Source organism: Mobula birostris, chromosome 16 (genome assembly GCF_030028105.1).
Source record: "Mobula birostris isolate sMobBir1 chromosome 16, sMobBir1.hap1, whole genome shotgun sequence".
Lineage (NCBI taxonomy): Eukaryota > Metazoa > Chordata > Chondrichthyes > Myliobatiformes > Myliobatidae > Mobula > Mobula birostris.
Genome location: NC_092385.1, coordinates 33,923,495 through 34,500,210, shown reverse-complemented (window position 1 = coordinate 34,500,210; position 576,716 = coordinate 33,923,495). Strand labels below are relative to the sequence as shown.

The 576,716-nt window shown below is 40.0% G+C and overlaps 1 protein-coding gene across 1 annotated transcript; it reads left to right on the top strand.

Annotated features, from left to right (window-relative positions):
• The first annotated feature begins 128,305 nt into the window (after positions 1–128,305).
• Positions 128,306–508,575, top strand: suclg2 (succinate-CoA ligase GDP-forming subunit beta). The gene is made up of 11 exons (XM_072280534.1): positions 128,306–128,479; positions 249,832–249,973; positions 327,101–327,200; positions 332,121–332,211; positions 333,312–333,464; positions 333,820–333,909; positions 336,475–336,571; positions 359,796–359,957; positions 374,030–374,172; positions 486,928–487,048; positions 507,710–508,575. The coding sequence occupies exons 1-11, from the start codon at positions 128,402–128,404 to the stop codon at positions 507,823–507,825; spliced, it is 1,293 nt and encodes a 430-aa protein (XP_072136635.1). The 5' UTR covers positions 128,306–128,401; the 3' UTR covers positions 507,826–508,575.
• The last annotated feature ends 68,141 nt before the right edge of the window (positions 508,576–576,716 follow it).

Genomic DNA, 576,716 nt, shown 5'->3' with positions numbered 1-576,716 from the left:
GACATGGGAGGAACACGAGGAAATCTGCAGATGCTGGAATTTCAAGCAACACATATAAAAGTTGCTGGTGAAAGCAGCAGGCCAGGCAGCATCTCTAGGAAGAGGTACATTTGACGTTTCGGGCCGAGACCCTTTGTCAGGACTAACTGAAAGAAGAGCTAGTAAGAGATTTGAAAGTGGGAGGGGGAGGGGGAGATCCAAAATGATAGGAGAAGACAGGAGGATAAGGGATGGAGCCAAGAGCTGGACAGTTGATTGGCAAAAGGGATATGAGAGGATCATGGGACAGGAGGCCTAGGGAGAAAGAAAAGGGGGAGGGACTGGAGGATGGGCAAGGGGTATAGTGAGGGGGACAGAGGGAGAAAAAGAAGAGAGAGAAAAAGAATGTGTGTATATAAATAAATAACGGATGGGGTACGAGGGGGAGGTGGGGCATTAGCGGAAGTTTGAGAAGTCAATGTTCATGCCATCAGGTTGGAGGCTACCCAGATAGAATATAAGATGTTGTTAATGTTCATGCCATCAGGTTGGAGGCTACCCAACATGAGAGGAAACCTATACGGTTACAGAGAGAATATGCAAGTTCTATGTAAACGGCAGTAGAGGTCAGGATCAGATCTGGGTTGCTGGAACTGTGGGGGGGTGGCAGCTCAGCTAGCTGTGTCATTGGACTGCCGTGAGAGATTCGTGGGAGATTCTTCGAAGAAGAGCATGGGAGGTATCCTTAATGACCTGCGCAATAGTAAACATGCAATCAACATCAGAAGAATTTGGAAATTATCCTAATTGCTCTGTGTGGGAACTTCCTTTGCATAAATAGCAACATTTTCTCCACAATGAAAGTAAAAACACTTCAAGAAATCTTTATATCCTAAAAGGTAATTTCAAAAGTGTGTCAACATGAAAGATGTTTCATAAGTTTATCTTGTCCTTTAAAATCATGAAAAAGAGTTCAGATGTAGAAAGAATGTTTCTACTTGAGCAGTGAGCACAGCCAGGGCTGTGAAGACCATGAGTCTATTAAGACATATGGCTGACTGATCCTGCTTTGGCATTCCATCATGGCTGATTTACTATCCTCTCAACCCCATTCCCCTGGCTTTTCCCTGTAACTTTTGATGCTCTGAGAAATCAAGAACCTATCAACCTCCACTTTAAATACACCCAATGATTTGACCTCCACTGCTGTATGTGACAGTGAATTCCACAGATTCACTATCTTCTGCTTAAACAAATCTCTCCTTATCTCTGTCCTAAATACATTCTGAAACTATGCCCTTTGGTCCTAGACTCCCCCACTACTTACTAACTTTGACTCTTGGCCTAGTGGATCATAGGCCATCGATGACCTCCCATCTCCATTGTCCTCTGAGGTAGATGGTATGGTTGGAGTTCATCAGTGCTTCTGCAATCCACTGCATCCACTGTACAGGGTATTGTCCTATACAGCTTCACTAGAGCCCTGTGGCTGGCCTTACCTGCTTCCACCTCTTACGACGGGTATGTAGCATTGGACTTTGAGAGGCAGAATCCCCCACTATAGGAAACATTCTCTCCACATCCTCTCTCTCTAGGCCTTTCAACATTCAATAGGTTTTAATGAGATACCCCACCTCCCCCACCATTCTTCTAAACTCCAGCAAGTACAGATCCAGAGCCACTAAACACTCCTCATACGTTAACCCTTTCATTCCTGGAATCATTCTCATGAACCTCCTCTGGACCCTCCCCAATGTCAGCACATCTTTTCTTAGGTGAGAGGCCCAAAAATACAACATTACATTTGCCTTCCTTACCATCAACTCAATCTGCAAGTTCCCATTAGGGAATCCTGCACCAACACTCCCAAGTCCCTTTGGATCACTGATCTTTGAATTTTCTCCCCATTTACAAAATAGTCTATGCCTTTATTCCTTCTCCCAAAGTGCATGACCAGACACTTCCCTACACTATATCCCATCTGCTTTCGGCACCCTACCCTAGAATTTTTATGTGGTTTCAAATGGTATGGCTTCCACAGCGCCCTGATCTCAACATCGTTAAGGCGATCTGAGTTTGCCTGGATAGATAGAAGCAAGTGAAACAGCCAAGGTCTGTAGAAGAACTGTGGTAAGTTCTCCAAGATTCTTGGAACAACCTACCAGCTGATTTTCTTACAAAACTGTACAACAGTGTACCTTAGAAAATTAATGCAGTTTTAAAGGCAAGGGTTGGTCACACCAAGCAAAGGTTCAAAAATTCAAAGGTACAATTTAATGTCAGAGAAATGAATACAATATACATCCTGAAATGCATTTTCTTTGCAACCATCCACAAAAACAGAGGAGTGCCCCAAAGAATGAGCGGCAGTTAAATGTTAGAACCCTGAAGTCCCCCCTCCTGCAGGTAAGCAGCAGGGAGCAACAATCCCCCCTCCCCCCACTGGCAAAGTAAAAGCATCAGCACCTGCCACCGAGCACTCAAGCGTGAGCAAAGCAACAGCAAAGACACAGACATGCCGTTACCCCAAAGACTTCGTAGTTCACCCGGTTCTCTCTCTCCCTAATAAGGGAGGAAGACGTGTCTTCATTTTCCCAGCGAGTGGAGAGACATAACAAACAACTCGCTGGTTTATGACGTTAAAAGTCTGTTAAGTAGCTTCTTTCGAGCTCTGTCCCTGAAGATCGCAAAGTTCCTGGGTCTCCAGGCACACAATCACAGATAACCCGACTCCCCTGATGACACACAGGTCTCCTGTCATGACACCAACCCTCGATCCACCCATCTCCAGAGCCCAGAGATCCTAGGCTTATCCGAGCTGGACTCTCAGGCCGAACCTTCCCCGTGCCGAACAACAACGGCCGATTGTGGAACCCCGTGAGTGGGTCTGATTCTCGCAATGAGCCATAGTCAGTTTGTAACTCCAGGTCAGAGTCTTCTAAAGAACCCTGAAAGTGAAAAATAGAGATATTAAAGATGGAAATAGAGCTGTATCTGTAGATGCAAGCAAAGGTGCCATTAACCCTCATTGATTTGATTTAGATTTTTTTTTACTGTTTACTGCTCTTTATAGTAATCCTTTTGATATTTAGAAACTTTTAATTCCATTATTTTTTAAAGCATTTTCACTTAACACAATTTTTTTACATGTGGCTGAGACCTTTGCGCAGTACTGAATATCATATGAATATTAAATCTGCATCTATACACCCAATCATAGAATTCAAAGGAGCACCTCTATCTGAAAAAGAAGTGACAATGCAAACCTTGCTGCCACATAATATTGGCTAAGGTGAATTGCACTGAATTGTACTCTCCACCACACATCTAATAAAGTTTGACAAAGTTTTAGATGTTATGCTAAATCCTCACAAACTCCTAAGGAAGTAGAGGCGCTGCCATGCTTTCTTCATAATTGCACTTACATTCTGGGCCCAGGACAGGTCCTCTGAAATGATTACACTGAGGAATTTAAAGTTGCTGACCCTCTCCACCCCTGATCCCCCAATGAGGACTGGCTCATGGACCTTTGGTTTCCTCCTCCTGAAATCAATAATCAGCTCTTTGGTCTTGCTGATGTTAAGTGAGAGGTTGTCGTTATGGCACCACTCAGCCAAATTTTCAAACTCCTTCCTATGTGCTGATTCATCTCCATTTTTGGTTCAGCCAACAACAGAAGTGTCGTCACCAAACTTAAATATGGCAGCTGTGCTTAGCCACACAGTGTTGTGGTGCACCTATACTGATGGAGATGTGGAGGAGATGTTGTTGCCAATCTGAATGGACTGGGGTCTGTAAGTGAGGATCTAATTGCACAAGGAGGCATTGAAGCCAAGGTCTTGAGGCTTCTTTAATGGATTTGAGTGGATGATGGTATTGAATGCTGAGCTGTAGTCAATAAAGAGCAACCTGATATATGTAGCTTTGCTGTTCAGATGTTCCAAGGTTGCATGAAGACCCAAAGAAATGGCTTATGCTGCAGACCCATTGCGTCAGTAGGTAAACTGGAAAAGATCCAAGTAACTTCTCAGGCAGTAGTTGATATGCTTCATCACCAACCTTGCAAAACATTTTATCACCACGGATGTAGGTGCTACTGGATGATAGTCATTGAGGCAGGTTGCTACATTCTTCTTAGGCATGGGTATAATTGAACCTGCTTGAAGCAGGTGGGTACCTCAAACTGCAAAGGTGAGAGGTTAAAGAACTCAGTGAACACTGCAGCCAGTTGATCAGCACAGGTCTTCAGTACTTGGCCAGGCATCCCAACTGGATGCTTTCCCTGGGTTTGCCTTCCTGAAGTGTGCTGTCACTTCAGCCTCAAAGACTGAAATTACAGAATCAGCAGGGGCTGTGGGAGTTCGTGATGGTTCCCCTAAGTTTGGATGGTCGACAGGAGCATAGAGGGCATTGAGCTCATCTGAAAGTGAAGCCCTGTTGTCACCTATGTCACCTTGATTTCACTTTGTAAGAAGCGATAGCATTCAAGCCCCACAACAACTGTCAAGCATCCTTCACTGATTCTGGTCTTCAGGAAATTGGGGGAACACACACCATTCTCATTGAATGGTGGAAAGGGTGAGCAGCTTCAAGTTCCCGGCATTAACATCTCAGACTTTCTATTGGGCGGGGGGGTGATAGCAGTTAGAGTGAAGGCTGGTTGAGTGGTGTCACAATAACAACCTTGCGGTTAGTCTCAGCAAGACCAAAGAATTTATTTGGATTTCAGAAAGGGGATGTCAGGAGAACATGCAGCAGTCATCATGAGGGTTCAGCAGAAGAAAGTGTCTTTAAGTTCTAGGATAAAAGACTTGAAAGATTTTGAAAGATTTATCCTGTGCCCAACACATCGAAGCAGTCACAAAGGAGGTATGGCAGCAGCTCTACTTCACTGGGAGTTTGAGGAGATTTGCTATCAGGAAAGACTGGCTAATTTCTACAGATGAACCATGGAGAGCAATTTGACTGGTTGCATCTCTGCCTGGTATGGAGGCTCTATTGCAAAGGTTTGAATCAGGCTGCAGCAGGTTGTAGATTCAGCAAGATTATTCATGGGCACAAGCATCCATGACCGAGCATATCTTCCATAGGCAGTGCTTCAAGAAGGAGACACCCATCATTAAGGAGCCCCACCATCTGGATCATAACCTTTTCTCATTAACACCATCGGGGAGGACATAAAGAAGCCTAAAGGTGCACACTCGTTGTTTTAGGAACAACTTCTTCCTCTTTTCCGTCAGATTTCTGAATGGTCCTTGAACTCATGAACAGTCCCTCACTATTTCTCTATTGCACCATTTATTTATTTTATTTTGTACTGTAATATATAGTGTGTTATGTCTTACACTGTACTACCACAATACAACAAATTTCACGACATACTGTTTGTCAGTGATAATGAACCAGAATCTGGTTCTGATGAATCTGACAACACAGAGAGCTGATGATAGGTAAGTGGACCATAAGCACAAGAATACTGCAGTTTCAGAGTCAGATCTGTTTCTGTGTGTAAAATTCAATGGTCGGCAGGTTTCGATGAATTACACCCTCATTCTTCTAAACTCCAGTGAATATAGTCGCTTACCATCAAACATTCCTCATACATTAACAACACTTCCAACCACCTGAGCAACAAAATGATACCAACATTACCTCTAACATCCCATCTTTCTTTCCAAATCTGCACCTTCCCTCTTCCTGGAATGTTACCTGGGTTTCATCACCTAGGTTACAGAGAAAGGTGGAACAAGTTGGGTCTTTATTCTTTGGAACGTAGAAGGTTGAGGGGGAACTTGATAGAGGTATTTAAAATTATGAGGGAGATAGATAGAGTTGATGTGGATAGGTGTTTTCCATTGAGAATGGGGGAGATTCAAACAAGAGGACATGAGTTGAGAGTTAAAGGGCAAAAGTTTAAGGGTAACGTGAGGAGGAACTTCTTTACTCAGAGAGTGGTAGCTGTGTGGAACGAGCTTCCAGCAGAAGTGGTTGAGGCAGGTTCGATGTTGTCACTTAGAGTTAAATTGGACAACTATGTGGACAGGAAAGGAATGGAGGGTTATGGAGTGAGTGCAGGTCAGTGGGACTAGGTGAGAGTAAGAGTTCGGCACGGACCAGAAGGGCCAAGATGACCTGTTTCCGTGCTGTAATTGTTATATGGTTATATGGTTAAATATTAGAATGAAACACTAATCCTGAAGTGAATAAGGACATGGAAACTGAAAGAAATGTTGTGAGAGGTTAGTTTTACATTTGATGCCATAAAATGGATATGTATCATGTTTTTGCCACAAACAACTTTATTTTAATCATTAAGGATGCATGAATGACACCGACTAGACAGGATCAAATGTCAGTCTGAAATACTTCACAACGTGATTGCAGAAAGGCGTCTGCCTTTCCTGATGGGCTGTTGTACACAAAACCATAGCGCTTCATTGAAACACTACAGAGCCGTGTTAATGAAGCTGGCAGGGCAACTGTGAAGGAATGGTGAAGACTTGCTTACTCCTATGGAGCTCTTGGCTTGAAGTCATTATCTGGGAGCAGAAACAAAAATTCTTGATGTCAACTTGAATAAGAGATTAACCACATAGCACAGATGATCAGACTGCAGCACTAGAAATTATACCATTGCATATGAACTGATATGTGTTAAAATATCTGAGGAAAACCGGTTTTTATGCTGACACGAAATTTTAAACAGGTGTAGGAGAAGCATACGGATTGGAAAACCAAACCCTGGTAAATTATATATCATAGAACATACCAACATTTGGAAAAGCAGGAGTTAGTTAAACTAAAAGAAAAAGTAATTCTGTTTATTCCAAACTGAGCATAGCAATTAATTTGTTCCTTTTTGCAGTTAAAACATACTTCATTTGCCTAGGAATAACTAACACTGTGTTATGTTTACTTATTTTGAAAACAGCATTTAGATTTCAAAATCCTGTTATTCATCTCAAATGAAACAAAATTCTGTAATAATTTTAAAAAAAATTTACAGCTTGAAGCAGGTGAAATTTCCTTTTTAATTCAATAAATTCATACCTTTGAGATACTTTCATTATGTACAGCTGTTGGAATTTAATAAAGACTAATATTGATCGCAATAGCATTAGGAACTTTCTATTAACCTTTGTCCAGTTTAGGATGGAATTACTGAAGTCAAGCAACAGCTTACTTGTAGCTCAAAAGGCAAGAATTATGACTAAATACTTTATTAATAACACTTATTCTGTGATAAATTGTGGTGTCTACGCCCACCTGGACAAGCCAGCGAGCACTGTGAGGGTCATGTTTTTTGACTTCTCCAGTGCGTTCAACACCATCCGCCCTGCTCTGCTGGGTGAGAAGCTGACAGCGATGCAGGTGGATGCTTCCCTGGTGTCATGGATTCTTGATTACCTGACTGGCAGACCACAGTACGTGTGCTTGCAACACTGTGTGTCCGACAGAGTGATCAGCAGCGCTGGGGCTCCACAGGGGACTGTCTTGTCTCCCTTTCTCTTCACCATTTGCACCTCGGACTTCAACTACTGCATGGCGTCTTGCTATCTTCAGAAGTTTTCGGATGACTCTGCCATAGTTGGATGCATCAGCAAGGGAGATGAGGCTGAGTACAGGGCTACGGTAGGAAACTTTGTCACATGGTGTGAGCAGAATTATCTGCAGCTTAATGTGAAAAAGACTAAGGAGCTGGTGGTAGACCTGAGGAGAGCTAAGGTACGGGTGACGCCTGTTTCCATCCAGGGGGTCAGTGTGGACATGGTGGAGGATTACAAATACCTGGGGATACGAATTGACAATAAACTGGACTGGTCAAAGAACACTGAGGCTGTCTACAAGAAAGGTTAGAGCCGTCTCTATTTCCTGAGGAGACTGAGGTCCTTTAATATTGGCCGGACGATGCTGAGGATGTTCTACGAGTCTGTGGTGGCCAGTGCTATCATGTTTGCTGTTGTGTGCTGGGGCAGCAGGCTGAGGGTGGCAGACACCAACAGAATCAACAAACTCATTCGTAAGGCCAGTGATGTTGTGGGGATGGAACTGGACTCTCTCATGGTGGTGTCTGAAAAGAGGATGCTGTCTAAGTTGCATGGCATCTTGGTCAATGTCTCCCATCCACTACATAATGTACTGGTTGGGCACAGGAGTACATTCAGCCAGAGACTCATTCCTCCGAGATGCAACACAGAGCGTCATAGGAAGTCATTCCTGCCTGTGGCCATCAAATCTACAACTCCTCCCTTGGAGGGTCAGACACCCTGAGCCAATAGGCTTGTCCTGGACTTATTTCATAATTTACTGGCATAATTTACATATTACTATTTAACTATTTATGGTTCTATTACTATTTATTATATATGGAGCAACTGTAACGAAAACCAGTTTCCCCTGGGATTAATAAAGTATGACTGTGACTATGACTATGACTATTTCCGCAAACAATGAAGTGGAGAGCGAAGCAGACTTGAGGGCCAAGCTGTGCGGGTGCGATGCAAAGTTGGAGCATGGCATGCTCGAGGAAAAGTAAGGTGGAGGCATGGACAAGATCGTTCCTGAGTCAGAGATGGAGTTGGAGCAAGCAAATTGGTGAAGTGTCGATGTGGAGGAGCTTCATTACCCATCCACTTAAACCAGGAGTGAGGTAGGATCAGTCTAAGCTGATTTGTAAACATCGAAAATGGCCTCGGGCTGGGCTGTGAGGTCTAGGTCCAGAACAAATCACTGCAGTGGGGCCCAGGTCCTAGTGTGTGGCACAATCTGGTGTTTGAATTATTTAAACCCCAAGCCAGATAGATTAAAAAGGCCAGGTGTTGGGCCGACTCTGATGTTCTTCCACGATGTTTGCTCTTCTCCCTGCAGCCCTGAGGCTGTGAGACTGTTCTGGCTGCTATGCACTTCACGTCTGCAAGTTTCACAGTGATTTGTCCTGCTGTGTGATGAACTGAGAGTGAGGCCACTCTGGGCTCTGGGTCTATGGACTCAATATGGTTCGGAATGCTGTTGCTTGCTTTTTCTGTTTACATGATTTGTGTTTTTTTCTCTTTCTCTGTGCATTGAGTGTTGGTCTTTTTTTTAATTGGGTTCTTTTAGGTTTCTTGATTTGTGGCTGCCGGTAAGCAGGTGAATCTCAAGGTTGTATAATTTATATGTTCTTTGATAATATATGTACTTTGAATCCTTACATGGGGGAAATCCATGAGAGAAACATCCAAAATATTATTTAAAAACAGCTGCTGGAAATACTCAGCAGATCAGGCAACATCAGTAAAAAGAGAAATAGAATTAATGTTCTGAAACAAAAGCTCTGTTGGAACTGCAAAGGAAAGAAGAGTACTTAGTTTCAAGCTGCAAGGAATGTGAGTGAAGGATGGAAAGGGTTGCTCTGAGGATAAGCTGTAACTAAGGTCATCCATTTAATTAGAAAGATTCAGCCATTGGCAGCCTTGTCACTCTCCACTTCACTGCTAGTATACAACCTCTGGAGGCCATCAGGTAGGGGTGTGTTAGTAACAGCCTTGTTGCAATATTTATGACAGTGATAAAGCACGCCTGTGCTATCACAAGTAGGCAAACCCAAGGCAAGGCACCTCTACTGAGAGGATAATCCCATTCAAGAACTCAATGGAGCTATGTTTATGCCGGTAAAAGGAGTAAGCAGGTTGCAATGCACTGGAAATTTTTCAAAACACAGCTTTGAACTTACTGGCCTCTTTTTTTCTGGCAAACTGTTCATTATCATTGTGTTGACAGTGTTGTAAAAGAAAACAAGAACTTTGAAGTTGATGTCATGGAGTTATGGAGCAGTGCAGCACAGAGAAAAACCCTTTGGACAAGCACGTCCATCAAATTCCTTTCTGTTCTACCACCGTTCTCCAGCACTAGGAGAACCTCTATTCCCTGACAACTCATGTACTCATCCAGATACGTTTTAAATGCAATATGAGTGTCTGCCTCCCTTCTTCTTAAGCAACTTATTTTGTTGAAAAAGTTGTGTAAAGTGAGACAATGAAGATCCACAACTATTGTCAGGAACTCGCAAAGTGCTCTCAAGTTCCTTGTGACAAGAGTCCTCGACGAAGATGATGAGGACCCAAATGCTGGAGTACCTGAGGCAAGGATCTAGATGCGGTATGAAACTGGAATAAGAACTAAGTATAAAACAAAGCACTAAACAATATCTCTAGTTGAGTTTACGATTGAGCACAGTTGCTCTTTGAATACAGAATTCTTTGTGCCAAAACATGATTGCCAATTAGTGGGACGGTCCTGAACCCTTAAAGAGGGCATGCCAGCTATTCATACTCTGGAGAGTTAGAGCGTCTAAACCCTGGAAGCTGGCATGGTTGGGTGTGTCTCGTAACACCTTGACCTCACAAACGCATGAGAGCCTATTGTCTGAACCACTGAGCTACCATACAGCTCTTCATCCCACCTGCCGTATGCCTACAAACTCCAGGAAATATGTCCTGACTCCAACTTCACCACCAATAGCCACTTTCACCGATGGGAATAACCCACAGAGATAACACATAAAGATTAAACTACCCATTTTCAGTTCAAGTCACACTACTGGTTTCCCCATTTCCTAGTTTTAACCACAACACTCCTCATAACAACAATGAATTAAATACTATCACTGCAGTAAGAATTTTGAGTAAAAATATTGACATTTATCTGATAGATTATCTTGTGCTAACTCTCTTTTGAGGAACCAGTCGAAAGGTCTCCTTCGATTCTGTACTATTCTATGGTTCCTGTATTTAAAATTTCTACTTCTCTAATTTTCAAGATCTATTTTCCACTCTTGACAATATTGAGGGTATAGGATAAACTACTATTTGAAAGTGTGTCAAAAATTATTCCAACATTCACACACCATTGCAAGATGCCTGGCTGGTTTTTGACCAACATACTGTAAACTATAGTGCCTTTACAGCAAGAATTCTTGAAAGTGGAAGCGAAAAACAACAAAGAGGTTCCCAAGTTAATGCCTAAATTTGAGCTGCTGGAGTAAATGAAGCAGATAGCTTACAATTGTGCTCTTTGTCCCTGTGATCCATTGGAGTATGTGATCATTGCTCTAAAAATATTAATGCAGACTTTTGCAACTTTTCTCACAAAAGTAATACACATTTTGATGAATTCATAGGCTTATAATAAAATAACAGTTTATAAAATGCAACCAAGTACAAAAATTCTGGATCCTTTCCATTGTCTTGGGTTGATATTTAAAAGTAGACTCACTACATTTATTTTCTGTAAATATTTTCAGAATCAAATTGACAGACTGAACAGACTGTACATTGATTTCTGTCACAACCAAATGATTACTTCAATCATTTGTTATTTTAATTATTGTTACACTCACATGAAGTTGCCTCAAGTAAAATAGTCAACACAGATTTTTAAAAATGATACTAATGCCCTGAGGTGCGAAACGACTCTCAAGAGTTCCCCAAATGAGATATACAGTAAATCCATCCTCAGTGCTTCATTACATCCATTAACAATTCTATGCTGGCTAACAGTGTTGGTATTGACATAATGTTGGCATACAAAATACACTCCTCAGACTGCAGATCAAATTGCAGTAAAAATTATGTTTAAAAATAACGGCATATTGATGCTTCCTAATGCACCAGGAATAAGCAATAAGGTGCAAGCCTGCTGTTGTAGTCATGCTCCTCTTGAGCCATAACTGTAGGAAGGAGTTCAGCAGAGTCCGAGGGGGAGAAGTAAACAAAGGAGAGGTTATTCCTTGCTGTCCTTTACTCTTCCAAACATCTGACCAATGGATCATTGGCCGCAGTATTAAAGCTGATTGTCCTCTTCTCCTCCCAGTGGAGAGAAAGAAATTGCACTGTTAAAGAGAGGAGAGAGAAAAAAAAACAGCAGGTCAAAATAATTTCTGTTCTTTATGGAAACAATAAGCATATCAGAATAGTTGGATTCTGCTTTTAAACAGGGCACTTTCAATAGTGAATGGCTGCAATTCTCCCTGTTCATGGTGGTGACCAGATTGAAATTTTTCCACCACCACCAATATCCTGCCAATGCTCCCAATAATACTTGTGTTCAAACCCTAAAACAAGTGCTACTGTTGCAAGTGCAAGCCTCATTCTAATATAGGTCTGGATTTTTCAATCTTCCGTAAAGCAATTATGTCTGCAAAATGCCATCAATCTTACAGCAGGATTTTTCTTCTTTTTGAAGGTCAAGCAACTGTTTAAAAGAACACCATGCTTCCAGCATCACTATTATCTTTAAACTGTCTGAATAGACATTCCCATCAAAGAACTTGCTTAGATCTCAATCCAGAAAGAAAAAAAATAGAAATTTGAGCTAAATATATTTAAATATTTTACAGAGTATGAAATTAAGATTGGAACATAAATGAGATTATAGTTGAGTCTTTTATAAATATTTTAAAAAAGTATATTATTTTAAAATCCATCATATTTTGAATTACTTTTCTGAGGAAATTATAATCCACCTACATTAAATTAGATTTTTAACACCAGTAAGTTTGCTGAGCTGTAATTATGGCTTAGTCAGTCATTAAAAATGTATGCACACCTTATGGAAGAAAGAGTAGCATTTTTAGTATTCTACAGAGGGGATAGTTCTAGTCCCACTGTAGAGTATCCAAAGAACTTCACTATATTTCACTGTAGACTATCTGAAACACTGTATATGGAAAATAATTAAGGTTTCCCTTGAATACACTTCAAAATGCTGCAGTCATAGGAGGAATGCTGAGTCACCAATGGAATTGACTCATGAATCGGAAAGTTTAACTGGAACTTTCTCTCTGCAGATGCTGCTGGGTGATTCTATCTCATATTTCTGTTCATAATACCAATTAACACTGTTTTAACAAACAAAGCAAAGTGTAAAATAGCTTATCTGCTGGTAAATTCCAAAATGCGTTTAACGGGAAATTATCCTAAAAGCATTCTGTTCACATTCTCGTATTCATAGATCATGTTTCATAGTCAGTGGTTGCCAGTTTTATGATGTTAGATTACAGATTTGTTTACTTCGGTCTTTAGAACACCCATTACCTTTTCAGCATTTGTCAATGTTTTCAGTTGTGACATTTCATACTAGTTATTCAACAATACAGTCTTAAAGATCATGTTACTAAGGACTAGAACTCACAAAGTCTACAGTTTCACTAAAGTTTTTTTCATTTTCAGGTAAAATGAGGAAGAAATAAGCTGCTTACAAAGATGATCGATGAGCTCAAATGGGTTGGTTGACAAGTGATGAGTGAATAAGCTGCAGCTAACCACACATACAGTGTGAAGCATTGCTCCATGCTATATGTCAGTTTTCAAAATGCATTTGTTTTGAACTAGGCTTGATGTCCATTGTCATTGTAAATCCGGAAATGGGGAATTTTACTGTACATTTGTCCAGAAGATGTGGAAATGGACCATGAAAGTTCATGATCCTAATAGATGAGATATGTGTTGGTTGTCCTTCATTTCCGATGATGACATAACCTGTGCAGGAAGAGTTATGTAGTTACACTGGGGCAGTTCCACTCTCTTGTCCTCAAAAATCTTGGTCCAATAGTAAGAAAAATTGCCACGAATGGAGACTTCCTCGGCTGTAGTAGATAGCCATGATGCCTTCTGTGCTTTGTCTTGCCCTTAGCTCCTCATGAAGCGTTGCGGCACCACCTTCTTGGCCGTTGGATCTTGCAGTCAATCTCATCTGCCCAGTCCACTGGAACTGACTTCACATACTGGGGTAGGCATATCCCTGTTTCACCAGGGTAGGAGGTTCCCGACTGCCCTCACCTGGTTAAGCCCGCTTGTCGAAGTGATGTTATCGGATGTGGCTCCTGTCGCATGCAAACAGTTATTTGGAGCCACAGGTGAGAGCTGGGTGCCAGGTGAGGACCAAAGGTGGATGAACTACTCTTGGGTGGAGCATGACAAGCCACCACCAGAGGTGCTACCCCTCCCTGGACAATGTTACTTGAAACAAAAATGAGGATTATCTAGTAAGTATCAGAACAAAGTTATAAATGCAATAACGTGACAAATATCAGCTCACATGTGTTCAGAAAGGAAGATTCTGCCTTACCAAGCTCCTTTTTTTACAATAGAAACTTGATTTACAAGGAGGCTATGAAGAACTTTATAATATAATTATTTAAGCTTCAAAGAATCTTCAAAAGCCTTCTCTTAAAAGCAGTAGGCACTGCAGATACAACCCAAAATTGCTCGGAAATCTTCAGTGAGAACTTGTGAAAAGATGATTTTGGAATATGAAGTTTGCCAAGTGGATTCAAAGATCAGTGTCAGAACTTGAATGATCTATGTTAATAACTAGTTTCCAAAGCTCAGTTAAAAATGTTCACAGTTGCAAATGTAGTCAGTCATTGGCATTAATGTTAAAATAATTACCTTGTGTTGAATGATATATTATCTGTGTAAATGATTGTGTTTCACTTTTACTTCAAAGTTGAGTTTATTGTCATATGCACATGTGCATGTGTGTACAGGTGCAATGAAATCTTCCTTGGAGCAGGCACGTAGCATCATATAATTAGCATACATATGAAAAACAGAAACAGAAATTTTACACAATATTTACAAGGAAGAACACAATCAGCACTAAAATATGTTCTTACCGTGAGCAAAGCATTCAGTGTATAGCTTTAAATATGTCCAGAATTATTAAAACTACAGGTTTTCAAATGTTCTCTAATTATTGAGAGATGAATAAAGAAACAGCAAAATTCAAGAAAGCAAGTGAGATTGAATTTATTAAAATTTGCTGCAACTACTGGTAACTGAGCCAGGAGTGGAATTCTTGTTCTATATGGATGATTAATTTCTAAGGTGGGAGTCAGGATGTGGATGGCTTCCAATTCAGTTTTGTAGGTTCTGAGGTGACTGGAGAAGCTATTCTGTGAACTGTACTTAAGGTAGGTAGCACCTGAATGAGTATGTGGGCAGGTGGTTTGTCAGATATTGCATTGTTGTCATTTACACTGGCTTTATGTAGGCTTTGACACATGAAATCAAGGTCCTCAATATCATGCCGAACGCTCCTTACTTTGAGCCATTGTGAGTCATTGGAGGTGTTATACTTCCCTAAGGAAGCTTTGAGGCTTTAAATATTTTCCTCTACCTAGTAATGTCTTTCTATGATACTGTAGAACCTGACATAGAATATCTGTTTTGGGAGACTTGTTTCAGGCAAGTGAATGACATGACCCAAGTACTAAAGATGATGGAGGAGTGTGAGGAGTCTGATATTGGTCCACTTAATTGTTGTGGAAAGAAACAGCATCTTTCCAGTATCTGAGCTGCTTACTGTAGGTAGTCCAAGTCACAAAAGCACATAGGAGGACTGGGATCACAGCTGCCTAGCAGACCATGAGCTCAGTACCGTCTGAGGTCCTGATCTTCAAAAGCTCTTTTTTCCCTTCATTTGGCCAGAGGCTGTACTGATGTATTGAAGATGTTGATGGGTTTCAAATTTGAGGTCTGTTTTGGTAAAAAGTCATTCTTAAGATGGATCCAGGGTCTCACCATAAACCTTTATTGGAGGGAAGTGTTGTATCGCAGTGGTTGTTTGGTAATCGACATGTCTTTCAGATATTGATTGTAATGCCCAGCTACTTGTGTTTCAGTAAGTGGTTTGCAGTTTGGCCTACAAGAGTTTGGAAATGTAATTGTCATCTGTATACTACAACTTGAATACCTAGGATTGGGTGATCTTGCTCCTGAAGTGTACATAGTTACCATACGTAGAACAATTTCCGATTAATTATGAATTAACTTTACTCTTTTGCGAAATTTGGTGGAGGCAAGGTGCAATATTGTTCAATGGAATGACACAATGGTGTTTACCATTCATCTTCCTTGAGATGGGATCTGTTGTAGATCCATTGACTAGGATTATGGCTTCCATTGCGTTGTGAAACAAATGCAAGATGGAGATGAATTTCGGAAACAGCTCTATTTCTATTTCTATCTTTGATATCTCTTTTTTTCCTTTTCAGGGTTCTTTTGAAGACCCTGACCTGGAGTTACATGCTAACTTAGATTCTTTGCGGAAATGCGACCCACACTCAAGGCCTCATGATCGGCCATTTTTTGATATGCTAAGGTTGTGGCCTGGAAGACTAGTGCGCCTTCAGGGTTCTGGGATTTCGTGCCTCTTGGGATGGGCTGATTTGAGGCCAGTGCCATCGCCTGAAGTGTCATGGGCGATGGAAGATCAAAAGCAGCGAGCTGGCTGCTGGATGTGTGCCCAGAGACCCGAGTTCTTTGGGCACAGAGCTTGGAAAAAGCAATGCAACAGACTTCTAACACCATAAATCAGCTAATTGCTTTGTTATGTCTCCTCTCTCGCTGTGAAATGGGAACACCACTTTTTCCCTTACTAGGATGAGAGAGAGCTTGTGGTATGTCAAATTACCAGGTGAATGAGTAGTCTGGGGTACCGCAATTCTGTGTCTTTATTGATGCTTTGCTGCATGCTTGAGTGCTCAGTGGGGGGTGCTGAAGCTTTTTTGCTGGTGGGGGAGGGGGAGCTGCTGCTTATGCATGGGAGGGGGGAGTTGGGGGGGGCTTTGGGGTTCTAACATTTAATTGTCATTCATTCTTTGGGGCAGTCCTCTGTTTTCATGGATGTTCGCGAAGAAAAAGAATTTCACGGTGTATATTGTATACCTTTCTCTGACATTAAATGTACCTATTGAACCTACTCCACTCATCTCAAATTCAGGTAAACTTGATTCTAGCAACATTCATGGAAATGAACTACTAATTGAGGTTTTTGGGTCGCGACACTTCATCAGGACTGTAAGAAAAGGGGGAAGAAGCCGGAAAAGGAAGGTAGGGAGAGGGAAAAAAGTACAATCTAGAAGGTGATAGGAGGAAAAGGTAAAGGTCTGTAGAAGAAGGAATCCGATAGGAGAGGAGAGTAAAGCACGGGAGAAAGGGAAGGAGAAGGGACAGTAGGGGTAGGTGATAGGCAGGTGAGGAGAAGAGAAGAGAAGAGGTGAAAGGGAGTCAGAGTGCAGAATAGAAGAAGAGGAGAGGGAGAGGGGGAAAATTACCAGAAGTTAGAGAAATTGATGTTCATGCCATCAGGTTGGAGGCTACACAGACAGAATATGAGGTATTGCTCCTCCAGCCAGAGAGTGGCCTCATTATAGCAGTAGAGGAGGCCATGGACAGGCGTAGTGGAAAAGGAATGGGGATTGGAATTAGAAGGATTGGCCACCAGGAAATCCTGCTTTTTGTGGATGGAGGGAAGGTGCTCAACAAAGCAATCCCCCATTCCACAACATATCTCACCAACGTAGAGGAGGCCACATTGGGAGTCCCGGATGCAGTAGATGAACCCAATAGATTCACAGGTGAAGTGTTGTCTCAGCCGGAAGGACTGTTGGGGTCCTGAATGGAAGTGAGGAAGGAGGTGAATGGGCAAGTGTAGGGTGACTTCAGCTTGCAGGGTTAAGTGTCATGAGGGAGATTAGAGGGGAGGGATGAATGGACAAGGAAATCACAGAGGGAATCATCCCTGAAGAAAGTGGAGAGTGGTGGGAAGGGGAGGTGAAGATGTTTTTGGCGGTAGGATCCTCTGAAGAAGGTGGAAGCTGTGAAGAATGATGTGCTGGATGCAGAGGCTCATTAGGTGGTAGATGATGATAAGATGAGCCCTTTACCTTTTTGATCTATCATGGGGTGATAGGGAGAAGGATAGAGTTCTGATCTTGACCTCTACAGCCATGATGAGGCCATTCTCAGGTTGGAGGGGCAACACCTTGTATTCTTTTAGGTAGCCTCCAATCTGATGACGTGAACATCGGTTTCTTTAACTTCAGGTAATTGTTCCACCCTTCCTATTTCTTCCATATCCTATTGGCTCCCCTCTCACCTCTCCTCTTTTTCTCACCTACCCATCATCTCTCATAGATGCCCCTCAACTTGCCTTTTCTCCCATGGCCCACTCTCCTCCCTAACAGATTCTTTCCTCTCCAGCTCTTTTCCTTTCTGACCTATCATCTCCCGATTCCTTACTTCCTCCCACACCCACTTAGCTTCACCTATCACCTTCTAACTTGTACTCCTTCCCCTCTCCCCACATTCTTATTCTGGCTTCTTTCCCCTTCCCTTCCAGTCCTGATGAAGGGTTGACTGTTCATTCATTTCCATGGATGCTGCCTGACCTGCCGAGTTCCTCCAGCATTTTGTGTGTATTGCAAAGAATTGAGAAGAGTGTTTCCTTGACCCTACTGGTTGATCAGGTCAGAGGCTTTGGTGAGGTCGAGAAAGGACATGGATAATGGATGATGTTGCTTTCTGAGTTGTCACAGTTGTAGATCATGTCTACTGTACCTCACGATGGATGGAATCTGTACTCTGACATGGGGAGCAGCTCTTTGGCTTTTGGGAGGAGGCATTTGAGGGGGACTCCGGTAATGGTCTTCTGTGTCAGACAACAGGAATTGTCTGCTGTTACAACAGTCAGACTTGTCTAATTTCTTGAAGCTCATCATGCTTACAGCATCTCTGAGATCGCCAGTCTGTCCTCTTTTTCCTGGAGTGCATGATGGGATACTGGATTAACTAAAGCATTTCACCATTAAGTTTAAAAATTTCAACAGGAAAAAACACCTGTTCTGAAAGCTTGTTATTTGGAATAGGTGGTAGGGAGATTATTAACTACTTGCTCTGAACCCACCCCAACAAGTTCATTTTACACTGACTGAATAGCAATTACATGCCTTACAAGGTCAATCAGCAAATCCCAGAAGCAGTATGTCACCAAGATTATATTTTCATTTTGCTTCAACCCTCATTATCTTAGAGATCTGTTATACATTAAATGAGAACTTAAATGGTTCTCAATTAATGAATAGATTAAAAATGGTAATTGTACATAAAAATGCATATTGTTAATATCCCTTTATTGAAAGGATAAATATGCAGATGTTTATACAACTTAACTGTTCTTGTGAAGTCTGCTGTTATATTCAATTAAAGAAGTATTCGGGTAGAACATGGCGGTGTCACAGTTCACGATCCACTACTGGGCTTGATCATTTAATAATGTTCTCAGCTATTTACCAGCTTTTAAAACAAATTTGCTGTATAAAGTGCATTGCAGGGTTATTTTATTGGTGGTTAAAATAGGTCAAATCCCAAATGTTGTATGGTAAAACACAGATGAAGTCTGAATGCCAAAAATAATTTTTAAAAAGAGCTTGTTAAATTGGCAGAACAACTGCAGTTAAAGATTGTTTACAGGTACATCTAAATTACAGCATCATATTTGGGTCTGAATTTGAGTTTGGATTGGGAATAAGAGAAAGAATTCTGTGGGATCTTTTTTTGATCCCAACAGAATTAAGCACTCAGCTTGTTGAATCATGGTTGGCAAATATGATTCCATTGCATGTGCTTGCCCATGTTCAATTTCATCTTCACATTCTCTACAAAGGCTAAGTATAAAGTTGATAAAGGCTTCATTGTGTCAATGACAATTAGTAAATTATTACCAATGTTCAGTCATTGTGTTTTAATCAACAACACAAACAGAATTTTGAATCATACTGCTGCATTAGCAGAAAAAGGAAATGTCCAATCCTCCAGTCAATGGTGCACTGAGAAATGCACCTACATTTCAATCATTGAGTCACAAGAAAAACATCAATATCCTGGAACTCATGTGGAGAAGAGTCAAGAGGCTTATTTGTGGTTGTGAGAATAATCTGGTAGTCAAGACATGTGATCATCAAATGAAACTACTGTGTAAGAACCTCATATAAATATACAAAGTATTAATCATTGTAAAGCAAAATATGAAGCAGTGCTTTTAAAGAAGCCAGGTCAACCAGAAGTAAAGAAGTTCAAGGTGAAGACCAAATTTAATATTATTGCAATGATATATTTTGTATATGTTATGAGTATTTCAATGTAGGTCCCATTTAGACTATCGGCTCAAGCATCAAACTTATGCCTGGAGAGTGACTGGATGGATGCCACACAATACTTAATCAAAACATGCTCAAAAATATACCAGCTAGCACTTTGTTTCAAGGCTGGTATTGGCATAGCAAACATCCAGTGGAAATTGGGAGGTGATATTAGGATTAAGGGTGGTTGTAGGGAGGGGCTAGTAAGAAGGTTGGTGCAGTGCCGGAAGGGTTTGGCTCAAAGGATACAAAGTAATCAACGGATTGTATTGAATTGACAGGAGTCCCAGTATGATAATGGTTGCTACTGTGATAAATGTGGTCTCTGCAATGATGCAAAAGGAGAGATGAATGGGGAGAGATGTCAGGGGGACATGGGTGACCCATGCCTGCAAATACCCAGATGGGATAACCAGAATTCCAATATTGTCATTATTGTTTCCCACTCTAAAAAATAACATCAACCACAATTCACTGAAGAATACAATTAAACTTTTAAGTGTTTGTCTTCACGTTCATTCTGTGTAAATTCTGTTTGAAATTATATTTGACGAAAGCAAACTTGCTAGAAGTGTTTCATTCTTATCGCTTACCAGAGGAGGAGTGAGCTTTATTCTAGCCAATACAACAAAGGGTGGTGTAAGTGGAGCGGCCATTGTTAGAGTGGGCCAATGTTGGAGTGAAAGGCTTTGGCTCAACAGAGTTCGGCGAGAACAAGCTTGGCCAAGCCCAAGCAGAGATTCTAAGTACATTTCTAGCATTTTTTTTTCCATCTTTCTTTGTCCATTAGTACATAGATAGCGCAAGGAGATTGGGTTCAGAATTAGTGGTATTTTCTTTGAGTGAGGTTTGGCAGTTCTGGGAGACCTCCAGTCTCCCTGTGAATTATATCTGCATGAAATGCACCAAGTTGCAGCTCCTTAGAGACCGCGTTATGGAACTGGACCTGGATGTCAATGACCTTTAGGTCATGCGGAATAATGAGGAGGTGATAGATAGGAGCTACAGAGAGGTAGTCCCCCCTAGGTTATAGGAGGAAGGTACTTGGGTGCCTGTCAGGGGAGAGAAAAAGAAAAGGCTGCCAATGTAGAGTATCTCTGTGTTCATTCCCTCAATACTAAGTATACCGCTTTGGATACTGTTGTGTGTAGGGGGTGTACATCCTATCGGGGAGGGGGGAGCCACAGCGACCGTGTCCTCTGGCATTGAGTCTGGCTCTTTGGTTCAGAAGGAAAGTTGGGGAGAAGACAAGTGAGGTAGTGATAGGAGATTCCTTAGAGGGGTAGACAGGATATTCTGCAGATGTGAAAGAGACACTCGGATGGTATTTTGACTCCCATGTGCCAGGGTCAAGGATGTCTCAGATGGATCCACAACTGTCCAAAGGGGGAGGGTGAGCAGGCAGGAAATGATTGTACATATTGATAACAACAATATAGGTAGGGAAAGGGATGAACTCCTGAAAAGAGAATACAGGGAGTTAAGTAGAAAGCTGAAAAGCACGACCAGCATGTAGTAATCTCTGGATTGGCAACATGCACCAGTGAAGGTAAGATTAGGATAATTTGGCAGATGAATATGTGGCTGAGGAATTGGTGCAGAGGGCAGGGTTTCCCAGTTGGGATTATTCGGATTTTTCGGATCTTCTTCTGGGTAAGTATGATCTGAGCATTAAGGATGGGTAACACCTGAACCCAGAGGGACCAATATCCTTGTGGGTAGGTTTGCTAAAGCTGTTGGGGAGGGTTTAAACTGATCCGGCAGGGGGATGAGAACTGTAATGATAGGGCTAAGGATGTGGTAGTCAGTATACATATAGATACAGTTTGTTGTGAGACTGTGAGGAAGGACAGGCATATTTTAGGGCAAAATTGCAATCGGTAGGATGAGTTGAAGAGTAACATGGGGGTAAAATTGAAAAGGTTGATGAATACAAGACTGAAGGTGTTATATTTGAATGTACACACCATATGGAAAAAGGTAGATGATCCTGTAGTGCAGTTAGTGGTACGTGGATATGACGTTGTGGGCCTCTCTGAAACACGGCTGAAAGGAGAGTTGGGAGCTTAACATCGAAGGATGCAAGGAGTACTTTGGGTAAGGGTGATGAACTTAGAGCATGAATCAGTACATAGGACTACAATGTTGTTACCATTACTGAAACTTGGTTGAGTGAGGGGTAGGAATGGGTGATTAATGCACCAGGTTTTTGAAGTTTTAGAAAAGATAGTGGAAGAAGTAAAAGAGGGGGGAGTTGTACTATTAATCAGGGACAAAATCAGAGCTGCACTCAGAGGAGACATAATGGAAAAATCAGATACTGGGTCCATTTGGTGGATGACAATGAATAGGAAGGGTGCAATCACACTGGTGGGATTGTACTACAAATCTCCCCCCTCCCCAATAGCCACTGGGACATTGAGGAACAGATATGTAATCAGATTAAGGAAATGTGTAAAAATAATAGGGTTGTTTTCATGGGGGATTTCAACTTCCCTAATATACACTGGAACCTCCTTAGTGTAAGGGGTTTAGATGGGGCTGAACTTGTTAAGTGTACCCAGGAAGGTTTCTTAACTCAATATGTGGATGGTCCTGTGAGAGGAGGAGCCATACAGGACTTGGTATTGGATAATGAGCCTGGCCAGGAGACTGACCTTTCAGAGGGTGAACAGTTAAGGAACAGGGGGCAGTGATCACAGCTCCTTAACTTTCAGGATAGCTATAGATAAGGATAGGTATGGTCTATGTGGGAGAGAATTTACTGGAGCAGGACAAATAACAAGGCATTAGGCAGGAACTAATGGAATTAAGAAAGCCAGGTGGAGCCATGAAAAATCCTCGGCAAGTAGGATTAAGGTGAATCCCAAGACATTCCATACATACATCAAGAGGAAGAGGATAACTAGGTGGAAGCACTCAGGGATAAAGTGGGGAATATTTGCTTGGAGTGAGGTGAGTGAGATATTTAATGAGTACTTTGCTTCAGTATTTACCAAGGAAAAGGATATGGAGGACCAGGAGATCAGTGCTGAGTGTACAAATATGTTAGAGTGTTTAGAGGTCAAGGAGAAGGAAATGTTGGGCCTCCTAATGAGTATTAAGGAGGATGTCCCCAGGGCCTAATGGGATTTACCCCAGGTTATTGAAGAAGGCAAGAGATGAGATTGCTGGGCCCTTGACCAGCACCTTCATGTCCTCTCTATCCACAGGTGAGGTCCCAGTGGACTGGCGAGTGGCTAATATTGTACCTCTCTTTAAGAAGGGAAAAAGAGAAAATCCTAGAACTATGGACAGTGAGTCTCACATCTCACCAGAGAGTGGTGAGTTTGTGAAATGTATTACTATAAGCAGTTGGGTAAGCCAGGCCATTGGGTGTACATTAAGGCCAAAGCTTGATAGGCACTTGATTGGATATGGCACCAAAGTTACGGGGAGAAGGCTGGGGAGTGGGGCTGAGGAGGGGAAAAAAGGATCAGCCATGATTGAATGGCGGAGCAGATTCGATAGGCCAAGTGGCTTAATTTGTCTCTAATGTCATATGGTTGTATGTCAGTTGTAGGGAAATTACTGAGAAAATTCTTAGGGATAGACTATTTGAGCATTTGGAAACCCATGGTCTAATTAGGAAAAGCCAGCATGGCTTTATGCATGGCAGGTCATGCCTTACTATCTTAATTGCGATTTTTGACAAGGTGATGAGAGAGATTGATGAGGGTAGGGCAGAGTATGTTGTCTACATGGATTTTAGTAAGACACTTGACAAAGTCCTTCATGGGAGGCTAACTCAGACGATTAAGATGCATGGGGTCTGCGGTGAATTGGGTATTTGGATTCAGAACTGGCTTGTGCCTAGAAGACAGAGGGTAGTGGTTGAAGGGACTTCCTCAAGCTGGAGGTCTCTAATTAGTGAAGTTCTGCAGGGATCTGTGCTGGGACCTCTGCTGTTTGTGATGTATATAAATGACCTCGATGAAAATGAAGATGGGTGGGTTAGTAAATTGGCGGATGGATTGGTGGAGCTGTGGATGGTGTTGAAGACTGGTGAAAATACAGCACAGTATAGATCTATTGCAGATATGGGCTGAGAAATGGCAGACGGAGATTAACCTCGATAAATGTGAAGTGTTACACCTGGGTAGAAAAAATGAAAGGAGGCATTTAAGGGCACTGTTAAGGGCAAAACCCTTAACAGTGCTGCTAAGCAGGGAGGCCTAACATCCAAGTTCATAGCTCCATGAAAGTGGCGACACAGGCCGATAAGGTGGTTAAGAAGGCTTATGGAATGCTTGCTTTTATTAGTCAAGGCATTGAGTTCAAAAGCCAGGAGGTTATGTTGCAACTTCATAAAATTCTGGTTAGGCCACATCTGGAGTATTGCGTACAGTTCGGGTCATCCCACTATAGGAAGGATGGTGAGGCTTTGGAGAAGGTGCAGAATTGGTTTACCAGGATGCTGCTTGGTTTAGAGGACATGTGCCATCACAAGAGGCTGGATAAACTTGGGTTGTTTTCTCTGGAATGTCGGAGGCTGAGGGTGAATCTGATGGAGGATTTCAAGATTATGAGAATCATAGATAGAGTGAACAGAGAGTATCTGTTTCCTAGGGTTGAAATATCTAATACAGGAGGGCATGCATTGAAGGTGATAGGGGGTAAGTTTAAGGCAAGTGTGAGGGGTAATTGTTTTTATTTAGAGAGTTATGGATGCCTGGAATATGCTGCCTGGTATGATGGTAGAGACAAATACATTAAAGGCTTTTAAGAGACTTTTGGATAGCTCATGGATGTATGGACATGGTGTAGGTAGGAGGAATAAGTGTTTGGGTGTTTTTGATTTGCTTTGTAGCTGGTTCGGCTCAACACTGTGGGCTGAATGGCCTGTTCCTGTACTGTACTCTTCAATGTCCTATGTTCTATGCTCTATGATACACATTGTATTGTAAGGACAGATAGGTAGGCAGAAGGAGTGGGATGGCTCTTTCTAAGGATTTGAAATTAATTCAAATCCTTAGAAAGAGGTGACATGGGATCTGAAAATGTAGAGTCCTTGTAGGTAGAGTTAAGAAACTGCCAGGATAAAATGACCCTGCTGAGAGTTATATACAGGCCTCAAAACAGTGCCAGGATGTGGGATACAAATTACAATGGGAGATAGAAAAAGCATGCAAAAGGGGCAATATAACGATAGTCATGGGGGATTCAATATGCTAGTAGATTGGGAAAAATAAGGATGGTGCTGGATCCCAAGAGTGGAACTTTGTCAAATGCCTACAAGATGATTTTTTAGAGCCCAGTAGAGAAAAGCCAATTCTGTATTGGGTGCTGTGTAATGAACCAGATTTATTTAAGCAGCTCAAGGTAAAGGAAAACTTAGGAGGCAGTGATCATAATATGATAGAATTTACACTGCAGCTTGAGAGGGAGAAGATAAAGTCAGAAGGATCAGAAGTAAAGGGAATTACAGAGATGTGAAGTGTAGCAGGCCAAAGTTGATTGGAAGGGGACACTAGCAGGGATGACGGCAGAATAGCAATGGCTGGAATTTCTGGGGGAAATTTGGAATGCACAGAATACATCCCAAAGATGAAGGAGTATTCTAAAGGGAAAGTGAGGCAACCATGGCTGACAAGGGAAGTCAAAGACAGTATGAAAGGAAGAGAGAGGACATATGATATAGCAATGGGCTGGCTGGTGTTGTGGTGGCATCAGCACTGGAAGCCCTATGGACCCTGTGGTCCATGAAGTTACAAAGAGACAGATTCGACTTAATGACTGAACAACAACAATAACATAGCAAAACTAGTGGGGAGTTGGAGGATTAGGAAGTTTTTAAAAACCAACAGAAGGCAACTAAAGCCATAAGAAGAGAAAAGATGAAATATGAAAGTAAGTTAGCCAATGATATAAAAGAGAATACCAAAAGTTTTTTTTTTACATATATAAAGAGTAGTGAGTATGGATATCAGACCAGTGGAAAATGACACTGGGGAATTGGCAGAGGGGAACAGTAATGGCAGATGAACTTTAAAATTATTTTCTGTCAGTCTTCACTATCAGTATGCCAGAAATTCAGTAATGTCAGGGGAAGAATTGAGTGTAGTTACTATTACTAAGAAGAAGGTGCTTGGGTCTAAAGTAACGTAAATAAGTCACCTGGACCAGATGATTACACCTTTTGGTTCTGAAAGAGATAACTGAAGACATTGTGAAGACATTAGTAATGATCTTTCAAGAATTCTGGAATGGTTCTGGAGGACTGGAAAATTGCATATGTCTCTCCATTCTTTAAGAAGGGAGAGAGGCAGAAGAATGAAATTATAGATAAAACAGGCCAAAGCCAGCATGGTTTCCCTAAGGAAAAATCTTGTCTTTTGGAATTCTTTGGGGAAATACCAGGTAGGACAGACAAAGGGAATCAATGCATGCCGATTTTCAAATGGCCTTTCGCAAGATGGGGCACATGAGGCTGCTTAACAAGATCAGAGCTCATGATATTACAGGAGGGATACAAGCTTGAATAAAAAATTGGCTGACTGGCAGGACGCAAGAGTGGAAATTAAAGAATTATTTCTGGTTAGCTGCCAATGACTACTGGTGATCCTCAGGGGTCAGTGTTGGGACCACTTCTTTTCACGTTTTATGTCAATGATTTGGATAATAGATTTGTGGCCAAGTTTGCGGATGATACGAATATAGGTGGAGGGGCAGATAGTTTTGAGGAAGCAGGGATTATGCAGAAGGACAGAAAGGGCAAAGAAGTGGCAGATGGAATATTGTGTTGGGAGTATATGGTCATGCACTTTGGTTGAAGGAATAAAGTCATAGACTATTTTCTAAATGGTCAAAAATTAGAGTGCAAGAGCACTTGGGAGTCCCTGTTCTGGATTCCCTAAACTGTAACTTGCAGGTTGAGTTGGTGGTAGGGAAGACAAATGCAATGTTAGTTTTCATCTCCAGAATATAAAAGCAAGGATGTAATGCTGAGGCTTTTAAGGCATTTGTCAGACTGCACTTGGAGTATTGTGAGCAGTTTTAGGCCCCTTGTGCATTGACATTGGAGAGGGTCCTGAGGAGGCTCATGAGAATGATTCAGGGAATGAAAGGGTTAACATAAGAGGCACATTTGATAATTCTGGGCCTGTATTTCCTAGTGTTTTGAAGAATGAGGGAGGATCTCAATGAAACATTGAATATATTGAATATATATTGAAGGGCCAAGATAGAGTGGATGTGGTGAGGAAGTTTCCTATTGTGGATGGGTTGAGGACCAGAGGGCACAAACTTAGAATAGAGGGATGTCCATTTATAACAGAGATGAGGATGAATTTCCTCACCCAGATGGTAGTGAATCTGTGGAATTCTGTGGAGGCCAAGTCATTAAGTACAGTATATTTAAAGTGGAGGCGGATAGATTGTCGATTAGTCAGAGTGTCAAAGGTTACAGGGAGAAGGCAGGAGAATGGTAATAAGAGGGATAATAAGTAAGCCATGATGGAATGCCAGAATAGATTCAATGGGCCAAATGGCCTAATTCTGATGCTATGTCTTACGGAGAAGGCAATTTTAATCTAGTGATTATTGTGTTTAAGCTGCATTTCCTGTATTGTGATTATTTTGAATACGTCTTGAATATTTCAATATGTTCCTGGCGCTTTTGTGATATGCCTAACACAGTGTAGCCACTGGGGTGAAAATGATCATTCGTTGCTTTGCAAATATGTTATGTGTTATTTAATGGAAAATAGAGATTTTGAATGCATTGCAGTAGAGCAAAGGGTTTAAATATTGCAACAAGACTAGAGGGTTGATTGATCCAGTTTGAATTGGATATCCAAATGGATATACAGTTAGTCCAACATTTTTACTGTCTTAAGTTAGTTTTGGACTATCAGGCCTGTGATTCAGCTTCTGGATTTTACATAACAAAATCTAAATCCCTTATTCCAAAAGCAGTTTCATAGATACACTATAGATAGCAGATGTTGTAATCTGGAGCAGTTTTATTAATTCACTTTTTGCATGTATAGGTGCCTGCTGAATTAATTACAAGGACATACATTTCACAAGCTGTGGTTTCTATTTTTTTTAAAAACAAGACTATTTCCACTGCTGGAAATAATGCAATATGATAAATTGATTGTGAATAAACTTCATTCCTTGCTACATTCATATTCTGGGAAAACTGACACATATGTTGATGAATCAAAACTAAAAATGATAACACTAAAATACCTTGCTTTTTGCCCAAAGCAATTCAATATTGGTATATTTGTTTGTGGAAGCTTAAAGGATAAGATGCTTTTTAAAATAAATTCCAGGCAAATGAGGGAAACAAAGGAATATCTTTAACCAGTAATTCCTCCAGAATTTCAACAATATTGAGGAACAGCTGTCTGGCTTTAACGATGCACTCTCTGGGGTCTCACTGGGTCTCCAGGTCCTAGACCTCTGAAAATGACAATTCTTCGCATGAATCCATCATATTAGGAGAAAGTGTCAGTGCTTTGCGTTGGATGCACAGCAATCTATCAGTGATGTGAGAGACTGTGTAGAATTCAAAGAGTGAGCTCTAGACTTGAAACATCTCAGAGTTTCTGTCCATATGTTCCTCACAATTATGCAAAATGAGAACGATAAACCAAACCATTACTGATCTAACAATTATACTACTCATCTTAAATACAAATAAAACTTTGTTTATCGAACCCAGTGGAGCACCTCAGTGAATGGAACAAATGTATATCTTATTCTTGCATCAGGATGCAGGATCGCAAATGACAAACTTAAAGTGATGAAGACAAGTAACTTGTTATGAAAACTATAATATACTACATCTTTTAGTCAAATGGTTCTGTATAAGAAATTATTTAACCTTGATTTTGAAAACACCATTTATATTTCTGATTGCTTGATGTTGATTGAACAAAATACCTACACAGACTGAGTAAATGGATTCAAAATTCAAAGATACAGAATAAATTTTATTATCACAGTATGCATGCAGCATAGAACCCTGATATTCATCTTCCCCACAGACAGCTACGAAACAAATGTAATGCCCTGGTTCATATTTTTACTGTTATGCTGTATGTGTTTTAGTTTGGTAGTTCTGTTCTGTTTTCATGCGTGTTTTGGTTACTGTTGAAGATAAGAGATGAGGAGAAATGTGTGCCATCCAATTAGGATGGTCAGATTAAGGGGAGATTTCTCTAGTGAAGATCACTTAGGTTGGGCTTGCGGCTTTTGCTCGAGAGGAGATGAAGAGAGAAGACTCTGGGGAGAACTGGTTGAAGCATACGATCCGGTGGGAGACCTGTTTGTTCGAGGTGGATTGTAAGTGACATTTGGAAGGTGGTGTTTTCACGTTGACCAAGGGCCCAGCATGTGAGTGATAGAGAAGTTCAAGATGAGCTCCAACCTGTACACATTTGACTGTTCAATTAGAACGGGCCCTTTTCTTTTTGTTATTCTTTACTAACCCTTTAGTTAAGATTCATAAATATAATTCTTTTAACTGTATGCCATGTACTGTCCGTTATTTTGTGGCATTAATTTGTAACAGGGTAGTGAATGACACACAAACTATCAGATGAGTGAACTCGGCCTTTTTTCCTTGGAGGATCAGAGGGATCTTGGAGTCCGAGTCCATAGGACACTCAAAGCTGCTGCGCAGGTTGACTCTGTGGTTAAGAAAGCATATGGTGTATTGGCCTTCATGAATCACGTGATTGAATTTAGGAGCCGAGAGGTAATGTTGCAGCTATATAGGACCCTGGTCAGACCCCACTTGGAGTACTGTGCTCAGTTCTGGTTGCCGCACTATAAGAAAGATGTGGAACCATAGAAAGGGTGCAGAGGAGATTTCCAAGGATGTTGCCTGGATTGGGGAGCATGCCTTATGAGAATAGGTTGAGTGAACTCGGCCTTTTTTCCTTGGAGCAACGGAGGATGAAAGGTGACCTGATAGAGGTGTACAAGATGATGAGAGGCATTGATCATGTGGATAGTCAGAGGCTTTTTCCCAGGGCTGAAGTGGCTAGCACGAGAGGGCACAGTTTTAAGGTGCTTGGAAGTAGGTACAGAAGAGATGTTAGGGTTAAGTTTTTTATGCAGAGAGTGGTGGGTGCGTGGAATGGGCTGCCGGCAACAATGATGGAGACAGGATATGATAGGGTCTTTTAAGAGATTCCTGGACAGGTACATGGAGCTCGGAAAACTAGAGAGCTATGGGTAACCCTAGGTAATTTCTAGGGTAAGGATATGTTCGGCACAGCTTTGTGGGCCAAAGGGCCTGTATTGTGCTGTAGGTTTTCTCTGTTACTATGTTTTCTAAAATGAGGTTTGGAGTGGGTTCGAGTGCACCTCAATCTCACGAATCTGGTGGGGCTGGAGGTCGTCTTCCATAAATTTACGCAGCCAAGGAAAACAGGGCATTTTACAAAGAAAACCATGCAACCCATTCAAAGAAAAACATCCAACACCCCCCATGTGCAAAAAAAAACAAATCACACACACGGCAACAAAAAAAAAAGCATAACGCACAAAACATAAATCCCTAAATCGAAAGAGAATAGGCTATATTCAGTTCAACTCAGTTCATTATCTGCAGACTGCCCCAATCAAAGTTGCCCAACATAGCAATAAAAAATAGGAGAGACCAGAAACCAGCCTGTCTTGGCACAATGATATTAATGCTCATACCACTGGAAAAATATGATATGATGAAATTGGGCAAAAATCTACTGAAAGTAGTGCCATGCAATTTTGAGCACAGAGTTATGCACTGGACTTCTGGTCAAGACGGCATCTGTATAATTTCCTTTGGTTGACATCTTCCAGATAGATCGTGAAATGATATATTCTACTTTTTTATGTCTTTAACTTTTTTTTTGTCTTGAATGTGATTCTGGAACTGTTGGAGCCTGCGGTTTGCAGCTTGGAGATCATTTGGGTGTTTCAGTGCTCTGCAGACTCCAAGAGGATTCTGGGAGGCAGAGTCATCATGTGTGAACCTCGTGGTGAGGAGTCTGCAGTCCAAGTTTGACTCCATTTCGTGAAGGGGGAGATAGAAACACTGAGGCGAATGCAGAAGGTGAGCACTGGCTGCCTGCCTTTTTATTGCAGGGGGATCACTCTGCTGCAGGAGAGAGGAGACTGCCTTTTGATCACTGGTGGGATCGCTCGTTGCTGGAGAGGGGAGGCTGCCTTTTGATCACTGGTAGGATCGCTCGTTGCTGGAGAGGGGAGACTGCCTTTTGATCACCGGTGAGATCGCTCTGCTGCAGGAGAGGGGAGACTGCCTTTTAATCATTGGTGGGAACACTTGTTGCTGGAGAGGGAAAGGCATGCCGCTGTACCCGCACAATGTTACCCAGGTTTTCTGCGTTTTGGATATGGACTTGGACTATAGACTTTTGTGCAGTCTTGTAGTTTTTAATATTCTTTGTTTTTCACCTGATCTTTCTTGTTTTTTTGTATGCGAAGGTTGGAGGATTGGGGGGAGTCAATGTACCTGTTCTCTTTTTGTTCTTTTTTTTGTGTGGGGGAGGAGGGATTTGGGGGTTGATGATCACACTGCTATTATTTTCTTTCTTGGAGAAGAAGAATTTCAGAGTTATATACTTTGATAATAAATGAATCTTGGAACCTTTGATACAAGAGCTGTGAGCTGTATGTAATTTCACAGCGGTTGTGCACCGTGCATTTACCAGGAAGCAAGCCCGAGCATTTAAAATTCTCTTCCAGGCAGCTAGAGATCAATTATAGAAACAGTAAGGTACAAAGGTCAGCTTCATTTGCCACATGTACATCAGAACATTGAAACGTACAGTGAGATGCGTCATTTACGTCAAATCTAAGGATCGAGCAAGGGTCAGCCTGCAATTGTCCCCACACTTTTGGTGCCAACATAACATGCTCACAAATTATTAACTTAACTCTATGCATTTGGAATGTGGGAAGAAACTGTAGCACTGGAGGAAACTCACACGACTGCAGGGAGAACATACAAACTCCTTACAGATAGTGGTCCAAGGAGAAAAGGCCAAGTTCACTCAATCTATTCTGATAAGGTATGCCCTCCAATCCAGGCAACATCCTTGTAAATCTCCTCTGCACTCTCTATAGTATCCACATCCTTCCTGTAGTGAGGTGACCAGAATTTACTTTAAAATTGATTTGAAGCAAGAAGAAAAAAATACAAACACAAGTGGATTGGAAGCGAAAATTAAAGATTTTTTCTCTCTTTTATGTGTGCCTAGTTTATTCCCCCAAATTCCTGATGATGATATTCATATTTAGCAATTTTGAGTTCTTTGTTATGAAATATTAAAAAATACCAATATCTTATATGAAGCAAATGAAGAAATTGCATTGGCCATAACCTTACAGAGCTCTCTCATTTCAGGAGTTATTAATATCAATCAGAATTTTACAAATGTAATTCCATGGTGAGAGAGAAAAAAACAGAAAGAGAGAGACAGAGAAAGAAACTCGGTTCTAGCAGTTTAACATGCCATGGGGATATGTTATTCAAATCCATAATCAGAATTACTGAGCACTGAGTGAATTCTGAGCTGATAGGAGACTCAGAAAGGCCTGTTCTGCCCAACAAACTGATTGATTTTTTTGAGGATGCGATCAGAAAAGGTAATGCCCTTGGCTTAACAACAGAAAAGACTCAAAATTCTCAGTTGGTAAGGCGGTACCTGTAAATGAGAAAAACAAATATTTCATCAGAATCTTTGGGACTGACATGTTAACACTGGTTTATTCTCCCTGGATGCAGAATTCCTGCTGCGTATTTCTAGCAGTTTTATTCTAAATTCAGAATTTCAGCATCTGCAGTTTCTTGATTTTCACACATCTTTTAGAAACACAGTAAATTGCTTTCAAGAAGGCAATACTCTGCATTATAATCTAAAGAGCTTTTTTAAAGAAAGTACTAAATATTTTAGGAGGTTGTTAGATAACAGAGGTCAGTGAATAGGGATAACAAATGTATAATTAAGAGATACTTATGAATAATATTCCACAATGTACCTCAACTATTCATTGCAGGGGATTTGTTGCTACATCTACGACCAGTCTATTGAAGAAGATGGGGGTGATGGGTCACTCCCTCCAACAAGCAATCAAGACCTTGTCAAACGCAGCAGAAGAAAGCAGCAATTGGATTTGGATTAAAAGGAAAGACAACAACTGGGCTGCATGATGAAGACAGGAGGGTATGGAACTGAGGGGGGTTTATCTGGGACGCCAGGTAACACCGTTGAGCCCTCTGAAGATGTCTTGGGCTTACCAACAAAACGTCAAAAAAGGAGGGTGCCCACCTGATGATCTCGATGACGTACCTACCCTCCCTCCTTGTCACCACTCCAAACCCACTGCCAACATCGAGAGTGCCAACTTACCATAGGGATTGAAACATCAAGTCCCAGTAGCTCTACTTACATGTATTAACAACCTAAATAGCACAATTGAAAACCATATTATCAGACATTTGCCATATTTTACCAAAAGCACAAGTATCTCTGGTGTAGCAGTATTGTGCTCAAGACAAATGATAGATGTGAATGTTCTCCCCGTGACAGTGTAGACTTCCTCCCGATAGTCTGGTTTCCTTCCATATTCCAAAGGTGTATGGTTAGGGTTAGTGAGTTGTGGGCAAGCTACATTGGTACTGGAAGTGTGGTGATACTTGCGCACTGCCCAACACAATTCTTGCTGATTTGATTTGATACATTTCACTCTATGTTACAAATAAAGGTAACCGAAACACAAAGAAGAGATGCTGGAAATCCCAGTAACACACACAAAATTCTGGAGGAACTCAGCAGGCCAGGCAGCATGTAAGGAAAAGAGTTGTGTGTAAAGCTAATCTAAATCTAGGTTAAATAAAAGAGCAAAATTATTTACCTCACACTGTGAGAGAAATTATTTCCTCAATTCACTCCTAAATGGTTTACACCTCATGCTGAGACTTTGGTCTTTGGTACTGTATTTCCCAAACATCATTCCTGTATCTCATCTATCCAGACCTGTCAGATGTAGATTTCTATGAGATTCCCTCTCAGTCTTCTAAGTATCAGTAAATATAAATATTGTTAATCCAATCTCTTCTCATATGTCAGCCCGTCTATCCCACAAATCAGTTTTATGACATTAAAATTTCTCCATAGAAACAACACCTTCTTCAGATACAAACATCTGAACAGTTTATAAAACTGTTTATTTAATCTAGATCTAGATTAGAGAGGGTGGCACCGTCGCATAGTACTTAGAATAATACATCACCGTACCAGTGACCTGGGTTCAATTCCTGCGGCTCAATGTGAACAGTTTGTATTTTCTCCCCATGATGCATTGGGTTTCCTCCAGGGTCTCTGGTTTCCTCCCACTGTCCAAAGATGTACCTGAAGGTAGGTTTATTGGTCGTTGTAAATTGTCCCATAACTAGGCTAGGGTTAACCGGGGGAATGCTGGGTGTTGCAGCTTGAAGGGCTGTAAGGGCCTATTCCATGTTGTATCTCAATAAATAAATAACCAAAAGAAAAATAAGTAAAACTTAACATAAGTTTTCACTAAAGCTCCATACAATTGCAGCAAGACATCCCTGCTCTTGTACTCTTGTCAGGAAGTCCAATGCACGAATACCCTTCTTCATCTCTTGTTGCATGCTTAGTTTTGGAGACTGACATATAAGGTCTCTCCAGCCTTGTTGTATTTCTCACTTTCCTATTTGCTATTGAAATAAAAATCTGCATTCTTGTAACTGCCAGCAAAGTGAATAACCTCACATTTAGTCACATCATACGAAAGGTTTGGAAGACAATCTTAAGGGGCAGAATCTGAGAAAGTATATACAGTGGATTCTGGTTAATTAAGACACATTGGGACCTGTACATTTTGGTCCAGCTTAGCAGCTGCACTAATTAGTTAGAGTTTCATGTAAAAAAGACAAACTACCATTTAAGTGATTAACAAATTATGTGTTACTCACTTTTGATTGACTGTAAATGAACAAAATCAGCACAGACACAGTGCAGATAATGGATTGCCTTCGACGACTGAATCCTCCAGATCTTCATTTTCATTGTAACATTCAAGATGATTGTCAATAGCTTCAAATTCTTTGTTGTTCTTAACTTTTTGAGGTAGTGAAATCATTTAATTTTTACTCTTGGCCATTTCTACCATCTCCAAGTCTGAATGCTTGAAACCACGGTGAGTAAAACAGTTCTGAAATGTCTCACTGCTTATTTCTCACCAACCATCAGTGACAAAAATCACTACTTTTTGAACACAAACACACACAACTGACGCTACTTAAAAATTGTTCACTGTATGAATGATGCAGTGTCCAATGGCCACAGAAGTGCAGTGACTGATGCCAGTTAAAAACTGTTCAGCAACAGTTTCCTGTCCCAATTAAGCAGTGTAGTGTCCCAATTAAGCAAAGAAAATCCCAGCTTGATTAGGTTTTGCTCTTTAAGAGTTGTCCCAAGGAAGCAGCTGCCCCTTTAACCAGAATCCTCTGTACTTCTGTTGGAAAGAGCAGTAATATTGTCAAGAATTACAGAATCTAAGCTTATGTATGTTGGAACACAAAAAGATAAAGAATTATTCTGTTGAGAGCTTGAGAAGGAATTTATGAGGTAGTTCTGTTACGTAACTGACAACAATGAATATTAATCAAGACAGGTGTTATAAAAACAACCAAACATTTATTAAACACATATAAGCGATAAGGGAAAAAAAAACAAAGGAAAACTTTAACCGGAGGTTAAACAGGTACGCAGCCGTTCATCAACTCCACTCGGCTCTGGTTCTTAAAGCGTTAAATGTGAAAGCAGTTCTTAAAGTGATACAGTCAGATATAGTTCTTAAAGCGATAACTTCGAAAGTCCAACAGTTTTACACATTCAATTGGGAGAGACTTCTCTGGAGAACGATTTCTTCACCGACGCACCTTTACTGCGAGTTCTGTCCACAGGATTCCTAATGCCAAAAATAAACAGTTTAAATCGACTGACCTTAAATTCCCTTTAGAGAGAGAGAGCCTTTGTGCATGAACTCATTGCCCTATTGCAAGAGTTATCTTAAATGCAGGTTCTCTCCAACAAAGACTCAATAAGGTCGATCCTTTATTAAACTGCCAAACGATGCCGACTTCTCTCAATCCTTCACCGATGAATTCTTCACTCTCCCTTCAAAACTGTCAGAATTGAGTAAATTGGCACTTCCAGCCACAAATTCCCAGTCCCAAATACATTATCTTGTAAGAGAACGCACCTTCCGTTTTAAAAATGAAACTGCGTCACAAAAACAAACACGCAACAGAAACGGAGGCACAACATGTTCTACGTGGAAATCTACAAACTCAAAAACCCACTGCGTCACCTGAGTCGACCCTTATATATTCACGGGGCACATGTCATCTCGTGACCTCACAACAGTGGGAAAATCACATCAGGTGTTTTTTCACAAAAAAAACAGATCTCCTTGAGCATGTAACAAGTGAGGGAGGGTGTTATTTAGGACAATCATTTTCTGGAGAAAAATAGAAAATATTCCTTGATGAAAAGCATTTTATTAGTATGAAATAGTCTCTCGTCATAAGCAAAAGACACTGGCTGAATTAGTCATTCTAAATCTGTTAATAATGGTTGAAAAGGATTGGACCTAAACTAGGTAGATGAATAGAAACAGAGATTAGTCATGATCACACTGAAAGGCTGAATACTCTTCTTCCGGCCCTATTTAGCAAATTTGATTACCACAGTGTATTTAATTCACATTCAGGCATATTTCACACTCTGTATGTGGGGGTTTCATGCCATAGGGAATGTTACTCACATACTGGGGCTGAGAGGTACCAGGAGAGTGCAATCTGAGTTTGCCGAATGATGTTTTTGTCTCAGGAATTCCAGCATTCAACCCTGGATCTTCCTAGTAGAATGGTACCTGGTATGTCATGACCTGACCATCATGTAACTCAGGTTTAAAAAAAAACTAGAAAATACCAACTTTCTATTAATCCAATTAATGACAGTTTGCTTTTGGGAATGAAGCAGCTTCCAAAAGAAAACTTTAGAAAAAAGCTTTACCACTTCAACTGGAATCGCCTGGATGCAGACAGATTGATGAAGAGCTGATGGAAAAGAGCTTTTTCTCTGGAGGGCAATTCATATAGAGTGCAGAGTCCCTTTATTCAAATAACTTCTGAATCTGGGATGCTGCCAAACAGCAGCAGCAAGCAAGTCCCAACTCCCACACATCTGAAAGTGCAGAAGCATCCAAGAAATAATAGCCCAGCAAGGTATATTTACAAATATGGCAACAAAACTTTCTGAATTATGTTCTTTAGAATCTGTTTTCTGGGCACATATTCTGAGCTTTTCCGGGTATATGTACAGTATGTCTCCTACACTGAAGTACACATACAATTTCAATAGATACAACGCTACTTATATGGTCTAAATACTCAGTTTACTATATTCAAATATCAGTTTGTACCGAAATTTGGTTGGGCTCAGTTGAATACACTTCATATCTGTGAACAATGATTTCTTCTAGGAGCCTATCAGGACCTTGGCACAGATAAAATTAGAAGTTAAAGCCAGAATCAAACTGGTTGGTTATTAAATTTGTAAATAGAAAGCTGCTAAACTGGAAGCCTAGATTCTGAAGTATTTCAAATAATTGTTGCACTGATAATTGAAGATGTTTTCCCACCCAAAGCTAGCTAGAATAACATCAAGCTGGGCAGGAGGGAAGGAGGAAAGGGTGGGAGCCAGCAGCTGCTGGTGTAGAAGAAGAGCCCTGATATAAGTTAGATGCTTGACTGAATGTGTAAGAGTTGTGTATGTCCCATTGTGGGGTGTTTTGGTAGGATGCCATGCAGAAACCAGAACAGCAATTTTACTCCATTTAGACTCTGAATTATCACCTGAAGGAGTAAAGAAATACTGTTAATTTTATTCTGCCAGCTCTCCTACTTCCCATAAGGTTGTTCTGACAGCATGTATCAATGGGGGTTTCAAAGCCCGAGAGTTCATCAAAATCACATCATGGTGCCACAGGCACTGAGAAATTAAAAATTTAGTCCATTTCCCAATAACCTACAAGTGACATATATATCATCAAAAATATTGGCTGCCATCAATCATTGGTGTACAATTTGCAGCCAATTTCTCTTTGAGTTGCAACTCTGTGAAACATCCCATAAGCTGCCTGGAATTTTGGAAAAAGGGTACTATAAGAAAATGCTGTCCTGATACTGAAGCCTTTCTCAAAATTCTCCCTCCCCCCTCTCCTGCCTTCATCATTCCCCATTCCCAAATCCCTCTCCTTTCAGCTCATCACCTCCCTCTGGTGCTCTTCCCCCTTCCCTTTCTTCTATGGCCTTCTGTCTTCTTCTGTCAGATTCCCCCTTCTCCAGCCCTTTATTTCTTTCACCAATCGACTTCCCAGCTCTTTACTTCACCCCTCCCCCTCTCCTGGTTTCACCAATCATCTACCACCTTGTATTTATTCCTCCCCTGCCCTTCTTACTCTGGCTTCTCATCTTTATTCTCCAGTCCTGACGAAGGGTTCTCAGCCCGAAACGTTGACTGTTTACTCTCCTCCATAGATGCTGCCTGGCCTGCTGGGTTCCTCCAGCATTTTGTGTGTGTGCTTACCTCCAATTTAGTTAAGTATGCTTGCTGTTGACTGGAATTACTGTCTACTTTGCCAGCATCTTGCAGCCATCCTGCAACCACTGTTTATTGTAATCTGGGAATGGAGAAAGTACCAAAGAACTGGAGAAAGGGAAATTGTTAGGATCCCCAAGAAGCAAGTTCAACTCTACACAGTGCTGTTATGGAGTTAGAGACAAGGAGCTACTCACAACGAAATGGACCTTGGAGGATTAGAGACATTGGCTGATGGGAAACCCTGAGCCCTTCCTGATCTTTTCCAACAACCAGAACTTCATATTCATATAATACACCCACCAACTCAACCCATGCCAGGCTTACTGGGCCCTCTTCTTTGAACATTTCAACTTCTCCATCTCCTACCGACCAAGCTCATAGAATACTAAGGCGAATGCTCTGTCACGAAGGTTTGAACCAATTGAAACGGAAATTGACCCTTGGCCCATCACTGTATCCTCACAGATTCTCGCCCCGATCATCTGTGACCTTGATTACTGGATCTGCTGGGCCCTGCAGCACAGGCTTGCTCCAGCCAATACTCCTGATAACCACATGTACATACCAGTGACCATGTTCTCTGAGGCACTCCAGTGGAGTCACTCCTCAGCCATCCAGGCACGTGATGGGCTTTGGATTTTCTGTGACACCAGTTCTGGTGGCCCACGATGATCACAGATGTACGTCGGTTCATTGTTGCCTGCCCTCAATGTGCCCGGTCCAATTCCACCAAGCAGCAGACCTCTGGACTCCTGCGGTCTCTACCCGTCGCTTGATGCCAGTGGTTCCACATCACCATGGATTTGCCACCTTTCAATAGGGCCACAGTGATCACGACAGTCGTGGACAAGTTCTCCAAGACAACCTACTTCATTGCCCTCCCCAAAGTTCCAAAAGTTGCTGAGACAGCAGACTTGTCTCTAACATGTAGTTTGCCTCCATGGCTTTCCTCAGGACATTGTGTCAGACTGGGGCCCATAATTCGTCTCCCATTTCTGGTGAGCCTCTGCTCCCTCCTCCATGCGTCAGTGAGTTTGTCCTCTGGCTATCATCCTTTTGACCAACGGACAGTCAGAAAGAGGCAATCAGCAAGTGGAGAAGTTTCTGTGATGCTATCCCTTCCACATGGAAGAAGTATCTGGTCTGGGCCAAGCTGTCCCACAATTTACACACCTGCTCTGCCACAGATATGTCACGCTTCGAAGTGCTTCATGGCTACCAATTCTGTGAAGGAGCCAACAATGGAGGTTCCAATCCACCAGGGCCCTCGTTCGGTGCTGCCAGAATGCTTGGAAGATGGTACAGTGGGCCATCCTAGCTGCCAACTGTGCTTACTACCACTAGACCAACCACCACCGGCACCCAGCCAGACCACCGCAGTCTGTCGACTGTGTCTCACTATCTTCCCATGCACACCAACTCCCACAAGCTCTTGCCCTGATTCATTGGACCCTTCAACATCACCCATTCTACCAATCCAGTCATGTACCAATTCCAGCTGCCACTGTCCCTCAGCAACACATTAAACTTCCATGTGTCCTGCCTCAAGATCATTGTCCATGGAACACTCAACCCACCTGAGCCTGCACCTTCAGAACCTCAGATGGTGGAAGGTGGTCCAGTATACGTAATTCATTGGTTGACAGATTCATGTAATTGCGGATGGGGTGTGCAGTATCTGGTCAACTAGGAAGGGAGTGGCCTGTAGGAGAGGTCTTGGGTGCCATGCAGTTTCATTTTGGCTCCTTTGCTGATCAAGGAGTTCCACTGGATCCACCCAGATCACCCAGGGCTGTCGTGTGCCAGCCATGGGAAGAGGTTTGGGGGCATTCCTGTCAGACCTGCACAGGCAGGCACCTCCAGTCTTCACGTAGCTAACAGGAATCACCTTCCACTCATTTCCAGCTCATCTCCTGCAGCCTATTTAAACCCATCTCTCATCCACAGCCCATTTTCACTCACCAAACCAGCCTGCCTCAACCAGTTGATCCAGTTACCTTGTTGCCTATGGTGTTCAGTACCTTTTCTTTCATTTTGTGGCCCCTCATGACTTGTTATTTTGCAGTCTATTACTAAAGTTACTGTTCATCTCTGAATCGTCTCACTGCCCTGCTTTTGTGACAAGTCTTCTCTACATTCCTTGACATTCAGTCCTCCAGAAAGAAGTCTTTTGGTTCCATTTTGACAATTATAGTCTCTATGATTGCCAGTCATTCTCTTTAATTTCCTGATTAAATCTCCCTCTCTCTCACCATCACAGGCAGAACTGCCCACATCCCAAGGTAATATGGAGGCAGCTTCAGCATCTATGGGTGAATAAGCATATTTTGAACTAAATAAGCATTTTAAAGTTTTTGTTCAAACTGGTGTTAGGAAATTATCTATATTAATGCCATGTTATTCACTTTCATACTGTACAGACATTTTACAGGAAACAATAAATATTAATACAGGCCACTATTAATACTATATTAATGGAATGTTGCAGATCACAGATAATAAAATGAACAGAAATGTGAGTAAAGACCATCATTAAATAACATTTTAAAGTAACCATGAATCAAATTATTCATACTCATCAGCTATTCTAAGAAAATTGGGTGTCTAATTGACTTCTTACCACAATGAATCTGAAACCAGTGAAAATAAGAATATTGCATTTGCTGCCCACACAATTTAAGTTATGAAGCCATATAAAAAAGCTTGATTAAACATGGAAAGTATCGAATTTATTTTTAACATTTAATTAATTCATTGCATTGGTTATGACTTTGAGCCAAATGAGCCACCTTTTCCATGCAAGGAGTTTGTTACCTTTGTTCATAAACTCCTATTAATAAGAACTGTAACATACTTCAGATGAACTGGCTAGAAAAAGTTGTTGGGCCCTGCACTGTCTAAGTGACAAGATAACTGTGATTGTAAAGCCTACTGATAGTCAAGCTCTTTCACACTATCAAACATAGTGATCCGTGCTATTCAGTAGGCCAATGATGTCAATGGTGAAGAAATGTATGTTGACTCCTGGAGAATTGTGACAGCCAGCGGTGATGTGCTGAAATAAAGGAGGAAGAGAAGGGCAATGAACAGAGGCAGGAGCCATCAGGCAGAAGGGTTGGCTAAGTCAGAAGAGTCAACAGAAGGATGTCATGGGCAAATGGTTCTGACTTGCCAATGTGATCTATCACATTAGGGTTAATGTAATTGTTGGAACAGAATAGAAAGAGCTATTCTCAGCAGGTAGTCTGCTCTAGGTGTTACACGGGATTGAATCATTCCAGTGTCTGCCTATATAGCAAAGTCAAAGTTGAGTTTATAGTCATTTAACAACCTTTTCCATAGTCTTTCACACCCATCACCCCAACAGCCCTGTTTCTATATATAACTGATTCCAAGAAAAATTAATTCTCTCAGTTGCTTAGCTGAGACTGCACACAGTCCTAAAAGAAAACTGATGTAGTACTGCACCTCTTCATTAGCAGCTCACTATGAAAATATACAGTTTCGTAAAATACATGTGTGAATTTGCTATTTTTGATACTTCAATTAAAAGGGAGAAAATTGTTCTCATAGCAACTGATAATGGGCTAAATTCAACACTATATTACACCTTGTTCCATGCATGTTTTGCCAGGTAAGCACTATGCTCATAAAGGTGATTTTTTTTTTCATAAGGCAGTTTATATTAAAATTAATAACAAGTTTCATGTAACAATATTGTTCTTCGGACGTGTATATAAAAGCTGAGTGGTTACTCAATGTCACAGTAAGCACTTTATTGACATGGTTTGTGGTATCAGACTATTTTAAGTGCCTTGATTAATATTGCTTTCCAGTAAAGTTGATTATAGCTGTCTTAGAACTAATTTCAATGAAGACCTGACAGGCTTTTGGATTCAGAAGCAGTGAAATGGAAAAAGGTATAGAGATTAAATTGATTACACAGAATATACAGCACGCAAACAGTTCATTCTGATATTTGTGCCCCTCTCATGCTTCCTCCCACCTTGATTTAAACCCTCTTATTCTTCAACTGCCTTTTCCTTTGCATATTTATCTCTCTTCCCCTGAAATAAACCTAAACTATTTGCTTCAACTATATCTTGTGACAGACACAGCTCATAAAGGAATAGAATAGAGACAGGATTGGGTCATTTGGCCCCTTGTATCTGCTGCTCCATCCAATAAAATCACAACTAATCATTAACATTGGTGCCACTTCCTGGACTAACTCATCTCGGTTGATTCTCCTAATATCCAACATTCTGTCATTCTCTGCCTTAAGTTCACCTAGAGACCAAACCTGCACAGTTCCTTGAGCAGGGAATGCTGAAGGTTCAAAACACTCTAAGTCAAGTTTCTTGTCATGACAGTCTGCAACGATTGTGATCCTTTGCTTCTAGGTACCTCATTTGATAAAACATTTCATTTGTCAAGTCCAATAAGAATAATTTATGTTTTGACAATGTCCTTGCAGACTCAAGAAACTAGAAGCCCAGTCTCCTTAATACCTTCTCAAAGGAAAACCACCACCTACATCAAGTGGAACTTGCTGTCTTTTCTCTGTCACAAGTACAGTAAAATTCTAATAATCTGGCCTGCACAGGACTTTTTGGACTTTATTCTATCTGGTGCTTCCTCTGCCCTGGTGAGAGTCGACACCAACTGGGGGTGGGGGGCACATTGTCAAGTAACATCACTCTGTCTCCTGCAAAAGGCAGGATCTCCCAGTGGCCATCCCATTTGCATTCTGACATGTCTGTCTAATTTTGGTTACCCTTTGTCCTCTTCTCCATTCTGTCTGGTATGGGGGAGGGGTTGGTTGCGTGCTACTGCACACGATCAAAAGAAGCTACAGAAAGTTGTAGAACTAGTCAGCTCCATCTTCGGTCCTAGACCCCATAGTATCCAAGACATCTTCAAGGACTGTTGCCTCAGAAAGGCAGCGTCCATCATTCAGGATCCCAACACCCAGGACATGCCCTCTTCTCATTGTTACCATTGGGAAGGAGGTACAGGAGCCGGAAGGCACACACTCAGCAATTCAGGGACAATTACTTCTCCTCTGCCATTCAGTTCCTAAATGGACATTGAACCCAAAAACATGACCTCACTTTTATTATTTCTGTTTTTGCACTATTTTATTTAACTTTTAATATACATACTTACATATATTTGCTACAAATGGTTTATTTATTAATTGATTTTTTATATTATCATGCATTACATTGTACTGCTGCTGCTGAGTGAACAAATTTCATGACATATGTCAATGATATTAAACCTGATTCCGATTCTGATTCTTCATCTGTCCGTTACCTCCTTCTGGTGCCTCTCTCTTCTCCTTCCCTTTCTTCCATGTCTATTGTTCTCTCCTGTTAGACTCCTTCACCTTCAGCTCTTTATCTTTTCCATCTATTCTCTCCCAGGATCTTACTGCATGCCCCCTCCCGCACCCACCTTTGCCTTCACCTGATCTCATCTATCACCTGCCAGCTTGTACTCCTTCCCCCCACCCCCCACCTTCATATTCTGGCTTCTACCTCTTGATTTTCCGCTGATAAAATGTCATCTGTTTATTCCTCTCTGTAGATGCTGCCTAACTTGTGAATTCCTTCAGCATTTTCTATGTGTTGCACTGTTTTTCTACCAGCATGAATAATCTTTTTTTCACAATTTGCCATGTCCTAAGTGATTTACTTAGCCTGAATATAAGTCGTTAAAGCTCTCTGGTTCTTCATCACAACTGAGATCCTCCTCCAGAATTGAAAAAAAAGTAAGCTCAACACTCAACTCTTAGTTTCATTATTAAGTAATTTCACCAATCTCAAATCCATGCAAAGATGGCAGTATAACCTCTAGAGTCTGGTCCTGATCTTCTACAAGACATTGAAGACTCAAGGGGATAGAGATTCAGTCATCTTTTCCTCAAAGGACAACCACACCCACGTCATTGGAATAAAGGAAACCTTACTGCACTATCACCCTTTCAGGAAAGCCCTGGGTGAGAAGACCCCAGTGTAGAACTTCAGTGCATTGTCAAAGCTATAACTAAATAAAACTACTGAAGCTGATCCATGCCTTCCTTATCCCAGATTAATCAGAATTTCAATAAGATTCGATAAGAACCTCCGGTGATATAGCGGTGTGTTTGGACACAGCAGACACTCCGGTCCAATCAAATTTTAATTGTTTGTTATTTGTGTCTCCTCTTATAATCATAAGACACTGCTGGATACTAATAACATCAGCTGCTGCAGAAGTATCCCATCGGCAAATTGTTTGATAACGATGGAGCTAGACTTATTATGTGTTGTCGCCTGGACTTATTGCATAATTATTGTACTGAGACAGTGTGCGGTGCAAGTGATTGTCTTGGATATTTTTATTGTGATCCCAAGACCCTGATGGACAGTGGTGCTGTAGAATACTGCAAGTCCATTTCACTGGTTTGTTGGTGAGAATGATGACAGTGGAACTGCATTGCCTTAAAGTAACCAAACGTGCTAATTGTGATATGTGTCTTGGGCAGTGTGCTATGTGCTGTTGGTAATGTGTTTTGTACCTTGTCCCGGAGGAACACGGTCTTGTTTGACTATATTCATGTATGGTTAAATGATAACTAAAATTGAATTTGACTTGAACTTGAAATTTGCTGAAGCAACTATTCAATGATTGAGACTGTAAATGCTTGCTCACTATCACCAGTGTGGAAAACGCTGCATGATTCTGATTGAGGAAGTGGTGTATCTGAAATAAATTGGTCTTACTGCCTCATTTGTTTCTTATTGAAGACCTACACCTACTAATTACCTAATTGCTTTCCCTGAGGCAGATCATTGGACACAAAGTGAATCCTAATCCACGATCTGATAACAAGTATGTTCCAATGAATGAATGTGAGGCAATCAGCTGTAAGGGTCATGGTGGGAGAAAACAATGCATGGCTCAATTAAATATTGGAAATCCCAGTTCCACAGTAAGTATATCTTCACAAGACAGCCTACTGTTACCTTTTAATAGATGTTTGGTTGACAAGCACCAAGAAGTACTAACTGCAGTATTAAAGTTACAATGATCTCATTGTAAACTGCAAGTGAACTGTGTACAGAAGTACCTCAAAGAATCAATAGGTACTTGAATCTCATAGGCTAACAGTCCAATTCTGGTGCATCTTTCATTTACCTTTTAGGAGATCTTATCAAAGACACTCGCAAATTTCTACAGATGTACCATGGAGAGCATTCTAACTGGCTGCATCACCATCTGGTACGGCGGGGGCTTGGGGCTAAATAGGCTGCAGAGAGTTGTAAACTCAGTGAGCCCCATCATGGGCAATAGCCTTCACAGCCTACAGGGCATCTTCAAGGAGCATTGCCTCTAAAAGTCTCATCCATCACCCTCTTCTCATTGCAAGTCAATTGTGTACAGATGTGCCTCAAAGAACCAACAAGTACTTGGAAGGAGGTACAGGAGCCTAAAGGCACACACTCAACAATTCAGGAATAGCTTTCTCCCCCTCTGCCATCAGTTTTCTGAATGGATATTGAATCCATGAACACAACTTCACTAATTTTTTATTTCTGTTTTTGCACTACTTATTTAATAATATGGATTTACTGTAACTTACTGTAATCCAGGGAGTGGGAAGCGCAGAATCAGATATCGCTGTGATGATTCTACGTCCTAGTATCAATTGTTTGGCGACAATAAAGTATAAAGTATTTAGTTTTTATTATTATGTATTGCAATTTATTGTTGCTGCAAAACAACAAATTTCACAACATATGCCAATGATGTTAAACCCGATTCTGATTCTGATCTTGTACCATTGTGTTTACACATTTTGCCAACCCCACTGGATACCTGAACTTATGGTTTACAGTAGGTTGGTAAGCACAGTGCCAATTAATTTCAATAAGCCATGCATCTGATCGTCTATGCTCAATCTGGCCCCTTTCAGTATTAATTTATGGTGCACAATGCAAATGGACTAGGATCTCTTTGTTGCTAGGAAATCCAGGTTCATCACTATCAGAGTTGCAATAGCCATTGCAACACATCTAGCCTAGATGTCTTTTCAAGGATGTGCGATTTGTATAATACACAAGATTATGCGGGATTTGCAGCATTAAGGCTGCATTAAACAGAAACATAATAATCGAACAGCTAAATATTGAAGGTGACATGGGAAGTCTGAAGGTTGAATCTGTTTAATCAATGCTATTTGGAAGAAACTAATTTTAAATCCTCCCATTGAAAACCAATAGTAATACAAGGCTCCATAGAGGAAGAGGTGCCTCACGCTTCCCATAAGTTAAGTAGCTGGTAATGTGAAGCATCACATAATAATACAACCCTGCAATTTGCCCTTATCTGTCCATGTAAAGCTCTGCTAGACGCTGCAAACATGAAACAGTATATTTATGGAGACAGTTAGACTAAACTACTGATAGTCATATTTGTCTCATTATTCTGACTGAATACTATTCGAATCTATTTTAGCTTAATTCATGGTAATTTTTAATAAACACTTACAATGGGATGTTACAGTTTTGTGAAAGAAAAAAAATCAGAGGCATTCAAGTCTGGTGTCCAAGAAAGTTACAAGAGGTCTAGGTATGACCTCCAGAAAGCCATCTCACAGGTGAAGTGTCAATATCGGACTAAACTTGAATCAACGAAGGATGCTCGATAGTTGAGGCAAGGCTTGAAAGCTATCACCTCTTATAAAGTTAAATCAAGGGACATAGGTGACAGGGCTTGATACCTTCTATGCTCGCTATAACTATCAAAACAAGGAGGAACCATCGCGAACGGCCACAGCCCCTGATGATCCTGTGATTTCAGTCTCCAAGGCCGACATGCTAGCAGCCTTCAGGAAGGTGAAGCCACAAAAAACATATGGTCCAGACAAGGTACCTGGCCAAGTACTAAAGACCTTTGCTGATCAACTGCAGTGTTCACTGATATCTTTAACCTATCGCTTCAGCAGTCTGAGGTACCCACCTGCTTCAACTAGCTTTCACTTACACAGGTGCCTAGGAAGAACGTAGCAGCCTGCCTCAATGACCATCACATCATGGTGATGAAGTGCTTTGAGAAGTTTGTTATGAAACATATCAATCCTGCCTGAGAAGTGACTTGGATCTGCTCCAATTTGCCTACCAGAGCAACAGGTCCACAGCAGATTCCACCTCATTGGCTCTTCACTCAAACCTGTAACATATGGACACCAAGGGTACATACATCCAGATGCTCTTTATTGACTACAGCTCAGCATTCAATACCATCATCCCCTCAAAACTAATATATAAGCTTCAAGACCTTGGCTTCGATATATCCTTGTGGAATTGGAACATCAACTTCCTAACTTGCAGATCCAAGTCAGTTCAGATTGGCAACATCTCCTCCACAATCTCCATCAGCACAGGTGCACCACCAGACTGTGTGTTTAGCCCCCTGCTCTACTCACTTTACACTTGTGAATGTGTGGCTAAGCACAGCTCCAATGACATTTTAAAGTTGGCTGATGACACCACTGTTGTAGGGTGAATCAAAGGTGGTGATGAATCAGCATTTAGGAGGGAGATTGAAAATCTGACTGAGTGGTGCCAGACAACCTCTCACTCAATGTCAGGAAAACCAAGGAGCCGATTATTGACTTCAGGAGGAGGAAACCAAGGGTCCATGAGCCAGTCCTCATCGGAGGATCAGAGGCAGAGAGGGTTAACAACTTTAAATTCCTCAGTGTTATTCTTTCCGAGGACCTGTTCTGGTTCCAGCACATAAGGGAAATAATGGAAAAAGCATGACAGCACCTCTACTTCCTTAGGAGTTGCAAAGATTTAGCGTAACATCTAAAACTCTGACAAACCTCCATATACGTGTCATGGAGAGTATATTCACTGGCAGCATCGCAGCCTGGGACAGAAACACCAATGCCCTTGAACAAAAATACCTACAAAATGTAGTCGATGCAGCCCAGTCCATCACAGGTAAAGCTCTCCCCACCATTGAGTACATTCACATGAAACCATAAGACATAGAAGCAGAATTAAGCCATTCAGCCCATTGAGTCTGCTCCACCATTCCATCATGGCTGATCCCAGATCCCACTCAACGCCATACACCTGTCTTCTCGCCATATCCTTTGATGCCCTGACCGATCAGGAAACTAACAACTTCCGCCTTAAATATACACACAGACTTGGCCTCCACCACAGTCTGTGGCAGATAATTCCACAGATTTGCTACTCTCTGGCTAAAAAAATTCCTCCTTACCTCTGTTCTGAAGGATCACTCCTCAATTTTGAGGCTGTACCCTCTAGTTCTGGATACCCATAACTTTGGAAACATCCTCTCCACATCCACCCTATCTAGTTCTTACAACATTCGGTAAGTTTCAGTGAGAATCCCCCTGCATTCTTCTAAATTCCAGTGAGTACAGGCTCAAAGCTGCCAAACGCTCCCCATATGTTAACCCCTTCATTCCCGGAATCATCCCCATGAACCTCCTCCGGACTCTCTCCGACAACAACACATCTTTTCTGAGATATAGGGCCAAAAACTGTTGACAATACTCTAAGTGTGGCCTAACTAGTGTCTTATAAAGGTGCAGCACAAACTCCTTGCTTTTATATAATATCCCCCTTGAAATAAATGCCAACATTGCATTTGCCTTCTTTACCACAGATTCAGCCTGTAAATTAACCTTCTGTGAGTCTTAAATGAGGATTCCTAAGTCCCTCTGCACCTCTGCTGTTTGAAACTTCTCCTGTGACGATCTGCATCCATCATCAGAGACCCCCTCCACCTCTCCCTCTCTTCTTGCTGCTGCCATCAGGAAGAAGGTACATGAGCCTCAGGACTGACACCACCAGGTTCAGGAACAATTATTACCCCTCAGCCATCAGGATCAAACCAGAGGGGAATAATTTCACCCATCTTCGGTTGCCTCATTATTGAAATGCTCCCACAACCAATGGAAACACTTCCAAGGACTTTTCATCTCATGATCTCAATATTTATTGTTTATTTATTTATTGTTGTTATTTCTTTCTTCTTGTATTTCCACAGTTTATTGTCTTTTGCACTGTGGTTGAATGTGGAAGTTGGTCAGGTCTTTCATTAATTCTACTATGGATTTATTGAATATGCCCACCAGAAAATGAATCTCAGCTTTGTATATGGTGATTTATATGTACTCTGATAAATTCACTCTGAGCTTTGAACTTTAGTACTAATAGCTCTTGCCTTAATATTAATACGAACTAATTTTTTTGACAACAAATATAATCAACTGTTCATAACAATATTGATGCCAGTGTACATCATTAATCACCTTTACCCTTTTGCTATATGAGATCAAACTGTTCAATAATATAAATGTAATGCAAGTTGAGGGACAATACATAGAGGAACAGAGCAAAAAAAAGATTTAACAGAACAGATCCCAAAGAAATTTCTGTTAAAATTCTTCAGCGGTATTCTCAGAATCAGAATCAGGTTTATTATCATTGGCATGTGACGTGAAATTTGATAACTTAGCAGCAGCAGTTCAATGCAACACATAATATAGCGGAGAGAGAAAAAAATAATAAATAAAATAAAACATAATAATAATTAAACAAATAAATCAAATATGTATATTGAATAGATTTTTTAAAATGTGCAAAAACAGAAATACTGCATATTAAAAAAGTGAGGTAGTGTCCAAAGTTTCAATGTCCATTTAGGAATCGGATGTCAAAGGGGAAGAAGTTGTTCCTGAATCTGAGTGTGTGCCTTCAGGCTTCTATATCTCCTACCTGATGGTAACAGTGAGAAAAAGCCATGCCCTGGGTGCTGGAGGTCCTTAATATTGGATGCTGCCTTTCTGAGACACCGCTCCCTAAAGATGTCCTGGGTACTTTGTAGGCTCGTGCCCAAGATGGAGCTGACTAGATTTACAACCTTCTACAGCTTCTTTCAGTCCTGTGCAGTAGCCCCTCTATAGCAGACAGTGACGCAGCCTGTCAGAATGCTCACCACAGCACAACTATAGAACTTTTTGAGTGTATTTGTTGACATGCCAAATCTCTTCAAACTCCTAATAAAGTGAAAGTCATACCCAAAGGGGATGTGCCAGTCATATTCTGAAATCAGAGTACCAAAAACTTAAGGCCTGGATTTTGTGAATGTATTGACAACAAGACTGTTGACACTCAGTATCATTCTACCATGAACTGACAGAAACTTTTCCGAATTGCATACGTGTAGGTGCTTTGATTCCGTTCTCCTTCACAGAGTGCACTGCTGCCGCCTTCACCAATATAATTTGTAGTAATCATTGAACTGATGAGAGCTTAAAATATTTATGAACTAATCTCACAATGAAAAGAAGCTAAAAATATTACAATGCATAGAAAGTGATATAACTGAGTTTTAAAATAGCATTCTTAGCCATAATTCTCATTAACCTCTTTAGGCCAAAAAATGCTAATCCTATGTGTAAACTGTCATGCCATCATAAATATTTTAAGAGTCCATATCTTTAAAATAATAATTCATTTGAATTTTAATTTTTAACGTTTTTTTATTTTAATCTTATGAGTTTGTTCCAATATTTATTTCACACTAGGTACTTTAGAATTTAGTTAAAAATTCTGTTCTTTCAATTCCCTGTTTGCTACCTGTGATAAGTCAAAGCAATTAGCTGCTCAGCCTGCTTGAAACATTACCAGAGATTTCTTTTTGCTGAGGACTCAGCTGAAATCCACACAACAGGAAACTCCTAAATCTTTGTGGGTGGCTTTCTTTGAGATCTGTGGCAGGTATCTTTCATCCACAATTTACTACATATTTCAGACAAATGCTTTATTATCAGCTAGCTTTGTCAGTTAAGTGAAAACACTTGCACCAAATGGAAATTTCAAAGGAAAGACTGGCTAGTTGACTTTCATAGTTGGTAAACATTACAAGGAAGGGACCACATCCATAAAAGTGCAGACAGTGTATGTTAGCGATTATCACATTTCTATTTGTGGCACTATGTTGTTTGGTTACTGCTTGCTGTACTTCTGCATTACAGGTGACCATCACCTTGAGATATGTTATAAACTTCAGCAAGGAGCTTTTGCAGTAATATTCTATGGTTGGCATGTTTGGATTTGGAAAAACAATATTTCCACACACACACACACACACGGAAATCTGCAGATGCTGGAATTTCAAGCAACACACATAAAAGTTGCTGGTGAATGCAGCAGGCCAGGCAGCATCTCTAGGAAGAGATCGACTGTAAGTCTAGGAAATGTCGACTGTACCTCTTCCTAGAGATGCTGCCTGGCCTGCTGCGTTCACCGGTAACAACATTTCCATGTTCTTTTGTGAGACTCCAGCTTACAGGCAGTTTAGACATTGACTTCTAATTCACAGGGGTCTGTGGTTTCCACCTTCAGGCAAATATGACCTAAATGTCAAGGGTATTTAATCTCACATTAATTCTCCTGACAACATTGTCAATGATACCATCGATCACTTTAATAATAATTCTGTGTATCTTGATCCAAGAGTGCTAAAAATTGAAAGGTTAGCTGCATTTGAAGTGATAAAATCGTCTTGTCCAGTTGGGATACTAAGAGAGAAAGCTGCTGAGACTCTGGCTAGTATTTACAAATTCTATATATTCAGAGTAACTGCAAACAAGACAATTTAACATCAGTGGAGGGAGGAAGTCCTAGAAATAATAATCAACAACATAATTATAATTGTAATATACTTTATCAAGTGTGAATTAGCAAAAGCCAGCATGAAATTGATAAAGACAAACCATATCTAACTAATTTGATAATTTTTTTTGGTGAAGTAATGCAAAGGGTTGATGAGGGACTTTGATGATCTGCGACATAATGGCATTATTACTGAGACTGCAGACCATGGAATAAAAGGGACAGGTAGCAGTGTAGACTGAAAGCCTATGACTACAGAGAGGCAGTCTGTATCAGAGCACTGCAAGATTTTGCCACACAGGTCTTTGAATTTCAAGTGGGAAGTTATGCACAAGTGCTTGACAGTGATCAACTCCATCAACTGGAACTCATTTCCCTTGACACTTCAAGTTAATACTATTGCCTAGGTCCTTCAAGAAAAAAAATCATTGGAATCACTATTGATTTGGAAATAACATCAGGAAAAGAATTACTAGAGCTGGAACAGCATGCTGATGGTTGCCTAATACAAAGGTTATGATGGTATAGCCGCTTTTTCTTGCAAATGAGCCACTCCATCTCTGAAGCTCAGTCTTGGGTGGGGGCAAAATCCACACAAGTCCCAATGATTTTAAGAAAGCTACTTAGCTGCAGGAACAGAGCACTGATTACAGAAGGGCTAAAGCATCCCTAGTGGGCAGTCCAGCAGAAGGACAATCTCTCCACTTGCATCGAAGAGTGCAGCCCAAAGGTAACAAACATTGCTCCCAATAATTCAGGAAAATGCAGCTTTAAGCATGCGAACTCCAGGGCATTCCTGAACTATCACTGCTTTTATCAATTATATGATTGCACAGAGCTCCAGTTTGCAACTTAATGACAGGAATTTGTGATATTTTTCTCCCAAGTGGAAGAAGATACACTAACCCAACTCACTTAAAGGCACTGTCAAATACCTCTATTAAAGAGCTTATTCGTATAGGCTGGGAGTTGCTCCAACAGCAATTAGATCTAATATATTTTTTGAAGTAATGCCCTCTTGCCTTCATCATTCTGACACTGTATACAATTTCTGTAAACAGACTTTAGTTATGGGATGAGGGTTTTGTTTGCAACAACAGCATTCTTTGCCAGTCCCTAATTGCCCTGAGAAAATAAGAGTGAGTAGCTTTTAGAATCAAGCTAATCCATCGATGGAAGTACAGTACTTCCATTGTGGTGTTGAATGGAAAGGGCTGGGTGTAGACCTAGTGACAATGAAAGGATAATATAGGATAATGCAAATTTGCAAGTGGACAATAACCATCCCCCACACAAAGTGTCTTGTGGATAGTAGAAATGCTTTGGGGAGCCACTCACTGCAGGATACCCAGTCGTTAAGCACATTTTTACCACAATACTTGTGGCTGTTTGTTCAGTTAAATTTCTGATCCAGTTTGATGATGTGTAATCTTTGTGCTAGCAGTTATAGTAACAAAGCTGAATGGCAGAGAAGTGGGCCCTTCATTCTTCAGCCCATCACTTCCTTATTGAACCTTTTGCCTATTTATACTAAGCTTACGTTGCCAGTAATCAGTAGGATCTCAAGAAATGCAGCTACGATCTGCACAAAGTCATCAAGGCAGCAAAACGCCAATACAGGGACAAGATCCGGACGCAACTCTCCACCAACAACACAAGCAGTTTATGGCAAGGTCTGCAAACCTCGCAAACTTCAAAGCTAAACGCAGTGGAGTTTCCAACATCGCTGCCACTCTCCCAGATGAGCTAAATCTTTTTTACACTCTGTTCGATATCGCCAATACTGAGCTCCCAAGGTGAGCCACCGAAGTGACCTGCACCTTGGTCATCTCTGAGGCTGAAGTACACAGGTGTTTTCAACGACTGGACAGTTGCAAGGCTGCGGGACCGGACGGCATCCCGGGGCGGGTACTCGGGATGTGCGTGGCACAACTGGCAGGTGTGTTTACAGACATTTTTAATCTCTCCCTCTCCCAGTGTAGAGTGCCCTCTTGCTTCAAAACATCCACCATTGTCCTGTACCTAAAACGACCAAGGTAGCATGTCTGAACAGCTGGCATCCTGTCACACTCACCTCAATAATAAGCAAATGCTTTGAGAGGCTGGTCAAGGACTACATCTGCAGCATGCTACCTCCCACACTGGACCCCCTATAATTCACCTACCGACACAACAGACTGACAGATTATGCAATAGCCGCAGCTCTACACCCCATCCTTACACATCTGGAGAGGAGGGATGCTTATGTGAGAATGCTGTTCTTGGACTAAAGTTCAGCATTCAACACCATAATTCCATCCAGGCTCAAAAAGAAGCTCAGAGAACTCAGCCTTCACCCTGCCTTGTGCAGCTGGGATCCTGGACTTCCTGTCATGTGGTAAGAGTGGGCTCCCTCACCCCTGTCCCTCTGACCCTCAACACAAGTGCCCATCAGGGCGGTGTCCTAAGCCCCCTCCTTTACTCTCTGTATACCCATGACTGTGTCGCCACCCACAGCTCCAATCTGCTAATTAAGTTCGCTGACGATACTACATTGATTGGCCTAATCTCAAATAGTAATGAGGCAGCCTACAGAGAAGAAGTCATCGTCCTGACACAGTGATGTCAAGAAAACAACCTCTTCCTCAGTGTCGCAAAAACAAAGGAGCTAGTTATGGATTACAAGAGGAATGGAGACAGGCTAGTCCCTATTGACATCAATGGATCTGGGGTTGAGAGGATGAATAGCTTTAAGTTCCTCAGCAACCACATCACCAAGGACCTCATGTGGTCTGCACACACCAGCTGTGTGGTGAAAACGGCACAACAATGTCTCTTTCACGTCTGATGGTTGAAGAAGTCTGGTATAGGTGCTCAAATCCTAAGAACCTTCTACAGGGCACAATTGAGAGCATCCTGACTGGCTGCATCAGTGCCTGGAATGGGAATTGTACCTCCCTTAATCACAGGACATTTACAAGGACAGGTGTGTAAAAAGGGCCTGAAGGGTGATTGGGGACCCGAGTCACCCCAACCACAAACTGTTCCAGCTGCTACAATCCGGGAAACAGTACCGCAGCATAAAAGCCAGGACCAATAGACTCTGGGACAGCTTCTTCCACCAGGCCATCAGACCGATTAAATCATGCTGATACAATTGTATTTCTATGTTACATTGACTGTCCTGTTGTGCATACTATTTATCACAAATTACTATCAATTGCATATTGCACATTTAGACGGAGATGTGACGTAAAGATTTTTACTCCTCGTGTATGTGAAGAATGTAAGAAATAAAGTCAATTCAATTCAATTCATTTGCCTGCACTATGATTCTGTACTTTGCTTACTTACAGTACTGTGCCAAAGTCTTAGGAACATATCTACTGTATATAGGTAGGGTGACTAAGACTTTTTCACAGTATTGTGGTAAATGTATGTATTACATTGTACTGCAGTGATGATAGATCTGATTCTGATATGGTCTCTATTATGGACAGAGAGTGGGAAAGGGGCAGGGAGAGGAGAATCGTGGTTGGGAAAAGGGGAAGGATGGGGAGGGAGTGGAAAGCACTAGAGAAACATTCTGTAATGACCAACAAAACAATTGTTTGGAATTAAATTACTTTGCCTGGTGTCTCAAGGCTGGGTGCATATGCACCTGAGCCACCCCCTGCACCTAGCACTTCTTCTCTGCCACCTGTCCCACCCCACCCCGAGGTGCTCCCTCCTCACCATTCTCAACATCATTTGCTCCCATCAGACTTACGTACTTGCTGTCCACTCCCCGTTGACAAATACAATAGAGTGCAAATGTCTTAGGCACCTAGCTATAGATACAGTATATGTCTAAGACTTTTGCACAGTACTGTAAGTGCCAGCCTAAATCTTTCTTAAATGTATCGATTGTATCTGACCTCACTTACTCCTCTGACAAGTTCCAGATATCAATTATTCTGTGTAAAAAAAATTCCACTCAAATCCCCTTTAAATTTCTTCTCTCAGACCTTAAACCTATGCCCTCTTGTTTTTGATATGCCCACTACAGGAAAAAATTATTCTACCTCTTTGAATTTTATGTACCTCTGCCATAACACCCCTCACTCCTCGGATAACAAACCTAGCCTATCCATTCTGTCTGCATAAATGAAGTCCTTCATTCTTGGCAGCGTCATGATGAATCTCCTCTGCATGCTCTCCAAAGCAACCATATCATTCCTATAGCCTACAGAGTGGAGACCAGAACTGCACACAATACTCCAAATGTGGTCTGCACATAGTCTTGTGAAGTTGCAACAAAATAGAACACTGAGCAGTAAAGCTCAGGAACAGACCATTCCGCCCACAATGTTGGGCCACAATAATACCCCAGCTCTATATTCTATACCCCGGAATATGACTGCAAGCATGCCATATGTCTTTTTCACCACCCCACACATCTGTGTTGTAACGTGGGAATTATGGACTTGAACCCCAATGCCCGACCATTTATTGCACAGGTCCTACCCCTATTTCACCTTTCCAAATCTATCACCTCATATGTGAGGGGATCAAATTCCATCTGTCAGTGCCGCTCAGCTTTCCATCTGAGTTACGTCCTTCTTCTGTACTCTTAGGCAGCTTTCCTCCTTTGCTACAACACCATCAACTTTCACTACATTGAAGATTATGGGTGAGTGAGTGAACTTTCCCTCAATGGACGTGATTTCTGCACAGCACCTGGTGGCATGAATGTTTTTTGTCTGCTGTGGAGACAGAGTGCTTAAAATCAATGGCTCACATTCTTCTCTCATTTTTTTTGAATATATTACCGCCAGCAGTATTTAACTGCCAATCTAATCCCACCCAGAAAGAACTTTCTATTAGCCTTATTACATCCATTACCTCAAATCTAATTCCTTTCTCCAATGGTCATGTTCGCCACTGATATTTATAAATTGATGTAGAGGCAATGCAATATATTTCAATTTTATCACCATCACTGCTTTATCATTGCCAGATATTTTACTTTTGTTTTCTATAATCTTTGTTATAGAATCTAAGTACTGAATTTACTTTTTCTCTTTTGCATTCTTGCCTGTGCTCTCATTCCATAAGACCATAAAACAAAAGAGCAGAAGTTGGCCATTCGGCCCATCGAGTCTGCTCTGCCATTTTATCATGAGCTGATCCATTCTACCATTTAGTCCCACTCCCCCGCCTTCTCACCATAACCTTTGATGCCCTGGCTACTCAGATACCTCTCAATCTCTGCCTTAAATACACCCAATGACTTGGCCTCCACTGCCGCCTGTGGCAACAAATTCCATAGATTCACCACCCTCTGACTAAAAAAATTTCTTCACATCTCTGTTCTGAATGGGCGCCCTTCAATCCTTAAGTCATGCCCTCTCGTACTAGACTCCCCCATCATGGGAAACAACTTTGCCACGTCCACTCTGTCCATGCCTTTCAACATTTGAAATGTTTCTATGAGGTCACAAGGAATACAGTCCAAGAGCGGACAAACGTTCCTTATATGTTAACCCTCTCATTCCCGGAATCATTCTAGTAAATCTTCTCTGTACCCTCTCCAACGTCAGCACATCCTTTCTTAAATAAGGAGCCCAAATCTGCCCACAGTACTCCAAGTGAGGTCTTACCAGCACCTTATAGAGCCTCAACATCACATCCCTGCTTGTATACTCTATTCCTCTTGAAATAAATGCCAACATTGCATTCACCTTCTTCACCATCGACTCAACCTGGAGGTTAACCTTAAGGGTATCCTGCATGAGGACTCCCAAGTCCCGTTGCATCTCAGAACTTTGAATTCTCTCCCCATTTAAATAATAGTCTGCCCATTGATTTCTTCTGCCAAAGTGCATAACCATACACTTTCCAACATTGTATTTCATTTGCCACTTCTTTGCCCATTCTTCCAATCTATCCAAGTCTCTCTGCAGACTCTCTGTTTCCTCAGCACTACCGGCCCCTCCACCTATCTTTGTATCATCAGCAAACTTAGCCACAAAGCCATCTATTCCATAATCCAAATCGTTGAAGCAGCCCCAACATGGACTCCTGTGGAACACCACTGGCAACCGGCAGCCAACCAGAATAGGATCCCTTTATTCCCAATGTCTGTTTCCTGCCAATCAGCCAACGCCCTATCCAAGTATGTAACTTGCCCGAAATTCCATGGGCTCTTATCTTGTTAAGCAGCCTCATGTGTGGTACCTTGTCAAAGGCCTTCTAAAAATCCAAATATACAACATCTACTGCATCTCTCTTGTCTAGCCTACTTGTAATTTCCTCAAAAAATTGTAATAGGTTTGTCAGGCAGGATTTTCCTTTAAGGAATCCATGCTGAGTTCTGCCTATCTTGTCATATGCCTCCAGGTACTCTGTAACCTCATCCTTGACAATCGACTCCAACAACTTCCCAACCACTGATGTCAAGCTAATAGGTCTATAATTTCCTTTTTGCTTCCTTGCCCCCTTCTTAAATAGCGGAGTGATATTTGCAATCTTCCAGTCCTCCGGAACCATGCCGGAGCCATTTTTCCCTTACTTTTATTTAGATAATAGCTCTGATTGGAATCATCTCTCCAATATATTTTATTCAAAGTTCAAAGTATATTTATTACCAAAGTATGTATAAAGTATTAAACCTTGACCTTCATCTTCTTGCAGGCAGCCACAAACACAAAGAAACACAATAGCACCCATTCAAAGAAAACCCCCCATATAACAAGACCATCAGACACCCAATGTGCCAAAAAAAATTGTTCAAACAATAAAAAGTAAACAAACAGTATTAACCGCAGAGTCCCCAAAAGTGAGTCCTCAGCACTGTGCCAACGGCCACAGTGCCACAGCTGCAGAGTTAATTCAGTGCTGAAACACCATGATCAAATCACAGAAAAAGTAAAAAAAATTCAACAAAAAACACAAGGAACATGAACTGCAGAGTCCCTGAAGAAAGTCCACAACTGTGGAGCCCGTTCAGTGCTAAGGCGAGCCCATTCAGGAGGTAGTCGCCAGCAACAGCCACTCCCGAACTCGGCAGTGTGGGACCCAAGTCTCCAGCACCTTTTGCCCGCTGGTATCAGTGAGAGAGACCCGTCAAACACAGGCAGATGGAGCTGAACACCTTTTCATTTTCCGCTCTCGTCCTCAATAATTTTAGATCTTGCTCAATGCGGCGAAACAGAGCCGACCACAGGTTCGTGTTCCGCCATTAGGAATTGACACAGAGTCTCATCCACGCCAAATCCCCCAGAAGATCGCAGAAGGGCCAGATCATTCAGTCAGCCCAAAAATGTATCCCTAAAAGTGAAATTACAGGCTGCAATTGATCGCGATTCAGAAGAAGAAGAAGAAGTAGTATATGTAGAAGAAGTAGAAGAAGCAAAATCTTTCTCAGTGCATCGGGTGTCATTGAAAATATTTAAGAAAACATGGAAGTTGATCGCAATGTGAGTAACCTTAAATAGCCATCCCACGTATAAGTTGATCATCTGAATTTTACGAGTTCCAATGAATGAAGATGTTCATAGACATTCTCAGCTGACAAGAATGACATTGATGGTAGAAAGAAATTAGTTTAATAACTGTCTCACCAGATTTATACTTAAATAAAATAGATCATTTCAATTATAACATTTAGATGACATGAGTACAGTAAATTTTATAAATTGCTGGCTACTTAACATGAACTTTATGATTAATCGTATTCTCTGTCTGACTGACTATAGGATTAATTTTTTTCAATATCAGCAGTTTCTTTTGACTTGCAGCACAAATTCATATTGTACTCTCATTTTGTTGCACAGGTAATGTGCCATTCAAAGAAAATAAACTCAAATATTTTATTGTAGTAATGGAAGAAAGTAGGTGTAAAGTCTGAACCTTGTTTACATCCACAATTGATTTAGCATTAATGATGAATTGTATTTTACTGCCAGTTTTGTTTATAAAATTGATTTGGTTGCACTTCAAAACGTTTGTTAATGGGTCCCTCACTGTTTAGAGTTTAACTAATGCTTTTGAATGGATAAAGATATATAGTCTTTTAAAAATCATTAATACACAGAAAGATGGAATCCTGTAAGATGCAGAATTGGACTAAACCTTCTGAAGACTGGGTGCTGATGGTTCTGATCTCTTCAAATCAGACATTGCTTGTAAAGCAGCTGTGGCCGCCTGCTGATCTATGCATTATTAATCCAGAATTCACCCTGCACCCATGTGCTCCCCATAGATTTCAATAGACTGCAGTAACTCCCAGAACATTTGTCAGCGGATGGAGCCTTGACCACTGATCCAGGCCGTACTGAAGCTAGTCAGCAGATGGTGGAAAACTCATCAGTAGCCTTGTGAGACAAAAGCAAAGTTGTAGCTTATCTAGCTCTCTCGACCTTCCCAGCCTCTTCTTGTGATTGCAGTGATATTCAGAGAATGAGTCAGAAAAGCACTGTGTTGCCCTGCCTGCCGCCTGCCGGAGATGGCACCAAGGAACACGAGTGCATACTCGAACAATGTATGATCAGTGAGCTTAAAAAGCTTGGATGATCCTGTCGAACAGTGCATTATATCTTTACATTCCAATTTGATGTACATAATTGCAACTAAATAAACACCTAAAAACCGTGCCCATGGTTTGTTCTTCATCAAGTTATGGTATTGCTTTGCACTGCTCTAACTATATGTTATAATTATGTGGTTCTGTCAGTGTTAGTCTTTGGTTTGTCCTGTTTTCTGTGATTTCACTCTGGAGAAACATTGCATCATTTCTTAATGCGTGTATGCATTTCTAAATGACAATAAAAGAGGACTGAGTGTTCTCATAATCTAATCTAATCAAAAAAACTGAAAGGCAGTTGTTAAAGCACTTCAATCAGTTGGATGGTGGAGAGCTAACAAATGCTTTCATTGTGGACCCCCTGTTAGGGAATTCAATTGTGTACAACGATCAAGGCACCACCCAGTACTGAACAGGCCTCTCACACTCAAAAACCCTCCTATTGCACATGCTGCCACTCTGGACTGCAGAGTGAAGCTCAGGAATAAATTCGGGACCATGGTTGCATTAGAGTACCCTGTGTTGGAAGGGTGATCTACGTTTGGAAAAAAAAGAGCTGATGTCATTTGGTGGCTACAGTCAGACCATGCAGATGGCCAGTGGTTGGGAATCAAGGAGTGGGTGGCATCAGGAACTAGAAGGAATGTGAGATGAAGGAGAGGGAAGGGTAGTTACGGATTATGGGAGGTGGGCTAAAAGCAGATGTGAAGGGAAAGTCTATGATTGGGGGAAGTTGAATAAAATCTGTCGACTAGTGGATAGTTTGTTTAGGTGAAGTTAACCAGTTGATGAGTACTACTATCAGGGTGTCAGACAGGGCAGCAGGTTAAATGCTTTGTTTGATGTGATGTAGGCCTACCTGAACATCATTTCCAGCACTGGACTACATAGACTGGGAACACAAAGTAATCTTACATAGACTGGGAAATGCTCCGGGGAAGAGGGAGGAAGGGGTGCCTTTATTCTTGCTAATGCCAGCTTCAAGTATTCTGTATGAGTGGCCCATGGCTGTGCAGCCCAAGCATACTTAATGAGAAGTACAGGTGTGAAATTCATGGTTGGCTGCCCTTATGCATTTCTGGGCTCCTCTGTGTGTTTGCACATTAAACACACAGGACCCAGAAGAAATTTATGGATTTTGCACAACTTGCAATTAATCCCTGACTTCAAATTATATTTTTAATTTAATTGGAATTTAATTTTGCAGGGCACAAAAGTGCGGCTCTACGCAAACAAATTTCATGACTTATTATAAGTGGGTTAACTACCTATTAGAACAGAGGTCAAAAGAATGCCATTTTAGTACTTCAATATTTACACATTAGTATTATCAAGAGCCAATAACTTTTGACAAGAGAACTATAGAAAATATGAATGATAATTGTAGTTTTGTGCAGTGCAAAAATATATTTAGTATTTGTAACACTTGTTCTGGCTCATTGCTTATAATTTGACAATTTTGCTGAATAACATTGCAGTTCCTTTGTTGAAAATAATGCCTTGTATTCCTGGGGAATGGTGGTTTCCAGAAGTACAGTGTAATAAAACATTTATAAGTTATCCAACACTTTGTCATGCTGACCCTGTGTACTAAAGGCAAATTCTAATCTTACTGTGCTTTCTGAAAGGTGGTAAGCGTTTTGTTTTCAAGACATACTGGTGGAGCATAAGACCTCCAACTCATTCTACAGTCAAATTTATTATGTTCTGTATTATATTATAATGTATACATACTATTTCGATCTCCATACCTTCTTTACATATTACTTGTACACTTCCTGTGTTAATTAAATCTCAGCCCTAACTCAACGGTGTCACTCTTGCTTCTAAGTTCCAGGGCTCTGACTTCAAATCCACTCTTACGCCTTTAGCACATAATCAAAGTTAACATTTGAATACTCTGCCTTGTTGGAAGTTCAAATTTCTAATTGGGTATTTAACTAAAGCCCTCTCTGCCCTCTCTTCTGGTCATAAAATTCCCAGTAACTCTTCAAAGAAAGGTAGGGGAATACGCCTGACATCCTGGCAAATATATTGATCTCAGTGCAGAATTAGTTAATTAAATAAAAGACATTGGAATATCTGGGGCATAAAAAAGGTTTTGCATGAAATCTAAATTTTGTTTGTTTCTCTTTGTGTCTTCTTTTAATAGCCTAACTCCGGAGATAAGGGAAACTCTGTGTTGTAGCTAAAAGCTTGAATAAATCAGTTTGGAATTTTAATTATTTATTGTAGTTCTTCTTTGAAGAACCAAGCCCACACTTACCAAATGGCTTCAGTTATATGGGTGTAAAGTAGCATTTAAATCCTAAGGAAAGGGTAATCCCTGGAATGTGATCTGGAGAAGGAGCTGGCCTTGGATGGGTGGCACCTCATCTCCATTTTGCATTAGCTTCTAAAACTAGAGTTGATTTCCATGTGGTTTCATCACTCTCGTAAAGGGAAAATTGCCCATAATCAAATACAACGAAGCTTTATATTTGCCTGATTCCTCAAAGATTACTTCTGGAAATAATTAATCAATCATTTTGGAATGCTAACATTGTTGGAATGGTAGAAGGATAGGATTGAAAGATCATGCTGAGGTTGACACAAGGTAGAGCATTGAGACTTTAGAAAGATTGCTAGACTTGTCATCAGTGAAATAATTTGCTACTGTGCAGATACATGATTGAAAAAAAAATCTCGAAAAATATCCTTGCGGAAAGCTGCTTGTCAGGCAATGAGTCAATTGAGTTTATACTAAAAGGAGATGGTGATGGCTGGACTTATTCAGCAGTTGCTTTGAATCTTAACTGAAAATATTTGGAGCATAATAGAGCTTGGCTTCCAAAGCCTTTTGAAGCAATGCCAGGTCCATGACGTGCATTGGCAAATTTTCAATCACAAGAACAAAAGGGCAGGTTAAAGGATCTGAGAGATTCTTTTTATTTTATCCACCTCTCTTCCTACTTAAAACTGCAGAATTAAGGTAATCAGGGAGAACTTTACTGATCCCAGAGGTCTTAAAGAGTAAAATATAATTTAATTTGTATCATTAAAAATATGATACAAATTAAATCTCTGTATATATTGGCTTGCTTTGTTCAATGTTTTAAATAAATTGTTGTTAGTGCTCTTCCAAAAGTTATTGGATGTTTATTTTAATGTAGAAAGTAATTTCTCTGTTTCCTAAAGAATATTTCCTCCACAAAGATCAAGTCATTCAATTACAAAAAACAAACCATGACTATAACTAAAAGAGAGATTATTTATTATCATCCAAAGCTATGGCATACTCTGGCTGTATTACTAGTATTTTATGTTTATTAAGTGACATTCTGAGGATTTAATCAATGCTTGTGCTTTTAAGTTCCATTTGTTATTGGTGCAGTTACGACTGAAATCCATAGGACATCTCATGGTCTTAACTGGCATTTACTTTGTGATCAATACACACAAAGTGGTGGAGCAACTCACAGGCATCATCTATGGAGGGAAATAGACAGTTGATGTTCTGGGCTATGACCCTTCATCACGACAGAAAAGGAACGGGGCAGAAGCCAGAATAAGAAGTTGAGGAGATAGGAGGAGGAATCAGCCAGGATTTCCTGGTGGCCACCTATTTCTATTTAACTTCCCATTCCCACACCAACTTGTCTGTCCACAGTCTCCTCTAGATGAGGCCAAACACAGGTTGGAGAATCAACAACTCATATTCCATCTTTATAGTTTCTAACCTGATGATATGGCATCAATTTCTCTAACTTCTGGTAACCATTCCTCTTCCCGCCCCCCTTTTTGTTTTTCCTCATTTTAGTGATTCTCTCACCCCTTCTTTTCCTCTCACCTGCCGTCATGACCGGCCCATCACCTGCCTCTGAATCCCCATCTCATTCTACGATCCAGGGTCTTTTCCCATCAGATTTCTCCTTCTTCAGCCCTTTACCTCTTCCATCTATCACCTCCCAGCTTCTTACAGCATCCCCCTCCCCACTCACCCACCCTCACCTGGTCTCAGCTATCACCTGCCAGCAAGTACTCCACTCTGCCCACACACTTTCTAATTCTTGCTTCTGCTCCCTTAATTCCAGTCCTGATAGAGGTCCTTGACCAGAAACATTGACAGTTTATTTCCCTCCAGAGATGCTGCCTGCCTTACTACGTTCCACTAGCATTTTGCATCTTGTGTCTCTGAATTACTCTGCAATGGCCTACATAGTAAAATTGAAGAGAAATGCAGACGTTGCAGTTTACAATGGTAAATAAAATGAACAGTAGAAAAATGGAGAAAGTTGAAAGGCCTATGTCTGGCAGAACTTTTGTCTATTACATGAATTCATTTCACTCAATACTAAATTTATTACTTTCCAGTTGGTTACAGAAAACCAGCCTTGTATGCCTTTCTGCTACTTGTCTAAGATCAACTTCAAGTGGACGTACCGACTGATCATGGACTCTTTGGGACCTTGGTTTAGTGCATATAAGGCATATGACAAATGATGCCAAACAGCTATTTTTTATATACAGAATGTACAGCCACTTCTGTGACATGAGGTGCATGTGGCAGGACAGTCAGACCATAACAGACTACAAGTCCGCCCTACGCATCAATGACAGTCAGGTGCCTCTTCCTGATAGGCTGAATGTCTTTTACAGTGGAATGCCCGGAATGATGTGCCAGTGAGGAGAACCCCATTGCCCCTGAGGAACAGGCACTCTGTCTGGCACAGGTGATGTGAAGAAGATCCTAGCCAGGGTCAACCCATGTAAAGCTATGGGGCCTGATAATATACCTGGTCAGATGCTGAGGAACTGTGCAGCCCAGTAAACAAAGATCCTAACCAGCATCTTCAACACCTCTCTGGAATGTTCTACTCTTCCTTCAGGCTTCAAGGTGGCCACAGTAACCCATCTCAAATCTACCATCCAGTGGCATGCACCTCAACTCCACTCTGTCTGTCCCACCTTGAAATGATGCCCCCTATGCCAAGATGCTATTTATTGACTTCAGCTCAACATTTAATGTGATCATCCCTCAGAAGCTGGTGGAAACTGCTCTCGTTGGGTCTCAGCACCTCTCTTTCTGTAACTGGATCCTAGAATTCTTGACAAAAAGGCCACAGTCAGTCCATGTTGGCAGAAACATCACTCACTCTATTTCACAGAGTGTCAGTGCTCCCCAGGCCTGTGTGCTCAGTCCGCTTCTGCTCATGCTACTGGCTAGACTGCACTGCTAGATCCACTTCAAACCGAATCATCGAGTTTGGCGGTGACACAGCGGTGGTTGGCCTCATCAGCGACCAACGAGACGGCGTACAGAGAGAAAGTAGAGCGGTTGGTAGAATGAGGCAAGCACAGCAACTTGAGTCTCAGTGTGGACAAGACCAAAGAGGTGATTGTGAACTTTTGGAGGTGCAGGCTAATCAATTCTCACTGCGTGTTCACGGTTCCTCCGTGGAGAGAGTTAAGTTTCTGGGAGTGGATGGTCTCACCTGTTCTTTTGACACCACCCCTCTAGTCGAGAAAAAACAGAAACATCTCCATTTCCTGATAAGATTGAGGTGGATGAGGCACCCCCCCCCCCCCAACTCAGTTCTAACTATTTTTTCCAGGAGCACCATTTAGAGTGTCCTGACCAGCTGCATCACTGTCTAGTATGGAAATTGCAAGGCATCTAACCGCAAATCCCTGCAAAAGATTACAAGGACTGCTGAGAGGGTCATCAGGACTCTCATCCACCCATCAGAGATATTTACCAGGAGCAATGTGTATGCAAGGACCTTACTATTGTCAATGATCCCTCCCATCCATCCAACAATCATTTTGAACCCCTACCATCAGGCGGCAGGTACAGTAGCATTAGAACAAGAACTGTTAAGATGGGAAACAGCTTCTTCCACCAGGCCGTGAGACTACCGAACTCCCTGCCACTACCCAGGTCTCATCATGTGTGAAGCACCAGCAGAGTCATACTGTTTGCTTTTTTAAACTTGTGTCATAAATGCACCTTATTATTTGTTAATTTATTTGTGGTAATATTACTTTATATGTTATGTTTGTGAATTATAAGTACTGTGTTGTACTACCTTGGACTGGAGGAACATTGTTTTATTTGGTGGTATAAATGTGTATGGTTGAATGACAATAAATTGAATAAATTAAGATGCAATAAGTTAAGCAGATAATTATAACTCATGTTATTAACTCTACTACTTGATATGCAAAAAGTACCTGATAACTTTATGTATTCCAAATTGCTTCATTTCAGAAAAGGAGCATGATGCAATCCTGTAATGATTATACCAAAATATTGCAAGAAAGACTGTTTTGTTTCTTCAGATTTCCTTCTGTGTTCTTTCCATTGAAAGGTCACATGCTGGAAGACTAACTTCCCTTTTGTCAGGTAGAAAATGCTATTCAGTATCCCAGATTTAAAACATGGTTTCTCTTTCCACAGATGTTGTCTGATGCATTGAGTGTTCCCAGCATATGCAAATTTAAGATTTTCTAAAATACTACCCTTAAATTTTTAGGATTCAGATATTTGTGTAATGGAACCACAGTAACCTAAAGAGCTTTGGTAAATGTAACCACCCATATCTTATCACAGATTCCTATCTGGAAAGCATCTACAACACCAGTAGTTTTTCTTTAAAGTTGCAAACAGATGCTTTCATGCTTTCAAATATTTCTGTAAATCTGTGAAAAAATAATGTATTTATTGAAACAATTAACCTGGCACATCCTTAGCTTGTGGCAAAACGCAGACTTTCACATATGCCACCATCCTTGGAGATACAGCATATCGCAAAAGACCATGTTGTCCACTGAACTTTCCAAGCGCTTCAGGGCTTCATTCTGCTCAGGTTGTTGGGAGCAGCTGCTGCATCTTTCCAAGCAACATGTTTGGTCAAATTCAGCCAGGAGCCTTTTCCAATTCACATAATATTCTAATCTGACTGATTTAAGATGACTTGTGTGAGCAATGGATGTAGAAAAAAAAAGCTGGTGATCTAGTCCAGAGCTCCTGCTTGACAGTTTGTATTATTCCTGCTTTGGAGGAATTTGTCATTAAAAACCTCTTTTCCCCTTTATTTTATCTGACAATTCAACTTTCTGATTTATAATGCAGACAAAATGTTATGGAAAAACCAGTGAGGCTAATTGTAGCAGTGAGGCTAATTCAATAAAGAAATTTTTTTGGAAGCTTCATTATCATCCAAAAATAAAAAAAAATCTTTCTCATCCAGTGAATAATCAGGTTATCCTGAACAAACGACAAGATTTGATCTCCATGTTGAATCAGCTAACTGAGGGAGATGATCTGGGTACTGTTCACAAGTCCAGCATTTATTGTCCATCGCTAATCGCTGCCTTGAACTGCTACAGTTCTTCTCATTCATGTACTCCCAGAGTGCTATCTATTAGGTAGCTCCAGGTTTCAAGGTAGTATGAGGAGGTGTTATGCTACAACTAGTCTCACTGGTTTTTCCATAACATTTTGTCTGCATTGTAAATCAGAGAGTTGAATTGTTAAATAAAATAAAGGGGAAAAGAGGCTTTTATTTTTGGATGATAATAAAGCTTGGGGGGCATGGGGTGGTTGGGTCCTGACTAAATATCAGGAAATACCAATAGCAATTAAATAGCTTCTACCACCCAAGACAACTCTGCCTTCATGTAGGACTTAGGTCTGGGTGCACCCTGTCTTGCTGAAGGAGCTCTGTCTATGGCGAATGTTTGGCGCCAGAAAAATAACCGGACCAATGGTGGTGTCACCTAAAATCACTGATGTCTCCAGCAGCAGGGAGATGGATTCCAAGCTTTGGTGGAGGAGTGTCTTTGTACAACAACAGCAAAGGTTGGGCAACGTCTGGTGTATGGTTCCCAATTGGGAACACCGGTAGAGGTCAAATGCTCGAGTTAGATGAGCACTGCGGCAACAGAAGGCAACGGCAAACCACTGTTGAAATTTCTGCCTAGTCAATCATGGAAAGAAACAAAAGAAGGAAACCAGGCAACAGTGTGAATGGGGTTGATTCTAATCAACAGAACAACACCTCGCTCTGTAGGGGTAGTCATGTGTTGCAGGTGACACCAGACCGTCATCCAGAGACTGTAAGCAATAGGGAAAGGCTAAGGGTAGCAACATGGAACATCCATACACTTTACCAGAAAGGAAAGTTGGACAACACATTAAATGAAATGAAAAGGTTGGAAGTTGATATCTTAGGCCTGTCAGAAATTAGATGGACCGACAGTGGCAAATTCACTAAGAATAGTTCTCTGATTATGTATTCTGGAGGTCAACAGCATATGTATGGAGTTGGAACTATTTTAAACAAACAAGTATCAAAATGTCTTATGATATAGTGGGCAATTTCCGACCAGCTGCTTTTAGTTAAATTAAGGGGTAACCCTTTTAACATAAGCATAATCCAAGCCTATGCGCCAACAAATGATGCGGATGAAGAAGCTATCAGCAAGTTTTATGATAGTGCTTATGAGCAATGTAAATCTCAAGATATAAAACTAGTCATGGGAGATTTTAACTCCAAAGTTGGACAGGTAAGAGTTTATAACATCATAGGACCTTTTGGATTAGGGGAGAAAAATGAAATAGAGATAGGTTTACTGATTGGTGTATCAGAAACAACCAAGTGATCACCATCCATGTGTACTTGGATTAGCCCTGAAGATAGAACAAGGAATCAAATAGATTTCATTACCATCAATGAACGCTTTAGAACTAATATCACAAATTCTAAAGCCTACCCAAAATTAAAGAAACTGAAACGTGGAAAAAAGAGAAAGAAGTATATGTTGGGAGAACTTAAAAATGATAGCATACTTAAGCAACAATTCAAAACAGCTGTAGAAGAACACCTCAACAAAAACGAAACAACACCTTTTTGGGACAGATTTAAATATGCTATACAGCAATTAACAGAGGAGATAATCCCAGTACAAGAAATCCAACACACCAACGAGGGGTGGATAACCCAAGAAATTCTAGATCTGATGGAACAAAGAAGGTTAATGAAGAATAATGAAGTCTAATACAGAGAGCTAGACAGACAGACCAGACAATTGTGCAGTATTGCAGAGGAAGAATGGCTGAATCAAAAATGCAATGAAGTGGAAGGCCATATTAACAACAGCAAAGAAATGCACAAGAAAATTATGGAAATTACTGGAATTAAGAAAATCTCCTCTACATGATGCGTAAGATCAGCAGACGGATCCATACTAACAGACCCAGATAAAGTATGTGAGAGGTGGATTCAGTATATAGAGCAGCTTTTTGAAGATAATAGAGGGGAACTCCCAGATATTGACACCCTAATTCTGGCCCACCTGTTACCAGAGAAGAAATAACTAAAGCAACAAAAAGCATGAAACATGGTAAAGCCACTGGACCTGATGGAATTTCAGTGGAAATGATACAAGCTCTAGAAGACCTGGGCATAGATATTCTTTTTGAATTGTTTAATGGCAAATATGAGTCTGGTGTTTTGCCTGATGATCTCTTGAAATTGGTATTTATAACTCTGCCAAAAATTCCTGGAGCTATTGACTGCAAAAATTATAGAACAATTAGTCTTATGAGTCACATAACAAAGATTTTGTTGAGAATTGTTCTGATTTGAATTAAAAACAAGTTAAGACCAGAAACTTCTAAACTGCAATATGGGCTTATTGAGGATAGAGGAATTACGAACACAATTTTCATACTACAAATGCTTTCAGAAAGGGCAATTGAATATCAAAATGATGTCTTGTTATGTTTTATTGATTTCACTAAAGCATTCGACAAAGTGCAACATGAAAAATTATTTCAAATTCTCGCTAAACTAAACATTGACGGAAGGGACCAACAACTGCTTCAAAATTTATATTTAAAACAGTTGCGGTAAAAATTGATGATTATATAAGCAGTTGGACTAAAATTCAAAGAGGAATTAGACAGGGATGTGTTGCCTCACCGGAATTATTTAATATCTATAGTGAAATGATTCTCAGAGAAATAGAAGACCTAGGTGGGATAAAAATTGGAGGTGTTAACATCAACAATATAAGATATGCAGACGATACCACCGTAATAGCAAGTGCTTGGAAGACCTACAAATCCTCCTAGACAAAGTAGTACAAACAAGTGCAGATTTTGGTCTAACCATTAACTGTAAAAAAAACCAAATGTATGCTAATATCAAAACAGCAGGATACTCCCAACTGCCAGTTGTACATCGGTAACTGAACAGAAGACCAGCTTTAATTACCTTGGTAGCTTTATATCACAAGATGCTAGAAGTAAAGTAGAAATAAAAAGAAGAATTGTCTTTGCCTAAACCAACGTCCAAAAAATGAAACCCATTTTTACCAACAGACACATTTCTATGACAACAAGGCATAGGCTACAAAAATGTTACATCTGGTCAATTTTGCTGTATGCTTCCGAAACAGGGACTATAACACCAGAACTCCAAAGAAACTTAGAAGCAACAGAAATGTGGTTTCTTAGAAGAATGCTAAAAATATCATATAGAGATAGAGTAACTAATGAGACAGTACTCCAACGTGCACATATAAAAAGATCTTTAATGAGAACATTAAATGAGAGGAAACTTAAATTCCTGGGCCATGTCATCAGAAAGGGAGAAATAGAATGCCTTACATTACAAGGTTGTATGCCTGGGAAATGCGGTAGAGGAAGGCAAAGAAAAAAATATATGGACACTGTGAAAGAACTAACAGATCTAAGTGTGTGAGATATTACTGACGCTGCGAGGGATCATTCGATGTGGAGAGCCATGATCTCACAAGCATGTAATGCGCAAGAAAAATGAAGAAGAAGAATAAAGCTTAAGTGAAAAGCAGCTTAAGTAATGGTTAATCACCTCTTCAGATTTTATTTTCTTATTCACCAATTCTTTTCACTAACACTAATAATGATCCCTTCTTTGTTGTGCATGTTCCTATTTAATCTGTGTATACAATTAGTGAATTCTGCAAACTGCCAACTCTTATTATACAAATTACTCAGACTTGTTAGCTGGAGTAATTCTTCAAATTCATTACATGGACGGCTAATGTGTTAAGCACCTAATTAAAGGACAGAAAATCATTGTCCTCTCAAACTAAGAGAAAGGTTACATTGCTTACTTACAAGAAATCTATTAAATGTTGCACAAAACATAAAATTAGGAGATATTGAATTGATCAAGTTTCCTTCCATAAAAATGGAGATAGTATATTTTATTCACAAAGATGCCTGTTAATAGTATCACTTGAAGTTCTTCATAGTGGTAAGCACCAATCTGTTAGAGATACCTCTCTCCTGATATTTTTGGAAACCTTATGGGAGCAACTTTTTTGTGTTTCCAAAATTCACAACAGTTGCACACTAGAACAATTATAGGGGAATATGTCCATCCACTCATAGAAGAGTGGCTTTTAAGTATATTATGAGACTTATTTTGTACATGATCATGATCCAGATCTATTATTTGCCCTCATTAATCACAAAAATTGTAGCAAATCATCTGTCACAGTTCACATTTCATGTTTAGAAAGATTATATGCCTACCCATATTGTGATTATTAACAGCAACTATACTTTGTTTCTCCACAGTATCATTTTGAAGTAAAACTGATTCACAGCAGAATACTTCCTTGCACCAGAGTCATCATAATTCAGCATTCTGGACTGAATACTGCATCATCCATGAAGATGGTCTCCCAACTGGTGTATCTCATCTTTATTTCGGTGCAAGTGGATTTTAAGCCATGGGAATGAGAAGGTTTTGAAACAAACAGTCTCAGTCTCACAGTCTGGAGCTAAAATGTGAACCTGGAATTTTCATATTAAAATGGGTATGTGTTGGTAGTGACCCATCGCAGGAAAGGCAGGCTGATAATTTAAATATGTTAGCAGCTCTTTGAAAGAAATACTAACTCCAATTCTGCGATATAATCTTTTCTTGATCCGTTAAGTTCATCAGTAAATCCCTGATGCACTGGACAAGGGATGAAGGAATTGGCAATCTAAACTCAATATAACTGTTGTAGCTTTATATCTGCTTTCCTGAGTGAAATGTGCAAACTTCTCTTCAGAGAAATTATGTTGGCCCTTTCCTTGACGAACCTTGGAGAAAGGTTTGAGAGTATGAGTGCCAATCTTGATGTTAGATTTGCCCTTGCCTTCTTCCATGTTGCAGTTAGTGGTACCTCACCGAGGGTCGAATATCATGGATGACCTTGTACCACGTGACCCAGAGAAGCAGCAGGGTTCATGAATGAAAGGGCTAAGCTGCAGCAGCAGCCTCAGATGACTCACCTACTGATGTGTGACAGTAACTGCTTATTGTTCCAAGTTGCAGAAGAAAGCTGCAGTTGCCTTGAACAAGTACTGCTGCCTGTTGGGTTGGGCGGATACACTTTGCCTGGAACAATTAAAGTTCCAAAACTCCTCAGCCTGCATGCTTCAGAATCATTCCACAGATCCACATGATAGCTTAGATGGCCACACAGAAACGAAATATAATCTAGGAGTGCAGATTTTCCGAGCTCTTTGACACTCAACAATGAATATACTGTAATATAATAATATCCTCCCATGCCTTACTGGTGCATTGGGCAACAACCTTCTCATTTATTTAGCATCTGTCTTTTTTTTTACAAGCTCAGCACGGATGGAAAGCAAGCAAGAAGCCGGCTGGATTTGAACACAGGACCACTCATCACGAGGTCTGGTGTGGATGCCACTACACCACTGGCTGTTGCTCACCAGTGAGACCAGTGAGAAAAGAGCAGAAATGGACAGGGGTCCATGAACACAAATGTGTCAAACAGGCCTGGTTTGTGAGCATTGCTACATACATCGATTTGTCTTGGGTTTCCTGTTCTGGAGGCTTTCATGCAGATAGCAGAAGGTAAACACTACATTCATATAGAAATCACAACACCACCAGAGAAATCTGGTCTCTTGAAATGCTATTCAGCAATCTATCAGAACGGTGAAAACTATGCTTGCAGCCAAGGCAAGGACCATTTGCATTTGCACCTCCCAGGCTGTTAAGAAAGGTGGTAATTTGTTGCTTACCCCTCAACAAAACACAGTAGAAAATATTAGGCACATATGCATGGAAAATTATGGTTTTTATAGATGAGCACCAAAGCAAGAGCAAAAGCAAAATGCAGCAAATATTGGTGGAGCAGCAAAATATAGTCACATTTAATGTTTAGGATAGCTTCAAGGTTCTGTTAATCTGCAGCAGTTGACATTTAGATGTGAACTCCTCTGTAACTTGCTCCAGTCCATCAAAACAAAATAATTCTTTAATCATCCATAAATGTCTTGTCCAACCTCCATTGCCTGCAGTTAATAGATAAGCTCCCTATTCCACATACTAAAAGGTCAAGTGTCATTCAAAAATAGGATTCATAAAGATCAGAAGGTAGTGTCGAAAAATTACCTTTAATGTAATTATGAATTATAATGGATGGAATAATAATTTTATCTAAAAATAACTCAGAAGTGTACGCATTGCCACAATAGCTCCTGAGAATTCTTCTTTCTTTTGCTAGTGAAAACCCGGTGAGTTCATCACAGGTAGAAGCAGACAATTCTGATCCATGTTCTGACCGCTGAGCTGCTCTTGTCTGGTGTCCTCTGGTTTTATGAAGCAAATTTTTAGCTTGTTCCAACTGCTATCATGTGAAGGCATGTGTAACAACTGGGCAACTGAATAGTAAGTGGGATTCTGACTGAGGGTTGGGGCAGTAGGTGAACAGAGGTAGCACTGTGACTGGAACCCCTTCACCATTATCCTGCTTGTGGCACTCTGATAACATTATTGCAAACAAAGGGCTGCTGAGCCTTTGCTGCCAGCCAGTAGGGTGCTGAGCAGTAAAGGGTTGGATATGCCGTCCTAATCACGATTGTATCCATATTGTGCAAGCCTTATAATTGATTGCTGTGTTTGATGCTCCATGATGATGACCTCTTTACCACTGATAAAGTCTTCAGTACAAAGCCTGCAAAGTTATGCTTCTCACATCTGAGGATGTCTCCATCACCCTCGCTCGAAGCAGGCTCTGCATGGCTTGGACACCTGCTAACATTGCATACGTTCTTTACTACCCCTCCAGTACTATCTTACTTTTCAACGCTCATCTATGTACAACCAGCTGAGCAGAGGTTGAGCTCACCAATGGAAATCTTCAAGTTCTGGCCCTTAAGCCCTTGTGTCCTTGCCAATTATTTATTTGCACAATCTGTCTTCTTTTACACTTTAGTTGTTTGGCTTTGTTCATGTATTGTTTTTCATTAATTCTATTGTAGTTACTTTCTTATAAGTGCTTGCAAGAACATAAGGGTATTATATGCTGACTTGTATGTGCTTTGATAAAAAATTTACTTTGACTTTGGTCAGCAAGCATCCTATTTTATTTTCTCCACATTCTCATCAACTTCTTTAGATTCTACTACTCACCAACACAAAAGGAGCAATTGACAGCGGCCAATGATTGGAATTTAAATCAGTCAATAGGTATCATCATTGGCACAAATGAGGTGGGTCGAAAGGTCCTCTTTCTATGCTGTACATTTCTATGAATTAACTTGCCTACTGGTACATTTTTGGGAGGAGTTAAGAACCCCGCAAGGTCACAGGGAGAACGTGAAAACTTCACACAGACGGCACTGAAGGTCAGGACTGAACCAACTGTGTCACTCTGTCTCCCTCAAGAGGAAGACACCTTGCCTTGATGAAGAAGCAAGACATTGTATACTATCCAGTTCAGTATTGCTAGCTTTACAGATGGAAAGTACTAAGTGCACAAGTGGAGAGGTAGATGCCAGTGATCTGGTTTCAACCCTGGTCTTAGTTCCTGTCTTTGTGGAATTTGCTTGTTCTCTGTGTGACCTTGTTATATTTTCCCAGGTGATCTGATGTCCTCCCAAGGTCCAAAGATAGATTAACTGGCTGCTGTAAATTGTTCCCAGTATGTAGTTCCCGGTGTTCCCTTGGGTCTTGGCCCGAAACGTCGACTCTACTCTTTTCCATAGATGCTGCTTGGCCTGCTGTGTTCCTCCAGGATTTTGTGTGTGTTGCTTAAATTTTATAAATTATGTTCGTGACCTGATTCTGTTTCAAGTCTACCAGGGAGTTTACCCAGCCCCTACCTTTTCCTGGGCAGTGCATCAGGAAGTTAAAAGTAAAACTCTTTCATTGATCATTTCTTTATGACTTTTAAAGCATATATGATCACATGATTCTTGAAAATCAGTAGTCACCGGAAATGACTAGCCTATATTATACTGCAAGCAGTATCTTAAATTTTATTCAAGCCGGCTGCTGCATTTATGCTGTGTATAACTTGCAGAGTTAATACAGATCATTGGTTTCATGTATCAACAGAAGGCTTACTATTCCAGGTAGTCATTGGTATATAAAGGGACACATGAGAAACATTTATGATTGGAACTGCACATCTTCACCTCAAATCCTCTTTTTAGACCAACTACCTATAAAAATATGCTCCATGACCCAGATTAACTCTCTACGATTTTGGTTATAATTGGTCCTACTTTGGAATTTCTCAGAAAAACAGATCTTCTATCTGATCTCCAAAGATAAATGTGTCAGTTGTCATGAATTAAATATCATTTTCATATCTCTGTTACTGAATAGATACAAATAAGACACATGCATCTGTCAGAACCAATTGGCAATACTATTACTTTCCCTGATTCACAATTTGTTGATATTTTGTATAATTTATAAAAAGTTAAACAAACAAAGGCAGAATTCTCAGTGGTGTTTTAATATATCAGTAGGGCCTTCTGGAACCTGCAACATTCAAGATTCTATAATATAGGTATCACATGCCTAAATAAAAATATCACCTCTTCGCTGAATATGTAATTTGTGAAAATAATTATTATTATGACTAGAAATTAAATATCAAAATTATTATATTAAAAATCTGGGGAAACAAGACTATTTTACCATTCATTTGTTTTGAGTTCCAATTGTCAATTTTCCATCAACACAAGTACAATAAAGTCTTTCCCCCAAATTCAAATTTCCAATGGAATTTTTCTTGAGCTCTTTCAACAAGACAATCATTTGTTGAGATCGACTTACTTATTTAAATGGCAAACTTAGAACAAACAAGGTGCATTAGAGCAAATCAATTTTATAAAGCCTATGTTTTCTTCTAGGGACCACCCTGTTGGGTGCAGTCTATCATTGATTCTATTGCAGTTCTTGGATTTACTGAGTATGCCCGCAAGCAAATGAATCTTAGGGTGGTATATCATGACATATATGTACTTCGATAATAAATTTACTTTGAACTTTGAACAAAGGCATTGCACTAAGAACAGCAGTTAATGAAATAATTTTTTTTGCATTTGCAAATGGATTTAATACGTGTTTTTCTTTTCTTCCCTTGGTCATTGATATACAGTAGCTCCTGAACTCTTATTTTTCTGGTTTGAAGATCCAAAGATGAAAGATTAATTTTTTTCCACCCTTTGTTGAGATAATTATGCTCTATTGTGTGTTTTCATTTTTTTTTTGTTTTCAAATTTCCAACATGTTCTTCATTTTGCTTTTATCTCGAAGGATTATGTTGTGCTTTCTCTCAGCAATTTCATTGCTCCCATTTAACTAAGCTTCTGAAAGAAGCTATTTCAAACTGAGAACCGTCAAGAGGAGGAAAAATAAACCGTGGACAGAATACTCTAGTTATGCCATGAGCCTTAGATGTATTGCTTTTGAAGTCTAATATGGAAGATCAAATCTGAAGAAGAAATTTTACTGACAGGCAGGTTTTCCCACACACGCATAAATCTGGAGAAAGTTCCTTCTTAATTTTCCTTTTGGAAATATATTCTTGCTCTTAACTTTGTGAACATTTAGAAATGATGATGTTACCTGGGAGAACGCATATGTATACACACACACACACACACACACACACACACACACACACACACACACACACACACACACACACACACACACATCGGTGAATGTACAGGAGGTAACCAGTGTGAGTTTTTCAGTCACCTGGTCAGCTATATCCAGTTATATGCTCAGATGCAGACCCCATGTCCAACTAAAGGTGCAATTGTTCCTCCTTTATTTCTTTTATTATGATCGCAAGGCGCTGCTAGCTATCAAGAACGTCAAGTGCAGCAGTTCTACCCCATCAGCAAGCTGCTCATTAGCAGGGAAGCTGGAGGAGCTGGATGGTGCGTAACGTGTTGCTGCCTGCTTCAAAAAGGCATTGAAGTCAGTGTACAAAGGTAGTGCGCAGTCTAACAGCTAGTGATTGTCTTGGATGTTTTTCTCGTGATTGCAAGAACCTGTTGGACACTGATAACGTTGAATGCAGCAAGTCTGGTTCACTGGCGTATTGGTGAAACCAATGGCAGGGGAACTGTGTGGCTGCAGTTATTGTGAGGACTAGACCTCCTGCCGCGGGCTCACCACCCAGGAGAGGAGACACTGATGTGCTGTGGTGTGCTGTCCATGCTGGTTTGGGGGCTGGCCATTCTCGGTGCTGACCTCCAGTGTACCCTCAGTGGCAGTCCAGCTGGAGTGTGTTTGTCTGCGGACTTATTCAAGTACCATCAATCTACAGGGCATGGCACTGAGGGACTTGGGCCATATTATTTCTTTGTCTGACTGCACGTTTACTGCTATTTTATATGTTCCTTGGGCTGTGTATGCCTGGTGGTACTGTGTTTTGCACCTTGATCCCAGAGCAATGCTATTTTGTTAGGTTGTATTGGTGGGTATTCATGTATGGTTGAATGACAATTAAACTCCATACGTGGAGAGAAATTTTACTCTCTCTGCATATTTAATACTTTGTTTAGGGAAAAAAATCAGCAATTGTTGTGAACGCAGCAGGCCAGGCAGCAGGCCTGACGAAGGGTCTTGGCCTGAAACGTCGACTGTACCTCTTCCTAGAAGTCCTAACGAAGGGTCTCGGCCTGAAACGTCGACTGTACCTCTTCCTAGAGATGCTGCCTGGCCTGCTGCGTTCACCAGCAACTTTGATGTGTGTTGCTTGAATTTCCAGCATCTGCAGAATTCCTGTTGTTAGCAATTGTTGTGAATACCTTTCTACGTACTTTTACAGTGGTGGTCTGCTACATTTTATTGAGCTTAATAAGTACTCTACAGTTTAATATTGTGGCCATTGTAGACTTTTTAATCATAGCTTCTCAAATGGATTAATTATTCTGTTTCTTCAATCTAAAAAAATTAAATTAACATATGTGTTCTATTATATTTTACTGCCATGGGTGTGAGGTACATATGAGGACACTAATTGAAAGAAATTGAAATTAACCCAATTTTTGCATACAAACACAATATAGACATGATTACCTAATGGATTAATTACTATCAGGTTTAACTGTGCTTATCATGTGAACGTGGTGCAATTATATTCTTTGTTGGAAATAGGCCTGTTAAACATCTTGTTTGACTTAGTTTATTTCCTTCTTACTCTCCAGGTTATCTTCAAATTTAATAAATCTTTCTTCATCCATGCAGACGGTAGCTTGAGGATTATTGTTTACATTAAAACATGTCAAAATCTGTACTCACACCAGTCAGTGACTAGTTTTGCTGTTAGTTTTGGTGATGCAGAGGTTCTTCTAGCATCTTATTTGACAGGTTTTCTTATTGACTGAAGATACTGAGTCTCTATGAAATTTCTTTGAAGGTAATTTTTGTCTTTTACTCCAGATGTAGGATGTTACAGCATAGGAAACTCAAACGTATTTGTATAGGAACACCCCATGCTCATATGATTACAGAAATCCATACTTAGAAATTTAGCAGATAGAAACAGGGCGCTTTGCTGGCCATGGAAGAATTATTCACTGCATCTGCCTCAACCACTTGCTCTGGCAGCTTGTTCCCCATACTCGCCTGCCTGTGTGTGAAAAAAAAAATGCTTCTCCGGTCTCTTTTGAATCTTTCTCTCACACCCTAAATCTATGCCCCCTAGATTTGGACTCCCCTATACCTTTGGGAAATGACTTATCATCCATCTTATCTATGCCTCTCATAATCTTAAACATTTGTATCAGGTCACCCATAATTCTCCCCCATTCCAAGGAATAAAGAACTAACCTGGCCAACCTCTCACTGCAACTCAAGCCTTTGGTCCTGGAAGCATACTCATAAATTTTTATTGCACTCTCTCCAGTTTATCCATGTCTTTCCTATCTCAGGATAACCAAAACTGTGCACAGTACTCCAAGTGCAGCCTTTCTATGACTTATACAACAGCAACAAAATGTCCCAACTCCTATACTCAGTGCCCTGACTGATGAAAGCCACTGTGCTAAATGCCTTTCTCACCATTTTGTCTACATGTGATGATGTTTTCAACAAACTATGCACTTGTACCCCAATATCCCTCTGTTGCCTAGTAACTTACCATTTATAGTATAAATTCTTTGGTTTGAATTTCCAAAGCGCATCACCTCATACTCATCAGTATTGAAATCCACTTGCCACTCCTCGGCCCAATTCCCTAACTGATCAATCTTCCTCTGTAACCCATGATAACCTTCTTCACAATCAACACCCAATTTTGTGTCAGCTGCAACCTTATTGATCAAGTCTTGTGCATTTGAATCCAAATCATTTTTTATAAATAACAAATAACATGAGTCCTGACACCAACCCCTGTGACACACCATTTGTCATCAGTCTCCATTCTGAGAAATAACCTTCAACCACCACCCTCTGCTTCCTACCTCTGAGCAAATCTTGAATCCATAAACACGAGGAATGCTGCAGATGCTGGAAATTCAAGCAACACATATCAAAGTTGCTGGTGAATGCAGCAGGCCAGGCCGCATCTCTAGGAAGAGGTATAGTCAATGTTTCGGGCCGAAACCCTTCGTCAGGACTTGAATCCACCTCACTCACTCTCTTTTGATTTCATAGCAACTAATCTTCTAGTCCAGCCTACCACGTGGAACATTGTTGAAGGTCTTGCTGCAGTCCAAATCGACACTATCTACCCTCATCTACCTTTTTGTTCCTCTTCCAAAAATTCTAAAAGGTTCTTCAAGTATGACTTTCTACACTAAAAGCCATTTTGACTCCTTCTCATCAAACTCTATCTATCCAAATTCTGGTAGATCCTGTCTCACAGAATTCTCTTCAGTAACTTGTCAGGCTGACTGACCTGGCTTGTTCTTGCTAATCTTCTGAGACAACAGAACAACATTAGCCACTGCTGAAGTTCCCAAAGACTGGGTGGTGGCTACTGGTCCTATTTCTTGAAGATAACCTATCTCCACAAGAGATTCTGCAATTTTTTTTTCTCAGACCTCCCACGAAGTCCAAGGTTGCGCTCTTATGGCACTTCCTCTTGCAAATAGAGGTGATGCAACACTCTTCTTTGAGCTCTTTCCTACCCATCATTTAGGGCCCCAAACAGCCTTTCACAAGATAAAATGCTCAGTTCACCTGAAGAAAGTCCATGAAACTATTTGATCATTTATATTCAGAATACAATCTCCTGTATTTTTCCTGTACACCAATTAACAGTTTCTTAATGTAAGTGAGTAACCTTACAGCTGTCAAAACAAAGAATAATAATGATGCCAATATCTGCCAGGAAAAGCATCACACCATTCTATTTCGTGCAGTAAGCTTTCTATTCTCTTTATTAACAGCTCTGCTTAGAAGTACAAGGACCAGCAACTAAATGATAAAACATATACTTGCATTTAACCATTTAGGTCTACTAAGTTGATGTTATTAACTTCCTTGTAGGCATCAGATATTTTGCTTCTGAATAGCATTACTTCAAAGATAAAAGGTAAAGACCCCATCAAAGACATCAGCGAATTTAGTGATTGAGTATGAACCATAGGGCAACATTGAACTTTTCCTTCAATACATTTTGTATGTCACAAAATGGTCAATTTATAAATTCAAATGCTTTTGACTTAATATCCCAATACAATCACCTCTGCTGTGGCATTTGGTATTATCTACTGTCCTTTCCCTCACATCATCTACACTCTATGCATTGCTGTCAAATATTGGATCCAAACTTGAATTGAAAACATTATACTATATAATATTTTCAACGTTACTGCCATGTTTACTTCAATAATATTGCTGCAGTGCCTGCCTACTGACTAATATCAACTTGCAGGTTAAAATCTGCAGGAGTAAACCCATTATATTTGGTTTGAATTGCCTTTTCTGGCACTAACCCCATAAAACCTCCTAGCTGCTTGTTCAATTTGAACCACTGATTGTGACCAGAGGTACTGGGCTTTCAATTCCATATCTGGTCCACCATCAAAAACATCTCTCTATATTCTGTCTACAGTCCTACTTCTCACAATCTGCCGATTGCATCCTTATTGATGACTTCAAATCACTGATTGCTCAATACATGTCATGGGTTTCAAATGAATTAAAATGATCAGAGATATAAAATAGGCTACAAATTGCTATGATTCTTTTCATACTATCTTAAAGTTGTTGTCAGCCTTAGTATGTCTATAGGTGATTATGCACAGGAAAAAAAAATAAGTGCTTGCTGAGTTTTGGATTCTAATAATAAGAACAGAGAAATTGCCAGGTGGAGTGTTAATGATAGAAATGTAATAAGGTAATTGATTGGGAAAAGGAATAAAAATAGTCAAATACCTCAGATATCATGACAAGTTTTACAATTGGTAATGCATTGGGAAAGGCAGGCAAATGTAATTTACCTTTGTTTTACTGAAAACCTGAAGTTAATTGTTTGTACATGGACATTTGATACTACTGAATAAAAACCTGAAAAAATATAAAACATGTTATGTACAGTTCTGGTTGCCACATGATAGAACATAGAATAGTATAACACAGGAACAGGCCCTTTGGCCCATAAGGTAGTGCAAAACCAATTAAATTAGTAATCAAATGGCCAACTAAACAAATCTATTCTGCCTACACAATGTCCACATCCTTCCATTTTCCTCACATTCGTGTGTCTATCTAAGTGTTTCTCAAAAGTCTCTAATGTTTCCATCTCTACAACTACCCTAAGCAGCACATTCCAGAAACTCACCACTCTCTATAAAAAATGTTGCCCCTCAAACAGTATCTCCTTTGAAATTACCCTGTCTTATCTTAAATGCATACCCTCTGGTACTAGATATTTCAACCCTTGGAAAAAGATAGTATCTACTCTAGCTTAGCCTGTCATGATCTTATTAACCTCTATTAGATCTCCCCTCAGCTTCCACTGGTCCAGAGAAAACAACCCAAGTTTGTCCATCCTCTTGTTCTAGTACATGCCCTCTAATCCAGTCAGCAACTTGGTAAACCTTTTCTGCATTCTTTCCAAATCCTCAATGCCCATTCTATAATGAGGATGGTAAGGTTAAAGAACCATGGCGTACAAAGGATATAGAAAATCTAGATAAGAAGAAAAGAAAAGCTTATGAAATGTTCAAGAAACTAGGTACTTTTAGAGCTCTAAAAAATTACAAGATTGCTAAGAAGGAGCTTAAGAATGGAATTAGGAGAGTCAGAAGGGGCCATGAGAAGGCCTTCGTGAGCAGGATTAAGGAAACCCCAAGGCATTCTACAGTATGTGAAGAGCAAGAGGATGAGCCGTGTGAGAATAGGACCAATCAGATGCGATAGTGGAAACATGTGCATGGAGTCGGAGGAGGTAACAGATATACTTAATGAGTACTTTTCTTCAGTATTCACCAGGGAAAAAGACCTTGGCAATTGTGGGGATGACTTACAGCAGACTGAAATGCTTGAGCAATTAGGCATTAAGAAAGAGGATATGCTGAAGGTTTTGAAAAGCAGTAAGTTAGATAAGTCACCGGCACCAGATGAGATATACCCCAGGCTACTGTGGAAAGCGAGGGAGGAGATTACTGAGCCTCTTGTGATAATCTTTGCATCATCGATAGGGATGGGAGTACTGGAGGATTGGAGGGTTGCAAATGTTGTTCCCTTGTTCAAGAAAGGGAGTAGAGATAACCCAGGGAATTATAGGCCAGTGAATCTGACTTCAGTGGTGGGCAAGTTGTTGGAGAAGATCCTGAGAGGCAAAATTTATGAGCATTTGGAGAGACACAATCTGATTAGAGATAGTCAGCATGGCTTTTTCAAGGGCAGATCATGCCTTATAAGCATGATTGAATTCTTTGAGGATGTAACAAAACACAGTGATGAAGGTAGAGCAGTGGATGTAGTGTATATGGATTTCAGTAAGGCATTTGATAAGGTTACCCATGCAAGACTCCTTCAGAAAGTAAGGAGGCATGGGGTCCAAGGAGACCTTGCTTTGTGGATCCAGAATTGGCTTGCCCACAGAAGGCAAAGGTGGTTGTAGAAGGTTCGTATTCTGCATGGAGGTTGGTGACAGTGGTGTTCTGCAGGGATCTGTTCTGGGGCCCCCACTCTGTGATTTTTTTATAAATGACCTGGATGAAGAAGTAGAAGGGTGGGTTAATGAGTTTGCTGATGACACAAATGTTGGGGGTTTTGTGGATGGTCTGGAGGGCTGCCAGAGGTTACAGCGGGACATCAATAAGATGGAGAACTGGGCTGAGAAGTAGCAGATGGACCTCAACTCAGATAAGTGTGAAGTGGTTCATTTTGGTAGGTCAAATTTGAAGACAGAATATAATATTAACGGTAAGACTCTTGGCAGTGTGGAGGATCTGAGAGATCTTGGCTCCATGTCCATAGGACACTCAAAGCTTCTGCATAGGTTGACAGTGTTGCTATGAAGGCGTATGATATGTTGGCATTCATTAACCATGGGATTGAGTTACATGGGAATGCCATGAGGTAATGTTACAGCTATATAGGACCTTGGTTGGACCCCATTTCAAGTACCTGTACTGTGTTCCGTTCTGGTCACCTCACTACAGGAAGGATGTGGATACTATAGAGAGAGTGTAGAGGAGATTTACAAGGATGTTGTCTGGATTGGAGGGCGTACCTTATGAGAATAGGTTGAGTGAACTTGGCCTTTTATCCTTGGAGCGATGGAGGATGAGACCTAATAGAGGTGTATGATGAGGGGTATTGATAGCCAGGGGCTTTTTCCCAGGGCTGAAATGGCTAACACAAGGGGGCATAGTTTCAAGGTGCTTGGAAATAGATACTGAGGGGAAGTCAGGGGTAAGTTTCTCACACAGAGAGTGTTGGGTGCATGGAATGCACTGCTAGCAGCAGTGGTGGAAGCCAATACAATGGGGCATTTTAAGAGCCTCTTAGGTAGGTACATGGAGCTTAGAAAAATAGAGGGCTATGTGCTAGGGAAATCCTAGGCAGTTTCTGGAGTAGGTTCCATAGTCGGCACAACATGGTGGGCCGAAGGGCCTGTAATGTGCTGTAGGTTTCTACGTTCTATATTCTATGTTCTAACTCTCCCTAGTTCGTGCCTGAAGCACTCATAATTTGGAGTATTAAGCCCTCCTCCAACTTAATACTCTACTGCAAGGTCCATACTTATCTATAGCTATCTTAAAATTTAAGGAGTTGTAGTTACTGTTCCCTAATTGTTCACCCAGTGAAAGGTTGGTTAACTGACCAGGTTCACTGCTCAACACCAGGTCCATTACAGACCCTCCCCTTATTGATTTATATATTGATTTAAGAAACAAGAAACCCTCCTGAATGCACCTAACAAATTCTGCGCCGTTGATTCCCCTTGCACTCAAAAGATCCCAGTTTATATTGGGGAAGTTGAAGTCCCCCATGACAAGAACCCTGCTGTTAAAACTTCTTTACTTAATCTGCCTGCATATGTGTTCTTTATTGTCCAAGTGACGATTGGAGGGTTGGTAGTCCAGTCCCATCAAAGTGATTGCTCTCTTACTATTTTTGAGTTCTAACCATATAGACTCAGTAGACAAGCCCTCCATTATGTCCCCTCTGAGTGCAGTTGTGATATTGTCCAATTAGTAGTGCAACTCACCATTTCCACCCCCCCGCCACCTCTTTTACCTCCCTGTCTATCTTTTCTAAAACATTGAAGCCCTGGGACATTAAGCACTCCTTCCTGTCCCTCTCTCAACCAAGTCTCTGCAATGGCTACAACATCATACTTCCATTTACTGATCCATCTCCAAGTTCATCACCCTTACCCATAATACTCATATATTAAAATACACACACTACAAATTATCCATATCGTTGTATCTATTAATTTGTTCCAGTCTGTTTTTACTGGCCCTAACATCTACATTGCTGGTTGGGTTGAGCTGTTCTCCAATCCTGGCAATTTATTTGCAAACGTTTCCTCACCATGCGAGGAGACATTATCAGTGTGCTGTTGATTGTGGTGTGTCCTCCAGCTGCTTGACCTTTATATTTCAATCAGCTGATTGGACATCACTTTGGTAACATAATTGTGAAGTGGGGAGGAAATCTCATCACTGATTGGCTATGTCCTGAACTTTGTGCGTTGTGGTCTGGAATTTTGCTTATATTGGCTCATAAGTGGGATCAAGGTATATGTGTTTGTTTACAGGATTATTCACAGAAAACCAGGCTTATAGGAATTCTCTTGCCATGTGTTTGCTTGCACCATGACTTTCACTGAGGCCCATTTGAATTTGTGGCCAAAATCAACTCAAATCAACCATCAATCACCCAAGCTACACCTCTTCCAAATTATTTCCATCTACCTTCCTCTCTGTCCCTCCACTTTTTGACCTGATGCTCAGCTTCCTACGCACCCCCCCCCCGCCAAACTAATTTAAACCTTCCTGAGTAGCATTAGTGAGACTTAAGATGAGAAGTAAAAGGTTTAGAAGGGTTTGGAGATAGAACTTCTTCACCCTTGAGTAAGTTTGCAACACTCTGTCTGAAGGTGGCAGAGGGAAGTATTGTCACAAGATTTAAGTAGTACCTGGACATACCCGAATCCCTAAGGTAGATGCAGACATGTACAACAAAGGAACAAGTTCTTTGACCTATGAGGTCTGAGTTGACCATATTGTTCAATTGAGCTGATTTCTGCTTGCATATAGTCACTATTCAACTCACTGCCTGTTCATGTGTCAGTCTAAATGCCTATTACTATAATTTTTGCTTTCACCAATTTACTTCACAGTGCATTCCAAGCACCCATTACTCTGTGTAAAAACTTGTCACACACATCTCCTTTAAACTTTACCCTTTACCCTTCTCAGAAAGGCCCGAGTTGGTGCGTGAAAGTGGTGTGCAATCTAACAGAGAGTGATTGTCTTGGACGTTTCTTTTGTTACTTCAAGACTCTGTTGGATATCAGTAATGTTGAAGTCTGGTTCACTGGTTTATTGATAAGACCAATGAGGGGTAGGGGGTGGAAGGTTTTATGTCATGGCCCCAGAACAGAATCCACTGGAGGTGTTGTGGTGCAACGTCCATGCTGGATTGGGAGAAGACCCCTCCTGTCAGTGCTGCTCTCCAGTGTTTGTTCGGTGGAAGACAAGGTGAATTGCACGTGTGCATGCCTTCATTTTCAGACTGCTGAGGGCTTGTTCTTGCGGACAATCATCTATGACCTGATTTGCAGGACATGTCACTCAGGGACTTGGATTATATTTTTTTTGTGTGACTGTATGTTTGCTGCTATCTTACATGTGCTATATGTTTGACCTGTTAAACTTGAACTTGAACTTAAAGCTTCTCCTCTCACATTGGACATTTCCAACCTGAGGAAATTTCACAACTTTTATCAGGTTATTGCACAGCCTCCTACACTCCAGAGAAAACAATCCACTTTTGTCCAACCTCTCTTCATTGCCAATTCTCTCAAACACAGCCAACATTCTGACGAACATCCTCGGCATATCCTTCCTGTAATGCACCAACAAGAACTGCGCACAATGCTCCAAATGTGGTATAATGAAGGTTTTACACAACTTCACCATGACTTTCTGATTTTAATACCAACATCTCGACTGGTGAATGGAAGCATGCCATTGTCGTCTTTACCACCCTACCTAGTCCTTTTGCAAATTTCACAGAGCTATAAACTTGCACCCAAAGACCCCTCTGTACATAATCAGCCCAAGGACTTTGTTTTTACTGCATACCTCCATACCTGTGGATCAAGTGCTGGTAAATGGAATTTGTATAGATTAGTGCTCGATGGTCAGCATGGGCATAGTGAACCAAAGGACCTGTCTCAGTGCTGTATGACTTATACTGAGACCAGCTGTGGCTGAAGTGAAGTAATTTCACAAGCTGAGACAATGTAATCAGTTACAGAGCAGAAAAGTCAACTGTTAATGCTTCTATTAATTAAGTGCAGCTCAGATAGGGAAAAAATAGTGACCAAATGACCATCTGTAGAATTAGCACTGCTCATGGAGCTTCTTTTCAATCCTTTTGTTTTTGCTCTTACTTGTTAATTTTCTGGGAGAAATATTATACCTCTGCAACTGGCCCTATCCATTTAAAAGTAATTTCCTGTTCTCAAGTGCATTCTTGCAAATCATTTGATCCATATCTTGATCTGTGACTAACGATGCAGCATGCTGCTACAAAGAACCTTTCAGTCTATTAACACACTTCCATTCAAGTAGGATTAGCAGCCATTCTTAATCTTCCAACCATGACCTGTTCCTCTAAAAGTAAACCTTTTGCCTGCATGTACTTCTTGTCAGCTCCTTTTATTATCAGTTCTCATCCGCAGGAGGAACTGCTTAAGCACAAATCATGCTGTATAATACCTTACCAAAGTGCAGACTTCTTTTGCACAAAATGAGATTGGATCTTCTGTGATATTTTATGATATATAATATAAAGATTAAGATATGGGAAATGGAAAATAACTCTTTTAAGGGAAGGAATCAAAAGATCTATTCTGCTACTTTATTTATGAACATGCCTCATGAGTAACTGCCATAATAATCCTGGTACTTCCTATGGATGGCAGGGTGGAGATACATCTCTAACAAAGGAGGTGTAGGGCACTCCTTCCCTCCACTAGCCTGCAAGTCATCCTTGGGCAAGGTGTAGCACCTGCTTAGCCCCCGATCGGGGTCATGTAAAGCCATTGGACTAGGAGGTGTATGGTCATATGAGCAGCTGGTGTATATCACAAGTCCTGGTTATGCGACCACTGATGCCAGCTAGACAATCTCTGAAGAGTACTTGATAATGGCTGGGGTCACCTGTCCTGTAAGGAACTGCCTAGAAGAAGGCAATGGCAAACCACTTCTGTAGAAAAATTTGTGAAGAACAATCATGGAAAGACCACGATCGCCCACATTATATGAAATGGCACATAATTAACAAGCAAACTTCCTGTGCACTTGTGATGCTTTATGAATTACAATCCACCTTCAATATTATGTACTTTTCTTGGTAAAGCCAAATACCAAATAAGAACCCAGGACAATCTGGGAAAGAAAATTAAAATCATTCCTGTCTGACTGCTCTTGTAAGCAATAAAAATGTTTTTAGACCATCCTGTCCTAATCAATGTATGCCGCATTATTTGTACACTTTTGCATTGAGAAGAGGTGATCTGATTGAAATACACAAAATGATTGCAGGCCTTTGCCGGGTAGTGGGGATTTCATGTTTCCAGTGTCTGCGCTGTCTAAAGTCAGGGATCACAGTCAGATTTTCAGTATTGATATAGTGTAAGAAGAAATATCATCACGTGGAATGCGGCAAATCTTTGGAATTCACTTCCAAAGAAGCCTGTTATGATTCAATCATTGGGCATATTTAAGACAGATTGCTGAATTTTTCAATATAAATTAATCAAAGGATGTGAGGATTATGGCTGATTTATTATCCCTCTCAACCCCATTCTCCTGCCTTCTCCCAATAACCTTTAACACAGCAGTGCTTTGCTTCAGAGTCATAGCACATAAACAGGCCTTTTAGCCCACTCACTGATTCCATACTGACCATCCATTCAAACTAATTAAATTCTTTATTCTCCCATATTCTCATCAACTCTCCTCAGATTCCACCACTCAGCTGCACATCAGAGGTAATTAAGAATGCAAAGTAACCTACAATCTATCCTCAGAATTACATACTTCTCTATACATGTATCTACACGAACAACTTGTCTCTTAATAAACATTATAACCTTGCTTCGGTAATAGTTGTATTAAAGTTTCTATTTCCTCACAACACAGAAGGCCATTCAGCCCACTGAATCTGTGCACATTCAGGGCAATTCCATTCCACAATTTCCCTGTAACCTATTCTCTCACATTTGCTCATTAACTCCCCATCATCCTAAATTCTCTGTCCCTGACATCTTTTTAAAAATATTTTCAGTTCAAATATTAACTATCATTTTTAAAGTTGGAATTAATTCTGGGTTCCTTCTCTCTACTTTTTCCAAAATCATACATCTATTGCCAGGTCAACATAGCAGGTCCATCTGCTTATTTTTTTCTCTTCTTATCTTTTACCACCAATATGCCATCTCTAAACTTCCACTTCCTCCTCCTCCACCAGCTTCTACCTGTTTTCATCTCATTTGGCTCTACCTATCACCTACCAGCCCTAACCACACAGGAGATTAGTGTGCAAACTTAAAGCACACGGTATTGCGGGTAAGGTATTGGTGTGGGTGGAGAATTGGTTAGCAGACAGGAAGCAAAGAGTGGGAATAAACGGGACCTTTTCAGAATGGCAGGCAGTGACTAGTGGGGTACCGCAAGGCTCAGTGCTGGGACCCCAGTTGTTTACAATATATATTAATGACTTGGATGAGGGAATTAAATGCAGCATCTCCAAGTTTGCGAATGACACGAAGCTGGGTGGCAGTGTTAGCTGTGAGGAGGATGCTAAGAGGATGCAGGGTGACTTGGATAGGTTGGGTGAGTGGGCAAATTCATGGCAGATGCAATTTAATGTGGATAAATGTGAAGTTATCCACTTTGGTAGCAAAAATAGGAAAACAGATTATTATCTGAATGGTGGCCGATTAGGAAAAGGGGAGGTGCAACGAGACCTGGGTGTCATTATACACCAGTCATTGAAAGTGGGCATGCAGGTACAGCAGACGGTGAAAAAGGCGAATGGTATGCTGGCATTTATAGCGAGAGGATTTGAGTACAGGAGCAGGGAGGTACTACTGCAGTTGTACAAAGCCTTGGTGAGACCACACCTGGAGTATTGTGTGCAGTTTTGGTCCCCTAATCTGAGGAAAGACATCCTTGTCATAGAGGGAGTACAAAGAAGGTTCACCTGATTGATTCCTGGGATGGCAGGACTTTCATATGAAGAAAGAATGGATGAACTGGGCTTGTACTAGTTGGAATTTAGAAGATTGAGGGGGGATCTGATTGAAACGTATAAAATCCTAAAGGAATTGGACAGGCTAGATGCAGGAAGACTGTTCCCGATGTTGGGGAAGTCCAGAACAAAGGGTCACAGTTTGAGGATAAAGGGGAAGCCTTTTAGGACCGAGATTAGGAAAAACTTCTTCACTCAGAGAGTGGTGAATCTGTGGAATTCTCTGCCACAGGAAGGAGTTGAGGCCAGTACATTGGCTATATTTAAGAGGGAGTTAGATATGGCCCTTGTGGCTACGGGGATCAGGGGGTATGGAGGGAAGGCTGGGGCGGGGTTCTGAGTTGGATGATCAGCCATGATCATAATAAATGGCGGTGCAGGCTCGAAGGGCCAAATGGCCTACTCCTGAACCTATTTTCTATGTTTCTAAGTCTTACTCCTCCCTCTCACCTCTATTTAGGCCATCCTTCCCCTTGATGCAGTGAAATTTTGGCCATCCCTTTGTCTGCAGCGATGTTGCTCAAGATTCAAGATCAGAATCTGGTTTAATATCACTGGCATATGTTGTGAAATTTGTTAACTTTATAGCAGCAGTACAATGAAATACATGATAAACAAATATAGAGAAAAAATGGAATTACAGTGAATATATATCTATTAAATTGTTGTTAAAATAAGTAGTACAAAAAAAAACAGAAATAAAAAAAAATAATAAGGTAGTGTTCACGGGTTCAATGTTTGTTTAGAAATCAGATGGCAGAGGCAAAGAAGCTGTTCCTGAATTGCTGAGTGTGTGCCTTCAGACTTCTGTACCTCCTCCCAAAGATTCAAGATTGTTTAATGTGTACAGGAACTGGCAAATGTAAAGGAGAACAAAATGCAGTAATTATTCCTGTGGATCCGATGCAGCACAAAAAAACTTGCTGAGTTCCTTCTGCAGTGTGCTCCAGGCTTTCTACTCTCTTGTGTGTCCGGAAGTACATTTCTCACCCTATTCTCTTGGTAATAGACTGTTAGAGATAATGTACAAGATGCTCAAACTTCCTTAATTAAAAGATTGGATGCCTCCATTAATGCAAAAATTTGGCTTTAACTATCTAAACCCTGATAATTATCAGGAGGTAGGGAAGGGGTGGAGAAAATAGATGAAAAGTCCAAGCAGGTAGGGGATATAAGCAGTTTGTATGTGTTACCTGTCTCATGAGTATCTTGTGAGCATGATGTAATAGTCTCATGCTATTGGAATGATGTAATGGTCTTGTGATAATGGGGTGATGTGATGTTACGTGGAATAGGGATGGCCAAAGACACCTTTACGAGAATGAAGAGTATACTGACCAATACTAAACTAGGCATGACAATCCGCCTCAGAGTACTGAAATGTTACATTTATCCAGTTATGTTATATGGCTCAGAATGTTGGGCAATATCTAGTAACATGCGGAAATGAATTGAAGCAGCATAGATGTGGTTTTTCAGGAGGATGTAAGGAATATCATGGATGAAACGAATATCTAACGAGGATGTCATGAACAGAACAAACACAAAAAGAGAAATAATGTATGAGATCATGAAAAGGCAACGTTTCTTCATTGGACATGTGATTAGGAAAGAGGAATTAGAATGCACGGTAATTATGGGAAACATTGAAGGGAAGAAAGCAAGAGGAAGACAAAGATAAATGATGATGGAGATGGCAGTCAGAGAACTGGAAATGAATACCAATGAAGTGATCCATTTGACCCGAAACTGGAGTGTGTGGACCATGGCAGTCAAAGCTCAAACTGGGCATAGCACCTGATGATGATGATAATGATGATGTCACCAACTAGTATAAAAAGGGAAACTGTAGTTTTTGCGTAGTTCGTTTTGTTAGGAGTTCGTTTTGTTGTTATGTCACAGTCGGTGGTTATGTAATCATGGAAGAAGAGAGAGTGAGAGTGAAGATTCGCCAGCTTCGACGAACCCAAGAAATTGGGTAAAATTCAATGGTGTTCCGTGATTGATATTTGGTACGGCCCATACGGGTATTGTGGCACACACTGTTGGTTAACCCCTGTATGGTCTCGGGGAGTTGTGTAGTGACCACTTCCGACAAAGGGTCAGTTACTTTGAGAAATCTTAGTTTGTGTCATATCTTCGGACAAAGTACTTCTCAGCTGTGAGCTGCGTCAGCAGTTTCGTCTATGCTTTGGGACGTGTTTCAATGCTGGTTCGGGAATCATATGGACTTATTAAACTACCACCTTAACACTGTGCTTAAGTAAGATCTGTTAAGAATTGTCTTTAAGTTCAATTGTTTGATAACTATAGATGCATAACACCATTAACTTCCATTTAAGTTAGTCATTTGTTTACTTTTCTATGTTTTGAGTAGAGGTTAATAAATTTTGTTGTTTGTTCATAAAAACCTGACTCAGTTTAATATCCATTGCTGCTGGTGCATAGCATATGTGGGGGCCCATCCGGGATTTAAACAAATTTAGCGCTTAATTGGTTGTTTGATTAACAATCTGATTGAAAAACGGGAAATAATCAATTCCTTTTGTTTGATTGGTTTGTGTGGTAATCAGCAGCAATGGATGTTGGGGACTTTCTGGAATCACCAACCCTGTGGCATTAGTGAATGCAAAAAAGGGTGAGGTGTGGGAAATTGCTGAAAAACGGTTTACAGGGATAACTACGGTAACTACAAAGTCAGAGATTCAGAGAAAAATAGCTGATCATTATGTAGCTATGAAAGTGTTTGATGAAGAGGTGTTAGAGAAGTTTCCTATACGTAAAGATATAATCTGGTTACAGCTAGAACAAATAGCATTAGATAAACTTAAAATAGAGGCTGAGGGGAAACAACAACAATTAGAGGCTGAGTTGGAACGAAGTCAACTAGAAGCTGCAGAAAAATAGAGGAAATTTGAGCTAGCGATAGAGGGGTTAAGGCTCAAGAAGCAAGATGGTTCGAGGAAACCAGGTATACCGTTTATTGCTAGTCAGGAAGTTAAATTGGTTCCTCCATTTAATGTGGCAGATATTGATAGATACTTCGAGCATTTTGAGAAGGATTCTCTGAGTGCACCGTGACCGAAAGCGAGCTGGCCTGTCCTTTTACAAAGTGTATTTAAAGGTAAAGCACAACAGGTTTATACAGCCTTAACCACTGAACAGGCAGTTGATTACGATACTGTGAAGCAGGCTATACTTAAAGCTTATGAATTGGTTCCGGAAGCTTACAGACAGAGATTTAGGAGGCTGAAGACCCAGACTTACGTGGAATTTGCCTATGACAAATTGGTGTGTTTTGAGAGATGGTGCACATCTAAAAATGTGAATGAGGATTATGACACCTTAAAAGAGTTGGTTATGATTGAGGAATTTAAAAGGTGCGTCCCTGATGGCATAAAGGAATATTTGAATGAGAAGGACCCTGCCACTTTGCTAGAGTCTGCTAAATTAGTAGATGAGTATGCTCTAACCTATAAGAGTAAGTTTACTCTGAGTAAAACTTTCCAAAAGAGTGGCCTGGGTAGCCAGGGCAAACCACAAATTAAATCGGAAGCTAGTGATAAGGTAAGGATGAAGGGAAGCAAGTGAAGGAAAGACATTTTGGTCCTATTTGTCGCTATTGTAGAAAATCTGGTCATGTTATGGCTAACAGTTTCTGTCTGAAGAAGAAAGAAAAGGAGGCAGTTCCAGATGCCCGTGTCCAACACTTTGAAATGCCCATAAACCTGCGGGGTTTCGGACATTCAAAGGAAGTTCTGTCAAGGTCTGACCGAGTTAGGAAGGGATTTGATCCTTTTATGTCAGAGGGCTTTGTTTCCCTGAATGAAGGGTCCACTCAAGTACCAAAAAAAATTCTTCGGGATACTGGGGCTTCTCAGTCACTTATGTTAGACAGTGTTCTAGAGTTTAGTGATGAGACTGATATTGTGAAGTAAATCTCATACGAGGCATTGAGGGCAACCTTATGCCTGTACCTCTGCATAAAGTAGTTTTAAACTCAGGGATAGTTTCAGGACCTGTTAAAATTGGACTACGACGCAGTTTACTGGTGCCGGGTGTTTCTTTATTGTTAGGGAATAACCTAGCAGATGGAAAAGTTGTTCCTGCAGTGTAGCTGACAACTAAGCCAATCACTGATGATCCAAAGATGGATTCTAACATGTTTCCCTCTTGTGCAGTAACCTGAGCTATGGCAAAAAGATCTGCCAAGGCAGATGGTTCTGTGCAGCATGGGTCTGCTACCCATCACAGCTTAAATCGGGATTCAGATTCTGATGGTTTGTCAGGAACTTTTCTACCTTCCTCGTTTGATCAAGATCCTGGTAGTGAGTCTGACCATATAAGACTTGTCTTTGTCTAGGAAGGCGATGATAGCGGAGCAGAGCAGGGATCCTGAGATTGCCACTTTGAAAGAATGCTCTCCAAGATAACAAGATTGAGAAGGTGCCAGGAGGGTATTATTTTAAGAGTGGAATGTTAATCAGGAAGTGGAGACCACCTGAGATTCCTGCAAATGAGGATTGGGCAGTTGTTCACCAAGTAGTCGTTCCTAAGATCAATAGAAATGAAATACTAACTTTGGCTCATAGTATGCCCTTAGGTGGCCATCTAGGTGTGAAGAAAACTGTGAATAAAATTATGAAACACTTTTTCTGGCCTGGGTTGAGAAAAGATGTGGCAACATTTTGCCAAACTTGTCACACTTGTCAGGTTGTGGGTAAACCTAATCAAGTCAACCCAGTGGTCCCATTACAACCTATTCCTGCATTTGGTGAACTGTTTTCTAAAGTTATTGTAGATTGTGTTGGCCCATTGCCAAAAAACTAAAACTGGACACCAGTATTTGCTGTCAATCAGGTGTACAGCATCTAGGTTTCTAGAAGCAATACCTCTCAGGAATATACAAGCTAAAACTGTGACGAAGTCTCTCATAAAGTTCTTTATTTATTTGGGTTGCCACAGAAATTCAGTCTGATCAAGGAAGTAATTTTATGTCTGGATTGTTTCAGCAGGTAGTTTATAAACTGGGAGCCAAACAGATTACATCGTCTGTGTACCATCCAGTATCACAGGGGGCATTTTGTGTTGTAAATGAGAAGGACTGGGATGAGGGAGCTCATTTGCTTTTGTTTGCAGTAAGGGAGTCAGTGCAGGAGTCCCTAGGCTTTAGCCCCTTTGAACTTGGGCATAGAGTCCGAGGACCTTTGGCATTGTTAAAAGAACAGTGGGTTAACAAAGAACTACATACTAATTTGTTGGATTATGTCTTAAAATTTAAGGAGAGATTGAAAAAAGCTTGCAGTTTATCAAGGGAAAATTTAAATTCTGCTCAGGAAAGAATGAAAACTTGGTATGGCAAGGACGCTAGAATGACGTTAGTTAAGCCGGGAGATAAAGTGTTGGTTCTTTTCCCTGTGCAGATGAACCCTTTTCAAGCTAGATTTCATGGTCCTTATGAGATTATATCTAAAGTTAATAATGTGAACTATGTGGTAAAAACACCAGATTGACGAAGGCCAATGCAACTTTGTCATGTAAATATGATAAAACCATATTATGAAAAACAGTCTGCCACTATAACTGTTGTTGTCAATAATAATGTGTCTGATCTCCCTGGAAACTTGGTAGCTGATCTGTCTGACGCCTATTTTAAACCAAACATTATTTCCGCCAGACTGACAAATTGGACAATTTTGGAAAATATTGATGAGAAATTGGCTCATCTACAGCCACAGCAGCGGCAGCAAATGAAGCAGTTAATTATGAAATTTAGGGATTTACTTTCAGACATTCCAAAAAGAACCACAGTAGCCTCATATGATGTAGATGTTGGAAACACCAAACCCATAAAGCAACATCCATAATCGAATGAATGTGGAAAAATGTACACTGGCCAAACAGGAAATTAAGTATATGTTAGAAAATACTATTATTAGACCTTCTACTTCAGATTGGAGTTCACCTTGTATAATGGTGCCTAAACCAGATGGTAGTATTCGGATTTGTACTGATTACTGAAAGGTGAATGCTGTAACAAAAACCGATGCATATCCAATCCCTAGGGTAGATGATTGTGTGAACAAGGTTGGAAAAGCTAAGTTTCTTACAAAGATTGATCTCTTGAAAGGACATTGGTGTGTTACACTGACAGATAAAGGTAGAGAAATTTCTGCATTTGTAACGCTATCCGGGTTATATGAATACAATGTTCTGTCATTTGGAATGAAGAATGCTCCAGGAACCTTCCTGAGAATGATTAATTCTGTAATTCGAGGGTAAAAACATAAAGATGCTTATATTGACACCTGGGAAGCACATATATCTGCAGTGGAAAAGCTGTTTGAAAGGTTTTCACAAGCCAACCTGTTAACTTAGCTAAAACTGAATTTGGCCATGTCACTGTGACCTATCTTGGTTACATTGTGGGTCAAGGCAGGTTGGCTCCTGTTGTTCAGGCAATTTTGGAGGTTCACACTCCAACCGGTAAAAAAGCTCTTAAAAGATTCTTGGGAATGGTAGGATATTACCATAAGTTCTGTAAGAACTTTGCCAAGATTGCCCTTCCACTGACTAACCTCCTGAAAACAGGTGAAAAGTTTATTTGGAAAGACACTTGTCAGGAAGCATTAGATAAATTCAAAGCTATCCTATGTCATCAACCTGTGCTCAGGTCATCCGACTTTGAAAAGCCATTTTCCTTAGCTGTAGGTGCCAGTGACGAGGCTGCCGGAGCAGTGTTACTACAAAGGGATAATGATGATGATGTTGACCATCCTGTGGCTTATTTTTCCAAGAAATATAATGGGCATCAAAGAAATTATTCAACCATAGAAAAGGAATTATTAACTCTTATTTTGGCTCTGCAACATTTTGATGTGTATGTTGGCACAACTCAGAAACCACTCGTGGCTTACACCGATCATAATCCATTGGTATTTTTGAGTAAACTGAAAAACAAAAATAGAAAGTTACTGAATTGGAGTTTAATTTTACAAGAATATGATCTCTTAGTAACTCACATTAAAGGCAAAGATAATGTAATTGCCAACTGTCTGTCCAGATGTTGAACTTGCAATGTAATTTTGAAATTTGTATACACTCCTGCCATATGTTATATTTGTTATATTAGTACTGTATGATAACTGTATGTGTATGGTGTATTTTGTAAATTGTAGTTAAAATTTTGCTCTTGATAAATCAAAATTTTCTTTTCTTGTGGGTAGGTGTTACCTGTCTCGTGACTATTTTGTGAGCATGATGTAATGATCTCGTGCTATTGGAATGATGTAATGGTCTTGTGATAATGGGGTGATGTGATGTCACGTGATGGAATGTTCCAATTAGCATAAAAAGGGAAACCGTAGTTGTTGCGTAGTTCATTTTATTGGGAGTACATTTTGTTGTTATGTCACAGTTGGTGGGTACGTAATCATGGAAGAAGAGAGAGTGAGAGTGAAGATTCGCCAGCTTCAACAAACCCAAGGAATTGGGTAGAATTCAATGGCGTTCCGTGATTGACATTTGGTACGGCCCATACGGGTATTGTGGCACACACTGTTGGTTAACCCCTGTATGGTCTCGGGGAGTAGTGTAGTGACCACTTCCGATGAAGGGTTAGTTACTTTGAGAGATCTTCGTCTGCATCATATCTTTGGACAAAGCATTTCTCGGCTGTGAGCTGTGTCAGCAGTTTTGTCTATGCTTTGGGAAGTGTTCCATCACTGGTTCGAGAAGTCCCTCCTCTCGATTATTTCAGGAATCATATGGATTTATTAAACTACTGTGACTTAAGACTGTGCTTAAGTAAGACCTGGTAAGAATTGTCTTCAAGTTCGACTGTTTGATAACTATAGACACATAACACTGTTAACTTCAGTTTAAGTTAGTCGTTCATTTACTTTTCTATGCTTTGAATACAGGTTAATAAATTTTGTTTTTGTTTATAAAAACCTGATTCAATTTAATATCCATTGCTGCTGGTGCATAACATATGTCCTTCTCATGAACGTGTGGGTTTCCTCTGTATATTCTGGTTTCCTCCTATATTCCAAAGATGCACTGGTTAGTAGGTTAATTAGTAATTGTAAATTGTCCTGAGATTAGCTGAGAGTTAAATAGGTGGGTTGCTGGGTGTCATGGCTCATTGGGCTGGACGGGCCTGTTCTGCACTGTAGCTCCAAATAATTTTTTAAAAAATAAAGATTCAACTAAATACAATGAGAAGCTCACATTATTTGTTTTATTCTCTTTTCTGCCTAGCAGCTGGAGAAATGATAAATTATTTAGTCAGGAAAGAGCCCGCCAGGAAGAGGGAACTAGACTCAAGATGGAATCCAGAAAACTCACGAGGTGAAGAGATGTTGGGGAAGGGAGAGGAGTGTGGGATGACTAGTGTTGCTTCTTAGTTACAATCACCAATTGACTTTACGCTTTCATTCAATTGTTCCACACAACTGAGTTTCCAACCTCATCATCTTCATGTAACAATATACTTAAAAACAAGCTAATAATGGAACAATGCTAAGAAATTCTGTTTTTCGAATAATCAGATTAGCTTGCTTATGATTTTTCTAACATTTGTGGTACTGAGTCATTATTCTTTACCCTTCAGTATTAGGAAAGGAACCCTTTCCTATAGAAACAGAATTGACTAACGCCATTTAAGCATAATCTTATGAACTTTTGGAAGAATAATGATGCAAACTGAAACCATGACTCTTATTGCTTTGTTATTCAGAAGCAACAGAAACATATGCCATATAATTTACTTCAAGTGTCAAAGCATGATGATGCAGCTTGGTGGGGAAAGAAAAACAGCAGTAATTTGCAACTAGCTATTTACAAGCAGTGTTCACATTCTTAGCATGAATGCACTCAACTTTGGATGCATTTTAATGTCTTTCACCTTCCATTCTTTAAGCAGGCTATAAGCATCACTTCTCATTGATTCTTTTAAATTCCCTGATTCAAACAATGCTGCCTTCGTCACAATTATTTACACTTGAGGAATCCTGGTCATACAACTTTTCATAATATCCTCCAAGGAGAACAAGGAATAGACAACATGAGATCATGAAGGTTTTCCATTTTCTCTTTCCAGAAGCTCAGTGCTTGGGATACACCGAGTGGGAAATCGTGCACAAATCTGGCAGGAGAAGATGCAGAGTACATAACAGTTGCTTTTGCTGCTGTCTTCCCAGGGCCCTGATTTAAAATGACATGAGTAAGAGAACAAAGAAATAGAAGGTGCTGTAAGTTTGATATAAAGAAACAGAAAATGCTAGGAATATTCAGCAGTTCAGCCAACATCTGTAGAGAGAGAGGAACAAAGTCAACTCATCAAGTCAATGTTCCAATGAATGATCATTGACCTAAAACACTAACTCTGGTCCTTGCTCCGTAGATGCTGTTTAATCTGCTAAGTAAATCAGTATATTCTGCTTTTGATGCTGATTATGCAAGAAGCAGCTCACCCATTAACTCTGGGCTAATACTAAAATACAGAAAACAAAACAGGAGCCAAAGGTAAAGCTTAAAGCACAAAGAGTGAGATGTAATGTCAAAGCAGTTAAATCAACCTACCTATGACCTTCAGCATTCTGGCAGCAATGTGACACAAAGTAGAACCAAATTTCAACTGTGCATGAGTGCATAACTGTTGACTGGTACATCTATTACTCCAGCTTCATCAAAACAAAGTCATTTCTATAAAATGTACCCTCGTTCAATGTACTTTTACAGGTCAGAGACTTAGCCAATGTGTCTGACGAGGGATCAAAACACCTTTAAGCAGTGGACCATCACAAAATACAGCTAAAAATAGCATGCCTGACTGTGTCTGAAACAGCAAGGGCAAGGAATCAATGGCATTTGTGAACATCTTGGCCGGTCACATTGTAGACCTATGTTCCAGAGTCAATGGCTTGCTTCAAGACTGGAACCACTCCTAGAACAGACTACAAAGAACGGACAGAACTCAGGTGGCCTTTTAACATCATATTTCTTGCTTGGACTCTTTGTGGTGACAACTGTGTGATCATGCAGCTTGGCAGTGAACCATGGAGCTCCCAACATCACATATGGGGCAAACAATCTCAGAGGGGTAAGAAGTGGAGAGAGTGAGCAATTTCAAGTTTCTGGGTGTCAATATCTCTGAACACCTGATCTGGACACAACATATCGATGCAGCTATAAAGAAGGTGTCAGTGGCTATATTTCATAAGGAAGTTGAGGAGATTTGGTTTGTCACTTAAAACATTCAAACTTCTACAGATGTACTGTGGAGAGCATTATGACTGGCTGCATCACCAGTAAGGTGGGGGGGTGGGGGGCGACTGCACAGCATCGAAGTAAGTTGCAGAACGTGGGAAAATTAGTCAGCTTCATCATGGGTACTAGCCTCCGTAGTATCCAAGGAGTGGTGCCTGAGGAAGGCAACATCCATCATTAAAGACCCCCATCACCCAGGATGTGCCTTCTTTTGATTGTTACCATCAGGGAGGAGGTACAGAAGCCTAAAGGTATACTCAGTGATTCAGCAACAGCTTCTTCCTTCTACCATCAGGTTTATATATATATGTACATATACACACATACATACACACACACACACATACTGTAATTCAGTTTTTTTCTATATTTATCATGTATTGCATTGTACATCTGTCACAACGTTAACAGATTTCACAACATATGTTAGTGATATTAACCCTGATTCTGAACAAACACTGATGGTAATTATTAGTGTCTCCCATCTCTACAAAATTTTAAATTGTGCATGCTGTTCTCAGGCATTATAAAATACAACAATAAAGTCCGGACAATTGGTTTATAGGAAATGAAATGAGCACTTTAAAAAATCTAAGCAAGTAGAAGCATCCAACATTTAAGACAATGGCAGATATTTCTCGAGAAGGCTGAACATTATCTTGTAGCCGTTCACCTCCTTCTTTGTGTGAAAGCATTTCAAAGTAACAGGCCTATTTGAGGTGACAGTGCCCACTGAGCTGAACTTTAAACAATCATGTATAAAATATGTGCGTCCCCCACAGTAACTGTGCCTTGGAGCTCTTGTGCAATGAAAGCATATGGCAAAGGTGACAAAGGTTAGGCTGGTCTTTGAAATCTGTCTCACAAGTATGCAGAAGCTCAATATTTATATTTGTTTTGCTGTTAAATAGTAAGCTTGGGTACAACATTTTCTAAATGAGCTTACTACTTCTGATGCAATTGAATTTCTTCTATGTTTGTTTTGACATCAAACTGAATTAACCTGAAAATAAGGCTTTTTGTATTGCCTTTGTTGTATATCTTTCTAAGCTAGACCATCCCTATGACTTCCCATAATAACAGCTGCATCCTGCAGATATATTCACTGAACAAGAAGCAATCTATTAAATCAGTAGGATGTGTATTGAAATTAAGGTGAGCTCTTGTACTGCCAAATTTAACACCTTATCTACATTGAGTTTGCTATTAGTCACCACGGTCAGATTCCTCCAGTCCTAAACAAGTGAGTCTGTTAAATATGGAACACATACATTTCACTCAGAAATATGCTGCTCTGACAATTTCAAAAGTATTTGCTTTTGCTCCCTGATTGACTAAATGCAACAGTTATTATAATCTACTTTTTGAGAGCGAGAGAAACACTCTTGGGGATAATGTTACGCCCACCAGGGCATAACACCAGATATGATAAATAGCACACATGCACATGAGTGGTTGCAAGAGGACAGAACAAAACAAACCAGAAACAAATGATTAAAATATCTTTCGAAGTACACTGGTTTTGTGAAAAACAGGTATTGTGTACAGGGATGTGTCAGTTGATATTCCAGACTACAGAAAGAGAAGAGCAACTAAAGAAGCATCTAGGGCAAATTAAATTTAGGCCAATAAAGATAACATTAATCATATTCACAGTAAGTGCTCATCAGCTGCTTCCTGCAGGAAAGTCATTATTTGTCACTGGTACAGTCCTCTACTGTACTGACAGTTGCATTTATTGGGATTTTGCCTTCTCTCCAAAGCATGCATTATTAAATATAATCTTGAGATGAATATTTTTTTCCTGCTGATCAAGTACCTTTCAAATGCCTTGGCAACAGACTTTTGGAATCACCTTAATAATGTGCAAAAAGTATTTCCCTCAGTAGTCTTTTGCTCAACAATAAAAATAAGGTTTTGATTTAAAGGAATTAAAAATATTTCACTCCATCATTCTCTTGTTCTGTAGAATGCAAACTTTATCCATCATAAACATAAACTCACATTTTTAATATAATGCCCATTGAATTTCACTCAATGTCAACTTAAAATTTCTGATCCTCAATAATAATTGCAGACATTTTAAATATATTTGGGCATTTTTCACTAGAAACAATACAATGGTTGCACAGTTGAGCTCCTTAATGTCTGTTGTTTGAGCAATACAGGTGCAGACTTTATTTAAATTTTATGCACAATTGATTTTGTAGATATCTAATCTGTATCTTGACAACTGTAGTATTGATAAAGGATGATAATAGATACAACACTCTTGCACACTGGAAACATGTAGATTAGTAATGGCATCATGCAATCATGCTAATTTGACACAAGCAAAATTCCGAATTGGGCCTCAGTTCCTACAGCGATGCCAATATTTAGCAGCTCAGAAGTTCCTACAGCTGTGCTTTTTAAAGGGATCATCAATTATTTGATTGTTTGTTTGCAGTTAATTTGTAAGAACGTTAGTTGAGGAGAAATATGGTATGGCTTTTGCATTACTCATAATAACTTCAAACCTACAGACTGTGGGTGGCACATGTTCGATTATATTTTGTATTCTAAACTTAAGCCAAGTTCTGTTGTACTCAGATGAAGAAATATTAGGTTCCTTTTTCAATCTTGAACATGATTGAGAAATTTAAATATTAAATCAATGTCAAACTTGATATAGAAAGAAAATAAAAAGGAGGAGAAAAGGAAGGTGCTTTTAATTTCAGCAAGGAGCAATACTGAAGGAGACATGTTCATCTATATTTTCTTTTTTCTGAACTCCTGTGATTTCACCATCTACAAGACTTATAAATCCACAAAAATACAGCATCTTTAGCTCCACTAAATTTAGATGTATCCTCTAAAGTCTTTGCAAATGTCAAAGCTCAGATTATTGCTGGAGAAGCATTGTAATCAAGAACACTATTCACCAATAACCTGCTCATCAAAATGCAACTTGTGTTTCACTTGGGTCAAGTTCTAGACTTTTTCACAGACTTTGTTCAGAAATGGGTCACTGAGCTGTAACCAGAGGTAGGATAAGAGCGAATACTCCTACTATCAAGCCACATTTGACTAGGGCTTGTATCAAGATGCCCTGGTTAAAGTGAATGTAATTGGCATCAAGGATCAAAACAATCCAATGGCTACAGATATTTGTCTTATCCCTTCAGACAAAATGTTCTAGGCCCAATTATCTTCAATAACTTCATGAATGAATGTGGGTATGTCTTCTTAGCTTATAGGAATTGTAATTGTGTTTTGGAAATCATTCGTAATTTGGAAATCTTTTAAGATAGAAATCCTCTGAGAGTTTTAGATATGTTTTCAGAATGTTACCTACGTTTAAACATACATCAAAAAAGATAAATTAACTGTGCTTATACTACTTCGCTAGCTGGAAGTATCTCCTTCCTGGAAGGGAGGGGGGACCACCACTCAAATAGTGGTTACTGTTGTGTTCTTTATACGTACCGTGGGTTACTCATAAAGACACATATTCTGGAAGAACATAACTAGAACTTTTACTTAACAGCAAACAGCAACCACATCTAACATACAAGCTTCTCGATCATTCTGACAATTCTGCACACACTCCCGACTCTGTCCAATCATGTTCTTATATGTCACATGTGATAACACATCGTACTTTCCTTAAAAAGAAAAACAATTAGCAACATTAATCAAAACCAATGCATAATTTAACATGTCTCTATCAGTCTCTCTGGGGGAGTACGAAGACGAGTAGACCTTCTAAGTGGTTCACACAGTTCTTGTGTTTCATTGTTATTTTCATGTTTTGTCTGGTCTTCATCAGTTAACTGACACTCTGAAGTTGGCTTTTTCTTAGATCTTTGAGAAGAAATCGCAATTCATTCATTAACTGCGTAATCTCTTTTTTATGCTGAGATTTCATCATTTCAATAAAACTTCTCAATTCTTTCACTTGTGCTTTCACTTCTTCAGCTGGATCTGATTCTTGTCACTCTTTGTCTTCAGGTCTCTATTGTGCTGTACCAGCAAGTTTGGCCTCTGTCCTCCTGCAACTCCCGGTTTTGGTGGCAATGCTTTGTCAGATGCTGGTAACAAAGGGATGGGTCTGCGAGCTTTCTTTATGACTTCTTTTACTTTTGCAGAATTGGAATCACATTGTTCTCTCTTGCTCTTTCATCAAGTCACTGTATTCTGACTCTGTGTCACTATCCAAGACTAAAACTCTTTTCACCAAATTCAGCCTCTCACAGGTAGATAAACCCAGTATTGACTGTATATTTTTTGGCATTACCACAAATGAAAGCATGTGCTCAATATTTTTGTGTGATACTTTTGCCACACATGTTCCTTTAACTGGAATGTCTGCACCTGAATACCCAGTCACTTTTATATTTGTCTGATGTAACTTTGGTCTTGACTTTAATGCATTAAACTCAGATTCTGCAAGAACATTTACTTGTGCTCCAGTATCCAATTTAAACAGAATAATGTTTTGGTTCACTTGCAATGGCATAGTCCAGTTATTCTTACTTCATTTGTTTTCACAAAGCACATCTATGTAAAACTCCTCACGTTCATTTTCAAGCACTGCATTTACATGTTTTATTTCCTTTCTATTTCTGCAACAGCGTGAAAAATGATCAATTTTACCACAGTTATTGCACAGTTTCCAATACACTGGACACATTTTAGATCGGTGCTGCCACCCACAGTGATCACAAAGTTTTTTGCTTTCAAATGACATCTTGCTCTCTGTCGGTTTCCAAGTCGTTTCATTATTTTTTCACTCATGTTCGCGGTTACTCACAGTGTGTACACTGCAGTTCTCAACAAAAAGCTCTGTAGTCTGTGACTTTACGGTTTCCGAAGCTTTGCAGAGAATCAAAGCTTTTTACAAATTTACATCTGGTTCTCTTAAGAGTCTTTCTCTCAGAGCATTATCCAGAATGCCACAAACAATTCTGTCTTTAATGAGAGAGTCTGTCAGCTCTGCAAACTCGCATGTTTTACTGCGGTTTCTCAATTCTGTAACAAATTGATCAATCGTTTGATCAGCTTTCTGCTTGCATGTAAAGAATTTATACCGTTCATACATCACATTGCGCTTTGGTAAGCAAGATGACTCAAACTTGTCGATTATTGCTTTTAGATTCAAATTATCTCCATCTTCAAAAGTAAAATGGTTATATACTTCAATTGCGTCATCCCCAATCACATGGAGTAGAATTGCAGCTTTCATTTTCTCTGTTTTATTATCTGCTCCAATCACCAATGAATAAATTTCAAAACGCTGTTTAAATCTTTTCCAGTTTTCAGCTACATTTCCAGTCAGCTGAAGTGCCGATGGGGGTTGCAAAACTTCCATTCTTAAAACTGTTAGCAAACAATGAAAAAGGTTGCTCTTTTTTTTGATTATCTTCGCTTCTCCCGTGTTAGTGAAACGAATTATTCTTCTGACACCATGTTGTGTTCTTTATACATACTGTAGGTTACTCATAAAGACACATATTCTGGAAGAACATAACTAGAACTTTTATTTAACAGCAAACAGCAAGCACATCTAACATACAAACTTCTCGATCATTCTGACAGTTGTGTGTATGCTCCCGACTCTGTCCAGTCACGTTCTTATACGTGACAAGTGATATCACCACAGTTACTGGCAGCTGAACTCACAATGGAGGATAAACAGGGAAGTGATCTAGCCTTTGAAGAGTAGGTGTCAACAATATAACCTCCCTTTAGTGAGGGTACCCATAGCTATCTACATCGGATATGGCTTAAGATCTGCATTTGAGTTTAGAACTTCATACACAAACCCAATGCTGACATGTTGACCCCTCATGATCTTTTCACTATCTACAAGGCATGAGTCAGGTATATGCTGGAATGCTCTCCACTGGCTTGTATGAGTGCACCTCCAATAATGCTTAAGAAGCTTTAGACCATTTTATTTTATCTGAATAAAATCCCTTAGATGTATTCCTTAAGAAGTGCCTTGCTGAAGTATCTTAACTTCGCTAGGAGAGTGTACATATGTTAACATTAGTTTGGTAAAAAATTACAACTTAGTCTTGTTTTCAACTTGTTACATTGAAAGTTGTACCCTTCAGTTCTCTAGTCATTATCCAAATTAGACTGTTTCTACATGCAAACAAGATTTTTACCAAACCTCCAGTGAAGTTATGGAATAAAGGAGGAAAAATCTCAATGATAGCATATGTTTAGCAGTGTGTTAAAATACTTATTATTCCAAGTAGGATTAAAAATAAATCTACATTATTAATAGCAATGATATAAGGGCCTAAACTTTGCAATTAGTTGTGAAGCCCACCAGGCTTTATTATCATTATGCTTACAGTATATTTGCTTACAATCTGAATAGTATGAAGTTTCCAGAGCGGTTATGGGACCTAAGTGAATAGGAAAGACAGCCGTCTATCCTGCTAACCAATAAAGTGAAGATTTTTTAATAAGCTGCACAGTTTGAATCAGAAAATAGCGGTTTGAATATTTAAATCAATGTCAAACTTGATATAGAAAGAAAATAAAAAGGACGAGAAAAGGAATTAGAGAAAAAGGAAATGAAATGAGGGAAAAGGTTAAAATACTAACTGCTATTACAACTCTAATATAAAATCTGAAATAAAATTTTCTACAAACGTAAATTTAGTTAATTGGCATTAATGAAAAGATATACATCATTAAGTAAGTAAAAACCAAATTACAAAGAAATACTTAAATTTGCCTTGCATGTTTCAGAATCAGAATTATTATCACTGACATATGTCATGACCTTTTTTTTGTTTTCTGGCAGCAGTATAGAACAAGACATTAAAAAAAGCTACTATGAGTTACAGTAATAAATAAATAAACACTGCAAAAGAGGAATAGTGAGGTAGTTTTCTTGTGTTCATGATCAGAGGTCTGATGGCAGGGGGGAAGAACTTGTTTCTAAATCATTGAGTGTGGGTCTTCAGGCACCTGAACCTGACACTACCTGATGTTAGTAATTGGAAGAGGGCATGTCCCAGGCGGTGGGGGCCCTTAATGATGGATGCTGCCTTTTTTGAAGCACTGCCTTTTGAGGATGTTTGGGTATATATCATAAAGTACCAGAACTTTTTGCCCTTCTGTATGTTTCAATGCTGACTGTACCAATATCTCAGCTTAGCAGTATAAAGTACTGTCTAAAGTAGCAGGGTAATATAAGCAATTACCTTATTTCTACATGTACAGTTGCAAGAGGTTCACATCACAAATATGCTTTAATAAATCCGAGTGTTGATATGGAGACATGCCCATCACCACTTTCATCAAATTCAAGGCAAATGTAAAAACCACAAGGTTAGCTAGAATTGTCTAACAAACTAGTTCTCTCAATCATTAATCATGCTTGTTATGTGTCCACTTCTGATATGATTCTGGTGCATCTGACCTTGAAATTATATCTGCATGATTGTGGAAAAGAATGTGCAGCTATAGTGAATAACAATTTTTATCAAATTGCTTTTCAGAAATATATGGAAAATTCTGAAACTCAGAATAACAAATCAGGATCAACTGACAATACAGAATGTAATAATCCATTATTAACATCTGTTTATTAAAGAAGTCTGTGATTAGTGTACGTTAAGAAGATTGAGTTTTTATCTGATTGAAGGAAATAAGATTAACATTGCATATCCTGATATTAACCATCAACTCTAGTAATTCTGGATTAAAGAGCAATGGTAAGGACCCATGGAATAATGGTAGGGTTCACAAATTAGCAAGCAATTCAAGATACAACAGTAGGGGTAATTTAAGGAGGGAAGCGACGTCCAATGAAGCATAACAAAGGTTGTTCCTCCCTGAAATATAGGTTTATTATTATGCATTTTGATAAAATAGCAGAGGCTATGCAGATTGTGTACAAAATAAGATTTGCCAAGCAGGATGCCATTGAATTGGATTCATCAGAGAATCTGTGCACGACATATGGTTTTGACATGAATATGGCTGATTATTTAAGTAGTGAAAATGGAAATAAGGTGCAATTCTCTCACTGGAACAGTATGAAATTTCCATGCCGTAGATTGGTTATTTGAAATCACTTTGCTGATGACAATTTGAAAAAAAAATGTATGTACAACAGAAGAAACACAAAGGAATGTCAAACAATGAATGGTGACACAATATATCAAATAATAAGCTTTACAGTATTATAATGCTGAAAGTTCTGGTCAATAGATTCATACATTAATATCCAGAGAAAGTTATTTGGTTTATTGAGCCTGTAGTACTCCTTTGAAACATAATCCTCTTGGTCCAACTCACTCAGCTCTTTCTCATATCTTCTTAAAATATTTATCCAATTCTATGTTGGAAGTTATTATTGAATCTGTTTCCATCGCCCTTCAGGCAGCACTTTCTAAATCTATCCACTTATTCTGTAATATGGATTTTCCCCTTCTCACCCCTGCTTCTTTCATCAATTACCTGAAGTCCATATTCTTTGATGATTGACCCTTCAGCCATTGAAAATGGGTTCTCTTCATTCATTCTAACTCTTTCATGATGTGCTATTGATACAAGCATTTGATAATCTCCTCTGATTTCCCTGTTCTAAGAAGGAAGACCAGTTTCTTCATTCCAACCACGTAGCTTCAATCCTTCGTCCTACAACCAACCTAGAAAATCCTGTCAGTCCTGGGAAAAAGACTGTGGGCACTGGTTAAAACAAAAGGTTTGGCCTCAAAACTTAAATAATTAAACTGAAGAAGTATCCAAAAGGTAAGCTTTATGTTAAGTATTTGAGGTAGGTCATGTCAATGGTCTGTTAATCAATGCATGGATTCATACAGTATATACTTAAAGAATTTAGACAATTTTTCACTGAAGAAGGAGATAGAGTTGTAATACATCTTTGTAATGACTGATAAATTTATTGCAGTGTAATATCTAATGTATGAAGTGCACTATATTTAGAAAAGAGATTTGAATTCATTTTTAGAACTTCTTTTAATTAGCAAGTTGTAATAATAGTCTTTCATACTACTCTATTTCAAGTCTTAAAGTCTAAAGTTAATTCACTTTTTCCTGAATACGTTTAAATTTTGAGCTATAACATGTTAAAATATGAGTCCCTATTTCATATAGATGAAAATCATAATATCTAAAGAAGTAATTTGGATAATTTACACATTAGTAGATAATGATCATTGTAGATTTGTAGATAATGGTCGTAGTTAGTCTAGAACTGAACAGATAATTGTACTGTATTATTTTTGTTTCATCTGGTGTTTTATAAACTCTGCCAGCCAGGCATGATGTCACATCCAAACTCTGTTCAGTTGATCTATGGTAGGTTCACTAAAGAAACTCGCAAGGATTTAGACCAGAATATCTAGGAGCAGAATTAGGCTATTCGGCCCATCGAGTCTGTTCCACCATTTTATCATGACTGATCCAATTTCCTTCTCAGCTCCAATCTCCTGCCTTCTCCCTGTATCCCTTCATGCCCTGACCAATCAAGAATCTATCACCCTCTGCCTTAAATATACATACTGACTTGGCCTCCACAGCTGCCTGTGGCAACAAATTCCACAGATTCACCACTCTGGCTAAAAAAATTCCTCCTCGTCTCTGTTCTAAAAGGACACCCCTCTCTGCTGAGGCTGTGTCCTCTGGTCATATACTCTCCCACCATAGGAAACATCCTTTCCACATCCACTCAGTCAAGGCCTTTCACAATGTGATACATTTCAATAAGGTCACCCCTCATTCTTCTGAAATCTAGTGAATACAGGCCCAGAGCCATCAAACGCTTTTCATATGACAAGCTGTTCAATCCTGGCATCATTTTTGTGAACCTCCTTTGAATCCTTTGCAGTTTCTGCACATCCTTTGTAAGATAAGGGACCCAAAACTGCTCAGATTACCCTAAGTGAGGCCTCACCAGTGCTTTATAATGTCTCAACATTACATCCTTGCTTTTATATACTAGTCCTCATGAAAGGAATACTAACATTGCATTGGTTTCCTCACCACAGACTCAATCTGCAAATTAACCTTTAAAGAATCCTGCACAAGGACTCCCAAGTGCCTGTGCACCTCAGATTTTTGTATTTTCTCTCCTTTTAGAAAGTAGTCAACCCTTTCATTTCTTCCACCAAAGTGCATGACCATACACTTCCTGACACTGTATTTCATTTGCCTCTTCTTTGCCCATTCTCCTAATCTGTCTATGTCCTTCTATAGTTTCTATACTTTGTCAAAACTACCTGCCCCTCCACCTATCTTCAAATTGTCTGCAAGTTTTGTGACAAAGCCACCAATTCCATCATTCAAATCATTGACATAACGTAAAAAGAATCGGTCCCAACAGAGACCCCTGTGGAACACCATTAGACACCTGCAGTCAACCAGAAAAAGGATCCCTTTATTCAAACTGTTTGCCTCCTGCTAATCAGCCACTGTTTATCTATGCTAGAATGTTTCCTGTAATACCATGGGCTCATAGCTTGTTAAGTAGCCACATTTTTGGCACTTTGTTAAAGGCCTTCTGAAAATCCAAGTACACAACATCTACCGGTTCTACTTTGTCAATCTTGTTTGCTATTTCTTTAAAGAATTCCATCAGATTTGTCAGTGAAATTTTCCCTTGAGGAAACCATGCTGACTACGGCCATTGTTATCATGGGCCTCCAAGTACCTTATCCTTAATAATTGACTCCAACTTCTTCCCAACCATTGAGGTCAGACTAACGGGCCAATAGCTTCCTTTCTTCTGCTTCTCTCCTTTCTTGAAGAGTGAAGTGACATTTGCAATTTTCCGGGCTTTGGGAACTATTCCAGAATCTACTGATTCTTGAAAGATCATTACTAATGGCTCCACAATCTCTTCAGCCACCTCTTTCAGAACTCTAGGCTGCACACTATCTGGTCCAGATGACTTACCTACCTTCAGACTTTTCAGTTTCCCAAGAACCTTCTCTCTAGTAATGGTAGCTGCATACCCCTCATAATCCCTGATACCTAGAATGTCCACCATATTGCTAGTGTCTTCCACAGTGAAGACTGATGGAAAGTACTTACCTGGCTTGTCTGTCATTTCATTGTCCCCCATTACTACCTCTCCAGCATTGTTTTGTAGAGGTCTGGTATCCACTCTTGCCTCTCTTTCAGACTATTTTTCTGAAGAAACTTTTGGTATCCTCTTTAATATAAAAGTAAACTGGCTAGCTTACTTTTATATTCCATCTTTACCTTCTGAATGATTTTTTTAGTTGTCTTCTGGTGGTTTTTAAAAGCTTTCCAATCATCTAACCTCCCACTAATTTTTCCTCTATTATAAGCCCTCTCTTTGGCTTTTATGTTGGCTTTGACTTCTCTTGTTAGCCATGGCGGTGTCATCTTGCCTTTAGAATACTTCTTCCTCTTTGGTGTGTATATATCCTGTGCCTTCCGAATTGCTTCCAGAAATTCCAGCCATTGCTGCTCTGCCATCATCCCTACCAGTATTCTTTTCCAATCTTTTCTGGCCAACTCCTCTCTCATGCCTTTGTAATTCCTTTTATTCCACTGAAATACTGGAACATCTGACTTTAGCTTATCCTTCTCAAATTTCAGAGTGAATTTCATCATATTATGATCACTTACCTCTAAGGGATTTTTTTAACCTTAAGATCTCTTAATCAATTCTGGTTTATTGCACAAAACTCAAACCAGAATAGCTGATCCCCTAGTGGGCTCAACCACGAGCTGCTCTAAAAAGCCATCTCATAGGCATTCTAGAAATTCCTGCTCTTGGAATCCAGTACCAATCTTATTTTCCCAATATACCTGCATATTGAAATCCCCCAAAACTATAGCAACATTGCCCTTTCGACATGCATTTTCTATCTCCCGTTGTAATTTGTAGACCATACCCTTGCTACTGCTTGGGGGTCTGTAAACAATACCCATCCAGGTCTTTAGACCCTTGCAGTTCCTTACCCACAATGATTCAACACCTTCCAACCCTATGTCACCTCTTTCTATTGAGTTGATTTAATTTTTTACCAATAGAGCAATGCTACCTCCTCTGCCTTCCTGTCTATCCTTTTGATACAATGTGCCTCCTTGGGCATTTAGCTCCCAGCTATAATCTTATTTTAGGCATGATCAGTGATATCTACATCATACATGCCAACCTAAAATGTGCTACGTTCATCTATCTTATTCCATATACAGTACTTATTCCATATTCCATATACGCATTCAAATATAACATCCTCAGTCCTGTATTCACCCTTTTCATTTTTGTCCACCTTTTACGTTGCAACTCATCCTGTTGACTGCAATTTTGCTCTATCATCAAATTCTTCTCACTGCACATTGCCTCTGTTTGTGAACCAGCTGCTTCATCTTCAGCACAATCATCTGCCTTCAGAATGAAACATATTACACAATGCACACATATTGAATGTGTGATGAATATAGTGTGAAAGCCTGCAGTATGAAGGTGAGGGTTGTTAACTGGATGAGTTTGATTAATTTCCCAAATATGGATTGCATTGTCTAATTTGGCACTGATCCTTATTTTACCATGAACGGCAGATTCTTTGAAAAATTTTCTTTGGAAAGAAAATGAAAACACAACCTATGAAGTCCCAATTCGGGTTAGGCCTATAAGGCCTAACCTTATGATGCTTATTGATTCACTATTGTGAGAGTAGAAAATTGAAGGCTGAGCAAAGCTGTCTGTAAGCCCATGTAACAAGATTTCACTGAGGCTAGTTTATGTTTCTGTATTCTAAGGATATAACAATGGGGGAAGAAAAGTGTGATAGTAGGATTAGGTTGCAGAAGTCAAATCAGCAAAGGGAGGAAAATAAATTCTAGGGAACTCAACCAAATCTTTGAATATATTAGGCAAAAGCATAAAACTGCAGAAATGAAAAGAATCTGACACTTGTTGGTCACACAGCAATTGGGAGGACAGATAAGTTAAGGCTTCAGTTTTAGATCCTTCCTCATGGAAGTATTTCATTCATTCATTGTAGCCTTTTTTCCACAAAATATTTGAATCCACATTATAAAATTGGAATCATATTGTTTGATACTGGTTAAGTATTTGAAAGTAGGGACGTATTCGACAAATAAAACAGAGGCTTTTAAACACGAATCCCTTAGAATTGGATAGAATATGATTATATACGAGGAGGGAGCATTTAGAGAAAATAATGTCTAGAAAATATACAGTACTTCACTGTTTTTGATATGCTAAAATGACTGTACATTGTGTATAGCAGGGGTCACCAATCTTTTTCACACCGCGGACAGGTTTAATATTGACAATATTCTTGCGGACCGGCTGACCGCGGGGGGTGGGGGGTGGGGGGGTGTTAATCACAACCGGAATATAGGTGATATGTCAACTATAAGTCACTTACCAGTGGCTAATCACTCAATTTTGTTTCTAAAAGGGTTTATCTAACGAACTTAAGAAAGAAAGAAACCATAGAAACTACAGCACAGAAAGAGGCCTTTTGGCCCTTCTTGTCTGTGCCGAACCATGTTCTGCCTAGTCCCACTGACCTGCACACGGACCATATCTCTCCATACACCTCCCATCCATGTATCTGTCCAATTTATTCTTAAATGTTAAAAAAGAACCCGCATTTACCACCTCATCTGGCAGCTCATTCAATACTCCCACCACTCTCTGTGTGAAGAAGCCCCCACTAATGTTCCCTTTAAACTTTTCCCCCTTCACCCTTAACCCATGTCCTCTGGGTTTTTTCTCCCCTTGTCTCAGTGGAAAAAGCCTGCTTGCATTCACTCTATCTATACCTATCATAATTTTATATACCTCTATCAAATCTCCCCTCATTCTTCTACGCTCCTGGGAATAAAGTCCTAACCTGTTCAACCTTTCTCTGTAACTGAGTTTCTCAAGTCCTGGCAACATCCTTGTAAACCTTCTCTGCACTCTTTCAACCTTATTTATATCCTTCCTGTAATTTGGTGACCAAAACTGAACACAATACTCCGGATTCGGCCTCACCAATGCCTTTTACAACCTTATCATAACATTCCAGCTCTTATACTCAATACTTTGATTAATAAAGGCCAATGTACCAAAAGCTCTCTTTACGACTCTATCTACCTGTGACGCCACTTTTAGGGAATTTTGTATCTGTATTCCCAAATCCCTCTGTTCTACTGCACTCCTCAGTGCCTTACCATTAACCCTGTATGTTCTACCTTGGTTTGTCTTTCCAACGTGCAATACCTCACACTTGTCTGTATTAAACTCCATCTGCCGTTTTTCAGCCCATTTTTCCAGCTGGTCCAAGTCCATCTGCAGGCTCTGAAAACCTTCCTCACTGTCTACTACCCCTCCAATCTTTGTATCATCAGCAAATTTACTGATCCAATTTACCACATTATCATCCAGATCATTGATACAGATGACAAATAACAATGGACCCAGCAGTGATCCCTGTGGCACACCACTAGTCACAGGCCTCCACTTGGGGAAGCAATTCTCTACTACCACTCTTTGGCTTCTTCCATTGAGCCAATGTCTAATGCAATTTACTACCTCTCCATGTATACCTAACGACTGAATTTTCCTAACTAACAGTTATTCTCTAACTAACAGAATTTTCTTAATTTTCCTAACTAACAGAATTTAATATTAAACACACAGCGCATATTTTCCTTGCATGAATATAGTGATGTCAATTATGTCATAAGGGGGTTCCTTATGTCCAGTCTATTCCGCAATTTAGTTTTCATTGCATTCACTGCAGAAAACTCCTCTTCGCAGAGATATGATGTTGGAAATGGAAGCAACGTTTTCAGTGCTTTCGTGGCTATCTCAGCCTTGACTTTGATCCAGAATGCCGGCAGAAATGCTATGTCAAACATACTTTTCAGCCCACCGTCATTTGCAAGCTCAAGGAGTTGATCTTCTTCCTGCACTGACATGGATGATTCACCGGGGACCCATTCCCCTGCACAACCTATTCCTTTGCACGTCTTGGGTCATTTGCGGTTGGGAAGTAACGCACGAATTCTGTCGACAGCGAAGATAGGTGTTCGCGCACCAGCTATGAACCTCAGTCCCTCCCAAATTCCCAGCTAATGTTGGGAACATGTCAAATATGCCCCTATCCACTTGCCGTCCCCACAGTTCCAGGTTGGCTGTTTTATCTGCCAATTTGAAGACAATTGTCATTCTCCCATGAAGTGACTAATTGAGTTCATTGAGCAGGTGAAGATGTCACACAGATAAGGGAGTTTTGATATCCACTCCTCATCACTGAAGGTGGAGGTGGGGCATTAGCGGAAGTTTGAGAAGTCAATGTTCATGCCATCAGGTTGGAGGCTACCCAGACAGAATATAAGGTGTTGTTCCTCCAACCTGAGTGTGGTTTCATCTTTACAGCAGAGGAGGCCGTGGATAGACATATCAGAATGGGAATGGGACGTGGAATTAAAATGTGTGGCCTCTGGGAGATCCTGCTTTCTCTGGCGGACAGAGTGCAGGTGTTCAGCGAAACTATCTCCCAGGCTGCGTCGGGTCTCGCCAATGTATAGAGGGCCACATCAGGAGCACCAGACACAGTATATCACCCCAGCCGACTCACAGGTGAAGTGTCGCCTCACCTGGAAGGACTGTCTGGGACCCTGAATGGTGGTGAGGGAGGAAGTGTAAGGGCATGTGTAGCACTTGTTCCGCTTACAAGGATAAGGGCCAGGAGGGAGATCGGTGGGGAGGGATGTGGGGGACGAATGGACAAGGGAGTCACGTTGGGAACGATCCCTGCGGAAAGTGGGGGGGGGGAGGGAAAGATGTGCTTAGTTGTGGGATCCCGTTGGAGGTGGATGTTACGGAGAATTATAACTGTCCAGCTCTTGGCTCCATCCCTCCCCCTCCTGTCTTCTCCTATCATTTTGGATCTCCCCCTCCCTCTCCCACTTTCAAATCTCTTACTAGCTTTTCCTTCAGTTAGTCCTGATGAAGGGTCTCAGCCCGAAACATCGACTGTACCTCTTTCTAGAGATGCTGCCTGGCCTGCTGCATTCACCAGCAACTTTTATGTGTGTTGCTTGAAATTCCAGCATCTGCAGATTTCCTCCTGTCCCAGTTTCACTCAATAGGATATGGAAATCACACATCAGGAAGAACAATGGTAGGAAACACGAGGAAATCTGCAAATATGGGCAAATGAGTTCAGACAATATGCCTGCACATGGTATCTTGCAACATTGACAAATCTCAGTGCCTGAGATGTTAGCAACACACACAAATTGCTGGAGGAACTCAGCAGGTCAGGCAGCATCTATGGAATAAAGTACAGTTGACATTTCAGGCCGAGACCCTTCAGCAGGACTGGAGAAGAAAGATGAGGAGTAGATTTAAAAGGTCGGGGAGGGGAGAGAGAAACACAAGGTGAAAAGTATAACCGAGAGGTGGAGGAACAAAGTAAAGAGCTGGGAAGTTGATTGGTGAAAGAAATACAGGGCTGGAGAAGGGGGAGTCTAAATAGGAGAGAACAGAAGGCCATGGTAGAAAGAAAAGAGGGGAAGAGCACCAGAGAGTGTCACAAGTGCGGAGCACGGGTGGACCCAAATGCAGGACACAAACACGTTTTGTAGTGTTAACAAAAATACAGTTTTTTAATAGTTACTAGGAAAGCAGGGAAGCAAGGATTGTACAGAGAGACATCAAGGAGTGAATGAAGCGGAAGCAGGAATATGTGTGACTGGAGTTGGGCTCAGACCCTGGACTTAGCCTGGGACTCGGGACCCGGACTTGGACTTGGACTTGGAACTCAGAACATCGGAGCCTGGACTAGGAACTCGGAACATTGAAACACAGAGCTGGGACTCTTCCTTGGATACAGGACACAGAGCTGGGACTCTTCCTTGGACGCAGGACACAGAGCCGGGACTCTTCCTTGGACGCAGGACACAGAGCCGGGACTCTTCCTTGGACGCAGGACACAGAGCCGGGACTCTTCCTTGGACGCAGGACACAGAACACAAAGAGACGGTTCTCCACTTAAGGTAGCAGCAAACGGCCAGACCCACCCAGCGGAGACAAGGACACGAAGAGACAGTTCCCAACTCAGGGTAGCAGCAAACAGCCAGACCTACCCAGCAGGGGTGAGGATACAGAGAGACACTTCCCAACCCAGGGTAGCAGCAAACGGCCGGACCTACCCAGCAGAGACGAGGACATGAAGAGACAAAACCACACAACGATAGACAGTTCTTTTATCTTGGCACGAAGTGGCACCAAGTAGCGGCAAGCTCTCGACTCGGCCCTGGAACTACAGACAGCGGCTCTAAACTCACTCCGACAGGTTAACTTGATGGACCTGCTCCAGCAAGGTAGCTTAGCAGGCTCACTCAGGCACGGTAACTTGACAGGCTGACCCAGCAAGGAGAGGCGACTTACTGGCACTAGCTTTGGGGAGAAGACTTGACTTGCGCTGGCAATGTGACTTAGCTAGCTCCAGCAAGGTGACTTGCTCGCACTTGCTTCGGTGACATGAGGTGACGTCAGGTGACGGTCGAGCCCCGAGCAGCTGTAAGCCCGACACTATATACTGACCGTTCAGCTGAGAATCAAGTGCCTTTAATTACAGAGCCGAAGAAACACGGGGAAACTATGACTTAAAGGAAAACAAGGAGTCGACGGTCCCGATCGTGACACAAAGGAAATTTAAAGGGAACCAGGGAATAACCGATCGGGACTGTGACAGAGGGAGGTGATGAGCAGGCAAGAAGAAAAGGTGAGAGTGGGAAAAGGCAATGGGGAATGGTGTAGGAGCATTAAGGAGCACCAGGCTATTGTCTCCCACATCATCACTGACCTTATTAGCTCTGGGGATCTCCCATCCACTGCCACCATCCTCATAGTTCCCACACCCCGCCTTCCCGTTTCTACCTACTATCCAAGTTCCATAAATTCGCTTGTCCAGGTAGACACATTGTTCCTTTGTTTCAGCTTGTTCTTGCCCGACTGAACTGATATCTGCATACCTCGACTCTGTCTTGTTCCTCCCCCCCCCCCCACACCAAGTCAGTCTCTTCCTACCTACATCTGTGACACTTCACAAGGTCTGGATCTTTTCAATGATATCAAGTTTCCTGGCCCCCATCATCTTATTTTCACTATGGATGTCCAGTCCCTGTATACTTCCCTCCCCCCACCAGGAAGACCTCAAAGCTCTCCACTTCTTTCTGGACACCAGATCTAACGTGTTCCCTTCCACCACTATTCTCCTCCGCCTAGCGGATCTTGTCCTCACACTGAATAATTTCTCCTTTGGCCCCTCCCACTTCCTTCAACTATAAGGTGTAGCTGAGGGTACTCGCACGGGTCCCAGCTATGCCTGGCTGTTTGTTGGCTATGTGGAACAGTCTATGTTCCAAGCCTACACTGGTGATTGTCCTGCACTTTTCCTATGCTACATTGACAACTGCATTGGTGCTGCTTCCTGTGCCCGTGCTGAACTCTTCCACTTCATCCACTTTGCCTCCAACTTCTATCCTGCCGTCAAATTTACTTGGTCCATTTCCAACACCTCCTTCTCGTTTCTCGATCTCTCTGTGTCTATATCTGGAGACAGCTTATCTACTGATGTCTTTTACAAACCCATGGGCTCCCATAGCTACCTGGACTATACCTCCTCTCACCCTGTTACTTGTAAAAACATCATCTCTCAATTCCTCCATCTCTGCCACACCTGCTCTCAGGATGAGGCTTTTCATTCCAGAATGAATGAGATGTTCTCCTTCTTCAAAGAAAGGGACTTCCCTTCCTCCACCATCAATGCTGCCCTCAACCGCATCTCTTCCATTTCATGCATGTCTGCCCTCACCACATCCTCCCGCCCCCCTACCAGGGATAGGGTTCCTCTTGTCCTCACCTACCACTCTATCAGCCTCTGTGTCCAGCACATAATTCTCTGCAACTTCCGCCATCTCCAACGAGATCCCACCACCAACCACATCTTTCCCTCCAACCGCCCCCCCCCCAACTTTCTGCTTTCTGCAGGGTTTGCTCCCTACGCGACTCCCTTGACTATTCATCCCTCCCCGCTGATCTCCCTCCTGGCACTTATAATTGTAAGCTGAACAAGTGCTACACCTCATTCAATACCATTCAGGACCCCAAACAGTCCTTCCAGGTGAGGCGACACTTCACCTGTGAGTCTGTTGGGGTCATCTACTGTGTGAGGTGCTCCTGGTGAGGCCTGACGTAGATTGGGAGACTGTTATGCTGAGCACCTGCCCTCTGTCTGCCAGAAGAAGCAGGATCTCCCAGTGGCCACCCATGTTAATTCCCTTCTCATTTCCATTCAGATATGTCTATCCATAGCCTCCTCCACTGTTATGATGAGGCCACACTTAGGCTGGAGGTACAGCCTGGGTAACCTCCAATCTGATGGCATGAACATCGATTTCTCAAACTTCCGGTAATGGCCTTCCGCCACCCACTCTCCTTCACCATTTCCCACCCCCTTTTTCCTCTCTCACCTTATCTCTTTGCTTACCCATCGCCTCCCTCTGGTGCTCCTCATGCCTTTTCTTTCTTCCATTGTCTTCTGTTCTCTCCTATTGGACTCCCCCTTCTCCAGTCCTGTATCTCTTTCACAAATGAACATTCCAGCTCTTTGCTTCATCCCTACCCTCCTGCTTTCACCAATCACTTTGTGTTTCTCTCTCTCTTCCCCCACCTTTTAAATCTAATTCTCATCCTTTTTTTCTCCTGCCCTGCCGAAGGGTCTCAGCCCAAAATGTTGACTGTACTTTATTCCATAGATGCTGCTTGGCCTGCTGAGTTCCTCCAGCGTTTTGTGTGTGTTGCTTGTTTTTCCAGCATCTGCAAATTTTCTCTTGCCTGAGATGTTATCTGCTCTTCATCAAAATAAGCATAGATGAAATAATTGCTCTGCAAATAAAGTACTTGGGTGATCTCTGTGCTGCTGCCATCAGTACCAAACTGGGAGACATGGGAGAGATCTGTTGCAGAAAGTGGGAAAGATCTTTTGTACTAAGAGTTAAAATGGCCTCCTTGGAAATAGAAGACTAGGTGCAAGAGCATGGCCTAAATTCTTATCATAGAATTTATGTATCTTTTGACAACAGCTTTTTACTTTCATCCTAGAGTTCCTGACACATTACCTTGAGCCAATCATTTCCATACTAATGTCTTCAATAAAGAATTGCCATGTCACTACTGAGGCACCCACTGCATTAATAAATTAGCAGCTAAATGCTGAAGAAAGTAACTTTTGTCACATTAAAGCATATCACCCAGGACATGCCCGCTTCTTATTGCTACCATCAAGGAGTTACAGAAGCTGATGGCACACACTAAATGATTCAGGAACAGCTTCTTCACCTCTGCCATCCAATTTCTGAATGGATATTGAACCCATCAACACTACCTCACTACTTCTTTATTTTTATTTTTGCAGTACTTATTTAACTATTTAATATATGCAGTACACATATACTTACTGTAATTCACATTTCTTCTCCCAATTATTATGTGTTGTATAGAACTGCTGCCATAAAGACAACAAATTTCACAATATATGCCGGTGATGTTAAACCTGATTCTGATTCCTGTAGACATAAAAAAAAGAATTTGAGATATTTGTAATGTAATCAGTTTCAAGCTACCCAATCAAGACTCCCAGAATGTTTCTTTGAACAGCAATAAGTGCAACAAGGAAGTGCTAGTTTACTGTCACTATCTAATGACAGTTGCAAGTTGCTCGCCAAAGCTGCAATGTATGCTAATGATGGTAGAAACAGGAGTTGCACTGCCAATGTCGTTATAGGTGCATGTCTGATGCTGTAAAAAGGTCAGACATACATGCATGTTAATGGCCTGTCCAATTCCCTGACTGGCTGGATTTCACCCAGAAATGATCAACAGTATGATGTAAACCACGGTGTTGTTTTTAAGTGTGATTTGCAAATAAGAAATGCATGCTGCTAGATTTTTTTCTTGGCTATAGGATTTCATTTCTCTCTCCCAGATCCTTTTCCTTCTTTTATTGTTGGATGTTGTTCTTCAGCACTGCTTTTTCACAAAATAGCTGGTGACATTCAGAAAAAAAGCTGTCATAAATTCCAAACTTTATTGTAAAGATACTAAGGATAGTTAATCATCTAACTTCTTGCAAGTAAAATGTAAATGTTTAGAACAGACTTTACTCTTAAAATCTCTCCACACAGGTGAAAGAGTAGTAATTCAGCTAACACACACAAAATGCTGGAGGAACTCAGCAAGCCAGGCGGTATCTATGGAAAAGAGTACAGTCTATGTTTTGGGCCAAGACCCTTCAGCAGGACTCTTTTCCATTGATGCTTCCTGGCCTGCTGAGTTCCTCTAGTGTTTTGTGTGTGTTGCCTGGATATACAGCATCTGCAGATTTTCTCGTTTGTTCAGGGTTCTCTGACATTCTTATCACCCAATTTGGCTCTTATGAATTATCACAAATATATACCTTGGGACAAAAGACATACAGACTTTAAGACTGTTAACTCCTTTCTGAGGATGCATTCTCTGCTTTTATCTAAAAACTTATCCTATGTTTTTCATAATATATTAATCACACAAGGCCAAAGTTCATTCTAGCTAACCTTCCTTTGTGGTGCAATTGATAAGCTTTGAGTCTGGAATGGAATTGCTTTATTCAGCACTTCGTTGTGTCTCCTAAGTATTTAACTATATCTTCACCATTTGATCACACATCAAATACTTCCAATGCTCTGCAATATCCTTGATTTCCCATTATTTCTAATAACCAATCCTCCAAAACCATGACAAAATAGAATGAGAGAGCAAGAATTCAAATATTGTATGCCTGTTGAATAATCTTTTAATTGCAGGCTTGAAGCAGTCTTTCAGCAAGTGGTGATTATTATTATGCTTTTGTATCTACTGCCCGATGAAAGGGGGGAAGAAGAGAGAATGACCAGGGTGGGAAGGGTCTTTAACTATGTTGGTTACTTTCTTAAGGCATTGAAAACTGTACACTGAAACAATGGATGGGAAGCTGATTTCTCCGGCAGTCTGGGTTGAGTTCAAAACTCTTGTGGTTTCTTGGACAGAGCAGTTGCCATAGCAAGTTGTGATGTATCTGGATAGATTGCACAAAGCAACTCTTGTGACTTTTCGCCAGGGCAACAGGCAAAATAAAGTAAAACACAACAGTTCTAGATGTCAGCAGCTTAAAATGACTCAGAGAGGTTTGTATCACCAAGAAACAGTTATTTTGTGGCCATCACAAACACTGAATTTAATGTTACAGTCTCTTTATGTCCTTGGTAATGGACAGAAATAACTAGCACAGCAGACAGATTTTAAATCATAGGTGAACAGGAAACAAAAGAGATTAAATGGATTATCTGAAATGTTTAGTTAAATATAATGCAAATGCCTGCTTCTTATTCTAGAAAGTGAAGGTCAGTATGAAACAATGATCTGTTAAACACTGATCTCCCTGTGCAAATAGCAAGTCTGCATATTCTATAGAACAAATGGGCCTTTTCTTCAAGTAGATTTCCCTCTGGATTAAGTTTCTTGTTATATTCATAGTACAGTATATATTCATTGGCACATTTTTGCTGTTTTGCCTGATGTATTTTCTGTCATTTTGTTCAAAATACAGTACATAATCTGTGCTTTGTGCCTTGTCAACCGAAACAGCTCCATCAAATATGTTTTTGCAATTATGTAGATATATATATTCAGGTTTGTAGCTATACCTCCTCAAGACATGAATGCTACATTAATGATTTCTTCTACCTTCTCTTTTTTAACCAGCTGTAGCTGAACAGGTAATACTCTGCCTCTCACTCAGAAGGTTGTGTGCTCAAGCTTCACTAAGGAGTGTTAAGTGCAAAATTGTTTGCCAGATGAGGCATTACATTAAGGCCATTTTTGTTCTTCTGTCATAAAAGATTCCATGATGTTACATTGATGAAGAGAGGAGCAGTTGTCCCCTGTGTCCTGGCCAATGTTTATCTCCCAATCCACAGTATTAAACTGATCTTCTAGTCAATATCATCCAGTTGCTTGTGGGAATTATGCTAAAATTGGCTGCCATTTTTCCTGCAGTAACTGTGAAGAGTGGTGAGGTTAACAATGTCCTACTAGCTCAAGATCACAAAGCAGACATCCCACCTCTCCTGGAAGTTCTGGGAGTCTCCGGCATATTAATAGCAGCTCCCTGATGCCCGCAAATTATATACAATATCCTGGAAATGAGAGGGAGAGCGGGAGCGAGCATCCTGATTGGTCTCTCTTTGTGATAAGTAGACCTATCAGTTTTCTCTGTGGGCGGGCTTTACAGTCGACCTCTGTCTCTCCAACAGTTCAGTTTAGTGTTCTGTACCGCCATGGCAGAGTGCTTCAAAAAAGACGAAAGTATAAAACGCACTTCACCCCAGACTGCACTAAAATGTGCCCCTGCCTAATAGGGGTCAAAAATAATGACAGTGTTGCTCGCTGCACTGTTTGCAACAGTGACTTTTCTATTACCCATGGTGGGTTAGGGCTGTAAAAGACATGTTGAGGTGAGTTTAACATGTGTCATTCGTTCATTAGCATAGCTAACGTTATTTAAACTAGCTGGCGAGCTGCTAAGGAGCTACTCTATTAATGTCCTACGTGATGAGGCCAAACTCCCTGTAGACGTGCTTAAAGTTGTAATAGAATTAAAAACGACTCCATGATAATATATAAATACATAGTTTAATGTCACATTTTCTGCATATACGCAGTTTACAGATTACAGATTGGTTTACAGAATAGACAAAATCACTACACAAAGTATTACATAAGATAATATAATAAAGGTACACCTTATGCTTTTATTTCTTTTAGGGACCACAACATATTAGGGAGGCTAATTGCAGGGGAGGTTGCTCAAGTATTTCACAGTTCTTTTCAGCAGAGCCACATCACAGTACAAGGAAGTTTGCAAAAGAAATAGAAAAGCTATTTGCATTAGCATTGAGATTGCCAACAAAATACTCAGCAAGGAATATATATATATATGTAAATAGTTTCAATATGTGTCGAATAAATTGTTGTGTTCTTTCATAATCAAATGTCCCGTATACATGCGCCCTTGGAGGTTGACCGGGGGCGGGGGGGGAGGGGGAGCAGGGAGGATATGGGGTTGCAAGGGGCAGGTGTGCTACCTCCCGGAAATGGTGGCGCTATCTCCTTGAAATGAGTTTTTGCTGGGTGGGATGTCTGACAAGGGGACAAACTACAAAGTTACCCGAATATCCCTTTATAGCCACAGAGCCATAATCTTCACTGTATTGTTAATTTTAACATGGTAATCTGCCCCACTGCTCCTTAACTGCAGTTACCCTAACAAAGATAACAATGATACTGAAGCAATTATTCAGCACTGGGGCTCAAAGCCATTACGTACTCAGGACAGCAGCACATGACAGTCCTACAGCTTTTCCTCTCCTGGAAAAACACCAGTAAAACATATGAGATAATGTAAGCTATACAAAGGCAAGTTTACTTAGTGCTCGAATCATCTCAGTCCACAGCTCCATAGCGCATGGGAAGCTATCTGCTTTCCAGTCTCCTGGCACTTTTGAATAAAGGAAAAGGATTTGTAGGAATACCAAAGAAGCACTTGATTTGGAATTGCAAACATCGTTATTGTTGGATTGGGCTGTAGAATAGTTATTTTTTCTTGGTAGTTCAACTTTCCTATGCATGCTCATAATTTTTATATAATCATGTGTCTCCGTGTAATTGTTTGATTAAATTTCAGTAATTGTGGTATAGCTGATTCTGTATTTTTCTAGAAGTTTCTCTGCAGCCTGAAATTTATTGATATCTCTTTAGTCTGAGCATTTTTTCTACCATAGGGCATTCCCAACTTCTTTTTTTATAATTTATTTTTTATTGAAATTCAGCATCATACAAACATTTCCATAAGATGTATTTCAGATACTGTATGTATATATCATATATTCATGTTTGCCACAAATCTCCATAGTAATTATCTGAGGTATACACTTATAGAAAAGAAAGAACAAACAAAAGGAAAACTATGTACAAGTAGGGAGTGATCTTTTTTTAACAACATAATCATTGATTTGTGAGCATAAAATCAGGCCTATGGGGTGTTATGTAGTTAAATCATTTTTCCCAGTATGAATCAAATTATTTCAATTTATGATTGACAGATGCTGTTACCTTCTCCATTTTGTAAATGCCCATTGTAATTTCCAAAGTTGGGCTCTCCTGTGATAACCATTTCCTGGTAAGAGTCTTTTTACCAGCCACCAGCAGTATATTCATTAAATATTTATCTCTTTTCAACCATTCTTGAGGTATATACCCAAAGTATATGGTCTTACTTTCCAAGGGTACTTGACATTTAAAAATGTCTTGTAAGGCATTGTGTTTGTCTTTGATAACAGGCCAATCCCAGAAAATATGGTAATGGTTTGCATTTTAGGGCAATCCCAACTTCTTTGTTCTTTTTCTTTCTTGATTCATTCTCTGTTCTTGTGCACTTAATAAAATGGCCATAACAAACAAGTTTTACACCTCATTCTTGACTTCTGAAGAACCTCTAGATAAATATCACCAGATCCAACGTTACTAATAAAGGCAGATGAGAGGACAGCTGTAACTGCTGGCACCAAACATTGCAAATTCCTACATGTTTGATTTATTCTGATGATCAATGAAATTTCCTAGAATCTTTCTTTTTCATAAAATAACAACATTTTTCCATTTTTACCTGTATCATATCATTGGGTGAAGGGTATGATGGCAAAAAGGCATTTTGGCAGTAGTGTTCCTTGACGAGGCACACTGGGTGAACCAAGTAATCCTTGTTAAATCCTAAAATATAGATTAGAGTTAATGCCCTTGATGAAACAAATCTATCTTTTATACCACATTTTTTGCTGATAATACTAAAAGATAAATGAACAAATAACTTGTCACATTCAAGTATGGAACAGCTACAATGAAAGTAGACGTTCGTGAATGAGTTTTATAATATGGGCTATTTAGCATAGTGAACCTTTGCTGATGTTTTGTAAGAATTTCACTTGCTCATTCTTTTTAAATATTTTTCTCATAGATATTTATTCAGTTCGTTTTATTTGGTACTTTATTGGATTCTGCTTTGACTTTGTTTCAGGTACCACACCATTTATTTCTGTATAAAATTGATCTTTCATGCAAAATATCTCAAAATGTACAGTATTACACTTTATTAAATTTAACCAGTCATTTATCTTGCAAGACTATAAGTTAAATGGGCTGCTCTAAAGCCAAGTAACAGTTGATCTACAAATTAAACATTCTTTGTTAAAGACAGTCAAACTTCATCCAAGCACAATGACCAGCATAATGTTTTTAATTATTGGGGTGACTGATGAGGCTGAAACAGGGCCTCAAATTGTTCCAATAAACTGGACAGGGAGAGGTTGGAGGGCAGATGAGTGGTTTGGGAAGTGACATGATCCATCTGCTTTGCTTTGGAGTGCTTCTTACAATGAACCTAAGTACAACAATATATAAAAAGCAATACTATTGGTACGCTCAGTTCACCAGGTTTGAATTGGATGCAAAATTTGATTTTCTGTCTAATGCGGCCGGCACAATTATTTTATCTGAACTAACACTGGTTCCATTGGTCTAATTCCAAAGGAAATCCACTAAGCTTTTCAAGTAACTCTATCAATGCTGCCTTGACAACGTTGTGTTATTATACCCATTTTAAATTTGGTGCCATCGAGAGGAGGCTGTGTTATTATTAGTGGTTGTGTTTAGGAGGATGGGGCTTTATGGGAGACAGCTCCTGTGGCGGTCCGGGAAGAGGAGGGGCAGGCCTCGGTTCTAGCCTCTGCCTGAGCTTCAGCTTCACACAGTTACTCCGCTCTCATCTCATCCCGGCAGCATGGCGGTCTGCCTCACAGGACACGCAGCGAGAACGCTGAGGGCGTCGGCGGGATGCGCCGCTCGGCACACACGCCAGGTTGGTCGCAGCTACCGCTGGGGTACAGCCGAGCCGGGGGTTGAGGGGAAGAGAAAGGGGAAAGGTGTGGATCGCGTGGGCTCTGGGCCCGCTCTCAGTTATCGGCCCCGGACCGCAGGCCCCGGTGCCGACTGGGGAGCAGGAGAGATGACTTCCCTCTGCCCTCTCGGCAATCGGTGAATCGGGCGGCCGGGTCTCCAGTGCTGAAGCTGGAAAGTTTACTGACGTACTTCAGCAGGCTATATGGGCCGACCTGCCGCTCCTTGCACACTGCGAGCTCATCGCGGACGAGACACCTCGTACTTTTAAAGAGATCGGTTTGCAGTAAAAGGTGTTGCAAAGTGTTTTAATCGTTAATATGAAGAAATGTTCATAGATTTTGCACCAGAGCTTGGAGTTGTGACCTTTCATCAGAGTACGAGGGTTCTCGAACGCGGTGAAAGCTCCACCGTTTTAACTTCGCGCGGGGCTGCAAAACTTTTGGCATCCGGCTGGTTTTCCCTGACCGTAGCGTGCAACAGTTTAGCACCGGTATTAAAATCAACGTCTGCTCTTCACTGAGTGGAGAGAACCTGTGTATCTGGTATTTTATGTGGGATGCACCGTCAACGGTTCAGTGAATAATCACTTAATAGACCAGTACTATTATCTCTTGCCCGCTGCCACGCTCTAAATTCGAGAATCAACATTTGAAAAAAAAAACACGAGAAAATATGCAGATAGTGGAAATCCAAGCAACACACACAAAATGATGGAGGAACTCAGCAGGACAGGCAGCCTCTATGGAAAAGATTACAGTAGACGTTTCAGGCTGAGACTCTTCTGCAGGAAACCTGTATTTTATTCACCCCTCACCACTATGTTCACTACCTACTTTAAGTATAAGGTTAAGCAACACCTCAAATCGAACATTTTCTCAAGGACATCCTATTTCTGCATTTTTCTCCAGCCTGGCATTACACCATTCCTTTTAAGATGTTCCTTTCAAAACACCTTTGTTGACCACATTTCCTATATCTTTGACCTAGAGTGGAAACAAGTGTTTCTTAACCCTGCTTAATAGCCGAAAGTGAAGAATCCAACTGGAAATCATTTGCTCTTAATGGCACATGAAACTGAGCTACAATCTAGACAAGTAACAGTAGTGTATTTTTTTTTGCGTACAGCTCTATACTACAGCCATAATGTAAAGGTAGTGAAGGGAATGGATATGTTAGTGATGCATGAACAAACAATGCACTTTGCCCAATATAATTTCAAGCTTTTTGAGAGTTAGTGGAAGCTGCACATTTGTAAAATGAAGACTGTTCTACAATGCTGCTAATTTGTGCACTGCGGACAGTGTAAAGTTTTGCAGGTGCCACATCATTCACTACTAGATGTGGCAGCTCTAGTTCCAATGGCTGTATGCTTAACTCTTGCAAACCTTTTAATATACAGGTGTCCTTTGCACTTACACTAAGGAATCTTATTTTTAGGTATGTCTACTGTCACTCCTGGCATGCCCTTCTGCATTCTTCATTAAATCAGGACTGATCCCTTAATTAGGTTAAAATGATAGATGATGGGATTGATTAGTAAGGGTGTCAAAGGTTATAGGAAAGAGCCAGGAGAATGGGGTTGAGAGGGATAATGAATCAGCTATGATGAAATGGCAGAGCAGGCTCTGTGAACCAAATGGCCTAATTCTGCTACTTGTGTCTGATGATCAGGCGATGTGGTTGTTGATTGAGATGGTGTTTTTCAGACTTTAATGATCAAAAGTACTTTATTAGTCTCCAGAGATTCCAGACTAGTTCTGAGGGTCTCCTATTTAGTATGATTGTAGTGCTGGACAACACAACATTTACCTCAATTTGAAAACGGTGCCTTATTTCCCTGAATGGGGAAAAAAAAAGCATAAGCCATAAGATAAACATGTCTAAATCTTGGCTTTTCCTCAGATCCCAATATTAATAAAAGTAAACTGAAAGATTAAGATAAATATGTCACTAGTCATATTTTCTCAGCAAATTGTGCAGTGTTGCAAATGATGATACTAAAATTTGCACCCATGATGACCTAGCTGTTTGCTTTGTGTTGACATTGGTGGATTTGTTTGGACTCCATTGCAGTCTCTCTTAATATTTCGAACAGTGGAATGTCACAGTAGATTGCTGTTAACAAAATAGTTGAAGGGTGAAAACATGAACTATTGGAAGATAAAACTTAAAAACCTTTAAAACTTTGGTTAGACCACATTTGGAGTATTCAGGTTGCCGTATCCTAGGAAAGATGCAGAATTTTTGGAGAGGATACAGAAGAAATTCACTGGGATGCTGCTTGGATTGAAGAGTATTAGTTACATGAAAAGACTGGACAAACTTGGATTGTTTTGTCAGGGGCATTCGAGGCTGGGGAGGCATTCTGATGAAGCTCATAAAATTATGAAGCATAAAGAGGGTAAATAGTCTTTTACCAAGGATCTTGGAGGCCTCCAAGAACTTGTTATTAATACTTCTAAGCAGAATAAAAAGGACAGTTCTTAATGAAATTGAGTGCCAGAGCGGATTTATACCGGGTAAGGGTACCCGTGAAGGGATTTTTAATTTATGAATGATTGTGGAACGAGGTCTAGAAAAAAAAAAGACATTTACATGTGCTTCCTGGATTATGAGAAAGCTTTTGACTGAGTCAATCATGAACAGCTGGTCAATTGCCTGAACTCACTGGGGCTGGATGGGAAAGATGTTTGACTGATGCGGGTCTGTACTGGCATCAGAAGACAGTGATAAGAACTAGTGGTGGGAATTCACCGGAAGTTGAGATCCAAAAAGGGGTTTGCAAGGGCTGCATTATCTCCCCTTTATTATTTAACATTTACTCAGAGGTAATCTTCAGGGTGTTGAATGATGAAGCTGGTGTCCAAATTGGTGGAGTGACAGTGAACTTGAGGTATGTAGATGATTCAGAGTTGTTAGCCGAGACTGAGGACGAGTTACTCAATAGTAGATGAGATAAATGCTGAAGGAGAACGATTTGGAATGAAAATAAATGCTGCAAAGACGAAGATGATGGTAGTATCATGGAAGAAAGAAGTCTCCAAGATCAGTATCAAAATTAATGGCATAGGCATAGAGCAAATCAAGAAGTTTGTGTACTTGGGACAGATGGTCACAGAGGATGGGAAATGTGATACAGGAATTAGACGAAGAATTGAGATTGCAAGATCAACATTCTGGAGCCTGAGTGACATGCTGTGTGGCAAGAGGTTAGACCTTGGGCTGCGTTGTAGAATTTGGAAATGCTACGTCTGGAGCAGTCTGTTGTATGGAGTCGAATCGTGGACCTTATGCAAGGAAGCGCAACGATGACTGGAGGCATTGAAATGTGGTGTTTAAGGAGACTGCAGAAAATTAGATGAGTGATGGTGGTCAGTAATATGGAAGTGTTGAAGAGATCGAGGAGAGAAAAGGAGTTGCTGAAGAATGTGCAGAAAAGGAAGCTGGAATATGCCGGGCACTTGTTAAGAGGTGGTGGACTGCAGAAATTGTTATTGGAAGGGATGATAGAGGGAAAGAGGAAGGCAGCGAACCACTTGGTACAATAATGTGAGGCAATGGACTGGGTTGAGTTATGCTGAGGCCAGAAAAAGAGTGCAAGATCGAAGAAGATGGAGGTGCATAGCCACCAACCCCGGATTCGGGATGGTACCCATTGACTGACTGACCCAGGATCATCTATTAGAGGGAATAGGTCAAATGTGGGAGGGGGGAGAGTTTTAAAGCAGTTTTGCAAGGCCAATGTCATTGTGCTGGAAGCCTGGAACATGATGGCAGGAACGTGGTAGAGGCAGATGTAGAAGTAACATTTAAGCGGCATTTAGTAGGTACAGACTTGGCCTGAAGAGCCTATTCCTGTACTGTACTATGTTTTAATGAAATGAAGACGTGTAGAACAACAGATAACAGTAACATACGTACTGATTGCTATATTGGTGCTGTTAATATTCATGATTTTGTAAAGGAGGTCACTAGGTCCATCGTGCGTGGTGTGACTAAGAAAATAATGTTCTTGAGACAAATCTGACTTCCCTGTTTATGGAATGTAGCATTGTACGTAATGGCATATTCAGTGTTCATCTAGGTTCTTTATATTTAAAAAATTATCTTTGTACTTCACTACACTTTCAGCCAGTTAGTATTCAAACCCCACCATTTGTTAAAGAAAAACAAATTCAACAACTTCTCATTATCCCTTCTACCAATTATCCTAAATCTACTTCTCATAATTATTGATCTGTTGAAATACGTCTCTCATAATTTTGTGTGCCTCAACTAATTTTCCCTTCAGCTATCTTGATAGTTTTATTATTTAAAATAGTTTTAAAAGTGATTCAATGTATTTTGGAAATTGAAGGAAGTTTAAGAAATAAATCCATAATGAAAGTTCTCTCAGGCAGTGGAAAGACATTCAAAAGATTAGATCCATTTTAATATTTTGTTTAATAATGCTGCTAGAGCCTCAAGTTACCAAAGCTTGTTATGCATAGTAATGTTATTTTGGAGTAAACTTGTCAAATTCATGAAAACCAGTTTGTGCTAATAACCTCTGTAAAAGGCTGTGGATATTTTCCCTCTGTTAACATTTCCATATAAATGTAAGTTATTGTTAGAAGATTGCATTGAGTCTGTTACCTCTGGCAAACTCAAATCTAGCAGGTGAGTTAACCACATTTCAGTACTCCAAGGTATAGTTTGTAATTAACCTGTCAATCAGACTCATTGATCTGCCTGGAGGGATAGAAGTGTTACTGGAAGTAGCAAGTCTGTTTTCTGTCTTTGGCATCCTGCAGTGTGGTATCTAATTTGACAGGGTTGTTGTAAATAAGGAACACAATGTTTTCCACTCCTACTCAACTGTGTGCCTTCATTCAGTTCAAGTTCTGTGCACATGAAGTCTTGAGCTTTGAAATGCCTTGAACCTGGATATACTATATTTTCTTTCCAAGAAGATGTATGTACCTTCAGTTATATGAACTCAACAATAATTTGCCTTGCAGGTTCCTAAGCATGGCGATGAATTTTTATGTGTCAGCCGCTTAGCTGGCAGCAATCAAGTCATATTCTTGTCATGAGTGTATAATGTTTAAGATGTCACTTTTCTGATGTATGAGTAGATGCCACTATTTACAGGAGAAATTTTATTGCATTTTTAAACATCTATAATTTGACACATGACCAGGTATAATAGTACTAAGTGAAAATCCTGGACATAATATTTTGACTCTGCAGTAACTAATGTGAGCAAAATTTAGCTAATGGGCAAATTGCTTTAAAATGATTTAGACTTAATTGCATTATGCAATTGATGGATTTTAAAAAAATCAAACTTATAAAATCAGCTGCCTGCAAAGTGGAGAATATAGTCAAATCTGATGCATCAGCAATTTTTTTTAAACAGTTGAAGCACACAATAAATGACTAATTTGAATATTAACCAAATTCAGGATCTATTTGACTACATTGATTGAGCATTAGATGCAGAAAATGATCTTGCTGAAAAGCTGCCATTAACAAAGTTTATTGTCAAAATAACAGCCAGGGTAATGGTGCCTGATGTGTACATAAATGGTCCATCTGTAGAAGAGCATTGGATGCCTTATTAAGTCTGAATATACAGAAGTTGCTGTCTTGATTTCTGTTGCACCCTTTTTTTTTGCTTCATAATGACTGCGCCTTGGCTGTAGTCCCTCTGTTTTCCTTAGGAACGGCTCATTTCCTCATTAATTACACATCAAGCTCACTATAACATCTCATTTAGTCATTTCGAGCATAAGCCCTCTTTAAACAACATGCGTGAATTGGTGTTGGCCAGCGTGCCTAGAACAGAAAGTACAGGTATCAAGTTTTGAATTTTTGGATGTGTAAATTTTAAAACTGCTATTTCCCCCTTTTCTCTCTCTCAATCCAATATCTCTTTCAATGTCTTTGTTAGCCTTCTAGTTTAGCATTGAACTTGTCCTTTTTAGTCTCTTTAGTTTATTTACCAATCATATTTAATTAGTCCAGTAGATATTTTGCTGCTTCTCCCATTCACAAGTTCTCTCTTTCACTTGTTGTACCCAATTAGTTTGCAGTTTCAAGCTTTGTGCGTGTCTTTTTGAGAGTTACAAACGAAGAAAATGTCTGATGCTTTGCTGAAATAAAATCTGGCCGAGTACGATTTTCTTTATGGTTAGCCTTGCATTTGAAGACATCAGTTTCTTTTGAAAATGCGATTAAGCCCATGAAACGTGATCAGGCCAATATGGGGGGCGGTGGGGGGGGTGGTTTTGGTGAAAGCCTTTGCCCATGCCAGAAAGTGTATCTGTAGATAATTTTAGATTTTATTAAGATTTTGATTCCAGTATGAGCTGGTGAAGTTTGTGTAACATATTTGCTTTTGGAAGCTGCCAGTATTACAGACAAGAGAATGTTATTTTCAGAATCTGGCTATAAGGATTTGACAGCAAAATAAAAGAAAATCAAAATACAGTGCATTCTGGTTAATTGGGACACATCGGAACCAATACAATTTGGCCCAATGAAGTGGCTGCCCCAATTAGCTGAAGTTCATGGAAATAAAGGTATATTTAAAAAAAGACAAACAGAGTAGAGTAACAAATTATGATTTAAATGAAATACAAATTAAATTAGAGCACTACCAAAACTAAAACTGTGTATTAGTTAATAAATAACGATGGGATTCATTCAATGTACGCTGATGTGTCCTTGTGACTGTAAATAAACAAAATCAGTACAGACACCTAGTGCAGATAAGTGAACTGCCTTCATACAGTGCTTTAGAGGATCACATCCTCCAAATCTCCATATTCATTGTAACATTCAAAATGATTGTAGTTCCTAACTTGTTGAAGTAGTGAAGTCATTTCATTTTCACTCTTGGCCGTTTCTGGCATCTCCAAGCCTGAATGCTTGACACTGCAGTGAGCAAAACTGTTCTGAGTTATCTTGCTGTTTATTTCTTGCCCACTATCAGTGACAAAAATCACTGCTTTTGAACACAAGCACAGAAGTGACACTATTTAAAATCTGTTCACTTTAAGCACAATGTAGTGTCTAACTACTTTGGTAATGTAGTGTAGGCCACACAACTGGCACTTGTAAGAAAATGTTCAGTACTAGTCTCCTGTCCCAATTATGTGTAGAGTGTCCCAAATAAACAAAGGGAATCCTGGTTATTTTCTTGATCAGTGTTTGTTGTTTAAGAGTTGTTCCAAATAGGTGGCTGTTCCAGTTAACTGATAGCCGGAATCTGCTGTAATCACAAATATTGTAAATCTGAAATAAAACCAGAAATCCTGGAAACATTCCTTTCAGATCTGAAAACTTAATTCTGTCTCTCTTTGCACAGATGCAGTCTGACCTGCTGAATGTTTCCAGTTTTCGTTTCAGAAAAAAGCAAGAAATTTGTGTCATTTGAATCACTGATTAACAGAATTTGTGTCAATTTGCATCACTCAGATGCTCTTACTTTGGAAAGTGAGATGAGGCATTTGAAGCTGGGAAATCAAGATTAACTTCACAATGGCACATTATGAGCTGTTTATTAAGCGGTGACACAGTTTACAATGGAGCTCACTGCTCCTGATCACTTTTCAACATTCCATTTTTCTTTGGAAAATGTCAAAACAGAACATGAAATCAAAGCAGTACAACTTTCCAGAAATAGTAAAAGTTAGAGTAACTTGGGAGAAAAACTGCAAAGGCTAAGAAATAATTTTGCTGACTCTTGCTGGTAAACTTACTCTTGAGCAGCCATGAAGGTGCTCTGATGGACATGGTATTGGACAACAAAGAGAAACATGTGCCAGGACAACACACACAACTCAGTACGAAAAGCTGCATCTATGGAGGGAAATAAGCAGTCAACATTTCAGGCTGAGACCCTTCAACAAGACTGGAAATGGAGGGGGCAGAAGCCAAGATAACAAGGTGAAGGGTGGGGAAGGAGCACAAGCTATTAAGTTTCCAAGCATCGATTGGTATATTACTAAGGGCATTCCTCAATACAGTGGTACCTCTTTGCATGTGAAGAATGCAATCTCATGAATGAGAGCAAAAGTGGAATCCATGTTAAAGAGGGCAATTATAGCAGAGATGCTTTAGTGACAGTGCTGTTGTGTTGTAAACCTTGCTCTTGCTGCACTGTAGTTGAACCTGGTTGAGAGCTCAGCCCTGTGCTGGGCAGTGAAATGATTGAAGTGATCACATTGCTGTATGGCTCATTATGAAGTGAGCGACTTGGCAGTGGTTGCCTTATGAGGTCTGATGTTTGTTGGGCCATGTCAGCAACCCTTGTTGAGCTTACTGCCACAGAGAAATCAGTGCCATGAGGCTAAAGAGAGGGGGAAAGCAACAGCACATTTAGTGGGAACTGGTGAGAGAAACTGTAGGAACCAGCAGTTTGTTCACAAATACAGCAAGTGCTACCATTTCTGGCACTGCCCAGCATTCACATTCTAGTCAGCATGCAGCCCTTAGCCCTGCATCCCAATACAGAGCCACTGAACAGCTTGCCTCCACTCATCTAACACCAGCCCTGAAGCACAGCTTCTGTACATTGCCTCATGAGCTCACTTCATCCTGAGCTCTTCAGTCATGACATCATTTCATTGCTAGGGGAGTGCCAGGAAGGAACAGGATTTTTATGCCATGTTCACAGCACAGTGGCATGCAGCGCAAATGGATATCTTTTTTTTTAAAGTTCACTTGGGGAAGTGCTTGAGCGTTTGGACTTCAGGACCAAGAGTAATCTAATGAATCAGTGCTCTGTGTGGTTGGGTACTGATATCTCTTGTGCCTTTTTTTTTTGAAACCATGGAACACTGAAATAATTTCAAACATGAGAAAATCTGTGGTTGCTGGAGATCCAAAGCAACGTACGCAAAATGCTTCAGGAACTCGCCAGGCTGCACCTATGGAAAAGTGTAAATGACAACTGTTTACTGAAATTGTTTATCTATTTGTATGTAGAACTTTACAGTTGAGGGAATGCTTCAGGAGATTGAATCTGTGGAAAGCATCCAGCCAGATGGGGTATCTAGCCAAGTACTAAAGACCTGTGCTGATCAACTGGCTGGAGTGTACGATAACATCTTTAACCTCTCACTTTGGCAGTCTGAGGTACCCATCTGCTTTAAGCACACTTCACTTATACTGGTGCCTAAAGAGAACATGGTAATCTGCCTTAAGGACTATCATCCAGTGGCACTTACATTCATAGTGATGAAGTGTTCTGTTAGCTTGGTGATGAAACATATCAACTCCTGCCTGAGAAGTGACTTGGATCTGCTCCAATTGCCTACTGGCACCACAGATCCGCGCAGATGCCATCTCATTAGCTCTTCACTCAACACAGGAACATCTGGACAGCAAAGGCACATAGATCAGAATGCTCGTTATCGACTACAGCTCAGCATTCAATATTATCATCCCCTCAAAACTAATCGACAAGCTTCAAGACTTTGGGCTCAATACCTCCTTGTGCAATTGGACCTCTATTTCCTCACTTGCAGACCCCCAATCAGTTTGGATTGGCAACAACGTCTCTCCATTCTCCATCAGTGCAGATACACTACAGGGCTGTGTGCTTAGTCACCTGCTCTACTTGCTTTACATTAAGACTGTGTGGCTAAGCACAGCTCCAATACCATATTTAAGTTTGCTGATGACACCACTGTTGTAGGTCAACTCAAAGGTGATGACGAATTGGCATATGAAGGGGAGATTGAAAATTTGGCTGGTGCCACAACAACAAACTCTCACTCAATGTCAGCAAGTTCGAGGAGTTGATTATTGACTTCAAAAGGAGAAAACTGGAGGTCCATGAGCCAGTCCTCATCAGGGGATCAGAGCTGGAGATGGTCAGCATCTTTAACTTCCTCAGTGCAGAGGATCTGTCCTGGGCCCAGCAGAAAGTGCAGTTACAAGGAAAGGTTGGCAGTGACATCTATAACTTCTAACTTCTATAAGAACATAAGAAGTAGGAGCAGGAGTAGGCTATCTAGATGTGTAGTGCAGAGTACGTTAACAGGCTGCATCACTGCATGTTAAGGAAACACCAATTTGTTCTTGAACAGAAATTCCTACATCACTTTTAAAACCATCCCTACCATTTGAGCACATCTACATGAAGTGTTGTCGCAGGAAAGCAGCATCCATTCATCAGGGGCCTTCACCACCCAGGTCATGCTTTCTTCTCATGCTGCCATCAGGAAGAAGAGACGGAAGCCTCGGGGCTCACACTACCAGATTCACGAACGGTTATTACCCCTCAGCCATCAGGCTCCTGAGCCAGAGGGGATAACTTAACACAACTTCACTTGCCCCATCACTTCACTGTTCCCACAACCTATGGACTTGCTTACAAAGGCTCTATCTTATAGTTCTCAATATTTATTGCTTATTCATTTATTTATTATTATTTCTTATATTTTTTGTGTTGCCTTTTGTACATTGGTTGTCTGAGGTGTTGGTGCAGTCGTTCATTCTATTGTGGTTATTGTGTTTTTTTTTTAATATGTACTCAATAAAATGAATCCCAGGGTTGTGTATGGTGACATGTATTTGCTTCGGTAATAAATTTACCTTGAACGTTGCCTGGATATTGTCCTCAAGATGGTGCCAATAAATGGTGATTCTTTTCATGCTGCTCTGATGGGAATCATCAAATATTCCTGTTTTGGACTACTACAGTACTGAAAACCACAGTCACAGCCATCGGTACTTCAGTAAGCAACATTGTTTTAAGATGTTTAAAGTATTACTCAAAATCTCACATCCTGGACTGCATTTGGGGCACAACTGCAGTTTCCCTTTAAGGTAAAGGAAGATTGGAAAGTGAGCCAGTTTGTGGGTACGATTGAAATGCAGAGGCCCTGGACCCCCCCTGCCTTCCTCTTCAATTGGATCCTTGACTTTTCCACTGGGAGACAACAGTCAGTGCAGATCAGAAGTAACATCTCATCCTTACTGACAACCAACACTGGTGCACCTTAAGGATGTATCCTTAGCCTACTGCTCTACTGTCTCTACACCCATGGCTAGGCACAGCTCAAATGCCTATAAATTTGTTGATGACACAAGTATTGTTGGCAGAATTTCAGGTGATGAGGAGAAGTACAGGAGCAAGATGGATCAGCTGGATGAGTGGTTGTTGCTGCAACACCATTCATTCAACATTGGTAAGACAAAGGAATTGATAGTGGACTTCAGGAAGGAGGAGTTGAGGGAACACACCGCAATCCTCCTTGAGGGATCAGAAGTAGAAAGGGTGAGCAGTTTCAAGTTCCTGGGTGTCAACATCTCTGAAGACCTAACCTGGGTCCTACATATTGATGCAATTACAAAGAAGAGTGAACAGTGACAATATTTCATTAGGATTTTGAGGAAATTTGGTATGTCACCAAAGACTCTCGCAAATTTCTACAGATTAGTGTGGGAAAAAATTCTAAATGGTTGCATCAGCATGTAATATGGAGGGGCCACTGCAGTGAATCAGAAAAAGCTGTAGAAAGTTGTAAACTCAGCCAGTTCCATCAGGGCACCAGCCTCCCCAAAATCGAGGACACTTTCAAGAGGCGATGCTTCAAAAAAGGTGACATCCATAATTAAGGACTCCCATCACCCAGGACATGCCCTCTTCTCATTGCTCCCATCAAGGAGGTAGTACAGGAGCCTGAAGACATACACTCAAAGTTTCAGGAGAAGCCCCTTCCCTTTTACCATCAGATTTCTGAATGGACAATGAATCCATGAAGGCTGCCTGAATTTTTTTCTGCACTGTTTTAAACTAGTATTGAATTTAATTTTTATTATTTCTTATTGTAATCTGTAGGTTTTTAATTGTTTAATGCAATGTACAGCTGGCGTATAACAACAAATTTCATAGCATATGCCAGTGATATCAAACCTGATTCTGATTCTGTTTCTGACGTAGCATTCAGATTGATAGAGAATCTGTTTGAGATATTTTAAATCCTTTATTGCTTGTCCAAATTAATTTACTTTTTGCGATAGCTTTCTTTTTATTGCCTGTTGTAATTTTAACTGAGTCAAGTTCTGGCCATGTGAAACGTATGGGTCTTGAGAACTCTAGAGGCACAATAATCTTTCCTTATTCCCAGATACTTAATTGGACTAAAAGTCTGTTCAAAAACTGGGAGAGCAGCCTTTGGAGGTCATGGCATTACCAAGATGTGCTTCTCAAGTAATTTCTAATTTAATAAATAGTAGGGCTGTCAAGCAATTATAAAAAATAATTGGCATTAATTTTGTAATTAAAAATCTAATTTATTAATTTAGAGTTCAATCATGCATTTGACTAATACATTTATACTTATCCTATTTAACTTTGTACATTTTATAAAGACTGCTTTAAATTTGTGCTTTAATGCCTGGGACGCTGTACTTGCATAGTGGTTAGTGTGACGCTTTTCAGTTTGGGGTGTCGTAGTTCAATTATGACATCACCTGTATGCCCTCCCAGTGGAATATGTTGCACACTTGGACAAAAAAAAGGACTTCCAGGCATGCAGAAGTTTAAAATAACATCTTTACTTTTCTTTCTGGAAATACAGAAACACAAGCGCATAGGCTTAACATGCATGCTGCAGGGGCATCTCTGTCTACTGAATGACATTAAATATTCACGTTCACTCTGCACTTATATAAAACATAAAATGTCCCTTTAGCAATAACTTAAAACAGTAACTTAAAACACACTCACACTGACAATATTCTGCACACTCACACAACTCACATCCTAGCAGGCTACAGGTGGCTACACTACTTTCCTCACTAGCAAATTGCAAGGTGACTTTCACACAGCATGGTCTTTGAATTAACTTGCAAATATCCAATATAAAATTCATATTTGCATTATCCACAGTCCATTCATCTTTCACATTCATCATACATCTGTGTCATTACTTTTACACATCTTTTCACCACTTTTGCTCACCTGGAAATACAGAAACACAAGCGCATCGGCTTAGCATGCATGCTGCAGGGCCATCTCTGTCTACTGAATGACACATTCGCGCTCCCGTGCCCCAGGGACCCCTCAGCTGCCCCAAATGCCTGTGTGAGCTTTATTCATTGTAACCATCAATTAACCTACTAAAATATTACCATTGCTAGTGCAAATGAACATTAATCAAATTGTGAATGTACAAAATAACAAACCAAAGGAATAAAAATAATATGAACATAATATACGAAAATTGGGGGGGGGGGCATTGTCCAATGTCCATTGATATGCTCCACATTACTGTGGGTCCCACAAATACACGGTTTTCTCCAGGTGCTCAGGTTTCCTCCCGCATTCCAAGGATGTCTTGGTTAGAAGGTAAATTGGTCATTGTAGGTTGTCTTGTGATTAGGCTAGGTTTAAACCTGCACAGTGTGGCAGAAGGGCATGCTGTATCTCAATAAATTACAAAGTGTTAACATTTTGATAACAAACCAGAAACCCAAATCTCACCAAACAATAGACATGTTTCAGCACGGCATGCTGAATTGAATACCCCATCAAATTCCCATTTTGACTCCATTATGTTTCAGTTGATTTAACCTTTAATTTCCTCAGTAATCGACCTTGTTTAAGCTATGAAAATATATTGTCATTGCATTGTTTCTTGTGCCTTTTGTTTCTTGGAGCTTCGACGTTGATTTCTGGAGATTCGTAGTTTTGTTGCTAGCCAGATCTCTTTTGTTAATGGTACTCTGTAGTGAGTCACATGCTGATCTTCTGTCAGTTATGCTAAAACTCTGAAGAGTTTTGTAATGGACACTGAAGATGAATACTTGCTAATTATATTTCTAAATCTTACAGTAGATTTGGCTCATCAGATCTATGTGATCTCTTGGAACATTCCCATTAGTTGCATTCTCACACTCCCATGTAATTTATCTTCTCTCCCTCATACCCATCAATTGCCACCGACCTACACTGGCCTAAGTTGGAGAACTTTACAGCGGTAGTTTAACTTATTAGTCCATCTTTGGAATGTAGAAGAAGCCTGAATGAACCTGGAGCTATGAGACAGCAGCATTGACTATACAACGCAAATCCTCCCACTAAATCATAAGTCTGGTGTCAAAAATTTGGTATATTTATGACGAAAGATTGTTGAGGTTGAAGAGGTTAAACGGGCAAAATGATTGATAGAGATGTTTTAGTAATTTTAAGAACTGGTCGTTATTGACAAGCCTGGCATTTATTGCATAACCTGTTGAGGGCAATTTAGGATACGGTGAACCGCCGCCTTGAATATTGTAGCTCACCTGGGGGTGTATTTCCACAGTGTGGAAGTTGTGTCAAGGGAGTATTATCTCTTGCTGACCAGCATCATTGACTGGCACGTTTGTGTTATTAACCACTGGTCATTTCAAGCCTGAATGCAATGGAAATCTTGCTTTGTTCCCCGAGGAATTGAGAAAGAAACTGATCACTCTTCAATCTCAGTGAATGTTCTCACTTCTGATGTTGTAGTGTATAAATACAGAAAATGGACCAGGAAAATGCAAAGTTTTTGTACCTGACATTCTGCACATTTTACAGAAATATAATGGACTTTCTGTCAGCAGAGATGGAAGATCTGAGCTTTTTAAGTATATCAGTAAATCTTGTGCTGGAATCCATGAAATAAAATAGTGAAGGTGATTCTCATTTGATCCATTGATCTGTAATGATGTCTAGTTCTGAGTAATCCTGGGGAGCCCAAGTGGAGTATCATTTGTTGTTTAATGTCATTTCTAGTACGCAAGTGTAAAAGAGAAGAAAATAATTGTTTACAATTATCGATGATTGAGCTCATTATTGAAAAAATTCTTTGGCAGTAGTGGTAGGAGTGGACAAGTATGATGGCAGTGTTAGCTGTTTAGTTCTCTTTCTTAGTATTCAGCAGGTCTGTAATTATAAATGAATATTAGGATCATGATGTTTGTTATAAATTGATTAGTTTTGCCAATGGACCTCCCCTCCATGGACTGTGTCTCCCCTTCTCGTTGCCTCGGTAAAGCAGCCAACATAATCAGAGACCCCTCTCACCCTGGACATTTTCTCTTCTGCCCCTTTTACATCAGGTAGAATCAAAAGCCAGGAATCACATAGCTCAAGGTTCAAGGAAGGCTTCTAACCTGCTGTTATAAGACTATTGAATGGTCCCCTAGTATGATGAGATGGACACTTGACTCACAATCCACCTCATTTTGGACCTTGCATCTTATTGTCTGCCTGCATAGCACTTCCTCTGTTACTGCAGCACTTTTTATTCTACATTCTCTTACACTATTTTCCCTTGTACTCCCTCAAAAAACTGATCTGATGAAATGATCTGTATGGCTGGCATGCAAAACAGATTTTCACTGTATCTAGGTACATGTAACAATAAACCAATATTGAATTGACTTTATTATTTACATCCTTCAAATACATGAGTAAAAATCGTTGTTACATCTGTTCAAATGTGCAATTATGCAATTATAGTAATTTATAATAAGTATTGTATACGACAAGATAGTCAATATAAACATACAAATACAGTAGCACCAGCATGAATTAATCAGTCTGATGGTCTGGTGGAAGAGGCTGTCCCAGAGCCTGCTGGTCCTGGCTTTTTTGCTGCAGTACTGTTTGCCAGATGGCAGCAGCTGAAACAGTTTGCGGTTGGGGTGACTCGGGTCTCCAATGATCCTTTGTGCTCTTTTAACACACCTGTCTTTGTAAATCTCCTGAAAAGTGGGAAGTTCACATCTACAGATGCGCTGGGCTGTCCACTCCATTCTCTGAAGAGTCCTGCGATTGAGGGAAGTACAGTTCCCATACCAGGCAGTGATACAGCCAGTCAGGATGGTCTCAATCGTGCTCAGCCATCTGAGGTGAAAGAGGCGCTATCCCAACTTGCCACTGACCATCCTCGTCTATGTTGTCTGATTATTCTGCAGTGAGATATAGATAGATTGTGAGTGGGCAAGAGTATGGTTGGAGTGCAATGTTGGTAAAGGTAAAAAAAATAGAAAATCAGATTATTTAAATGATTGAATCTGAAGATGCTGGAAATCCAAGCAGCACACACAAAATGCTGGAGGAAATCGGCAGGCCAGGCAACATCTGTGGAAAAGAGAAAACAGTCGATATTTTGGGCTGAGACCCATCATCAGGATGGAGTAAAAAAAAGATGAAGTCAGAGTAAGAAGGTGAGAGGAGAAGAGGAAGAAATTGAAGGTAGTAGGTAATAGGTGAAACTGTGAGAGACAGAGGGGTGAAATTAAGAGCTGGGAAATCGATTGGTGAAAGAGATAAAAGGGCTGCAGAAGGGCGAATCAAATAGGAGATGACAGAGGCCATGAAAGAAAGGGAAGGGGGAGGAGCACCAGAGGGAGGTGATGGGCAGTTAAGGAGATTACTTAAATTGTGAAAGATTGCAACATGATGTTTTGCAGAGGGACTTGGGTGTGCTAGTGCATGAATCAGCATAAGTTGGTTTGCTGATGCAAAATGTTATTGAGAAGGCAAATGGAATTTTAGCCTTTATTGTTTGAATTTAAGAATGGGGAGGTTACGCTGTAACTGTATGTGGTACTGGTGAGACTGCATCTGGAGTACTGCATGCTGTTCTGATTTTCTTCCTTGTAGAAAGACACATTGGCTTTAGAGGCAGTGCAGAGGAGCTTCGCAAGGTTGATTCCGGAGATGAGGTTCAAAGTTCCAAGTACATGTATGTCACCATATACGACCCTGAGATAAATTTTCTTGCAGGCATACTCAATAAATTCAATAACCGTAATAGAATCAATGAAAGACCGCACCAAAAGGGTGAGCAACCAGTGTGCAAAACTGTGCAAATACAAAAAGAAAGAAGAAATAAATAAATAAATGAGCAATAAATATCGAAAACATGAAATGAGGAGTCCTTGAAAGTGAGACCATAGGTTGTGGGAACAGTTCAGTAATGGGCCAAGTGAAGTAACAATGCCCTGGTGAGGGCTTTACCTGTGATGGACTGTATCCACTACTTTTTGTAGGATTTTCCATTCATGGGAATTGATGTTTCCATACCAGGCAGTGATGCAGTCAGTCAATATACTCTCCACCACACATGTATAGAAGTTTGTCAAAGTTGTAAATGTAATGCTGATTCTTTGGAAACTCCTAAGAAAGTAGAGGCGCTGCTGTGCTTCCTTCGTAATTGCACTTGCGTGCTGCATCTAGGACAAGTTCTCCGAAATGATAACACTGAGGAATTTAAAGTTGCTGACCTTCTCCATTTCTGATCCCATGATGAACCTCTGGTTACCTCCTGAACATGGTTAATCTATGAGGAGAGTTTGAGTCACCTCAGGCTATAATAGCTGGAATTTAGAAGATTGAGAGATGATCTTATTGAATCATGTAAAAATTATAAAAGAATTAAGATAGAGGCAGTCAAGTTACTTCCACTGCTTGCGGAGACTCTAACTAGGCATATGGCCTCATGATTTGGGGGAAGAGTTTTGGGATGGAGATGAGAAACTACTTTTCCCAGAGAGTGGTGAAAATGTGGAATTCTCTGCTTGGGGAATTCGTAGCGACTACCTCATTAGATATACTTAAGGCACAGTTCTGCAGATTTTTTTTCATCACAGGGGAATTAAGGATTATGGGGAAAGGGCAGGTATTGAAACTGAGTCGGTGGCCAGATCACCTATGGCCTTAGTGAATGGTGGAGCAGACTTATTTTGGTGCTTATTTCCTATATTATGTTTACTCGGGCTGATCTATTCCAAAAATGTCAGGTGCTACTTTGATGTCAAAGACCGGCACTTTTTTTCTCTTATACTCCGCTTGTGTTTGATCCATGGATTTATAATGATGTATAGTTTTGAGTAATCCCAAATGGCGTTTCATTGAGTAGATTGCTGATGAGAAATTGCTTCTTTGTAGAACTGTCTGATGCCTTCCATTTCTGTACTCAAGATTAGCACAGACTGATATGGCAGCAATTGTATCGATACAATAGTTCTGCTTTTTGCAGATGTAAGTTTCTTTTGCAGTTTGAATAGCCTTTATCCTCAGGAAGCCGAGTCTCCTTTAGCATACATTGGCTAGTGATCTTTTCAAGGAAAGTAATATCTACTCATTTGGTAGATTTCATGGGCTCTCATGTCCTTGTTCCAATTTTAGATTTGTCCATGATTTTATCTCACCTTCACCAGTACATCATGTACTTTTTTTGTTTTTGCCTTGACATACTGACCCTCATTTACTAATTTATTAATCTTTCTCTTTTTAGAGCCTCCTTAAATCTTGAGAATCAAAATATTGGATTTTGAAAATATGAAATAAAAATGGAACATGCTAAAAATACTCAGCAAGTCCTACAGCATCTACAGAATGTGAGACTGTTAATTCAAAGCTCAACGTAAAATTTATTATCAGGGTACATACATGTCGCCACATACAACCCTGAGATTCTTTTTCTGCTTGGCATACGTAGCAAATCTATAGAACAGTAAATAAACTGGATAATGGACTACAAACTGTGGAAATGCAGGTATAAATAAATAGCAATAGTAATGAGCATGAAATAACAAGGTAAGAGTGATTGAATGAGTGTAGTGTTAACCACTTTTGTTCCAGAGCCTGATGGTTGAGGGGTAGTAACTGTTCTTGAACCAGGTGGTGTGAGTCCTGAGGCACTTATAACTTCAATCTGTGGTAGCAGTGAGAAAAGAGTATGGCCTGGGTGGTGAGGAGCTTTGACGATGGATGCTGCTTTTCTACAGCAACGTTTCATGTAGATATGCTCACTGGTTGGGAAGGTTTACCCGTGATGTACTAGGCTGAATCCACTATATTCTATAGAGTTTTCTGCTCAAAGATACTGGTGTTCCCATACCAGGCTGTAATGCAGTCTGTCGGCACACTTTCCACCATAGGTACGTAGAGGTTTGCCAAGGTTTTTGATGACATGCCGAATTTCTGCAGATTCCTGAAGAAGTAGAGGGATTGTTGTGCTTTCTTTGCAATTATATTTATGCGATGGGTCAATTATACCTAAGGTTTCAGGTCTGAATCCCTTGGTCAGAATGGATTGACAAAATTCAGGTGAAGAGAAGTTTCAAACCTGAGGCAGGTTGTAATGCTGCTTCTCTTTCCACAGATGCTTTTTATTGCAGCCCCATAACACCTACCTTGTAACCCATCTTTTACCTTGAAGAGGTTCTAAGATTGCTTTTGAAAGTCCAAAAACACTCTTTCTCTTTTGCTATTCTTTATGTACCTCACCCCCTTCACCTTATAAATATTTTAAAAAGTTAGGTAAACACATGAGATTCAATAGATGCTGGAAATCCGGAGTAACAAAATGTTGGAGAAACTCAACAGGTCAGGCAGTAACTATTGAGAGGTGTAATGTTTGATATTTTGGTCCAAGACGCTTTACCTGGGTCTGTGTGTTAAAGTTAGGTTTTGTGTGAGAACATCTGTAGAAAAACTACTTTTATTTATTGAGCTCTTGGGAGGATTGGACCTTGACAGTTTATATTCAATCATTTAGGGTACTGCCATCATTGCTGTTATACATCTCGGTAAAAGTGCCGTTTTTAGTATATGTTGCTGAGAAATCAGAATGGAGTGCTACAAGTTATTATCTTCCTCTAGGAACAAACACATGAAACTAAAGTTAGATGATCTTTCCATCCGGCCAATTTCCATGGCTAAAATTGAAGGGCATTAATATTTAAATTCTCTGCCATTTGAGTCTCTATAATTATGCTGTGCTGATAATACAGCTTTCATGACATTTATTTCAGTGGTATATTTTACCATTGGTGAAAATTGGGCCAACAGTTGATAAGACTGTGTCACTCACTGCCATTCTCTTCTGCAGAGACAAATAATGTATGAGAGTGTGAATGAGTTGTATTAGATTCGTTAATGGATTGAAGCTAAACTTCCTGAGCAAAGAAGCAGATGGAGGAAGAAAGCAAGCAAGTGTAGGATGGTTGCTGCTGATATTCTAAGGGAGAATAAAGGGATGTTGAATGAAGTAAAGCCTTTTGAATGGCTCCCTGACATGGTGTTTCAGGGGACCATTCAAAAGGGGGTGGGGAAGAGAAGAGAAATGTCGCCGATGGTATACTGAGGGGAATAGAGACCATTCTCTGTTGCAAAATTTGAGCCCTGAAGGCTGTATTGCCTGCCTGGCGCCTGGATTCATGACGTCTCTTCTGACCTGAATAGGAAATTGGAAGAAGGGGAATATCCAGTTGTGGTCAATACAGCTGCCAGTGATATTAGAACAAGAAAAGGGGTCTTGCTGAGGGTAGCTAGGAACTAAATTATAAAGCCGAACCCTAAAAGTAATAATTTCCAAATTAACAGCTGAGTCACGTGTAATTTGGTACAGAGTCAATAAGATTAGAGAGTTAAATTCATGGTTCAAAGATTGGTGTGGGAGAAGCGAGTTTGGTTTTGTGGGATATTGGCACCAGTACTGGGGATGGAGGGCACTGTTCCATAGGAACAATCTGGAACCAGTGCCCTGACTAACTCAGACATTCCACCCTGCAAAAACTCATTTCAGGGAGGTAGCACCCCTGCCCCCCACAACCCCATATCCCCCCCACCCCCGTCAACCTCCAACGTGTATGTAATACTTTGTGTAGTGATTTTTGTCTATTATGTGCAGCAAATGTGACATTGAAAGATGGACTTATATTATCATGTTTATTCTATTACAACTTTAAGCAAGTCTACAGGGAGTTTGGCCTCATCACGTAGGACATCAATAGCGTAGCTCCTTTGCAGCTAGCCAGCTAGTTTAAATCAGGGGACCCCAACCCTTTTTTTTGCACCGCGCACCAGTTTAATATTGACAATATTCTTGCGGACTGGCCGACCCCGGGGTGGGGGGCGGGGGGGCGGGGGGGGGGCGGGGGTGGTGTTAAATGCGACCGGAATATAGGTGATAAGTCAACTGTAAGTCACATGTAAGTGGCTAATACACTCAATTTCAGTTTCTAAAGGGGTTTATCTAACGAATTTAATACTAAGCACACAGCGCATATTTTCCTCGCATGAATGTAGAGATAACTCAATTATAATGGTGGTTCCTAAACCTCCAGGCCACGAAGCATGCAGTGGTAACCGGAACACACCCAGCACATCTTTAAGAAAAATCTGAAATAAACAAGCTAATTAATTAGGTGCCGCCCAGCACGTAAATGCTGGCCCAGATCAGAGACGACACAATCGCCTCCGATCTGGGCTGACATTTACGTGCCGGGCGGCACCTAATTAACATTTGGATATTAAACGCAGCGCATATTTTCCTCGTATGAACATATAAAGTCATTGCAACACACCAATATCGCTGAATCAGTGGGAGCCCTGGACTTGTTTTCCTGCAACAAGATGGTCCTATCGAGGGGTGATGGGAGACAGCGATATTCGAAGGGGTCTTGTCCAGTCTATTCCGCAATTTAGTTTTCGTTGCATTAATTGCAGAGATATGTTGGAAATGGAAGCAACGTGTTCAGTGCTTTTGTGGCTATCTCAGGATACTCAGCCTTGACTTTGATCCAGAATGCCGGCAGAGATGTTATGTCAAACATACTTTTCAGCCCGCTGTCATTTGCAAGCTCGAGGAGTTGATCTTTTTCCCGTGCTGACATGGAAGTTTCACCAGGGACATTCACAAATGGGTCACGGACCCATTCCTCTGCATGTCTTGGGTCACTGATGACCTCGCGTGCGTTAAAATTCAACAGTGCGTGACAGGGAATGAGGAAAGGTGCAGCTGACTCATATCACCAAATCATATTGTTTCCTCACACCCGGTGGTTGGGGACCACTCTTAGCACGAAGAGAGACCAATCAGGATGCTTGCTCTCCCTCTCCCGCTCCCGCTCAAAAAAATCTATTTCCGGGATATTGTATATAATTTCCGGGCGTCAGGGAGCCACTATTGATATGCGGGAGACTCCCAGAACTTCCGGGAGATGTGGGACGTCCGCTAACTGCATAACTAGGACTTTGAATAGGGCTTTAAACTAAATGGAAGGGCGTTGGGTTCAACAGATTGGAAATGTATAGATAAAATAAAAGGAAAGAAAAGTACAGGAGAGGTTATTGAAGTCTCCAGAATAACAAAAAAAAGCAAAGTTTAGAAAGAGGTAAGAATTTAACTTGCATTTAACATGGAGATAAATTTGAGGAGGAGAAGTGTGGTGAATACAACATTGAAGTTGTTACATTTGAATGTGCACAGTAGATGAGGAAAGGTACATGAGCTTATAGCACAGCTGGAAATGACAGATACAACATTGTGGCATCACAGAATTATGGTTGAAAGAAATCCACAGCTGTGAACTGAACATCCAAGGATACACATCCTGTTGAAAAGACAGGCAAGTGAGCAGAGTGCGTGGTATGACTTTGTTGGTTTTAAAAAAAAATTCAATCAAATCCTTAGCGAGAAGTAACATAAGATCAGAAGATATAGCATCCTTGTAGAAAGAGTGAAGAAACTGCTAGGATAAAAAGACGCTGATGGGAATTGTATGGAGTCTCTGTAACCAGGATGTGGGGTACTAATTACAGCAGGAGATAGAAAAGGTATGTAATAAAAGACAAATGTTATAGTGGTCATGGGGGATCTCAATATGCCCCATATTGATGGACTTGGGAAAATCAGGTTGGCTCTGGATCCCAAGAGAAGGAATTTGTAAAATTCCTCCCAATTGGGTTTTGAGCAGATTGTGGTCGTGTCAACGAAGGAAAAGACGATTTTGATATGGTGTTGTACAATGAACTAGATTTGATTTGGGAACTTGAGGTAATTGAACCAATAGGAGGCAGCCCGCAGTTTGTGAGTGAGAAGCTAAAATCAATATATTGGTATTTTATTTGAGTAAAGGTAACTATGAAAGCTTAAGAGAGGAGCTGGCCAAAGTGGAGTGGAAAGGGACTCTAGTAGGGATGACAGTAGAGTTACGATTACTTTATGAGAGTAATTCAGAAGACACAGGATCATTTCATCCCAAAGAGGAAGCATTCTAACATGATGAGGCAATCATAGCTGAGAAGGAAAGTCGAAGATAGCATAAGAGCAAAAGTGGGGCTAAGAGTATTCCAAAAAATAGCAGGAAGCAAGAGGATTGGGAACCTTTTTAAAACCAACAGCAGGTGAGGGGAAAAATGAAATTTTGAAGGTAAGCCAGTCAATTATATCAAAAGAGGAAACAAAGTTCTCTCAGATCTGTAAAGAGTAAAAGAGAGGTAAGAGTGAACATTAGGTGCAGGAAAATAACACTGGAGAGGTAGAAATGGGGAACAAAGAAATAGCCAACAAGTTGAGTAAGTATTTTGCGCCAGTTTTTAAGGCTTTTTGACTAAGTCGGTGGGTATATTTAAAATGAAGGTTGATGCGTTCTTAAGGGTATCTAAGATTATAGGGAGAAGGCAGGAGAATGGTGGGAAAAATAAGTGATGATTGTATGGTGGAGCATACTTGATGGGCTGAATGTCTTAATTCTGCTCCATTGTTCAAAATTTACAAGGATAAGGCAGGACAATGGTGGAAAAGTACGTAGGGAAAAATAAGTAATGATTGAATGGCAGAGCAGATTCAATGGGCTGAATGGCTTAATTCTACTCCAATGTTTTTCTGGTCAAATAGTCACTAAGAATAATTCCCACTTACACAAAATAAGATGAAATTAATCAGAAAACAATAGATGAGAACGCTTAGTAGCAGGAAAATTGTTGGGATCTTTGCATTTAAAGTTAGATAACAATCTATCCAGAAGTGGAAAATACAATTGGAAAATTTAACCAAACAAAAGAACAGAAATAATGTGTAAGGTCATTCTAGTGGATGGGCTTCCAGATGGCTGCACACACTGCCAATTAATAAATTCACAGCCAGGATCCATATATTTGAAGTTGGAGACTGGTGGCAGAATGTATTGAAAGATGACAATAATCAAATAAAGGTTGGAATTTGTCAGATGTGGAAAATGTGCATGTACTCACCTGCAGGGATCTTTTTAATTAATTTGTTCACATGGGATGGAATTTGCTCTCCACCTCTACACTGATTTGAGTTAAATGTATTTGAGTCCCAAATCACATATAGGCTGAGAGATGGCTGACTTTCTTCTGTGAATGAAAATACTGAATCAGATCTTGAAAATTGTTGCTTTCTATTTAAGTAAATGTCTTGAACTCAAGATCCTATGTAAGTACTTCTACTGTGTACTTGGAGTGCCAAGCCAGGACTAGAACTATTACTTTACTTTATTTACTTTATACTTTATTGTCACCAAACAATTGGTACTAGAACGTACAATCATCACAGCGATATTTGATTCTGCACTTCACATTCCCTGGATTATAAATATTAAAGATAATAAAAATAGTTAAAATTAGTAAATATTAAAAATTTAAATTATAAATCATAAATAGAAAATAGAAAAATGGGAAGTAAGGTAGTGCAAAAAAACCAAGAGGCAGGTTCGGATATTTGGAGGGTACGGCCCAGATCCGGGTCAGGATCCGTTCAGCAGGCTTATCACAGTTGGAAAGAAGCCATTCTCAAATCTGGCCGTACGAGTCTTCAAGCTCCTGAACCTTCTCCCGGAGGGAAGAGGGACAAAAAGTCTGTTGGCTGGGTGGGTCGTGTCTTTGATTATCCTGGTAGCACTGCTCCGACAGTGAGTCCAAGGACGGAAGAGTGGTTTGTGTGATGTGCTGCGCCGTGTTCACGATCTTCTGCAGCTTCTTTCGGTCTTGGACAGGACAACTTCCATACCAGTTTGTGATACATCCTAGAAGGATGCTTTCTATGGTGCATCTATGAAAATTAGTGAGGGTTTTAGGGTACAGGCAAATTTCTTAAGTTTTCTCAGGAAGTAAAGGCGCTGGTGGGCCTTCTTGGCAGTGAACTCTGCTTGGTTGGACCAAGTCAGGTCATTTGTGATATTGACCCCAAGGAACTTAAAGCTTTTGACTTGTTCCATTTGCGCACCACCGATGTAAATTGGGTCGTGCAGTCCGCTACTCCTTCTGAAGTCAACAACCAATTCCTTCGTCTTGCTGACGTTGAGGGATATGTTATTATCTTTGCACCATGCCACCAGGTTCTTAATTTCCTTTCTGTACTCAAACTCATCATTATCCGAGATACGGCCTACAATTGTTGTGTCGTCAACAAACTTACATATTGAGTTTGATGGAAACTTGGTTACACCATCATGGGTGTACAGTGAGTACAGCAGGGGGCTGAGTACACAGCCTTGTGGGGCACCAGTGCTCAGAGTGATTGTAGAGGAGAGCTTGTCCCCTATTTTTACAGCCTGGGTCCTGTCTGTGAGGAAGTTGAAGATCCAACTGCGGATCTGAGTGCTAAGGCCCAGGTTCCGGAGCTTAGGAATCAGGTTATTTGGAACGATGGTATTAAATGCAGAGCTGTAGTCAATGAAAAGGAGCCTTACATATGTGTCTTTATTCTTCAGGTGTTCTAAGGAGGAATGTAGGGCCAGAGAGATGGCATCTGCCGTTGACCTGTTGCTCCGGTAGGGGAATTGCAAAGTGTCGGGGTTGACCGGTAGGCTGTGGTTGATGTGTGCCAAAACCAATCTCTCAAAGCACTTCATAGCAATTGATGTCAGAGCCACAGGTCGATAGTCATTCAGGCATGCCACCTTGCTCTTCTTCGTCACTGGGATTATCGTTGCCTTCTTAAAACACAAGGGGATCTTAGACTGAAGCAAGGAGCAGTTGAAGATGTCAGCAAACACTCCAGCTAGCTCTCTTGCACAGGCCCAGAGAACCCATCCCGGGATGCCATCTGGGCCCGTTGCCTTCCTTGGATTTATCTTCAGGAAGGCCCTTCTAACGTCCTCCTCGGTGACGATGAATCTGGATGCCACCAGGTCCGGTTCATCCGGAGGGAGCGGGATGCTCCTCTTCTGTTCGAATCTTGTGTAGAATACGTTAAGTTCGTCAGGAAGAGAAGCGCCACAGTTATTGATATGCTCAGCCTTTTCTTTGCACCCAGTGATCTCATTTAGACCCTAATAAGAATTACAGAAATTAGGAAATCATTGACATACATAAAAACAAATGGCAATTATGGAGTACCACGAGGTGTTTCACTTTTTCGAAAATAATGTGAATAAGTTGGCAGATCAGGGAATGCAATGATAAAAACTGCACAAAAAAAAACAAATTTGCTGCAGGAACATCTCTGAGGAATTTAAAATACTGGACCTAATTTCTAAAATAGAACAGAATAGGAAAGTAGGAAGCTAATGTTTTTAGAAACTTGGTGAGATCAACTGGAAGAGGGTGTTTGCAAATTGAGCTCTCAAACCAGGAAGAAAACTGGTGATCTATTGGACAGCAGTGATCCACACCTTCAAGTGTGTTTCTGAGTCTTAGGATGGTTGTAGCAGGCTCCAGAGAATTCTGCAAAATCATCCCAATCTATTGGAACAATAAATGAATCAATGTCTGCTTCCTCTTCTAGATCTGCATTCACGGCATGCCAGATAAAGACAGTCAATTTTGAGTTCCTACTTGGGAAGGGATGGACAGAAAAAAAATTCAAGTATATTTTCCAAATCTTGTCAAAGAATCTCGCATCCCCACTGATTCCTGGGAATCCTTAGTCCAGGACTGCACTAAGTGGAGAAGGCATTGAGAACCTCAAGACTTTGTGAGTACATGGAGGACTAGTGTAAATAGCCAAAAGGCGTATGTCCTCCCATACTTATCGAACTGTAAGGTACCTCCTGACCCATTTGTGGTAGAGTTGGCAGAACCCAGATAAAACTTGTCATCATGTAAGATCCAATGGAACTTGTGGAAGCATGTTATCCCTGAGTCTAATGGGATCCTTAAAAAATGAGAAAGGTGAGATCACAGATTGCTATTTCTGCCTCAGTTTGTCTGTTGTTGAAATTTTCAACCTTTTTTTTGTTTTCTTCAGACTTGGCTCTTCCAATTCCCTGTAAACTATCTCCCATCATGAATAATCTACAAAATCCAAAGGTTTACATAAAACCTCCTCATATTTCAATCCTGACTTTGCAGACTGTCTTTGCAGCCAGCTAATGATTCACTTCAAAAGCTACAGCTCACATTTAAATCTATTTGCAGCCTTATTTCCAGTTTCCTCCCAACATCATCCTCCAAACCTTCTGTAATCTCTCTCAGAATCAGAGATTCAAAGCATGTTTCCCTTTCACTTGTTCATCTCCTCCATTCTCTTTTTGCACCTGTAATGCTAATGTCTTTAGCTAGTTCAGCCACATGATACATAATTCTTTCCTTGCATTTTCTTACCCTGGTTCAGATCCCTGACAAATCTTTTAGACAACCTGTTTCTATCAAATTATGCTTTTACAAAGCCTTTTTAGAAGTTCTACTAAATTCAGGGCACAAACTGTTTATTACTAGATAAATATGCTTTCTTGGTTGCAGACGTAATCCTAGTAAATGGTGAATGGATTCAAAAATGTAAAAAAGTGTAAACTTCAACACAATTTTCTGTGGTGGTTTGAAAGGTTGGCATCCTCTTTTGCTGGTCTATTTTGTGATCTGAGGAATTCCATTGATGATTCACTGTATCTCAAGTACCATAATGTCCCAAGAAAATGACAAGGCAGCACAGATTTCTCCATTTGTCTTTGACATATTATCTATGGCAAGTTCTTGCCAATGCTATTCTTAAAAGCTAGGACGTGTATGACATTATGCTGTCATAACTTTTTCTGCATGAAATGTTGGATGCCAGCACTTGAATCTTCCTACTCCAAAGTTGAAACAAATCAAACAAGTTGAGCCACTTTATTAATTTAGGATTAGTTTGTCAATGACTCTTGTTTATATGATCCCTGTGGTCTGAGATGACCTTTTTTTATCTGCAATGTTTCACAAATATTCCAGGAATATGAACTGTAATGAATGGTGGCAAAAGAATACTTAGAATTATCTTCATAAATACAGGCATACTTGTAAAGGTTAGTCTCTGTCACCCAGGATGTAGAAAAGCCCTTGGGTACTATATTTATTTGCAAAATAAATTGTAAAGTAGATCCATAATCATTTTGAGCAAAGTGTTTATTGTTTGGACTTACAAATAAAAATCTACATTTCACAATAAATCACTGATGCATTTTTTAACTGTATTGTACAAATTGGATTGATGATATGTTGGAAACTTATTGAAGGCTATGACCATATATAGTATAATAGAATACTTAACTTAAAAGCATTAATGGCCTTAAACCTTAAGTTGACAGTCAATTAATGAAAAGGTCCAGAACAGTTTGACTAACAAAAGATAAATGGAGCTTTGCATGGTTTTTATTCTCTTATAAATGTAATGTGTGTTTTGGGTGTTAGTCAAAATACATCGCCTCTGTGGCAAATAAAATTTGTATTGGCTCACAGTACTGTAGCAGTAGAAATGATTTACCCTCTGGCAATCATCTAATATGTTCTGATTCTATCACTTTGCCAAGTGAAATGCCCAGTACATTTGTCGTCTGGATGGCATTTTTTTTCAATCTATTTAAGCTGAGCACTTTAAACTGAACACATTGGCCCTGCTCCTAAATACAGATTTCATTATTATTGTTTTTATTTTGTATCTGGTTTGAAGTACCAATAAATGATGACAAATCAAGTTAAGATGACAAGTCGTGGACTTCACTGAAATTGCCTATTTGCTTTTTAACAGAGCTGCTGTTTCATCATTGTGTTGAATGATGAACCTTTTGCTATTTTCCTTCAGTATTTTTCTATATTCTATCTAACATGGCTGAACACAAATGCCAACATTCCCTTTAATTGCTCAGCAATGCAGTCTATATTCTCTGATTTTTTTTTATAGCTGACAATTTTAAAAAACATAAAGTTTAACTTGTTCATTATATTTAGCAATTTTATGATTCATTTTCAACAGCTTGGGTTTATTTGATATAGTTGTAATTCCTCTGAATGTTTCAGAACACTGAGAATGATGTAGCTGATATTTTGTATGGTAAATCACCGATATCTGCAGTATTTACATTCATTGGGTAGCCTAATGGGTAATCATGTGGCAGGTTGGATTCTAATGGTAATAATGAGCTATATTCTTTCTTCAGTGCACAGATTGAAGAGAAAAATGATTTTCCCAGTGGTGGTAAGACTGGTAGTGGGTAGCATTGCATAATACGGTTCTTTCAGGAAAACATGGTTGGTGGCCAAGGCGCTTTCTGTGCACTGTGTCCATTAGTAAGCTGTTCAATTGCTAAGCTCTGAAATATGATTATGATACTAGCACCATTTGGTTGTAGTTTGGAAAAAAAAATCCAGAAAATGAAAATCTCTACAATGGAAGGATAATTTAAAACTTGATTTGACCTTCCTTTTTTAAAAATAAAAGCTGCAAGGGTAGGGACACAGGAAGAAGAAAATGGTTACATAACAAATTGTTGTAATCTGGAATTGACTGCCCGAATGAGTATTGAAGGAAAATTCAAAAAACAACTTGTAAATTGCAATTGGATGTCTATTCATAATAGAAAAAATGTAGAGAATAATGAGAGAGATGTGATGAACGAGACTAATTGGACAGCTCTTTCATAGTGCTAGCAGAATGACAAAGGGCAAGGTGCCATGTGACTTGGGATTCAGTTCTATAATTAGAACAGAAACGGAATGTTCAAAGCCATTTTGGGTTTTGTGCCAGCAAGAGTATACTGAATATTTCTTTTGACAAAACTGATGTAAGGTTTCATTATCTTTTGTATAAGGATCAAAAGTCCAAATGAAGGGTCTTGTCCCAAAATATCGACTGGCCATTTCTTTCTAAGATGCTACCTGACCCACTGAACTTCTCCAACAGTTTGTTTGCCCTCTCTTGTGACTTCATGCTTTATTGAGGGTGATCCTTGCCCACATCTTAAATTTTACTATTTTATGTTTCTATCTCATTTTTTTGAGAAATTGACCCTGTAATGAATTTTAAATGAGCTTATTTAAAGGTTTAATTCCCTGACTCATTTATCAAGTTTATAGTAGCCAATGTACAGAGTAGATAACAATTATTATCACCTTACTTAATGTGCAGGGATAATTACCAGAGTACAATTCTGTTAGCATAAAGTATTTACAAAAATTGTAATTTTAAATGAATATGGAAGAGGGGTTGAGGTCTTCGGAGTTGGAATGGCTGGACTAGAATGACTGTACTGGAGATTATTTTGTTGCTTTTGTGGTCTGAATATTGAAGATGTTTATTGCTCCAAGTACAGGAGTACTGGATATGACACTGGTATGGTGCAGTCAACAATATGAAGAATAACCTGATATTGGATCAAAATACAAATCAGTTTGAAAAGAAATTCGATATTCACGTTGATGAGAATAGAGGAAAAATTTGGTTTGTGTAAATCATTCTGAATAACATTTTTAAGTTCCAGGAGAGTTGTAATTGTACAGAAGTTGATGAGCAAACTTGTGTACAATTTAGGTAAATGTTCATGGTTCAAACACTGTATTTTTATACAGTATATATGTCAGAAAGATGTTTTGCAGTTGAATTGGTGCATTATTAGTCCAAATTCAACTTGTTTAAGCACTTAAGTACATTTATATCTTGAAAAGAGTACAGTTGTAAAATCATAATCACAAGAGATTCTGTAGATACTGGAAATCCAGAGAAATACACACAAAATGCAGGAGGAAACCCAGCAGGTCAAGTAGCATCTATGAAAAGGAATAAACGGTTGATGTTTTGGGCTGAGACCCTTCAGAGTACTGTGCCTATAAAAAGTATTCACCCTCCTTGGGAGTTTTCATGTTTTATTGTTTTGTATCATTGAATCACAGTGGATTTAATTTGGCTTTTTTGACACTGATTAACAGAAAAAGACTCTGTGTCAAAGTGAAAACAGATCTCTACAATGTGATCTAAATTAATTACAGATATAAAATACTAAATCATTGATTGCATAAGTACTCTCCCCTTCAAGTTAGTATTTAGTCATGCATCTTTGGCTGCAATTAGAGCCTTGAGCCTGTGTGGATAGTCTCTTATCAGCTTTGCACATCTGGACACTTCAGTTTCTCCCCATTCTTTACAAAACTACTCAAGCCCTGTCAGACTGCATGGAGATCATGAGTGAACAGTCCTTTTCAAGCCCAGCCACAAATTCTCAATTGGATTGAGGTCTGGGCTCTGACTTGGCCACTCCAAGACATTTAACTTTTTTAAAAGCCATTCCTGTGTAGATTTGGCCTTGTGCTTGGGGTCATTGTCTTGCTGGAAAACCAATCTTCTCCCAAGTCGCAGTTCTCTTGCAGACTGCATCAGGTTTTCCTCCAGGATGTCCTTGTATTTTGCTGCAGTCATTTTGTCCTCTAAGTTCATAATCCTTCCAGGGCCTCATGCAGTGAAGCATCCCCACAGCATGATGCAGCCACCACCATGCTTCATGGTAGTGATGGTGTGTTTTTGATGATGAGCAGTGTTTGGTTTATGCCAGTTATAGCCTTTAGTCTGATGGCCAGAAAGGTCAATTTTGGTTTCATCAGACCATAGAACCTTCCAGCTGACTTCGGAGTCTCCCACATGCCTTCTTACAAACTCTAGCTGAGATTTCATGTGAGTTTTTTTCTTCAGTGAGTTTCTCTTTGCCACTTTCCCATAAAACTGCGACTGGTGTAGCACCCAGGCCACAGTTGTTGCACATGCAGTCTCTTCCATCTCAGCCACGGAAACTCGTAACTCCTCCGGAGTTGTCTTAGGTCTCTAGGTGGACTCCCTCACTAGTTGCCTTGCACAGTCACTTAGTTTTTGAGGACGGCCTGCCCTAAGCAGATCTACAGCTGTGGCATGTTCTTTCCATTTCTAGATGATTGATGTAAATATTCCAAGGGATATTCAGTGACTTGTAAATTTTCTAGTATCCATCTCCTGACTTGTGCTTTTTCAGTAACCTTTTCGTGGAGTTGCTCGGAATGTTCTTCGGTCTTCATGCTGTAGTTTTTGCCAGAAACTGATTCACCAGCAGTTAGACCTTCCAGACACAAGTGTGTTTTTACCGCAATCAATTGGAACACCTTGACTGCACACAGGTGATCGCTGTATAACTAATTGTCTGACTTCTAAAACCAATTGGCTGCACCAGTGATATTTGGTGTGTGATATTAAAGGGGGTGAATACTTACGCAATCAGTTATTTTGTGTTTTATATTTGTAATTAATTTGGATTACTTTGTAGAGATCTGTTTTCACGGACATGAAAGAGGTTTTTTTTTCTGTTGATCAGTGTCAAAAAAGCCAAATTCACTGTGATTCAATGTTGTAAAACAATAACATTTGAAAACTTCCAAGGAGGGTGAATATTTTTATAGGCACTGTATATGGTACAGTCATTAGTCATAAAATGTTTTTGAACTGCATAAGATTTGTACATCAGTAACTCAGTGAAACGTCCATAACAGAAAACTCTCATTAATATCTGATATTTTTTAAACAAATCTAATTGAGTTTATAAATCATAGCACACAAAGCATAGAACAGTACTGCATAGAACAGGCCCTTCAGCCCATGATGTTGTGCCGCCTTTTAACCTACTCCAAAATCAACCTATCCCTTCCCTCCCACATAGCCATATGCCTATGAAAGAATCTCCTAAATGTCCCTCAGGAATTTGCCTTGACTACCACTTGTGGCAGTGTGTTCCATGCACCCACCACTTTCTGAGTAGGGAAAACCTACCTCTGGCATTCCCCTATATTTTTCTCCAATCATCTTAACTATGCCTCCTCACATTAGCCATTTCTACCTTTGGGCAAGAGTCTCTGGCTTTCCATTTAAACAGTGTTGCTTATATTATACACCTCTATCAAGTCACCTGGCTTTCACCTTCTCTCCAAAGAGAAGAACCTTAGTTCGCTCAAATTATGTTCATAAAACATGCTCGCTAATCCAGGCAGCATCCTGGTAAATCACTGCATCCTCTTTAAAGCTTCCAGATCCTTCCTGTAATGAGGGGATGAGACCAATTGTGGTCTAAGTAGAGATTTTAGTGCTGCAACATTACCTTGCGGCTCTTGAGCTCAATCCCCGGACTGATGAAGGCCAACACATCATACACCACCTTATCAACTTGTGCGGCAACTTTGAGGGATGTTTAGATGTGGACCCCACGATTCCTCTGTTCCTTCACGCTTTTAAGAATCCTGCTATTAACCCTGTCCTCTGCCTTCAAGTTTGACCTTCCAAGGTGTATCACTTCCCACTTTTCCAGATTGATCTGCATCTGCCATTTCTCAGCCCAGCTCTGCATCTTATAAATATCCAGTTGTAACCTATGACAACCTTCTACACTATCCACCACACCATCAACCTTTGTGTCATTTGCAAATTTACTTCTACTTTCTCATTCAAGTCTTCTCTAAAAATCACAAGGAACAGGGGACCCAGAACAGAACCCTGCAGAACACCATTGGTTATTGACATCCAGGCAGAATATGTTCCATCTACCAATTACCACCTTCTGCCTACTTTGAACAACCTAATTCTGAATACACATAGCAAAATCTCCCCTGGCTCCCATGCCTCCTGACTTTCTGAATGAGCCTACCACGGGGAACCTTGTCAAGTGCCTTAATAAAATCCATGCTTTACCTTTATCAATTAGTTCTGTTGTTTCCTAAAAGACTTCAATCGTGCTCATGGGCCACTACCTGCCCTTAATAAAGCAATGTTGAGTATACCTAATTAGACTGTGCTTCTTCAAATGCTCATCAATTCAGAATCTAAGAATCCTGTCTAACAGTTTGTGCATCACTGACGTTGACTCACTGGTCTGTAATTCCGATTGCTATCCCCACTATCTTTCTTGAACAAAGGAGAAATATTTACCACTCTCCATTTTTCTGGTACTACTGTTGTGGCTAGTTAGGACTCAGAAGATCATAAGAATAAGAATATTTTTATTGTCATTGTTGTGGAGCAATGAAACACAGTTTAGCAGCTCAACGTTTTGCAGCACGACAAGGAATATATACATAAAATAAACTCTAAAACCTCAGGAGTGCAGTCCAAAATTAATAATATATGGATTGGGGGGGTAGGACTATTGCACACCTACCACTCCTGGAAGTGTGATGCATTTAGCTGCCGCCATCTTAGGGGGGCAGGAGAAGGGAAGGGGGTGTTATACATTTCACTGCTTGTGGGTAGAAGCTGTTAAGGAGTCTCTTTGTTTTCGTTCTTAATGCTCTGTATCTCTTCCCAGAAGGTAGAGGGGAAAACAGGTGATGTCCAGAATGAGTGGGATCCTTTGAAATACAAGTAGCCTTCTTTTGAAGTCTGCCAGTATAAATGTCTCTGAGGGAGGGTAACGTTGTGCCAGTAACCTGCTCTGCTACCCTCACCACTTGCTGCAAGTCCTTCCTGTTCTGTTCTGTGCAGCTGGCAAACCACACTGCACAGCAATACGTCAGGAGGCTCGCTATAGTTGTCCGATAGAAGTTGATCAGCAGGTGATGAGGGAGGAGAGCGTGCTTTAGCTTCCTTAGGAAGTAGAACCTCTGTTGGGCCTTCCCCACCTGATAAGAGATATGGGCAGTCCAGGTGAGGTCAGCCGAGATGTGGACTTAAGGTGTAGCAATCTCTTCCCTCCTCTCTTAGTAACCTGGGGTATGTCCTGTCTGGACCCTATGGACTTATCTATCCTAATGTTATTCAAAAGTTCCAGCACACTCTCTTTCTTAATGTCTCCATGTTCCAGCATATCAGTCTGTTTTATTCTGTTGTCACATTCATCAAGGTCCCTCTCACTGGTGAGTACTAAAGCAAACTATTCATTAAGGACTTGCCCTACCTCCTCCAACTTCGGGTACATGTTTCCTCCACTATTCTTGATTGGTCCTACCCTCGCTCTAGCCATCCTCCTGTTTTTAATGTTAATGTAGATTCACTTGGAATTTTCCTTAATTCTACTTCCCAAAGCCTTCTCATGTCCCTTCTAGCAATCCCAAGTTCATTCTTTAGCTCTTTCTTGGTTATGTCGTAACTCTCTAGAGCTCTGTATGATCCTTGTTTTGTAAACCTTAAGTATGTTTCTTTATTCCTCTTGACTAAATATTTCACATTTCTTATCAACCATGTTTCGTTCATCCTACAATTCTTTCCCTGTTGCAGTGGGTTAAGCCAATCCGGAACCCCATTTACGTGTTCCCTAAACAACCTTTCCTCGTCGTTGTGCATTTCCTGATTTAAGCTCCTAAGACTCTGGTGAATCCCTTCATAATTTGCACTCCCCTCATTTAAATGCTTTCCCATACTGTCTGCTCCTATCCCTGTCCAAGGCTATGGTAAAGATCGTGGAGTTGTGATCACTGTCTCCAAAATGCTCACCCACAGAGATCTATCATCTAACTGGATTTATTGCCTAATACCAGATCTAGAATGGCCTCTCCTCTAGTTGGCCTGTCTGCATGTATCAGGAATCATGTTCGGCACAGCTTTGTGGGCTGAAGGGCCTGTATTGTGCTGTAGTTTTTCTATGTTTCTATGAATCCTTCCTGGACACACTGAACAAATTCCATCACATCTATTTTTGGGGAAGTTGAAGTCATTCACGATGACAACCCTGTTACTTTTTTTTGTTTTGTACCTATCCAAAATCTTCCTCATGATCTGTTCCTCAGTGCTTCTGTTGGTTTGGAGTTTTTGGGGGGGTGGAAGGCTGAAAGAGGGATGTGTTCTGCAGAATACTGCTAATAGAGTCCTTCAAAGCAGTTCTTCAGGGTGAGATGATACATAACCAGCAAGTCTTTTAGGCTCATATCGTGTATCTGATGTTCCCAGTGTGGCCTCCAGTACATTGGTGAGACTTGACATAGAGTGGGGGTTAGATTTGTCAAGCATCTTTGTTCCATCCCATAATAGGCAGGATTTCCCGGTGGCCACCCACTTCAATCAACTTCTCATTCCTATTTCGACAGGTCAGTCTATAGCCTCGTTTATTGCCATGATGAGACTACATTCTAGTTGGAGGAGTAACACCTCATATTCCATGTGGGTATCCTTCAAACTGATGACATGAATATCAATTTCTGTAACTTATGGTCATTTCTTCTGGCCCCTGGCCCGCCCCCTTGTTTTTCCATTTCTCATACTGGTTCTGCTCTTATCCCTTCTCTTCACTTGTCTAGCACCTCCTCCTTTTCTTTCTCCCATTGTCCACTCTACTCTTCTATCTGCTTCCTCGTTCCTGAGCCCTTCACCTCTTCTACCTATCACTTCCTAGCTTCTTGTTTCATTACCTTCCCCCACCGACCCACTTTCCCTCTCACCTGCTTTCACCTATCACCTGTCAGCTTGTCCTCCTTCCCTTCTCCCACGTTCATATTCTAGCTTCTTCTCCCTTTCTCTCCTGTCCTGATGAAGGGTCTCGACCTGAAATGTTGATTGTTTATTTCTCTCCATAGATGTGACCTGCTGAGTTCCTCCAGCATTTTGTGTATTTTGTTCTGGATTTCCAGCATCTACAGAATCTTTTGTCTTTTGATTTGCTGCTCCAAATGGTGTATTTTCTCCCTTCCTGTTTCTGACTTCCACCCACACTGACCCGGTAGACTGCCATTCCATACTTTCCTCCCTTTCTGCAGTTGTGATACTAACTCTGATTAGCAATGCCACTCCACCACCTCTTTTACCTGCCTCCCTGTCCTTTTTGAAATATCTAAATCCCAAAACATACAGTATCCATTCCTGCACTTATGACAGCCAAGTTTCTGTAATGGTCACAATGTTGTAGTTTCAGATGCTGATCCACGCTCCAAGTTAATCAACCTTGTTCCTGATACTTCATGTGTTAAAATACACACATTTCAACCCATTCATCTCATTGTAGTTGTACTTTATCTACTGCCTTTCTTTCCTCAGACTCTACACTCTGCATCTACCTTTACACCAACTGCTCCAACCTCTCACACTGGTTTCCATCCCCTTGCTGAACAGGTTTAAACCGCCAAAGAGCTCTAGTAAATTTGACTGCAAGGATATTGGTCCTCTACGAGTTCAGGTGTAACCCATCTCTTTTACAAGGGAGATCTCAATGATCTACGGTACTGAAAGTCTGTCCCCTACACCAATTTTTCAACCTATTCTTGCCCTCATCGACATGTGGCACAGGCACGAATCCAGAGGATATGACCCTTAATTTCTAACTTATTAGGGTGTTAGGAATGAACTGCTTTAATATATTACAGATGTCATTCTCAATTAAAACACTTCTTGTTAAAAGCAATGGTTTACAATACAAGTTATTTCTAAATTTTGAGACACATGTCAGTTAATATTGTGGTGAACAATATTCCTGATTTCACGACATCTCGCTACACCTGTTAAGAGGTTGAATGTACTACCATTTGTATTAGAAGTTTTCTTAATTGAAGTACGGTAGGAAGTACAAATATGTAATGTGACATTGAGATACTAGAGGTTGACATACATCAAAAATACTATTCCTTAATCTGGAGATGTCCACTGGCTGGGCAGAGGGAAGGGAAAAATGCAAAAAATGGCAGATACAATATCAATAAACATGAACATAGCACCTCTGTAGTGAAGTCCTTCAGAAATATTCTTCACGCACAAGCCCCATACCTACTTTGCAGCTCATCAAAACTTCGTTTCTTCATAGAATTCAATAAGCTTGGCAAAAATGACCTTTTTAAAAATCCATTTTGACTGATTTTATTATTACCTTCTCTGGCTCTGGATGTTTAGTTACCTGATCTTTTAGCAAGGCTTTGAATATGTTTCCTATTATTGATGTGTAGCTAAGTGAATGCTACCTTGCTAAGTTGTGATGAAGAGTCATCAACTCTCAAACTCTGTTCAATCTGCAGATGCTGCATGTTGAGTGTTCTAACATTTTCTGTTTCTGTTTTTTGAATACTAAACTGGGTTCGTTCAACCCCTCCCTGTTTTTCTGAGAGGAATTCTTTTGACTGCAACCATTTTCTATGTCAGCAGATGCTAGAAATACTCACTGGTTTATAATACAATTTATGTCTGTACCTTGGTAGTGAAAAGTCATCTTCTCACAGCAATTTGTAATCCATTCTCATGGCTACTGTAGAGGAAGATGTGGGGGTTGGTGCTTGGGGTGAAGTATCTGTCATTATTTGCAATTGGAGGATGATCCATATGCTTGAGTGCATTCCATCTTTCATTGAGACAGAAAAGAGACTGCAGATGCTGGACATCTGGAGCGATGCACACAAAATGCTGAGGAACTCTAGGTCGGGCAGCATCTGTGGAGGGAAATGTGCAGTCAATGTGCCGGGCTGAGATGCATCATCTGGATAAAGGGTCTTAGCCCATGCCATCGACCACCCTACAATTTACTTCCTAGATGATGCCAGACCCATTGAGTTCAGTATATTGTGTGTTTTGCTCTATCCTTTTCTGTTGTGTTTCAAGGTGACAAGTGACTTTTTATTCCCATTTACACTCCTGTGCTCAATGTCTTGGCACATGAAGGTAGGTATTCCAAGCAAGCGATCTTTTCTTCCATTCTGAGAGCCTTCAAGTGCTACTGGAACCTAGCCAACTCCGCATGCCCATCTGGGGCTATTATTTGCTACTTATGTGTCGCTCTGCCTCCTTATTTCACTTTGTATATCATTGCTCTTATCTTATAGTTATTCCTGTCATTCACTTTAACACCCTGCTGTTCTCTTTTGCTCATAACCAGCCTGTTGGATCTGTCGTTCCATCGGATGAAAGGTCATAAAGGCTGCTGACCTGTTTAGCATTTTCCTTTCTCTTGCTTTTGAACTGCAAATGCTGTGTAATTATTATGCAATTAAAGTGAAGGCAAAATACTGCAGATGTTGGAAATCAGACATTTAAAAACAAAACATAGAAAGGAGAAAGCCCTGAACAGGTCAACCAACAACTGTGGAGGGGTTGGTGCCTTTGGACTAACTGTATATGCAAGTATTTTAACTCCATATAAATGTCATCATATCCTGACTGATCAGAGAAGAGAAAGAACTTGTAACAGTACAATACCTTTTACATGTCCGGGCAGTTTCAAAGTGTATTACACCCAAAAAAGTATCTATTGAAATCCATCAACATTATAATATAGGATAAGAACAAGACATTCTGGAAACACTCAACAGGTCAGACAGCTTCTGTAAAGAAAGAAAATAAGAAAACTTTTCACACCTAAGGATCTTTGTCAGAATTGTCAAAGACGGGAAACAAGTTGGTTTTCAGTAATTGAATCTTCAATTCCCCTCCACCTTTGTCAGATTCTGAAAGAGAAAGCAATTTGGTTTTCAATAGCAAAGGGTCTCAATATAAACATAAATCTTCTTCTCCTTCCATAATATTGTCAAACCTGCTGAGTGCTTCCAGCATTTGGTGTTTTTTTTTAGGTCCTTTTTTTTGTAAACTTGTAGTAAACGGTACACGCAAATAGACAATCTTTTAGCTAAGTATTCAACACTATCTTGACATCAGAAATGCCTGGAACCCCTTTGTTTTTTTTAAAAAATCTATTTTACTTAATGTTTCTTGTGAGAGAAGTACTTCGGGAATAATCAATTTGGTCAAAGAGTTTGAAACGCCTGCATAGGCATCTAAATTGGTTTTTATCCTGTATTACTTGAAGGTTTTCAGAATCAAAAGAAATGTTGTTTGCTTGGTATTTCTGCCCTCGTGTGCCAAGACATCGAGTATAAGGATCATGATGCTATGTTACAGCTATACAAAACATTGGTTAGACTAGATTCGGAGTATTATGTACAATTCTTCTCACTGCAATACACAATGGATATGGTGGTTATAGAGAAGAGTGTAGGCGAGATTCACTGGTGTTGCCCGATATGGAGAGCTGTAGTTACAAGTTCAAGTTCAGGTTTATTGTCATTCAACTGTGTCTAAGCATACAGCTAAATAAAATAATGTTCCTCTGGGACCAAGGTGCAAAACACAGTACATATATCATACACTGCACATAAAATAATACTAACACAATGTTTTATTAACAGATAATAAAATTATTTTGTAGATGTACAAGTTGACAAAGTACATATATGACAAATAGTTAAATATACAATATACTGCATATATTGTATACAATATAATACCGTAAATAAAGGGTAGCAGCATGCTCAGAAGTCTCACAGCGTGGGGGAAGATGCTGTTACTCAACCCCCAACAGTCTTTGTTCTTGTACTCTGGTACCTTTTGCTTGACTGTAGGAGGTTAAAAAGGAGGTAAGGAGTGATTTGATAAGCTGGGTTTATTCTCATTGGAACATAAAAGGCTGAGCAGAAACTTTTGTAGAAGTTTATAAAACTTAAGAGGGGGCATAGATAGGATAGGAATAGAGAGTACAAGATTAAGATGAGGGGAGGGACATTTGATGGGGATCTGAGAGGTAAATTTGTCATGGAGGGTGATGGATACCTGAAAGGCATTACCAGAGGAGATGGTAGAGGCAGGTGCAGTTGCAACATTTTAGAAGATGTTTGGACAGGTTGTTCATCCATCGTCGATGTCGATGAGGACCTCAACACCATTATGATGGTGTCGAGACTAGCGTGTGATTTGGATTTAAGTGAAGGAGAGTTGTGCAGCGTCAGCCTCAACTCTCTCTTCCCAATTCTCATCTGGATCCAGTGGCAAGACAGAGTCGAGTCGGCTGGAGATGGGACTAGGCGCAGTGGATGACCAGGATGTTTTCTGTGTTTTGTCCTGCTCTACAAGTTCCACGACGCTTGCAGAGACCGCCTTCTTGACCGTTGGACCTTCCATTGGTCTCGTCCGCTCAATCTGTCGGAGTCTGCCTTTACATGCTGGGATAGACAACCCCCTATCTCACCGAGGGTTTGAGACCCGTCGGCTACCCTCACCTGGTTTAGCCGGCTTGTCGAAGCTGTTGCCCGGGGTGTGGCCGCTGTCGCATGCAAACAGCTACGGGGAGCCACAGGTGAGAGCTGAGTGCCAGGTGGGGACCAAAGGTGGACTAACCGCCTTGAAAAGAATGCGACATGTTCCCCCACCGGAGGTGCTACCCCTCCCTGATGCACCATACACCCCTTTTGGACAGGTACTGGAATAGGAGAGGCATAGAGAGATGAGTGTCTAATGCAGGCAAATAGAATTAAGTAGACTGTCAACATTGTTGGCATTGATGCAAGCTGAAAGGGCCTGTTTTGTGCTGTTCAATGATTCTAGGCATACTTTGCTGTCATTTCCTTTTCAGAGAAGAGGAATTTTGTAATACAATCTGGTTCTCAATTTTTTTCTCTCTGGCCATCAAAAACAATTTGGCTGTCTGCTAGCTTTAACTAGATTAGAGGTTTTTAGGAGGAATTTGTAGATCATTTCAGTTTGCTTGATTCCCACAATGTGGGAGTAAGTCTGACCTTGGCATTGATGTGGATAGTTTATAATTTCTAGTGCTGTTAAAGCATGATAAAGTGTGTGCTCCAATGTTGCCTTTAAATTTTTTTAAAACAGTTGCTGGCTCTGACCATTACTCCAAGCAGGAAACTGTTACATAACCTGAAAACTGCATGGCAGTTTAAGTGTTTTCTTGTAATATGCATGTCAAACTCACAACCCAAGTAAATGATGTCAGGCAGTCAAAACTACTGACAGGCATAATGGTAAAAATAAAATGTTTTGACTAGGTGGTGTTGGTATTTAGCAAGCCGGTGGTTTATTAATGATGAGCTTCCATTCTGAGTATATTATTATTATAATTATTATAACTCAATTATTATTATTCTGAGTACATTATTAACATTTGTAACAAAGTTGTAACTTGAACTTGTGTTTGTGCCCTTGAGCAAGGCACAATCACACATTGCTCTAGTCTGTACGAGGAGTGGCGTCCCACACAGACTTCCAATCCGCGCCTTGTAAGGCATGAAAATGCTGGACACAGGCCTCTCGTGGTCTGAGTCAACGTTCCTCCTCCTCCTCCTCCTCCTCCTGTAACTTGAAACTCTGATAATGTAAATATGATGAAGATCTCAAATGTTTCAAAGTAAAGTTTGTGGTATGTTTATTATTTAGAAAATTTATGGATTATATTCACTAACACAATTAATTACAGGGTATTTTGCAATTATATTAACATAATTTCAAAATTATGTTAACATTATATAAAGAACATTCCAGCTGCATGGCAACAAAGGCTATGTGCGCAGGAGCATTTCAGTTACTGCGTGGCTGCACACCTGTGCAATTTAGAGGGAACAGTGGTATGCACAATTTGAAAATCAATTTCATAGCTAGTTTAATCACTGTATCATCTAATTTACTGCATTATTCACAATAGAGATGTATTAATTGTAAGTTCAATTTTGAAGCTGAGAAAATTTTGCATATATGCTCCTTGTTGATATCCTGGGTAGAAGGATAAAATTATTTCTCGATATTGCATGATGATATTTGGTCACTTTAAATGAAAAGCAATGTTATGTAATTCAATGATCGGTGGGTGAGAAGCAAGCTTTAAATTGTTGAGAAAGGGAGAGGGGAGCAGAGAGGGAAATAGGAGGCCAACAGTAAGGTGAAAAGCAGGACAGACTGAATGACTGTCACTGAAGAAGGGTATTTAAGGGCTATGTCAATGATGAATTGAACCTAAAGTGGCTGAAGGGAGGGAAAAAATGTAAACATTGAAAATGTGAGATTAAAGACTGGAGTGGGCTCTTTGATTGAAACTGTCAAATTCAGCATTGAATCCAGAGGGTTGTAATGTGCCAGGCTGTAAGAAAACATCAATTGAATTTTGTTAGAATATTATAGGAGGCCAAGAGGAATTTCTCTGTTGCATCTCTTCTGATAATGGCATTTGGCTGGCCTCAACTATTTCCAGCATCTTGGCCTGGTGACATTACCGAGTGTACTATTTCCAGCATCTTGGCCTGGTGACATTACCGAGTGTATCTTTGCCTGATCACTTCTGAGTAGAGTGGTTATTTCTCTATCAGCAGTAAAGACCCCTTTCCCTCTTAACTTTCCCATGCAACATCTGGAGCTACAATTCTTAGCCTTTTAGTTCCTGCTTCTTCCCACTGTCTAGGGCCCAAGACAGATTAAAGTTGTGACTTGTTTGCAGGATTTTTGATTTAGTCTATTTTATTCTCTTCATGATGTAGTCTGTGCTGTATTGAGGAAACCAAACAGACTAAGAAGTTGCTTTGTGAATCACCATTGTTTAGTCCAAGTGAGACCCCAAGTTTCTTGTTGCTTGTTAATTAATTCTCTTGCTATTTGATCTCTATGTCTGTGAACTGATATATTGCCACAATGAATCTGAGTATAAACCTTAACAATATCCTTCCTGATGGTTCTTTAATTTCCCAATCTTTTTGCCTGAACATTTAATCTTTTACGTCATTTAATTTCTCCTGTCTTACACTTACCTTTTTGTCCATTCCTGTCTTTTCTTTCTTTTTCTCCAGCATTTCTTACTTTCTTAATTTCCTCTGGCATTTTGTTTTGCAATTTTTTTCAAAGGTTGCTTCTATGAAATATTAATAATTTTCTCTCCATGGATGCTGCCTATCCTGCTGAGTATTTTGGCACTGTTAAGATTGCTAGGTTTAATCTTTAAACACAGGTATAAAAGTTCTCTTCTGCACTGAAATAAATATAAGAACAGACATTGACTCCATTGTTATTTTTACCATTTTATTCAAGGATTTCTTTAACTTTCAGTGGCAGGTTTTATATTGAAATGCGTATTTAAAATTGGCAGATTAAATTGGACTAACTGCTGACAATTTTTTTTCATGTGTCTGGAATTTCCTGAAAATAATGACGTACTGGTTTTTTTTTTTGAAAGTTCTAAGAATTGAAGAAAATAGTGTTTGCTCATTTACTTTTTAAGGTACAGGAGTCAAAAGTGAATAATTCCATATTTTTACAATTGGAAACAAGAATGAAATACCATATATTAATAAATCTGCTAAGCGTAGTGAGCATGGGATAAAATAATAATGGGTTGAGTGTATTTTCCCTGAAAGGCACATTTTTAATTCTTAGCGGAGAAGTTTCATTTTAGTTATTTGATGAAGTCTTGCAAGTTAAGGAAACTTAAAATGAATGCCCTTACCGAAGAATTTAATAAAATCAGAAAGCTGTTTAAGAAAATATATATATATATATATATATAAAATGCACACACACAAAAGTTTGGGCACCCCAGGTCAAAATTTCTGTTACTGTGAATAGCTAAGCAAGTAAAAGTTGACTTGATTTCCAAAAGGCATGAAGTTAGAGATGACTCATTTCTTCTTCTTTCTGGCGTGTGCATGCGAGTCTGTGCGTCTGCGTGTCCGTGTGTGCGTTGATCCGTGATGATGTCTTTTTCATGGCTTTTTACAAGGCGCGGGGCAAGAGGGAGAGGGACTGAGACTGAGTAACATGCCACTCCTCACACAGACGTTTTTCACAGTATTTTCTCTTTATTTTACGAGGTCGAGTTGTGTTCTCGACGCTCAACCCGACACAGATAGAAAGCATACTCGGAGGACTAGTTTCGAACCTGGGAATCTCTGCTCCCAGTCTGGCGCCGATGTCGTTGCGCCACCAGCCAGCCTGCGATGACTCATTTCTTTAATATTTTAAGCAGGATTACTTTTTTATTTCCATCTTTTACAGTTTCAAAATAACAAAAAAGGAAAAGGGCCGAAGCAAAAGTTTGGGCACCTTGCATGGTCAATACTTAGTAACACCCCCTTTGGCAAGTATCACAGCTTGTAAACGCTTTCTGTAGCCAGCTAAGAGTCTTTCAATTCTTGTTTGGGGGATTTTCGCCCATTCTTCCTTGCAAATGCTTCTAGTTCTGTGAGATTCTTGGGCTGTCTTGCATACATTGCTCTTTTGAGGTCTATCCACAGATCTTCGATGATGTTTAGGTCAGGGGACTGTGAGGGCCATGGCAAAACCTTCAGCTTGCGCCTCTTGAGGTAGTCCATTGTGGATTTTGAGGTGTGCTTAGGATCATTATCCTGTTGTAGAAGCCATCCTGTTTTCATCTTCGGCTTTTTTTTTTACAGACGGTGTGATGTTTGCTTCCAGAATTTGCTGGTATTTAATTGAATCCATTCTTCCCTCTACCAGTGAAATGTTCCCCATGCCACTGGCTGCAACACAAGCCCAAAGCATGATCGATCCACCCCCATGCTTAACAGTTGGAGAGGTGTTCTTTTCATGAAATTCTGCACCCTTTTTTCCCCAAACATATCTTTGCTCATTGCGGCCAGAAAGTCCTATTTTAACTTCATCAGTCCACAGGGCTTGTTTCCAAAATGCATCAGGCTTGTTTAGATGTTCCTTTGCAAACTTCTGATGCTGAATTTTGTGGTGAGGCTGCAGGAAAGGTTTTATTCTGTTGACTCTTCCATGAAGGTCATATTTGTGCAGGTGTCACTGCACAGTAGAACAGTGCACCACCACTCCAGAGTCTGCTAAATCTTCCTGAAGGTCTTTTGCAGTCAGACTGGGGTTTTGATTTGCCTTTCTAGCAATCCTATGAGCAGTTCTCTCGGAAAGTTTTCTTGGTCTTCCAGACCTCAACTTGCCCTCCACTGTTCCTGTTAACTGCCATTTCTTAATTTCATTACAAACTGAGGAAACGGCTACCTGAAAACACTTTGCTATCTTCTTGTATCCTTCTCCTGCTTTGTGGGCATCACTTATTTTAATTTTCAGAGTGCTAGGTAGCTGCTTAGATGAGCCCATGGCTGCTGATTGTTGGGACAAGGTTTGAGGAGTCAAAGCTTTGAAATTTGCATCACCTGGCCTTTCCTAATGATGACTATGAACGAGCCATAGCCCTAACAAGCTAATTAAGGTCTGAGACCCTGGTAAAAGTTATCTGAGAGCTCAAATCGTTCCCAGACCCAAAAAATACCCCACCAAATAATACCAATAACACATAAAACCTAAAATAACACTAACATATAGTAAAAGCAGGAATGATATGATAAATACACAGCCTATATAAAGTAGAAATAATGTATGTACAGTGTATCAGAATCTGGAAGATTAAGCCAAAACTGATTTGTAGAAAAAAAATCAGCATTTATATGAATGCGCACATCACCCATGCGCACACAGGTGCCTGCGCAAGGCTTCATGGTCATGGTAGTCTTTCTCGGGGTAAACACAAGTGTCCTGTATTTGACTGCTACTTTTGTTCCTTATTTGTGGGTGAGAAAGCTGGCAATCCTAGTGTGTGTGTGTGTGTGTGTGTGTGTGTGTGTGTGTGTGTATAAAAATTTTATTTATAATATGTGTGTGGAGGAACATTTTCAGCTCAGTGGTACATTCAGGCTACCAGTGTGAGTGTTAACAATAAGGTATGCCAAATAATTAATAGGAAGAGTTATAATACAATTATTAATCAGAGATGATGGAATTTGAGGACTGTGACATTATGGTTTGTGTGTGTGAAGTAAATATTCCTTTGTGGTTATTAATGTTTAATTATAGGTCTAATAGCGAGTTAATAGAAATGGCTCTGGGTGATAGTTTCTTCATGGTAGATGTAATAATGCAATTTACCCCTCTGTCACACCTAAGGAGATGTAATAACGGCACATGTTTGGAACATGTATTATAATAGGAAACTGAAGTTAGATTTGAAAAAGAACTTCAGCCTTCTCCAGCAAATGATTGTTTGCTCCCATTGTAATATAAATCGTATAGTGATATTTGAATGAAAAGAAAAACTACAATACCAAAAAATTGCTGCAATAGCTTTAGAGGTGTAAAACAATGCACAGCAGCTCTGTCAGCATTACTCTTAAGGAATAGGGACTGTTGGATGCTTTAGTTTTGTTGTCTTCTCGTGTCATCTGTAAGGCTGATTTGTATCCATTCTAGTTCCGAGGTAGTTGCTGAAAGAAATGAGAGACCTGCAGGCTGTGCCACAAGTGAGCAGGACGTAATCCATGAAGTGGATGGGTAGGTGCATTTAGATGCAGTGCACTCCTTCCACAATTTATACTGAGCATCTTTGCGCTCCTGATGAATGGATCTAAGGTTCAAAATACCAATCCAAAGATTTCTTTACCAAATTGAGGGAAGGTGGATTATGGATTTCTACAAACTGGTGCAGTTGTTCGTCTTTCTGAAGGAAATTTTGAAAACATCCTTGAATCATTTCACCTGTCTACCTAGCAGTCCCTTTCCATGCACTGGAGCTTGGGTTTTTGGTTTTGGACTTGCGAAAAATATGGCCTGGTTATCTGAGCTAACTGACTACAGTTAGGGCTGAGGTTCAGGGGATATTAGCGTGGGGAGGGTGTGGTCTATTTATTCCGATGGCCAGTCTGGAGATCTATGCTGAGTCAACATTGGTGATGAATGTCCAGTGCTTTGAAATGCCTGTTGCCGGTAGCCATGTTTCAAAAGCATACAAGAGGACTCTTGGTTCTTGCCAATTAATTTAGAGTGGGTTTCCTATTAGAAACCCGCTTCAGATAATCCTAAATTTTAGAGTAGGTGACTGAAAAGCTTGGGTGGCTTGATGGTTAGCAGAAGAAATGTGCTGTGAGGGTTGATGTTGGGTCAGCTGTTGTTGATATAAACAACATTCAATCTGGATGATAATACAGTAAACTGGATCAGCAGATTTGTGGATGACACCAAGATTGGGGGTGTTCAAAGATGATCAAAGCTTGATCTGAACCAGCTGGAAAAACAGGCTGAAAAATGGCAGATGGAATTTAATACAGACAAGTGTGAGGTTTTGCACTTTGGGAGGACAAACAAGGGGAAGTAGTGGGCACTGAGGAGTGTGGTAGAACGGAGGGATCTGGCAATACAGATCCATAATTTGTTGAAAGTGGCTTCACAGGCAGGTAGGGTCGTAAAGAAAGCTTTTGGCACATTGGCCTTCATAAATCAATGTATTGAGTACAAGAGTTTGGATGTAATGTTGAAATTGTATAAGGCGTTTGTGAGGCCACATTTGGAGTAGAAAGCAGGATGTTACCAGGTCTTGAGGATCTGAGTTAAAATGAGAGATTGAATAGGCTAAGACTTTATTCCCTAGAACATAGAAGGTTGAGAGGAGATTTGATAGAGGCATACAGATTATGAGCGTACAGAAAGGGTGAATGCAAGCAGGCTTTTTCCACTGAGATTGGGTGAGACAACAACAAAAGATCACGGGTTAGGGGTGAGAGGTGAAATAATTTAAGCGGAACGTGAGGAGGATCCTCTTCACTCAGAGGGTCATGAAAGTGTGGAAATAGCTGCCAGCGCAAGTGGTGGATGCAGGATCGATTTCAACATTTAGAAGTAGTTTGGATAGGTACATGGCTGCCTGTCGATGAGACTGACAGATTAATGGATTGGCATGTACAAGATAGGCCGAAGGGCCTTTTCCTGTGCTGTAAGTGTTCTATGGCTCAATGACTAAATGACCCATTGTTTCCAATTTGTGACTGGACACATCAGTTGAAAGGATAAAAAAAAGAAACTCCTCCCTTTTTATGAAGGTCTTTCATTTGATGTTAATGTTAAGTATTTGAAACCCATTTTATGAGATAAAGAAGTAAAATGAAGCTTTGTTTAGGAATTGTTAGGAAAGGGATAATCCAAAATAACACAGCATATAGTTAGACAGCATAGGATTATTATTAAACCATGTTGTATGAGATACAGAAAATAACATGAGGAACAGAATGTGAAAATTAATTAAAAAATGTATTACGAAGTGAAACTTTATGGACTATATACAAAAATAATTTCAATAAATATGACATTAGTATGAGTAACAAATAAGTTAATATTTTGGATTGAAGTTGGTTCAGTGTCCATTATTTATCAGTAAATTAAGGCTTGAAGTCCTTCATGCTTTAAGATTTTTCAAATTAGAAGTAGCTCACTTACCATAAAATTGAATTTGTGTTCAAAAGGCATGAAAGATTATAACCTATAGAAACCATTAAAATATTCTGGCAGAGTAAACACACTCATTGTCTTGTACGTTTGGCACAAAGCATTGTGGTTTGGCAAGGTCAAGTATTAAGAGCCTTTGAAATAAACACCTTTTTGACATGGATTTCTTTTGCAGTTGTGAATGATATTATTTTTCAATGTGATTGTGATTGATATTATTCATCTTCTCCATAATCTCATCAGCGTAGGTGAATCAGAAGGCTGTGTGTTTAACCCTTTGCTATACTCGCTTTACACTTATGACTATGAGGCTAAGCACAACTCCAGTGGCAATTTAAGTTTTCTGATGACAACCCTGTCGTTGGCTGAATCAGAAGTGGTGAAGAATCAGCATGTAAGAGGGAGATTGAAAATCTGGTGGAGTGGTGCCATAACAACAACTTCTCCCTCAATGTCATCAAGAGCAAGGAGCTGATATTGACTTCGGGGGTGGGGGGGGAACTAAAGATCCACGAGCCAGTCCTCATTGGAGCATCACAGGTGGAGAGGGTCAGGTACTTTAAATTCCTTGCTGTTATTTTAAAGGATCTGGCCTGGGTCAAGTATGTAAATGCCATTACAAAGAAAGTACAGAAGCATTTCTAATTCCTTAATAAGCTTGCAAAGAATCAGTATGACATCTAAAACTTTGTCAAACATCTATAGATATGTAGTGGAGAGTATATTCACTGCCTATGTCGCAGCCTGGTATTAAACACTAATGCCCTTGAACAGAAAATCCTACAAAATGTAGTCGGTGGCTCAGTCCATCACAGGTAAAGCCCTCCCCACATTGAGCATAGAGTGTTGCAGGAAAGCAACATCAATCATCCTGCAGCACACACAACACGCTGGAGGAACTCAGCAGGTCGGGCAGCATCCGTAGAAACGATCAGTCAATGTTTCGGGCTGAGACTCTTTGTCAGGACTGAAGAGGGAGGGGACGGGGCCCTATAAAGAAGGTGGGGAGATGGTGAGAAGGAGAAGGCTGGTCCAGGTGAAAAACCAGCAAGGGGAAAGATCAAGGAGTGGGGGAGGAGAAGCAGGGAGGGAATAGGCAGGAAAGTTGAAGAAGGAATAGGGGAAAGTACAATGGGTAGTAGAAAGAGGCGGAACCATGAGGGAGGTGATAGGCAGTTGGAGGAGGGGGCAGAATGAAACTGGGATGGGGAAATGGAGGGGGAGGGAATTACTGGAAGTTGGAGAATTCGATGTTCATGCCAAGGGGCTGAAGACATCCCACACTGTATTTGAGATGTTGCTGCTCCAGCTGGAGTTTGGCCTCATCATGGCAGTAGAGGAGGCCTTGTATGGACATACCCGAATGGGAATGTGAAGCAGAGTTGAATTGGGTGGCAACCAGGGGATCCTGTCAGTTGTGGCAGACGGAGCGGAGGTGATTGACGAAGCGGTCCCCCAATCTGCATTGGGTCTCACCGATGTGGAGGAGACTGCACTGGGAGCACTGGATGTAATAGATGACCCCAACAGACTCGCAATTGAAGTGTTGCCTCACCTGGAAGGAATGCTTGGGGCCCTGAATAGTGGTGAGAGAGGAGGTGTAGGGACAGGTGCAGCACTTACGCTTGCAGGGGTAAGTGCCGGGTGGGAGATCTGTGAGGTGGGACATGATCCCACCACTAAGCACATCTTTCCCTCTCTACCTCTCTCTACCTTCCGCAGGGATCGTTCCCTCCATGACTCCCTGGTCCACATGCCCCTCCCCAAGCTGAAATGACTGTTCCTCAACATGTCTGTGAATTGGGAAAGAGACTTTATTGTGTTTTGTTCAGTGCTTTGGTATAAGATGCCATTGACTAAGCAATTTCGTGGTGGGACACTCCGTGTTGGAAATGGATTCAGTATCCTGTGCTTGCTGCATTGGCTGAAGTGCTCCTTGTGAATTCCTATTGATAGTATGTTGAAATATTTGAAAAGAGATCTGTGCTTATGACATTTTATGGAAAATTGATGATGAGCTTAAAGAGAATGATAATACAGTTGAGGATAAAATGGAACTTGCGGTATGTAGATATTTTACAGCAGATGTACTTCCTCCAAGTCAGTCTTCTTCCATCGCTCTGTCAGCTGCTGCTGAAATCCTCACCACATCTCAGTTAACTAGATTATTCTAAGATTGTTGATCAGATTTACATCTTCAAGCCTACCTAAGTTTATCTGCACCGTAATTTGCTCTGGTTATTGCCTAGTATTTCTGAGCTGACTACAACTAAGTTTTAACATTTTCACCCATGTTTCAAAATCTATTCAGCCTCGGACATCTTTGCACTTCTTAAGACAGATCTTTTATTATAACCGCTTCATCATTGGCGGCTGTCAACCCTCTTCTTTCTTCGCTTTGAAAAAAGACCTTGTTTTCTGCCCATTTGCCTCCTTCACCAAGGATAAGGGCAGTAATTAATTGAAAACAACCTTTTCAAATTCCTCTCTGAGTCTCACCACCACATTAACTTGGTAATATTTAACTTGTTTCTTCATTGTTGGGTTAAAATTGTAGAATTGTTCACAGTAGTTCAAGGCAAATCTCATCAACATTATCAACATTTTCCTAAGTGGCCTTGCTAGGAATGAAAAAAAAAACTTACTGTTTCAAGCTTTCAATTTGTCTTTAAATAATGTTGGTGAAGCCTTGCCTTACCTTTTCCTGATTTCGCGCCCCCCCCTACCACCGCCCCACACCCCGGCTTTCCAGTATGAGAGTTGCAAAATCAATTGTACTTAGTAAGGTTGGCATTGTGCTTAATGATTATGAAAGTCCTTGACCAGTTTTACCACTTAATTATGACCATATGACTAGGTAGTCAAGGCACAGTCAATTATTCTATCCAATTAGCCCTTCAGCTATAATTTTGGATTTGGTTTTGGTCTATATGTTCTTTTGGTAATAATTTTAATGATGCAGCCACAGTCAATTCAAGAAGTGCAAAATTAATATGAAGGTTTTTTGGTGCACATTAAAAAGCCAGTTGGACAAATTAAGCCATAGCTAGAAATCACTGGTACCACAGTTAGACAAGTGCTAAAAGCTGAGGCTATTTTATATCTAATGAAAATCTTTATTTTGTTTATATGGCAAAGCATATGTATATTGCTGGATTTTAATTGCCAATTTTGTTAATGTTTGTTGCATTGATGAATAGAATTGTTAATGCTGCACAGAAGTGGAGGATTGGGTTATTTTGTGCAGAATTCAGTTTTCAAAGAGGCAACTACAATATGCCACAATCTGTAACAGTGGCTGCAGTATATATTTATGGCAATTGCAATACATGCAGACTTATAGGACATCTCTAGGGGAATGAAACGACCTTTGCAAATATCAGTAAGTTCATCTCCTTCATGTTTTATTAGCATTATTGCTACTACAATGAGATATAGAGGTTGCAGAAATGTAATTTACTTGATGATATTCAACGTTTAATTCACAGACCAAGAAACTAACACCACAGCAAGTAAAAACGGTGGAAAAAAGGCTGAGACTTCAGAATCATTACTGTAGAAAGTGCTCATTCCTCATTTGCGGTAAAATTTTGCACAGAAGACCCCACTGAGTAAATTTTTTGATGATAAAATTATGAGGGGCACAGATGGAGTGAATTCACAGTTTTTGTCTCGCGAGAATGGTATCAAAAACTAGATGGTGTAGGTTTATGGTGAGAGGGGCAAGATGTAAAAGGGACCTGAGGGGCAACTTCTTCATGCAGAGGGTGGTGTATCTATGGAATGAGCTGCCAGAGGAAGTGGTTGAGACATGTCCAATAATAACATTTAAAAGACACCTGGACAGGTACATGGTTTACGAGAGGGATATGGGCCAAACACTGGCAAATGGGATGAGCTTAGACAGACATCTTGGTCAGTATGAATGAGTTGGGCCAAAAGGTCTCTTTATTTACTTTATGAATCTTTGATGACCTTTTGCAGCAATATCTGTTTGGTGGTGGGGGGTGGTAGTTGATTTGACCAATTTGTTTTATTTGTAAGAAATATTATCCGTCAAATCTCTGCTTACTTGCCTTGAGTAGTTCTGGGGGCATCTACATTGCTCCTCTTTGAAGTGTATGGGAAAATTACTGCTATTTCTCCTTTTATATAAACGCACTTTCTCTGCTTACAGAATCAAATTAGCAACAAGCATGAGATCGTGCTGATTCTGGTCATTTGAAATTCCATAATGAACATGGATAAAATGTATCTCTTTGCAACCAAAGGAACAAATTATGCTTTGGGCAAAATTCTGATTTAAGGGAATAATATACTGAAAATGTAGTTGGAAGCAGACAAGTAAAGTCAATCCCAGTTTGTGATACAAAAGGAATTGGAGTGAGTTTTTTTTTGTGTATCCATTTTGTTGTCAGGCCACTCTTGACTTGTGCTGTTTTACTACTGCATTTCTTCAGATGAAAGTATTACCACTGTCCTGTAGTTCTAGAATTTGGACTTGGTGGTGCTTTGAGGCCCTCCGTTGGTGTGGGTCAGCTGTGGACATTGCATCCCCCCTGTCTATGTGATACAGAAGCCAGTATGGCCAGCAGGGACAGTACGATAATGGAGAGCAAGCTGTTGCCCGTGCAGCAGCCCTCTTTTCCACCCCTCCCCCCTATGCGACTGATCAATCCAAAGGACTGATAACAGTTTGGCACCAGCGGCCTTGCAGGAGTTGTCAATTAGCATTGAACTGAATGTTGACTTCCTTAAGGATTCCAGCTCCGGATATTTTCCCATGAATGGGTGAAGCTGCAAGACAGCAGAGGTTTGAGGTCAGGGTTTTCCTTCTCCTAACCACAGCTGACGAGCTTCATTTTCGAGAAGTGACTGGTTTCAAGTTGCCCGTGACCCGCCTTTGCCCCTTCTCTTGTCAGTATTATCACCAGGCTTAGTAGCTAAACCACACATGAAATCCAGGAGCTGGACTTGGTCGTTGGAGGCTATTTGAGACGCCATTAGAAGTGGGAGCTATTTAGTAGGTAGTGAGAGCTTATCCCCACTACCTCCCGTGGCTCTGACAACCTTAAGGAACGTGTGGTGGTATAGTAATGGAGATATCAGAGCTGCAGCTGTGTCCTTTACTTTTCAGCCTGTGGTGGTGGTGTTCAGTCACTTTTCTTAATAGACATGTTAACCCTCAACTAATGTACATCTTTTGTCTTTGCTACTTGCATTCGTTTTCCCAATTATTGTTCAATAGGCTAGAACACTAATTCATCGACTGAGTGACTGTAAGTGGTAATCAGGAGAATGTGTCTTTGACCTAATGCAGGGGTTTCCAACCTTTCTATGTCATGGACCAATACCATTTAAGCAAGGAGTCTGCAGACCCCGGGTTGGGGACCCCTGATCTAATTCTAATTGCTCCTGTCTTCACTACCCTGTCTGGTGGATCCGACCTTGTGGTGGGACAAGGATTGTTAAGGAGATGGATGAGCTTGACACCTTTTTGTTTGCTTAGTATGTGGGATGGAGATCCTAATTTAGATGCCAGAGTCCAGGCGATTATGTGGACGACTATGCAAAAGTCCATGATATTACAGGTAGAACCATGATTTTAACAAAGTTTTATAGAAGTACAGTCGTCAGTGTCTTGACCTGCTGCATTACACTGTTTGGTATGGGAATTGCAAGGCATCTGACTGTACGTCCCTACAAAGGATTGCAAGTCCTGACGAAGGGTTCCGGCCTGAAACGTTGACTGATCGTTTCCACAGATGCTGCCCGACCCGCTGAGTTCCTCCAGCGTGTTGTGAGTGTTGCTTTGACCCCAGCATCTGCAGAGTATTTTGTGTAAAGGATTGCAAGGACTGCTCAGACGATCATCGGGGGTCCTTTTTCCACTGATATTTATCAGGAGTTCTGTGTACGCAGTGCCCTTAGTATTGCAGTGATTCCTCCCATCTGTCCAACCATCTCTTTGACCCCTACCATCAGACAGGGAGATGCTGTAGCATTAGGACAAGAACTGTTAAGATAGGAAACAGCTTCTCCCCCAGGCAGTAAGACTATAAAAGACCCTGCCACCTCCCAGGGCTCATCATGTGTGAAGGAGCAGTAGTATCACACTGTTTAGTTTTTAACTTGTATTGTAAATGCACCTTATTATTTGCTAATTTGTTCATGATAATGTAACTTATATGTACTATGTTGTGCACGTTGGTCCAGAGGAATGTTTTGTTTGGCATTAAGTGTGATTGAATTACAGTAAACTGAGCTTCAACTTGACTGCTTACAGTTCCTGTTCCAGAGAACTGAACATAAGCAGATGTCTCTAAAAGTCTAAGATGCCCATTACCCACACTACTCGTATCTTATTGCTCTACCTACACTCACTATGATTCTTTCCTTTCGTTGAACGGTGACCCTAATATCACCATAATCAAACTAATGGAGTATCTACTGTATCAAGTTATCAATGAATATCTTTAAAGGTTTTTATTAGCATTGAAAAGGTTTTAAAAAATGTATAGGAGAATTTGCATAAGGTCAGATTTCTTGAAATCAGTTTATTTGTAACCTCAGGGACCCCTATATTGGGCCTGTCCAAATCTAGTACGCATGACAAATCAGTGAGTAGCCAACATCATTAGTGAATAGTAATTTCCAGATTATTAATTGAATTTGAAATCCAAAACTAGGATTTGAAATTGAGCCTCTGGATTAATAGTCTAGTATTTATCCACTGCACTACTCCTTGTATTCTGCGTTTAGTATCAGAAAATCATTACAGTGTGGAGAAAGTCCCCCTACTGATTTAAACTTGTATTTCTGCAAAATGATTTAGTCATCTGATTCCTTTTTACTTTCTGTAATCTGAAATGTTATTTCTGTCTCAAATATTTATTCCCGTTTAAAAGATAAGATTCAACTTGCTTGTAGCACGACTCTCGCCATTATTTTCCAGATCATGACTACTCACTGCAGTAGGGAATAAAAAGCTTTTTCTCATGCCACCTCTAGTTCTTTTGTCAACTAACATAAATCTGTGGAATCTGAATTGCAACCATCCTGCCAATCAGCATATTCACCTTCTTTACATTCTTGTTTGTTTTGAATGCAGTAGAATATTTCATTATCCTGAGTATTTGTCATTGATTGAGTCAATGCTTGTATCACTGACGACCAGTTTTCTTTGTAATTTGTTGTAGCTTTTGTTGCATTTGACATAAAAGCCAGTGAAGCTTTGACATTTTCTGTGTTACTGAGCTGTTATAGAAGAAACTGAGTCCTATATTTAGACATGCAACTAGTTTTATTGTATTTGAAATACTCTTTGCAAAATTAGACAACAAAAGATGATTGGGGCAGAGGGGAGAGTTGGTCTACAGTCCTGATCTGACTAAAATGAATAGTTTGGGGGAGGGGGCAAGATGGAGAAGGACAAAAGTAATCTGGGTGATCCATAAGCAGCATTTGGAAAGGAAGAATGAGGCCTGGCGTTTAATTTCTTGACCTTATTCAGAATTGTGCAATACCAGATCTAAATCAGGGTTTAAATCAGGGTTGAAATCAAGGTAGAGCCTGTTTTTTTTTCATAAATCATTGCTATCTTGCTACATGTCCTCCTTTTAAAATCCCTGTCAAATTATGGCTCTGTTGGAAAAGTAATGGTCTTATAATCTCTGCAACACACACACAATGCTGGTGAACGCAGCAGGCCAGGCAGCATCTATAGGAGGAAGTACAGTCCACGTTTTGGGTCGAGACCCTTCATCAGGACCAACAGAAAAATGAGGTAGTAAGAGATTTGAGAGGGGGAGGGGGAGACCCGCAATGATAGGAGAAGACAGGAGGGGGAAGGATGAAGTCAAGAGCTGGGAGGCTGATTGGCAAAAGGGATACAAGGCTGGAGAAGGGGGAGGATCATGGGACGGAAGGCCTTGGAAGAAAGAAAGGGGGAGGGGAGCAACAGAGGAAGATGGAGAACAGGCAAGGAGGGAAAGAGAGGAAAAAATAAATAATAAATTAGGGATGGGGTAAGAAGGGGAGGAGGGGCATTAACGGAAGTTAGAGAAATCAATGTTTGTGTCATCAGGTTGGAGGCTACCCAGACGAATATAAGCTGTTGTTCCTCCAACCTGAGTGTGGCTTCATCTCAACAGTAGAGGAGGACGTAGATTGACATATCGGAATGGGATTGGGATGTGGAATTAAAATGTGTGGCCACTGGGAGATCCTGCTTCCTCTGGCGGACAGAGCGTAGGTGTTCAGCGAAACGATCTCCCAGTCTGCGTCGGGTCTCGCCAATATATAGAAGGCCACACCGGGAGCACCGGACACAGTATATCACCCCAGCCGACGCACAGGTGAAGTGTCGCCTAACCTGGAAGGACTTTCTGGGGCCCTGAATGGTGGTGAGGGAGGAAGTGTAAGGGCAGGTGTAGCACTTGTTCCGCTTACAAGGATAAGTGCCAGGAGGGAGATCGGTGGGAAGAGATGGGGGGAGATGAATGAACAAGGGAGTCGCGTAGGGAGTGATCCCTGCGGAAAGCAGATAGTGGGGGGGAGGGAAAGATGTGCTTGTGGTTTTTTCTGTCTTGTAATCTCTGTTAACTTCTGCTTGTTTCCCATTTCCTTTTTATATATAATTACCTTGAGACATTTGCCATATTAAAGATATTGGTGCAAACTGTTTATTTGAAGCTTATTTATATTTGTGAACAACACACATTAAAGTTGCTGGTGAATGCAGCAGGCCAGGCAGCATCTCTAGGAAGAGGTACAGTCGACGTTTCGGGCAGAGACCCTTCATCAGGACTCGGCCCGAAACGTTGACTGTACCTCTTCCTAGTGATGCTGCCTGGCCTGCTGCGTTCACCAGCAACTTTGATGTGTGTTGCTTGAATTTCCAGCATCTGCAGAATTCCTCGTGTTTGCGTTTTTATATTTGTGAAGGCGGTTTAGTGGTTTGTACCAACATTTTACCCAAGAGTGTATATTATTGTGCACACTAAAATTAGCTGTGTTAAATTTAATTCTGCATTAAAGTTTAATGGTAAGAATGAACAATTATAATTCAATTCAATTCTGCAATAGGAAGAAGCACAGTTAAAGCTTCAATGGTGTGCTGATGCAGTGGAAGTAATTGGATGCAATATTGCATAGATTGTGCATTTGGAACACAATTTCTAGAAGAGAATGTGTTCGGAGATACTAACTCGGTGACATTTTAGATGCTGTTTTGAGGGAATTATCAGACAAAGTTTTTTTTATTAATGCTCTGTGAGTCTGCAACTCTTGAATTCAGAGCATTTATTTTTCTCTTTCACTTGGGCTGGAAGAGATGCTTTCCACTACATTAGTGATTTGCAAAGAACTTTCTCATTTACTGATCATTTCGTGCATTTTACTTTAACAAATTATTCAAGACTCAGGATTTTATTTTCTTTCATTCTTGTTTTGTGTTGAAGATTAGGTTTTTTTTTGGCCTGAAGTTAAAATACTTTGGAACAATGAATATTTAAGTGGATTTTAGGTAATTATTTGTAAGCTAGTAGAATAGGAATGTATGTGGTTTAGAGCAAAGGTACACAGATGGATTCTTGGGATAGTATGGTTATTCATATGAGAAGTTTTGGATTAACTAGGTCTGTAGTTGCAAATAAGAACATAAGAAATAGGAGCAGGAGTAGGCCATCTGGCCCATCAGCCTGCCCCGCCATTCAATAAGATCATGGACAGATCAGACGTAAACTCAGCTCCATCTACCTGCCTTTTCCCCATAACCCTTAATTCCCCTACTATGTAAAAATGTATCTAACTGTATCTTAAATATATTTAGTGAAGAAGCCTCAAATGCTTCCCTGGGCAGAGAATTCCACAGATTCACCATTCTCTGGGAAAAACAGTTTCTCCTCATCTCTGTCCTAAATCTTCTCCCCTGAATCTTGAGGCAATGTGCCCTAATTCTAGTCTCACCTACCAATGGAAACAACTTTCCTACTTCTATCTTACCTATCCCTTTTCAAAATTTTGTATGTTTTAATAAGATCCCCTCTCATTATTCTGAATTCCAGAGAGTATAGTCCCAGGTGACTCAATCTCTCCTCATAGGTTAACCCCTTCATCTCTGAAATCAACCTGGTGAATCTCCTCTGCACTGCCTCCAAAGCCAGTATATCCTTCCTCAAGTGTGGAGACCAGAACTGCACACAGTACTCCAGGTGCGGCCTCACCAGTGCTCTGTATAGTTGCAGCATGACCTCCCTGCTCTTGAATTCAATTCCTCTAGCAATGAAGGCCAACATTCTGTTTGCCTTCTTAATAACCTCTTGTACCTGCAAGCCAACTAACATTTAGAAAACTTAGAGATCTCATCGTAATAGAATTGGGATAAGGAATGTCAAGCTGGGTGGAGAAAGGAAGTCAAAGATTCACTATCTCAAGCCACATAGTTGAGAAGAGGAATATACACCATGGTTCCTCAGAGACACCTTTATTTTGCCACCTTGATGAAAGGGGAAAAATCAATGGTGGTAACTGAAGAGAAATCCCCATGCTGTCTGCAACTGGAAAAGTCATTGCTGGGATCCACATGTCGATCTCTTGTAGTGGTCAAGTATGAGGAGACAGTCTCAGGATAGGGGTAAGACATTTAGTTCAGAAATGAGGAAACATATCCTCACTTGGAGCATAGTGATCCTGTGGAATTCAGCACCACAGAACGCTTTGGAGGCCAAATTGCTGAATATATTTTGAAAAAGTAGATCAAATTCTTGACATCATGAAGGCATAATGGAGTATGTTGAAAGATTTTTAATGAAAGAAAGCATCAACATGATTGTGTGGTGGTTCAAAGGGTGAAATCGTACTCCTTTTATTTGTTTCTATGCAGATTCACCTTTTGAGGAGATCTTTTTCTTCCATAAGAAATAAGTTCACTGTCCATAAGTTCATCATTGTTCTTTTTTATCAGTGGGGTGGAGCTTTGTATGTTTTGACTAACCATGCTGAAGTATCCTAAAACACACCATTATCAGCAAGTTCCTGGATATCCGCCATCATCTTTTAACTGAACACCTGGACGTGTATCCTTCCTTCTTATCTACATTTCATGAAATAGTTTTAAAAAATGAGGAGGTGTAAGACCCCTGATTCCCAAACACCATATTTAAAGGATTCTGCAAAATTGAATGTGCCTGTTATTACTGGTTTATGTTATGTAATAACATTTGGTGTGGTATCTTATCAAATGATTTTGAAAGTCAATCACACAGCTTTCACTGGATTTCCCTTTATCTGTCCCAATAGTTACTGCCTCAATAAACTCTATTGAATTTTGCAGTTTCTATTTTCTACTTGTATTGACTCTCCCCAGTCATTCTGTGATTTCTTAAGTACTCTGTCACCACATCCATAATGATGGATTCTGGCTTTTTCCTGACATCAGATGGCAGACTAACTGGTCTACAGTTCCGTATGTTTGTTTTCTCCTCCTTAATTAGCCACGTGTTTTGCAGGTAAGTCTGTTATTGGCCAATAGCCACATTTCCTGAACCACTTTTGGACTCCCTGGCTATAAAACTGCATTTCATTGAAGACCTTTTTTTAAATTTGACATACAAATCTCCTTCATTGCCAATTCTTCTGCCAATTATTCCAGTACAGTTTTGGTTGTTCCGTCCTTCACCCTTTCAAATTGTCAGCTCAAAGCTCTCATTCTACCTTGCATCAAGTTCTGTTCTTCTGTTAATTCCGTCAACATTGATGTGGCTGGGTTTCAAGAAAACCAGTGCATCAAATTGGAAGTTCTTAACCATGTCATTAAATTCCATGCAGCATCATCCAGACTTCCACTGTATTCACCTCCAGCCTTGCAAACCTTCCTTCTGGACTTCTTCCCCTTTGACTTCATCATTCAATAACCGGTTGTAGTTAGCTGCCAAAGTAGCTCTGTCCCAAGTTTTCCTCTTTGCTTTCCTTTTCTACTTTAACAACTTTCTTCAGACTGCTTCTATCATCTACTGTTGGATCACACTACTGGATCAATGCCTATTTACCCAGCTCCTTATGACACTTCTATAAATGCAACTCATTCAAAGGGATGGGACAGTGATGTAACTTGTAGAGCTGTTGCTTCATGGCGACCTGGGTTAAACCCAACCTTTGGTGTTGTCTGCGTGGAGTTTCCCTGTGATCAGGCCGGCTTCATCCAGTGTTATCCCACATTCCAAAGATGCGCAAATTGGCAAGTTGTTAGGCCACTGTAAATTTTCTCTAGCATGGAGGTATGTAGGTGAGTGGTAGAATCTGGGGATGGGAAATGTGGGGATAATAGGATTAGTGTAAACTGATGTTTACACGTTGGCATGGACTTGGTGCACAGAAACACCTAGTTATGTGGAAAACTTCCATCATCATTACCTGGGTGGGTTTGTGTAAACTGGGTAAAGAACTGACAAACTTGGGTTCTCTGTTTTCTACATTGCTGCTATTTAATAAGTAAGCTCACTGAGTCATCCCATTAAATCATTCTAACTAGAATATTTTTAGTATAGTTGTATTTTGGATAGAATTATAGATATATTTTAAGTAGTGTGGCCATGCAGCTTAAATACTAAAATATATTTACTGATTCTTGCAAGTACATCTCATAATTACATGGCTATGATCAGTGAAAGTAATCAAGGTAAAGATGAATAGGCTCTCTAGGAACAAATTTTCCAGTCCTCATATTTGAGATGCATTATAGCTGTTCTTATTCCTTTTTAATATGATCAGTGGTATGCAGTTGAATAATTTTAGTTCATTTATTAAATTAGTTACAGATCAGCTAAGGCCAGAGCAGTAAAAATAGAAATGAAATTGACTAAAGCAACGAGATTTTGTACTACAAAAATATTACCATATTGGTGGGATGTTTCCACTAGATTACTCTGGTTTTATTGCTGCAATTTGCATTTAACCAGATCGAAAGTACAGGGGATTTTAGCACAAATTATGTTTAGCACCATTTGAGTTTTCCAGCCTTTTGTGCTTGTTTTAAAAATGTCCCATTAGAACCATCCATTGCCTTCAAGGTTGGCCTCATCTTCAGGATGAATAAAATACCACTGGGACTTCCACTAATTGTCGTCATTTTGCAGGCCTGTAGTTAAAGCTTCAAAATTAAGCTGGATCTTTTGGGAGCAGGAATACTAATGGAAACTTTTGAATGAATGTACATTTTAGAATTTTGAAGCAGCAGGCAATTGTATGCCTATCAACTTGAAAATAGTTGAGTGTTTTAAGTCATTTTCACTTATGTAAGTGATAGGCAGTAGATTGACATTGATTAAAATGCTGATATTTCTTCTTGCTCTAATTAAACTTTTTCTATTGTATAAATCAAACTTTTCCAAGTTACTACAGTACTGTTAAGTATCTCAGTGAATATATCTTAAAGGAAATAAAATAGTTTTAAAATGAGGCCTGATTTTGCCAGTCATTAGTGGATTTCAACAATTAAGCAAGTGCAAATGAGGTTAAACAGCAACCTGGGAATAAAAATGGAACTTTTAAAATGGCACAATTTGGGTGTAATTCATATCAAGATTATCAATTTTGCCATAATTCAGAGCAACTTTTTTTGCCTTATGCTGTACTTCTGAGATCCTCCTCATCATAGAATAATTCAATCTGTTTACTTCAGTATGTTTTCACGGCAGGTTTATTTAGTTATTGAATGGATTATGAAGAGGAAGGAAAGATTTGAGTTTCTATTTAGGATCATAGAATTATTAATGGCATAAAGGAGGCCATTCACCAATTGTCCCATTCCCCTATTCTTGCCTTGCGATTTGTTCTCTTGTGAGTACCAATTCATTTAATGTTTGAAATTCCTGATTAAGTTTTCCTTCCAAATGGCAAGTTTCAGATCATAGACACATTTTTATTTCGAAGGTATAGTAATATCTTCTAGGTGATGCTAAAACTTGCTATTCCAGATTTGGGGTAGTTTTAGAATGTTGTAAGGAAATTAACCAATTTTCTCAGACTGAAAAAACTTTAATTAATCTGAGATCTACAGATAGAATGATGGCAATTTAGTTTTCCTCAACAACTGGTATTCTGAAATAACTTTGAATAATATTATCAGAAAATATTTGCTAACCATATAATTGGAGTGATGTTCTTATATAGCACAGTTATTCACATGCCATACCCATGGATCCGAGGAAAGAAAAGTCTTGCATTTATTTGATGTTAGCACCACATTTTTCACAGTTGTAGAACTTCTGAAGCATATACTGCTGATTGAATACTACTTGAGTTGTACCTACTGTAAACTTGGAAATGCAGCAGAGTGCCGTAAATAGCAATATAAAAATGACCAGATGTAGGAGTGAAATAAAGAAACTGGAGGAAGTTTGGCCCCACAATCACAACAACATGTCAGTTGAGTCTTGATATGCATCCATGACAGCACACTGCTACCTGAATGTGTCAAGTGAATTTTCTGTACCAGTAAGTAGTGAAACTTATTCCCTAATTTTTATTTCTATTTTTTTTTCCACTTTCCATTTATTTTACTGCCTGCAGAGCCAACCAGGTTATATGGTGTTTAGTCAAATCTTTCAAATCTTCCCCCTTTGCGAAGTTAGGATGAAGAGTTCCATTTTCCATATGCTGTAATTGAAATATTTTACTGTGGGTTTATGACAATATTTATGCCATAACCCTTCATTCATTGATATTTACATTACTGTTTGCTTTATATTGTAGCCCATAAATCCACCATATGAAATAGCTGCTGAAGTTAACCTTTTATCTACCTACTTTGCATACAGTAGTTTCTGTGTTCTCTCTCTCTCTCTCTCTCTCTGTGTCTCTCTCTCTCTCTCTCTCTGTGTCTCTCTCTCTCTCTCTCTGTGTCTCTCTCTCTCTCTCTCTCTCTCTCTCTCTGTGTCTCTCTCTCTCTCTCATTGTCACATATTTTTTCTGTAGTTGATGGTTCATAGTTGAAAGGAGTCGTGCTTAACTAGCTGCTGAAGCAGTTCCAGCCTTTTAAATAACATTTAAGGACTGGAAAGGTTTTGAGAGAGCAGTGGGGTAAAGAATTACCTGTACCAATGAATGTTTAGATACTATTGATTGAAGAGGCAGACTGTGAAACTGGTGTCATCTATGGGCACTATCTGATGCTAAAAGGTTATTTGCCACAAAGAAAATACTAAGAATATTTAATCAAGCTTGTGTGCAGAAGTGATCAGAAGTATCTCTTTGAATTGTGGTTGTACTTCAAGACTACTTTAAGTTGCTTTGGGATGTTGTGAGGTCATGATGGGCACTATGTAGCTGCAAATTTTACTTTTTTTGGTAGTCTTGAAATGACTCCTGATGTTTCAATTAGAAATAGTTGTTGAAGAAAATGCATTCAGCTATGTTACTGCTATGTAAAATTTGTTCAGAATAATTTTATGGAACTTGGTGGAAAATATTTTCACTTCCACCTAAGTGTTGCTATATATGATATCAAATACTGATCTTAATTTCAACTGAAGCACACATTGTTAATCTCTCCTGAAAATCAGAAAAGCATGTTCCTAGGTTTGAATCACAAATCTATTTTTAGCAAGAATGTGTATTGAGATTGTTCACTAACTTGATTTTGTGGAAGTTTTAATGATAAACTGGAATATTGCTAAAAGGAATATCGTGAAGTTTTCTGAAACCAGGGCTTGTTGTGGAAAAATTTCATCACAGACTGATAAACTGAGTGTTCAAGTGGCAAGATTATTGATCTTGCTGTGTGCCAGACTTGGCTGTCATTTTGTTAAGTGCTTCTGCATTACTGAGGTTGTTGTGGGCTATTTTGGTGGTTTGATGCTACAATACAATTTATGAAACTCAAACAGGAGGCATTTTTAGTTAGGGAAAAGAGTAAGCCCTCATATGGCATCTTCCACAACTTGGGAAGTATCAATACGTTTCATGGTGAATTAATTATTTTTGAAGATACAGTTGTGCATGCAGTTCTGCTTTAAAGTGATAGTAGCACTTCTAGGAAACTTCACATTATAGAAAGTTGCGTTATAGCAGAACGTGCTTTGTTCAGAACCTGCCTTGTGAAAAGGTATGTGATTAGCAGAACTAGCTGTAATCTAGGGAGACATTTCAATCATTTTCACAAAATGAAAGTCCAGATAAACAGTAATGAGATTAATTAACACTTTTCTCCAAAAAGCAATTTTACATTTCATTCATTGAAATATGTATCATAATTTCATAACCATTCTTAAATGACCCTAAAAAGTGTTGATAAACTACCATTCTTGGTGCTTTCACATTGTTAATAGGTGGGAGATATAAATATTTTATCTTTGAAATATGACATCTAGACTGAGGAAACATTTTGAAGGGCCAATCACAAACAAGAGAAAATCTGCAGATGCTAGAAATCCGAGCAATACACAGAAAATGCTGTAGGAGTTCAGCAGACCAGGAAAAGAGTACAGATGACGTTTCAGGCCGAAACCCTTTGGCAGGACTGGAGAGAAAAGGCTGAGGAGTAGATTTAAAAGGTGGGGGGAGGGGAGAGGGAAGCACAAGGTGACAGGTGAACTCTGGAGGGGGAGGGATGAAGTTAAAGAGCTGGGAAGTTGATTGGTGATGGAGACAGAAGGCCATGGAAGAAAGAAAAGGGTGGAGGTGCACCAGAGGGAGGTGATGGGCAGGCCAGGAGATAAGGTGAGAGGGAAATGGTGAAGGGGCAGGGGTGGTAGGTGTCATTACCAGAAGTTTGAGAAATCAATGTCCATGCCTTCAGGTTGGAGGCTACCCAAACAGAATTTAAGGTGGTGTTCCTTCAACCTAAGTGTGGGCTCATCATGTTGGTGGAGGAGGCCATCGATGGACGTGTCGGAATGGGTGGCCACTGGGAGATCCTCCTTTCTCTGGCTGACAGTGTAGTTGCTCAGCAATCTCTCATTTTACGTCGGGTCTCACGGATATACAGGAGATGGTGGACTGGTTTGTGTGATCATGGGGTAATGGTACCATAGAAACACTGAAGGCTAAAGTGAAGTGTTCACTTAGAAGTTGCAAATCAAGATTGTTACTAATACCTTCGTCTTGTGTTTGGTTTTGACGGGATTTAAAGAGGAAGTTTAGTTTTTGTCAAGTGTATATTGAAACGTACAGTGAAATGTGTCATTTGCGTCAACGACCAGCACAGTCTGAGGATGTGCTGTGCTTAAGCCATGCTTCTGATCCCAACATTGAATGCCCGCAACTTGCTAGCCATTGCATTTTTGCAATGTGTGAGAAAACTGGAGCACCCAGAGGAAACCCTTGCGATCATGAAAAGAACGTACAAACTCCTTGCAGACAGCGGTGGGAATTAAACATGGATTGCTGGCACTGTAAAGCTATGCTAACCACTACACTACTGTGCTGCTCCTGAAATGTGTACCACCATTATTGAGTTAGGAATTTTTACGGCTCACCTTCTGTTAGCTTTTTGATTGCTCACCATCTTTTAACAAAAAGATGTGACTGAACTGCGGAGTTTCAATATAAATTGTGGTTTGCCTCACTCAACATATGTTCTATTGTTTCCTGATCTTCCGGTGGTATTTTCAGCACTCAGTTTTACTTCTGTGTTATGCAAACTTTTAAACTGTTGCATTCTTATAGATAGCCTATTCAGTAATGAGTGAACTGTGAAATAAAAAAAATGCATTGGTTGGTTAAACTCTGTATAAATGTATTTGTGTCTGTGCTGAGTTATAGCATTGGAAATTTGACAGAAGCTTGAATTCTAGGCACTAACAATGCTTTGAACAAATTTCCAAATTGTGCAGTTTTCTGAGCAGTTACATTATTCTGAGTTAGGTGACCTCTGCAATATTTTTCTAACTTGTTTCTGCAGAGGTATTAATATTCATTGCAACCATAATTGGTGATTTTGTTAATATATTTTCCAGTCAACTTGTATGCCAGTTTGAACAAAATTTAATGTTGAATCACATATCCACTTCTATTCCATTTTTTTCCTTTTATACAAAATGCATCACTGGTATTATCAGTAATTTTCTATAAACTGTTTTGCTTTTCATAAATTCTATGAAGTAAATTGTGTAAATTATTTAGAATGAAAGTTATCCTAAATTATTCATGCAGTCTATTGCTCTGAGAACTTGTTTTTGATTGTATATTGCATGCTGCATGAGAGGAGTGAGGTTGCTATATGTAACTGAACTTCTCTGTCTCTAATAATGGTTCTTATTGTCATAAAATATATTTTTAATATTTTGTTTTATAATTATTTTTAACTTTTAAGTATTGATGTCTTTTAGATCAAAATAAAACAAATTCACCTTGTCACCACACTGGCTGCTAAGAAAACCAACACAGATGATCATGGTACAAATTTTTAAAAAAATCACATTTCAGAGGAAGAAGATACTCAATTAAATTGTGTAAGCTCTCACAGACCTGATAGAAGGTTAATGATTAATCACTCTTTAGTTCAAGTATGTGTGTTTGTATTGAGGGGAAATCCTTCTTGAAAGTTTATGAGGAACTGTATTTGAAGGCTATAGGCCAAAGGCTAAAATGTGTGTAGTTCTTTCTCAACCACAATTGATATGAAGGGTTGTAAACATTCTATGATTCTAGCTGGATATGGGACTAAAATTTAACTTAAAATATGACATGACATACCACTCACGAGTACAATGAAGCTGAAGATCTAGGATGCTTACGTGTTTTGAGAAGTTGCATATTGGACACCCAAACACAGTGATACCCAATGGGGTATTTCAGAATCAGTGAACGGGAAAGAACCTGTACCACCTCAACCGATCAGATTATTTGATGGGTGGTGTTTTAACACTCATTTGCATTGCTAAGAGTACAGATCTGAAATGTAAATTAGATGCAAAAAGAAAATAAAAAGAGGTAGAAAGCAAAAGCAAAGTTCTGTAGTTATTAAAAATTTGTAAGGCCCTTGTGATAACACATTGACCTGTAACATTAACACTCTCCATAGAAGCTGCCTGATCTTCTGCTAATCTCTAAGTCTCTGCTTTAATGTTGTAGAGAAGAATGATTGGATTGAGAGAATTTAATTCTACTTGCTTGTTGCTGATCCCTGAGTTATGCTTAAATCTCAGTGCCATTAGTTTTATTGTTGATCCTGCTGTAAAATCTAACCAGAGAGCCTAAAGTGGGAGCATTTTCCTCCCAGCCCTGCCCATTCGTGTCCAATGAGAATGCTAACTTGAACTTCCAGGTGTTTTAGTTGATTCATCTCCACTAGGAATTCAATTGAGATGTTGCATTTATACTGCAAATTCAGCATGTTCTTTGTTTGTTCATCTGAAACATAAATCTGGATTCAAGATGAAACCTAACATACTCCTTTGAGAACTTCACCCACATTAGATTTCATATCATATTGTGTGTGGTGTCAGGCCTGATTTACAAAGTGTTCAAGAATTGGACCCCTGGGTACCTTTTGATACTTGTTGTTAATTTCCGCACAAGGAATGATTCTCCTCCTGCTTCCTAATGTTATAAGCTTCAGCTGTTGCCAGAGAACTCTTTGAGCACATACATAGCTGTCTCCTGGGAGCACTTGTTGGAGCGTAAGTTATACACAAGCTAAGCAACCTACATCATTGCTTAACTAAACATGAATTTGTATGGTTGTCCACTGGACAAGCAAATTTAATTCTTTCTTCCTCATCCCATGAATATCGGAAATGAATAAAAAAAACATAAACCCCCATCTTAAAGTGCTTGATCATTCAAAAAGATCTCCAGAAGAGAAAGAGACAATGTATTAAAACACTGATTTAACATGTGTTAAACTACGCAAAAACAATTTTTAACAGTAGACAATTAGATTAGATTATGGGGACACTCAGTCCTCGTTTATTGTCATTTAGAAATGCATTGCATTAAAAAATGATACAATGTTCCTCCAGTATGATATCACAGAAACACAAGACAGACCAAGACTAAAACTGACAAAAACCACGTAATTTTAGCATATAGTTACAACAGTGCAAAGCAATACCGTAATTTGATAAGAGCAGACCATGGGTACGGTAAAAAAAAGTCTCAAAGTCCCGATAGCCCCAACATCTCACGCAGATGCAGCAGACAGTAGAAGGGAGAAACTCACCTTGCTATGAGTTTCCAGCGCTGCATATTTGTTGATGCAGCATCCTGGAAGCACCCGACCACAGTCCGACTGTGAGTCTGTCCGAAAATTTCGAGCCTCCGACCAGCCCTCCGACACTGAGCACCATCTCTGCCGAGCGCTTTGACCCCGCCCCGGCTGCCGAACAGCAAACAAAGCCGAGGATTCGGGGCCTTCCCCTCTGGAGATTTCGGATCACGCACGGCAGTAGCGAAACAGGCATTTCAGAAGTTTCACCAGATGTTCCTCTGTGCTCTCACATCTGCCTCCATGAAATCAGAATTATGCACGGCATCTTACTTGACAGATATCAGATATTCATCATCGGAGAGGCCATGCGTGCTGTGTCGCGTCGCCATCTTCTCCTCCAATTCAGAAGCCAGGTGCCAAAAGTACTACACAGCTCCTTGTCCCTTAGAGTTGGGCTGCAGCTGCATTGTTCCCTGGTCTAGGAGCTGGGCTGCAATGCACCAATAAGTTCCCTCACAGATTCCCAGATGGAGTTTTCCTGACGAAGGGTCTTGGCCCGAAATGTCAACTGTACCTCTTCCTATAGATGCTGCCTGGCCTGCTGCGTTCACCAGCAATTTTTATCTGTGTTGCTTGAAATTCCAGCATCTGCAGATTTCCTTGTGTTTGTGGAGTTTTTCATCCTCCTTTGTATCACTTACATTTTGTCACTTACTCCACCTGAGTCACCAGTTCGCCATTTGAGTCTATATCATCAGACGAGGAGAAGCTGGTGATGTCATGTCTAGGACATCAGTTATTTATTTCATCCTGCTTGTCTTGATATCTGTGATCCCTTGTTGCTTGTGTGATGCTATTGGTATCTGCTTCATGCTTGCCATTTCCCTCCTTGTTCCTCTGAAGTTGCATGTTCCATTCAATCTGTCTCCTGGGGAAGAGACTGCGAGTTGACATCTAGGGTTTAGCAGCTTGAAGTTGACTGACATTTTTTTTATCTCACATTGGTTGGTCTTTTTCTCTCCTGCGGTCCCAGTGAAGCTATGTGGACCTCACGAAGTAAAGCTTTGTGGTGTTGTTGCTATAAAGTCTGAAGGCCTTTCATTGCAACATGCTTATATCTGTAGAGGCTTTGACTTTGAATTTGTATATGGAGATGGAAATATCTATCAGTTAATTTGATCTTAAAAGTCTCTCTTTCTTTCTATGAATTTAGATAACTGTTCTGTCTATCTTTATATTGAAGGACGAACAATGTTGTATGTGCCGTAGCTTCATCTTTCAAAGGATTCTACTTCTACTTTCTTTAATATATAATAAAATTAGAGTTCAAATTGGGATTCCTCAGGTCCAGCCCTTTTTCATTGTACTTGTTAGCTAAAACAATCACCTCTGAGGTAATGTTTATTTGATACATTTTGCAGTAATGATTTAGCTTGTGTTTCTTGGTACATTCCATGCAGATTTCTGTATTAAGTGAAGGTGAGAGGAGCAGGATGGCCAATTGGCATTGTCAGAAATGTTGTGTTTAAGCATTGCTGTTGGGGGAGGGGCTACATCTCCCACCATGCATCAAGAGTTGCACCATGGACAGCCAAAATGTCTCCCAGACTTTTCATATGGGGGAGAAAAGTGTAAACAGAATTATGAGAAAGAGGACAAGCAAAAGAAAATGCTTTATGTTGAGTGCTCACCTGCAGTGACCCCATTTCATATCTAACCACTGTGTCCTGGTAACTTGCATAATTTAACAAAATCTCGACATGAAATCAGGAAGTTCCCCGGTATAGTATCTGATATTTAAATTTTTGATGCTGTTTTTTGTCAGTTGAATTCAGTAATGGACTACATGTTGTAGGATTGCAAAAGGTTTACTCAAAACACACAGTAAGCTTAAATGTGCTTGTCAATTAAGTAGAAATATGAAGTGAAAAGCTTTCAAAACTACGATGAGGATACAGTTTTGCAGAGGGAGTGTTGGTGGTAAGTTTTGGCATTTAATCTGAGACAATAATGATCTTTTAATATTTGAGATTGGTAGCAGCACTATAAATAATCTATAATTTGTAGATGTAGACTCTGTATAGGCAGCATCCAGTTTTGAGTCAAACTGAAATTGAATTTTGTAAAGGAAATTTCCTCACCTTGAGTGAAAAGAAGCTAATGATTCTTATAATCTCTGATTCCTTTTGATGTTTAAGTTGCTGAGGATATCTTCACTTCTGTCATTCGAAATAGTTCAAATGTTTCATAGGAATACACTATATAATGTGTGTTATATAGAAGTGGTTCTATGAAGAATCATTCAGTGTTCAGTTATAAAGATTGTTTTTTCAAATGTTCTTTCTTTTGGCAGCTAATTGAATTTATTTCAGGATAGTTAATAATCATCATTGATAGAGTAGGTCTCTTGTTCCTACTTAAATTTAAAGAGCAGAATGTTTCAAACTTTACAAATGTAAGAGGAGGCAATCAATACCAATTCACTGTTGTTTGTACTAAGTATCCCTAAAATTTTAAAAAATATATTTCTTTTTCAATGATGCCACGATGTTAGTACTTGTAACTCTCGTAATAATATTCATAGATTGGCTAGGTGATATGTAATTTTCGACTAACTGCTTCTTGAAAATAAAATTTAAAAAAAGATGTTGGAAGAAGCTGGAAAACGTAAAATGCCAGAAACATTCTTCTGGTCGGGCCACATCTGCACTAAGAGAAGCAGAGCTAACTTTTCTGGTGGTTGAACCTTTTTCTGAATTGAGAAGTCAGAAGAAGCTTATTAAGCTGCAGGTAACTGGGTGTCATGAGCATCTCTGGGGTGATCATGGGGGCTAAACTGTAAACAAAGTTATCTGGTCAGTGATTGGAAGCAGCTCGAGAACAAGAAGGGCACAAAAGGATGCAGATAACACTGTGGGAGTTGTAAAACATAGAGCAGGAAGAACTGCCCAGCTGGTCTGACTGGACATGTCCTTCACCTCAGAGGAAAAACAACAAAATAAAATGGCAAAATGATCAAAAATACAAGTTCAGCAAATATCATGTAGACAATTGAGACAGAAAGAAATCAACTTGCCTTAAGTAACTTGTCTCAGCTTGTTGTTTGCTCTTCCCCCTCTTTTTTGGGGTGAAGCAGAGAGCCTCTTAAGTCTTTGTGCATTTGACACTCCCGCAATCTTTTGTCTATGTTCTTGTGCCTCTGTTCTTGCCTCTTAATGGCTTCCATTCACTTATCCACTAGCTCACTCAAATTTGCAGATGACACCAAAATTTTGGGCATAGTGGATAGCGAGGAAGGCTATCAAAGCTTGCAGTGGAAGCTGGACCAGCTGAAAAAATGGGCTGAAAAATGACAGATGGAATAAAATGCAGTCAAGTGTGAAATGTTGGTCTTTGGGGGGACAAACCAGGTAGGACTTGCACAGTGGATAGCAGGACATTGAGGAGTGTGTAAGAACAAAAGGATCTAGAAATGCATAGCATAATCCCCTGAAAGTGGCATCATAGGTCGATAGGGTCTTAAAAGACCTTTTGGCACATTGGCCTTTGTATATCAGAATATTGAATACTGAAGTTGGGTTGTGATGCTAAAGTTTTATAAGACTTTGGTGAGGCCAATTTGAAGTATAGTGTGCAATTGTGGTCACCTGCCTACAGGAAAGATGTCAATAAGATTGAAAGAGTACAGAGAAAATTTATAAGGAAGTTGCTGGGATTTGAGGACCTGAATTATACGGAATAGTTGAGTAGGTTAGAACTCTATTCCCTGGAATTTGTAGGAGAACGAGGGGTGATTTGAAAGATGTATACAAAATTATAAGGGGTATAGAGAGGGTAAATGCAAGTAGGCATTTTACACTGAGGTTGATTGAGACTAGAACAAGAGGTAAAGGTGCAAGGTGAAATATTTAAGAGGAACCTGAGGGGGAATCTCTTTTCTTATAGTATATGTGGAAAGGCCTATCAGCGGAAGTGGTGGATGTGGGTTTGTGCAACTTTTAAGAGAAGTACGTGAATGGGAATCTAGATCAATGGGACTAGGCAGAATAACAGTTCACCATGGACTAGATGGACCGAAGGGCCTGTTTCTGTACTTGGAGTGTTCATTGACAAAAGTTCTGAGACCTAGCTCATTTAAATACTCTCACCTCCTGCTCCAAGTCCCATTGCTTGATGAGCGAAACCTGCCCTCAAGTCCTGAGACCTATCTTCTTCAAAACACTCATGCCTCTCCCTCCAGTCCCCTTTCCTGATAAGGGAAACTTATCAGCAAGTCCCACGACTTGCCTAACTTTTTGATGGAGTCAGCTTCAATCTTATCAGTGAGACCATGTGCAGCAGAAAGGCTTTCTAGATGTAACCAACACCAGTGTCGGGGTTTGAACAAGTCCTGCTCACAAATGCTGATAAAACTTTGAAAGACAGCAAAGTGCAGTTTAAATTGTCAAATGATAAGATTGTTTCTGAATCTTTTATAGATTAAGATACATAAACATTCTTAAAGTTTATTAATTTTTTTAAACATTCAAAATAGAAACCGTTAAAACTTTCAAGTAAACTCAAAGGATGCATTATCAAACACACTGGTCACCTGCAGATGTTCTTCATTGAATATAATGAAGTCCTCTGAGTGCAAGTTCTGGGACTGGTTTGCAGGACATTGGCAATCCCTCACTGGACACTGAGAGTTCTGCGGCACCGTGTTGTTAGTCGGACTCCTCTGTGCCTTTATCCAGAACGTCAAGATCTCCACACTCACACATGTTGTGCTTCTTTATGCTGGTAGTTCCACAAGGAACGGTTGACAGCAGTTAGGAAAATTTGGGCCAGTGTGTTTCAGCAAGTGTGTTTGAAATAGCATCAGAAATAACCTTATTTTAAGGATGGAGTACTTATCCTTGATGATGAACATGTTGTGCAGATTAAACCTTGGCATAAATAGAATGCAAAAAAAAAAGCCTTATTTGTTTTCACTCAAAAGATGGACTCAGAATAATGCTATTTCTTTGTTACTGCGAAGCTACTGGGTATTGTAATGGATCAATCATATTTGTACAGGATTGTTATACTTTACCTCAGGTGAAAGTTACTTAACATCAATGCAGGAAATCAGAAGGTTACTAAACTGCATCTTATTGTTTTGAATTATTTAAATTGTTTCTTTAATTAAGGTGACCTTCAAGATTTTGTGACAGGAATTATTCTTACACTGGAAAAATAAGAACTGAATTGAAAGTAAGGCCTTTGACAAGGTCCCGCATGGGAGTTTAGTTAGGAAAATTCAGTCGCTAGGTATACATGGAGAGGTGGTAAATTGGATTAGACATTGGCTCGATGGAAGAAGCCAGAGAGTGGTGGTAGAGAATTGCTTCTCTGAGTGGAGGCCTGTGACTAGTGGTGTGCCACAGGGATCAGTGCTGGGTCCATTGTTATTTGTCATCTATATCAATGATCTGGATGATAATGTGGTAAATTGGATCAGCAAGTTTGCTGATGATACAAAGATTGGAGGTGTAGTAGACAGTGAGGAAGGTTTTCAGAGCCTGCAGAGGGACTTGGACCAGCTGGAAAAATGGGCTGAAAAATGGCAGATGGAGTTTAATACTGACAAGTGTGAGGTATTGCACGTTGGAAGGACAAACCAAGGTAGAACATACAGGGTTAATGGTAAGGCACTGAGGAGTGCAGTGGAACAGAGGGAGCTGGGAATACAGATAGAAAATTCCCTAAAAGTGTCGTCACAGGTAGATAGGGTCGTAAAGAGAACTTTTGGTACATTGGCCTTTATTAATCGAAGTATTGAGTATAAGAGCTGGAATGTTATGATGAGGTTGTATAAGGCATTGGTGAGGCTGAATCTGGAGTATTGTGTTCAGTTTTGGTCACCAAGTTACAGGAAGGATATAAATAAAGTTGAAAGAGTGCAGAGAAGGTTTACAAGGATGTTGTCGGGACTTGAGAAACTCAGTTACAGAGAAAGGTTGAATAGGTTAGGACTTTATTCCCTGGAACGTAGAAGAATGAGGGGAGATTTGATAGAGGTATATAAAATTATGATGGGTATAGATAGAGTGAATGCAAGCAGGCTTTTTCCACTGAGGCAAGGGGAGAAAAAAACCAGAGGACATGGGTAAAGGGTGAGGGGGGAAAAGTTTAAAGGGAACATTAGGAGGGGGCTTCTTCACACAGAGAGTGGTGGGAGTATGGAATGAGCTGCCAGACGAGGTGGTAAATGCAGGTTCTTTTTTAACATTTAAGAATAAATTGGACAGATACATGGATGGGAGGTGTATGGAGAGATATGGTCCGTGTGCAGGTCAGTGGGACTAGGCAGAAAATGGTTCAGCACAGCCAAGAAGGGCCAAAGGGCCTGTTTCTGTGCTGTAATTTCTATGGTTTCTATGGAAAACTTGGACGAGGTGAACTGTTGCTATTGTAAACTAGCAGTTCATAAATATGAAATTCTCTAAAGACAAAAAAAAAGGCATAAAGAGTGACAAATTTTTGGCTGTGATCTTCAGCTTAGCAGAATGCAAAACCTCCTGTGGCTGGTCTCTTTGTAAAGGACTGCCTGGGGATCTGCAGATCCTGGTTCATGCGAACAGAGTAAACTGTACTGTACATCATGCAGAGTAACAAGACTGTGTCGGACCCATATTGGTTATACGCAGCAGGTTTCTCTATTATCTCTGGACATATTATATGTCAGGTTGCTTTTACAAAGCTTCTTTGTGCACCTCATTTCCTTGCAGGACAATAACATTTGTTGTTTTATCTTTAATTCAACATATCAGAAATGAGTATTGATAAAGTGTAACTCTTGGACACACGCCTCAGCATGACTGATGATTCAGTAGCGAGTGACTTTATTCAAGAAAATATGTTAAAGATGGGAATTACTTGCTGATGTTCCACAAGTTTCAGAAATATATGATTCCAGTTAAAGGGAAATGGAGAGATGGCAGAGATTCTAATTATTCTGATGGCAGAAATTGTAAGTAATAATGGAACTAATAAGGCTAATGTAGTTAGTTTGAGTGATCAGGAAGCTGGCAGACAGCATTATTTGAGAAAATATGAGTTTATGCACCTTTAGAAGGAAGAGTGAAAGAATAAACTATTTTTGAAGAATGGGCATAAAGGGGTCTGGTGGTTCCAGATAAGTGGAATATTGAGTTTTATTTTAATAGTTGTGAGGTATAGAAAAGGAACATTGCAATGCAATAGTATGAACGTAGGATACATTATAAAGTATTGGCCTACATACTGAAGGAAGGATGAGCTTGCATTAAGAGTGCAGACAACATTCACTCAGTTATTTTCCAGAATAAATTGGTTGATGTACAAAGTGAGATTGAGTAATGGAGTTTGAAAGAATGAGGGTGATCATTTTGAAGCATATTTAATTCTGAGGGAATTAACAGTATGGATACTAAGAGAGATTGCCCTAGTGGAGATATTTTGAAGTAGATAATGTTTCAAAATAAAGGGTCACTTATTTAAGATGGAGATGAGAAGCAGTTTCCTCTGTTAGGTGACACTTTGTAAGAGAATTGAGCCAATATGCCTGCTTCCCTTGTTTCTTTTGCTCTCTCCAGGTAATTCTTTACTGTGTTTACATAACACAAGCCTCTTATTAATGAAGACATTAGACTATTATTTGTAAATGCGTTAATAAGTGTCCTGAAATATGTATTGTAATATTACTGAGGTGGTCATACTTTTAATTTTCTTCTGGATAATGATCTGATCTCATCTATGTCTTTCTACTACCAAAACATTATTATAGAACTATTTTAAAATATTTTAATTCCATTTTTGGTATTAATAGTTATTTAATTATATCAGTAAGATATGTGGTAATATTTTTTCGAAGCAGATAATGGATTTTGTGTTACTTCAACAATATAACAAATCAAAAATTCAATTTGCATTTTGAGTACAAGTACCAAAAGTGTTGCTGTTCAGTGAGCAGAGTGCTTCCTGAAATGATCAACCCTTTAGCGAATCATACAAAAAGTACCAGGTGACAGTATGTGCACATTGTTGAATTTGCGTTTTGAAGTTATTATAAACAGGAAGCTTTTCAGCTTCCAGATTTTTAAGCCAATAATTGTACGTAGAAATGGTAAATGAATAACTGGCTAATAATTCTGAGTTATTACAACACTTCCTTTCTGAGTCGGAGAGATCATAAAATGGCCGGAGGCTACTTTTTCCACAAATGGCAAGTGGAAAATTAAGTAGCTGTCAGTTGTGCAGCTCCTAGCGAGTGTTGATGGAAAATTGCACCCACTGGATATCTTGTAAGGACACATTAGCATTATAAAGTTATCATGGAATATAATGGTTTTGAAACTGCCTTATCGTTTCACTTCTTCGTTCTGCTAATCTGTGGATTTGGGGATGAAATAAAAATGAACAAGAATTGTGAACAGAAACAAACGGTGCACCAATAATACAGTGGATTCCAGTTAATTGGGACACATGGAGCCCTGTACATTTTGGCCCAATTAAGCAGCTGCCCCAATTAGCTGAAGCTTTATGGAAATAGTTAAAAGGTATAAAAATGACAAACTACCTATTTTAACTGAATAACAATTTGTGGATTTAAATAAAATACCTAATAGTTATTGACAGATAAATTCATCCGCCGTGTTCCCTTGATTGTAAATGGAAAAAAATCAATGCGGTCACCTAGTGCAGATAATGGACTGCTTTCAAGCAATGCTTTAGATGACTGCAACCTCCAAATATTCATTTTTACTGTATCATTCAAGAGAATCATTGATACCTTTAAATTCTTCATAGTTTCTAACTTGTTGAAGTTGGTTGAAATTGTTTCATTTTCACTCCCTGTCATTTTGGGCATCTCCAAGCTTGAATGCCTGCAACCATGCTGAACAAAACAGTTCCAAATTGTCTTGCTGCTTATTTCTCGCCAACTATCAGTGACAAAAATTACTGCTTTATGAACACAAACACATGCACTGATACTTTTTAAAAACTGATTGCTCTAGGCACAGTGTAGGGTCTAATGGCCATGAAAGTGCAGGGGGCTGACGTTAGTTAGAAACTCCAATTAAGTGTACTCCCAATGAAGTCATATTCTCCTTGGTATTTCAGATTATAAAGTTATGAGGTGAAGTGATTACACATTGCTGATGCAGAGATATTAAAAATTGATGTTTTATTTGTCCGCTGCAAGCAAGCTTCTGCTGTACTTGTGTTATGATGCAGAAAGCTTTCTCCTTTTGGCCTTTTGCAGTGGAAAAATATAACAATGGTCAGGTTCTAGTGCAGATGAGATGGATAAAGAAGAAATGATTAAAAATGGTCTAAATAACTAACTGTCAACCAATTTTAAAAGATAGGAATTATTCATCTTTTCAATTATTTTAAAGAGTTCAGTTTCAGCAGTGGCTAGTAATTCAAATTAAAATAGTAAAGCAAATGTGTTACTTTTTGTTTCCTTGATATAATATTAGCAATGATTAATTTTAAAGTTGGCTTATAAAATCTCATAAGTAAACCAGAATATTGAGAAAGTATTTCAAGTATAGCCTTGTGTTATGGTTGCTTTTAACGTTGGAAGAAAAAAAAAATACTGAAAAAGAAGTAAGTGTGTGTGTTTGTGTTCGTTTTGTGGCTAGGTAAGTAACTACAATGCTTATGGGGCTGTGCTTTTCTGACCAGGAAACTCCTAAATGTGAATCTATTCCCACATTGTAGAAGTTTGTAGAAAACATTTAATCGGCAGCCTGTTTGCTTCCATCAGGGTTAAGGAGAAATTTACTTAAGATGGTACGTAGTATCCGGGCTCCACACACCTAATCACTATTCAATGAGTTGTGCTGAAATATGCACCTGCAGGTACATATATTAATACGCAACTGTAGTTAGGTTCACCGAATTGGCCTCCTGCAGTGAGTTGTATTTTTAATTGTGATCCAGTCTTGCCTGAAAGATGTTCAGTTTGTGGGAGAGGTACACAGGCACTTATAGGATAGTTTCCTAAAAGGAGGCAACTGTTTCAAGAAGGAAGGGAGAACACATTAAAATGTTTTCCTGAATAGCTGTAAAATTTAAAAAGAGCATACATATTTGGGTGTATTTTATTTGAGGTAGAAATAATGCATTTTGTTTATTATTATTTTGTTCCAATATTTATTATTTATTAAGTTCCTGTATTATTCTGTACTGCCATCCTGCGAAGGGTTTCGGCCTGTAATGTTAACTGTACTTTTTTCCATAGGTGTTGCCTGGCCTGCTGAGTTCCTTCAGCATTTTGTGTGTGTGTTGTTTGGATTTCCAGCATCGGCAGATTTTCTCAGGTTCCTGTGTTATTTTGTTCATTTGGAAAGTCAGACATCAAATCTAGGGAAACCTGGCTATGTCGGTTTGGAATTGGCTTGCCTACAAAAGACAGAAAGTGGTAGAAGATGGAGAGTATTCTGCCTAGAGATCAGTGACTAGTGGTATTCCACAGGGATCTGTTCTGGGATCCATACTCTTTGTGATTTTTAAAAATGACCTGGATGAGGAAGTGGAGGAATGGGTTAGTAAGTTTGGTGGAGTTGTGGATCGGGTAGAATGTCATCTTATTTGACAATAGGACAAGGTTAGGATGCAGAGCTAGGCTGAAAAGTGGCAGATGAGGTTCAGTCCAGAAGAGTGTGAAGTGATTCACTTTCAAAGGTCAAACTTGAAGGGTTAATGGCAGGATTCTTAACTATGTGGAGGGACAGTGATCTTGGTGTTCATATCCATAGATCACTCAAAGTTGTAGTGCAAGTTGATAATATGGTGTATTGGCCTTCATTAGTCAGTGGATAGAATTCAAGAACTTCGAGGTAATGTTGCAGCTCTATAAAATTATGGTTATGCTGCTCTTGGAGTATTTTGTTCATTTCTGGTCACCACAATATAGGAAGGGTGTGGGAGCTTTAGAGGGTGCAGAGGAGATTTACCAGGATGATATCTGCATTAGAAATTATGTCTTGTCAGGATAGGTTGAACAAGCTAAGGGTTGTCTCTTTGGAGAGAAGGACGAGAAGTGACTTGATAGAGGTGTACATGGTAAGAGGCAGAGATTGAATGGATAGCCAGAAACTTTTTTCCTATAGTGGAAATGACTAATACAAGGGGGCATAACTTTATGTTGTTAGGAAGAAAGTATAGCGGAGATGTCAGAGGCAGGTATTTTTTACATAGTCGTAGGTACATGGAATGCACTGCCGGGGTGATGGTAGAGGCACATGCATTAGGGATATTTAAGAGATTCTTAGATAGGTACATAGATGAAAGATAAATTACAGGAGAGGCAGGACTGGCAGCTCAATGTTCCAGGTTTCCGATGTTTCAGACCTGATAGAGGCAGAGGAATGACGGGTGGGGCGTGGTATTGCTAGTCAGGGAAAATGTTACAGCAGTGCTCAGGCAGGACTGATTAGAGGGCTTGTCTACCGAGGCCATATGGGTGGAGCTGAGAAACAGGAAAGGTATGACCACATTAATGGGTTTGTATTATAGACCACCCAATAGTCAGTGAGAATTGGAGGAGCAAATCTGCAGAGAGATAGCAGATAACTGCAGGAAACATAAAGTTGTGATAGTAGGGGGCTTTAATTTTCCACATATTGATTGGGACTCCCATACTGTTAAAGGTCTAGACAGCTTAGAGTTTGTAAAATATGTTCAAGGAAGTTTTCTAAATCAATATGTAGAGGTACCAACTAGAGAGGGTGCAATATTAGATCTTCTATTAGGAAACAAGTTAGGACAGGTGACGGAAGTGTGTGTAGGGGAACACTTTGGTTCCAGTGATCATAACACCATTAGTTTCAACTTGATCATGGATGAAGATAGATCTGGTCCTCGGGTTGAGGTTCTAAACTGGAAAATGGCCAAATCTGAAGAAACGAGAAAGGATCTAAAAAGTGTGGATTGGGACAGGTTGTTCTCTGGCAAGGATGTGATTGGTAAGTGGGAGGCCTTCAAAGGAGAGATTTTGAGAGTGTAGAGTTTGTATGTTCCTGTCAGGATTAAAGGCAAAGCGAATAAGAATAAGGTTCCTTGGTTCTCAGGGGATATTGGAACTCTGATAAAGAAGAAGAGAGAGATGTATGACATGTATAGGAAACGGAGCAAATAAGGTGCTTGAGGAGTACAAAAGTGCAAAAAAAAACTTATGAAAGAAATCAGGAGGGCTAAAAGAAGACATGAGGTTGCTTTGGCAGTCAAGGGGAAGGATAATCCAAAGATCTTCTACAGGTATATTAAGAGAAAAAAGATAGTAAGGGATAAAATTGGTCCTCTTGAAGATCAGAGTGGTCGGCTATGTATGGAACCAAAAGAAATGGGGGGGATCTTAAATGGGATTCTTGCATTCGTATTTACTAAGGAAACTGGCATGGAGTCAATGGAAATAAGGCAAACAAGTAGTGAGGTCATGGAACCTATACAGATTGAAGAGGAGGTGCTTGCTATCTTGAGGCAAATCAGAGTAGATAAATCCCCAGGACCTGACAGGGTATTCCCTCGGACCTTGAAGGAGACTAATGTTGAAATTGCAGGGGCCCTGGCAGATATATTTAAAATGTTGGTATCTACGAGTGAGGTGCCGGAGGACTGGAGGATAGCTCATGTTGTTCCATTGTTTAAAAAAGGCTCTAAAAGTAATCTGGGAAATTATAGGCCCGTAAGTTTGATGTCGGTAGTAGGTAAGTTATTGGAAGGAGTACTAAGAGATAGGATCTACAAGTATTTGGAAAGACAGAGATCTATTAGGGAGAGTCAACATGAGTTTGTGCGTGGTAGGTCACGTTTAACAAATCTATCAGAGTTTTTCGAGGAGGTTACCAGGAAAGTAGATGAAGGGAAGGCAGTGGATGTTGTCTACATGGACTTCAGTAAGGCCTTTGACAAGGTCCCACATGGGAGGTTAGTTAGGAAGATTCAGTCGCTAGGTATACATGGAGAGGTAGTAAATTGGATTAGACATTGGCTCAATGGAAGAAGCCAGAGAGTGGTAGTGGAGGATTGCTTCTCTGAGTGGAGGCCTGTGACTAGTGGTGTGCCACAGGGACCAGTGCTGGGTCCATTGTTATTTGTCATCTATATCAATGATCTGGATGATAATGTGGTAAATTGGATCAGCAAGTTTGCTGATGATACAAAGATTGGAGGTGTACTGGACAGTGAAGAAGGTTTTCAAAGCTTGTAGAGGGATTTGGACCAGCTGGAAAAATGGGCTGGAAAAATGGCAGATGGAGTTTAATACAGACAAGTGTGAGGTATTGCACTTTGGAAAGACAAACCAAGGTAGATCATACAAGGTAAATGGCAGGGCACTGAGGAGTGCCGTAGAACAGAGGGTTCTGGGAATACAGATACAAAATTCCCTAAAAGTGGTGTTTCAGGTAGATAGGGTCGTAAAGAGAGCTTTTGGTACATTGGCCTTTATTAATCAAAGTATTGAGTATAAGAGTTGGAATGTTATGGTGAGGTTGTATGAGGCATTGGTGAGGCCGAATTTGGAGTATTGTGTGCAGTTTTGGTCACCAAATTACAGGAAGGATATTAAGGTAGCAAGAATGCAGAGAAGGTTTACAAGGATGTTGCCGGGACTTGAGAAACCGAGTTACAGAGAAAGGTTGGATAGGTTAGGACTTTATTCCCTGGAGCATAGAAGAATGAGGGGAGATTTGATAGAGGTATATAAAATTATGATGGGTGAATACAAGAGTGAATACAAGCAGGCTTTTTCCACTGAGACTAGGGGAGAAAAAACCCCAGAGGACTTGGGTTAAGGGTGAAGGGGGAAAAGTTTAAAGGGAACATGGGGGGGGGGCTTCTTCACACAGAGAGTGGTGGGAGTGTGGAATGAGCTGCCAGATGAAGTGGTAAATGCGAGCTCACATTTAAGAAAAACTTGGACAGGTACATGGATGAGAGGTGTATGGAAGGATATGGTCCAGGTGCAGGTCGGTGGGACTAGGCAGAAAAATGGTTCAACACAGCCAAGAAGGGCCAAAAGGCCTTTTTCTGTGCTGTAATGTTCTATGGTTCTATGGAAGGCTATGTGGGAGAGAAGGGTTAGATTAATCTTGGAGTAGATGAAAGGGTTGGCACATTTGGGACCAAAGGCCCATTAATGTGCTGTACTGTTTTATGTTCTATGGATTACAATAATTGTGTTGCAGAAGTAATGCAACATTGCAAAGAATTGGAATGTCCTGATGTTGTAAAAGCTGCCTTTTGTATCTTCAAATATATTAAGCAAATTATTTGTAAATTGCCTATTTACTAATGCCATTTACAAATATTAAGATGTACAGGGAATGTAAAACAAAGTAATTTGTGATTTCCTGATGTATGCATTGTACAGTGAGGGTCCAGAGTGAAAAGAGTAAGAATGTTGGAAGGGTGATATCAAAAGAGTAGGCAGGAGAATAATCCAGTTTTGTGTGTGTGTGTGTGTGTGTGTGTGTGTCTCTCTCTCTCTCTCTAAGCGGGGGGGGGGGGGGTAGTGGAATGCTGACACCTGAGAGAAATAAAATACAAGTGGATTTAGAATTTGTGAATGAGCCTATGTGGTTTTTAGTCTTTTTATGTGATTTATTAGAAAATTGACATGCTGTAGGTTTGACTGGGAAAATCCTACCATGTTTCATTGTGTGTGTCAGACGATAGAACTGTAGACATGACTGGAATATACATATCTGACGATTGGTAAGGCTTTGAATGTTGCATGCCACTGGAAGCAGCGAAGCTAATCCACAAGTGGATCCCCAGGAGTAAACAACAGAAAGCGAGGTCATTTATGTTGATGATACAATCTTGATTGCAGATAGTGAAAAACAACATGTGAAGACAAAAGCTTGTGAGTAAATGTTGGGGAAAAAATCAAGTGATGTTGTATTGATGGAAAGAGATAAGCACAGCACTAAAACAAGCAAAAGAAAACTGCTCAAGATCATTATCATCGATTGCAAAAGTATGGGGAGAGAAATAGATGTAGCAAAATTACATGTCAAATACTAGCAATATCAACACTAGAAGTAATTTTCTGTAAATATTTCTCCTGCTAACAATTTGGAACCAATATTAGATTGGAAACTAAATATCACAGTAGTTGCCTGAGAAGAGTGCTAGGAGTGAAAAGAATATAAGCAATATAACAATGGCATCACACAAACAAAAGGAATCCAAAGTATCTTATTACATGAAAAGAGAAATAGTGGTTCAGGTAGCTGATGAGAAAGGAGAATTTAACTTGAAGAGGTGAAATGGATTGGAGTAAAAGACCATCCATACAATAGTTGGTGATGCAGTATCAGGCTGAATCTCACTGAATGATGAATTGGGGTTGAGGGGCTAAGGAATGTAGTTCTTGATTACTAATTGGAAAATGGAGGTGTGGTAGTAGAACTGAATGAGAAGACCATGAGAAATGCAAACTAGAGATCAACCAAGTCATTTGCTAACAAGTTAAGAAGTGGAAGAGGCTTTACTATTGTACGATTACAGTTTCAGTCACTAGGGACTGTAGAAAATTAGCAAAGAATTTTAAAATTAAAGAGCACAGTTTAGTCATGAAAGTAAAACTATTGATATAATCAAATATGTTGGCTGATTTTGGATGAAAACCATACTTAATGATATAATAAATCCATTCAAAATGTTGAACAAATCTACATTTTAATATGGTTTGTAGCATTAATAGCAGAAGATTTCTGACCAGGTGAGATTATAATGCAAAATTAAAGCATATGAAATAATGGATAACACATAGACATGGGTAGAGAACTGATTGATAGGCTGGAAACAGTAAGAATAAATGGGCCTTTTTCCAAATAGGACTAATAGCTAAATTCTGCTCGGATGTTTTATGATCTATTTACAAAATACACTTGTTGGTCACTGTGCACCTGTTCGTTAATATGAATATCTAATCAGCTAATTATGTGGCAGCAACTCGATGCATACAGACATGGTCAAGAGGTCCAGCTGTTGTTCATACCAAACATTAGAATGGGAAGGAAATGTGATCTAAGTGACTTTGATTGTGGAATTTTGTGTTGGATGGGGTGGTTTGAGCATCTTAAAACTGCTGATCTCCTGGGATTTTTGTTCACAATGGTCTCTAGAGTTTACAGAGAATAGTGTGGAAAAACAAAAAAAAATTCAGTGAGCGGCTGTTCTGTGGGCGTAAATGCCTTGTTAATGAGAGGTCAGAGGAGAATGGCCAGACTGGTTCAAGCTCACAGGAAGGTGACAGTAACTTAAATAATCACGCGTTACAAGAGTGGTGTGCAGAAGAGCATCTCTGAATGCACAATACATTGAAGTGGATGGGCTACCGTAGCAGAAGGCCAGGAATGTTCACCCAATGACCATTTTATTAGATACAGGAGGTACCTAACAAAGCAGCCACTGGGAGTATATTCATGATTTAGTTGAGGGAATTAAATGTGACATCTTCGAGTTTGCAGTTGACACAAAGCTGGGTGGTAGTGTGAGCTGTGAAGAGGATGCAAAGTGGCTGTGATGTGATCCGTTTAAGTAAAGAGAGTGAACAAATTCGAGGTAGATGCCGTGCAATATGGATAAATGTGAGTTTATCCACTTTGATAGCAGTGCCAGGATTATTGGAATGGCAATAGATGAGGAAAAGGGAAGGTGCAACAAGATCGTTCTACCAGTTGATGAACGTATGCATACAGCTGCTGCAGACAGACACAGTGGGGTATTATTCATCAGTCTTCAGCAATCAGATTTGAGTGCTGGAGCAGGTGGCACCATTTTCAGCTGGGCAGGGCTTTGACAAACCACACCTCTTTGTATTCTGTGTAGTTGGTCTGCACATCTGAAGAAGGATGTTCTTATTTTATGAAGGGATGCAACAAAAGTTCAGAGTGAATTCAAGCATGGCAGAACTGAGAAATAAGGAGACATTGGAGTGGTTGGGCCTATACTCACTAGTTTAGGAGAAAGAAATAGCTCCTTAACAAAATGCTGATTTGGGGAGTCCAGATGCAGGGCTCACAGCCTAAGGGTAGGTGTCAAGTCAAACTAGAGTTTCTAGAAAGTATTGGGAGAGGCAAAAGAAAATAAGGTTTGAAAGAGATAGCAAGAACCCACTGATAGACCGGATGGAACCCACTGCCTGAGTGCTGCTTCTGCCCGGAACATCGAGAGGACCCGGCAGCATCACAGCGGCAGTCCAGGAGCAGCGTTGGAATCTGCGGTAATGTTAAATAACTTTACAGACTGTTTCATGGAAAAGAGCACTGCTGTCACTGCGTTTTGGGTCAGCGCGAGCTTCACGTCACGGGGATCATCGCGTGGAGGCACTTCTGGGAAATGGCACGAGGTTTAAGAAGAGCTCGGGAACCTTCAGGAGGGGTCGCCTGGTTTGAAAATATAACGGTCCTATGAGGGAGCGGAGAGGTGCAGGTTGGAATCCGTGTACAAAGTCTGCAGAGGTAGCCAGTTTTTCAGCTAAGTGTCTAATGACTAATGACTTATGACTAGTGTCTAGTGACTAATGTCCAATGACTAGTGACTAATGTCTAGTAACTAGTGACTAATGTCTAATGGCAAATGGTTGATGGAACTAATGGAGCTATCAAACTGCCGCACTTGCGGAAAATAAAAGGAGCAAAAAGGAAAAGTTGTTTGATCATTAAGTGGAATCCAGTTTAAAAAAAACCTCAGGTAGACGTATTCAATCCCTTTCAAGTGGGGAAGCTGCACGTGTTCAAAGAACAAAAGAAATCCAACTTGACAGTCGGTGAAGAGAAACTCATTTGACCAAAGACTGATGAACCTGTGGAATTTTCAACTGTAGAAAACAGTTAAGGCCAAATTATTACCTAATTCCTTGATTATTTTTTTAAAATTCTAATGGCTAAAGAGCAAAAGATATGGGGAGAAAGCAGAAACAAGGTATGGATGTAGACAAGATCATCTTCAATGGTGGAAGAGGGTCAAAGGGTCAAATGGCGGGCTCCAGCCTTTATTTTTTGTGCCACCTAATATATGGAAAATCTGTAACTTCTTGCCTAATGCCTCAATTGAATGTGAGAAGAAAATATATGATAATAATGAAGTTCTTAGTTAATTTGACATTGACATGCAGTCAAGAAAATCATGATGGAAAGTAATCTTTTCATTATCCATGTTAACAGATATTCTAGGTTCTTCGCATTCTGTGGTGATGTACAGAGGACTGTACAGTTTGGTAGAATACATTCTGAAAGACTTCAAGAAATTATTAGCTATAGTCCAAAACTTTTTTTTATTTTATAGTAGACCCATGGGGTTAGACAAGAACACTTTATTTAAATGCCACGGCAATCAATTTGGGTTGGTTACAGAACTTTGTGCATTGCTTATGCAGATGCATTTTACTGATAACATCAGCTTCTCTCTGCTCATGGAAAGACATGGTTCACTCAGTTTGTCCTTGGCCGTAAAAGTGATTGTAAAATAACGCTCAGAAATTCAAACTTGCGTACGGGGGAATAGGAATCCTTTTTGTTTTGTTTTAACAAGATTACTCTTGGCTATTGTTGGAAGATTGTTATGGATGCTGCTTAAGAGTTCTTGTAATCAATTAGTCTGTGATTACACCAGTAAATTTGCTGTGTTCTTTGAATTTGAGATTTTTGAGGACTGTATGATTGGTTTTCTGGGATATTGCATTTGTTGTATTTGAATGTAAAGAGTGTAGGTGTTGTATAATTTAATAGCTTACAATTAATTAGGAATAAGTTAAGCTAAACTATTACAGGTTAATGATTATGTTTAGGGAATTATTTTTAAAATAATGCAATTCACTGGATTTGGTGCGTGATGAAGTCTAATCATCCTAACACCCACCCAAAGATTCATTAGCTGCACCAAATCATTAGACAGATAGAGGGCCAAAAAGTGATATGGAGATGTACTGCATTGTTAGTGGCACCAAGTGCATTTTCCTTTGCACTTAATTAGATATCGGTTTTTTGAATTTCTAGCATTTTTGTAAAAAAATATGCTATGCCAAACTAAGATATATCAGGCCTTGATTTAGGGAATAATGGGTCTTGGTAACATTTAATATGTATTGATCTGTTAGAATGTTTTCCATGGTAAAACATTATGGTGAACTGGGTTAACCATAATGTATTATAAAATATTATCCTTAAGTTAAGTACCAGAAATGCTCTAAGGAGAAGTTGTTTTGTGCAAACATGTCTTTGAGTTTTTGTTATTCAAGTACAGTGGATTCCAGTTGATTGGAACGCATTAGGAACAGTGTATTTTGGACCAATTAAGCAGCTGCCTAATTAGCTGAAATTTTAAATCTCAATATTCAAGATTCAAGTACATTTATTATCAAAGAATGTATAAATTGTACAACCTTGAGATTTGCTTGCTCACAGGTAGCCACAAAGCAAGAAAACTGAAAATACCCAATTTAAAGGGGGGGGGGGAACCACCATTAGATGCACAAGAGAAAGAAAAAAATACAAGTCATGCAAACAGTTCAAATATTTAACAAGGTACGAAAAGGCAAACTGAATATCAAATTATGAAAGCATATAAATGAAATGCAGAACATATTAGAACACTACCAACATGGTGCAGCCATGTTCTTTTGATTCACTGTAAATGAACCAAATCAGAATAGACAGCACAGATAATGCACAGTGTTCATACTTTTGATGATTGCAATGTCTAAATCTTCAGTTTCATTGCAACATTCAAAATGATTGTTAATATCTTCAAATTCTTCATGATTCCTAACTTGTTGAAATAGTAAAATCATTTCATTTTTCACTCCTGGCTGTTTCTGGAATCTCTGAGCCGGAATACTTGAAACCGCAGTGAGCAAAGTAGTTTTGAGTTGTCTTGCTGTTTATTTCTCACCAACTATTAGTAGGGAAAAAAAATGCTTTTTGAATACAAATGCATACAACTAATGCTATTTAAGAGCTGTTTGTTCTAAGCACAGTGTTGTGTCTAACAGCCAGGCAAGTGCACGCACTGACGCCAGTTAGAAGCTGTTTGGCAGCAGTCTCCTGCCCCAGTTAAGCTGCAAAGTGTCCCAAATGTACAAAGGGAATCCTGGCTGTTTTCTTGATTAGTTTTTGTTCTTCAAGAGTTGCTCCAAATAAGCGGCTGTCCTGCTTAACTGATGGCCTAATTACAGGTGTACCCCGCTTTTGGAACGTTCACTTTATGAAAACTCACCCTTACGAAAGACCTACATTAGTTCCCTGTTTTCACTAACAGAAGGTGTTTTCACTGTTATGAAAAAAGGCTGTGCGCTGAAAATCAGCGCGCGAAAGAAAAATCAGCGTGCGCCCCGAACAGCCGCTTTCCCCCGGATTCGGAACGGCATTCTCGCTGACATTGCTTAAACATGTGCTTGTGAGTAGTTGTTAGCGAGATGAGTTCTGAAGTACCGGAAAAGCCTAAAAGAGCTCGTAAGGGTGTTACACTTAGCGTAAAACTAGACATAATTAAGCGTTTCGATCATGATGAACTAAGTAAGGACAGCGTGAGTTTGGCTTGTGGAAGTTGACGAAGATGATGTTGAAGAGGTTTTGGCAGTCCATGACCAAAAACTGATAGATGAAGAGCTGATGCAATTGCAAGAGGAAAGGACAACAATCGAAACCGAATGCAATGCGAAAATGAAGTTGTCCAGGAGCTGGGTATGTCGGTTTAGGGCATATTTGCAGAATGGTTTGAGTGCTTACAAAGAACTGTATGATAGAAAAATGCACGAGGCTAAGCAGTCAAGCAAGCCTTCCACATCAGCCACAACAGACGATGAACCTCGACCTTCGACATCGAGGCAGGCAGAGATAGAAGAAGATGACCTGCCTGCCCTAATGGAAACAGACGACGACGAGATGACACCCCAGTATCCCAATACCCCAACCCCCAGGCCGCGGACAGATACCGATTTGCGAAGAATGCAGCGGTAGCAGGGAGACACACAGCACATCTTTAAGAAAAAAGCCGAAACAAACAAGCTAATTAACTAGGTGCTGCCCAGCACGTAAATGTTGGCCCAGATCAGAGGTGATGCAATCGGCAATCGCCTGTGATCTGGGCTGACAATTACGTGTCAGGCGGCACCTAATTAATTAACTTGTTTGTTTCGGCTTTTTTCTTAAAGGTGAGCTGGATGCCTCCCGGCTACCGCTGTACCCCTGCATGCTTCGCTGATCGGTATCCGGTCGCTGCCCGGAGGGTGGGGGCCACTGCACCACCCCAGACTCCGACGACTCAGTCTAACACACCATCATTAGTGTGCTCTGCGCTGTCTCAATTCCAGTACGTGATACTACACTGTACATACATTATTTCTACTTTATATAGGCTGTGTATTTTTACATGTTATTTAGTATCATTTGGCAACTTCATAGCTTAAAGGTTACTGGAGAGAGTGTTTTTGCCGAGAGCGCTTGTGTGAGATTTTCTGCCGACAGCGCTTGAGCGCTTGCATGAGATTTTCACTACGGAGAACAGTTCAGGCAATGATTGTGGAAAAGTATTTCTACTTTAGAAAAGCTGTGTATTTATCATATCATTCTTGCTTTTACTATATGTTACTGTTATTTTAGGTTTTATGTGTTATTTGGCATGATTTGGTAGGTTATTTTTGGGTCTGCGAACACTCACAAAATTTTCCCATATAAATAAATGGTAATTGCTTCTTCACTTTCCGACATTCCGGCTTACGAACCGTTTCATAGGAGCGCTCTACCTTCGGATGGCGGGGGAAACCTGTAACCGGAATTCACTGTACATGCTGCTACAATTCACCTCATCATCAATGATATCATCAGGAAGCATTTAAAATGCTGAGAAAATCTTAAAACAAACTAGATAAAGCCAAAATATTACTGTCAGGTTTTATGGCCAAACCTTCTGCTTTCATAGAATCAAACTGATTAACAAGTGGGATTTTTGAATCTGTTAGTGCATTTATTACTACTTGTCCAATTCTATCATTTCCGCGTATGTGTGTGTGCACACAATATTATAGGTTCCTGAACAGATGGTCATATTGAATGATTTAATAAGCCGCTCGAAGCCTTATTTTCAAAGTTTATCAGTTAACAGAAGGCTTGGGTTATTTTTGCTTGCTGCGTGCATTTTCTGTGTAGATGACTATAATCCTTATTTTCTCACTGCAGACTCCTCAGTTTGACTTAGTGTGGAATGAGGCTGCTTTGAGAGCAGCTCTCTGGCACATAGGACTCTAGGAAATATTGGAGCACTTGGAGCAAGTTGAAGCAGATGCTCAGTAACTTCCAAAGCATAAGTACATAAACTTGAAGATTTGACTGATTTATATTGAAATCCAATAATGGAGTATGAGTGAAGTGTGTTCAAATAGACATCCCGAAAGATTAACACTCATTGACAATTCAAAATAATTCATTTTACATTACATACAAGCTGTATCTTGAAAATATGGGCACTTCAAAAATTCCAAACAGGTAGCCTTCAATATATCATGTCTGCTTACTCCTGAAAAGTGAAAACACTGCTTGACATAACTCTCACAACATTCAAATTAACTGAACTAAATCTAAGTCTAAAGTTTATAAATGTTTTTCTTTACTATAATGGAGTTTGCAATTCCCTTGGTAAGTTCTGTCTCTGGCTTTATAAATATGTAGAAAATGTGCTTCCGTTGCCATGGAGCAGGCAAGTTAGAATGTATAAGGCCTGCATACAAGTGCAGTCAACCCCAGGTAGGATAATACAGTTTACTGTGGTCATTGGAATTAGCATCGGGAACAGATCCAGCATCAGTTTTATTGCTTCATAACCAAAATGCTTCAAGTTAGTTCAGAGCTTAGTGGTGGTCATATTATCAGCTGTTTTTTTTTGAGTGAATGCTGAATCTTTACTAGGGAAGCTTTGAGTAAGTGACATGTTAACAAATATGTAATGGGTTAGTCCTGGTTTTATAAAACAAGGTAATTGAGTAATGCAGACACCTGAACTAAAATGTAGATGGGTTGGGGAAAGTTTTTTTTTTGTGAAGTAAAACGGGGAATTTGGGCAGTCGCAAGAGACTGCAGGTACTGACATCTGGAACAAAAAAAAGCTCATCAGGTCAGGCAGCATCTGTAGAGGGTAATTAGTAATTTTGTTTATTCTTGTCACCCATGCTAAGATGAAGTTTGTTTGCATATCATCCAGACAGGTCATTCTTTATGTAAGTACATTAAGATAAAATAAAAGCAAAACAATGAGAGAACATAGAGAAACACACACAAAATGTTGGAAGAACGTAGCAGGTCAAGCAGCATCTATGGAAATGAATAAACAGTCAATGCTTCAGGCTAAGACCCTTCTTTAGGACTGAAAAGGAAGGGGGAAGATGCCAGAATTAGAGTGTACAGAATATAGTGATATTGTCAAGGATGGAAACTGGCCCTCTTCAAATTCTGCAAAAAAATTCTTCAAAGCCAACTTTTGAAGTATGATTACAAATGAATTGTTGAGAACACATATGTCAGATAATCAACAATGTGATAATGATCAAGTAAAAGGTCTTTAGTATTGTTGATTGAAGAGTACATATTGATTAGGAAACTGGACGTAAATTCTCGGCTTTCCTTCAGTGTTGTTCCACTGAACGTTTAACATCCACGTAAGGAACTGTGTAATTTAGCAGGTCAAAAAGTGAATGCTGGCATAAAGTGTCGGGCTAAAATGTCAGCTTGCACTTCAGTGTTCGAGTAGAATGAGTACACAACCTTTTAATTTCTGCTAAAGTGTAATCCACAGAGACATCCAATAATAAGTCATTATTTGAATGGGAAAGGCCAGGTTAATGTTTTAGATGTAGAACTTTCAACAGAATTGAAAATTAGTTGCTGAGTTAGTGTAACAATTTGAATGAAGCTTAATTGCTTTGTGCAGATTAAAATGATTTGACCCGTTTTATGTGATCACAGACTTCAGATGCATTGGATACCTTAAGCAATTACATGGCATGGAGTCTATATGCTGAATGGTTGTGCTTTACTTACTGTGCTTTGGAAAGGCTGGAAAAGTACAAGATACTGACCTTTACATTTAATTATTCATAGCTGCTTACCTTGCAGACACTCATTTATTTAAATAAAAGCGTCAAGGTATTTTCTTCCAAAGCTGATCAATTTATAATCAACTGTTCAGCTGAACTTCAGAATTAAATGGCATTTTGTTTTTTTGAATCAGTTATTTGTGCTATTACATTGTATAGATTTTAGAAAATTCCCAATTATTAACAAGGGCTTGTTTTTCCAGATAGGAAAGCTGTTTGATTTGCTACTGTGTTGTTGTTGCTTGTATTATTCTGCTGAACATTGTGGGCTTTCTGTGTTGGCGCCAGAATGTGTGGTGATACTTGTGGGCTGCCCCCAGCATATGTTTTGTTCTATTGGTTGTTAACACAAACAACACATTTCATTGTATGTTTCGATGTCCATGTGATAAATGAATCTGAATTATCTTGCAGTCTCTGTGCTTTGCTCTGGTGTTTAGATTTTTTTTAAATTAATTGGCTGAAACATTTTGAATAAGAAGATTTAAACATTCACAATTTGATCTTCCAGTTATAACCTGAAAACCAACCAAAGGCTTCTGTATATTGCACTTTTTAAAAATTTCCTTTTGTGCCATATATTTTAATATTACTCTATAAAGATAAGCAGCTTGTTCACATAGACTATGGCATTTGGTTGTATTCCTTTGAAATATGACATCATTTTTTTACATTCAGCAAAGTGATACATGGTATAGTTTTGGTCCCATTTCGAAGTGAGCAGAAAATGGAATACTACTTCATTCCTTTTAGTGATTACTCAGTAAAATAACACTTAGATTAATGTAAAGGTGCAGGCCTTGTATGGTGACATGAGATATAACCGGATTATATTATTGGGCAGAATTTTTTTTCTAATACAATCCATCATTACAATTCACGAATCACTGTTAAAATGCATCATTATAGAAATACAAATTAATATGATTATTAGTGTATTAATAGCATTCCTCAATAAAAATAATATGCCTAAAAATAACTTCTGTTTCTATGTTTGTCTTTTAATTCTTGAGTGCAGTAATTCATTGTTGATCACATTTATAGCAGGCAGTCTGGTACAGATGGCAGTAGGGTTAGATGGAGTCTGCTGCTTGTGAGGGGACATTGCGTCCATGCAAGGTTTCTGAGCGTTGTGTACTTTCGATGAATCACTTCTGGGTTTGTATACAGACCAAGCTTTAACTCTGTGCAGCTGAAGACAAAATAGATGTATTATGCTTTCTTCTTTCCTCCCTGGCTAGATAGTGAGGTGGAATCAGAGCGGAGGCAAGAACTGCAGTAGAAGGTGATGTATGGATGTAAAAGCCGCCTCAACTGTGCACTTCCTATGATATTGCCGTACTTCCAGCATTACACAGTTTTGTGGCATCCTCTCCTCCCATTCCTTCCCTGTCCCTGGCCCTCTGCCTCCACTTAGTCCAAAATTAAGCTTTAAAGTTGCATTAATGATCCTGGAACTTTCACAGGTTTCAAAGGTACATTTAACATCAGAGAAATGTATGTAATATACATCCTGAAATTCTTTTTCTTTGCAAACATCCATGAAAACAGAGGAGTGCCCCAAGGAATGAATGACTGTTAAATGTTAGAACCCCAAAGTCTCCCCAGCTCCCTCCGCCCACCCACCAGCAGGAGCAAAGCAACAGCACCCCTGCCCACCAACAAAAAAAGCATCGGTGCCTCCCACTGAGCACTCAAGAATGCAGCAAAGCATCAATAAAGACATAGACTTGCAGTACCCCAAAGACTACTCGTTCGCTTGGTAATTCGACATACCACAGGCTCTCACTCTCCCTAACAAGGGAAAACAAGGTTCCCCCATTTCACAGTGAGAGGGGAGATATAATAAATAACTCGTTGATTTGCGATGTTAAAAGTCTGTTGTGTCGCTTCTTTTGAGCTTTGTGTCCAAAGAACTTTGGTCTCTGGGCACACAGCCAACTTGCTGCTTTCGATCTTCCGTCTCCCCGGACACACCAGTTTCCTGCAGCGGTACCGACCTTGAGTCCGCCCGCCTGAAAAGTACCCTGAAAGGGGAAAAATAGAAATATTAAATAGAAATAGAGCTGTTTCTGAAGATGAAAGCAAAGGAGTTGCTGTTAGATGCCATCATTCTTCTAAGCTCCTTTTAGCTTTAGATTCGCTGTCATTGGTACTTTATTCACATAACTATAGAAAACATCTAGCGCCATGGCTCTGCCTGGCTCACACTTTAAATCATGGTACCTGGAAAATTCAACAGTTTGGACCAGTGCGCAGCTTTCACATTTTAAGAACGTAAGAAGTAGGGGCAGGAGTAGGTCATTTGGCCTGGCGAACCTGCTTCCCCATTAGATATGATTATAGCTGATCTGGCAGTGGACTCGGCTCTACTACCTGTCTTTATCCGCAACCCTTAATTCCCCTACCATGCAAAGATCTATCCAACATTATCTTAAATATATTTAATGAGGTAGCCTCTTCCCTGGGCAGAGAATTCCACAGATTCATGATTCTCTGGGAAAATCTCCATCCTAATTCAATTTCCTGAGTCTTGCCCGTAGTTCTAATCTCACTTCTCAGTGGAAACAACTTTCATGTCTCCATCTATCCATCTCTTTCACAGTTTTATGTTTCTGCAAGATCCTCACTCATTCTTCTGAATTCTACGAGTATATTCCTATTCAACCTGTCCTCATGGGCTTGCATCCTCATAAGCTAAGGCTGTCATCTCCAGAATCTACCTGGTGAACCTTCTTTGCATTGCTTTCTGCACAAGTATATCTTTCTTGAAGTCAGGAGATCAGAACTGCAGGGGTAGCTTCACCAGTACTCTATGCAGTTTTAGAGTAGCCTCACTGCTCTTAAATTCAGTCTCTTGAGCAATGAAAGCCAATGTTGTATTTGCCTTCTCAATAACCTTTAACACCTGGAAACCAGCCTTTTGTCATTCATGCACACACACATCAAAGACCCTCTGCACATTGGCATGCTGCAATCTTTCACGATTTAGATAATAACCTGATTTTCTGTTCTTTATTCCTTTGCTATTCTCTGTAAGTTTAGTAGCTATTTGATAGTTGGCCAGAGTTGGGAGCCACCAGGGTGGCCTGAAGAGATCAGTATGTGTCAGATGCCAGAACTGACTGGAGAAATTTGGAGGTTGTGGGAATGGAGGAGCTATGGACATAGCAAGAGCTTAGTTCGTGGGGAAGTTTAAGCAAAAGGGTGAAAATTTTAAATTGTGTCATTGTAAGTTACGAAGACAAAGATTTTATTTGAATCATTGAAAAATGTAATTTTATTTTGAAATGTGAAGATAGAAGCATGACAAAGTTAAATTGTTTAATTGTGTGATTAGCTGCAATTGACTTGGTGCTAGGACCCTTCTTGTTTATGATATATTTTCACAACTTGGGTGTGAGGTATGGTTGGTACGTTTGGCATTGGCACAAAACTTGGTGGCCTTGTGGATAGTGAGGACAATTGTCCAAGCAGGCTTTGGATTAGATGGAAAATTGGGTAGAGCTTTGGTTGATGAAGTGTAATCCTGTCAAGTGCAAGGTGATGGATTTTAAGAAGTCTGTCTGTCTGTCTGTATCTTGTTTTACGGCGGTTGGCATCCAGCGTAATGGTGCATTACCGCCACCCTCTGCTCCAGAATGTGCACTATACATACATTCTAAATCCCTTCACCCAATCTCACTCACACACACACACACACACACACACACACACACACACACACACACACACACACACACACACACACACCTACACTTCACCCTCCCATCTTTGACCCTCCTAGTATCCTATTCCTGTTTATTCGTCATATTCTATAAAAAACCCCTGTACCCCTTAAAAATGCTAAAAATACCCGGACTTGTGCTCTCTCACCCATGCCCAGCAACCCTTTTAATGTGAATTCCTGCATCCCCAACTCCCTTAATTTATTTCTCATCATCTCTCTCTGTATCCCATACTTCCTGCAACACAAAACTACATGTTCTACTGACTCCTCTTCCTGACATTCCTCACACAATGCTGTTTGGTGTTTCCCTATTGTTTTCAATGTTTTGTTTAATGCACAATGCCCCAGCCTTAACTTAGTCCACACAATTTCCTCTCTTCTGTTTCCATTACCTACCCTAGTAACTGCAACACTCTTTTGTATTTGATATAAATGCCTCCCTTTCCCCTCCCTGTCCCATCTTTCTTGCCACATTCGGTTGACTTTTTTCCAGATTACACACTTAACCTCTGCTTTACTGATACTAATGTGCATTTCCACATTTTCTTTCTTTAACGCACTCTTTGCCAACTCATCCACCCTCTCATTCCCCTTTACCCCTACATGTGCTGGAACCCATAGAAATTTTACCTGACCTCCCTGATTTGCAATTCTTGTAACTAACTGAAGGACTTCATAAAGTACATCTTGCCGACTGCTGTGTAAAAAGACCTTAAACTTGCTAGAACTGAGGATGAATCTGAACATATCAATGCTTTGGCTTGTCTGGCTTTCTGCACCCATTGCAACGCAACCAACACTGCCAGCATCTCCACTGTAAACACCCCTAACTTATTAGATGTTCTTCTGCTGATTCCAATTTCTTTTGCTGGTATTACCACCCCAAACCCTGTCACTCCTGTTTCAGGTTCCTTCGCACCATCCGTATAAATGTGAGTATAATCACTAGACTTTTCCATCACATGACAGTTAAATGCATTTACCAAATCTGTTTTATATCTTTCTTTCCTTTTTACCTCTAACAAATGCCAGTCTATGTCAGGCCATACAAGCTTCCATGGAGCTACAACCGGATAAACTACTGAAGGACTTATCCTCAGATCAAATACTCCACATTCTTTCGCAATATCATTCCCTACCCGACTAAAGGTATCCCTCTGAAACCTCCCATTTTCCCAGCACTCCTGCAACACTCCTTTAGTAGGGTGAGAATCATTGTGCCCCTGCAAGTTAGCCCAGTAGTTTGCCATCAGTTGCATCCTTCTTAGTTCCAAAGGCATTATTCCCATTTCTACCTGTAGGGCTGACACTGGTGACATTTTAAAAGCCCCACTGTACACTCTCAAGGCCTGAGCCTGAATCATATCCAGTTTCCTTATAAGAGACCTAGCTGCTGATCCATATACTATATTTCCATAATCCAATACAGATCTTACTAAAGGCACATACATTCTCTTCAAAGCTGAACAACTTGCTCCCCATTCCCTACCAGTCAAACATCTCATCACATTTATTACTTTTTTACATTTCTCCTCAACTTTCCTGATATGGTCTGCCCATGTTAATCGTGAATCAAATATAACTCCCAGAAATTTAAATGATGCAACCCTTTCTAATTCTACCCCATACATCCTTAACTTCTTCCCTACCTCAACCCTTTTCCTGGTAAAAAATACAGATTGAGTTTTATCTACTGAAAATCTACATCCCCAATCATAACCCCACTCCACCACTTCATCAATTGCTTCTTGTAGTTTCCTGATTATATAGTCCATGTTCCTGCCTCTTTTCCACAAGGCCCCATCATCCGCAAACAGTGACCTACCTATATCCACTGGTACCTTTGTGAAGACATCATTGATCATAATCATGAAAAGTAATGGGCTAATTACACTACCTTGAGGTGTGCCATTTTCCACTATGTACTGTTTTGATAATTCTGATCCAATCCGAACTTGAATTTTTCTACCAAACAAAAAATCTTTAATCCAATTAAAAACTCTCCCACCAACCCCCATCTTGTGCAGTTTAATTAATAATCCTTCCTTCCACATCATATCATAGGCTTTTTCAATGTCAAAGAACACTGCCACTACTGACTCTATTTGCCTGGGCCTTCCTTATTTCAGTCTCTAACATAATCACTGAGTCCATGGAATTCCTTCCCTTTCTAAAACCACTCTGATAACTTGCCAGCATTCCCCTTTTCTCAAGCTCATATGATAACCTTTCTGTTATCATCCTTTCCATTATCTTACATATACTTGATGTTAATGCAATTGGTCTGTAGCTAGGTGGTTTTGACAGATCCTTGCCAGGCTTCCTTATTGGAATTACTACTGCTTCTTTCCATGCACTTGGTAATCTTCCCTCCTCCCACACTCTGTTATAAAACTGCAGCAACTTCAAGAGCACTCCTTCTCCTAGATTCTTTAGCATCACAGAGCATATCAGATCTTTCCCTGGGGAGGTTGGTCTCGATCTCTTTATTGCTCTCACCATTTCTGCTAATGTAAATGGATCATCAATTATATCATCTGTTCCTTCCCTCCTGCTTAACACACCTGGGTGTTGGCTCATTATTCTTTCCCTTCTTCTTCTCCCTTCTTCAGACAAATTTTCTGAACTGTGTATCAGTACAAATGACTTGGCCATGACCTCAGCCTTATCCCTACTGGAGACTGCAGTTTCCTCCTCAGATATCATTACTGGATATTCCCATTCCCTTCTATCACCTCCCATCCTCTTAATCATTCCCCATATCTCTCCCACAGGTGTTGTTCTTCCTACCTTGTTGCAAAAACTCCTCCAACTTGCCCTTTTAGCTTGACGTATAGTTCTTCTCACCACTGCCTGTGCTTTCTTATATTGAACCAAATGCTGCATATTATGGGTTCTTTTAACTAGACTGAATGCTCTATTTCTGTTTTTTACAGCCTGACAACATTCCTCTGTCCACCATGGTACCAGTTTTCTATTCATCCTATTTTTACTCCTAGGTATAGATCCTTCTGCTGCCATGATAATTGCTGAAGTCACCTGACTGATTAATTCATCTACATTTCCAGAAATATCAATCTTTGTCAACCCTTCTTCACTCAACTTCTGGAACTTACCCCAATCAGCTTTTTCAAACACCCAGTTTGGGGTTCCGCCACCTGGTCTTACACTTCAACTCTTTCACCCACTGAACACAAAACTGGGCAGTGATCACTGCCTACTGTTGAAGCAGTCCAAACTCCCCAGTTACTAATGCCAGCCAAGGTATTAGACACTAACGTAATATCTAACACTGACTCAGTTCCTGTTGTTATATCTATCCTTGTGCCGCTACCATCATTCATACACACCAAATCCCTTTCTTCCATCAAATCTTCAATTACCTTTCCATTTGGATCTGTAATCTGATCCCCCCATATTGTGCTATGAGCATTGAAATCTGCACACCACACTACTTTATGTCTGTTTTGTCCTTGTATCTTTAATAGGCTGTCCAAATCCAACCTTTTACATGGATTGTAGTAGTTAATTATAACCACTCCCTCCCCTCTCTCCCACACTTCCACCACTATGTATTCCTGATCATCTCCTTTTTCCAGTACCCTATATGGTTTACCTTGCTTAACATAGCACAACCCCCTCCTCCCCCTAGATTTCTATCTTTCCTTATCATTGTATACCCATATACCACAAAGTCTAAAGTTGGTCACAGTGGGGCCTTTGGGTTCAAGTTCATAGTTCCATGATGGCAACACATTAGGTGGTGAGGAAGGCACATGACTTGCTTGGCTTCATTGGTTGGGCCATAGAATATAAGAGTTGTGACATTACATTGCAACTTTACAAAACACTGATTATGCTACACTTGCAGTATTGTGAGTAATTCTGGTCACCACCAGAAAAAAGTATGATCCCACTTGGATGTTACCTGTATTAGGGGTCTTCAGTAATGGAGCCTAAAGAGAAATCTGTATAAATATCTTCTATTATGAGGCATAGATAAAGTAGATAGCCAGAACTCTTTGGCTGTGTGTGTGTGTGTGTGTGTGTGTATATGTATATGTATATATGTGTGTGTGTGTGTGTGTGTGTATGTGTGTATATATATATATATATATATATATATATATATTTGTGTGTGACAATATCTGTGATGGTAGGGACACTTTAAAAAAAAAATGAAATTTAAATAATTATTGTCAATTTATTAAAATTTATATTTTCCAAAAACTAAACAAAATTAAATAGATGGAAAATCTCTGAACTTTTCATGCTATTTTCTGGGTCTATAATCTCTAGGAAATGGATTAAAGAGGTCTTTTCTATAAAAAGTCTGCCTGGGAAGTTCATTAGTGAAGTGACAGATATGCTGATATCTGTCAATCAGCTCATTTTAGAATTTGTGTAGAATATTTGTATAAAAACTTGGCTGAGATTAAGTTGATCTCAAGTGAATTTAGTTATATTTTTCTTTATAAAATCATGCAATATTTTCTGACCGTTTATTTGACAACAGGTATGATGGGAACACTGCATAGTTTTTTTTTGAGCAATTTTCTGTGATCAAAGTTCATTAATGTAATCCTGCTGCATTAAGTTGGTATGATTAAGAGCCAAAGGAAAGGTAGGTACTGTACTGTAAGAGGTGTGGCTTACAAACTGAATTGTGCAATTTTTGTACAAGGATCACACACACAAAATGCTGGAGGAACTCAACAGGTCAGGCAGCATCTGTGGAGCAGAATAAATAGTTGATGTTTTGGGCTGAGACCCTATGTGTGTTGATCTTGACTTCCAGCATCTCCAGAATCTCTTGTGTTTATGACGTGTACAAGGAAATTGCATTTGTGGAAAGCAAACCTGAGTTGAAGCCATCTTAAAAAAAAATATTATAATGGAATAATGAGAACCAAAAATATAACTTTACCCTGATTAGTTTCACATATGTTCTAACCATGTCAGGCTGCAATATTCACTGACTTTGATGTAAGTTTATTAATTTTGATTTTCTACATTTCTGTCCTTAACATTTATTGCAATTATTTATTCCATAGATCTGACAAATTATAATTTGCTTTACTTTCAAATTAAAAATTTAATTATGGTTGTTGTTTCTTTTTCTGTCTTGGTCTTTGTGTATTTTATTCATTTTGATTATTTTTTTTGTTTCCAAAAATGAAGAATCCACATTTCTACCTGTCAGAACAGAACTGGACAGGAGGGCACAGGGTCACTGGGAACATTGCCAGGAGCAACACTGGTTTATTGATGATGGAAGTAAATGGCCATTGGAATCATGCCAGGTGTGTCCTTTCCTGCATTGGGCATCTGGAATCAATCTGAAGGGTCAGGTGCGAGACATCTGGAGCGAAACAGTGAGATTAGAGGACAACTGAATACCTTGGGAGGAACAGAGGAGAAATGCCAGGGCTTTAATTAGTACTGTCAGTACCATTGCTCCAGTTGTTCTTTCATATCAACCAGCCGATGGAAATGTTTATTTTTCCACCCCGTGTTAAGTGTGTGTAAAAATTAGGTATAATACAAAGGGTGGAGGCATCACTAATGTGTCCAAATTAAATATGGCTGTGTCTTCCTTGTCAAGATTTTGAATTGCATTCAACTTATTAAGTCTCTGTTTTTATATAGGTAGGGAAAACACTTTGCCATTTTGTCCTTTCCACTCATTCTTCAACTGAAGAAAGTTTTCTTCATTTATTGCTCTTAAAATATTGGAACAGGTGATCATGGTTTTGTACTTGTTTGTTATCCTTTCTCCTTTGGTCCTTTCACTCCACAGGAGGAGAAGTACATAGAATTTACTGTGCAAAGGTTGACCATTGTGTCTAATGCCAATGCCAGTCTCTTTCCACCTTGCTCAAAACCAGTCGCTACCTTATTGCTGTATATAGGGGCTTGCTCTGTAACTATTAGCTATTGTGTTTCCCACGCAACAAAATGTTATTTCAGAATTATTGCATAAGTTACCCAGTGCTTGAGATGTATAGCAAAAGGTACGTCATAAATTCAAGTTTTTTTTTGCAAAATACAAGCATTAAGGTAGTAACAAATGCGACTGTGGGCACCTGATACTCTTGCTTCTCGCTCAATATACCTTCTTTCACTTAACAATGAATACAAAGCATGGGAATGCAAAAGTGATCACTAGCTACAAAGTTAGTTTCTTACACAGGTCATGTATTCTTTACACCCCACTAACTTTGCACCATGTGCCTTATCACCCATTATATTCATTTTAATTGTTACAATTTCATCCTGTCTCAATGTTTAGAAATCTCTGGGTTATGTTAACTATTTACATTAGGGGTTGCCAACCCGTCGATCGTGATCAACCGGTCGATCATTGAGACTTTCCCAGCAGATCCTGAAGAAAAATGAAAAATAAATGCACAAATACGGTTGTAATGTGCATTATAAAAGTAAATAATACTAATTAGGATAATGGTAGTATAGCAATATTTTCATAAAAAAGCTGTTTATAAAGAGAGATTGTTTCCGGGTTGTGGGGGTTTAGTTCCGTTCTTTCTGCCCAGTGTGCACGTGTGTAGTTCCCCCGCCATGCACTGCATTTTCAGCGTAGCCTGTGCTGCATCAAAGTGACTAATTAGATTAGGTAACAGTACAGACTGTCGCAAACATCAATATACAGCAGTGTCCCCAACCTCCGGGCTGCGAAGCATGCAGGGATGCAGCGGTAGTCGGGATGCACACAGCACATCTTTAAGAAAAACAGCTGAAATAAACAAGCTAATTAATTAGGTGAATGTCGGCTCAGATCAGAGGCGACTCAATCGGCACTCGCTCATGATACCCTGATAGCCTGGCGGAGGCTCCACGAAAGAAGGCAAAAACATACAAATTCCATCCAGAATAGGAAGAGGAATTTCTATTTACCTTGGTGAAAGACAAGTGTGTATGTATGTTGTGCCACCAAACACAAGCACTGACTAAAAGAGGGAATCTGGAGCGGCACCGCAACACCAACCACCAGGAATTTAAAGACACCTACCCCCCAAAGAGCGCAATTCGTGCCTGGAAAGTTGAGCTGAAATCGGGGTTGAAGGCCCAGCAATCGTTTTTCACAAAACATGCTGCTCAAAATAAGGCTGCTATTGAAGCATCATTTCGTGTAAGTCACCTTTTGGCTAAACACAAGAAGCCTTTTACAGATGGTGATTTATTCAAGGAAGCAATGGTCATTACCACAGAGACTACTTTTAATGACTTTAAAAATAAAAACGGCATCACAACTGCAATACATAATATACTGCTTGGCCCTACAACAGTGACAAGGAGGGTAGAATCACTGTTGGAGGACGTCGATCGACTTGTCACTCTGTGAATATTTTTTCACCACAGTTCGATGAATCCCTGGATGTAATGCAAACAGCTCAGTTTATTGTATTTGTCAGAATGGCTTTCCAGGATTTAACAATAAAGGAGGACTTCCTCACTGTTTTGCAATTAAAGGAAAGAATGAGAGGTGAGGATATTTACAATGAGTTTAAAAAATATATCCATGAAAATGACATCCCCATTCATAAACTGGTGGCAATTGCTACTGATGGGGCCAGGCAGTGCGCGGTGTGCATGTTGGTTTTATACCACTAAAAGTCAGTGCCTACTTCAGGTCAACTTATCTGTGTGAAATTGCATTTTCGCAGATGAAAATTATTAAATCTAAGTACAGGAGCTGACTTACTGACAGACACATCACTAGGGTTGCCAACTTTCTCACTCCCAAATAACGGACAAAAGTAGCAGTCAAATCCTGGGACACTTGTGTTTACCCTGAGAAAGATTACCATGACCATGAAGCCTTGTGTGGGCACCTGTGTGCGCATGCGTGATGTGCCGATTTTTTTACCCCATGAATCGCTTTTGGCTTAATTTTCATTATTTCTACTTTATACAGCCTGTGTATTTATCATATCATTCCTGCTTTTACTACATGTTACTGTTATTTTAGGTTTTATGTGATATTTGGTATGATTTGGTAGGTTATTTTTTTGGGTCTGGGAACGCTCAAAATTTTTTTCCATATAAATTAATGGTAATTGCTTCTTCAGCGTAAAGCATTTCGGCACGAATGGTTTCATAGGAACGTTCTACCTTAGCAGGGGAAATACGGGACAGTTGGCAGCCCTACACCTCACAGACTGTCTCAGACTGGCTGTCTGTAGTTATGAGCCAAATTTCAGGGAACTAGCAGAAAGTATTCAGCTCCAGTCATCACACTAAGTGCAACAGTCAAATTTTATTCATTTATTTTTCATGTTGAAATAAAATTAAATAATGAAACTTAGTATTAAAGGTGTGAAGTATTGTAATATTCTTAAAGAAAGACAGCTATGGCCTGTTTGATATGCTAGTTACAGTATTTGTTTGAATTAATTTGAAAGTTTGACCAAAGTATTTTGTGTAATTCAAATACAATTTGCCCAAATAAAAGGCCTCAAATTGGAAGTACAATCTGAGCTGTTTTTTCTCTAAACGATTTAGTAGGTAGATCTTGCCTTTCACTGTGGTCGAGGTAGGGGGTCTTGGGCTTAAAAAGGTTGGTGACCACTAATCTACATAATTCAACTGCTGAAAAATCCTGTCAATCAACAATATCATGTCAAGTGAACGGTTGTTCCAAGAACACATTAAGTTGGAATTCTCTTTCCCGGCGGTCTGTGGAGGCTAGATCATTGTAGATATTTAAAGAGGAGATGGTACATTTTTGGAAGATCAGCAATTGAGAGCTGTGCAGAACTTGCAGAGGAGTTGAGGGCGTGAGTAGATCAGCCACAATCATACTCAATACTGGGGCAGGCTTGATGGGTCAGGTGGCCTATACCTCCTTTTCTCTGTGCTCAGTACATTCAATTCATTGTCAAGTCACGTGGAGAAAATGCAATATAAGTATGGAAAGAAAGAAGAGATAAAGGGGAGAAATTATTTTATCCCCAACAAAAAAAGCCAAAATAACTTTAAAAAAAATCTTCAACATTTATTATCCACTGAAAGATTGAGTGACCAGACATAATAATATTAATAAAAAAATCAGCACCAGGGGGGCTTTTTGGTAGAAAATAAGATTCCTTACACTGGAAGCATAAATTTTCATTCTTTGTTTGCCAAAGGATTTTAGAACTTGAGCATTTCTACGAAAGTAAAAAGCATCAGCTTTGTCTACCCTACTAAGTACAAAGAAATTGATTATAATTATATTACCATTTGTTCTGCTCAATTGCACCATTGAAGTGCAGATCAAGCTGGTCTTTTCCTGCCAATGAATTGAATGTCTTGTCGATTGCTAACAAAATAAGTTGGCAAATCTAACTGCACTGATCTTCAGCAAGAGTAACATTTTGTCCTCCACTGGAACAGAGAAATCTCAAGAATACTATAGAACACTTATCTTGTTCCTGTACTCACCTGTGGGAGAACACCACCAAGCCATGACATTCTCCCACATTGAATGACCTCGGAGAGGTTTATAAACTCATGAAAGGCATAGGTAATGTAGGAGCCATGTATCTATTTTCTGTCTGTTGGATCCATGTGTCTATTTTCTGCCTATATTGTATTTTGTGGTGTGTCTGTTATGGTAATCTGTCACATGGGTTGGGGCATGGTAGAAGCAAATTAGTATAGTTGCGTATTCATGCTTAGTCATTTAGTCCAGTTGAGGGGGTGTGAGTTGGAGGAATTATACTTTTTTATTGACCGTTAATTAGAACACTAAAAACTCTAGTTATGCTAGCTTGGTTATTTTGCTAAATAGATCACTGTTGGAGTACCTAGTTGCGCTAATTGGGACATTGTTGGAATGCTAACTGTGCTTAATTATGTTGATTTGAATGCTAAGATTGTTATATCGCTAATTTCATTTTGTTTTATTTTTATCACTACAAGATCATTTGTCATTGCTGGTTTCATTATAAAGGTTAAAACATACCATTCTCGATTTGGAAATTCGTTAATTTAGAAGCGTGTCATATAGTATCCTGGTTTAGTGTCTCAGCGATTTTGGTTTGTTTTCATGTAACCGCTACAGATAAGGTGAATGGTTACAGACTTTTAATGAGAGTAGATGTTTAAAACTAGAGGACATTGGTTTCAGGTGAGAGGGAGAAAGATTTTAAGGGCTTCCAAGTAGCAAGGTCCTCACACCAAGGGTGGTGGTGTAATGGTATTGGGTTTGTTGTCCACAATGCTCTGAACTCAAGTGAAGGTCTTAGCCTTTTCCAATATAGATAGCTACAGGTACCCTCACTACAGGGGGATTATACTGTTGACACCTTCTCTTCAAAGACTAGATCACTTCCTTGTTTATGCTCAAAGGCAAGTTTAGCTGCCAGTACCTGCTGTTTGAATGGTCTCTACCCTAGGAGGAAAAACTGCCACCTAAAATTTTTCAAGCACATTTAGAACTCTCAAAAGATTTCTACCTTATAAAAAAAAATTTATAAATTTACAAGCAATTTCTACAACACAATGTATATCCAAAACACATGTACGTTGCCTATAAGCTAAAAAAACAAACCACCAAGTTGCAGACGAATGAGTAGTCTGTCGCAGAAATTGAAGGCAGGGGACTGGATTCTAGTCAGCCCATTTGTCTGTCATTCTTCTTATCATTCCTTGATCATTCCTAACAAGCCTGACTGCTATCTTACATTTATACTGTTTTTTTTTAACTACTTGATTTTATACAGATGTAATAATATCCTTTCAGATACCTTTGTTAGGAAATTCACACATATGGTCTAAAAGCTTCTGGAACCAGAGATCCCAGGCACCCAAAATTAATATGGTGCAGGCTGACTCCTCTGAGTACACAAGTCTTCAGACTGTTGATTGATCAGCTATTTGATGTGCTATGTGATAGTATCAGTCTGGTCTGCAAGCTTTCTTGAACTAATTAACTTAGCCAGTGTTGTCTGGTTTGATGCAGGCCCAATTAACACAGCTCCACTATCTTGGACTGCATCTCTTGAGCAGTCCGTCCCATGCTGTAGGACAGCATCCTGTGCTCTATAGATAGTACTGTTTGTTGCAAAGCTGCCCTTTTAATTTCCGACTGACTATTGCTTGCAATTTACATTAAGAATTGAAGACTGATTCTTATTTATGTCAAGAAGCTGAGAAAGGAATTATTGGTTGGGAGTTTAACCAACTCAAAAGCAGCTGTTTGATCCCTGGAAGTGTCAGCTGCTGAACTTAACAAAAAGACCCCCCCCCCCCCCCACACTCCTGGCCCAGGACATTGAATATCCATCACAGTGGGCATATGGAATGGGCTGCCAGTGGAAGTGGCAGAATAGTTACAATTATGGATCTTCAGAATCATTCTTCTTATTCCTGATCAGAGCTGGGAAACTGTTATTTGAATCGTGCTGAGTTCAAAGACAAAATATTGAGTAGCTGACAAGATATTAAAGATTCTCCTCAAAGTGTCTATATTAACATTAGTGCAAAATAATGTATCACAGAAGTTCCCACAATGATTGTCCTGTAACACTGAAGCCAACAGTGCAAGTTCATTAAGCATTGTATAATTCTCCAAGAATCATGTAGAGAGGTGTTTGCATATAACACTGATGATCTTAGTTGTGTCTAGTTTTCTGAGACCTTTTGCATGAAAACATCCATGTCAAATACCCAGCCTTCCACTTTGGCCACTGTTTTGAGCAAAATTGTCTACAAGTCATTTGCAGTTACACAACAGTGCAGAGTCTTTGGGTATTTTATCAAAGCTTTAATTTATGCTGGAAACTCAGGTCAAATTTAAGGCACATGGTTAAGAGTACAAACTCAACATTCTTTTCTCTTCACTAGGTTTCCTCTTTGATATTGCTGGATACATCCTGTGGAATAGGTAACTGTGTTGATACATAAAGATGATCAAGGTGTAAGATTTTACTATACAAGAACTTGCTTTGAGGACTCCAGCTCTGTTTGTATCTTTCATTCTTCATGGAGCAGAAAATAGACAAATCCTGTTGCAAACAATTGTATTCATTATAGTGAAGGCATAGTTTACAATAGTTCTGTACAATCTGCCAGGTATTACTTTGACATGGAGACACAAGAGACACTAGAATCTGGAGCAACAAACAATCTGCTGGAGGAACTCAACACATTGGACAGCATCAGTGGGAGGAAAGGAATTGTTAACATTTCAGGATGAAACCCTGTATCAGTCCTGATTTTTTTCCTTCCCCTACTTGGCCCACTGAGTTCCTCCAAATTGACGTGAATCAGTTACACAATGGTTGAAGGGAATGAAAGTTCTTTGATTTTTCATTCTTTGGCCAGGGTGCTGCCTGGAAACAATGGTTTGGGCAGTTGTTTTGCCCTGCTGTTATGGTTGTACATTTAAGCTTATGTTGTCCCTAAATTAAGTGAAGAATAGAAATATATTGAAATACATAAATCTGATTGAGCATCAGACAGCCCTCTGAAGTTCAGAACATACAGCGAGCTACAAATAGAATATTTATGTGACTTAAACGCCCAATAATATTGTTCTATCCACAGTCTGTAAAAGACACTGGTTGTAACTAACTCGCACATGATGTCTTCACAATTGCTATTTTTAAAATAAACCAATAATGCCAATACAGGTTAAGTATCCCTAATCTGAAATACTTGGGAATGAAGTGTTTTGGATTTTGGAGTTTTTCCAGATTTTGGAATGTATATTGAGGTAGCTTAGGATCACTATAATTTCCGACTCTGAATTTGTGTGCTACCGGTAAGCAGTCTCCATATATATGTACTTAACAGTAAAAATTATTACACACCATTAATATAATGCAAATATAATGTGTTTACGGTAACAAAGGCAGCACAGCAGCATCGGGAGAATACCTGAATCTGTGGTTGAACAACAAACAACGGCAGGCTCTCAGATTCCACCTATGATGCCGTGTTTTGATTAAAAGGTTTATTGAACACTGTATTTTAAATTTAGGTCTTATGTCAGGTACAGTATAAAAACAGTCATCATTTCAAACTTGTTCTGGCCTTTTCTTAAATTTCTGCAACCAGCCTGCTGAATATTCACAATTACCTTTAATTTTCAGTTTGTTGTGATAGATCTTTGCCTGTTTCATGATCAGCATACCATTAAGTGGCATATGTTCACTTTGGTGGAGAGAGTGAGCAATTTCAGTATCTCTGAGATTCTAACCTGGTCCCAACACATCCATGCAGCTAGAAAGAAGGCACGACATTGGCTATATTTCCTGAGGATTATGAGGAGGTTTGTCAGCTACAACACTCAAACTTCTACAGATGTACCATGGACAGCATTCTGCATGGCTACAACACTATCTGGTGTGGGGAGGGCTGCTGCACAAAATTGAATGAAGCTACAGAGTTGTAAAATTAGTCAGCTCCTTCATGCGTACTAACCTCTGTAGTATCTAAGACACCTTCAAGGAGCGGTGCCTCAGAAAAGGGTGTCCATACATAATTCATTTTTTTTCTATATCTATCATGCATTGCGTTGTATTGCTGGCACAAAGTTATCAAATTTCTTGACATACGCTGGTGATATTAAACTTAATAGTTTTAGTAGTATATAGATACTGATTACCACTTTTTTTTTAAGTGGATTCCTCTGTATTTCTAAACACTATATGCCAGCCATCATATTCCTGTCTGGTACCCTTATGATCATATTGGGTTTGCTGACTGCGAGTTTCTGAACTCAAATGAAGGCCTTGAACCCTATCCGGTATAACTAGCCATAAGTACCCTCTCTAAAGACAGATTATACTTTAACTACCCAATCTTCAGCAATTAGTTCACTTCCCTTTTCTTCCTCCACAGTGGGTTTAGCTGACAATACCTAACTAGTTGAGTGGTGGGCCCCCTCTCCCTACCAAGGAGGAGATATTTCCAGCTAACAAAGTAGTTTAAACATGGTTCATTTATTTTCAGTGGTACTTGGTTTAAATCCAAACATTTTTTTTAAATGAAAACTCACAGAGGACTTCTATCTTATAAAAGATTTCTTGCATAAGAATGATTTCTAAAACACAAAGTGTTTTCTAAACATAGGTAAAATTCCTATAAGCTAAGACGACATACCCATGAGCTGCAGTCAAATGGATCATCTGTCACAGAGATTGAATGCAGAAAAATGGATTATAGTTCACCTTGTATTTTTGTCATTTTTTGATGTTCCTAGACCATTTCTGAAAAGCCTGAACTGCTCTCTAAACTTATACTGTTTCTCTGCCACTTGGGTGACTTCACACACAAGATATTTTTTCAGATAACTTTTAACACGGTCTAAAATATTCTGGTGATAGAGATCCCAAGTATCTACAATTAATTCTGTGAAGTTGACTCCCTGTGTACATACACCTTCCAACTATCAACAAATCAGCTATTGATATGCTAAATGGTAATTTCAATCTGGTCTGTAAGCCTTTTTGAACTAAACAACTTAACCACTTTTGTCTAGTTTGAAACAAGCCAAATTAAATAACCCAATCACAAACAAGAGAAGATCTGCAGATGCTGGAAATCCAAGCAACATATGCAAACAGCTGGAGGAACTCAGCAGGCCAGGCAGCATCTGTGGGGGAAAAAGCTACAGTCGACTGTACTCTTTTCCATAGATGCCTCCTGGCCTACTGAGTTCCTCCAGCAGTTTGTGTAAATTAAATAATTTATTGTCTTGTACTACAACCCTTGAGCAACAAACCTAGATACTGTGGGTCTAGCGAGTCTGTTAATGACAGTGTTTGTTTACAAAGCTGTCTTTCTAACTTCAAACTGATTACTGCTTCCCATTTGCATTAAGAACTGAAGACTGGCTCCTGTTTGTGACCAAAAGCTAAACAAAGAGTATCAGATGGAAGTTTAATTTACTTAAAGTTAACACTTTGATCTTTAGGAGCTCAGAAATGCTGTGTTTAGAAAGTTGTGCATGGCACAAAAAAGCCTCCTGACCCAAATAAAGTGAATATCCTTCACATCCTTTGCCAGCTCTTTGTATCCTCATTCTAGCTTGCTTTCTCATTTTCATTTGTATCCTTAATAGAGTCAGGTGTGGGATTTTGTTTCCCTAACTAAGACATGGATATAGTTCTGTTTCAATATAGCTCTAATCTTTTGTAATTAATTGCAGTTGCAAACCTATAAATGAAATTATTGTCCAGTAGTCCAGTGAGCCTGACTATACTAAGAGTAAAATGTTACAGGGCACTTGGAAAATTATAATACGATATGGCAGAAAAGGAAAAGATGTGGATTGAAATTATGGGAGGTAAGGAGAGAAACCAAAGTTGCAGTATGTTTAAATTTTAAACTAGAGACCTCATGACAAGCTTTCACGTAAATTGTCTATTTATCAATTGTACTTAAATATTCACATATCCCTATAATAGTTTCATTTATGAATAGAAGAATTAGATCTCTAATTTGCAGAGATATTTTTGGCATTTAATCTTATGAATTTCTCTAGCACCTTTATTTTACCAGCAATTAGTTTTGACGTCCTCGTTTTACTTAACTCACGGTTGCTCACTGTTTCTAGAATATTTTCTACGAAGAAAATATATATAGCACTTGATTATTATTTCAATCAATACTTTATTTCAATTTCATTTTCTCTTGCATCCAGTTGTAAGAGACCCATATACAATTTTACTGACCTTTTCTAATAGTGGTAGAAATAGACCATATGTATTTAGATGTCTTGTAGCATAATGTCCTTTGTCATGCTTTACTCATGTGTCTTAAATCAGCAAGTGATTTATCACTTGATTGATATGCCAGTTGATCAATATGTATGTATTTCTAGTCATCTGATCCCTATTAATTAGTTCTCATAATGTTATATAGACTATAACTCTAATTAAATTATTGCTGCACTGTAAGACACAGTTGAAGTTGAAGCTTCTGGGTTTGACTGTTTAATATTCTTCTTGGAATATGATGAGCAGCTTTGATACCCTTATCTCAGAAAGCATGTGCTGGCATTGGAGAGCTTCCAGAGAAGGTTTATGAATGATCTAGGGAATTAAATGGTTAACGTAGGAGGAGTATTTAATGGCTCTAGTCTTGTTTTCACTGTTTAGAAGAATGAGGGGTGATCCTATTGAAACCCATTGAATATAGAAAGGACAAGATGCAGTGATTGTGGTGAGGATGTTTTCTATGGTGGGATCCTGAAGGATCATTGGGGACCTGATCCACCCCAACCACAAACTGTTCCAGCTGCTACCATCCAAGAAATGGTACTGTAGCATTAAAGCCAGGACCAACAGGCTCCGGGACAGCTTATTCCACTAGGCCATCAGACTGATTAATTCATGTTGATACAATTGTATTTCTATGTTATATCGACTGTCCTGTTGTATGTACTTTTTAGTAAAAATTACTATACTTTGCACATTTAGACGGAGACATAACGTAAAGATTTTTACTCCTCACGTATATGAAGGATATAAGTAATAAAGTCAGTTCAATTGAATTCTAGTACCAAAGGGCACAGCATCAGAATGGAAGAACGTCCCTTTAGAACAGATGAGGAGAAATTTCTTCAGCCAGAGGCTGGCAAAATCTGTGGAATTCATTGCCACAAATGACCAAATCATATGGTATATTTAAATCAGAGCTTGATAAGTTCTTGATTTGTCAGGGCATCAAAGGTTATAGGGAGAAGGCAGGATAATGGGGTTGAGAGGGTTAATGGGTTAATGGGTCAGCCATGATGTAATGCAGAGCGCACTCAATGGAGAGAATAACTTAATTCTTCTCCTATGTCTTAAGGTCTTTTGGCCATTAAAATTCTTCTGCCCTAGTTGATGATTCTGGAAGGAATGTTGAATTTTCAGTTGTTTGTTGATATTGGAGCATCAGGCTATTACCTTTAGGACATTAGGAGACGTGTTTGATCTATAGTTTATTGAGCAAATTCAATTGAAACTGTACATTCCCAAAAATAGGTTTTTCTCTGTTCCCTACTGATCAGATGTGACTAATTTTCGCAGAGGATATGTATCACCATTACCAAAGTATTTGAAAGCACATGGCTATGCATTCATCAGTGTTTCCTCAATTTTGACCATTGCTAAAGAAGTAAATTGTAAACTGATTAGAAGATAAAGATATAAGTTGAACTACCATTAATTAACCCATCATAAAATGCTGGCACAAAAGTGTAAACAAAAACTTTGTGTTAGTCTTAGATTGTTGATTAAAAAACGACGATTTAAAATTAATAAGGAAATGAGCCATTTATTGCATCAGGTTTTGCTGGTATTTCTCAGTGTCAATGCAAAAAACACTTAATTTATCTGGTCGATGTCCTTTAGCAATCTTCTGGCTGTTACAGCAGTAGGTTTGCTCAGATTTCACAACAGCCCTCAGCATTGTGAGATTATTCACTTGGATGGGAGGTGGTAAAATTATGACAAACTAAGTTAAGAATAAGGTACATATTTTTAAAATTATTTATATTTAGCTAATGTAATTATTTAAAATGTTTATTTTAGTGATTATTACATTTCTAATAATTTTAAATTTAGTTTTTATCATTTCATATACACTGTTTTAAATGTTTCTACATGAAAGAATATTGGAAACATTGAAATCCTTTGACAGATCAAAAAACCTGTCCCATGATCTGTCAAAGCGGTCAGAGGAAGTCCATGGGCAAGGTTTATTCTGGAAACAAAATCAGGCTTCCTGAAAGAGTACCCAGCATTAATTTGGACTCAGTTATGCCTTATTCAGCAAGGCAGAACGTTTTCAGTAGACTTAGCAGCAAAAGTGGAATGTAAAAGATGAAGTTCACATCATTTCTTGATTCTACATTAATTGCTCAATGAAGAACTGTAAAACAGCACTCTATCACTTAGATCAGATGATTTCAGCAAAGAGTCAGCTTCACTGAAATTCCAACTGCAAGTTCTAATAAATTTGAGAACATGCTTGAAGTTGCAGTGTCCACAGAATTAATTATTTTAAATAAAGTCATAAAAAGCTGTGAATTACCAGTAAGATTACTTCAATTTAGGCAAACTTGGGGAAACTGGCTGTATTCAAAAAACTAACAATAGTCCAGATTTTCCTGAACTGGACCATAAGACGATAAGATGAGCAGATGGGCCATTCAGTCCATTGAGTCTGCTCCACTATTCAAACATGGCAAATTTTTTCAATCTCATGCTCGTGACTTCCTGTAATCCTTTTAACCTCTTTACCAATCAAAAACCTATCATTCTGTGCTTTAATTGCATCTAACAACAGGAATTCTGCAGATGCTGGAAATTCAAGCAACACACATAAAAGATGCTGGTGAACGCAGCAGGCCAGGCAGCATCTCTAGGAAGAGGTGCAGTTGACGTTTCAGGCCGAGACCCTTCGTCAGGACTAACTGAAGGAAGAGTGAGTAAGGGATTTGAAAGTTGGAGGGGGAGAGGGAGATCCAAAATGATAGGAGAAGACAGGAGGGGGAGGGATGGAGCGCATCTTTCCCTCCCCCCCCCCTGCATTCCGCAGGGATCGCTCCCTACGCAACTCCCTTGTCCATTCGTCCCCCTCATCCCTCCCCACTGATCTCCCTCCTGGCACTTATCCTTGTAAGCGGAACAAGTGCTACACATGCCCTTACACTTCCTCCCTTACCACCATTCAGGGCCCCAAACAGTCCTTCCAGGTGAGGCAACACTTCGCCTGTGAGTCGACTGGGGTGATATACTGCGTCCAGTGCTCCCGATGTGGCCTTTTATATATTGGCGAGACCCGACGCAGACTGGGAGACCGCTTTGCTGAACATCTACGCTCTGTCCGCCAGAGAAAGCAGGATCTCCCAGTGGCCACACATTTTAATTCCACATCCCATTCCCATTCTGACATGTCTATCCACGGCCTCCTCTACTGTAAAGATGAAGCCACACTCAGGTTGGAGGAACAACACCTTATATTCTGTCTGGGTAGCCTCCAACCTGATGGCATGAACATCGACTTCTCTAACTTCCACTGATGCCCCACCTCCCCCTCGTACCCCATCTGTTACTTATTTTTATGCACACATTCTTTCTCTCACTCTCCTTTTTCTCCCTCTGTCCGTCTGAATATACCCCTTGCCCATCCCCTGGGTTCCCCCCCCCCCCCGTCTTTCTTCCCGGACCTCCTGTCCCATGATCCTCTCGTATCCCTTTTGCCAATCACCTGTCCAGCTCTTGGCTCCATCCCTCCCCCTCCTGTCTTCTCCTATCATTTTGGATCTCCCCCTCCCCTTCCCACTTTCAAATCCCTTACTCACTCTTCCTTCAGTTAGTCCTGACGAAGGGTCTCGGCCTGAAACATCGACTGCACCTCTTCCTAGAGATGCTGCCTGGCCTGCTGCGTTCACCAGCAACTTTTATGTGTGTTGCTTTAATTGCATCTGATGACTTGGCCTCCACTACCCTCTGTAGAAATGTATTCAGCACCCTCTCGCTGATGGAATTCCTTCTCATCTCATTCTGAGGCTGTGTCCTTGGATCCTAGACCTTCCTACATATGGAACTATCTTCTTCACATCCACTTTATTCATAATCATGTTAATTTTTTGTTTTGCAATGAGTTACTGACAGTCTTTAAGGTATGGACAGTGTGTGCTGCTTAAAGGTTAATTTAGCAGATTAATATGACTGTTAGTTTCAAAGTCAAAATCAAGGTCACTCTCACTCTCAGATATTTGCACACTCAGCAGCTCACTACTACATCACAATGGGCAATAAATATTCTACAGGCAATCTGGAGAACCTTTCTTTTTTAATAAATGTGAATTTTACGTTTACACCTGGAAGGAACAGTTGGGTTATAATGCAAGGATCCCAAATTACTTAATAGAGGGCATTCTCATCTTTGCAGATAACTCTCTGACAGCCTCTTCCTTTTAAGTGCTTTCTCCACAAGGATTGTGCCTTATGGGCATTATTCCTCTGAAATCTGCCCAGATTCTTCTGCCTGTTTTCCCCCCCAATCCCTCTTTCACAATTATTATAGCATCTAATCATTCCTTGCTAGCGATCTCCAATGGCTGAGAGTGCTAATGGTGTTAATAACACCATCGTTTGAGTGACACCTCCTGCCCCATTTATGGAAGAGTCTGCAGTTCCCACATTGGCATCATCAGCCACTTCACAAAACTGGAGAGGAAACAATTCATCCTTGATTGCAAGATCCAAAGGAACAGCCATTGGAGAGATTCTGAGGTCAGAGTTGTGAGGACAGATGCCACTATCTCAAGTAAATTTAACCTGTAATAGTTGCATTTCCTGAAAATGCTCTTTCTGAGGGAACCAATTAATGATGTGATATTTTTGAAGTCAAACTTCTGCTTTTTTAAAAGATTTTATTGTTTGTGATTTTTGTTAATGCGGTTTTCATTCCAGTAAAATGCTGTGAATATCAAAGCTAATATATTTCATAAATTAGTGCATTTGGATTGTGTGGAAGGACACAAATCTTTCTGTCTTTGCATTGAAATGAATTTAGAGATCTACTTAACATGGTATAGTCTTATTTTGAGTTTGTTTTCAAAGTATGAGCATTCCTAGCAAGTGCCTAATTCTGGGTATGACCTGATTTTTAAATGGCCTGGAAGCAAAGTAATTAGGTGGTTACTAGTTTTATTGATGCACATTATTACATTTCAGGAGGGGAAAAAATGTTTGAAGGGTCCACTGATCCTTTGTGTCTGATTTTTTTTTTTAAAAAGCATATAGTTTACATTTTTATCTTAGAAATTCGAAAAGCCTCTCAGAACACCTTCAATAGGCACTGTAAGCAGATAGATCTATGTTCTATAAATAGCTAGAGGATTAATTTAATTTAATTGAATGGGCTAATTTGTAGCCAGAAGTGAACCAGTGTCAGAAATTCATAAAGGAAACAGGCCCTTTGGCTCACTGTTTCTCAGCCACTCTTCAAACCCCATTTGTGCTCTCGCTACACGTAACCCATTTTATTTTGTCTGCGTTCCCATCAAATTTTTCCTCAGATTCTACCAGACCTACACAACAGTCTAATTTACAGTGGCCAATTAAGCTACCCACTTGCACAACTGTGGGAATTGGGAGCAAATTGCATTTAATCCTTGTTTCAAATTACTCTTAATTGCCACTGATTTAAAGTGAACTATGCGAGTCAATCAACATTGATATCAAATTTAGAAGGCACCGTAACTTTCCAGGTTATGATTTGGGGAGGGGGAGGAATTCTCATTACTTCACATACTTTTGTGTGGGGAAATCACATCTATATTTGCCAACAGACATGCACTTGGGGATTGAATAAGCATAAATGAATTAATGAGTTATAGCAGGTGAGTATTCAATGAAAAATCATGTCTGATATCCCTTCCAATTACATAACACATCATACAGTCAAACTATTTCTCCCCAAAAGGCTTCTCCTACCCTTCTGTATCCAACTGTGCCATGATATTTTTCAATTCACTTCTTAACTGTATCAGACAAGAAGACAAAGAGTAGTGTTAATAAACAACCTACCTGTTTAGTGTTAGAAATTAACATTTTCTCAGATTGTTTTCGTAAGATGCATGCCACAATTTTGAGGACAGCAAGATCCATTCCTTTTTAAATTTGCTTACTGTCTGTGACTGTTGTTGAGAATCCTCCATTTATTGCCCATCCTTAATTTTGTATGTGAAGAATATTTCACACACATTACTGTGTGAAGGGTGGCAGAGCTTAGTGGTTAGCGCAACGCTTTACAGTACCAGTGACCTGGGTTCTATTCCCACCCCTGTCTGCAAAGAGTTCGCACGTCTTGCCTGTGTCCACGTGGGTTTCCTTTGGGTGCACTGGTTTCCTCCCACAGTCTAAAGACATACTGATTGGTAGGTTAATTAGTCATTGTAAATTGTCCCGTGATTCAGCTATGGTTAAAATTAGGGAATTGCTGGGAGCTGTGGTTCGAAGGGCAGGAAGAGTCTATTTTATACTGTATCTTAATTTAAAAAAATTAGTGCGATTCACTTTCTAAAATCAACACTGTACTTCTGATGAGGAAAAGACAGCAAACTTAATGATGGTTGGAGTATAATTTGAATATTCTCATGATATTCTAATGAGGAGGTCTAAGAGGACCACAACCTTGTATGATTTGGAGGCATGCATGCCTCGATGACCCGGCTGGAGTCAGGGCTTTGTGCTTTGGCTCTTGGTAGGGTCACCCATGCAAAACAGGTCAGAGAGTAGAGGCCAGACTAAGAGTGGTCCACTGGTCCTCCAGGTTCGGAGGTTCAGCTCAGGGCTAACAACGCTGACTGGTCAGAAAACAATTGTTACGGAAGAAACACAAATGAAGAATACTTCTATACAGACAGAGATGGATGACCTTTCATTGCTTCCCTAAATGCTGGCGGTGTAACGGGCAGTAAGTAAATACATTCTGAGGAAGCCACTCTTAACAGTTTGTGTGTGTGTGTGTGTATGTGTGTATATGTATATGTTTCTAGTGTCTTTTGTTGTGAACAGCTCAGAGGGACCCTGGAAGTCAATTTCCTGAACAACCCAGAGGCCGTTCATGTACTGTTTGCAATTTTTTTCTTACTTTATTACATGCTTTGAGGGCAAAAAAGAAATGTTGCCTTTCCTTTTTACCCTCATCATACATCTTGACCTTTCCGAGAAAGGGGAATACGAGAAAGTAAACAGTGGGCTCCTCCAGAAGCAAACTACAGCGGCCTACTTGTGCGCTCATGGCAGGATCCAGGATGGTGATGCACAATCTGCCATTTCTAAGGAAAGAACACTTTAGAAGGTTTCATTATACAAGTATTTGACACGATTGGATTGCGTCATGTCACATAGCCAGAATGGAGGCACTTTCCAGAAGTATAAGTTTCATAACTGGCGTTTTCTCTGAGGAGTATTACAAACTGCTACTGCATATAATAGTAATTTCAGTCAATCAGCTGTTTATAGATTAAGAAAGTGGGTAACCTCTGCTGGTTTACTGGAATGAGTTAGTTTATTTCCTTTCACTCTGCCATTCAAGACATAGTTTGAAAATAATTAATTACAACATTGCCATTCAAGTATGAAAAATTCATGATATCCTTCTCCATTACGAGTTTTCAGATGAGAAAGCTTTCAATTGCAGATTTGATTAATTTGCTTAAGTTTTACAAGTTTGTAATATTTTCCATTTCAAATTTGTTGCTTTTCATTATTTTAAAGTACATAAGGGTAAGAACAGTTGAAGCAAATGCTTAACTTTTATCTAAAAAGCAGAGTATTTTTAAACCAGCTTTTTAATTTTTCAATGGCTTGATATTTCATGATCGATAGTCCATGGCATCTAATTAATTTTTAGGTCCGTATTTTTTTGTAGTTTCCAGGCTCCTCATCATTATCTCTGTTTAAGGGAATGGTTCTGTAGCTAATTAAAATGTGAAATAGTGACTTTTGTTTTGACAAATTCTCTTCTGCTAAGTTTTTCAGTGGAGGAAAGGGCAATTATTTGATTTCGGATTCTCAAGTTCTTTGAAACAGCTGCTTGATCTCCTGATTAAAACTACTAGTGTCTTGGTGGTAACCATCCTCTGTGTGTGATTCATTTTCTAGCAGGAGGGCGTGGTCATGAAGGCTGTGGGTTGTATTTTTTTTAATTATAGAAAGCAGTCACCTTAGTTGTTACTCTTGGAAGACTGAATTTCACCACCTTAAAGCTGGTTTTCCAAAAGTCACGTGTGCAAGTCATTGAATTGAATTAGTGTTCTATTTATTGCCTATTTATGATGTGTATTTTAGAAAGTTATAAAATTCTAATAAACATTTATTATATAACTTGCTAATGGATAATTTTATGGAATCATTATTATTGACACTTCACGTTGCAGTTGAAACTGTGGTAAAATAATTATCTTTAATTTAACAGTACAGTGACAGCAAAGACCTGTCATATTTTGGCAACAACAAAACCAAACCAGGAGCTTGCATGGACAACATTCACTGACATCTGCCGAAACAGCTCAACCTTGTCCTTTTCCTCAAAGTCTGTTTCATTAACATCTTGTCTGTGCATCTTTGAACATGTTTACAGGGAAAGACTCCCAAGGCACTATAATCAGAGTAATTAAATTACATGGTTGATGAAAAATAGCAACAGTGTTGATCTGTAATGAATAGCAGGCAAAAGGATAGACTTTTCTCATCTTGATACAATGCAAATGCAATGCAATGCAAATGTGCCAATCATTTGAATAGTGGTTTAAGTTTGTAATAACTTTTCAGCAGCATGAGATGGTGAGTCTGACACTCACTTTACCCTTTCTCCTCTTGCACAGGTGGTCCAAGTAATCCCCGTGAGATGGTTAAACCTTCAGGAATACCAGAGCAAGAAAATCATGGCAGAACATGGTGTCACAGTTCAGCGTTTCTTTGTGGCTGAAAACTCACAAGATGCCCTCGAGGCTGCTAAGAAGCTGAGTAAGTTGGGTAGTAGTGGGAAGTATTGGCAACAGTCTGAAAAAGAGCTGCTAGAAAATAAGTTGTTTAATTATGGATAACCTTTTTAATTAGCATTCCATTGAGCCAACAAGTGTTCATAGAAAGATTTTTAATATTTATTTTATTCAGAGATACGGCACAGAATAGGTCTAAAAAATACCGGTGAACACATCAGGCCAGGCAGCATCTATAGGAAGAGGTACAGTTGACATTTTGGGCCGAGACCCTTCGTCAACCCGAAACGTCGACTGTACCTCTTCCTATAGTTGCTGCCTGGCCTGCTGCGTTCACCAGCATTTTTTATGTGTGTTGCTTGAATTTCCAGCATCTGCAGATTTCCTCATGTTTACAGAATAGGCCCTTCTGGCCCTTCGAGCTGAGCTGCCCAGCAACCCCAACAACCCCAATTTAACCCTAACTGAATTGTGGGACAATATACAATGACCAATTAACTTACCCAGTATGCCTTGGACTGTGGGAGGAAACTGGATGACTCGGGGAAACCAATGCATTCAATGGGGAGGACATGCATCTCCTTACTGAGGATGCTGGGATTGAACTCCAAACTCTGCTGCCCCGAGCTGTAGTAGTATTGAGCTAACCTCCACGCTATATGATGCCCACGGTAGCATAATGCGAGGCTTGTTAATCACTAAAATGTTACTGTGACAGTAATTCCAAGGCCAACGGTAGCTTCAGTGGAGGTGCAGAGTTAAAAGTGAATATCGAGGAATTTATGCCAGAGAAATGCTGCTCTCCCACATGCCTTGTGATAATGGCATTATTTCTGCCTCCCCAATCAAATAAGAAGAATGATGGGAATGCTGCACTGATACAGATTTGGATTAAACTTGCATTTGGTGCTTCTGCTGTTCATGTGATGTGACAGCTGAAGGTCATCATCTGGAAAATAAATGAGTAGACAGCTGGTACAACAGATCGCCACCTAAATTTTCACTCCTACCCACTAATTGCACCAGTTTTGATAAGTAAACTGATTTTCCTTCTTTTTTTGTTAAGTTTGTAACATAATCTGTAACAGTAATTAGTAAATTACTAAAAACTTAAAAGATCAGTGCTGATGTCATTTGCATTTTACTTCTCAGAATATGATTTTAATGGATGGACAGAGGCAGCGTAGAGTCCTACTGCATGGAAATAGGCTCTTTGGCCTAATTCGTCCATGCCAACTCCGTAACACAGTCAGCTGTTCCCATCTGGCCACATTTAGCCCATGGCCCTCTAAATCTCTCCTATCCATGTACTTGTCTAGATGACTTTTAAATGTTGCTAATGTGCCCTACTCAACTACTCTTTGCGTGAATAAGCCACCTATGATATCTCTTTGAAATCTCTCACCTTGGACCTTAAGCCAATGCCCTCCAGCACAACTTCCCGGGGCGGTGGGGGGAACTACATACTTTCACCCTCTCTGTGCCTCTCTATATCTCTATCACGTAACCCTCAACCTCCTACATTCCAGAGAATAAAGTCTTAATCTATGGAACCTGTCCTTGTAACACAGGCCCCTAAGTTCAGGCAACATCCTGGTAAATCTTTTCTGCACTCTTTCTAGTTTAATAACATCATTTCTATAATACGATGACCAAAACTGTACACAATATTCTAAATGCGGCCTGACTAACATATCATGAAACCACAAGATAATGTCCCACCTCCTATATTTAGTGTTCTGTCCAATGTGCACCACTGTCAAAAACTTCTTCACCCCATATCAATTTGTGATTCTGTTTTCAGTGAAATATGCACTTGTACTCTGAGGTCTTTTTGCTCCCTAACAATCCACAGGACACGGCCATTCACTGTACAAATCCTACCCTGGTTCCTTCTCTCAAAATGTAAGACCTCACACAGATCTAGATTTAAAACCATTTGCCAATCCTCAGCTCACGTGCTTAGCTAGTCGGTTTTCTTTACCTTCTACACTATCTACAACTCCACCTGTTTTATTATCATAGTAGACCTACTAACCATGCCTCGGATGTCCCAATCCAAATTGTTTATATAAATCTCAAACAACGAAGATTCTTGTGGTACAATATTAGAAACAGGCCTCCAATCTGAGAAACAATTCTTGAGTATTATCTTTCCTACCACTGAGCTAATTATGCTATTACCCTCTGGATCCCATGAAATCTAATCTTTTATAGTATCTTGCCATAAGGCACCTTGACAAAAGCCTTGCTAAAATCCATATAAATAGCATTGGCTACTCTACCCTCATCTGTCATCCTTGAAGAATCCTAAGAGATTTATCAGACACAGTTTCCCCTGCACAAATCCTTCCTGACTGTACTGGATCAGACTCTGGCTCTCTAAATGTTGTTAGATTCTGTTTCTCAGCATCTCCTCCAGCAATTTAACCACCATTGATGTCACACACACGGACCCTGTGATTTCCTGGCTTGTTCTTGTTATCCTTTTTTTAAAAAAAGGTGGTGTATTATCCACTCTTCAGTCCTTCAGAACCTCACCTGAGGCCAGAGATCAAGCAAAAATTGCTGCAAGGGCTTCCACAATTTCTTCTCCAGCTTCCCACAACTATTTTGGACTATTTTATAAATGTGGAGAAAATGAGGATGCAAAAGGACTTGGGAGTTTCTTGCAGGATTTCCTAAAGGTTAACTTGCAGTCTGAGTTGGTGGTAAGGAAGGAAAATGCAATATTAGCATTCATTTTGAAAGGACTTCAATACAAACGCCAGGATGTGATTCTGAGTCTTTATAAGGTATTGATCAGACCACACTTGGCATATTGTAAGCAGTTTTGGGCCCTTTTGGAAAGGAAGTGCTGGCATTGGAGAGAGAGTCAAGAGGAAGTTAACAATATTATTCCCAGGAATGAAAGGGTTAACATGTGAGGAGCATTTGGTGGTTCTCTGCCTACATGCACTGGAGTTTAAGAGAATGAAGGAGAATCTCATTGAAAACTATTGAATACTGAAAGGTCTGGATAGAGTGGATGTAGGTAAGTCCAGGACCAGAGGGAACAGCCTCAGAATAAAGGGACATCCAATTAGAATAAAGTTAAAGAAAAATTTATTTAGCTGGAGTGTGGGGAATCCATGGAATTCTTTGCCTCAGACGTCTGTGCAGGCCAAGTGATAGGGTATATTTAAGGCAGAGGTTGATGGGTGCTTGATTAATCAGGGCATCAAATCATAGGGAGAAGGCAGAAGAGTGGGGTTGAGAAGGATATTGAATCAGCCATAATGTAATGCCAGCACAGCTCAATGGGCTGAATGGCCTAATTCTGCTACTAGGTCTTATGGTCTTATAATGATCAGAGGGATAAATGAAGAATGACTGATTCTTTAGTACTACTAATGGATGGCTTTGGATGCAATTTTAATTGCTTGTCTTGAACTTTCTGTGCTTTTGTGGGTGTAGATTGTCTCTAGTGCTGTCACGCTGGATGTGCACCAAATCTTTAACATGTTTTTAAATTTAAAATATCATTATGTGCTTCTTAGAGTTCTACTTATGTAGTTTTTATTCATATATGCATGATAGATGGGAAAATTTATTCTATTTGGTCTGATCAGTTACCACCTTGGTATTGGGAATGATGTTACTTTTTTGTATTAGATTATTTGCAGATCAAAGCAAGGCAAGTATAGCAACATTAAATATGTATTTGCTCATACAGAAGACTTGAAAGTGGGCATATTATTTTTGGTCAGGCTGGCTTTGAGCACTTATGACAGTTACATGGCAGAGTAGGAGATTTTTGAAAGGAATCCCAGTCTCTTGTGAGTTCAACCTATCACCCTAATCTTGAGTTCAGGACAGTGCAACCTGGATTATCAATTACAGTACAGTGCAAAAGTCTTGGGCATGCTAGCTATCTAGATGTGCCCAAGACTTTTGCACAGTACTGTATATTTTATTTTGGTATTAATCATAATGCAATTCCCACAATGTTTTCCTGACCCTGAAATGCTATAGGAGGGAGACAAAACATAGAGGCTAAAACTAATAAATTTATTAACAGTTTGAATAATTAACTTTAGAAGAAGCAAGATACAGTACTGGAACTATGAAAGGAGCATCATTGCTCAATTATTACCAAGTCTTTGAAACTTTGATATTCTCTGATTTGGCATATCACTGACTATATATAAAGCTGTACTTGTTTTGTATTCTGCACAATACTTGCGAGAAAGAAATGCTCAAATAACAGAAATTCCTGATTAATTTTTATGGGTTTAGTATCATCCTCAACTTTAGAAAAAAAACAGTTTTAAATTATTATTTTGAACATCCAGATAATTCTATTGAATGATAATTTACCCGGACCTAAGAGCTGTGATGGCTGATGGTATAGTTAAGGGACTTGCAGTATTTATTTCCTGGTGCCATTACCCGATATCAGTGCCAAAACACCTGAAATAGTTGCATCTGCTTTGATAAATTTCAATATCAACTAAACTTGACTAATGATTCCTGAATAAACCTGCAAGGCAATAGATAGGTTATGTAAGCAGAACATTATACCAATTGCAAATTTTAGACCAAGGAAATTTGAATGCCTGACAATCGGTGATGATAAATGTAATACACAACTGTTTTGTGACCAACTGCATCCAAGAACTCCTGGGGCAAAATTCAGCTAGACCTGCTGTTTGTCAAACTTCTATTTCTAATGCATCCTTCACAACTTCAGCACATCCCAGATACTTTGCATTTATGAAGTATTGTCGTTTGAAAATATCAGAAACACCTAACCAAAATATGTGGCAGTAATCAGATAATCTGCACTCTTATCTGTGATGCTGATCCGCAATTGAAATAGTGCCTTAGGAGATGTTAAATTCACCTGGCTGAGGAGATAGTCTGTCATCAAAATTAAACTTTTTTGAGAGTGTACCGTTTCTTCTCTATTGTACTGGGATTGTCAGCTTAGTCTTCTGTGCTGGGGTCTCCAGTGTAGTTGTTGAACTTGATTTTTCGGATATGTAAGAAGTATACTGCCAGCTGATGCCAAAATGATGTGTGATGAAAATAACAGTTGGGAACTTGCTTGGTCAAATGATAAGATTTAGTGTGATTTGAGTGTTAGAAAGTATCTAAAACTTGGAGCCAGTCATTCAACTTCAAAATTCTTAATTTAAAATTAAGTGTAACCAAGCAACATGCAGTACTGTGCAAATGTTTTAGGTACATGTATATGCTAGGGTGCCTAATACTTTTGCATAGTGCTATAGCAATTTTAGGTATTGCATTGCCACAAAAAAGAATTCATGACTTCTCAGTGATGATAAACCTTATTCCTATATGTGTTTCTACTGTGGACTGAGAGGGGTAAGGGGACAGGGGGAGGGGGAATCTTGGTTGGGAAATGGGGAAGGGAGAGGGGTTGGAGCAGGAAGCTCCAGACAAACATTCTGTAATGACCAATAATCCATTTGTTTGGAATTAGGTGACCTTGCCTGGTATCTCAGGGCTGACTGTGTTTGCACCCATGCCATACTCATGCCCTGGCACTCCTTCTCTGTCACTTGTCCCACACCCCTCCCGCAGTTCCATCCTCGCCATTCCTTAAATCCTTTGTTCGGTGCCAGCATCACGGATGACCGTAATGACTGCTCTTATTGAAAATGATTCAAAACATCAAATATTCTTGTTTAAGCCTGCTACTGCTTAGAACCATAACTGCATCTATGATGTACATGTGTATACGTACTGGCTTCAATTACAATGGTGCCTAAGGAGAAGACGGTAATTTGGTCAATAACTATCATCCAGTAGCACATAGAAAATCCGAATCAAGTTTAATATCAGCTGCATATATTGTGAAATGTGTTGTTATGCAGCAGCAGTACAGTCCAATACATGATAAAAACACTTCCTTTTATATCTATATGTTTATCTCTCTTGCTCTCTCTCGCTGTCTCTCTATTGCAAAAAAAGGTAGAGAGGTAGTGTTCATGGGTTCAATATTCATTCAGAAATCGAATGGCAGAGAATAAGCTGTTTGAGAGGCTGAAACTAATTTGGCAGGGAGCTGGGACCCGGAGTTCTACTGCTGAAGATGAGGTAGCTGATTTACAAATAGGCAATATATAGTGAAGAGTGGCTGTTCTTAAGGCAAAATTGCAGTCAACAGGATGATTTACAACGGAAATGGTGGACAAAATTGAAAACGATGAGTACAGGATTTAAGGTGTTATATTTGAATGCATGCAATATATGGGTGAGAAAGGTAGAGGAACTTATCACACAGTTACAGATTGGCATATATGATGTAGGCATCACTAAATTGTGGCTGAAAGATGATTATAGTTGGGAGCTTAATGTCTGAGGATACACATTACATTGAAAGGACAGGCAGGAAGGCAAAGGGGGTGGCTTGCTCTGTTGGTAAAAAAAAAAATGAAATCAGATCATTAAAATGGGATGACACAGGATTGGAAAGTTTTGAATCATTGTGAATAGAGCTATGCAACCTCAAGGGAAAAAGACCCTATTGGAAGTTGTATACAGACCTCCAAACAGTAGTAAGGATGTGGTCTACAATTAACAATGGGAGATAGAAAATGCATGCCAAAAGAGCAATGCTCACAATAGTCATGAGGGATTTCAATATGCAGGTAGATTGGGAAAATCAGGTTGGTGCTGGATTCCAATAAGGGAAATTTCTAGAATGCCTGTGAGATGGCTTTTTCGAGCAGCCTGTAGTTGAGCCCACTAGTTCAGCTATTCTGCTTTGGGTTTTGCGCAATGAACCAGAATCGATTAGAGAGGTTAAGGTAAATTCTTTTGGGCCGCTTAGCTTCAAAAGGAGAGGATGTTTCCTATGGTGGGAGAGTCTAAGACTGGAGGACACACCCGCAGAATAGAGGTGCGTCCTTTTAGAATGGAGATGAGGAATTTCTTAGGCCTGAGAGTGGTGAATCTGTTTAATTCTTTGCCACAGGCAGCTGTGGAGGCCAAGTCCTTGTGTATATTTAAGGCAGACGTTGATGGATTCTTGATTGGTCAAGGCATGAAAGGATATGGGGAGAAGGCAGGAGATTGGGGCCGAGCGGATTATTGGATCAAATGGCGGGGCAGACTGGATGGGCCAAGTTACCTAATTCTGCTCCTGTATCTTGTGGTCTTAAGGGCTACAGCTTGGAATTCAGTACCACCATCCCATCAGAACTAATCAATAAGCTTCACGATCCCTGCCTCAATATTTCCTTGTGTAATCGAATCGTAGGTTTCCTTACTTGCAGACACCAATCAGTTTGGGTTGGCAACAACATCTCGTCCATGATTTCTATCAACACAAGTGCACCACAAGGCTATGTGCTTTGCCCCCTGCTCTACTTACTTATACTTATGACTGTGAGGCTAAGCACTGTTTAATACCATATTTAAGTTTGTTGACAACACCACTGCCATAGGCCAAATCAAAAGTGGTGACGAATCAGCATATTGGGGGGGGGGGGGGATGTGATAGAAAATCTGGCTGGGTGGTGCCACAACAACAACCTCTCTCTCATTCCATGTCAGCATGACCAAGAAGCTGATTATTGACTTCTGGAGGAGGAAATCAGAGGTCCTTGAGCCAGTCCTCATCAGAGGGGATCAGAGGTGGGTAGGGCCAGAAATTTTAAATTTCTCAGTTTTTCTTTTTAGGGGACCTGTCTTGGGCCCAGTACATAAGTGCAATCATGAAGAAAGCACAGCAGTGCCTCTACGTCCTTAGAAGTTTGCGATGATTTCGCATGATGTCTAAAACTTTGACAAACTTCTATAGATGTGTGATGGAGAGCATATTGACTGGTTGCATCACAGCCTGGTGTGGAGACACTATTGCCCTTAAATAGAAAATTCTACAAAGGTTGTGGATACAGCCCAGTCAAACCCTCCCCACCGTTGAGCACATCTACACTAAGCGTTGTCACAGGAAAGCAGCATCCATCATCAAGGACCCCCACGACGCGATGTTGGATGAATACATATCAGATGAGCATTAACAGGACAATTAATCTCTGGAAATTGTACAGTGGGAAAGTGGAAGATGCGGATTGACATTTTTCATATAAGAGAGAGAAGGAGTACAGGCAGAGAGGACCCCTAATCTTATTGCACAGCAGAATATGATTGTGGGTCCAACTGTCCTGCTCCTGATCCTGTTTCCTGAATATGGAAACACATGGACCAAGTTAAAGAACTGAGTAGAAGGACAAAGTGAAAAGCAGTGGGGGAAAAAGCTTAATTGGAAAATATAATGCAACTGTTTCTTATTGTTGTAACAATAAGAGGGTTGTCGATGTAATGTTTAGTTGTATGAAGTTGAAAAGAAGGTAGTCAATATTTAGACAATGATGCTGAATTCTGCTAAACAAGAAACAACTACTTTCTATTTTGCAGAATCGAAAAGGGATATTAATGCAAAGTAGATTATAGTATTTTTCTTTGGCATCAGAAAATAATTATTCTGCCTAGATGAGAATGAGGAAGCTGGAATGAGGTATGATGGAACCCACAGGCCTGTATATGCTGTTATGAGCAAATTGGGATCACAAGATCACAAGACAAAAGAGCAGAAGTAGCCCATTCGGCCCATGGAGTCTGCTCCGCAGCTCCCCCATAAGCTAAACTATTCACCCATCTAGTTCCAATTTCCGGCGTTTTCCCCATATCCCTTGATACCCTGACTAATTAGATACCTGTCAATCTCCTCCTTAAACACCCTCAGTGATCGGGCCTCCACAGCTGTATGTGGCAACGAATTCCACAAATCCACGACTGACCCTCTGGCTAAAAAAATTTCTCATCTCTGTTTTAACAAGGTACCCTCTAGTTCTAAGACTATGGCCTCTTGTCCTGGATTCACCCACCAAGGGAAACAACCTTTCCACATCTACTCTGTCCAACCCTTTCAACATTCAAAATGTTTCTATGAGATCCCCTCTCATTCTTCTATATTCTAATGAATACAATCCAAGAGCTGACAAATGCTCCTCATATGTTAGCCCCTGCATTCCTGGAATCATCCTCATAAATCTTCTCTGAACTCTCTCCAACATCAGTACATCGTTTCTAAGATAGGGGGCCCAAAACTGCACACAGTATTCCAAATGAGGTCTCACTAATGCCCCATAGAGACTCACCAACACCTCCTTACTCTTATACACTATTCCTCTTGAAATGAATGCCAACATAGCATTCACTTTCCTTACCGCCGATCCAACTTGGTGGTTAACCTTTAGGGTATCCTGCACGAGGACCCCCAAGTCCCTTTGCACTTCCGATTTTTGAATTTTCTCCCCATCTAAATAATAATCTGCCCGATTATTTCTTCTTCCAAAATGTATAACCGTACATTTGTCAACGTTGTATCTCATCTGCCATTTCTTTGCCCACTCTCCTAAATTGACTAAGTCTCTCTGCAACCTTTCCGTTTCTTCAACATTTCCTGCTCCTCCACCTATCCTGGTGTCATCCACAAACTTAGCCACAAAACCAATTAATCCATAATCCAAATCATCGATATACATCGTAAAAAGAAGCGGCCCCCAACACCGACCCCTGCGGAGCACCACTAGTAGCTGGCAACCAATCAGAATAGGATCCCTTTATTCCCACCCTTTGCTTTCTGCCTATCAGCCAATGCTCCACCCATTTCAATATCTTTCCTATAATTCCATGGGCTCTCATCTTATTAAGCAGCCTCATACGCAGCACTTTATCGAAGACCTTTTGAGAATCCAAATACACAACATCCACAGCCTCTCCCTTGTCAATCTTATTCGAGATTACCTCAAAAAATTCCAATGGGCTGGTGAGGCAGGATCTCCCCTTCATGAAACGATGCTGGCTTTGGCCTATCTTGTCATGCACCAAGGTATTTCATAACCTCGTCCTTGAGGATTGACTCCAATATCTTTCCAACTACCGATGTCAGACTAATAGGTCTGTAATTTTCTTTTTGCTGCCTCCTTCCCTTCTTAAATAGCGGAACTACATTTGCGACCTTCCAGTCCTCCGGAACCATGCCAGAGTCTATTAACTCCTGGAAGATCATTTCCAATGCTTCCACAATTTCCAAAGCCACCTCCTTCAGAACCCTTGGGTGCACCTCTTGGTATCCTTTTTTATATTAATCGCCAACTTCCTTTCATAATTCATCTTTTCTTTCCTAATGACTTCCTTAGTTTCCTTCTGTAGGTTTTTAAAAGTCTTCCAGTCCTCATTTTCCCCACTAATTTTTGCTTCCTTGTATGCCGTTTCTTTTGCTTTTATTTTTGCCTTAACCTCTCTCGTTAGCCACATTTGTGCCATTTTTCCATTCATGATTTTCTTTTTTCTTGGAATATATTTTTCCTGCACTTTCCTTATTTCTTGTAGGAATTTCATCCAATTCTGCTCTACTGTCCCTCCATTTAGCTTACTTTTCCAATTGACTTGGGCCATTTCCTCTCTCATACCACTGTAATTTCCCCTGTTCCACTGAAATATCGATACACCTGATACCAGCTTCTCCTTTTCAAATTTGAAACTGAACTCAATCATATTATGATCACTACTTCCAAGGGGTTCCTTTACCTCCAGCTCCCTAATCGCCTCAGGTTCATTACACAGCACCCAATCCAAAACAGCCGGTCCCCTGGTGGGCATCTGGACAAGCTGCTCCAAAAAGCCATCCTGTAGGCATTCTACAAACTCCCTCTCCTGAGATCCATTACCTTCCTGACTTTCCCAATCCACTTTCATATTAAAATCCCCCATAATTATCTTGACATTTTCCTTCTGACACGCTTTTTCTATTTCCAGCTGCAACTTGTAGTCCACATCCCGGCTGCTGTTTGGAGGCCTGTATGTAACTGCTATTGGTGTCTTTTTACCCTTGCCATTTCTTAATTCTACCCATAAGGATTCTACCTCTTCTGTTCCCACGTCCCTTCTTTCTATTGATTTGATATCGTTACTTACCATCAGGGCCACGCCGTCCCCTTTACCTAGCTTCCTATCTTTCCTATACACTGTGTATCCTGGGATATTCAGATCCCAATCACATCCATCATTTAGCCATGACTCGGTGATGGCCACAATGTCATATCTTTTAACCTGCAACTGTGCAGCAAGGTCATCCACTTTATTTCTAATGCTGCGTGCATTTAAGTACAGTACATTTAGATCAGTATCTGTTGCCGATTTTGCTATATTTCTATTTTGCAGCAAATTATCCTGTATATTCACCGGCCTGTCCTTCTTGCCATCTTTGCTGCATGGTATTTTTGACTTATTTCTATTTTCCTCTTCCTCAACCCTAACACCTTGGTTTCCTTCCCCTTGCCAACTTAGTTTAAACCCTCCCTAACAGCTGTAGTAAACAATCCCGCCAGGATATTATTACCTTTTGAATTCAGGTGTAATCCATCTTTTTTGTATAAGTCATACCTTCCCCCATCTTTTTTGTATGAGTCATACCTTCCCCCATCTTTTTTGTATGAGTCATACCTTCTCCTATCTTTTTTGTATAAGTCATACCTTGTTGACTTTGCTTTTGTGAACATCATGATAGAGAAATTTTCACTTCATCTTGCTTTTCACAGCAGTAATGTGGGTCGTGCTAAGATCTTTGGATCAAACTTGATACATGCTTGTATAACATCTTGCATTTGTCAAGATAAATTGGTAGTTTTTGGTCAACAAGAAACATTATCTTCTGCCAGATCTGGCAATGAACAATTCAGGTTGTCAAGGACACAACAGCGAAAAAGATTATGTTGCAAGTAATCTGTGCTCAGTACTGTCGTTCACAACCTTGATTACAAAAATAAATTCAAAATGAAAGAACATTATTAAAAATAATCTTCAATACTAATCTAGTCATTTATTTCCAAACTTAATGTGTTCATTGGATACTGTTTCCTGTGAGATGTGAAGGAGTCTTGAAACTGAGCTATGATGACCTTTATAGCATTCATCAAATGTACAACATCAATCATACTTATGAAATAATAGCAGCTTGAAAAGTGGAATAAATCTTCTAGAGGATTCAAGGGTTCAATAAGATGTCTGAAAAACCAATTAGCACAACTACAGTCTGTGAATTCATATCTGTGGTGTAAGATCCTGACATTAAGTAACTGACTATCTTGAAATTGCTTAATAGCAGTATCAAAATGTACTGTCTTATACATCGTCCTCCAGTAGTTTTAAAACTACTCAGCAGTCCATTGAACTGTTAAAATGGACATGGTAAATTTCTGGATTTCAGAAGTAATGTGCAACACCCAGAATTTAGAACCAAAATACTGCCTCTATTCATTAATACAAAATTAGCTCCACTGTCAATATTAGAGTTAGATGCAGTAAGATAGAAGAAAGTTGATTTAACCTGCATGTTATTTTCTGTTAGGACAGTGAATGGTACAGCACAGGAATGGGCCCTTTGGCCTATGATGTTTTGCTGAACCCATTAAGCCAGTCATTGAACACCAAACTGAAGTAATCCTTTCTGCCTACATGATATCTATATTGCTTCATTCTCTGCACATTCATGTACCCATCTAATGCACCAATCACTCTGTGCAAAAAAAAAACAACTTGCCAAATTTGCCTTCACTCAACTTAAGTGCATGCCCTTTAGTATTAGAGATTTTAACAAGCATTCTGGCTGTCTACTCCGTCTATGCATTTCACAATCTGTGACTTCTATCAGGTCTTGCTTTAGCCTCTGCTGCTCCAGAAAAATAAAATGAGCTTGTTCCCCATCTCCTAATTGCAGCTGCACTCTAATCCAGACAGCATCCTGGTAAACATCTTCCGCACTGTCCTCAAAGCCTCTGTATTCCTATAGTGAGGCAACCAGCTATAAGAGCACAGTAGTTTAGTGGTCAGCATGACACTTTACAGTACCAGCAACTGGGGTTCAATTCCCACTGCTGTATTTAAGGAGTTTATACATTCTTCTTCTGAATGCATGGGTTTCCTCTGGTGCTCCATTTTCTGCCCAAGTTACGACGACAGGTTAGGGTTATAAAGCTGTGGGCATGCTGTATTGGCACCAGAAAAATGGCAACAAAGCATAGCCTTGAACTGTGTTTGTCATTGACACACCTGGGCGCATTTCACACTGTTTCAATATGAAGAAGAAGAAGAAAGCCCTTAACTCTGAGTGGAGTCACCGGGATGCCGTCGTGACAGCGTTTTTTTTTTTAGCAGGCTTTCTTATTTTTACGAGGCCGAGTTGCTAGCTCGACGCTCAAACCAGCATGGATGGAAAACGTGCAAGGGGGTCAGCTGGATTCTAACTCGGGAGCCTTCGCTCTGAAGTCCGGCGCTAATGCCACTATGCCACCAGCCAGCGTGTGTTTCGATGTACCTGTGACAAATTAATCTAGTCTTTAAATCTGAATGCAGTACTCTTTAAATCTGTTGCCTAACCAGAGATTTTTTAAGCTGCTTCATTACTTCGACAAACAAAGGAATGCGTGCCATATGCTTCTTTACACCCGCATCAACCTGTGCAGCCACTTTCAGGGAACAATGAACTTGGACCCCAAATTCTCTCTGTACATCAGCTCTACTGTTAAAAGAATATAACTTTGTCATAGTTGTTAATGATGAACAAATATTAAATGAGCCAATGCTTGGATACAAGCAGCAAGCAAAAATAATTGTGAAGAACTACTGCGATCCATCTTTTATTTTGAAGTATTTTAGAGTTGTGGTTTAATTTAAAATAGATTGTAATCTAAAGAAATTAATCATGTTTGGGAGGCATTCTGCATATTGTATTTGGTGTCCACTGAATCTGCCAGTCAATAAGGTCCATATTGAAATCTGGTTACTGGAGACTTCATTTTGGATAGATTCTTCTGTTGGGATGTACCATAGTTTCATTCAATGAGTACAACACAATCTAGGATGTGAAGGAACTCAACCTTTTAAATGATGGAGAAGGGAAATTACTTCTGGAGAGGTAAGAAAGAAAATTAACTTCAGCACAGGCAGTCACCAAGTTATGCAGGAGTTCCCTTCCTGAGAACTATCGTTAAGCTAATTTCTCATGTATGTCAGAAACATTTGTTTTCTATAGTGACCCCATTTATATCATTTTATGTACACTCACTATATTCTTTCTGTTCATTGAATAATTATCCTTGCACTACCCAAAATTGAACTAATGCATATATACTGCATCCTGTCATTAATAAGCACCATCAAATCTATTTTTAATACTAATTTGAAAAATGCTTTAAAAATATGGGAGGTTTGTCTGGAGGAGTTATTTGTAACCTGGGGAGCCTCTGTAGTTGCAATTTGAGTAAATACAGCAAATGTACTGAGCACGTGAGCACAAAAAAAAAATACACACCCTGAAAGGTGAAGAATTGTGTCAACAGAGATTTTGAGTATTAATTTATTGATGGGGCTTGCAATATTGTCATATTCACTGTATTTCTTCAGTAAATTTGCATTAGTGGGATGGCAGTACACTGTCAGTGTGATCCTGTTGTAGGAGTACAGCAGTAATCCTCAGAAGCTGCACTGGAGTTCATTGATCATCGCTGAGCAACAAATTGGAAGTTCTTTTCTTATTGGAACAAGAACAGCCTGCCTGTTTTCAGTTGGTTTGTGTTACAGTTGCTTCACCAAAGTTAGTTGGATCTATTTATAATTTTTAATTATGCTTTTACTGAGTTTATTTACACCTTTTCCTTTCTATTTTTTCTATTTTAAGTATAAAGACCTTTCTGATATTGTGACATATTGGTTAACCTTTGTCAATCTGGTGTAATCAGAGTTTTGGTGATCCCGGACGATTTGATTTTATTCTAATTAATCGGAGTCATAGAGAGGTATAGTATAGTAACAGTCTTCAGCCCATTGATTCCCACATTCTCATTAACTCCCCCCCCCCAGATCTTACAACTCACCAATGCAGTGGTCAATTAATTTACTGAACTACGTACCCTTGAGATTTGCGTGGAACCAGGTGCACTTCGAGGATACATGCAACTTCACACAGGGATTACCTGAGGTCAGGAACAAACCTGGGTCTCAGGCATTTGAGGTGCTGCTTTACTAGCTAGACCATCCTAATAAACCAACGTGTATTTAACTTGCATTTTAGATTTAACATGGTATACTAGTACTATGATATTTTCAATGAATCTGATAAATTTCAAGGGAGTATTGGAAACAGACTTGGGTGAGTTTCAAGGGAGCACGGTCTCCATGAGGTTAAAAGGAGAATGGGTGCTGAGGCCCCAGGTTGGTTAAAGGAACTGCAGAAATCAGCATTTGGTAAGCTGGATGCTGAACTACTGTATGTCAGTAGTTTATCACTATACATTTATTGTACAGGCAGTCCCTAGGTTAAGTTAAGGATTCCATTCCTGATATATATCTGTAAGTCAATTTCTCCATGTCAAAATTGTCCTTTTTTTTTTATAATTACCCACATTGAATCATTCTACATATGTGCTGTAACTCTTCCATTTTATCGAATATTCACCATAGTACTACTCATAGTTAAACTAGTGGAATGTATACTGAATCCAGCCATTAATAAACATCACAAAGGTTTTTAAAAAAAAAATGCATGGGAGGATTTGTGTGATGATTGTTTTTCATAAGTCATACGACTTGTAGCCTGTGGTGACCTTTTATCTGAATTGAGTTAAATATGGATTTAACGCAATGTATATTTATCTCAAATACGAGAAGATCTGCAGATGCTGGAAATTCAAGCAACACACACAAAATGCTGGTGGAACGCAGCAGGCCAGACAGCATCTGTAGGAAGAAGTACAGTCGATGTTTCAGGTCTAGACCCTTCGTCAGGACTAACAGAAAAAAGAGATAGTAAGAGTTTTGAGAGGGGGAGGGGGAGACCGGAAATGACAGGAGGGGGAGGGATGAAGCCAAGAGCTGGGAAGTTGATTGGCAAAAGGGATGCAAGGCTGGAGAAGGGAGAGTATAATAGGGTGGAAGGCCTTGGAAGAAAGAAAGGGGGAGGGGAGCACCAGAGGAAGATGGAGAGCAGGCAAAGAGTTATTGTGAGAAGGAAAGAGAGGAAAAATAAATAAATAAAAATTAGGGCTGGGGTAAGAAGGAGAGGAGGGGCATTAATGGAAGTCAGAGAAATCAATGTTCAACCCATCAGGTTGGAGGCCACCCAGATGGAATATAAGGTGTTGTTCCTCCAACCTGTGTGTGGCTTCATCTTTACAGTAGAGGAGGCCGTAGATAGACATATCAGAATGGGACATGGAATTAAAAGTGGCCACTGGGAGATCCTGCTTTCTCTGGTGGACAGAGTGTAGGTGTTCAGCGAAATGATCTCCCAGTCTGCGTCGGGTCTTGCCAATGTATAGAAGGCCACATCGGGAGCACTGGATGCAGTATATCACCCCAGCTGACTCACAGGTGAAGTGTCGCCTCACCTGGAAGGATTGTCTGGGGCCCTGAATGGTGGTGAGGGAGGAAGTGTAAGGGCATGTGTAGCACTTGTTCTGCTTACAAGGGTAAGTGCCAGCAGGGAGATCGGTGGGGAGGGATGGGGGGGAACGAATGGACAAGGGAGTCGCGTAGGGAGCGATCCCTGCGGAAAGAAGAGGGGAGGGGAGGGAAAGATGTGCTTAGTGGTGGGGCCTGTTGGAGATGGTGGAAGTGACGGAGAATTATATGTTGGACACGGAGGTTGGCGGGGTGGTAGGTGAGGACAAGAGGAATCCTATCCTTAGTGGGGTGGCGGGAGGATGGGGTGAGAGCAGATGTGCATGAAATGGGAGAGATGTGTTTGAGGGCAGAGTTGATGGTGGAGGAAGGGAAGCCCCTTTCTTTAAAAGGGAAGACATTTCCTTCGTCCTAGAATGAAAAGCCTCATTCTGAGAGCAGATGTGGCGGATATGGAAGAATTGAGAGAAGGGGATGACATTTTTACAAGTAACAGGGTGGGAAGAGGAATAGTCCAGGTAGCTGTGAGAGTCCGTGGACTTATAATAGACATTAGTAGATAAGCTGTCTCCAGAGATAGAGACAGAGAGATCAAGGTAGGGGAGGGAGATGTCGGAAATGGACTAGGTAAATTTGAGGGCAGGGTGGAAGTTGGAGGTAAAGTTGATGAAGTCAACGAGCTCAGCATGCATGCAGGAAGCAGCGCCAATGCAGTTGTCGATGTAGCAAAGGATAAGTGGGGGACGGATACCAGTATAGGCTTGGAACATGGACTGTTCCACATAGCCAACAAAAAGGCAGGCATAGCTGGGACCCTGTGTTAAAAGTGTTAAGAAAATAGTAAGATTTTTTTTATTTTAGAGGACTAGAATATAAAAGAAAGAATGTAATGCTGAGGCTTTATAAGGCATTGGTCAGATCACATTTGGAGTATTATGAGCAGTTTTGGGCCCCATATCCAAGAAAGGATTGCTGGCGTTGGAGAGAATCCAGAGGAGCAAAATAATCGTTCTGCGCTGTAGTTGCTGGCGTTTAGAAGAAAGAGGGGGTTCTCATTGGAACCTGTTGCATATTGAAAAGCCTAGATGGAGTGGATGTGGAGAGGATGTTTCCAGTAGTGGGAGAAACTAGGACCAGTGGACACAGCCTCAGAATAGAAGAATGATGATCTAGTACAGATGAGGAATTTTGGTGAATCTATGGAATTTATTACCACAGATGGCTGTGGAGGCCAAGTCATTGGGTATATTTCAAGCGGAGGTTGATGGGTTCTTAATTATTAAGGGCATCAAAGGTTATGGGGGAAAGGCAGGAGAATGAGGTTCAGAGAGAAAGTAAATCAGCCATGATCAAATGGCAGAGCAGACGAAATAGGCTGAACGGCCTAATTCTGCTCCTATGTCTTATGGTCTTGTATCTTATGACAGATTTTAAGAATTGAGCTATTGTTTACATGATCTTGGGTGGTTTTATTTTGGAGGGAAAAGTGTGTTGGTGTAAACAAATTCTGATTCAGGTTCATGTATTATGTACATCAAAACATACAGTGAAATGCATTATTTGTGTTGATCGACTCAATCAAAGCATGTGCTGTGGACACCTTGTAAGTGTCACACACACACACACACACACACACACACACACACACACACACACACACACACACACACACCGACCATCTTTATCTCTCTGTCCCCAAAGCTATCCCTATGAACCTAAAATTGCAGCTAAATTTAAATCATAACCTCGACAAGACCACAGCTTGGCAGCATCTTGATGGGAAACTTCCTCTTTATCTGTGCCAAAGAGTCAGGAGCCAATATTTCCAACAAGTCGTAAGACACTCATAAATATGTTCAGTGTTGCTTTGCTTTGAATTAAACCAATTTTCACCTGTACAGCACTTTATTTTCCATTGTAGTGTGAAAGAATTTCTAAGTCATTTGTTAGTTTAGCTTGGAAAATGTTCATGTTTTGGAACACCTTTGCAAATAAATGCAAAAGCATCTGTCGAGGGAGAGCAGCTAATCTCTCTAATATAGTTCAGTTGTGTGCTTGTCTGTCAAGTCTACTGTATCATGACCCAAATTCTTGACAAGTTTTTCTATCATTTGAAGCTCTGCACTGATGTCTAAAATGTTTTCTGTCTATTGGACTGATTTACAAAATCCATCTGTACATTTTTGCATTACAAATTCATTTAGAATTCTGTTTGTTATAAAAAAGAATTTTTTTAAAAAGCAGTATTACAGCTGTTTCATGTTCTCTGACTTGTCTTGCTGGTAGGTGTAGCTGTAAGAATAGTCACATTTTAAGAAGCAAGGATTAAATAGAAACATGGCATTTTTGATGTCATCAACATCATTTCCTTATTTATTATTCTATCTAGCAATGTTGAATATGCACACACATATGTGAGATTTAGGAAGAGGCATTTATTTCCATTGAAAAGTGAAATTGTTCAACAAAGATAGTCATTAACTTGTTGTAGGTGGGCAGGCAGACACATGGAATGCTAAGGAAAGATTACACTAATGCTTAAACTCATCCTAAGCTGAAAATGACATAAAATTGATTTTGATAAGTTCTTTATTTTGTTACTATTTAAGGAAAATTGGCCCTATTTCCTGGAACCTGCTAGAAGGACAACATCTTTTTCCAGTTAATCTAATCCCATCCACAGTGTTAAAATAAGGTTATGGTGATTCTGTTCTTATAACAATCTGAAGTTTTTATTAGCTAAACAGCATACGCAATTATATCATTGAAATTACCTCTTAAAAACGGTGCTTTCAAAGCTTAAATGACTAGTACAGTTAGTATTATGAATTTATTCTTCATGGGACTTTCATCTGCACCATTTGGTACCATTTAATTGTGATAAGGGTCTCTGTCTCAACCACCCCTCCTAGCAATGACTGCTCGACCCTACTATTCTCTGAGGTTGATTGGATGAGGCAGATTAATAGTTTGGCACAGATAAAATGGGCCACAGAGCCGGTTTCTGTGCTGTAGTGCTCTGTGACTCTGACTCTTATCATTTTTACTGGTGTGTTTAAAACAACATACGGTGCGAATTTTGCGAATTTTATATTTGAGACTTTTACAGGTGCTGGTCAAATGGGAATGATTAGTGAGTTTAGTTTTAGTATGTGGGAAGGGGAGTTTTGATTTCACGTTCACTAAAAGTGGATTGTAGGAGATTAGCAAAAGTTAACAGAGACACGGATGAAGGTGTCAGCGGCAAAAGAATCAGGATGAGCAATATCGCAGAAGTGAAAGTATCTGTTGGAGTTTATCTGAGGTCATCGTGAGGTCAAACAGGTAGTTGTAACTTTGTTTTGAACTGACTTAAGAAGTGTGGGTGTTTTTGCAAGGACCAGCATTTCCTGGCCTTCCTTAACTGTCCCACAAAGCCGGTGCCAAGCAGCCATCTCTAATGGCTCCAGTGCGTGGGATGGATTTGTTTATCTGCGTGTTTCAAAATTAAATTGATAGTCAGGATCAATAGTTTGAGACTGGCTTATTGAACTGTATTTGTTAAAATGGGCTGTAATGGCTATCAATATATTTAAAAAAGTGAATGGCTTTGGCCTCCTGTACATTGAAAATGTTTTTGTGTTCCACCTCACCTTTCCCATCCAGAGTCATTTATTCACATGAATGGGGTGGAACAATTGACCAAAATTGGCAAATTTTACAAGGGAAATGGTGATAGAAACAGGTGCTTCAGTTCACCTGTTTCCTTCAAGGCCTGCCTGCCTTTCAGTAACCATTTATGTTAATCCTGCACTAATCCAGCAATTCCCCAGAATCAACCCCTTGTCTACACATCAGGGGTAATTTGCAAGAGTCAATTAACCTACTGGCCTCCATGACGTGGGAAGAAACTGGTGCACTTGAAGGAAGTCCACAAGGTCACAGTGAGAATGTGCAAACTCCATTGCCAGAGCTAAAGAGCTGCAGCTCTTTCTAGTTCTGCAATTGTGCTGTCCATCTTGAAGAAGGGAGCAGAAAGCAGAAGGAGCAGGAGGACATCAGAATGAACAACCCTGAATTTTTAGAAGGAAACAAGATTATTCATTGATTCAAAGTTCTCTTGGTTTTCTGATTAGTGTAATTTTCAAAATAGGCATTCAGTAAGATTTTTTATTATCTTACTTCAACACACAAAATAAAAACTAGAGTGCCTATACTTTCTGTAATGTGTATAGAGCAGTTTGAACTTTAATTAATCAGGTTGCCCATAAATAAACAACTACCCAGACACATTCATCAGTCAATATGTTTTAATTTTCAATGATCAATAATTGTCACTGTTTCAGCATATCTGCCTCTTCTAGAGACAGACTTCCATCCACCTTAGTCCTAAATCCTGCCTCCAGGTGTTGCACAAATTTGACAGAACAAAATTAAATCATTAAGTATTTTCTGTGGTTCAAATGAAAAGCTTTTCTGGATGGTAACAACTAAAGGGATATACAGGTGTCCCCTGCTTTTGAATGTTCGCTTTACGAAAGACCTACATTAGTTACCTGTTTTTGCTAATGGAAGGTGTTTTCACTGTTACGAAGAAAGGCAGCGTGCGATAAATAAGCAGCGTGCCCCGAGCAGCCACTCTCCCCCGAATTTGGAACGGCATTGTAGCCGGCATTGCTTAAACACCTGCCTGTGAGCAGCCGTTAGCAAGATGAGTTCTAATGTATCGGAAAAGCCTAAAAGAGCTCATAAGGAACTAGACATCATTATGCGTTTCGATCGTGGTGAACGAAGTAAGGACAAAGTGAGTTTGGCTTGTAGAAGTTGATGAAGATGATGTTGAAGAGGTTTTGGCATCCCATGACCAAGAACTGATAGACGAAGAGCTGATGCAATTGGAAGAGGAAAGGATAACAATCGAAACCGAATTCAGTAGCGAAAGTGAAGCAACTGCGTGAGATTTTCGCTGCAATGATAAAGTACGACTTTAATTTTGAAAGGGTACGTCGGTTTAGGGCATATATGCAGGATAGTTTGAGTGCTTACAAAGAACTGTATGATAGAAAAATGCCCGAGGCTCGGCAGTCAAGCAAGCTTTCCACATCAGCCACAGCAGACGATGAACCTCGACCTTTGACATCGAGGCGGGCAGTCAAAGGAGAAGATGAGCTGCCTGCCCTAATGGAAACAGACGACGATGAGATGACACCCCAGTGTTCCACTACGCCAACCCCCAGGCCGCGGTCAGATACCGATTTGCGGAGAATGCAGCGGTAGCCGGGAGGCACACGGCACATCTTTAAGAAAAAATCCGAAATAAACATGCTAATTAATTAGGTGCCGCCCAGCACGTAATTGTCGGCCCAGATCAGAGGCGATGCAATTGGCAGTCGCCTCTGATCTGGGTTGACATTTATGTGTCAGGCCCCACCTAATTAATTAGCATGTTTATTTTGGCTTTTTTCTTAAAGATGTGCTGTGTGCCTCCTAGCTACCGCTGTACCCCTGCATGCTCCGCGGATTGGTAACGGTTAGCTGCCCGGAGGGTGGGGGCCACTGCACCACCCAAATGCCGATGACTCAGCCTAACACACCATCATCAGTGTGCTTGGTGCTGTCTTCCAGATTCCCATAATATTACACTGTACATACATTATTTCTACTTCATATCGGCTGTGTATTTTTATGTGTTATTTGGTATGATTTGGCAGCTTCATAGCTTAAAGGTTACCGGAGAGGGTGTTTTTGCCAACAGCGCTTACGTGAGATTTTCTGCCGAGAGCGCTTGGGTGAGATTTTCGCTACGGAGAACAGTGCCGGCAATGATTGTGGAAAAGTATTTCTACGTTATATAAGCTGTGTATTCATCATATCATTCCTGCTTTTACTATATGTTACTGTTATTTTAGGTTTTATGTGCTATTTGGCATGATTTGGTAGGTTACTTTTGGATCTGCGAACGCTCACAAAATTTTCCCATATAAATAAATGGTAATTGCTTCTTTGCTTTACCATATTCCGGCTTACGAACCATTTCATAGGAACGCTCTACCTTTGGATGGTGGGGGAAACCTGTATTAAAAAACAAAAATGAAGTTATTTCCAGAAATCCTATTCAAGTTCCTTTATAAAATGGCTATTGTAATGGGACAGAACTTCCACTGACAATTTTTTTTCCCCTTTTGTAGTTCTAATTATTGTAGTCTGTTAGCTGACTTGTTAAATATAGCTTATTGCTTACTAGAATACGTCAATTAACTCGGATTTTTTTAAACAGTAGAAGTTGTATTACACATGAAGCAATGCCTCTACACAATATGGCAAATGTACTTAATTACAATCCCAATTTTGCTCTGATAGGTTTTGTGACTGTGTTCTAGTAAATTGCAAAATATTAGTTCATGGAAACATGACATTCAGAGCATCCAATGCCAATCAGTTTCATTTTCAAGTGATCATTGAATTTAATTCTTTCATTCACTTCACAATTTTCTAACGAATACTATTCCTTTCAAGAAATTGCAGTTTTTTGCTTCCTTTTAAAAAAAACCTTGTGTTCCCTGCTTCAATGATATTTAGTTGTCGAAAAATCTACATTCCAATCATTCACAATGAAAATATTTTTTCAAAGAAGTCCAAATTTTATGTGGTTGCTGTCTTAAATTTGCTACCTAATATCTGATAAGGCTGTAGGAACAATCTCTCATTATTTACTTTCTGTTAACCCTTCGCAATCCAGAAAACTTTCATCCAGTCATCCTCCAAATACAGCTTGTGTAACAAGCTTTTTGTATTTAACAATTATAACCCTTTAGAACTGATAATTTTTGAGAGAATTTGCACTGAAATGTTCCAAATGTTCAAAACTGTGAATGAAATACCAGCTGTAGCCTGATTCATATGTTGCACATGTTCAGTGTTATATAATTTTGTTTTGGCTGCTTCAAGATATAAAACCAAGGCTTCTGCTTGCCATTTTATTGATGTATCTTCTTGTGTGTTCTTAGTATCCCATTGCATAAGTATTCCATCTATATTTTAGCTTACTTCCAAAATGTAGATGCTGAAAATCTGAAAGGTACTCAGATTGTCCAAATCATTTAGTTCAGCAGCATCATTGTGGAGAGAAACCCGAAATATTAATTCCTTCCACTTATTCCCCCTGCCCCAACTGATGTTTGACCTACTGAATTCTTTGTGCATTCTCTGTTTTAACATCCCAAATACATTGATTAAGATACACACTTAGAGGAGTTTCTGGCCAATACCCCATATAATATTTACTCTTGGTAAACTGCTTTCCCATTATGTTATGACTTAATATTTTGCTGTGCCATTGAATTCTAATCTGACGTGTACCAGTAAGAGATAAAAATTTGCCTGATCGTAAGTGGCATATTGGCTGTCTTCTCCTGGTATCTAGTTCCATTGTAAGAAGAACATAATAGTTGGACATTAATTTTCCACCTGCTTAGCAATAGTGAGTCAGAATTGCATCCGCAAATATTGTACTATTGATGTCGTAGAGATACAGTATATAGAATGAAAGCATGTTCTATTCATCCATGCTGTCTAAATTGGCAGTCAGAGCTAATTGCATTTACCCATATCTCCCTAAACCAGGGTTTCCCAGCCTGGGGTGTACCTACCCCTTGGTTAATGGTAGGTGTCTGTGGCATTACAAAAGGTTGGAAACCCCGGCTCTAAACCTGTCTTACCTATGTACCTGTCCAAGATGTCTTTTAAACATTGTAATTTTACCCCCTGCCCACCACTTCTTCCGGCAGCTTGTTGCAAACTCACCATCCCCTGTGTGGTAAAGGTTTCCCCTCAGATCTCCTTTTCTTCTTTTCCCTTGCATTTTAAACTTATGCCCACTTGTCTTAGACTCCCCTAATAAGGGAAAAAGACTGTGACCATGCACCTTACCTATGACGCTCTTGATTCTATACATCTCTGATTTGACCCCCTCAATCTCCTATGTTCCAGGAAAATAGTCCCAGCCTCTCTTTAGAACTCAAGCTCCCTAGTCTTGATGCCAGTTTTTTTTCCAGCGCACTTTCCAGGTTAATGACCCTTTTCTATAGCTGAGCAATTAGAACAACAACAACGTGTGAAGTCTCAGCCTTGACTTGTATATTTGTAACATGACATCCCAGCTCCTGTACTCAATGTAAAGCACAGGTGCACCACAAGGCTGGGTGCTTAGTCCCCCTGGTCTGTTCAGTTTGCACATGACTGTGGCTAAGCACAGCTCCAGTGCCTATTCAAGTTTGCTGACGATACTACTGTTGTAGGCTGAATCAAAGGAGGCGAAGAATCAGTATATAGGAGGGAGATGGAAGATCTGACTGAGTGGTGCCACAACAAAATCTTACTCAATGTCAGCAAGACCAAGGCATTGATTATTAACTTCAGATTATTAACTTAAGGAAACCAGAGGTCCATGAGTCAGTCCTGACCTGCGCCCAGCTCTCAAGTGCAGTTATGAAAAGAGCCTTTACTTCCTTAGGAGTTCGCAAAGATTCGGCATGACATCTAAAACTTTGACCAACTTCTATAGATGTATATTGACTGGTATGGGAACACCAATGCCCTTGAATGGAAAATCCTACAAAAAGTAGTGGATATGGCTCAGCCCATCGCAGGTATAGCCCTCCCCACCAGTGAGCACATCTACACATAAAGTGTCGTCGCAAGAAAGCAGCACCCATCATCAGGGTCCCCCTCCACCCAGGTCATGCTCTCTTCTCACTGCTGCCATCAGGAAGAAGGTACAGGCGATTGGGGACACACACCAGGATTATTTATTATCCCTCAGCTGTCAGGCTATTGAATCAAAGGGGATATCCACTCAATTTCACTTGCTCCATCTTCAAAATGTTTCCACAACCCATGGACTGACTTTCAAGGACTCTATCTCAGTTTCTCCATATTTATTGCTGGCTTGCTTGCTTGCTTGTTTATTTATTTATACATTTTGTTGTCTTTTGCACTCTGAACACCCAAGTTGGTGCAGTCTTTTATTGATTCTATCATGGTTATTATTCCTTTATGGATTTATTGAGTATGTCCACGAGAAAATTAATTTCAGGGTGGTATATGCACTTTGATAATAAATTTACTTTGAACTGCGAACAAAGTGCTGGAGGAATTCAATAGTCCTGAATCATTGACCATTTATTCTCCTCCGTAGATGATGCCTGACTTACTGAGTTCTCCAGCATTTTGTGTGTGTTGCTCAAGTTACCCAGTATCTGCAGAATCTCGCGTCTTGAAGTCAATACCGTGACTAACAAAGGCAAGTGTGCCAAATGCTGCCTATATAGCCCTATCTAACTGTTCTCCAATTTAATGGAACTATGTACCTGTACCTGTAGGTCCCATGGTCTGATCAATTTGTTGCAGTGTTAGTAAATGATAAGTATGTTTCTAATGTATTATAAAAGATAATGGTGTAAGTACCAATTTGACTTTTCAGTCATTTTTTGATTGTCAGTACCATAGGCATACTGTTCCTGCAAATGTGTGCCTTTATTTAATTAGAGGGGCTTGAATTCAGTGTATTCTTGTAGAGAATGATCTATGTTGCAGGGCATTAATCTTTCTGACCCAGTTCTTGCATCGTAGGGGAAGTGAAGCAGTGTAGTGGTTGCAGACTAAAGTGAATGGTCAATTGTTCAACTCAAACAAGATTTTTCACATTTTACAGTAAGATGTGGAATATATTTTTTTTTTCGACAGCTCTCTGCTGTAGTTGATCAGTGTAACACATGCTGGGGACCCAACTTATTTCATGCTTTTGTAAATGGATGCATGCAACTGCAAGTAATTGCTAGGAGCCTAACAAATCAAAATCTCATTTCAGAAGTCTGACATTAATGTTCCAGCCACTTACTATGTTGTACATTACATAAAATTCTAGCACAATGGCTAAAACTCCAATGATGATTCTGTTGATTTGTGGAAAGGAAAGCACTACATTTCAATTTTCAGGAAATATAAAGTGAATGAATTTAAGTTTGGTTTACTTTACCTTATCAAATAAATAACCAGGAAGATATTTAAGGGTAGAGCCTTGATTTGGGTTTCTAGCTCTGCGGCTTGATATTCAGTTCCATCTTTTGTGCAATTGAATAAAGATGCACTTCTGCCTCTAGCAATAGGTACAATTGAAGTGAAGCTATCATTTTCCTCTCCTTTTCTGAAGATACTATTTTATAAGATGGCTTCTGCTACTGATGAAGAAATTTTACCTCTTCATCTTCAAAAGGCCTGTTTCTTGTTGGCCAACGTGCTTGATTCTGTGCTCTATTGTACTCTGTGACTTTTTTTTCCTTGTGCATATCAACGTGAATGTCAGCACGTGGTTGACAATGGAGAGTGGCCAACAGCTAAACATGTCGGTTATCACCCAATAATCATGCTTATTTAAAATATTGTCATTCATCATAGGTTAGAAAATATTGGCTAACACTGAGGCCAGTTCTGATACTTAATTATCCATCTCGAAATATGTACTTGAGATGTACATTGGGACTTCTGCATTCTAACGATTATTCTTTACTCACTGAATAAAGAATGAGATATAAGCTTGTAAATTTGATTATGCATTTTAAGTTGGAATTTAATTGCCTGTCAGGTAGCAAGGTTACTAGATGTACTAATATTCCTGCTTTGAGTCCCTGCAGTTGCAGATGCTTATTGTGCATAGGAATATACAGAGATTACAAAATGATAATTAATATTTGAATGAGCAGTCTATTTGTGTAAGTTGTTTTAGTTATATGTATTTTACCTGTTCTCTTTGCTTTGGAGGTTATGGTTAAAAAAAAGAGTTTAAGGCAGTGTATAGGCGAGGATCATTATGGCGGTGTGTAGTCAAATAAGACGACTGGAGACACCTCTGTTTACTTATAGATGAGATGGGCGTGGTGAGTCCGGCAGTGTATACCCAAACCGCATGAATTGGACCTCTAGAGTGAGACTTTTCCAGAGAGGTCTTCCTGGAACATAGCTTCCCTTTACATAATAGGGGATGCCGATGAGAGGAATAACAGAAAGATGTGAAACACAGCCAACAGCTAAGGGACAATTACTTTAATAACTTCAAAGTTTTTCAACGTGTAGTTTTTATTGTGTTTTAACATCTGTATTGTGAATGATAATTGTTCTTCCAAATAAGGAATTCAAACATGTGTTTGCCTAGTCATTTCTAAAGTAGGGACATGTTCGGCACAACTTTGTGGGCTGAAGGGCCTGTATTGTGCTGTAGGGTTTCTATGTTTACTGAATGTCAATATCCATAATTGCCATTCAGTTTTGTACAAAAATAGCAATTCTCTGTTCAGAATTCATAACAGTGTGGTGACAGGTCCATGCTGTTTTCCTTGTGCACAAGTGAAATAAAGTATGGTTGAGTCGTAAGAGTGTATGTGTTCTGGGTCCATTTATTTTTATTTTATTATCATTGATAACAGTTACCCCTCCGTCATTTTCCTTTATTCACTAATTTACTCTAACGTGACACATTAACATAGGTTTCAGCTATTAATAGTGGGAGTGAATTTACTGTAAAATACTTTCAACTCACTTATAAATCTTTTGCAGTTAATCTTGCAATTGACCTTTTTTTAAGTGTACTATTGTTGGAAGGTGATTGCTTCTCTTTAGGCTGTTCGAGCTTTTAATAAAAATATATTTCTGTATTTTAAACTTGCATAAACATTGTTTGGAGCATTTTCCAAGTGCTGTGCCATATCTTTTCTCCAGATATTACCTAGTGGTACTGGAACAGATTTTGGAAAGACTTCTGCGAGAAGAAAACAGAATAAACTGAAGCTGTAGAAAAGATTGTGCTTTGATTTGCTAAAACTGTAAGATTATGTTATAATTGCAGCGGGTCGATGTTGGAAACGATATTAACTCCTTGATGGGTGCAAAATGTGCAAAAGTTAGGTTTTCCGTGCGAATTAAGATATCCCAAGCTTCCACATAACTCATTGCTTGTGATATTCAGACTGTGTTCTGGTGTTCATGAAATCCACCAGTGGAGCATGAAATTCTGCAAATTTTCAAGTGGCTCACACAGTGAGTTCCACCGAGTGAACCGACAACAAGGTAATATCTGACACTAGTCCAGCAATTCCAGTCACTTGAATGAAGAATATCATCAGCAAGTGGGAGAAAAAAATGTAGTACTCATTTATTTAGATTTAACTACCAAATTTTAAAGTATTTAATTATTTTAGATAAATCCTGATGTTTTAAAATAATTTCATATTTACCCTTGTCTGTTTTTTGACAGTCAGAGGTGAAATGCTTTGCAAAGTTACTAAGCCTGGGCTTGGCTTAAGTAGTTATCAAAGCAATTCTCTGGTAGGGCTTGTTACTTACGGTCAGAAAGGCTCTGCACATGCTGAGTTCTGCTGATCAGTTGGGAGCAGGATTACCTGTGCGTATTTAGAGGATAGGTTACAGGTGCTGCTGCTGAACAGAAGATTAGAGTGAAATTAATCCAGTAGAGGATTCTGGAAGAAGTGCTTTAGTCAGAAATCCAGTAGAATATAAAACTTTAATTCTATAAGGTATACTTGAGGTGTATGGTATAAAGGCATTTAAGAGGTAGCTGGATAAACAAATGGAGAAACAGTAATATTGTAAAATAAATGAAGACTCTTAATGGAATGCTATGGCAAAGGGCCAGTTGGATTGAAACATGTATTTCCATGCTATAAATCTTATTAAAAAAATTGGTAATGCTCTATAGTCTATCCTTACACCCTGTAGTTTGTGTCTTTCTGTATCTCTCCTCAAACTACGTCCACACTACGCTGGATAATTTTGAAAGCAAAGCCTTTTCTCTTCGTTTTGATCTTCCGTCCACACTGAAACGGCGTTTTCAGCCCCCGAAAACGGAGATTTTCAGAAACGGTCTCCAAAGTGAATAAATCTGAAAACGCCTAATATCCGTTGCAGTGTGTACAGGGTAACCGGAGCTTTTTAAAACCGCTGTCATGAGGTGCCGGAACTGATGGCGACAGCGCGGCATTTCATTGTTTTCTTCTTATTGTTATTACTACTTTATTGTTGCCAAAGAATTTCTACTAGAGCATACAATCATCACAACAATATTTGATTCTGCGCTTTGCAGAACCTAACAATTTCAGAACAGACGGCAATGAGACTGAAGCCAGAAGAGTTAGAAATGTACTCACCAAACACTTTGACCCATAGCTTACTGAATAAATAATTACACTCTGCCCTGTTTTCTGTCCTTGCTTGTATGAAGGTGGTTTACCTATTTATGCAAGTACTTCTCTGACAATAGATGTGTAAAAGCCTAATGTAACATTGTATGGAAATACAAAATAACACTGATGCAGACATGTTTTGTACATTTTACAAGGTGCTGTGGCGACCCACTTTCTAGCACACACAAACTGGCGCCCACTGACAGGGAGGCCAGCCTCAAAAAGGGCGCCAGGCCATGTTCACCAGCAGGGGAAAATCCCGCGCGCGGAAAAGGTCTGGGAATATGCATTCCCCACAGCAGTCCTGCCCAGGGAGGGCGGGAGCGGGAAAGTTTTAAAGCAGGTCGCGAAGTTTGAATAAATCTCTTTTATTGCAACTCCAACTCACCGACTCCGTGTGGTTATTCTAGCGCTGTGCGTAGCACACCGCTACATTTGGTGACCCCGACGGCCCAAATGATATTTGGGCCAGAGATGACCGACGCCGCATCTGTTCACGCAGTTTCATTACAACTGCCAAGCTTTTGGCCGCTTAGAGCCCGTCTGTGGTTTGAACAGGCAGAAGCACAATTCCATATTCAGCAGATAACCTTGGAGTCCACTCGTTACTACTACATGCTGAGCTCCCTCGACCTGGAGATATCTGCACAAGTAGAGGAGTTTATACAGTCGCCCCCCTGGAGAACGGCAAATGCACAGCATTCAAAGTCCTGCTCATAAGGACTTTTGGACTCTCACGGCACAAATGAGCACGCCACTTAATGCACCTGGAAGGTTTGGGAGGCAGGCCGCCGTCGGCATTAATGAACGAAATGCTGGCCCTGGCTGAAGGACACAAACCCTGCCTCATGTTTGAGCAGGCGTTCCTAGAGCAACTGCCCGAGGACATATGCCTGCTGCTGTCCGACGCAGATTTCAGCAACCCCTGGGAGGTGGCGGCCCGAGCAGATGTGCTGTGGAATGCCAGGAAAGAGAGAGGGGCATCCGTCGCACAGATCACCAAGCTGCGTGCCCAGCGACAGACCAGACCAGACCCGGCAGCAGAGCCTACAAAACCCGACGACGGGAGTGAGGAGCCCAACGAACAATGGTGCTTCTACCACCAGCGGAGGGGCACAGAGGCCCGCCGCTGTAGACCACCCTGCAAATTCCTGGGAAACGCCAAGGCCCAGCCGCCGCCGATCGCTACGGCGGCTGGCCATCAGGACAGCCTCCTGTACGTCCGGGACAAGCAGTCGGGCGCCGATATTTGGTCGACACCGGAGCAGAAATCAGCGTTTTACCTCCAACGAGTTACGACATCCGCAACAGAGAACTGGGACCCACCCTGAGGGCCGCAGATGGCAGCACAATGCGAACCTACGGCACCCGCACAGTGCGGCTACAGTTCAGCTCCAGCCGGTTCACGTGGGACTTCACACTGGCTGCTGTGGCCCAACCACTCCTGAGGGCGGATTTTCTGCGAGCCCACAGCCTGCTGGTCGACCTGCAAGGGAAGCGATTAGTCCACGCCAAGACTTTTCAAACGTTTGCCCTGGGTGAAACAAAGTTGCCAGCCCCACACCTGGACTCCATCACGCTGTCCGATGATGAATTCACCAGGGTCCTAGCGGATTTCCCATCAGTACTGACACTGCAGTTCACGGCAGCCATGCCCAGACACGGAGTACAGCACCACATCCCGACCCAGGGACCACCCCTCCACACCCGTGCTCGAAGGCTTCCCCCGGACTGGCGAAGGAGGAGTTCAAGAAGATGGAGGAATTGGGGATCATATGACGGTCCGACAGCCCATGGGCCTCCTCCCTGCACATGGTGCCCAAGGCAACGGGGGGCTGGAGACCATGGGGTGACTACCGCAGACTGAACGAGGCTACAACGCCAGACCGCTACCCTGTGCCGCACATTCAAGACTTTGCAGCAAACCTACACGGCACAAGGATCTTTTCCAAGGTAGACCTCGTCCGGGGATACCATCAAATCCCGGTACATCCGGATGACATCCTCAAAACAGCACTCATCATCCCGTTTGGACTTTTCAAATTCCTCCCAATGCCGTTTGGTCTATAGAATGCCGCACAGACGTTCCAGCGGCTAATGGACGCGGTGGGACACGACCTGGACTTTGCATTCATCTATTTGGATGACATCTTCATAGCCAGCAGTAGTTGTCAAGAGCATCTGTCCCACCTCCGCCAGCTCTACTCCCGCCTGAATGAATTCGGCCTTACAATCAACCCGGCCAAATGCCAGTTTGAACTCGACACCATCGACTTCCTGGGCCACAGGATTACTAAAGATGGGGCAATCCCTCTGCCTGCCAAGGTAGACGCGGTCTGCCACTTGCCCCGACCCAACACAATCAAAGACCTGCAGGAATTTGTGGGTATGGTGAATTTCAACCACTGTTTCCTCCCCTCAGTAGCCCGAACCATGCGCCCCCTGTTTACTCTGATGTCGGGTAAGGGCAAGGACATTACCTGGGACGAAGAGGCTGCAGCCGCTTTTGTTAAAACCAACGAAGCCTTGGCAAACGCCGCGATGCTAGTGCACCCCAGAACGGACGTTCCTACTGCCCTCACGGTGGACACATCCAATACAGCAGTCGTTGGCATGCTGGAACATCTCATTGAGGGTCGCTGGCAACCCCTGGCGTTCTTCAGCAAACACCTACGACCACCCGAACTCAAATACAGTGCTTTTGACCGGGAGCTATTGGCACTATACCTGGCAATCCGGCATTTCAGGTACTTCTTAGAAGGTAGGCCCTTCACCGCGTTTACTGACCACAAACCGCTTGCCTTTGCGTTCACGAAGGTGTCTGACCCCTGGTCGTCCCACCAGCAGCGACATCTGTCCTACATCTCCGAGTACACGACGGACATCCGGCATGTCTCGGGAAAGGACAACGTCATGGTGGACGCGCTTTCCAGACTGACCGTACAGGCCCTGTCCCAGGGGGTGGACTGTGCAGCGCTGGCAGAGGCACAGTAGGCAGACGAGGAGATCCCTAGTTACAGGACTGCGGTCTCCGGTTTGCAGCTCCAAGACCTCCCCGTAGGCCCAGGTGAGAGGACCCTACTGTGTGACGTAGCTGCCGGCCAACCCTGCCCCATCGTCCCGGCAGCCTGGCGCCGGCAGGTTTTCAACTCCATTCACAACTTAGCGCGCCCCTCCATCAGGACAACCGTCCGACTGGTCTCCAACAGGTTCATGTGGCATGGGCTTCGTAAACAGGTCAGTGAATGGGCCAAAACGTGCATGCAGTGCCAAACGGCCAAGGTGCAGTGGCACACCAAGGCTCCGCCGCAGTGGTTCGAACCCACCCGCCGGAGATTCGACTACATTTATGTGGATATCGTGGGGCCCCTGCCAGTGTCACGAGGAGCGCGGTACCTCCTAACTATGATAGACCGGTTCACCAGATGGCCAGAGGCAGTCCTGCTCACCAACACCACCTTCCAATCCTGCGCCCGAACACTGATCGCAACCTGGGTAGCCCGCTTCGGGGTACCGGCCCACATTACCTCCGACAGGGGCGCCCAGTTCACCTCCAGCCTGTGGTCGGCTATGGCCAGCCTTTTAGGAACACAGCTACACCACACAACTGCCTACCACCCACAGTCAAATGGACGAGTGGAGCATTTCCACCGTCACCTGAAGTCGGCTCTCATGGCCTGCCTGGAAGGGCCTAACTGGGTGGACAAACTTCCCTGGGTCCTGCTTGGAATCCGCACGGCGCCCAAGGAGGATCTGCACACCTCGTCGGCCGAGTTGGTGTACGGCGCACCCCTGGTAGTCCCAGGAGAGTTCATACCAGCCCCAAGGGGGCAAGAGGAAGAACCCACAGCAGTCCTGGACAGACTACGGGAGAGGCTCGGTAACCTGGCCCCCATCCCCACTTCACAGCACGGACAGAGAGAGCCTGACCTGCGTACCCAAAGACCTGTAGAACTGTAAGTTTGTATTCATACGACAGGGCGGACACCGGGCACCGCTACAGCAGCCCTACGAGGGGCCGTTTAAGGTGATCAGGAACAATGGGTCCACATTCGTGCTGGACATTGGGGAGAGAGAAGGGGTTTTCACGGTGGACCGACTCAAACTGGCCCATGTGGACTTGGCGCAGCCGGTCCAGACTCAGGCACCGCGGTGCAGGGGCAGACCTCCCAAACGGAGGTTGATCCAGACTGCGGACATTGGCGGAGGTATCGCCGGTTCTGGGGGGGGGGGGGGGGGGGCGGGTTATGTGGCGACCCACTTTCTAGCACACACGAACCGGCGCGCACTGACAGAGAGGCCAGCCTCAAAAAGGGCGCCAGGCCATCTTCACCAGCAGGGGAAAAATCCCGCGCGCGGAAAGGGTCTGGGAATATGCATTCCCCACAGCAGTCCCGCCCAGTGAGGGCGGGAATGGCAAGGTTTTAAAGCAGGCCGTGAAGTTTGAATAAATCTCTTTTATCGCAACTCTAACTCACCGACTCCGTGTGGTTATTCTAGCGTGTATGTAGCACACAGCTACAGTGCTTTATTAATGCAACAGAGTCAGTCAGTTTTTCAATGTTCGTCGTCAGCCGGGTCATACTGTCCATGAACTCCCTGTCGGTTGCCTCCATATGCTCCAGTATTTGTTTTTTTTAGTCTTAAGTCCTCCTGCGTGAGAGCCAAGAGCAATTCCTTTTATGTTTTTCAACTCTGTAACTGGACAAACGCGCACCAAGTATATCGTTTCCTCTTCGCTTCTTTTCTCTGTGTCCTGCACATGCCCTGTAGGAGGAGATTCACCCAAATATCCGTCTAATGTGGACAGAGATATTTTGAAAAACACTTAGTGTAGACACCTATCGTTTTTACTCGATACCGGTGTTTTCAAAATTATCCGGCATAGTGTGGACGTAGCCTCATAGAACAAACAGCATTGTCAAATATTTTAAGTTAAAATGTTCCTGAAGTTCAAAATACTTCCTGTGGGACTGCGTCAACATTCTCATACTGGGTTTGATTATGCCTGTAAAGGGGAATAGTAACAAAGGAGTTAAGTTACTAGAGTAGTATCCTATGGTCTGGACTCTGATTAATAGACATGAGTCTGAATCTCATCATTGCAATATGAGAATTTAAATCTGAAATAAAAGCTAGTATCAAAAATAATGACTATTATCTGATTGTTGGAAAACCTCATCTGGCTCATAAGGAATTCTTCACTTGGCGATCCCTACAGGGTTTTGTCCATATGTGATTTCAGGCCTACTCAATGCCAATAATTAGGTATTAACAGCCCACTGAAGTGACTCAGGAAGTCACTTATTTTAAGAAGCTATTGTGGATGAGCAATAAAAATATCCTCCAAGCCAAAAAAGTCTACATACTGTGACTGAATAAAAAAAGTACCTGTTTTGATTTTGTGTTCTATATTTTTCAACTCTGTTCAACTCTGCCGTTCTTTATTGACGCAATGGTTCTACTGCTGTTCAAAGAAACTGAACTACTTCCATTCAGAGCATATTTACTGCTGTGTTTTTTTTAACCAAAATCCATAACCTCACCTTCACACTGCGGCTGAATTGCATCTGCCACTTAATAGCCCATTTTTTAACTTAACAATCCCTTTACAATTTTTCTGCTCTTCCAGAAAATGAGCTGTCTGTTTTATTTGATGACTTCTGCAGATTTCAGCATCATTCAATCTATGCCCAAATCATTAATGTATACTGTGAACAGGAGTTGCCCAGAACTAAAGATATGGGTGTTTGTGTCTCTCTTTATTATCATCAGTAAATCCTCCCTCCTTTATTTCATTTATTTCTTTTGTTCCTCTCCTCCTATCTAATTTTCAATCCAGTTTGTAATTATTATGAGTGACACCCAGAGTAATTGGAGGAGCTCAGCACATCTGTGGAGGGAAGTGAAGAAACAACATTTTAGGCAGGTTCCTTTTATCGGGACTTTCTCTAATTGCCATCATTTCATAAGTAATTTCAGAGGATTTTCAGAATTTTTTTATATATATATATATAAAACACATGCTCACTTCTCATTTGTGCATTCTCAATTTTAAATGTTGATTGCAATTATTCTATTTGAAATCCTTCCAAATTTTCTGACACTGTTTTACTTATTGGGAAACAAAAACAAAAATACAATTTAAGCAAGAAGCTTGTTCCAGCAGTTGGATTAATTGCCCAACTAGTTAACAAAATACCTCGATGAACAATCCTGACACTAGAGTTCAGATCCTACCATACTGGATGTAGGATTTAAATTGGGTTAATATTTGGGAATTTATAAAAATGAAAATGGTAACAGTTTAGTGATGGCCTTCAGGGGAAGAAATCTGCCATCCCTTTTAGTCATGCTTATACAAGATTCTAGGTGCACCCTTCGCAGTTGACTTAAATGTTCTTTGAAGTGGCCTACTAGGCCACTGAGCTGTACATTAGTATTATATTTGAACAGAGAAGGAAAAAAGCTGGATGAATCATCTGACTTTGACTTCCCACCAAATTTCAATCATGTCAAAATTCTTACTAAGTGTTAGAGATCTTACAAAATTCTCCTTATAAATGATCAGAATCAGGTTTAATATTGCTGGCCTATGTCATGAAAACTTGTTGTTTTGCGACGGCAGAAGTTTGCAATACAGAGTAATAAAAACTATAAACGACAACAAGAAGTATATATAAAATAAATTAACTGGTGCAAAAAGAAAATGAAAAAAAAAAGTGTTCATGAGTTCATTGTCCATCCAGAAATCTGATGGAGGGGAAGATGATGTTCCTGAAACGATGAGTGTATGTTTTCCGGCCTCTGTGCCACCTCCTTGAAGGTACAATGAGAAGAGAGCATGTCCAGGGGATGGAGGCCCGTAATGATGGATGCCGCCTTTTTGAGGCATCATCTTTTGAAGGTGTGCTAGATGCTGGGGAGGCTAATGCCCATAATGGAGCTGGCTAAGTTTACAACTTTCTGCAGCTTTTTCAGATCATGTGATGCAATCAGAAGGTTCTCCACAGTACAACTGTAGAAATTTGCGAATATCTTTGGTGACATACCAAGTCTCCTCAAACTCTTAATAAAATAAAGCCACTATCTTGCCTTTTTTGTAATTGCATCAATAGGTTGGCCCCAGGATAGATCCTCAGAGATGCTGACACCCAAGAACTTGAAGTTACTCAGCCTTTTCATTTCTGATCCCTCTGAGAACTGGTATGTGTTCCATTGACTTCCCCTTCCTGAAGTCCAAAATCAATTCCTTGGTCTTACTGATGCTGAGTGCAAAGTTGTTGCTGCGACGCCACTCAACCAGCTGATCTATCTTACTCTCGTAGACCTCATCATTGCCATCTGAAATTCTGCTGTCACTAGTGTTGTCAACAAATTTTTAGATGACATTTAAGCTGTGCCTAGCCACACAATCATGGGTATAGGGAGAGTAGAGCAGTGGGCTAAGCACTCATCTTTGAGGTGCGCTGGTTTGTTTGTCAACGAAGTTATGTTATTTCTGATCCACACTGATTGTGGCCTCCTGGTGAGGAAGCCAAGGTTGAAGTCCAGTTTCAGAGGGGAGTACAGAAGCACAGGATTTGGAGCTTGTTGATTAGAAATGGGGGTATGATTGTTTTGAACGCTGAGCTGTAGTCACTAAACAACAATCTGATGTAAGTATTGCTGTTGTCCAGGTGTTCTGAGTGGAGAGCCAGTGAGATTGTATCTGCTGTAGACCTATCATGGTGATAGGGAAGTTACAGTGGCTCCAGGCCCATGCCAGTGCAGGAGTTGATTCTAGCCATGACCAACCTCTCAAAGCACTTCATCACAGTAGATGTGAGCACCACTGGGTGATAGTTCTTGAAGCAGCTCACCCTCTTCTTGGGCACTGGTATGAATGTCGCCCTTTTGAAGCAGGTGGAAACTTCCGACTGCAGCAGTGAGAGATTGATTATGTCCTTGAACACTTCCGGCAGATGGTTGGCACAGGTTTGAAAGTTTGACACCGTGTGAAAGTTCATCCTCTACAAGATGTTCTGACATCGTCCTCCAAGACAGAGGTCTCAGGGTCACTGGATGCTGCAGGGATTTGTGTAGATGTAGTTTTATTCTCCCTTTCAAAGCATGCATAAAAGACATTGAGCTCGTCTGAGAGTGAATCATTACTATCATTCATGCTATCGCTTTGCTTCATTGAAGTAATGGTCTGCAAATCCTCCCAGAGCTGAGTGCATCTGATCTGGTCTCGAACCTCAATTGGGAATTGTACTTTTGCACTTAAGGTAGACTTCTATTGGGCATACCTGGACTACTTCTATAGTTCTGGATTACTGGTTTTGAATACCACAGATTTAGCCCTTAGCAGACTACAAATCTCCTGTCAAGATGGCGCCATTAAGTGGCGACTGTTTTCATGCAGCTCCAAAAGGAATCATCAAACTTTCCTGTTTAGGGACTACTACAGCTGAAATTCACAGTCACAGCGTTGATGAACCTCAGATGGCAGACTTGGGTTATGAGTATGTTTCCCCTTTAAGAAAGCGGAAGTGTGGACTCCTTGCCGTTGAAATGCAAAGGCTTTAGACCTCCATTCCCGACAATCCTGCTGGCAAATGTACTGTCTCTTGAAAATAAAACTAAGACCTCAGAGCAAGATTGCTATACCAAAGGGACATCGTGGACTGCTTGTACTTTGCTTCATGGAAACATGGCTCACACCCACCATTTCAGACACAGCACTGCAGGTCAATGGCTTTACCATTCTCTGCAAAGACAGGAGAACCCGGTGTTTTAAAAGCAGAGGAGATAGAATATGCTTCAAGATTAACTCATCATAGTGCACAAACTTGATGGTTCTGCCTCAGTCCTGCTCACCTGACCTGGAACATCTTGCAGTCAGTTGTCCATTTTATCTGCAAAGGGAGCTTTCCGCCATCTTCCTTCCACCTCAGGCCAATGTTAGGCATTCTGTGAAGGAACAGAGCAACGTAATCAAAAGGCACAAAACAGTGCTCCCTGATGACCTCCCTATCATTGTGGGCGATTTCAACCAGGCCAGCTTGAAGAAATCGCTGAACTATCACCAATCACCTGTGCAACCAAAGGATCCAACACACTTAACTACTGTTACACCACCATCAAGAATGCTTGCAGTGCCATCCCACACCCACACTTAGGAAAGGCAAATCACCTTGCTATACTTCTACTCCCAGTGTATAGGCAGAGACTAAAGAGCACAGCACTAGTGGTGAGGATCAAGAAGGTGTGATCAAGTGAGGCGGAGGAGTACTTACAAGACTGATTTGAGTCGGTGGACTGGACAATGTTCAAAGATTCAGCTTTGAATTGAAATGAACATGCCACAGTTATCACTGACTTCATCAAAAGCTGTGTGAATGAGTGTGTGATTTCGAGAACATACCGGACATACCCAAATCAAAAAATATGGGCACTGTTGCCTATATTGGGAGAAATGCATGCTATTCAAAGATCCATCTGATGTAGTAATACTCACACAGTATCGTACTTGATAGATGATGTGACGGACTCTCCCCTGTGCATCGCCAGCAAGACAAACTCACTGGAGGTAATGGCACTGTGGTACATAGGCAGAAGAGATTAGACTTTGGATTGTGAACCATTGGCAAGACTCCTGGCATCAGATCTTGTTGGATCCACACATATTATGGGAGAGAGAATTTCAGTACATATCACCAGGTGTGATTTGGTAGCACTACCTAATCCAAACTGACAAGCCCTGTAGGTTACTGAGCCAGATTGAGTCAGTGGCAGTTAGTGAGGGAACAAAGGATAAATCGATTTGATCTTGTACTACCCATGGCAGATGCAACTGTGCATGATAGCATTTGCAGAGTGAGGAACAACAAATGTACTAAATAGGATGTAACTCAAAATTGGGCATCCATGAGGAGCAGTGGACTATCAGCATTAGCAGCAGAAATATATGCAACCACAAATAATAACCCCATAACATAGATATCCCCTTACTCTGTCAATCAATTCAAATCAAGGAAACCCCGTCTGTGAGGAGGGCTGAAGGACCTGCCAGAATGGGAACAGGCATGCCTAAAAATACTGCAATGCTAGCAAGTGAAGTTGTACAGTAAACAGCATGCAATTGATGTTGCTAAAAGTGATATCACAACCAGCAAATTAGATAAAAGCTCTGCAGTCCTACCACACTTGGTGATGAATGCTGGTGGCAAACAATAAGAAGGGACTCCAAGGACAAACTCATTCTCAATGATGACAGGACCCAGCATGTGAGCACCAGAGATAAGGCTGAAGCATCTGCCACCATGTTCAGCGAGAATTGCCAAATAGACTATCCGTCCTAGTGACATACTGGGATTTGCACTATTGCAAAAGTTGGTCTCAGGCCAATTTGATTCGCTCCACATGTTATGAAAACTTGGTTAAAATAGTGGTTATGGGATCAGGCAACATCCCAATTGGAGACCTGTGCCCCCGAATGAGCTGTACCTCTAGTCAAACTGCTTCTGTACAATCACAATGTGGATATCTATGCAACAAAATGGAAAATTCCTCAGGTATATCATGTTCGCAAAGCAGGACAAACCTAGTCCAACAAATTATCATCTAGTCTGCTCCAGTTTCTCAGGAAAGTTGTAGGAACTGTTGTCGACAGAGTTATCAAGTAGCACTTAGTTGTTAATAATCAACTCACCAATACCCAGCTTTGCCAGGGCCACGTTGCTTTTGAGCTCAGCATAACATGATCTAAAGCTGGATGAAGACATTGAATTCTAGAGGCCCCACCACTTCTAGTTGTGCTTTGAGTAATATACTTACTTAATGTTTACTCCTTGCTAATGTAGTACTAACACTTCTGTTGAAGTAGTATAATAGGAACTTGTGATTCACTGTCATAAGTCACAAACTATTCACAAACTATTCAGATTATGCTAAGACTTGAGACACCAAGTACATTGTATCAATCAGCTTTATATTGTGTAGCAAAGGACATAATATAGTGGATTCTGGCTAATTGGGACACATTGGGACTACTAGTGCATTTCACCCCAGTTAGGCAGCTGTCCCAATTAGCCAAGGTTTCATGGAAATAGTCAAATGGCCATAAAAAAAAACAAACTACCATTTAGTTGAGTAACAAATTATGCACTTAAATGAAATACAGAACAAATTAGAATATTATCAACACTACTACAGACTATAAAACTGTGTAGTGGTTCCTAATTGTTAGTGACAGAGGAATTCATCCAGGTACCTGCAAGTTGTCGCATTCTTTTGTTTGAATCTAAATGAACAAAATCAGCACAAACATTTAGTGTAGATAATGGACTGCCTTCATATGCTATCGATGATTACATCTTCCAAATCTTCATTATCTTTGTAACATTCAAGATGATTGTCAAAACCTTAATTCTTTGTGGTTTTTAACGTGTTGAGGTAGTAAAATTGTTACATTTTTCACTCCTGACCATTTCTGGCAACTTCAAAACTGAATACTTGAAACAGAGGTGAGTAAACAGTTTCAAATTGTCTTCCTGCTTATTTCTTGCCAACTATCAGTGTCGAAAATCAGTGCTTTTTGAACACAGGCTCACGCAACTGACGCTTTTTAAAAACTGTTCACTCTAAGCACAGTGTAGTGTCCAGTGGTCAAACAAGTGCACATGTCTAACGCTTCTTAGAAGTTGTTCAACAATGTGTCCTGTCCCAACTAAGTGGCATAGTATCCCAAATAAGCGAAGGGAATCCCGACAATTTTCTCAATTAGTCGCTGCCCCGATGAACTGATGGCCTAATTAAATGGAATCCACTGCATTTCAGAAGAGAGAGTCATAACTGTGGTCCTTTTGGTTTTGTACACAAGAGCCTTCTGGATTTGATCCAAAGATGGAAGTGTGGTTTAGCTCAATGACTTGTTTATGTTGTGCTGGATTTTTGTGCATACTTTTCAAGTCTTACTGATTAGCAAGAAAAGTCAACTGGAAAGTAACACTTTCTTCATAGTGGTATGTTATGAAATATAGTGGAATTTATATCTGGATTCGGAATATAAAATTGACATTTTCTTAAAAGTTAGTTCACATTTCTAAATTTGTGATAAAATAAATCGGTACATTTTGTCTTAATGGAGATAAATACTTTTTATCTTCTGTAAAGGAAGTGTTTTTGACCATCTTAAAAAACTTTTAAAACATCCTTCTGTTATTTTATTTTGTATCAGATATTATATTTTTCATCTTTTTGACCAGTTAGTCAATTAGGCTCTCTTGTGTAAGGTATGGACGAGAACACTAAATTTCTTTGTTGTTGAAAATTACTCTATTGTATTGGTTGCCCTAAGATGGGATGCGAACAAATTGTAATTTAAAGAAATTTATAGCTAAATCTGTTGAGGGCAATGAAAATGCACAAATCAATTTTTCAACGGAGGCTGTCATTTTGAAAGCTTTGCCTCACAAGAAAGAAGCATTATGATTTCTACTAATGTATCCTGATGTCTTGCACAGTGGTTTGTACTGGAAAATGTGGATTTAATGAAATAAAATACTTACAACATTAAAAAGACCTGAATTATTGACCTCAAATGTGTTTTTTATTATTATTCTTCCAACTAATTCAAGTGTAACGGATGTAATGGCATGACTTGTTAGATCAGATTTAATCCAAATATAGAGAAAGATAATATCCTAACCAGAAGTATAATTGCTAGAAACTCATTGCTGTATGTAGTATTAACTTTGTTATATGTTCGCATTATGGTATGTACTTTGCCTACTGAACTAATTCCAGTGATATCAATAAAATTAATGACAGCACGGACTACAACACACTACTAGAACAAAAAACAGTGTGCCTAGACCTACCAAATGTGACTGAATTTTCAGCATTAGTGACATATATTTGATGCCATGATTTCAGGATTCAACTTTTGGGTATTAAAATGTTGACCAACTTAAACTTATGCCATAAAACCCACATATCTAATAAATGGACCTTAAATATTTTCAAATAATTTAAATATTTACTTAGATCAAATGTGGTCAATGAGGACCAGTCAACCACCAAAATGTAACCAGCTAGCCAACCAGTAAAATCCTTCAAATTATTTTCAGTTAGATTTAAGTCATTGACAATATAATTTGAACTTTGAGGTCCTGAAAGTCACAAAGGCTCCACCTGTCTCCTGGAGGAGATATTTGTACATTTTCCTGAGATTTTACGATTCCTTAAGAATGAATTAAACCTAAAATATTCTAAGAATGATGTTGATTGCATTCTACGCTTTACCCTGGGGAGAAAATTAAGATTTTCATGACGTTGAGAAGGTTTGCTGAGAAGGTACTTGATGTTGGCTGCTGCTTTCCTGTAACAGTACTCAGTGTAGATGTTGTCAGCAGTAGGCAGGGCTTTACCCGTGATGGACTGAGCCATGTCTACTACTTTTTCTAGTGTTTTTATACCAGGCTGTAATGGAACCAAACCAGTCAATATACACTCCACCAACTATCCATAGATGTTTGTGAATATATTAGATGTCATGCCAAATTTTTGCAAACTTCTATGGAAGTAGAGGCACTGCTGTGTTTTCTTCGTAATTGCAACTGCTTGTTGGGCCCAGGACACATCCTCTTAAATGATAATACTGAGGAATTTAAAGTTGCTGACTCTCCATATCTGATATAATGAGGACTGGCTCATGGACCTCCTGTTTCCTCCTGAAGTTGATCATTAGCTCTTTGGTCTTGCTGACATTGAGTGAGGGGTTGTTGTTTTGGTATCACTTGGGCTGATTTTCAGTCTTCCTCCTATATGCTGATTTGTCATCACCTTTGATTCGGCCAACGACAGTGGTGTCGTCAGCAAACGTAAATATGGCATTGGAGTTGTGCTTAGCCTCACAGTCATGAGTACAGAGCAAGCAGGGGGCTAAGCACACACCCTTGTGGTACCCCTGTGCTGATGGAGATTGTGGAGATGTTGTTGCCAATCTGAACTGACTGGGGTCCGCAAGTGAAGAAATCGAGGATCCAATTGCACAAGTAGGTGTTGAGGCCATGATCTTGAAGGTAATTGATTAGTTTTGCTGGGGTGATGGTATTGACTACATGTATGCATCTTTACTGTCCAGATGTTCCAGGGTTGAGTGAAGAGCCAACGAAATGGTGTCTGCTGTGGACCTGTTGCACTGGTAGGCAAATTGGAGCGGATCAGGCAGGAGTTGATATGTTTCATCACAAACTTCTCACAGTGGATGTAAATACTCGGTAGTCATTGAGGCAGGCTACCACGTACTTCGTAGTCACTGTCATACTTGAAACCTGCTTGAAGCAGCTGTTTCCTTCCGTCTGTCAAAACAAGAGATTAAAGATTATTTGTGAACACTTCAGTCAGTTCATCAGTGGAGGTCTTTTATAATTGACCAGGCATCCAATCTGGGCCAATTTTGAAAACAAAAGTCATGTTGTATTTTTCTAAAGTAATCTGTAACCCCATTAACATCTAGAAATTTGTTTTTGATGCAGGTCAAACATATAGTTAAACATATATTGAAAAAACAGAATCACATGCATTATGGAAACTGATTTTCATTGGTATAAATTTGTATCCGCTTCTGGTTCTTGTGTACTCTCAGCAAACTAGTCAGATTCATTAAATATGTTTTTATTACATTTGCAGTATTTTGTTAAGTAGGCCAAAGATAGAAGAAGATAAAAAAAATTGAGGTAGATTTACTAAAATTCTATTTTAAATATTGCATGTATTCAGTGAGGATACTACTGCATAAAGGTCACTTAAGTATTGTTCTTTTCAGCAGGGGAGGATGTCAGAACAGTAACTGTGATTATGCAGACTGTATTTGAATATACTGTAACTCAGTGAAGGAAGAAGAATTGGGCTGTTCTACAAACCTTAAGAGGGAACTTGTCAAGCTAAATATACGCAGTCAGACAGCAATATAAGAACGTGCTTGGCATGCATATGATATGGATTATACAAAGATTTTGACAGAACACAGAAGAGCCAGAAATTAGACTGTTCACTCTGTCTGAACTCTGGGCTGACTGTGTATGCAAGGTGAACTCTGGGGATTTGGCAGGAGGTTCAAGTTTCACCTTGGTGCTCTTTCACAGCTGTGTTGTAGTTAATGGCAGAAAGGCCATCCGGTGAAGAAACCTGTCCTTGGCTGTCATGCAGTTTGAATGAAGGATTGCTAATTGCTCTTCTCTTTATATACCAGTTAACAAAGCTGCACTTTTCGATGTCCCTTCACAATCACTCACATTGGGGGAAAAATGATCACCTTTTTGAGTGGTAATACAGCAAATAGTTTAATGGCAAGTCACAAGATAAGACATAATCTATTTTGGTAGATTATATGGAACTCACTGAATTAATTATACTTAAACTGTAAATCAATGCACATTATTTTATTGCTTAATAATTGTAGTTGTACTCTTTTGTAAAACACCAGATTGAGTTATGCGCCAAATTTAAGAGATCAGCCAATTGAACAAATTTATGCCTAAATTGTTCAGTGCATTGCTAATTAAAATGACCAGCTGTTTATTGATTGGAGATTGTTGATGGAGGTCAACAGATTATTGATAGTTTTTACTACAAGTTGCCTTGTAGTTGTGGAGCTTCTCTATTTTTTATTGTTTTTATCTGGAATGGAGTGAAATGGCTTATTAACTCCTTACACATTATTATGCAGGTGCAGACTAATAACCAATTGGCAAAGGCGGTGGAAGGAAAACACTAGAAACCTCTGTTGATTTTTTAAAACATCTGGAGCATGCTACATGACACTTGTGGGAAAGCTATGGAGATTAAAAGTATAAAAATTTGTTAGCTTCATCTTGTAACCCAAAGTTATACACTGACCCTAGTAAATAATTCTATTCAAGGTGAACATCTTTATGGGAAATCCTTTGAACAGTTTCACTGTGCTGTACGTCAAATCATTTTTGCATCAAACCAAAATCATTTACTATTATAGCTATTCATCTGTGTTGGCATCAATGATATATACACAAAATGGAACTAAAGTAATTGGTATTATAGATTTACATTAAATGTTCAGATTTACTTATTTATGCCTGCAACTACTGAAATATGGCAGAGATTATTTTGTATTCTCTGGAAACATCCATGGCAACCTAGATCTGTAGTGTACATAAGCTTAAGTCTTTAATATAATAATTTCCTGTGATATTAGCTTAATACATTCAACTTTGATTTACAGTGGGGAAAAGAAATTCAAAAACAACTGAGGCAGGATATGGTGACTAATCATAAATAATCAGTCTTAATTTTGGGAATTTTAGTAATTTTACTCATAGATAAAATGTGCTTGTTTGACAGCAGAATTAATAGATCTAATTTTGTTTTATTGAAAATATTAATATCCAATGGATATTCAATTGAAATAATTTTATTTTCAATGAAAGGCTAGGTAGATCTTGATTCAAATCTGTGCAGTGTAGTTTTTTTTCATGTGTATGTGCAGCTACAAACAAGCTTCAGGCTGCTCTTATTAACTGCCTTGTTTCTTCCCACTTGGTACTCAGAATTTTTCAAATACTGGAAGTATGATTTTAATTGAACTGAATGTTCTGTGCCATATGTTTGAATTACTCATATAATGAATTACTCAAGAGATGGAAATTTCATGCACTGGCAGGCTGGCAAAAAAAAAAAATCAATGTCTATGGGATCAAAGTAAGAGTGGCAAATAGGATTTGGTTCGACTGATTGGCAAGGAGCAAAGGGGAATAGTTGATAGGTGTTTTATTATGACACTGAGGCTGTTACCAGTGGGGTTCCTCAGAACTTGAGGCTCGTTGCTTTTTGTAGTATTTAATAAAAATTAAGATGTAATTTGTAAGAGGAATGATGAAGAATTTCATAGATAAAACAAAACTTAACCATGTGATTGACAGTGAAGAGGAAAATTAGGATGCAGGAGTAAAGGATGTTTAGACAGAAAAGTGGAAAACTGAATTTAGTCCTGAGAAGAAGGAGGTGATGCATTTGGAGAGGTGCAGTGTGGCAAGAGAATACACAGCAGGAGGAAACTGAGTGTTTTGAAGGAATGGGGTACAAGGGAGTGCGTACCACAGAAATCTCGGTGTAGCTGAACAGGTCAGTAATGTACTGTATCTGGGGTACCTTATTTCATTAGCTGAAGTATAGCACGCATTAGGGGGGAGGTTATGCTCAAAATTAGGCAAAATTGCCAGTCTCCTTGATTTATCAGGGAAGGCCATCATGGATTAGTTAATGGTGCACTTTTTTTTTGATGCGAGGATAGAATTGGGGAAAAAAAATTAATTGAAGTGATATGTATAGACTTTCAAAAAGTGTCTCATACATATATTGACATTGTTTTGAACAGAAGAGGCTCGTAGATGTTCCGTACAAGGCTATGAGGTTTTTAAATACATGAAAAAGGATAGGGACCAATTTGATTTAGCAGAGGGATCAACAATTAGGTGACAGAGAAGATAGGTAAATTACTAGAAGAATTAGAATGGAGCTGGGGGAAAATAAATTTGTCCAATAGTGGTGAAGCTGGAACTTGTTGGCTAGGAAGGAGAGCAGAAACTCCTGTTACATTGAAAAAGCTCTTACAAGTGTACTTGGAAAGTCTCTTCAGGATGAATGTCCACTCTATTGATAAAGGAACTTGATAGCGATATCACGCCATCTTTCATTTAATTTGGGTCTTTCAAGTATGTTCACTCGCATGGAAATCTTGGATTAGTCAGCAATTATATGACACAATTTGGAACCACAATCATTGGCTATACAGTTTGTTTCTGTTCAATCTGTAGACATTGTTGTGTCAGTATGGTTTTTATGTCTGTACAAATGGGAGGGTAGAGTCAATGCACCATGTTTTGTATATTAGGAGACATTGTGACTCTCAGGCATGTGATTTTGGGCAGAGAACAAATAGCAATGCTTTTGCTTCATAAATTCCAACCTGATGCTATACAAAACGTAGAAAATAAACATGGCCAAGTACTTTACAAGAAATCAAATCAACTTGGACCCATTAAACTGGTCTTTTGCACTTTTTTTTAACCTGTTCTATCTCTGTCATTGTTTTCTTAGTTTACTTCTGATTTTACCGATAGATTCAACTTTAATTTCATCACTTCAACTGATCTTTGTTGATCTGTTGAACACTTATAAAACTGATGGGTTCCAGCACTCCTTGACATTATGTATGAATGTGCTATTGGTTTTTTTTTGCATTAGTTTACTAATACACAAATTGACAGATTAAAATTCAGAAAATTGCTGAAGGATCGATCCAGAATCTGAGGTTTGAAGTAACAGAGTTCTGATTCTGGGTTGATCACATATAATGCAGTAGTGAGAGAGAAATTGGTGTTCGCTGAGAATCATGTTCTTATTAAAAAGTGGTATTTCCAAGCATCATTGCACTTCTCAAGTGCAATGGGTTTTAAAACATTATTAAAATGATTTTAGCCACAGTACATTTATTTTGCCTGTAAGCATGTGAGATTGTGTTGGACTCTTTACTGAAAGATGCACCCGCATGCAAAGTGAAGCATGACTCTGAAAGATGATGAAGCTAGGAGACATGATAAACCATTACTCTACTAGGCGTTGTTTTTCTTATTTTTACAATACTGGCAATATTTATGGAGAAATAGTACTACAGATTTGTCAGTCATACTCAGAAATGGTTTTTGCAACAGATGAATATTTCAGTGTATTTTCTGGACTTACTCTTGCCTCCTTTCTGTTAACCGTCTCCTTCTCAGTTTCCTCCACCCCTCGTCCTGGCTCTATGTAAGCAGTTTAATCTTTCATTCAGGTAATGCCAAAGTGACAGCTTTTGTATAAGAGTGAATTTGTCAGCTTCCTTGACCTAGTGAGCACTAATGTATTGTCAGACCATAGAATGAAAGCAATTGTGGATGGATCAAAAAATTCTTCAAAGCAGCATTCGGAAGGATCATTGCTTTTGATGGCTACTATAAACTGTGGTTATTTGCGACTGATTCTATCTACCAACACACCAGAGGACATCTCTATAGCAAAATGTAGGACCCCTTGACAGTTGTTCTATTCAAATGATTTCTACTTTGGAGGATATACTGTGATCAATAACCTTAATGTCAGTGGGCAGAAACCTAAAAATATCTTTGCAAGTTTCCTTTTCATAAGTGTAACTTATTTAAAATTGTATTACCCATGTATTATTCCCAAGTCCTACCTGTCCAACGATCTACCAATCATTTTCAAATCCTAAGTAACTACATATGCCCTCAAAATAATGGTTTTGAGTTTCTTAATGTTATTTACAAATCCTTCACATAGTCTCATCCTTTTCTAGCCTCGCCCTTTATCCTTTTATTTTCTTCCTTGGCTTTCAAAACTTTTTACTTATTTATTCTCTCTGTCACTAAATCCCTGACCAAATGAATCTTCATCTTAAGGCACTTCCCATGAATTGTTCATGTCTTTGTCAAATCTATATCTCCTTTCCCAACTTTCGTGCATCACTCTCCCAACAATTTGTCACAGAAATTTCAAGGCTTCACTTTGTCTTTGAATTTCTTCCAGCACCTAATCATGTTCCAGCTTCAGAACATTTCTTGGAAGATCTTCCTTTTGTTTTCTCCTATAAAGTGCTTTATAAATGTTAATTATTGTTGCTAAATTGTTGTAACAGGGAAATATAATTTTTACTGCTGTCAGAAGCATTAAACGGGCATGCTTATAACTCATGGTAAACCTGCATTGAAAATTTGCCAACATTTCTGCCCCAGCATGCTGTAAGGAACTGGAAGGTTTTGATGATCTTTTCAAGGAGGCTGTGGATTGAGTGGAAATCCTGAAGAACTGTTTTATATAATCACAAGCAGGCCTCTTTTAACCCCTGCAGTGTGATTGATTGGCAACAAAGGTTTACAAGTTAACAAAAGGAACTGAAATCCTGCCAGTATATCTGGTTCTGTCACCAACAGCCTTTCAAAGTGATAAATATCAAAATCATTACCAAAGTTAAATCTACTCGCCAACTTTTCAATACTGATAAGCTTAGATCTCTCCCCTTCAACACATTTTTTTGTTGTGTTAATGGTAAAACATCAAACATTTCAACTTCGATCAGTGTCTGCAGATGCAAAAGGCAAACAGGATGAAGTCAAAGGGGAGATTGTGTCAATCAAATACTAATAGCTGTAATTTTTGTAAAATAAAAGTTCAAGGCAAAATTTAGCCACTCATAAGTAGCTAATTTGTGGGAATATTCCTCTGAGTGATCATCAAGAGTTAAACTTTGTGTCATTGTAAAGGACAACTTGCAAGGAAATTGCAGACATGGTTGATTACCTGCACACAACTTGGGAGTAAACTACTTCTGCAGGAGTGCATTGCATTCAGAATCAGAGATTTACATGTGAATAGATGTCATAGCTACAGTCAAGGATTAAAGCTGTGAAAGGCACACAAGTAATATTAATGCAGAATAGTTTATAGCATTTTTATCGTCAATAATTTCATTTAATGACCTGTGGCATATGATGTGTGGCATTTGGAATTTTATTATTTAATTTCTGGGATTTGCCCAGTCTTCATACAATTTTAGAGATTTCTGGGCTCTTAAGTGTTAACAAGTTTTAATTCACCCAGACTTTTTCAAATGATTCCAGGGGAAAGGTGGAAAAGAGAACTACCTACCTACAGACCTGGCAATGATTATATGTTACCTTACCATTTAATATAGATTTCCTTTTTATTTTCCAATTTGCAGCAGCATTTTGTTTGCCTGCAGTGTAGAGTAAATTATTCTTCAATTTATTTCAAATAGAACTATTGCTTGTCATATGACATTAGAGCCCATTGAACAGCAGGAATCCAACAAGTACTCTTTCAGTAAGTTTGACCCCACACTTTGTATTGTTGCCACATGGTGCACAGAGAGAAATAATCTGCTTCGGAAGAAAAAGCTTTGACCAATTCTGTTCTGCTTTAGAAATACAAGCCCATATGAGAAAATACAGATCAAATGCATACACAGAGAACAATGCAAATGAGTGAATTTGATGCATTATAGTAAAGGAAGGAACAACTCTGATATTTTTAATATTTTATTGACAGTTGCAGCAACAGAATTTACATATGATAAGGAGCTGCAAAGAGAAAATTAATGTGTTATCTGATAACCAATGGCTTCAGGCACAGGTTATTGGAGGAACGTCTGTATGTAAAGGACCTTTGGTAATCCAGCTATTTTGTCAGAAATGTTGGCTGAAGTTACATGCTCTCTCTGAAGTGGATCTTGAACCCACACCCTGCTGATTGCAAGATGGAAATTTCATGAAGCCTTTATGAATACCATTGAAATATTTAATGTGACAAATTAATGATTATGTTTGAAAATTGAAGAAATTTGGAGTATTTTCAAGAAAATATGTTTCTGAAGGGTTTCATTAGCACTTTATTACAGACCTATTTTCATTGTGGGGGATTTTAACTGTTGTAACTTGAAACATGATCTCTCCAAATACCACCAGATGATTTGCTGCTCCACACAAAGACCAGTTTGGACCAATTCTATACCAACTTTAAGAGGCATTCTGCCATTTTCCCCGGGCACCTCTTGGCAACTCTGACTATGCCATGATCATGCTTGTTCCCAGCTATAAACAAATACTGGAAAAGTATAAATTAACCAGGATTATCAGATGGTGATGAACTCCTGAGACTACTGGATGTCTGAGAGACTTCCTGGGCTTCACAGAATGGAAGTTTGGTGTAGTAATATAGATGAATATCGCAACATTCTACATATCCTTCTGTGAAAATGTGTCTTCCTAAAAAGATCATTGTGAAGTATAATGATAACAAGCCGCATCACCAAGAAGTTGAGGACTGTCGGATCTGCAAAGGATCATGGAAACAGCGAGGAATATAGCTTTGCAAAATGGCAGTTTAATAACGCTGTGAAATTGGCAAAAGTGAATTGTAAGGATTGGCTAGAGAGAAAGACTTCAAGAACAGTAGCTGAGCATCCTGGAGTTTTCTGCAAAGTCTTACCAACTTCAAAAAGAAGTGCTCCCAAGTATCCCCCTCCCCTACCGTAGCCGATCAACTTAATCAGCTTTATTGCCAATTTGACCATAAGACCATATGAGAAGGAGCAGAATTAGGCCATTTGGCTCATGGAGTCTGCGCCACCATTTCATCATGGCAGATACCGCTTGTAATCTTTCATGCTCTGACTCATCACGAACCCATCACCCTCTGCCTTAAATACTCCCAATGACCTTCACAGCTGCCTGTGGCAACAGATTCCACAGATTCATCACCCTCTGGCTAAAGGAATTCCTCTCCATCCCTGTTCTAAATGGATGTCCCTCTATTCTGAGGTTGTTCCCCCTGGTTCTAGATTCCCTCACTATAGGAAACATCCTCTCCACATCCACTTATTTAGCCCTTTCAACATTCAAAACATTTATTAGGTTTCAATAAGATCCCCCCTCGTTCTTTTACATTCCAGTGAGTACAGGCCCAGAGCGATTGTAGTTGGCCTCATCTCTAATAATGATGAGACCTGCTATCGAGGAAAGGTAGAACATCTTGCAGCATGGTGTGTTTATAACCATTTGGAGCTTAACACTCTCAAGACTGGAAATGAGGATTGACTTCTGCTGACAACCCCCTACCTGCCCTCCCTTGGAAATTAATCTAAGACTGAGTCATTCAAATTCTTGGCGACCAGCGTTACCGATACACGTTATGTTCATCACCAGGAAAGTTCAGCAGAGATTGTTCTTCTTATGCCAGCTTAGGAAAATTAACATCTCAGGGTATCTCCTGACGAATTTGTTTGTTGTAACCTCCTCTATCACAGTTTGTTTTCCCACCACCTCCTTCTTCTCCAAGTCCAGGTTGCAGCAAGTGGTCCACTCATTGGCAGCTACCAACATTAAAATATCTGTCATTGCTAGAGCAAAGAAAAGAGCTGAAAAATTACTGCTGACACCATCTGCCCTAGCAGTCGCATATTCACCAAATTGCTATCAAGGAGACACTTCAGGTCTAACGCCACCAGGACTACATGTCATCTCCAAAGCTTCTTTCATGTTAGCTGTAGTCTTTCCTGCTCTCCTTGTTCTGTTGATAATAAATGTGTTCAGCCTGTTCATATGTTTATATTTATTTAAGTTTGATGATTGATGTTTGCTCATGTGACCGTTCTGCTAGTTGTTGATTGTAGATTGGGAGACTGCTTTGCCAAGAACCTATGCTCCACCCACAGAAAAAGCGGGATCTCCCAGAGGCCACCCATTTTAATTCCACTTCCCACTCCCATTATGATATATCCATCCATGGCCTCGTCCACTGTCGTGATGACGCTACACATAGGTCAGAGGAACAACACCTTATATTCTGTTTGGGTAGCCTCCAAACTGATGGCATGAACATCGATTTCTCTAATGCCCTCTAACCCCCTCTCCTTCACCATTTCTCATCCCCTTTTCCCTCTCTCACCTTATCTCATTGCCCACCCATCAGCTCTCTCTGGTGCTCTTTTCCCCTTTTCCTTTTTCCTTGGCCTTCTGTCTCTTTCACCAATCAACTTCCCAACTCTTTACTTCATCCCTCACCCTTCAGGTTTCACCTATCACCTTGTGTTGCTCTCTCCCCTCCCACCACCTGTTAAATCTACTCCTCAGCTTTTTTTTTCTCCAGTCCTGCCGAAGGGTTTTGGCCTGAAATGTTGACTCTACTCTTTTCCATAGATGCTGCCTGAGCTGCTGAATTCCTCCAGCATTTTCTGTGCATTGACCTCTTGGTTGTTGATTGCTCACAGCTGTTTGCACTGTTGTCTTGTAAATTGGTTGCAATTGTGTTGTCTATTAAGGTATTGGCCTGTATTTAATGTTTGGCACCGAACCACAATCAATTCTGATATGTTTCACATACTGGCAATAGTGATTCTGATTCTGATAATTTTGACAAAATACTCTCTTTTGTATATATCAAGGGCTGTTACACATTTGTACAATCTACTAGAGATCTGGTAGAGTTATAGAAAGAGATGACATTTTGCTTCTGGTTCTTCTTTGATATAAAATTGTTAGAAAAAGAAAAGCAGTAGGGAGTATGGATAAGTGCCATTTGCAACTTCGCAACTCTGTTCAGAAGTGTAAGAATTAACGGTTATAGAAATGCTGTTCTGTGGGAGTTTACCACTGCAGTAGTTTTTAAAATGCATGTAAAAAATTCACTGATTTCAGATCTGGTAGTAGCATAACATTTCCCTTGCTGCTGGGGCAGATGTCCCAGTTTTCAAATTGAAGCCAAAAGAGTGGAAGCAGAACTATGTAAAAGTTAGAAAGTAAATGGCCAGTGATGTCATGTCTATTAAAGATCAGTATTTCACTATTAAATGACTGATCACAGCTTTGAAATCTGATGAAGACCTTGGCAAAATGGTATTTTAATGTTGGTAAGAGCAGATTTTAGAAATATTACCATCAGTCAGCAGCCTTTAATGCCAGCCATGTATTTTGGGATATCCAAGGCTTGCTGGCTAAGTATTTCTTTCCATTCACTTTAAAGAATGTAGAGTATGTGCTGAATTGAGTTTAGTTTTATACCTCAGCACGATCCTATAATTCCTCTACAGTAGCTTTCCTACATAATCTTACATGGTCACTTTATGGGATGCTCCATGGATTAATGATATGGATAGCAAAAGGATATTCAAATCAAGAGTGCCTATTTTCATAAGCTCAAATACACACTTTCCAACCTTAGTTATACTTGTCATCAGAATACTGTGTGACCTTTTCTTTCTTCTCTTTTTAATATTATCATAACAGTTGAGGTCTCCTCCACATTGCCATCAGCATAGGTGCACCACAAAGCTGTGTGTTTAGCCCCCACTCTATTCGATTTATACTCGAGACTGTGAGACCAAACACAGTCCCAATGCCATATTTAAATTTTCCTGCAACACCACTGTCGTTGGCTGAATCAAAAGTGGTGACGGATCAGCACATGGGGGAGAGATTGAAAATCTGGCTGGGGTAGTGCCACAAAATCAACCCCTCATTTGATGTCAGCAAGTGTAATGAGCCAGTCCTCATTGCGGTATCAGAGGTGGAGGGCATATCTACATGGAGCACTGTTGCAGGGAAGCAACATTCATAATCCACTACCCTCACCGCCCAGGCCATGCTCTCTTCTCACTACTGCCTTCAGGATAAAGGTACAGGAGTCTTGGGACCAACACCACCAAGTTCAGGAATAGTTTATTTTCTATCAACCATCAAGGCTCTTGAACTAGAGGGATTATCATCACACAATTTCACTCGCTCCACCACTGCATTGTTTCCACAATCTGTGGACTCACTTTCAAGGACTATTCACTTCATGTCCTCTATTTATCGATTATTTATTCATTCATTTAGAGTTTGCACAGTTTGTTGTCTTTTGCAGATTGGTTGTTTGTCTGTCTTTCATTGATTCTATTATGTTTCTTGAATTTACTGTGTATGCCTGCAAGAAAACAAACCTAATGATTTTATATGGTGATGTCAATGTACCTTGATAATAAATTTACTTTGAGCTTGAATTTTGAAACCTGAGGTCAGATAACTTGTATTCCAGCCACTAAAACCAAGACATCTGATTAAAAGCATTGCATTCTGCCTTGCCAGTTAATTAGCTTCTCTGGATCTGGACCTCTGTTCAATTTTGTCAGTTTTGCTCTTTCTTCATACCCATCCGTTATGATAAAATGTTTAAAAATCATGACCCCAACTGTACATTTTAATTTAAATTCATTTATTTACCAACTGATCAACCCTTTCTATTCCTATTGTGTAAATAATCTTCCTGTACATAAAAATCTCCCAACCATGCTTGGAACCTAGCTTAAAGATCTGCATCAGTGAACATGATAATTGAAGGGGGCATTTTATTTCTGTATGTGGATATTACTAAACATCAGTTTGGCAATCCAGCTTGAACCTGAGGCAAATTAGAACAATAATAATGCACTGAGAGTGCACATATTTCTAATGGGATAGAAATTTATTCATTTTGAGTGTTCTTTTAAAGTTCAGTAAATTTTGGTTAAAACATTTTTTATTTTATGTCGCAAATTCGTGGAATGTGAACGACTAAATGGAACTGTCTGGGACTTAACTTCACAATGTCAAAAGATGCATTGAAGATAAATTAATATTGAACTTTACATTGGAAGATTTAGATGAGGATAAATGGGAGGAGTCTCCTGTACTGCAAATATATGGGTATAGACTGATTGGGTCAAAAGGTTCTTTGGAGCTCAGCAGGTTAGGTAGCATCTATAGAAGAAAATAACCAGTCGACATTTCAGGCCAAGACCCTTCACCAGGACTAGAAAGGAAGGGGAAAATGCCAGAATAGGAGGAGTACAAGCTAGAGGGTAATGTGAATCCAGGTAGATGGGAGAGGGCAAATGAGGTGAAAGCTGGGAGGCGATAGAATATGGAACCTAGAAATCTACAGTGCATCACAGGCCCTTTGGCCCACAATGTTGTGCCGACCATGTAACCTACTGTAGAAGCTGTCTAGAATTTCCCTAGTGCATAGCCCTCTATTTTTCTAAGCTCCATATACCTCTGTAAGAAGCTATTAAAAGACCCTACTGTATCCGCTTTCACCACTGTCACCGGCAGTGCATTCCACGCACCCAGCACCCTCTGTGTGGAAAGATATACCCCTAACATCCTCTTGGTACCTATTAACTAGCACCTTAAATCTATGCCCTCTCATGTCAGCCGTTTCAGCCCTGGGAAAAAGCCTCTGGCTATCCACACGATCAGTGTCCCTCATCATCTTGTACACCTCTATCAGGTCACCTCTCATCCTCCGTCGCTCCAAGGAGAAAAGACCAAGTTCACTCAGCCTGTTCTCATAATGTTGCCCTCCAATCCAGGCAACATCCTTGTAGATCTCCTCTGCACTCTTTCTATAGTATCCACATCCTTCCTGTAGTGAGATGACCAGAACTGAGCACAGTACTCCAACTGGGGTCTGACCAAGGCCTTGTATAGCTGTAACGTTACCTCATGGTTCTTGAACTCAATCCCACGGTTGATGAATGCCAACACATCATACGCCTTCTTAACAACACTGTCAACCTGCACAGCAGTTTTGAATGTCCTATGAACACGGCCCCCAAAATCTCTCAGATCTTCACACTGCCAAGAGTATACCATTAATATTATATTCTGTCTTCAAATTTGACCTACCAAAATGAACTACTCACACTTACCTGGGTTGAAGTCCATCTGCCACTTCTCAGCCCAGTTCTGCATCCTATCAATGTCGTGCTGTAACCTCTGACAACCCTCCAGACTATTCACCACACACCCAACCTTTGTGTCATCAGCAAATTTATAAAGATCACAAAGAGGAGGGGTCCCGGAACTGATCCCTGTAGAACACCACTGGTCACTGACCTCCATGCAGAATATGAACCATCTACAACCACACTTTGCCTTTTGTGGGCAAGCCAATTCTGGATCCACAAAACAAGGTCCCTTTAGTTTCTGAAGGAGCTTTGCATGAGGAACCTTATCGAATACCTTACTGAAATCCATATACATTACATCCACTGCTCTGCCTTCATCAATGTGTTTTATTACATCCTCAAAGAATTGAATCAGGCTCGTAAGGCACAAACTGCCCTTGACAAGGTGATGCTGACTATCCCTAATCAGATTATGTCTCTCCAAATGCTCATAAGTCTTGCCTCTCAGGATCTTCTCCAACAACTGGCCCACCACTGAAGTCAGACTTGCTTGTCTATAATTTTCTGGGTTATCTCTACTCCTTTTCTTGAACAAGGGAACAACATTTGCAACCCTTCAATCCTCCAGTACATCTTCTGTCCATATTGATGACTCCAAAGATCATAGCAAAAGGCTCAGCAATCTCCTCCCTCGCTTCCCACAGTAGCCTGGGTCATATCTCATCCAGTCCCGGTGACTTGTCTAACAATGCTTTTCAAAAGCTTCAGCTGATCCTCTTTCTTAACGTCTATATGCTCAAGTGTTTCAGTCCACTGTAACTCATCCCCACAATTGCCAAGGTCTTTTTCCCTGGTGAATACTGAAGCAAAGGTGGAAGAGATAAAGGACTGAAGAAGGAGGAATCTGATAGGAGAGGAGAGTGGACCATAAGAGAAAGGGAAAGAGGAGGGACATCGGGAGGGGGAGGTGGGAGGCAGATGAGGAGAAGGGGTAAGGGGGAGCTAAAATGGAGAATTGAAAAAGAATGAATGGAGCGTGGTAAAACTTACCAGCAGTTTGAGAGATTGATGCTAAAGCCATCAGTTTGGAGTCTACCCAGACGGAATATGAGGTGTTGCTCCTCCAACCAGAGGCAGAGGAGGCCTGGAACCAACATGTCAAAACAGGAGTGGGGATTGGAATTAAACTGGTTAGACACTGGGAAATCCTGCTTGTTGTGGATGGAGCAAGGGTGTTTGCAAAGCGGTCTCCCAATCTACATTAGGTTTCACCAATGTACAGGAGGCCACGATGGGAGCAGGTTCGGTAGATGGCCACAACAGATTTGCAGGTGAAATATTGACTCACCAGGAAGGACTGTTTGGGGCTCTGAATGGAGGTGAGGGAGGGGGTGAATGAGCAGGAGTAGCACTTCGTCCAGCAGAGTGATTAGTGGGAAGGGATGAATGAACAAGGAAATCATGGAGGTGTTACGTACCCTGTAACTGGGTTGCCAAACCAGCAGAAATGGACCACTTAGTTGGAGTCTGGATTACTGGAACTAAGAAAGTTTTATTAAAGAAATAAGTAACACAGTACTCTAATTGTAAGGATATAAATGCAACGGGTTAGCAATGATAAAACACACATGTACACAGAACTAGGATAATAGGAATCAATCAAGCTCTATCGCAGTCTAGGGGTAAAATGATCAGTCTCAAGTGACGCAGAGTTCAGTTCAGCTTAGTACAGTTCACAGTAATCGCTGTTGTGCTGTTGGAAAGAGAGAGAGCGAATGCAAATTTCAATTCAAGCAGACCTTTGATGTTCCTCGCAGTTAGCTTTCGGGCGAGCCCTTTTTAATGTCTTCTGAGGTCACCGACTGTTACCCCTCCGTTCCGGATACAATTGTTCTTCCGCGGTGAACCCGGCACCCAGGCAAGGGCGGACACACACGCCAGGTTCCCGCCGATCGTACCTTTTCACCCTGTGCATCTATGGTCGGTCTCGCGACCAGACCTCCAAACTCCCAGCAACTCGTGGGGGCACACCGCACTTCCAGGGTCTCGTTACCTCGTGATCTCGTGGTGTCTGTCGTGCCTTAGCGAACCTGTTCCTTTTATCCCCCTGCTGGGGTATTGCCTGTCCATCAAACTTCAAACAGTTCAGGTTCAAAGCAACCGGTCTGTCAATATTCGGAACTGTGTCTCTTTTCGTTAATCTCTCTTCTCTCTCATTAACATTTTGAACGCTTCTGTCTGTCTCTGTTATCTCTCTCATCAGCATCAATCTTCTGATAACTTGGCTTTTCGTTACAGAGGAGTAATCCATTTGGAAAGTGGAGTGTGGGGGAGAGTTAAAGTTGTGTTTGGTGGTAGCATTCTATTGAAGATGGTGAAATTGCAGAGGATGATGTGCTGGATGTTGTGGTTCATGGGGTGGTAGGTAAGGACAAGAACTCTACCAGTTAATGTGGCAGGAAGATAGGATGAGGGCAGTTGTCTGGGGAAATGGAGGAGATGTGGGTGAGTGCAGCATCAATAGTGGAGGAAGGGAAACCCCATTCTTTGAAGGAGGGCATCTTTGATGTTCTGGAAAGGAAATACTCATTCTGGGAACAGATGCGGTGGAGATGAAGGAACTGAGAAAAAGGAATGTTTTTTTTTACAGGTGACAATCTGGGAAGAAGTATAGTCAAGAAGTATACTTCTTGACCATGTGCTCACTCAGACTTGCAGTTTTTGGCTTTTCTGTATAACCTGTGTAAAACTATAGAGCAGTTTTGAATGCTATTAAGTTGTTTAATAGTTTGTCCATGTATTGGTGGTCCAGAGCACACTGGTATCATCTCAAGCAAGAATACAGAATTATAAAGAATAACCGAATTGGGATCCAGTATTTCAAAGATTTTATAGCTATCTGATATTTAAAATTATTCAAATAGTCTTTGAAGTATGGAGTACTCAGATGACCAAAGTAATCCCATAAACTGGTGGGGTTCATATTAACTACTTTGCTCTCAAAATGTTTCCATGGTTTAAAAAAAAGAATAGTATGAAATGAGTGTAGACACTGAAAATTTACAAGGATATTAATAAAATATGAGGGTGTATGTGTAATGGAAAGATGAACAGAACTGGCTTTCTTCCTTGTGAGAAGAGGAGGCTCTAAACTTCTGTGAAAATTTTGATGGAATGGATAGGAGGAATGTTTCCTCGAGTGGGAAAGAGCAGAACCAGAGGACATCAATATATTAAAAAAAAATGTCATTACAGAATCCAGCGGGGAATTCTGAAGGAATGTCTTTACCTGAAAAGTGGTGAGAATATGAAACTCACTTCCAAAAGGAGTGGTTGAATCAAATTTTATGGATGTTTTTAAGAGAAGGCGGGCAAGAATATTTGGGAGAAGCGAAAAGCGAATTGCACAGAAAGTTATGGATGAAAAGAGATGGAAGGAATCTCCAGGGTAGCATAAACACTAGTATGGATGGGTTGGACTGTGCGGATCAGTTCTTGCTGTATAACCTGTGCAAAACCTCAGTGCACCTCCACACATGTTATTGTGGTCAGAAAATTGTTTGTTCATAAAAGTAACTATTTCTGTTTTGATTTTTTGATGAGTCACTTGTGAATAAACAAGGCTGAGTTCCTTTTGGATAGAGCCTAAAACCAGTGGTTGTCTGGTTTTGGCATGGTAGATCAATATTCACTGTCTTTCTGTTGAAGCAGTTATAACTGATCATTTTACGAGACAGATGTGAACAATTTTATCTTGTTAGGAATTGAGCTATTTGTCCCACTCTCTCCACTGCAGTTTCTCTTTTAAAAAATCCATAATGAAGTAGTGTGCATTTTATGAAGCAATGCTGGTGAATCCATCAGAATTTTCTGATTTTATTTTGGGTAGGTGTACAAATTAATGTAGAAATTCAGAAGTATCTCATAATAACTGCTGGGCATTCTTACGTCCTCTGATGCTGGACTCTTCATGGCTGTGAATTTAGACCTAATGCCCGATACTTTATTTTCTACACACCAAAGAATGCAGTGCCAGGTGTGAGGGCCTTTCTTTCCACACTTGAATTTAAGGAAGTGGAACTGCAGTGAACATCTTAGATCCTCGTTACTCTAAAAATACTTTAAGAAGATTGACTCAGAAAATGAAAACAACGTTTAATCTTCATGATTTAAAAATTTCTAATACTATTAAATTAGATTTTTTAAGATATTCAGAGCTGTTTAGATGCCTTTAAAATGCTTTAGTGTTTTGGCAATTTTGTTTTTTTTAAGTTTTCAGATTTTTAAAAACTATTCTGAGTCTGTTAGTTCTCTGATCGTGAGTACTGGGATGTTCCTTCCCAATACCAATAAGTAGCTGAGTCTCAATAGGCTCGTCTTTTAGCCTTGTTCATACCCTATAGAGGTAATTTCTCTTTCTTGCCTATGCTCAACCCTGTCTCCTCCACCTATGTAAATCTTCCAGTGGCCTCTCCCACTTTAAATTTCCGGTTTCCAGACCCTAACCCCTGCATTTTCACAATGGATGTACAATTTGTCTGTACCTGCACCCACTCCAGGAAGCAGAAGGGCTCTCTTCTGGTTTGTACAGTAGCCTAACCAGTTCCCATGATTTATCTCCTCTGTTAGGCTGAGCTTATTCTCACATTGAACAATTCTCTTTTGACTCTATACTCATTTTCCCCCCAAGCAAAATCTGTTGCTATGGGAACCCACAAGGGCCCAACTATGCCTAGCTTTTAGTGGGAGATGTGTCAATAATCCTTGTTCCAATTTTATTCAGATCCACTTACTCTTTTTTTTTATTGATAACTAAATGCAGCATAGCTGTTGTTGAAAACTTGAACTTAAATCAGTGTTCTGTCCAATCCCCACCCTACCCTTGCCTTCACATGAAAAATTTCTGACTCATCGTCCCTTCACTTGTCTATCGGCATCACAGAAATTAGTCCAGGGACCAATGTAAACACACTGATTCCCACTGTCATCTTAATTGTATTTCCTTCCACATTGTTTTCTGCAGTGGCTTGTCTTCTGCAGTGGGTTGTTTCCATTCTCCCAGTTGCTCTAACTTCATCACATCTGTTCTGACAATTCTACCTTCCATGCCAACAACACCTTTTCAATTTTAGAACTCTCCCTGCAGACCGAAAGGAAACAGATGTAACAGAGTTGTTCAAAAATTAGGCAGAGGGGTTCGCTGAAATGTAATACCAGGTACTTGCTAAAAGTGCATTAAAAAAATCACAATGCAACAGAGAAAGACAGCCTTAATGAAAGGGAACTTGTGACTAATAATGAATTTTTAGAAGATGCAAGCAGATAGGGGGAAAGAAAAACCCATGCGTGTATTTATCTGGATTTTTTCAAAATAATTATTAAATATTTAATTAGGTTGCATCTAAACTCTTGTTGCATTAGTGTGATCACTCGAGTCAAGTATGATGTTGTCCTAAGGGGTTGTCTATTGGTTGGTCTTCTGTCGGCTGTAAAGGCTAAACCAGAAGTGCGTAATTTGAAGCGTGGGCAAGAGTAAGTGGTGGCAGTAGTTAGTGGCTGGGTCTTTCGGTTGTTCATTGTCTTCTTTCACCACTGCCACTTGTTCTCTGTGGTACAGCAGAGGTTGCTTTCATCTAGCGCAGCTCGCTCTTGAACAGATTTCCTCTAGGTGTATCTACTGAGTGTGATGTCTTCCCAGTTTTTAGATGTAATGTTGAATTTCTTCAGGCTGATTTAGATGTCATCTTCGAAGCTTTTTCTTTGCTGACCTTCCTTCAACTGGGAGTAAAGGATCTTTTTGGGGAGACATGAGTTAGGCATCCTGATGACATGGCCTTTCCACTGTAGTTGGTGTTGCTTTATTGTGGAGGGGATGCATTTTATGCTGGCCTCCTCCAGTACACTGGTGTTTGTGCATCTGTCCTGAATGACCCTCAAAATCTTTCCAGAGGATGGGCTTGAGAGGGAAAATAAATCAATCATGGTTAAATGGCGGAACAGACGCTATAGGATGAATAGCCTAATTCAGCTCCTATGTCTTATAGTCTAATTAAAATAATATATTGATTTCACTTTATTTATATAAAATGCATCTAATATCTCCTGAAGAAGGCTCTTGGCCTGAAACTTTGACTGTTCATTTCCATGGATGCTGCCTAACCTGCTGTGTTTGTTCCTCCATCATTTTGTGTGTGTTACTTTAGATTTCCAGCGTCTTCAGAGTTTCTTGTGTTTAATATTGGCTATATATGAATATCATAATTAGAATTAATAGCAAATATTAATAACACGTATTAGTTGAGAATGAGCTATTGGTTTGACGATATTCATTTGATAAATTTAACTTTTCTCCTGGTCCCCAAAGGAATGAGAGTAATGTTTATCTCAAGAGTAATGTTTATCATAAATTAACTCTCAATTTTAAAGCGTAAACATTGATATACAAATTATTGTCCTACAGCATTATGGATTTTAGCTAGTTTCTATGTCATCTTAAAAGTTAGTTTAGAAAGTTTATGCTTTTAGATGCTAAATAATTATTATTTACCCAATTGTTGAAGAAGTTAATTCTTGTGTATAATTACCAAAATAAACCTTTATGCTATACTAAGGTGTGTTACACATTTTCTTATTGTATCAACAGTAAACTGCCAATTTTTAGATCAGAAGACACAGGAACAGAATTAGAACATTTAGCCATTTCCATCATGACTGACCTATTATCCCTCTCAGCTGCATTGTCCTGCCTTCTTCCCGTAACCTTTGACATCCTGACTGATCAAGGACCCATCAACCTCTGCTTTCGATATATTCAAAGACTTGGTCTCCACAGACATCTGTGGCAGTAAACTCCACAGAATTACGACCCTTTGGCTGAAGAACTTCTTCCTTTTCTCTGTTCTAAATGTACGTCCTTCTGTTCTGAGCTTTAGCCTCAGGTTCTAGACTCCCCACGACAGGAAACATCTCTACATCTACACTATTGAGGCCTTACGCTATTCAATAAATTTCAAAGATATTCCCTCATTCTTCTAAACTCCAATGTGAACAGGCCCAAAGCCATGAAATAGTTCTCGTATGTTGACCCTTTCATTCCTGGAATCATTCTTGTGAATCTCCTTCGTACCCTTTCTTAGATAAGGTCTTGTATCTATTTACTTATTTATTTAGAGGGTACAGTGCAGGTTAGGCCCTTCGAGCATGCTGCCCAGCAGCCCCTGACAACCTGATTTAACCCTAACCTAATTATGGGACAATTTGGGATGACCAGTTAACCCACCCGGTATGTCTTTGGACTGTGGGTGGAAACCGGAACACCCAGGAAAAACCGACGCATTCCACAGGGAAGACATACAGACCCCTTACAGATGACACCAGATTTGAATGGCAAACTTTGACACTCTGCGCTGCATATAGCGTCACACTCACGACTACGTACCATGGGATTTACTTTGCACTTCCCATAATGTGATGCAGAAGAACATCAAAAATAGGAACAGGATAGGTTCCTTTTTTTCCTACTCCAATATTCAATTAGGTCAACCTGCACCTCAGATCCACTTACCTGCCTATTCCTCCATCACCCTGTAGATTAAGAATCACTCATTGATATTCAATATACTCAAAAATATAATTAACAACATTATCCTAGATTACCTTGAGAACTGGGTTGGCCTATCTCGGTTGACTTGTCCGGTAGTTCCCTGAATTAGTTTTGCTCATATATCTCAGAAAATAATTTGTCTGTCTTACAGATAATTTTTCTCAGAGGTACAATGTAGAAAAAAGTGTGAAGGGCAAGAGTGGTCTCCTACTCTTCTGCTTATTCAAATTCAAGTTTAATTGTCATTCAGCCATACATGAATGCCCATGAAGGCAGCCGAACGAAACAGCCTTCCACCAGGGCCAAGGTGAGAAACTATAGCCATACGCAGCACAGCATATGGCATATTTAAGATAGCTGTAAACTTCGTCGCACAAAAAAATATAATTTAGCCCAAGTTCCTGAGTGTCATGTAGATTGATGGTGCACGGATGTTGTCAGCAAGAAGCAGTCTGCATACGAACGCAATCCAGCTTGTCTTCCACCAAGTGAACACTGGAGTGCAGCACCGATGGGGGGAGCGAACCCCCAGCCCAGCATGGACGCCACCCCCCACCACCTTCGGGTGTCTCTTCTCCTGGGTGGCTGCAACAAGTGAGCTCACTACAGCTGAGGCTACACTGCTCTCCCTGTTGTCATGCTCACCAAAAATGCAGTGAATCAGGCGTGTAGTATTCTGCATTACCAATGTCCAACAGGGTCTTGCACTGTTCAATATGCCGGTACGTCCAGAAGATGCCGAGCGTTTTGGAAAAGAAAGAAGAAAGGTGCCCAGAGCTGTCAGACCCATCCTCTGCAGTGCCAGAGTCAACTCCTACAGCCACCACAGTGGAGGCCCCAGAACCTGAGATTGTTTCACAGCCACTAGCAACACCTGCTAAATACTTGTCAGGAGAGACATTAGCCCACAAGAGTAAGAAATCCTTCACAGCGATTAAATCTTTAGATCTGAATGGGACAGTTTAAAATTTACTATGCTGTCAATGTTTATATAGTAGATGTATTATATAGTATATTGTGTATGTAGTTGAGATGCATTCTATATTGAGTTGGAGGATACTGTGTGAAAGTCTTAGGCACATGTATATAGCTGGGGTGCCAAAGACATTTGCATAGTACTGTATTTGTCAACGTGGAGAGGAGAGCGAGCTTGTAAACCTGGCGGGAGTAAAGGACGTTGGGAATGGCGAGCGTGGAGCACTGCGGGAGTGGTATGGAACAGGTGGCAGAGTAAGAGTGCCAGAAGTGGGGGATGGTGCTGGTGCAGACACACCCAGCCCTGAGACACCAGGCAAGGTTCATTTGACTCCAAACAATTGGTTTATTGATCATTACAGAATGTCTCCCTGGTGCTTCCTTCTCCCTCCCCTCTCCCCAACCATGATTCCCCTCTGCCTGCCTACTTCCCACTCTCAAGCCCACAATAGAGATCCATATCAGAATCAGGTTTATCATCACTAACATATGTAATGAAATTAGTTTTTTTTGTGGCAGCAGTGCAGTGTGATGGATAAAGTTATTACAGTACTATGCAAAAGCCTTAGGCACCCTAGTTATATATATATATATATATATACCTAACCTTTTTGCACAATGTGTGTGCATGACTTGGAATTTATAGCTAAGCCGGGAGGAATGTGTTGCATTTAAGGAGGAATGTGTTGCAATGCACTCTTTACTAGCCTTCCAAAGCAATCTGTTGACAAACTTCAACTCTTTCAGAACAACACCACTAGACTTTAAACTAAAACCAGGATGAGGGAGGATATCACTCCTGTCCTAGCTAAACTGCATTGGCTTCCTGTATCCTTTAGGACTGATTTTAAAGCTCTTTTGTTTCTCTTTTCTTTTTTTTAAAGCTCTCAATGGTCTGGGACCCGAGTACATCAAAGCATCACTTTCGTTTTATAATCCTGGTTGAGCTCTGAGGTCTCTTAAATTTAAACAATTCTTTCTCAAAGAAAATTGGCACATCAGCTGTTTCTTAAACCAAGCTCCTAAACTGTGGAACTCAATACCTAAAACTATAAGGGATGTAGACTTAGTTCACACATTTAAACACCAGCTCAAAACCTATTTAAAAACCTTGTTTTTAGCTAACATCATTTTGTGTTTTATTTTTATTTTTGCTCTTTATCCCATTGGAAAGCACTTTGTGCTACATTGTATGAAAAGTGTTATATAAATAAGTTGTTGTTATTATTAATAATGATTTAGCCTCCATAGCTCTAAAGATTCACAACATACAAGAGAAGTAATTCCTTCTCATCTTTGAGCATCCCATTTTACTTTTTTCTGAAACTATGATCTGCAGTTCCAGATTTCTTTTGGAAGATCCTCTCAACAACAGTCCTGTTGAACTTCTTTGTAATACTCCTTGTTTTGAGAAGGTGATTCTCTTTTCTTTTAGAATCCAGAGAAAAGTTTCAACTCACTCAACCTTTCCTCATGAGAGAATTTCTACATCTGAGGCTATAAATGTTGTGAACCTCAATGCATGAGAAAGGTAGTCTTCATTTACACACTACTCCAGGTGTGGTCTCACCAAAGCCCTATGCAATGTTGCGTCACTTCCGGTGACATCACGTTTCATAGTTTTCATTGATTAGCTCAGAGTGAAATACCAGCCTGTCAACTGTGTGAGATGGGAAGCTTTTGAATGCAAATCAGAAATCTAGTTAGAAAAATACTAATGAATTTCAAGGAAAGATTTCTGTACTGAGCAGAACTAGAGTTATAAATGTTGTTATTGAAGTAATTTAATTAACACACTGTCTATTCATGACTCCATTTTTCTAGAGCAATGTAGCAAAACTTTTAACAATTAGTCCAAGTTCTTTTCCATCATTTCCTTTTAAGCTTTCCTGATACTTCTGAGCCACAATGTGTGAAAAGGAGACTTCTGTCTGTTTAATGAATTATTTAACGTGCAGATAAAGCAGACATCTTCTGACAGCATTTTTTTCCATTTAGGTGTTTTTATTTAATTAGCTTTGACTCTCACAACGGCATATTATATTTCCAGCACCATTTATTTAATACATTCATAGGAAACATGTCATATGGCTTTCTTTGTTGCTATCCTGTTTTATTTAATTAATTTGCAGAAACTATTACTTTCTCCTGAGGGCATTTTGTATTGCAGGTCTCTTATTTAATTACTTTTGATAAAACGAGGTCTAATCTCAATGGCATTTCGTGTTTTTTTTTCTGCAGCTTTATTTAATGAATTAATTTGTAAGAAGTACAGCCCATTCTTGATTGCATTTTATGATTTTACCTGTTTGTTTGATTGTGAAAGCACAACCCTTTCCAGTCACATTTTACTTTGTTCATTAATTTGCCAGAGCTACAGTCTGCTCCTGTTGGCACTTTTGATTAATTGTGCATAAAGCCATTGCATTAAATGACTGCTGCTTTTATTTAGTTAATAAAGTTGAGTAAAATCACATTCTGTTCATCTGCTGAAGTGAATAACCAAGGTTACTAATAATTTTACTTAATTAATAGAATGGGGAATTTTAACAGATTAAGCAACTAAGTCAATGTTTATCAGCTTAGCCAATCAATCAAATTAATTTCAACAGTGTTGTAGCAATTCCCATTCAAATCGTATATTGTCAATAGTTCCCTTATTTTCATAATCTCAGGTGTGGGAAAAGGTGAATATTTTGTATCCAGTACTCCACCATACCAGACTCTGCATTCGATGCCTTCTGCAGCTCTTCTGGCCTAAGACTAAGAATCAGAATCAGTATCTCGCTCGAAATAGACAGCAACAACTACTGTCTTTTTGCATGATGGATTAAACTTGAAGGGGAGCAAGATCAGGTCTTACTTTCAATTATTAGTCTGGGCTTTGCTAGACTTAGTCTGGCATTTCAGACTATAGTTTATTGACTACAGCTCTGCCTTCAATACAATAATTCCAAGCAAACTCATCACCAAACTCCTGCAACTGGGTCTTTAACTTGGTCACTAAGAGATGACATTCAGTGAGAATAGGTAGCAACACCTGTGCCACTATTGTTCTGAACCCTGGTGCTGTACAAGGTAGTGTTTTCAGCTCCTACTCTATTCCCTGTACACTCATGACTGTGTGGTCAGATTCTGCTCTACTTCTACAAATTTTCAGATGATACCACCATGGTGGGCCATGTCTCAAGCAACGATGAGATGGTGTACAGGAAGGAGATAGAGAACTTATTGACCTTGTGCCATGACACCAGCAATTCCCTCAATGTCAACAAAAGAGTTGCTTATTGACACCAGGGAGAGGTGGTGTACATGCTCCTGTCTACATCAACAGTGTAGAGATTGAGAGCTTCAGATACTTAGGAGTGAACATTACCAATAACCTGTCTTGTCTAATCACATTGATGTCACAACCATGAAAGCTCACCCATGCCTCTACATCCTTAGGACACTAAAGGAATTTGGCATGTCCCTATCAACCCTTACCAAATTTTATTGATGCAGCTTAGAAAGCATTTTATCTAGGTGCATAATGGCTTGGTATGGCATCTGATCTACACGTGACTACAAGAAAATGCAGAGAGTTGTGGACATTGATCAGCACAAAAGGGAAAGCAGCCTTTTCTCTGTGGACTCTGTCTCCATTTCTCACTGCCTCAGTAAAGCAACCAGAATAACTAAACACCCACCCCAAATGTTCTGTCTTCTCCCCTCTCCCATCAGGCAGAAGATTAAAAAAAAAACCCTGAAAGGATGTACTACCGTGCTCAAGAACAGCTTCTATCCCTCTGTTAGCAGACTCTTAAATGGGCATCTTGTGCAGGAAGATGGACTCTAGACCTCCCAATCTACCTTGTTATAAGAACACAAGAAATGGGAGCAGAAGTAGACATTTGGCCTGTCGAGCCTGCTTCACCATTTAGTAAGATCATGGCTGACTTGGTCATGCTCTTGCACTTTCTCTGTAGCTTTTGCATTTTACTGCATTGTGACTAGTGGTGTCCCACAAGGATACTTTTCGTGATTTTTATTAACGACCTGGATGTGGAGGTAGAAGAGTGGGTTGGCAAGTTTGCAGACGACACAAAGGTTGGTGGTGTTGTAGATAGTGTAGAGGATTGTCAAAGATTGCAGAGAGACATTGATAGGATGCAGAAGTGGGCTGAGAAGTGGCAGATGGAGTTCAACCCAGAGAAGTGTGAGGTGGTACACTTTGGAAGGACAAACTCCAAGGCAGAGTACAAAGTAAATGGCAGGATACCTAGTAGTGTGGAGGAGCAGAGGGATCTCGGGGTACATGTCCACAGATCCCTGAAAGTTGCCTCACAGGTGGATAGGGTAGTTAAGAAAGCTTCTGGGGTGTTAGCTTTCATAAGTCGAGGGATAGAGTTTAAGAGTCGCGATGTAATGATACAGCTCTATAAAACTCTGGTTAGGCCACACTTGGAGTACTGTGTCCAGTTCTGGTCACCTCACTATAGGAAGGATGTGGAAGCATTGGAAAGGGTACAGAGGAGATTTACCAGGATGCTGCCTGGTTTAGAAAGTATGCATTATGATCAGAGATTAAGGGAGCTAGAGCTTTACTCTTTGGCGAGAAGGAGGATGAGAGGAGACATGATAGAGGTGTACAAGATAATAAGAGGAATAGATGGAGTGGATAGTCAGCGCCTCTTCCCCAGGGCACCACTGCTCAATACAAGAGGACATGGCTTTAAGGTAAGGGGTGGGAAGTTCAAGGGGGATATTAGAGGAAGGTTTTTTACTCAGAGAGTGGTTGGTGCGTGGAATGCACTGCCTGAGTCAGTGGTGGAGGCAGATACACTAGTGAAGTTTAAGAGACTACTAGACAGGTATATGGAGGAATTTAAGGTGGGGGCTTATATGGGAGGCAGGGTTTGAGGGTCGGCACAACATTGTGGGCCAAAGGGCCTGTACTGTGCTGTACTATTCTATGTTCTATGTACTCTTCATTGTTATTGTTTTAACTTGTTCTCTCAGTGCACTGTGCAATCATTTGATCATTATGAACAGTATGTCAAACAAGCTTTTCACTGTATTGTGGTACACGTGACAATAATAAACTAATACCATTTCCAGATGGAACTAATGATAGCTTTTTGGTGGTTACAAGCATACTACCTGAATTCTGCCAGTGCATTCCCAATCGCACTGCACAATGTGGCCAAATGAAGTCCATGGTGAAGTAGAGCTTGATGGGGATTCCCAGAGCTTACACTGGCAAGCTTATCCTTGGATCCTGCAACACTATAGGCAGAGTCAGGGTCTACAATTCCAGTCATTTAAAGGGAAACTATGCCTTTGCAACAGAGAAAGAGAAGAATTTGGTAAGGTACATTATTTGTATGTGTGTATTTAACTTAATTTCTTATTACATGATTTTAGTTTTCAATTAAAATTTTTTTTTAAAGTAATGATTTTTTTTTAGTAAATTGCAAATGCTTCTGAATATCAGACCCCTTCCCTTCTGTCAAAGGCTCTGTGAGTAGATTGTGTACTGTTGGTTGTAGTTACTACTTCATCCCACGTGACTTTAATGTCCCTTGAGCTCCTGCTGCTGCTCAGTACCTCGCTGTTCAGCTGCGGAGTCCTTCTCAACCGCTGAGATCAGCCTCCCAGTTTCAGAGGAGGTAAATTCTGGAGAATGGGCACTGAAGGAAGTTACCCCAATATGCCTGCTCTGCTGAGTTCCTCCAGTGTTTTGTGTATGTTGCAAGGGAATTTAGGCTGCTTTGTTTTTGTTTCCCTTTTTCCTTGGCCAAGGATTCCATATATCATTGTTGACAAGACCTTCAGCTAGATCTGTTCTATATCCCCCACTTCTGATTTCACATGTGCCTCTGCCTCTCAGAGCTGTGATAGGATTTCTTCTGTCCTCATCTTTGATCCAACTAATGGTTCCATTCAATGAATCCACCTCCACACCTCCTGTGCTTTTAATGTGTTGTCACAACCAAGCACATTTCCCTTGTTAACCCCCGCTGAGTAATCCTAAGGGGCTATTTCCTGATGAAATCCTGTTTCATTCATCAACACCAGTGTTTCCTTCCATTGCAACAATGGAGATGCAACATTTGACTTCTCATCCCCTCCTTTCTCATTATTCAGATCTTCAAATGTTGATAGAATTGTTGTTATTTTATTTAGCTACTTCTGAGGTAGCCTTCTCTACATTGTTGAAGACACCTCAGCAGATTTGGAGATCATAGAAATACACTTCCACTTACTCAGTAGGTTTGACACCAAACTTTCAATAACCTGCTGCAGCTTGAGGAGCATCTGCGGGGATAAAGGATATTGTCCACATTTTGGATCAAAACTGACAGTGGAGAGGGAAGATAGCCAGCCAAAAGAGAAGTGGATGTGGTAAAACTGACCAAATTGCAGTGAATGGTTCACTCAGCAGAGAAGATCATTGGCTGTCTGCTACCAACATTAAAAGACCTGTTCATTGCCAATGCAAAGAGAAGAGCTGGAAAACTGACTGCTGACTCCATTCACCCTAGCAGTCACCTGTTCAGCAAATTGCCAGAAGCCCACCAGCACCAGAACTGTGCATTATCTCCAAAGCTTATTTCTGTAGCTATCCAGCTTCTCAGCAAAACTCACTCAGGTGGAATACCTGTCTCTGCACAACTTGTGCCTAAAAAAACTTGTATGTTGGTGTTTTTTATGGTACATCTAAGATCTAATCTGTCCTGCGCATGGTGCTTACTTCCAAAGTTCATAAACATTACTTAAAATGGCATGATTTTTGAGTTTTGCTTTATAATATATCTTATTTCTATTGTCTGCCTTTTACCATGTGCTCATTATTTAATGCAGGCCAGTGAAAATTCTGCTTGGTAGAGCCCCGATTTAGCCTAAAGATTATCTTCAGTTGTCGCATGGCAAAAATATTCAGTTATTGAAAATAAGCAACGTAGAATATGTTGATGCAAAGTTAATTATAGGAATATAAATCTCCCACTTTGCTGTTTCCTCAAGGAGCTTCTTGTACTGGACACAAAATCTATTAAAAATATCAAGCAACCGAAGATCAAGTGTTTACGCAGGGTGCAGTGACCCAGGTGATTGCCTTGGTTAGAAAAGAAATGATAGCCTTCACTCCCATGGAGGTAGAGGTTGACACTAGCCAAGAAACCTACATATACACTAATCCTACAAATTTGTGAACAATGTCTTTGTATATAGTATGCATTTAATATTTAAAGTCTTTTGTGGTCACTGGTAAGTGCTGTTGGAGTAAGTAATGTGCCTGTCATTTTCCTCATGTTTTAGGACCGTGACTAATGCAGTAGTTCAGTAATAAACAGGATGACTGAACAGAAAACATTTTGCTGTAGGCACTGCATAGCCTAAGTAATCAGAACTCCCAGGGTAGAAGTTAAATATATTGACTTGTGTGACAAATGTTGATTAGTTTATGAATACCATTCCATGGATGTTGTTAGAAAAGTACCAACTTTTTCTATCATATAGTTTAAACTTTGAAATTACATTGGTAAATGATTCATTCTGCAAATTTATATGGAAAATGAATTGCCTCTTGTATATATTAATAGAATATATCTTATGCTATTTGAGTTTGGAAACTGAACCTGTGATCAACATGGACAGTGCAATGCAGAAACCTTTATGCTATAGATTAAGGTATTGTACTGTATTTTTTAAAAGCTACCTAGTTTCTGTCCATGGTGCTGAAAATGATTTAACTTGTGGTAAATGGAAATGATGTGCATCAGAAACAGGTGAATGCTATTAAACATAAAGAGCATTATTCTCTGCAAGTGTTATACCAATTTGTTCTAAGGAGGGCTTCTGAGATATGAAAAGTGGCTTGAATTTTTAGTAAGCAGGTCATTTACAGTCAAATTCGTATATCACGTTAAAAGCTGATTCGAATCTTTCATTGTTGAGCTAAAATATTTAAGCCTTGTACGTCTTAGCATGCCTGACATTCATTGATTTCTGGGATATCTGTATAGGAGGCACTCTGTAAAATAACAGTTTAATAGTGCATTAACAATATCCATATTTTGCACTTCCTGATCTTTTATAGTATAACCAAGTTCACTTTTTCTCCCCTTAATATTTAACTATAAAAGATGCATTTAGTACAAATATTATCTACCTTTTGTATGTATCCTTAAATACATTTTCATATTGCTGAACATAAAAGGACACAGTGAATCATGCAGTATTAGAATATAATTTTGAATGTTGATTTCTAAGTATTGATCTATTTAATAATAATTTTGCAATTCAATTATTGTCAGTATAACAGCTTGGTTCATAAAATCAAATGATCTTAATTACTCTGCAAATTAGTAGCTATCAAACAAATATTAAAGTATTGAAAATAATTATTTGAAATAAACTTAATCATTTCCAAGCAACAGCAATTAGTTTGTCAGGACTTTGAAAATATACCTTGACAAAAGTTTCCAACCATCACTGCCCTTGTGTCCCAAATAGCCTCCTCAGTTTGCAGAACTTTCTCAAACTATTGTAATCCTCATGGTAGGGAATTCTAGGACAAGAGGGCACAACTTCAGGATTGAAGGACGTCTATTTAGAACAGAGATACGGAGAAATTACTTTAGTCAGAGGTGGTAAATCTGTGGAATTTGTTGCCACGAGCAGCTGTGGAGGCCACGTCATTGGGTGTATTTAAGGCAGAGATAGATAGGTTCCTGATTAGCCAGAGCATCAAATGGTATGGGGAGAAGGCTTGGGGAATTGGGATGACTGGAAGAATTGGATCAGCCATGACTGAATGGTGGAGCAGACTTGATGGGCCGAATGGCCTACTTCTGCTCCTTTTTCTTATGGTCGTACTTGAGAACTATCTGTTACATTCTCCAGGGATGATGAATTCAGCCTCATGTTGTGGTAACTTTTTTGGGTTAGATTTGGCTGTGGGGCATTTTTGTTAAGCTGATGCCAAAAGTCAAAGTTACCAGGCGTACTTTGTTCTGTGAAGTCTGTTATCTTTTCCATTAATTTTGAATGAATTGCATGGAGGAATGTACACAATTGCATGGAAAGTATAGGGTGCATTATTTTTAATAAACCCAAAATAAAATTAGAGAAAGATTTATCAGAATATCTCAGATAGAGACACCAAAAGCAATGTGCCCTATCAATGCCAAATAATTTAAAATTATGTTGTGTATTTGTGACAATAAAGATCTCAAAAATGTAAATAATGATCTTTGGAGTATTAGATGCTAGGTGACGTTTTAGGTTGGGGAACTTAGAAAAGTATGGAAATTAAATGGATATTTATACTCAGAAGCCACCTTATTAGGTGCCTCCTTACCTAATAAATTGGCCTCTGAGTGTATGTTTGTGGTCTTCTGCTGCTGTAGCCCATCCACTTCAAGGTTCAGCATGTTGTGCATTCAGAGATGCCGTTTTGCTCATCACCATTGTAACAGGTGGTTATTTGAGTTACTGTCGCCTTCCTGTAAGCCTGAATCAGTCTGGCCATTCTCTGACCTCTCTCATTAACAAGGCATTTTCATCTACAGAACTGCCGCTCACTGGATGTTTTAAAATTATTTTTGCACTATTCTGTGTAAACTCTAGACTTGTGTGTGAAAATCCAGGAGATCAGTTTCTGAGATACTCAAACCACCGCATTGGGCAACAACAATCATTCCATATTCAAAGTCACTTGGATCACACTTCTTTCCCATTCTGATGTGTGGTCTGAAGAACAACTGAACCTCTTGACCATGTTGGCGTGCTTCTATGCATTGAGTTGCTGCCACGTAATTGGCTGATTAGATATAAGTTGTACCTAATAAAGTGACCACTGAATGTATTTTAGGTGTATCATATTAGGGTTCAAGAGCAACCAGAAATAAGATACTGTTTATGAGTAAAGGACTTTGCATGTTAAAATTTATCAATACCACTGGAAATATAGGCTCACTTCGAAATGTCTGGTCAATGCTACTTGGTAATTCCATCAGCTCCCTGCTCCATTTACCAATTATGGGTCAAATTACACTGTCACTTAACCTACCAACATGTATGTGTTTGGGATGTGGGAAGAAATCAGAATATTTGGGGAGATCCCATGGAGACTGTACAAACTGCACAGTCTGCATCAGGAATTGGGATTGAACCTGGGGCACAGGAACTGCAGAATCATAGCTGTACTAGCTGCTCAACTGTGTCTCTCCAGACTTGGATTCAAAAAAAAAAATTGCATATTATATTCTCTGGATAAGTGAAGTAATGTCTGGTGATATCATCAGTGGAATGAAGTGGATAGTCATGTTGCAGACACCAAACTGTAAAATAACACATATGAGATACTGGCCAAACTCAGCAGGTCAGGTGGCATCTATGGAAAGGAATAAAGAGTTAATATTTTGGGCCATGTTTCAGCCCAAAATGTGGACTTTTATTCCTTTCCATAGCTGCTGCCTGACTTGCTGAGTTCCTCCAGCATTTTGTGCTTTTTACTCTGGATTTTCAGTACCTGAAGAAACTCTTATGTTTATGAAATAGTAAAATAAAACATTTTAATTTTTTAACCAGCATTTTAAACATTTGATGAAGGACGAGATGACGATTGGAGCACATACATGAACTTAAAAGGGAAGTTAACTAAGTGTCACAAATATGATCTTAAATTCTATGGATTTCTTACATTTTTCTAAGGGTATTAAACTCTACAAACAAATCTAGTCAAGTTCTGAATGCTATTCAAAACATTGTTGCATTTCATATGATAAGGCTTAACTTTTTGTCGTGATAACATTGTGTAAAAAGTTGACGTTTTCGTCAGTCCATTGATATTAAAAAGAATTTCTTCTGTAGTGCACCTTATGGAGGAACAATTTCTATCTAATTGTGCATGTGCAGATCTGAGAAATTGCTGACAGTTTCACAGCTTCTTGACAGAAAATACTGACAGTTTCAACATCATGAGAACTGTAGAATCTGGGCCACTTTGTCTTGTGGGAGTGGTCATTACTGGCTTCTGTAAAATACAAACTAAAATGAAATAAGTTGGAAAGAAGGCTTTCATTCTGGTGTTACCTTAAGTGACCCAAAGAACACCTGCTGAAAATTATGGGTTAAAGTAAAGGAGGGTCCAAGGCTCCAAATAGTTATGAATACTTCACCAATTATAGCCAAGAAAAAGAGAAGGGAGGATGAGAAGGAATTGGAAGGGACAAGAGTTAGAATTCAATGGGAAGAAGCAAATTTAATTTTGTAAGGATTAACAAATAAGAATGTTTTGATATTGTCAGACGGGCTATTAGATACTGAAGCTTAGAAACTGGCATTGATTAGATTAATGCTTAACATCCTTGTCTGTGACATTTCTCCATCTGTTGTAATGGCAGAGTTTTGTGTAAAAAGGAAGATTCACATTTGGTATAGGGAATAATATGTGAAACTAACATGCATATCCAGTGATATTTAGTCTAATATTTTAGGTGTACATTTTATGAAACTAACTGCAGTCAATTAGTTCACTAATGATATGTTACTGTTTTGTTTCTCTCCAAATAGAGGCAAAAGAAATTGTTTTAAAGGCTCAAATCCTGGCTGGTGGCAGAGGGAAGGGCAGCTTCACCAGTGGACTGAAGGGAGGAGTTCATTTAACCAAAAAGTATGTTTCAAATTTTTATTGAAAGGGTTATTTTGCTGTGTCTTGAGTGATGAAATTAGTAGATTAAACCAAATTATGTGACCTTGGAACTGAATAGCATTTCTGAAGTTATATATGGGTTGGGGCAGAAATGGAGGCACTCAGGGTAACTGAAGCTGAAACATAAAACTACCAATTGCAAAATGCTTAATAGTACAAAGAAAATTCAATGTGCATATTTAATGAACATTTCTGAAGTAGCAGTAGTAGAATCTGAATGAAGCTTAGCAAACAAAGTAGATCAGTAATCAACAAATCCAGGATTGTTATGAACAACACAAATATAACAGCGACTGTTTCAGAGGAATTGGTGGTCGTATTTGTTTGCATTCTCATGTGGATACGGTATGTAAGCATTTCTGCATCGTAAAGATTTAAAGATAGTTTATTAGTAATCAGAGCATAGAACACAGGATTCAACAGGTCATTTCCAGGTATGCAAGCCTGAATTCAGTTGGTGCCAGAGGCATTAGGGAGAGCCTTGAGAAGTCAATGATTTTGGTGTAGTATATCTAAATTACAATATAAAGAAGAATGAAACGCTAGTTTGGTAAAAAGATGTGAAGAGATTGTCAAGGTATGATGGTAGATTAAGTATGTGGGTATATAGTGGCCAGTGGAGAAAATGTTGAGGATAACCACCAGTTGGAAGAATGAAAAATCAGCATTATTTAAATAGTGTGTTACTGTTAAGTGTCGGAATTTTGAGAAATCTGGAAAAAGAATCACAAAGTTAGAAAATAAATTAGAAGGCAAACAAACTGTTGAACTTTATTACAAAGATTAAGTAGTGTATGGTTAAGGTAGTCCTGCTACAATTAAATAGAGTTGGTGAGACCTCATTTGTGCTTGTTTATGGACTTTTAAGGGAGGTTTTACATGTCTTGTAGATGGTGCAGTGGAAATTCATTACATGGATCCTCGCCTGCTCATATGACAAACTGATAAGTGAGGCTTTTGGCTTCCTCCAGGCTGCTTTGTGGTACAGATCTGGGGATTCAATTTGGTTCGGAATGTTGTTGTTGGCTTCCATTGTTTGCATGATTTGTGGTTTTTCCCCTTTTCTCTTGTGCGTCGCATGTTAGTCTTCTATTTTTTTTTAATTGAATTCTTTTGGGTTTCTTGCTTTATGGCTACCTGTAAGCAAATCAAAAGGTTGTATAACTTAGATATTCTTTGATAATAAATGTACTTTGATCTCTGGGCTGAAGTGATTTACTTTAAGGAAAGATTTAGCATAATAAGCCAATTGGAGTTTAGAAAGCGAAAGGTCCGTAGAGTTTTGTGGCACTGAAACAAGCCCCTCAGTCCACCACAACCATTCTGGCAATTTGTCTACATTAATCTCATTTGTTTGAATTGGCTCTGTGTCCTTCTATGCTTTGTCTACTCTGCCTATCTAATTACCTCTTGAACATAATGATTGTAATGATTATATATAGTTGCCGTTCTGTTTGTGTGTGTGTGGGGGGGGGGAGAGTAGTTTAGGGGTTGATGATGGATCTTTCCCCTCAAAGCCATTTCAGACTACTTCCTCTCATCCTAAACCTATATCCTGTTGTTTTGTATACTTCTACATATGCACAGAGATTCTCAATATCTATCTTATCTTTGTCTCTCATAATTTTATATACATCCACCAAGTCAACTGTCATCTTCCACAGCAAGCCGTTGCAGCCTCTCTCCATAACTAATTTGTTCCAATCCAGGTAACATTCTGAAGACCCTCTTCTGCACTCTGTCCAGTGTAATCATATTCTTTTTATACTGTGATGACCAGAACTAAACAATGGCCTCCCAACTTTTATGTACTATGCCATGTCCTATGAAGGCAAGCATGTTTTCTGTAACACTTTATCAATCTGTGTTGTCACTTTCAAGGAACTACTGGCTTGAACCTCAGTGTCTGTCTGTTCATCAATATTCCTTAATACCATACCACTCTGTAAATACTGTGGCTCTATTTGACTTCAAAAAGTCAATCTAATTGAAACTAATAAAATTTTGAAGAAACTTGATAAAATTGATGACAAGCGTGTGCTTTTCCTGATGGGACAATCTAGAATGAAAGACATGCGGTAGCCTGAGGAAAGAGATCTCACATCGAAGACTGAGATGCAGAGGAAGTCCTGGGCCCAGCTTTTAAGTGCAATTATGAAGAAAACACAGCAGTGCCTCTACTTCCTTAGAAATTTTTGAAGATTTGGCATGACATCTAAAGCCTTGACAAACTTCTATAGATGTATCGTGAAGTGTATATTGACAGTTTTCAACACCACGTGGTATGCAAACACCAGTGCCCTTGAATGGAGAATCCTACAAAAAGTAGTGGGTATGACCAAGTCATCATGGCTAAAGCCCTCCCCACTACTGAGCACATCTACACAGAGTGTTGTCACAGAAAAGCAGCTGCTGCCATCAGGACGAAGGTAAAGGGGCATCAGGACTCATACCACCAGGTTCAGGAACAGTTATTACCCTTCAACCATCAGGATCTTGATAACTTCACTCAACTTTACTTGCCCCATCCATGAACTGTTCCCACAACCTATGGGCTCACGTTCAAGGACTCTTCATCTCATGCTCTCAATATTTATTGCTTATTTATGTACTATTATTGCTATTATTATAATATTTTTGAATTGCACAGGTTATTTTCTTTTACACATTGGTCCATACTGTTGGCTGTGGCGTTATATTGGTTCTATTATGCTTCTTGGATTTACTGATTATGTCCACAAGAAAACAAATCAGGGTTGTATATGGTGACATCCTATCTGTACTTTGATAATAAATTTACTTTGAACTCTAAACTTGGAGCTTGGAACTTAGACTAGGCAGGAATGCGGAGCTGAGATTGCTATCAGATGATCCGTAATCCTGTTCAATGATGGAGTAGATTTGAGGGGCTCAGTGCTTACTCCTGCTGTTAATCTGTATCTCGTATATGTGCTCCTCTATCCCAGCCACCCACTCATCGAATGATTTGGCTATATTCAGTGACTTTGCATCCAAATCCCTCTGTTTTAGAAAGCTCAAGTGGTTCATGTTCTCTGAATGAAGAAATTTCTCCTCATCTGTTCTGGGATTGAAGCTGCTCCATTTTAGATCTCACCAGCCAGGGGAAATATCCTTCCTGTATTGAAACTGTTGAGCTCTTTCAGGATTTATTCATTTCAGAAAGATCTCCTCTAAATTCTTCTAAACTCCAGTGAATACTAGGCTAATTGATTAACTTCTCTTCATACAATAGTCCTGCTATCCCACAGAGTAGTCTGATAAACCTGTGATGCATGCGTTCCCTGACAGATATACAGTTTTCTGGTTAGGACACAAATCTGCACAATATCTTGGGGTATGGTCTTACTATAACTATACAGGATCTTTGTAAGGCATTCTTGTACCTGTACTCTTACGAAAGTCAACATACTATTTATACCTTTAAATGCAACTGTGTCTTTCAAAGGTACAGAGTTTTATTAATGCATTAAAAGTAGAGGTATATTTGTATAGATAGAAAAGGTGAAAAATTCAGTTGTACAGCCATTTATTAACCATAAACTTTATTAAGGTATTTTGCATGAACTATGTACTTCCTACGTCTTCTCAGAAATCTCTCTAAAACTTAAAAACTAGCGTTATCAGACCCATTATCCTGCTTTCATTTCCGTCTCTTATTGAAAGACTTGAACCAAATCCCTTGTGCCAACTCGCTATTTTGCCAAACCTGAGGTTCTTTCCCCAACACAACTCAAATAACGTGATAAGCTTTCAAAACTTGAACCTGCTTTCAATTCTTTTGGCATGCTCTTGGAACTTAATCTCTTTTTAAGAGCAAGAGAGTTAATAGCTGATTTTTAAAATTCATTAATATGAAAGAAACATTCAGAAGTTATTTGTATGAGTTTTTAAGAAACCTTACTTTAGAAAACTGTGTAAATTTGATTGCAGCTGCTTGGAAAAAAATGGTTCCCAAGTACGGAAATACTTCCATTACAATAGTGAGCAAACTCCGTTAATATAATTTTCTGTTAGGTGGTTTGGAATTTACTGAAGTAGAGAAAATGGTCAATTAATTCACTCTTCTTTCCATGTCAGCTTATAGTTCACCTCAGCTTTCGATTTTCTGATCTGTTCGATCTCTTACATTGTTCATCATATTCTCTTCTTCCAAAAAGCCTCAATTGCCTCTAATTTCTTATTTGTTGGATTTTGGTATTCAGCTAAATGGAAATATGCCAAATATATATTGAGCTTTCTACCACAGTGAGCTGTGGAGGAATTAAATTGCAAACACTTTACAATGTATCTGTAATTAGTGAAGACTTTTTGACATTAGGTGCTATGATATCGAAGCAAAGGTCAGTTTAAACCTGGCTTCATTTTTTTTGTGTGCTTGGATTGTTATGTAAAAAAAACTTGCTCTGAGCATCACTATTATTGATTTGGTGATTTTTTAAAAATTTACGTTCTGAATAAAAATGAAAAGAGCAAGATTTTCCAACTCAAATTAGTGTTGCTAATCTTTTCATTGTAAAGGGATTGAAGCATAGCCTTTTGGGAAATGAGCTCCAGACTGGATGAGATGTTGCAATGTCAAAATGTTGTCTATAGAGTGAGCTCCAGCTCTAGCATGGCTCACTTCTGACTTCTAGTGGTAGTAACTTGTATTGCAGTAGTATAGCTGTCCCATGTATCTTGTCAGGAATTTAAAATTTACACACTGTGCCAAAAATATCTTTTCAATTTCAGTACTAAGAGAAAGGCCAAGTTGAACATTAATTTTAGTGGTAGTGATATTGGGCTGCAAGGCATGCAGTTAAAATGTAAGAAAATGAAAATGATAGGAATATACTTTTAAAATATACTTTCTTTTTACAGCCCTGATGATGTTGGCCAACTAGCCAAACAAATGCTTGGGTACAATCTCATTACAAAGCAGACCACAAAGGAAGGTGTTAAAGTTAGCAAGGTAAGGATATGGACAAGAAAACAAGAAGTGATTTGATGTTATAATTATATTTGTGAGTTCCTAGCTAAATATATATTGATATATTTAAATACATTGTCATTAATACCAGAATTTTTTCCAATTATTGATTATTAATCATTGACCACGCTAACTGGTCCATGTCAACCAAAATGCTCTACCCAAGCAAGTTCCATGTACCTGTCCAACTGTTTTTTTTAAAGTTGTCATTGTATTTGCCTCAACCACTTGCTCCAGCCACTCAATGATTATAGATAACATGCTATGTAAAAACGTTGCCCCTTATTTTCCTGCTAAAGTTTTCCCTATCACCTTAAAAGTAGGCCCTCTAGTTTCCGATACCCCAATTCTAGGCAAAAGACTGAGTGCATTCACCTTATTTATGACCCTCATGATTTACACATCTTTAAGTATCCTACGTTCTAAGGAATAAATCATTGCCTGTCCAACCTCTCCCTATAACTCTGTCCCTTAAGTCCTGGAAAATCCTTATATATCTTTCCAGTTCAATAACATCTTTCATTTAGCAGGACTTTCAAATCTGATCACAATATTACAAGTATGTCCTCACCAGTTTCTTGCACAATTGCACTGTGACCTACAAACTTTTATACTTAGTGCCCTGAATTATGAAGGCTGTCATGCCTAAGGCCAGTCTGTTGTGTAAACTTAAAGGGGAAAAATGGAAAAGTAGCGTAGTGGTGTGGACAGTACAGCTGCTGTCTCACTGTGCCAGTGACCTGGGTTCAAACCTGACCTGTGCTGTTTCTGTGGAGTTTGCAGACTCTCCATGTGATTGTATGGGTTCTTTCTGGTTCTTCACTTTCCACCTATGTCTTAAAGACATGGGCTAGTAGGATAATTGGCTGTTCTTCATCGCTGCTAGTGTTGGGGTGAGTAATAGAATTTGAGAAGAGTCGATCGGAAATGTGGGGAGAATAATCTAAGTGTTGTGGGCCAGAGAATATAATTCCGTGCTGTATGGATCTGTGAATCCAACAGCATCTTTTAGAATAAGGTGTTAAGTTGCACTTCTATTGTAGTAAATGACATGTCTCAAATTAATATACATGTACTTGAAGGTTATGGTGGCTGAGGCCCTGGATATTGCCAGAGAAACTTATTTAGCTATACTGATGGACAGAGCCTGCAATGGACCGGTCATGGTTGGAAGCCCCCAGGGAGGAATGGACATTGAAGAAGTAGCAGCTACCAAACCTGAGTTGATTTTTAAGGTATGCTAATTAGCTAAAGTGATTGTGCATCCTATGTAATATGTTTCTCAGTGCTAAAAATGAAACTGAACTGTAGTCTTTACTGATTTTTAATAATATTTATTTAAGCAAATACCATGGTAATTAAATGAGAAAACTGACATATTTTCTCACTGACTTGACATACCAGGCAGATTTAACACTTAAAACTATTTGAGTTGAATTACTACTTTTTTAAAAAAATTGGCAGGCAAATTACTTGCATCCATGTCAAGCTGTTTCACACACATTATCTGCTCAAAGTATGAAGTCTATGCTTTTGGTTCTTATTCAGGCTTCTGAAATATTTATTAACTTTTTTTGATTTATTTCTCAGGAGGTCATTGATATCTTTGAAGGGGTTAGAGAAGATCAGGCATTTCGAATGGCTGCCAATATAGGATTTAAAGGACCACAGCAGCAAAAGGTAAAAGTGCAACAATGGTTTACAAATATAGCTTTACAAATCTGTGGAAAGTGATTTATTATATTGCTGAGTGTGCTTCTCCCAAATTAGAAATCAATTTCTCTTGTGAAGAGAAAGGAGAAGACTGTCATTGTTGAGACAGATGTACATTGAACTAGCTCAAAATAAATCAGTAGCTGAATCTTTTCCAAAATACTTGGTCTCACAAGTAGGAGACATTTATTTTTAAGGCAATGTACTTATTTTCAAATTTAGAAAAATAATATTCAATCTTTGATCCATATTGTAGCAAAACGGTCTTTTGCAGCAGCTATGTGCTCTTTATATCCACAATCATGACTTCTTGTTGTCAATTTTTACATTCCTAAGGATCACTATACTACCTGTCACATACACTTGGTTACATAAAAGAGTGTTGTCCATATTGCATGCCCATAAAGCACTATAAACAAACAATAGGATACAGTTTTGGGACAGAAGATGTAATCTGCTGGTTTTGTAGATTCCAGCACAAGTGATCAGAAGATTGAAGTATTTTAAACTAGCCAGACTCAGCTGACGGTGGTTGCAGGTTTCAGAGGAAACTAACCATTCAACCACACACAAGTACAGTAGGTAAATCTTGCCACGAGTCCAGGACGTGCTGTGTGACAGATGCTGGTCCATCTGTCACTGCACTCCATCACAGGATTCCACGTAGAATTCATGGCATAGCCCACTTATGCTGGGGATCCCAGAATTATAGTGAGGAACCAATCTCTCACATTTTACATCTGTCAGGCCTGGCATAGGAGCAATGGCCCATGCATTTAAATGAGGATGCTTTGCCCCCTATGATAGAGAGGAAAATGCAAGTTATTTATTTTTGATTTGTTTTATTATGTCTTTATTTTGGCTTTTGCATTATGGCTTTGATATTTTACCATTGTGTTTAATTGTTTAAATAATAATTATATTTTAAGGAATCATACCAGTTTTTAAGGTCAGAGAAATTTTAAAACTCTTACAGCCTTGATGTAAGGTAAGACTCCCAGTTGTGACAGGGCCACCTGGAAGGTAAAGGTAAAGTGTACTGAATCCTTACTCGCCTGGATACTCCAGGTATTGCCCTGCTGAATGTCTGCCCCAGAATAATCTTTGACAGCAGGCGGGGTGAGGTTCATTCATTTGGCCCTTCACACTCATACTTACTGAACATGCTTCTGTTTCTATGCATAGAAGTTTAAATTATGAGATTGCTGACTATACCAATTAAATTATTAAATAGCTCAGAGTCACTTTTAAGTCACATTTTAATGATTTTTAAAATTGGGTCAGAAGCAGTGAGAGGTGGGCAAAAAAGAGTGTAATTTTTTTGCTGATTGACCCGTTTTCAGGTATAGTATTTGTACTTCCCTAGGTTCCCCCTCCTAAAGTTAATAGGAATACTTTTAAATGGAATGTAAACTGAAGAAGCAATAACGTTGTACCATGCTGCCTTCTACATTATGGAATATTTTGTCTTTAGTTATCAAGGAAATTTTAGCAGCAACTTAAACTGTAGCATAACCAGCACAATTTCAAACACTTACATATGATTCCACATTGTGCTTGAAGCTTAGTATTAAATATTCTGTTTTGGGATATCCTATGCATTTGTCCTAATTCATTCATTCAAGTACAGTTATTTTCAAAGATTTTATAAATTATACAACCTTGAGAATTGTCTGCTTACAGGCAGCCACAAAGCAAGAAAACTGAAAGAACTCAATTAAAACAAGTTAAAGACCAACCCCCCCATTGGAGAGAGAAACAGAAAAAAAATACAAATGATGCAAACAATAGAAGTCAGCACAGCATTCCGAACCAGATTGACTCCTTAGATCAGAATCCTCAGAGTGCCCTGGACTAGGCCCAAAGTCTGGGTCTCGGTTCATCATAACAGTGAGCAAATCGCCACGGAGCTCGCAGACACGAAGCACAGCAGCCGGGGCGGTCTCAGAGCCTCAGCATCGCGGAGAGAGAAGTGAACATTGACTCTTGCCTCTGGTCCTGACACCCTGCCTTTGCAGTCTATCTGGGCCAATGTTTAAATTGTCCAAGCAGCGGATCGTGCCTCGCATTAGGATCTGGGCTCTGCCACAGTGAAATGTTTTGGACCTAGACAACGCTGCCCAGCCAAAAGCCATTCTTGGCCTCTCCAAATTGGCTTGGCGCTTAGAGAAATCCAACCACACACTCGGGTTAGTTGGTTGGGCATCGATACTCATCCTCTCCGAATCACTCACTCCAGCTCCATCTCTGTCGCATCTCCATTGTTTTTGCAACTGGTTCCCTATCTTTTGGGACTAGTGATAGTTTTTGCATGAGGAATACTCCCAGTCTTCACCTTGTTATGTCTGTTTGTGTATGTGTAATGTATTTAAATAGGAGAGCTCAAGGTGATAGAAAATAACTGCTGTTCTCTACTGAGGAGGACACAATGCACTGTTACATTGCTTAGATCGTTTTGTACCAATGTTGAGGTAAATTTTTCCCTTTCTTCTGTAGAGTATTATCTGTTTTCTATTTTGTTTCATTAAACAGGCTGCAGAACAGATTCAGAAACTATATACTCTGTTTTTGAAAGTTGATGCCACTCAGTTAGAAGTGAATCCTTTTGGTGAAACACCAGATGGGCAAGGTAATGTGAGAAAGAAATGCACGTTTCTTGTTTTGTTTTCATGCGGAAAGAAATAATCATTGAAAACGTTTTTGCACACAATGGATTCATTTGTGTCAGTGTCATTTCAACATTAAATAATGATGCTTCTATTGACTGGGCAAATATCCTGAGTGGATTAATCTGTGTACTTGCTCTCTGTTGATTTTGTAATTGTGAGATCAGAACACACAACCTACAGTCAAGGTTGCTGAATTCTTTAATACTCACAGTGGAGTAAACTGGCTTTATCAGTCTTGTTCTGATAAAGAAATAAACCACAGTACTATTACTGTGGTTTCTATTCTTTGCATGCCACTAAAAGGAGAAATCACCACTGGGAACTATATAATTGGTTCTGATGTAGCTGTACTCTGAGCAACTTGTGAAGGCTATTGATTTCAAAATGCTTTTCCAATATTGTTTTTCCTTCAAAACAAAAATCATCTAAACTGTACTATTAGTCTGTTAAGAAAGTTGGATGATTTTTTTTTCTCTGAAAATTGAATGTTTTATTCCCTGTCAGAATTTCCTATAAATATTTGAATATTCCAATGGGTGTTCCATGAAATATTTCAGGATGGATTGGGGTTAAGGTGTTAGATAACATGACCCTGCTATACAATGACAGCAAACAAACTTCAGAGTTGGAATCTGGTTTATTATCACTGCCTTATTTGACATGAACTTTGTTGCTTTGCAGCAGCAGTTACTGTGCAACAGCATAAAATTACATGTTACAACTACAGCTACACCTCTGTACGCCTCTATTCCCTTGCTTATTTTTACTCATCCTCTTTATCTATCCTCCTTTTTTCTCTCTCTCTATCATCTGCTTCCTCCACTTCCCACTCTCCCCCCCTTCACCACCTTCTCTTTTGTTTCCATTCTCCTGCACACTCTTCCTGCCCCCTTTTTGATCCTTCATTTATCCCATTTCTTTTTTCCTCCCCTTTCTCTTTACCTCATTCCTAATCTCCCCATTCTCTACTCCTTACCCAGCTACACACCTGCTCGGCTCTGGCGAAGATTATTTCAATAACGAACAGGTAGTTAATTAACCAGTTCATTCTAAAAGGATTTTATGTAATGTGCTGATTATCAAATGTTAAAATAAAGTGTATGATCCCTCCTAGACAATCAGGATTCACCTTGGGCCCTTTGCCATCTTATGAGTTTAGTCTGTTTCTGTTATTTGTTGCATCCTCAATTTTTGAAGAAATGTTAGGTACATAACTATTTTTGTAATTATGTTATCCTATATGAAGCAAAAACTTGCATTGTGAACAAATTTATGTATGAATGAAAAGAAAAAAATATGCTGCATCGAATTAAAAGTCATATACCCTGGAAGTGCATCATGGCCATAGAGCTGACAAGTGTAATTACTTCCAGAAGTTTCCTTTTATCTGTACTTCCCTAGTGGTTTCCCTGTTGTGAGAGTGAAATGCTGTTTTGTGAATTTAATGATAATTACCTGTGCATCTTTTGGACTGCAAATTGAACAAATGAAGGAAACTTAAGCATTTAGAATGTACTTTAAATCCTCAAAAATATGAGATGATTATGTCCCTGGTTTTATGAGACATGCGTCATAAGTGAAACATAAAGAATATTTGCAGAAGAATGTTGTCGGCTGCTGGGAATATGTGAATCCCTATGGATATCGCAGACCAGGAAGCAAGTAAGACACAGCTATACTTTTGGCTTGTATGAGATGTGAATAATGCTTATGGGCAATATAGTTAGACCATTGGAAAAGCAATGGCTCATTAAAGTACCCTAAATTGATATTGCACTGGTAGCACTGAGCTGTGATCATGTCATGGAATATGTGTCAGTGAAAATAATGGTAAAAGGAAATAATGAGTACCTTTCATATTTGTTTGTCCACTTTTACTGAATAGCCACTTTAAGTCATTGAACTAACATGCTAGGTATTTCACTGTAGGGTGACTGCACTATTACTATGGTTATAGCTGTAGTGAAATGCAATTCAAATTGATTTGCTTTAAAGTTAAAAGATCACTAGAGCTGGGCAACTTATGTATCCCATTAATTCTTGGTGATGCATTACATTTAAAATAGAATAAGATTTGATTTGGGTGATGGAAGGTAGATTGACTTGTGTCTGTTTTCATGCAGAAATTGTCCAAAAAAAAATTCACCTAGAGTGGATAACTCTAGCACACTTTTCTGGGTGAAGCCACGTCCAAATGGGCATTTTGTGCAAGAGTTACAGTAGGTCAGTGTATCTAATATATTGTCACTATTTGAAGCCTATTCCCTCCATTACTGACATATATTGGAGCTCCGGGAAACAACTTACAACTGTAGCTGATGGAAACATATCATTCATCACCCAGGACATGCCCTCTTCTCATTGTTACCTTTGGGAAGGAGGTACAGAAGCCTGAGGGCATGTACTCAGCGATTCAGGAACAGCTTCTTCCCTTCTGCCATCCGATTTCTAAATTGACACTGAACTCATAAACCCTACCTTACTTTTTAAAAAAATATGCTATTTCTGTTTTAGCACTATCTTTAATTAACTATTATACGTATATATAATATATATACGTATAATAGTTAATTAAAGATAGTGCTAAAACAGAAATAGCATATTATATATACATACACACTTCCTGCAATTGACTTATTTTTCTATATTATCATGTCTTGCATTGTACTGCTGCCACTAAGTTAACACATTTCATGACATATGCCAGTGATATTAAACATAATTCTGATTCTAACAAAAAAACTAAAACTGATTATCAGCTTCCAAAGTTGCAAATGCTGTAGAATTAACAGAAAAAGGTCATTTCTAGCATTTCACTGCTGAGATGCTCATTGGTGATATCAATGGCAACACGTCATTACATTTTCTCAACACATAGAGTAGTTTAGGAATTCTGGGTCAGGAAGCAAAGATATATTCATTGGAAGGAGCAACTCCCACGGAATTTTCAAACTCTAGAGACTCCTAAGACCGTTATCGCAGAAACAGGCAAGAAGTTGAGGGAAAAGCTATTCATCTAACTAGACAGTTATCTCTGTAAAGCTCAAGGTCACATTGACTTAACTTCTTTGCCATGTGATCTTTCAAAGTAGCCACAACGGATCTCACCTGTTTCCCCCAATGTGCTGCTCACTGCAACATCAGAGTAATCACCAGACACTGTATTCAACTAAAAACATATTTCATCTGTTTTGGTTTCAATGAGGAGCATGTAGCATATTGGGCATTGGGATTTGCTAACACTTCTCTGGTTTCCCACCAATTCAGGCTGTTGTTAACTACACTTGTGTAAGAAGGTTTTCTGTTAATAAATCAGACCTTTGCTGTAACAGCAAATATTTCCACTCCCTCAACATTCAGGTGATTGTGGATGTTCAGAAGCATGCACCAGTAACTGATTGATCTATCAGGTGTACTATGTAGCACTGGCCAGAGTGATGGATCTACTGGGGCAGTTGGGAGCAGATTAAGCCTTTTATTTAAAAACACTCCATCTCAGGTGATAAACTAGCCTTCAATTCCACTACAAGCCCACAGACTGCCACAGCTATCTCAGCTATAATTCTTCTCATCTTGCCTCCCACAAGGATTTAATTTACTTCCCTCAGTTCCATTTGCTCCAAAGGTGAGACTTCCTGTATCAGTGTCTCTGAAGTATTTTCCATTTTCCTCAACTGTGGCTTTCCCTCAGGGATTCCGACCTGTGGTCCACGGACCCCTTGTTTAATGGTTTCAGTTCATGGCATAAGGAAGGTTGTGAACCCCTGCAAGTCTACTTAGTTCCTTAGCCGCCTCATTAGGTCATCCATATTCACTCTGTCAGAGAAATTCATCATCTTCCACTGACCAATATTCTGTGTTTCCAAGACTAATATTTTTCTTGTTGTATAGTTCTGAAGAAGGGTTCCAGACCAGAAAAGTAAACTTATCTCTTTACACTTTATAACCCCTCACATTTTATTGTATAGGACACCTGTACAACTCATAAATGAATAAGTATATTATGTTGAATTTCTTGAACTTTCTTGGCACAGCAGTTTTGAATGGTCTGCAGCTCATTTCCTGATTAATCTTGGGAGGACTAAAATGCTGGTCATTCTCAATTGAGTCACGATGCTATAATCGTCTTCTCTCAGTTTGCTCGCTCTTTTGTACTGGATCTCCTTTGCAGCACATGTCTTGGTAATGAAAACATGCCCAAAATATAATGTTCCTTCCTTGACCTTTTTAAGAATCCATCTCCTCCATGGTGGCCGCTGGATATTGCTACTGTTATTTGACTGTCATAGGGAGTGGCCTCTCAGGCCAGAGGACCTTCTCAGATTGTTGTGATTCAGGTTATTGGAAACTACATTCAGCTGAGCATTGCCATGTCAAGAAGTTCCTTTTTGCCTCATTTTTCAGGTGTAGAGCCAGACCTGATTAGTTGTTATCATGTAACACAGTGATAATTTAGTGCAGTCAAGAAGAGTGAAAAGTTATTTCTAAACGTAGCTGGGAACCTAACTTGGAATTGTATTTTAAGTGCCCTGAGCAGTGACATTCAAATAAGGAAAATATTTATTTCATAAACCATTCTTGCATTGTCTGTATAGTCAATAGAAATTATTCATCCTACTATCTGCTATTATTTTCTGAATATTCACTACAGGGCTTGGCAGTCATTGTGTTGAAAATGCTTTTATTTTCTGGTTTAGTTGATGTTCAGTATTAATAATATTGACCTTTCAATAATATTTTAACCAACTGTGCCACAGGGTGTCTGGTGTATGTCCCTGCTTTCCCAAATGAATTTAATGTTTTGTATAAGTAATTTCTAAAAACAAACACATCCATGTACCTGTGCTTGACTTGAATAAGAAGTGAGTCTTTTGGCTTGGAATGCAAACACAATGCACAAATCGCATTCCGATAAATCAGGTTCTTGTGTATTGGATAGAGAATATTCAACACAACACAGTGGAAAAAGGAAGTAATCCATTAATGAGAAAATTGAATCATTCCTAAACTTCGCTGGTCTAAGTGAATTGGTTGCTCTCTTGTGCTTTATTAGTTAGGGCTTCATGCAAAAATATTCCTTTAGAACGTTTTTCCTCATGTGGGTCCTGATGACATGCTTCATTGACCTCTTTCCAGTTTTAAGAATATACATTTTTCTCCAGATTCACTTGTTGAATTCATTATTTTAATCCATCTTTGTTGTTTAGTCCTTTAAGACATGGTATTTTGGGTAAGCTTCAATTGCGCCAACTCCAGGCCCACGAAAGCGAGCTGAAGGAAGGCTTTTAAAGTGTGAACAAGAAAGAAGCAGCAAATAAACATAATAAAAATGACAGCGAAAACTGCTGGAAATTCTTATTAGAAAGAGAAAGAGCAGACTCAAACTTACTTCTCAATAACTTTTGAATTTCATTTGTATTTCTTGTTCCCACTTAATTAGCTTTCTGATTGTTTTGTGCCTATTAAAGATATGGGTGCTTTGCCACTTAAGCTCTATCATTTCCAGTCTCTCTTGTAATGAAATATTCCAGTTTCAAGTAGATGATCATACATTTCTTTAAATGGAACTTCCCATGCCATTATTTAGCACACTTCTGTCAACATTTTCTGCTCCCTTCTTCATGTTTGTTAATTTGCTGCCATATGAAACGTTGAATGGTCGACTCCTTTTGCTTACGTTAATAATATTCATGTTAGTTGCTCCAGCTATTAGTTGGAGTTGCTCTCCACATTCCTTACTTTAAAGAAGGATAAAGATAGCATCTAGTCTCTAACCTGGATCATGGTGCACGCCAAAAATCAGTGGGAGTGTGCTGAAAGCAGCAACTCAAAGGAGGCACTAGGATATTTGGTCTCCTGCTGAACATCCTTCATTAGATCTTTTTATGGGAAGGAAGGAAAAAAAGCAATAGGAAAAAAAAAGGGAAATACTCAGAAATGTCTCCCTCTCATTGATGAATTGTAGGTGGTTTCTACAGAGCTAAAGATAGGCTGACAGAGCATCTTTCCCTGCTGCATACTGAGTGGGAGACCCAGACTGCAACTGACTTCTGCAAAGAGAATTGGATAGAAGTGATGGAAAGGTAGCACAGTATCTAAACTGCTGACCTATAACCCTGAGCTAACAGAGATGTGGATCCAAGCCCAAAACAGCAGCTGTGAAACTTAAACTCAAGTTGGTTATTTGAAATTAAAAACAATCTCAGTAAGAAGAGTGCACAGTCTGTTTCGCTGATATCTTTCAGGGGTGCAAATCTAAATCTCGACAAGGCCAGTATGCGAGTCCAGTCCCACAGCAATTTTGTTGATTCCTTGTAGCCCAAAACAATAGCTTTAAAGTGATCCAGGTTCCAGACTAGTTACTATCCTTAGCTTCTCTAAAATAAGGAGCCTGGATAGGTTGACCAAGAGTGGGAAATCTTTCATATTAAGCAGAAGATTGTTGCCAAAGATAATGTTTCTCAGTCAAACTCTGCTGTATTAAAACTGTTATATTAAAATGGAAAAATATTAAAACCGGATGGACTGCTTGGCAGTATACTAGATGCAGAATCTGATCTATATTTTGAATCTCCAAACAAAAGTATCAATGATATCCAGTAAATCAGATGTAACCTCCCTGTCTGGTATCTGTGCTACCTCCCTTCCATCAGGTCATGGTTATCCATTGTTCAATTATTTGTCCCTAGTGATGGAATCCAATAACTTCCATAAAATTGATTTGAAATTGATGGGTCTATTCTTTCTTAATTGCTTCCTCATTTTCTTGAACAATTCTAAGGTATGTTTATTTCTCTAACGTGTGGTCACAAATTCTGAATCTAGATCTTTTGGAAACTTCAGCATTTGCAAATGCCTCTTTTACCTTTATTTCTTGTTATTCCCTGGAATGAAAATCTTTTTTTCCTTTACCAACATTTAATTTTCCCCTGTAACATGTTTCCTTTCAAATAGTTACATGAAACAAGTTGCTCGTTTCGTAAGTTTGCCATTTTTTGTTATGCATTGTGGGCCTTCCATTAATTGGTATTCATTCCAATTAATTCTTATCTTTCTCTGTCAGTTTCTTTGATATTGCATACATAATTTTCATTTGTATGTTCTTTTTTCCCATTCGTTTGCTTCTTTTCTGTTGATTTCCCCTTCTACTTGCACATACATAATCTTTGTCTTTGATTTGTTGCAGTCTCTTGCCTCAATTCTTTTACTTCAGTTGTTTGAGAACATTTCTTGATTTTAAGGTGATTAGATTTAAATGCATTTCCTTTGTGGTGGCATTTGAAATAAAATATTCAAATAAATTTATTTTTATATGAAACTGAGATGTGCTTGAGTGCCAACTTTCATATGATTAAAGAAATAGTCTTCTTTAAAACCTGCCAAAAGTCAGAAATTTATTCACAGGGAATTATTGTTGGAAGTGTTAAGAGTAATCTACCTATCACATTACAATGACATTGACTGCTTGTGTAGCAAATCAATTTTGAGTTTTAAAATTGAATCTGGTGTTTAATTTAATGGTGACCTCATTTCTACTTCCAGTATTTTAGTTGGAGCAAATGCAAAAAAAATTCACATATTATGTAGTTACAACTGGAGAGGGAAACGGCAGCTTATTACTTTTATGAGTATGTTCATTTTCAGTCAATTAAGTCATTGAAAGATATTGGTCTTAATCTGTTGATAGTAGAGTTTTAATTGTGAAAGAGTTGAAATCCAGCACCCTATTTCTGCTGTTACAGTTCAGAAATTCTCATAACTAATTAAGTATTTTCATTATATTTGTGAAGCTTTAGGAGATGCTCTTGAATGTGAAATCCTGTCTGAAAGGTCGTTCTTCAATTCAGTAGGCATAGAACTAAAACACAGGACTTTGTTTATATTAAATTTAAGATGTTCTTGTATTTCTGATATTAAATATAATGTAAATGCAAATATGCCCAGAATATTGCTGTGGGAGTTCCTCAGAAGATTATTTCAGGTTCACCAATTTCAGCTGCTTGCTTCCAAATTAATGACAAAACTGAGATTTATACAAAGATGAGAGTACAATGTTCAATTATAGGTACAAATTATCAGAAAGTGAGTGGACAGCAGCTTCAGGACAACATTTGGGATAGGCTGATGATGAAAATTAACAATTGTGGTGAGGTGTAAAAATGCCAGGAAATAGCCATCTCCAACAAAAGGGAGTCCAACCATCTAACTATGACATTCAGCTGCTTTACCACCATCTAGTCTTCATCTGTGGATTATCTTTGACCAATAACTCACCAACAATATTGATATGACCTTATGTCAGGAATAGGATATATTGCAGTGTGTCACTCAGCCCGAGTCCCCCTGTCCTAAAAGGTTTTCTGCCAACTATAAAGCAGATCAGGATCACATTCTCTCCATGTGTTTGGGTGAGTACAGTTCCAAAATGTCTTAAGTAGTTTGATACAAGACGAGCAGCATGTGTGATGGCTCCATCATAAATATTCATCCTTTTAGACACCAGCATACAATGGCTGTAATGTGTGCTTTCTGTAAAATGAACTATTTATTTGTCTAGGCTGCTGCTCCAACTGCATCACCCAAACCTGACATCTCTACCACCAAGGAGTACAAGAGCAGTAAGTGGATCAGAACACCAAAGTCACCATGATCCTTCCAAGTAGCAGACCATGATATTTCTTCATCTCCACTTCCTAAATGCAATAAGGAATAGGCAATAAATGATGATTTTTTTTCCTATGGTCCAATAATTACTAAATAACTATATATTTATTATAATATACCATAAATTTTCAAGATTGTTTGTAAACCCAGTTGCAGATTAGTTATGATGATAAAATTAATCAAATTTACCTAATTTGAAGTCATACGTTGCTGTAGTCTGCATGTTGTACTGATGACTGATCTAAGCTTTGCTTGGTATATGTTTTATGCTTAGCTTGTTGTTAAGGTTGACTGTTATAATTAATCTACAAGGAAATGCTGATTGCAAAAAAAAAAATCCATACAATGTTCTTTCAGCCTGCATCATGCATGGTGGCTTCCAGAAAGAGTTATGTCCCAGATGTAATTAGATCTTTCCCCCTCTGACATTTGCCTTCTGGCACCAAAAATAGTTATATTGTGAACCAGATTCTCAGCAGTAAAATGTTACTGGATTTAATTAACCTACCCTCAGCCACCAAGTGTAGGACTTCTTTGGATGAGCAAGCTTACCAAACATTAGAGCAGTCCTTGAAAAAGTGCTGTAAACTTAATACTGTTCATTTTAAATGTACGTCTCTTTACAGGTCCAGAGACTAAACACACTCTCTACATTGCTGTTGTGGTTGGTTATATTTCTCACTTAGAAATGTAACCTCGGCCAGTCTGAGTTTCTTAGTGGCTTAGCTGCTTTATAGCTCCTTATGCTCCTTCTTTTCCCCTCCTTTTGCCTTTTCTGCCTCATCCTTTGCCTCCCACGCTTTACGGAGGTTGACAACCAAGTGCAAAGAGGATAATTCTTCTAGCTGTGGAATCAGTGGGAGGTCCTCATTGTTAGAATTAGGTAATAGCCATTTAGAACTGAGATAGGAAGACATTTTTTTGTAGGTACTTGTGAATACTTTGATTTTTTTTACATCCCAAAGGGCCAGGAAAGCTCAGTGTTTATTCATTCAAAGCAGAAATGGATAGTCTCTGGACATTATAGACTCAAAAGATGTGTTTTTATGCAGGAAGATGGTGCTGAGGTAAAAGATTGGCCATAACCATGATGATTGGCAGAGCAGCCATAAATGGTTTATTCCTACTGCTACTGTGGTGCACCTTCATCTGCAAAAACTTCATTGATTCAAGAGGACAGCTTTCCTTAACCTTCTCTAGACATCTGAGATAGGGCATTATCTGCTGGTCACACAGGAATGTGAGGCCTTCGGTCAGTCGGAGTCGACCATGGGTGTAGCATCCCAGCTGTCTGTGATAGGCAAACTGGAGCAGTGATCTGGAGAGCATGCTGTTGCCCATACAGCAAGCCCCCCTTGAAGCAGCAGATGGATCCAAAGGAACGGCAGAGATTGATACAGCTTGGCAAGCGTGGCATCACAGGAATTGCTACTCAGCCTTGAGCTCAACGTAGTACAGCCTTAGGGACTCCAGCTCTGGGTTTTTCCTTGGGGTTTACTCTTGAGACTTCCCCATCAGTAGGTATAGCCGTAAGGCAGTGGAAGTTGAGATCAAGAGATTTCCTTCCTTCTCCTAGATGCTGCCAACCATGACTGACAAGCCCCATCTTGCCCAAAGCGATTGGTTTTGAAGTGCTAGTGATTCTCCTTTGCCCCTTCTCCTGTCAGTAGAAACAGTTCCAATGGGCTTAGTAGCTAAGCCACACGTGAAGGCCAGGACCTGGACTTGGTCGTCAGAGGCTATTTGAGATGCATGCCTTGGGTAGCATTTAACAGGTAGTGGGAGCTTATCCCCATTATCCCCCCTAGCTACAACAACCTTAAGGAACCAGGAGTGAATGCATTGAAAATACATGATTTATATAAAATCAAACATTTATCTTTTGAGTTCCAATCTTGCCCTCAGTGTGGTTCAGGTGAAGCCCTCCATAGCTGCACAGCTCTCATGTCCCACTACTGGTGCCAGTATCTTCCTATTTAGCTACACTAATCCTTCAGTCACATGTTTACTTTCAATGATTGTTTTCTTCTAGTTCCTTCTAATTTAGTTTCCTGTTCCTGATTCCCCCCTTGGAGGACCACATCCTAAGTCCTCTTGTGTCATCGATCCTGATGAAGGCCATATTGACTGAATCTTTACTAAGTCTTTTGGGTGCATTATAGTTGCTTTGTAGCCAGGACATCAAGAGGCAACAGAGACTCTCTGTTATGACTACATGGGATGCTTTCTAACTGGATGGCCCAAAGCTCCCCCAAATTTTGAGGTTTTTAAAAATTGATTTTACTTTCCAATAACCTGTAAGAATCTGGATAACCGTCCTCCTAGGTAGTGCATAGATTAACTGTTTCCACACCAGTTCTTGAGTGTTCTGAAGTGGATGATGAAGTAATTAGGGACTCTGCAATCACTGGAACTGATGGTGCTTGATCAGATGGTTGATGTGTTCCTTCTGCTGTTTTTGCTGGACTTCTGTGTATTCCCGACAAAAGAATTCAAGATTCTCAATATCATGATGCTATTTTTCCATTAGATCCAGCTTTTGTAATATGCTTGATTCATAATATAATTGCATTTCTGAACTATGTGAAAGAAAAACTTTGAAATATATGCGGAAACACTTACCCTAGCTATGTGCGCAAGTTGGATTTGACAATTTTTGACATTCTAACACTGAACAGATTTTACCTGCAAAATTGTTCTGTCAAAGAAAGGTATATGCCTGCTGGCTCTTTGATAAAGAAAACAATTTTTCTCATTTGAATGGTTCAACAACTGGCCCAAACAAACATGGAAATAACAACATGGAAAATCAAAAACAGTTGATAAATTAAAATTTTAGTCATTGCCTGGAGTGATGTAATTCCAGAAAATAATACCTTGCATTGTAACATATATTTTGTCCCTGTTCATTTTCACCTCTGAAGTACCTTCTGTCACAGTTTACAGGAGATTGAGCAAACATTCCTAACAGATTTCTTTGTGTCAGTCTTTTTCAGATAGAGTTTTTATTAGAATAGATTTATTTATTTAATTTAAATTTAGCTGGTTGTCCATTCCAGTTTAATTGTGATCACTCCAATGCTACTGTCCATATTTATAAAATATATATATGTGGAATCTTTATTTTAATTTTGGAACAATTTGGATGAATTGACCATAAATTTGCATTGACATTTTTACTTTAACAGTTTCTATGCATCATGCCCTTTCATTTATCATTCACTTTCATAAGTCAGTTTGAAATTATGGTTGTTCAGTGCCTTTACATAATAATTTGAAAGTCTATCTATTCATTTTGACTGTTGTCATGTATTGCATCTCCATCAATATTATGGGCACCCTTACCTAGTATATATCATTTTCAGACATGTTGTTCCACCTTTGTAATATATGAGGATGAGCAGGAAGACAGGAAAAATAAATAAGGAGAATATCTTTGCTAGGCTTCTTCTGTAGGTTGTAGAGTATTGAAATCACATGATTTCATATTTTCAAAGTTCTGCAGTTTCAAGTTCCTGGGAGAGAACATCTTTCTTGGTCCAACCATGATGACACCATGGCCAAGAAAGTCTACTAGTACCTCTGCTGCCTTAGGAGGCTAAAGAAATTTGGCATGTCTCCTTTGACCCTCATCGTTTTTTATTGATGCACCATAGGAAGCATCCCATCCTGAGGCATCGTGGTTTGGTACAGCAACTGCACAGTAATTTAATTGTAACTTATAGTAGTCTTTTATGCCTTGCAATATCAACTCACTTTATACTTATGACTGTGAGGCTAAATACAGCTCCAATCTTACACTTAAGTTTGCTGATGACACCACTGATGTAGGGCCAGTCAAGGGTGGTGACAAATCAGCATATAGGAGGGAGATTGAAAATCTCTCAATCGGTGTCAGCAAGACCAAGGAGTTGATGATTGACTTTAAGAGCAGGAAATCAGAGGGCTCTGAGCCAGTCCTCATCAGAGGTGGAGAGGGTCAGCGACTTTAAATCCCTTGATGTTATCACTTCAGAGGATCTGTCCTGGGCCCAGCACCTAAGTGCCATTACAAAGAAAGCAAAGCAGTGTCTCTACTTCCTTGGAAGTTTGCAGAGATTTGGCATGATATCTAAAACTTTGACAAACTTCTATAGATATGTGGTGAAGAGTATATTGATTGGATGCATCATGGTATGAAAACACCATGACCTTGAATGGAAGATCCCACAAAAAGTAGTGGATACGATGCAGTTTATCATGGGTGAAGCACTTCCTGCCATTGAGTGTATCTACACGGAGCACTGTCACAGCAAAACAGCATCCATCATCAAGGATCCCCATCACCCAGGCCATGCTCTCTTCTTGCTGTTGCCATCAGGAAGAAGGTACAAGAGCCTCAAGACTCACACCACCAGGTTCAGGAATAGTTGTTACCCCTGAACCATCAGGCTGTTGAACCAGAAGGGATAACTTCACTCACCCCACTACTGAACTTTTCCCACAACCCATGGACTCATTTTCAAGGACAATTCACCTTATGTTCTCAATATTTATTGCTTATTTATTTATTATTTTTCTTATTTATTTGCACAGTTTGTTGTCTTTTGCACATTGGTTGTTTGTCAAGTCTTTCACTGATTCTGTTGTGTTTCTTGGATACTGTGTATGCCCACAAAAAGACGAATTTCATGGTTGTATATGGTGATATATGTATTTTGATAATAAATTTACTTTGAACTTTGATCTATTGCTGCCATAAAAACAACAAATTTCATGATACGCAAGTCAAAGTCGAGATGGTTTCTTTAAGGAAGAATCTTACCTAATAATCCTTTGGCATTCTTTATGAAAATAACAGGCAGGAAAGACAAAGGAGGGTCAGTGGATATTGTTTACCTGGAGTTTCTAAAGGCCGTTGTCAAGATAATGTTTGTTGTGGCCCTGGCTAGATCACTGCTGATTCACAGCCCAGTATTCTAAAGTTATCAGAAATTTGAACCTCGTGTGTCTGGATAGTCAGTGTGAGAGGATGTAAAGCACAGAGTCAGATGCTGACGGACCTGATCTTTCACTCTGCTGCTGACCCATCATCGAGTTCGGCAATAAAGCAGTGATGTATTGAAGAGACAAGATCTAGATGCATTTTGCAGCTGGCCCCCAACTTCACCCCACTGAGGGCTGTCCTATCATACATTTTATTTTTAATATGTTTTTAAATTAATTTAATCCATCTGAATGATTTTGAAATGTGTTTGGCTTTTGGAGCTATTTAAGCACTCATAAAAGGTCTGGGACACTATCAAAGGCTGTGAAGACAAACCAAGGCCGGCTACACAACTCTATGTGTCACTTGTAGTCCACTTGTTTGACAGATAGATGTTGGAAGTATGAAGCTGAGTGAATGCAGGCAAGAAGGATTCCTGATTGTTGGAAGTTGCTATTTTGACATAAATTCTTGGATACTTACAAGGACATCATACTACATTTTATTCATTAATTAGATAATTTTATTAATATTAATTGGATAAGCTTTGAATTTTGTTTAGCCGCATGGTTAATTGTTCCAACTTGGCTACCATTCCCTTATTTACTTCTCATGAAGGCAATTGAAGAGAATTTAATAAAGTTGCAAACACAGGAGAATTACTGTAACCATTTTTTAAGTAGCTGTGTCCCTTTTCTGGCTGACATTGTTATTATGGCAATAGCATTTTCCTTTGTTATAGATCAATAACCTTCTCCGCTCTCTCGCTGATCTCGAACTCCCTCTGGCTGTTATTAATGCCTGTTTATATTTACCCTGCCATGAATCTCACTCAAAATTGTGTGTTTTTTTGTTTCACTGCTTGTAACTTTCTTCACATTTAGCTGCAGGCATCCATTCTGCCATTTTATTCAAACTCATCTAATTCCCCCATGTCTCCATCCTATGTAGGCAGGGATTGGCAATAAATCCAGATCGGATGCAGGAGAAGCTAACTTACTGAGTGAGTACTTGGAGTGTAAAAGATTTTACCATAAGCAGTTGAAATAACTAGCGTAGGCTTGGTGCAGCAGATAGCGTGATGCTATTACAGCTTGGGGCGTGGAAGTCGGAGTGCAGTTCTGGTACCCGTTGGAAAGGAGATTGCATGTTCTACCTGTGACCACATGGGTTTCCTCTGGGTGCTTCTGTCTTCTCCTACAGTCCAAAGATGTACTGAAAGTAGGCTAATTGGTCACTTTAAATTGTCCTGTGATTAGGGCGGGATTGCTGGGTGGTACAGCTCACTGGGCCGGAAAAGCCTGTTCTGTGCTGTAGCACGAAATACAAATAAAATAAATGAATAAAATAATCCCAGATATACACAAAGGAGGGTGGGGGGGGGGGAGAGGAAGAGAGAGAGAGAGGAGAGAGAGAAAGAAAGAAAAGATGATTACACTGGGATGTTTAGATGTTGATGAGTGGAAGGAGGCTCACGTGGTATATAATGACCAGCATGGAGCAGTCAAGACAAATAGCCTGTTTCAATGCTGTGCATTCTCTGTAATATCAGCATCAATACAGCTGCCTTCCAATCTGTGAGACACTTGCAAATTAATGCTCTAAAACTCTCAATCGTTGCAAATGACCACATTGAAACAACAATGATGTATTATACTCGTCAGAAAGCACAATTATATGTATTAAAACTGTTTCCTACAAAAACCTTTTAAATATGTGTGGAGTTGCCTGATTACTGGAGCAACAAGTGGGGAGGTGTCCAGTAAATTGGCTCAAGTTATTTGGTGTGAAGGACTTCAAAAGTGTGCTGTCTCATTACTTTCACAAAGCTACAAGGCCCTTCTGTATGCATTTACTTTGGAAGTAAAGATGATATTTTTAACATGTATTGCAAACCTTTTCTGAAAGATAAATAGTATTTTGCTCTATGCTGTAAGCGTGGTCCTCTTCTGATAACTCTATAAACAAATATGTCAAAATATATGCATCTACAAATCCCTAAGAGCCAAAGAAATTTGAGCCAATAGAATTCAAAGGTCAACTGAAGGAGTAGACAATCAGGATCGAGGAAAGCAAACTGGGGCCTAAATAAATGTGAGCACTCCCAGAGAAAAACAGCAACAACTGCACACTGAGGATGTCACCTCCACTGGTGGTGAAATGTCTGCAAGCTGGCTGCCAAACTCGATGAACACCACAACATAAAATGGTAAATGTAAGTCATGTCCATTAATTAAATTACTTATGGGACTGAATACTGCGTGGCATCAAGATGAACCATCCTGTTCATTAGCTGTTTGCATATAATCACAGGAGTCAAACTTGCTGCTTATAATTAGCAACACACATAAAAGTTGCTGGTGAACGCAGCAGGCCAGGCAGCATCTCTAGGAAGAGGTACAGTTGATATTTCGGGCCGAGACCCTTCGTCAGGACTAACTGAAAGAAGAACTAGTAAGAGATTTGAAAGTGGGAGGGGGAGGGGGAGATCCGAAATGATAGGAGAAGACAGGAGGGCTGTCTAACTTCTGCTAATGCCACACCTCCCCCTCATACCCCATCTGTTATTTATTTATATACACATATTCTTTTTCTCTCTCACCTTTTTCTCTCTCTGTCCCTCTCACTATACTCCTTGTCCATCCTCTGGTTTTCCCCCCTTTTCTTTCTGCCTAGACCTCCTGTCCCATGATCCTCTCATATCCCTTTTGCAAATCAACTGTCCAGCTCTTGGCTCCATCCCTCCCCCTCCTGTCTTCTCCTATCATTTCAGATGTGCCTTTTCCTAGAGATGCTGCCTGGCCTGTTCTGTTCACCAGCGACTTTTATGTGTGTTGCTTGAAATTGCAGCATCTGCAGATTGCCTCGTGTTTGCTTATAATTAGCCTGGAATGCTGAAAGCTGGCATGCACTCTTCAAGGGAAGGGCTATTGTGAGTTGAGAATGTGCAAAACTTTGTGCAGACCTTGTGAGGAGATGTATAACCCAGGGGCACAGCAGACTCTTGAAGTTCTTGGTTACTCATTGGTGACGCTGAGGAAGAAGGTGGAAACCAGGAGGAATGTCCTGTGCTCACAGAGAGCTAGAATTGCCTTTGATACACTTAGCTGTAGGATCAGGTAAGTGTGGCAGTTGATGATTTGAGACTAACTTATGAGAAGTTGGATGCAGTGTTGCAAGCAATTCGGAGGGCAAGGTCAGTGAATCCATCTCAACCCGCCACCTGCAGCCTCACTTTCATACACTACTCATTTACCACAACCACTTTATTCATCCACAAAAAATCTTTATCAAGCAAGGCTTAGAATTTGTAAATTTCACTGCAGCATCTGAATAGATTTAGCACTGCTGCAAGACTCAAATCCGTATTGCACAGTCTATATTAATACCATACCCACAGCTCCAATCTGCTAATTAAATTTACTGTTGATTCTACACTGATTGGCCTATCAAATAATAATGAGGCAGCCTACAGAGATGAAGTCATCACCCTGATACAGTGGTGTCAAGAAAATAACCTCTCCCTCAATGTCGCAAAAACAAAGGAGCTGGTTGTGGACTACAGGAGGAATGGAGACAAGCTAACCCCCGTTGACATCAACGGATCTGGAGTTGAGAGGGTGAACAGCTTTAAGCTTCTCGGCATACACATCATCGAGGATCTCATGTGGTCTGTACATGCCGGCTGTGTGGTGAAAAAAGCACAACAGCGCCTCTTTCACCTCAGATGGTTGAAGAAGTTTGGTATGGGTCTGCAAATCCTAATAACTTTTTACAGAGGCACGAATGAGAGCATCCTGACTGGTTGCTTCACTGCCTAGTATGGGAACCGTACTTCCTTCAATCACAGGACTCTGCCGAGAGTGGGGTGAACAGCCCAGCAGATTTGTAGATGTGAACTTCCCACTATTCAGGATATTTACAAAGACAGGTGTGTAAAAAGGGCCCGAAGGATCATTGTGGACCCAAGTCACCCCAACCACAAACTGCTCCAGCTTCTCCCATCCAGGAAACGGTACTGCAGCATAAAAGCCAGGACCAGCAGGCTCCGGGACAGCTTCTTCCAACAGGCCATCAGACTGATTAATTCATGCTGATACAATTGTATTTCTATGTTATATTTACTGTCCTGTTGTATTCAATTCAATTCAATTCATACACCAAAGTTACAGCATCTTATAAGACTAGATGGCACACAATCTAACTCACTAGGAACTAATGGGAGGGGCCGGCCACTCCTGCATGTCTGGAGTGCTGTCATGCTGTCAGCATGGCTGTGGATAGAGGTGTGCAAAGGGACTGCCTGGGTGCTCACTGCGGTAGATTATGAGGTTCCTGGGACAAAGCTGTGGGGGATTGATTACATTTTGGAATACTGGCCTGTTGCCCCTCTCAGGTTGATAGTAATTGTGCACTTCCCATTCCACCGGTCAGGTCATATAGCTACTACTCAAGCCAGGCTGATGCAGCCTGGAACTGCTTAGCAAGACGGTCCAAAGCCAGCTGTGGTTTCCTTCAGCAGCGTTCTGTCACTCATGATATCATTGGAAAAGCACTGCATTGGAGAATCAGTACCAACAAAGGCACTCAGATGCAAACATTGATGCAGGAGAATTTACTCTTTATTTGTTTTAAAAAAAGCATCAGAATCAGTTAATATATGTTTGATGTAGGTTTCATATCATTTGCTGGCTATTTATTTCTGTTTGAACACACCATTGGGAAACATGACAACGATAGAGAAGGTGTGTGAATAGTTAATTGAGGTTACAATTACTGACGTGTTCCCCTGCCCCATTCTGGGACTTGATTTGTGCTCATTCACCCAGTCATGCTCAGGTTCAATGAAAAGCAGAAAACGGCATCCATGTATGGCAGCAACATCTTGGCGCAGGCTTTGATATTAGAGAGGTAAAAAAAAATCCTCCTGCACTTGTTGCACCATTCCCTGTAGACTTTTGCCACTTGAACTGGTTATGGAAACCACTCACAGAATTGTATCAGCAGCAGATAAAATCAGGCAGCAACTGGCACTCATGTTGCTTGCAGACCTTTTCAATGGTAGTCATGGGGCTCCTTCCTGCTGTTTAGTGCATATCTACCCGTCCGAGGTTAAACAAAGGCATTGTCTGCAATGTTAAAATCTAAAAAGGCCACATTGGTAGGAAATCACTACAGCAGATTTTCATTGTGTGCACCAGTATTATGCCTGCCTTGGCATGGCAGAAGTATACATATTTATCTCAAGAGGCGCAATCAGCAGGTACTCTGAGAAGCTGCCATCATTACTCTGTGGCAGTCCCTCAGAAGCAGCTACCAATTGTGTCTAATACCATTCTTACTTTATGACCAAGAATAATTCCTCCGCCCCACAACTTTCTTTGTTCCTTCTGTATAAGTGAGGTATTCTATGAAAGATCTTGGATCAAAGTATAATAGCTTAAGTGATCAAGTGCTATGCTTGCCATCCCTGCAAACAGCCAAAGTGCTACACCTGCCTGTTCACTGCCTCCTCTCACTTCTGTTCAGGACTCCAAACAATGCTTACAGGTGAGGCAGTGCTTCCCTTGCAGGTCTTTTGGAGTTATCTATTACACCCGTGCTTCCGATGCCACTTCTAAATTGGGGGACCGCTTCATTGAACACCTCAACTCCATCCGCCAAAAGTGGATTTTCCGGTGGTGAACCATTTTAATTCTGATTCCCATTCCTGTTCAGAAATGTCAATCCAACCTTCCTGTTGTGCCACGATGAAGTCACTCTCGGGATGGAGGAGCAGCAACTCATATTCCATCTGGTTAGCCACCAACCTGATGGCATGTGCTTAGATTTTCCTTCCAGTAAAAGTTTTTCTCCCTCCCCCTTCCCTCCTCTTCTATTCCCTATGCTGGCCTCTTACCTCTTGTAACCTGCCTATTACCTCCTCCTGGTGCTTCTCCTCTTTTTCCTAAGGTCCACTCTCCTCTCCTATCAGATTCCTCCTTCTCCAGCCCTTTACCTTTCCTACCCACCTGGCTCCACCTATGACCTTCTAGTTATCCTCTTCCCCCTCCCTCTGCCTTTTTATTCTGACATCTTCCCCTTTGCTTTCCAGTTCTGACAAAGGGTCTTGGCCTGAAACATCGACTGTTTATCCATTTCCATTGACTTGCTCAGATTGTCTAGCATTTTGTGCTTGTTGCTTTGGATTTATAGCATTTGCAGAATTTCTTGTGTTTATAATTACTTAAGAGTTAAATTTGGTTTTCAAACTTTCCAACCAGTCGCTATTGAAAAGTTTCTTGCATGTAGATTTCTCTCTGATACACCTATTTAGGTGCAGCTATGAATTATAATGGTATTTAATTATCTTTGAAGTATTTATATTTCTAGAAGAGAAGTGTCTACAAGTATTAATATATAATTCTCTACTTAACTGAATGTATTTAACATTAATGCACCATGGTTTAAGATTACTATAAATGGTAATTTGGAATAATATGCATCTAACAGGTTTATGTAACTTTAATTGTTCAGCTGCAAAATACATTAGCAATTCACAGTTTCTTATATCAATGCATTATTTCAACACCGTTAATTCAATTGCCGTGTTAATTATACTAAGTAAATGATTTTATCTACTATTGGATTGTGATTTCTTTCAATTTATTATAAAATGCTGTCTTTTATTTTAAAGTGGTTTTAAATTCCAAATCTATTCTCAATGTAAAGCGACTACATCAGTCACAACGTGCTATTAGAATGAGTTTTAGATTGATCGACCATCTCAGTATAGTTTCAGTAGGTTGTGAAACATTCTTTTAGTCATTTAATTGGCATTCTGTCATATTGATTTCCAGAGAGCATCACAGGGTATGTTAGTTTTCAAATGACTTATGACTTGTTCAACTTTAATAGTCATAATTATGGATGTATACTATATTTGAGCTACTGCCTTTGTATAATACAAGGCACAGGATAAAAGAAAAATATGGAAGCAAATAACTGACACCAATGAGTTACTTATTCATTTCTGAATGGTGGCCTTTTTGAATCTTGTCTATTCAATTTTGTCATTTTAAAATTCTCACTTGCAATACATGACATCTCAAAAACATCAACATCTAGTTATTGAACCACTTTGTTACTCATCCCAACATTTAATTATCTTTTTTGTATAATGGTAGCCATGCAGATTTTGTCACCGAATAGTTCTGCATCACCTTCAGATATCACTTTGAATGTGTCTTGTAAAAAAACGTACCTGCTAATTCTTAAGTCACTGAGATTTCCATGACCAACTGAGCAACGAGCAGGGCAACATATAACTTTTTCAGTCTGGACCTGGACACCACTTTGAAACAGTTCTAGGTTTCAGCATCTATATAAAAAGTAAAAGCCAAGAATGAGCGCTGAGCAATGTATAACAACAAGATGTTACTGACTTCGTTCTGTTACATCAGAGCATGATAAATTGGTAAATCCTTTAGGTCTTTTTAAGAAGGGGCATGGTATCCTAGTTGGATCACTTATTTTCCTAAAATAATTTGGAACATGCAGCAAGATTGAAGAGGGTTGTGGATATGGATGTTCTAATAATTGGGAGGAAAAGGGCTGAAGGTCCAAAAAGAAACAGAGATCCAAATACTAGTGTGTCAAGCATGAAGGAATATGGAGAGAAGGCAGGATATTGGGGCTGAGACGGGAAAAGGGATTAGCCATGATGGAATGGAGGAGCAGACTCAGTGGGCCAAATGGTCTAATTCCGCTTCCATGTCCTCTGGTCTTATGGTCTTATCTTTCGAAGTCAAGTTCTTTCAACTAAAAATTACAGCACCTGCAGTCTCTTTTGTCTTTATTTAGTTGAAACTGCCTGAGAAACTCTGAAATTTTCATTTTCGTAGCTGCGGCCATTATTATCACTTTAGCTTGATTTTAATTTTGTATTCCATTCTAAACCGCTGTAAAACTTAGAAACAGAAGCTCCAAAACTATGATGCGTACAAGAAAAAGAGACCTGAGAAAAGCCAAGTAATTTACAAGTTTAAATGTACAAGGGGCACTGTGAAAGCATGAGTAAATGTATTACCACAATTTCTAATGCACAAGGCCTATGGCAATTTAAAACATAAAATGCAACTCATTGATACGCTGCTGCTATACCTGCAACTTCATTGCGTTTGGGCACCCATATTTACCCTCTGAGACCTGGCAGCTGAGTGCAAGGAAGCTGACTGGAAGTTCATCATTTAGGTAGGGTGCCGGGGCGACATTGGCGCATCAACAATGAGTTTACTCTGTGATATGGCAGTGACTGGAGTGAGGCTCAGGAGGGCCACCAGAGAGCTGACGAAGAGGCAGAAAAGGGCAGCTTTTTGGCTGTGGCTGAGGAGAAATTGGGGGACCGACTAATCCCATTGAAAGTTGCAGGGGGTGGTAGGGAGAGATGTCCTTGCCACTGCTCCACCATCAGGAGGTGCGCTAAGGAGGTGAAACATCTATGGATGGCGGTCCTTGGCTGATGACCCTGCAGCTGACTTAAAGGCAGCGTTGGAGGTGTGACAGATGGCAATGCCAATACAGAAACATTTTCCTGTAAATCTTACTATTCCCTTGTATAAAATTTGAGGTCAGTGTGAAGCATCAACGAGAAAAAAATTGTAGAAAAGGAGCTCTTTATTCACCATCCATAGATACAGGCAAACTGCTCAGTTTATGTGGTCAAATGGATCGGGCACATTCACTGTCACTGTGGATACTCAGTTAAGAACTCCATTATACACACACACACACACAAAACTATTTCAATTTCATTTTAGGTATGTGACAATGCTGTCCTGTAAGCACTGGAGCAGGAGAATGAATTGCCTTCCACAAAGCCATTCCCATGGTCATTGAGGACTAGAGAGGTCACTGCTGATATTTTAGTGTTCTGAGGATTTAGAACTATGCCTTGAGTTTTCTTTAACTTCAAAATCTACTACAACTTTGTCAAAGGTTACTAATTTTCCAATCTTTTAGTAATTTTACTAAAGATTCAAGTTGCATTTTGAAACATCAGTGATTATTTTAAGCTATCCTTTTATCAGCCTTAATCCTTTGAATGTTGTGCTGCCCGTGCACAGCAGAATCTACATGTAGAGCAATGCATTTAAAATCTCCCTTTTGGAAAATGGGTGGTGAAGAATTGTTTGTTTTAAACCTGGCTTCCAATAATTGGGTTCTAAACTTGATTTATTTGATAAGTATATAGATCTCACATCACTTTTTTACAGACCAAAGAATGCAGGTTCCACTAAAGAAGCAGCACAATATTTTGAAAGGCAGGCTAAAAGAAACCTTTTTTTTTGCTGCTGGAGTGAAAGGGCTTTGTTATCTGTTGCATTTGGTACAAAAGTTGCTTAGGGGGTTCTCATTTTCATGTGAAATTTTAAGAATTATTTTTTAGGTTACTTAAAATAAAACATGTTCCTTTTTCCACAAGTAGTTGGTCCTATTAGAACAGATATTTATCTAATTATGAAGTGTCAAATATTTTTATATATCTTAATTTATTTTTATCCTGTCCTTTTTAGTGGTTTGCTTCGATGCCAAGATCAACTTTGATGACAATGCAGAATTCAGGCAAAAGGATATTTTTTCTCTGGACGATGTATCAGAAACTGATCCCTTGGAGTGTGAAGCAGCAAAATATGACCTTAAGTATATTGGCATGGATGGAAACATCGCTTGCTTTGGTAAGTGAAGCAATTCTGTGTGGGTTAAATTGTTTTAAAGGGTCTTTAATTCTGCAAAAGACCATAAGGCATGGGAGCAGAATTAGTCCATTTGTCCCATCAAGTCTGCTTTGCCATCCATCATGGGTTGTTTATTATTCCTTTCAACCCCATTCTTCTGCTTTTCCCAGGAAAACCTTAGACACCCTTACTAATCAAGAATCTATCAACTTTCCCTTCAAATATACTCAATGACTTGGTCTCCACAGCTGTCTGGCTAAAGAAATTCCCCCTTATTTCTGTTCTCAACGGATGCCTTTGTATTCTGGGGCTGTGAAAGATGATGTAACACACATAAAAGTTGCTGGTGAACGCAGCAGGTCAGGCAGCATCTCTAGGAAGAGGTACAGCCGACGTTTCAGGCCGAGACCCTTCGTCAGGACTAACTGAAGGAAGAGTTAGTAAGAGATTTGAAAGTGGGAGGGGGAGGGGAGATCCAAAATTAAGGAGAAGACAGGAGGGGGAGGGATGGAGCCAAGAGCTGGACAGGTCATTGGCAAAAGGGATATGAGAGGATCATAGGACAGGAGATCCGGGGAGAAAGACAAGGGGGGGGTGGAACCCAGAGGATGGGCAAGGGGTATAGTCAGAGGGACAGAGGGAGAAAAAGGAGAGAGAGAGAAAGAATGTGTGTATAAAAATAAATGGGGTACGAGGGGGAGGTGGGGCATTAGCGGAAGTTAGAGAAGTCGATGTTCATGCCATCAGGTTGGAGGCTACCCAGACGGAATATAAGGTGTTGTTCCTCCAACCTGAGTGTGGCTTCATCTTTACAGTAGAGGAGGCCGTGGATAGACATGTCAGAATGAGATGTGGAATTAAAATGTGTGGCCACTGGGAGATCCTGCTTTCTCTGGCAGACAGAGCGTAGGTGTTCAGCAAAGCGGTCTCCCAGTCTGTGTCGGGTCTCGCCAATATATAAAAGGCCACATCGGGAGCACCGGACGCAGTATATCACCCCAGCCGACTCACAGGTGAAGTGTCGCAGAGATGCCGCCTGACCTGCTGCGTTCACCAGCAACGTTTATGTGTGTTGCTTGAATTTCCAGCATCTGCAGAATTCCTGTTGTTTGAAAGATGATGTATTTGTTTATGTTAAACAAGGAGCTCCCTGATGATATTCCCAGAAGCAATTGTTTATTTTGTTTGAATAGTTGGGAAGCAAACATGTTTTAAGTTGTAGGGAAAGGGAAGAGATGGAGGGAACAAAGAGAATGCCTGTTATTGGGTGGAGGCAGTGAGAGCTGAAAGGCACAAGCCTGTGGTGCTGTTTGAGGCAGGGTGGCAAGGGCTTACTAAATGCAGACTGTGCCTTTCAAGGCAATGTAAACAGAAGGGAATGAAACAGGTCAGAAGATAGAGAGGAAAGAATGCTGAACTCGAGAGAGACAAAACACTAGTGTTCCTGGGACTAAAATAAAAGAGAAAACTGAAAATGCCCATTGGGTCAGGCTATATCATGGGGGTGGTGGGGGGGGGAAACGACATTGATATTACCACTGATGATGTATCTTAAGACTGGCCATTTCTGACACTTGGAACTTTTGCTGAATTTGTTGAGTCCTGAAAGTATAGCTTGTCGAGGCAGAAAATGAGTGGGTGGTCCTTGAGGCTTTGTTGAGCTTTGTTCTAATGGTGTTAGGGCCAAAGTTCAAGAGGTTGGAAGGGGAGCGAGATGTCAGTGGAACCTTTTCAAAAGCACAACAATGTGCTACACTATTGCCTCTGAATATGTGTAAACAACTAAGGACAACTTTCTACGAATGTGCTAATCAGAAATTTAACGCAGCTACAATTGAAGTCAGAAGTTTACATACACTTAGATTGAAGCCATTAAAACTCATTGTTTAACCACTCCGTAGATTTCATATTAAGCAAACTATAGTCTTGGCAAGACGTTGAGGACATCTACGTTGTGCATGACATGAGTAATTTTTCCAACAATTGTTTACAGACAGATTATTTCACTTTTAATTGACTATATCACAATTCCAGTGGGTCAGAAGTTTACAAACAAAATCAAAAGAAATCAGCCAAGACCTCAGAAAAAAAATTGTGGACCTCCACAAGTCTGGTTCATTCTTGGGAGCAATTTCCAAATGCCTGAAGGTACCACGTTCATCTGTACAAACAATAGAACGCAAGTATAAACACCATGGGACCACGCAGCCGTCGTACCGCTCAGGCAGGAGACGCGTTCTGTCTCCTAGAGATGAACGTACTTTGGCGCGAAAAGTGCAAATCAATCCCAGAACAACAACAAAGGACCTTGTGAAGGTGCTGTAGGAAACAGGTAGACAAGTATCTATATCCACAGGAAAACGAGTCCTATATTGACATAACCTGAAAGACTGCTCAGCAAGGAAGAAGCCATTGCTCCAAAACTGCCATAAAAAAGCCAGACTACAGTTTGCAAGTTCACATCGGACAAAGATCTTACTTTCTGGAGAAATGTCCTCTGGTCTGATGAAACAGAAATTGAACTGTTTGGCCATAATGACCGTCGTTATGTTTGGAGGAAAAAAGGTGAGGCTTGTAAGCCTAAGAACACCATCCCAACCGTGAAGCATGGGGGTGACAGCATCATGTTGTGGGGATGCTTTGCTGAAGGAGGGACTGGTGCACTTCACAAAATAGATGGCATCATGAGGAAGAAAGATTATGTGGATATATTGAAGCAACATCTCAAGATATCTGCCAGGGAGTTAAAGCTCAGTCGCAAATGGGTCTTCTAAATGGACAATGACCCCAAGCATACCTCCAAAATTGTGGCAAAATTGCTTCAGGACAACAAAGTCAAGGTATTGGAGTGGCCATCACAAAGTCCTGACCTCAATTTGATAGAAAATTTGTGGGCAGAACAGAAAAAGTGTGTGCAAGCAAGGAGGCCTACAAACCTGACTCAGTTACACCAGTTCTGTCTGAGGGATTGGAACAAAATTCCAGCAACTTACTGTGAGAAGCTTGTGGATGGCTATCCAAAACGTATGGCCCAAGTTAAACAATTTAAAGGCAATGCTACCAAATACTAACAAAGTGTATGTAAACTTCTGACCCACTGGGAATGTGATGAGAGAAATAAAAGCTGAAATAAATCATTCTCTCTACTATTGTTCTGACATTTCATATTCTTAAAATAAAGTAGTGATCCTAACTGACCTAAAACAGGGGATGTTTTCTCGGATTAAATGTCAGGAATTGTGAAAAACTGAGTTTAAATATATTTGGCTAAGGTGTAGGTAAACTTCTGACTTCAACTGTATGTGATCAAATGATACTGTAATCCCCTGAATTTATTTTTCTTTTGTGTTCTGGGATTGAATCATAATTTAGATTTTGTCTGCTGATTCTTTCCCATGTGACTTGTTTGTCAAACAGTTGATCATAGCAAAGTGTCTGGCTTCTGAGTCAAAAAGAGAAAGCATTAACCTCCACTCTGATCAATGCTTATTGCACAATCAACATTACTGCAATAGTTTCGTTCATCCTGTTGCTGTTTTGGAATCTTGCTATGCAGAATTGAAAGGTGCATTTCCTGCAATGCAGATGTTTCAATGAAAAGTATTTTTCATTTGCAATTTCTCAAGATCATGAAAGGTTTTATGTAAATATGAATTTTGTGTCATGTTATGTTTTCTCCAAATACTTTATATACTTCACAAACAAGAGAAAATCTGCAGATACTGGAAATCCAAGCAACACACACAAAATGCTGGAGGAACTCAGCAGGCCAGGCAGCATCTGTGCATCTATGGAAAAGAGTTTAGTCGACGTTTTGGGCCGAGACCCTTCAGCAAGACTGGAGAAACAAAGATGAGGAGTCAAAGTTAGAAGTTGGGGGAGGGGAGGATGAAGCACAAAGTGAAAGGTGAAACTGAGAGGGGGCTAGGAAGTTGATTGGTGAAAGAAATACAGGACTGGAGGGGTGGGGGATCTAATGGGAGAGGACAGAAGGCCATGGAAGAAAGAAAAAGAGGGAGGAACACCAGATGGAGGCAATGAGCAGGCAAGGAGATAAGGTGAGAGAGGGAAAGGGGAATGGGGAATAGAGAAGTGTGGAGGGCACTTTCAGAAGTTGGAGAAATTGCTGTTCACGCCATCAGGTTGGAGGCTACCCAGATGGAATACAAGTTGTTGCTCCTCCACTTTGAGGGTGGCCTCATTGCAATAGTAAAGGAGGCCATGGATGGACATGTCGGAATGAGAATGGGTAACTACTGGGAGATCCTGCTTTTTCCGGCAGACCGAGCATAGGTGCTTGGTGAAGTGGTCTCCCAGTCTACGTTGGATCTTGCTGATATACAAGAGGCCATAGTGGGAGCACCGGATACAGTAGATGATCCCCACAGACTCACAGGTGAAATGTCGCCTCACCTGGAAGGACTGTTTGGGGCCCTGAATGGTAGTGAGGGAGGAGATATAGGGGCAGGGTAGCACTTGTTCTGCTTGCGAGGATTAGTGCCACGTGGGATGAATCGACCAAGGAGTCATGTAAAATGCAGAATGGGGTGGGGGTGGGGGGGGGTTGTGTGGGAAAGATGTGCTTGTTGCTGGAATCCATTGGAGATGGCGGAAGTTTTGGAGAATTACGTGCTGGATGCAGAGGCTGGTAGGGTGATAGGTGTGGACAAGAGGAGCCCAATGCCTTGTGGGGTGAAGGCAGATGTGCGCGAAATGGAAGAGATGCGATTGAGGGCAGTGTTGATGGTCAAGGAAGGGAAGCCCTTTCTTTGAAGAAGGAGGACATCTCCTTTGTTCTGCAATAACATATTCCAGAATGCAGCATGCTCTGTATATACTTGTCTATTTTTGCGCAAGTAACACCTATTCATGAACAGTGCAATTTGGCAATATACTCTCAGTAGCCACTTCATTAGGTGCCTCTTGTACCTAACAAAGCGGCCACTATGTTTATCTTCGTGATCTTCTGCTGTAGCCTATTCCCCATAGGTTTGCCATGTTGTGCGTTCAGCGATGCTCTTCTGCACACCACTGTTGTAAAATGTGGTTATTTGAGTTACTGTAGCCTTCCTGTCGGCTTGAACCAGTATGGCCATTTTCTGACCTCTCTCATTAACAAGGTATTTTCACCCACAGAACTGAAGTGCTGTTTACTGGATTTTTTTTGTGTTTGATTTTGCACCATTCTCTGTGAACTCTAGAGACTGTTGTTGTAAAATTCTCAGCTGATCAGCAATTTCTGAGATTGTCCACCCTGCCTGGCGCCAACAATCATTCCACAATCATTCAATCAGATCACATTTCGTACCCATTCTGATGTTTGGTCTAAACAATAACTGAACCTCTTGTCCATGTCTGCATGCTTTTATATGTTGAGTTGCTGCTGTGTGATTGGCTTATTAGATATTTGCATAAATGAGCAGGTGTACAGGTATACCTAACAAAGTGGCAACTGATTGTAACTGGGATGTGCCATACCATTTCATGAAAACATCCTTTTAAAAGGGTGAAAAAGTGTTGAGTACAGCTTCGGGTTAATATTTACAGGGGGCAAAGGCTAAAGGATTGTTTAGGGTTCAGCGAGAACATTAGAGTTGTTAAGTAAGAATACTTATCCTTGATCTTAGGTCGTACATCTGCCATCCATTATCTTGCTACTGACAGTACTTCCAACATTATTCCATAACGCTGCATCCATTCCTGCTCACATTCTATAGTTGTGGTGCCTTCACTTCCTTACTCCATAGTATTTATTTCATTCCCTTTTTCATAGAAGAGATTAGAATCATAGTTAAAGAATACTACAGTACTGCTGGCAACATCCTTGTAAGTTTTTTCTGCACTCTGTCAATCTTAATTACATCTTTCCTCCCGGTGGAACTGCACACAATACTCCAAATTAGGCCTCACCAATCCTTTATACAATATCAACATGACATCCCAGCTTCTGTATTCAGTACTTTGATTTATGAAGGTCAATGTGCCAAAAGCTGTTTTTACAATACTATCTACCTTTAACATCACTTTCAAGGAATGATCAGAATCAGAATCAGGTTTATTATCACTGGCATGTGTCGTGATAATTGTTAACCGAGCAACAGCAGTTCAATGCAATACATAATATAGAAGAAAGAAAAAATTAATAATAAAATAATATAATAAGTAAATCAATTATAGTATACATCTATTGAATAGATTAAAAATCGTGCAAAAAAACAGAAATAGTATATATTAAAGAAGTGAGGTAGTGTTCAAGAGTTCAATGTCCATTTAGGAATTGGATGGCAGAGGGGAAGAAGCTGTTCCTGAATCACTGAGTGTGTGCCTTCAGGTTTTTCCACTTCCTACCTCAAAGGTTCAAAGGTCCAATTTAATGTCAGAGAAATGTATACAACAGCGGTCCCCAACTACCGGGCCGCAAAGCCTGTGCTACCGGGCTGCGAGGAAACAATATGAGTCAGCTGCACCTTTCCTCATTCCCTGTCACGCACTGTTGAACTTGAACATAGGGTTGCCAACTGTCCCGTATTTGCCAGGACATCCCGTACATTGGGCTAAATTGGTTTGTCCCATATGGGAGTGCCCTTGTCTCGTATTTCCCCGCTAAGGTAGAGCGTTCCTATGAAACCTTTCGTGCTGAAATGGCATAAAGTGAAGAAGCAATTACCATTAATTTTATGGGAAAATTTTTTGCCCAGACCCAAAAAATAACCTACCAAATCATACCAAATAACACATTAAACCGAAAATAACACTAACATATAGTAAAAGCAGGAATGATATGATAAATACTGAGCCTATATGAAGTAGAAATAATGTATGTACAGTATAGTTGGGAAGATTAAGCCAAAACCGATTTGTGGGGGAAAAAATCAGCACGTACGAGCGTGCGCATGCGTCACACATGTGCACACAGGTGCCCGTGCAAGGCTTCATGGTCATGGTAGTCTTTCCTGGGGTAACACAAGTGTCCCAGGATCTGACTGCTAACTTTATCCCTTATTTGGGAGCGAGAAAGTTGGCAACCCTAACTGTAAAAAACATGTTGAGGTGAGTTTAAGCCTACTTGAACACCATCCCCCCCCCGCCCCCGGTCGGCCGGTCTGCAAGAACATTGTCAATACTAAACCGGTCCACGGTGCAAAAAAGCTTGGGGACCCCTGGTATACAATACACACCCTGAAATGCTTTTTCTTCGCAAACATCGACAAAAACAGAGGACTGCCCCAAAGAATGGACGACAATTAAACGTAAGAACCCCAAAGTGCCCCCCCCCGAGTATAAGCAGCAGCAAGCAGCAATTCCCCCCTCCCCCCACTGGCAAAAAAAAAGCACCACCACCGAGCACTCAAACGTGAGCAAAGCAATAGCAAAGACACAGACTGTAGTTACCCCAAAGGTTTCGCATTTCATCCGGCATTTGACATACCACAAGTTCTCTCTCTCCCTAATAAGGGAGAAGGAGATGTCTCTGTTTGTCCCCAGCAACCGGGGAGACATAACAAACAACTCGCTGGTTTGCGATGTTAAAAGTCTGTTACGTTGCTTTTTTCGAGCTCTGTGCCTGAAGATCGCAAAGATCCTGGGTCTTTGGGCACACAGCAGTAGATTTTCCGACTCCCCCGATGACACACAGGTCTTCTGCCATGACACCGACCTTCAATCCGCCCGTCTCCAGAGCCCCGAGATCTTAGGCTTCCAAATCCGAGCCGGATTCTCAGGCTGAACCCTTGGCATGCCGAACAACAGCCAGTCCTGAAACCCTGAGACCGGGTCCCATTCCCACAAAGAACCGAAGTCAGCGTGTGACTCCAGGTCAGGGTCTTCAAAAGAACTCTGAAAGGGACAAATAAATATATTAAAGATAGAAATAGAGCTGTTAACGAAGATGCAAGCAAAGGAGTCGCTGTTTATCGCCATCTTGACTTCGCTCTGCCTCCGTGTCCCTGATGGTAACAGTGAGAAAAGCGCATGCCCTGGGTGCTGGAGGCCCTTCTGCGACACCACTCCTTGAAGATGTCCTGGGTACCTTGTAGGCCAGTACCCAAGATGGATCCGACTAAATTTACAACCCTTTGCAGCTTCTTTTGGCCCTGTGCAGTAGCACCCCCCCTGCCCCCCAAATACCAGACTGTGATGCAGTCTGTCAGAATGCTCTCCACAGTGCATCTACAGAAGTTTTTGAGTGTATTTGTTGACATACCAAATCTCTTCAAATTCCTAATAAAGAATAGTCGCTGTCTTGCCTCCTTTATAACATCATTGATATGTTGGGACCAGGTTAGCTCCTCAGAGATTTTGACACCCAGAAACTTGGAGCTGCTCACTCTCTTCACTTCTGATCCCTCTATGAGGATTGGTGTGAATTCCTTCGTCTTACCCTTCCTGAAGAACACAATCATCTCTTACGTCCTATTGACACTGAGTGTAAGGTTGTGGCTGCGACACCACTCCACTGGTTGGCATATCTCGCTTCTTTATGCCCTCTTGTCACCCTTTGAGACTCTACCAACAATGGTTGTATCATCAGCAAATTTATAGATGGTATTTGAGAAATGCATAGCCAAACAGTCATGGGTATAGAGAAAGTAGAGCAGTGGGCTAAGCACACACCCCTGAGGTGCGCCAGTGTTGATCGTCAGCAAGGATGCAATGTTATCACCAATCCACACAGATTGTGGTCTTCTAGTTAGAAAGATGAAGATCCAATTGCAGAGGGAGATACAGAGGCCCAGGTTCTGTAACTTCTCATCAGGATTGTGGGAATGATGGTATTAAATGCTGAGCTGTAGTCGATGAACAACATTCTGACATAGGTGTTTTGTGTTGTCCAGGTGGTCTAAAGCTGTGTGAAGAGCCATTGAGATTGCGTCTGCCGTTGACCTATTGTGGCGATAAGCAAATTGCAATGGGTCCAGGTCCTTCCTGAGGCAGGATTTCAGTATAGTCATGACCAACCTCTCAAAGCATTTTATCACCGTAGGTGTGAGTGCTACCGGGCGATAGTCATTAAGGCAACTCACATTATTCTTCTTAGGCATTAGTATAATTGTTTCCTTGTTGAAGCAAGTAGGAACTTCCGCCCGTAGCAGTGAGAGGATTCCCAGATCCATCTGTTCTACTGCATCCCTCAGTGCTCTGTCGTTCACAGTGTAAGTCGTACCTTGGTTTGTCATCCCAAAGTTCAAGACTTTACACTTATGGAATTTAATGCAGAGCTGCCACTTTTCAACCGATTTTTCCAGCTGGTCTAGATCCCACTCCAAGCTTTGTTTGCCTTCTTTGCTGTCCACTATGCCTCCAATTTTGGTGTCATCCACAAATTTGCTGAGCCAGTTTACCACATTATCATCCAAATTATTGATCTTGATGACATACAACGACAGACCTGGCATAGATCCCTGCGGCACATTACTAGTCAGAGACCTCCATTCGGCGAGGCAGTCATCTACTACCACTCTGGCTTCTTCCACGAAGCTAATGTCAAATCCAATTTCTTACCTCATCCTGAATACTGGAGACTGAACCTTCTTGATCAACCTCCCATGCAAGATTTTGTCAGAAAGGCCTTGCTAAACTCCGTGTAGCCAATGTCCACTGCCATGTCTTCATCAACTTTCCTGTTAACTGCCTTGTAAACTCAATATATTACATATCTACCAAGTTACTGATCTGCTATTGGTGTAGGCTGAACTCTCCAACACATCCTATTTCCTTTAAATAGTTATTTAGGGTAGGAGGTTAACTTGGTGCCAATGTCACGAGAGAAGAAATGGGACAGGATTTCTTCACCCCCTTCACTTTATTTCCTATTTTTGTCATTTTTCTGAGTCCAGCCACTTTGTGTAATAAATACCTTGTACTTTCAACACTCTGTTTTGTGGTTCTCTTTTTCGCACCACAAAGTAAAGCTTCCTTTCCCTGAAGATTTGGAAAATTCATTCTATCTTACGTTTGCTGAGGACAGCTCAGAAATTGGTGTGAAATGTATTTTAGAGTCTATGTTTTACTTTAAATAGTGAAACACAGGACCCAACTCTGTATGAGCCAGGTTGAGAAAGAAGATGCAACCTGGGACAAATAGCTGAAGGATAAAAGTGCATGCCATTTTTCTTTTCTCTGCTAAGGCCTTGGGTAATATATATGAGGGTCTCCTATTGATGAATGTTAATGGGTCAGGATTCTTTAAGTGCCAGCCTGTGTTCAATGATCCATAACATTGAGATGACACTCACCATTCATCTCAAAACTCCGTGCAAAATATGAAGACCTTCATGCCAATCTGAATAATATCTTCAGTCCTCAACATTCCCTCTGTTATAGTTCCTCTCCTAACAATTTTCAATACTACCTTAGAAGCTCAGCTGGCTACCATTTTGACTGTGGGCAAAGCCACCATTGACAGGATTTTTAGATTGTGACTTCACTCATGATGTTTTTAGAGCAGAACCATGCCCGCTGATCCAGGGAAATAGCTTTTGATTTCACCGCTAAAGCTGATAAAGGTGCCAAATTAGTAACAAGAAACCCAAGTGTTAAGTGTTGCCTGTGGCCCATGTCCTTAGAATCTGAGGAAGCATTCAAACCTCAATGGACTCTCATCATATATGACCCTGCTACGAAAGAAGAAGTAGAGTAGCATGGCGTGATATGTTGATGGAGGTGTTGCTCATTTTATGTGGTCAAACAGAATGGAGCTCATAACATAAACATTCACAATCATCATCCATTTCAGTGATGTGTGTTTTATAACAGGTTTCTCAGTAAGTTAAAACACCCAATATATAGATCCTCAATAAAGCATTTTAGAAGCATTAAAGCATTTTAATACATCTAATGTTTTTAAAAGCAATAAAATAATTTACCAGTTCCCGTGGTTACCTTGACTATTCCTCTTCCCATCCTATCTCCTGTAAAAGTGCTATTCCTTTTTCTCAGTTCCTTTGCCTCCACCGCATCTCTACACTAGGACGTGGCTTTTCATTGTGGCATCATCTCCCACAACTTCTGATATCTCCAGAGGGATTCTACCACTAAACATATCTTCCCCCACCCCACCCCCCCCCCCGCCACCAACTTTCCACAAGAATCACTCCCACGGTGATTCCCTTGTCCAGTCATCTCTCCCCTCTAAACTTAGCGCTGCAAGTGCCTCCCTAGCCTCCATTCAGGGCCCCAAACAGTCCTTCCAGGTAAGGCAACACTTAATGTGTAAATCAGCTGGTGTCATCTAAGGTGCCTGGTGCTCCCGATGCAGCCTCTACATTGGTGAGACCTGTCGTAAGTTGGGCGACTGCTTCGTCAAGCACCTCTGCACCATCTGCCAAATCCAGAACATCCCGATGGCCAAACATTTTAATACTGATTCTCATTCCCATTCCCGTTCTGATATGTTGGTCCATGGCCTCCTCATGTGCCAAGATGAGGCCACCCTCAGGGTAGAGGAGCAACACCGTATATTCTATCTGGATTGCCTCCAACCTGATGGCATGAACATTGATTCCTTCTTCTAGTAAAAGAATTGTCCCTCCCCCTCCTCTCTTCCTCTATTCCCCATTCTGACCTTTTACCTCTTCTCACCGGCCTATCACTTACCCTCGGTACTCTCCTTCCCTTTCTCCCATGGCCCGCTCTCCTCTCCTATCTGATTTCTTTTCCTCCAGCACTTTATCTTCCCCACCCACCTGTCTTCCCCATCACCTTCCAACTAGCTTCCTCCCCCATCTTTTTTATTCTGGAGCCTTCCCCCTTCGTTATCAATCCTGGAGAAGAGTCTCGGCCCAAAATGTTGACTGTTTATTCACTTCTGTAGATGCTGTCTGACCTGTTGAGTTCCTCCAGCATTTTGTGTGTTATTTTAGAAGTGTTTCCTCTGCACGGGTACAATCTCTTCTATTTTCCCATGTGGGAGGTATTGCTGCTGTCTGCTGCCGTCTTTGCTGACCTGATATGTCCTCCGAATAACAATTCTTATGATTCACCCATCACTGCAGACATATTGCCCATTAAGCAAATAAGATTTGCAAGAAGCAGGAAGATGTGAATTTTGCAAAACGCCAAAACACATCTTGAAGTATTTCAAAGCAGCTCAGTGTTCAGCCAAGTATTAAAGGAAAACTTATCTGTCACATCAGCAGGTATGAGCAACATCCTAAGTGAATATTTCTAGCTACTATTCATAAGGAAGAGAATGCAGAGGTTAAAGAATTAGGGGAGGAATATTTTAGAATATGTCTGTGCCAGGAAGAAAGAAATGCCAGCAATAATGGCACATATTACGGTGGATAACGATGGTATTTTTCTCAGGATGCAAATGGAAGCAAGGAAGGAGATATGCTCTGGCTAGGATAAAGAGTTTTGAAACAACATTAGCAATTATTCGGATTTTTTTATCACACGTACGTTTTAACATACAGTGAACAACCAACATACCCAAGAATGTGCCGGGGGCCATCCGCAAGTGTCTCCACACATCCTCCACCAACACAGCATGCTCACAGTGTTCAGCAGAACAGCAGAAGTCACAACAATAGAACAACACAAGACAGCAGCAGCAAGATAAGCAACTTCCCCACGCCTTTGCACGCAGAGACAAGCCTCCAAACCCAGGACAGACCACCTCAGGGCCTCCAGTACTTCTCCCTAGACTCTCAGACTCGCAGACACTGGGGCTCCAATCTCCTGTCCCTGGACCAGACTTGCAGAGTCAAACTTCAGGCTTTCTACCACCGGACTCGCTAAGCAGAGTTCAATCTTAAGCTTTGCCCTCAGGACTTTGCCGACCTCTGCATATCAACCCCAGGACCTGTTGATCATGGGTTTGAACTTTAAGCCTCAACTTATGGAGTTCCATTGACCTCCGATCCTGGTGACCTAGGATTGCTGGTAGCTGATTTCCTGCTTCTAGGTGATAGAAGCCATGCATTTGCAATGGTGCTAGGGAAGTGAGTTACTGCAGTACATCTAGTTGGTGGTGTAGGCTGCAATTTTGTTTGTTTAGTTGCAGACAGAAAGAAATTTTAAGGTAATGAATGTGACAGTCAAGTAAACTGCTTTGTTCTAGATGCTTTTCAAGTGTTCCTGGAGCTGCATTCATCAGACTCGTGTCTTTTGCAAATTGTAGAAATGCTGTGGATGATAGGAAGCTGTCGCCAGCTGTGGAATATACAGCCTTTGCATTGCTCTTGTAGTCACAGTACGTGTGCTGCTGCTATAATGCTTGTTTAAATCAGTCATTATGCCTTTAAGGGGTTCCCATCCTGGGTTCCATGGACCCCTTGGTTAATGGTAGGGGTCTATGGCATAAAAACGATTGGTATCCCTGCCTCAGATGTTGATTGGAAGTAAAGACATTTACTGTCAAATGGAGATTATATTATATTCCCTGGCATTTTTTCTAAAAGGGAGTGTATTTGTCACGTTCCATCCCAAATCTGGATATTGTCCAGGACCTGTTCAATGTGGGTGCAAACCACATGACACACAGTAAGTTCATATGCAAAACACCAAAATCCTAAATGGACCCTCGAAGTGCAGGAAGCTAATTTAAATAAAATGTTTTTAATTTTCGAACTTGATATGACATGCAGCATTCACCAAAAATTTTGACAATTGAGATAGGCTTGTATTTGCTGCTAACCTCTGTCAAGTCTACAAACGTAGAAAATATATTCTAGCCTGATTAAACTTCCAGGCAACTATAGAAGTGCTTTTTGTACAGTCAAACCTTCATTTGCAAGCTGTATTTGTTTACATCAATTTATCTTTATTTTACTTGGAAAAACATGTTTCTCATAATCAGAAAGGAATCGTTAATGCATTTCTATTAAACAAGTATTGTTGAAACTTGTTGAATAAGATGCTTGTGTTTGTTGGTAGTAACAGCATGAAACTCGGTAAATCTTGAAGCTCCATCTTTCACTTAAGGCCCCCATCATAGTCACAGCTGCTAAACCCACAGAAATATTCATAATAATGCTGGTCTGTACATCTTTTTGACATTATTTTTCCCTTGTGTATTATAAATTGATGATTTGTCAAATTGTAAAAGATCATGCCTCTCTTGTAAACAGTTAATGGAGCCGGTCTTGCAATGGCTACGTGCGATATCATCGATCTTCATGGAGGGAAGCCAGCAAACTTCCTTGACCTGGGCGGTGGTGTGCAAGAGAATCAAGTGTACCAAGCATTTAAGCTGCTTACTGCAGACCCAAGAGTAAGACATCATATTTCAATACAGAACAATTTTTTTTTGGCAATATGAGCGGATTGAGAAACATTATAGTTTTCCCAGTGTAATTTATTTTATTTATTTAAGATTTTATAAAGTTTGAATATAAAATGAACTTATTTCCATGACAGACAATGATTTTCTGATTATTTGTTTAACCCAAGGTTGCTGATTTGGACATTTATGTATTCACATCTCGTTTATTTGAATGTTCCAGGTGTGAACCATCTGCATAGATTTTGTTTTATACCAATCGAAGGAATAAAACACAAGTGCAATAGTTTTCCTACAACACTGAAAAACTGATCAATCTAACTTTCTTTTCCTAAATGTATGCAGTAACTTTATTTGACTTGAGGTGTTCCAGGTTTTCAATCAACTCTTTTTCATTTTACAATGAATTCTTGTGTATAAAGATTTTCCATTACTTGTTCAGACTATGATTCAAGTCAAGTCAAGTCACTTTTAATTGTCATTTTGACCATAACTGCTGGTACAATACACAGTAAAAACAAGACAACGTTTTTCAGGACCATGGTGCTACATGAAACAATACAAAAACTACACTGAACTACGTAAAACCACACAAAAACTACACTAGACAACAGACCTACCCAGGACTGCATAAAGTGCACAAAACAGTGCAGGCATTGTAATAAATAATAAACAAGACAATAGGCACAGTAGAGGGCAGTAGGTTGGTGTCAGTCCAGGCTCTGGGTATTGAGGAGTCTGATGGCTTGGGGGAAGAAACTGTTACATAGTCTGGTCATGAGAGCCGGAATGCTTCAGTGCCTTTTGTCAGATGGCAGGAGGGAGAAGAGTTTGTATGTGGGGTGCGTGGGGTCCTTCATAATGCTGTTTGCTTTACGGATGCAGCGTGTGGTGTAAATGTCTGTAATGGCGGGAAGAGAGACCCCGATGACCTTCACAGCTGACTTCACTACCCACTGCAGGGTCTTGCGATCCGGGATGGTGCAATTTCCGAATGAGGCAGTGATGCAACTGCTCAAGATGCTCTCAATACAACCTCTGTAGAATGTGGTGAGGATGGGGGGTGGGAGATGGATGTTTCTCAGCCTTCGCAGAAAGTAGAGACGCTGCTGGGCTTTCTTTGCGATGGAGCTGGTGTTGAAGGACCAGGTGGGATTCTCTGCCAGGTGAACACCAAGAAATTTGGTGCTCTTAATGATCTCTATGGAGGAGTCGTTGATGTTCAGCGGAGAGTGATCGCTCCGTGTCCTCCTGAAGTCAACAACCATCTTTTTTGTTTTGTTCACATTCAGAGATAGGTTGTTGGCTCTGCACCAGTCCATTAGCCACTGCACCTCCTCTCTGTATACTGACTCATCGCTCTTGCTGATGAGATCCACCATGGTCGTCTCATTGGTGAACTTGATGATGTGATTCGAGCTGTGTGTTCCAGCACAGTTGTGGGTCAGCAGAGTGAACAGCAGTGGACTGAGCACACAGCCCTGGGGGGACCCCGTGCTCAATGTGATGGTGTTGGAGATGCTGCTTCCAATCCGGACTGACTGAGGTCTCCCACTCAGCAAGTCTAGGATCCAGTTGCAGAGGGCGGTGTTCAGGCCCAGCAGTTTCAACTTTCCAGTCAGTTTCTGAGGAATGATTGTGTTGAATGCTGAACTGAAGTCTATGAACAGCATTCGAATGTACGTGTCTTTTTGTCCAGGTGGGTTAAGGCCAGGTGGAGGGTGATGGCAATGGCATCATCTGTTGAACAGTTGGGGTGCTATGCGAACTGCAGGGGGTCCAGTGAGGGGCGCAGCAAGGTCTTGATGTGCCTCATGACGAGCCTCTGGAAACACTTTATGATGATGGATGTGAGTACAATAGTACGGTAGTTGTTGAGGCAGGACTCTGAAGACTTCTTCGGCACGGGGACGAAGGTGGCGGCCTTGACGCACGTAGGAACGACGACGCTGCTCAGGGAGATGTTGAAGATGTCAGTGAGAATCTCTGCTAGCTGGTCTGCACATCCTCTAAGCACTCTGCCAGGAATATTGTCTCGTCCAGCAGCCTTCCGTGGGTTGACCCTGCACAGGGTTCTCCTCACATTGGCCACGGTAAGACACAGCACCTGGTTATTTGGAGGAGGGGTGGTCTTCCTCACCGCCACATCATTTTCCGCCTCAAAACAAGCATAGAAGTTGTTCAACGCATCTGGGAGGGAGTCATCACCAGCACAAGCAGGTGGTGTTGTCTTGTAGTTGGTGATGTCCTGAATGCCCTTCCCCATGCACCGCATGTCGCCGCTGTCCTGGTAGTGACTGTGGATTTGCTGGGCGTGTGCACGCTTTGCCTCTCTGATGGCTCGGGACAGTTTGGCTCTCGCTGTTGTTAGGGCTGCCTTGTCGCCTGCTCTGAAGGTGGAGTCACGGATCCTCAGCAGCGCACGCACCTCCACGGTCATCCATAGCTTCTGGTTAGCGCGTGTAATGATGGTCCTGGCCACAGTGATGTCATCAATGCACTTGCTGATGTAGCTAGTCACAGATTACGTGCACTCCTCTAAGTTGGTAGAGTAGCCATCGGTTGCAGCCTCCCTGAACATGTGCCAATCAGTGTGCTCAAAGCATTAATGCCTTGTTAAATTATGCTCAAGATACAAAATATATTGTAGTTCTTCCTCCAATTTCAGCAGCAGATTAAGAAATTTACTAAAAATATATTGATTGGGGTGAATGCAAAAACCGCCGCTAACACCTTTCCTTAAAAGTGTGCAGTGGCCAATGCTTTCTACATATTTTATAGTTAATTCCAATAGAGACATACATTAATTTTAAAAAGCTGTAGGATGATGCTCAGTGCTGTTTAAAAATAACAATTATGTAACAGGGCTGATGTTTACTGGGAAAGAATGTGGCATCAAATGAATTACTGCTTTGTATACAATAGCTTTATAACAGTGAATGTGATACCAATATGAAACGAAGAGATGCCCTTCGTTCTCCTGGTTCCTTATAGTTCCCCATAATAGGGAAAATTGTTGAACAAAGTAATGATAAAAATGAGTCTTTATGATCTTGTATTGCATAAGGTTTGCTAATTGATATTTCTGTCTATAATAGCCAAAGAATGGCCAGTACACTATGAATATTGCATATACTTTGACAGCATTCTTGTTCAAGATACTCCAATACAAGTATTATTAAATTGCAGCCTTAACTATTTCTGGAGAACGAAGAATAAAGATATAAATAGCACCAAGGTGAAAGAAACCTTGTAATATAATGAGGTATGTCAATAAGTAAGGATTGTGTGAAATGAATTTTGAAAGCAATGTAGCTCCACACTCTTTAGATTTTTAGTAAAAAAAGGGGTAAATAACTGAGGAGTGATAATTTCAATGAGTTGTTAAAAGGTTTAAGTTAAGCTGATTAGAATCAATAGTTAGTTGGTCAGACAGCAGCTGAACAATTGGAAGGACAGCTTAAACATTACTTGCGGCGGGGGGGGGGGGGGTAGGAAAGCCATCCAAAACGAGAGGATGAATACATATATATTAGACTAAAACTGGGAAAAGGAGGCTTATGATAAAGGCTATAATTTAGTACAACCTGAAAGTGAAAAGTGCAGAACTAAGTAAGTACATAAGAGAAGCAAAGAGATAATATGGCAATAAGTAAGTGAGTAATATACAAAGGAACTTAGAAGTCTCTTTTTCTAAACAGTAAACGTCAATTGGAAGAGATTGCTGGTTTGCAAAGTTAGATAACTATTTGCACCATGAAAGTTTGTCAATTAAACAACCACATGAATCTATGGAATTACTTTATGTCTGAGTTCCCTCCATAAAGTATCTTCCGTCATCTATCATATAAAATTATTTCATAGTGATTGCTACTGCAAAGACTTGCAAGAGGGAATACTGTACTGAGATTTCAATCTTTGCTGGCTGGGATCATTTTTCTATCTCCTTTATAGTTAATCCTCCTTCTATAATATTGGAGACTGGAATGTTTTGTAACACTGCTAAACCATCTAAGCAGAATTTGAAATATTTATCAGCCTTTCAAATCATTCCTTTGGAAGTGAAGTGAATTCCTGTCTTTTTTAAAATGTCATTGCTACCTATGTCACTACAGTTTATTTGCTCTAGTTCTATTTTCCAAAGAGTATGTAGCATTGTTACTCTTCTTTTCAAAATGTACTACCTCACAGTTGCTAATTCTGCAGCATATTTAGGTCAAATGTTATTGTATCTGCTTCTGTAGTGAATATAATTTAATGACATCTGCAATTTTTAAATAAAATTTTAGTTATGCATCTGATTTAATAATGTAACTGATCCTTAAGATAACATTTTTTCCTCAATCAACCATTTGAGTAGCTTCCTCTCATCCTTGATCTCGGATTTTATTTCCACTTGCTATTCATCTATCTAGTTGTGCCTGTCTCCACATGTCTTACTCTAGTCATGAATCTGCAGCTTGGTACCTTATTGAAGCTCTTTTGAGAATAGTGATGTGTTATAACCGTTATATTACTCTTGTCTTCTGTTCTCATTTTTACTTCGTGTAATTTACAAGGCTTGTCAGCCATTATCTCTATTATTTTTTTCAATTTTTCGATAGATTTTGATTACATCAATGAATAGGGAGTCAAATTTCTTTCCTGTAAAAGCAGCAACATCCAGGACAAGAATTTGGTGCCAGTGGTAGGTCAACCATACTTGCATCTGGTCTTCATGGTAACTTTGTCAAGGTCTGCTGGAATGAACTGGCTCCCCAAGGATAACATGGAGCAAAATGAGGGCTGGTGCAATGGCAAGCATTGCATGATATAAAATTGTCATGTAGACAGACAAAAATAGATCTCTCAAACCAAGCTGTCTGAAAGAAAATTTGATAGTGGCTAAATCATATTACCAGTCTCAGTTGACTGCTGAGTACATTGAATGTTTCCTTCAAATGCTAATAAAAATTAATGAAACAAAACTTATGAAGATGTAAAAATGTATTGAATTGAACCATTTATAAAAAAAAACCTAACTAAATTACAGCTTCATCAATTCAAAAAAAAATCACCATATTCACCTAAATTGCCTTGCATTCAAATCAATGGACTGACTTGAAATAGTAAATTATATTAAAAATTGGACTTTTCAGTATATCTCTGCATAATAAGTACTTTCTAAATTCTGGTGCAGATTGTACATTTCAACATCTTCATATTGCAGTATTGTAATAAATTTGACGTTCAGAATATTTTGTCATCCAAGATATACTTACTGAAAAAGATATGTCGTGTCAGGGACTGGACAATCCTAATCACACTTTGAAGACTAAATATTCATTGATACCAGAAATGATGTGATAGCTCAATTTTAAATACTTCAGAGTAGTTGCTGAATAGCTAATATTCAGTAAATGACTACTGAAAAGTTTTATCACCTTTGTCTTTCAAGGCATTCATTTTCTGTAGTCATTACTCAGAACTGATGTCCCATTTCAAGCATTCTGTACCTTTTACATACCCCATTACCTCTGTCCTTTTCTGTTGTATATGTAACACAGGAAGGCTTTTTCATGCTTTTCACCATCTCTCTGGAGGTGCTGATTTAGGGGTTGATCCACACTCACTCATTCAGGGGCTTCTGTCTGTCGTGGCTCAATTGTGACCTGCTGATGAATTTTATTAAAATTGAACACATTTATGATATGTTGATGTTTAAAAATTATATAAACTGAACATGAAATTTCTTCTGTCATTCAGCCACCACATTTTGGATGATTAAATTTTTTATTTTGAAATGAGACAAGGCATTTTAATAATTCTGCTTTGTGATAATTCTCTTATATTTGAATTAATTGAATTCCTTTATAGGAATCAAGTCCAAATTTTATTGCATGGTATTCCAACTTACCCAAGAAAATAGATGTTAGATCTTTTTGTATGAAATTTTACAATCATTTTGAAGCTTAGCAGAAGATATGGACAAATTTAACTTGTCCGTATTCTATTAGTAATTTACTGGACTTTTAAGTAAGTTAATTTTCCTCTTAATTATTATTAACTCTAGGGCTAAATTTACACTTCATTCTGTTTTTCTTGGCTAGTGTAATGTTCCGAGAAACGGTGTCTAACATCTTATAATATTATTAACATCGATAAGAACTAACCGACACTTTAATGCAACAGACGTTAAAATCACAATATGATATTTGTGTTTCTAATTATTAGAAAACGATCTAACTACAGTTGTTTGAAATATTAAATGTAAACTTATGTCAATACATTTATTTTTAAATTTTTTATTTATTGAGATACAGTGCAGAATAGGTCCTTCTGGCACTTCGAGCTGTGCCATCCAGCAACCCCCTATTTAACCCTAGCCTAATCACGGGACAATTTACAATGACCAATTAGCCTACTATCTGGTATGTCTTTGGACCGTGGGAGGAAACTGGAGCATCCAGAGGAAATCCACACGGTCATGAGGAGAACGTACAAACTCCTTATAAATACTAGCAGGAATTGAACTCGGGTCGCTGGTATGGTAAAGTGTTGAGCTAACCACGTTCTGCCGCATATATTTATACAGTGACATGCAAAAGCTTGGGCACCCCTGATCAAAATTTCTGTTACTCTGAATAGCTAAGAGAGTAAAAGATGACCTGATTTCCAAAAAGCATAAAGTTAAAGATGACACATTTCTTTAATATTTTAAGCAAGATTACTTTTTTTATTTCCATCTTTTACAGTTTCAAAATAACAAAAAAGGAAAAGGTCCCAAAGCAAAAGTTTGGGCACCCTGCATGGTCAGTACTTAGTAACACCCCCTTTGGCAAGTATCACAGCTTGTAATCACTTTCTGTAGCCAGCTAAGAGTCTTTTGATTCTTGTTTGGGGGATTTTCGTCCATTCTTCCTTGCAAAGGCTGCTAGTTCTGTGAGATTCTTGGGCCGTCTTGCATACATTGCTCTTTTGAGCTCTATCCACAGATTTTCGATGATGTTTAGGTTGGGGGACTGTGAGGGCCATGGCAAAACCTTCAGCTTGCGCCTCTTGAGGTAGTCCATTGTGGATTTTGAGATGTGTTTAGGATCATTATCCTGTTGTAAAAGCCATCCTCTTTTCATCTTCGGCTTGGTGAAGATGAAGACGGGGTGATGTTTGCTTCCAGAATTTGCTGCCATTTAATTGAATTCATTCTTCCCTCTACCAGTGAAATGTTCCCCGTGGCACTGGTTGCAACACAAGCCCAAAGCATGATCGATCCACCCCCGTGCTTAACAGTTGGAAAGACGTTCTTTTCATGAAATTCTGCACCCTTTTTTCTCCGAACATACCTTTGCTCATTGCAGCCAAAAAGTTCTATTTTAACTTCATCAGTCCACAGGACTTGTTTCCAAACTGCATCAGGCTTTTTGATGACTCTTCCATGAAGGTCATATTTGTGCAGGTGTCACTGCACAGTAGAACAGTGCACCACCACTCCAGAGCCTGCTAAATCTTCCTGAATATCTTTTGCAGTCAGACCGGGGTTTTGATTTGCCTTTCTAGCAATCCTACGAGCAGTTCTCTCGGAAAGTTTTCTTGGTCTTCCAGACCTCAACTTGACCTCCACCGTTCCTGTTAACTGCCATTTCTTAATTAAATTACAAACTGAGGAAACGGCTACCTGAAAACACTTTGCTATCTTCTTATAGCCTTCTCCTGCTTTGTGGGCGTCATTTATTTTAATTTTTAGAGTGCTAGGTAGCTGCTTAGAAGAGCCCATGGCTACTGATTGTTGGAACAAGGTTTGAGGAGTCAGGATATTCATAAAGCTTTGAAATTTGCATCACCTGGCCTTTCCTAATGATAACTGTGAACAAGCCATAGCCCTAACAAGCTAACTGAGGTCTGAGACCTTGGTAAAAGTTATCTGACAGCTCAAGTCTCTTTGGGGTGCCCAAACTTTTTTCATGGTGCTCCTTTCCTTTTTTCCACTCTAAAATTGTACAAAACAAAAATAATACACTAATCTTGCTTAAAAAATCGAAAAGAATGTTTCATCTTTAACTTTATGACCTTTGGAGATCAGTTCATCTTCTACTCACTTAACTATTCACAGTAACAGAAATTTTGACCGGGGTGCCCAAACTTTTTCATGCCACTGTACATATAAGTGAAACAAAATAAAATCAAAATAGAACTATATATGAACTTCTCTCAGGATTCTAGTACCTTACTTTGATATTGAGACATCCTAATCTTATAACAAGGAATTTTGGACCTGTATTCCCTGATCCAGCTGTTCTGCTGCACTTCTCAGTGCCCTACAGCTTGCCATGTAAGTCCTACTCTGGTTTATCCTCCCAAAGTGCAACACATCAGACTTGTCTGCATTAAATTCCATCTGCTTTTTATCATTCATTTTTCCACTTGATCCAGATCCCGCTGCAAGCTTTGATAGCTTCTATTGCTGTCCACTATGACCCCAATCTTGGTAGCATTCACAAATTTGCTGATTTAGTTATCATCTATATCAATGATCTAGATGACAAGTAACAATGGACCCAACACCAATCCTTGTGGCACACCTCCAGTCAGAGAGATAACTGTCTACTACCACTCTCTGGCTTCTCCCGCAAAGCCAACGTCTAATCCAATTTACTATCTCAGTCTGACTGACAAGTGACTGAACCACCTTGACCAGCCTCCCATGTGGGACCTTGTCCAAGGCTTAGCTAATGCCCACACAGACAACATGCATTACCTTGCGTTCATCATCTTGCCTGGTAACTTCCTTGAAAAACTCTATAAGATTGGTTAGACACTACCTACCACACACAGAGCCATGGTGACTATCCCTCATCAGTCCCTGTCTATCCAAAGACTTGTATATCTGTTCCCTTAGAATACCTTCCAATAAGTTGCCCACTAGTGATGTCAGGCTCACTGACCTATAATTACCCAAATTATTTTTAGAGCCTTTCTTTAACAATGGAACAAGATTAACTCAGAATTAGAATCAGGTTTATTATCTCTGGCATTTGTCATGAAATTTGTTAGCTTAGTAGCAATAGTACAATACAGTACATGATATAGAAAGAAAAAATTTAATAAGTAGATCAATTACAGTAAGTGTACATATGTATATTAAATAGTCAGATTTAAAATAGTGCAAAACAGAATGAATATATATATATATATATATATATATATATATATATATATATACATACATACATATATATTTTTCTGACGGTAACAATGAGCGAGGGCATGCCTTGGGTGATGGAGGTCCTTAATAATGGACCCTGCCTTTCTGAGACACCACTCCTTGAAGCTATCTTGCGTATTTTGGAAGGTAGTACCCAAGATGGAACTGACTACTTTTATAACTTTCTGTAGCTTCTTTCAGTCCTGTGCAGTAGCCCTCCCACCCCCCCCCCACATACCAGACAGTGATGCAGCCTGTCAGAATGCTCTCCGCAGTACGTCTATAGAAGTTGCAGGTGACAAACCAAATCTTTTCAAACTCCTAATGAAATATAGCCGCTGTATTGCCTGCTTCATAGCTGCATCAATATGTTGAGACCAGGTTAGATCCTCAGTGATCCTGACACCCAGGAACTTGAAATTGCTCACTCTCTCTACATCTGATCTGTCCTTGAGGATTGGTTCATTTTCCCTTGATTTGCCCTTCCTGATGTCCACAATCAGCTCTTGGCTTACTCACACTGAGTGTAAGTACTTTGCAGTGACATCAGTCAACCAGCTGGTACAGTGCCTTGAAAAATTATTCAGCTCCTACCTATTTTTTCACATAAATATTGCAATCAGGGATTTTAATCAATTTAACTGAGAATTTTTATTTGTTAATCCCTTGCTACTCTTTTCACTGTAGAGCCCAAAAAACATGGAAAATTGTAAAGCTTGAGAAGCTAAAGATACAAGAATGGAAATGTCAGCTGTTTAAATGTACTCAACCCCCTTCGCTCATCACTTAGTTGAACTACCCCTCGCAGCGATTACAGCTAGTAGTCCTTTTGGATAAGTCTCTATTAGCTTTGCACAAGGTGATGGAGCAAGAGTTGCCCATTCCTCCTTGCCTAACTGCTCAAGCTGTTCTAGGTTAGTTGGGGAGCGGCAGAGGACAGCAGTCTTGAGGTCTTGCTAGAGATGTTTGATCAGGTTAAGTTTAGAACTCGGACTGGGTCACTCAAGGGCATCCATTTTCTTTAAATGAAGCTACTCCATGGTTGTTCTGGCAGTGTGCTTTGGGTTGTTGTCTTGCTGGAAGACAAACTTTCTCCCTAGTTTAAGCTTTCTGACGGAGGCTAGCAGGTTTTTATCCAGAACACAAAATACTCTGCAGATGCTGAGGTCAAAGCAACACTCACAACACGCTGGAGGAACTTATCAGGTCAGGCAGCATCCGTGGAAATGACCAGTCAACTTTTCGGGCTGAGACCCTTCATCAGGACTGAAGAGGGAGGGAGCAGAGGCCCTATAAAGAAGGTGGGGGGAGGGTGGGAAGGAGAAGGCAGGTAGGTTCCAGGTGAAAAACCAGTAACGGGAAAGATAAAGGGGTGGGGGAGGGGAAGCAGGGAGGGGATAGGCAGGAAAGGTGAAGAAGGAATAGGGGAAGGCACAATGGGTGGTAGAAGGCAGCAGAACCATGAGGGAGGTGATAGGCAGCTGGAGGAGGGGGCAGAGTGAAACTGGGATGGGGGAAGGGAGAGGAGGGAATCACCGGTAGTTGGAGAATTCTATGTTCATGCCAATGGGCTGGAGACTACCCAGACGGTATATGAGGTGTTGCTTCTCCAACCTGAGTTTGGCCTCATCTTGGCGGTAGAGGAGGCCATGCATGGACATATCCGAATGGGAATGTGAAGCAGAGTTGAAGTGGGTGGCAACCGGGAGATCCTGTCTATTGTGGCGGACGGAGCGGAGGTGCTCGATGAAGCGGTCCCCCAATCTGCGTCGGGTCTCACCGATGTATCGTTCCTTCTGCGACTCCCTGGTCCACACGTCCCTCCCCACGGATCTCCCACCCAGCACTTATCCCTGCAAGCTTAAGTGCTACACCTGTCCCTACACCTCCTCTCTCACCACTATTCAGGGCTCCAAGCTGCCCTTCCAGGTGAGGCAACACTTCACTTTTGAGTCTGTTGGGGTCATCTATTGCATCCGGTGCTCCCGGTGCGGCCTCCTCTACATCGGTGAGACTAGCAGGTTTTTTATCCCGAACACTTAGCACCACTTCCAAGAAATTATGCATCTGTGTTCCAAGATCCCTTTGTTTCAATACATATCAATGATTTGTTCACAACTGACATCAGGCTCACCGGCTTGTAATTTCCCATCTTTTTCTTAGATACTTTCTTGAACAGCAGAACAACATTGCTATCCTCATGTCTTCCGGCACTTTACCTGCGGCTGAGGATGTTTTAACTATCTCTTGCGAGGCAGGCACTTTACCTGCAGCTGAGGATGTTTTAACTATCTCTGGCGAGGCAGGCACTTTACCTGCGGCTGAGGATATTTTCACTATCTCTGGCGAGGCAGGCACTTTACCTGCGGCTGAGGGTGTTTTAACTATCTCTGGTGAGGCAGGCACTTTACCTGCGGCTGAGGATATTTTAACTATCTCTGGCGAGGCAGGCACTTTACCTGCTGCTGAGGATATTTTAACTATCTCTTGCGAGGCAGGCACTTTACCTGCTGCTGAGGATGTTTTAACTATCCCTGGCGAGGCATTTTCTGCACTAGCCTCCCACATGGTCCAAGGAGACACCTTGTCAAGTCCTGGGGAGTTATCCAAAATAATTTTCCTGAAGCCAGAAAGCACATCATCTTCTGTGATCCAGATACGGTCCATGACCTCACTACTCCTTTGCCTCAGTTCTGTAGACCCTGTGTCTGAGTAAATACAGATTCAAAAAATTCATTTAAGTTCTTCCCCCATTTCTTTCAGCTCCATCCATAGATGACCACTCAGATCTTCAAGAGAACCAATTTTCTTCCTTGATATCCTTTTGCTCTTAGTATATCTACAGAAGCCCTTAGGATTCTCTTTCATCTTGTCTGCCAGAATAACTTCATCTCCTCTTTTAGCCCTCCTGATTTCACTCTTAAGTGTTCTCTTACATGTCTTGTACTTCTCAAGTGCTTCAATTGTTACTAACTGCCTGTACCTGATAAGTGCCTCCATCTTACTCTTAACCAGGTCTTCAATGTCCCTCAAAAACCATATTCCCTTTTATTTCTGTTTGCCTTGACTTTATTCAAACAAGAACATACAAACTCTATACCCTCAACATTTCACTTTTCGAAGCCTCCCACATGATAAGCATCCCTTTTCTGGAAAACAACCTATTCCATTCCATACCTGCCATATTCTAAATTCTCCAATTTAGAATCTCTGTCAAGGACCAACACCATCCTTCTCCATTATTAAAACTAATGAAACTAATGGATCCAAAGTGTTTCCTCTACACACAGTTCCATTATCTGCTGTCTCATTACCTAAGATGAGACCCAGTATTGCGGCTGTCTCAAGTTTTGAACTCTATGTATTGATTAAGGAAACTTTCCTGAAGGCATTTGTCAAACTCTATCCCATCCAGTCTTTTTACAGTATGGTGTATCAAGCAGAAAATTAAAATTGCTTACTATCACAGCCTTATTTTTCTTGTAATGTCATTGAGTCTCTGTTGAAGAAGTTCACTGTGGTTGATGACCCTGCCAAGTTTGTACTCTTTATGCAGTTACTTGTTAGTCAAGTCCTATCAAGCTGTCTCTCTAAAATTTGCTCATCTAATCCTGCTGACTGTTGGGAGGTCTGTAGATTCGTTAATGTGCTCATACCTTTCTGATTTCTCAGTTTCACCCATATTGCCTTGGTATACAAGCTCTCCAGTATGATTAGTCAGGGTATGAAGGGATAGGAGAAGACAGTTGATTGGGGCTGAGAGAGAAAATGGATCAGCTATGATGAAATGGCGGAGCAGACTTGATGGGCCAAGTGGCCACATCTGCTGCTGTATCTTATGGTCTTGTGACCTATCTCTGCACTGCTATGATATTTTCCCTGGCAAGTAATGCCACCACACCACCTTTAATACCCCACTTTATCATGTCTGAAACAGAACTCCAGAATATTGAGCTGCCAGTCCTCCTCCTCCCAAAACTAAGTCTCACTCATGCTTACAACATTGTAATTTCACATGCTTATCCATACACTAAATTCATCTGCTCTACCTATAATACTCCTTGTATTGAAATATACGCAACTGAGAACATTGGTCCCACCATGCTCAGCATTCCAGTTTCTGTCATTGTATGTAGGCTTAACCTACTTTCCCCACAGTCACTCCACTGCTGACCTACCACTCTGAGCAAACTACTTAACTGATAATTAATAATTTATCCTAACCATTAGGTTTAACTGCTTCAGATCTTGTCTTCGTTTTCCTTTTCCTACCGTCTAATTTTTGTCTTTCAGTTTATAGATTAGACTTTAATGATGATAACTATATATTTCGAGCTATTGACCCCAACCCGTGTTCCTTTATCAATTCAGTCTTCTGAGACTGTTGTGTAAAGGCTAGAAATAACTGAAATTTAAGATACTGTATGTAGTTTGGAAAATCTCAATTTCAGAAATGTGTGACATTTATGCTAAGCATTACAACTTTTCATCAAGCTTTACAGGTTTCCTTCTTTGAATGAATTGCCCCTAAGAATATTACCCTCTTAATTTCACTCATGCCCTTATCCTGCCTTGTTTGAGGCTATCTACAGTATCATTCACTCAGTCCTATTGGACATTCCTGATATGAAACATTAACTCTGTTTCTCTATCCACAGATGCCCCTGACCTTCTGAGTCCTTTCAGCATTTCCTCTTCACTCTATAGACCTGGTTTAACTGTGTCTGTGACAATCTTCTTCATCTTTGATACTCTATCCTTCATCATCTTCCTGCTCTTCTCTTCGAGCCTGATTTTTGTCCCTGCCTTCTCTTTACCTCGTACATTTTCAATTAATGGCTCTGTCAGGAGCTTTCAAATTTTTTGAAGAATAACTCCAGCAATGTTACATTGCCTTTGATATTCTTAAATCTTTCATCCACAACTTGGAGCATATTTTGATTAGTTTCAATAAATTACTATTTTGATTGCAATGTAAATGTGAAGATAGAAAGATATTTCAACATAGATCATAATGACCTGTGTTCATATGGCTGGTAATATTATGTTCATTATTTTACAGAAAGGTAAAAATTGATATTTTGAGTTAAATTATAGCTATGCAAATGAAAAAAAATCCTGTCAACGTTATGTACAAGATGCTGGGAGGAACTCAGCAAGGAAGGCAGCATCTATGAGAAAGAGTGCAGTCAACCTTTCGGGCTGAAACCCTTCAGCAGGATTGGAGAGGAAAAGATGAGGAGTCAGAGGTAGAAGGTGGGGGGAGAGGAGGAAGAACTGCAAGCTGATGGGTGAAAGTGGGAGGGCAGGAGGGGTGAAATAAAGAGCTGGGAAGTTGATTGGCGAAAGAGCTACAGGGCTGGAGAAGGGGGAATCTAATAGGAGAGGACAGAAGGCCTTCCTCCCCTCCCCCACCTTCTAGCTTTGACTCCTCATTTTTTTTCTCCAGTCCTGCTGAAGGGTCTCAGCCCGAAAGGTCGACTGAGTTCTTTTCCATAGATATTGCCTGGCCTGCTGAGTTCCCCCAGCATTGTGTGTGTTGCTTGGATTTCTAGCATCTGCAGATTTTCTCCTATCAACCTTAGTTCTTTGTACTGTGGATGGGCGGAAGAAAAATCTTTTTTTCCTGTACATAATTAGGTTTACATTGAGTTTTAGATCAAGTCAACATTGCCCAGGTGGGGAGGGTTGACTGTTTGCTTATTAATTCAAAGCTTGGAAGGTATGAGGTAGCTTAAATGATTAACCAGAGGTGGGTGTATAAAATCATGAGAGAGTAAAAATAAATCTGAATTCTCATATGAAAGAATAAATAAATTTAATATTTATTGCTTGTTATATTAAGTACTTCACTATGAGATCATGGCACTACTCATACTGCTGGTAAAATTACTTCGTGAATGGCGCAATTTACATCCTACAAATGCAGAGAATTTCTAGACTGAAATATTTGCTTCTGTGTGGAGGTGAAATGAACTAAAAAAAACTTCCCCTGAGCTACATAAAATTTTGTTTCTTTTCCAATTTATAACATTTTGTTAGTAGTACAAAAAGAAACAGTAAAGCCCATACTTGAATTTGCCCAAGGCTACTATCAACCCAATTCTACATAACTCATACAGTTGGATTTGTTTCCTTATTTCCAAGTTTGATTTGAAAATAAATGCTACCACATAAAGATCATCAAAATTAGAAATGGTGATATGTCTTCCCACACATAGAACATTTAAGCAATCTCTGTCTAGTATGAAATCACTGTGCAACAAATCTTGTGAACTTTAAAAGCTTCTCCCACAGTCAGGATATTGAAAGGAACTGTTCCCACTGCTGAGTTATCTAAATAATGTTGAACTTTTGTCATGATGTTCAGAATCAGGTTTATTCTCACCGGCATGTGTCATGAAATTTGTTATCTTAGCAGCAGCAGCAGAATACATGATTATATAGAAAGGAAAAAATAAATAAATAAATTACAGTGAGCATTTATATGGCTATTAAATAGATTAAAATAGTGCAAAACAGAAATATTCAATGTCCATTTTCGAATCAGATGGCAGAGGGGAAGAAGCTGCTTTTGAATCGCTGGGTGTGTGCCATCAGGCTTCTGTACCTCCTTTCTGATGGTCACAACGAGAAGAGGGTATGTCCTGAGTGATGAGAGTCCTTAAGGTGTGCTATTTTTTTGTCAGCAAGGAGGAAAATTTATCACCAATCCGCACAGATTGTGGTCTTCTGGCTAGGAAGTAGAGGATCCAATTGCAGAGGGAGGTACAGAGGCCCAGGTTCTGTAGCTTATCGATCAGGACTGTGGAAATGATGGTGTTAGACACTGAGCTATAATCAATGAACAGCATCCTGGCATGGATGTTTGAATTGTCCAGGTGATCAAAGGCCGTGTGCCATTGAGATTACATCTGCCGTGGACCTATTGTGATGGGGAAATACACTGGGTCCAGGAACTTGCTGAGGCAAGAGTTGATTCTACCCATGACTGACTTCTCAAAGCATGTAATCACTGTCGATACGAGTGCGACTGCAAATGCTCATTAAGGCTGCTCACACTATTCTTCTTAGGCACTGGTAAAATTGTTGCCTTTTTGAAGCAGGTGGGAATTTCTAAATTTAGCAGTTAGAAGTTGAAAATGTCCTTGAATACTCCGGTCAGTTGGTTGGCCAAAGTTTTCAGAGCCTTACCAGGTACTCTATTGGGGCCTGCCGCCTTGCGAGGGGTAAAGACAGCCTGACATCAGCCTCCAAAACAGAGATCACAGTGTCACCGGCTGCAGCAGGTATCTCTATGGATGGGTAGTTATATTCTCCCTTTCAAAGGGGGCATAGAAGGCATTGAGCTTGTCTGGTAGTGAAGTATTGCTGCCGCTCATGCTTTTGGGTTTCAATTTGTCGGAAATAATGTCTTGCAAACTCTGCCAGAGTAAATGTGCATCTGATTTCGCCTCCAATCAAACTCAGAATTGTTTCTTTACTCCTGAAATAGCCTTCTGCAAGTCATACCTGGTTTTCTTGTACAGACTATTATCACAGTATTATGTGCTATGAAATTAGTGTGGCAGCAGTGCAGTGCAAATACATAAAATTACAATAAATTATCAAGTAAATAAATAGTGCAAAAAGGGGGAATAATGAGGTAGTGTTCATGGACTGTATAGAAATCTGATGGCAGAGGGGACAAATCAGTTTCTGAGTTTTTGGATGTAAGTCTTCAAGCTCCGGTACTTCTCCCTGATGTTACTCGTGAGGAGGGGGCATTTCAGTGGGTTGGATGAAGCTTTATCATTTCACACATCTGGTGCTGACCATCTCAACAAAAAATGAAGTATGCCATTACCAGCATGTCAGTAGATAGTATGACCGAGAGGATCCCTTTTCAAATGTGTAACTGATGAACTTCTGTCCTGATTAGGAACATGCTGGCATTTCTGTAATTAGTGGACAAAACTTCTGGCATACACAGGTTTATCTGGGGAAAGCCCTAAAATCCAATTCTGTCAGATACCTGGGACATCTGTGCTGTGATTGGTACATTTTCCTTTTGTATCTAAAGGCAGAAATCGGTGGATCTTTGGTTTCATCTCATCATTTGCATCTCCTCTTCCACTACTATGAAAGAAGTGTTACATTAATCATAACTTTAATTCAGAACAAAATTGGAAAGAATTCAGCATTAGTTAGATGATAGTTGAGAGGAGAGGCATGAGGAACTTAAAATACTGACATGAACATATTGAGCCAAATGATTTGTATCTGTGCTATATATTTAGCACAGTGATGCATTAATTTGGAACTGGCTAATAATGAAGCAAGTGTAAGTAATGAAATAGTATTATGCTGTATCTTTTTGACTTTTATTTTCCTACTTATAAAAGTACTATGTCAAATAAATATATGCAATCAGGTATTTAAATGACTACAAAGCTGCATTATATCTTTATTATAAAAATTCAACCGAATCACACTTTGGTCTTGAATCTTTTGTAGGTCTGGTTAATATTAATTTACAATTTAGTTAATGTTGGAAAATTATAAGAATGTCACAGAGCTTGGCAGTGTAATGCTATTATAGTACCAGCAACCTGGGTTATTTCCATCGCTGTCTGTAAGGTACTCTGCCGAGTCCACTCGTGTTCCTTTTGGGTGATTCAGTTTCGACCTACATTGCAAAAACTTATTGGTCAGTAGGTTAATTGGTCACATGGGTGTAACTGGGTGGTGTGGGTTTGTTGGTCAGGAAGGGCCTGTAAACCGTGCTGTATCAGTAAATTAAATATCTTTAAATTACAGTTAAATTTTTAAAATGCAAATGATTAGGCAACATGAAGTCGTTAAAGTCATTTTTGTTTCCTTTTGCTTTAGTTTGGCTGCTTCCTTGAAGTTAATTGCTTGATAAATTAATGAAGCTGAACATAAGAAATAGGAGCAGGAGCGGCCGTCATTAAGTTAAGTTTAGTTGTTTTCCAGCAATGTGTCCTCTGAATTGAGCAGTATCATGAGCATATCATATCATTCCTGCATTGTGGGCCCTTACTTCATTCAACACACATAAAAGTTGCTGGTGAACGCAGCAGGCCAGGCAGCATCTTTAGGAAGAGGTACAGTCGACGTTTCAGGCCGAGACCCTTCATCAGGACAAAGTGTCTTGGCCCAAAACGTCGACTGTACCTCTTCCTAGAGATGCTGCCTGGCCTGCTGCGTTCACCAGCAACTTTTATGTCTGTTGCTTGAAATTCCAGCATCTGCAGAATTCCTCGTGTTTGCCTTATTTCATTCCTTAGTTTTGGAAGGCTACTAGAGTCTTCGCAGATAATAGTTGCATGTGAGTGGGACACCTTCTTGTCTAGCTACAGAGTACATTTAAGTCCTATTATTCAATAAGACTATATATTTATGGTGAACATGTGTACTTCACTTAATGCAGTAATTTATTATATGATGGAATATGTTAAGAGTTTGAGCTGTCTGTCTTGGCTTTTGAAAATTTTCAGTTCACTTCTTTAACCTTTCAGAATTTATGCACAAGCTATAAAGCAGATTCTAAGGCATGTTTTTATTTTAAGTATCTGAGCTACAACACAGAGTACTCTGCCACAGGAAATACAATGGAATAAATTGCCTTTTTAATATAAAGTTAGAGAAAATTTACTGCATGTTCTCATTCATAGTCACTGCAAAGCAATATATTGTCTGGATCAATGAGGACTTTTTAATCAACATTATACTTCATTAAAGTAAGGAAGTAGTTTTTCCAAAATGTCTGATGGTACTTTGGGAACATAAATTTCACTTTATTGTGCCCACAGAATGCAGAATTCTAAATCAATAACATTGAGCATTGGCTGATAACTAAATAAATGTTTAAAGTCAAGGTTGAGGTTGTTGTCATATCCACTTGCATTCAGAAATGCAATGAAAAACTCACTTGTAGCAGTATTAGAGGCACGTAGCAGAAGAGACGTTCACAAGAAAAGCATAAATTAAACATAAATTATACAATAAAGAAAATGACAATTAACAACTCTGGTGTAAATGTTTTTTCTGTTGTGTGGTGACGAGAAATGGATGTAATAGTCCAGGTGCCGCCTAGCAAACGTTTAATACAACTGTAACGTAATGACCTACCTCTTGTATGCGGTACCTCAATTGATAAAGGCAACATGCCTTCCTCACCACCCTGTCTACCAATGTTGACACTTTCAGAGAACTATATGCTTGTTCCCTTGGATTCTCTATTCAACAGCATTACTCAGGGCCCTGTCATTCACTGTTGTCCAGCTCTGGTTTAATAGATAAAGGTTCAGCTTCCATCTTAAAGGCAAAATATTAGTGTTCCATTACATTGTTTCTCTGAAAGGTGGATAAGGTGGCATTGCTGACTGAGGTTAGTTTTACCCAACCTGTATCTTCTCCCCTTCACTCTCAGTCTCCTCAAGAAAATCACCGTTGCCTTTTGGCCTGCTTATGCACCTACAGTGGCATGCAAAAGTTTGAGCAGCCCTGGTCAAAATTTCTGTTACTGTGAATAGTTAAGTGAGTAGAAGATTAACTGATCTCCAAAAGTCATAAAGTTAAAGATGAAACATTCTTTTCAATATTTTAAGCTAGATTAGTGTATTATTTTTGTTTTGTACAATTTTAGAGTGAAAAAAAGGAAAGGAGCACCATGAAAAAGTTTGGGCACCCCAAAGAGATTTGAGCTGTCAGATAGCTTTTACCAAGGTCTCAGACCTTAATTCGCTTATTATGGCTATGACTTGTTCACAGTCATCGTTAGGAAAGGCCAGGTGATGCAAATTTCAAAGCTTTATCAATACCCTGACTCCTCAAACCTTGTCCCAACAATCAGCAGCCATGGGCTCCTCTAAGCAGCTGCCTAGCACTCTGAAAATTAAAATAAATGATGCCTACAAAGCAGGAGAAGTCTATAAGAAGATAGCAAAGCATTTTCAGGTAGCCGTTTCCTCAGTTTGTAATGTAATTAAGAAATGGCGGTTAACTGGAACGGTGGAGGTCAAGTTGAGGTCTGGAAGACCAAGAAAACTTTCGGAGAGAACTGCTTGTAGGATTGCCAGAAAGGCAAATCAAAACCCCCGTTTGACTGCAAAAGACATCCAGGAAGATTTAGCAGGCTCTGGAGTGGTGGTGCACTGTTCTACTGTGCAGCGACACCTGCACAAATATGACCTTCATGGAAGAGTCATCAGAAGAAAATCTTTCCTGTGTCCTCACCACAAAATTCAGCGTCAGAAGTTTATAAAGGAACATCTAAACAAGCCTGATGCATTTTGGAAACAAGTCCTGTGGACTGATGAAGTTAAAATAGAACTTTTTGGCCACATTGAGCAAAGGTATGTTTGGAGAAAAAAGAGTGCAGAATTTCATGAAAAGAACCCCTCTCCAACTGTTAAGCACAGGGGTGGATCGATCATGCTTTGGGCTTGTGTTGCAGCCGATGGCATGGGAACATTTCACTGGTGGAGGGAAGAATTAATTCAATTAAATACCAGCAAATTCTGGTAGCAGACATCACACCATCTATAAAAAAGCTGAAGATGAAAAGAGGATGGCTTCTACAACAGGATAATGATCCTAAACACACCTCAAAATCCACAATGGACTACCTCAAGAGGCGCAAGCTGAAGGTTTTGTCATGGCCCTCACAGTCCCCGGACCTAAACTTCATCGAAAATCTGTGGATAGACCTCAAAAGAGCAGTGCATGCAAGACGGCCCAAGAAACTCACAGAACTAGAAGCCTTTTGCAAGAAAGAATGGGTGAGAATCGCCCAAACAAGAATTGAAAGACTTTTAGCTGGCTACAGAAAGCGTTTACAAGTTGTGATACTTGCCAAAGGGAGTGTTACTAAGTACTGACCATGCAGGGTGCCTAAACTTTTGCTTCTAGCCCTTTCCCTTTTTTGTTATTTTGAAACTGTAAAAGATGGAAATAAAAAGTAATCTTGCTTAAAATATTAAAGAAATGTATCATCTAACTTTATGCCTTTTGGAAATCAGTTCATCTTTTACTCGCTTAGCTATTCACAGTAACAGAAATTTTGACCAGCGGTGCCCAAACTTTGGCATGCCACTGTAGGTGGACTGATGAACCAGCTGAAACACTGCTAACATGCATGTGTAACTTGGTTTGCCTATACAGGTGTCAAATCCATTGCCTTAGGACTGAAACTACTGCTGTGGATTCTATGTGTTTCTATGTGTGTGACAGGAAACAAATATTGCATTGCACTGCAATATTGTGATATGCCATCAAAATTGTGCACATTGGGACTTGTGTTCTGGGGAAGAACAGCACGAAACAATTGAATTTTTAAGCTCAAATCTTAAAATCTTAATTTACAGCTGAAATGAATAAGACTCACACTTATAATTGATCCCTTTCTGTGCAGAAGAATTTGATTTAGAATCAGCAACAATCACTCTGTCTTTTAAAAGCTGCTTATTTTATTAATCACCAGTCTTATGATGGTGAGAGGCATTGATTGTGTGGATAACCAGAGGCTTTTTTCCCAGGGCTGAAATGGCTAACACAAGGGGGCATAGTTTTAAGGTGCTTGTAAATTGGTATAAGGGGGATGTTGGAGGTAAGTTTTTCACACAGAGATGGGTGTATTGAATGCACTGCCAACGATGATGGTAGAGGCGGATACAATAGGGCAGGGGTCCCCAACTGAAGGAAGAGTTAGTCCTTCAGTTAGTCCTGACAAAGGGTCTCGGCCTGAAACGTCGACTGTACCTCTTCCTAGAGATGCTGCTCGGCCTGCTGCATTCACCAGCAACTTTGATGTGTGTAGCTAATACACTCAATTTTGTTTCTAAAAGGGTTTATCTAACGAATTTAATATTAAACACACAGCGCATATTTCCTCGCATGAATATAGCGATAAGTCAATTATCGGGGGAGGACAGGGGGGCTTGAAGTAAGTGTTGAACGAACTCCCAGTAGAAGTGGCAGAAGCAGGTTCGATATTATCACAAAGTTAAATTGGATAAGTATATAGACAGGAAAGGAATGGAGGGTTATGGGGTGAGTGCAGGTCAGTGGGACTAGGTGAGAGTAGCGTTCGGCACGGACTAGAAGGGCAGAGATGGCCTGTTTCCGTGCTGTAATTGTTATATGGTTATATAAGTAAGTCAGTAGTATCATAACATTTTAAGTAACGTTTGGATATTAAACACACAGCACATATTTTCCCCGTATGAACATATAAAATCATTGCAACACACCAATATCGCTGAATCAGTGGGAGCCCTGGGCTTGTTTCCCTGCAACAAGACGGTCCCATCGAAGGGTGATGGGAGACAGTGATACTCGAAGGGGGTTCCTTATGTCCAGTCTATTCCGCAATTTAGTTTTCGTTGCATTCATCGCAGAGATAAGTTGGAAATGGAAGCAACATTTTCAGTGCTTCCGTGGCTATCTCAGGATATTCGCCCTTTACTTTGATCCAGAATGCCGGCAGAGATGTTATGTCAAACATACTTTTCAGCCCGTTGTCATTTGCAAACTCGAGGAGTTGATCTCCTTCCCGCGCTGACATGGACGACGCGTGGATAATGACCTCGCGTGCGTTCAAGCTCAACAGTGCGCGTGACAGGGAATGAGGAAAGGTGCAGCCGACTCATATCGCCAAATCATATCATTTCCTCGCGGCCTGATAGCGCTTGCCTTGCAGCCCGGTGGTTGGGGACCGCTGCAATAGGGTCTTTTAACAGACTCTTAGGTACATGGAACTTAGAAACATAGAGGGCTATGTGGCAAGGAAATTCTGGGCAGCTTCTACAGTAGGTTACGTGGTCGGCACAACATTGTTCTGTTGTTTTCCATGTTCTATTAAATTTCAAGTTCAATTTCCACATAACTGAGGATGCAATTTTTGGAAACTTACAACAGATTGGTGCAAATCTGCCAGAAATTTGGGTTTTTCATTATTCATGGGATATTTTTTCCTGACGGCAAGTTACTGCAACTTTTTTCTCATTGCAGAGTACATGTGGTTGGTAACCTCTGTTTTGCTCCAGTCACAATTGCTTAACATTTTTGAAAACCCTCAGTTGGCCTGTCTCGTACTTTTTTATTTTATTTTTAGATAAAGTCCAGCAACAGTCCCTTCCAACATAACGATCTCATGCCACCCAATTAAACCCATAATCTACTGATTAGTTAATTAATCTACTAATCCATATGTATTTGGAATGTGGGAGGAAACCAGAGCACCCAAAGGAAACCCACATAATTACAGGGAGAACGTAGAAACTCCTTACAGGCAGCAGCAGCACTGAGCCAGAATTGCTGGCACTATAATGGCATTACAGTAACTCTGCACTAACTGCAGTTATTTGTTTGGAACTTAACAAATTAGTATAATAAATCAGAACCAGGTCTATTATGAGTCCTGGCGAAGGGTCTCGGCCTGAAACGTCGACTGTACCTCTTCCTAGAGATGCTACCTGGCCTGCTGCATTCACCAGCAACTTTGATGTGTGTTGCTTTAATTTCCAGCATCTGCAGAATTCCTGTTGTTTGCTATTATCATTAACCTTATGTGAAATTTGTTGTTCAGTGATAGTTCAAAGCCATAAAAATTCTTATAAATTACAAAATAAACAGTGCAAAAGAAAGGAATAATGGAATACTGTTCACGGGCTATTGGACCATTCAGAAATCTGATGACCGAGGAACACAGCTGTTCCAAAATGTTGCATGTGGGTCTTCAGGTTCCTGTTCCCAAACTTGTGTTCAGGGAAGCTGTAAGTTTATCAGCTAGATAACAACATTCATCAGCCTCGCAACTGGGCAAGTCAAAGGGACATAAACAAGGTGTAAAGAAACATTTCTACAGAAGACACGTTCTTTGTAAATAAGGGGTAATAGCTGCTGGAGAGCCCTCTGTAAGAGCACAGGGGCCTTCTTTGAATATCTGTACTTCATGAAATACCACCAAGTGCCGATTTTCTGCCACCTACCTACTCCTGAAGGATGAGCAGTTGAAACTCCTTCAGCATGGACTTGGATGACCTTCCTCATGCATCAGTGAGCAGAAATCTGTGGGACAGGGTGGGGATCAGGAACAGGAGAATGTAATTATCTTAAAGCTAGGCTAAAAATGAATATCTGAAAGCATGATCTATTCATTTGAGCGCAATATCTTCTTGGAGGAATAAAATAATTTAAAATTATACATTGGGAATCAATGCTGACTAAGAAAACTTTATGGAGTGTTGAAGTAAATTGATAAAACTATATACTACAGTATTAGTATATATTTTCACACTAATTATATACTACATCTTGTATTTACAAGCATAGCATATTTCTTACAGCTTGCCTTCAGATTGTTTTATTCATGTGCATTAAAGCTAAATTCACTCCACTCAGAGTCACTGATACCTTTGTGGTATTGAAGGCTTCTGATAATTGCTGATGAAATTACATGCCGTCTGCTTTTTCCATGTACCGTACAGAATTCAGTTTTGGCAAACCTGCAGGAAACCCTGTAAATTAAGAACACAAGGTACTTACACTGGGTGCCCTTGGCTTTCTGAATGACATTCAATGCAGAGTAAATCAGGGGAAGTAATTACCAAGGTTGGTTAGATTTCCCAGAACATTCTTTCTCTTTTGGTTTGGTTTAGCTTGTTATTTTTGTCATATGTACCAAGATACAGTGAAAAAACTGTCTTGCATATTGTTCATACAGATCAAATCATTACACAGTGCATTAAGATAGGATAGCACAATAACAATGCAGAATAGAGTGCAAAAGCTACTGAGAAAAGTGCAGTGCAGGTAAATGATAGTGCAAGGTCATAACGAGACAGATGCCATGAGTCCATCTTATTGTACAAGACTGTAATAACAGTAGGATAGAACATATTTACGTGGACACTGCCACAAGAAAGCAGCATCCACCATTCAGGCCATGTCCTCTTCTCTCTACAACCATTGAGCAGGAGGTATACAGGGTCCCACATCATCAGTTTCAGGAACAGTTATTACCCTATAGCTGTCAGGCTCCTGAACCAGTGTGGATAATTTCAACACAACTCTGAATTGCTTCCACAACTTAAAATTTCTCTTTCAAGGACTCTACAACTCATGTTCTCAGTATTTTTCTTTTAAACTTATATAATTTGTCATTGTTTATGTATAGTTTTTCATAAATTATAATGTATTTCTTTATTTTCCTGTAAATACCAGCGGAAATCTTGAAGTAGTATATGATAACATATATGTACTTCGATAATAAATTGACTTTGATGATGCAAGAGGGGAGAAGAGAAAATGTCTGGGGTGGATGGGGTCTTTGCTTATGTTGACTGCTTTACTAAGGCGGTGAGAAGTATCGCAGAGTCTGTAGAGGGGAGGCTGGTTTCTGTAATGTGCTGAGCCGTGTCCACAACTTACTGCTGTTTCCTCCTGTTCCATGCAGTGCAGTTGCCATACTAAACTGTTTTATGCACCCAAACAGAATCCCTTCTATGATGCATTGATTAAAAATTGTTAAAGGTTGACAGGAACTTCCCTCCTGAGAAAGAAGAGTTGGTGAGCTTTCTCTTTGTTTTTTTCATTGTATTTTTAAAAAATTATTTAGCAATACACATGAAAGTATAAATAATCTCCCAATTTCACTAGCAGAATGTTTTTTTTTCAGTTCAACTCTTCTGTATTACTCAGCTCACTGCAGGTCATCAGTGAAATTCCAAAATCCATGAGTCTACCTGTGAGCAAGTGAAGGGTGAAATCTGGATATTCATGTACAGTAGGCAGTACTTACTGCCATTTCAGATATTTGGAGTCATAAGGGTGTACAAAACAGAAAAACCCCACCAAGTTCATCCTGAGCTTCTCCCCTTTCATATTAACTATTTTTTAAATATTTGCATTAACTCCCATTAGCCCCATTTAGTGAAGAATCTCACATGCTACAGGGTCTCAATTAAAGAAAATACTTTCCTTTCTCTGCCCTAGTTATTCTGCTTCCCTCCTCCCACCAACCTCTCCAATATACTGCTAGAGTCCTTATTTTCTATTCATGGTTTCTCAATTACTTCAGGATCAGAGTCTGAATCAGGTTTAATATCACTGGCATATGTCATGAAATTTGTTTATAACAGCTATACATAGCAATACATAATAATAAAAGCTATAAATTACAATAAGTAGTACATATGTATAAATAGGTCAAAAAGAGGGAAAAGTACTGAGGGAAGTGCTCATGGGGTCATTGTCCATTCAGAAATCTGACGGCAGAGGGGAAGAAGTTGGGCCTGAAATGTTGAGTTTGTGTCTTCAGGCTCCTGAAGCACCTCCTTGACAGCAGCAATGAGACGAGGGCATGTCCTAGGTAGTGGGGGTCCTTAAGGATAGATGCTACCTTTTTGAGGCATTGCCGTTTGAAGGTGCTCTGGATGCTGGGACACTAGTGCCCGTGATGGACCTGGCAGAGTTTACAACTTTCTGCAGGTTTTTCTGAACGTTTGCAGTGGCCTCTCCTTAGCAGATGGTGATGCAACCAGTTAGAATGCTCTCCAAGATATATCAGTAGAAATTTACGATCACCTTTTGGTGATAAACTAAATTTACTCAAACTCGTAATGAAATATAGCCACTATTGTGCCCTCTTTCTAATTCAATCAATATGTTTGACCCAGGGTAGATTCAGAGATGTTGACACCCAGGAACTTGAAACTGCTTACTCTTTCCACTTTCGATCCTCCATTGAGTCAGAGACCCTCTCTTTTTAAAATTTCTATTTTTGCTCTACTTATCTTAATGTAACTATTTATTTTGTTATATATATAGTAATTCAGATTTTCTTCTATATTTATCATGTAGCACATTGTACTGCTGCTCCACATTTAACAAATCTCGTGACATTTATAGGTAATATTAAACCTGATTCTGATTCCAATTCTAACCCTATTTTTGCTGCTCTAGTGGTGAGTAAATACATCACTAGAGGAATAATTCTAAATGTCCTCTTGTTTCCACGTCCTTGGTTCAGTTTTGAATACTTCTGATGTATTGATATATTGAAGGCATGATGTAGCTTGTACAAGTTCTATTGATCTTGATGCTGCTACATCATTCTTCATCTCCTCTGATTTTTCAGTAGAAACTTCTGTCTGGTTATACCTTTGATTCTTCTTCCACGTTACTTCCTTCTGACTCTGAGTTGGACTCGCATCTTACCATTTCTTACCTCATGTATGCTGAGTGAACAGTTCTGAGCAAGGGGCAGATTCATTTCTTTCTCATCTACGCTGTGCACTCTTGCTCATAAATCTGACTCAGTTTGCTGTTTCCACATCTATTCATTACATTGGTTTCATCCATCACTTGGTTTGTGTCATTTTTTTTTCATCTAAAACTTCTGCTTATATCCCTGATGATACTTAATCAACTTTCAAAACTTGAAGTTGTCCATTTTTTGCCATTCCAAATGTAGGTAATCAAACTTCTGTCTCCATATTGTAGAGTAATACCTTGGTTTAAGACAATATTTTATTAATACAGTTATGAAGTTGGGTATTTTATTTTCTGCAGATTTTCTCAAAATACAATGTGTTCCATTAATTATGTTTTACAAGTGAGTATTTCATTTTTGCTATGTAAAAGAAAAATACAGTGATTCAGTTAGGCTTGTTGAATTAGCCAATGGGATTTGTCTTGTTAGCATTATTTTTCGAAACAGCACAAGAAAGGAACAGGGAGCCATTTCTCCAGAGATCGAAGAAGGTGGAAAGAAGAAAAATGGAAACGGACAGTGAACATCGCAGAGGAACACACTGAAATGCTCACAAGACCCGTTTAGAAGGGCAAAGACCACTGTTAGAAAATCCTCATGCAGAGAATGGTCTCACAGAGAATGTGCAGATAACTTTTAGTTAGTTAGCACATGACCTTGGAGAAAATTCATTGTTTCTTTTCCCTTGAACATTGTGTAATTATTTTTTCCCTGGGAAGGGTTTTTCAACATAAATTCAGTTCAGTACCATGAGTAAACAACTGGATAGGTTATGCAACAATGAGCTCCACGGATTGTATGCACGATAGAGACTATTATATTTGTAAGGTGGGCCTGTTCCTTTCTTTCATTTGTTATAGTTCAAGATATGTTGTCAATACAATTTTGATCTAAGTTTATACTGGCATGAGTTAAATTATTATTTCCTGGTGAACGGTAAATTTGCAAGGCTGTGTTAGTATTCGTACAAGTAATTGCCTTTGTTTTCCTTAGAAGGAACATTCAAACTTTTATGTTTGTTTACCTGAGATGTGTTTATTTACTGAGAATGACCTTTTCATCACTATTCCAATGCATTATTGAGTTATGTTGCTGTTAGCTTGTTTTCACAGTAATAGCTAACTCCATTATGAGCCTACAGTGAGAGGGTTACAGTAGGAATCCTTTTATGTATGTCTTTAATTGTTTCCATTACCAGCATCATATCGCCTTTAGGTAAAAGGAAACTCCAGAAAATGTTGAAACTACCCATCAGGTCAGGCAGTAACCTAGTGATTGACCTTCCATCTGAACTGATAAAATGATTTTACCATGCTTCATTTCCCTTTATCACAAAGTGTTTTTCTACTGTAAGTGTTAGATTTTTGCTTTGTGATTTTGGGGTGACACAGTAGCTTAGTGGTTACCACAACACTTTACAGTATCACTGAACAGGTTCAATTCCCACTGCTGTCTGTAAGGAATTTGCACGTTCTCCCCATGACCGCGTGAGTTTCCTCCGGTTGCTCTAGTTTCCATAGGTTTATTAGTCATTGTAAGTTGTCCTGTGATTAGTCTAGTGTTAAATTGGGGGTTGTTGGGTGGTGCAGCTTGAAGAGCCTACTCTGCTCTGTATCTGAATAAATAAGAGTAAGTAAATAAATAATATTTGCTTTCATATATTTGCTTTCTGTAGTCCTCAGATGTCTTTGCATTATTGAAAAAATGATGAAAACGGTTCCTTCTTTGAGAGCTTTGTGCTGTATCCCTTTCATTCTAGCTTTGAGACATGCCTTTCTGTTGCTAAATCCACATTTTACAAGTGGTTATATAATTCGTTAAGCAATATTTAAGGTTAATATGATAATATGGATTTGAGGATAACATAGTACTACAATAGTGGATTGATTATTAATCAAAATGTAAAGAGTAGGGTGAATGTGTTATTTTACTTGGTAATCTGCAGCTAGTGGGTGGCCATGGGGATCAGTTATTTGCCAATAAAAATGAACTAATTAGATGAAGGGACTCAGTCTAATGTATCCAAGATCACGGCACACAGTTTTGGTCACCTTGTTTGGGGAAGGATATGCTTGGTCGTGCAGCAAAGGTTTAATCTTTTGATTCATGAGTTGTCTTTTGAGGAAAGGTTGACTTGAATGGATGTTTTAGAATTGATAGCATAAGAGAAAATATCAATGAGAAACACGACTGAGAGGCATTGATGGTGTAGATCATGTGAGGGTGTTATTGTCTGGTATGGGAGTCAAAAAATACAGGACATGGAATCAGCATAAAACATTGGCTACAGGGAAAAGAGGAAATTCAGACCAAAACTCACCCATGATTTTGTTGAAGGACAGAACAGCTATATAGGCCATTTGGGTGACTACAAGTCCTACTTCTGCGTTCTTTCTGCACAACTATCTTATGAACTACTTCTATTTTACTCTACACTGGCTGATGTGTTTTCTTCTTCTCATTGTCCTCTCCTCCTCCACTCTCACTTTACTATCTAAACCCAATCACTGCTCAGCTTACATTCTTTTCTCTAGACCTGTCAAGTTTTTGCATTCCATTATTGCAGGTTTATTTTTTCCAAATTTAAAATGTTACATAAATCAACCAGCTGAGTCAATTACGTATGTCAGAAATGTTATTCTCTGTTTGCAGAAAAAAATGAGCCCATCCTTTGTTATTTGACTAATCTGTTGATTTTCCTAAGATATTTAAATCTCTTCCTTAATTTGTAAAAATATGTTTTATCACAATGTCCTCCATGCCCTCTTCGGAAGAGCTCTTGAAGAAGCAGAATGCTCAGCATCTGTCTGAACAACTGAGAAGAGCCTGGGTATGAGCAGAAATGTTGATCTGTCGACTCAACCATAATGTAACTCAAATGCAAAATGCATTCAAGAGGTTGAATAGGCAAATCATATCTTTTTATCATCCTCAAAAACAATAATCTGCTTCAATATACTTCTGTTGCCTCCCATGCAATGCTATCTATTTTTATCCCATCTTCTCCCTTTCCAGAGGTTTTCCAATTTTGCCTGATACTTAAGAGCGACCATATTGCTGGTACTGAAATATGCTGTTTTCAACCCAGCCATCAACACCCCACCTATGTTAGTGTATAGCTATTATATTATTATAATTATTACAGTTACATTAGTGTATAGCTATTGTATTAGCCTGGTTTCCCTTTGGTATTCCTTTTCCATCTGTTCCCTGATATTCTTGTTCTCATCAAAGGTATTAAGGAGGGATAACTGAGGACTAGTTGCTATTACTTTTGCAATGATTATTTAAGTATGTGGAATAGATCACTTTTACATTGACTATTCCCTATGACTAAAAGTACATGCAATGCTATCAAAGCAGATAAATATCTCTCCTTCATTCAGCACTTGCCATCATTTGTGAACAAGGCTGCCTGATGAGTAAGTCAATAAATGCACCACATGGTTAGTACTGAGATATATTAGTTTTGAACGTGATACTTTCAAGCCTTGATCTGTTGTGGATTTTTGGATTATAGTGGAGTCAAGTAGTAGAAGTAGTACAATAGTTTGTCATTATACAGATAGGAATGTTCTTCCCTGAATGTTATCCTGTAAGCTCTAATGAAATGATATAGCTATCTCTTGAAAATGAAATCAGCCTCATGGTGTTGCAGCTCACTTACATACAACCTGATGACAGGGTCTGAGCTTACACATGAATGACTGGGATCTTACTGAACTATTTTAAAAATTTTTATTACATATTTGTAAATGGTACTCATTTAGCTGTAGAGTAAATAGAAATTCAGACTGGCCCCATCTCTGTGATTATACTGAATGTTCACTGATCTCTTATGTTCATGAATGCACATTAACATTACATGGATTTTGCTGACTGACATGTAGCCTATATGTGACATATTGCCTTACAACTGTATCCGGAAAACTTGCTACCAGCTATTGTTATCACAATTAGAGCATTTGGTTACAAGTGGTTCTACTTTGAAAGGGAAATTAGTACATCAACAACTCCTAATGGCTTTAGCAACAGTCTGAAGCTGAGAGGATATCAGTTACTGGTATAAGAATCTCCATCTGCACATTTAACATACATCAGTCCACATTTTGATAAATGACATTTCTGAAATAATTTGAATTGAGAGGGAGGGATGATGTTTAATAGCCTTCGCAATGATGAATCATTCCTCTGTTACTGAGGTGGCAAGCATACATCTGGCTACCTACATTAACTTGACAGCTGAACTCTTCTCTGCCATATTTTTATCACATCCCTGCTTGTAAATTCAGAGCATCTTGTTTTGTTTTATATACTGTACTTACAGTGACAATTTGAACTGCTCTTTCATGGGACAAGTCATTATTAGAAATTATCATTGACAGATAAAAATCAAAGGTCAAATCATATCTTTGTAAGCACCTTGACTACCACATTAGGATTCAATCAAGTAAGCGACAAAGAACTTAACTGTTCCAATTTCACAGCGGTAAGTTGGGAAATTGAAGTAAATAAATAAAGTTATTTAAGGCTGATAGAGAAATCACTGGCCCAGAATTTGTGGTTAGAGGTGAACTGCTTGTGTTCAGTGTTAATCTCTGAGGAAAAGTATTGGACTTGCCTTGTCTGGTTCCACCTGCAGAAATTTGTCAGAAATGTAAGTCAGTACTTCACACCATCACTTTGGTAGAATTGGGGAGCAGAACAATTTTAACCCAGAAAGGCCTTTGTGGGAAGGCTAAGTCATGCCCTGGCTTTGCCAACTGCCAAATATATAAAAATGATTGAATTTTCTGACATTCAGAAGTAGCCAGATATTCCAAAATTATTAAAACTTAATTAAACTCTTTAAAATAAAAATTCATGAAAACTGCAAATAGGAATAATTGGGAAAACACAAAATATTTCAAAATATATAAATAAACTTAATTGTATAAGAAGTCTAAATGATGTCATATTCATTCAGATTCCCCATTATACTGTAACTGTGCTTCCCCACTAGACTTTGAGGAGCAATGGAAACAGAAAATACTACAAACATAACGGGTCAATCTGTATCAATGGAAGAAGAAACGGAGTTAAAATTCCAAGTCAAAGACTCTTCAGCAGAATAGATGCTGTTGAGATGCTGATGAATTGTTGAGTGTGTGTAGTATTTTCTGTTTTTATTTCAGACTTTCTTCATCTGCAGCATTTTTTTTCAAACTGGAGGAGACTAAGAGTGAGACTGGAGTGTCAGTGGGTTCCAATTTTGAACATCTCTATCAAATCTTCTCCCAGTCTTCTCTGAAGTAAACAACCAGAGTTTCTCTAGTTGACCTCAGTCAGCAATTCATTCTTGAAACAATATTTTTAAATCTTTTCCTTACCCTCTCCAGGAAAAGGTGTAATTTCCTGATACTCTAAACATTTGAATGCCTCTCTGCTGTCCTTCAAGGAAGTCAGACTGCATACTGTCACATCCTACCACATGTGCTCTTGTGTTAATTAAAATAAAAAAGGTTCAAAGGTTTATTTTATTGTCAAAGTATTCGTGTGTAATAATTTATCTACTCCAGATAGTCATGAAATAGAGAAATACCATGGGTGTTGATGGAAGAAAAAACATCAACTCTCCCCCCCCCCGCAACTGGCACGAAAAGGAAACGAAACAAAACTCACAGACCCCAAAATCCACCCCCCTGCCACATGCCACAGCAAAAAACAACCTTAAAAAAAAAATCAATGATCCTCTACACATAACATTCCCTGACCCCCTCGCTCTCAGGAAACAACAGCGACGGTAACACCAAATCTCCAACATGCACACGCACGCACACATCAACAGAACACCCACATTCCAATTGACAATAGTCACATAAATCTCAGAGTACGGGAAACGTCTTTTTGCTGCGTACGAGGAAAGCAGCCACATAAACTCAGTTGTTCTGTAAAGAGTGACCACCAACATGGGTCCTAACACCACCAATCACAGGCTGAACGCTGCCCACCCAGGGCAGAATGCACCAATCTGGGCCGAATGCTGCGAAATTGGCTCTGAATACCGACCTGGGGCCAAACACTCCAATCCTGTTGCCACTATCTCGTGCTGAGCCGTTGCGGACGCCCTCCACATTCACCTCAACGCTTCGATCTTCCTCGCTGCTTCAAGATGCAGTCATTCATGATCCCGTGCCTCATCTCTACTCTTTTCCACGAATCAGCTTGTGTTCTCAGCCCTTTTCACAACCCTGCCCTGTCTCTGGTCTCCACACGACACCTCCTCCAGACACAGCATAGCACTGGATCCTTTGATTATGATTCAAACTGTATGTCACAGACTCCAACAGTTTCTGCAACACAAACAAGACAAAATGAACAAGCAGAAGGCGTAGGAAAAGTGAAATAATTGGTAACTTTTGCTATCTGGAAGATCTTGACCAGAACAATTCCCCTGAAATATATTGAGTTTGATATGTTTGCTTACATTTCTTAAGCCTAACTTCTTTTGTAGCAGACACTTCGAATCATCATGTAACAATGACAAGAGGTTTAATTTCCTAGATAGTAATTTGAGATGATCAATTAAGAGCATACTACCAAAATGCTTAGGCTTTTAATTTGTTTTTTATTTTGTAGCATGTTGGTGCAGTTTGATAAATGTGCCCACTGAAAATAGTGCCGTGCATCTGGATCTTGACATTCTGCAGAATGGTTAAAATTCCAGCTAGGAATGTTTTGGATTCACCAACTTCTCTGCTGCTGTTCATATTTTTATGTTTTAGTTGTAAATCTTTTGTGGGTACTGCTGAGCACTAAAGTATGATACAAGTTATAAACCTTATGTACTATCGTTCTATTACTTTTCATAATGGTAAATAAATCATTAGCTTGTGGCAGCTCGCCCACGCGCCAAGCGAACCGACTCCAGCAGTCGCGGGCGAGTCCGCAGTCGGCGGCAACCGAGAGGGCTCTGAGTGCGGGGCAGACCTCAGCCCGGAAGCCGACGTCACTTCTGCCCCGCAAAGAGCGGGGTATGCTGGGAGCGTGCACTTAAGCGTGCGCGGATTGAAACAGTAAACAGTTCAATCACACCCTGCTCGACTCAGTGTGTTGCCTTCACTCGTTGCGTATCAGCGCGACCACAAGCTTCCATTTTCATCAACTTTAGTGAATAAGAAAAAGCAACCAAAGCTTGGATATTCTTGCAATGATGGTCAACATCAGTTGTTACTTTGACCTGACTAGCCTCATTATGAATGGAATGAAGAGGTGAGTTGATGGGTTTGTGGCAAGGAAGGAAAGGTTGCAAATGGACTAAGGACCTGAAGAGAAAAGATTTGACTGGGTATTTTTAGATAAGGATGTGAAAAAGTTTCAAAGAATTAGGCATAATGACAGAAAAAGAGAAACAAATTAATGATGCTAATATATATGGTATGGATATTAGGTACAAAACAGCCTGCGCAGAGATGCCAGTCTATGTAATAAGCATCAGATTTCTTGGATACATCAGTTGTATTTAATCTGGGATTGACAAAAATCAAATGCTGACCATGGGACTGTGGATAGGAAGATGAATAGTGAAGGAGTTGGAAACATTTATGATAGAGATACAGTCAAAAAAGAGGACACAGCCATATAAATGATCTCAACATTTTGAAATCTTGAATTTCAGTCATATTTTGATAGTCTTGGCAGCTCTTTGTTCATAGTCTGAATAGCATAAATTAATCATTCGTGTATAAAACAGAATATTATCTTGCTACTTCCAGATTTTTTCTTAAATGAAGGAAAGCTTTTTAAATAGAACTCTTATTATAACAATAAAGCTTCAATTTATTCTTCACTAAAGTGGGTATCTACATAGTTTTGCAATTGTGGTTTCATTTGTTGGTGGTAAAAACAGAATTTCATAAATCTAATTTGCAGTATTCCTGTTACACAGTTAACTCAAATGTTCCCTTTTATACCAACAACAAAGACAATTAAGGTACTTTGTACCTAAGGAATTTGTCAGTTGAAAACTGACACTGAGAAACTTTGAAACTAAAGTGGAAATTAATTTATAGCGCCACCCAAGAAGATTTTAACTATGTCTTAGTATTGCTTTCTATAAATACTTTGCCCTAAGAGAGAAGTTCTGCGGCAAAGGTCTGTATGTGGAAGTTGCAGGTCCAAGCCATAAAGAAAGAGGCAGAGCCATGGCAGCTGCTAAGAGGCTGGCTCATGCCACATCTATTTTGAGGAAAGGAATTTAATTTACAAAACCAGTTTAATTGGTCATTATTATATTTCTGTTTTAGGGGGCATGTTGCATGCAAATCATCATTTCTTTTATAAAACTGTGTCTACACTTTAAAACTGTATCATTAAATATAAGGTTTTCAAATATAAGGTTTTCAGTTGCCCTTGTAGGTCACTTCTATTTTCGCACATCATTAAATGAATCCTCTTTAACCTCACCTTTTGGACCTGCATTTCTGCAGGGCATCATTTCCAGTGACACAACTCCAGCCTTTCATTCCTAAAAGGCATATGAACGCCATTATATCGATGCAAAATGGGCCATATTTCGTATTCATTTTATTTCACATTGTCTTATGGCGAGCAAGGTAGCCATTCAGTCCATCGAGTTTATGATGGTCGATGAAAATCACATGCTGTCACTGAGTTTCCATAAGACACAGGAGCAGAATTTAGGTCATTTGGCTCTTCAAGTCTGCTTCACCGTTCATTCATGGTTGATTTATTATTCCCTCTCAACCTCGTTCTCTTGCCTTCTCCCCATAACTTTTGACACCCTTACTAAGCAAGAGCCTATCATCCTCCACTTTAAATATACACAATGACTTGGTCTCTACAGCTGTCTGTTTCACCACCCTCTAGTTAAAGAATTTGTTCCTCATCTCTTTTCTAAGTGGATATCTTTCTATCTGAGGCTGTGCCCTTTGGTCCTAGACTGTCACTCTATTGGAAGCATCCTCTCCACGTCCACTGCATCTAGGCCTTTCAATATTCAGTAGCTTTCAATGAGATGACCCTCTTTCTTCTCAACTCCAGCAAGTACAGACCTCAAGTGCTCCTCATATGTTAACTCATTCTTTCCCAGAATGATTCTCCTCTTTACCCTCTCCAGTGCCATCACATCCTTTCTTAGATATGGGTTACAAAACTGCTCACTATACTTAAAATGTGGTCTGACCAATACCTTTTAAGCCACAGCTTCCATGTAATCTATTCCGATAAGCTCACCCTTCAACACGGAGGAAGTGGTATTTGGAATGTGGAAAGAAATCCGAGCATTCTGGAACAGTCTACACCGTCACAGGAAGAAAGTGCAATTTCAATGCAGGTAGCACTGGAGGTTAGCATTAAAGATGGGCCACGAGAGCTGTGAGGCAGCTCTGTGATTTGGAAAATAATTGTCTGCTTCCATTTCAGTTTGAGTGTCATGGTCCGCAATATTTCTTTTCCATTACCTGAATCCCTGATACAATTTTGGGGTCACTAGTTTTCTTTAAGGGCATCACAGGCCCTAACATTTCAACATAACTTACTGCTTAATTAAACAGGAACATTTTTTTTCCAACAGAAATGCAATTTTGTGGAGAGACAAGTAAAGGATAATTTTAGCTAAATACGGAAGGTGTTTTCAACTGTCATACTGCTTGAATGGTAACCAGACTCACTCCAAACCATTAGCAAGAAAGTGTCCTTATATTAAAAGAAACTCAGAATATGAGAAAACCTGTTCTATTATTAACAGTACTGTGTGAGTTGTACTGGCCAGTAAAATTGTCAGGCTGCAATTACAGGTAGTTTGATTCATGTGCAGCAGTCCAAAGGCGGAGGTTGCAAGGATGCATGAAATGATGCTTGGAAGCAGCATTTTTGCTCCCTTAACCTTATATAAATAACTTTGGATATTATGAGCAGAATCATATTAGCTGTGACCAGGAATTCAATTGAAACCACCAGCATTCAATCATTCCCACACAAGCTTGCGTCAGTCACTGACTCTATTCATTTCAGATTGGATTCTCTGCTTGGAGATAGGGGAAGGTATTTTTTTTTTACTTCAAGCATTTATAAATGAATAAAAACAATAATTGATTCACATTTTCATTATTTGAATATGTTCAGCTATTTTAAATGTTGTTGAGTATTTAACACTTTTAAAACCTGGAAAAATAGCTTCCACTTTTTGTAACACACAGCATCTGTAGGAAGAGGTGCAGTCGACGTTTCAGGCCGAGACCCTTCGTCAGGACTAACTGAAGGAAGAGTGAGTAAGAGATTTGAAAGTGGGAGGGGGAGGGGGAGATCCAAAATGATAGTAGAAGACAGGAGGGGGAGGGATGGAGCCAAGAGCTGGACAGGTGATTGGCAAAAGGGATGCGAGAGGATCATGGGACAGGAGATCTGGGAAGAAAGACAGGGGGGGGGGAACCCAGAGGATGGGCAAGGGGTATAGTCAGAGGGACAGAGGGAGAAAAAGGAGAGTGAGAGAAAGAATGTGTGTATAAAAATAAATAACTTTTTGTAAAATGTTTTGTTTTTGGAGACGAATATTCAGCCGTAATCATGTCTCCTGACAGTGCTGTCAGAGCATTGCAAAGGTAGGGCCACAGCTGTTTGCACCATGAGGCCACCTCACCATGTGGCCTTGCTGTGTGTCACCGCCTGATTCTTGAGTGTGGAGGTTAAGCTTGATTGGTCATCCACATCCAGCTTTTTGTCAATATGGGTGGATGAAGATCACAGCCGTTGGGCTGGGTTCAACATGTCTTCTGAATGGCTTTATCGTGACTGCAAGGAAATGATATCTATGGGTAAAGCCTATTTAAGGTGCCCGCAGAGTGACAAGTGATAACTTGGTTTATTATTGCCAAATTTAGTGAGATGTAGTAAAATACTTCATTTTGCATGCCATCCATGCAGATCATTTCGTACGTCAGTGCATTAAGGTAGTACAAGGGAAAATAAAAGAGTGCAGAATAAAGTATTACATTTACAGAGTGCAGGCAGAATATGATGTGCAAGGCCATTATGAGGTAGATAGTGTGGTCAAGAGCCCATCTGGGTGGTAAAAATAACAAGTTTTGATTTACCATAAGAGATGGCATATTGGAGCAGCTAGTAATGCTGATGCCTCACAGTAACAGGGCCCCAGTTTCAGTCTTAACCTTGGGTGTTCTCCGTGTAGAGTGTGCACACTCTCCTGGAGACTGTACATTTCCTCTGGGTGCTGCAGATTCCTCCCAAAGACGTGCAGCACGGGGTACTGGGGTGGATGTACATCCCTGCCAAAGGAGGTGTAAGATGTCCTTCCCTCCACTAGTCTGCAGGTCACCCTTGGGCAAGGTGTTGTACCTGCTTACCCCTTGGTCACGTGAAGTCCTGGGAGCAGATGGCGGATGTTCATATGAGCACCTGGTGCATATCACAAGACTTGGTTACACGACCACTGATGACAAGCAGACAATCTCTGAAGAGAATTGATAATGGCTGGGATCAGCAGTCTTGTCAAGACACTGCCCAGAAGAAGGCAATGGCAAACCACTTCTGTAGAAAAATTTGCCACGTATCATGGGACCACGATCGCCTATGTCATATAACGTGGCACATAATGATAATGATGAAGATGTCCCTAATCTGTTAGTGAGAGTTGAATCGGAGAGTTGATAAAAATGTGGGAAGAATGAAATAGGACTAATGTAAGATCAGTGTAAATGTGTGGTTGATGGCCTGTGTGGAACTGATGGGTTGAATGGCTTACTCCCAGGCGGTGTCACTCTATGACACTACCACTCCTACTATATGCTCGCCACCGAGTGCAGAGGGCTTTTCCCCCCTGTGGTCGAGGAGTCAATACTTTACAATAGTCAAATTCAGAAGTTCATCATCATATAGTCATGTCCCCACCATTATTTCACTCTGAAATGATTTTAAAGAAACAGAATTGAGGAATATCCTAAATTTAAGTGTCAAATATAAGTTAAGTTCAGGCTCTCTTGGACTCAACTAAGTTTGCTTATGCAAGTTCCAGCTAAGGTGAGGAGTTCCACAATAGGCTTCAACCCTTGAGATTAAAGGAGCGAAACCCATTAATGTTGTCCAGTTTGCCTCGCTGTATAAATGCTGGTGCTGTTGTCCGGTGTTTGCAGGCTTGGGTTAGTCAGTTACTTTGCACAAATCCAGCGCCATATTGTCTTTGATTAATAAGGATGAGTGGTGACCAAGGAGCCAAAGTGAAAAGGAGCAAATTGATGGATAAGCAAGACATACACAAAGGCACACCACAGTACATGTCATATTTTTGGAGAAAATACTTCTGTATTTTTCAAATTGAATATATCAACCTCACATAAAATCAGAAAATGTCACAAAAGAGCGGAAATGCATTAATGATCATCTTGCACCTGAAGAAACCATGTTGAATAGCAGTAACGATCCATGGTTGTTCAGTGTTCCAGAAAGTGATCCCTTCTGATAGTTCTCTTTCATTCCATTTTCAGTTATAGCTTGGTGAAGAAAATGCTTGTGGTAATCTGAGCCATAGGAAATAATGGAAAATGTGAACTTACAAAATAGCAAGTTCATTATATTAAATAAGTCCTGAAGCCTTCCCCTATCTTAATGAAAGCTCAAATGTATACTTGCCTTCTAACTAACAAGAAGCAGTCAATTGAAACAAATCAGAAAGCTATCGCAGGTACAGTCCTTTCAGGTCATTCATCTAATCAAAGACTCGGACTTCTCCTGAATTTGAATCTGTGCATCTCTAATGCCTAGATTAATGCCTTGAGTGCAGGGAGTTGTGCCTAGAGTCAGAGAGCACATTTGAGGAAAGTCACAGAATTTTGGACTGTAAGAGAGTCGAGGATTATGGTGAACAGTGGAAAAATAGAATTGAGGCCAAGATCAGATCAGAGCAGCCTTGAGGAGATATGTCTCCTGTGCTCCTTTCTCTGGTGCATACATTTCAATACCTGGATACAGTTCCATTTGGGTTTCTACTCATGAGAAATGTCATAATGGTTTGGCTAGTTGTATTTTGCAGAAGAAGTTATGTTAAACAACTTTAAAAAGAAAAGTTTAGTTAGAAAGGAGAATAGTTTGGATTGAAAACACTGAGTTTTGAAAGCTGACAATGACTGAAAGTGTCAATTGTTCTTCAGTAATCTAAGTGATGAATCATGTTGGTACTTTAATGAATAGCAATTGCTGTTCTTTATTTAGTAAGCCCTTCCATGCTTTTCTAATTGTCAAATTCAAAAAATGTATGAGACATGTGCATTTCCAAAACTATTTGTCTATTTCTCCTGAACTGAAGGAAATACTCAGAAGGAAGTATGCTAAAAGCAATCATTTTCCCTTTCATTCCATCTTTGAAAGTCTAGAAACAAGGGATTAAACCAAACACAAATGGAACATTTACGTTATGTCACAAACAAGAGAAAATCTGCAAATGTAGGAAATCAAAGTAATACACACAAAATGATAGAGGAACTCAGGAGGCCAGGCGGCAGAAGACTTGTACTTGAGAACTAACTGAGCCATTCTAGTACCATTCCAACACAGCCATCCATTCAATGTGGAAGGGTACCCAGATTTGCCCTTTATGGAATCAGAATCAGGTTTGTAATCACTGTCTCAAATGACGTGAAGTCCATGTTCTACCACAGCAGTACAGAGCAAAGACATAAACAGGAGTAAAGAGTCATAGGTTTATGGATTATTCAGAAATCTTGATAACTGCATAGAAGTGTTTGTGAATTGTTGAGTCTGGGTCTTCAGACTCTTGTACCTATAGTGCTATCAAGCAATAATGACTTGCCAATAACCAATTCACCCATGGCTCATCTGGATTTTGTGAGGACTAATCAGTTTGAGATCCCATCACAGCATAGGCCCAAATATGGAATAAAGAGATGCATTTTGGTGGTGATATGAAGTGAGTCCTTGATATTGCGGTAGCCTGTGAATGAGAAGGATATTGAGGAGCCTTGGTTTTGAATTTAAGGACTTGGGGGCGGGGGGGGGGGACCTCCCCTAGCTTATGTCTCATGTCTTAAAGAAAAGAAAATCATCCAAGCTCCAAGATATTACTGCAGGAGATCCTTGATGTGAATTCTCTTTAGCTGCACACATCTATTGCAATGTGTACCAACTTCAAAATGCATTACAGTCACTACCAAAACTACATTAGCAAAACCAAAGAGCTGATTATTAAACTTCTACGAAAGTACATGCATTGTCATGCCTTCGACACTTTATGTGCTGGGACCAGGATGTGTTGATGAACAGTTATTAGACTGCTGAACTGGCATGGATAACTTCATTCACTACTACAGTGAACTGATTCTATAAACTACAAACTCATTTTCAAGGAATCTGTACATCTCATGTTCTCAGTTTTATTTTTATTTGTGTAATTTGTTGTCTTTTGCTATTGGTGTTTGACAATCTTTGTGTATAGGTTTTTGTAAAATTCTATTGTATTTCTTTTATCCATGTAAAAGCCTGCAAGAAGATAACTTTCAAGGCAGTATATGTTACTTTGATCTTTGAGGTCTGACAGCATCTCTAAAACAAACAGAACTACCTTCACCTGAAGATTTATAGCAATTCATGAAGGCAGCTCAGCACCATCTCCTCAAAGTAAATAAGGGATGGGCAAATAATGCTGTCTTTGGAAATGAGACACAGATCTTAAATAAATAACTTTTATAATACTAGAAGAATTCTTTTTATTGTGATTTATTGGAATTTCATTCATGTAAAAACCACAGAAATTACAAATTCAGTAATGTGTTGTTGGATGTTATTGTTCAAACATTATCTTCCGATGTGTTTGATCTTTGCCAGCAGGTAGAAGTAACCTTAGATTTTTATTCTGTTTGAAGTTTCTTTGGATTATCGGTATTGGACAATGTTGATTTAATTATTAAAACAATCCTCATAAAATTGTTCAAATTTGTCATGCTTTTCCAGCTGTGTAATTCAGAAAATGAGTAAAACTCATCAAAGCAGTAAAACTCGGTGCTTTTATTTCTGCTGATCTGAAGGAAATTTTCAGAATATTTATCAAGGTAGAATGGGAGAGATTCTGAAGATGATATCTGGGACATAGTTTGGTGTTACTGATTGATATAAAAAGGAAAGAATATGATTTAAGATATTTTAATTACTGCAATATAATTTCAATCAAAGATATTCTCTGAAGAAAAAGAATGGAAGAACAGGTGTATTTTCTATCAAAATTTTCAATTTAGTCTAGATGGGGAATGAGGGGAGGAATGTAAATCTGAAGTCGAAAAAATGGAACAGATGTCCTTCAAATGGCTCATTTGCTGCAAAGCTATGTGCAAGCTGAACTACAGTCATTTGGATGATCGACCTGTGTGAATAAATTAAAATACATTAACAGTTTGATTGACCAAGCATCATTATGGTACAGTCTTGTTACAGTATGTTTCAGTTCACAGGTGAGAACATACGTAAAGCATTGTTGTTATAAATTGTTCTAAGATGAAGAGCTGCATCTGTGTTCTCTTCTAACTAGAAAATACCTTGCATGAAGAAATACTTTAAAACTGGACCAATTTGCATCCGTTTATTATTGTGCAAATGGTGGCACAGAATAATAGTCAGTAATCATCGCTAGTGGAGCTGCAGACACCCGGATTCAATCCTGACCTTGTGTTCTGAGTGATTGAAGTGTACACACTCTCCCTGTGACCGCATGGAGATTGCATTCCTCCAGATGCTCTGGTTTCTTTCCACATTCCAAGATATGAGGATTGGTACGTTAATTGGCCACTTTAAGTTGCCCCTAGTGTGTAGTTGAGTGATAGAATCTGGGGGGAATTAAAGAGCATGTGGGGTGAATTAAAAAAAAATGGGATGGATCTACCATTAAATAAAAATTGGTAGTTATTGGTCAGCGCAGACTTCATGGGTTGAAGGGCCTGTTTTGTGTTGTATAACTCTCTATAAAAATAGTACCGTACATGTTTCAAATTGATAGCAGATTTCTGATGGAATTCTTAACATTTTAGAAATGGGCTTGGGCATTTTAGGGCACCTGTCAATTTAGCATGGCTGGCATTCAGTCAGCACCATTCAGATATGTGATGATGTCATCAACGTGTGTGGCAGTAGGCTGTCTTATTGATAGAAACTGAGGCAATGATGCCCATTTATAACTTCCAGCAAACTAAGGAGCAGTTAAGTGAAAGTTCTGTGTTGCAGTATTAGTCTGTGGTCAGTGCATGTTATGTATGTTCAATGCTGTGCATACTTCGTACATCATTACTGGATCTGTCAAAACCATCCAAAACCCAGATGCATGGCAACCTCTTCCTACATAAAAAGTAGCATGGGACCACTTGCATCATGGTATTCAATCTAAGGGAAAGGGAGATGGGTGTGGATCACATAGACACGTGTTACCCTCACTTGCCTATCAGTCTGTAATGGTGTGCTTTGGCCACCAATGGTGAGAGTTCCTTAACACATGATTCCGACTGCGAAGAGTAGACAGCTGTGAGCCCAACAAGCAACTGGAATCAGAAAGTGTACAGGTTGGATTTTACCACAGCAGAGTGGAAACTATTTGTTTTTAAGATAAATGTTACCAATGAAAACAATTTTGTGCACACAGATTTAAGCACTAAATACAGCTTCTCTATGGTGCATCGATTAAGGATGAAATCCAAGTTCTAGGTTACTGATCATTCCCTGTTTCTATTTGAACACAAATAAGAATCTGAGATCTTACCGTCAAGGGACTTGTCTGTTTGGAACTGATGTGAGGCACAATGGTGTCAGTTTTTCGAATTTAGCAATGAGAAAGTGTCCTGCTTCAGTAAGCTGAATAATTAATCCCTGTTCATTTCTTTTTTCAAACCAACTGGTGCAGTTTTGCGCCTGTAACCTCTTGCTATTTTGAATTTTTTTGCTCCCTGGGTACATCGCTCTCTCATTTTCCAAAAAAAAATAAAGCTCTTTTAACATATTCCATTTCTGCAATTGTCCCATTTTCTTTTCCTTTACCGCCAACTTAGATCCAAAAAGGTTTGCTGTTGGTAACTTTGTCCACTCCAACTGAACAGTTCCCCAACATTTTAACAGAAGCCAACCATGGACCATTTATTGAACAGACAAAGGCAGAATCAGAAACAAATTTATTTTCCTTGACTTAAATGATGTGAAACGTGTTGTTTTGTGGCAGCAGTACAGGGCAAAGACATAAAGTTACTGTAAGTTACAAAATTAAATAAATAGTGTAAAAATAGGAGTAGGTAATGTTCATGGGTTCATGAATCGTTCATAAATCTTATGAGGTAGGGAAGAAGGTGCTTCTGAGTAATTTGAATTTGTGTGTTCAGATACCTGTATTTCCTCCCCAGAGGTAGCAATGAGAAGAGGGCATTCCCTGGATGGTGAGGGGCGTTAATGATGGACACCGCCATCTTGGGGTACTGCCTCTTGAAGATGTCCTTTATGGTGTGAAGGGTTGTGCCTGTGATGGAGTTGGCTGAACCACAGTTCTCTTCAGACCCTAGTGATCCTGTGCATCGTAGCCTTCATACCAGACTGATGCAACCAGTCAGAATGGCCTCAGTTGTATATCATTATGATTACTGGTGCTGTGCTTCAGATATGTGAATGTAGCTGCATGTTTCAGCACCCAGTGGTCTACAGCAGCACCCTACTTCATGTGAAATCATGTACTTAAAGGAAGAAAAAGAGTATTTGTGCATGTATAGCATTTCTGCTGCAGCTGAACAGCTGGGATTGTGTCCATAGTCTGAAAGATTTGTCATTTTATGAGTGAAGTAGTCTAATTACTTGGAAAGGATACGTTTTAATTAATTGACAGTGAGAGAAAAGGTTTTGTGAGAAGTCCCAAGTCCTCACAGCATCAGCAGATGTCTGTCCCTTTGACCATGTCTTCTTACTGCTACTTCATTTTTGCTGTTAGTAGCCTTTTGATCTTCTGGTGTGCAGGACATTGCCATGAATTTGCCAGTCTTCCAGCAGGATCTTGATAGAGTTGTCAATCAAACAACAGTGCCCCTGCTACCATTGTTTTTATCACTGCCTTCCAACGGGGTTGAATTCAGCGCTGAACTCATCGTTAGGAATTAATTCATGGAGATTAATTTTAACTGTTAAAAATTCTCTTGAATTTATTCATATTTAACATCTTGAACTTGGTAAAATTATGATTCCCCTTTCCCAAACATTCAGGTTCTTACACGATGAGTGCTGACGAACGTCAGTCAGTGACAGTGCTGAGATAAATTGGTGTGAAACTTCATGCTGAATCCTTTAAGCGCATATCTGACTGAACTTTCTAAGCTGGCATTGTACGTTAACATGCTACCTTAATAGTTGATGTCCTTTGCAGATCATTTTACATTAGTTAAGCAAAGGGCTATATAAAACTCCTCTTGTACCCCTACAACAGTACTGTTACTAAGCTCTATAGCCTTTCCACCCTGGAGATATACCAGGCTCTAAATGACCTCCCTTTTAATTTGCGGCTGTGCTTTCATTTCTATACTCTTTAGCCAGAAGAAGGTTCTTCCCTGTGTTTACCTCTTAAGAATGTTTACTATTTCATTGAGGTTGCTTTTATTCATCTGAACTCAAAAATAGAGACTTAACCTGTTCAATCAATTTTGTAATAGACTTATCATCCCAGGAACCAGCCTAGTGAATCTTTGCTGTACTCCCTTGATAATGAGTATATCTTAATTTTTAGAGAACAACACTTTAGGTGTGGTCTGATTAAGTCTCCATATAACTATAAGCACTATAATTATCTGCTGCACTTGCTCTTAATGACTTGCACAAGGATTCCAAGATACCATTGAACATCAGCACTTCCTAAAGTTGCTCTACCAAAGCAGATACCCTGAAGCTTTTCCACACTATACTCCATCTGCCATGTTGCTGCCTCCTCGCTCAGCATGTCTATCTCCCGTTAAATTCTTTTTACGTTCTCTTCACTAGTTTTCACAGGATGGACAAACATGAAAATTTTTTTAAAATTGGTCCCGGAAGGCAAGTCGTTATTCTAGATGGTGAATAGTTGGAGTCCAAGCACTGATCCCTGTGGTAATCCATTTGTCACAGCCTGCTAACATGAGTAGGAACTATTTATTTATTCATTCTTTCCTATCTGTTAACCAATTCCCAAGCCATGCCACAATATTAACCTTGGATCCATGTGCTCTGATTTTGTGGTTCAGTATCCTCAGAGGCTGTCTTAAAATAAAGCTCAGGTTTCTTTTGATTCCTCCTGAGCGACCAACTCAGCAATGGAAGACACAATATCACAAATAGTTTGATTAATTAATTTTATTTAACTCTTAATTAAAAAAAAAGAAATTAGCAACTGGTAATTTTGTTTAATTCTTAACCAGGGCTCAAATTCAACTTCTAACTACGGTAACAAATAAAGTCCAATTCAACTAAAAGAGCAATTCTCGTATTTCTTAAGTTGATTCTTCACTAATAAATCAAGCTCAAGATTGCAGGCAATTTGTAGTAATATATATTAGCAATTGGCAGTGTATATTCTTAACCTCTCAGTCTTTAGCAGCAGGGAGCCCCAACACTTTGAGACATGAGGGGAGAGGGCTTAAGGATGTCAGGCACTAGGTGCAATCCAGCCCATGGAGAAGCTCCAAAGAACTCTTGAAACAACCTTCCTATTATACTGTTCAGGGTCTCCATTATCTCCCCTACAAATGATAGCAATTCCATATAAGGCAAAAGCCCTGATATGTTCTCTAAAAAACACCTGATTTCCAGTAAAACTTAAGACAAACCTAACTGTGTAACCAAAGCCCGAAAACTAAACTTAAGCCTGCCATTTTGTCACATATTCAGCCATTTTATAGCTGTTGCAACAGGGAAATTACTAATTCTGTTTCATCTTACCACAAAGGGACTTTATCAAAAACATTTTGAAAATTCATGTACACCACCCAACTGGATTCCCCACTATCCTCTAGAAACCTTCTCACAGAACTCCATTAGATGAGTCAAACATGAATTCCCTTTCATAAAGCCATGACAATTCTGCTCAGTGTTTTTATTATTTTCTAGGTATCTTAATATTACATAGTCCACTGCAGATTTCAGGCACTATCCATGTCATGATAATAGGCCATGATTTCATGAAGTGCACATAAAACAGATGCTCTTCTGTTTTAAACTTGTTAGTAAATTTTGTGGGCCTTATTTTACCCCACTTATTGGTACCTTGCCCAAAGGACTAAACTCACCATCTAAATATATAAATTTAAAGATGGCTGTGAAATTTAAAATTCAAGCAATTGTATAAATCTGGATTAAACCACTGGTGTCATTGATGACTGTGAAATTATTGGATCATTTTCCAAACTCATCAGGTTCATTAATTTATCAGGGGAAAGAAGTTTGGTGTCATTTCCCAGTTTGACCTTTGTGATACTCCTGTCACATCAATGTGGTTGAGACATAATTGGACCCGCAAATTAAGGGCAACTAGGTATGCACAATAAGTGCTAGCCTTGTCAACAGTATCGACACCTTATGAAGATATAAATTTTTTAAAACTAAGGCATTATAGATCATTTTATGAGATCAATAAATAATTTTAAAGGCTTCTAAGTGGGTGGTTGTATTGCAAAATGAAGTTTACTTTTTCAGTTCTAGGAAACTGACAGCAACTGCAGAGTGTACAGCTACTCAGTTAAATTTGGAAATTGAGGTCATTGATTCAGCCTTCCAACACTGTTTCTTTTTTTTTTGGTCATTTTTTTTAACAGCATAATCAAGGGAAATCAGTTACCAGCAGAGAAGTTGCTAGCTGTTCTTTCAATAAACTACTCTATAAATTGTGATGGTGCATAATTATTGCTAAGCAAATACTAATATCAAACAAAAGTAATGAATTTGAATTGTACTTCTATCAGATAAATATTTCAAAATAAAACTGTATTTGAAAAAGTAATGATCATTTTTTTATTTTTAAATTATCATAATTCAGCTTCTATCATAACCTTAACCTTCCACCTTCGAACATAAGAAATAGGAGCAGGAGTAGGCCATCCGGCCCATTGAGCCTGCCCCACCATTCAATATAATCATGGCTAATCTGTCCGTAAACTCAGCTCTATCTACCTGCCTTTTCCCCATAACCCTTAATTCCCTTACTATGTAAAAACATATCCAACTGCTTCTTAAATAGATTTAATGAGGAAGCCTCAACTGCTTCCCTGGGCAGAGAATGCCACAGATTTACCACTCTCTGGGAAAAACTGTTTCTCTTCATCTCCGTCCTAAATCTTCTCTCCTGAATCTTGAGGCAATGTCCCCTAGTTCTAGTCTCACCTACCAATGGAAATAACTTTCCTCCTTCTATCTTATCTATCCTTTTCAAAATTTTGTTTATTTCTATAAGATCCCCTCTCATTCTTCTGAATTCCAGAGAGTAGAGTCCCAGGCGACTCAATCGCTCCTCATAGGTTAACCCCTTCATCCCTGGAATCAACCTGGTGAACCTCCTTTGCACTGCCTCCAAAGCCAGTCTATCCTTCCTCAAGTATGGAGACCAGAACTGCACACAGTTCTCCAGGTGTGGCCTCACCAGTACCCTGTATAGTTGCAGCATGACCTCCCTGCTCTTGAATTCAATCCCTAAACATGTTCTGTTGCAATATTCATTATACACTCATAAAAATATTTTAAAATTAATAAATATTAAAAATACTGTGCCTTTAGTTTCCTTGTTTGATATATGGAAGCTTTAACTCAGGGTGTTTGATGACATCATCAAAACTAGTTGCCACGGCTTCTGTTGAACTGGTGGCAATTGTACCCCATAACAAAAATGCGGAAATCCACACTGTTGAGAGCATTAGATTTTTGTGGACAGCTATTTGCAAGTTCAGTGGTGAAATGGCAGCACTACATTGCTAGTTGAAAAATATCCAAGTAATTAAGTTTTATATCTCCGAGATTATGAGTGATTCGAAACAGCAGGTTGTTAGGTGTTATGATATTACCTATTATGTTAACATCATTTAAAACCAATTTTAAAGCACTTTCATAAAATCCTATTCTCATATCTGGTCAACCTTTTATCACCAAATCTCATAGACTTTACTACTGTGTTGTAATCAGGTCATTTTTAGATGCACATTTTTGGAGACATGAATTCATCCCTTGGCCTTTAATTGTCGTCTTTGCTTTCAGCTGATCTTCACTTGCCCCATTGCTGAACTGTTCCCACAACCTACAGACTCACTTTCAAGGATTCTTCATCTCATGTTCTGATATTTATTGTTTATTTATTTATATATTTTTATTTCTTTTTTTCCTGTCTTTCTGTATTTGCACTGCTTGTTGTCTTTTGCAAATGGGTTATTTACCCTGTTGGGTGCAGACTTTCTTTACGGTTATTGGATTTATTGAGCATGCCTGCAAGAAAATGAAGCTCAGTTGTATGTGATGACATGGGTATTTTCATAAAAATTTACCTTGAACTTTGATAACAAGCCTTTTATTGTAAATATTTAGCTGGTATTTTAGGCAGAGGATATTATTATGAAAGAATGCATTATGTTGACTGAGAACTGAGAAAAGAATTCTTTCTTTTACTTTAAAAAAAAATCACTAATTGTCTATTGTAGAAGAGTGAAATTGTGTTTCCAAAAGTTCTATACAGGTTAAAAACGGACCTAGGATCTAGTGCTGTCCTGGCATATATGATGAATAAACACTTCCTGGGCTTCCAGCCAGGTACAGATATCGATTATAACTGTTGTTTCGATGACAAACTCTGCCATCTTCTGTAGGGACGATGCCTGAGCATGGTTAGTCTCGTCATGCCACCGGACTAGACATCGAAACATTGCTTATAATCGTTACGTGTGTGCTGCTGGAAGCCCGAGAAGAGTTATTGATACATTCAGGTTAGCTTGCAGATCTAAGTTGTTTGTCTTTGAAATTATCACTAGTTTTGTTTTAATGAAAATCTTTTGAAGTTCCAGTAAAATAAATATCAAAAACATTATTAGAATGTTTCAATAATTTTATCTATTTTAAGCATTTCTTGCTCAGGTTGTCCAACCACTGGCTGGTTGAAGGAGTAGCTACTAATATTTGGGATCAGAAGGTGGGGACCTCCTTAATTGTCAGTTTTCCAGTGTTTTGCAGCTAGCCTCCCGTGTCTGTCAGCCTGCGTACCACCGGTCTAGATTATTGAGAGAGAGAAGAAAGGAGATTTCTGATCTTTGTGTCTTCTGAGCAACAGGCAAAGTCAATGAGGAGTGGAAAATAGCCAACATTGTTCCCCTGTTTAAGAAAGGCAAGCCAAGAAATCATAGTGCAATTAGGAAAATGGTTGGAAAAGATTCTTGGGGTTAAGATCTACATGCATCTGGAAAAGGCTAGGCTTATTAGGGATATTGGTATAGCTTTATATGAAGATCTGTATGCCTTACAAATTTGACTTAGTTTCTTGTTGATGAGGTGGAAAAGGTGTTTGATGAGGGTAAAGCAGTGAATGGTGTATACGTAGACTTCAGTAAAGCTGTTAGCAAGGCCCCTCATGGGTTGATGCAGAAGATTAGAGAACATGTGGAGTTGGTGGATTGGATTCAAAGTTGGCTTGGCAATAGCAAACAAACAGTACAGAGGAGGTATTTTACAGACTGGACGTCTGTGATCAGGAGGGTTTTGCAAGACTCAATATTAGTGATGGGTATATATATTTGAAAAAAAAGGAAGATGACTCAAAAATTGGAGGAGTTGTGGATAGTGAGTAGGTTATCATAGGATACAGCAGGATATACAAATCAGCTGGAAATGTGGACAGGGAAAAACCTAATGAAGTTTAATGCAGACAGGTGTGATGTGTTGCACTTTTGAGGCCAAATGTAAGGGGAAGATGTACAGTAAATGGCAGGATCCTTAGGAGCATTGATGTATAGGCATATCATACACTACAAGTCCATAAATCCATGAAAGTGGCAGACAAGTAGTTGGGATGGTAAAGAAAGTACTCAACGTAGCCCCGAAGGGTCTCAGCCGAAACGTCGACTGTTTATTCATTTCCGTAGATGCTGCCTGACCTGCTGAGTTCCTCCAGCATTTTGTGTGTGTTGCTTTGGATTTCCAGCATCTACAGACTTTCTCGTGTTTATATACAGCATACTAGGGTGGCGTCTGGGTATAAATGTTTGGAAGTCAGGTTGCAGTAGTAGAGATCTTTAGTTGGCCACATTTGGAGTAATATGTGCTGTTGTGGTCACTGCCTTACAGAAGGATGTGGAGGCTTTGGAGAGGGTACAAAAGAAGTTCACCAAGATTTTGCTTGGATTAGACTATATTAGCTATAAGGAATAGTTGTAAACTTTGAGTGTTTTCTCTGGAGCATGGAAGTTTATACAATTATGAGAGGTACAGATAGAGTATATAGTCAGAGTCCCTTTCCCTGGTTGAAAATTTCAGACATTTTTAAGGTGAGAGGAGCATGTGCAAGGTAAGGAAGGCAAGGTTTTTTTTAAACAGAGTGATAGGTGCTGGGAATATGCTACCAGGAAGCAATGGAAGCAGATCAATACTAATGTTTAAAAGTCATTCAGGAGAACATGAGCAAGCAGAGAAAGGAGGGATATGGACCATCTGCTGGTAGATGGGATGAGTTTGGATTATGGTTTCCTACTTGTTCTATGGTTAGAATAAGCACTGTGAGCTGAGGAGCCTCTTCCTGTGCTGTACTGTTCTATGTTCTCTGAATCAAGGGATGTGAAGTTTGTTTAAAAGGAGGCACTAAAATAAACAATCATCCACAAACTTTTTCGAATGGGAAAATGAGGCAGCAGGCCAAGTGGCCAACTCTGGGACCTATTCCTTATATTCCTATTCTCCTTCCAGGAAGAATAATATGAAAATCTTTGTGCCATTTCTGAGATGTGCTCTTTGTTACAATGCCTGAGTCTATCTTGTACCCTTTCTCCACTCCAGATAATGTTCATTGCCAAGAAACAGCCCAGGTTTTCATGTCAGTCATTTGTGAAATGAAAGAAGTTATGTCACAAACACATGTAAAGATAGGTTACATTGCGGGCTTTGAGTACGTAGCAAATTGCCAGCATGTGGCTGATCTTTATATTAATACAAAATTAGAGTATGCGATAAAACTAGCTAGAAATGTCAAAACAGATGGTTAGAGATTCTAAGCCTAATTTTTAAAAAATTAGCTAACTCAAGAGAAAGATCTAAAAAAAATGAATGGGGAATTAGAAGGTGGAAGAATTAATGTAGATATTTTTTCATCTATCTTCTTTATAGATGAGATAAATAACATCTTAGAGAAAACTGTAAATCTGGAATAGGTTAGGAGGAAGAAACTCCTGAAAATTACAAATGACTTACTGAGAAATTGCTGGAACTGCAGGCTGACAAGTCCCTGGGTCCTGATGCACTTCCTCCAAATGTAAAGGACGATATCATATATTATCATATGCACAGGTGCAGTGTCTTAAAAGTGGCTCATGAGTGATTCAAAAGTGACTTTCTGTTTGTTTTTAACTTCCAAAATTATCTATCAGTTTTCCGTTAAGCTCTGTAGTTCTTGTGTACTTTGTAAATATTCTCAATGGTGTTGATATATTACAATGTAGATAGTGGATTTGATGTTCCTCTATCCAAGCTATGCTTTTGTTAGATCCTGGTTGAATAATAATAGAAATGTACCATTGTCCTCTCCAGTAGTCACTTTAGCAAACATTTGTAAATATTGTACATAGATGAGAAAATCTGCAGATGCTGGAAATCCGAGCAACACACACAAAATACTGGAGGAACTCAACAGGCCAGGCAGCATCTATGGAAAAGAGTAAACAGTCGACGTTTCAGGCTGAGACCCTCCTATCAGATTCCCCCTTCTCCAACCCTTTTATCTCTTTCACCTATCAGTTTCCTAGCTCTTTACTTCACCCCCTCCCTCTCCCTGTTTTACCCTATCACCTGCCACCTTGTACTTCTTCCTCCTCTCCCCCACCATCTTCTTGTTCTAACTTATCTTTTTTTTTCCAGTCCTGATGAAGGGTCTCGGCCCGAAATGTACACTGTTTACTTTTTTCAATAGATTCTGGCTGGCCTGCTGAATTCCTCCAGTATTTTGAGTGTTCTGCTGAAACATTGAAACGTTTAGTCATAAAATGTACATTTACAATTGGTGTCCACTGTTTCCTATACCTTGAAGTCAATGGCGAAGGATAGAGTTCAGGGCTAATCTTAAAAATTGCAGTCCGCAAAGATTCTGTGTAGATTCTTTCTTTTCTAAAGTCACTTCTATAGAATTACAACGTAGGAAGTGAAAAGCAGGGAATACAAAAAATGCATCTAAATCAGAGACCAGAATATAAGATATAGATTGGGGAAAACACATGGGGTTAAGGATAGATATGACAGAGAGAAAGTTAAAAATTGATAGTAATCATGAAGGGCTCCAAGAGGCCTGGACAGAAAATTATTGCTTTGTTGAAACCATATTTCACATGAGTTACATCCCGAAGTGCTTTAGGTTGTCAACCTTGCTATTTTCACAAAAAACATTGTGCGCCATTCTCCTATTTACACCATGAATTGTAGATTATTTAGTGCGCAAGAGTAAGACAGATCTCACAGAGTGTTAGAGTCCATCTTTGAAACAGTATGGTCAAAATTCTAAATGTGATAAACCCACTTGGATTCAAAAGAATCAAATAGAAAAAAAAACTAGGTCTGCATTGAAATCCTTGCCTCCAATCTACATACAATGGATATCATGGTTGCAATAGTCTGGCTAACTTCCAGTACTCACAAAAATAAATCTTCAGTGTTTGGATGCCAGTGCCTCTGTGAAGAGACTCTGACTAATAGCAAGAAGCTGGTTGATGTGATACCTGAACTGAATTCAATTATAGGGAAACCTGTATGAATAGAATTTATAGAGAACAGACATTTGGGCTGTGCCTATTGATGTCAAGGTTCTAAGGATGGCCGTTTTTCCATAAAGCTCATCCCTTTGTTAATTTCTATTCACTTTAAAAACTTATATTTTTGACTACTTCTAAAATTGGTCAAATATCTTGCTCAGTGTTATTTTTTGCTTGGTATAACTTTATGAAGCTTGAAGGAGAAAGAGTATAGGAATGATAGAGGGGTAAAGGAAGATTTGTTCTGGAAGTGATGACTTGGCCCTTACTGTATTACTTTATTTATAATGTTTTTAGGGTAAAAAAAAAATCTCCTCATGAGTAGCCATATGCTTAAGCAGCTGCACATTTTTATTTCATATGGTTGATTATAATTGTGCAAATAGTGTTATATTCCAGGGTGAAGTGCAAAAATTGCTGTGCCTTTCGGCTTTGGCAACCTTCCTGTGCTAAGTCTAACATGGACAAAAAGCTCACTGAAAACAAATGCCATTAGAAGACTGCAGATTGTGAGGTGAATATTCAGTCCTGCCATCCTGATTTCTCAACAACAGTGGACACCAGCCCGGAAAGAGCAAGATTGGTTTCAACTCCTTTAGGCACATCACTAGGTCCATCTTTCATTTCCTAACTTCTTACTGCTGTTTGTGCAGTCATCCTTTCATCCACTTTACCTTCAATTTCATGGACCTTAATCTTCATGATTAATTTGTTATGTGGGGGTGTTTTATCAGAAAATAGATGAAAAGCTTTCAAAGCAAGAATTTCATCTGACTGTTGCAAAAAGATTGAGGGAAAATAGAAAACCTGTTTGAGAGAGAACATACAGTGCCTTGAGAAAGTATTCAGCCCCCACAGCTATTTTCACATCTTATTGTCTCATTTTTAAAATATAAAATATATTAAAGTAGGATATTTTGAGCTGATCTATAAAACATTGTGCATCATGCCAAATCAAAAGAAAAATTCCAAAATCTATTGACAATTTACCAAATATTAAAAACCAAAATTGTGAAGCTGAAGAAGTATTCACACGCTTTGTAATTACTATGCTAACTTTCCTCAGGTGCAATACTGTACATTACCTCTCCAACGCACACAATTTGTTAATATAGAAAACTGGAGGATCGCCTGAATAAGTACCACCTCTCTGTAAGGTTCTACAGTAAGGTAGGTTTTCAACAGACCAAACCAAAATGAAGACAAAAGAGCATTCAACACAAGTCAGGTAAATGGTAATGGAGAAACGCAAATCTGGGGAAGAGTACAAGATCATCTCAAAGGTACTTAACATTCCTCAGAGAGTGCAGTCCATTTTTAAAAAGTGGAAAAAAGTCTGAAACCACAGCCACACTATCTAGGTCTGGCTGCCCCTCAATACTTAGTCGCCAGAGAAGAATGGCACTTGTAAGAGAGGTTACTATGATGCCAACAGCCACTCTTGAGTGAGCTGCAGAAGTCAGTGACTACAACTGGAGATAAAGTTTATGGCTCCACAGTCTCTTAAGGCCCCACACAAAAAGAATATTGATGGAAGAGTAGCAAGGAGGAAGCCTGGCTAAATAAAGCATACCCTTTCCCGTAAAGACTTTGCAAATTGTCACTTGCAAGATACTGTAAAGATGTGGAAGAAGGTCTTGTTGGATGAGACTGAAGTGGAACTTTTTAGCCTCAACCCTAAGCAGTCCGTATGGTGAAAATCTAATATTGCTTATCAGCCAGGTAACACCATCCCTACTATAAAATATGGTGGAGGTAGCATCATGCTCTAGAGGATACTTTTTAGCATCAGGGACTGGAGATCTGGTCAGGATTGATGGGAAAATGAATGTTGCTAAATATATAGAGTGATCCTGGATAAAAACCTGTTAGTCACTGCCAGAAAGCTTAAAATGGAGAGGAAGTATGTTTTTCAGCAGGGCAACAACCTGAAGCCCACTGCTGGAACAGCAATGGAGTGTCTTCAAATGAAGAAATTTGATGTCCTTTAGTGGCCTAGTCAGAGTCCTCACCTTAACCTGATCGAACATCTCTGGCAAGACCTCAAGTCTCCAACTAACCTGCCACAGCTTGAGCAACTTTGCAAGGGGAAATTGGCAAATCTTGCTCCATCTCTTTGTGCAAAGCTAATAAAGACATATCCAAAATGACTACTGGCTGTAATATCTGTAAGAGGTGGCTCAACTAAGTATTAAGCAAAGGGAGATGAATACTTTTGAACCGCTGACATTTCAGTTTTTGAAGTTTTAGGTTATCATGCTTTATAATTTTCCCTGTTTTCGGGGTCTACAGTGGCGAAAAAAGGAACATGTGATTCACAAATAAAAATTCTCAGTTAAATTTATCAAAATCCCTGGTTGTAATAGTTATATATGTGAACAAAAGGTTGGAGGCTGAGTACTTTTACAAGGCCCTGTATGGAGTATAATTTTATCTTGTCGGGAGAAAAAAAAGGGAAAAGAAGAAAGCTATCTGACATTTTACTCTGGCTACCTGGGTGTTCTTTCCAAAGCTTCTAGTTATTTGATCTAGATGCATAGTTATTATTAGTTTGACCCACAGATGCTGTTCTCTGCCTGTCACCTGACATTTTGATTCATTGATTCTGTGGAAAGTACATGCAGGTAATTGAGAAAGAACTATCTGGGTCAATATTCTGGGTTTCCCCATTGTGTGCAGTTGACAATTCAGCCTAAATTGTGCTTAAAACTGCACTAGTTTTGCAAAGTGTTTTCTTCCTCAAGTTTTTTTCCCCTCAAGCTTAATTATGTATTGACCGGTGTAAAATCTTCTTTAATCTAATGGGATAATGATTTAGTAAATAATGGCAATAAAATTATTAATTGTAACTGGAATAACCTGTTGTGTTAATTAGTTAATATAACTTAGAAAAAGATGTTTTATATCAAAGAAAGCAGTTTTGAACATTTTCCAGATCATGTATATAAGTAATCTGGTTTTATATAACTGACAACAGCCATAAAATTCGTTAAGAAATCCTTACAAATATTACAAATATAAATTAAGGATCTTCCATGTAATATACCTATTAATGTTCATGCACTTAAAGTGTCGATTTTGTTGTTCCTTTTCACGCCCTGTGGCACATCGGGTGGCATTCTTGCCATTTCCGTAGCATTTGACTCCTTTTATGAAGCTGAGTTGCTAGCTCGACACTCAACCCAACACAGATGGAAAGTGTGAAAGGACTTGACCGGATTCGAACTTGGGACCATTTGCCTTGAAGTCCAGTGCTGATACCTCCACATAACTGGCTGGCAGCTTAAATAGTAAGCTGCTTTTAAAGTCCAACTATCCAGGAAAAAATAACAGAAATACTCAAATGTATCTAAGAAAAGCCATTGTTGTGGATGAAGTGAAGCTGATTTCTAGTGCTACACACTCTGCTTAAGATTGAACTGTTGCGATGACTTTGGACTGAAAGAAATAATGCTGGTTACCCCTTTAGCCCTTAATTTAGTCTAATTTGGATGTCTTTAATTTCAGCCTGGTTGCATTGTACAACATGATCAAATCACTACAATGATTACTAAACAAAAGTGTTTCAGAAAACTGATAGTTTAAAATTTTGGACTGAAAGTACCACTTTCCAGTAAGTTGTACTAGGGCCATCCTTTCCTCTTGTCCTGACTGCAGATTCATCTCCCAATGAGTTACCCATTAGTATATGAAATCCCAGCTGTAGGTGTTCCGAATTCAACATTGGTTGCTGAGCTGATAGTTCTGGCCATCTAAGAGGAAAAAGCTGCAGCAGGATAGTGTTAAGAAAGTTCATGCTTGAACCATCGACAACCTGTAAATTTGAAGAAGTGATGGGATGCAAGAAAAATAGTGTGTCAGATTTAGTAGCCTCTGTACCAAAGATAGCATTCTGTCTTCAAGGGTGCTAAGTTGAAATAAGAACATGGATTATATGTTCATTTTCCATTGGGAATAGGTTAAACACCAATAGCTGCCCAGGCGCATAATTTCATGTGCTATATAATTTCTCCATTCTCTATCTTCATCCACAGACTCCTTTCATTCAACTTTGTTGGTCTGGAGATGATCATCTTTAGTGATAATAATTAATTGCTGGATAAACCTTCATTCACATCCAATTTCAATATATGAAAGCTAATGGAAACATTGATTTGAAATTCATGTGGAGACTCTGTCGTTTGATTTTATGTACACAATTGGCTCACATCAGTAAAGTATAAACATCTCCTGAGTAAAATAACCTAATTACCCAAATAGGAAGCATATCTTGAAGTAATAAAAATGATTATATCACCCCTTCCCTCCCAGAACTGTTGTATTGTTTTGGGAATATCTGACTTTTCGTACCCAATGATTAAAGACTGAATGCAGGCATAATGTTTATCAATGTAAGAAATAAGCACATAATCTTGCTTTTAAATGTGTGTTACACTACCTAATATGTATTAAGTAACCAAGGAGATGAGTGGTGTAATCTTGAGGCAGTTGAGGGGAATGGGAGGAAAATGGAATGAGATGGGAGTGGATGGGCAGTTGACTGAAGGGCCTACTTCCATGCTGGATTACTCTCTAATACAGAAATGGAGTTGAGGTAGGTCATGCTTGACTCCGAGGAACCATCGAAAAAGATGATATTAAGAGAGTGCTGCACTGACAGAAATGCTATTCTTCTGTAATAGATATTCACTGTTCAAGGCCAGTGTCCTGCTTTGCCAAGCTCAACTTTCTAACATTGCCGCTAACACTTTTAGAGCTAAAGGAGTTGATTTTTGAGTAAGGTAAACTTCTAATCAATATTCTTTACTCAGCTTCTTGTCATAAATGGGAGCCATTCTTTGATTCTTAGTGTAAACAGTCAACAATAATCTGTCTGAAGTTAAAAGGACAGGTTTGCAAACAAGTAGCACTGTATAGACTACAGGCTGCTGGCCCGCAACACTGGGCTGATCACTCAAGTAATACAGTGTAAAACAATCGGGTTAAGTTTACTGGCATGTATCAAACTAGACAACAGTGAATAAGTTATTTAATTCAAGAAAGCTTGCAGACTAAATTGATACTATCACTTAACACATCAAATAGCTGATCTATCAATTGTTGGAAGATTTATATACTGACAGTCACTATTTATGGCACTAATTGTGGGTGTTTGGGAGCTCTGTAAATGGAAGCTTTTAGACCATCTGAGTGAAAATAAAATCACGTATATGAAGTCACCCAAGTGGCAAAAAAAGTATAAATGTAAGAGATCAGTCAGACTTGTTAGGAATGGTCAAGGAACAACAAGAAGAATGACAGAAAGACCAGTCGAACTGGAATCCATTCCTCTATTATTGATTTCTGCAACAGATTACTTGTCTGCAACTCATTCGTATGTCTTTGTAGTGTTTAGGAATTATACCTGTGTTTTGGAATTGTAAGATAGAAACTGTCTGTGAGTTTTAAATGTTTTAAAAGAATTTTGTCTGAATTTAATCATGTATCACTAATAATAAATGAACTGTCTTTAAACTACTTTGTTAGCTGGAAGTATCTCCTCCTTGGTAGGGAGGAGGAACCAACCACTCAAATAGTGGGTATTGATATCCTCCATATCTATATGGAGGATAAGTAGGGAAGCAATGTAGTTTTTGAAGAGTAATTGGCTGCAATTTTTGATGATACCCTGGGGTGTCTATTTTGGATAGGACTTAAGATCTTCATTTGAGTTTAGAATTTCACAGTCAGCAAACACTATATTATTGTACTTCATAAGATCTTAATTTAACATCTAATACAACTGAATACCATCATGTTTTGGTTATACCAAAACTATTCTTTTGGGTTCAACATTGTTGACCACCCTCATAGGCAAACCATGTGGAATATAATTCTTGTTGGCAGAATCTAGCTGAGCAATAAGTTGACCCTGAGATTATCAGGTAGTGTTCTATCTGAGTATATCAGTGTCTATTAAATTTTACATAAAATCAGGTCTCTATACAGAAAACACGTTTATGTAGAAGACAAAAATGGTCACAACTGCAAGCTGACGCTCTGTTAGTTTTTATATAAAGTGCATTAATGAATAGTATATGACTTTCAATTGATGTTGGTCACTTTCCCGAGTTCCACAGGGCATGGAAAAGGCAAAAAAAAAAGTGTAAATACTCAACGCAGAAACTCACTGTCATCTTCACCTTCCTAAGGCCGTGTTCACTCACTCAATTCAAAACAAAAATCAAAAAGAAACTGAAAATGCTGGAGCCTAAAATAAACACAAGATGTTGGAAAGGAGAAAGGGTCTACATTCCTTCGTGGGCATTTTCTGCTTTCAGTTCACATACTTCATTTTATTGACATACCATTGAGCTAAAAACCTCAAGTGAAAGCAAACATTTATGATCACCTAAGAGGCAGCAGTACGCCATTTCAATTTTCAATTTTCAAAGCTAGCAATACTTGTGTCAATATTAGTTTTGAAATACTGACAACTTAGTCATTCCCTAAAGCCATTTCATTTCAATGATCTTGCTGGAGATTGTGCACAATAACTCCTTTTTTGTTTACTAATTAACATCCACAATAGCTGAGCAAGCTTCCCGTCTCCCAGCTGCTGGATATTGAGAAGGTTAAATGAATTTTAACATAATTTGTGAAAAATTCCGTAGAATCAGTGAGAGGAAAGACTGAAATCTTTGTGCCATGGTGATAAATTTATACTTACACTGGTGCAGAAGGAGGCCATCAGCCAATCATGTCTGTACTGGCTCCCAGGACTCAATCCTATTATCATGTTTTCTTCCTCCTTATATTTCAGTACTGCGGCAACTCATTCCCTCAGACACATATCCATCTATTCTTTGATTATTGTTGTTATGACCTTACTCCTTGTGGTAACTTGCTGTTGCCAATTAACCTATTAGCTGGTGATAATAAACTTGATTCTGATTCTGACATCTCTTTGATGTGGGAGGAAACCAGAGCACTAGGAGGAATCCATGGAGAAAGCACCGCAAATTTTGCAGAGATGATCAGAATTGAACCTGGCTAACTGCTCTGCCACTGTGCTGCCCTAAGTACAGGTTCTCTTCTTGTTCCATGTTGTGCATCTTACCAGTGAAAGAATAATGGTGAGTTTTCCAAAGTTAAACCAAAATGTCTCCATTATCCAATGCCACCAAAATGTAATCAAGTCACAAACAGGAGAAGATTTGCAGATGCTGGAAATCCGAGCAACGTACACAAAATGCTGGAGGAACTCAGCAGGCCAGGCAGCATTTATGGGGGAAAAAAAGTCCTGCTGAAGGGTTTCAGCCCAAAGTGTTGACTGTACTTTTTTCTATAGATGCTGCCTGGCCTGCTGAGTTCCTCCAGCATTTTCTGTGTGTTCCACCAAAATGTAACTTGTCCCTTGTTTTATTGCTGTTCATGGAATTTTGCCATGCATATAATGGCCAAAAACTTTCCAGGAAATGCTGATGTCCTTGTGTCATAAATGCACGCAAGCTTGGGACGTCAGGATGTCCATATTCAAACATGATAATATCAATGAAGATTTCACAGCTATGTGGAAGCCAATTGAGTTCCATTATTTCACCACTCTCTGGCTAAAGAAATTTCTCCTCATCTCTGTTCTAAAAGGATGCCCCTCTGTTTTGAGGCTGTGTCCCCTGGATTTAGACTCCCTCACTATAGGCAAAATCCTAACCATATCCACTCTGTCGAGGCCTTTCACCATTCAATAGGTTTCAATTAGGTCACCCCTCATTCTTCTACATTCCAGTGGATACAGGCCCAGAGCCATCAAACACTCTTCATATGGCAAGCCATTTAATCCTGGAATCATTTTCATGAACCTCCTTTGAACCCTCTCCAGTTTCAGCATATCCTTTCTAAGATAAGGGCCCAAAACTGTTCACAGTTCTCCAATTGAGACCACACTAGTGCCTTATAAGCTCTCAACATTACATCCTTGCTTTTATGTTCTCCTCCTCTTGAAATGACATCATATCTGCCTTCCTCACCACAGACTCAACCGGTGAATTAACCTTTAGGGAATCCTACATAAGGACTCCCAAGTCCCTTTGCACCTTTGATTTTTGCATTTTCTCCCCATTTAGAAAATAGTGAATCCTTTCATTTCTTCTACCAAAGTGCATGGCCATACACTTCACAATACTGCCACTTCTTTGCCCATCTCCTAATCTGTTTAAATCCTTCTGTAGCCTCTCTACTTCCTCAAAACTACCTGCCCTTCCATCTTTCTTAGTATCGTCTTCAAACTTTGCAACAAAGCCATCAATTCCGTCATCCAAATCATAGATATATAATGTAAAAATAACCGGTCCCAACAGAGACCCCTGTGGAGCACCATTAGTCATGAGCAGCCAACCAGAAAAGGCTCCCCTTATTCCCATTCTTTGCCTCCTGCCAATCAGCCGCTGCTTTATCCATGCTAGAGTCTTTCCTGTAAAACATGAACAAATTTTTAATCTCAGTCCTCAGACCTATCCCTCATTCTGTGATCCCTCAACTCCTCAGCACCTTTGCTGATGTGGATTGTATGTTTACTGTAAATCAGCAAAACGATTATTTAAGTGGGGTGGAGAGATATCTCTACCAAAGGAAGTATAAGGCGTTTCTTTCCTCTGCTAGCCTGCAGGTCACCCTTGGGCAAGATGTAACACCTACTTAGCCCCCCCCCCCCAAAAAAAAATCAGGGTCAGTTGAAGCCATGGGAGCAGGCGGTGGATAGTCATATGAGCAGCTAATGCATATCACAAGGTTATGTGACCATCGACGCCAGGCAGACAAGATCTGAAGAGTATTGATAATGGATGGGGCCACCTATCTTGTAAAGACACTGCTCAGAAGAAGGTAATGGCAAACCATTTCTGTAGAGAAAATTGCCAAGAACAATTATGGTCATGAGACCATGATTGCCTACATCATATGACATGATACTTCATAATGATGATTTTTTATTACTCCTGAGTCTCTGAATTACTCCATTGTCATCTCAAGAGAATGTCAACTTGCTAGGTGTTTTGACTGATGTCAGACAAAGTTGTTTGATGAGGAAAATTCTGAGCTTACTGGCATTTTAAATGGCTCGTGGAATAGGTTTTGCTCTGGCAGTGATTTGGGCATTAATATTTCCAAAGGCTTTGGAGAGTTCAGACTCTACAAAACCATGGTGCTTATATTATGGATTTGTAATTCTTGTCGATGGCTAGACCACATGGGTATAAAGAACACAAACTATTAAATTTAAGCAAAGTCATGTTATTGTACAGTGTAGTTACTCTATTCATTTCCTTGAGTTGATATACAGTCCAGCATGTTTGTTCCTCTATGAATAATTTCTACTAGATCCCCTTAACCATTTAAATGTTCTGTCAGTTCGCTTTAGCATACCAGAATATGAATTTTGCTCATTTTTTTAATCAAGTAGCCTTTACAGCTGTAGCCCCTGACCAGTTTCTTGGAGTTCAATATAGTCTTGCTGCAGATCATGTGGCACCCAGTGTGCAATAGACACAACATATTAAAATAAATCTCACAAAAGGGCTCCATCCTCCAAGAAAGGAAGTCATCATACTATGAAGTTATCATAGTATCTCAAAAAAGTCACATTATGAGCAATGACCAGAACATAGCTTTGCAATTTGTTCCATATCCAGAGTATATTGAAAGTAATTCACCATCTCCCCTTATGTATCATAAAACACAAAATGCTGCAGGAACTATAGTATTCCCGGTAGAATTAGGAGGTAGTTTCTTTTAGAAATCAATGGCTGCTGTACAATTAGGAAACTCTGGGATTCATTTTTCCTGACATTGATTTTTTGGAAACAGCTTTATTTCTCAAATGCAACTTTTGGAGCCCTGTGCTCCGGGAAATGGTTATGTACCAGTAATTTTGCTTTTGGAGAGAGGGAGTTGGTTTAGTTTTCTAAGTACTTCTAAATTAAATCATGTTGATGTCATATAGTTTTTCATTTCTCCTCGGTGTCTTTTTTTAAAGTTAAAGTAGATGGAAATGATGGAACAATGCACAGTATTAAGGCAGTATCAGATGCCTTTGTGTTTCTTGAATGAAGAAGTCTGCACTACTATCTTGAATTTACTTGTAGCTATGTTTATATATGTAATTATCCCAGTGCCTTTGTTAATATTAGTCCTGCAGCCAAATTACCAAAACAGATTATTCAGGTCATTGTGTTTTATGAGGAAACAGTATGTGCAAATTAACAATATTGATTGCACTTGAAAAAGCAAATACTCCACAGGTTATGGTTTGGGTATTTGGAGGGATTGAAAAATACTGTTTATATTAGCATTTTTTTTTGTCTTTATTGATTTTGTGAGTTGTTTAAAATACTGATTAATGATAGAATGTTCGGTGCATATTAAAGCAACAATTTAGTCTGTAGGTTGTCCCCATACTTTGAGTCATCATTATTTGAGATACGACCTCCTACAGTGGTATTATCTGCAAATTTCTCGATGGAGTTAGAGCAGAATCTCTCCGTGGAGTCATGAGTGCACAGGGTATGTAGCAGAGACTGAAGATGCAGCCTTGCAGGACATTTGGGTTGAGGATAATCATGGCAGAGGTGCTGCTGCTTATTCTTACTAGATTTGCAGTCTGTTTACTAGGAAGTCAAGCTGAAGGGGAGGCACTGAGACCCAGGTCTAAGAGCTTGCAGATGACGTTGGTTGGGATTACAGCATTGAAAGTGGAGCTGCAGTTAACAAAAAAAAGTCTAAGGTAAGTGTCCTTACTGTCCAGATGCTCCAGAGTGACCAGGGTGATGGCATCCACCATCTTTTTTGGCAGTGGGCGAATTGTAGTGGTTTGAGTTTGCTCGGGTAGCTGGAGTTGATATTCGTCATGACCATCCTGTCAGAGAACTTTGTCATGGTGGATGTCAGACCCAACAGCAATAGTCATTAGTCGTTATCTTATAGAGTATTTGTTAGGTACTGGGATGATCGCAGTCATCTTAATGCAGGTGGGAACCTCAGATTGAACTAGGGAGTGTCTGCAAATACCCCTATAAGCTGATCTGCATGGAACGTAAGGACACAGCTTGACCTGTTGCGTCATGAGCTGGAATGGAAACATTAACCCCTTGAATGGAGAGTCCTACAAAAGTAGTGAATACAGCCCATCCATCACAGACAAAGTACTTTGCACCATTAAGCACATCTACAGGGAGCACTGTAGCCGGTGCAGCATCCATCATCAAGGATCCCCATCACCATGCTGCTATCAGAAAGGAAGTTCTGGAGCATCAGGCCTCACCCCACCAGGTTCAGGAATAGTTATTACCCCTCAACCATCAGGCTCCTGAACCAGAGGTGATAGCTTCACTCACCCCAACTCTGAACTGATTTCATAACCTATGACCTCACTTTCAAGGACTCTACGAGACACATGTTCTTGATATTTATTGCTTATTTATTTATGATTGTTATTTTGTTTGTTCTTGTATTTGCAGTTTGGTGTCTTTTGCACATCGTTTGCTTGTCCATCTTTGTGCGTACTTTTTTGGTGCTTTTATTGTATTTCTTTATTATTTAGATAGATAAATAGATACTTTATTGATCCCAAAGGAAATTACAGTGTCACAGTGGCATTACAAATGCACAGATATAAATATTAGAAGAGAACTAGAAAGTATAAAAATAAGTTACCTCAAACAGTCCAACAGGAGGAAATCAGCACTTCTATTCAAAATATGCATAAAGTGCACTAAGTTAATCAGGGATACAATGTTAGTGGTGATGCACTAACTTAATTTTATATCCAATTATATCTAAGTCTTGCCACAAATAATGGCAGGTATGGGTCCCAAATTTGGACTGGTATTGTCTCTTAGCATCCCTGATAGCCTTATGAAGGTCATATCTCAATTTCCTGTGGAGGTTAAGGTTACCCAAGTTGAACACCAAAGTCATGGATTTCAACAGGGAGTGGATTACCAAGTTCATCGTGATTTTTCATGTAGGAACATCTGTATTGACCTTTTTAGCACACAGTCCTCTACGCACTTGCTGATAAGGACCTTGATAGTGGTCATGTACTTATTAAGTTGGTTGCTGAGTCTTTGAATATGGTCTAGTCTCATCAACTCAAAGCATTCAACAATAAGACAGAGAGTGAAAGTAGATGGTTGCCTCTCTGACTTGGAGGCCTGTGACTAGTGGTGTGCCACAGGGTCTATTGTTGTTTGTAATCTGAATCAATGATCTGGATGATAATGTGGTCAACTGGATCAGCAAATTTGCAGATGATACCAACATTGGGGATGTAGTGGACAGTGAGGAAGGCTATCATGGCTTGCAACGGGATCAGGACCAGGTGGAAAATGGGCTGAAAAGTGGCAGATGGAATTTAATGAGGACATGTGCGAGGTATTGCACTTCAGTAGGACCAACCAGAGTAGGTCTTACACAGTGAACAGGAGGGCACTGAGGAGTGCGATAGAGCAAACTGATCTGGGCGCGCAGATCCATAATTCCTTGAGAGTGGTGTCACGGGTAGATAGGGCCGTAAAGAAAGCTTTTAGCACATTGGCCTTCATAAATCAATGTACTAAATACAAGAGTTGGGATGTTATGTAGAAGTTGTATAAGACATTGGTGAGGCCTAATTTGGACTATTGTTTGCAGTTTTGGTTACCTGCCTACAGGAAAGATGTAAATAAGTTCGAAAGAGTACAGAAAAAATTTACAAGAATGTTGCTGGGAGAGAAGGATCTGAGTTATAAAGAAAAGATCGAATAGGTTAGGACTTCGTTTCTGAGACTGTAGAAGATTGAGGGGAGATTAGATGGAAGTCTACAAAATTATGAGGAGTAAAGACAGGGTAAATGCAGGCAGGCTTTTTCCTCTGGAGGTTGGGTGGGACTGCAACCAGAGATTATGGGTTCAGGGTGAAAAGTTTAAGGGGAACAAGAGGGGAAACATCTTCACTCGGAAGGTCGTGAGAGTGTGGAAGGAGCTGCCAGCACAAGTGATGGATGTGAGGTCAGTCTCAACATTTAAGAGAAATTTGGATAGATACATGGATGGGAGAGGTATGGAGGGCTATGGTTCTGGTGCAGGACGATGGGACTAGGCAGATTAATGGCTTGGCATGGACAAGATGGGCCGAAGGGCCTGTTTCTGTGCTGTAAGGTTCTACGACTCTACAGTAAGAAGCTCATCTATTTCCCCAGACCAGCACTGTACGACTGAATGTACTGGATCCTCAGTTTCTGTTTGCACACAGGGAGAAATAACATAGCCTAGTGGTCTGATATACAAAGCTGGGATGGGCAGGGTGGTAGGTGGATCTGTCGATGTCATTTTTGGTTCTGCAGCATGATTTGGGTATTCCTGCTGATTAAGGTCAAAAGGGAAATATAGCAGTATGGTCTTCACTGAAAAAGTAATAAAATACAGGGATAAATTGCTAAGATGAGCTCCAAAGAAGTTGCCTTTTTAGTCAGTTAGACACATTGCTTGAAAGTGAAATTGAAAGATTGTTTGAGTCTAACTGAATCAAGTAGAAAACAAGAAGGTATAAAATGTATTCCACATTTTATGGCTTCTATTCTGGTATTTCATTATTGAAGCACAGATGTCTGTATATAAGCACAAAATTATTCTGTTGAAATTTCTCAATTACTTATCCAGTGAAAATTAATGTTTGTAATAAAATGAACTCAGACAATTGTAATTTGCTATAATTTATTGTGATTAAACACTCGATGTGAGTATTCTCTTGACATCTTTCCTGTTCCATCTTACTGCACTAAATTGCGCTGAATTTGGGTAGCAGTGCCCATCCACCTGACGTGGACAGCTGAATGAGCTGTGTTGAGCCCTTCCACTCGGAACATGCCTTGGAAGGTGCATCAAGGTCTCAGAAAAAAGCCTGCCTCGGGTGACATAGTGTGAGAGCCCATCCCCAGACAGCCCTGAGCACAGGAGGCAAAGCTGGGGTTGAATCTTCTTTGCTGAAGATGTCAATACTTTGTAAAAGCTTTCAAACCCGCTTTGCTGCCGCGGCTACTGTGTGGTAACCGGAATCTCCAGAGCAGAAAGCCCCGAAATCCTCAGCTTTGTGTGTTTCAGCAGCCGGGGCAAGGTCGAAGGTGCTCGGGAGGCTGTATCGGAGAGGCTGGGCAGAAGCTCGAAGTTTTCGGACGGACGGACTCAGTGTCGGCTGTGGTCGGCTGCTTCCAAGGCATCGGCAAGTTGACGGTGCCTGGAGGTTTATGGCAGGGAGTTTCTCCCCTTTGCCGCCTGCTATTGGGGACTCGGGAGTCGATCGACTCGGGGACTTTTGAGATTTTATTACTGTGCCCATGGTTTGTTCTTCATCAAATTATGGTATTGCTTTGCACTGCTGTAACTATACGTTATAATTATGTGGTTCTGTCAGTGTTAGCCTTTGGTTTGTCCTGTTTTCTGTGATATCACTCCGGAGAAACATTGTATCATTTCTTAATGCATGTATGCATTTCTAAATGACAATAAAAGAGGACTGTGTTCTCATAATCTAAAACTGATCTTACATTCGGAAAGATTTGGAAGTTACTGCGCTTGCTATATTTTCTTTTAAACAAATCAAAAATGTAAAGAAATAATTTATTAAAAATCATCTTAAAGACAGTGAAATAATTGAAAAGAAACTTGCCTTTTTCCTGCATCTGAATGAGTTTGAATCATGTACCAGATCTAGCTACCTCAGGATCACCAGCTCCCCAGTGTTATGCTGGATAATTCCAGCAGGGTTGGTCCCTGACGTATCATGAAGTGGATCAATGCTAGAAACTGTCCTGAGCATTAAATGAAGCTCTGCGGGTCTGAGTCTTTTATACCTTGGGGCTTGAGTTCCCTTTAGAACTGCCACTCAGCAGACATGGCTTGAGCCATTAAATTTCTCAAGAAATGTTGTAAGTCTTGAATGTATGAAAATTGTTATCGATTAATTTGTTGCAGCTATTTATTCAATTACACTGCTCATGAAGAAAAGAGTTTCATGGAAATGATTTGGTCAAACCGTGGTTCTTGGCCTACTTCCTACAAGTTGAGTACCCCTTATCTGAAATTCTGAAATCCAAACACTTCCAAATTCCAAATTTTTTGAGCACTGACGCAAAGTCACAAATGGAAAATTCCACAGGGCACTGAGAAGTCACCTCACATATGTAATGAACAGAAGTTAATGAAAAATAGATAAAACATCCAAAAAGCGAAAAATGAAGATCTTGAGCATGTATTGAAAGAATAGATTTGTCAGCGTCAGAGTGAACCTGTGCTGCTTGATAGTATGCTGATCATGAAACAAGCAAAGATCTATCACAGTAAACTGAAAATTGATGGTAATTGTGATTATTCAGCAGGCTGCAGAAACTTAACAAAAGGCACAACACTAAATTTTTAAAGATCTTAAAAATATTAAAGATAAGGTGTCTGCTGATTATGAAGCAGCAGAGCAATTCACTGATGAGTTTCCAAAGATCACTGATGAAAATCCAACACCAGAACAAGTCTAAATTCTGATTGTTTTTATACCTTACATAAAACCTAATTTTAAAAAAGGTGAAGTACAAATAGATTGTACTGTAACCATATAATCAAAACACAACATCATGAGTGGAGACTGAAAGCCTGTTGTTGTTTGTTGTTCAACAGCTGATTCAGGTATTCTCCCAATGCTGCTATGCTGCTTTTGTTACCCTGCACACATCATATTTTCATTATATTAATGCTATGTAATAATTCTTACTGTTAAGTACATATATGTGATGAACAAGTGTACGATAAAGACTACTTACTGATAGCACATAAATTCCACATTAGAAATGATGGTGATCCCAAGCTATCTCATTATATATTCCAAAATGATCTGAAACTCTTTGGCCCCCAGCATTTTGGATAAGGGGTACTCAACCTGTGGTTTCATGTGCTATGTACCACAGCACCATACTATTGTAGTAGAAAATTCACGAGTGCAATCTGATAAATTGTAATTAATTAGAACTAATGAGGTGATAAATGCTCAATTAGATCTATAGAATGAGGAGGAAAAAGAACTAAATTCCTTACTACATTAGTATCTTTGTGAACTGTACTATTAGTACTTGAATAACACGGAATGGTACTTATTTGAAAATTTCAAACATTAATGACCCCATGTATTTCTGGGCTAATTACACGGAACTGAGAAGATATTTAAATATATTAATGATAGAAACATATATTATTACTCAGGTTATCTTCCTCGTGCTAGCAATTTAGCTATGTTTAATTGATACATTAGAATTGTGCAGTTCAATTTGCCTTTGATATTTACTGCAAATACAAGTTTAAAAGTTTTGCACATAGGTGAAGTTTAGTCCAAATTTCTATTTGTTGAAAATTTTTACTCCGAACATGAGATAAAAAGCTGTTAGATTAAACTGCTTAAATTGAAATATTAGGCATAACAGTACAGCGAAAACAACTGCCTCACAGTATCAGAGGACAGGTTAGATTCTGACCCTGGGTGCTTTCATGTTCTCTACGTGACCATATGGACTTCCCCCAGTTAATGCTCACAACTCAATCTTATGCAGGTTGATAGATTAATTAGCCACTGCAAATTGTCCATAACGTGCCAATGAGTGTCACATATCGGGGGAGTTGAGGGAAATTTTGGGAGAATAAATTGGAAGGTTGAAGGTAATGCACTGCGTGGGTTGAAGTCCCATTTCCACACTGTAACTCCCTGTGCTATATGTGATACTCAGCTTAAAATAGAGACTATCAATGTTTCAGAATCAAAAAGTAGTAATAGCATTATTCAGATATCACAGTCTTAAATACTACATTTTTAATCTTTCCTTCAAATGAACGTTTATAGGAAATAAGTGCAACACTTTTAAGTGTTGTCAATCTGGCTGCACAGTCTCTGCCCTGTTTTGGTGGTTATTCTCTTTTCAGTTCTATAATAACATTTCTTGGGAGATCTCAGAATTGTTCTTAGTTGGCATGACCCAGATTTGATTAATTGCTGCTGTTATTCAAGAGGGAGCAAAATAGTTGGTGTGCTGAATGAGAATGTCACACCTCTGACAAGTGAGATCAGGAGCGGGCCATACTGCAGAGACAGAACAGAAACAGCTTTACTGTTCAAAATTTTATACAGTGTATTCTATCACTGCCTTCTCAAAATGGAATTATTTCCACTCCATTATCTCGAATCTAGGTTAATATACTTCTCCTCTACCTTTAATTTAGTTCTCTATCTTTCGCCTTTGTCTCTACAAAATGATACTTGATTGGCTTAAAAAAGACCATAAGACATACGAGCAGAATTAGGCCATTTAGCCTGTCGAGTCTGCTTCGCCATTCAATCATGGCTGATCCTTTTTTCTCCTCCTCAGCCCCACTCCCTGGCCTTCTCCGCGTAACCTTTGATGCTGTGTCTAATCAAGAACCTGGCAATCTCTACCTTAAATACATCCAACAACCTGGCCTTCACAGTCACCTATGGCAGCAAATTCTGTAAATTCACTACCTTCAGGCTAAAGAAATTTCTCTACATCTCTGTTTAAAATGGACACGTCTCTATCCTGAGGCTGTGCTCTCTTGTCCTAGACTTCCCCACCATGGGAAACATCCTTTCCACATCTACTCTGCCCAGGCCTTTCAACATTCGGAAGGTCTCAATGAGATCTCCCTTCATCCTTCTTATTTCCAGCGAGTGCAGACCCATAGCCATCAAACATTCCTCATATGATAACTCTTTCATTCCTGGAATCATCCTTGTGAATCTCCTCTGGACCCTCCCCAATGCCAGCACATCTTTTCTAAGCTGAGGGCCCAAAACTGTTTACAACATTCAAGGTGAGGCCTCAACAGTGCCTTATACAGCCTCAGCATCACATCCATGCTCGAGTATTCCAGACCTCTTGAAATGAATGCTAACACTGCATTTGTCTTCCTCACCACTGACTTAGCCTGAATGTTAACCTTTAGGGTGTTCTGCACAAGGACTCCCAAGTCCCTTTGTATCTCAGTTTTTTGAATTTTCTCCCCGTTTAGAAAATAGTCTGCACATTTATTTCTACTACCAAAGTGCATGACCAGGTATTTTCCAACTTTTTGGCACTACCTTGCCCATTCTCCTAATCTGTCTAAGTCCTTCTGCAGCCTACCTGTTTTTTCAACACTACCTGCCCCTCCACCAATCTTCATATCATTGCAAACTTGGCAACAAAGCCATCTATTCCATTATCTAAATCATTGATATACTGCATAAAAAGAAGCTGTCCCAACACCGACCCATGCTGAAAACCACCTATCGCTGGCAGCCAAAACAAATAGGATCCTTTTATTCCCACTCGCTGCCTCCTACCATTCAACCAAACCCCTAACCATGCCAGTAACTATCCTGTAATACCATGGGTTCTTAACTTGGTAAGCAGCCTCATGTGTGGTACCTTGTCAATGGCCTTCTGAAAGTCCAAAAATACAACCTCCACTTCACCTCCTTTGTCTATCCAATTTGTAATCTCCTCAAAGAATTCCAACAGGTTCATCAGGCAAGATTTTCCCATAAGGAAAACATGCTGGCTTTGTCCTACCTTGTCCTGTGTAACCAGGTACTCTATAACATAATTCTTAACAATTGACCAACATCTTCCCAACTACTGAGGTTAGGCTAACTGGTCTATAATTTCCTTTCTTCTGCCTTCCTCCTTTCTTCAAGAGGGGAATGACATTAGCAATTTTCCAGTCCTCTGGCACCATGCCAGAGTCTAATGATTTTTGAAGGATCATTACTAATTAGATTAGATTCGATTAGATTATGAGGACGTGCTGTCCTCTTTTATTGTCATTTAGTAATGCATACATTAAGAAATGATACAATGTTTTTCCAGAATGATATCACAGAAATACATGACAAACCAACTTAAAAACTGACAAAAACCACATAATTATAACATATAGTTACAACAGTGCAAAGCAATACCGTAATTTGATAAGAACAGACCATGGCACGATAAAAGTCTCAAAGTCTCTCGAAAGTCCCATCATCTCACACAGAAGGTGAACCTCCAGCGCCGCAAACTTGCCGATGCAGCATCCCGGAAGCATCCGACCACAATCCGACTCCGAGTCCGTCCGAAAACTCCGAGCCTCCGACCAGCTCTCCGGCACCGAGCACCATCTCTGCCGAGTGCTTTGACCCCGGCCCCGGCAATAGACAATAGGCAAAGCTGAGGATTTGGGGCCTTCCCCTCCGGAGATTCTCGATCACAAAGTAGCAGCGGCAGCGAAGCAGGCGTTTCAGAAGTTCCTCCAGGTGTTCCTCCGTGCTTCTTCACATCTGTCTCCATCAAATCAGGATTGTGCACGGCATCCTACTTCACAGATACGATATCATTCGGAATGGCCGAATGCCTCCACAATCTCTACCATTACCTCTGTCAGAACTCTAGGGTGCAGATCATCTGGTCCGGGTGACATACTCTTTTTGAGCACCTTCTCTCTTGTAATAGTAACTGCACTTGCTTCTCTTCCCTCACACCCTTCATCTCTAGCACACTACTAGTGTCTTCCACAGTGAAGCCTAATGCAAAATACTCATTTTGTTCATCTGCCATCTCCTTGTACCATTGTTATTTCTGTGGCCCCATTTTCTCGTGGCCCTATATCCACTCTCATCTATCTTTTATTTTTTACATACTTGAAAAAGCTTTTACTATCCACTCTGATACTGTTTGCTACCTTGCTTTCATATTTTATCTTTTCCCTCCTGATGATTCTTTTAGTTCATCTGTAGGATTTTAACAGCTTCCCAATCCTCTGTCTTCCAGCTAATCTCTGCTTTGTTGTATGCCCTCTCTTTTGCGTTTACATTACCTTTGACTTCCTTCGGCAGCCACGGTTGTACTAAGTTGTCATTTGAGTATTTCTTCGTTTTTGGAATACATCTATCCTGTACCTTCCTCATTTTTCCCAGGAACACACGCCATTTCACCTCTGCTGTCATCCCTACCAGTATCTCCCTCCAATTTACTTTGGCCAACTCCTCTCATGCCACTGTAATTTCCTTTACTCCACTGAAACACTGCTACATCAGACTTTACTTTCTCCCTATCAAATTTCAAATTGAACTCAGTCATATTGTGATCACTGCCTCCTTAGGGTTCTTTTACCTTAAGCTCCCTAATCACCTTCGGTTCATTACATAACCCAATCCAGAATAGCTGATCCCTTAGTAGGCTCAATGACAAACTGTTCTAAAAAGCCATCTCGTAGGCTTTCAACAAGCTCACTCTTGAAGCCAGAATAAGAAGCTGTAAGAGTGAAAGGACCTATTAAGACTTTGAAATAGCATAAAGAAACAGACCTAAACTAAGTTGAAAGACACATTGAAATGAGAACAAGATATCCTAACCAGTAAAAGTAAATTTAGCAGTGGAAAGATTAAATACCCTACCGTTTAATTAATTATTTTTCAGGGTGGAGGTTGTAAGTTTCATTTTTATTTTAAATGTTAGAGTAGCTATTACTAGTTCAAAGTGCAAAAGCCATTATCTTTTTTTGTTTCATTAATGATTGACTATGACTCTTCCTTTAAGCACAATAAAACATATATTTCAATTCAGAAGCTGGAACACAAACTAAATGAGATATCGGGGTGCTATAAAATTGTATGTTATGTTCAAACTACCTGCACCCAATTTCAAATACAATTAAATAAGTAACCAGCCAGGAACCATAGGTTTTTTAAAACAAATTTAAATCTTACAGAGCCTACAAGATAGCTTCTATTATCTAGAGGTGACTAGTTCAGTACAATAGGGTGAATTAAAAAAAAACATATCACTACTTTCCATAATCTACTGTGCTTCAGAATTTGCACAGACTTGGAGGGCAAATGCTTTAGCTATTTATCTCCACATTTGACTGGATCACTTGAAAACCATTAAGGCCTGCTCTTATTGACTATAAGTGTTCATTAATCTTGGATCAGCACAGATAGCTCACTGTCTTTGCTTCACTCCAAATGATCTTCTTGAACCTTTCTTCTAAATATCCACCATCCTCACTCCAAAGTTGTGCAAGTAACTCATTGTTGAGATTGGGATGAAAGTCATCGAAGAGACACTTAAGCTGGTGATATACAAGTCTTCCTTGATTAAAATAAAAAGGCATTCTACTCATGACAGAATCTCACAAATTTACCAGTACATCACATTTTTATACCCTTAAGATCAAAGGCAACAGAAGATGATACAATACAGTTTCAATAGCTACAAAGTCATTGTTTACTTCAATACTTGGATTGACAGTGCTTCCTTTGAATTACTTATCTCCAGTGGGAGATACCTCTGAATGTTCAAGCATCCCTAGCTGGGACAGACTAATTGATACAGGTATTCTAAAAGCTTCTGAAGGCAGGCAGCCAGATGCCCAAGGTTAGTATCTGCGTGAGCTGTCTCTGTGTACACAATACATCATCTATTGATTGCAGCTATACCTGTGACCATATTTGATATGCTAAGTGACAACATCAGCCTGGTCTGCCAGCTGGAACTTAAGTCACAACAGTGCAAAAGGTTTAGCCATGTTGGCTGGTTTCAATGCAGGCCAATTAACACAACCCCATTGTCTTAACATTTGGATGGTGCATATGCAAACATCTTATGGTCACCATTTTGCAAGCCATATCTTGTAGTATGTGTGCTAGTCTGTGCTTTTAATTTCAACTTACTGCTTGCAATTTACAATTTACATTGTGAAATGAAAACTGGTTCTTGTTTGAATTAATATCTGCTCTATTCACATAGCTCCAGAATACTCCCTAACCCTCATAAACAAACTAGTAATGAAAATTTTGCTCTGCTATTTCTCCCTGTTCAATATCCCCTATCCTTAATCTCACACTTTTATTTTAGTTTCTCTTAAATCTTGCTGTCACACCATTTCAAAGTGCAAATTAAGCATTCTAATGCTCTCCTTAAAATGAAAACCAAAAAAATTTGATTCCTGACTTCCATACGTTTATTTCCCTACGTAGATGCTGCCTGACTTTGAGTTCCTCCATCATTTTGTGTGTTGCTCAAGATTTGCAGCATCTGCAGGATCTCTTGTGTTAGTAATATGTTCAATTGAATTGACTTTATTTCTTACATCCTTCACATACATGAGGAGTAAAAATCTTTACATTATGTCCCGGTTTGAATGTGCAGTGTGCAATTTGTAATAAATGGTATGTACAACAGGACAGTCAATATAGCTTAGAAATACAATTGTGTCAGCGTGAATTAATCAGTTTGATGGCCTGGTGGAAGAAGCTGTCCAGGAGCCGGTTGGTCCTGGTTTTAATGCTGAGGTACCGTTTCCCGGATGGTAGCAGCTGGAACAGTTTGTGGTTTGGGTGACTCAGGTCCCCAATGATCCATCGGGCTCTTTTTACGCACCTATCTCCGTAAATGTCCTGAGTAGTGGGAAGTTCACATCTACAGATGTGCTGGGCTGTCCACACCACTCTGCAGAGTCCTGTGATTGAGCGAAGTACAGTTCCCATACCAGGCAGTGATGCAGCCAGTCAGGATGCTCTCAACTGAGGTGCTGTTGTGCTTTTTCCACCACACAACCGGTATGTGTAGATGACGTGAAATCCTCGGTGTGTGTGTGCCGAGGAACTTAAAGCTATTCTAGATCACAGCCCCAGATCCATTGATGTCAATAGTGGTTAGCCTGTCTCCATTTGTCCTGTAGTCTTCAACCATTTCCTTTGTTTTTGTGACATGGAGGGAGAGGTTGTTTTCTTGACACCACTGTGTCAGGTTAATAACTGCTTCTCTGTAGGCTACCTCGTTATTATTTGAGATAAAGCCAATCAATGTGGTATCATCAGCAAATTTAATTAGCAGATTAGAGCTGTGTGTGGTGACACAGTCATGGGTATACAGAAGGTAAAGGAGGGGGCTTAGGACACCGTCCTGAGGGACGTCTGTGGTGAGGGCCAGCGATGTGACAGGAAGTCCAGAATCCAGCCTCACAAGGCCAAGGTCTCTGAGTTTTTTGTCAACCCTGGATGGAATTATGGTGTTGAATGCTGAATTGTAGTCCAAGAACAGCAATGTCACATAAGCAATCCCTCTTCTCCAGGTGTAAGGACGGTGTGTAGAGCTGTGGCTATTGCATAATGCTCATTTTCGTCCTCTACAATTGTGCAGGATCCTACAGGTGTATTCTGTGAATTACTTGCTTTATTATGTACTCAAAGCTATTTTTGAACCTGTTTATAATTTTTGTCATTCTATTCAAGCCTTGCTTCTATTAAACTAACTACAAAGTTTGCTATTTATTCTGGAATGTAGTAATTTGTAACCTGACTGTATCAAACTGATGTAAAATTTGGAGGTATTATTTATACAATAAGCCTCCACAAAGGTGCCTGTAGATCCTTCATTTTTCCTCTCTCCTGTACATATTTCGTCCATTGCAATGCAAAAGTGCTCCAATACAACACACTGGGCAGTAATATAATATTCAACACATAAAGGAGGCATTCCTGTTTCTCAGGTCATGATCCTTGACACTGTAGGTTGCAGCAATATCAAGTGCCCATTAGAGGATTTATTGGATATGATTTAGTGTTTTTTTGCACTCATCGCACTAGAAGCCAATTGTTTCTGGACTCTCATCATTAAGAACAGCCCCATCTTTTCTCTCATGCTTCTCCCAATCCTAAATCTTATATACGGACGATAAAAAGATTAAGAATACCCTTAATCAAGAGAGGGAATTTCTTTAGCCAGAGGGTGGCGAGCCTGTGGAATTCACTGCACGTGCAGCTGTGGAGGCCAAATCATTGGGTATATTTAGAGGTTCTTGATTAGTAAGGGCATCAAAGGTTACAGGCCAAAGGCAGGAGAATGAGGTTGAGAAAAATAATAAATCAGCCATGATGGAATGGTGGAGCAAACTCAATGTGCTGAATGGCCTATTCTGCTCCTAGGTCTCAAGATTTTTGGTCTTGTGGAATAAGATGGATCTGTCAGGTGAGATCAAGAAGATTCTATTGTTATATTATGAATAAAAGGGCTATTAGAGAGAGAGCAAATCCCCTTTGAGATCAGCAGGGCCACTTGAGGTGCAGGAGATTGGTGGGATTTTAATGAATACTTCTTGGCGTTTACTGAGGAGAAAGTCATAATTGCTCAAGAGAAAACAAGTGGAGATGTTCAAGAGAACACCATATTGCCAAGGAGGAGATATTTGCAGCTTTACACTGCATTAAGGTGGATAAACCCCCTCCAGGGGCAGATGGAGTGTATCCATGAACTTTGTCATAAGCTAGAAGAGAAATTGCAGAGGTCCTTGCAAAGATATTTGCTTCATTGTTCACCACTGATGAAATTCCTGAAGACTGGAAGGTAGCTAATGTTGTTAAGAAAGGACAAGCTAGGAACTACAGGGTAATCAGCCTAACATCAGTGTTGGGAATATTATTGGAGGAATTCTCAGGGACAGGATCTACCAACAGGTCCATGTGCCAGTCCTCCTCAGGGGATCAAAGGTGAGGGATGTCAGTAACTTTAAATTTCTTGGCATTATCATTTGATAGGATCTGTCCTGGGTCCAGGATGTAAGTGCCATTACAAAGAAGTCATGGTAGCGCCTCTACTTTCATAAAAGTTTGTGAACATTCAGTATGACATTTAAAACTTTTACAAACTTCTATGGAATCACGGTGGAGAGTATACTAACTGGCTGCATCACGGCCTGGTATGGAAACACCAATGCCCTTGAATGGAAAAACCTAGGAAAAATAGTAGGTGCAACCCAGTCCAGAGCAAGTAAAGCCCTCCCCACCATTGAGCACATCTACAAAGCACAATGTGGCAAGAAAGCAACATCCATCATCAAGAAAACCCACCATCCAGGTCATGCTCTCTTTTAGCTGCTGCCATCAGCAAGGAGCTACAGGAGCCTTAGGCCCCACAACACTAAGTTCAGAAACAGTTAATACCCCTCAACCGTTAGGCTCTTAAACCAGAATTATAACTTTACTCATCCGAACACTGAGGTTCCAACTGATTCTACAACCTATGGACTGATTTTCAAGGAATCTACAACTCTTATTCCCCATATTATTTATTACGTTTTATCAGTTTTTATTATTTTTTGTTTTCTTTTGTATTTGTATATTTTGTTGTCTTTGTCTTTGAGTGTAGTTTTTCATTGATTCGATTGTATTTTTGTGTTTCTATTGTGAATGCCCACAAGAAAATGAATCTCAGGTGACATATCTGCATCTTGATATCAAATTTACCTCAAACTTTGAGCACTTGGCTAGACAGAGGCTAATTAGGAGGAGTCAGCATGGAAAGTTTTGAAGAGGGAACCAAGAAGGTAGATGAGGGTAGGGCAATGGATGTTATCTATTTTGAACTATAACAAGGCCTTCGACAATGTTCCACATGATAGACTGGTCCGGAAGGTTAGGTGGGCCCCATGGAATCCAGAGAGAGCTTGGTAGATGGCTGCAAAACTGGCTCAGATGTAAGAAACAGGATGTGGTGGTTGGTGATTGTTATTTCTTGGAATGGAGGTTGGTGACTAGTGGTATACCAAAGGGGTCAGTGTTGGAACCCCTGTTATTCGTTTATATCAATGATTTGAATAACAAATGCATAAGGCTCCATCATCAAGTTCGTGGATGACATAAAATTAGGTGCGATTGAGAATGAAGAAGATTATCATAGATTACACAGGGTTCTTGATCAAATAGGGGAGTGGCCGAAGAGTGGCAAATGGATTTCAATATAGATAATATGAAGTGATGCATTTTGGAAAGTCAGAGAAGTGCAGGATTTGTACTGTGAATGGTAGGGAATGCAATGAAACAGAGGGACCTGGGAGTACCACTGCATGGTTCATTGAAAGCAGCATCACAAGTGGACAGAGTGGCAGAAAAAACATTAGGCATGATAGTCTTCACCAATTAAGGCATTGATTAGATTAGATTAGATTCAACTTTATTGTCATTGTGCCGAGTACAGATACAAAGCCAATGAGGTTTAGCATCTGACCAGAAATGCAAAGAATAATGTTATTTACAAAATAACTGTGAATAAAAAAAGTGCTACAGCACACAAATATAAAAGTACTGAGACAGTACAATACAGATGCAATACTGCTTACTGCTGTGATGAAAGGTTCAGCAGTGTCACAGCCTCAGGGAAGAAGCTCTTCCTGTGCCTGCTGGTGCGGGAGCGGAGGCTCCTGTAGCGCCTGCCGGATGGGAGGAGAGTAAAAAGTCCATGGTTAGGGTGAGATGCATCCCTGATAATGCTTTTCACCCTGCCCTGGCAGTGTTTATGGTAGATGTTCTCAGTGGTGGGCAATTGGGTGCCGATAATCCGCTGGGCAGTTTTCACCGCATGCTAGAGTGCTTTGCGGTCCGATATGGGACAATTGCCATACCACACTGAGATGCATTGGTGAGTATGCTCTCAATGGTACAGCGGTAAAAGTCCGTCAGTATCCTGGGACAGAGGTGAGCTTTCTTGATGTTCCGCAGGAAATAAAGGCGCTGTTGCGCCTTTTCGATCAGGATGGAGGAGTTCAGGGACCAGGTGAGATCCTCGGAAATGTGGACACCAAGGAATTTGAAACTTGATACACACTCCACTACAGTTCTGTTGATGTAAATGGGGGCGTGAGTGTGACTCCTGGCATGCCTGAAGTCCACAACAATCTCCTTAGTCTTCTGGGTGTTAATGGCCAGGTTGTTGTCGGCACCCCACGCAGCCAACCTCTGTCCCAGGATACTGACAGACTTTTACCACTGTACCATTGAGAGCATACTCACCGACTGCACCTCAGTGTGGTATGGCAATTGTCCCGTATCAGACTGCATCTCCAGTTTTGGAGATGGGACATTATAAATCATTGGTGAGGCCACATGTTAAATACACTGTATGGTTTTGGTCCCCTTGTTACAGGGAAAATATGGTTAACTGGAGAAAGTACAGAAAGGATGTACAAGGATGTTGATAGGGAGAGGAGGCCCGATTTGTCAGGAGAGTTCAGCTGTTAGGTCTTAATTCCTTGAAATGTAGGATGAGGGGTAGCCTTTTATAAAATCGTGAGCGGCATAGATAAGGTAGAGAGTAACAGTCTTTTCCCCAGGGTGGGGGTAGAGGAGTACAAGTACAAGGGCATACATTTAAGGTGAGATGGGAAGGATTTAAAAAGGACCTGAGGAACAACCTTTTTCACAGAGAGGGTGGTGAATATATGGAACAAGCTACCAGTGGAAGTGGTAGAGGCAGATACAGTAGTAACATTCAAGAAACACTTAAATAGGTACATTCAGGGTTGGGGCTTAGAGGGATTTGGACTAAACTCAGCAAATTGAAAGGGGATGGGTGGGATGTATATAAAAAATAACTTTCCAGTTGAGTTTCCTACTCAATCAAGGCTTTTCATAATGTTATAATTCCAAATAGAATTCCATTCAGCTGCCTTTGTTGCAAAAATATCACAAGCCTAATTGATCTCTCCTTATAAATTAAAGTTCTCAATGCCTGCTGGTTTCCGTGAGAATCTTCTATTATCCCCTCTAGAATATTCACATCCTTTCTTGAAGTTCAGAAATAAATAGTTCTCTGGCTGTGGCAAAACGTGTGTTTAATACAGTTCAGGATGAACTTCCCTGCTTTTATATGCTTTTATTTATTGGTCAGAATAGTACAACGTCAGTAAAGCAAGGTAAATACAAACTTTCATTCCAAAGAGGTTTTTTTTTTATCTAAGACAGCAACTCTCAGGGTAGGAAGATGGAGTGTACATCTGGTTTTTCGAAAGGCTTAAGAAAATCAGAGTCAGAGTAGGCCACATAGGCCTGCCCTGCCATTTAATGATCAACCCCAAGCCTCATCTCCTCTTCTGTGCCTATTCTCCATAGCCCTCAATTCAATCATCTTCTAAAAATATATCAACTTTCTCTTTAAATACCCTCAATGATCTAGTTTCCATAACCCTCTGTGGTGAGAATTATAGGGAAACACCATTCTCGGTGAGAAAAAGTACCCAAGCACCTCAGCTCTCAATGACTTCCTGTAACTTAGTAAGATGCTAATCAAAAATGCTTGTATGAAGTAAAGGCTCACAGGGTTGGACTCTTAATGAGTAGAGAAATGGTTAAAGAACTGTACTAGAACACAGTAATTGGGATTATTTTGAAACTGGCAGGTTATTGCAAGTGGGCTGTTGATTTTTACTGCAGTGCAAAGATTCAGCCTAGTACATCGTGGGTAAAGCCCTCCCGACCGTTGAGCAAATCTACATGAAATGCTGCTGTAGGAAAGCAGCATCCATCATCAAAAGATAAAAATTTGATTTACAAAACAAAACTCCTCACCACGCACACCATTCTCTTTTCTCACTGCTGCCATCAGGACTCGTACCACCAGGCCAGTACTCCTCAACCATCAGGCTGCTGAGTAAAAAGGGATAACTATACTCATCTATTGAGATGTTCCCACAACCAATGATCTCACTATAAGGACTCTACCTTGTTATTTCATGCTCTCATTATTTATTGCTATTTATTTATATTTGCATTTGCAAATTTTGTCTTCTATGCTCTACTTGACCTTCTGTTGATCCTGTTATGGTTACTATTCTCTATATTTGTTGAGTATGCCCACAGGAAAAAGAATCTCGGGGCTTTATGTGGTGACATATATGTACTCTGATAATAAAATTTACTTTGAACTTGAACTATATGATTCAAGAAATGTTGCTGCTGTTACGTAAGTGTTGGCAAGACCATGCCAATAATCCTGCGGGCACTGAGAACAAACATGCCCAAGGAAAAATGTATTTGGAGATCGAAATAGTGCAGATGCTAGAAATCTGAAATTTTTAAAAATGGCAGATACTGGGAAGACTCAACAAGCCAGGTAATATCTGGAAAAGCAGCAGAGTTAAAATTTTAAGGAGAAAACAACATAGTTTAGCAAAGATGATTGGGGAAGGGGTGAATAGGACAAAATGAAGGTGAGGGAAGTGTCTGCAGGGGTGTAGATTGTAGACAAGATTACACATAAGATTAATGAAGGCAAACATGAAAGCTGGAAAAATACAGAGCCGTAGGAAATTGCCTGCAGATCAGGCCATGCTTTTGGAGAGGGAAATACTGAGACAATATTACAGATTGATGTCTGACTGCTAAGATGGCCAGTTCTTAAGGAGAAGAAAGCAAATTACTGAAGCTGTAGAATTCAGTTTTGCATTCAGAAGACTACAGTGTGCCTGGACAGAAGAAGGGGTGCTGTTCCACAAGCTGAAAATGAGCCTTGTTAGAATAAGATTGGAAGAAGTGCAAGTGAATTGCTGTTTCATCTCCATAGGGTCATAGATGTTGACAGAGAGGAAATAAAAGGGCAGGTGCCTCATCTCCTGCAAGTGCATGGGAAAGTGCCATAAGAAAAGGAATTGTTGGTGGCAGAGCAGACCAGACCAGAGAGTTGGAAAAAGACCACACCCTCTGGCATGTCCTGAGAAGAGGGAGGGGGATCCTTCCCGTGATGGAACCTTGTTCAAAGATGTCACGAAGGATGATCAATTAAATGTGGAGGCAGGTTGGGAAGAAAAAGGAAGACCAGTGAAGTATTTCCTTTCTCTGGCAGCAGGAGAGAGGACTGGGCAGGAAGTAAATGCACAACCGTTCGGTCAATGGTTATGGAGGGCAAACCACGGATTAGGAAGAAGGAAAACATCTCTGAAGAACTTAGTGGAAATTCTTGTTATCAGAGAAAATGTGACAGAGGTATGGCTGGATGGAAAGAGATTGTGGTTGTGGTATCTGTGGAAGTATGGACATTTGCCGCTAACCTGACCCCTGAGATGGTATGGAGAGATCCAAAAAGGAAAAGGAAGAGTCAGAGACAGATTATGTAAAAACAAATTTGGCTGTTGAAATAAAGAATTTTTCCAAGTTCCCTATAAGAGGAGGAAACAGCACTATTAAATTTTTTGACGTGCTAGAAAATAACTGAAGAAAGAGGACCCAAGTCGGACTGAAACGAAGACAGTTCCACATATTCCATGAAAGGATCATTGAAGCTGGAGGCCATGCAAGTTCTTACACTTCTGATCTGGAGAAAATGCGTCGAGTTGAAGGAGAAGATCTTCAATCTGAGAACAAGTTTAGTCAGCTGAATGAGTGTTAGTATAGAGGAACTGGTTGGGTAGAGGGCCCTCAGATCATCTGAGTGTGGGAAGGAGTTGTGGCCCAATTACATGACTGTGAAAAAGGTGAGCTGATTAGGACTAGGGAATTCAATCATGTCAAAATGGCGGAGGGCAACGGAGTTGTCACAGGTATAAGTGGGAAGTTCTGGAGCAGGGGAAGTTAGATGAAATGGAGATTTAAAAATATATATGTTCAGTGAGGCAAGAGCAATCTGAAATGATGGGTCTGTCAGACTCCTTGTGGATCTTGGACAAAAGAATCTCTGCAGTTCTGGAAGACTACATGGCTGGAAGTTATTAAGGGAAGATATTCTGAAGAAGTGAGATTCATGAATATCTAGGAGATAGTGGTCTGATGCTGAGTGGTGAGGATATATTTCAGAAGGAGGTATGGTAGAACATGGAACAGTACAGCACACCATAGGGCTTTTGGTCCATGATGTTATACCAACCTCTATAAGCCTACTCTATGATCAATTTAATTCTTCTCACCCACACAGCTCTTAACTTTCCATTTTCTTACATCCACGTGCCTATCTAAGAGTATCTTGTATGTACCTATTGCACCAGCCTTAAACAGTGAGTGGAGGAATATCCTCTGGTATTGGCCATTACTGCCCTGAGTAAATGGTGCTGATCCACCTATATATGCCTCGCATAATCATATGTATGTATCAAGTCAACTCCCATTGTCTTTCACTCCAAAAAGAACTTGCTCATTGATTCCTTTCTAATCTGGGCAACATTCAAAAAAATCTTCTCTGCACTCTCTGTACGGCTTCCACATCCTTCCTGTAGCAAGGCAATCAGAATTGAAAACTATGGTCTAAATGTGGTTTAACCAAGGTTTTATAGATCTGCCGCATTATCACACATATCTTGAACTCAATCCTTGCCAGTGAGTTTGTTGACAATGTCAGGGTTGTTTCTTAGTGAACGGCATGCTGCAAGTTCAGAAGGGAATAAGTTTAACTGAGCAAGGTGATTAGAAATATACTGACTGTCAATGTTGAGTAAACAGCAACAAATACATCTGGAGAGTATAAGTGTTTAGTGGAGAGGTCCAGGTGGATTGTGAATCCTGAAGACAGTGGAAGGGATCCATAGTTAGGGATGAGGACTCTTAGGCCAAGAAATGTAGTCTGCTGAAGAAGAGTTCAGTGTCATTGCTAGTCTTGGAGTTCACAACAAAGGAATGTAGGGGATGAAGCAAAGGATTCCGCTGATGACCAATTCTTGAGTATTAGAAAGCAGAAGATCACAAGGGATAATGAAAGCATAGCAGGTGGTGGAACTGGCAGAGAGATTGGTCAGAAGAAAGTGAAGGGGAAGAAATGCAACAGCGGTTGACATTTGTGATCTCTGAGGTCTGAACATGCAACAAAAGTCCTTCGTTAATTCATTGTCTAGATGTTGGGGGACGTAGGGATGTGCCAGACTGAAGAGAAGGAGCCTGTATATTGAAGTTTAGAAGAAAGATGACCACAGCGAATCATTCACAACTCCGGAAAATCATGGTAGAATTATTACTGACACTCTGCTTGGGCTACTAAGTGAGTTTAAAGCAAGGTGGCCTGGCCTGAGGATAAATATTTAATCATTTGAGAACTAATTTAAAAAAATTCTTCACATGGACGTTATGAATCTTGCAACTTTTTCCCCTATTAAGTCATCATGTTCAGTGTTGAGTATGTTTGAAGGTTAGATTATGCACCCAAACCGACTTGAGAATCAAAGAGAATTGATGGTTATGAGGTTTGAATGGGAATATACAGTTGAGGCCTTAGATTAGCCATGGTTGTATAAGCAAAGGTGCAAAGCCTACTTTATCTTATGAGCCTTGTATTTCTTCCTACTTAATTCAGCTTTGCATAGCTGTCGAGCAAGATTGTGAACTGCCCTGCCCTCTAGTGGATTTTGTAGTTGATTATACTTTGCAGAAACCTATTTCAAATGTTTTAAATGTTCTTGTTTAATCTGATATAGATAACTTATTGTATTAATCAAACTGTTTCCTTCAAATCTGAGCTCATTTTCATCCCAAAACCAATAAAATGCAAATTTAGACAGAATTTGGTTATGTAATTAAAGAAACACTAACTTGCATTAATATATGACATATCTTTAATGAGCTCAGTATGTGTTAAAATGGCTTTGATCAACAAAGCATTTATGTATAATTATAGTTGAGAAATATTTATGAATATTAATGAACACATAGGTGTAATCTATGATATTAACTGGGTGGTTATTAGTCATAGTTTAATGTTTAGCAGAAAATTTATTTCTAACGTAAAGCATTAAAAATGTGCAGAACAAAATGCTTGTGAAAATCAAATCAGAGTTTTAAATATTAAAAATGTTTGTCTTCAAAGACATCTCATCTGTTGTTTTAATAGTGTTTGTGAATGGACCAGTGGCATTTACGCTTTACCTATGAAATCTTAAAGTTAATTTAAATGCTCTGCTTTCCCTCAGTGTTCTAAGATTATTTTTCTGTGTATGACTCCACTATCAATGTTGGTGAATGGATGGTTTTGGGTTAAACACTGCAACCTCACACATCACAAAATGTGCCAGCTGAATAAAGAAAGCAAATTAACCATCCCAGAATCTGATCAATCTCAGGGTAAGTGTACGAAAAGCCATGAACCTGAAGGTGAAGATATGTCAGATTTCAATCATTTCAACTCTCTCAGGAATAGTTTTAATATTTTGGGTTTTAAATTTGCTTTGCATTGGGTTTAGTGAAATCTGCTGACCAGTCTGTTCTCTGTTCAAAGTTCAATGTAAATTTATTATCTAAGTACATACATGTCACAATATTCAACCCTGAGATTCATTTTCTTGTGGGCATACATGGTAAATCCAAGAAATACAACAGAATAAATGAAAGACTGAGCTAAACAGGACTGACAAACAGCAGATGTGCAAATGACAATAAGCTGTGCAAATATAAAAGAGAAAACAAATTATAATAAATAAATAAATAATAAATATCAAGAAGATGAAATGAAGAGTCCTTGAAAGTGAGTTCATAGGTTGTGAGAACAATTCAGTGAGTGAAGTCCAATGAAGTTATCCCCTCTGGCTCAAGAGCCTGATGATTGAGAGCTAATAGCTGTTCCTGAACCGGATGGTGTGGGTCCTGAAGCTCCTGTATCACATTCCTGATGGCAGTAGCAAGAAGAGAGCAGAGCCTGGGTGGTGGAGGTCGTCGATGATGGATGCTGCTTTCCTGGAACAGTGCTCCGTGTTGATGTGCTCAATGGTGGGGATGGCTTTATCCATGATGGAATGGGCCGTATCTACTACTATCTGTAGGATTTTGCATTTAAGGACATTGGTGTTTCCATACCAGGCCATGCTACAACCAGTCAATATACTCACCACCCCACATCTATAGAAGTTTGTCAAAGTTTTAGATGTCATGCTGAAACTTCACAAACTTCTAAGGAAGTAGAGGCACTACCTCTGCTTTCTTTGCAATGGCACTTACACACTGGACCCAGAACAGGTCCTCTGAAATTCTAACTTTGAGGAATTTAAAGTTGCTGACTCTCTCCAGCTCTGATTCCCTGACGAAGACTGGCTCATGAACCTCTGGTTTTCTCCTCCTGAAGTCAATTAACAGTCCAGTCAAGTCAAGTTTATTGTAATTTAACTATATACATGTATATAACACATATAACCATGCAATGTATTTAGAAACGCAACAATGTTTCTCCGATCCTTGGTGTAAAGCATAATAGTACGCATAACACACGATAACTTGGGAAGGTAAAGATAAAGCCTACAGGTGAATCACACAATAATAACAAACTAAAGTGCATTAATATTAAATATTGTAGGGTACGGAACAGATTAACCATTGACACTTCAAATACGTTGTGACAGGAAGTTCAGAAGCCTAATGGCTTGGGTGAAGAAACAGTTTCTCATCCTGACAGTTCCTGTTTTTATGCATCGTAGTCTCCTGCCTGATGGTAGAAAGTAAAAGAGGATGCTGGATGGATGGATGGATGGGTGGAATCCTTAATAATACTAAGAGCCCTGCATACGCATCGCTCCTGATAAATGTCTCCGATGGATGGTAAAAAAACCCCTATAATCCTCTCGGCTGTTCTCACAGTTCTTTGCAGGGACTTCTGGTCCAATGCATTACTGCCTCCATAGCAAATGGAGATACTACTTGTCAGGATGCTCCTGTAAAATGCAGTTAACGAGGGGCAGCCTTGCTTGCCTCAATCTTCTTAGGAAGTGGAGGTGCTGTTGTGCTTTCTTGTTCAGGGAGGTGATACTAAGGGACCAGATGAGAACATCCATGATGTGAACTCCAAGGAATGTGGTATGGTTGTGCACTTAATACTCTCTACGGAGGAGCGATGTATTTGCGGGGGGTGGGGGGGGGTTCATCTGCACCTTCCTGAAGTCCTCAGTAATTTCCTTAGTTTTCTCCACATTCAGGCTTAGGTTGTTCTTTTCACACCAATCCACCAGCCACTCCACTTCCTCTCTACTCCGTCTTCATCGTCGTTCTTGATTAGGCCAACCACTGTGTGTGATCCGCAAATTTGATGACATGGTTTGACATAGATCCGGTGACACAGTCATGCATCAGCAGTGTGAACAACAGCAGGCTGACACTCAGCGTAAGGGGACGAGAGACATTGTTGCCCACACGGACTGACTGTAGCCTAACTGTTAAGAAATCCACTATCCAATTGCAGAGGGATGTGCTGAGACCCAGCAAGGACAGTTTCTTGTTGACACTGAATGAGAGGTTGTAATTGTGGTACAACTCAGTCAGATTTTAAATCTCCCTCCTATATGCTGATTCGTCACCACCGTTGATTCAGCCCATAACAGTGGTGTCATCAGCAAACTTAAATATGGCATTGGATCTGTACCTAGCCACACAATCTTAAGTGTTAAGCAAGAGGCCTTGTCGTGTGCCACGGCAACCTTGCCCTGCTATACTTGCTTTACACTTATGACTGTGGTGCAGCTGTGCTAATGGAGATTGTGCAGGAGAAGGAGATGTTGCCAATCTGAACTGACTGGGGTCTACAAGTGAGGAAATTGAAGGTCCAATTGCACAAGGAGGTATTGAGGCCAAGGTCTTGAAGCTTATCTCTGAAATAAATCACTTAAGAATAAGATTATGTCACAGAGCAGGGTACAATAAAAAGATAAGTAGCTGAAGGGAAATTACCATGAAACCATACTCCCTGATTTATAAAAGATTAGATGATAATCAGTTCGTGTTGAAGACACTTCTATAGTTCTATTTATGAGTAGCAACTGATTAACAAACTAGATGGGGATTTAGAGAGTTGATTAGCTGGGGACAACACTATGCAACTGTAATTCAAGCATTGTCTAGAAAACTACAATATGTGAAGCTCCTAACATAATTTGAAATTTGGAAAGTTGTGTCTTAGTAACTTAGAATTCACTTGCAAGTTCTTTAATATTTTTCACAACAGCTATGGTTAGCACCTAGTTTGATAGAATGCTATAACATGCTTAAGTGGAACTTAGTAATTAAGATCAGTCTGCATAAATTTTGCTTATCACATATAAATGGCTTACTGAAGGCTTCAAATTGGCAAATTCCAGTAGCAAACCACTTAATTTTGCAAAACCGTTCAGCTGAAGGTCAAGTCATCAAAGATTAGACCAGCAGGTTTTGCATTGACTGAAAATTATGAAATACTGGACTTTTCTTCTTACAGCTTATAAAAGCCAAGAAATGGATGTTAGCATCAATCAGTTGTCTTTAAATTTGCATATTCCAGTTATTTTTTTTCCTTGATGCAGTGTCTTTTAATGCTCTTTATTGGTTTACAAAAAGATTAATGGTGCAGAGTAAGTTCTTTAAGTAGACTCTTTTCATCAAATGGAACAGTTTTTTAAAAGTATATGGGTTTTGCAATACATTGGTCTTTGGACTTCCAGCATTTCCTTATCCAGTCATGACTATTGTTTGATGAACCTATTTCAGATCAGTTTAAAGTATTTTTATTTAGTATTAACTTGACAGGAAGTAATCAGTTGTAAGTTATTGAGTGCTTGTCCATTTTCAGATTTGAAAATTTGTTGATTAATTCTCCTCTCCGAAGGATGGGCCCTGGAAGGCCTGATTGGGCCTGTGGCTGATGTTAGGAGATGGAGATTGATGAGTGATGCAGTAGTGTGATCACTTGTGTGGAGTTTGATGTTCTCCTAAGGAGGTGTCTGTTGTTGGGTCCTCCAGGATCTGCATAGTCTGGTGCTGTGTGGGCAAGAGTAAGTGATGATTGTGGGTCTTTTAGTTATTTAGTCTCTCCTTTCACAGCTCTACATTGGCTCAACAACTTGCCTTAATTCATCAGCAACATTCTAGGAGACTGCAGTCATTACATGCAAGGAAGGACAGAGCATGGTGAGGCGGAGTAGCCACAAAGCACGTGGCAGAGAGGAGGTGTGGAGCAGCAGAGTATTTGTCATGGATGGCAACATTCTTGTGGTTTTAGATATGGAGGATATGGAAGCACACTATTTGATGAGGCTGTATATTGGGTCCACTAGATTGGAAACAGTGCAGTGAGAAGGTGGGCTGTCTTAAGAATTGCAGTAATTAATTTACTTGCAGGCTTCTCAGGTCACCACTGTGGCCTGACAATCATGTCTTTGGACGCCATTGTCCAGATGACTCTTTCACACCCAACTAAAAGAAATGCCACTAACCTTTATGCTCCTGACAATGAAAGCACCTAATGGTTGTAAGGATGTCTCACAACAAGAAATAGCCAGAATTTCCCAGTTGTTACAATTAAACCTGGATATGATTGACACTGGGTTAAATCGATCTTAATTTGTACGGTGCTGAAACAGTGCTTCATGATCAAATATCTAGGCTGTGCTCTTTATTTTTTAAAACCGCTTCCTCTTTGATTTTCAACCTGGTGACAGTTACTAGAACGGAGATGTATTTTTGAGCTGCTGTTTTCTCTTTACTGAGAACCCATCTGAGAGACTCAGTGATGGGGAAACGTGGAATTATTGCTATTCCCAGTGTTTATGCTTAGTGCTGCTTAATTACATATTGTCAGTGTCAGGAGCAGCATAGGCCTGACCACAAACCCATAACCTAGATCAGCTTGTGCATTTCAAACATTAATTGTATTGACATCTTGTTTATAATACAAAATAGCAATGCAGGTGCTTCCTTGTTTATATGTTTCTCAAGTTATCCTCAGGCAAGTTAGGAATTCATAAACTAGTTAATTCAATTGTGACTTCTGTTTTTGAGATTGACATGTACTTAGAGATAATGAACTTTCCTCTACAGCATGTAGATGTCAGCAACAGTTTCTTTTTGATATTACAAGGATCAATAATTCACCAATGGGAGTGCCCTGTTGAAAATGAGATTTAGGATACTTCAGAAGATTGCTGTAAACAGTGGTATTCAATTTCAGATTCTTGATCTATTAATATCTGTTACATACAATTAACAATCACTATCTTGCAGATTTGCTTATCTACATCTGGCCTAGATTTAATGTTGCTAAAAATGGCTGTGCTACATACAGTATCTTAATCGGTCTTGAGGGCAAATGGTCTCTCTGTCAGTTTTCAGTAGTCTGTTGTAGAAGAATGCCACAGTGTATTCACGGCATGCTAATTTCTTTCCCTGGAAAACAAAGATTGGAGTTGTCATCGACAGAGATAGCACTTACCCCTATTTTTATTTCCCAGTATTCACACTTAGTATAGTCATCTATTGTGGCAATCAAATAGAGGTACCGACCTCAAGAGGCATTTCTGATTCTACAAAGCTAATATTGTTTCTATTTAAAACTCTGTTTCCATGTGATATGTGGCTGAGTATAACAGCCGACCTCGTGGTAGAGCCATTGAGAGAATAGAAGTTTATTCTTACAGAATTCACAAATTGCTACCCAATTTTTTTTCAGATACAAATAAAAAGATTTATTTTCATGAACTTTATGTGGAAAAAAAAACTTTTTTCAACTCGTCTTTCTTGACACATCCACAGATTGCACTGCTTTGCGTTATGGAAAATCATGATATGCACCATTTTCCAGGAACTCAACCCTTCCCCAATAACATATAGGTCACCTATACATGTTTGTAGTGTACAGAAAACTGGAAGAAAAGCATATATTCTTTCTGTGAGAATGGGCCAAATTTGCACCGATACATTTTTGGAGTATCAACTTTTAACTTTGTAACTGTACAAAATATTGGGGCTCACAAGCTAAAAATTCTGCTTTGCTGATCTTGAAACAACTCATTTCTGTTACCGCAAGTTAACCTGTAACAAGTATCATAAACAATGCTGTTTAACTCAGTTTTTGTATAGTTTAGGTTAACATTACATGAGCGAATACTGTCAGTAGTTATCTGCTACCTATCACTAAAATATCAGAATCAGGTTTATTATCACTAATGAATGTCATGAAGTGTGCTGTTTTATAGCAGCAGCACAATGCAAGACAGGAATTACTATATATGTTATAGAGGGGGGGAAGGAATAGTGAATTTGTCTTCATCTTCCATTCAGAAAGTAGGGAAGAAATTGTTTCTAAAATGTTGACTGTGGGTCTTCAGGCTCTTGTACTTCCTCCCTGATACTAGTAATGAGAAGAGGGCATATTGCAGGTGCTGAGGGTCTCTAATGATGGATTCTGCCTTCTTGAGGCTCCACCTTTTGAAGATGTCCTCGATAGTGGGGAGGCTTTTGTCCGTAATTAAGTTGACTAAGTCTTCAGTCCTCTGCAGATTCCTTTGATCTTGTGCATTGAAGACAATCAGAATGCTCTCCATGGTGCGTCTGAAGAAATTGTAAATTGCATCAAACACCTAGTGAAGTATGATCTCTAGCATGCCTTCTTAATGATTCAATCAATTTGTTGGGCCCTGGTGGTAGCCTCTGAGATGCTGATATCCAGGATCACTTTTTCCACTGCTTACCCCTCAGTGAGAATTAGTGTATGTTCTTTAGACTCGCAACTTCTATTACCTGAAATCCACAATCGATGCCTTGGTCTTGCTTATGTTGAGTGCAAGTTTGTTCTTATTGTGAAACCACTCAACGTGTTGATCTATTTCACACCCGTACACCTCCTCATTGCCATCTGCCAACAACAGTGGTATCTTCAGTGAACTTATAAATGGCATTTGAGCTGTTAATACCAACCTGTCCACACTGACTGTAGTTTTCCAATGGGGAAGTCAATTTAATGTTCTAAATAATTAATATGGAAAATAAGAACTGATCATTTCATATCCGTAAAGGAAATTAAAGGAATTTCATAAGAAGTCACTTACATCAAAATGTCAATTGTTGGATGTGTCACTCGACAGCCACAATATTGCCTCAAGCAGCACTTAAATTGTATTAATTTTCCAGCTAGGTTGGGAACATACATTGAATTTTCTTAAATGGGCCTGCCATCTCTTTTGAATGAGGCCCTTCACGCTGTCACAAAGAAGGTAACGTTTCAAGTAGGCAACACAATTTCCTTCAGCAGATCTGCACTTGTCATATCTCCCATCATTGCCATATTGTTTGTATCTAACAGGAAGTTTGCAAAAGATTTCTCACCCCAATTAGGTACTCAGTGCCCACTTTATTAGATACCAACTGTACCTAATAAAATGAACATTGTGCATATGCTCATGATCTTCTGTTGCTGTAGCCCATCCTCTCCAAGGTTTGACGTGTTGTGCATTCAGAGATGTTCTTCTGCACATCACTGTTGTAACATATGGTTATTTGAGTTACTTTAGCTTTCTGTCAGCTTGAACCAGTCTGGCCATCCTCCTCTGACCTCTTGAAAACAAGGTGTTTTTGCCCACAGAAGTGCCACTCACTGGATTTTTTTTTGTTGTTTTTTGCTGTATTCTTTGTAAACTGTAAAGACTATTGTGTGCAAAAATTCCAGGATTTCAGCAGTTTCCAAGATATGCAAACCACCCCATCTGGCATCAACAATCATTTCACGCTCAAAGTCACTTAAATCATATTTCTTCCCCATCTGATGTTTGGTCTCAACAATTGAACCTCTTGACCACGTCTGCATGCTTTTATGAATTGAGTTGCTGCCACGTGATTGACTGATCGGACATTTGCATTAACGAGCAGGTGGAACTAATAAAGTGACCATCTGTTTGTATATCAAAGAGTAAGTATTTTTCTCAGTATATTCCATATGCTTCATTAGTTATTAGTCATAGACCTTCACAAACACTGTAGTGTGATCTCCTCTCCCTCCCCCCAAATGTATCAAGACCATTTACAGGCAGGGTTATCCACTTAGAGCCAGAACACTTCTCGGAGTTCTGCCATTTGTTCTTTTGCTGTTGTTCTAGGAGTGGGCATCACTTTGAAAGGTTGAGCATTTTGTGCCTGAGCTCATATTGTGTAAATCGGATACACTATGAAATTGTCATGTAAAGGCATGACAATTTAGGAAAATTCAGTGTTGCTTATTTTTAATGTTTAATGGCCATGTGATGTCTGGGTAAAGTTAGGTATTAGTTACAATTATGTGACATGCTTACAAAAGCCTGGTTGAGCAGGTAAAAATCCAGCTATCATTGAGAGCATATTTTCATCCTATTAGAGTGAGTTAAGTCAAACCAGCAGGTTCTTGGAAGATAAAAATAACTGGCTTCAGGAGCAGTCTGCCCTTCTCAAATTATGTAAGGTAAAACTTTGTACTGAAATATACCAATAGTTAATTTCACAGGTGGATTTAATTTTTGACAATTAAATTGTAAAATTATTTGATGCTCATGTATATCTGTTCATTGTGTGATATGATGTCATGAACCTAATATGTCCAAGATTTTGCAGACTACATTTGAGAACTTTGAATTTATTCTAATATCAAGCCATTCTTTTCGCTGGCAGAGGCAAAGGACATTTGTTGCCAGATACTCAAGTTTTACACAGAGAATGATACTAACACTAACATTTTATGACCCAAATTAATTTACATAGAACATGTAACGTCTGGGAGGTTTGTTAGTGCTATTGGGGAGGCTTTAAACTAGATTTGCAGGGGGATGGGAACCAGAGTGCCAGAGCTGACAGTGTGGCTGGGGTGAAAATAAATGATGTTGAAAGTTTAAGCAAATCCACTGATAGAAAGGTTGTGAGTGGTGGTAAAAATCTTCTGAGGTGTATATATTTCAATGCTAGGAGTATTGCGGGGAAGGCGGATGAGTTGAGGGCGTGGATTGACACGTGGAATTATGATGTTGTAGCAATTAGTGAAACTTGTCTACAGGAGGGGCAGGACTGGCAGCTTAATATTCCAGGGTTCCGATGTTTCAGATGTGATCGAGGCAGAGGAATGAAGGGTGGGGGAGTAGCATTGTTTGTTAGGGAAAATATTACAGCAGTGCTCAAGCAGGACAGATTAGAGGGCTTGTCTACTGAGTCCTTATGGGTGGAGCTGAGAAACAGGAAAGGTATGGCCACATTAGTGGGATTGTATTACAGACCACCCAATAGTCAACGAGACTTGGAAGAGCAATTCTGCAGAGAGATAGCAGGCAACTGCAAGAAACATAAAGTTGTGGTAGGGGATTTTAATTTTCCATACGTTGATTGGGACACCCATACTGTTAGGGGTCTAGATGGTTTAGAGTTTGTAAAATGTGTTCAGGAAAGTTTTCTAAATCAATATATAGAGGGACCAACTAGAGGGGATGCAATATTGGATCTCCTGTTAGGAAACGAATTAGAGCAAGTGACAGAAGTCTGTGTAGGGGAACACTTTGGTTCCAGTGATCATAACACCATTAGTTTCAATTTGATCATGGACAAGGATAGATCTGGTCCTAGGGTTGAGGTTCTGAACTGGAAGAAGGCCAAATTTGAAGAAATGAGAAAGGATCTAAAAAGCGTGGATTGGGACAGGTTGTTCTCTGGCAAAGATGTGATTGGTAGGTGGGAAGCCTTCAAAGGAGAAATTTTGAGAGTGCAGAGTTTGTATGTTCCTGTCAGGATTAAAGGCAAATTGAATAGGAATAAGGAACTTTGGTTCTCAAGGGATATTGCAACTCTGATAAAGAAGAAGAGGGAGTTGTATGAAATGTATAGGAAACAGAGGGTAAATCAGGTGCTTGAGGAGTATAAGAAGTGCAAGAAAATACTTAAGAAAGAAATCAGGAGGGCAAAAAGAAGACATGAGGTTGCCTTGGCAGTCAAAGTGAAGGATAATCCAAAGAGCTTTTACAAGTATATTAAGAGCAAAAGGATTGTAAGGGATAAAATTGGTCCTCTTGAAGATCAGAGTGGTCGGCTTTGTGCGGAACCAAAGGAAATGGGGGAGATCTTAAAAAGGTTTTTTGCGTCTGTATTTACTAAGGAAGCTGGCATGAAATCTATGGAATTGAGGGAATCAAGTAGTGAGACCACGGAAACTGTACAGATTGAAAAGGAGGAGGTGCTTGCTGTCTTGAGGAAAATTAAAGTGGATAAATCCCCGGGACCTGACAGAGTGTTCCCTGGGACCTTGAAGGAGACTAGTGTTGAAATTGCGGGGGCCCTGGCAGAAATATTTAAAATGTTGCTGTCTACAGGTGAAGTGCCAGAGGATTGGAGAGTGGCTCGTTGTTCCGTTGTTTAAAATAGGATCGAAAAGTAATCCGGGAAATTATAGGCCAGTGAGCTTAACGTCAGTAGTAGGTAAGTTATTGGAGGGAGTACTAAGAGACAGAATCTACAAGCATTTGGATAGACAGAGGCTTATTAGGGAGAGTCAACATGGCTTTGTGCGTGGTAGGTCATGTTTGACCAATCTGTTGGAGTTTTTCGAGGAGGTTACCAGGAAAGTGGATGAAGGGAAGGCAGTGGATATTGTCTACATGGACTTCAGTAAGGCCTTTGACAAGGTCCCGCATGGGAGGTTAGTTAGGAAAATTCAGTCGCTAGGTATACATGGAGAGGTGGTAAATTGGATTAGACATTGGCTCGATGGAAGAAGCCAGAGAGTGGTGGTAGAGAATTGCTTCTCTGAGTGGAGGCCTGTGACTAGTGGTGTGCCACAGGGATCAGTGCTGGGTCCATTGTTATTTGTCATCTATATCAATGATCTGGATGATAATGTGGTAAATTGGATCAGCAAGTTTGCTGATGATACAAAGATTGGAGGTGTAGTAGACAGTGAGGAAGATTTTCAGAGCCTGCAGAGGGACTTGGACCAGCTGGAAAAATGGGCTGAAAAATGGCAGATGGAGATTAATACTGACAAGTGTGAGGTATTGCACGTTGGAAGAACAAACCAAGGTAGAACATACAGGGTTAATGGTAAGGCACTGAGGAGTGCAGTGGAACAGAGGGATCTGGGAATACAGATACAAAATTCCCTAAAAGTGTCGTCACAGGTAGATAGGGTCGTAAAGAGAGCTTTTGGTATATTGGCCTTTATTAATCAAAGTATTGAGTATAAGAGCTGGAATGTTATAATGAGGTTGTATAAGGCATTGGTGAGGCTGAATCTGGAGTATTGTGTTCAGTTTTGGTCACCAAATTACAGGAAGGATATAAATAAGGTTGAAAGAGTGCAGAGAAGGTTTACAAGGATGTTGCCGGGACTTGAGAAACTCAGTTACAGAGAAAGGTTGAATAGGTTAGGACTTTATTCCCTGGAGCGTAGAAGAATGAGGGGAGATTTGTTAGAGGTATATAAAATTATGATGGGTATAGATAGAGTGAATGCAAGCAGGCTTTTTCCACTGAGGCAAGGGGAGAAAAAAACCAGAGGACGTGGGTTAAGGGTGAGGCGGGAAAAGTTTAAAGGGAACATTAGGGGGGGCTTCTTCACACAGAGAGTGGTGGGAGTATGGAATGAGCTGCCAGACGAGGTGGTAAATGCGGGTTCTTTTTTAACATTTAAGAATAATTGGACAGATACATGGATGGGAGGTGTATGGAGGGATATGGTCCGTGTGCAGGTCAGTGGGACTAGGCAGAAAATGGTTCGGCACAGACAAGAAGGGCCAAAGGGCCTGTTTCTGTGCTGTAGTTTCTATGGTTCTATGGTTCTAACAGTACAGCACAGGAACAGGCCATTTAATTCTCAGTATTGTGCCAAACTAATTAGGCTAACAATACTTTAATAATTAAACTAATCCTTTCTGCCTGCACATGGACCAGATTTAACTGATTTGGCAGCACCAAGTCATGTGCTGAACGCTGGCTTGAATCTAGTCATGTTCTTTGATTAAATTCTGTTGTGTTAAATTCCGGTGTGCAGCTCTGCACTTAAATATTGCACATTATTTTTTATGGCAGCATAGCATAGTTCTCTCAAAGTTTCTGTCATCCTGCATTGCTACTCATTTATTCTGGTTGTGTCTACTGTTGTCTTATGTGGATTAGATTCCGTGACCAGAATCTGTTTTTAGGAGACTACCAACAGTAATTGCCTAGAATAGATTTATTCCGCATTAATATGTTTCTGTTCTGTTGATATTTGTAGAGAATAACTTTCTATAATTCCACTGTGTTTCATTGTATTTTTTTCCTTATTTTATTTTCTGCTGATTGCCTTACAGTTTAAAACACCAAGGACATAAAAGCTTGAATCACCATTAATATTTAACTACATTTATGGATGACTGTTAGTGAATATTAAAGTCTGGCCTTCACAGTTTGAAAACAACTGACACTGATGGCATGAAGGTTTCTTTCTCTGCTGGCTGTAAGGGTTTAAAATGAAATGGGTTTCTTATAGACTAAGTAAACAAAAACTGGTGCTAACTTGTGACTCTCAAAAATTGGTAGTGCAAAAAGTGAAAATGTTCCATTTAGAGGAAGACTTAATTCGGTCATTGCTTGCCTTGGTTAAAGCATACCTTTTAACGCTTATCTTTGAGAAAGATGCAAAAAATAAATGTTAAACAAAGATGCAGGTGATGAAAATCTGAAGTAAAAACAAAGCTGGAAGGTACTCAGCTAGACAGGCAACATCAGTGGAGACAGAAATTGCATTAGCTTCTGTAATCTCTTATCAACCTGAAGAAATAATTCTGTTTTTCTATCTGCAGAAGCTGCCTAGGCTGCCGAGTATTTCCAGCACTTTCTCCTTTGTATTCCATAGTTAAGCTTTTCAAATTTATATGTCAGATTTATACATCATATTTAATTTTGAATTTCTAGCAGTTAAAATATTAATTGTAAAAGATCAGTTGCAGTTTTACTTTCTGATCTCTTTTGATACTAAGTGTGGTTCAAGCTAAGCAAAATTAGAATTTTAACGGCAAGACAGTTGTATGCAAAAATATGACATGTTTATCAAAATGCTATATTTAATATGGCATGTCATGGTTATCAGCACCCAGCTCAGCATACTGGCTTGGTGGAATTGCCTTTGAGTGCAGGATTCTAACTGAAAATAACAACAGATCCTCCTCAGATTCACATGTCAGTTCCCCTCATCCTTGAATAAAATAGATTTCAACAGGGAAATAAAGTGTAATTGTGCTTGATAAATCTGATAGAATTCTTTGGGCTGGCAGCAGATATGAGTGATTGAAACGTAATGGGTGTGTTGTGCATAGCATTCAATAAGTTGTACGTAACACAAGGGATACTACTTGAGCAGTTTAGAATCAGCCTGTGGAAAATGATTAGCAGGAGTAAGATTGTGTTGCAATTAAAGAGAGTTTGCCAAACTGTATGGCAGTGTGTCTGACAGAGTTCTCTATTTGGACTGGCTCCATTGACCCAGAACCTGAGATTTTGGGGAAATGATCATCTAATTTACAAATAATGTAGAATAGGAAGCAAAGAAAATAATCTTGGATCAAAGGAAGCAACAACAAATTTTGTGGATTTCTGAGTTTTGTAGCAAAATGTGTGTGTTATAAATATTGTGATAAAATAGTGAATATATATTAAAGCTTAAGGCACTGCAAGAGAATTGTGAGTATAGCCAGCCGTTCTTAAACTCACCATAATGTTACTTGGCATGAGAAGGTACAAGTAATATTAGAAAGGAAGAAATGAAATAATAATCCGAAAATGATATTTGACATTGGGAAGCAACAGGACTCTACTGCCCTCGAGTGCGTATGTACAAATCTACGCAGCAAGTTAAAGACCTTCTCAAAAATCACCTGAGAGAAAAGCTTCCTTCAGGATTTTTAATGAGATCTTATTTGTGAAACTGCAGAAAGTTAAATAGAATGTGTATTAAATTCAATACAGAATTGTTGCGTGCCTGAGTCTACTAATACTGTTGATTATTCCCACAATTGGTGTTAAGAGAGTTAATACGCACATGCAACACTCCATAACAATGCCGTGTAAACAAGAGTAACTCATGGTACAATGATGACTTAATAATGATAAACATAATACTTCCTTCAAAATACTGTATATTTATTAAATGTTATCAATATTACCACAAAGACTCTCAGATATTGCTGTTTCAAGGGCAAATAAAGAGAGGGTGAAGATGGACATCTTTCCACTGTGTGCTTCAAATTGTCCAAATTCATCCACACAGGAAATGATATAAAAAAACAGCTTACATACAGGAAGTGATGTTCATATGAAATGAACTGCATCTCTAGAGGCCAGAACAAGAATAGAGTGAGTAGAATCAGCGATTGATTGATCAATGAGATAGGGATGTAGTTAGAGAATTAAATGTGAGAAAAAAATTAGCAGAGAAAATGTGTATTCACTAAATATTTAATGGCATTTTGCACAAAGCAGTCCTTTAGCATCTTATGGCCTCAGAACCGCATAACTTTTGAACTTCCACATCTTTCAAATACTTTAGTACATTTTGTTGTTGATGGGCTTCAACTTTAGCAATGATTCTTGGTCCTTATCCTTCCCTGAATTTCTAAACTACTTCAGTAAAATTGATTTGTCTTCTATCTCTCTCGCTCAATTATTTGTTTTTGTATCACAGGGCTATGTTTCATTGCACTACTGTTCATAGAGCAACACACACAAAATGCTGGAGGAACTCAGCAGGTCAAGCAGCATCTATGGAGGGAATAATCAATCAATGTTTCAGGCTGAGACCTTTATCAGGACTGGAAAGGAAGAGGGAAGAAGCCAGAATAAGAAGGTGGGGGGTTGCGGAGGGGAAGGAAAACAAGCTGGCAGGTGTTAGGTGAATGACCTGGATAAAGAAGTGGCGGGATGGGTTAGTAAATTTGCTGACGACACAAAGGTTGTGGGTGTTGTAGATAGTGTGGAGGGCTATCAGATGTTACAGTGGGACATTGATAGGATGCAAAACTGGGCTGAGAAGTGGCAGATGGAGTTCAACCCAGATAAGTGTGAGGTGGTTCATTTTTGTAGGTCAAATATGATGACAGAATATAGTATTAATGGTAAGACTCTTGGCAGTGTGGAGGATCAGAGGGATCTTGGGGTCCGAGTCCATAGGACACTCAAAGTTGGTGCGCAGATTGACTCTGTGGCTAAGAAAGCATACGGTGCATTGGCCTTCATCAATCATGGGATTGAGTTTAGGAGCTGAGGAATAATGTTGCAGCTATATAGGACCCTGGTCAGAACCGACTTGGAGTACTGTGCTCAGTTCTGGTCATCTCATTGCAGGAAGGATATGGAAACCATAGAAAGGGTGCAGAGGAGATTTACAAGGATGTTACCTGGATTGGGGAGCATGCCTTATGAGAATAGGTGGAGTGAACTTGGCTTTTTTTCCTTGGAGCAACAGAGTATGAGAGGTGACCTGATAGAGGTGTATAAGATGATGAGAAGCACTGATCGTGTGGAGGCTTTTATCAAGGGCTGAAATGGCTAGCGAGAGGACACAGTTTTAAGGTGCTTGGAAGCAGGTACAGAGGAGGTGTCAGGGGTAAGTTTTTTATACAGAGAGTGGTGAGTGCATGAAATGGGCTGCCGGCAACGGTGGTGGAGGCGGATACAATAGGGTCTTTTAAGAGACTCCTGAACAGGTATATGGAGCTCAGAAAACTAGAGGACTATGGGTAACCCTAGGTAATTTCTAAGTTAAGGATATGTTTGGCACAGCTTTGTGGGATGAAAGGCCTGTATTGTGCTGTAGGTTTTCTATGTTTCTATGAAACTAGGTGAGGGGAAGGTGGATGGGTGGGGGAGAGGGACTGAAGTGAGAAGCTGGCAGGTGATACGGTGGAAGAGGTAAAGCACTGCAGAAGAGGAAATTTGATAGGAGAGTGGACCATGGGAGAAAGGGAAGGAGGAGATGCACTAGAGGTAAGTGAAGGGCAGGTGTGGAGAGAGAAAGGGTAAGGGGGAGAGCCAGAATGGGGAATAGAAAAAGAGAGAAGGTGGAGGGATGAGATCACATTGTTTATAGATGTGCTGTTCTGTTCATTTGAGCTCTCTGCTTCCCTTTACTAGAACCAAATAGTTATTTATATTCAAACTAGATAGCCTGGTCTTGCAGGGTATTGTCTATGGTTTTGAATAAACTGTTGAAAATTAGACGATTAACTGCAAAAGGTCACAGACTTCTGCACTTGCCTGGCTAACATTGAGGTCCAGGACCTATTGACAAATTTATAAGGAGAAGTCAGGGCCCAGGCAGAGGAGATGCGATTTCGATGCTCATACAACTGGCCTGGGTATGAAGCTGGATTACTCTGGGTGCTGAGCTGAGTTGAAAAGCCTGAGAGTGGCTTCAGGCTGGGTGACTAAATCTGGGCCCGGAGTGAGTCGCTGAGCAGCGTGGTCTTGTCCCAGGGCCTTTCGCAGCAGCAGTGCCTGGGTCCTAGTGTGAGGTACAATGTGCTGTTTAGACAGTTTAAATGCCAGCCCAGATCGGAGGCAAGAACTGATTTTGCTCACTCTCCACGATGGTCATCTCCATGGCACCAAGGCTATGAAGTCATGTCCTGGCTGCTGTGCTCCAGGCCCGCTAATATGATAAGCTGATAAGCAAGGATTTGGGCCTACTTCAGGCTGCTCTGGGGTTCGGATCTGAAGACTTATCTTTAGTTCGGAATGCAGTTGTTCGCTTCAATTGTTTGCTTGACTTGAATTTTATTTTCTTTCTCTTGTGTATGGAGTGTGGGTCTCTTATTTATTTTTTTTTAATTGGGTTCTTTTGGGTTTCTTGCTTTGTGGCTACCAGTGAACAAGCAAATCTCAAGGTTGTATAATTTATACATTATTGGATAATAAATATTCTTGAATCTTGAATCTTTGCTGCCCCGGGTAAGGTTCTGTCACCACTCAGTCCATGCTCCTGGCCAATCTCAAGAGTACAGCAGGCCAGTCCCATTGAGTTACCATACTGGGATCTGGTAAGTGTAGCATTTGGGGTCCTCAGGGGGTAATTCCAGGCAAGAGGACCAGATCAGCAGGATCAGGCCTGATAATTCAAATGTCATTACCTTTATTCTGAGAAACACTTTTTTGTGTGTACGAGGGTGGTGCAATTATATATCTAACTGAATGTCCAAACTTTTCTTAAAATCTTTCTGAAGTTTCTCTTTTTTTATGAAATTCAAAAGTGATTTTTTTTATGTACTTGGCATCTGTTTAGAAGCAGGCAGGGTGTGTAGGATGTTGAAGACACAATTTTTAGCTTTGAGTTTTACAACAAGCTTTCTAGTCAGTTGTCAGCCTGTGTGAGATATTTTACAAGGGTTTTGCTATTAAGAGTCAAGTGATTGTTAAGCATTTAGCTGTCATGGATGTACAAAGATGTTTCATATCAAAGTACAAAACAGAAACCAGATATGCTAGGCAACTGGTGGTTCTTGTAATTCTGTTGCCTTCAAAAGCCAAAGAAACTGATTATTCTCAGATATATTGTACCCTAAATATATGCTGGATGGAGATTTGTCTTTGGTTTAAATGTTAATTGGATACTAGTGGTGAGATGCCAGTTGTACTCATCAAAATATGCATTGAGTTCAACTGTAGATTTACACAACAATCATTTGGCGCAGTCATAATAAATTACTATTATATCTTCCCTTAAATTCTTTGGCCTTCGGCTTCTTCATTTAGCAGCCTTAGTTATGATAACCTCTTTGTTTACAGTGTTCTTTTGACATACTCATATTGCATCTTTCAATTTTCACTGTTAAACAGTCTGCTGAAAATTCCACTTTTGCAGATACTGGTCACTGCTCAAAGCAAATTGGATCTGAAGAGCCCAACTCATTAGTGGCAGACCCCTTCCAATTATTTCCTGCATCTGCATAATTAAGGGCACCAAAAATTTATAAATTGCTTCTTCTGGTCATGTTACTTAATTAAACGGTCCCTAGTAAAACTTTATGTTATTGCATTATAGTGAGATAATTAAGTGCATTTAATAAAGAAATGCTACTTCAACTGTAGTAAAATAACAACATAGTAATGCAACTAAGCAGTAATTACGTTAGCTTATTTTAATACTGATCCTGAAAATCCTTCTAAAAGCCAGATCAGGACTACCAACTTGTAACTTTGCAACTAAGTGAAAGCTCATGGCTCCCAATCAAACAAAACTCACAGAGTTTCTGGTCAGCCAGTCACTGCCCTTGAAACAACTCCAGTAGCTGGAGGTTAACTTGGGCCAAGTAATCTTGGAATCTTCTATAACCCCATTTCTGTATGGCTTATTTTAAAGTCACATAAGAATATATTTATTATCTACTGCTCTTTCTCAGTTATATAAAATAATAACTTATTGTCCTAAATTTAAAAAAATCATCCTGTCAAATTATCATTCTATAGACTTCAGCTTTTAGATTTTAGGTCAAAGGGAGAAGGTAGCAGAATGAGGTTGAGAGGGAAAATAAATGAGCCAATGTGCAGAATTAGAAAAATCTGTAGAGGGTGTTAAATTCAGCCAGTTCCGTCATGGACTCTAGCTTCCCCGGGATCGAGGACATCTTCAATAGGCGGTGACTCAAGAAAGTGGCATCATAAGGACCTATACCATCCAGGACATGCCCTCTTCTCATTACTACCATCAGGAAGGAGTTACAATTCACACACTCGGTATTTGAGAAACAGCTTCTTCCTCTCCGCCATCAGTTTTCTGAATGGTCCATGAGCACTACCTTATTTTTTGCTTTTTGCACTAATTGTTTTTTTTATATTTCTTATTGCAACTCAGAGTATTATTTTTATTTATTGCACTGTACTGCTGCCACAAAACAACAAATTTTACAACATATGTCAGTGATAATGAACCTGATTCTGATAGTTGAGAAGACTCGATGGGCAAGATGGCCTAATTCTGTTCCTATGTCTTATGGCCTACTGGTTTATTAATATAGTTGCACCTTTGAGCTTCAGGTTTGTACTGTATCTGAAAAGATTTTGTGTTTAAGCACAAAATACGGAGACTTTCAATCTGTTATCCCCTCCAGCACAATGATAAGGCCTTTCAGAAGGCAGAACCTACCTGACCCTAAATGGCCAGCCCCGACCCTAAATGGTCCTGTCGACTGGTGAGACCTCACCCCAACCAACTTGGGTGTGCATCACATGACATTCTTGTAAAAATAAGAATGATCTGCCCTTTCCAGCTCATGCCTAGTTAAACATTGGAATAAAATCTATAGCTTCACAGGATGACACTCAGGTTAATTTTACAAGATGAATTTACTTATTTTAATGATTGTATATATCTTTATGGACCAAAATGTACATTAATAGAAATGCCATTTATTGTCTATATGTTTTTATAATGACATTATTTATGAAATTAAATTGTCCAAGATTTAGCAGACAATATTTGAGAATTTCAAATTTTCCAGCAATGTTTTATTTCTTACACCTTGCAGTTATGGTCACTGATAAAGGTGATGGATATTTGTAGTTACTTTGTGAAAAACACCAAAAATGTTCAGAAAACAATACTGAATCCTTTGGTTACCTTCATTTCTGTTTAAATTTTGGTACTCTGCAGTGCAGTTAAATATTGTTTATTACTTCATTATGGTAATCGCTCAAACATTTATTTCTGTCCCCTTCTGTTCTTCTACTTTACTATGTAAATTAGGTTACGTGACTAGAATGTGGTCTTGCAAAACCACCAACAATTGTTTAAAATGGATTTATTCCACGTTAGTTTTCATAATTCCATTTTATTTCAAATTACTTTTCTCAAATTATATGTTCCATCAATTGCCTTGCAGTTTAAAACTCCAAAGGACACAAAACCTTATTTATCTACATTTCTAACCCACTTAATTCTGCTCATTTTGAGACAGTGGTTTATACAGGATACTGAGGGCGACATGGCCGATTCCTGGTGTTGAGGGATAAGTTATGTTAATCTGCTGGATAAACTAATCTCCCATTAGTTCATCTATCAGAAATGATCATTCTGTCCCTCTCACCACAGATACTGTCTGCCCTGAGTAATCCTGGTATTCTGTAACCAGCTTGACCTCGACGGCAGTAGATTTTGTGATAATTTACTAATATATGCCCTAAGTAATATTTTTAGAAGTTATACGAATCCTGTTGGAAATGTAACTGCAATGTTGCCTTAAAACTTTCTCGTACTTCTAGTCTGGGGTCATTAAAAAATATTTTAATTGTTTCACATTTGTGTCCAAATAAGGATCTATAATTCTGTATTTGATTCGGAAAGCTAACTATTTTTATATAAAGTGATCTTGCCTGAAATAAAGTATGACAATAATATTTATAATGATTAGCCTGTATTACAGTGAACAGAAGGGCCAAAAGGCATTAAATTCCACAGGGGAATTTGCTAAGATAGTGGACCGACTTATTCTCAGTAGTGAATTCATTCTGTGAAGATTACTTTCCTTGAATCAACGTATCCATAACAGAAAGAATGAATGAAAAGGCAAATTACTATTTAAATGGAGTGACACTAGATACTAATGTGATTGAGAGGGATCTGGATGTTCAACTGCATGAAGTACAAAGGACAAGCAACCAGATCCAGCCTATATGGAATATTGGCTTTTGTGCTCCAAACCCCTTGTAATAAAAGCATCAGAGTTCTGATGCAGCTTTTTAGGGTGTTCTCAGTACCGTTTTGGATTCCATACTCAAGGGTGGATAAACTTTCAGAGGAGTTCATTTCCATAAGCCCTTTGCATAAAGAAAATGCTTCCTTCAGATTCCATTCTTCACCAACCTCTGAACACCTAGAGCACTGCCCATCTTCTCCCATTATTGCTAGATCCATTCATTCATAGTCCCAATTAGTCCTTCCAGGTGATGCGACGCTACATCTACAAGTCTGTCGAGGTCATCTACTGTATCCCGTGCTCCCAGTACAGACTCCGCTACATTGGTGAGACCCACCATAGACTGGGAGACTACTTTGTCGAGCACCTCTGCTCTGTCTGTCACAAAAGCTGGGATTTCCCACTGGCCATCTGTTTCAGTTTGACCGCATTCCCATTCTGACGTGTTGGTCCGTGGCCTCCTCTACTGTCATGATGAGGCTGCACTCAGGTTGGAGGAGTATCACCTCATATTCCATTTTGGTAGCATCCAATCCGATGGCATGATCATGGATTTCTCTAACTTATGGTATTTCTCACCCCTTCCCCTTATTTCTTTTTCCATTTCTCATTCAAGTTCACTCTCAGCCCTTCTCTTCTCATTACCTGCCTATCACCGCCTTCTAGTGACCCTCCTGTTTTCCTTACTTCCATAGTCTATTGTCATTTCCTATCGGATTTCTCCTTCTTCAGCCCTCTCTTCTACCTGTTACCTCCCAGCTTCTTGCTTCAGCCCTCCTCCTCCTCTACCGGTTTCACCTATCACTTTTCAGCTTGTAGTCCTTCCCATCCTCCCACCTTCATATTTTGGCTTCTATCCTCATCTTTCCAGTCCTGATGAAGAGTCTTGGCCCAAATGTTGACTTTTTAATCCCCTCCATGAATACTGCCTGAGTTGCTGAGAGCTTCTGCAACATTTTGAGTATATTGCTCAAGATTTCCAACATCTGTAGAATCTCTTGTATTCATTCATTCAGTTGTTTAAGTTCTTTGTTCAAGATCTTAGCAAAGCTGGTAATGACATCCATTCTTGCTCATCCCTATTTTCTTTCAAAAGATGATTGTGGTGAGCTTTTTTCCTGAATCAGAGTCGTCCTTCAGTGAAGATACTCCCTTTATTCTGTTCAGTTGGATGTTCTAAAATTTAGCCCCAGCAAAAAAGAAAGAACAGTAATATATTACCATTCCTCAGTAGTTGCTTGCAATGCGGTTTGTATCTTTTAACAGATTACATCTCGTGAGCTAAATGTCAACATCTATGATCATTTGGGACTGTCCAGAGAAATTGAAACCATGGCAGTACACAGGGAACCCCAATTGCACTGTTCTATTAACCCCAGAGTTGAGATTCTTGAACTTTCTCAAAGCCATTTGGTGACCTAGAATGCAATTTTAATGCTCTTAAAATCTCTAAGCCACTTTCTTTGGCTGACCTTCTCTAGCCTACACGATACACACTATAAGCAGAATCAAGAATGATAACGTTGGAATGGCTTACAGCTAATTTGGGATTGAGTTCATAAACTCAGTGACTGCTTCCTATAGCAACAGAGCCCTCAGATGCTTTTGCTGACTTAGTGAATATTAAGTAAGAATGTATCTCATAGTGGTATACGGTAGTATTGCGATTCGGGTAACACTATTACTGACAGCAGTAATGTAATGTGTGTGTGTGTGTGTGTGTTTGTATGTGCGCCCTTAATTCCTGGTGGAGTCATCGGGGCGCTGACATGACAAGCATTTTTTTGTATGCTCATCATAAGACGTGCCTTGGGCATCTGAAACCTGGCGGAGCCCATCCCTCTCCAGTTTTTTTTACGAGGTCGAGTTGTTAGCTCGACACTCAACCCAAGCACGGATGGAAAGCCTGCAAGGGAGCCGGCTGGATTCGAACTCGGGACCTCTCACCCCGAAGTCCAGCACTGATGCCACTACGCCACCAGCCGGAACAGTAATGTAATATTGCGGTTCAATTCTTGCCAGTGTCTAAGGAGTTTGTATGTTCTCCCCATAAGCACGTAGATTTCCTCTGGGTGCTCCAGTTTCTTCCCACATTCCGAAGACATGGGAGTTCAAATTAGTAGATTGTGGCTATGCCATGTTGGCGTTGGAAGCATGGCGATACTTAAAGGTTACCTCTAGCACATCCACTAAGCAAACGATGCATTTCACTATGTTTCAATGTACATGACAAATAAAGCTCATCTTTATCTTTTATCTTAATAAAGAATTCTTTTTCAAAAGGTATTGATATTATAGAACCTCATTATTATCCCGAACAGTTAATTAAGTAGCATGAATGCTAGCTAAAGTAGATGTTTTTCTCTAAAGCAAGGATTTTCTCAAACTCTTACGTTACTGAGTTAAGACAGAACTTTTAATGGACGACATCTAAAAATGCACTGTGAAATAACAGGTTGTACTGCAAGAATTAGTAAAACGTATAAATCTATATAAATTTCTTATAGACAACATACTTCTGTTTGCATTTCCTTCTTTTGCAGCTAAAGAATAATCTTACTTTTATTTAACAATGAGGGTCATTACTGCCTTCAGTGTAATCTGCTTGCTGATGAGACCTGCTACCTTACAGGTCAAAGCAAAGTGTCACTGCAAGAATGTGCACTGAGGCCATAATATACTTGTTTATTCTATCTTCTTGACTAAATATATGTCAGGATGATCTGACTTACTGTTCTACTTCTGACAAGTTTGCTAGCTTGATAACAGATTATTGTTTTTGAGAAAACAAGTGTAATGTCTTTTAATAGATAGTGTGTTTCAAAGACTCAACAGTCTATATTTTCAAGATATTCACAAACAAAAGATCAAGGTTAATTCTTTAAGTGTGCAAATTAAAAAGCTTAATTCCCTATTGATTTTGTATGTACAGTACCTTATGAAAATTGCTTATTATCTGGTATTTTTCTGGCACACAGTTGTTTCTGCATGGCTGTTAGCTAAGTATTGGATAGCTTCAATAAAAGCTATATATTTAATAGATCTATACCTATCATACCTATCACTTGCCTTACCGAACAACAATACCAAAAGTGTATATGAATACTGCACTTCTATAGATTTCTGGTTCTTATTTACCATTCGGGCAATATAAAGACATTAGTAATTCCAATTGACAGTTCAAATCAGGCTCTTCATTTTTTTTTATGAGCTGAGATTGTGAACCTTTATGTGGAACATCTTCTCATTTACTGATGAAACACTAAAAGAGTTAGTGACTTGAGCAGCTATTTTATCACAAATTTAAACGAATGAGAAATTTAAGTATCTGCCCAAGAAAACTGAAGGGAGATTTCTCCAGAAGCCACGTGAAGGATTAATCTTTGTTGGCAGACAAAAATGGTTTAAATACAGTTTGGTCCATTTTTTCCATAGATCCTAAACAATGGCTGATTTGTAAGTGCTGCTTTATCATTCAGGAACTATCGCACATTTCTAAAAGAAGCAAAGATTTTCTATCCTGTCCAGTTTTTTGAAGAAGTATTTTTATGAATGTAGGCACCAAAAGTATGTCCGGCAGAAGCAGCCAGCTCTGTTCAGATTAAGTCTGTGCTTCCACACACTGGCCACACCCGTATCCATTACTGGCTGCCAAAAGATTTGTTCTTTTTCTCCGTGACTATCATCCCCCATTGTTCACAGTATAATAAACATTGAATAAAAATTCTTTTATAATTACACTGTATTCTGATGTTACCCAACTAAAGGCCAGAATGTTCCTATTACCTACATTTAAAATAGTGCATGGGCAGTCATTTCCAATTTTCAAGTCAAATGATTTATTATTCTGTTTATTTTACCCATTATGAATTGAGGTTACTTAGAAACTCAGTATATTGATGCATCTCTTTGTAACCTCGGAGAATTAACTGCAGATGTATTGGAGAAAAATCCAGATCACCAAGGAGATTCAGTTTGCTAAGTCCTTCTAACTTTAGTGTGCTCAGTGGTGTATCTATTAGCATAACACCACTACAGCACCTGTGACCTCTGTCTGTATAGAATTTATGTGTTCACCCAATAGCACATGGAGCTTTGGTTTCCTCCTACTTTCCAAAGATATATGGGTTAGTAGGTTAATTGGTCAAGTGGGTGTAATTGGGAAATGCAGGTTTATTGAACCAGGAGGGCCTATAATCATGCTGTACCTCTTTAAAAAAAAAACAGCAACATACAAAGTGCCATCAGTCAGATTCCACTTTTAAAAGAATGAGATGACTTGTGTGGTTAATACTGTGTCTGATGCTTCAAATCTAAATCGTCATTGAGGAGCAGAATGAGATCCAGGTTCAAACTTTGGTTCTTGTTTGACTTATCCACAATCTGATCCACAAAGAGGTGTATGGTTTTCCATGTGAATGGAAGTATTAAACAGAGAAATGTATGTGAATATTTCAACGACCTTTGTTTATTAGCTCACCTAGGATCCAATTAACAGTGCATGGATCAAACTGGTTACTTTATTTAGTTATTTATATGACTGAAACATGAGGACAAAGTTATGAATATATGAGGATTGCTTTGCTTATATGATCAGCAGGTACCCTGATTTCTAGCGACTGGGGGTGGAGGACAAGGTGGAATTGGGGAAGGAACAGCAAGTTTCAACATGGCATCTTGGTCATATTAGGCAGTAATCTCAGAAAAACAAACACATCAGAAGCAGCTGATCAGATCACAAAGTACACTGATTTGAATATAATGGCAATGTGAAAAAATATGCATAATTGCAAATAAGTATTTGGGAACTCTGCATTTTATAGTTTTAAAATTTGATTAGTTGTTATTGAGCAATTGGCCAATGGGATAAAAGGATATAAGGTTTACAAAGATTAGTGATGCAGCTAGGAATTTTGCATTTTTTAAAATAAGTGATTATTAAATATTTTAAGCTGTTGGGATATGCATTTACAATAAGCCAATGCACAAATTTGCATAATATAAAAGAAAATCAAATATTCACAGAGCAAAATAAAAAGAGCACCAAACATTTTTTTCTTATAACTCTTTTGCTCTTTTTCTAGGTTGAAGCAATCCTTGTCAATATTTTTGGTGGAATAGTTAATTGTGCAATCATAGCAAATGGCATAACAAAGGCATGTCGTGAACTTAAACTGGAAGTACCACTTGTTGTGAGACTTGAAGGTAAGTAATGGATATTACTCTAAATTGCCAAAAGAAAACATGGGCATGTAAATGTTTTCTTACTACTTGTATTTTTTCTTGTTTCTTCCAGGTACATTATATGTCAGAAAAGTTAATAATTTATTAAAAACTGGAAGAAAATACCTGCTTGGCCAATCCTTTGGTCACCCCATTTTATATCAGGATAGTTTATCAGGGATGAACTAGTTAACTATAAGCTGGTGAGGCTTACATCCATGGTAGGAAAATTATTGGAAAAAAATTCTAAGGGACAGTATTTATGATCAGAATCGGGTTTAATGTCACTGGCATATGTCGTAAAACTTGTTATGTGCAGCAGTGCATTGAAATAATTATAAAAACTGGGAATTACAGTAGGAAATATATATATATTTTCTTACAGAAACATCTTCATGATGCTAAGCTAGGGCACATCATCAGTGATGTTACCTGAGGATGTCAGGTGTTTCGGGTCTTTCGACATCATACACCCTCGCCCAGGCGACCCGACCGGGGTTGATCAGACCCCGGCCTGTGTCCTAGCAGCAACCCAGGGATCTGCCCTCTTTATCCAGAGCCATCTTGACGCTTCCTCTGCTGCATCTATGGTGGTAGAAATGGCTCTCCTTCTTCCCTCTCCCGTGATTCCAAGTGCAGTGTGTACTTTGCAGAGTATATATATATATATATATATATATATATAATGTTAAATTAAATAAGTAGGGCAATAAGAGGAAAAGAAAGTAGTGAGTTAGTGTTCACGCGTTTAATGTCCATTCAGAAATTTGATGGCAGAGGTGAAGAAAGTCCCCTCTGCTATCGGATTTGGGAAAGCAGTGATAGCAAGACAATTTGAGGGAATTTTAATTTATTACTGAAATTTCATTGAGTTTTTTAAAGATTGATGAAAGCAGGGCAATAGATGCTATCTATATGGACTTCACTAAGGCTTTTGTCAAGGTCTCACGTGGTAGGCAGCTCAAGAAGGTTAAGGATTATGGGAGTCCAAGACCAGCTGCTTATTGGATTCAAATTTAGTTTGTGATAAAAGGTGGAGAATAGTAGTAGAAAAATTTGTTTTATTTTTTCCCCTGACTGGAAGTCTGTGACTAATGGTGCAACATATAGATCAGTCCTGCGATGGATATTAAAGACTTGGATATGAAAGTCGGAGGAATGATTAGTAAGCTTGTGGGTGAGTTGAAAAATGGTGGTGTTTTGCGTAGTGTGAATAGTTGCCTTTGGGTTACAGTGAAATATCAATCTGTTAGAACATTGGGCAGAGGGTTGGCAAATAGAATTTAATCCCAACAGTGCATTATGATACTTTTTCAGAAGTCAAATAGGTGTAAGTGTGTACAGTAAACGGTAGGGCACTAAGGAACGTTGACAAACAGAGACGTAAGGATCCAAGTCAAAAGCTTGAAGAAAGTGGCAGCACAGGTTGATAGGATGTGAAGGGGGCAAGGCATAGAATAAAGAAGTTGGGATATTATGTTACAAAACATTGGTTAGGCCATGCTTGAAGTCTTGTGCATTTCTGTTTGCCACACTTAAAGAGAATGTGATTGCATCAGAGGGAGCAGAGAGGAGATTCACTACGATGTTGCTGGGATTAGAGGATGTTAGGTATGGATAAGCTGGGCTTGTTTTCACTGGAACGAAGGAGACTAAGGGATGACCTGATCCAGTTATATAGGATTATGAGAGGCATTGACAAGATAGACAGTCAAAATCTTTTTCCCATGGTAAGGCTATCAAAAAAAGAGAGATTAATGATTTATGATGGGTGGAAGAAATTCTAAAGGGAATCTGAGCACTAAATTTTTACTCAGAGTAGTTGATATCTGGAACACACTGCCAGAGATGGTAGAATCAGATACAATTACCACCTTTAAGAGGCATTTAGACAGACACTTAAATATGCAAGGCATACATTCAGTGGCCATTTTATTAGGTACACGTGTACCTTAATGCAGATATCTAACCAGCCAATTATGTGTGCAGCAACTCACATATAAACATAAAGACATAGTTAGGAGGATCAGTTGTATTTCAGACCAAACATCGCAATGGGGAAGAAATATGATCTAAGTGACTTTGACCCTGGAATGATTATTGGTCCCAGACAGGGTGGTTTGAGTATCTCAGAAACTGTTAATCTCTTGGGATTTTCATGTAACCACAGTCTTAAGAGTTTATAATAAATGATGCAAAAACCAAAAAGTATTCAGTGAGTGACTTCTATGTGGGTGAAAATGTTTTGTTAATGAGAGAAGTCAGAGGAGAATGACTGGACTGGTTCAAGGTGACAGTAACTCAGATAATCATGTGTTACAAAGTGGTGTGCAGAAGAGCATCTCTGAATGCACAACACGATGAAACTTGGTGGCCGTTGTGTATAGAAGTATACAGCTTTACTGTGGACAGATGAGATCAGTGTAAATGGGTCAGAAGGTTGGCATGGATGCCGCGAGCTGAAAGGCCATTTCCGTCTTGTACAACTTAAAGATGCTGTTTTTATTTAATCCGGTGTTTTATTTTGTCTAATTAGATACCTGTATAAATGTAATATTTTCAGGTTTCATAATATATGCAGTCTCTACCTAGTTTTCAGCTCGCCCTAACGAATCTTTGTATTCTTTGCATTGGAGTTAAAACGGACAAAATGAAGTATTTTACTGTCACAGATTTCTCAGGTAGAGATTGTCACAGTATCCATTCAGTAACCGGTTGGTAAATAGACAAATGCAGAGGGTTTTTTGGGGGAAGTTTATAACCCCATTTCAGACCGAGATGTTTTGAATACTTAGTATACTGTACCCTACAGAGCTCTGGGTATTTAATTACTGAATGTAGTCAAGGCTGAGGTAAACAGATTTTTTGGGCAATCAAGTGAATGTGAAGATTGAGCAGAAATCTTTACTTTAGGTAGTGAATCAGTAATGATCTGTTTGTATGACTCAATGAATTATTCCTGCTTAGGTTTGATATAAACTAGGAGAATCAGTGTGAATCTCAACTGGCCTCTCACACCACCTAGCGTAACTTTGTAATGCTGTTGCTAGTTTGTGCAGCACTGTTAAAAGTCTAGAACTAGGTCATGAGAAAAATGTATCAATGCTGATAATTTCCAAAAAGTATAAAATTATTTCTCTGCAACTGTTGCTGAGTTTCAGTTGTTTAACAGGAATCAGAAAATTCCACATTTTTAAGGAAAAGCATTCAGAATTATTTCTTTTTTATTTAAACAACTGATTTTAATAATCTAATTATTCACACTTTCCTATCATAGCCGTAGCACACATAACTAAAGATGTGAGTTGAACTCAATAACAGCCGCACTGCGAGTCAGGGAGAAATCTGTTTAAAGCAGAACTCATTTTGTTAAAACTTTCAACTAAGAGCATTTAACTTTAGTTGAGCAAAATAGTTGGACATCTTTAACAATGATTTTGTATTAAAATGTGATGATGTGGTATTGGATCCGATGTTCATTCAACTTGACTTCCCCCCCCCACCCCACCGTCGAAAGCTCTGACTCAGATGATTACATTAGATTATATGGAAGGTGATAGGAAAGCTAATTAGAAAGTAGTTCGAATTTTTTTTTGCTGAATTCTAGAAAGTCAGCCCACCATTGTTCTCCAATAAGCAAATGATATACCAATATTCTTTCGCAGTTCTGGCCTTTATTAGATCTAAGATTGAAAAATGACGATCAATGCTCAGGCAGATCAAGCTCATCAGCCGTTGTTGGCGGCTCATCTAAGGAGGGAGACTGATATAAAATCTCCGCTGCCTTGCGGCTATACCCACTCATGGGGAAGGCTTCGGAAGTAAGCTCCAAAGAGAAATCCAGCACTGGAGTCTCTAAGGCAGTCCTACGTTGAGTCCAACACTGACTGGCAACTCCTGCGACGCTGCTGGTGTCAAACTGTATTGGTTTCAGCCGTTCCTTTGAGTTCAACAGCTGTGTGGAGAGGGGAAGCCTGCTACAGTGAAACCCTGATTTTATGCACCCCGATTTAACGCGATTTTGGATATAGTGCGATGAGTCATTCGACCATGTCCATGTCAATCCATACTCCCCCTTCTCCACCCTTGTATCCCTTTTGCCAATCAACTTCCCAGCTCTTGGCTTCATCCCTCCCCCTCCTGTCTTCTCCTATCATTTAAGGTCTCTCCCTCCCCCTCCCCTTTCTGTGAAGCTTCACGCACTTAACGTGATCAAGACTTAAGGTCAAACTCAAGTTGCACAAGATCTTGGGATACCGGAATCAACACTTCGTGGCTAGAAATCTCACGAAGAAAAGTTAGGCACGTCGCTTTGCAAAGTTGAAGAAGAAGCAGGACTAAAAGCCAAACGCCTGAAGACAGCCAAAGATGTCAGCCTCGATGACTCCCTGTACATGGACGACAGCTTGCTCTCCATACCATACTGCCCTGGTTTGTGTATCACATAGATATCACGGACACCAACACCTATGGTTGACCCTGACCAACGTAGGGCCTCACAATGATAATGGCATAATGTGTAAATTCAAGCTTTGTAATAAAACTCAGATGCTATCAGTTAGAGTTTAAAACTGAGCATGGAACACAGTGCTTTGCCGCCATCAAGTGCTAGGAGGCTCATGGTAAACACTTAATTGTGTTTCTTATTCCCTTATCAACCTGACTTTCAGGTCAGAAAATTTGGTGGTTTCTTTAAATGTGCTATGTTATCATTTTCTTTAGATGGTAGCATATCTTATTAAATATTTCCCAGATTGATTGAATATTATAAGAGACTGAACTAAAATAAACTTGGGCATTGTTTTAAATAATGCTTAATACTAAATAACAATGTACAGCACGTAAGATTTGTGGATTTAGTCCCTCTGCAATGCATAAATTATGGTTTTATTGATCTGTGTCTTTTACTCAGGCTCTGACATGTTGCAGAACTATAATCTGAAAGGATATTTCTTGAAAAATGACAGTGTTGGCTATTTTTGATTAATATGGAATCAAAAAATCAAACACTGGTCCATCTATACACCTTATGCATTCATTTATTGTGTGTATTTCATTCAGGCAGCAAATTAATGTAGCCTTTCATACTTCACTAAATAACTTAGTGATAGAGAGTCAACAGCTGTCAACAAAATTAATATTCATGTGCACCTAGCTGTACCTTAGATAATCAAGTGATAAGATGTTGAAGCAATACTCTGGTGCTTTCTAACATCCCTTCTGCATGCCAGGTTGTTCCACTTCATGTTTGCCCTACAGTTGCACTAAACTATCCTCATTAGCTGTGTTCTAAGTAATATTTCAGTGATAAATGCAAACAGAAGATGCTGAAAATAGTAAACAACATCAGTGAAAAGGGGGAACAGAGTTAAGAACTCAGGCTGATGCTGACCTTCAGAATCTAACCTGAAACTTCAGATGTTTCTCTCCTTAGGGCACTCCAGCATTTCCTATTTTATTTCAGATTTCTCGTACCCACTGAATTTTTCCTTCAGCCTGGGGCAATTGTTTCAGCTGTGATTCGAAAACTAAAACAAAGGATTCTTGCTGAAAGCATGCTTGAATATATGGGTGATAGGGAAGGAATTAACTAACTGATGATGCACCTCCAATCAAAATGACTGACATCATTCACTTTTGCAGTGTACAAGTGAATAATAATATATGACAGTTTTTAGCTTGAGGTTTGGGGGAAGAACAATGTGGATAGAGGAGACTAATACTAACTAATTGTGATTAGGAATTTATTTTTATCATTTATAATAACCGTTAAAAATCAGTTTCAAGCTCTCTGCCTTTGTCATCTTTCATTTGGTCTTCCCACTTTTAAGTCTGTCTTAGTATTCCAAGATTAACAGCAATTAATAACCTTTGCATTGCATGTACTGTATGGGCATTACATCAATCATCTCTTTTTCTACTGGATTTCATTTACCTTTTAATGCAAAGGGACTCGTGATAATAAGGAAATGTCACTGCTGTTTTCTAAATGTATTTGAAGGTTAACATTTCAGTAATAATTTGTTGCTGAAGAATTTATCGAAAATTATTTTTAACAGTTTAAATATAGAGTAAGAAACCCACAGCTTTTTTTTTACTTCAAATATGAACATATTTTTGGATGAAAACTGTAATCTACCTAATTTATACTGTGAGAAGATGTGAAAGCATTGCATTGAAATGTTCAGTCTGCTGTGTGGACCTAGTGGTAGCAATTGCATTAATGCTAAATATCTGCCTGTTCTCAAGGATGGAGCCTCATACCAGGTCTTAAGCATGACATCCAGGTTCACATCTTGTGCAATATCAAGGGAGTTTTGCAATCTTGGAATTGCTGTCTAAAAACTATTCTCAGATTAATGTATGAGATCCCACAACACTTTATGGAAAAGGGGGTTTTACCAAGTGATAAAATTAAAACTGGAGTGTAGTCCTTTATCACACAAATTGAGAATTTCATCTGTACAAATTGGCTGTGACATTTCCTTATTATATAAGTTTAAACTCACTACAGTGATACATTGTTGGTTATAAAGAGCTTTCTGTAAGATAACAGTAAAATAGCTCACTTAACTAATTAGTGATGGACACTACACTCTCCTCTGTCCCCTAACTCTCTTGAGTTGCTGGCTGGTTACTGGTAAAGACTGACACCAAGTACTGATTTAGCAGCTTTTCAATTTTCCCGTTCTCCATTGCAATATTACTTCTCCAGCATCATATTCCGGCAGTCCAATGCGCAATCTTGTCTCTCTCTCTTTCTGCTTAAGTATCTGAAAGCTTTAGGAATATCCTTTTATATTATTATCTTGCTTACCCCTGTAGTTCATCGTCTCCTCCCTTTTAACATCTTTACAGCATTATAGCGTTCTCATCCGTCATCACATTTTGCTGCTTTGATTACAGCGTAGAGCATAGATGCTTTGATCAAATTCATCCAGTTCAGAATAGGCTTTTCTGTTGACTGAGACCATGTCAATCACCAAGCACACGTTTAGAAATTCCATTTTAATCTACTCACATTCTTAAAAATCCATTCAGATACTAACATTACCTATATATTATAACTTTTACAGTGGCTAGTAGACCTTCCAATCTGTATATCTGGATTGTGAAGGAAAAAAGACCACTGATGTAAACCTACAAGTTCACCGGGAGAATGTACAAATTGAAAACATAAGGTTAGGATTGTCTCAGATTTGCTGGAACTTAGAGACATCTATGATACCTGTAGTGCGCTCTGCCACATAGCAGTAAATTGTGTGTGGGCTCTTGCATCTTCCCTCCCCTGTTGTTTCTCCTCTCTAGCTTCTTGCTATTGTGTATTACAATTCCAAAAAACATTCAGTAAAGTGCCACAGAATAATGTTGTCCTCAAGACTGAAGGGTAAAGAGTACTGGAATTACAGCTCAATAGATAGAAAATAGGCTAAAAGGGGGATTGTGTTCCAAAAACAAATGGCCCATTTGTGATTTTCCACAATATTAAATCACGTCATCTGTGCAAGCATTGAGGAACATGAGTTGAAAGAGAACAAATTTTGTGTTTATTTGTTGACATTTCTCCCCCACATAAATTCTGTGAGATTTAATTTTATTCCATAACTCAAATCTTTGGGTAGTGTTTTTGAAATCTGGCAAATTACTTTACCCAAACACAGGGTCATCTGTAACAAGAAATTGGCAGTCATTATAAAAGTTTGTTAATCAGATTAGAGGGAAGGGAGCAGCAGAGTTCCCCAGGAGCTGGTGTTAGCATCACATTTTTTCCAAAACACACACCAGTGTTTTGGACCTCAGGAGTAAAGGGCATAATTTCCAAATTTGTAGATGACTTAAAACTTTGAGCCAGAATGAACTATGAAGAGGATTGTAATGGTGTTTGAAGAGCTGTAGACAGGCTGGAATAGGTGTATAGGTGGCAAATGAAACTTAATCTCATGTTAAATTCACATGAAGTAATGCAGAGTTTTAAATTATGACATGAAGAGTGAACGAAAAACAATATAAAGGATTAAGTGTGCACAGTTCATTGCAGGGCTGCTTGAAGTTGTAAATACATTGAGAAAGGTGGACGGCCACAGGGAGCTGCTGGAAACCTTGCACACATCTGTGGAATAGACACTCATTGATGGAATAGAAACATTTCCCATTAATGTTTCCACTCAGGCTGCAGAATACATACAAGAGTGGTGATAGATTGCTTTTCATATCACATGCAAAGTTAAAGGTAATGGATATTTGACAGCAGTTCCAGCAGGCATCAGGATCGTGTTCCAAAATGCTGAAGTGTCTGCCAATCCCTGAGTCAATAAGCTGCTTATCAGAAACATCCGCACAATGTGCTGTGGAAGCTGATTTTCTGTCTGTTCCTCCTCTGAGATGAGAATAGCCCTCTACCCTTGCTAGTGATTCCTGGTCTGGTGAGCAGCTGTAATATGCAAGGAACAGCCTGCTCTTGTTTCTGAGCATCCCGTGCCACCATGCTGATGTGCTCACTGAGAAGTTCAAAGAGCAATTAGCAAGCACAGATCTCCAGAGTTTTGTAATCAACCCCGCAACACAACTTGTAAAGAAGGTCTTTAGAGTCGCACAGGAAGCCAGCTGTGAGGATGCAGAATTAATTACCAGATTTGCTTATCTAACTCGCGATGCTCTCACCTTGGTTTCCACTGGCAAGCTATGTTAATACTGCAAAACCCACGTCTCCTGAGTTAAAGAATGAACTTCTTAAATATTGTTGTTAATGAGTAATTATCATATTGAAACGATTGATGTACCTGTCCCAATGGACTGCTCTCACCAGGCCACTAACTCCATGTGTCACGTATAATGTAGTATGCCCTGTTTCTGGTTTCTGACTTGTCATCACGTATACCTTATTAGAACAACTCCTCTGCCAATCCCTCTGTATTATTGCATAAATTTGCCATATTTGATAAATGAAAATATAAAATGCTGTATCTATTCAATAATAACCAGCGCATTCATGTATTTCACAATATTAAAAGCAATACACTCAAAATGCTGGAGAATCTCTGCAGGTCAGGTAGCACCTGTAGAAATGAATAAACATTCAACGTTTCAGGCCAAGGCTCTTCATCAGAGTTAATATTAAAAGCAGTTAATTTTAGATGATCAAGGTTTAAATTAAAATAATTTTGTAATACTAGATAAAAATCATCAACTACAGCAGCATTTCTCTCAATTTCTTTTTCTGTCTTTTCCAAAATGTCTGGGGTTTTATTTCATAAACCCAACCTTCCAAATGCTTAAGGGAGAGGAATCAAATCACAGTGGCTCCTCAGACTGTGCCACAGTTAGATTCATCGATCTATGGAGTTATACACTAAGGAAAAAGAGTCCTGCATAACTCAGCCGTACTTACCAATATGCCTATCTGTGTTAATCCCATTTCTCCGTGAATGACCCACGACCTCTAAATCTTCTCCCACTACACACATCCAAAAGCCTTTTAAAAGTTGTAATTGTACCTCTTTCACCTCCTCTGGCAGATTGTTCAATCTATCACCCTCTGTGTGGAAAAACTTGTACCTCAACTCCCCCTTACATTTTATCCCCTTCACCATAAACATGTGTCTTCTTGTTTTGGATTCCTTTACACTGGGGAAAAAGATACGTGAATATCTACACTCCCTTATAATTTTATTGACCTTATTAAAGTCACCATTCAGCCACCCACCTCTGCTCTGAGGAAAGCATTCTCATCTTAGAGTTTTCTTAGAGTTGGAGTAGCAGCAGTGAGATCTGTGCAAGAGCGTGAACCATGGAAGAGAGCAAGAGTCTTGTCCAATTAAAAGAAGTGAGATTTTAGCAGAGCAGCTACAATGGGTACAGCCATTGTTGGAGTGGGACAGAGTTAGAGTGGGGAACTGACAGTCAAAAAATTTCAGCGAGAAGAGGCTGAGGCTAGGTTGAGGTTTCTGTTTCTTTCTCTTAGTGCCTGGCTAGAGACATGAAAATGGATCCCGGGTCATTGGTGTGCTACTCATGCAAGATGTAGGAGACCTGTGGGCTCCCTTATTGCTACATCTGCAAGAAGTGCATCGAGGTGCAGCTCCTTCCAGACTACTTTGGGAACTGGAGCTGGATGATCTACGGATCATTTGGGAGAATGCGTAGTTCATAGATAGGAGCTAGAGGGAGGCAGACATACCTTAATTGCAGGAGACAGGTAGCTGGGCGGCAATCAGGAGAGGGAAAGGGAATAGGCAGTCATTGCAGAGTACCCCTGTGCCGTTCCCCTTATCAACCTAGCCTGCACCTCTTCTTGCTGAAATACTGCTTTGGATTTTTATCCATTATTACAAAAGGTACTGATTTGGTTACTGTTGCGAGGGCAATCTACCAAGGGAAGGCTGCAGCAATCAGGTCTCTAGCGCAGAGTTTGGCTCTGAGACTCTAAAGGGAAGAGGGAGAAGGGGAGAGTCGTGGCGATGGAGGATTTAATAGGGGAATTGACAGTGAAAGAGACTCCTGGATAGTATGTTGCCTCCCAGGTGCAAGTGTCAGGAACGTTCCTCCAAAAATATCCGAAGTGGTGTGCTTGTTATTGAGGGGAACAGCCACAAAGGTACTCTGAACTCTCTGTCTTTTCCCCTACCCTCTCCTGATGGTCACCAAGCTACCTGCCTCCAGCAACTTAGGGGTCACTACCTCCCTGTAGCTCTTGTCCATCAGGCCCTTCTGAAGGTCATCCTTGCAGTTAGCAAGGAGTTGCAGCCGGGTGCACTTCTCACAGGCGTAATCATTAGGGACACAGAAGTTCTCCCTGACTCCTTGCATCCTGCAAGAGGAGCACACCACTGCCCTGACTGCCATTCTCACTGTTCTAAACATGCAATAAAGAGGAATAAAAATTAGCTTAGCAGATCTTAATCTTAACCTCTGCTCATTGCCTCTGCCTCTTCACACCAAAGTCTCTTGAGCCCAACCTTCAGCATTCTACTCTTCCTCCTCTTCCTCCTCCTCCTCCTCCTCCTCCTCCTCCTCCTCCTCCTCCTCCTCCTCCTCCTCCACAAATAGCAACAATAGCAGTGATATACTAACAAACTTGCCATGTTAAACTGGGTCTGTCCCAAAGATCTTAATTTAGCAATTAGATGTTTCCTTTGCACCTCATAGGAACTGCATTCAAACAATATATGCTGCACCATTTCTTGACAAGTGCACTCCCTACAGATGCCAGTATCATGCATATTAATTCTGAACAGGGAATTATTCGTGTCCAATACATAAACATGTAAGTATAACTTCTCTCCTTCTATTCCCATCTCCCAGTTGAGTTCCCACCATCCTGAATTTTATATAACTACTGTCCTTTCTTTTCCTTATCCCAATTTTGTTTCCAGGTTGATTGAATAGACTTTTTAATTACTGCTTTCATCTCCCCCTTAGGCAAAGGCAGCACTACATTTATATCCTTAATTTTAAGTGATTGCTTGGTAGGAATGTCTGCCACCTTGTTTCCTTCAACCCCCAACACGGGCAGAGACCCATATGAAATATATACACAGACCTAGACCCTGCAGCCTCAACAGATGTTGTCCAATCTCCAAAGTAAATGTCTGGCCTGCAACTTGAAACACCTACAATTTAATAGATGTCAAAACAAAGGAAGAATCAGAGGACAGGAGCACATAATCAGGGCATTCTTCTTCGACCCATTTCAAGGCTAAAATGATAGCAACCATCTCAGACATGAATACTGATACGTTGTCTGATGATCTTTTCTTAATGGTCACCTGAAACTTTGGAACTTAAATAGAAACACCTGTACAAACTGTCACTGGATTTTTCAAACCATTTGTGTGGATATGTAAGAATCCATAATATTTGGCTTGCATACACTGCTGAACAGAGACACAGAGGTACTGCAGATGCTGGATATACACAGCAATACACACACTGTGCTGGAGGAGCTCAGCAGGTCAGATAGCATCCATGGATGGGAATAAACAGTCGATGTTTCGGGCTGAGACACTTCATCAGGACTGGAAAGGAAGGGAGAAAAAGTCAGAATAAGGAGGTGGGGGAGGGAGGAAGAAGTGCAAGGTGATAGGTGATAGGTGAATCCGGGAGAGGGGGAGGGGTGAAGTAAGGAGCCAGAAAGTTGATTGGTGGAGGAGTTAAAGGGCTGGAGAAGGTGGAATCTGATAGAAGAGGACAATGGAGGAAAGGGAAGGGGGAGAAGCACCAGAGGGAAGTGAGGGGCAACTAAGGAGATAAGGTGAGAGAGGAAGACAGGAATAGGGAATGGTGAAGGGAGGGGGCAGTTACTGGAAGTTCGCGAAATCGCTGTTCGTGCCATCAGGTTGGAGGCTACCCAGACAGAATATAAGGTGTTGCTCCTCCAACCTGAGTGTGGCCTCATCATGGCAGTAGAGGAGGCCATGGAATGACATGGCAGTATGGGAATGGGAAATAGAATTGAAGTGGATGGCCACCGGGAAAACTCTTGCCTCTCGCACTGAGTTTGCGGCCTGGTAGCTGAAACAATCTTGGAATCTTATCCAATCTCTCCTTGTAACGTAAAGCCCTCTAGTCCAGGCAACATACTGTGAATCTCATATGCACTCTCTCTAGTTTTATCACATATAGAGTGGCCACTAGAACTGCACAGTGCAGCACTGAGGAGTTGGGATATTATACAAAACGGTTACGTGATGTCCCAACTCCACAGTGCCGCAGCCTAGGAAGGCAAGCATACCACATATCTTCTTCAGCTTTCTGCCCAATTGAGTCAATGCTTTCATGGAGCTGGGTTACTTGTACCCCTGGGTGTCATTGTTCAATAACATTTGTCAAGGCCTGCCCATTCAATATGTTTGTCTTAGCCTGGTTTAACCTCATAAAATGCATAACCTTTGATTACCTTCTTCACCGTCCCCTATGCCACTAATTTTGGTGGAAAACTTACTAATCATGCCAGATATATTCTCTCCCAAATCAGTGGCCAATTTGTTAGGTACACCTGTACACCTGGTGCTTAATACAAATATCTGAGCAGCCAATCATGTGGCAGCAGCTCAGTGCATAAAGGCATGCTGTTGGTGAAATGGTTCAGTTGTTGTTCAGACCAAACATTGGAGTGTGATCTAAGTGACTTTAACCATGGAATAATTGATGGTGCCAGACAGTGTGGTCGAGTATCTCAGAAACTGTAAATCTCCTGGAATTTTCATGGGCAACAGTCTCTAGAGTTTACAGAGAGTGGTGTGAAAAACAAAAAGAAAACATCCAGTGAGCAGCCATTCTGTAGGCAAAAAAAGCCTTGTTACTGAGAGAGATGAGAGGACTGTGGCCAGACTGGCTGAAGCTGATAGGAAGGCAACAGTAATTCAAATAGTCACACGTTACAACAGTGGTGTTCAGAAGACCACGAACATGCACTCAGTGGCCACTTTAGGTATAGGATGGACATAATCAAGTGGTTACTGAGTGGATATAACAAATAATAAAGGACCCAGCACTGATCCCTGTGGCATACCAGTGGTTAACAAGTCTCCAGTATATAAAAAGAACAATTTTCCACTACTACCCTTGCCTCCGACCACTAAGCCAATTTTGGATCCAATTTTTATCTCACCTGAGTCGCAAGTGTACTCACTCACCGTTAGTTTTATCTTTATGTGGCATATTGAAAATCCTGCTGTTGCTTCCTTTTTCCATGATCAGAGAGGCATTAGTGTAGGTTCAAGCTGTCGCTAAAAGCATATTGTGATATAAGACCTGTGGTGCTACTTGACTATCCAACAGGAAGAGACCCATGGAAACTTCTCAGTTAAACTGTTCCACATCTTCCCCTGTTTAAAACGGAGTTCCATTCCTCCGAACTGTTCATAACCTGACAGTTTGCAAGTTGGAAATATATGGCCACAAAATGAGCTCCCAGGTGGCGGAACATGTTTGTTGGAAGCCATCAGATCTATCATACCACTCCAGCAATCCGGGGAAGTCCTGCTTTCACTAAAGCATAAAGCTTATTTATCAGAATGAGTTTATTCACTACTTCAATTTAATGTCAGAGAAATATATTGCAATATACATCCTGAAATTCTTATTCTTCACAGATATCCATATAAACAGAAGAGTGCCCCAAAGAATAAGTGACAATTAAAAATGTTAGAACCCCAAACCCCTCCCTCCTACCCCCCCCCCCCGGCTCGCACAGGCAGCAGCAAAGCAATGACCCTCCCCTACCCACTTCCACAAAATAGTACCAGTACCCTCCAGTCGCCAAGCACACAATAGCAAAGCCCACAATAAAGACCATGATCTGCAGTACGACAAAAACGTAGGTGTTCACCCATCAATTTGACATGCCACAGGCTCCCTCTCTATCCCAAATAAAGGGAAAAAGAGCTGTCCCCTTTCACAGCGAGAGGGAGACACAACAAAACAACTCGCCGAATTACAGTGTTAAAAATCTGTCGTGCTGCTCTTTCTGAGTTATGCACCCAATCATCAACAGTCTTTCCCCCACGAACACGAGAAAGAGAGCGCAATTCGCCAAGTACAGAGCTTTCGACAGCTGATCTGCTTTTTCTGATGTTCCATTTTCTCCACAACGCTTCAATCGGCAGCACTGGCTTAGAATCAGCCCGTCCACAGGGCCATGAAACCTTCCCCCAAAGGCACGCTCATCCTCTCGGCCTCGGCCTTGGGATATCGAAAAGCAGCTGGTGGTGAGACTCAAGGGGTGGGTTCCACCACGGCAAAGAAATGAAGTCTGAGTGTAACTCCAAGTCAGGGACTTCAACAGAACCCCTTCCACCCTGAAAAGGAAAAAGGGATACATCAAAGGTAGAAATTAAGCTGTTCTTGCAGATGAACATGAGGGAGTCACCACTGAGTGCCATTGTAACTGCACCTCCAACTCGGAAAGGAGTCTAAGTGCATTTTGAGAAAGTGTACGTTAATTTCTGTTATAACAGAAAAACCTTTTCTTTCCCCGTTGCTGTTGGTTCAGCACCTTTTATCCTAATTGCCTCATAAAGCTAGCACGAGAATATCAAAAGACTCAAGAAAGCAAGTCTGTGGATCATAAGTAGGTTCACTAGCTGCTGCACACAGAATATGGATTCCTAATCATAACCACTAAATACATTCACATGTATATCTACTTTTTCCACTGGGAATAAGCAATGTTATTCAGGATCGATTGACATTTTTGTAAATCTGTGACAGCTTTAATTTTTTAAATTAAACTTTCAAATCTTGTGACGTTTTACCACAAGTGTGTTAAGTAGCAAAGAAAAAGAAAGTTAGCAAAGAACTGAAATGCAAGTTGACTTTTGTCTTTTTTTGCCTGTGTGTTAAAGTGTAGATCTTGATACATTCCACTCATTATTAAATCTGTGTGTTCGCACACCTGTCTTGTCATTTGGCAGATAGTCCAAGTAGATATTGGCATTCACTGTCAAAAACGCCACCTTTTGGCTGAAACATGGTATCAAAGATTCCCACATGGATGTAAAAGATGCTGTGACAACTTTAAGCAGTGAGCAGCGGATCTTAACAGTACTATGAGAAAATGTGCCTCGAGTGGCTATCAAACCCTTGAGAAAATCCTGAGATCAAGATCAGTACCAAGTATTAAAAAGTATATTTGTAAAATGTTTTGCACCTTAAGAAATACTGTGCAGAATGTTGCTAATATTCAGCTGGTGTTTTATGAAGCACTTGTAATTGTTTTATTGAACGAAGCTCACAATTTCGCACATCATAAAGAAGGTGGCTTCTTTTAAGAAATTGATCTCAACGTTAATAAAGTTTAAGTAGAATGGTTTTATTTTAAACGTTATTCATAAACTGGCAAAGCACATAAACAGGACAGCCCAAGAACCTGGCTGCACAAGCATAATTTTACTTTAGCAAGGCCTTTGACAAAGTGTCGCTTGGGAGTATGGTCTAGATGCTTCAGTGACTTGGCATTCAGGATAAAATAGTAAACTGAATTCAACATTGGCTTAGTGGGAGAAACCAGTGAGTAGTAGTTGCCTCTCTGACTGTAGACCTGTGACTAGTGGTAACTAGTGGTGTGCCGCAGGGATCAGTGCTGGGTCCGTTGTTGTTTATACTATTGATTTGCATGATAATATAAACTGTATCAACAAATTTGCAGATGACACCAAGGTTAGGGCTACAGTAGACAGCAAGGAAAGTTTTCAATGTTTGCAATAGGATCTGGACGAGCTGGAAAAATGGGCTGAAAAGTAGCAGATGGAATTTAATGCAGACAGTGTGAGGTTTTGCATTTTGGGATAACAAACCAGGATAGGACATACACAGTGAAAAGTGGGGCATGGAGGTGTGCAGTAGAACAAAGAGATCTGGGAATACAGATTCTTAACTCCTTGAAGGAGATATCACAGGTAGATAGGGTCGTAAAGAGAGCTTTTGGCACATTGATCTTCATAAATCAGAGTACTGAGTATAGGAGATGGGATGTTGAAATTGTATAAGACGTTGGTGAGGCCTAACTTGGAGTATTGTGTGCCATTCTGGTAACTTACCTACAGAAAAGAAATCAATAAGATTGGAAGAGTACACAGAAAACTTGCAAGGATGTTGCTGGGACTTGAGGACCTGAGTTATAGCGAAAGGCTGAATAGGTTAAGGCTTTATTTCCTAGAGTGTAGGAGAATTGGGGGAGATTTGATAGTGGTATACAATATTATGAGAGGTATAGATAGGGTAAATGCATGCAGGGTTTTTCCACTGAGGGTGGATGAGGCACGAACTAGAGGTTATAGGTTTAGGGTCAAAGATGAAATATTTAATGCGAAACTGAGGCAGAACTTCATTACTCAGAGGGTGGTTCAAGTGTGGAATGAGCTGCATAGGTGAGGGTTTGATTGCAACATTTAAAAGGAGTTTAGATAATTACATGTATGGGAGTGGTATGGAGGATTATGGTCCAGGAACGGGTCAATGCAACTAGGCAAAATAAATGACATGATGAGAGATGTGTATGTAAAAACTATTTCTTATCTTTTTCCACTTAAAAGCAGATTTTTATGTGTATGAATAAAGTAACCATCTCTGAACTAAAGGAAATCCATCTTCAGAAAAGTTTTATGCATGTTGACCTTTTGCCTGCTAATGAATTTGGATCTTTAAGGACAAAATACTTCACTGAATTGAAATTAGAAACCAGTTCCATAAAGTTTTTCACCTGGGATTGTGACAAGTTATTGAAAGTAAGGGATGTTGTTCATTTTATATCACTTCGAAAGTTATTTTCCCTACTCCTTCAACTTCCCTTGGACATACAATAATCTCCTTTTCCCAGCGTCCAGTTTCTTCACTGACTTGTGAATGAAGATTTGGAGGCTCCAAAATCCTGGCATAGTTGTGCCTACTACTTTCAAACAATGAAGCTGAATTTACAAAAATTGCATATAATTAAGCCAGCTAGATTGTAAGATAAAGTACTCAACATGACGTATCAGTATCAGAATATCCCTGGCATATGTCATGAGATTTGCAGTTTTGTGGCAGTAGTACATTGCAATACATAATAATAAAAACTAATTTACAATAACGCGTATATATTTTTAATAAATTAAGTAGTGTAAAAAGAGAAATAGTGTACGTGGGTTCATTGTCCATTCAGAAATCAGATGGCAGAGGGTAAGAAACTGTTCCTAAAACACTGAGTGTGTGTCTTCATGTCCTTGTAACTCTTCTCTGATGGTAGTAATAAGAAGAGGGCATGTCCTGGGTAATAGGGTCCTTAATGATGGGATCCCACCTTTTTGAGGCATCACCTTTTGAAGGTGTCCTGGATGCTGGGGAGGCTAGTGCCCACGATGGAGCTGGCTGAGTTTACAACTCTCTGCAGCTTGTTCCGATCCTGTGTAGTGGCTCCTCCAAACTGGATGGTGATACAACCATTTACAATGTTCCCCATGGTGCATCTGTAGAAATATGTTCGGCCCATGATAGATCCTCAGAGATGTTGACACCCAGGAACTTGAAACTGATGATCCCTTTCCACTTCTGATCCTTCAATGAGGACTGGTGTGTGTTCCCTCGACTTTCCCTTCCTGAAGTCCACAATCAATTCCTTGGTCTTACTGATGTTGAGTGCAAGGTTGTTGCTGTGACAATACTCAACCAGTTGACCTTTCTTACTCCTGTATGCCTTCTCGTCGATATCTAAAATTCTGCCAACAATAATTGTACAATTGGAAAATTTATAGATGTGGTTTGAGCTGTGCCTAGCCACACAGTCATGGGTATAGAGAGTAGAGCAGTGTGCTAAGCATGTGTCCTTAAGGTGCGCCAGTGTTGAATGTCAGAGGTCTTTAGCCTCTGCCTATACGCTGGGATTGAAGTAGAGCCAGGTGATTGGATTTTCCACACTGGGGGCGTGGGATGGCACAGTAAGTCTTTTTGATGGTGGTATAACAGTAGTCAAGTGTGCTTGCTTCTCAGGTTCCACAAGTGATACTTTAGTGGTACTTATTCGGAGACTTCTGGAAGCTGGCCTGGTTGAAGTCCCCCACAATGTTAGGGAAGGTATTAGGGTGTGGTGTTTTGTGCTTGCTGATTATGAAGCTTAGCTCCCCCATTGTCAGCCTGATGCTGGCCTGAGGTGGAATGTGTGCCACTACCAGGATGATGGCAGAAAACTCCCTCAGCAGGTAAAAAAAAAAAGGATATTTGGCTGCTAAATGTTCCAGGTCAGGAGAACAGGACTGAGGCAGAACTGCCACGTTTGGCCACCATGATGAGTTAATTATAAAGCATACTCCACCTCCTCTGCCTTTAAAATACTGGACTGCCCTGTCTTTACAGTGACTGGTGAAGCCATCGAGCTGCAGTGCTGTGTCCAAAATAGCCATGTTTCCCTGAAATGTCATGAAAAGTATTTCAATAAATCTGCTCCATTATCCAAAGGATCCCAGATTTACAGCTAGAAAGCTTCAACTTCTCCATTAATTAATCGCACCTTTCAAGTGTATTCTAGACCTTTCGAAATGAATGCTATCATTGCATTTGCCTTCCTTACCAATGACTTAATCTGCAAGTTAACTTTCTAAATTTTGTCCTTGTTTAAAAATAGTGGACGCCTTTATTCCTTCTACCAAAGTGCATAACTATACATTTCCCTACACTGTATTCTACCGGCGACTTCTTTGACTATTTTCCTAATCTAAGTCCTTCTGCAGACTCCCTGCTTCCACAACACTACCTGTTCTTCTCCCTATCCTCACATTGTCCACAAACTTGGCTACAAAGCCATCATTTTCATCATCCAAATCATTGACATATAACATGAAAAGAAGCGGTTCTGACACCCAGTACCTGCAGAACACTACTAGTTACCAACAGCCAATGGCCCGCTTTATTTTCACTCTTTGCCCCCTGCCAGTCAGCCAATCTTCTACCCATGCTAGTATCATTCCTGTAATATCATGGGCTCTTATCTTGTTTAGCAGCTTCATTTGTGGCACCTTGTCAAAGGCCTTCAGCAAGTAAATAACATTCACTGACTCTCATTTGTCTCTCCTGCCTGTTATTTCCTCAAAGAATTCCAACAGGTTTGTCAGACAAGATTTCCCCTTAAGGAAACCATGCTGACTTCGGTCGATTCTATCATATGGTTCCAAGTACTCTGAAATGTCATCCTTAATAGTAGACCCCAACACCTTCCTTGTGGTTATCATCGGACATTTTTGCCGATTTAAGCTATTTTACGTGATGTTATGCAAGCCCCATTTCCGAGCCACTAGAGCTAAACCCAATCTGGAATGGAATCAAGAAGGCTGTGCCAATGCTCTTCTCAGTCCATGCTCCAATATTATACTTCACTGCCTGTTTCTTGCTGGAGTGGAGCTAAGCTACAGAAAACAGTTCAAAATCACCTGCATACCAGAGCCAAGGTCACTCCAACCAAAACTTAAACCACCAGGTGCATACTGTAGATGAAATTTGAAGTTGTTTATCTCATTCATGGTTCAATAACATAACTGCAATACCATTAGCTTCCTTTGTTAAATATGGGGATACTACAGCCTTCTGCCTTAAATTCCGTGATGTACCAAATCATGAAAAAATGGTTATATTAGTAAACAGCCAAAAGTAATTTTAAGGTGACTGCAAATACAGGAATGTTCAGAAATCAAATGACTTTAGTGAAAAAAATCTGTGCAGAACATTACACATGGAAATGAAAATGCATATTTCATACAGCCACTGCATTTCTTCAGGTATACAACTGAAATGCAGCTAAATCAAAGTCCTTGGCATAATTATATTATCAGGAAATCATTTCTTCTTTAGGATAAAAGGGTTTGTGTCAAAATGATGCAGCAAGAATTCTGTATGGTGATCTCGAAAATAAATATAAAACAGACAAAAATAATTGCTTCTGATTTGGGTCGTATATATTTTGAATTTCATAGTGATGTGAATCAGCAGTATTCTCATTTTGTGAAGCACGATAGAAAAAACATTTCAGCAATTTTCTTTAATGATGCCAGAAATTTGTAATATCAATATACTTTGTTAGCCTTAAAACTGTTCATATCTGGATATCTGTTTCAAAGGCAGACCATGTTGTCATTTTCACTTGCCACCCACCACTGTCTGTTCCCCTTCTGTTTTTAGGAACCAATGTTAATGAAGCCAAGCGCATCCTGAGTGAGAGTGGATTGCCAATTACTTCTGCCGGTAATCTGGAAGATGCAGCCAAGATGGCAGTCGCCAGTGTGACTTCAAAATAGATTAATGAAGGAAGTTTACAAGTGATTAATTTTCTTTACATTGAACTGCTCAGCTACTTTGGGTAATTTTGGAACAATAATTTTACAGTTTTTCACCCAATGAATTGTTAGATCTAAAGAAATATTAATACATTTATACAAAGTCTGCTGCTATTACAGAAAAGTTGTAAATTGGGCAGTTTTTTAAAAGAAATATTATGTACTTTAATTCCTACATATCAATAATTATCTTTAATGAAAATATGATTTTTCTATTTCTGTGAACTCTGAATACTATAATGTTATGAAATGTTTTCTGAACACCTTTGTGATCTTCAATTATTACAATAAGACCTCAACTTTTGCCTTAATCGTAAGAGTGATTAAAATGGTAATAATGATTTAACAACAGTGAAACTGGTGCTGTTTCATAAGCCTTAACCTTCCTTTAGTGCCAAGAATACAAATCTATTCCCATCTGGTACATACACAACTTGGCACAGTTAAGTCAGTTGTACTGTTGGCAATGTGCCAGTGGGCAAATAATCGTACTAAACTATTTTTTGTTCTCTTTGCCTTTCTTTTTATGAAGCTTATTTTTACTATGCTAGAAATTTACTGCCTGAATCATGTTGTAATTTCAAACTTCTGAGACTCTTTTCAAGTCCTCAATGCTTGAAACAACTATGAGAGTATCTCAGTATGGGCAAGCAAAAGATATGTAACAGAAAGTGTCTTCCAAAAGGCAAATAAAATGTTTTCAGCTATGGAGGCAAGTACTCAGAATGAGTGGCAATTGTATTTATAGATTTTTGTTCAAGATTTTGTAATGCTCTGTATTTCAAACTCTGCTGGGCGAATTTAAACCGCAATATTAGATGGGATGGTAGCATTCCCATAATGTTGTTAGGTAGGGAGCATCAGGTTTTGGTCTGGAGATGATAAAGGAACAAGATATATTTGCAAGAAAAGAAACTGTGCTTTCTGCCTTTGTCCTTTATGCTGCTAAAAGTCACAAATTTGGGAAGTGATGTTGAAGAAGGCTTGGCGAGTTGGTACAGTGCACTTTGTATACACTGCAGCTTGACTATCTTGGAGACACAAAGAACTACAGATGCTAGACTCTGAAGCAACAAAATCTGTGGGAGGAACTCAGCAGTCTGAGCAACATCTGTGAAAGGAAAGAAATTGTCAATGTTTCAACCCTGCACCGGACCGAGAGTGGAGAGGTGAGATGGCCAGCGTGGAAAAGAGGTGTGGTGAGAAAGGATTGCTATCAGAAATAGCGATTGGTGGACTGAAGAGGGGTGTAGGATGACTAGCAGGCAGGGCCGGATAGAGGAGGTGAGCAGGGGTGGCTCTGGCAGATGGGTGATAGCTGGGGACTGTTAGAGGAAAAAGAACAAAAAAACAACAACAGATGAAGCAAGGCTAAGAGAGGGGAATGTGAAGCTAAGTAGGAACCCAAAGTGATACCAGGTCTGGATTCAGATAAATAAAGGTGAGAATGGAAACCATTAAGGAAAGAGGGATGAACAGTTGGAATGTGATTGTAGGGGTTGGGGGTATCCCAACAATGAGTGGTGGATTGAGCCAGGAGAGGGAAGAACATCAAGATGGGTGAATTGGGTGGGTGGGAAGGGGGTCAAAGGAGGATCAGGAGGGAGAGAGGGAAGAAGGACTGGAAGAACAAAAGAAAATGTGGGGTGTATACCCCCATCCACACCCATCACTCACTCACCACTGGCAATTTCCTCCGCTCACACAGTAGATATAATACTCATCTTCCTTCACCATCCAGGCACCTAAACAGTTCTTCTAAGTGAGGTAAAAGTTCACATGCATCCCTCCATCCTTGTCGACTGTGTGTGGCACTTCAGATATGGCCTTCTCTCCATTGGCAAGGCCAGGCACAGACTCACCAGCTTTCACAGAACATCTGTGTTAAGTTAGTAATGGCCATCCCAAGCTGCTAGTTATAGATTGTTACAACTCCACATCCCATTCCCACACTGACCATTCTGGGAGAGTTTTGGACTTTTTAAGACCTGCTGTCGGTCTGGGATGTGTTGAAAAGTTTCCAACAGCAGAACCAAACCAAACCTAGATTACCTAGCATTAAGCTGAAAAATCCATCTTTCCAATCATACGCTAGCTAGACCTGGTTTGGGTGCAGAAACATCACGCATTTGAATGAACATTGCTGGTGGCCTTGTTTTAAAGTAAAAACAAAAATGAGAAGCAATTAACTATTTATGGCTTACTTATTTTATTTCACCAGAAGATGAGCAGGAGATAAATTCTTGAAACAGGGGAGTCGATGGTTAGGAGGAATAGACAGGCAGGTGGAGCCGAGACAAAGATCAGGTTAATCAGCACTTTGTTGAATGACAGAGCAGGCACAAGGGGTTACATGATCCATTCCCGAAACTGCTTTTTATGTTCACATTTATCTATGAAAAACTAATTTGGCATTTTTAAAGACGTACAGATGCTTACATTATTTTCTACCTATGCTTAAGAACCTGGTCAAAAACAAGTTAGGGTTATTTTGAATAAACTTTGTTTTCAAATTATTTCCAATGGATGCTAATTTCTAATTAGTTCTAACAAACATTGATTTTAATTTAGAACACTAAGTGAAGGTTTTGATTCCTTTAAAAGACTGAAATCATCTTGACTAAGTGCTGCAGCAATATGTACAGGCTATGGAAATAATCAGATACATGTTCAATTTCACTGTGTATAACAGAGTTCTGCATCTCAGCCGCAACATTACAAGTAGCTGATGCTATTCAAAAAGCAAACGTCATGGGGAGCGTTCTCCCCATGAGGCCACCACAGTCTCGTGGTGAACCGTATAAAGAAACTTCGGCAGAATCCTGGAAACAAGTTCACTGCATGAGCTACTTGATGATTAATAAAGACATCGACTGTTAACTGGTGCTACACAAGAAGCACTAACCTCTGTGTGGGATCTTCAAAAGGACAATCCAATTAGTCACACTTCACTGTTCTTTTCCCCCTAAACCTGCATCATAAACCATTATTCAACGTTATTTTTGTGCTTGTACAGCTACGTTAGCCTGAACTCTAGCTCTCTGTTAGAAAACTGATTGCTGCTCCTTTGATAAAGCCTCCGGGAGTACTTCTAATTTTTCAAAAAATGTTAGGGGAAATCTAGGCAAGGTTCAAAGGACAGCACAACGCAGGCTCTTTAAAATGTTTAATTATTTAACTGAGCTAAAATCAAGCAGTGACACTTGTATCTACTGTGATGAAGTGCTTTGAGAGGTTGGTCATGCTTGTATCAACTCCTGCCCGAGCAAGGATCTGGACCCATTACAATTTGCCTCGCACCATGACAGGTCTACAATGGATGCAATCTCACCGGCTCTCCACTTGGCCTTGCATACCTAGACAATAGCAGTACTGACATCAGGCTGCTGTTTCATGATTACAGCTCAGCATTCAATACAACCTTACCCTCAGTTCTAATCAACAAGCTCCAAAACCTGGGCCTCTGTACCTCCCTCTGTAACTGGATCCTTGATTTCCTCACCCAGAGATCATGGTCTGTGCAGATTGGAAATAACATCTTGACCTCACTGAAAATCAACACTGGCACACCTCAGGGATGCGAGCTTACCCCTCTGCTCTTCTCTCTCTGCACCCGCAATTGGCCAAGCACAGCTCAAATGCCATCTGTAAATTGTAGATCAGTTGGTTGAGTTGTGTTGCCGCAACAACCTTTCACCTAACATCAGTAAGTCCAAGGGATAAATTGTGGACTTCAGGAAGTGTAAGTTGAGGAAACACACACCAGTCCTCATCAAGGGATCACAAGTGGAAAGGGCGAGCAGTTTCAGGTTCCTGGTTGTCCACACCTCTGAGGATCTAGCCTGAGCCCCACATATTGTAATCCTCTCACCGGGTGTCATATACAAACTTAGCTCGTTAGCTAACTCTGCTAACAGCCACATGACTCAGCAGTGAGAAGGCCACCTTCCATAAGCAACACATGTCTAGGGTCGGTATGACTTGGCTTCAACCAAGCAGGAACGTTGGGATGATCCAAATAAGGAATATTGTTTGAAGTGAATGCTGTGTAAATACTGCACCATGCAAAGTTATGGTTCACCGGAAAAATAACATACACCAACATAAAATTACAAAGGATGTATATTTACCAATAGTTCAACTTTAACAAACAGCTAACAGAAAAAGAAAAGAAAAAGAAAAGGGTTTTTCCAGTTAAACCAGCTGTACACCTTCTATTTGTATGGATCCATCAGAGCTTGTCCCACTAAACCTTTAGGAATAGTTCCTTGTACTTTGGTATTTCCTTTGATACACTGATGGGAACATATTCTCTCTGAAATGTCAGCCCGTTCCTTTACTGGGTCTCTCCATAGTGTTGCTTCTTTTCTTCCCTGTTTGATTAACCACTGGCTTACTTTTCAAAGATTTTCCTGTCCCTCACAGTCTCAATTATAATGTCCATCTCCACAATTATAACAGAAAATCCCCTTTCTAGTCAAAAGACCCTATCCATCACCATTCCTCTGTTTAGCAAGTCCTTCAGGTGGGTCGGGTTTCCAAATGGACGTGTCACTTTTAGCTGAAACATTCGCAGATGTCCACTGAGCTCATCTCGAAGGTTTTTCACCTCATTCCCCTCTCTCTGTGGCATCAGGGGTCACTTCAACAACAGAGACTACTACTGAAGACATTACTCAGCTATTGGAAATATTTCGCTTATCAATCATGTTTTCCTCCTCAAACTTCTCTGAGTGATTCAGTAAAAGATGGAGGAGGGTGCATCTTGTGGGTCATTTGAATATGTAGAGCAATCATGTCATGTGAGGGTGCACCCTTCCTGACTTGTTCCACACCCAAGTGATTTCTCTAAGTTAAATGCCCCCCCCGCCCCCCCCCCCACCATGGCACAAACTGTGCAGCAGTTTCTCCACCCTGAAAATGTAGGCGGACAGCTTCTCTCCTTCCTCCTGGAATGTGTGCCTAAACCTAATCGTAAGATCGGCTAAACTCTCAGTAGTGCCAAGAGCAACTTCCAGAGCTTGCGTATAGTTAGCTGATGTGGCTAAACGGGTTTTCTGATTTTAGGAACCTCACTATATCAGCCACTAGACCCTTAAAACCCTCTGCCAGTTTGTGTTTTTTTTCATATTATCTGAGCACAGCCTTTCATCTAATAACTGAGCTCAGCCCAAGCCTCATATTCAACTGGTGTCCTGTCACCCTCACTTCAAAAATAAGCAAACGCTTTGAGAGGTTGGTCAAGGACATGCTATCACCCACACTGGACCCCTACAATTCACCTACCAACACAACCAATCAACAGATGATTCAATGGTCACAGCTCTACACACCATCTTTACACACCTAGAGAAGAGGGATGCTTTTGTGAGAATGCTGTTCTTGGACTACAGTTCAGCATTCAACACCATAATTCCCTCCAGGCTTGACAAGAAGCTCAGAGACCTCGGCCTTCACCCTGCCTTGTGCAGCTGGATCCTGGACTTCCTGTCAGATCGCCGGCAGATGATAAGAGTGGGCTCCCTCACCTCTGCCCCTCTGCCCCTCTGCCCCTCAGGGCTGTGTCCTAAGCCCCGTCCTTTACTGTCTGTATACCCGTGACGGTGTTGCCACCCACAGCTCCAAGCTGCAAATCAAATTTGCTGATGATACTACATTGATTGGCCTTATCTCAGATAATAATGAGGCAACCTACAGAGAGGATGTCATCACCCTGACACAGTGATGTCAAGAGAACAACCTCTCCCTCAATGTTGCAAAAACAAAGGAGCTGGTTGTGGATTACAGGAGGACCCGAGTCACCTCAATGACAAACTGTTCCAGCTGCTACCATCTAGGAAGCAGTACCACAGCATTAAAGCCAAGACTAACTGGCTCCATGATAGCTTCTTCCACCAGGCCATCAGACTGATTAATTCATGCTGACACAATTGTATTTCTATGTTATATTAATGGTTCAGTTGTATATCTTACTGTACATACTATTTATTACAAATTACTAAATTTGCACATTGCACATTCAGATGGAGATGTAACATCTAGATTTTTACTCCTCATATATATGAAGGATGTATGAAATAAAGTCAATTTAATTCTTTCCCATTTAATTCTTGACTCCAGAGAACATTCTCGGCCTACAATAACTTTGGCCCTCCACGGGTACATTTTGACATTTATCAATCAGTGATGTAATAGCCGAAACCAGTTGAGAATTTAAATCAACCACTGAAGGACTTATTAGACTTCTCACATCAGGCAAAGTCTTCCCCTCACTCCACAAAAAAGAGAAGGACTTACCTTTAAAATCTTCACCCTTAGCTACATTCTCCCCAACTCCAGAGGTATGAACAGGCCATGGACCCCCCCTCACCAGATAACCCTATCCTATTGGGCAGCGTGACTGCAGTCATGTCACTGGTATTCTGGACTAACACAATATTCTTACCAGCTGATTGGTCAAAACACTGTTCAATCAGTGTAACTTTCCCCAATACTTTTACAGAACTCAACACTGTAAGAAGCAGTTTGTTGGGAATTCGGACATCCACCCTCCTCATTACGTGTGGATTCCCCTTTTGTATACACCAAACCTTAATCCTTGCAGCATCAGAAATAAAGTACATTAATTATGACACACCTCATTTTCCACAAACATTAGTTTAAACACTGGTTTAAACACACAAGTAAACTGCTTAATCAATCATACAGCATTCGATCGTCCGGATGAGCCCCCACAAATGTAACCCTCTCACCGGGGCTCGTATACAAACTTGACTCGTTAGCTATCTCTGCTAACAACCACGTGACTCAGTGGAGGGAAGGCCACCTTCCATAAGCAACACACCTCCAGGGTGGGTGTGATTTGTGCTCAAGCAAACCGGAAAGTTGGGATGTCCTGATTAGGGAACATTAATTGTACTGAGTGCTGTGTAAATACTGCCCCTTGCAAAATATGGTTGCCAGAAAAATAACAGATAGTGCACTAACATAAAATTACAAAGGCAAAATATTTATCAGTATTTCAACTTTAACAAACAGTTAACAGAGAAAAAGAAAATAAAAATAAAAGGGTTTATTACAGTTAAACCCATCCAAATACAGGTGGCCCCCGTTTTCCAAATGTTCGCTTTACGACACCTCGCTGTTATGAAAGACCTACGTTAGTTACCTGTTTTCGCCAACAGAAGGTGTCTTCACTGTTACAAAAAAAGGCAGCGCGCGCCCTGAGCAGCCAAGCTCCTCCCCTGGAACTGCATTCTAGCCGGCATTGCTTAAACACGTGCTCTATCTGGATTTATAATTATGAAGACACGCATTTAGTAATGCATGCATTAAGAAATGATACATTATTTCCTCCAGTGTGATATCACAAAACACAGGACAAACCAAGACTGAAAAAACTGACAAAACCACATAATTATAACATATAGTTACAAACAGTGTAACAATACCATAACTTGATGAAGAAGTCCGTGAGCACAGTAAAGTTCAAAGTTTCTCAAATGTCCCACATCTCACACAGATGGGAGAAGGAGGAAAAATTCTCCCTGCCATGCTGACCACAATCCGACTCTGAGTCATCCGAAAACTTCAAGCTCTGATCAGCTCTCTGACACCGAGTACTGAGCGCCATCTCTGTCTGAACGATTCGACCTCCTTCTTGGTCGCCAAAAGCAGGCAAGGCCAGGGATTTTGAGGCCTACCCTCTGAAAGATTCATGACCGCACAGTAACGACAGCAGCGAACGGGTGTTTCAGATGTTCCTCTGTGCTTTCACGTCCATTCTCCATCAAATCAGAATTGTCCACGGCCCCTATTTAACAGATACGATATCATTTTCACCGGAGAGCTGCGTATGCGCGGCGCGCTTCCATCTTCTCCTCCTACCATATTTTGTGCATCTGTTAGCAAGATGAGTTCTAAGGTATTAGAAAAGCCTAAAAGAGCTCGTAAGAGTGTTATACTTAGCGTAAATCTAGACATAATTAAGCGTTTCAATCGTGGTGTATGAAGTAAGGACATTGTCCGCGCGTTGAACTTGCCTGCATCCACCATTCACACTATTTATGTGCAGAAAGAAAGAAATTTGAAAGCTGCCAATGTTCCTGTTGGTTCTGCTTGTAGCAAAGTGGTCTCTCTTAGTTGGCATCCAATAATGATAAAATGGAAAGTCTATTGCTTGAGTGGATTGATGAGTCTACAAGGTGTGGTGTTCTGTTAAGTTTTCTTATACTTAAGGAGAAATCAGTCAGTCTTTTTAATAAGCTGAAACAGAAAGCACTGGATGATGGTGATGAAAGTGTTGTGAAAGTGGAATTTAAAGGTAGTCGTAGGTAATTTGATCGGTTTCTGAGGTGAGGGCAACTTCATAATTTAAGCAGTGGTCCCCAACCTCCAGACTGATACATTGCCGCGAAGAATGCAGTGGTATAGTAGTCGGAACGCACCCAGCACATCTTTAAGAAAAAAGCCGAAATAAGCTAATTAATTAGGTGCCATCTGGCACGTAAATGTCGGTCCAGATCAGAGGCAATGGCCAATTGCGTCAGGTGGTTATTCGTATAAGCGAGTGTTTAACTGTGACAAAACTGCAATTTATTAGAGTCTTGCCGATTCCGGTAAGTGAAGCTACACTGTACATACATTATTTCTATTTTATATAGGCTGTGTATTTTTATGTGTTATTTGGTATGATTTGGCAGCTTCATTACTGGAGAGAGTGTTTCTGCTGAGAACGCTTCCGCGAGATTTTCGCTGTGCTGGACAGTGCTGCAGAAAAGTATTTCTACTTTATATAGGCTGTGTATTTATCATATCAATCCTGCTTTTACTATATGTTACTGTTGTTTTAGGTTTTATCTGCTATTTGGCATGATTTTGTAGGTTATTTTTTGGGTCTGGGAACACTCAAAACCTTTCCCATAGTAATAAATGGTAATTGCTTATTCACACTATGACATTCTGGCTTACGAACCATTTCATAGGAATGCTCTACCTTCAGATAGCGGGGAAAATCTGTATGCAGATAAATGTTGGAGCACATTTCTGGAGTAGTTGGGTGCTTCACTTTGATTAGTCACACACTGAACCCACGTTCTACATGAAAGACACCAGGCACAGTTCGAACTTCCCTCGAAGACCATTTTGAATAAACTGGCTAACTCAAGTGTATTGGTACTTCTTCCATGGAACCATTCATTTGCACAAAGCACTTCTTACAATGGGGTCTCTCCTTCGAACGACATTCTGTGAGAATCTTCCCTTGAACACCTCGCTGCAGCTCCAGCCAAAGAAACCCAAGGACTACTTTCCTTCAGAAATGTTCCCACCCAGCTCTCTTGAATCTGGCATCGCATCCCACGGGGCAGAAAGTTTCAACACGTACCTAAACAAACCTGTTCGGCTGACACAATATTACTAAATTGGACAAAATGGCTGCTTATCTTGAGCCAAAATGAAAACACTATAGTCTATGAATCTTACTAGCAGGACACACTGTGTTTGCAGAAAACTGCTAAAGTAAAAACAACCCACAAAATAGCAGTAGAAATCTTTACCAGGCATTACACAAAGAAGGCATGACAGTGTCTATGTTTCATTAGGAGTTTGAGGAGACTAGGTACGCCACCAAAGACACTCACAAATTTCTACAGATGTACCAGGGAGAGCGTCCTGACTGGTTATATCACCTTCTGGTATGGAGGGACCACTGCACAGGATCAGAAAAAGCTGCAGGAAGTTATGAACCCTGCCAGCTCCATCATGGGCACTAATCTCCCCGATATCCAGGACTCCTTCAAAAGCCAATGCCTCAAAAGGCACCGTCCATCACTGAGGACCCCCCAACACCCAAGACATGCCCTCTTCTCATTATTATCATCAAGGAGGAGGAACAGGAGCCTGAAGACACACAGTCAATATTTCAGGAACAGCTTCCTCCCCTCTGCCATCAGATTTATGAATGAATAATGAACCCATGAACACTACCTCAGTGTTTTTCTTTCTTACCTTTTTGCACTACTTATTTAATTTAATTTTTTATATATACTTATTGTAATTTATAGTTTTTATTACTATGTACTGCTGTCACAAAACAACCAGTTTTGCTAAATACACCGGTGATATTAAACCTGATTCTGATTCTAAGTCACACATTAAAATAAATACAACCATGACAAATAACGTGACAAAGTTTATGAAATTTCCAGAAGATATGATGTGATATACTGCAAACCATTGTACAATATTATGACCTCTCTATTGTGTCTCATAACAGCGGGAAGCCTTTTTAACTCTGAAAGATTTTGGGCAGAGCTCATCCTAATGAGCGTTCAGAATGTGACATAGTTCCTTCAATAGCTTCCTGAAGGTTGGTGAACTTTATCCTGAAACTAACTATATAATCCAAAATCACAGTGCTGGCATCATTCTGACAATCTTCCCTTTTGATTTTACAATAGTACTGTTTAATTGCTGTGTGTTCTATCCAATATCCAAATGTTGCACAATGTAACCACTTTGATAGGGGAAATTTTGAGGTTAAGATTCTATATATTTAGAGTTTCATTTTGGTAATGTTTATAGAACTACCTTGTTATTTATGCAATAACTTGTGACTATTGGTGACATTACCACAGCGAGCTTTAGGTGAAAACTTCTGTTCATTTAAACAGATTTTCCAAGTTTTCAATTCAGCCTGCAACCTATTAGAAAAGTTCAGCATTGACAATGAGTTTCCTACGGCTTCTTGGACAATATCAGTTTATCATAAGTCACGTATTCCTTCCTTCGACATTTGACTCATACTGTAGGTACAGCCTACTCAACCGTTCCTCATTTGGCCCACTACTGTACTCATCACAAAAATCAACCTAGTGAGCCGCCTCTGATCTTCCAGAACAAGGGCATCCCTCCTTAAATAAGGACAGAATGTTGAGCCCTTTTACATTTTATATTGATAGCAAGATAATCTCCACTCTTGTAATACATTCATATTGTAGTAAAGGCCAAAAGTCCAGTTGCCCTCCTAATTGCCTGTTATACACTGATATACCAGGGCACCCAGATCCCTCTGTGAATGAGTATTTTCTACTTTGTCTTTATTTAAAGAATATTTTTATTTTCTCATTTTCCTACCAAAGTGAATAACCTCACATTTCCCTAGACTATATTCCATCTGCCCAATTTGTATTGGTTTGCTTAACCTATCCAAAGTGCTATGCAGTCTTCCTGTACGCTCCTCGTAACTCCTTCTCTTGTCATTGTATCAACAGAGTGAAGTTCACTGCAGTACCCTCCATCCCGTCATGTAATTCACTAATATAACTATAAGTAGTTGATGTTCCAGCAATGATATTTCTGGCATCCTGCTCGTTTCAGCTTATCAAAATGAGAATGCTTCATTTATTTCAGTAAGCATTAATAGAACGTGGAAGGTAGAATAATACAGCACAGGAACAGGCCCTTCAGCCCGCAATGTTGTGCTGAGCCAATAAGTAATCCAATGGCTAATCAAACTAATTTCTTCTGCCGAGACAATGTCCATATCCTCCCATTTTGCTCACATTCATGTCTATCTAAACGCCTCTCAAAATGCTAATGTTCCTGCCTCTACCATCACCCCAGGCAGCGCATTCCAGGCACCCACCACTCTGTGTTTAAAAAAAACCATACCTCCTACATCCCCTTTGAAATTACACCCGCACACCTTAAATGCATGCTCTCTCATATTAAGCATTTCAACCCTTGGATAAAGATATTGTCTGTCTATTCCATCTTTGCCTCTCATAATCTTATAAATTTCTATCCAATCTCCCCTCTGCCTCTGCTGCTCCAGAGAAAACAACCCATGTTTGTCCAAGCTCTCCTTATAGCACATGCCCTCTAATCCAGGCAGCATCCTGGTAAGCCTCTTCTGCACTTTCTCCAAAGCCTCAACATCCGACCTATAATGAGATGACCAGAACTGTATGCAGTACTAAAAATGCAGCACTACAAATGCAGCCTAGCTAGAGTTTTATAAAACTGCAATTTAACTTCCCAACTTCCTCCTTAACCATTCTATCAACCCGTGTAGCCACCTTTAGGGAGCCAAGATCCTTCTGACCTCTGACCTTGCCCTTAACTGTGTACTCTTTACATTTGACTTACCAAGGTGCAACACTTCACATTTGGCTGGGTTAAACTCCATCTGCTATTTCTCCGCCCTTATCTGCAATTGATTCATATCCCTTTGTATTCATTGCCAGTCTTGTGCACCTTCCGCCACCAATCATCATACTATCTGCAAACCTACTAACCCACACATCTATATTTTCATCCAGGTCATTTACATTCATCACAAACAGCGGAGGTCCCAGTACAGATCCCTACAGAACACCATTAATCACAGACCTCCAGCTGGAATAAGTCCCTACGATCATTACACTCCGTCTTCCATGAACAAGCCAGTTCTGAATCCAACCAGCCAATTCACCATGGATGCATGCACCTTAATCCAAACAGAGTACAAAGTAAATTTATTATTAAAGTACACATTTGTCGCTGTATACAACCCTGAGATTTGTTTTGCAGGCATACACAGTTATTCCAATAGAATCAATGAAAGACCGTGCCCAACAGGATGGACAAACAACCAATATACAAAAGGCAACAAACTGTGTGAATACTAAAGGGAAAAAGTAATAAATACAAAAGCAATAAATATTGAGGAGATGAGATGAAAAATCCTTGAAAGCGAGTCCACAGATTGTGGGGATAGTTCAGTGATAGGACAAGTGAAATTATTCAGCCTGATTGTTGAAGGGTTAAAACTGTTCCGTATCCTGGTGGTGAGAGTCCTGAGGCTTCTGTACCTGCTTCCTGATAGCAGCAACGAGAAGAAAGTGTAGCTTGGGTGGTGGGAGTCCTTGATGATGGATGCTGCTTTCCTGCGATAGTTCTCCATATAGAAGTGCTCCAAACTTTGAATCCTATCCTTAAAAGTTCTCTCCAGTAATTTTCATACCACTGACGTGAGGCTCACCAGACAACAGTTTCCAAGATTATCCCTGGTTCCCTTCCTGAATAATGGAACAATATTAGCTACCCTCCAGTCCTCTGGGGCCTCACCTGTGGCTAGAGAGGACATGAAGATATTCGTCAAGGCCCCAATCTTTTCTCTTGCCTCTCTCAATAACCTGGGGAAAATCCCATCAGGCCCTAGGGATTTGTCTGCCTTAATGCTCTTTAAGAGACCAAACACTAACTCCTCCCTTAACTGAAAAGGGCCTAGCATATCAATACTCTTAGCACTAATCTCCCTATCTTCCACTTCCTTCTCCTTCGTAAGTACTGATGTAAAGTACTCATTGAGGACCTCACCCACATCCTCTGCATCCAAGCAAATGTTCCTGTCTTTTATCATTGTGTAGTCCTACCCTCTCCCTGCTTATCCTCTTGCTCTTGGTGTATAGTATGTGTAGAATGCCTTGGGATTGTCTTTAATCCTACTTGCCAAGGACTTCTCAAGGTTCCTCCTGGCTTTCCTAATTCCCTTTTGAGTTCCTTCTGAGTTCTCTATAATCCTCAAGGGCTCTGTTTGATTCTAGTTTCTGAAGCTTTAGGTACTTTCCTGCTTGACTAAAGTGGTGAGAGCAGTGCAGAGAGGAGTAAATAAAAGTATAGAAGAGATAAGCAGAGCAGCCATTGTTGGGAGTGGACCAGTGGAGAGTGCCAAAGCTCAACGGAAGAGGCACTGGCTCTGGATAAGTTGTCCAGGTAAGTTTCTGTTAAGTTTCCCCTTTTTCTTACTGCATCAGGGGTACTTAGTGTAGTTTACATGGTCATTGTGTGTTCTTCATGTTGGATGTTGGAGCCCCGGGAGACCCAGAATCTCCCAGGAAACTAAATCTGCACGAAATACATCCAACTGCATCTCCTTTAAGTACTGTGTTAGGGATCTGGAGCAGCAGCTGGATGATCTTCCGCTTGTACAGGAGAGTGAGGAGATCATCAATCAGAGTTACAGGGAAGTAGTCACCCCTAAGTTGCAGAAGGTGGGTAGCTGGGTGACTGTCAGTAGAAGGAATAGGACAGTGAATAGGCAGTTAGCACAGAGCACCCCTGTGGCTATTCCTCTCAATAATGAGAATACCATTTTGGATACTGTTGTGGGGAATGACCACCCAGGGGAATGCCACAGAGACCATGTTACTGGCACTGAGCATGGTCCCATGGTGCAGAAGGGAAAGAGGGAGAAGAGGGAGAAGAGGGGAGCAATAGTGATAGGGGACTCAGTAGTCAGAGGAACAGACAGGAGATTCTGTGTACGTGAACGGGACAACCAGATGGTATGTTGCCTCCCAGATACCAGGGTCAGGGGGGGTCTTGGATTGTGTCCACGGCATTTTTGAGGGGGGTGGGGGAGCAGCCAGATGTCTTGGTACATATTGGTACCAATGACATAGGAAGGAAAAGCAAAGATGTCCTGAAGAGAGAATTTAGAGAGCGAGGCTGAAAGCTGAGAAGCAGGACTTTCAGGCGAGCAATTTCTGGATTTCTACCCGTGACACTCGCTAGTGAGGGTAGAAACAAGAGGATTTGGCAGATTGGCTGAGAAGCTGGTTCAGGGGACAAGGCTTTAGGTTATTAGATCATTGGGATCTCTTCTGGGGGAGGTATGACCAGTACAAAAGGGACAGGTTACACCTGAACCCAAAGTGGACCCATATTATGGGCAGGTTTGTCAGAGCTGTTGAGAAGGGTTTAAATTAATTTGGCAGGAGGATGGGAACCAGAATGAAGGGACTTAGGATAGGACAGATGGTAAAAAAGCAAAGATAGCATGCATTCAGATTGTCAGGAAGGGCAGACAGGTGATAGGACAAAATTTCAGCCAACAGGGTGAGTATCAGTGCATTAACAAAGCAGTATCAGAAAAGGTAGCAAATACAGTACTCGAAATGTTATGTCTCAATGCACAAAGCTTAAGAAATAAGGTGGATGATCTTGTTGCACTTTTACAGATTGTCAGGTATGATATTGTGGCAGCCACTCAATCATGGCTGGTGTAGTTAGGAACTGAATGTCCAAGGTTACACATTGTGTAACCTTACATAAGGTGACTTATCAGAGGGATAGGAAGGTAGGAAGATGGCTTTGCTGGTAAAGAATACCATCAAATCAGTAGAAAGATGTGACATAGGATCGGATGATGTTGAATCCTTGTGGGTTGAGTTAAGAAAATGCAAGGGTAAAAGAAACCCTGACGGCAGCTCTAAACAATAGCTGGAATGTGGACTACAGGTCATAATGGGAAATAGAAAAGGTGTGCAAAAGGGCAGTGTTATGATAGTCATGGGAGATCTTAACATGAAGGTTGATTGGGAAAATCAGGTTGGTAATGGATCTCAAGAGAGCGAATTTGTTGAATGGCTATGAGATGATGTTTTAGAGCAGCTCGTCACTGAGCATACTAAGATTCTAGGGGATCAGCTATACTGGATTGGGTGTTATGTAATGAACTGGAGGTAATTAGAGAGCTTAAGGTAAAGGAACCCTGAGGAGACAGTAATCACAATATGATTGAATTCAACTTGAGATTTGATAGGGAGAAAGTGAAGTCTGATGTAGCAGTATTTCAGTGGAGTAAAGGAAATTACTGTGCTACCGCTTGAGTTCCAGTCACCTGGCCAGGCGCATTACCCAACACCATTTCCAGTACAGTGTCAATCTAAACCACTTGCACTCAGAAGCTTCCAGTTTATGTTAGTGTAGTTGAAGTCCCCCATGACAATAAACCTACTGTTTTTACACCTTCCTTAATCTGCCTACGCATTTGATTCTCGATATCCTGGTGGCTATTGGAGGTCTGTAGTACTGTTCCTTCAGAGTGATTGCACCTTTCTTACTTTTGAGTTCTATCTATATAAAATCTTTGGAAGAACCCTCCATTATGTCCCCTCTGACTACAGCTGTAATATTGTTCCTGATTAGTAGTGCAACTCCACTACCTTTTTTACCTCCCTCTCTATTTTTTACTTAAAAAAATTGAAACCAAGGCACATTAAGCACCCTTTCCTGTCTCTATCTCAATTGATGTGGAGTAACATTTAATGAGGCTCCCTATTTTTTGGAAATCCAAATATACTACATCTGCTGATTCCCCTTTATCTTGTCATAATATCTTCAAAGAATGCCTCTTACAGTGTTGAGTCTTCTTGATTTTCATGTAGTTTTCAAAGTGATCTGCAGCTGTTTCCTTAACAATGAATTCCAGCATTCTTCCCAGTGGCAAGTATAAAAGCTAACTAGTCTGTACTTTTCCCTTACCTGTCTTCCTTCTTTCTTGAATAGATTATTACACCTACACTTTTCCAACCCACTGGGGTCTTTTCAAAATCTAGATAAAAAGAAAATAAGAATAAGAATCAGAATCAGGTTAATTATCACTGGCATGTGACGTGAAGTTTGAACAATACAATAATGAACAATACATTTACTATCTCCATAGCCAATTCTTTTAAGATCCTAATTTGTTGTCCATTAGGTCATAAAATTACCAAAATATTGTGGTTAAGTAGCTAAAGACTAAGTGTTTATTGATCTGGATACATAACAACAAGTGAATTTAAGTTGATGCAAATAAACTCTGGTATTTATTTTGAAAGGGTCATTTCAAGGTCCATCATTTCCTTCAAGTCTCTGATTTTTTTTTATTTACACAAATCTCTATTTGCTTATCTTTTAAAAGCTACACTCATCTTGACTCACTTTTGATTTTTACTATATTCACTCAGTACTTGCTTGGAAACACAACCGCAATAGCACACAGTGGATATTATGATTTTTTTTGTAACACTGATTGGAGTTCACTTTGATTTGATAACCAGCACTTATTTTTTCCCTCAATCTTTTCTTAACAAAATAAATAAATGTCGTGGGATGTGAAGGATGAAAAAAAAGTTACGTATACAATGTCAAAACAGTAAATACAGCATGGTATAGTTAACTTATTATTTGTTGTATTTTCTGACCTTTGAGGCTTGCAGCTTTTATCCATTCTGATGTGATTAGTAAACTAATAAAACTTGCAGAGCTTTTACAACAATTCTCCATAATAAATGTCAATGAGTTATTGTGGCCTTCCAAGTAAGACGTGAGTTCACATGTCCTTCCAGTACTAAACAGTCCAGCAAGCCTCTGGGGATAGGTTTACATGTCATTATTGCAAAGGAATAAATGATCCCATTACTAATCTCCCAGAAAACCTGAAAAATGTGTTGCACTGTTTTCATACAGTCAGATTTAGTTGCTGTTATAAGATCCAAAGCAGAGATTTGTATTTCTGTACTCAAACAAAATTCCAGTTTTTGCAAATATGAAAAAGCTAAGTGCTATGCAAAATTTCTCTCCAGTTTTGCCTTAGAAATTGCTTTAAGAGCTGATGTGAATAGCATTTATTATTACATACTCAGAAATTCTTGAGGGGGGTACCAGATCCCAGCAGCTGTTTATATATTCTGGCCTCAGATTCCTATTTTGTTTGGAGTGGAGATAGTTATTTAGAATTATTGAGCATCAAAGCAAAGCAGACACTTATATGGCTCATCTGATCTGCTCCCCCTGTTCCAAAGAGAAATCCATTTTGATCAGACTCTCCAGTTCTTACCTAAAATCCCTGATTTTTTCCTTCGTGTTTTTATCTTTTGAAAACTACAATTTAATCTATGTTTACCACGTTTCCAAACTGTGCATCCCCAATCCAAAACACTTGCTGCATAAAAATAAGCCTTTTCTCTCTGGTTCTTTTACAAATCAACTTAACATTTTTAGATAATTGAAATTAAACCATGGGAAGCAGGTCCTCTTTATTTGTTCAGTTTAAACCATACATTTATTTAAGCATCTCTTCTAAATCTCCTCTTAGCTTTCTGTTTTCTAAGAAAAACCCCAGGCATCTGATATATTCTAATCAGCTTCATTCCCCAAATTATAATTTTGTGAAATACTGTCTCTGTTGTAATGTCAAGCTTTGTGGATGAGGTTCTTATTATATTAAAACGTCTTATTAAAAATGCTTCTGTTTGAAACTGCCTTTGCTGGTCTGCTTAATGATTTACCCAGGAGGCTAGGGTTACAGGTTTTACACAGTTAACATGAAGCCAAATTAAAAATGTAATTTACTGTATTATTTATTATCTATTATGTAAAAATTTATTATTTATCAACTAATAGCAAATGGCATATTTAAAATATAAATGTAAAAGTTTTAAAGTAGTCTTTCACAGTTTTTTTGCCTATCAATGTCAAATAGCCTTTATTTTAAATAGCTAACAATAAGAATAATTGGCTATAATAGAATTCTTCCATGTGAGATCTCAGCCAATGATAATTTTTGTTGTTCTAACGTAATAGAGAATATAAGAACAAGTCAAATATATTTTGAATTAAATAGTCTAAAATTGTTTAAACAGTTACTTGCTAAAGACAGTGGGAAAATGTGACCTTTTAATTATAAATTGAACTCTTAAAATTAAGGTATTTAAATTATCCTTCCTATCCATAGGTTTTGATAATCATAAATTAATTAAGCACTTGTAGGCTAAAGAGGGAGCAGGAAATCAAGAAGGCAGATGTGAAGAGAGGTCATTGCTACACTGAGAGAACTGTTAATTAGAAAATTTACAGGATTGTACAGTTGATGAGCTCAGCATTGAGATCTGTTATAAATAACTAAAATGACTTTCTAAGCTGCATTATTCAGAAATAGCATGTCGTCAGATTAATGACAGCTTGAAAAATTATGAGTAACTGGAGCTTGGAGTCTAGCACTTCAGTAGGATCAAATAGACAGAGGTCTGTAAGTCACAAGGGAATACTGGGAAGTAGCATGGGTTAATTTGATCTTTCTTAAGGGAGTATTTAATCCTGGACTGCATCATTGGAATTTGAACTCCTTTGGTTTTAGAAAAGCATTGAATGACTCGCACGGTGTTATAAATGTTAATATTTTGGTAGGTTTTCTCTGTTTAATCTTAAAATGTACCACGATATGATTGACAGATTAGAAATCTTGCAGAACTAGATAAACGCAGTGACATCTTGAAGCAGTGTAAGAATAAATTTTGATTTTTACTCTTTGATTTCATGCAAAAAATATTCTCCATAGCTTGACAATGGGACAGGAAAAGGATTCATCCAGTAGCAACTATCTGTAGCACCATGTATCTTATCTATAATGAATATTGCTGGTGCAACGTGGGTCCCCAATAATATTTGAACTCTGTTAATTGGAATATGTTGGGAATTTTTGCATAATGTAGTTTACAGTGGATCAGCTGAAAAGCTTCAAAAAAGTTTGTAATTGGGAGAAAATCATATCAATTACTTGTGATTACTGCAGGTAGATAAAAGGTCTTTGCAAGACTCTGTATTTATATGTGTTTTGCTGTATCTATCAGTTCCATAAATTACACGCAATATTTTCTGTTTAACTTTTTTGAAGACCAATGGAAATATACTGTATATCTCAAAATAAAAGAGAAATACTGCAGATAAATCAAATGTAAAGCTTGAGTTCTGGAAATATTGAGCAGGTTAAGTCAGGTAGCAAACTGTAATTATATGCCCTTCATTTATCAGTGAATGCACAAAATTCACAATAATTTATTATGGCTGTACAATGCCTGTCAAACCTGTGTAGTGTAGCTTTTGGAAGAATGGGATGCAATATTATTGAGACAAATGTGATTCAGGGAGCAACTGATAAGGTAAATATCAAAGGATGGTTTATCTTATTTGAACAATTTTGTAGCCGGGCAAAGCCAGAAATTCAGATTAAGAAATGAGGAGAAATTTCTTTCTGAAAAGGATTATAAATTCTAGGAATTCTCTCTCTCTCAAACGTTCAGTAAAATTGGTTAAGTCTGAGATTCAATCACAAACAAGAGAAAATCTTCAGATGCTGGAAATCCGAGTGATGCACTACCAATTACTCCAAAAGGCTGGAAGTAGAGTAAATACTGAAAGGCTTTTATTAACAGTAAAATGGGACCTCATCCATGCTGAGTGTCTGCCCCTGGACTGAGAGGAGGAGCAATGACACAATCGCCTTTATTCAGGGATCTGCGGGAGGAGCCACAGGAGCAGTCAGCAGATGTGTGTGTCCAGACAGGTAACCCAGTTACAACATATATATATGGTTTACCATATTCACCCCTCCTTTTTAAAAAGGGTCCCGCGGGGTGAAGTGACTGACAATATTTAAAACAAGTATATTTACAGGTTAAGTCTATCAGGCGGTCGAGTCTGTCGCTGTGATCAACGTAGCACCGGTGGTGATTGCATCGGCGACGGTGGTTGTGCTGGCTCCGGCCTGACTTCAGGTGCCAGCACGTTAGGCGTCGGTAATCCCTCCTGCATGTGCGTCGCGCCCAGTATGGGAGTGTGGTGTGGTATCTGTGTAGGGTTTGGATTGCGCGGTGTCTCGTGGGTATATTTATCGGTGGGTACGGGGTTAATAGTCACCATGGAGTGTTCAGGGTAGGGGCCCGGTGCTCCTGCGGGCACCAGGTCGCGGATGGAGACCGTGTCCTCCCGCCCATCGGGTAAAACCACATAGGCATACTGAGGGTTCGCATGAAGTAAGTGAACCCTCTCGACCATCGGGGAGTATTTATTGCTCCTCGCATGTTTCTGGAGCAACACTGGCCCCGAGGACGTCAGCCAAGTTGGTAGGGTGGTTCCAGTGGTCGACTTTCTGGGAAAAGAAAAGAACCGCTCATGAGGGGTGGTATTGGTAGACGTGCATAACAGGGAGCGGATGGAGTGGAGTGCCTCGGGAAGGACCTCCTGCCAGCGGGAGACCGGCAGTCCCTTTGACCTGAGGGCTAAGAGTGTGGCTTTCCACACTGTGCCATTCTCCTTCTCTACCTGTCCATTCCCCTGGGGATTATAGCTCGTGGTCCTACTGGTTGCAATTCCCCTAGCCAGTAGGTATTGGCGCAGCTCATCACTCATAAACGAGGACCCTCTGTCACTGTGGATATAGCATGGGTATCCGAACAGAATAAAGAGCTTGCGCAGGGCTTTTATAACTGACGTGGTAGTGGTACTGGGCCAGGGGATGACGAAGGGGAATCACGAGTACTCATCGATAACGTTAAGAAAGTACACATTGCGGTCGGTGGAGGGAAGGGGGCCCTTAAAGTCAACACTCAGTCGCTCAAAGGGGCGGGTGGCCTTGATTAGTTGTGCCTTTTCGGGTCGGTAGAAGTGCAGTTTGCACTCTGCGCAGACTTGGCAGTCCCTGGTCATCGTCCTGATCCCCTCAAGGGCGTGAGGCAGGTTCCAGGCTTTCACAAAGTGGAAAAGCCAGGTGACCCCCCCGGGTGGCAAAGATCTACATGTAGGGCGTATAGCCGGTCGATCTGCACGCTGGCGCACGCTCCCCGGGATAGGGCATCAGGGGGCTCATTGAGCTTCCCAGGCCTGTACATGATGTCATAGTTGAAGGTGGAGAGTTTGATTCTCCACCTCAGAATTTTATCATTTTTGATTTTGCCCCGCTGTTGGTTACTAAACATGAATGCGACTGAGCGCTGGTCAGTCAGCAGGGTGAACTTTTTGCCGGCAAGATAGTGCCTCCAGTGCCTAGTAGCTTCCACTATGGCCTGGGCCTCTTTCCCCACCGCGGAGTGCCGAATTTCAGGGCCTTGAAGGGTACGGGAGAAGAACGCCACCAGTCTTCCCACCTGGTTGTGGGTAGCAGCCAGCGCAAAGTCGGAGGCATCACTCTCTACTTGGAAGGGGATGGCCTCATCCACCGCATGCATTGCTGCTTTGGCAATGCCCCCTTTAATGCGGCTGAAGGCCGCGCTGGCCTCGGCTGAGAGGAGGAATGTGGTGGACTTGACCAGGGGGCGGGCCTTGTCTACATACTTAGAGACCCATTGGGCGTAATATGAAAAGAAGCCCAGGCACCTTTTGAGGGCTCTGAGGGTGTTGGGAAGAGGGAGTTCCAACAGAGGGCACATATGGTCAGAGTCAGGGCCAATGACTCCATTCTCCACGACACACCCAAGGATAGCAAGTGGGGTGGTTCCAAATACACACACTTATCCTTGTTATAGGTGAGATTGAAAGCTTTAGCCGCTTGGAAAAATTTTTGGAGGTTGTTGTCGTGATCCTGCCGGTCATAACCGCAGATGGTGATGTTATCCAGATATGGGAACGTGGCCTTCAGTTGGCACTGGTCCACCATCCGGTCCATTTCCCTCTGGAAGACAGATACACCATTCGTGACACCGAAGGGGACGCGCAGGAAGTGATAAAACCTGCCATCTGCCTCGAAGGCGGTGTAAGGGCGGTCCTCCCGGCGGATGGGGAGCTGATGGTAAGCGGATTTTAGGTCTATGGTCGAGTACACCTTGTACTGTGCTATCTGATTGACCATATCCGTGATGTGGGGTAGAGGGTATGCGCCAAGCTGCATGAACCTATTGATGGTCTGGTTATGGTCCACGACCATCCTATTCTTCTCCCCGTTCTGAACAATGACCACCTGCGCCCTCCAAGGACTTGTGCTTGCCTCAATGACCCCCTCCCTGAGCATCCGCTGCACCTCCGACTTAATGAAAGCTCTGTCCCCCGCGCTGTACCTCCTGCTTTTAGTTGCCACGGGTTTACAGTCGGGGGTCAGGTTGGCGAACAGCGGTGGGGGAGGGACCCTGAGGGTGGAGAGGCCGCAAGTGGCGTTGGTAGTGTGGCTGTTGGCATGGTGTTGGGTGGAATGTGCGAGTCGGTGTGGGGGGGTAGTCAGTAGCGGGATATGTGACGTATTCCTACAAAACTGGGGATTTACGACAGTGATTGGTGGGAGGGGCCTATCATACTCCATTGTCAGGCTTTTCAGGTGGCTCTGGAAGTCGAGCCCCAATAGCACAGGGGCACACACAGTTGAGGCAAGACCAGTAATGTAAAGTCTCGATATTCTGTGCCCTGCACCACTAGCCTCGCTACACAACCCCCCCCCCCCGATGTCTGTTGTATGCGACCTGGAAGCCATGGTGACCCTCTGACTTACCGGCTATATCGCGGGTCCGCACGCAATGCTGCACCGTGTCTGGGTGGATAAAACTCTCCGTGCTGCCCGTGTCAAACAGGCAGCTTGTCCCGCGCCCCTCCACCAGGATGTCCAGCATTGACCTTGTGAGTTGGTGGGGAGCGCTTTGGTCGAGGGTCACGGAGGCCAGAGTTAAGTCGCTGTCTTGGTCCGGCGTGCTGGGGTGCCTCGTGAGCACCCGTGGGTCGTAGGCGGTGCGAGATGGCGCTGACCAAGATGGCCGCCTCCATGCCTCGCACATGGTGGCAGAGTGCAGGCAAGATGGTGACCCCCATGCCTCACACGTGGTGGCGGCGTACAGGCAAGATGGCGACCCCCATGCCTCGCACGCGGCACTGCTCGATCCTGCTCGCGGTTTGGACTTACAGGCCTTGACGAAGTGACCCTTCTTTCCGCAGCTGGAGCAGGTAGCTTCTCGGGCCGGGCAGCATTTCCGGGGGTGCTTCTCGAGTCTGCAGAAGTAGCACTTCACGGGCACGCGACTGGCAACAGCCGTGGTCAATTCACTGGCGAGTTGCGGGGTAAATATTGTCAGTCACTTCACCCCGCGGGACTCTTTTTTAAAAGACTGGAAGTAGAGTAAATACTGAAAGGCTTTTATTAACCGTAAAATATGACCTCCACCATGCAGAGTATCTGCCCCTGGACTGAGGGAGGAGCAGTGGCACAATCGCCTTTATTCGGGGGTCTGTGGGAGGAGCCACAGGAGCAGTCAGCAGAGGGGCACGTCCAGACAGGTAATCCACTTACAACATTTATATATGGTTTACCACACCAAGCAACATACTCAAAATGCTGGAGGAACTCAGCAGACCAGGCTGCGTCTATGGAAAAGAGTACAGCTGACATGGAAAAGAGTACATTTTTGAAAAATAATATGACGCCTGTACTCTTTCCCATAGACGCTGCCTGGCCTGCTGAGTTCCTCCAGTATTTTGTGTATGTTGCTAAGTCTGAGACTGACAGATTTATGGGAAGTATAAATATCGAGGGATATGGGAGTAATGTTATACAGCAAACGAAGCATCGGATCATCTACGATCATCTTAGATGGTGATACAGATTACAGCATGCATTAAACCTACTCCCACCTCTAGTCATTATATCCTTGTAATTACTTAGGTTTTGTTCCTGAAAAATAAATTTTGTAGGAGTGCTATGAGTTCTACGATATAGTCATAATAGTGGTCCAAAGGACACCTGGACTGCTATACACATAGAACATGCTAGAACAGTACAACCAAGAAGCAGACTCATTCGTTCATGTCTGCAATGAACATGATGCCAAATTAAACTAAATCCCTTCTGCCTATACATGATCTACATGGCATATGATGTATCTAATAGTCCTTAGAGGTCACTATCATACCTGCTTCCACACTAGCCTGCAGCTCATTCCAGGCACCTATGTAAATAAACTTGCCTGTACATCTCCTTTAAATTTTCCCCTTTCACCTTCAATGATTGTCTACGCTACCTAGGCTTCTCATAAATGTCTATCAGGTCTCCCCCCCAGTTTCCACTGCTTCAAAGAAAACAAACCACCTGGCCAACTTCTCCTTACAGCTAAGCTTTAATCTAATCCAGATAGCATCTTGATAAACACCTTATGTACCCTTTCCTAAGACTCTATATCCTTTCTGTAATGGGTTGTGGCCCAACCATAGTTCTATGTAGCTGCATCATGACTTCTATTCTCTTATGCTCAATGCATAAACCAATAAACACTAGCATGCCATAGACCATTGTTATTGCTCTATCTACTTGCATGCCCACTTGCAGTGAAAAATAGACTTGGGTCCAAAGATCCCTCTGTACATCAAGGCTGTCAAGAGGACTGCCATTAGCTGCCATACTTTCCCATTATATTTGACCTCCTAAAGTGCAATAGCTTACACTTTCTCAGAATGAACTTCATCAGCCATCTCTCCCCCACTCCCATTCCCATATCTAAATCTATCAAATCAAGCTTAATTATCATTCAAACCATACATGTATACAATCGAATGAGACAGCCTTCCTCTGGGTCCAACATGCATAACGTACATTCAAAATAGCGTGAGAGAAAAAAAAACACACATCTTTACGCAAGAAAACACATGTGTAGTTCAAGTCTCTGAGCGACGTGCACATTGCTGGTACAGCTCCTGGCAATCCAGCCAGTCATTCGGCCAGTCAGACATTGCAGAGTAGCACCGAAGAGAGAGGCCGAGTACAGAATCCACATTACACCGCCTCCAGCATTGACTCACCTGGACCACAGCAGCAGGTAAACTCGCGGCTTGAGGCCTGGTCCTCGCTACAACCAAGGCTACACTGCTGCCTTGACACCTATCTTGCAGCCAAACAAGGGAAACAAGCCTGTGGCATCTTGCAGTATCAATGTCCAACAGGGTCTTGCAATCACAAGGGAAACATCCAAGATGGTCAGACGCAGTTAACACTACGCGTTGCTTTCGTGCACCAACTCTGATGTCTTTGAGTAGCAGTAGCAGCAACAACCCAGTCAGCAGCCAGGTCAGTTCCTCTGAACTCTCTGCAGCTCAGTTGCCGGCTCTTCCTTCTCCAGCCCGACTGCAAGCTGCTGCTCCTCTGCACCGCCCACCAGCTTCTCCTTCTCTGGCCCGAGTGCCAGCTCTGTCGGCTGCTCTGAACAACGAGCAGCTCACTGATGCGGTAGACCTCTTGTTCTTGCAGTCTGACAGAGTCTGTGATCGTACAAAACACATTTTATCCAATCATATCCTTTGGCTGTGCTCAGCCCCGTCCAATACACCACCAACACACTTAGCAGGTGTAGACTTTCAGAACTGGGTAAGAAAGCATAAAAATCAGTCACCATTTAGTTAAGTAAAACTAGTGTCAATTATTTTGCATTATAACTATTTTAGTTGTCGGGAGTACAGAGAAAATTTACAAGGATGTAGCTGGGACCAGAGGACCTAAGTTATAAGGAAAGATTAAATAGTTTAGGACATTAATTCCTGGAACTAAGAAGATTGAGTGGAGATTTGATAGAGGTACACAAATTTATGAGGGTTATAGATAGGGTAATACAACCAGAGGTCATGGGTTAAGGGTGAAAGGTGAAAGGTTTAAGGGGATATGTGAGGAAACTTCTTCACTCAGAAGTCCGTGAGAGTGTGGAATGAACTGCCAGTGCAAGTGGTGTATGAGAGTTCAATGAGAGAAGTTTGGATAGGTACGCTTAAGAGGAAGTCATGGAGGGATTGCCTATGGAGTCTCTGTGGGTGGAAGTTAGGAACAGGAAGGGGTCAATAATTCTACTGGGTGTTCTTTTATAGACCATTCCACAATAACAGTGACATCGAGGAACAGTTACGGAGACAGATTCTGGAAAGGTGTAATAAAAACAGGGTTGTCATTTTAATTTCTCAAATATTGATTGGCATCTCCCTAGGGCAAGGGGTTTAGATGGGATGGAGTTTGTTAGGTGTGTTCATGAAGGTTTCTTGACACAATATGTCAATAAGCCTACAAGAGGAGAGACTGTACTTGATCTGGTATTGGGAAATGAACCTGGTCAGGTGTCAGATCTCTCAGTGGGAGAGCATTTTGGAGATAGTGATCACAGTTCTATCTCCTTTACCTTAACATTGGAGATGGATAGGAACAGACAAGTTAAGAAAGCGTTTAATTGGAGTACGAGGAAATATGGGGCTATCAGGAACTTGGAAGCATATATTGGGAACAGATGTTCTCATGGAAATGTACGGAAGCAATGTGGCAAATGTTCAGGGGATATTTGCGTGGAGATCTGCATAGGTACAGTCCAATCAGACAGGGAAAGGATGGCAGGTTACAGGAACCATGGTGTATAAAGGCTGTTGTAAATCTAGTCAAGAAGAAAAGAAAAGCTTATGAAAGGTTCAAAAAACTAGGTAATGATAGAGATCTAGAAGATTATAAGGCTAGCAGGAAGGAGCTTAAGAATGAAATTAAGAGAGCCAGAAGGGGCCATGAGAAGGCCTTGGTGGACAGGATTAAGGAAAATCCCGAGGCATTCTACAAGTATGTGAAGAGCAAGAGGATAAGACGTGAGAGAATAGGACCAATCAAATGTGACAATGGAAACGTGCATATGGAACTGGAGGAGATAGCAGAGGTACTTAATGAGTACTTTGATTCAGTATTCACTACGGAAAAGGGTCTTGGCGATTATAGGGATGACTTACAGCAGACTAAAAAGCTTGAGCATATAGCTATTAAGAAAGAGGATGCGCTGGAGCTTTTGGAAAGCATCAAGTTGGATAAGTCACTGGGATTGGAGGAGATGTACCCCAGGGTACTATAGGAAGCGAGGGAGGAAATTGCTGAGACTCTGGCGATGATCTTTGCATCATCAATGGGGACGGGAGAGGTTCCAGAGGATTGGAGGGTTGCGGATCTTGTACCCTTATTCAAGAAAGGGAGTAGAGATAGCCCAGGAAATTATAGACAGTGAGTCTTAATTCAGTGGTGGAAAAGATCCTTAGAGGCAGGATTTACGAACATAATATGATTATAAATCGTCAACATGGTTTCATCCAAGGCAGGTCGTGCCTTATGAACCTGATTGAATTTTTTGAGGATGTGACTAAACACATTGATGAAGGTAGAGCAGTAGATGTAGTGTATATGGATTTCAGCAAGGCATTTGATAAGGTACCCCATGCATGGCTTATTGAGAAAGTAAGGAGGCATGGGATCCAAGGGGACATTCTTTTGTGGATCCAGAATTGGCTTGCCCACAGAAGGCAAAGTGTGGTTGTAGATGGGTCATATTCCGCATGGAGGTCGGTGACCAGTGGTGTGCCTCAGGGATCAGTTCTGGGATCCCTACTCTTCCCGATTTTTATAAATGACCTGGATGAGGCAGTGGAGGGATGGGTTAGTAAATTTGCTGATGACACAAAGGTTGGGGGTGTTGTGGATATTGTGGAGGGCTATCAGAGGTTACAGCAGGTCATTGATAGGATGCAAAACTGGGCTGAGAAGTGGCAGATGGAGTTCAACTCAGATAAGTGTGAGGTGGTTCATTTTGGTAGGTGAAATACAATGGCAGAATATAGTATTAATGGTAAGACTCTTGGCAGTGTGGAGGATCAAAGGGATCTTGGGGTCCGAGTCCATATGACACTCAAAGCTGCTGAGCAGGTTGACTGTATGGTTGAGAAGGCATATGGTGCATTGGCCTTCATCAATCATGGAATTGAGTTTAGGAGCCCAGAGGTAATGTTGCAGCTACATGGGACGCTGCTCAGACCCCGCTTGGAGTACTGTGCTCAGTTCTGGTCGCCTCGCTATAGGAAGGATGTGGAAACCATAGAAAGTGTACAGAGGAGATTTCCAAGGATGTTGCCTGGATTGGGGAGCATGCCTTATGAGAATAGGTTGAGTGAACTCAGCCTTTTCTCCTTGGAGTGACAGAGGATGAGAGGTGACCTGACAGAAATGTATAAGATGATGAGAGATGATTGATCATGTGGATAGTCAGAGGCTTTTTCCCAGGGCTGAAATGACTAGCACGAGAGGGCATAGTTTTAAGATGCTTGGAAGAAGGTACAGAGGAGATGTCAGGGGTAAGTTTTTTATGCAGAGAGTGGTGAATGCATGGAATGGATTGCCGGTGATGGTGGTGGAGGTGGATACGATAGGGTCTTTTCAGAGACTCCTGGATAGGTACATGGAGCTTAGAAAAATAGAGGACTATGGGTAACCCTAGGTAATTTCTAAGGTAAGGATATATTTGGCACAGCTTTGTGGGCTGAAGGGCCTGTGCTGTGCTGTAGGTTTTTCTATGTATTTATGTTTCTTTCTAGGTACATGGATAGGAGGGGTATGGAGGGCTTTGATCCCAGTGCAGGTCAATGGGTGTAGGCAGCTTAGATGATCCAGCATGAACTAGTTGGGCCAAAGAGCCTGTTTCTGTGCTGTACTTTTCTTTGACTCTGACTCTATGACTTGTGAACTTCATTTGGATATTGCAAGTAGTGCTGGAAAACTCGTATACGTCCCTAAGAAAATGATGAATTAAAGCATTTTTAACAGATGATACAGCGAGTTGGATGGAATTGCTGGGTTGTGAAACCTTATTCAACATTGGAATTTATGTATTTGTCGATCGACTGATCTAGCCTTCATTTAGCTGGCATATGCCAGATCTTTAGACGTCTAAATCTGACAGATTTAACATTTTGTGTGCATATGTGTGTGTATGACTTCTGAAAGTGCATGTTCTGTAATTGAAGAATCATATATTTGGGATGTGCTAATTCCCACTCTTAATCTATAGCATTTTAAAGAGCTGTGGACAGTAAGGGAATCAAGGAATATGGGGACCGGGTAGTAAATTGGACAAACATGTTCTAGCATCTATTGGATAGTAGACCAGGCTTATAGGTCCACATAGCCAATGCCTAATAAAAAAAAATGTGCTGGTTCTGAAAATCTGGTTCAAATCGATAACTTGCTGGAATAACTGCATGGTTGGTAGTATCTGTGAAGATGGAAAATGAGCTACTGTTTTGGATTAAAGACTCTTCAGTGTAAAAGAGAGACAACAGCTTTAAGTTACAGAGAAGTTGGGAGAGGATCAGAAGAACAAAGGCAATATTGGTGATAAGTTCAGGCCAAGAATGCCTCAGGGAGGGTCCATTAGTGAATAACAAGTGTGATGTGTTGCAGATAGCAGGTCATTTCCAAATAATGGACAAAACACTGAGCTGACACCGCAGATTTACAACAAAAAAGGCTGATTCTAACAGAGAAGGGAAATTATCAGAATTTGGAGATTCAGTACTGAGTTCAGAAGGCTGCAATGTGCCCACACAGAATATGACCAATTCATTCTGTTTTTCATGTTTATATAAATGATATATGCTAGCCTTATGTTGCCATATGTATAATTAACTGGATTTAATTCCTTTCAACTAAATCTTGTGGGAGTGCTTGCAGATTCTAAAGATACAGCACTAGGGATTCCTGTTTACAACGAGTGTCTGGAAGTGAACTGGCATGCTTTAGAGTTGTGTTTTGCTTCTTCTGACAGTACATATGATGGCTGTCTTTTGAGCAGATACTCCAAAGCGAAGCCTTTTTTACTGCTATGTGGACAAACAAAAAATGTAGTGATTAGGATAAGGTAACACCAAAGTAAGTACACTATGCACCAGACCGGAACACAATGCTGTGAAAGATTTGATTACCAACAAGGCAACATAATGCTCATAATCTACTGTTAATGTATGTTCTTTAAGGTTCTCAAAAGGAGGTCCATTTAAGGCCAGTTACTCACAGGACCACCTGCCATTAGTAACCCTATATCCCTGCAACTGTGCTATTGAAAGGAACAGTGTGCAGGGCACATTCTTTGTCCAGGAGTAGAACAGAGTCTCCTGCAAATTCACGTGTAACCTTGTGTGCCTTGATTGGCTTGCCCTTTGAGATCACTTCAAACTTTATACTCAGAGAGAAATGACTCCATCTCCTATTTCACAAGAACAGGTAGAGGAACCCTGACTTGCCTTAAGATGAGACAGTCACCAGCCTATGTAGAAAACCACTTGCCAGAAATGGGTGAATTCTTGGAAGGCTTCAGTAGTCTCTTAAAAAAAAATAGACTTCCTGAAGGAGCTAATTTTCACCAAGCTGTCCAGATCCAACAGAGCTAACACAACACAACCACCCCTACTACCTAGCATAGCAACATGGAAGGAAGCCCATCAAATTCGTGTTGCCTTCCAGGACAATAACCCTATTAGCCTCATTCCCCCCTCCTTATTTATACCCTTCTATTTATTCTACCACACAAAAGCATTTTCAGATTCACTAGGATCTCTTTTGGGATTAATTTACTTTAAGGAGTATGACAGTTGACATTTTAACTACTAGCATGTGCTTGGAATGCAGGAGAAAACCCCCATGGCCATAAAAAGAATGTACAAGCTCTGACAGACAGCACCCAAGGTCAGAATAAAGCTCGAGTCGCTGGGGCTGTAAGGAAGTGCCTTTGGTTACTTACAGCTATTTTGTCCCTTAAAATTCATTGCATATGTTTTGTTTGGAATAAAATTGTGTTAAGTCATGCCATGTGAACAATCTCTAGAGCCATGGGGACACCAATTACCATCTGTTCATCAGGTACATTGAGTGGAGAGGGATCAGTACAATTTCACACATAGGAAGAGCTAAAGTTCCAATTACTTTATGGTTCAGCATTATCAGTAATGTATAACAGAGCAATATTTTCCAGAGCCCTGTGATTAAACTTCATTACAAACTAGTGCAACCCTCTTGAAGAGCATTTTCGACAACAATAATTTCATAAAGAAATTTCATATAGCCAATTTATTCCTTTTTCTTAATAGTGCTGGACACTTAAGCAAACACAATTTTAGAACTAATATTTGTTAAGTTCTGATAGGCCTCAGTATTTTTTCTTGATTCAAGCTATTCCCTGTTAGTTTGAAAAAAATCATTTTCAGGTAATCAATAGTATTCTTAAACAGTGACTCCAAGTATTGTTGTATCACGTAACTGCTAATAGCACTTGTGTTTGCTTATAGATCATCTGGGGAGTTTCCAATAAAGAGACAAGTTGGTGCTTTGTCATATAGGGGGCTTTTTGTAAGATTCAATTACACTTGATTTTCTTCATTCTTTGCTTTTATATCTGCCTGTGATATATCACAGAATAATTTCCAGTTTAATTGAACTTCATCCAGAGACTGAGGCCAGACTAATATTGCTTCAATATGACTGAAAAAATTGCGACTTTAAATTAAAACAGTGAAGGATATATTTTTACAGCACAATGGGAAATGAATTCAACAGATCATACCAAACGTTAAAACTAGAATCAAGTGTTATTTATTATACAAACCCCACAAAATGTCAGCAATAGATTTCATCACAGTTATTATTAATTAAAAAAGCATTATTGTGTATTGGTGTTGCAGTTGTTGAAGATTGCAACAAATGCATGACTAGATAAAAACGATGCATCTTTAAGTATTTTTCCAAATAGTATTTTGTTTTGTAAGCTTCCTTCCATGCTTTTATAAAGATGCTTGCCCTTTTTGTTGTTTCACAAGTTTGATATCTTGTAGTTTAAACAGCAAAGTCGCGTTCAACGCTGTAATTGATTGCTTGAAAATTGGATGATGAGATTACACCAGAATGAGTGTTCAAATGATACCGCACCTTGCTTTCAACTTTCAATCAGCATCTGCCTGCTTCACATGCCATTGATGCATAATACAGCATTCATCTTTACATCAAAGCTTTGACTGACTATATGCCAATGCTTACTACCATTATACTACCTTGGGCAGATTTAACAAAATTGAAGATTTTAATGCAAGAGTGGAATTTTATATTTTATGACATGTTACCCAGGATCTGAAGTACACTATTGAATTAACTACATTCCATTAACTTTGATGTGGTTCATTTGTATTATATTTTGTTGCAATTATTTCCTACTAAGGCTTTATAATTATAATTAGAAGCCATCGGAGGAACTTAATTATGTAGACAATCACAAAATACTGGAGGAACTTAGCAGGTCAAGCAGCACCTATAGAAAGGAATATACAGTCAATGCTTTGGGCCAAGACCTTTCATCAGGATGTTGTGATGTTGTTACAAGGATTAAACCTTCAATAATATTAATCAGTTAGATACAGAGAGGGTCTGTATTTACTGACAAGTACAGTATATGGCTCAGTTCACAAGCGTGTGAATTTACACAACTGATGACTTGTGTGCACAGCTATTAGGTTTCCCTGACCCTCCTTGAACAGTCAAAGAAGAGAAAAGGTAATACCCAGGGAAAAAATGCCTACACCGGCCGGGCATTCCTTGTGGTCCCAATGGGTCCTCCACATCCGTGATTTATCCTCCATTTTTATTCTTTTCCTTATCAGATCAATCAATGATGTTTCAATTTGGTTGGCTCAAGGTCATCTGACTGAGATGTGTCTGTTCTCATTGCGTGTGGCCCAGGGCTACAAGCAGTATTGCTTTATGGTTGCTTCCTTCAGCCTTGTGCCTTGGTGATTTCTTTTGTTCTGTCCCACTCAGACTGGTTCAAACCGGTCCATACCAGGTCAGTCAAACACTGGCGATGACCTGATCACAGGCTGTTCCTTCGGCAAGCCTGCATTTATAGAATAAAGAGCTTCTTATCTGAAAACGGCCTCTGCAGAAAACCCATTGTGTCCATGTTCAGTTGCTCTGATATAAGTTATCCTGGGCAAGATTCAGCTCACCAAATAGTTCACAAAATTGGAAGCTGCAAGGACAGTCGAACAAAATGCCTATACCTCCATTCCTGCAACTACGTTGTGAGAACAGACTTTTGCTTTACCTGTTTCCACTGGCCTGACCTCATTCCTGTCCAGTGATTGGCAGATTGCAGTTCTTTCTGGCCACATTATTCATCAAGAAGAATGTGTAACCTGCCCGAATGACTATCGTCTAGTAGCACTTAGATCTGCTGTGATGAAGTGCTTTGAGAGAATACTCATGAAACAGATCAAATCCTGCCTGAAGAGTAATCTGGATCTGCTCAAATTTGTCAACCGTCAGAGCAAGTCAACAGCTGATGCCATTTCATTGGCCCCTCGCTCAACACTGGAACACCTAGACAGTTAAAATGCATACATGAGGATGTTCCTTGTTGACTATATCTCAGCACTCAACACTATCATCCCTCGAAGCTCCATGTTCTGGGCATTGATATCTCCCTGTGCAACTGGATCCTTGATTTACTCACTTGCGGACCCCATTCGGTTCGGATTGGCAACAACATCCCCACCACAATCACCATCAGCACAGGGGCAACACAAGGCTGTGTGCTTAGCCGCTGATCTACTGCTTCATACCTATGATTGTGTTGATAGGTACAGCTCCAATGACATATGTAGATTTGCTGATGACACCACCGTTGTTGGCTGAACCAAAGGTGGTGATAAATCTGCATACAGAAGAGAGATGAAAATCTATTTGATTGGTACCACAACAACAAGCTCTTAGTTAATGTCAGCAAAATGAACGAGCTAATGATCGACTATAGGAGGAAGAAGCTAGAGGTCCATGAGCCAGTGATCATTAGAAGATCAAACTTGGAGAGTCGCTCCTTGGCGTAATAGAGTATCTGTGTTGAATGAGCACGTAAGTGCCATCACATAAAGGCACAAAGGCATCTCTGTTTTCATAGAAGTTTGCATAAGTTCAGTATGTCGCCAAAACTTTTGACAAACTCCTATAGTTGCACAGTGGAGAGTGTCCTAACTGGTTGCAACACGGTCTGATATGGAAGCACCAATGCCCAGGAGGGGGAAGTCTACAGAAAGTGGTGGATATAGCCCAGAGCATCACATGCTTCATCGTCCCACCACTGACCATATTTACATGGAAGAGCTGCCACAGGAAAGCAGCGTAGTTAGTTAGATCGTTAAGTTAAGCCCCCATCACCCCTACCGAGCATAGACCACAGACAGCAGATCGCTAGACTCCTGTGTCCTTATCCAGCCTTGATCAAGTTGTTCCCAGGTGTATCCTATTTTTTGATGTCCGCTTCAACGTCACACCACCGGGTAGTCTTTGGCCAGCCTCTCTTCTGCTTAGAAGGCTGATTGGCCCTGGGACTTCCACAGATATGCAACTTCCACCACACAACTTCATGCACCCGCTAGGTGAAGATCCTTCTTCTCCCAGGGAAGAGGTCTTTGGAGCTTCCGTTGGTGTTTCTGTAGCTCTGGGCTTTTACGGGCACGGGCCTGATTCTCCTTCTTTCACAGCCGGGCTTGGGACTGTCCATGGCAGAGATAAGGAAGTAGCATTCATCATGAAAAACACCCACCATCCGGGCTATTCTCACTATTACCTTCAGGGAGGAGGTACAGAAGCCTTAGATCCCACACCACCAGGTTCACGAAAAGTTATTACCCGGCAATCATCCAGTTCCTGAACCAGCATGTTTAATTTAATTCATTTTAATGCTCAACTGAATCCTCAACTCATGTTCTCAATATTTTTTTTATTATTTTCACAATTTGTCTTCTTTTGCATATAGGCTGTTAATCAGTCTTGGCTTATGTTGTTTTTTTTTGTTAATTCTATTGTTTTTCTATTTTTCTGTAGAAAATGCCTGCAAGAAAATGAATCTCAATGTAGTTTACTGTAACATTAGACACACTTTGACTTTGACTTATTCTCTGTTTCAAATAAAGGTAAATTCACTAATACTCTTAATTTCACTATTTATTCTGCAGGTAAAGCAAAGCAAAGTTTCTTTTATGCCTTTTTCCCTGTTTATTCTTAATTTTCATAATTTCTGAGAAATAGCCCAGAATAATTCTTAAAGATTTCCATAAATTACTGTTAGAATCCCTTTGCCTCTTTTCCTGTTATTAGATGCACAAGATATACATCTTTTCAAGTTCTACATACTAACTATGTTATATTTTTTAATATGTTATGAAACTGAGCAAAATGATTTATTTGGAATTAAAAAGTATTGATGATTTGTGTACAAAAAGTTGAATAACGGCTTTGGTGTAATTCTTCATCTTTTCCAATCTATGATCTCACCAAAAATTTAACCTTTTCGTCTATGGGATGTGCATTTCCATAATTTTCTGTTTTTGTTTCAGTATGTAGTTTTTTTGTTTTAATAGCCTGGCCTACTAATATGCAGTCTACAAGACATAAAGTGAATGGGAGAATTGTATTTCAGAATTTAATATGGATTTCTGAGAAGGTAAGCTGATTTCTATTAGATTTAACAAAGAATTGCCATTATATAAAATTGACCCGAAGTCTGGGTATTATTTCTTGTGCGTGCAATTACTTCGTAAGTATGAGAAAATTGTATATCAATCAGGTGAAGCATTTGATAAAGTCCAATATAACATTAAGGATAATTTAGTTAAGAGTAACCTTTGCTTTCTATCTAACACAAATACAAATGAGGATAATTAACTTAGGTGTTTCATTTGCTACCAAAAACAAGAATAATTAGTAGTCAACAGGAATAGAAGGAACTAAAGAAACAGATTAATTTTCCTAAGAGGCATCTGGGCCTAAATGATTTGCTTTTGTTTCCAGCATTCAGGTAAAACTGAAGTTTGGCTCCTCTCCTGAAATGATGTCTAATTAGGAAAAGTAATGAGATAAAAATCTGCTTCTTAAGTCATTGCATTAATGCTACAAGAAATGAACAACTGCACATGCATCCGTTTCAGAAAAATACACCTGTAGACTTAAAGTTCCCAAGTTTCTCATCCTGTAAGATCTTCCTCCCAAAGAGATTCATTAGTTTCTCAAAAATGTCATTCTGATGTTGCACCTATGTTTATAGAGAGTACAATGGGATGGATGTTCTCATGAACATTCAGCTACTTTAGATTTTAATGACTGGTGCCATTCAAAATAACACTGCTGATAAATTGCTCCCAGTATGGAGGTTAAAATAACGTGGTCTCAACCTGAAGTGTTCCCCATGCCTTTTGTCTCCACTGATTTTGTTTGACCTGCAGAATTAGTTAAATATGATCAGATGATAAAATAATACCAGAGACCATAAGACATAAAGGAAGGACAGAATTAGGCCATTTGACTCATCAAGTCTGCTCCATCACTCCATCATGGCTGATTTATTATCCCTCTCAACCCCAATCTCCTGCCTGTTCCCTGTAATGTTTGATGCCCGATTTAATCAAGAACCTATCAACCTCTGCCTTAAGTACTGTATACCCAATGACTCAGTCTGTGGCAATGAATTCCACAGATCCACCATCCTCTAGCTAAAAAAAAATCCTCATTTCTTTTCTAAATGGATGTCACTCTATTCTGAGGCTGTGCCCTCTTGTCCTAGACTCCCCCACCATATGTTCCTGGGATCATTCTCATGAGCTTCATTCCTGGGATCATTCTCATGAGCTTCCTCTGGACTCTTTCCAATGGCAGCACATCTTTTCATAGGTAATTGGGTCCCAAAACTGCTCACTATATCCAAATTTGGTCTAACCAATGCTGAAGAAAGCCTTGGCATTACAGCTTTGCATTTGTATACTAGTCCTCTCAAAATGGACACTAACATTGCATTGGACTTCCTTACCGCCGACTCAACTTGCAGGTTAACCTTTAGGGAATCCTCCTGGAGGACTCCCAAGTACCTTTGCATCTCTGATTTTTGAATTTTCTCCCCATTTAGAAAATAATCCAATCCTTTATTCCTTCTACCAAAGTGCATGACCATGGACGTCCCTAATCTGTATTCCATCTACCACTTCTTTGCCCATTCTCCTAATCTGTCTAAGGAGGAAAGCTGGAGGACATCTGCTTAACCTATGGCAATACAGCCAAATTCAAGCAATACACCAATATTATGCTGCCTACTAACTGTGATTGTAACATCAACCCTACACTAACCATTAGGTTCAATACCAAATAATTCAGAAGGGAACCAAAATCCCAAAGGATTATAAAAGCTAATCAAACACTCCAGAAAAGAGCTGTACTTTGACTGGAACAGGTGTTGGCATATCTCACAGGGAAGCATTGACTAATTTCATCATAAACAAGAGAGCATTGTCCGAGGATTTCCAACAGCTGGCATGGAATGGAGAAGACAGGAATAGAGTGGCCCGTCAGGATGAAGAGGAAGCACATACCCTTGGATGTCAATGCCAGGAGTGGATGCTATGCAAGGATGATGTGTTAACAAAAGTGAGGAAATCTTGTAGCAATTGCACAGTAATGTGGTATATAGTTTTGGTTATCTTAATTAAGGAAGGATATGCCTATATTTGAAGTGGTTTGAAGAAGCATTACTTGGGATAAAGAAGTTGTTATATCAGCAAATACGATCACAGTACCCTCAGTCCCTTCATACCTACAACTTATTACAACACAGAAGAAGACTCTTCACCCCACTGGATCTTCTTGCAGAAGAATCCCACCATTTTCCATTCACCTTCTCACAGGGAAAACGTGCAAACTGCATACTGATAGCAACTAACATCGGGATCAACCTCAGGTCACTATGTAGAGGGGTTGTAACGCTAACTGCTGTACTATGTGCTACCCAAGTTATTACTTTAGATCATAAATATTGCAAGACATGCTATTGGTTGCTGTCTGACAATTGCAAAATGACCCTTTTGTCTAGTCTTTGTGCCTTTTGTTCTTTCTCCCTGCACATTGTGTTGGAAGAAAGTGACTTATGTTGCACTCATGTTTGGGAATAATTTAGTCTGTGGTTTGATTTTCCTTAAAATACTTCATACTGCCCGAGCACCCCATGTCAACTAAATTCTAAAATGTTAACAGAAAACAAAAGCTCTTATGGATCTGTAGGCAAGTCATCTTATATAGATTTATCAGTGGTTTTCCTGGAGCAGATTAAAATGTCAGCACAACATCATGGGCTGAAGGCCTGTACTGTGCGGTACTGTTCTATGTTCTACGTTCCAATGGCTTTCCCTCTATTATAGGGTTAGAAGTGGGAATATTTATAATTGAAAAATACTTAATTCTGTTCACAACTCTCCAGGTAAGGAAGCCATCCATGCCTGCATGGAGCATGTTCAAACTTCAAGTGGCAATTAAATTTGTGCCATTCCATTACAGGCAGTGATTCTGGCACCTCCAAGAAAAGAAATTCTAATCATCTACAATTGGTATTCAAGCAGGTACTGTTTAGTTATTGGAATTAGATCCAGAGGGATGGACTTATGACCTAAACAGTCTAAATTCAAGGTAGATGTGGAACTTAATTTCAATACTTGAACAAATTTAGAATAAGAAGCTTGTACCAGTAAAAGTCATTTTTTTCCCCTCAAGCAATCCTTTAGAATTAAGGATAACTTGCTTCCAGTCTAGTCTTTTGGGATGTAGGAAGCTTATGGGACCTGGAGTCAGAGAAAACTATAGCACAGAAACAGGACCTTTGGCGCATCAAGTCTGTGCCAAGCCATGTTAACTGCCTAGTCCCATCGACCTACATCTGGACCATAGCCCTATGGTCCTATGTGGGAACTACAGACTCTTATATTAGTGAGCACAGAATGGCTGGTGGTGTAGATATTAGTAAAGTGATACATTTCTTTCACTGCTTTTGCAAGGTCTCTGTGTGCTTCCATTGCATGACACGAAGTTCTCAACACCATCTTGAATACTCATTCTCTATTTTGAGAGGTCTCAGGCCAAAGGTTCCCTGCAATTGGTGGGGGCATTGCATTTCTTCAATGATGCCTTGAGCACATCCTTAAATGGCTTTCTCCCTCTCATGGCAGAGCTTAAAATGGAATGTCTGTTCCAGGAGTCTGGAGCTATGCATGTGATCAGCTGATCTGAGCAAGTATAACAAGGGCATTAGATGGATGTTGATTTGGGAAGGGACATTAACATTGGTTTATTGTTCCTTCCAGTGAATTTATGGGCCACAGTGTTGGGGATGTTTTTCCAGTGTCTTGTTTCTCGAATGTCTTGGCAAACCATTCATGAAAGAAAGATGCAGACCAGCTATCGATGTCCAAACAGATGTCCAAACACTATGAATTAAAATTTTCATAACTGGAGCCCGATCTTAAAATCCTGGGAATTCACAGATTTTGCTGGTTTGGGTTGGATGTTCAAAATTAGTCAAAACTTTAGCTGATTATTCTTAAATTGGTAATTGGTATGTCAAGAACTGCCAAGTAGTCTAACTAGGATCCTGATCAGTCTAAATAGGACCCTTAGCAATACCTAATACTTTAATAATTTCATTAGGTACATACAGAGAAACCATGAAGCTTATTTACTCTATGTTGTTTAGTGAAAGTAATGATCTAATTTATTTATTTAGAGATAAGCACAGAATAGGCCTTTTCGACCCTTACAGCCACACCACCAGCATTCCCGATTTAACCCCATTGGACAATTTACAATGACCAATTAACCTAGTAACTGGTATATCTTTGGACAGTGGGAGGAAACCAGAGCACCCAGAAGAAATCCATGCATTCCACGGGGAGGACATACAAACTCCTTACAGAGGACACCAGGATTGAACTCCAAACTCCAACACTTTGAGCTGTAATAGTGTTTGCTTACACCTTCATTTCTAAGTTTTGTTGCACATTCATTCCACCCTACTTAATTGTTAGAAGCAGTTGTCATTATCACACCTGAGATATAATATTTTTGTTTTCATATTTACATTCACTATGTATGCTTTCAGCTCCCTAGAAAAACGTCTTTAATCAGGATTAAGAAACAGCTTGACATCCTCTCCAAAATAGTAATTTTTTATGAACAAATCAAATGTTCATTATTTAATATTTGCACAACCTAATTCTTGGGGCAAAATATATAATAAGCCAATCGACTGAGGGGAAATAAATTGGGGTTAAGGAGTACTGATGCCTGAAGTAATTAATTACCAAAAGGCTTCCACCGAGAGTGGCAACGTAAAGGAAATGAAAGCACTGTTTCTTCTTGAGAGGTTACACTAATTAAAAACACTTTTGCAAGACTTTTGTGTTTTATTTGATTGAAAGAAAACATATTAAATGATTGGTTTGTAATTAGTTGAGAGCTGCAGAAATAATAAGCTAGGCAGATGACTTGTTAGAATTCATGTCAGACATGGGAAATAAACATCATACTGAACTCAGAAGAACATTTATGCATCTGGAATATTGAAGGAAGAAAATTTGCATAATTGAAACTACATTTTGACCCAAGTGTACAAATGAAAGTAGTTTCGGATGAATAGCATTTACAGTTTTCACTTTTCACAATATTGTCCCAATGCACTTTTACAACTAAAGCAGTGCTTGTTTCTAATTTAAAACCACTGTAGAGCGGGAATTGAAATAAACAGTTAATACAAAATAAGCCACAACAAAATTAATGCCTATATAGTCACTTTTCATGGGCTTAGTTACGTGCGACACATTGGTTCAGATAATGAGGAAACTTCCTGCTCTTCTATGGGCCTGTACTCAGCGAAATCTAGAAGAATAAGGAACCTACCAAATACTGAAAGGCCTGGGTAGAATGGACATGGAAAGAATGATTCCAATAGTGGGATTGTAGGACCAGTGTGCGCAATGTCAGAATAGAAAGGCATCACTTTAGAACGCAGATGAGGAGGAATTCTTAAGCCAGAGGGCGGTGGGTCTGTGGAGGCCAAGCCATTCGGTATACTTAAGACAGAGGCTGAGAGGTTTTTGATTTGTAAGAACACCAAAGGTTATGGGGAGAAGGCGGGAGAATGGTGTTGAAAGGGACAATAAATCAACCATGATCAAATGCTGCAGCAGACTTAATGAGCCAAATAGCCTAATTCTGCTCCTTTGTCTTATGGTCTTACAGCCTTTTAGAATCTGCTGTGCCTCTCAGAAAGATTCAATGAAACATTCATCTAAAAGGCAGTATTAAATGAATGTGTGCTCAGTTTATGTGTTCAGTGTAAAATATACTTCATACATAATACTGGTGATCAACAATCACAGTTTTAAGTCTTTTCAGGTTCAGAACTCTAGCATGAAATATCTGCTCCCTATGTTGCCTTTTGAAGAAAGCCATAATAGGAAACGTTGTCTTTACACAAAGTTTTCCCTTAAAGTAAATTGTTGCTTCACAGGGAGGGAGGGAGATTCTCATGCACACAGAAATCTGAAGTGGGCCTTGAATCCATGTTTACAAATCAAATGAGAAAAGAATATGACTGAACTAAGGTGTTCAGATATGGAGAAGCATAAAGATATAGGACACAAGGAGATAATACAGATTGAAAAAAGTATGTGTGAAGTTCAAAGAAAAATGTTACTATGGGCTAAAAATAACTAAGAATAATGAATGTTTAAGGGGAACCTTAAATGGCCAGGGTTTTGGCCAATGCCTGTTATGGAGAGAAATGAATTGGGGATGTGTAAGAGGCCAAAGTTGGAGATCTGAGCTGGAGAAAGTCACAGTCATGGAGGGGTGAGGGGATGGTAGGGTTTGAATACTCTGATGAAAATCTATAATTCAGAAGTCAATGGAGAAGTGAAGTGGATCAATGATCAGATGGGTGATTTGTGTGTAGGACTTGACTCGGGCTAAAACCAGTCAGAGACATCGGAATACAGTCTATGGCAACAAGTGAAGATCTCCCTTTAGCCAGAATTGCTGGCCACCTACTCCTGTGTGGAACTGCTTGGTCCAGCATCGTCTTGGAACGTTCTCCCACTGGGAACCCAGCTCCCACACCTAGTGCACGGTTTAATGCAGTGTTCATGCTCTCTCAAAACAGATGGCTGGTTTAACAGCTTTAATAGCTGGTGAGGTCTCTCTGCCAGACAAATGTCTATCAAATCTGAGAGTATGGCCAGGCCTAGTCAATGTTTGCAAATGTGTTTACCTTCTCAGCATATCAGTGACACATAACAATGTAAACAAGCAAAAGTATACATAGAGTCAAAGCACACGGAAACCGGCCATTTGGCCCACGATCTCCACAGGTATCAGTGGGCATCCATCTGTATTAATCCCACCTTGTTGTAGGTCACAGACACAGAGACAGTGTCGTGAGGTGTTAGCGCAGCCACGAACGTGGAACAGGTATTCAGAAGAATCTTTACACGGAGACAAGGTTTACGTAAATTATCCAGGGAATGATGCAGAGCTTAGAACTGACAGTCCTAAGGAGTCAGGATACAAGGTTTACACACACTAGAATAGACCAACGAACTGGCGAAGCGTGACAGTGACGCCAGGGTTCTTACCCTCAGTTCGCTGATGGAAAGCAGGTGTGTGGTAATTAATGAAAACTGGGAACAATTGGAAATCAGACGAGGGGATTAAGACCTAATCAAGGAGATAATAGCAAGATGGGGCATTGCCGGCCGGGACTATGACACACGTACTGGCATTTAGGATATAATCTTCTATGTTTAGGTGATCCAAGTGCTTTCAAAAGTTTAAAATATTTATGAATAGACTTGTTTACTTAAAAAAGGTAAAAATCATATCCACATACTATAAGTTGACTAAAATTATTAAAACTAATAAATATGACCGTAAGACATAGGTGCGGAATTAGGCCATTTGGCTCATCAAGTCTGCTCCACCATTTCATCATGGCTGATCCAATTTTACTCTCAGCCTCAATCTCCTGCCTTCTCTCCGTATCCCTCCATGCCCTGACCAATCAAGAATGTATCAGCCTCTGCCTTAAATGTACATAAAGACTTGGCCTCCACAGCTGCCTGTGGCAAAGAATTCCACAGAGTTACCACTCCCTGGCGAAAGAAATTCAACCTCATCTCTGTTCTAAAAGGACACCCCTCTATTCTGAGGCTGTGCCCTCTGGTTTTAGACACTCCCACCATAGGAAACATCCTCTCCACATCCACTCTATCAAGGCCTTTCACTATTCAGTAGATTTCACTGAGGCCACCCTTAATTCTTCTGAATTCTAATGAATATAGGCCCAGAGCTTTCAAATGCTCTTTATATGACAAGCCATTCAATTCTGGAATCATTTTCATGAATCTCCTTTGAACCTTCAGTTTCAGCGCATCCTTTCTAGGACAAGGGGCCCAAACTGCTCATAATACACAAGTGAGGCCTCACCAGTGCTTTATAAAGTTTCAACATTACATCCTTGCTTTTATATTCTAGTTCTCTTGAAGTGAATGTTAGCATTGCATTTGCCTTCCTCATCACAGACTCAACCTGCAAATTAACCTTTAGGGAATCCTGCACAAGAACTCCCCTCCCTTTGCACCTCAGTTTTAAAAAAAAATCTCTCTATTTTCTCTTTCATTTCTTCTACCAAAGTGCATGACCATATACTTCCCAACATTGTATTCCATCTACCCATTCTTCTAATCTGTCTATGTCCTTCTGTAGCCTCTCTACTTTCTCAAAACTACCTGCCCCTCCATCTATCTTCATATTGTCTGCAAACTTTGCTGCAAAGCCAGCAATTCCATTATCCAAATCATTGACATACAACGTAAAGATAATTGGTCCCAATACAGATTCCTCTGGAAAACCACTAGTCACCGGCAGCCAACCAGAAAAGGCTCCCTTTATTCCCACTCTTTGCCTTCTGCCAATCAGCCACTGCTTTATCCATCCTAGAATCTTTCCTGTAATATCATGGGCTCTTAGCTTGTTAAGCAGCCTCATATGTGGCACTTTGTCAAAGGCCTTCTGAAAATCCAAGTACATAACATCAACCAATTCTTCTTTGTCTCTCCTGCTTGTTACTTCTTCAAAGATTTCCAACAGATTTGCCAGGCAGGACTTTCCCTTGAGGAAACCATGCTGACTACAGTTTATTATATCACATGCCTTCAAGTACCCTGAGACCTCATCCTTGATAATCAACTCCAACATCTTCCCAAACACTGAGGTCAGATGAACTGGCCTATAGTTTCCTTTCTTTTACCTCTCTCCCTTCTTGAAGAGTGGGACGAAGAAAAGACCTTTCTCTGATAATGAGTGGATCGAGAAGAAGACTTCATTTGCACAGTGTTCTGGATGGTTTTAAGGTATTCAGTCATCAATAAGGTTCCATGTATTTTCATATTTCCTCACAACATAGATGAAGGACATTTTAGCTCATCAAGTCTATGTTGCCTCACCAGTCTTACTACTTTTCCCTGTAACCTAATCTCCTTATATTCCTCGCTAACTTTCTCTAGATTCAGCCATTTAGCTGCACACCAGGAGAAATTTAGAATAATGAATTAACCTACCAGTCAGCACTTTGGGATGAGGGAGGAGATCAGAGTACCGAGAAGGAATCGATGTGGTTACAGGGTGAGCGTGCAGGTTCCATACAGTCAGCAGCAGAAGTCAGGATTAAACCTTGATCACTGGTGCTGTGATGCAGCAGCTCTTGCTGCTGCACTGCTGTGCTGGCCGGGTTGAAAAAACATTAAGAAACATAAGGTGAAGAGAGATCATGAACAAGACACCAGGACTCATTCAATGGTTTCTCCTCCCATTGTCACACTATTGCCTTTCAATGATGTTTGAGAATTAGAACACAACTTCAGGATTAGTTCAGGAACAGAGGTGAGGGAGACTGATAGAATTTGGAGATGGCAAAATACTTGAAGTTTTTAGACAGAAATGGAAGAGAAGCATCTAACAAAGACAGTATATTTTGAGGATGTGGTAACAATGCCAGATTTAAAAGAGTGGTGGGGGAAGAAATGGGAGTGCAGCCACAAAGTTGGTCAACAAGGAGCTGGAGAAGCAAAACGGGCTGATCACGGGACTGAGGGAAAATATAGAGAGAACACAGCAGGCTGAAAGAATGTAAGGGAGTAACGGGACTATTAACAGATTTACAATCCCTGGAGCTGGTACTGAAGGGAAAATGCTTCTTGTGTGGGACTGAAGGTGACCTTGCTCGGCTAACACCAATTATCTGAACACATTTAGATCCTTGTTCTCTATTCTTTACATTATCCTCACAAGATGTATTCTTTTGGCATCACTTAGAAGCAGTGAACATATCAAACCTGCATGTGTCAAATGCTATTGACATCAAATACCTTTCACTGGGCCCTGAGCTTCTTTGTGTCTGTTGAGCTTTTCACCCTCGAAAGTGGGCTGTCATCGATGATTTTTCAATCTGGTGAAACAAGGGGCTTAATAAGAAGAAGAAGGTGTGGTGAACAATCAGCAATGGCTCATTTTGCTCATGTTAAAATAATATTGCATAATATTATGAATGGCAAAACTGAGAATAGAGCGCAGATTTCTGAAACATTTTTTCTTACGATCAAATACAAATAACAGAATAATGGCTCTCAAATTAGTCTCAAGCTGAGCAAATAAAGCACTCAGCAGGAGTAAAGCTTTAATATTTTTAAAATATTAGATAAAAAGAATCCTTTCTGAAAGGCAAGAAAAGAGTGATTGTTGTCTTCTGAATGGATCATAGTACATTGTTTCAGGAAACAGAAAGTAGCATGCAGATAGAGCAAGCAATTAACAAGAAATAGACACCAAAAATGCTGGTGAATGCAGCAGGCCAGGCAGCATCTCCAGGAAGAGGTGTAGTCGACGTTTCGGGCCGAGGCCCTTCATCAGGACTAACTGAAAGAAGAGATAGTAAGAGATTTGAAAGTGGGAGGGGGAGGGGGAGATCCAAAATGATAGGAGAAGACAGGAGGGGGAGGGATGGAGCTAAAAGATGGAAAGTTGATTGGCAAAAGGGATATGAGGCTGGAGAAGGGAGAGGTATAAGAAGAGGTACAGTTGACGTTTCGGGCCGAGACCCTTCCTCAGGACTAACTGAAAGAAGAGATATGAAACAAGACATAGACTGTTTTGCCTTTTGAGGTTGGAGTACAATGGGAGTCTTGCTGAGGTTACACAAGGTTTTAACAAATCTTCATTTGGAGTATTGTATGGAATTTTGGTCTCTATAACTAAAGAAGGATAAAACTTACCTTAGGATCAGTGCAACTTAATTTCAGTAGATCAACTCTTAGATTATAAATGCAGAGAGATTAAGGAAATCTCATTGATAATCATTGGAAATAAGGGGTATGGATCGTGATCTTACTTGTTACAGTGCTTAAGGCCAACGTCAGTAGGATTTTCAGATGGGAACAAAATTAGGGGAAGTAAGGATTAGGCAGCAAACTAAATTCAGTGTTAGGATGTGGCCAAGATTTTACTGAATAACCAAGTAGGTTGGAGGATGAAAATTAGAGAAAAGGGTCTATGGATATTTAAGTCAGGAGATTGACAGTTCTGGTGTACTTTGTTCATTTGATCGTATAAGCTACACTGCTGAGGTGAAGTGATTTGAAGTATAAAATATTCAGATCTGTTGGATCTTGTCAGCTGCTAATAAGGAGGTTCTATTTTAATTACAGGTTAAAGAAGAATTACAGGTAAGGAATTGTGTAACACTGTTTATTTCAGATATATGTAATCGAAAATTCTCTTTGACAAAGTGATGCAAAGTAACAAACACTTGTGAGATTTTTGCATGAAGTTGGAAATTGATTAGACATTTTCTTGTTTGAGTCTGTAAGTACTTCAGACACAAGTTTATCATCAAATGCACATTGTGTGTTGGGGAAACTGGATAATTGTCTCTCAAGCAATTGTGCTGGTCACTCCTGGGTTTTATTCTCATATATTAGACTGGGACCCTATTAAGGTAAGTCCCTTTGTTGAACTTCTTCTATTAAGACTGACCTGTTCTTCATGCACTGACCATTGCTCCTCCTCACCCAGGCAATCCAACAATCTCTTTGACTCCCTAACATCAGACAGGAGGTACCATAGCATTAGGACAAAAAGTGTTAGGATGGGAAACAGCTTCTCCCTCCAGCCCATCAGACTGCTGAGCTCCTTGCCAGAACCCAGGTCTCCTCATGCACGAAGCACTAATATACTGTTTACTTTTTTAACTTGTGTCACAAATGCACCTCATAATTTTGTTAATTTACTAGTGGTAGTAATACTTCATGTGTGATGTGTTTGAGTTGTATGTGCTGTGCACTTTGATCCGGAGGAACATTGTTTCATTTGGTGCTATACATGTGTACAGTGAATGACAATAAACATGAACTTGAATGATCTCACTCTCTGATTGCCCTCGTCCCTGACTGTCAGATCCCCACCAGAAGATCTGTCTCTCTGACCAATTGCCGCAATGGGATAAAACTACAGTTTCTAAACTGCTTTTTCTTTTTACGTCCACATGCTTAAATATAAGATAAATAATGAAAATAAAAAGCTGAAATTTTCCAAAGCTGGACCTTTCTCACTCATGGCAGGTTCGTTAAAATTAATTCATGAAATTGAGTAAATTTGACCGTGACTTCATAATTAGTAAATGCTGGTAAAATTGACAGAAGCCTCCTGTGTTGTATGTTGTTCATAGTTAGGCTCTAAAAATCAAAATAGCTTCTACTTAGCAATGAAACAGCAGAATGTTTCATGATCTAGAAGTGAAAAAGTGGAATCTTAGTTTCCAATATCTAACTTAAATACTATTTTGATTTGCAAAATATGCTTGCCTCCTTAACTTATAAATTTTTTCAGTGGAATTGTAAATAGAATTAATTTGATTACTTCTAACTTCTTCCTAGGAGCCTCCCCAGAATTCTTTGTCAGCTTCTGCTAAAGTCAAGTTGAATGATATACAGGTTTCCCCCGCCATCCGAAGGTAGAGCGTTCCTATGAAACGGTTCGTAAGCTGGAATGTCGTAAAGCGAAGAAGCAATTACCATTTATTTATATGAGAAAAATTTGTGAGCATTCGCAGACCCAAAAATAACCTACCAAATCATGCCAAATAACACATAAAACCTAAAATAACAGTAACGTTTAGTAAAAGCAGGAATGATATGATAAATACACAGCCTATATAAATTAGAAATACTTCTCTACAACGATTGCTTGCACTGTTCTCCGTAGCGAAAATCTCATGCAGCGCTCTTGGCAAAACACTCTCTCCAGTAACCTTTAAGCTATGAAGCTGCCAAATCATGCCAAATAACACGTAAAAATACACAGCCGATATAAAGTAGAAATAATGTATGTACAGTGTAGTATCACTTACTGGAATTGGGAAGACAGCGAGCACACTGATGATGGTGTGTTAGGCTGAGTCGTCGCAGGTTGGGGTGGTGCAGTGGAACCCACCCTCCGGGCAGCGACCCGATACCGATCCACAGAGAATGCAGCAGTACAGCAGTAGCCAGGACGCATCCAGCACATCTTTAAGAAAAAAGCCGAAATAAACATGCTAATTAATTAGGTGCCGCCCGGCACGTATTTGTCGGCCCAGGAGGCACCTAATTAATTAGCATGTTTATTTCAGATTTTTTCTTAAAGATGTGTTGTGTGCCTCCCGGCTACCGCTGCATTCTCCGCGAATTGGTATCTGTCTGGGGCCTGGGGGGTTGGGGTGGTGGGACAATGGGGTGTCATCTCATTTTCGTCTGCTTCCATTAAGGCAGGCAGGTCATCTTCTCCTATGACTGCCTGCCTCGATGTCAAAGGTCGAGGTTCGTCATCTGCTGTGGCTGGTGTGGAAGACTTGCTTGACTGCTGAGCCTTGCGCATTTTTAGATCATACAGTTCTTTGTAAGCACTCAAACCATCCTGCAAATATGCCCTAAACCGATGTACCCTTTCAAAATTGAAGTCATACTTTATCATTGCAGTAAAAGTCTCACGTATTTGCCTCACGTTCAGTTCCTGGACGACTTCACCTTCGATCCGTTTGCTACTGTATTCGGTTTCAATTGTTATCCTTTCCTCTTCTAATTGCATCAGCTCTTCATCTATCAGTTCTTGGTCATGGGATGCCAAAACCTCTTCAATATCTTCCTTGCCAACTTCCACAAGCTAATCTCACTTTGTCCTTACTTCGTTCACCACAATGGAAATGCTTAATTATGTCTAGTTTTACACTAAGTCTAACACCCTTACGAGCTCTTTCAGGCTTTTCCAATACCTTAGAACTCATCTTGCTAACGGCTGCTCACCAGCACGTGTTTAAGCAACGCCGGTGAGAATGCCGTTCCGAATCCGGGGGAGAGCGGCTGCTTGGGGTGCACGCTGCCTTTTTTCGTAACAGTGAAAACACCTTCTGTTAGCGAGAACAGGAAACTAATGTAGGTCTTTCGTAACAGTGAGGTTTCATAAAGCGAACGTTCAAAAAGCGGGGGACACCTGTATCAGTTCTCCCCAAATTTTGATATAGTTCTGTCTTCTAGTTTATCCTATGGCACTTCATTTATTAGAATACCTTGAAAAGACTTGTACACAAACAGTGAATTCTTCCTCACTTTGCAATGGTGTCTCTGTTTGTCCTTTTCAGTTTATTTTCATTTGGATAAGATTTTCACTCAGGCATGATGTTTGTGTGATCTTGCTGAAGTATTACAAGTCCCTGTCTATAACAGTACTAGGGTTTGTTTTTTCGCCCATCAGTCTTCAAAGTTAAAACTTCTTGGAGGTTTAATTCCAAGTCTCCATTGTTCAATTGCTGAAGTAATAGGGATCAAGACAATGGTTTCTTCAAGCAGAAAATCATACATTTGTTGAAAGCCTGAGGATTATGATGTACTCCAGACCTCCCAGTCTGTTTCACTATCACTGAAAACCAAACAAAAAATTTAGCTAGAATCCCCTAAAGATACCAAGTTTACTTCTGTTTATTGGATGCTTATGAAAAGAGATGGCAGGTATTCACTGCAAGCTTAACTTCTTTATGATTGGATCCGTGTAAATTCTCCTGAGGCAGGGATGAAAATTAATCCTGTTCATGGTACAAACATCAGCTCCTTTCACAGTACAATACCTATTGGTATCAGTTATCTGGATGCTTGCCATTTACTGTCTTTTGTTTGCTTATTTACTCATGTGGCCTCCTGAATTCAACAAACTTCAAGTGTCATTCATTGGGTTTTTCAGAAGGATTGCCTGAAATTTTTTATGAGTTTAGTCCAGAGTATGGGACCCCTCGGTTACTAGTCAGGGACCATGGCATTAAAAAAATAGTTGGGAACCCCTGGTCAAGAGAGAACTCTACAAACTTTTGTTAAGGGTTGAGTCAGATTGAGTCTTGAATAAGAGGAATAACTTCTATGTATTCTGGTAGATAGGATGGTGCAGATACATTTGTCGTGCTTGCCTTAATTAGTGAGGATCTCGAGTAGAGGGGTCGAGATGACTTATTACATTTCTACAAGAGATTGTTAAGGCTATATTTGGAGTACTGTTTACAGTTTTGGATACCCTCCTCTTGGAAGCATGCTGGAAAGGACACAAAAAAAGATTTACAAGTATGTTACCAAGATGGCGGTTGTGGGGGTGGTAGGTAGGCTGGAGCAAAGGAGACCGAGAGGTGAGCTGAACAGGAGTTCCCTATCTGGGGTCCACTGACTCCTTGGTTAATGATAACGGTCCATGGCATTAAAAAATTGGGAAATCCTGCTACAGAGGTTTATAAAATCATTGGTGAATAGATAAGGAGAATAGCCTCAGTTTACTTTTTCCCTCCAAGGTAGGGGACTCCATATGTTTAAATGAAAGGGAAAAAAACAAATTGAATCAAGGGGCAAATACAGTATTTCACCCAGAGGGGTGTAGGAATATGGAAAAACCTGCCAGAAGAAGTGGTAGAGTGGATACAGTTACAACATTTAAAAACATGTCAATGGATAGGTAGGAAAGGTTCAGATGGATATGACTAGGCAAGTGGGACTAACTTGGTTAAGGCAACTTGCTCAGCATTGACGAGTGGGGTTAAAGGTATTTTTTTTCCATTTGTATAGCTCTATATCTCTATGGGGGGGGAACGTCGACTCAGACCATGAGAGGCCTGTGTCGGGCATTTTAATGCCTTACAAGGCGCAGATTGGAAGTCTGTATGGGGCGCCACTCCTCGCACAGACTAGAGCAATGTGTGGTTAAGTGTCTTGCTCAAGGACGCTGCCACAACTGAGGCTTGAACTAGTGACCCTCAAATCACTAGACGAATGCCTTAACCACTTGGTCACGTGCCCAACACAATATCTCTATGAACTTTTGGGATAAGTCTGATAATGATATTTCCCCTTGAGAACAAAATTCTGTGCTTCTGCCTTGTAGCATTGAAGTCTTTGTTTGCTGTATATAAGAAGCTCAGAAACTATGGGAGTACATCAATCTATTTCCAAGAGAGGATGGATAAAACATCTAATCTGAAATGTTAGTTTTCCATTTCCCTCTGTAGGTGTTGCCTGACCCATTAATTCCTCCAGTAGATTGTGTACTGCTCCAGATTCAAACATCGGCAAATCTCCGTGTCTCCATTTTGCATATGGTGATGTTGCCATGTACCCAAGGTCATTGGTAATTGTGTAGCACAAACTATATTTGCCACTTCTCAGCCAAAGTCTGAATGTTTTTCGAGGTTGCTGGATGTTGAGGAGCTGTAATTGAGTAAGCAGCATTACTAAACCTCTCTTTCTTTGACTTTGTCATGGATGGAAGGTGATGATGAGATTGATTGGTCTAAGGAGACAAACTTGTAGAGTTACTGCAGGGCTAAAAGGGTTGACCTACAACAAGTTTTCTCCTTGATACCCATTGATATTAATTGTAACAGAGTTCTTTGATGCCTGCTCCTTGATATCAAAGGTCAGACTATCTCACTTCTCTGGAACTGTCCTCCAGGCTACATAGATCTGGCAAAATCAAAACTGGACTTGTCCAAATCTAAACTGAGCATCAGTAGACAGGTTTTTTAGGTATAGTTTGACAATAATATTTCCACCTGTTTTTGTGAATTTGCTGTTGATTGAGAATAGGGAGATGGGTGCATTATATCTGACCTATTCTCTCATATTTTCTGTATATTGCACATCTCCAGGGCAATAATGGTCAAAGATATATTAAATAAAGAGATTTTCAAAGATATAAGCCTAATTATTGGATTAAAGTGACTTGTTTTAATATTACTGAGCTCTTAATAGCAGTATAAAGCAAAACAAATGAATCATTGTGTTTCAGTAGATAATCAAATTCTGAGCAGGAAACTTTAAGCCAATTACTAAAAGTGGGATAGTATTTAGATGAAAGATATGAATAAAATGGAAACATTGATGGAAAAGCAAAGCATTTAATACTAAAATATTGTAAAGTAATCTACAGTCTCCTAATAGTTTCATATCAGTTGGATGAAAGAATGAAAGCAACACTGAGGTAATTAAGATATTCATTATAACTTGGATATCTTCTGGTAAGATATTTTGACGTTCTCCAGTGCAGGGTACCAATTATATGCATATCTACAGTATATATCATCTGAAATGTATCAACCCTGTGTACAGTGATTGACAGTGATTAGAAATAATATAATTATCAAAAGAACTCCAAAACCAACACTGTATGTTTATCAAAGAATTGTAAATGAATATGGAAAATTACTGATAATACATTAGAGCAGTTCTTTCTTATCTGTGAATATCTGACCAATGTAATGATATAGTACTGAAATACAGCATTAACAATGCTTACATTATTAATATAACCATATAACAACTACAGCATGGAAACAGGCCATCTCAGCCCTTCTAGTCGGTGCCGAATAAAATATGGAATTTAATCCTTAAAATGAGCATAAACTGTTGAACTGTTCAATTGCAATTATTAGAAAGTTACGCCTCTAAGGTCCTATTGAGATAGGTCCACCTTGTTTCCAAAAAAAATATTATAAACCCAGCTCTATTTCTGCTCATTTACAGGGTTGCGATAAATGACTAGGAAGGCATTTCCTAAGTGGTTCACTTTCCCTTTCCCTGCCCCCATTCCAGGTTGGGAAAGATTATTAATTTTCACTCCTGAAGAGAGGACCTTCACAGTCTTGGCAGTTCAGTACAACAGTCAGGGGTTTCTGCTCCATTTATGCCAGGTTTCTCAAACGCAGCATCACTGGCTTCCTGCAGAGTACCAGGACCTGAGGCATCACACAACTCTCCTCAGACTAAAGAATATTGAACATGTACTGAGTTCATCAAATTGGCAGAGATCCAGGGCTCATTTCTGAGGCGAAAAGTACGTCTGTGTCATCACAATTACATCAGTGTCATGACTTAACACTCCTTTTAGACCAAACTGTCAGCCAATTCCAATAACAACTCTAAAATTATCTCAAGCATGGTAAGTGTGTGTGAATTTATGCAATTTATGCAAAGCAATATTGTTTATATCTTTTTCCCCAAATACGTGTGGGGTTGTGAAAAGCAGCTGATCTCAGAGTGTCCACATATGCCAGCATTAGATATTGTGGGGCCATTGATAAATCAGGCAGGAGGAAGGTGTGTTGGTCTGTATAACCAGGGAGTCAATTGCAGTAGGCAGCTTGGGGAACTGTGTGTTCTCAATACTGGACTCTTCAAGCAGCAGGCCTGATTTTGTTTAATTTTATTCCTAATGCTGCTCATTTTTTTTCCCAATGATTGTACATTTTTGCCTGGAATTCTGCCATGGGTTGTGTTTTCTGGGGTTTTCTGCTTGTGTGTTTTCATTTAGTATTTACTGTGAGCATTAATATTTCAGATGTTTGAGTCAAAATACCTGCTGCATTCTATCAATACCCGCTCTACCTTAGTTCCTGTCTTCATTACCACTGCTTCAGAGGCAGGTTCATTCACCTATACACTCAGAACCCAGCATGTGTTGAAGTGCTGCATTTGAAGTTTGCGTAGCATGAAGTTTTCAGGGTATCCAATCAATTCAAGGCAGTTGAGTAATACATATCAATTTAGGTACCTCTGATCAAATCTTCAGATTGCAAGTGAAAACATCAGTTTCCATGAAGAAAGAAGACATTGCCATAAAATTATCTTCCTGATACCCATATAATTAGAAAAAAGTCTCAAGGAAAACAGTATAACTGAGCAAAACTACTAGACAACAATACATGAGAGAGGTGTAGACTGGTGAGCTCTGGTGTAACTGAATGAACATGAGACAAAATGGTCTACATCAGATCCTAGCAGCCTTGGTCTACGTGCCAGAATGATAACGCTGATGCTCAGTCACCAAGGAAAGCATAGTCTTCGTAGCCAATTAGGAACTCAGCTCGGGGCAGATTGTACACTTGCACTCGTGCACACAGAGATAAAGAATGCAAAGTATAATCATCTATACTACTGTTAAACGTGATAAGGATACCCCCATGTCGGCTACCCTGCAGAGTGTTATATGGCCAGCTTCATCATGGTCGACGCTCAGCTGGAGGGCCGAAGAAGTGCTATGAGGATCAGATGAAGAATGCTTTAAGGACGTGCAAGATCAGACCCAAGGGCCTGGAGGAGGTTGCTGCAGACCATACCACTTGGCGACAGCTGGTTAGGGACGGGGTTTGTATTCTGGAGATGGAAAGAACAACCAGAAGACAGCAGAGGAGAGCCAGGAGAAATGCATGGCCCACCTGCAATAGAGTCTGTGGGTCCAGGATAGGACTGTATAGTCATCAAAGATCTCACTGTTAAAGGAGTGGACGTCGTCATCGGATTTCAATGGACAACCGAACAAGACTGTTAAAGGATGTGTCACACAAACTCAATAAAGAGGGTTAGGTACAGCCTTCTGACATCATTAACAAATGTACACCTTGCCAATTAAACTCACTGGTGATAATACAAGTAAATTAAAATAAGTGCTTTGAAGGAGTGTTGATGGCGTTTGTAGAAAGAGTACCTCAGAACAGAAAGTATGTACTTTTCATCACTCATTTTAGTCACTCTTCTCAATATAAATGACTAAATCTCCCTTCTTTAAGGCAGAAAGAAATATTAGAAAGGCTATATTTCAACAAGGGATGGTAGAGTTGATTTTCTTGTGGATGCTGTGCATGATATCCATCGGTCCACTTATTAACAATCCTAAAAGAAATATTGTATTTATTACTGTGGTATCGGACTATAAAATCATCATGGCTTGTAATTTGATTACAAGAGGATTCATACTGTTGGCTTCATTTCATACAGTTACATTGGATTCTGCAATAATCAAGTATGTGCATTCAGGAAACATTATTCATGGCTTTTGATCTCAAAGCAGGATCTAAATCAGTGGTCCCCAACCACCGGGCCGCAAAGCATGTGCTACCGGGCCACGAGGAAACGATATGATTTGGCAATATGAGTCAGCTGCACCTTTCCTCATTCCCTGTCACGCCCACTGTTGAGCTTGAACGCACGTGAGGTCATTACCCACGCGTCATTCATGTCAGTGTGGGAAGAAGATCAACTCCTCGAACTTGCAAATGACGGCGGGCTGAAAAGTATGTTTGACATAACATCTCTGCCGGCATTCAGGATCAAAGTCAAGGCTGAATATCCTGAGATAGCCACGAAAGCACTGAAAACGTTGCTTCCATTTCCAACATATCTCTGTGAAGCGGGGTTTTCTGCAATGAATGCAACAAAAAATAAATTGCGGAATAGTCTCGTCATAAGGAACCCATTTCAAGTATCGCTGTCTCTCATCACCCCTAGATGGGACCGTCTTGTTGCAGGGAAACAAGCCCAGGGCTCCCACTGATTCAGCGATATTGGTGTGTTGCAATGATTTTATATGTTCATATGGGGAAAATATGTGCTGTGCATTTAATATCCAAACGTTACTTAAAATGTTATGATGCTATTGACTTATAAGTGACTTATAATTGACTTATCACTATATTCATGTGAGGAAACTACGCACTGGGTGTTTAATATTAAATTGTTAGATAAACCCTTTTAGAAATGAAATTGAGTGTATTAGACACTTCTAAGTGACTTATTGTTGACTTATCACCTATATTCTGGTCGTGATGAACACCCCAGCCCCAGGGTTGCCAACTGTCTCGTATTAGCCGGGACATCCTGTATATTAGGCTAAATTGGTTTGTCAGATATGTGACCGCCCTTGTCCCGTATTTCCCTCGCTAAGGTAGAGCGTTCCTATGAAACCTTTTGTGCCGAAACGGCGTAAAGCTAAGAAGCAATTACCATTAATTTATATGGGAAAAATTTTGAGTGTTCCCTGACCCAAAAAATAACCTACCAAGTCATACCAAATAACACATAAAACCTAAAATAACATTAACATATAGTAAAAGCAGGAATGATGTGTTAAATATGCAGCCTATATAAAGTAGAAATAATATATATACAATGTAGTTTCACTGAACAGAATCGCCAAAAATGATTTGTAGAAAAAAATTGGCACGTACACGCATGCGCACACAGGAGCCTGCGCAAGGCTTCATGGTCTTGGCAGTCTTTCTTAGGGTAAACACAACGTATTTGACTGCTACTCTTATCCATTGGCAACCCTCCCCCCCCCCGACCCCGTAGTCGGCCGGCTCACAAGACTATTGTCAATAATAAACCGATCCGTGGTGCAAAAAAGGTTGGGGACCCCTGATCTAAATGATGCAATATTAGGATACAATCACCAGAATAGGAGAATATTCTTACAGTGTACAACTGCCATTACAAACCAGATGGTCAGGATAGCCTAGCAACACACACAAAATGCTGGAGGAACTCAGCAGGCCAGGCAGCATCTATGGAAAAGAGTACAGGAAAAGAGACCCTTCAGTAAGACGGGAGAAAAAAAGGATGAGGAGTCAAAATAAGATGATGGGGAGAGGGGAGGAAGGTAAACACAAGGTGATAGGTGAAACTGGGGGTGGGGAGGGGTGAAATAAAGAGCTGGGAAGTTGATTGGTGAAAGAGGCTGGAGAAGGCAGAATCTGATAGGAGAGGACCGAAGGCCAATGAAGAAAGAAAAGGGGGAGGAGCACCAGAGAGTGCGGGCAAGGTGGTAAGGTGAGAGAGGAAGAGGGGGATGGGGATTGGTGAAGCGGGGGGAGGCTGGGGTGGTGACCTCACCGGAAGTTCGAGAAATGGATGTTCACGCCATCAGTTTGGAGGCTACTTAGACTGAATATAAGATGTTGCTTCTCCAACCTGAGTGTAGTCTCATTGCGGCAGTAGAGGAGGCCATGGATTGACATGTTAAAATGGGTCTAGGAAGTGGAATTAAAATGGGTGGCTACTGGGAGATCCCACCTGTTCTGGTGGACAGAGCTTAGGTGCTCGGCGAAGTGGCCTTCTAATTTACGTCGGGTCTCACCAATATACAGGAGGCCACGTCGGGCGCACTGTATATGGTAGATGTCCAAAATAGACTCATAGGTGAAATGTCACCTCACCTGGAAGGACTGTTTCGGGCCCTGAATGGTAGTGAGGGAGGAGGTGTAGGGGCAGGTGTAGTACTTGTTTCACTTGGAAGGATAAGTACCAGGGGGGAGTGCAGTGAGGGGGAGAAATGGACAAGGGAGTTCAAGTAGGGAGCAATCCCTGTCAAAAGCAGAAAGGGTGAGGAGGGGGAGTGAAAGATATGCTTGGTGATGGGATCCCTTTGGGGATGGCAGAAATTGTGGAGTTACACTTCACCTGTGAGTCTGTTGGGGTCATCTACTGTGTTGGGTGCTCCGGGTGTGGCCCCCTGTATATCGGTGAGACATGACGTAGACTGGGATACTGCTTCGCCAAGCATCTACGCTCCGTCCACCTGAAAAAGTAGGATCTCCTAGTGGCCACCCATTTGAATTCCACTTCCTATTCCCATTCAGACATGTCAATCCATGGCCTCTTCTACTGTCACGATGAGGCCACACTCAGGTTGGAGGAGCAACGCCTTATATTCCATCTGGGTAGCCTCCAACCTGATGGCATGAACATCAATTTCTCAAACTTCTGGTAATGCCCCCCCCCCCCCACCATTCCCCATTCCCTTTCCTCTCTCTCATCTTATCTCCTCGCCTGCACTCTCTAGTGCTCCTCCCCCTTTTCCTTCTTCCATGGCTTTCTGTCCTCACCTATCAGATTTTCCCTTCTCCAGCTCTGTATCTCTTTCACCAATCAAATTTCCAGCTCTTTGCTTCACTCCTTCCCCCTCCCAGTTTCACCTATCACCTTGTGTTTCTTCCTCCCCTCCCCCACCTTCTTACTCTGACTCCTCATCTTTTTCTCTCCAGTCCTGCTGAAGGGTCTCAGCCCAAAGCATTGATAATACTCTTTTCCGTAGATGCTGCCTGGCCTGCTGAGTTCCTTCAGCGTTTTGTGTTGTGTTGCTTAGATTTCCAGCAGATTTTCTCTTGTTTGTGGTCAGGATAGTCTGTCTCTGTTTTCTGGATTCTATGTGATGCCTTGCAATCTGTAGGACACTTGGGCTTTTGTCCCAGGGAGTGGTTTGAAACCAGTAACATTGGTATATCAGGAGCATTGTCCAAACCTGTTGACAGCAGTATTTCATTCAAACAAAATATGCTGTCATCTTTATCAAGGTAGAAAGATTGCTCATTACCATTCACTAACTGAACAAGTAGAAGGTTGTTCAATGTTGAGCATTCAGTTAGTTCAGTGATCTCCAGTACCAGGTCCACAATCTCCCATTGATAGCGATTGACACGAGAGGTCGGAGGTTGGCTCGAAGCATCGGGTACAATACGGATGGACCATGGGCAGGAATGAGGATGTTTGCGAATGGATTGTGACAATGAACAGGTCCTGTGTGCTGGTAGAACATAGTGGGTTTGGAGCCAGTTATGGGGAAAGCACAGTAGGGAATGGATGGCAGGAGGCGGGGACCAGATGTTCTACATCCTAACTCTCTCTGCTTGTCTTTACCATCGCCCTTACGCAAAGCTGTCCCGAAAACACCCAGCCACACCTTGTGCACCTTCACATTCACCTCCATCAATTTATCATCAAGCGAGTTGGAAAATCACACAAACTCCAATGCCCCAATGGCAGTGAAAATGAGAAAATATTGAAAATGATTTTCATGAGCAAAAAGTTATCAAACTTTTTTTAGGCAATTATTTCAATGAGTTTAAGGCTGAGTTTGTGCTTGGCTCTGCAAAATATAAAATTAATTTTCTGTTGCCGTATTAGTCACTGCCTCCCGATCTTGCCTGCTGGAGAGCTACAAGTGCCTCTGTAAGTGTCTGATTGTAGATTGAACTGAGTAAGACCTGTGAATTTTGCAGATCATGAAGATCTTCTCCATGTCTCATTTCTGAGGTGAAAAGAACATCTGCGTCATCACAATTACATCAGCGTCATAGCTTAACACTACTTTTAGACCAAACTGTCAGGCAATTACTCTAACTCTAAAATTAGCTCAAGCATGGTAAGTGTGTGTGAATTTAAATGTATGCATACAGTTTATGCAAAGGAATGATGTTTAAATTTTTAAATCTTTTTCCCCAAATATGTGTGTGGTTGTGAAAAGTGGTTGATCTCAGAGAGTGTCAATGTATGCCAGCATTAGATATTGTGGGGCCATTGATAAATCGGGCATGAGCAAGGTGGGTAGTCTGTATCACCAGGGAGCAAATTGCAGCAGGCAGCTTGGGGAACTGTGTGTTGTCGATACTGGAATCCTCAAGCAACAGGCCTGATTTAAAAAAAAATTATTCCTAACATTGCTCATTTTTCCCCAATTGTTGCATATTTGTGCTTGGAATTCTGTTACGGTTGTGTTTTCTGGGGTTTTCTGTGAGTATGTTTTCCTTTAGTATTTACTGTGACCATTAATATTTCAGATGCTGTTTTTTGCACAAACACCTGATGTATTCTATCAATACCCACCCTACCTTAGTTCCTATCTTCATTGCCACGGCTTCATTAGTCTTAGTCTGAGCTCTCTTAGTCTCCACCTCCCGATCTTGCCCACTGGGGAACTGCAAGTGTCTCTCTATGATTCTGATTGGTGATTGAACTGAATAAGACCTGTGGGTTTTGCAGATCACAAAGATCTGCTCCATGCCTACTGACATTCGCTGCACAGGAAATATGTGAGAGACAAAAACATGTTAAATTTTTTTTAGGTTAGATTATGAGGACACTCAGTCCTTGTTTATTGTCATTTAGAAATGCATGCATTAAAAAATGATACAATGTTCCTCCAGAAAGATATCACAGAAACACAGGACAAACCAAGACTAAAACTGACAAAACCACATAATTATAACATATAGTTACAACAGTGCAAAGCAATACCGTAATTTGATAAAGAGCAGACCATGGGCACGGTAAAAAAAATCTCAAGTCCTGATAGCCCCATCATCTCACGCACACAATAGAAGGGAGAAACTCTCCCTGCCATGAACTCCAAGCGCCGCCAACTTGCCGATGCATTGGAAGCACCCGACTGCAGCCGACTCTGAGTCTGTCCGAAAACTTTTAGCCTCCGACCAGCCCTCCAACACTGAGCACCGAGCACCATCTCTGCCGAGCGCTTTGACCCCGCCCCGGCCGCCAAGCAACAAGCAACGCTGAGGACTTGGGGCCTTCCCCTCCAGAGATTCTGGATCACACAGTAGCAGTGGCAGCGAAGCAGGCATTTCAGAAGTTTCGCAGACGGTCTTCCTTGTTCTCACGTCTGTCTCCATCAAATCAGGATTGCTCACAACACCCTACTTGACAGATAACAGATATCATTCACCAGAGAGGCCGCTGCAAGCTGCGTTGCACCGCCATCTTCTTCTTGTCATTAGTTATGTGACAAGTCTCATTCTGAAAGAGGTCATATTTCACCTTGGTGTCGAAGCCAAATCAACTTGACTAAGTACCACCTGGACAGGGGAAAGACAAGCCAACCAACCTCAGCTTCCTCTACCAGGCCAACATTGCCACTTAGCCTTGATCTGCTATGTTGGGTTGACTATTTCATTCAGACGCCTGATATCAGATTTCCAAAACAGTAACTCAATTCTGACTTTTGTGACAGAAGTTATTATCAGGTATGAGGAGAAAAAAGATTCAAGAATGAGCTCAGAGTCTCCCTGAGAAAATGCAACATCCTCTCTGGGAACTCCTGGGAATCAATTGCCCATCACCATGCAAGTAGGGAAGGAACAATCAGGATGGTATTAAGAATTACGATGGAGGTACAAAGGGCTTCTCTAAGTGGTTTAATACACAGTAAATTATAGCATGTGAGAAGCAGTTTAAAATGTTACCTGGAATCCTTGTTAACAAATATTGTATTCTGAACATAATAAACAGATATTTGTTTACCCAATTGATGTTTGACCTGTCTTTGAGGTGCAACAGTTAAAGGAGTTAATTTTGTATTTATGTCTGGCATCCCACATTCATCCTACGTACAGTATACAGGCAAAAATATGTTGGAACATCAGAAACAAGAAATCTGTGAGCTTTGATTTTTAGATGCGACAAATGCTGCCTGTTGATAAAATTGTACTTTGATATTTCAAACTAAGATAGGTTTCATAATTAATATCTGTTAACACACTTTTCTTCATATTTCACTCCACTTACTTCTCTGGTTCAATGTTTATTTATAGTTATTAGGGATGCCAAACAGGTTGTCAATCTATGTGTTTTATTTCAGAAAGAATATTGAAAAGATTTTTTTTGATGTTCATAGCACAATAGTTGAGGTATAAGCCCTGCAGTGGATTGAAACTTTCAGGAGGATATTGGAATTTATTGCCCCTGAACAGAGTGACTAGCTCGACCAAACCAGATGAGACCAGACTAGCTTTCTCGTGAAGAGAATCAGCAGACAAGTTGAGTTTTGCCACAATCCCATCACACATCTTATTACTACTGGGTAGCTTTTTAAAAAATCAATGTGCTTTTAAATTCCACATGTTTCTGGGTGACTTGTCCAGTGGCTTAACTACTGCATGACTTGGAGCTCCGTATATATAAGTGCAAGGAATTCCTGGGTATCTGCATCAACATTCTGGACTCGGTCAGCACTGCCTGAAGCAATGTACTCTCTCATTCATTATTTCTTGTTCGTGGGATCCTGCAGAACATAAACTGGCTGAGTAAGTAACACAAGTGATTGTAGCACCAATGTGTTTCATTGAAATAAGTGCATTCATCAGATTAGGAACAATCTGCTCGGCTTTTCAAACTGTTTCTTTTTGCTGCATTGAATAGAAAATCTCACTTTATAATTCCGTCAATATAATCAATTTCATGGTTAACCATACTCAGCTCTGATCAATAGCAACACAAGGATCCTATATTCTACCTGGTATGTAAAGAAATCAAGAATTTCCTTGTTGTTATATGTAAACTCTAGTGTTGGCCATAGGTATGTAATGGGCCAACTACTGGCTGGGCATCAAAATATAAACATAAACATTTATTTGTGAAAATAGCTTTTCATTATGTGAATTTAAATTAACAGACTGCTTTGGTCAATTCAAAATAAAGCATCCAAATCAAAAATCCATGCCTATATATTTTTGTCCAGCAATGTAACCTCTAGGGAATTTTAATAATATATTAGACTATGTTACAACAATGCTTAGTTCCTTGCTTATTGAATATATATAGAGTCCGGAAACTATCAAAAAAACATTAGGTTTCTTTATTAATGATTGATTTTTCTGGATGAGGGCTGTTTTGATAAGGAAGGAATGCATACCCATCCCCAATTCAAAGATTCAAAAAAACATTTTGAAAGTACATTTATTATCAAGTATGTATACAGAATACAACTCTGAGAATGATCCTCTCGTAGGCAGCCACAAAACTAGGAAACACTATGGAACCCACTTAAGAAAACATCAAACATCCAATGCATGAAGAAAAAGAACAGATTGCGCAAACGGCAAAAAGTGAGCGAACAACACAAACATCAAACCGGTAGTATTCATTTTAGTTGAGTTCACAGTCGTGCCACTAGCCAATGTGGGGCCAATCCTTTGCTGAAGCACCCCGGTCTGCATTGATCACCTCAGTCAAACTGCTCAAAGATAGCAACATAAAAAGTAACCGGAATCTAGGAACACATGCAACATTAACCTCAAAGTCCACAAAACAAATCCACAGCCTCACTGATCAATCCTGGCATTGTGGATCCCAAGACTCCTATACATTCTTCTGGCAGCAGCTAGCAAGAGGGAAAGGTTGATGGGTCAAATGCAGGTAGATGGCACCATGCACTCGCCTGTCCTCGTCAACTTCAATCTTACTCGAAGCCTTAATCGGACAAAAGCAATGCAGTCAATAACGGGCTTGTGCCCTCAGCATCTCAATTGGAGAGAAGCAATGGAGTCAATAACGGGCTCATGCCCCGCTTGCAGGCATCCAGTCTGCCCACTCTGCTCCAAACCTCATCGAACTCCCTCGGAGACAACAAAGTGATAGGTTGCTCAATAGCCCCCACAACACACCATCGAAATGTAAATCGTACGTTCCAAAAGCACAGCTCAGTAGTAGAATCATATTTGAAAGAAGAAGAAGCAAAAGAAGTAGAAGAATTACTTTAGTTAACGGGCAGCAGGACATCACCATTGGTTCATTGTTCACGAGCGCATTCTTGGCTGCACCCCTGAGAATGTGCCTGTGACCTACCATCATTCCTAAATGATGGCTTACCAGCATTTTCTCAAAGGTAATTGTGGATCAATTGTCCTATCAGTGAAGTTGGGGAAAGAATTCTTGAACAATAAAGTGACAGTGAATGTTAGTAAATTTCAAGTTACAATAGGGTGAGACTTGAAGGTGTAAATAGCAGTGTTTCCAAATGTTTGCTGTCCTTATCGTCCTTTTGGGTAGAGATTTAGGTCTAAGGGATACTGAATAACTACACAGGTGCAAATAACTGCATTGCATGTGATAGATGGTGCTCTCTGCCGCCACAATGCTCTGATGATGGTGGGAATGAATTTTAAGGTGTCAGATGGAGTGTCAGTCAAATAGGCTGCTTTGTCTTGGATGGTGCTGAGATTTTTGAATGTTGTTGGAGTTGCATTCATCCAGACCAGTCAAAAGTGTTTCACCGCTCTCTTGATTTGTACCTTGTAGGTAATTGTCAGGGTGACAGGAGAGAGTCTCCTGCTGCAGAATACCTAGCTGCTAACTCAGAAGTGACAGCATTTATGTAGCTTGTCCTGCTGAGTGTTTCTAATCAATGGTGACCTCATGATTTTGATTGTGGGGAACCTGGTGATGTTAATGCCATAAAATTTCAGAAGTATATTACACCGTATCCTTGGAGTTTTTCATGGCCTGACACTCTTACTAACTCTTGTCTGAACATTGTCCAGATCTTGTTGATATATGGGCCGATTTATTTGCTGATGGACTGTGCGCGGAACTGAACATTATGTGATCAGCTTTCTCACTTCTGACCTTGTGAAGAAGGAAGTTCAGTGGTGAAGCAGTTGACAAATACACCCAGGACAGTACTCTAAAAATCTCCTGTCATGACGTCCAAGGGGGTGGAAAGAACTGACCTCCAGCAATCACAACCTTTTCTTTGGTGCATGATTGACTCCACTCAATTTTATTTTTTCCTCTTGGATTCAGAACCATGGAACCTCACTAGCAGTGGAAAAAAAACACCAATACCGTTGAGCAGAATCCTTCAAGTCAACTGGCAGAACAGGTGAAGTAATATTATTGATCTCTCCGCACCCTAATCCCTTAACCACCTTTCCACACCTGATGCCAAGTTCTTGGAATAAACACTTTACTTCTGGCTCTGCTACAGCAGAAGAACTTCCAGTAGGAGAAAGAAATTAATTCAAGGACAATTCCAGAAAGGCTTTGAAGATTTATTTATTTATTTGTTTGTTTACTGAGATACAGTGTGGAGTAGGCCCTTCTGACCCTTCAAGGGACCCACCAATTTAACACTAGACTAATCACAGGACAATTTGCAATGACAAACCGACCGACCGACCAGTGTACCTTTGGACTGTGGGAGGAAACCAGAGCACCCGAATAAAACCCATGTGGTCACGGGGTGGATGTACAAACTCCTCGCAGGCAATGGCAGGAATTGAACCCCGGTCGCTGTACTGAGAAGCATTGTGCTAACTATTACGTTGCCATGCCGCCCCATGTAACATCCCCATGGATTCATGGGGATCCCTGGCACATGACTGTTCAAACTGGAGAAGAAGCACCTAGAGAGGTGCTGAGTACTTAGCCCCTTAATCAGTGGGGCATAAAGGGGCCTTGCGTAGACAGTGGAAAGAATGCACTATATTCTGGACAACCCTAAGCAATTTAACTGTCAAGAGCCATTTGCAAACAAGAGAAAATCTGTAAATGCTAGAAATCCAAGCAACACACACACACAAAATGCTGGATGAACACAGCAAGCCAGGCAGCATCAATGGAAAAGTGTAAACAGTCAGTGTTTCAGGCCGAGATCCTTCACCAGCCCTGATGAAGGTTCTCAGCCTGAAACGTCGACGGTTTACTCTTTTCCATAGATGCTACCTGGCCTGCTGAGTTCTTCCAGCATTTTGTGTGAAGAGCCATTTGCCCCTTCCATGATGAAATGCAGATCTCACCTGGAATGCTTTGACCACCTCAAAAGCATGATAGCAGGAGAGGACACCTCCTTGCCATTCTAGGAAACAAACGGAGCTGTCAAATAAATATTTGAAGATTAGGGTTCCAGATATTATAGTTGGTTGTGGTAAACTTTTGATAGACATTAACTGCATTTATTGTGAGAGCAAATGGTTTATCTCTGCATCAGACTACAATAAGTATAAACAAATTGTGAAGTTGATGAACCTGGGTTGTAAATATGAATGACCATAACAGCGGGGTCCATTACTAAGGACCCCTATCACCCAGGACATACCCTTGTCTCATTGTTACTGTCAGGAAGGAGGTCCAGAAGCCTGAAGGCACACACTCAGTGATTCAGGAATACATATATTTACTGTAATTGATTAACTTATTTATATTTTTCTCTATATTATCATGTATTTCACTGCTGTGGCTAAGTTAACACACTTCACAATGTATGCCGGTGCTATTAAACCTGATTCTGACTTGATCATAAGGCATAGCAGACGAAACAGGCCATTTAGCCTATCCAGTCTGCTCCACCTTCCATCATGGCTGATCTGCTATCCTTTTCGACCCCACTCCTGCCTTCTCTCTGTATCCTTTGATGCCCTGACAAATCAAAAACCTATCAACCTCTGCTTTAAATACGCGCAACGACTTGGCCTCCACAGGCATCTGTAGCAATGAATTTCACAGATTCAACATTCTCTGGCTAAGGAATGGGAGGTACACAGGCCGCAGATTTGGGACAGCCTGACCTGCCCATCATGTCTTCCACAAAAGAAGGGTGGAATTTCTGTTGGGAAATTTATTGCTCCAATATTGTTATCATATAAAAAGAATTGACATGTATAAACCTAAACCAAAGAAAAATTAAAGAAAACAGTGAAGAAATAGCTTCAAATTGCCATTATAAATATTGTCCCCAGACTTTTAAACATTGCTTTTTGATGAGTGTCTAAAGTGAGAAGATTGTGTGTAAAGATCTGCAATGATAAACATGATAATACACTGCTTTGGGTGGTTATGTCAAATAAGTAAGTGGATGACCAAATACTGTACCAAAGTAGACGCATAGATATCACTGTTTGCTAATTTTAATATCATCAATTGGAAACCAAAAGGAAATTTTGTAACAGATATTGAAGCCAGCGAAAGATTGATAAATTGGTAGAAATCTGACCATTTGTCCGACTGATTAGACCCTTTTTATGCACATTAATCAAACATAATTGAATAGGTATTGTATCCTCTTATATCATGTGGTTAGTAGGATTTTTCAATTGTTTCCAGTATTATCTTGTCTCCTATTGGCATCCATGCACCTTATGATTGTGAACTTCCTACTGTACAATCTGGATCAAAGACAATCCTCAGCTCTGTGATTCAACAAATCTTGAAAAAAAATGCTGCTGATATATTTTCATTGCATCTTATGAAGGAAGTCCACATGAGGTGAGGTTTGAAAGGGACAGTTTTCTGTTTGCATTGAATGTGTAGGACTTTCAGAAATTAATACAAAAATAATGCATGTTTGCTGTCTGCATTGGTTATAAAACTCCAGATTGTATTTCAGTACAAGTTCTCTCAGGCTGCTTCAAAATCAACCTGGGTCAAAAGCTCATTCACTCAAAAGGATTAAAAACTAATTTCTTTGCAATATTTCATATATTGAAGCTTTTCATGCAAATAAATAGCAAAGAGCTTCATCCCTACACCCTTATTAGATGTTCATGTTATGAATTCAAACTGAGTATTTTGTGCTTTCTACTAATTACATGCATTAGAAAAAAATAAATATTTCTGGTATCATACAATTAGCTTGAAGACTGAAGCCTGGGTACACAATATTGGTCGTCATGGTGGCTCATCCTCATATTGACAGTTTAATCTTTCTTTTCCTCACAAGATTGAAAGTGTGTTGTTGGTAGTTTCTTTACAGAGTGGTGACAAATAAAATTCCAGGAAGCCTGTGACTAAAAATATTTTGATTTGGGCATTAACGGGCAATTTGAAAAAGATAATGGAATATTGTCAGCACTTATAGATTAACTATGTATATTTCTATGGAAAAAAAAGCAAAATGCAATGCTTTCAAATATCTGATATTTTATCAATCTCATTTGCATCTCAGTGTTCAGTGATTTTCAATCCAGTTTTGCTTGAATAATTGTGGAGTTGGACAGAGTTCCATGGTGTTTGCTGCTGTATTCTTTATGCAAGAATCTTCTTTATGGTGTGAGCATGTATAATCAAATCATGCCAAAAGCATCCCTTGCACGGATTTAGCTTCTGTTTTCAATTTCAGGAGTTTATAATCTCATTGAGTAATTTTCAATGCCTTGTCAGGTATATTCAAAACTAATCTCAAGGCTTTATTAACAAATTACACATCAGAATTTTAAAAAAGACTGTTTTGCTTTGTTAATAAGGTGAAAGTGAACTTGTCGCTCAGTGCTGGTGTGAAACTATCTGAGCTAGTTTCTTCTGTAAAAGTCGATGTGCTCTGTTAGTTTTGGCAACCACAACAAGTGAAAGTCTTTGCCTTGTCTTCCTTTGAAAAATAACATCATAACTTTACACCAATTCTACATTTACATAACATTTCATACACAGTGAAACCCAACTGCACTGAAACATGATTCAACAACTGAAATTCTACAAAGCCAGTTAAACATTGCACCTTCAATTAAAACTTGAGTGGAAGCCAAGAGTCTGTAAGTCTTCAGGTGACTATATATTTTTGGAATATTCTGTTTGTAAATACTTAAATAGATGTTTTACTTAAGATTGTGATAGCACGAAGACTAAATTGATTGATGCATTTGTACCTTAGCACTCATTTCAAG

What these genes read in the sequence shown, in the direction of transcription:
- suclg2 (XM_072280534.1), top strand. Translation starts at nt 128,402, where the DNA reads ATGGCGGTCTGCCTCACAGGACACGCAGCGAGAACGCTGAGGGCGTCG. An exon ending in CCGCTCGGCACACACGCCAG is followed by an intron (nt 128,480 to 249,831) that starts GTTGGTCGCAGC and finishes CCTCTTGCACAG; the next exon opens with GTGGTCCAAGTAATCCCCGT. An exon ending in TGGAAACATCGCTTGCTTTG is followed by an intron (nt 359,958 to 374,029) that starts GTAAGTGAAGCA and finishes TCTTGTAAACAG; the next exon opens with TTAATGGAGCCGGTCTTGCA.